General features: G+C 35.4%; 7 protein-coding genes and 1 long non-coding RNA gene across 18 annotated transcripts; 6 read left to right on the top strand and 2 right to left on the bottom strand.

The window, feature by feature from the left end:
• Window positions 1-1,874: 1,874 nt before the first annotated feature.
• LOC136040750 (ventral anterior homeobox 1b-like) lies at window positions 1,875-88,163 on the top strand. 7 transcript variants are annotated; one of them, XR_010620871.1, is made up of 4 exons: window positions 1,875-4,253; window positions 31,749-31,926; window positions 75,119-75,306; window positions 87,724-88,163. XR_010620871.1 is itself a non-coding variant. In XM_065725065.1 (3 exons), the coding sequence occupies exons 1-3, from the start codon at window positions 61,608-61,610 to the stop codon at window positions 88,042-88,044; spliced, it is 573 nt and encodes a 190-aa protein (XP_065581137.1). In that variant the 5' UTR covers window positions 61,573-61,607; the 3' UTR covers window positions 88,045-88,163. The 7 variants fall into 7 exon arrangements, 2 of the variants coding, with proteins under 2 accessions (XP_065581137.1, XP_065581138.1); XR_010620872.1 differs by lacking the exon at window positions 1,875-4,253 and adding an exon at window positions 16,869-17,045; XR_010620868.1 differs by lacking the exon at window positions 1,875-4,253 and adding an exon at window positions 25,683-25,808.
• A 4,991-nt stretch (window positions 88,164-93,154) lies between these two features.
• On the top strand, window positions 93,155-136,921 carry LOC136040930 (E3 ubiquitin-protein ligase RNF126-B-like). Of its 2 annotated transcripts, none has more exons than XM_065725358.1 (7): window positions 93,155-93,307; window positions 108,749-108,853; window positions 113,740-113,822; window positions 119,424-119,534; window positions 126,733-126,893; window positions 132,002-132,308; window positions 136,437-136,921. In XM_065725358.1, the coding sequence occupies exons 1-7, from the start codon at window positions 93,233-93,235 to the stop codon at window positions 136,606-136,608; spliced, it is 1,014 nt and encodes a 337-aa protein (XP_065581430.1). In that variant the 5' UTR covers window positions 93,155-93,232; the 3' UTR covers window positions 136,609-136,921. The 2 variants fall into 2 exon arrangements, with proteins under 2 accessions (XP_065581430.1, XP_065581428.1); XM_065725356.1 differs by having other exon boundaries at window positions 119,409-119,534.
• Window positions 136,922-149,108: 12,187 nt separating this feature from the next.
• Window positions 149,109-166,656, bottom strand: LOC136041006 (NADH dehydrogenase [ubiquinone] 1 alpha subcomplex subunit 7-like). Its single transcript, XM_065725501.1, has 3 exons — window positions 166,486-166,656; window positions 152,528-152,730; window positions 149,109-149,229 (listed from the first exon to the last, which is right to left on the bottom strand). The coding sequence occupies exons 1-3, from the start codon at window positions 166,552-166,554 to the stop codon at window positions 149,160-149,162; spliced, it is 342 nt and encodes a 113-aa protein (XP_065581573.1). The 5' UTR covers window positions 166,555-166,656; the 3' UTR covers window positions 149,109-149,159.
• A 5,014-nt stretch (window positions 166,657-171,670) lies between these two features.
• On the top strand, window positions 171,671-252,268 carry LOC136040832 (uncharacterized). The gene is made up of 8 exons (XM_065725168.1): window positions 171,671-171,803; window positions 186,242-186,488; window positions 197,695-197,833; window positions 201,959-202,097; window positions 231,136-231,311; window positions 237,760-237,984; window positions 245,594-245,968; window positions 249,141-252,268. The coding sequence occupies exons 1-8, from the start codon at window positions 171,686-171,688 to the stop codon at window positions 252,087-252,089; spliced, it is 4,368 nt and encodes a 1,455-aa protein (XP_065581240.1). The 5' UTR covers window positions 171,671-171,685; the 3' UTR covers window positions 252,090-252,268.
• A 14,739-nt stretch (window positions 252,269-267,007) lies between these two features.
• On the top strand, window positions 267,008-311,032 carry LOC136041039 (uncharacterized). Of its 2 annotated transcripts, none has more exons than XM_065725571.1 (4): window positions 267,008-267,168; window positions 292,753-294,395; window positions 299,266-299,364; window positions 309,893-311,032. In XM_065725571.1, the coding sequence occupies exons 2-4, from the start codon at window positions 292,776-292,778 to the stop codon at window positions 310,274-310,276; spliced, it is 2,103 nt and encodes a 700-aa protein (XP_065581643.1). In that variant the 5' UTR covers window positions 267,008-267,168; window positions 292,753-292,775; the 3' UTR covers window positions 310,277-311,032. The 2 variants fall into 2 exon arrangements, with proteins under 2 accessions (XP_065581643.1, XP_065581642.1); XM_065725570.1 differs by lacking the exon at window positions 267,008-267,168 and adding an exon at window positions 270,623-270,719.
• Window positions 311,033-327,299: 16,267 nt separating this feature from the next.
• LOC136041045 (serine proteinase stubble-like) lies at window positions 327,300-406,579 on the top strand. The gene is made up of 9 exons (XM_065725578.1): window positions 327,300-327,493; window positions 356,790-356,936; window positions 372,065-372,270; window positions 386,770-387,015; window positions 393,037-393,119; window positions 398,547-398,762; window positions 400,077-400,221; window positions 403,750-403,907; window positions 406,066-406,579. Exons 1-9 carry the CDS (start codon window positions 327,453-327,455, stop codon window positions 406,222-406,224), a joined length of 1,401 nt encoding a protein of 466 aa, XP_065581650.1. The 5' UTR covers window positions 327,300-327,452; the 3' UTR covers window positions 406,225-406,579.
• On the bottom strand, window positions 341,729-353,006 carry LOC136040561 (uncharacterized). Its single transcript, XR_010620806.1, has 2 exons — window positions 352,887-353,006; window positions 341,729-342,183 (listed from the first exon to the last, which is right to left on the bottom strand). It is a non-coding gene; the product is annotated as an uncharacterized LOC136040561 (long non-coding RNA).
• A 2,725-nt stretch (window positions 406,580-409,304) lies between the features above and the next one.
• On the top strand, window positions 409,305-468,678 carry LOC136040613 (retinoic acid receptor RXR-like). 3 transcript variants are annotated; one of them, XM_065724890.1, is made up of 8 exons: window positions 409,305-409,357; window positions 415,895-416,007; window positions 419,445-419,591; window positions 438,728-438,893; window positions 447,148-447,294; window positions 450,156-450,279; window positions 458,226-458,450; window positions 462,446-468,678. In XM_065724890.1, exons 2-8 carry the CDS (start codon window positions 415,904-415,906, stop codon window positions 462,697-462,699), a joined length of 1,167 nt encoding a protein of 388 aa, XP_065580962.1. In that variant the 5' UTR covers window positions 409,305-409,357; window positions 415,895-415,903; the 3' UTR covers window positions 462,700-468,678. The 3 variants fall into 3 exon arrangements, with proteins under 3 accessions (XP_065580962.1, XP_065580961.1, XP_065580963.1); XM_065724889.1 differs by having other exon boundaries at window positions 409,348-409,478; XM_065724891.1 differs by lacking the exons at window positions 409,305-409,357; window positions 415,895-416,007; window positions 419,445-419,591 and adding an exon at window positions 435,852-435,978.
• The last annotated feature ends 12,005 nt before the right edge of the window (window positions 468,679-480,683 follow it).

The raw sequence follows: 480,683 nt of genomic DNA, 5'->3' as shown, positions 1-480,683 counted from the left end.
CTCCCCTACTCTAACTGTTAAAGTTATAAGGCCTACTATATCATTTGTGCTTTAATGTTTTTTTTATAGTGTGTTTCATTTTTAAAATATCGACAACTAATACAAAAAACCACTACAAAATAAAAATGATTATAATGAAAATAATCAAGGAAACCACTCATAAAAACAAACCGAATATTTAATTTATAATGAATTAACCCCTGGAAAATCAGCAATTTAATTTTTTTTTTTTTCAAAATCATAAGAATAACAAATATATATATTATATTTTTTTTGCTCATAAGTTGTCGCAGTCGAAAGCTTTCACTGTTTATTGTACTCGCAAGCAATCATGGGCGCAAGCATTATCACAGTCGCAAAAAGTCGCGCTTGCAAGGAGTCATAGTTACAATTGGTCACACTCTTAATCGTAAATAAATAAAAAACAAGTTTTTTTTTAAATGAAAGTGAGGAGCGACACTAGAGGTTAAAAATAACAGAAATTATTCTGTATATGAAAGGGGCTGTCCCCTCCTCAACACCCCGGTCTTTACGCTAAAGCTTCTTATTGTTTTACATAGTATAGTTATGAGAAAGAGTCAAACTTTAGCGTAAAGGGCGGGGTGTTGAGGAGGGGACAGCCCCTTTCATATACGGAATAATTTCTGTTCGTTTTAAGTTTTAATGTCGCTCCTTACTTTCAGCTAAAAAAAACTTGTTTTTTTAATTAATCTCGGAATGTTTTTGAAATAAGGCAGATTTTAATTTTGGCTCACCATATAGGAATAATTAAAATAAAATTTCCACATTAATTTTCCTTTTTTGCCTAAATGGCTTTCTCAAAGTTCAGATCGGACGATTTTGAGAAAAAAGAGGCGGGGAGGAAGCCTAGTTACCCTCCAATTTTTTTGATTACTTAAAAAGCCATATTTTTGTTACGTATTTGGGAGGGTACATCCCTCGTCAATACCTCGCTCTGTACGATAAAGTTCAAATTTTGCTTCAAATCTTTAAGGATAACCTCTGAATTAAAAAGACCATTTAAATAGAATGAATAGCTCTTTTGAAATTACTAAGAATACTTTAGCGTAAAGAGCCAGTTATCGAGGAGGGGACGAACCCCCTCATAAACCTAATAATTTCTATTCATTTTAAGTTTAAATTTCCTCTTACTTTGAGTTGAAAAATTAAGAATATTTAATTTCTCATTTTCTTTTAAATAAAAATGGAAAATCCAGCGTCCCCTTCATGGAAATTATCTTTCCTCGCAATAAATGCCTCCATGGAAAGATTCTCTCACATAACCACCTCCCCCAGCCCCCCCCCCCCTCCACCACAAGAAAAAATTCCCCCTGAAAACGGTAGCATACTTCCCAATAACCAATACTATATGCAAACACTGGGCAAAGTTCGTGACTTGCAGCCCTTGCCCCTGGGACTTTGGGTGATTAAATTGTCCCCCAAGACATTTTTATTAGATTTTAAAGTATGCTGAACAAAATGGTCATCTGGAAATTTTGATCTTTTGACTTTGGGGGAAAATGAGGGTGGAGCTGCCCTCTAGCTGCCCTCCGATTGGTGACTTAAAAAGGGCACTAGAACTTTTATCCATGAAATGAGCCCTCTCGTGTCTTTTTAGGACGACTGGATCGACACGATCACTCCTGGGGAAAGAAACAAAAAAAAAACACACATAAACACGCATCCGTGATCTTTCTTCTGGCAAAAAATAAAAAATTCCACATTTTTGCAGATAGGAGCTTGAAAACTCTACAGTAAGATTCTTTGATAAGCTAATCTGATGGTGTGATTGTCATTAATATTTTATGACTTTTAGGGGGTGTTTACCTCTTTTTTCCTCAACATTTCCTGAAAGTTGTCAAAAGTAAATTTAGTCACAGTCACACGTAGTCGTAGTAACAGCCGTAATTTGTCACAGTAACAGTGGTAGTCGAAACCAGTTACAAGTGTAGCTGCAACAGTAGTAGTAGCAGTAGCAACACAGATCCATTGGGCCTTATCGCTCCGAAGTGCAAATTAAGGTGATTAAAGTAATTAAGTAGTTACCCTGAAAGTTTTAAGTTAACACCTGTAGCTTTTCCAAAGATATTATAGATTATCCCTATTGCCTGCCTGGATATACAGTGTCTTTTTATTTAGTTCGTCATCCCCCTCAATATACTCGGAAGTTTACCTCAACACCCTTTAGCTTTTTTGGACACATCCACGAGCAAACATTTCCCTTTTCGCAATGATAAGTCCTGCATGCCTTGCTCCAGAATAAGCATGGGCCCTATTTCCGTTTCTAATCTGCTTTAAAAAAATCTGTTTTTGTTCTGTTCATATAAAAAAAAGAAAGAGAGAAAAAAAGAAAACAGAAATAGATGATATATATTAAGTTTTAATTTTTATTTACCTGTTCTGTTTCTGTTTTTATAGGAGCTACTTTGTCCCGTTTTTGTTTTTGTTTTCCAGCCTGTTTTTCTTTTTTTCCCAGTTTTATCATAGTGATACGAAAATGAGATAATGGGGAGTTTCAAACTTACAAAATAGTGTTTTAAATCATAATTGTGTTGCGAAAGCAACACTTTGGTTTTGTCGCGTTGTTTTTTTTTTTGTTCCTAGCACCCCAATTTCAGCTTACTCCTAGGAAGTGGTAAGGGTCTAACCTCTGCGATTTTTACAGACCTTAGATTGATGAATGTGACTGCATTTTGGAAAGCTTCTTAGAGCTCTTGCCTGGGGCAAAAAAGATGGTTTTTGCTTGTCCTTGAGCCAGAGCCTATAGTGTGTGAAGTGGCTTGGAATTTTATAGCCTATGTTAGAGCGAACTACCTGAAGTTATGCATTGAAGCCTTCGTTTCAACAAACCATGCTTCTGCTTTCGAGTGGAAAGCTCTGTTCTAGCAGGCAAGCAGGCAGGCACCAGTTTCAAATCGAAGATGGACAAAACTCTACAAGTTTTAAATATATGCGGCAGTTACCAGGTCCCACAGCCAATATATCTTCTTTGAGTGATAAATAGAAAAAAATACAGAAATAAAAAAGCGGTGGCCGAAAGTGCTGCCATCTATTGTTTCTCCCCATTTCTGTTCATGATTTCAGCGGAGTTTATCATTCGGTTTTTCGCACTCGGGATTACGGCAGAGAAATGGTATCAGATGTACCTCTTAAACTTTAAAAGTTATCTCGCTGCTTAAAAAAATTAGAGTTTATCCTTTACTCCTTTCTAAGTGGTGACGTTAGAAACTTGGCCTACGGCAAAAAAGTCAACTTTAGAACTAAGACAGATAGATTTTTTTTTGGACGGCAGTCAATAGCTCTTGATGACCTGATCAAAGTATGTGTCATCCATTTTTGGTAGAAAAATTTCTTCATGAGATATACCAGTTTGAAAGTTTAAAGGGGTTGACAACTTCAATAGTAAGGTACACACTGAAACCACAAATAGGCTGATAAAGAAATCGTATCAAATATGCCTCTTAAACTTTAAAATATATCCCATTGCTAGAGAAATTAGAGTTTATCCTTTTCTTCTTTCTAAGTAATGACGTTAGAAACTTGGCTTACGGCAAAAAAGTCAACTTTTGAACTAAGACAGATAGATTTTTTTGTCGATGGCAGTCGATAGCTCTTGATGAGCTGATCAAAGTATATATCATACGTTTTTTGGTAGAAATATTCCTTCATGAGATTTACCAGTTTGAAAGTTTAAAGGGGTTGACAACCTCAGTAGTAAGGTACACACTGAAACCCAAAAATAGGCCGATACCAATTGTGAGACATATAGGGGAATCTTAAGTAACTGTCGGCTGTTAGCTCATAATCATCTTCTGCAATGAGGGGTTCGCAAATTTTGCTAGTTGGTGTACCTATTATTTGTTTCTGGTGTATTTGATGGTGAGACCAATTTGGTTCCAGCGCTAAGACATGTATTGGACTTTTGAGTAAAAATCGGCTGTTAGGCTACAATCATCTTTAGCGATGAGGGGTTTGCAACTTTTGCTAGTTAAAATGAGGAATTTGCAACCTTTGCGAGTTAGTGTACCTAGTATTTATTTTAAGATCCTTACAGATTAACAACTTCAGCGTTTAAGCAAAGCGAGGAAACAAAACCAAAGTATTGCTCTCGCAACATTTTACTCGGCGAAGCCGAACAAAGGTTGTCGCAACACCGCAGGTTGCCCATGGAACGTAAATCTAGTTTGAAATTCTGAAGAGGTGTGGTTACGCCCATACAATTTTTAGGATTGGAGTGTCAATATAAAGTAGAAGTAAGTAAAATGATGGCACTTAGTGTTTTTAACATATCAAATAGTGCTTTTATACTGTTTCAACTAGCAGAATCGGGCTTAGGAGTCAGATGAGAGTAGGCATGTGTGTAAATGGGAGAACAGTAAAGGTGTAGTTTAGTTCCACTAATATAACTTATTTTGAATAAATACTTATTTAGTCAATTGAGCAGCAAAGTTGCACAGATACTGTCCATCTGAACCAAGATATAAACGAATCGCCTGCATATCCTGGCACTATTGGTTGGCTTATTCATCCTACACCATGTGACCATGGGGAAAACTAATCTGCACCCTTAACTCGGCGAACTTAAATTTACTGTTTATATGACTTAGAAAACATTTATTATTAACAAAAACAGTAATAACAGCCACCCCCAGAATTAAAAACTCGTCCGAGGGGCTGGCAAAAATACATTAGAAAATAATATAGGACAAAGAAAAAATGGAATTCAACTGCTAGATAACAGTAACTTGCTATGATTATCCTATTAATTTAGAGGTCTACATTAATTACACTTTTCTAAATTATTTCCATAATTTTCTATAATATTTTCCAAAATAATTTCTACATTATTAATTACAGCTTTTTTTATCAAACAGTTCGTGGTAACGAACTGTAGTAAGGAGCGACCCGCCTCAATAGTAACCAAAAGTCTAAAAAAATGGAATTGTGATACCAATAGCTACATCAAAGGAATAGAATTTTAATGCTGATTTTAAATATACAAGTTTCATCAAGTTTAGTCTTACCCATCAAAAGTTACGAGCCTGAGAAAATTTGCCTTATTTTAGAAAATAGGGGGAAACACCCCCTAAAAGTCATAGAATCTTAACAAAAATCACACCATCAGATTCAGCGTATCAGAGAACCCTAGAGTAGAAGTTTCAAGCTCTTATCTACAAAAATGTGGAATTTTGTCTTTTTTGCAGACGGCAGATCACGGATGCGTGTTTATTTGTTTTTTTTTTTTTTTTTTTTTTTTTTCAGGGGTGATCGTATTGACCCAGTGGTCCTAGAATGTTGCCAGAGGGCTTATTCTAACGGTAATGAAAAGTTCTAGTGCCCTTTTTAAATGAAAAAAAACTGTCGGGCACCTAGGCCCCCTCCCACGCTAATTATTTTCCCAAAGTCAACGGATCAAAATTCTGAGACAACCGTTTTATTCAGCGTAGTCTAAAAACCTTATAATTATGTCTTCGGGGACGACTTACTCCCCCACAGTCCCCGTGGGAGGGGATACAAGTTACAAACTTTGTCCAGTGCTTACAAATAGTAATGGTTATTGGGAAGTGTACAAACGTTTTCTGACGGATTTTTTGGTAGGGGGACAGGATTTTCTAGCATTATTTGAAAAAAAATAATGAAAAAATAAATATGAAAAAGTTCTTTCAACTGGAAGTAAGGAGCAGCATTAAAAATTAAAACGAACAGAAATTATTACGCATATGAGGGGCTCACCTCCTCCTAATACCTCGCTCTTTACGCTAAAGTGTTTTTAGTAATTTCAACTATTTTGTGATTCAGGGGTCATTCTTAATGAGTTGGGACAAAATTTAAGCTTTAGTGTAAAGAGCGAAGTACTGACGAGCGGGTGAACCCCTCATATCTCTATATATATAAATAAGTTGTCTGTCTGTCTGTCTGTCGAGTGACGTCACTGTCCGCATATGACGTCTGAATTATTTCATCATATACCAATTCAAAAACGAATGTATCCAAGCCGAAGTAGCTCAATTGGTAAAGCGTTCTGTTCCAGGTTCTAGGTCCGAGAGGTTCCAGGTTCGAACCTGGGCTTAAGCAAAAAAAACTAAAAACTAATAAAAAGATAAAAAAACTAAAAAAACTAAAAAAGAAAAAAAAAACTAAAAAAGGTAGATGTATACAAGCCGAAGTAGCTGAGTTGGTAAAGCGTTATGTTCCAGGTTCTAGGTCCGAGAGGTTCAAGGTTCGAACCTTGGCATTAGCATTAATACAAAAGAAGAAGAAAAAACTAAAAAAGGTAAAAACTACAAAAAAAAACTGAAAAAGAAAAAAACTAAAAAAAAAACTAAAAAAAGTTAAAAAGAAAAAAAACTAAAAAGAAAAATAAAACTAAAAAAGCTAAAACAAAAGAAGAAAAAAACTAAAAAAGGTAAAAACTACAAAAAAACTAAAGAGAAAATACTAAAAAAACTAAAAAAGCTAAAAAACTAAAAAAAAAATAAAAAAAAGGTAAAAAACTAAAAACTAAAAAAGAAAAAAATCTGAAAAATAAAGGAGAAAAAGAAAACTAAAAAAAAATAAAAATAAAAATAAAAAACCTAAAAAAGGTAAAAACTACAAAAAAAAACTAAAAAGAAAAAAGAAAAAAAACTAAAAAGCTAAAAAAAGGCAAAAACCAAAAAAAAATAAAAAGAAAAAAGGAAAAAAATTAAAAATTTATTTCATAATATACCAATTCAAAAACGAATGTATATACAGACCGTGATACAAATGACGACCGGGACACTGGGACACAGGGAATATAAATGACGACCGGGACAATCAAAGAGATATTACAGACTGGGACACCGGGACACAAATGACGATTGGGCCACAGGGAATATAATTTTCATAATGACGACCGGGACACTGGAACACAGGGAATATAAATGACGACCGGGACATTCAAACAGAAATTATAGACCGGGACACCGGGACACAGGGAATATAAATGACGACCAGGACACAGGGACACAACTACAATGGCACGTACCTAATATGGCGCGTAACGACTTACGCGTGTGGGGGGGCTTGGGGGGCGCGAAGCACCCCCACCAACTAGGTGTTGGGGTGGCACGAAGCGTCACCCCAACAGCTAGTATGTAAGAAAAATATGAGAATACAAAAGTTCGTTACGTAAGCTAATTTATAAGTTACGTATATCTTTTGCCAATAAAAACATTCGTAAAAAAATAAAAGTTCTAGTTGAATTTTTAAGTAAATCGGAGGGCAACCAGGCTTCCTCCCCTGCTCCTTTTTTTCTCAAAATCATTCGATCAAAACTATGAGAAAGCCATTTAGCCAAAGAAATAAATATGCAAATTTCGTTTCAATTATTCCTCCGCGAAGAGCCAAAATCAAAACATGCATCGGTTCAAAAACGTTCAAAAATTAAATAAAAAAACAAGTTTTTTTTTTAACTGAAAGTAAGAAGCGACAGTAAAACTTAAAACGAACAGAAATTACTTCGTATATGAAAGGGGCTGCTTCCTCATCAACGCCCCGCTCTTTACGCTAAAGTTGTTTACTGTTTTAAAAAGAAGAGTTGAGAGATAGAGTCAAACTTTAGCGTACAAAGCGGGGCGTTGATGAGGAAGCAGTCCCTTTCGGGGGCTTTTGGAATGTATTTTAACCATAGGTTCTTATTTCTGAATCCAAAACCCAAGTTTTTTAAATGCTAAAATAATAAAATAAGGTGTATTTCAACCGTGTATGTTTATATTTCTGAAAACTGAGCTCCAAGGATCTTGGATAATCAAATATTTTAATATTATCAGATGTATTTGAACCGTGTGTATTTTTATTTCTGAAACCAAAACCCAACTTTCTTAAGTTTCTTAAATGCTCAAATATTTAAAAAAAAATGAGATACATTTTAAAAATATGTGTTCTGAATCCAAAGTCCAAGTTTTTTAAGTGATCAAACGTATTTAATAAAATAAGATGTATTTTAAGTATATGTGTTTATATTTCAAAATATTAAACACCAATGTTCTTAAAGGCTCACATATTTTTAATGAAATAAGATCTATTTTGACTGTATTGGTTGCTTTTTATTAAAACCGTGTTTCATTCGTGAGAACCGTTTGATTTTTTGGACCGTTTGGATTATTCGTGAGAACCGTTTGGATTATTAGTGGAAACTAATAATCCAAGTTTCATAAGTGATCATGTATGTTGCTTGAATGCTAAAATATTTTTAATAAAAAAGATGTATTTTAACTGTGTGCGTTCTTTTTATGACACCAATTTTCCCATATTTTTTACATAAGCAAATATTGTTAATAAAATCAAATATATTTTAACCATGTGTTAACTGCTTAAAAGTTAGGTTTGATTGGGTTCAGTTAGCGTAGCCTCACGCGAGCTGAACCAAATCAAACCTAACTTTTATGTAGTTAACACAATGTAACCTAACTCAGGATTAATTATTCCAAACAGAGAATCCCCTAATTCAGTTCTTAATGTTAACTGGCAGAAACTTGGGGTTTATTTATCAGGAATAAACAAAACATAGTTATAATACTTTTGGTTTTATTATTGATGTTTCATCACTTATAAGAAATGATTTTTAATTTTCATAAAAAGGAACACAAACGGTTAAAATACTTCTTATTTTATTAAAGATATTTCAGTATTTTAGAAACTTTGGGTTTAGTTTTCAGGAATACAAACTCACACGTTAAAAAATACTTCTGACTTTATTAATTATTTTTGATCACTTAAGAAACTTGGGTTTTAGTTTTCATAAAAATAATGCATATGGTTAAAATATATCTTATTTTATTAATTAAATTGGATTATTTAAAAAACTTGTGTTTTAGTTTTCAGGATCAAGAGAATACAAGGATAAAATAGATTTGGTTTTCAATAATAATATTTGAGCATTTAAAAATTTTGGGGTTTAATTTTCATGTAAAGAAACGCACGCGGTTAAAATTAATCTTATTTTTATTAATAATTTTGATCATTTAAGAAACGGGTTTTAAATTTCAAAAATAAAACAACACATAGTTAAAATACATCTGATTTTATGTAAAAATATTTGATCATTTAAGAAACTAAAGTTTTAGTTTTCACAAAAGGGAATGAAAATGGTTAGAATCACCTTTTTTATTAAAAATATTTGAGTATTTAAGAAACTTGCGTCTTAGCTTCAGAAATAAGAATAAACATTGACAAAAAGCATTAGATTTTGATAAATGATATTTAATCACTTGAAAAACTTGGGGTTTAGTTTTCACGAGAAGAAACTCACTAGGTTAACATACACCTTGTTTTATTAGAAATATTTGAGCAGTTAAAAAAACTTGGGGCTTAGTTTTCTGACATAAAAATACACACGGTTAACATACATCTGATCATATTAATAATATATGATCACTTAAGAAGCTTGGAATTTTAGTTTCCATGTAAAGTAGTCACACGGTTAATATATATCTTTTTTAATTACAAACATTTGAGCATTTAAGAAACTCTGGTTTTAGATTCAGAAATAAGAACACATACGATTAAAATGCAGCTGGTTTTGTATATAGGATCTGGTGAGAAACTTGGGGTTTTATTATTTTTTTTAAAGAGTGCACATAGCTAAAATGCATCTTATTTTATTAGAAATATTTGAGTATTTAAGAAACTTGGGCTTTAGTTTTTAGAAATAAGGGCAAACAAAATACATCTAATTGATTAATAATATTTAATATTTAAATTAACTCGGGTTTTAGTTTCCATAAAAAAAGAGCACAAAATGTTAAAATACAACTGATTTTTTTATAATATTTAATGATTTAAGATACTTTAGTCTTCATAAAAAGGAACTCAAACGATTAAAACGAATTTCACTTAATTAAAAATATTTGAGAAGGCAGGAAACTTGTGTTTTAGTTTTGAAAAAAAGGATACATATTGTTAAAATACATCTAATTTTATTAAGATTATCTGATCATTTAAGAAACTTGGGTTTTAGTTTTCAGAGATAAGAATTTACATGGTTAAAATGCATCAAATCTGTTAATAATATTTAATCTTTTAAGAAACCAGGGTTCTATTTTTGATCTAGAAGCATTGCAAACAGTTAAAGCATGTCTTATTTTATTAAAAATATTGGTGCACTTAAGAAACTTGGGCTTTCGTTTTCAGATATAAAAAACAAATGGTTAAAATACATCTGATCTATCAATAATATTTTTGTTATTTAAGATTCTCGAGTCTTAACAGCCATAAAAAAAGTGCAAGCGGTTAAAATACATCTTATTTTATAAGGAATACTTGATCATATAAGAAACATTGGTTTTACTCTTCAGAAATAAGAAGGCAAATAGTTAAAATATATTTTGTTTTATTAATAATGTTTGATAATTTACAAAACTAAGGATTATAGTTTTCATAAAAAGCAATTAATACGGTTAAAATAAATCTTATTTTATTAAAAATTTCAGCATTTAAGAAACCTTGGGTTTAGTTTTCAGGAACACATTTGGTTAGAATATAATTGACTTTATTAAAAATATCTAATCATTTGAGAAATTTGGGTTTTGGATTCAGAAATAAGAACACAAGCGGTTAAAAATGCTTCTGATTTATTAATAATATTTCATCATTTAACAAATTTGGGTTTTAGTTTCCATAAAAAGAGCACACACAGTTAAAGTTCATCTTATTTCAATAAAAACATTTCAGAATATTTCAGTTTGAAACTTTGGTTTTAATTTTGAGACATAAAAACACACACGTAAGAAAATGCTTTTATTTAGTAATAAAATTCGATCATTTAAGAATTTCAGGCTTTAATTTCTATAAAAAGATGCACATTGTTAAAACATATCTTATTTTGTTACAAATACTTGATCATTTAGGAAACTCGGAATTTAGCTTTCAGAAAAAAGAGTGCATATGGTTAAATTACAGTTGATTTGATTAATAATATTTGATTATCTTCGAAACTAAGGGGTCTAATTCCCGCAAAAACCAACCTATACGGTTCAATAATCTTATTTTATTAAAATATTTGAGTATTTAAGAAAACAGGGTTTTAGTTTTCAGAAACAAGAACTCAAATGGTTAAAATGCACCTTATTTTATTAAAGATATTTGATCATTTAATAAACTTGGGTTTTCGATTCGGAAATAAGAACACATACGGTTCAAATACATCCAATTTATTAATAATATTTGATCATTTCAGAAATTTGGGTTTTAGTTTTAATAAGAAAAAAGAGTAAATACGGTTAAAATATACCTTATTTCAATAAAAGTATTCGAGCATTGAAAAAACTTAGGCTATAGTTTCCAGGAATATAAACAAAATGTTAAAAAGAATATATTATTTATTGATAATATTTGATCATTTATGAAACTTGGGTTTTGGTTTTTATAAAAAAGAATTCATACGGTTAAAATATATCCTATTTGATTAGAAATATTTGGGCATTTAATAAACTTTAGTTTTAGTTTTCATAATAAGCAACGCATACGATTAATATAGATGTGATTTTTTTTAGAATTACTTGACCATTTAAGAAACTCGGGTTTTAGTTTTAAGAAACAAGGACCCATATGGTTAAAATACATGTGATCATGTTAAAAATATTTGATTATTTAAGAGAATGAGGACTCTAGTTTTCATAAAAAGTAAGCACACGGTTGAAATACATATTATTTATTTGAAAATGTTTGAGCATTTAAGAAGCTTGGTTTTTAAATTTTCAGAAAAAAAACACATATGGTTGAAACTTGGGTCTTGTATTCAGAAATAAGAGCCCATATGGTTAAAATAAATCTGATTTTATTAATAATATTTGGTCATTTGATGAACTTGGGGTTTATTTTTCGTAAAAAGAAGTACGTGCACGATTAAAACACATCTTATTTTATTAAAATTTTTGAGTAATGAAGAGTTTTAGGTATTAGTTTTGACAACTAATAACGCATATTGTTCAAGAACATTTGATTTTATTAAACAATCAATTATTTAAGAATAATATATTTTACTTTTTATTAAAAGCCACGCACATGGTTAAAATACATCTCATTTGTTAAAAATATCTGATTATTTAAGAAAAAAGGAGATGAAAAAATCACCTTTGAAAAAAAATCCCCATATGAACAAGTTTTCATAAGGAGGAACAGACATGGTTAAAATACATTTCAATTTAATAAAAACATGTGAGTAGTTAAGAAACTTGGGTTTTAGTTTTGACATATAATTACGCAAATTGTCCAAGTTCATTTGATTTTATTAAATGTTTGTATGTTTCTGAAACAAAGTTTTTATTTTTATAGGGAGAGAAAAACCCAGCTAATGTACATCTCATATATTAAAATATTTGGCTATTTAAGAAATTTGGGTTTTGGTTTTGAACAATAAGGAAACATACGATTAAAATACATCTGATTTTATTAAGAATACTGGATCATTTTGGCAACTTGAGTTTTATTTTCCAGAAATAAGCAAGCATAAAGTTCAAACATATTTGATTATATTAACAATATTGATCATTTAAGAAACCTGGGCTTTAGTTTTGTAATAAAGGAACAAACATTTCAAATTCATCTGATTTCAATAAAAATATTTGATAAGGTAATAAACTTGGGTTTTAGTTTTCATAAAAAGCAACACATGGCTAAAATACATTTTATTTTTATCAAAAATATTTTATCATTTAAGAAACTTGGGTTTTAGATATCAGAAATAAGAACCTATATGGTTAAAATGCATTTTTTTAAATTAATAATATTTGATCATTTAAGAAACTAATTCATTTTTAGTTTTTATAGAAAGGACCATATACTTTTGAAATACATACGATTTTTATAAAGACTATTTCATCATTTAGGAAACTTGGGTTTTAGTTTTCAGAAACTAAAAAGCACGTGGCTAAAATATACCTTATTTTATTGAAAATATTTGGTCATTGAAGAAACTAAGGGTTCTAGTTTTCATAAACAGAAACACATACGGTTAAAATACATCTTATTTCATTAAAAAAAACTTCAGCGTTAAAGAAACTTGGGGCTTAGTTTCCAAATGTACATAATTTTATAAAAAATACTTGAGCATTTACGAAACTTTTGTTTTAGTTTTCATAATAATCAAAAAATACGGTTGAAATAGGTCGGATTTTTGTTAGAATACTTGACCATTTAAGAGACTCGGTTTTTAGTTTTAAGACACAAGGATGCATATGATCAAATTATATTTGATTATATTAATAAAACTTGATCATTTAAGAAACTAAGGGTTCTAGTTTTCATAAAAACCAAGCGTACGGTTAAAATACATTCTATTTCATTAAAAAAATTTAAGTATTTAAGAAACTTGGGGTTTAGTTTTCAAATATATCTTATTTTATTTCAAATATTTGAATATTTGAGGAGCTTTTGTCTTAGTTTTTTAAGAAGCAACACATACGGCCAAATTATATCTGATTTAATAAAAAAAAATTGAGTATTTAAGAAACTTAGGCTTTAGTTTCCAGAAATATAAACGAAAGTAAAACAGTTCAAAATAGGGATGAAACCTTTTTATTGACAGTGAACAGATATAAAATTTACCTTAATAAATTTTTACTGTTTTACTTTCGTCATGGAAAGGCAGTGTGGTCTTCGAAGTCATCTGAGAAATATAAACAAACACGTTAAAAAGTATATCTTATTTATTTATAATATTTGATTATTTAAGAAACTTGGGTTTTAGTTTTTTCAAAAAATTGCACACGGTTAAAATATATCTTATTCTATTAAAAATATTTGGGCATTTATGAAACTTCCGTTTTAGTTTTCCCAATAAGCAACACATACGGTTAAAAAAGATCTAATATCTTTTAGAATACTTGATCATTTAAAAAAAAAAATCTGGTTTCAGTTTTAAGAAACAAGGATGCATATGGCTAAAAAAATTCAATTATATTAATAATATAAATCATTTAAGAAACCAAGGGTTCTAGTTTTCATAAAAATCAAGCATATGGTTAAAATACATATTACTCAATTGAAAATAATTGAGCTTTTAATAAACTTGGGTTTTAGTTTTCAGAAAAAAGAACATATATTGTAAAAATACACCTTATTCCATTATTAATATTTGATCATTTAAAATCCTGGGTTTTGGAATCAGAAGCAAGAACCCACATGGTTTAAAATAAAAATTAATAATATTTGATCATTTAAGAAAATTGGGTTTTAGTTTTGAAAAATAAGGACGTATGTGATTAAAAAACATCTGATTTTATTAAGAATACTTAATCATTAAAGAAACTTGAGTTTTAGTTTCCAGAAATAAAGACGAATATAGTTCAAATATATTTAATTTTGTTGGCAATATTTGATCATTTAAAGAGCCTTGCTTTAATTTTTGCAAAAATGAAACCCACATTTAAAATTCATCTTATTTTATTAAAAATACTAGAGTAGTGAAGAAACATGGGCTATATTTTATCATCTATGAAACCTGGGTTTAAGTCTTCAGAAATAAGAAATATATGGTTAAAATGCATTTGATTTTATTAATAGTATCTGATCATTTAAGACATTAAAGTTTTAGTTTTTATAAAAAGCACCACTTATGGTTGAAATACATAAGTTTTTATTAAGAATCTTTCATCATTTAAGAAACTTGGGGTTTTAGTTTTCTGAAACAAGAACGTAAATGGCTAAAATACACCTTATTTTATTAAGAATATTTGATCATTTAAGAAACTAAGGATTTATTTTCCAAATATATCTTATTTTATTTAAAATGTTTGAATGTTTAAGAAACTAGTGTTTTATTTTTCATAAAAAGTAGGTCAAATTACATCTGATACTATTAAATATATTGGAGCATTTAAGAAACTTGGGTTTTAGTTTTCAGAAATAAGAACACAAATGGTTAGAATATTCCGTATTTTATTAAAAATATTTGATCATTTGATAAAAGTAGGTTTTGGATTAATAGATAAGAGTGCATATGGTTAAAATACATCTGATTTTATTAAAAGTATTTGCGCATTTAAGAAAATTGGGGTTTTGTTTTCAGAAATATGAATACACACGGTTAAAATACACCTTATGTCATTAGAAATATTGGATCGCTTAAGAAACTTGAGCTTTATAATCAAAAATAAGATAACATTTGGTTAGAATACATCTGGTTTTATTAATAATATTTGAAAATTTGGTTAGAATACATCTGGTTTTATTAATAATATTTGAACATTTGAGAAAATTAGGGTTGTAATAGAGCGCACACGGTTAAAACACATCTTATTTTATCAAAAATACTTGAGTATTTAAGAAACTTTGACTCTAGTTTTCATAAAAGGAAAACTCACAGTTAAAATACATCTTACTTTATTAAAAAATATTTGATTATTTAATGAACTTGGGCTTTAGTTTTCATAAAAAGGAACATACATGGTTGAAATGTATCTTAGTTCATTAAAAAATATTTGAATAGTTTAGCAGCTTTGGTTTTAGTTTGGACAAATAGTGATGCATATGATTAAAGCATATTTGATTTTACTAATAATATTTTATCTTTTAAGAAACTTGGGGTTTAGTTTTTAAAACAAGGAATGCTCACGGTTCAGATACATTTAATTCTATTAAAAATATTTGATCATTTAAGAAACTTTAGTTTTCATAAAAAGAGCGCATACGGTTAAAACACATTTGATTCTATTAACAATTTTTGATCATTTAAGAAACTAAGGTTTTAGTTTTCATGAAAAGAACGCACACGGTTAAAATACATTTGACTTACGTGAAATATTTAAGCATTTAAGAAACTTGGGCTTTAGTTGTTATAAAATGGAACACACACGTATCATCACTTAAAATATATATGACTTTTATTTATTTCGACTTTATCTATAACCCAATATTAATCAATACTTTTCAAAATTTGAACTTTTACGTAATTTTATTTTTTTATTTTTTGCTATTTTCTATTTTTAAAATTGTTTTTATTTTTGTAATTTTTCGTAAAGAAACAACAGGATTATCAACTTTCATTGGGCTGGTTTTTCCATGGTTATGCAAGTTACCTAAGCACCGGATACCTCTCTGTAAGTTGTTCAATGACCCAAACTGAATTGTCTAATTTTTAGAACGTCAGCCTGGAATTAATTATGTTCGCTCTTTAGTGCATATAGCACTAAAGGGTGCTTATCCGGGTGCATATAGCACCTGGATTTGAGCGGGTTACTCTGTATTGAAATAGCACTAAAGGGTGCATATCCGGGTGCATATAGCACCTGGATTTGAGCGGGTTTCTCTGTATTGAAATAGCACCAAAGGGTGCATATCCGGGTGCACATAGCACCTGGATTTGAGCGGGTTTCTCTGTATTGAAATAGCACTAAAGGGTGCATATCCGGGTGCATATAGCACCTGGATTTGAGCGGTTTTCTCTGTATTGAAATAAGGACACAGTATTTACAATTACACAGTTATTTTCCTATTCAAAATAAAGTTGTGAAACAAGTGTTTCCAACTGAAACTAAGGAGCAACATTAAAACTTAAAACAAACAGAAATTCTTCTGTATATGAGGGGACTGTCCCTTTTTCTACCCTCACTCTTTACAGTAAAGTCTTAAGACTATAAACAGTAAAGTCTTAAGTATTAATTTTTCCCATTCAAAATCAAAGGAGCAATAGCCCCAGGGGATAAAAAACAACCAAAAAATGAACACAGACGAATCTTTTATATTTTTTCTGTCATTATTACAAAATGTCAGGTTTTTGTATATTGGAAGTTCTTATAGTTGAAAATTTGGGAGTGTTTCCACATTTTTCGTGAATCAGGCAAACTTTCTCAGGTTCAGATTGAATTTAAGATGTAGTTCAATCCCGTTTTCTAGGGCTATAATGAAAGAAAGATTGAGATGGCTAGGTCACGTTCTGCTGATGAAGGATGATAGATTGCTGAAGATTGTTCTTTTTGGCCAACCGATGGCGTTCTGCAGATGAAGTATGCCAGATTGCCAAAGATTTTCCTTTTCGTCTAACCTTCTAGGGCTAAACGGAAACCAGATCATCATCGTCAGGGGTGAGAGGGTGTCATAAATAATGATTTAATGGAAGTGGAACTTCCTGGGAGGGTGTTAAAAGGGAGGTTTTGAATAGATTGGGTAGGAGGAGCAGCGTGTGTAGCTGTGTTGGCCTTACGCGGCTTGGTGCTGTAGTGAGTTATTAGTAGTAGTACTAGTAGACTGAATTTAATGAAGTTTATATATTTAGAATAAAAGGCACTTCTTTTCAGTTTTTATTTGCAAAACCTTACTCACATGACTAGATACAATAAAAGTTGTCTTAAAGGGGTGAAGACAGCACACAAAATTTGCAAAAGAAGGGAGGGTAAAGGCTTACTATTTGTATACAAATCTGTCAAGCCCAAAAAATTCTCTTTAAATTCCAAGTCCCTATAGTTACTCGGATAATGCTTTTAAAAAGAGCAAATGGCTGATCTTGCAATGTTTATGTATCAAAAACTCTCTCTCTCTCTCTCTCTCTTCAAAATTCTCAATGACTATTCCTTGATATACCCCCTCCCCTTCCTCCAGTTAGTAAAACGTCAACTTCACCAAACATAGTTTAATGTTCTCTCTCTCTTTACAGTAAAGACTTTAATTGACTGAATTGTTTTATAAGGTTCTACAATGTCCAGTGTTAGCATCGTAGTATAAATACATATTAGATTACTTAATGATTGCAGCACTAGCTGCAACGCAGTAAAGAGCGAACCGCAGCAATAGTACCCAAAAACTGAAAAACACGTTTAAAAAAAACGCCCAGTGAGAAAAATTGTCATCTGATACTGAATCAGGAATGGTAACTCTTGTTCGACTAATCTCACAGTAAAAGTCTATTGCGAAAACAGTTTTATGGGGATAGTAGTGGGGGATATTTAGATTTGACGGCTGCATCCTAGAAACGAATTCTGAGTTCCTAGCAACCACCAGGTTTATTGATTTTCTTCGAGCTGCGGGTGCTAGTTACATTATAAGAGATTGCTTACCTTTGTCAAGGATGACGTAATCTCGTGTGACTTGTTAAATTTTTCGAGGACGACATAATCTCGCTTGACTTGTTAGAGCTCAGGACCCACTAGTCAAGTGGAGAACCCACGATTGTTATTAAGGACGTTGAAAATGTGGGTATTACATAACACTTTAGGAGATGTTTTGTAAATGGGGGCGAATTCCTTCCGTTTTAAGTTTTTCCCAGAAAGTTCACCCCAGCACCCTAATCCCAATGAGAAAGTTTTCCAGTAGAAAATAAATCTGCAGAAAGTGCCCCTCTGAAAAATGTCGGTATACTTCCCAATAACAAATACTATATGTAACCAATGGGCAAATTGAATAACTTTCGGCCCATCCTTCAGGTATTTTGGGGGGTCATGGCATCCACAAAGACATAGTTATTGGACCTTTATACTATACAGAACATAATCACCATCGCAAAATTTTGGTCCGACGGCCTTGGAGAAAAAAGGATGTTGGAGGGGGGGCTAGTTGGACACTAATTATTTTAGTCACTTAAAAAGGGCATTAATGCCTTTAATTTCCATTAAAATGAGCCATATTCTAATCCTCATCGAATATTGGTTCGATAAGATCACTACATGGATGAACATGAGAAAAAAAGAAAATAATAAAGTGAAAAATAATCAAAAGAAGAAAAAAACATGCATCTGTGTTTCTTAAAAGAATCCTTACTTTTAAGATGGGAGCTTGAAAACTCTACAGTAGGATTCTCTGAAATTGAAAAATCTGACGGTGTAATTTTCAATAAGACTCCTTGACTTTTGAGGGATTTTCCCCTCCTTTTCGGAAAATTTGACAAATTATCTCTAGCTTTTAACTTTTGATGGGTAACATTAAACTTAATTAATTTTATATATCTCAAACCACCATAAAAACTCAATTCTCTTTATGTATATATTGTTATAAATATTCTGTTTTTTAGAGTTACGGTGACTATTGGGCAGAGTCGCTTCTTACCACAAACTGTTTGATATACAAATTATGGCTAGGTATAGTCATTAGGAACTGAGAGGGCTCTAAACAGATATGCATAAGAATATGTAAGCAGAAGATGGAATGGTTAGAAGGATATGTTGTATTCAAAAATCTGAATTGCTTCAGAGGTACTATTTTTTCACTGTTGATAAGTTAATTCATAATTTACATAACTGTATATTAGGGGCAAACAATAGTACAGGCCATCAATTTCCGAGAAAAAAATTTTGGAAGTTTTTCGTGCATGCATAAGAATATCTAAGCAGAAGATGGAATAGTTAGAAGGAAGTGTTAGGCTCAATAATCTGAATTGCTCCAGAGGTACTATTTTGTCACGTTGGGTAAGTTAATTAACAATTTGCGTAACTAAATAGTAGAGGCAGATAACAACGCAGGCCACCAATTTCCGAGAAAGTTTCATTACTAGTTGAAAACAAGAGCTAATAGCTCATATGGCACTTGTGACGAGGCGAGAAGAGCTAAGAGCCAAGAGATCATATGGTATGAGCTCTAACAAAATTCTATGAATCAATAGATTGATTTAAAAAGGAAAATAAGAGGCTTAATGCCGGTCAGGATTTAAAATAAGAGCTCTGAGTCACGATGTCCTTCTAAATATCAAAATTCATTAAGATCCGATCACCCACTCGTAAGTTATAAATACCCAATTTTTTCTAATTTTTCCTCTCCCTTTAGCCCCCCAGATGGTCGAATCTGGGAAAATGACTTTATCAAGTCAAGTTGTGCAGCTCCCTGACACGCCTACCAATTTTCATCGTCCTAGCACGTCCAGAAGCACCAAACTCGCCAAATCACTGAACCCCTCCCCCCAATTCCCCCAAAGAGAGCAAATCCAGTACGATTCGGTCAATCACGTATCAAGGACATTTGTTTATTCTATCCACCAAGCTTCATCCCAATTCCTACACTCCAAGTGTTTTTCCAAGATTTCCCCCTCCAACTCCCCCCAATGTCAAACGATCTGGTCGGGATTTGAAATAAGAGCTCTGAGACATGAATTCTTTCTAAAAATCAAATTTCATTAAGATCCGATCATCTATTCGTAAGATAAAAATACCCCAATTTTCACGTTTTCTGAGAATTCCGGTTTCTCCCTCCAACTCCCCCCAACGTCACAGGATCTGGTTGGAATTTAAAATAAGAACTTTAAAGCACAAGATCCTTCTAAATATCAAATTTCATTAAGATTTGGTCATCCTTTCGTAAGTTACAAATACCTCAATTTTCAAAATTACCCCCCCCCCTCCAATTCCACCAAAGAGAGCAGATCGGGTCCGGTTATGTCAGTCACGTATCTTAGACAGGTTTTTATTCTTCCCATCCAGTTTCATCCTGATCTCACCGCTTTGAGTATTTCCTAAGATTTCTGGTCCTCCTCCAACTGCCCCCCCCCCCAATTACGCTTGATTCGGTTGAGATTTAAAATAAGAGATCTGAGTTACGAGGTCCTTCTAAATATGAAGTTTCATGAAGATCCGATCACTCCTTCGTAAGTTAAAAATACGTCATTTTTTCTTATTTTTCATAATTAACCCCCCCCCCCAATAGATCGGATCCGTTCCAATTATGTAAATCACGTATGTAAGACTTCTGCTTATTTTTCCCACCAAGTTTCATCCCTCCAATCTAAGCGTTTTCCATGATTTTAGGTTCCCCCACCCCAAGCTTCCCCCAACGTCACCAGACCCAGTCAGGATTTAAAATAAAAGCTTTGAGACACGATATTCTTCTAAATATCAAATTTCATTGAGATCCGATAACCCGTTCGTAAGTTCAAAATACCTCGTTTTTTCTAATTTTTCAGAATTAACCCCTTCCCCAACTACCCCAAAGAGAGCGGATCCGTTCCGGTTATGTCAATCATGTATCTAGGACTCGTGATTATTTTTTCCACCAAGTTTCATCCCGATCCCTCCACTTTAAGTGTTTTTCAAGTTATAGGTCTCCCCCTACCAACTCCCCCCCCCAATATCACCAGATCTGGTCGGGTTTAAAATAAGAGCTCTGAGTCACGATATCCTTCTAAATATCAAATTTCATTGAGATCCGATCACCTGTTGGTAAGTTAAAAATACCTCATTTTTTCTAATTTTTCAGAAATAACCCCCCCCCCAACTATCCCAAAGAGAGTGGATCCGTTCCGTTTATGTCATTCATGTATCTAGCACTTGCGTTTATCTTTCCCACCAAGTTTCATCCCGATCCTTCCACTCTAAGTGTTTTCCATGTTTTAGGTTTCCCCCTCCCAACTCCCCCTTCCAACTTCACCAGATCTGGTCGGGATTTCAAATAAGAGCTCTAAGACACGATATCCTTCTAAAAATCAAATTTCATTGACATCCGATCACTCGTTCGTAAGTTAAAAATACCTCATTTTTTCTAGTTTTTCAGAGTTACCCCCCCCCCAACTACCCCAAAGAGAGCGGATCCGTTCCGACTATGTCAATCATGTATCTGGGACTTGTGCTTATTTTCCCATCAAGTTTCATCCCGATCCCTCGACTCTAAGTGTTTTCCAAGATTTTAGGTTCCCTCCTCCAACTCCCCCGAATGTCATCAGATCTGGTCGGGATTTAAAATAAGAGCTCTGAGACACAATATCATTATAAACGTCAAATTTCATTAAGATCTCATCACCCATTCATAAGTTAAAAATACTTCATTTTTTCTATTTTTCCGAATTAACCGGCCCTCCACTCCCCCCCATATGGTCAAACTGGGAAAATGACTATTTCTAATTTAAGGTGGTCCCGTCCCTAATACGCCTGCCAAATTTCGTCGTCCTAGCTTACCTGGAAGTGCCTAAAGTAGCAAAACCGGGACTGACAGACAGACCGACAGAATTGGCGATTGCTATATGTCACATGGTTAATACCAAGTGCCATAAAAAGTACTTGATCGAGGTACATACAACTTTCAGGCACAGATAGTTGAATTTCCTTCTAATACTTTCCTTAACTTTGCTTCACTACATTCTTTTAAATACCGGAGTTTATAATTTAGCTTCTATTTTCGTGAATGAATATTTAACTCACTATCATAGCGCGAGTGAAGAAGTGGAAAGACTCAGGTGCTCAATTCGTATTGACCTCTTGCGTTCCATCCAATTAAAGCATCCTCATGTAAATTAAAACGATTTTTCAGCAGCCAGGCTCCACTATGCCAATAGGCAGTGGTCCACTTCCACACCCCCACCCTAGATTTTTGAAAAAAAATTACCTTTTTTGGAGTTTTCATTAAAGACATATATTCTTTGTATTTTCCCTGACAAAATTGAAAAGGATAATGAACCAGCTACTACCGTTAGATCTTGAAGACCGCATTTTGACCCCTCCCCCGGCCAATATTTTTGTAAATAAGCATCCCTGTCTTAGCTAATACTACCTTTCAAAGATTTTCAGGAGTTTGAGCTGATTCCTAAAATTTTTATTGACAGAGGTCAACTGTTTTCTTTGAAATCAAACAGTTTGTGGTAACAAACAGTTGTAAGGAGCGACCCAGCTCAATAGTAACCGAAACTCTAAAAAACAGAATTTTGATACCAATATATACATCAAAATAGTCAGATTCTTATGCTGATTTTAAATATATAAGTTTGTTTTTCGTTTGTTTTTTTTCCATGGGTAATTATATCAATCCAGTGGTCCTATAATGTCGTGAGAGGGCTCATTCTAACGGAAATTAAAATTTATAATGCCCTTTTTAAGTGACCAAAAAATTGGAGGGTAACTAAGCCCCCACTTACGCTCATTTTTTTCGAAAGTCATCGATCAAAATTTCAAGATAACCATTTTATTTAGCATAGTCTAAAAATCAAATAACTATGTCTTTGAGAATGATTTTATCCCCCACAGTAGCCAGGGAAGGGCTGCAATTTATGAACTTTGTCCATTGTTTACATTTAGTATTTGTTATTAGGAAGTACAGATGTATACATTAGGAAGTATACAGGGGGGGGGGGCAGGGTGAGGAGAAACGTGAGAGGATCTTCCCATGGAGGATTTTGTCATGGGGGAAGAGAATTTCCTTGAAGTGGGCCCCTGGACTCTCCAGAATTATTTAAAAAAAAAACAATGAGGAATTAAATGAAAAAAATATTTTTTTGAAAGTAAGCAGTAACATTAAAACTTAGAATAAACAGAAATTATTATGTATATGAGGGGGTTCGCCCCCTCCTCAATACCTCGCTCTTTACTCTAAAGTATTTTTAGTAATTTCAAAAGAGATATATATTCTAATTAATTACCCTTTGTGATTCAGGGGTCATTCTTAAGGAATTGGAACAAAATTTGAATTTCTGTCTAAAGAGCGAGGTATTGATGAGGGGGCAAACCCCCTCATGTGCGCAATAAAAATAAAGAAATATAGAATTTTGTTGCGTAGGTTAATTTGTAAATTACGAATATTTTCTTAATAAAAAGCGTTAATAAAACAAAATTAAAAGTGCTAGTGGACTTTTTAAGTAACCAAAAACAATGGAGGGTGACTAGGCCCCCTCCCTCACCCTTTATTTTCAAAATCATCCGATCAAATCTTTGAGAAAGGCATTTAGCCAAAAAAAAGTAAAATTAATATGCAAATTTTGTTTTAATTTTTCATGTACGGTGAGCCAAAGCCAAAACCTGCATTAATTCGAGAATATTCAGAAATTAGATAAAACAAAAACAAGTCTTTTCAACTGAAAGTAAGTAACAATAATAAAATTTAGAACGAACAGAAATTATTACGTATATGAGGGTTTTCGTCCCCTCTTCAATACCTCGTTCTTTACGCTAAAGTATTTTGGTAATTTCAAAGGAGCTATATATTCTATTGTAACTTCCCTCATTGATCGTGCCCTGAACATTTGCTCCAATTCGTATATTAATTGTACATATACTAAATTCACATTTGATATGCTGTTTTTTTTCCTGACAGCAGTAATTTTTACTCGACTTATAAGCTTGTGAGTCGATATTAAAATATTTTGGCATATTAAGTTCTTTATGGATACCGTTTTTTTTTTTTTAAATAATAAATTTAATTTAAATAATAATAATAAATTTAGAATTGGATTTTGAGGTTTTCGTCAGTCATTTTTTGCAGCCCATGCAGCATTTAATTAAAATATAGTTACAGTCGTGTTTAGGACATTTTTTTTTTATGACATAGGACTTTCTCCATCCAAAACCCAATTCTTCCCACCTACAAATATTGTTTTTTTTTGTAAATTTCGCCTTCTTAGTTAAAAGTAATGGTACGGCAAGTTTTATTTTTTCAATATCATATTTCATAATAACATAAATTGAAATGTCCAAAACTGAATGTCTTTAAGCAGTGTTATTTATTATACTAAACCTAACAAATCCTCAGAGCCTCTGTTGACATCTTTCGACCTTGGAATTATATACCTTAAAGGTCTGTATTTTGTAAGCTTTTTCTCCTGCTCAAGAAATTCCTGCACCACAAACAAATTTAAAGCTTAGACCAACGATATTTTTATCACGAACTTTAGCCCTTATAAACCCGAACACAAACATCTTGGAGCTGAAACGGAAGCTCTTAGTCCGAGCCCATTTTCTTGCACAAATTTTCTTATTTTCTTTATTGGAGCTAAGGGTGTCTCCTAAAATAGAAAAAAATATTAAGCAATACTCCTTTGGATTTCTCAACAAGTGACTGAGACCTTAGTTTTAATCATAATTAATACATTTTTTAAGGACAGTTTGAGTTCTTTTTGTAAATTTCTCAGTATAATACTGTTGAAGGAATTTTGCAGCATTGAAAACTTTTTATTTATTTTTAGAATCGTATTTGTGGAACTCGTTTACTTCAAACTTTATGCTAGAGTAAGATTTGCGGTTGCAGATATTTTTGCATACATCGGTATGGTAATATATTGTTCACATAGTTACTCATCCAATCACTTAGATTGGACAAGATCTTATGAGTATATTTAAGAATTAAACAAGATACTGTACAGAATGGGAAGTGAAAATCACAAGGCTACCCTTAGCTTCGCCTCAATGAATTATTCTCAACCAAGGCTGATATCAGTTTTTGAACCCATTCTACTTTAAATTATTCTTTTATGTAGTTGGTTAGGTGTCTTGGCCTCACAAAAGTTTTTAAGGTATAAAATACAATGTTTTTTTTTGGCAGTTCATATAATTGACTTACCAATAAAGTGAACACACCACTCGATGCCTTTTTTTTATGTTTTTCACGAATATAATAATCGATTCTACCGCAAATTCAAATTTAAGCACTTTTTGTCCTAAGCTATTTAACGTAAATACCTTATAACAAATACATTTGGCACCAAGAAAATGCAGTATTATTTTGTCGAAAACGACCCATGATTCGTCATTTTTAAGAGCTCAAAAAGGGCTTAAAATTGAATTTGCGGTAGAAGGGATTATTATATTCAAAAAGAACATAATAACAGACATCGAGTGGTATGTTCATTTTATTGGTAAATTCAATTATGTAAACTGCAAAAAAATTACACCTTTTTTTCCCGAAGCCTTTTCTGGTTCAGTCAAATATTTACAGAAAACAGAACAAAAATTATATATGAAACTATGTGGTCGTTATGGGTATAATAAGATTTAGATAGGGAGTGCGCTAAGTCAGTAGATTTTTAATAGGTGACATTTTACAAGCGACGGATTTAACTGTAAAACATGAGCTTCAACAATGCTCATAGTATAGGCTAGGCTACAGGAGGCTTATAGAATGCTTGGTCTTAAGCTAGTTGTTGCACTTTTGCTAGGAGCACCCATGATGAGGTCAGTAACCTAAGGTATCTGATTTTCTCAAACTCCTAAGGAGTAAAAAGATTAGGTTTAATACATTTTCTTTACATAGCTATCCATCAATTCCATGGCTCTTAAATTTTGTAGAATAATTGGTAATAATAACACAAAATTGAAGTAGAAATGGTTTTCCATTCGAAAATAACTGAATAAATAATTGCTTCTGCCACAATAACTTAAAAAGGCCCATGACCCTGATGTAGGTTAGATTAGCCTACATAGGCTATGCCCACAAATAGGCAGCAACACATATTCACTAAAAAGCTACAAGATGGGGAGGAATATATTTTTCAATATTAAGGGGTCTCAGTTTGTGTTTATTAAATACCAAAAATGGTAGCCTAATTGTCAATAGAAAAAAATGTGATTTCTTCAAGTGCAAGAGTTACAAATACCCTTTGTTCCCAATAAAACTAAGTTACTGCTTGTAACACTTGACAAAAGAGAATAAGGTAAAATTCTAGTTAATTGACTTCTTGCTATCTCAGAAAGGGTTTAGATTAGGAAAATGAAACTTTCAGGGTTGGGTCTACAGGCTAAAATAGCCTATGTCCCTGGAAGGTATTTTAAAGTACCCACCTCTACTCCTTCTCCCTCTAGAGGGCCCTGAAATTAGCCTACATGTCATGTCTATACCTATTGAAATTTTGAAAAACAACATTTTACCTTAATTTTCACTTACTAGTTGCTTTTTCTCTGCCTTTAGTTCTGAAAATGCAATTCCTGTTATTTGAGTAGAATTTTTAGCCATATCAATGTTTATTTTTCAAAATTTAGGAAATGTATTTGAATATCTTTAAAACCTTATAAATTTGGATTGAGCAAAGTTATGAAGCTGAAAACAATTTTGTTGTACATCAATTAAGCAGAAGATCTATTTTGCAAGGTTTCATTTTTACAACACACATATTTTTAAAGGTCATCAAAGGTCAGGGCCCTCTAGAGGAAGAAGGAGTAGAGGTAGTTGCTTCAAAATACCTTCCCAGGATATACTTTAGTCTGTAGATTGATCCCTGAAAGTTTCATTTTCCTAACCTAAACCCTTTCTGAGTAGCAAGAAGTCATTTAACTAGAATTTTACCAAGAATAAAGTTCTAGAATAGAGTCTGTTGAGAAGGAGACATGCTAGAACAAAATAAAGGACCTTTTTTATATTGTTAGGCTAATTATATGTTCATTTTTATGATTTTTTTTTTGTATTTTCGCCTTTGACCACCAGCCTACCTCTTAATGGTCTTATATAACCATGAGCTTAGCAAAAAAAAAAAAAAAAAAACTAAGATAATAATTAAAGTAAACTTATTCCTATTCAAAAACAGCTAAAAATTGGAAAAAAAAGTAACATGACTCATTGATGCTTGCTGTATATTTTAAAGATAGCTATTTTTTATACAGCTTATGGCTATATTAGATCAAAAGAGTTAGACCATTTTCTTAGTCAATACATGCAATTTACCATTGGGAAATTAACATTTTGACATGGTGAACTGGCCTACTCAATTGCTTTTTAAGCTCTTTCCAAACATACTAATCAAATTACTTGCAAATTCATCCCCCCATTCTCCTGGTGGTTGTACTATATCTCCATTACATCAATGCAGTCATATATTATAACTTGTATATTAAACTAGTTATCTTTTCACTCTGCAATTTATCTCTTTGTGTTATAGTAGGCCTATACATAATTTACCAAATTATTGTTTAAAATTGATTTTAATTAGTGTATGCTAATCAGATGAATAAAAACATCCTTCATATTATAAAGTCCAGTAAGAATTTTGTTGTTTTGGTACTTTCACTTCATTTTTAGATAATCTTTGTGCTGTAAGGGTCCCACTAAGGGGGAGGATAGGGGTGACCCCCCCCCAAGGCCTACAGAACATACTTTTGATAGGCAAAGCCTGACAAAAGTCACTCTCTTTCAGTGCAAGGTGAAGCTTCTGGAAGGGTTTTCATTGGGTGAAGCCTGACAAAACTTATAACTTCATATGCACAGTGTCAACAGAAACTAATTGGTCCCCTAAAAAATGCAGGGCCCTACAAAGCTTGGTATTTCATCAGTCAAATGTAATATCATAAAATACTTCTGCTGTTAAAAAAAAAAAAATTCTGCTTCATCTGCACAAAATCAACAGAAACCAATTACCCCCCTAAAAAATGACTTGTTGCGCCAAGCCCTACAAAAGTTGGTAATCTAATGTCATTAAAGACTTTCATCAGGCAAAGGACTACAGAATGTACTGCTTCATCTGCATGGCGTTAACAAAAACTTAATACTTTGTCTGTCCATTACTATGTCATAAAAGACTTCCATCCATTGGGCAAAGACAACAAAATTGACTACTCCATCCCCATGAAGTTGACAGAAACCAATTACCCACCTAAAAAACAACTTTTCAGGTGGAGCCTGTAATGCAAAAAGTGGGGTAGTAAAGAAGCTATTCTGCTTGGTTGTTTTCTAATTTGTTGGCAGACTTTGTATGATAAATACCATTTTTACATAAAAAAAAGTTCTTAAAGAAAAGCTGTCAAAACACAAGATGTGCTCTGCCATGCAAAATCTGAGGTAGCATAGTAGCAGTGGTTATTGGCAATTCTCATTGCCTAGTAAAACTTGCTGGTAGATTTTGTCTGAAAATACCAGTGCTTCCACTATTCTGAAATTTTTTGGGTTCTCCTCAAAATAAAATTGGAGAACCAATAGAATTGGTTCTCCAGCAAACCCCCTTTTGTTCAGGGTTGCCACCCCTCGTGAATTATCACTAGTGACAATCCAACCCTAGTAACTATCACTTTCACTTAATTTGACATATTTTTTTCATTACTTTCCAAAGTTTTTATCTCAATTATTTACTACATGTAACCATATGTAGATCATTGAATTACTGATCTTTCTTCCTTTTCTAGTAAAAGCATAATGTTTATAAGATATACCATTTCATCAAATATTCTCTTTTAACTTAGGGTGAAGAATTTCATTTGACCATGTTTACAATTAGTGTAATTCTGATCATCAATGCTTAGAGGGTTATTTTAGACAGCTGGGCTGTGAGTTTAAATTTTGTTTTCTTTTGCTACTCTGTTTAATTTTCAAAGGTCTGAAAATATAAGTCAGATTGAAAAATTATTTAAAATGAAAAAGAGAAAGCATGGTACCTATGGAGAGAGGGAGGAGGTGATTTTGTGATAAATTTGGATATATTTTAATCATTAAGCTATAAATTAGATGAAGATACCACTTGAGACCTTTTTTAATGCTCTTTCAAAATATAAATGTCATTTTACTCAGAAATTAAATGAACCCTTTAAAATAAAAAATAAAAAAAAGTTTTTTTGAAAGTAAGGAGTGACCTTAAAAATTAAAATGAACAAAAATTATTTTGTATATGAAAAGGGTTACCCCCTCCTCAACACCCCACTCTTTTAGCTGAAGTTTGACTCTTTCTCACAACTCTAGTTTTTAAAACAATAAAAAACTTTAGTGTAAAGAGCAAGGAATCAAGGAGGGGACAACTCCTTTCATATACAGAATAACTTCTGTTCTTTTTTAGTTTTAATGTTGCTCCAAACTTTCAGTTGAAAAAACTTGTTTTTTTTTTATTAAATTTCTGAACCTTTTTGGATTAATGCATATTTTGATTTTTGCTCACTGTACATGAATAATTAAAACAAAATTTGTATTATAACTATTTTTTTTGGCTAAATGGCTTTCTCATAGTTTTGATTAGGTGATTTTGAAAAAAAGGGATGTGGGAGGAGGCTAGTTGCCCTCCAATTTTAGGCTACTTAAAAAGGCAGCTAGAACTTTTTTTATTATGAACGTTTTTATTAGTAATAAATATATGCAAATTACAGATTAACCTACATAGTGAACTTCTATATTTGTATATTCTTATTATGTATATGAAGGGGTTCAACCCCTGTTCAATATTTTTCCTCTTTACACTAAAGCTTGAATTTGTCCCAATTCTTTAAGAATGACCCCTTAATCACAAAGGCCATAGAACAAATAATTGAAATTACTAAAAATACTTTAATGTAAAGAGCAAGGTATTGAGGAGGGGACAAACCCCCTTATATGTGTAATAATTTCTGTTTGTTTTAAGTTTTAATGCTGCTCCATGCTTCCAGTTGAAAAAAAACTTATTTTACTTGTTTTCCCATTTTTTTTGTTTAAATAATGCTTGAAAATCCTGCATGGAAATTCTCTTCCCTCATGATAAATTCCTCCATGGAAAGATCCTCCCACAATGCCCTCCAATTATTTTGGTCACTTAAAAAGGGTACTAGAAATTTGTATTTCCATTAGAATGAGCCCTCTCGTGACATTCTAGGACCACTGAGTCAATACAGTCACCCTTGGGGAAAAAAAAATAAACACACATCAGTGATCTTGCTTCTGGCTAAAAATACAAAATTCCACATTTTTGTGGATAGGAGCTTGAAACTTTTACAGCGTGGTTCTCTGATATGCTGAATCTGATGGTGTGATTTTGTTAAAATTCTATGACTTTTAGGGGGGTGTTTCCCTCTATTTTCTACAATAAGGCAAATTTTCTCAGGCTTGTAACTTTTGATGGATAAGACTAAACTTAATGAAACTTATGTATTTAAAATCAGCATTAAAATGTGATTCTTTTGTTGTAACTATTGGTATTAAAATTCCGTTTTTTAGAGTTTTGGTTACTGTTGAGCTGGGTCACTCCTTACTACATTTTGTTACCACAAACTGTTTGATACCTTTTCTTTTATTTTTTTGCAATTTAGTTTGGGTCTTATTTTCTTTACTCAAGGTTTTGGGCATAATATATTAACATTAAATACACAATAATTGAAAACATGACAGATTAAAGGGTACATAATGTATTAGTCTGCCTACATTCAAGTTTATGCTGCATAAAACTTGAGAACAAACTGGTTTTATGTGTCTGTATTAAGAAACAATTAGCTGACGCTCAGTGAAAAACAAGTGGTGGGTGACAGAATACATTTAGTTATATAATGTGGGCAATACATTTGCATATTAGGGGTGCGGGGGTTAGATTAGTTTAGGTGAGGTTACCCCCACCTCCCCGCTAATGTGCAAATATATAGCCCAAATTTGTTTTTAAAGTAATATATTTTCATCATGTTTTGGTATTTATGATTAACCTAAGTTCACTTCATGACTGTTGGCTGTATAATACATAAGTATCGATTAAAGGAATTGATCTTTTTGCCAGGAATCTTCACCATTTAAAAAGTTGTTGAACTTTGAGGGGAAATTTGATCAACAAGTTTCAGTTTGTTAAAGGGTAGTAACTTTAAAAAATTTGATGGAAACATTCAATAATTTGTAATTGATAAACAAAGAAATGATAATAAGACAAGGGACATTTTAAAAAATCTATCCTTAATTTTTAATTATATTTGATAAAAGATGAGTTATCCCAAAGGGTGGTGAACATGTCCTTGTAATATGCAAACTTTTTGTATTTCTACCAAATTTAATTTTGTTTTCGTGACATAGAAGACAGTCCTGGTCAGTGGTCTTTCCGACGGGATTGGAGTATTGGAGCTGCATGAGTTTTAGAGATATTGGATTATATGTAAATATATATATACAGAATAGCAGTATTACTATGCAGTGGATCTCTATACATTTGAGCTTGCTCTCTACTTTTGGGGTTCTAACTCTCTCTTCTTTCGAGGTATGCTTTAAAAGGGAACTGAACTGATCTAAACTAAAGCATACCAAAGTGCATGCTAGAAGCAAAGGAGAATATTGTTTTTGAAAATACACTTCAAGTTTAATATGTTATGGCCAGGTTGCCTTACAAAAGTTTTTGAATTTGTTTTGAGCTTTTTAATTTTTTTGGATGCCTGAAATAAATACAGATAAATAACTGTGGTAAAATCGAAGTAATATTTCAGATATCTCTTGGGGAAGTTTTCTTGGTCCACCCTTGACCAATAATGGAGTCTGAATAGAAGAAGATGCAGCTCAAAAACCAAAGTTACGTATCCTCTCAGGTCTGACACTGTGGAACCTGATGAAAGAAAAAAAGTATTGGAAGAAGTTCACTGCTCAGAAATTGATCACAAAGAAACGGTAGGAATCAGCAATATATTTGCTCTTCTTTCTTGGATTATTGACTGTACTGAGGCAGCAGAAAAACTGACAATTGAAGTTAGGTGGATTCTGTCACTAGTGAATTAGACGCTTCAATACAAGCGCTAGACATAAGACGATTAATCAGCGAATATAGAACTAGGCTTATTAGTCAGTCAGATAAATTTATTTCTCAGAAAGTGGAAAGAATGGACAGAATATAATCTGAAAACAAAAGTTCGCAGCAGACTGGAATCATAAGATTCGAGCATAATCCAGGGCTCAAGAAAGAAAAACTTTCAGACTCAGAAAAGCTGAAGCTTATCAAACTAGGACCATTTCAGCCAAAAAAAATTTTTTTAATAAACAAGGAAATTCAATAGAGAGTCAGAAAAAGAAAGGGAAAGAGGGCGTTGTATTATATACATGCTGCTAGATGTTACCACCACTCTAGGTTAACAAGGGCTGGCATTTTATGGGAAGAATTATGATAGGAAAATCACGTGGAGCTAGGCAATCTTCTTTCGAGACAACATCGAAATGGGTCTTTGGATAAAAAACCAGACCAAGCTGAATGTCACCAGTTATCAGTCGAATAGTAGGCTAGCCAAAATAAAGTAATTTGCAATTATTGGAATAATTGTAAATTATTCCAGTTCAAAAAATCGTAGCATAGGCTATTGAAGCTGACTTCTTTGGCATCTTTGTAGACAAAACACCTGCTGTCAGCCATGAAAAGTGTTTAGCAGTAGGTATACAGTACATTGATAGAAAGGGATCCACTAAAGAACCTTTACTTGTTATTGTAGATTCTGAGTCAAAGAGAAGAACCAATATTTTAGCAGAAATTTTATGATTTTGGTGGATGGCGTGTATCAACGAAGAAAAACTTGTATTTTAATGCTACAATTTTGCAAGTAACATGAGTGAACACTTTGAGGAACACAAGCTCACATTCTCAAGAAATAAGGAAGAGATATTCAATACCTCAGAGGCCTAGCCCACAAAGGGAACGTTATCGGTCTTTTTGCAGAGATTTGCTAAAGCGCTGGAAGCATCATTGAGTTTGCCAAGTTGTTCTCTCTTGTGAAAATGAACAGACGAAGGTTTCCTTCAGTTTACAGAGCATTTTTGCAAAATCTATTCCAGTGACATTAGCCAAAGGTGAACGAATATTTAGCAAGATGAAAATTGTGAAGAACAGATTGAGGTCAACTATGGGAAATGATTGACTTGACCATCTCGTACTCATGATGTCAGAAAAAGACCTACTGAAAAAAAGTTGACTTCAACCTACTTATAGAAAAGTACAAACTTGAAAAGCCATGCAACCTTAAAGTTGAGCTTATTTTCTTTTTCTCAATTTTACTTTTATACCCGAGTTTTTCTCTACAATGTATGACAATTTTCTGCAATTAGTAAGAATTATTTTAACACATAAAAACAAAGTAAAAATTGTCAGATGCTGTCGGCACCTACCCGAACTCGTTGGCACATTTTGGACGTCCTCCCAAAAGTAAAAGGCTAGTGACACCCTGTTGGGCTATATATAAGGGCATAAGAGAAAAATTTGGCAGTGTGTTCAACTTGCCACCTTGTCAGTTATGGAATTTATATATATTGACCACTTGATTATCTGATCAACCCTCACCAAATATGATGGTTAAGACTACTGAGAATGTCCCTCCCCCATAGTGAGGCCAGAAATAGCTGTAAATTAAGTATTTTTGCATTACTGCTGGAATCGTTTCGTCTTAACAAAATGCACACTTTAATAATTGCCAGATTTATACCATGACACTATTACAAAACAAAGAGAATAATTAGGCTAGGCAAGGTAAATATAAGAAATTTTTTTTAATAACATTGATTAAAATATAAAGAAACAAAATATGATTGATTGAAAGTTTCTGTATGTTATAAAGTGAGAATTTTATTTTTGTTATGTTTTTGGTAGCCTAGGTATTTTTTTTATGTAGCTTAGCTAAAGTCAAATCTGGGCCTATAAGAGCGAGGTAGTTTGTAACTGCAATGGTAGCAATTATTGTATTTAGAAAGAGTATTGATCAGGAAATCGAATGGTATTATTTTGCTGATATAGCATTTACTTCCCAGGAGAAATATTGCTGCATTTAATGCTTTTACAAAATATAAGAATTGCTGGTGCCATAATAGTTCCCCAAACCTCCTTAAGGAGACACAATATACCCATAGTCCTTCGCTTATTTTGTTGATGTAATATTATCTTTTGGTGAATTTCTTATTAATAGTTGATTGAAAAGACCTATTCAAGCCAGTTTTTAAAAAACAGATAAAATATGGAAACTCTTGTAGCCAGGGGCATAGCTACAGTATTTTTATTGGGGAGAGGGCAGCAAGAGGGGGTCCATATCTGGGGATTTACAGGGCATGGAACATCCTTCAGTGGAAAAGGATGATAGAAAATTTGTGTAAAAGACAAGCCTAAATGTGCTTTCAAGATATGCGAAAACTTGTTTTGGGATATTATTTATGATGAATAATGATCACCCAATGAAAAAAAATAAATGTGGTATGTGCCTGCCCTAAGTCATCATAGATTGTCTAATATTATTGTGGAAAGTTTTCCACATTTGAAAGTATTCAAAATTAAAGTTAGAATTATTAACTTACACATTGGACATTGTTTGACAAAGAATATCCAGAAAATCTTGACAATTCTTGGCATAATTGTGGCAGAAACCTTAAATTAATTAAAAATTGCCAGGGATGCTAATTGGAAGGGAAAAATTCACTCCAAGGCTTTGGAAATTTTCTTCCCCTTTGTATATTTGTTTTTTAAAAAATCTATAAAAACTTCACGAAGACTTTTCTTGTGTAAATGGGAGAATGGTGGATATACATTTCCAGAGGGGGTTACACTTAATATCGTTTTTAGGTCTAAAATCCCCTTCACTAGTGAAGCTTGGTCTCCTAGTGTTGCCTCATATAACTGATAACAACAGAAAAAGAGAATAGATTGGTATTGTGTATATTTGCACACACAATTTCAATTTTTCTTTTAAATACACATATTTTGTTTAAATTTACTTTATTTTAGTCTCAGCAGACATTTCTTACCGCATAGATAAATCCAGAGATGCAGAGATCCAATGCAGAGATAAATGTCGCACAAGTAGCGCTGGCGCTGCATGAAATGCGACTAATAACAGTAATAATCCTCAGTACATTTATCTCAATTATTTTTTGGAGCTGGTTAAAAGAAATATTGAGAAAAGCAAAAAAAGCTAGAAGTTAGCATGGTATTATACATAGAGGCAGCTCTGCATTTATGGTTTAGTATGTGAATTCGAAATATAATAATAGGACGTTATCAGCACGTATTGAAACTACAACTGATTTGACCTATCTTGCTATAGTATGAACATTATTATAAAAACCACCAAGTTTTTTTTTTTTAGTGATTGTTTTTTCATTCAGGAAAATATATACACTGTACCTTTACCTTCTTTTCCTTCAATGATTCCATTTCTAATTTCAGAATGGTTCCTGTTTGCAGATAGAGGGTGTATTCATTTCCACTTTTGAATGTTCAAAACAAGAAAATCTAATCTTGAACTGATAGGTTTTAGGAAGTGGAAGTAGTTTAAATGTCAAAGAAACAAATTTGTCCTGTACAAATGTGGCGAAACCGGAAGCATAGAACATTTTGCCATTAACTAGGCTCACCTATTTACTTGATGATAAGGTTCCAAAGGCAATATATTTGGGAAAATATTAATGTGGAACATATTATGAAGTGTAATAGACCCCTGTTTTTCAAGTTTTCCTTAGATTAATTACAAGCATGGATTTATTGAATAAAATTATTTGCTTGAAGTATAGAGTAAAGTTGAAATTTAAAACGAGCAACAGTTTTAAAGCTACCGAATAAATTTAGTTTTTTCCAAACGACTGAGGAGGGGGAACTACTTTCCTTGCCCCTCCCACCCTAAACGATGCCACTGTTTGTAGTCTATATATCCCAGGGCCTGATCTAGGGGCAGGGCAAGCACCTGAGCAGCATGCCAATAGTGGCATAACAAGCTAAATAGCAAATTACAAGGAAAAACTTCCTTTTAAAAAGAACTAATTCAACTTTTGAAATTATCTAAGTTACGATACCTAAGTGTTTTGTCAAACATTATGAGATAATTACAGTAGCCTCTGGCCTTTCTCTCCTGTTTTTGCTTTAAGGGTTTATTACGGCATTGAGATGATAGTATCGATGTAATGGGCGTGGGTGAGGCTTTAATCGTTGCCTGTTGCCCAGCTAGGTATGTATACTAGGTAAGCCAACCTATGAATAATTTCAAGAGTTTTCAGGGGCACCAATTGACAAAAATAAAGGAAGAAAATTATTTTAGTGTTTTTTTTTATGATTTACTGCTCTTTATCAAAAAACAGTAAAATTAGAGGTCACAGAACTGTGGCATTTCTTCTGACAAAAAGTATATAAAATTCTACATTTTTGAAGATAGAGCATGAAACCTCAATAGCAAAGTTATGCAATATGATGAATCTGATGGTGTGATTTTCAGTAATATTCCTTGACTTTTTGGACGTGTTTCCCCTTTTTTAAAATTGGGAAACTTTTCTCAGACTTGCAGTTTTTGATGAGCAAAATCAAACTTCGCCAACTTATATATTCGAAATCAGCATAAAAAGCCAATTCTTTTAATGTATCTATTGTTCTCAAAATCCTATTTTTGATTTGCAGTTGCTTTTGGACCAAGTTGCTCAATTGCTCCCCTCTTACAGTTTGTTACCACAAACTGTTTGATGATTGTACTGAGTAAAAATATATTTCATGAACGTCATACTTTGCATTCAGTTAAAATAACCTACTACTATTTTAATAGGATTAGGCTTTAGGCTATATTTCGTAGAAGCTTGAACTTCTACTTAAAAAAACTTCTTTGCATGCTGACCAACGGTTGGCATTGCGTAAATAATGATCTCCTGACTCACTTCCTTTGGCTGGGAGTGAAATGTGTGGTTGGGGGGCAAATCTTCTTATACTTCCTATTTTTTTGCTCTAGGTACCAATTTAGAGTTGGGTCGACTCTGGCTGAGCTTACAGAGTCACACAATTGACCCTCATTCCAAACCAAATAACCAGCAACACCAGGACTCGAACCCTAGTGTTTTCAAAGGCAATAAAAGCAAATCGCGAATTGATAAAACAAGCACTTGTCTGGAATACAATTACAGATCTAGCAATTGGTATATATGGAAAGAACACTTAGAGGTGGAATTAATCGGTTAAGTGTTTTTTTTTTATATATTTATGTCAGAATTTTACCAAATGATCCTTTGAATAAGCTAGGCCTTTGGTAGTTCTTGAATAAAGCTTTGGTGCCTATTTGCAAAAGTATAGTTTGGAGGGAGGAGACAGTCAAGAATTCTCTCTCCATTTCTTAACGAATATACAATATACAGTTTTTTTTTAAATATAGAGCAGTTGCTTTTTAATGTAATTAAAAACAAAGATATTTCTCAAATCTAGTTGGAATTGCCCCTTTCTTCCTTGGTATTACTTGATAAAACAATTTATAGCTAGAATATTGGAACAATATGTCAGTCGCTAGTTGAATTTCCTGGCAATGCTCTAGATCTCAACCTCTTATGGATTGCTAGTTGTCTTTTACCTTGGGTAGCCTTTTGGTCCGTCAATTAAATCTATGTAGGAGTTGGTGCTATCGTTTGTATTTTGAAAACTTAGGAAAACTTATGATCTGCTAGTTAGGATGAAAGGTTGGTTTGATGAACAAACACTTGCTATAATTTATCATTCAGTTTTTGCACCTCATGTATTTTTTCTTGTTCCATTTTTGAAGTCTTTAAGGCCGTGATTAAGTGATTGATGGAAATCGAAAATCCAATGTTAAAATTGAAAATGTATATTAAAAAGTACTCAAGTATTTATTGGGGGAAGATACCGCTTTTAATAGCTGGCCGTAGCTTCTTGAAGATGCTACAAAATGTTTACTAGGATTTTGATATATTTGCTCTAATTGCTTATAAATCTTAGAAAATGTGTCGCTCTTTTTCACAAGTGTACTCTATGAAGGATATTGCTTTTAGAACAAAACTGGTACTATCATGAGCAGAAGACAATAATCTGTAAGATGATTGCAACCATTTTTCGATGTATTTTCCTGTTTTCGAACAGTCCCATAGAATATTTTCAGCTACCTGAAATTTTTACAAGTTTTTTTGCCAGAAAGAATCGTTTCAGATCGCCGATAACACCCCTAGAGACCAAATTGACAAGTTGGTATAATTAACCTGCTATTTCTGCCAATGAATAAGTGCTATTTGAAGGGTTTTTGACAATCGACGGTCTCTAGAGAATTGAGAGACAGAAGGCTACCCTAACTTATATTTTGAACCTCGATGTTTTCAAGTTAACTTAATCACGGCCTTAAGTAAAAGTGATAAAAAGCGTATCCGTGTGTACTCTTTTCGGTTTTAGAGATATTACTATGGTTTAAAAATAAATATATTATCAAAAAAAAAGAAAAATAAATGTTTATAATAGAACTCCCTTAATGCTAGCAACATATGGAAAACATGTCGCCGTAACTGAATATTTTGTTGAAAATAATGCAGTTGTATTCAAAGTGTTTGTTGTTCCTCTTTTGGGTTTACATTCCCTTCATAATAGTGATAAAGATACGTATCTTTCAACGCTAACTTGGTTAGTAAAAAAGCGGACTTTAGACGTGGCACTAACTAGGAATTGGCTTTAGAAACTATGTAGCCTTGTATTTGAGAACTCGCTGAAATCAATCTGCCGCAATTTGATAAGAAAAGATGCAAGCCGTGTCCAAGGATGTTATAATTTTGAAGGTTTTAATATTCCTGAAGTTTTGAAAAATTACTTAAAGTTCATTGAGGAACTTCAAATTTTGTTTGGTTAAAAAAAATTCTCTTTGCGGAAAAGAAGAAAGGGATAGTATCGTATCTCCTATTAAAATAAAATTGAAAAACACCGTAAAACTGATAAAAAGTCAAATCAGGCGTCGGTCTCTCTTTTTGTTTTACATTCTGACCGCCATGATTTGTGTTTTAATGTTGTTTTTAAATCTGGACAAATATTAAAAGAAAGGCTAAAGCAGTAGCAGTATTCATAATTTTGGCTTATCTTAAAAGGGAAAGTTTATAACGAAATTTACACAGGGGCTTGACATTTTTAATATATTTGAAACAAAATCTTGTTGGTTTTTGATGGCTGAATCCATTGAAGAATAGTCTCAGGAGATGCTACAATTATTCACTGTCTGTTCTCATCATGAACAGATTGAACAGATAAATACGTTGACCATTCTGTAAATATACCACTAAGTGACCAACAGCTGCACTTCCTTCATGTATCGGAAGTGAAAGAATTCACCAGACAGCTTCATTACTGCCTATGTATCTCCCAGCCTGATATTGTACGACTTCATCCATATCACTGATTTCGTACTGCGCCAAAAACTGCCATGTCACTGCCTTTGTTGACGTATTTACATATGTATTTGATTGCCTTTATGGAGTTAGTATATGCAGATAAAACAATTTACTGCGAAATCATTTAAACCTCCAGTTTCAGCTGATGTTTCGCAGTATTTTCACTGGCTGAGGAGTCAAAAAAATTATTGAGAATTAACATTCAAACTGAGTTGTCTTGAAAGTTTAAAATAAAACGAAAACAAGAACTTACTTCTAAATCCCACAGAGCCGAAACCATTTAGGACCCAGTAGCAGCACCGAAGCAGCAGGGAATCGGCCATTTCTATAGTATAGTTACAACTGCTTTATTTATTTTCTTTAATGTATTTTTAACATATTCATAACGAAATACAACCTATTTATAAAGTAGCTAAAAAATTCTGATTAGCTAAAAAAAAAAGAGCCTCAAGATTTTAGATTTCCAGCTTCCACCAGAGCAATGTTCCCATCTAACTTCTAACTATTACAAATTAGCTGTCATCATTGATAAACCATCTACTAACTTCCATTAAGTTAAGCTACTTTGATAGAATTACAATTGTTTAATTTATTTTCCTTAAACGTGTTTCTAACCTATTTATAATGAAATACAACCTATTTATAACCTAATCTATTCCAAGATAACCTATTTCTCATCAAATAATCAACCAAGACTAACTGGAAAGTTTTGCTTATTTTGCAGTTGATTGTTTTAGCTGCTTGAATAGAATTATGAGCTGTTTGTTTTTCTTTAACTCACATTTCTCTGCAGAATTATTTCTTCTTTTATATAGATAAACAAGTATTTGCGATAAAATATTATTATCAACTACAGACGTATTAAGTGTAAAATTTCTGCATTTTTTTTTTTTACTAACTCATACAGAAATTTAGCTTTTGTTAGCATGTTTTTGTGACTGTATGTTATTAGTAAATCAAAAGTAATGGGATGTTGAAAGAACATTTTTAGATGTATCTGATCTTGCAAAAAATATGCATTTCAAAATGAAAATAAAGCTGGAACTTTTAGAAATTTAAATGAGTAGATTTTTGGACACACTTAGGTAGAAAATTGAAGGTTTTCATACATAGAAAAGTTTACATTCCTTTGCTTAAAGAGCAAAAAACTAGTAATCGTAAAAATATTTGTATATATTTGACAAGGGATTACAACAATTCAAAAACCTTAAAAAAGAAAACCAAAAGTTTAATGTTTAGCAGAAATCATTATTAGAAATTGGTCTTGGTTCAATAACCTAATATCTTTAAAAAGATCCAGTATGAAAAGACGTTAAATTGCGTAAAGGATATCTGTATAATTACAGATATCTGACGTTTTACGTTTCTGTAGCAAAAAGAAAACTTGGCTCTAAATTTTATCTTAGTTTAGTTCTCAGCTCAGAATCTCTAAGGTTATCATGTAAATTGCAAAAATATTTATTGTGTCCAAGCAGTAATTTGAATTTTTTAATTCGACAAGAGAAATAGCTGAAAATTTTTAAATAATTTTTTTTTGTTAGGTATTATGAACTTGATATAGTAAAAAACAAATTCTAGTCGGCTGTTACTGAGAAATTAAAATAAAGTGCTAATAAATTGGAATTTTCCTTCAAGAAGCTCATCGTTACACTGTGCTGCTTATGATGGAAAATTAGATGTTTGTAAGCAGCTTATTTCAAATGGTGCCAACGTAAATACCTTAGACTGTTCGAATCGAACACCGTTACACTATGTTGCTGAACAAGGAAAATTAGCTGTTTGTAACCTGCTTATTTTAAATGGTGCCAACGTAAATACCTTAAACACGTTTAATCGAACACCGTTACACTATTCTGCTGAACAAGGAAAATTAGATGTTTGTAAGCAGCTTATTTCAAATGGTGCCAACGTAAATACCTTAGACTGTTCGAATCGAACACCGTTACACTATGTTGCTGAACAAGGAAAATTAGCTGTTTGTAACCTGCTTATTTTAAATGGTGCCAACGTAAATACCTTAGACACGTTTAATCGAACACCGTTACACTATTCTGCTGAACAAGGAAAATTAGATGTTTGTAAGCAGCTTATTTCAAATGGTGCCAACGTAAATACCTTAGACCATTTATATCGAACACCGTTACACAATGCTGCTGAACGAGGAAAATTAGCTGTTTGTAAGGAGCTTATTTCAAATGGTGCCAACGTAAATACCTTAGACGGTAGAAATCGAACACCGGGACACTATGCTGCTGAACAAGGAAAATTAGATGTTTGTAAGCAGCTTATTTCAAATGGTGCCAACGTAAATACCTTAGACCATTTATATCGATCACCGTTACACTATGCTGCTGAACAAGGAAAATTAGCTGTTTGTAAGCAGCTTATTTTAAATGGTGCCAACGTAAATACCTTAGACACGTTTAATCGAACACCGTTACACTATTCTGCTGAACAAGGAAAATTAGATGTTTGTAAGCAGCTTATTTCAAATGGTGCCAACGTAAATACCTTAGACCATTTATATCGAACACCGTTACACTATGCTGCTGAACAAGGAAAATTAGCTGTTTGTAACCTGCTTATTTTAAATGGTGCCAACGTAAATACCTTAGACACGTTTAATCGAACACCGTTACACTATTCTGCTGAACAAGGAAAATTAGATGTTTGTAAGCAGCTTATTTCAAATGGTGCCAACGTAAATACCTTAGACCATTTATATCGAACACCGTTACACTATGCTGCTGAACAAGGAAAATTAGCTGTTTGTAACCTGCTTATTTTAAATGGTGCCAACGTAAATACCTTAGACCATTTATATCGAACACCGTTACACTATGCTGCTGAACAAGGAAAATTAGATGTTTGTAAGCAGCTTATTTCAAATGGTGCCAACGTAAATACCTTAGACCATTTATATCGAACACCGTTACACTATGCTGCTGAACAAGGAAAATTAGCTGTTTGTAACCTGCTTATTTTAAATGGTGCCAACGTAAATACCTTAGACTGTTGGAATACTACACCGCTACACTATGCTGCTTACCGAGGAAAATTAGCTGTTTGTAACCAGCTTATTTCAAATGGTGCCAACGTAAATAACTTAGATACTATAAATGAAACACCGTTACACTTTGCTGCTGCAGTAGGAAAATTATCTGTTTGTAAGCTACTGATTTCAAAGGGTGCCAATATAAATGCCTCTGATTATTATGATAAAACACCCTTAATGCTAGCAACATATGGAAAACATGTCACCGTAACCGAATATTTTGTTGAAAATAGCGCAGTTGTATTCAAAGGTGTTCCTCTCTTAGGCTTATATCCCCTTCACAATAGTGAAAAAGATACGTATCTTTCAACGCTAACTTGGTTAGTAAAAAAGTGGACTTTAGACGTGGCACTAACTAGGAATTGGTTTTGGAAACTATGTAGCCTTGTATTTGAGACTAACACGCCGAAATCTATCTGCCGCAATTTGATAAGAAAAGATGCAAGCCATGTCCAAGGATGTTATAATTTTGAAGGCTTTAATATTCCTGAAGTTTTGAAAAATTACTTAAAGTTTAAGGAGGAACTTCGAATTTTGTTTGGTTAAAAAAAATTCTCTTTGCGGAAAAGAAGAAAAGGATAGTATCGTATCTCCTATTAAAATAAAATTGAAAAACACCAAAAAACTGAAAAAAAGTCAGATCAGTAGTCGTTCTCCCTTTTGTTTTAGATTGTGACCGCCATGATTTGTATTTTAATATATGTTTTTTGACATCCGGACAAATATTTAAAGGAGAGGCTAAAGCATTAGCAGCATTTATAATTTTGGCTTATCTTAAAATCGAAAGTTTATGACGAAATTTGCACAGTGGCTTGACGTTTTTTTTTTATATTTGAATCAAAATCTTGTTTGATTTTTGATGACTTAGGTGAATCCATTGAAGAATGGTCTCAGGAGATGCTACAATTATTCACTGTCCGTTCTCAACATGAATAGATTTTTCTAGCCTTGGTTCTGTATAATCTCTTTCATCACAGCAAATGTTGAGGATACTTGCTTTGAATTGTACTTACTATATCATCTACAGGGCTGTTCGTGATTCAAGTTTCCTCATAACTTTAAACAGACAAATATACCCTGGTGAACCGAAATTTCTACTCTCGGCGTGTAATCAGGCTACAAATAAACCCTATGGCTATATTCTACTGGATATCAATCAGAATAGAACATACCCGAGGATTTACGTGCAGTCACTGTTATATTGACAACGAAATTACCGTAAATCTTACCGAAATTACAATAAAAAAATGTCGTTAGTTGCCATCATGACAATGAAGAAACTACATGAAAACAGGCATTTACTCTCCGTCGTAGGCAATTCAAAACCATTTCATTTCTAAACCATTGCCATTTTTGAAATTATTTAGTTGGGGGGGGGAGGGTTATGAGGTTTTTTTTTGAACCTTGCTAAGTGAAACTGCTAAGAAGCTGAAATGGACAAGTTAAATCAAATGAGAAAAATTAGTTTATATCCACACTTTTTATACAGCTTAGTGTTTGAAATACGATCTGTCAGTTGGGTACCCAGATCAATTTCTCTGGAAAATCTTCATCTGCTTGTCAGGGTGTCCATTTTTCAAAGCCATATTTGACAAAACATATTAAAGACATGGGACAACTTTGACCATCAAGGCTGACAGCCAAAGCAAAGGGCATGGAAAGTGTCTGTCAACTCGTTATACATCCATGCTTCTGATAAACCATAAATGACGATAGCCTATGCTAAAACTATATGCAGGGAGATACTATAACCCCCTGTTTTATTTATTGGATTTCTTAGGGTAGGTAGTTGAATTTAGTAAGATTTTATCACGACTTTAGGTGTCTGTGGGTGGTGAAATCAGTTAACAGATACCAGAGCTTGAGATTTCAAAGAATACTGGCCACGTATACATACGTAATACATACGTGGTCCATCTTTCTGATTTTAATTATAACCTGGAACTGAAGAATAGTTCCTAGTTTAGGAAATACCTACGGATGCTATGAAGCTTTGTTTAATTTCTGCTCCTGTTGTGTGATATATTAATCTGTGGTAAATTTGGTTCCAAAGGTTTCTTAGAATGATCAATACAAATTATCCAAAGAACTTAGGAAAGTATGGATGTTCCCAAGAGCTTATCTATGATTTCCAAACCATAAGCTTTGCGTTTTAGTTTAATATTAAATAAAAAGAAAACTAATTTTTTAGCTGAAAGTAAGGAGCGGCATTAAAACTTAAAACGAGCAGAAATTACTCCGTATATAAAATGGGTTGTCCCCTCCGCAATCCCTCGCCCCTTACGCTAAAGCTTTTAATTGTTTTAAAAGTAGAATTGTGGCAAAGAGTCAAACTTTAGCGTAAAGAGCGAGGGATTGCGGAGGGGACAACCCATTTTATATACGGAGTAATTTCTGTTCGTTTTAAGTTTTAATGCCGCTCCTTACTTTCAGCTAAAAAAAATAGTTTTTTTTTATTTAATTTCTGAACGTTTTTGAATTAATGCATGTTTGGTTTTGGCTCTCCGCACATAAATCATTAAAATGAAATTTGTATATTAATTCTTTTTTGGCTAAATGGCTTTCTCTTAGTTTTGATCAGACGATTTTGAGAAATAAGGGGTGGAGAAGGAGGCCTAGTTGCCTTCCAATTTTTCGGTTGCTTAAAAAGGCAACTAGAACTTTTAATTTTTAACGAACGTTTTTATTAGTAAAAAATATACGTAACTTATAAATTAGCAACTTAGGTAACAAACTTTCATAATCTTATATTTTTATTATGTATACAAGGGGGTTTGTATCCTCGTTAATACCTCGCTTTTTACACTAAATCTTAAGTTTTGTCCCAATTCTTTAAGAATGACCCCTGAATCAGAAAGGCCGTAGAATAAATAGTTGAAATTACTAAAAATACTTTAGATAAAGAGCGAGGTATTTATCTCCTCCTAAATACCTCGCTCTTTATGCTAAAGTATTTTTGGAACCCCTCATATGCGTAATAATCTCTGTTCGTTTTAAGTTTCAATGCTACTCCTTCCTTTCATTTGAAAAAACGTTTTCATGTTTATTTTTCATTGTTTTCTTATAATAATGCTAGAAAATCATGCGCCCTTTTCCTTGAATTTTTCTTCCCCCATGACAGATTCCTCCAAGGAAAGATCCTCCAACATAGCACCCTCCCCTCAGCCCCACCCCCCAAACAAAATAAAATCCCCCTGAAAACGTCTGTACACTTCCCAATAACCATTACTATATGTAAACACTGGTCAAAGTTTGTAACTTGCAGCCACTCCCCCAGGGATTGTGGGGGAGTAAATCATCCCCAAATACATAGTTATTATGGTTTTCGACTATGTTGAACAAAATGGCTATCTCAAAATTTTGATCCGTTGACTTTGGGAAAAAAATGAGCGTGGGAGGGGGCCTAGATGCCCTCCAATTTTTTTGGTCACTTAAAAAGGGCACTAGAACTTTTCATTTCCGTTAGAATGAGACCTCTTGCGACATTCTAGGACCACTTGGTTGATACGATGACCCCTGGGAAAAAGAAAAAAAAAACAAAAAAAAAACCAAACAAATAAACACGCACCCGTGATTTGTCTTCTGGCAAAAAATACAAAATTCCACATTTTTGTAGATAAGAGCTTCAAACTTCTAAAGTAGGGTTCTCTGATACGCTGAATCTGATGGTGTGATTTTCGTTAAGATTCTATGACTTTTAGGGGGTGTTCCCCCCTATTTTCTTAAATAAGGCAGATTTTGTCAGGCTCGTAACTTTTGATGGGTAAGACTAAACTTGATGAAACTTATATATTTAAAATCAGCATTAAAATGCGATTCTTTTGGTGTAGCTATTGATATCAAAATTCAATTTTTTAGAGTTTTGGTTACTATTGATCCGGGTCGCTCCTTACTACAGTTCGTTGCCACGAACTGTTTGAAAACTCCAGAAAAAAGAAGCTTCTTTTCATTTGTTAAGAGTGAAATTATGCTTGAATTACTGGAGAATAGAACCAGAGTTTCAAAATGAGCATTTTGCATTAGCATACTTGAAAGGCAATGCCATCGTGTCCCAAAGAAAAGGATAATGTAAATAATTCCGTAGATCACACTGTTTTTCCTTAATATAACATAGTTTTTTTTACCAATGGGATTTTTATTAACGGCAGTAAAAAAAAAAATACCACTGGAAAACTCAAAGCACAAAAAAATCTTTAAACCTTTGCTAAAAAAAATTTCTACACCTTAAACACTTGGGTCACGGCACAAAACAGGATGCTCTAAATTCCAAGACGAGCAAAATCATAAAGTCCTTGATTATTAAGACACTCATCCAAAATTTGTCAAGCTTTACCGATGGAAATGGACATAATACGAGTAACTAATAAAAAAGAAGAAGAAGAAAAGTAAAATTTCATGGGCTATGAAAGGCCCCATTTTGATTTGAACCAGATGATGTTTACAACATTAAAGAATTAGTTAATGATTGAAATTGTTAAGAAGCTGAAATGGAAAAATTAAGTAAGACCATGTATAACAGTGTTTCTCAACTGGCGACACACCGTACTTCCGGGATATGGCAAGGGTCATTTTACTCATTTAGATAGAACGTGACATCGTGAATAAGATTTTGTTAGTCAGTTTAAGAACATTTAAAATTTTCTACCCAATGTAGAAGACATTTTTAAGATTCTAACTCCAAAATGCTACACAAATATAAGGGTGTGTAAAATATTAAAATTTTAAATGGGATGAGTCAGGATATGTATCAAACAAAGCTCAATTTGTAATGTTTGTTTGTTATATGGATCGACTGGAGGGGATATCCTGCTAGATTTTATATCTCCCAATATTTTGAAAACGTAATTTTTTTAGTATTTACATTGAAAACACGAATCCCCCCTTAAATTTTGAGAAATGCCTTATCGGTCTTGATTATAAAAATGAAAAATATCATTCCTTCCCTTCTACAATTCACGGAATTTCCTGAAAAATTCAGGTAAAACCACTTTAATATCTTTGATAGGCAAAACAACAGCATAGTAAATTTTCTTAGTTCTTTTAGTGTCCCGTCGCTCCAAGACTTGAACATATTATGAGAGTTTTTTTTGTGCCCGGGTAGTCCATCCGATGTGACAAGGTGCCGAGAACTGCATTAAAAATCGAATAATAATCAGTGTACGCCATTAAGCATGGCTATCAATCTTGTACCGAAAGAATGTGTTGGAATCTTGTGATGCTGGGGTAAAGGACCACGAGTGACACTAAAGTTAGTCAAAAACAAATAGATAATGATAAAACTAATGACTAGTTTCCTGGCTATTATGCAGCTCAACAAAACTCTTGCGGCATCTTTCATGTTTAGTGGGAATGGGAATCACTTTGGGGACTTTTTGGGATTTTATACGGTACGGTCTATTGTGGGCGGGACTGTAGTTTTTGGGGATGATGGAGCGTAATTGGGGAACGGATGGGGTGTTGGTATCGAAATAAAGGCACGAGAGGTTCCTTCTCTCGACCAACGTGGTGTGCTTGAACTTACCTAGTAGATAACGATATGGAACCTTCCCTTCACCATTTATGATTCTAAGTGCTCGTTTTTGGACCTTTTCAATCTTATGAATATGCTCTGAAGAAAGACCAAAAGGCCACACTGGACAAGCAAACTTGAGTATTGGCCGAATAAAAGAACAATAAAATTGGAGTAGATCCTTAGGGGAGCAAGAAAATCTTATCAAAAGTTTTAGAAGGGAAACTGAAGGGGAAGCTTGTTTCAGGGTGTTTTGAACTTGGGAGTCCCACTTCAAGTTAGTAGTAATTGTCACTCTAAGTAGTTTAATGCATGTAACAGAGATTTGGGAGGCATTGGATTTGTGAAAGTGGGGGATGATTTTTAAAACAATAACTATCATAACTGACAATTTATTAGGGTTTACTTCATCTTCGACAATGAAGCCTCCTAAGTGACGACGCCAATTAATGTCATAATTGAGCTTTTAATACTTCATTTACTTCGTATATGAAAGGGGCTGCTTCCTCATCAACGCCCTGCTCTTTACGCTAAAGTTTGACTCTGTCTCTCAATTCTTCTTTTTAAAACAGTAAAAAACTTTAGCGTAAAGAGCGGGGCGTTGATGAGGAAGCAGCCTCTTTCATATACGAAGTAATTTCTGTTCGTTTTAAGTTTTAATGTCGCTCCTTACTTTCAGTTAAAAAAACTTGTTTTTTTTTATTTAATTTCTGAACGTTTTTGAATCAATGCATGTTTTGATTTTGGCTCTCCGCAGAGGAATAATTAAAACGAAATTTGCATTTTTTTTTTGGCTAAATGGCTTTCTCATAATTTTGATCGAATGATTTTGAGAAAAAAAGAGCGGGGGAGGAAGCCTAGTTGCCCTCCGATTTTTTGGTTAATTAAAAAGGCAACTAGAACTTTTAATTTTTTACGAATATTTTTATTAGTAAAAGATTTACGTAACTTATAAATTAGCTTACGTAAAGAACTTTTGTATTCTCATATTTTTATTACATATATAAGGGGGTTCGCCCCTTTGTCAGATCCTCGCTCTTTACACTAAAGCTTAAATTTTGTCCCAATTCATTAAGAATGACCCCAGAATCACAAAAGCCGTAGAATAAATAGTTGAAATTACTAAAAATACTTTAACGTAAAGAGCGAGGTATTAGGAGGAGGTGGGCCCCTCAAATGGGTAATAATTTCTGTTTGTTTTAAGTTTTAATGCTGTTCCTTACTTCCAGCTGAAAGAACTTTTTCATATTTATTTTTTCATTGTGTTTTTAAATAATGCTAGTAAATCCTGCGCTCCCTTCATGGAGATTTTCTTCCCCCATGACAAATTATCGATGGAAAGTTCCCCCAGCATATCCCCCTCTTCTCAACCCCTCCCCCAACCAAAAAAATCCTCCTGAAAACGCCTGTACACTTCCCAATAACCATTACTATATGTAAGCATTGGTCAAAGTTTGCAACTTGTTGCCCCTCCCATGGGGACTGTGGGGGAGTAAGTCGTCCCCAAAGACATAGTTATAAGGTTTTTCGACTACGCTGAATAAAATGGCTATCTCAGAATTTTGATCCGTTGACTTTGGTAAAATAATTAGCGTGGGAGGGGGCCTAGGTGCCCTCCAATTTTTTTGGTCACTTAAAAAGGGCACTAGAACTTTTCATTTCCTTTAGAATGAGCCCTCTTGCAACATTCTAGGACAACTGGGTCGATACGATCACCCCTGGGGAAAAAAACAAAAAAACAAATAAACACGCATCCGTGATCTGCCTTCTGGCAAAAAATACAAAATTCCACATTTTTGTAGATAGGAGCTTGAAACTTCTACAGTAGGGTTCTCTGATACGCTGAATCTGATGGTGTGATTTTCGTTAAGATTCTATGACTTCTAGGGGGCGTTTCCCCCTATTTTCTAAAATAATGCAAATTTTCTCAGGCTCGTAACTTTTGATGGGTAAGACTAAACTTGATGAAACTTATATATTTAAAATCAGCATTAAAATGCGATTCATTTGATGTAGGTATTGGTATCAAAATTCCATTTTTTAGAGTTTTGGTTACTATTGAGCCGGGTCGCTCCTTTAGCAGTTTATTCACAAGGATATTGTGGTCAATGTGGTCGAACGCTTCCTGGAGATAAATTAATAAAAGGTTCAACCAAGTATCAGGGTTTTCAAGGTTTTTAAGAATGGTGTTAAGAAGATTAACAAGGTAGTGTGAAGTAGATGTCTCCTTCTGGTTCCCAAATTTTCGCAAGTCAATAACTTCAAGAATCTCAGCATTTAGCCCATTAGCTAAGAAACCCTTGTACATTTAAAAAAAATATCCTGAGCACTGGGGCTAAAATTTCCATAAGAGAAATAGTATCACACGTTGAGGCCGAAAATTATCTGCATCTATACGGGTCCCATTATCATAGTGGGATCCACCATTACGGTGGTATGGTTTGTTGCCACTGGAAAGCTGATTTGAAAGTAAAAACTCTTGAGTGAAAAAGAGGGCAGAAGCATCGTTGGTTTAAGGAACATCATAGACTAATTCTGAAGCTGAATTCTGTGCTGCAATTGAGAAAACACCTGAAAAAGGTATCGACAGAATTATCTATTCAAGCTAAATTAGTGAAAATACGTGGATTACTTAGAAATGTAGAATATATGATATATGTAGACTACGTGATACTTATCTCAACGGTATAAGCAATGAAACGCTTCTGTTTAGTGATCTGCGGAAAAAACAAAACGAGAATACATTCGATCTAAGCATGATCATTGACCATTAAGAGAATTGTGAAATTACCAATTACTTGGTGTAAATATAAATTGAATGTCTCTTTTCCAAGTACACTTTTGAAGGTTTTAATAATAAAGTTGAAAAAACAACGATTACCAACTTAAAAAAAAAGATCCTAGAACTGAGACACTTAATATTATTATTTAAAAGCCACTTTTTTCTTTCTCCTCTTCCATCTAGCCATCTCCTCTTCCATCAGAACGTTTCGGACAATTTTGAGAAAAAAAAAGGAGCGGGGGAGGAGGCCTAGTTACCCTCCAATTTTTTGGTTACTTAAAAAGAATACTAGAACTTTTCATTTTTTACGAACGTTTTTATTAGTAAAAATATATATAACTTACGAATAAACTTACGTAAGGAACTTCTATATTAGTATATTTTTACTACGTATATGAGGGGGTTCTCCCCCTCGTCAATACCTCGCTCTTTACACTAAAGCTTAAATTTTGCCCCAATTCCTTAAGTATGACCCCCGAATCACAAAGGCCGCAGAATAAATAGTTGAAATTACCAAAAATACTTTAGCGTAAATAGTGAGGTATTAGGAGGAGGTGAACCCCTCACATGCGTAATAATTTCTGTAAACGTTCAGAAATTAAACAAAAAAAAAGTTTTTTTAACTGAAAGTAAGGAGCGACATTAAAACTTAAAACGAACAGAAATTACTCCGTATATGAAAGGGGCTGTTCCCTCCTCAACACCCCGCTCTTTACGCTAAAGTTTGACTCTTTCTTTCAATTCTACTTTAATAAACAGTAAACAACTTTGGCGTAAAGAGCGGGGTGCTGAGGAGGGAACAGCCCTTTTCATATCCGGAGTAATTTCTGTTCTTTTGTTTCCTGGGGTAATCGTATCGGTTCAGTGGTCCTAGAATGTTGCGAGAGGGCTCATTCTAACGGAAATTAGAAGTTCTAGTGTCCTCTTTAAGTAACAAAAAATTGGAGGGCACCTAGGCCCCTTCCAACGCATATTTTTCCCCAAAGTCACCGGGACAAAATTGTGATAGCCCTTCTGTTTAGCTTAGTCGATAACCTAATAACTGTGTCTTTGAGGACGACTTAATCCCCCATAGTCCCCGGGGCGAGGGGCTGCAAGTTACAAACTTTGACCATTGTTTACATATAGTAATGGTCATTATGAAGTGTACAGACGTTTTCAGGAAGAATTTAAGTGTTGGGTGGGAGGGGTTGCGTAGGAGGATCTTTCCATGGAGGAATTAATCACGAGGGAAGATAATTTCCATGAAGGGGGCGCAGGATTTTCTAGTATTATTTAAAAAGATGAGAAATTAAATTATAATTTTTTTCTCCTGGAAGTAATGAGTAGCATTACTACTTTAAACGAACATAAAATATTATGTTAACAAGGGGGTTCGTCTTCTCCACAATACCTTGCTCTTTACGCTAAAGTATTTTTAGTAATTTCAACTATTTATTCTACGGCCTTTTTGATTCAGGGGTCATTCTTTAAGATTTGGGATAAAATTCAAACTTTATTGTAAAAAGCGAGGTATTGACCAGAGGGCAAACCCCCACACATACATAATAAAAATACGCAAATATAGAAGTTCGTTACGTAAGTTAATTCGTAAGGTACGTATGTTTATTACTAACCAAAATGTTAGTACAAAAAATAAAAAAATCTAGTTGTATTTTTAAGTAGCCAAAAACTGGAGGGCAACTAGGCTTCCTCCAGACCTCTTTTTTTTATTAAAATCATCTGATCAAAACTATGATAACTATTTTTTGTTTCTAGAAAATTATTTTTTCTTTCTCCTCTTCCATTTAGCCATTTCTTCTTCCATCTGGACATTCAATTATGTCTCCCTTCCCATCACTAAGCCTACCTTAGAACCGAAAAACTTAGTACTATTATTCAAAAGCCGTTTTTTTTTCTCCTTTTCCATATAGCCATCTCCTCTTCCATTAGAACATTCAATTCTATCTCCTTTCCCATCACTAAGCCGACCCTTGAACCGAGTATTATTATTTAAAGGCCGCTTTTTTCATCCTCCTCTTCCATCTGCACATTCAATTCTATTTCCTTCCCCATCACTAAGCCGACCATAGAACCGAAAAACTGTTTCCCCCCAACGTTCTAAAATAAGGCAAATTTCCTCAGGTTCGTAGCTTTTGATGGGCAGAACTAATCTTGATGAAACTTATATATTTAAAATCAGCATTAAAGTGTAATTCTTTTGATATAACTATTGGTATTAAAATTCTGTTTTTTAGAGTTTCGGTTACTATCGTGCCGGGTCTCTCCTAACTACAGTTCGTTACCACGAATTGTTTGATGCTTAGCTTTTCGGCTCTAGGGTCGGCTTAGTGATGGGAAAAGGAGATAAAATTGAATGTCCAGATGGAAGAGGAGATGGCTAGATGGAAGAGGAGAACGAAAAAAACGGATTTTCAATAATAATACTAAGTTTTTCGGTTCTAGGGTCGGCTTAGAGATGGGAAAGGATATAGAATTGAATGTGCAGATGGAAGAGATGACTAGATAGAAGAGGAGAATGAAAAAAGTGGCCTTTGAATAACAATACTAAGCTTCTCGGTTCTAGGGTCGACTTAGTGATGGAAAAGGAGATAGAATTGAATGTGCAGATGGAAGAGGAGAATGAAAAAAGCGGCTTTTAAATAATAATACTAAGTTTTTCAGTTCTAGGGTCGGCTTAGAGATGGGAAAGGATATAGAATTAAATGTGCTGATGGAAGAGGAGATGACTAGATAGAAGAGGAGAATGAAAAAAGCGGCCTTTGAATAATAATACTAAGCTTCTTGGTTCTAGGGTCGACTTAGTGATGGAAAAGGAGATAGAATTGAATGTGTAGATGGAAGAGGAGAATGAAAAAAGTGGCTTTTAAATAATAATACTAAGTTCCTTGGTTCTAGGGACGGCTTAATGATGGGAAAGGAGATAGAATTAAATGTGCTGATGGAAGAGGAGAAAGAAAAAAGCGGCTTTTAAATAATAATATTAAGTTTCTCAGTTCTTGGGCCGGCATAGTGATAGGAAAGGATATAGAATTGAATGTCCAGATAGAAGAGGAGATGGCTAGATGGAATTAAAGATCTGTACGACCACATATGAATTCTTCACTTTGAGGTCAGGATCTTTTTGTTAAGTTGGTAATCGTTGTTTCTTCAACTTTATTATTAAAACCTTCAAAATTGTACTTGGAAAAGAAACATTCAATTTATATTTACACCAAGTAATGGGTAATTTCACAATTCTTTTAATGGTCAATGATCATGCTTAGATCGAATGTATTCTCGTTTGTTTTTTCCGCAGATCACTAAACAGAGTATCAACGTAAGTATCACGTAGTCTACATATATCATATATTCTATATTTCTAAGTAATCCACGTATTTTCACTAATTTAGCTTGAATAGAAAATTCCATACAGGAACAAATGGTTTCGATTCCCCTCTGTCGATACCTTTTTCAGGTATTTTCTCAATTGCAGCACAGAATTCAGCTTCAGAATTAGTTGCTGATGGTCCGTAAACAAACGATGCTTCTGTCCTCTTTTTCACTCTAGAGTTTTTACTTTCAAATTCAGCTTTCTAGTGGCAACAAACCATACCACAGTAATGGTAGATCCAACTATGATAATGGGACCCGTATAGAGGCAGATAATTTTCGGCCTCAAAGTGTGATACTCTTTCTCTTATAGAATTTTTAGCCCCATTGCTCAAATTTTAGAATTTTTCAAAATATACGAGGGTTTCTTAGCTAATTAGCTAATTGGTTTAAATATCGTTCTTTGCTTTCCTCAGATGGTCCAAGTTCAACATAATCTTTGGCTTTAATTCAAAATTCATTCCTTACTATCCCTGAGAAATTGCATTTCTTATTATCCTTTTACGAAAAACTTTTTTTTCATGTGCAAGAATGATGATTAGCGTTATAATGTTAGGTTGTAACCATGTATGGTGCAAAATTAATTCCATCTATCTATATATATAAAAATAAGTTGTCTGTCTGTGTGTCGGTCTGTCAAGAAACGTCATGTTTCTGTGTCGACTGACGTCATGAAGTTAGTTGTCGTCATTTTTGCTATGACGGGGACGTCATTAAAGATATTTAGGACATATATGTTCACGTAGAAATCTATTAATGTTTAGCTTTAAAATGACTGATGAACTTACAATGGCAAAAGCCGATGAAGATGCTCAAAGAGTCTATGCCAAAAAACTTGCTGCTGATAGAGAAAGTCAGAAAAGAAAGCGTGCCGAGGAATCAAAAGAACAGCAAGGAAACAGGCTTGAGGCTGATAGAGAAAGAAAGAACAGAAAGCGTGCCGAGGAATCAAAAGAAGAGCAAGGAAACAGGCTTGAGGCTGATAGAGAAAGAAAGAACAGAAAGCGTGCCGAGGAACTACCAGAGCAACGCGAAAGCAGACTTGCTGCTAAAAGAGAAAGTGAAAAAAGAAGGTGTGCCGAGGAATCACAAGAACAGCAAGAAATCAGGCTTGCTGCTGATAGAGAAAGTAAGAAAAGAAAGCGTGCCGAGGAATCAGAGCAACGTGAAAGTTATCGCCTGGCATTCAGGTACAGCCCAGTCGATGATTATAGCTTGAGTAGATGTGTTCAAATCGGGAGAATGTCTAAAATTTGTCCCTATTGCAAGGCCTTGAAATTCAATGGTGAAACAATGGGAATGTGTTGCGCCTCAGGAAAAGTTAAAATTCCTCTATTGGCTGCACCACCAGAGCCATTGAAGACTTTCCTTACTGGAACTACGTCAGAATCTAAGCGTTTTTTGTCACAAATCAGAAAATACAACTCATGTTTCCAAATGACGTCGTTTGGAGCCCAAATCGAAAATCCAGATCAATTTATGTCTACTTTCAAAGTAAAAGGGCAAATTTATCATAGAGCAGGGTCCCTTCTACCATTCTCAGGCGAGAATCATAAATTTTTACAATTGTACTTCATCAGTGATAGAAATTCTGAATTGAATGCACGTTGCGAAATTTCTCCCAACGTTGAAAGGACAATCGTTTCCCAATTGCAACATCTTTTCCACGAATATAATAATTTAGTGCGTCTGTTCAAAACAGCCATCGATTTGATGCCTACTGATACGCATAAAATTGTTATTTCCGCTGACAAAACGCCTCCTGGCCAACATGTGCGTAGATACAATGCTCCAACTATCGACGAAGTGGCAATCGTTATGGTCGGTGATCAGTTTTTACCTCGAGATATTATTCTTCATAAGCGAAACGCTCAGTTGTTAAGAATTGCTGAAACTCATCGATGCTACGGTGCCCTACAATATCCTATCAATTTTTGGGATGGAGCCGACGGCTATCACTTTAATATTAAATTGATGAATCCAGCCACTAACAAAGAAATGAATAAGAAATGCAGTGCAATGCATTATTATTCCTATAGACTAATGATTCGGCAGGATGAAGAAAATTATATTTTAAAATGCCGTGAATTGTTTCACCAATTTGTCGTTGATATGTATGCTAAAATTGAATCAGAACGTTTGCTATATATCCGCCTGAATCAGACCAAGCTCCGCTCTGAACAATACATTCATTTGCGAGATGCAGTTATAAATGACGGTAATACCACAAACGTTGGAAGATTAACAATTTTACCTTCGTCATATGCTGGCAGTCCCCGTCATATGCATGAATATGCTCAAGATGCTATTGCGTATGTTCGTCACTATGGTCGTCCAGATTTATTTATTACATTTACATGTAATCAATCTTGGGACGAGATACTGCAGCTTTTACTTCAAGGACAATCGGCGGTTCATAGGCATGACATTACGGCCCGTGTCTTCCGGCAAAAGTTGAAATCACTGATAAACTACATAGTAAAACTTGAAGTGTTTGGGTCAGTGCGATGCTGGATGTACTCAGTGGAATGGCAAAAACGAGGTTTGCCACACGCACATATACTAATCTGGCTACATAAAAAAATTACTTCGAACGAAATTGATGATGTGATTTCCGCTGAAATAACTGATAAAAATGTCGATAAGGAGTTACATGATATTATTGTAAAAAATATGATACATGGACCTTGCGGTGCACTGAACGAAAATTCACCATGCATGGCCAAAGGAAGGTTCACAAAGCAATATCCTCGACTTTTAGTATCAAACACAATTACTGGCAATGATGGTTACCCACAATATAGAAGAAGATCTACTGAAGATGGCGGTAAAACAGCAATAATAAAGAAGCGTAACGGTACCACCATCGAAGTAGATAACCAGTGGGTTGGTCCATATTCCCCATTATTATCAAAAACATTTAATGCACACACAAGCGTTGAATACTGTAACTCCGTAAAGGCAATCAAATACATATGTAAATACGTCAACAAAGGCAGTGACATGGCAGTTTTTGGCTTGCAGCCCGAAATCAAAGATTTCGACGAAATCGTACAATATCAGGCTGGAAGATACATAAGCAGTAATGAAGCTGTTTGGCGAATTCTTTCATTTCCGATACATGAACGTAGTCCAGCTGTTGTTCACCTAGCGGTACATTTACAGAATGGTCAACGTGTTTATTTCACGGAAACCAACGTGTAACAAAGAGCCCTGAATCCACCGGATACAACATTAACAGCTTTTTTTTTCGCTTTGCAATAATGATTCTTTTGCAAAAAAACTGCTGTATACTGAAGTGCCTTCGTATTACACGTGGAATACTAAAAATAAAGTATTTGAACGTCGAAAACAGGGTAAGTCAGTCGACGGCCAACCTACCATCTTCAAAGATACCATGATAGGAAGACTCTACACCGTACACCCCAATCAACATGAATGCTTCTTTCTACGCCAGCTTTTGGTGAATGTACCCGGTCCGACATCCTTTGAGTATTTGAGAACTGTAAACGGTACTATACATGACACTTACCGTAGTGCATGCCAAGCTCTGAATTTATTGGAGAGTGACCAACACTAGGATAACTGCATCAATGACGCGTGCGAAACGTCAACCCCAAGTCAAATTCGTGCATTGTTTGGCATCATTTTAACAACTTGCTCTCCATCAGCTCCTACAGAGTTATGGGAAAGATATAAGTCAAAAATGTCCGAAGATATACTCCATCGAAAACAGTTAGAGACGTCAGATATGAGTTTTGATTTTACATCAGAAATTTATAACTACACTTTAGTTATTATAGAAGATTTGTGCGTACGTATGGCAAACAAACCTCTTCAGGATTTGGGAATGCCTTCACCTAACCGTATCGCTGCTGTTTCGACATGTGTAGAATTGGATCGTGAACAAAGTTACAGTACGAGTGATCTATTGTCGTGTGTACAAAATAACATTTCCAACTTAACGTCGGAACAAAAAGACATTTATGATACGATAATGCATTGTGTCGATAACACCGTTGGAGAAATTTTCTTTTTGGATGCGCCAGGAGGTACTGGTAAAACGTTTGTGATAAAACTGATTCTGGCATCAATTCGATCAATAAATGATAAAGCGTTGGCAATTGCGTCGTCCGGAATAGCCGCAACATTGCTGCCTGGTGGAAGAACTGCTCATTCCGCTTTGAAATTGCCTCTGAATTTGCATTCTACAGAAACTCCCACGTGCAATATTTCCAAATCATCTGGGATGGGTAAAGTATTGCAGCAATGCAAACTTATTATTTGGGATGAGTGCACAATGGCACACAAAAAATCGCTCGAGGCTCTGGATCAATGCTTGAAAGATTTAAGAGGGAATTCGAAACCCTTTGGCAGCACATTAATATTGCTTGCGGGAGATTTCAGGCAAACATCACCTATAATACCTAGATCAACTCCTGCAGACGAAATGAATGCTTGCCTGAAAAATTCTAATTTATGGGCACACGTAAAAATATTAAAATTAACTACAAATATGCGTGTCCGATTGCAAAACGATGACTCTGGTCAAACATTTTCAGATCAATTGCTGGCAATTGGAAACGGAAAGCTCCCAGTAGACTCAATTTCAGGACGTATACAACTATCTGCTGATTTCTGTAATTTAGTGACGTCCAAAAATGAATTGATTGAAAAAGTATTTCCGAATATTCGAAAAAATTATAAAAATAATAAATGGCTAAGTGAAAGAGCGATTCTCGCACCCAAAAATATAGACGTCCACGAAATCAACAATATTGTTTTAACCAAGATTCGAGACCAGGCAGTCCTTTACAAGTCAGTCGACACAGTTTTGGAACCAAATGAAGCGGTTAATTATCCATCTGAATTTTTAAATTCCATAGATCCTTCAGGGTTTCCACCACACGTGCTACAACTAAAAATAGGCGTACCAATAATACTTTTAAGAAATATCAACCCACCAAAGCTTTGCAATGGCACGCGACTTGCCGTAAAAAAACAATGGAAAACCTAATAGAGGCCACAATCTTGACAGGGCCTTTTGAGGGTGAGGCTGTTCTTATTCCTCGTATTCCCATGATTCCAACGGATCTGCCTTTTCAATTTAAAAGATTGCAATTCCCAATTCGATTAGCATTTGCAATCACCATTAACAAAGCTCAAGGTCAATCATTAGAAAAATGTGGTATAGATCTTAATACTGATTGTTTTTCCCATGGACAATTGTACGTTGCATGTTCGAGGGTCGGTAAACCTGACAATCTATTTATATGCAGCGACAATTGGACAGCGAAGAATGTTGTATATTCGCAAGTTTTACGCAGTTAATTTGTATTGTATCTATCTATCTATCTATCTATATAAAAACGAGTTGTGTGTATGCATGTTTGTTCGTTTGTAAAAAGAGCGTTTGCATATGACGTCATTATTAGTACATACGTCTTTGTATATGCACAGACAATGGGAAAGCCAAGAATGTTGTATATTCGCAATTTTTACGTAGTTTGAAACACATATATAAATCTATCTATATTCACAGGTGGGACACAGGGACACAACTACAATGGCGCGTAACTAATATGGCGCGTAACGACTTACGCGCTCGGGGGGGCTTGGGGGGGGGGCGCAAAGCGCCCCACCAACTAGTCGTGGGGGTGGCACGAAGCGCCACCCCAACAGCTAGTTAGCTATAATAACCTCAGAATATTCTTGCATATTTTCAGTTAAGAATCGCTAAATTTATTATGCAAACTACAGAAATATTGAAGATGCCTGGGCAATAATGATAAGCTTTTAATTCAAATTAAATTTAAAAAAAAAGTTTTTTCATCTGAAAGTAAGAAGCGACATTAAAACTTAAAACGAACAGAAGCTATTCCGTATATGGATAGTGCTGTCCCCTTTTCAACACCGCGCTCTTTACGCTAATTTTTTTTTTATTCTTTTAAAGAGTAGAGTTGTGAGAAAGAGTCGAACTTCAGCATAAAGAGCGGGGCGTTGAGGATATTCATGTATGGAATAATTTCTGTTTGTTTTAATTTTATGTCGCTCCTTTCTTTCAGTTAAAAAACTTGTTTTTTTTATTTAATTTCTGACCATTATTGAATTAATACATGTTTTGATTTTGGCTCGCCGTGCATGAATAATTAAAACGAAATTTGCATATATTTTTTTATGCCAAATTTCTTTCTCATTGTTTTGATCGGACGATTTAGAGAAAAAAGGGGCGGAGGAGGAGGTCTAGTTACCCTTTAATTTTTTTGGCTACTTAAAAAGGCAACTAGAACTTTTAATTTTTTTTACGAATGTTTTTATTAGTAATAAATATACGTACCTTACGAATTAAGTTACGTAACAAACTTCTATATTCGTATATTTTTATTACGTATATGAAGGGGTTTGCCCCCTCGTCAATACCTCGGACTTTACACTAAAGCTTGAATTTTGTCCCTATTCTTTATGAATGACCCCTGAACCACAAAGGCCGTAGAATAAATAGTTGAAATTACTAAAAATATTTTAGCGTAAAGAGTGAGGTATTGAGGAGGAGATGAGTCCCCTTATATACGTAATAATTTCTGTTCGTTTTAAGTTTTAATGCTGCTCCCTACTTTCAGTTGAAAAAAAACTTTTGTTTATTTTCTCATTGTTTTTTTTTAATAATGTGAGAAAATCCTGCACCTCATTCATGGAGATTCTCTTCCCCCATGATGAATTCCTCTATGTTAAGATCCTCCCGCGTAGCCCACCCCCAGCCAGAAAAAATCCCTCTGAAAACGTCTCTACACTTCCCAATAACCATTACTATATGTAAATAATGGTCAAATTTTGTAACTTGCAGCCCCTCCCCCAGGGACTCTGGGGGACTAAGTCGTCCTGAAAGACATACTTATTAGGAGTTCCGATTATGTTGAACAAAATGGCTAACTCAAAAGTTTGATCTATATATTTAAAATCAGCATAAAAATATTATTCTTTTTATGCATCTATTGGTATCAAAATTCCGTTTTTTAAGGTTTTGGTTACTATTGAGCCGGGTCACTCCTTACTACAGTTCGTTACCACAAACTGCTTGACTAGAAAAATGCCTGAAAATTGTAAACTTATTTATTTTTATTTTTTTACATAAAGGATGGATATAGTTCATTATACACTCATAGTAAATATCGATCCATAGAGGATCGATACAGTTCATTACAAATGGGGACAATGCAAGTTCCACCGGATATACCTAAAACCTAGTAAAGAAAAAACCACGGCACATTAAATTTTAGAGTTTGGTTTGAATTAAGTATACAATTTTTAATTTTCTAGTTTGTCAGATTAATTCAAATATCAGGCAGTTTAAGATGTTGCAGTTCATCATTTGGATTAAAAGATTGTTTGAGAGAAGTTAAGCTTTTTGTATGAGGTACGTTGTATGAGGTTTGTATATGTATGATTTGTATGAGGTTTGTATGCTGTATTTTGTATGAGGTACGATCATGGTAATGAAGTCAGAAAGGAATTGTATATTCCAGGAACTCGCTCAGAGAAACTTGCTTAGAGGTAAGAAGGAATGCTGATAAGAACTGATATCAAATTAGTGTTTTAAAGTTTCGAAAAAACAAGAGAATAAAATGCTAAAAATAGTACAAGCGCCGATTAATCAAGGGCGTAACAGTGTGTCAAAACATTTTCGGCGCGGTGGCATCATAATTGTGTCCACCACCGCAAAACATTTTCGGCGCGGTGGCATCATAATTGTGTCCACCACCGCAAAACATTTTCGGCGCGGTGGCATCATAATTGTGTCCACCACCGCAAAACATTTTCGGCGCGGTGGCATCATAATTGTGTCCACCACCGCAGAATTTTCAGGGATTAGCTTCTAGTTTCTTGCGAATAACATTAAATATTATGAATTTTATATATTTGCAATCAGCATAAAAGGTCAATTTTCTAATGCATTAATTAAATTGCTATCAAAACTTTCTGTTTCAATAATATTGGTTGCTATTGGGCCGAGTCACTCCTTATTTACAATTTGTTACCACGAACTGTTTCATATTGATTTTCTTTATTTTGTTGTTGTTGATAATGACATTTTGACCAATAAAGATCTTATCGTTCATAATATGTATTGTTTTCAACGAAATGTCAATGGCACTTAAACCCTACGCACTTACTTAGAGGTAGACAGGGAAAGCAGTAGCACAACACTTACTTAATTGTATCAGTCGTTTGATCGTGTCCCTGTATTAAGTTAAAGGCAAGTGACATTCTGGCCCTTAGAAAGCTTAGGAACATTAAACCTGATCGTGCTTGCGGTACTATTTTTTTTTTTTTTTTTTTTTTTTTTTTGGGGGGGGGCTAATTTATTCCTCTTTAATGTCTGTGCATTTTTTTGGCTTAATGTACAGCTTCATAGTAGTTCATTTTAAATTTGAAGTACCATACGACTTTATTTTTGCTGATCTTTGGCTTAAGATTGGCTCTTTACTTTTCTTTGAAAATTTATTTCTTTGAATTGTTTAAATTAAATTTGTTCGTTTTTATTCATTATAAAATGTACTTCTTTTTTTGGAAAACTTTGTAAATTAATGTAGTGAAAGTGAACCAAAGCGTCAATAAAATCCACCCTTTTGAACATTTTGGCTAGTGACTTCTCTGACTATAGGTGCAACTTTTATTGATTTACTCTCTTTTTTGTTTGTGTCTTTGCCATGTTTTGCTTCATGATTGCCACAGTAATGAAGTTACCTCAGTGTGTTAGTTTTGGTTTTGGCTTCTTTTTATGTCTTCTTTGGCTTCTTGTTTTAAGTTTTGTTCACCATATTGTTCACCTAATTGACTGATTCCTAATTAATGATCATATGTATCTACTTTCTAATTAATGTGTGCTGAATTGTGAGCAGTTCCACTGTCAATTTTAGAGATCTACATTTTCTATTCAGCTATTGTATTGCGGGTAGTATGTAGGAACACAATGGATTACAATCCCTAATTACTCTAGAATAGTGTATGGCACGTGCCTTGATACCCATTGTTACTAAATACATGATGCCATTGGTGGGTTTTGTAATATCTTGAACAGGATTGGTTGATTGTCTTATACTGTTTAAGACCATTCGTGGCTGTTGTTTATTCTATTCCAACCATGGAAACCGATAAAGAGCATCGTTTGCCGGAATATGCGAGGAAAATTGTCGTAAAAGGTACTTTTTATGTTTGCCCACATTTGCAAAACTTTTTTTCTCTCTCTCTCTCTCTTTTTAAATGAGTAGGAGCCGTCCTAACCGAGTCGATTGGTGCGCTGGACTTAGGATCCTTTGTCCGAGAGGGCGACGGCTCGAATGCTAGCGTACCCAATTATTTGGTTTGGGCGGGTCAGTGGCGTGACTATAAGCTCGGTCAGAGTCGACCCAGCTTTAAATGGGTACCAGGGAAATCTAGGGAAGGTAAAGAGAAAAGGTGTGCAAAAGCATAGGATGGTTTGCCCTCATCCCCCCATTGCACTTCCTGGATGAAGGGCAATGAGACTGAGATCAGCACCGCTGGTTCAGACCTTAAGGTTCTAGTGTCGCATCCTTTTCCTTTTTTTACATGAGTAGATAGTCGTCTAGATGGCTTGAAAGATTGTTAAGCAATCCACGCAAAAATCTAGCCAATGATGAGTCACAAATTAACAAGCCTTTAAATTGATCATGTTAAAATTGTATGCAGAAGTCAAAGCCTTTTCATTTGCAATATTTACTCTAAAATGTCTTACTGTTTCAAAAATGAAGTTTATTTTCTCTGGATACATTCTTGGCTCTCCAGAAGCGGGGAGGCAGGGTGAATTTGCCAGAATTCATATATGGTATTTCTTTATATGTCTTGCTTTCTCATTACCGATTCAATTTTACGCGTGGAGATGTTAAGGGTAATTGTCCGGGATAAATTTTCGCCAGGATTTAGTTGTCCAGAGTAAATATCTATTGGGAGGAGGATTTTTTCCGTGGATATAGAGTCATGTATCCTGGCGTTATTTAAAAAACGATCAGAAATAAAAAAAAACATGTCTTTTCAACTGAAAGTAAGGAGCAACATTAAAACTTAAAACGAACAGAAATTATTACGTATATGAGGGGCCTTTTTGTCTTTTTGCATATGCAGATATGTCATGTCAGTATTATAAACGGATATGTCTTTAGACTCGGACATGTTTTTAAAATCTGACAGATTCTTAAGACTTTTCCTATAATTTCACAAAAGAGTAAAAAGGCAAGTCAGAGGTAGATCTGAATGTTTCAAGATCCTTTTTCAACTCTTGAAAATTGACATTAACCCCTCTCAAAAGATTGGGGGCCACTAAATAAACTCTTGGAAGCATGGGTGCCCACGTGAAAACGTAGCTAATTCTGTACGGGAAAACGCAAAAACAAAAGAATTGAAGGTGTAACTTAAACAATTAAATTCAGGTAAGTTGAAATCTAAATTTAATTGTACATAATCTTGCTTGTATACTATCTGAGCAACTATTTATTTATTTTCTGTTTATTTTCTTATTTATTTTCTGTTATTTTTTTGCTTATATACTATCTGAGCAACTATTTATTTAGTTTCTGTTAGTGATTCCTGTACTAGCCATAGTATGGACATGAATTCGGTATTTTGCTTGTATTTTGGCATAATGCTCTACAGGATCAAATGAAATGAAATCGTGGCTGGATCAAATTCTGCAGCCTTGTCGAATCTTAAATTGAGCAGCATGTTTTTTAAAAGCCTTTTCTCTATCTTAACACTTATAATCCGTGTTGGAAGGTACGAAAATGAAAAAAATCCCAAAGACTTGAAAGCTCTCTAGAAGCTTTTGTGGAGGGCAAACTTCAATACTAGCCCCCTAAAAAGTCTTCACATTCCTAAGATTTTTCTCATGTTTTCTTTGTTTTCGTGCAATTCAATTGATTTTCCTGGAACTGCTTTTCCCGAAACAAAATCCCTGCATAGGTTCCTGGCTCCCTTGTTTCATACAGAGATCATTTTGCACCCATATTGCATTCTGTCATTTTATAGACTCTGTCAATAAAACACGATAAAACCTTTTAAAATTAATTAATTTTAAAACCACCCCAAATCACTATCAATAAATAAATTAAACTCAAAACAAACAGAAATTACAATAAATAGCGAAGTCAAACTCAAAACGAGTAAAAATTAGTATAAGTGGGGCTGATAACCCCTAGGCCTTCTCAAGACCAGAACATAATTTGGGCTTTACTAAAAAAAAAAAAAAAAAAAAAAAAAAAAAATGACAGTGGATTGTCAGTTCAGTTGGGATATACTGATATTTATTCATTAAAGTTATGATCATTTGTTATTTATAGAATTAAAAAAGCGAACATTTGAAAAGTATTTTGTTTTCAGTAATGCGGGAATTATGTTCTGGTCTTGAGGAAACATGGGGGTTAGCAGCTTCACTCGTGTTAATTTCTGCTCGTTTCAGTCATTTTATGAAACTTTAAAGAGTTTGACTCGGCAATTTATTGTAATATCTGTTCGTTTTGAGTTTTATTTATTTATTGATAGTGATTTGGGGTAGTTTTATGCTTGGAAGATTATTTGACTTTATTTCTGCTTGTTTTTGGCTTAGATGAGTTCTTTACTTTTCTTTAGAAAACGTGTTATCTGGGAAAAGATTTTAAATTAATTTTTGTTCGTTGTTTATTAACATGGTGTTTTTCATGGAGATTTTTTATTTTTATAGCTTTTCAGTTTTTTTTTCTATTAGAATCCATAGTATGGGTTGCTATTTTTATGTTGGATAAACTTTTTCAACAATTTTTAATCCTGATACAAACAGTAGTTTTTAATTTAATTTTATAGCTTTTGAAGTTTTACCTGAAAAATAAAACTTGATATCCTTTCCAACAGACTCTATCTATGCTCGTTGACAACCTTGATACACTTGTACTCTTTCGTTTATTTAGATTATTAGAGCAGAAGTAGTAATAGTAGTAGCCCCAAAAGTTTCAACTTAGTAATCCTCAGTCTTTCTCGATATATTGCTAAGCTGTCTTATTGGCAACCATAAACACAATGCCTTCTGATTTAATTTAAAGAAAAATTTTGTTTTATAGTATAATGGGCAAATTGTATAGTTGTGGGGTGTTGACATGCCCAATATCCCTAAAGATATAGTTGCTGGACCGTTTTACTATGCTGAACAAATGGCTTTCTCAGAATTTTGACTGGATGCGCTTGGAAAATGAATGGGCTTGAAAGAAGGGGTGCTTACCCTCCAATCTATTTTACTCTTAAAATGGGTAAAAAAAATTATAGTTTTGAATTTAATTAGCTCTTTAAAAGTTCCAATGATATTTCCAGCTATTTTAGAGTGGTGCTAGCAATGATATTGCTTATAAGCCCTTTGGAAACCTACGCTGCCTATGATCCTTTATCATTTTATGAATGTTCCAAATTTATATCCTTAGTTATTTCTTTGTTGCACCCTTTTGACAATCCTTATACATATAACGTTTTTTGATTTAGTTCAGCACCCCCCTCCACATTCTCTGAAAGGCGCACCTGAATGCCCTTCGTCTTCTTGGAAAGTAAAGCTCAAACATGCGTACCTTTCTCAATAACAAATACTTTGTGTAAACAATGATCGAATGGCCTAGCTTACAGCCCTTGTCTTAAGGACTGTGGGGTATGTGCGGCTATAAGCTGAATTTTAAGGGGGGCTTACCTGGTCCTATCAGCACTCCCAATGCTGTATAACAGAAATCTCAGAACAAAAACACAAAAATACAAGGTAGTGCCATTCATATAAGGCGAGGAGGCGCTGGCATCCCCCTGCCACCCCTCTTATGGGTGTCCATGCTGTTGGGAGGCCGACATCCCCAACGACATAATTACTGGATCTTTCAACAAAGCTGAACAAATATATATTTAAATTTTTATCGAATATGTTTTGGGGAATGATAGGCTTTAGAGGGGGGGGGGGGTATTGCCCACCATTCATTTTTGACTCTTAAAAAGGGCATTAAAACTTCCAACTTTCAATCAAATGAGCTCCATCCGATCCAAAGCTTTTACGACCGTCCTTTCTATAAAATCTTTATGTGCCCGGGGCATAATTTACAACCCTTGCCCATGGGCTCTGGGGCATTGTGTCCACCTTAAAGATATTGTTTTTTTTGATGATTTCTGGACTATTGGTAACAAAATGGCTATCTCACAATTTCAACTGGATGCGATTCGGGAAAAGAGGATGTCAGGGAGGGGGGCTAGGTGCTCTCCATCATGTTTGACTCTTAAAGGGAACTAGAACCATACATTTCCAATCAAACGAGCTTCTTCTATAGTTTATTTCTATAGTATATAAACGAGCTTCTTCTATAATTTATATTAAGCAATGTAAAATAATATTCATAAACTATCCGCGATTGCTAGAAAAGGTGAGATGAACCAGGAGTTTTCTAGGCGTTCCACCCCTTGGAACCTAATTCGAGAGCTTGCTAAGGGTGAAAAATGTTTTTACTGACATAGTTCCCAAGGAGTATATATGAGGGAGATACTATCATGCGTTGGTTTTAATGATAGTTTTAATTGAATATTTATGATAAATTTTGTTCATAATATAGCAGCATCTGTTGCCGTATCTTTATGTTACAGTATCAAATTCACTAGGTCTGAGAGCCAGAAAGTAGAGGTTTCAAGTGCTTATCTACGTACTATATTTAGTTTTTATGTTATTTTTTCGTTTTTTTTGGGGGGTGGGTGATTGTATACAATCGTGATCGTAGAATGTTTATAGAGGGCTCATACGAATGAAAAAATTATGTTTAAAGTCTAAAAAAGAATACCAGAATTGACAAATCGAATTTACCCTACATTTACGAATTTACGCTGCTAACAATAACTTGACAAATAAAAGTACAGGATCAAAACGTTACCTCAATAATAATAAAACATCCAAGAACAACGTTGGTAATAAAAACAAATAAAAATAAGTTTTTAGCCAGCCAAAGTTCCAAGCAATCTCGTGGTAATCCGATTAGGAACTAATACGAAACAAATAAGTTTTAAATCATTGAGTAGTTTATTTAGGGACTCGGGATTCAAAACAAAATACAGGCAATATTTCAGGCATTCGTTAAATATAAGAAATTACTTGAGCAATCACGTAAAGATAGAGTCTCTTTTGAGGAGGTATGGGTAATAATTATGTATCCTCCGAGACCAAAAGAAAAATTGGCTTCGAGTTGAAAAATAGTTACTTGGTTGAGAAGGGTACTTCTGCAACAACTTTAAAAGGAAATCTATTTTCCAAAAATAGTTTTTTTTGGTATAATATAATTTTTATTCATGTTTTGTTTCTTCTATAATGAAACACCTGTAACTAGGTCATCAGCGTTGAAGATGATGGCCAACTTTGTCCTCTTCACCGACTGACCGTCCTTTGATAGGGCCGGGAATACTGCTATTGTTATTTTTTATCAGCCACATCTCCATTTCAAGGGATCGAGATTGTTTAAATAAGCTTCTATTCTGGTTTTTCCAGTTAATCAATAATGTACCTTTATCAATATGAGTCCTCGACTGCTCCCTGACCAGAAGGGGATGAACCCAGCCAGGAGAGTTCTTGAAAAACTCTGAATCAGTAGCCAGGATCCTTCCAATGGACTCCTTGGATATCTTTAATTCATGAGCAGTTCTTGCCAACATTAAATTGTTATCTTCTACCACAAGCAATTTATTGTTCTATTGTATTCTCCGGGGTTGACGATTTTGTCCTTCACAAGGTATATCATCAAGATCTGAAGAGCCCATTCTGAATCAATTCATCGCGCGTTCTGTCCTGTTAACCCATAACCTAGAATTAAATGTTAAAGCCTGTCTTTTAAAGACCGGCTATGTGTTTGTTTCTTTTTTATACCTTATTTCTTTTTACATTTTCTTTTTTTTACATTTACATTTTTACATTTTTTATATTTTACATTTTTTTAAATTTCTTTTTTTTACATTTTCGTTTATATGATGGCTCTATTTTAGACAGATAAGATATAACTCGCTCTCAAAACTCGATATAAGGATAATTTTTTAGTCCTGCTCAAATTTAAGTAATTATGGTAGTTCAATTACCGAAAATATTAACCAATTTGGATAAGTTTTACAAGATTTTTTTTAAATAGTCTACTCAGTTTTTTAACCCAGTCAGGTTAATATTTATAAAGCTCATTTGATAGCGATCAAAGATTGAGCCTCGTTTGTAGTAAGAAAAATAATCTACAATGTTCATAACCGCCTAATTATATGCTGTGTCATTCGAAGCAGCGGTTTTCGACACTCCACCCTTTTTGAAAAGATAACCTTGTCAATTATCTTATAGTAGGCCGAGAGGTAAATTTTTATTGGCTTAATCTCTGTTTTGCCCAAAGCCCCATAAAAATTTGAGGTTTTTCTAACATCGAGTTTTAGCTATCGCTAATTTGATCCATTCAGAATGTTACACATAATTTTCAGCCAATTAGAAAAGCACAAGAAAATTCATGTTGAAATCAGCGCTAGCCAAACCTCGGTGTTAGCAAAGTCTTATTATGAATCGGCCTTAAGCCATAGAAAAATAACTATGCATATGATTAGTGATAAAGCTTATCTCAGCTATGCCCCCACACTGCCCATTTTGCTACTCAATGAAGTGTGTCCATTTGCCCAAGTAGCAATAAACTTTGTTATGCACCACTTTTTAGTGATTTCACAGATATTTTAAAGACCTCCTCCTTCTCCTCAGCAGCTAAAGTGTCTGTGTCCCATCCATGTCTCTTCATGTTATCGAAAAATATTCAATAGATATTCAATTTTCACGGATAAATGGAAATGAGCTTTAGGTGCTGTTTAAACAAGTTTCCCACGTTGTCTTGGTCATTCCATGATGCTTTCAATTCCAGGCGAATAATCTCTTATACCACAAGTACCTTATTTTCTCACAAATAGAGAACCCTTCGCCCCAAAACTTTATATACAGAAGATTGAACAAAAATAACTACTCTTTTCAAATAAGTCCCCTGTAATTGCTGCGTAATTTAAGACTGATGTTTTAATAGACTAATTTTGAACGACTTGTATGATGTTTGGGGTGTATAATTTGGTTTGACATATCCTTTTGTTAAAGTTTAGCCTTTTATGGTATGTTGCCGATTGTTAAGGTGGGGAATATTTTGCTTACAAGTGATCAACTTTCAGTTTTGAGTTTCGATCACGTTTTGAAATGGCATGAGAAATTTCGCTTGGAATGTAAACGCAATATAATGCATGATTGAGTAAGATCGAATATAATAAACTAAGAATAGCTTACAAAAAATGAGCCAGTCTATTGAACTATTCTGAGGCCAATTTGGCCAAGTCAATACAAAATCAGTGAAGAGAAACTGTTTGTTGCAGTAATAGCTACAATCTAATAAAGAGCGAGCCATACCCCATCTAAACTGAAATTTTAAGAATAAGTTTTGGAAAAAACCTTTTTGTGCGAAAATTTTTCATTGAGAATTTCAGGAATTGTAACAATCTTTTCGACTAACATTAATAATAAAAGCTTATTGCGAAAACAAGCTGATGGGAATTAAAAAAAGAGCCTCAAACCCCTGGAAAATTATGCAAGTGGGGTCTTTAGTCCAAATTTTTCCCAAAGAGGGTAAAACGAAAGAGAATGGATATTCTGATATAGCCAATCCCTTTCTTGGTCTATCACTCAAAATAGAAGATTTTGAGCTCCATCTTGAAAAACGAGGAAACAGTTTTTTGTTTTTTAACAACTGTTTAAAAAAACAGTTGTTTTTTTAGTGAAGCCTGATACCATTAGTTTGAAATTAGAAAACCTGGAGGTTGAAGCCTTGAGTATGAATTAGTGGGGTTTCAAAGCATATGACTATGGGTGTCAAATCAAAGAGACTGACAAACAGGTCCAGGTAATAAACATTAACCGTAAGTAAAAACCAGTTGCTATAATTGTCAGCACTATATAGTTAGTTAGATGTGATTTTTTTTTCTGCTAAGACTAGCAGGATACCACAAGGTCGCAGATATATGTTTACTGATCTTAAGTAAAAGCTATGGCCTCTTATAAATTTGTTTCGACAGCTTCATTGTACATGCTGCTATATGGCACTTTCCTGAGCCTTGTCTGGATTAGAAAGGTAGTCAAGTATTACAAGGGTAATGTTGTAATCTGACAAACGTCCTTAACTGGATGTTTACTATTCGCCTCTTGTATACCCCCCCCCCCCTCGCCTAAGTAAGTGAAAACTAAGAAAATGAGTTTTGTAAAAAAAAAAATAATAAAATGTCATTTGTTTATTTTCATAAGTCATATTTTCATAATTCATAATTATTTTTCATGAAATGATTGTATTTTATCTGCAAAATCAAAAAGATAGCGATAACAACAAACTCCTCAGACTCTTAATCTACACAACAAATTTTTGCATATCTTATGGGAAATTTTAAGTAACACAAGAAGTAAATCTATATTTGATGCCCTTAAAGAACCCATGTTGACTTAGAGGCGGCTTTAGGAGAGGACAGAACGAGCACTTGCCCCGGGCGAAGAAATTTTAGGGAAGTAAAATTTCAAACAAATAATCTAATGGATATAATCATTTTATTATTTTGGAATTGTAGTAAAGGGCGCAGTTAATTAATGGAAATATGATTTTTGTTTATACCTACCGGGTTCAGTTTTTGTTCTTAATTTGAAACTTAAAACAAAAATTATATTGGCAATCATGTGCTTAAATTGAAGAGTTGTAATTGTAAAATTTCAAAAAAGCTAATTACTGTGCTTCTGATTACCCGGTTTAATTAAGCAATGCACCGTTATAATCACAAATTGTTTAAAACTCCTTCGTTTCACTCAAAGACCCCCAAACGCAAATACCTGGTGTCACTTTTCAGTCACCCAACGTCGTGCTATGTTTTGCCACGCTAAGCAGGACGACGCTACTCTTTATTCCACCTTGGCCAACGTCAAATAGCTTAGTCTGTTTTAACGGAAAAGAAAAAAAAATCGTATCTACTCTAGTCATCAAGACATTTCGATGAACAATAGCTACTAACTCAATACAGGCATATCTGAAACGTAAATCAAAATATTTTACCAAATCATTTAAAACGTTATCATTCAATATCATTCACGTTATCATTCAATATCAATATCGTTATCATTCACGGCGAAAAAATGCCAGTCGCCAAGAACCAACGGAAAGCAAAGCTAGATTATAAGCCATGCTAGTGGGGATCATACTGGCTAGCAGCCAATAACACGTGAAAAAGCAAGTTATTTGGAATTTTACCGAGTATTTCTTGTCATGATCAATTTTTGTATATAAACCAGCGTTAACAATTAGTTTCGGTTATTATCTTGCAAGGTTATCAAAAATGTAAGCTACTCATTTCGTGAAGTAAAGTTAAAAAAAAACTTTTTTTCAAATTGGGAAGAGAGAGCAACTTTAAAACTTTAAATGAGTGGAGATTATCCCATTTACATAGGGCTACCTCCTCCTCAATACCTGCCTCTTCACGCTAGAGTTTTTAGTACTTAAGAAAACTTATCATTCTAATTAAAGGTTTTCAGTGTTCCAGGAGTTGATCTTAAAGAATTGGGACAAAAAGTGAAACTCTAGCGTAAAGAACGGGGTATTGAGGAGGGGGAAATTTCCCTCATAAACGGAATAGTTTCTGTTTCCTTTGAGTTTTAATCATGATTCTTAATTTCAGTTGAAAAACCTATTTTTAAAATTTTTTAATTAATTTCATATCGTTTTGTTCATATCGATTATTCATATCGAATAATGGTAGGAAAGCAACCTCCCCCGTCAATTTAAAACTTCCTCCGCGGAAGTTCTTCCACAAAAAGTTCATCTCGTGTAAAATAAACCCGTCCTCCCGAAAACTCCATCCTCACAGAAAATTCTCCTCGGAAAATTCTCCTAGGCGGATCATTCCGCCTGGAAAATTCTCCTCAGCCTACTTTCATTTGAAAAAAGACTTATTTTTATTTTATTTTGTTTTTGGATAATACCGTAAATCTCCCCTCCGTTAAACTTTTTTTTGTGAAATTCACCCGTATGGAAAGTTTCTCCATCGGAAACTTCCCCCATGGAAAATTTCTCCCGGGGAAAATAGCTTCCCACGTAAAAATCCCCTACACAATCAAACCCCGATGAAAATTTCCCGCTAACAATTCTCTGGAACATTTACGCATTGAAATTTAGTCACCAAAGAGAAAGCACGACAAGAAAAGAATTTCATATAGGAATTCTGGCAAATTCCCTCCGTTTAATACTTTTCATAGAAAATTCACATTCGGAAACTTCCCTCCCCACTGTAAAGTCTTCTCTTAAAAAGTACTCCCACAGAAAATACCCCCCCCTCCCGAGAAAAATTTCAGTATACACATCAGTAGCAAATACTATATATAAAACAATGGGAAAATTTCGTTCGCCCAATGCTTCCCAAAAATCCCCCCTTAAAAATATATCTCTATTAGCCTCAACGATTAATACCGTGTGTAAACAACGGGTGAAGTTCATAACTTACAGTCCTTTTCCCAAAGGCTGTTAGGGGTCATGTTATCCCCAGAGACACAGTTTTTGGACTTTTGAACTATGCTGAACAAATTGGCTGTCTCAAAATTTTGATCGGATGACAGGGGAAAGAGCTTGCGAGAGGTTAGTTTCCCTTTAATCGTTTCGATCTCTTAAAAAAGGCACCAGAACTTTGACTTTCCATTTTAACAAGTCCTCTCTCAATCTTCTAGGACCATTAACTCGACGCGATCACCCCTGGGGGAAAAAAATAAACACGCATCCGCGATCTTTCTTTTGGCAAAACTACAAGATTCCACATTTTGCATATGAGAGCTTGAGACTAATACAGTGAAGTTCTCTGATACGCTGAAGCTAATAGTGCGATTTTCACTAAGACTTTTTGGCTTTTTTTTGGGGGGGGGGCTGTTTCTTCCGTATTTTGGGAAGTATGTTGTTCAACCTTTTCTTCCAGACGAAGATCTTGAGAGTCGTCAGCTTTGTATCTATTATACGTAATACTTATTTCAGACAAAGATCTTGAGAGTTGTCACCTTTGTATTCATTGTGCAGTATACAAACCAAACGGAAATCGAATCAGCTAATGTAATTTCCTTGTGGAGTGTCGAAATGATAGTTATCTGGCCTTATGTTTGGACAATTATCTTTCTGTTGTATCTGGAAATGCCGAGCGAAAACAGGGAACATTTTCCAAAAAAACATCCGTGATGTTTCTTTTGGCAAAAATACAAGATTCCACATTTTGCAGATGGGAGCTTGAGACTAATACAGTGAAGTTCTCTGATAAGCTGAAGCTGATGGAGCGATTTTCGCTAAGACCGTTTGGCTTTTGGGGAGTGTTTCTTCCGTTTTTTTCGGAAATGTGTTGTTCAACCCTTCCTTCCAGACGAAGATCTTGAGAGTTGCCAGCTTTGTATCCACCATACGGCATACAAACCAAACAGAAATAGAAAACTACTAGCTACAGTGTCAGGCAAGAACTTCAAGCCAAAATGTTGTCGAGTATTTCAGTCAAAATCGTCTTGAATTCTTCAGGTTCAAAATGTAAGCCCAGCATTCTGTTGCTGTCACGGTTTCAAATTCAAAACATATGGGAGATCAGCCATGGTTTGGTATTTCTTGTTTCCATTTGTTTTCAATCGATCCCATCCAGTCCTCCTGAATTTGTTTAGATATGTAAATAGGGCTGTAATTTCCCTACGACTCTAGCTGGTTATCAAAGTTTGAGTTTTTAGGTCAACCATTAGACAGAAAACATAGAAAAAGACGAATAAGATGCATCGAATGGGTGGACGAGTCAAGGTGATAATAAACGAGTTTGGGGAAAGAAATGAATGTTAAGCTGAGATGAACTCAGTTCGAACTTAAGGTCTTACCATTAGTTACAAATTCCGTACTTTTAACTTCTAATAACTCATTTTCAGATGCAAGAGGCTGTTCAAAGACATTGATATTGCCTAAAAGTCTTGATTTAGACAGACCAAAAAGAGTACGAACATCTTTTACGCATTCACAGCTAAAGGCACTGGAAGATGCATTTCAGTCTGGCCAGTATTTAATAGGGAAGCAAAGAACAGAACTTGCGAGGCGATTGGGATTGTCTGAAACTCAGGTAAACTGAATAATAGTTTATTATTTGTCAGGGGCGTAGCTACAGGATCTTTATTGGGAAGGGGAGAAGGCAAGAGGGGGTGTCATTGAAGTAGGTGCTATTCAAGCGGTAGTGAAGAAAAGTAATTATTTAACGAACATGCAACTCGGTGAATTTAAAACTATTTCTAAATACATTATAAACAATAAATACACATAAAACAATGATACACATAAGCGCTGGTGCTTGGCTTTTACTAAAATTGTCAGCGGTGAGCTGCTGCAGACGACAGTAGTATAACGAAAACAAGCTTTCGGGTGAGCAAAGGTAAATTTCGTATACACTCGGCTTTTTTCAGCCAAATTCACTGCTAATGCTCCAGTATATATTCCCCCTCCACTTCCTCCAACCCCAATGCCCAGCACAGAATGTTCTATCAAAAAGTTTGTCACGAACTGTTAGTAAAGAGTGATGTGGCTAAAAAATAACCAAAACTCTAAGAAACAGAGTTTTGATAACAATAAATACATCAAAAGAGTCGAATTTGGATGCTTATTAAACGATCTTAACTAAAACCACTCCATAAGATTCAGCATACCATAGAACCCTATTGTAGAGATTTCAAGCTCCTATTTACAAAAATTTGGTATTTTGCATTTTTTGATAGAAGAAATTAAGACCAAGGATGACCAAGGATGTGGGTTTACTAGTTTTTTGTTTTTTTACTGTTTTTATTTCCAGGGGTGATCATATTGAACCAGCGATCGTAGAAAATCGGGAAAGGCCTCATTGGATTGAAAATCCGAAATTCTAGCGCCCTCATTAAGTGACCAAAAATATTGGAGGGCAGCTAGCCCCCCTCCTACGCTCATTTTTCCCCAAGCCCATCTGCTCAAAATTTTGAGATGGTCATTTTGTTCTGTATAGTTGACAAATCTAATAACTACCTATTTTAGGCTGCAAGTTATAAGCTTTGCCCGCTGTTTACACATACTATTGGTTGCTGTAAAGTATATAGACGTTTTGAGTGGGGGGGGGTTACGTTGCAGGATCTTTCCATGGAGGAATTTCTCATGGGCGAAGAGAGGAGCAGCATTAAAACTTAAAATGAACAGAAATTATCACAGAAATGAGGGGGTCGCCCCCTCGTCAATACCTCGCTCTTTACGCTAAATTTCTTTGTACTTTTAAAAGAGCTATTTATTCTAATTAAACGGACTTTGTGATTCAGGAGTCATTCTTAAAGAATTCAAATTCAAGCTTTAGCGTAAAGAGTGACGTATTGACGAGGGGCCGACCTCTCTCATATACGTAATAATTTCTGTTATTTTTAAGTATAATGTTGCTCCTTACTTTTAGTTTTTGTTGTTGTTTTTTTAATCTCATCAAACAGTTCGTGGTAACGAACTGTAGTAAGGAGCGACCCGGCTCAATAGTAACCGAAACTCTAAAAAATGGAATTTTGATACCAATAGTTACATCAAAAGAATCGCATTATAATGCTGATTTACATATATAAGTTTCATCAAGATCAGTTATACCCATCAAAATTTACGAGCATATGAAATTTTGCCTCATTTTAGAAAATAGGGGCAAACATCCCTTAAAAGTCATACAATCTTAACGAAAATCACACCATCAGATTCAGCGTATCAGAGAACCTTATTGTAGACGTTTCAAGCTCCTATCTACAAAAATGTGGAATTTCGCATTTTTTGCCAGAAGACAGATCACGGATGCGTGTTTATTTGTTGTTTTTTTTGTTTTTTTGTTTGTTTTTTTTCCAGGGGTGATCGTATCGACTGATTGGTCCTAGAATGTCGCGAGAGGGCTCATTTGAACGGAAATTAAAAGTTCTAGTGCCCTTTTTAAGTGACCAAAAAAATCGGAGGGCACCTAGGCCCCCTCCCACGCTCAGTTTTTCCCAAAAGTCACCGGATCAAAATTCTGAGATAGCCATTTTATTCACCATAGTCGAAAAATCTAATATGAAAGGGGCTTTTCCTCCTCAACGGCCCGCTCTTTACGCTAAAGTTTCTTACTGATTTAAAAATAGATTTAAGAGAAAAAGTCAAACTTTAGCCTAAAGAGCGGGCCGTTGAAGAGGAAAAGCCCCTTTCATATACGGAGTAATTTCTGTTCGTTTTAAGTTTTAATGTTGCTCCTTACTTTCATTTAAAAAACTTTGTTTGTTTTTTTTATTTAATTATTGAACCAAGCTCTATTTTAATAGTCCCGGTCATCGTAAAATTCATTTTTTCCATAATTTCCCATGGAATGTCGACTCTCTAATATTTAATTTGTTGTACTAAACTTTTAATATACGTGATTTATTGAAATATTATTTATGATTTCTTATTAAATTGGATTTTTTTTGTGGGTTCGCCGATTTATATTTATAAAGAGCATTGATATCAGCGGGTCATATAAAGCCGAAACAAAAACATAGTGAGTGCAATAGCGCTGTCTAAGTAAAGATACGGGATAAGTCAAAGTATTACTACGGATTAAATATATAACAAACTAGTTTTTTTTAACTGAAAGTAAGGAGCGACATTAAAACTTAAAACGAACAGAAATTACTCCGTATATGAAATAGGTTGTCCCCTCCGCAATCCCTCGCTCTTTACGCTAAAGTTTTTAATTGTTTTAAAAAGTAGAACTGTGGCAAAGAGTCAAACTTTAGCGTAAAGAGCGAGGGATTGTGGAGGGGACAACCCATTTCATATACGGAGTAATTTATGTTCGTTTTAAGTTTTGATGTCGCTCCTTACTTTCAGTTAAAAAAACTAGTTTTTTTTATTTAATTTCTGAACGTTTTTGAATTAATGCATGTTTGATTTTGGCTCTCCGCACATAAATTATTAAAATGAAATTTGCATATTAATTCTTTTTTTTGGCTAAATGGCTTTCTCTTAGTTTTCATCAGACGTTTTTGAGAAATAAGGGGTGGGGAAGGAGGACTAGTTGCCCTCCAATTTTTCTGTTACTTAAAAAGGCAACTAGAACTTTTAATTTTCAACGAACGTTTTTATTAGTAAAAATATACGTAACTTAAAAATTAACTGACGTGACAAACTTTTATATTCTTATATTTTTATTATGTATATGTGGGGGTTTTTCGCCTCGTTAATACCTCGCTCTTTACCCTAAATCTTAAGTTTTGTCCCAATTCTTTAAGAATGACCCCTGAATCAGAAAGGCCGTAGAATAAATAGTTGAAATTACTAAAAATACTTTAGCATAAAGAGCGAGGTATTTATCTCCTCCTAAATACCTTGCTCTTTATGCTAAAGTATTTTTAGAACCCCTCATATGTGTAATAATCTCTGTTCGTTTTAAGTTTTAATGGTACTCCTTACTTTCAATTAAAAAAAAACTTTTTCATGTTTATTTTTTCATTGTTTTTTATAGCAATGCTAGAAAATCCCGCGCCCTTTTCATTGAATTGCTCTTCCCCCATGACATATTCCTCCAAGGAAAGATCCTCCCACATAGCCCCCTCCCCTCAACCCAACCCCCAAACCAAAAAAATCCCCCTGAAAATGTCTGTACACTTCCCAATAATCATTACTGTATGTAAACACTGGTCAAAGTATGTAACTTGCAGCCCCTCCCCCAGGAACCTCGGGGGAGTAAGTCATCCCCAAAGACATAGTCATTATGGTTTTCGACTATGCGGAACAAAAGGGCTATCTCAAAATTTTGATCCGTTGACTTTGGGAAAAAAATGAGCGTGGGAAGGGGCCTAGGTGCCCTCCAATTTTTTGGTCACTTAAAAAGGGCACTAGAACTTTTCATTTCCGTTAGAATTAGCCCTCTTGCAACATTATAGGACCACTTGGTCGATACGATGACACCTGGAAAAAAAAAAAAACACGAACTGTTTGATTGTGCAATATTATATTGTGATATATTTCCCACATTTAAAAAGCGACCGTATTTCAAATTTGAAAATATGCGAGAAATAAAGTTATAATTATTAACTTATCCGTTGGGCATTGTTTGACAAAGAATAACCAGACAACCTGAACAACTCTTGGCATCATTGCGGCAGAAACCTTTGATTAATTAAAAATTAACAGGGATGCCAATTTTAAAGGAAAATTGGCTCCTAAAGTTTGGAAATTGTCTTCTCCTTTGTATCTTTAGTAAAAAAAAATGAATTCTATAAAAATTACACCAAAGTTATACTTTTGGTAAAACTAGGGTATTGGAGGTCTACATTTCCATTGAATATTGTTTTTATGCCTACAGTTCCCATCACAAGTAGGCCTAAAGATCGGTCTTCTAGTGCTGCAAGATAAAACTGATAACAATAGAAAAAGAGAATGGGTTGTTACCGCCTATACGTGCACATAAAATTTCTAAATTGTCAGAATACATGTCTTGCGTAAATTCATTTTATTCTATTCTCAGCAAACAGTTCGTACAGCATGTTGATACAGAGGTAAATTTCACACAAGTAGCGCAGCGCTACTAGCTCTGGCTTTGTGAGAAATGTGACTAATTTTAGTCATAATTCTTAACACATTCTGTTTTTGGAGCTGGTTAAAAGAAATACTAAGAAGTCAGCATGGTATTATACATAGAAGCAGTTCTGCATTTATGGGTTAGTTTGTGAATCTGGTTTTGTTGCATACGTGGTGAATAGTTTTGTTGAATACGTGCCAGTTTCCTGTCTCCAGCCGCTAGCATCGCTACCGCGCGCTGTGTCCCAAAAATAAATTGAGTTTTCATAACTGTATTGGTGTCTAAGCAGTGATCTGGAACTTAAGGAATCGGACGTTATCAGCGCTTATTAGGCATTTCAATGACAAATAAGAGAATCAAAGTTAGAATTAAATGCTGAAAATAAAGATTAAAACAATTAAATGACTCCTAGAGTGGATCCCCCTCTACCGAATTCCATGATCAAACGACAACCGATTTGACCTGTCTAGTTATAGTACAAATATCGCTATAAAAAGCACCAAGTCTTAATTTCTTTTTCATTCAGGAATTATAGTACCCCTTCTTATTCTTATATCTTATATCTATTCTTATATATCTATATCTTATATCTCCCTTCTTATTCTTTAATGGTTCCATTTCTGTCCTATTTGCAGATGTAAAGGGTGTACTCATTTTCCCTTTTGAAAGTTTCAAAACAAGAGAATCTAATCTTGGACTGATAGAATTTATGAAGTAAAAGCACCTTATATATCAGGGATAAAAATTGACCTGAGCAAATGTGGCGAAACAGGAAGTATAGAATATATTTCAATTTTGCCATTAACTAGGCTCACATTTTACTTGATGATTAGGTTTCAAAGGCATTATATTTGGAAAAATATTAGTATAGAACATACTATGAAGTATAATCGATCCCTATTTTTCCCGTATGTTAAAAAGTAGCATGGATTAATTAAAAAAATCTATTTGCTATATAGTTAAAAAATTCTGCTCAAAGTAAAGAACAAATTTGACACTTGATACAAGCAACAGTTTTAAAGCTACTTAATAAATCCAACCTTTTTTTCTAAGCTACTGGGGGGAAACCGCCCCCTTGTAACTCCCCCCCCAACGATACCACTGTTAATTGTGGATGTCTCCAGAGTTTTTGGTTCAGTTTCGACTGACGTGAGCTTGACAATTTAGGTTTAAGTATAAACTATTAAAATATAGTTTTATTACATGTTCCGTAATAGGGTAAGAGAAAACATAGACGATCTGACTGGGAGGAGAATTTAGTGTATGAACTAAAAATCCTTGGTGGGCTTTTAGAGATAGGAAAATTTAGGGCTATTAGGTACGGTCAGACAGAGGAAATTATTCACGAGTGCCCGGTCTCAAGAGGATTAAGGCTGCAAAAGATTTGAAGTCGAAGAAGTACTGGAAGCCTATTCTATTTTAACGTCTTTTTAGCATAAGCTGCGTGGTGGTTCAATTATAGGGGGGTTCAGTTGCACGGTGGTTCAGTGGCATAGTGGTTTGGTTACAGGGGTTCATTTGCTTGGGGTTCAGTTACACACATCCTTGATTAACTATCATGAATATCTCCTTTGTGTCTTATTATTACATGTTGCTTCATTTATTCAATCTAAGCCTTTTGATTTAAGTATTCTTTTGCTAAAAAATTAAGTTGATTGCTATAGAATATAGTTTTCTGAAACGAAGTTAATAAAAACTTCTTTTCAACTAATAAAACATTTTTAAAAGACTGTGAAGTTTCACCAAAAGGCAATGCGATTTAAAAATGGAAAAAAAAATAAACAAACGAGGAAACTGTTTGCTTTTTAGACACCCTACCTAAGATAAACATAACCATTATCACAATGGGTAGTGCTAGGAGCAAAGTTAACCTCCCAGCCCCTCCAAAAACAAGTTTGGATTGAACTAGAAATTACCAGAGTAATCAACTTTTGGGAATCTTGTCCAAGCCTCCCAACTACGGCACCAGGGATCCATGTTGCCTCAGCCCCTGTAAATGGGCGTAAATATTTACTTAATCATGGACGGTTTTTTACTTTATCTTCGATTCAATCTTCCATAGGGCATCATAGGCCAGATAGTCTGCAAAAGTTTCAATATGCATTGCAAAATAAAATAGAAATATTGTTTCAAATTTTTCGTCGAACAGTTTTACTTGAGGTGTAAGGTATGTAAAAATACCTTATTTATTAAAATACATTTATCTATAGCAAAAGAAATAGAAATACTGTTACTTATTTGTTGTCCAATAGTTTTATTTGAAGCATGAGGTACATAAGAATACCTTAAGTTTTGTCAAATAGTTTTGGTTGAGGTATAAGGAGACCCTATGCATTTTTCTATTATATTTTTAAGCAATATTTCCTTCCTTATCTTATTTTTTATGTTTTTCTTACTCTGTAAAAGCTTGGTTTCTGCAGTTAAAATATATTTTCATGGTCTTTTTATATAGTACATATTTATATAGTCTATTATGTATGTGTTTGAGCTCGTGTTTTACGACCAGTACAAGAATAATTGAAAAAAAAAAGAATTTCCATAATTTCTTGGTAATCTTTGTTAAATTCAAATATGCCGGAATTTTTCATTGGTTTTAATGCCTATTAAACCCTAATTAAAGCTCAAAAGTTTTTTTATTCAATCATTTTTATATGCTCTTGGGACTCCACTGCAGAATGGGAGGGTCCTTGTAATGAAGCTATTGAGTTTTTGTATGCTTAGCTTCAGTAGCCCATAGTATAGGCTCACTCACAATAAATTTATTTAGCGTCATTTAGGGCCCATCAGATTTTTTCATAAAATTTTCAGATTGGCAAAAGAATTCCATGGAAAACTTTAGTTGATTCAATTAGAGGTGGCTATATCGCAGTATTAGTGAAATCTCTTTTCAAGTGAAGCAATCCCACTGGTGTCCTATTATTATCAACAAGGGTTTTCGCATCTGTTAAGTGGGCCTTAAATTAACAGCAACAAAATTACAAAAATAGACCATAAATGGGATGGGGAAATACTGTTTTGATTTTTTCTTAATGCGGTCGTACTCACAAAGTAATGGATGACGATGGCACGAAAACTTCAAATTGGTAACAAAATACTATTGTAAAATTTCCCTTGTTCTCAAAATATCTTTAAATAGGCTATTTAAGGCTCTCTTCCGTTAAATCAAATGAATTGGGGGCTATTTAATTCTTCGGGGGGGGGGGGCTCATAAATATAATTTTCAACAGAAATGACTCTTGAGCATGAGTTCTCCCATGGTAAGTTATCCAGGGGCAGGGGCAGGTGAAATTGTGGAAATGATAAAGAACAATATATAGCTCTCCCAGGTTTCTTAATCAAAAACGAGAAGGACTTAGAAAAGTTACAATAAAATGGCTCCAGTCCATAACTTAGGGATCCCAACTGAATTCTCGTATTTTGCTATTCTAGTCCTAGTCCTATTCTAGTCCTGTGGGTCTTGTCCTCTAAGGTACAGGATTTGATTTAAAGATGGTTTATATCATCTCAGTTGAAAGGTGTCCAAATTTTGAAATGATGCTTTCATTGTCAATATATACTGAAAATTAAATAAGTAAAAAACAAGTTTTTTTTTTAACTCAAAGTAGGGAGTGACATTAAAACTTAAAACGAACAGAAATTATTCCGTATGTGAAAGGGGCTGTCCCCTCGTCAACGTCCCGCTCTTCACGCTAAAGTTTTTTTTATTGTTTTAAAAAGTAGAACTGAGATGAAGAGTCAAACTTAGCGTTAAGAGCAGGACGTTGAGGAGGGGGCAGCCCCTTTCATATACGGAATAATTTCTGTTCATTTTAAGTATTAATGTCGCTCCTTACTTTCAGTTAAAAAACTTGTTATTTTTTTCATTTAATTTCTGAACTGTCTTGAATTAGTGTGCAGGTTTTGATTTTGGCTCATTGTGCATGAATAATCAAAGTGAAATTTGCATATTAATTTTTACTTTTTTTGGCGAAATGACATTCTCGAAGTTTTGATCGGATGACTTTTAGAAAAAAGAGGCTGGGTAGGGGGCGTAGCTGCCCTCCAATTTTTTTTGTTACTTAAAAAGTCCACTAGAACTTTCAATTTTATTTACGAGCGTTTTTATTAGTAATAAATATACATAACTTACGAATTAACTTATGTAACGAGCTTCTATGTTCGTATTTTTTATTAAGTACATGAGAGGGGTTTGCTCCTTCGTTATTACCTCGCTCTTTACACTAAACTTCAAATTTTGTTCAGATAACTCTTTTGAAATTACTAAAAATACTTTAGCGTAAAGAGTGAGTTATTGATTAGGGAACAAACCCCCTAATATACGTAATAATTTCTCTTCGTTTCAAGTTTTAATGTTTCTTCTTACTTTCAGTTGAAAAAACTTATTTTTTAATTTAATTTTTCATTGCTTTTTTTAATGATGCTGGAAAATCCAGTACCCCCTTCATGGAAATTCTTGTCCCCCATGATAAATTACTCATGGAAAGAATCCTCCCACGTGACCCCTGACCCCTCTCCCTCCACCAGCAAAATCACCCCTAAAAATGCCTGTATACTTCCCAATAACCAATACTATATGTTAACAATTGGCAAAGTTAGTAACTTGTAGCCCTTCCCCCGGGAACTGTGGGGAATAAAGTCATTCTAAAAGATGTAGTTAATAGATTTCTCCACTGTGCGGAACAAAATAACCATCTCATAATTTTGATCCGGTGACATTAGGTAAAAAATTATCATGGGAGGGAGCCTAGTTCCCCTCCAATGTGTTTAGTCACTTAAAAAGGGCACTAAAACTTTTAATTTCTGTTAGAATTAGCTTTATCATGACATTCTAAGGATTACTGGACTGATACGATTACCCCTGGGAAAAAAAACAACAACAAAAACAAATAAACACGCATCCGTGATCTTTCTTATGGCAAAAATACAAAGTTCCACGTTTTTGAAGATAGGAGCTTGAAACCACTGCAGTGGGGTTCTCTGATACATTAAATCTGATGGTGTGATTTTTATTAATATTCTTTTACTCTTAGCGGGTGTTTCCCCTTTTTCGAAAATAAGGCAAATTTTCTCATTCTTGTAACTTTTGATGGGTAAGACTAAATTTTATGAAAGTTATCAAACAGTTCGTGGTAACAAACTGTAGTAAGGAGCGACCCGGCTCAATAGTAACCAAAAGTCTAAAAAATAGAATTTTGGTACCAATAGCTACATCAAAAGAATCGCATTTTGATGCTGATTGTAAATATATAAGTTTCATCAAGTTTAGTCTTACCCATCAAAAGTTACGAGCCTGAGAAAATTTGCGTTATTTTAGAAAATAGGGAGAAACACGCCCTAAAAGTCATAGAATCTTAACGAAAATCACACCATCAGATTCAGCGTATCAGAGAACCCTAGTGTAGAAGTTTCAAGCTCCTATCTACAAAAATGTGGAATTTTATATTTTTTGCCAGAAGGCAGATCACGGATGCGTGTTTATTTGTTTGTTTTTTGTTTTTTTTCAGGTGTGATCGTATCGACCCAGTTGTCCTAGAATGTTGTGAGAGGGCTCATTCTAACAGAGATGAAAAATTCTAGTGCCCTTTTTAAGTGACCGAAAAATTGGAGGGCACCTAGGCCCCCTCCCACGCTAATTATTTTCCCAAAGTCAGCGGATCAAAATTCTGAGATAGCCATTTTATTCAGCGTAGTCGAAAAACCTTATAACTATGTCTTTGGGGACGACTTACTCCCCCACAGTCCCCGTGGGAGGGGTTACAAGTTCAAAACTTTGACCAGTGCTTACATATAGTAATGGTTATTGGGAAGTGTACAGGCGTTTTCAGGAGGATTTTTCGGTTGGAGGCAGGGGTTGAGAAGAGGGGGATATGCTGGGGGAACTTTCCATCGAGGAATTTGTCATGGGGGAAGAAAATGTCCATGAAGGGAGCGCAGGATTTACTAGCATTACTTAAAAAAAACAATGAAAAAGTTTTTTTTTCAGCTGGAAGTAAGCAGCAGCATTAAAACTTAAGACGAACAGAGATTATTACCCATATGAGGGGCTCACCTCCTCCTAATACCTCGCTCTTTACGCTAAAGTATTTTTAGTAATTTCAACTATTTATTCTGCGGCTTTTGTGATTCAGGGGTCATTCTTAATGAATTGGGACAAAATTTAAGCTTTAGTGTAAAGAGCGAGGTACTGACGAGGGGGCGAACCCCCTCATATATGTAACAAAAACATAAGAATACAAAAGTTCTTTACGTAAGCTAATTTATAAGTTATGTATATCTTTTACTTACAAAAAGATTCGTAAAAAATTAAAAGTTCTAGTTGCCTTTTTAATTAACCGAAAATCGGAGGGCAATTAGTCTTCCTCCCCCCGCTCTTTTTTTCTCAAAATCATTCGATCAAAATTATGAGAAAGCCATTTAGCCAAAACAAAATAAATATACAAATTTCGTTTTAATTATTCCTCTGCGGAGAGCCAAAATCAAAACATGCATTGATTCAAAAACGTTCAGAAATTAAATTAAAAAAAACAAGTTTTTTAAATGAAAGTAAGGAGCGACATTAAAACTTAAAACGAACAGAAATTACTCCGTATATGAAAGGGGCTTTTCCTTCTCAACGCCCCGCTCTTTACGCTAAAGTTTTTTTACTGTTTTGAAATGTAGAGTTAAGAGAAAGAGTCAAACTTTAGCGTAAAGAGGGGGGCGTTGAGAAGGAAAAGTCCCTTTCATATACGGAGTAATTTCTGTTCGTTTTAAGTTTTAATGTCGCTCCTTACTTTCATTTAAAAAACTTGTTTTTTTTATTTAATATATTTAAGATCAGCATTAAAATTTAAATCTTTTGATATATCTATTGGTATCAAAATTCCTTTTTTTTGAGTTTTGGATACTATTGAGTCGAGTCGCTCCTTACCAACAGCTCGTTACCACTAACTGATTGATCATAAATTTTTCGCATGACTTTTGGTTTAAACCTTCCTCCATACCATTCCTCCAGAGCCACAAGTGTTTGAAGTTCTTATGAAATAGTGTCTTTCAAACAGTTCGTGGTAACGAACAGTAAGGAGCGACCCGGCTCAAAAGTAAACGAAACTCTAAAAAACGAAATTTTGATTCAAAAGATACATCAAAAGAATCGGATTTTCATGCTGGCTTTAAGTATATAAGTTTCATCAAATTTAGTCTTTGTCATCAAAAGTTACGAGCCTGAGAAAATTTGCCTTATTTTGGAAAATAGGGGGAAACGCCCCCTAAAAGTCATAGAATCTTAACGAAAATCACATCATCACATTCAGCGTATCAGAGAACACTGTAGCAAAAATTTCAAGCCCCTATCTACAAAAATGTGGAATTTCGTATTTTTTGCCAGAAGACAGATCACGGGTGCGTGTTTATTTGTTATTACATAAAAAACACTAGTTTTTTTAACTGAAAGTAAGGAGCGACATTAAAACTTAAAACGAACAGAAATTACTCCGTATATGAAATGTGTTGTCCCCTCCGCAATCCCTCGCTCTTCACGCTAAAGCTTTTAATTGTTTTAAAAAGCAGAATTGTGGCTAAGTGTCAAACTTTAGCGTAAAGAGTGATTTGTCAAATTTTGACAAGTTTTCTGTTATATACAAACAGTCCTTTCCAGTTGCAACACGTTTTATTTTTCTTTCTTTGTAGTTTTCGGCTAATTTCAGATTGTAAGATTTATCGGCAATTTCGCTCTGTGTGACTTTTGGTTGATAATTCTTAGCACTTATAGCTTCGAAGGAGAATTTAGCAGTCAAGGACATCTAGAGAGCATAAAAATTAAAGCCCGTTTAGTGAAAATCTTTGAAATTATACATTGAAGCAACAGATGCTGAGTATATTCTAACTGAGAAGCAATTACTAGGTATAAAGATGAAAGTTAAACAGGCAATAACCGTTAAGATGTGAATTGAAATTTGTCCGAATTTTAATATAAGCTTATTTTAGGTCAAAGTATGGTACCAGAACCGAAGAACAAAGTCAAGGAAAGATTCTCTAAACCCCAAGCATGAAAATAAGGAAAGAAAACCCGAAACGCCAAAAGACATCTTACCTACACAATCTCAACCGTATAACATTGGGTGGTGCGACCTCAGACCTCATTTTCAGTCACCTATTTATTTAAACAGTCAGCCACCAATAGGACAGTTACCTCCACATTGTTTTGGATTTGTGCATGCATTTCCTGCGATCACTCCGACTGTTCCTTTAAATTCCGGGACCGTACCAAGTCCAAGGTTTCAGCAGCAATTAAATTTGTTTAAATAAAGAAATATCGTTTACTTGTTTTATTTTGTGAAGTGCCGCTATTTCAGAATAAGCCCGTTTGTTATTTATCAAAGTTTTAAGATCTTACATCAAGGATTTTATTAAATTCTGCTCAGACTTTTGGAGAATATGGAGAATCAGACATTTTTGCTTGATACAGCTCATTGCTAAATAAAACATTGAAAAGAGAACTTTGATAACAATCTCAACAAGTCTAAGACAACTGATCAGAGTTGTGTTTGATTTAACAAAACTTAGTTAACTAATATGTCTACTTTTTTAGAATTTCATTTGCCGGAAAATAACCTAAGTGATTCTACGTTCAGAGTTGAAAATTTTTCAACTCAAGAATCCTCTCGCCCTCTAAGGAAAACATTAAAGGAATCCTCTCACCCTTTAAGGATTTCATCAAAATCCTGTGTGCCTGAACTAAGTATGAATTGAGGAATTTCACCAGGCTTTTCAAATAAAACGGAAAGTGTTACAGAAATTTCGAAGCTTCTATAACTTGATCCGTACAAGAAATTGGGAACAGACCTTTAGGCTCAGGAATGTTAGGCCTGAAATAGTCAAAACAACGAAGTAGGCCGGAAGCATGTAGGCTACCAAGAAATCAACTATTTTGCGAAACTTTTACATCTCTATTTTTAGACAAAGATAAATAAGCTCCAGTATACGAAATACAGCCTCTGAGCGAGCAAATCAAGTAAATTACTGCATCATTCAATCTGGGAAACCCTAAATGTATAATCATATTTTGCAAAAGATTAATTTTACCATGCAAGTCTTTTACCTTCGAGGCAAGCATGAGTTGTCGATTTCGAATTTTTTGCCAGAAATTCTTTCAAGATATTCAAGAATGAAGAATACTTAACAATTGTTTCGTAGTCAACTTTTTAATTAGCTAAGAACACGTTCAAAATTAACTAAGAATTGCAAAAAAAAATACTTATTAGTTAAATAATATAACAAATTGAACGAGGTGCAGACTACAATGAGAAGAAATGTTTGCAAAAAGAACACCAAAAGTGTAAGGTCAGACTGCTTGTATTTTCGTTAAAATATGTTCTGTCAAAAGGTGGGAGATTATAACAGATTAATTCTCTAAAAAAGAAACGGGGCTAGTATCTTAGCGTAATGCATGTTAACATAACTGATTATTAAATGCTAAAAAAAATTTTTTGCTGTAACCTTCCCATAATATTTGGAGGGGTAATCTTAAAAAAATTTGGAGGGAATGGGATGAGGTCGTAAAATAACCATGTTAGTCCGAAAAGTGTCTTTCTAAAAGCACTAAATTATTCTCAACAATTTCCTAATAATTAATTAATGGAATATAAATAGTTAAATATTGTAAATATTGTCTACAGAGATGTCGAATATGAACACTGAGAGAAGGTGTGTGTAATATTCTTCTCCTCTCCCTGAAAAATAAGAAGACGTTAAAATATATTGAAATAAGACAATGAGAAGCATTCTTATTTAAGCCTTAATAAAGATAAATGTCCTGGTAGCACATGCTTCTCTTGGGAGTTTTTTTTTTTTTTTTGACACCCTCGGTATCAACACCTTCGCTCTCTACCTCTCCCCTTTTTGTGACCGTTAGCATGTGTATCTGATCTTTTATTCCTAAAGTACGTAAGCAATAAATAATGATTAAGACTTCAATGCTTTTCAAAAATAAAAGAAATTAAAGAGGAATTTTCTGAAGATGTGAATAAAATTTAGTACATAAAACTTAAGCGGTTATTTCGGCTAATAGTTTATTTTGGCTAATAAATTCAGCTAATACAATGACTAATGGCCGTTGAGTAAAGATTACTCTAAAAAAAAAAAAAAAAAAAAAAAAAAAAAAGCTGACTCAAAAACTCACTGATGAGCCATTGCTCAGTTAAACCACAAAAAAATATTCATACTATTCAATTTCATTAAAGTTAGAACAATTCTTTATTGGAATATTCTCTATTTGTAGCAAGCCTTGTGTGTATTAAATAATTTAGAAACACAAAAAACTATTCTAATGGAGGTAAAGAGTGAGGTTAAGACTTAAAACGAACAAGAATTATTACTTCGCTGTTTATGAAACGTATATCTGAAAAACTATTTTATGCAAAATGACTCGTAATATTTTCCTATATTTTAAAATTCAGAAAAACATCTGTTTTGCTGGAAATACAAAAAAGACTGAAAAACAGGATTAGGAGTAGGGTAGTCCTTAAGTAGCTTGCAGAAAAAAAAGTCTAAAATAAAAGAGTTAAGGAAAAATGGGCATAACGTTTTGAGAATGTGCTAAACCGTAATAGATTTACAGGAAAAGATATAGAAAAAAAGGAATAAGATTTTAACACTTTGGATGTGAAGAAAGATTTATTTTGCTATTTTTTGAGAAAGAATTAGTGACAGTACCAAGAGGATTAAAAAATAATAAGGTCCAACGTACTGATAGCGTGATGAATCAGTTTTCTTTTTAAATATGGTGGTTGTGAAGTTAAAGACAAGTTACTGAACATTATGAATACGATTTTTGAAAAGGGAGGACCTAGCAATTTAAGAAAACTCTAACTAAACCCCTCCATAAGAAAGATAATTGGAGTGAATGTGGTAATTTTAGAGCCATTAACCTGGTTTCTATAGGAAGAAAATTACTTAGTCTGATGATACTTTTTATGCTTAGATATGCTGCAGATAAAGTTTTAAGAGAAGAACACTGCGGTTTTATGAAAGAAAGAGGATATGTTGATCAAATATTTATTCTTAGATTATATATTGAGAAGTGTCAGAGTTATTAAACACCTTTAGTCTTCAGTTTTACAGATAATGAGCAAGCGTTTTGATTCAGCTGATAAATCAGCTTTAGCAAGGGCCCTTTCCTTGTATGAGATTCCAGACAAACATATTAAGGTGATTAGTGGCATGTACGAGTATAAAATTGCTGTGGTTAAGGTAGGAAATAAGGTTTCGTATTGAATCAGGAGATAAACAGGGCTACGTTCCAACCCCATGTTTTTGGATCATTTTGACAGACTTCGTCCTAAGGAGCACAGAAAAGAATAGGAGAACACGAAATTGAATTACGAAGGATAACTGTCTTAGACTTAGGTTATGCTGATGATTCAAGCCTTCTACATGAAAACGCTAGCATATTGAATTAGCCTTTAGAGCTTTAATAAGTACAGGGTGCAAGAATAGGTTTTAAATTTAATTTTAAGAAGAATAAGTCGTTATGACTAGTTGGATAGTATGATTAGTATGAGTATGATTAGTAGTATGACTTGTAGGTAGTATGATAAGTAAAGATAGTGGGTGCAGTGAAAATGGTAAGGGTAGAATAGCCAAGGTGTAAGGTGTTTTTTCACAGTTCGAAAAAGTTTGATATATATTAATTTGATCGATAAATATGGCATAAATTTGAGTTTCCCTCCCGTGATTCCATAATTGCGACAATACGGCAACCGTATGATAACACTCATCATGCTTAGCTGCATCGACATTTTGGATTTTTCTAGGCTACATTTTGTTGAAGGTGGTAAATGAAATAGTAACAAAGCCGCATTTGAATTAATATCTCTGTCAACATGACACGGAATTTTGATCCTTTATTTAATTCTTGTTGGCTTAAAGGGCGTTGAAACGATGCAAGTTATAAGTAAGGAGAATCATCGTGTATATTGTCTTAAGAAGTAGTTTTAATACTTCCATTACGTTTTTCTACTTCACCACAATGGAGTAAAAATTATCTCCTGTGTTTTAAACTCTAGATCATTTCTGTCACATAAAAGCAGTTTGTAATTTGGCTTACTGTAAAATATTGACATTATGTCAGCATTTTTTATTTTTTTTTTACAACAAAAAGAGAATGTAATTTTTTCTTCTTGTTGACGTATATAGCTAATTGCTGTCAATTTGAATAAGCTGTACTAAAGGTGAAGATTACAAATGTAAGGTCATATTGCAAATCTACAATTTAAAGGATATTTATGTCATTTGTTTAGAAAATGATTGTATATTTGTTTTTGAAAGAATAAGGAATATTAGGTCTATTAATCAACTGTGAAACAGTCGGTTTAGTTTTGCATTAAATTGTTACAATTGAAAATACCACCGAAAATATTTTTATAATACTATTCCAAGATTACATAAAAAGACACAACTCAAAGGTTAAACAGTAAAATACTGATTTTACAAAGTCTAATCTTCATCATGACATATACTGATGAAGTCAGCAGAATGAAGATATATATTCGTTCCTGAAATTCTGCCTTCCTGAAAAGAACCTCAAATACACCTGATTGGTCTTTAAAGTTTTAAAAAGTGTGAAATTGAATTAGAGTTACAAAAAAAGTATAAAAAGTGGCAATTTGTCTAGAAAATGCCAAAACACAAACATAGCTTAAGCTGCGTCAATATTCGATGTTTTCTGAAGAATTCAGAAGGAAAACAACGACTATTCCAGACTGCTTCAAATTTCCTAATTTTTAATTTCTGAGTATGGCACGAAAGGTGGCAATAAATGAGTGGACAAGTCAGATTACCAATAGCAAAGATGGATTTTCTCGTTTTTTTGGAGTTTTATCAGTCATAGAATCGAAAGGAAAGGCCTGGTGCCTACTGATAAATTTCATATATTGCTCTAAAATTACCAACTGACTTACGAAGAGGCTTCAAGTACTTATCAGAAACATTCAAATGAAAAGACTTTCTAATTAATTTATATGTAGAAGAAAAAACCTAAGGACCCACAGAAAAAAGTCATCTAATATTCAATTTATACTTCCGTGGCGAAAGTGCTATAAAAACAACTTTCTTTGTTTCTAGAAAGGAGCCCTATGGATATCAAACTCAGGCCACAATACTTGAGAAGTTACTATAATATAATGATAGCAACAACAAGGACTCGGGAACCAAAGGTCAAGACATATGTTTTGAACGTTTTACAGGGAATTAATCAGAATGATGATCAAGTTTCTTCTGATGGACAAAGGAGTCTGATTTGGTTTCCAATTAATAATAGGGAAATCAAATGGCAGAAATCACTTAGTCTTCCGTCCGTGTTTTCTAGAAAATCCAAAGTGTAGACACGGCTTTAGCGCTCACAGGTATTATCCAAATTTACTGCATCCTTTTCATGGTCAATGGAAGAAAAGATAAAGCAACAAATTAAGTCAAGTATTTGATAAACCATTAGAAAATGGATGAACCATCAACTGAACACAGGCGATATTACTGTCATCAGTGCGAAAGACAAATAGAAGGGAATCTTCAGGTTGAATATATAGTGTCTTATATCGAATAGGCTACGGAAGAATTCTTTTTCCTTTTATATTTGTTACCGATTTTTAGGAGTGGACAGTGCCATGTTTATTGGAAGGGAGGAGGGGTCTATTTTCAGAAGAAACATTATGTCAATTTATTGTGCTGGTAGCTAGACCTTACCTTTATTTGTGCTTTGGAACCAATTAAGGTCCATCAGGATCTATACAGCTTAATTTCTGACACTCAAGGTTCCATGGATTAAATTTTTGTATGTTGTAGATTGTCAGTTTCCTGGTAGATTAGGCCTATGTTTAGTAGGCTTATTGGTAAAGGTCTATATGGAGTCCTACTATACTTTACCCCCCCCCCCCCCCTCCAACCTCTAATAGCCTATGTAAGTAGGCTATAGAGCTCAAATTATGAATTTCTGGTGGATATTGCCACCAATCACTTGTGTTTCTGGTTCTTGTTTGGTCACAGGTGATTCAGCTTATGGGTGCACAGTTTGAAGCAAGAGAGATGCATTGAAAAAATGCAAGGGAAATGGAATATTCACTCTTTGACTATTACCTTAAATTGCATTGTCCAGTTAAATAAGGATTAAATCCTGTAGAATTGCTGGTTAGTGATGATGATGATTGGACATCTCAACGGCATCCCACTCAGTTTGCCATAGCTTTGATGACCATTCTCCATCAACAGCTCTTTTAAAGGCAGCAGTGCTGGGGGTAGTGACTGCTTTTTTGGTGAGAGAATTCCACAAACTCACTATTCTATAAGTTAAGAAGATATTGCGTAGAGTAGTGGCAGCTCTCTTCTGATACAGTTTCTGACTATGCCCCCTAGTTCTGGCAGACTGGTCAAGTTGAAATAGCTTATTTAATGGAGAGTTGTAATTCAGGAGCTTATGCATCATGATAATATCACCCCTTTTATGTCTGTAGACAAGAGTGGGGAGTTTCAGCCTCTTCAAATGAGATGAGTAGTTTAAATATTTGCATCCCTCAATTGCTTTTGTAGCCTGTCTCTGAACTGTTTCTAACTTCTGCTGGTCACCTTTGTTGAGGGGGCTAGCAACACACATGCCAAACTCCAAATTAGGCCTGACCAATGCCTTATATAATTTAGTCATCACCATAGGTGACCTACTAGTGATTGTTCTTTTTATAATGCCCCGGGTTTGGAGTGCTTTGGCTACAGCTGTGTGTGTGTATAGTGAATTTTAATTCTTTATTGACTATGACCCCCAAGTCTCTCTCCACTTCAGATGACATAATAGTCTGTCTTGATCCATCCATCCCTAATGTATGATAAGGCATTTCTCATTTTTCTTTCCAAAGTGGATTGTTTGACATTTATTTACATTGAATTCTAGCCTCGACAAAGTTGCCCAATGGGAAAGTACCCACAGGTCATTCTGCATAGAGGCTCTCTTATCAGGTGTATCGACAGTTCCAATGAGTTTGGAGTCATCAGCATAAAGACCTATTTTATTTTTGACTATGGTTGGTGCATCATTAATATAAATGTTGAATAAAGTTGGTCCCAAGATGGTTCCCTGGGGCACTCCACTTTATACTTCCACCTCTTCTGAAAAGAATACCTGTCCATCTTTTCCAAACATTGAATTCAAGCCTCCACAAAGTTGCCCAATGGGAAAGTACCCACAGGTCATTCTGCATAGAGGCTCTCTTATTCGGTGTATTGACAGTTCCAATGAGTTTGGAGTCATCAGCATAAAGACCTATTTTATTTTTGACTATGGTTGGTGCATCATTAATATAAATGTTGAATAAAGTTGGTCCCAAGATGGTTCCCTGGGGCACTCCACTTAATACTTCCACCTCTTCTGAAAAGAATACCTGTCTATCTTTTCCAAATATTTTCACCCTTTGCTTTCTCCTGGAAAGAAACTAGAACACCCACTTTATGATTTCATTATGTATTCCAATTGCAAATAACTTGGTCCTTAGTCAATGGTGACATACTTTATCAAAGGCTTTTGCAAAATCCAATAGAACTAAGTCAACAGGGATTGCTTGATCTAGATGCTCAGTAACATAATCATATGCATCAATCAAATTAGTTTCAACCGAGCATCCATGTCTAAAGCCATGCTGACTATCATTGAGCAGCTCATTGGTGGTCAGGTGTTTGACAATGTGAGTATTCATGATTCCTTCTAAGATTTTACCAGCTACAGATGTGACTAATGGGTTGATAATTGGAAATGTTGTTGCAGCTACCTCCTTTGTGTACAGGTGTAATGTTAGCATCCCGCCAGTCTTGAGGATTCTGTATAGTATCAAGAGACTTCTGAAGCATGTTTGTAAGGGGAAGGGCTATTTCTGCATGAGCTTCTTTCAATACTTGTGGGTGAACTTCATCAGGGCCAATTGATTTGTTAGGATTAAGCAGCTCCAGCTGCCTCTCCACATCAGAGGCAACCACAGTTATCTTTTGCATAGGTTCCCCAATAGAATATTCTGGTGCTTCTGGTAAGGGGGCATTGTCAGGAGGCGTGAACACTGACTTAAATTATCTACTCAATTCAGCTGCTATATTGTTTGGGGTACTAACTATATTGCCATTCACAAGTAGTTCTGTAACTAAGTGTCTCCCCAGATTCCGAGCTGAAGCATACTTCCAAAATCTCTTAGGATTAGATTTTGAATCCAATGCCAATCACTCTTCATATTCTGTTGTAAGCTTTCTTGTGAGATGCCTAACTTTATTCCGTTTTTTTTTTAAATTTCTCATAGTTTTCATGGGAGGGGCTACTTTTATATTTGCACCAATACTTCTTCTTTTTCTGTACAGCTTGCTTGACATCATGAGTGATAAATGGTAGGGTTTTGGGTCTTTTTTTCCAGGGAATTACTGTATGTTTTTCTGTTGCTTTAATTAAAACCCTTTTCATTTCAAGCTAAGCCTCCTCCATATTCTTATCATCAATGAATGACCAATCCTGGTTTGCTAACTCATGTCTGACCTGGTTGTAATTTGTATAAATATGCTTAATCCAATTATCCTTCTGTGGGTACAACCTAAGCCTAAAAATAATTGCAACATGGTCACTTGCTCCAAATGGTGGTTCTGAGTCAACGCTAATGAGCATCTCATTGTCATTAATAAACAAAAGGTCTATTAGGGTTGGGTTCTGCCCACTTCTATACCTGGTCAGAAAATCAATTGCTTGGTATAGCGAATGTTCATGAAGGCAGTCCAGAAGTTGGCAATTTGAGTGTTCAACCCCTTCTGCAACAGCAAACCCCTCAATCCAGTGTAATTCCAGTAAATTAAAATCTCCCACAATAAGAACATTCTTATAACAATGCTTCATAACATTATTAATAGAATATGCAATTGCTAGAAGGGAACTTGTCTGACAAGGGGAGCTGGGACTTCTATAAAAACAGCCTATGACTACAGAGAGACTTTGCTGCAGAATAGTTATCCATATTTGTTCAACCCAAGGTTTGTAATCTGAATTTACTGTAAGAGCTCTTACCTGGAGCAGAGATCTGACATACACTGCTATCCCTCTACCATTTGGCTTTGACAGATTGGTGAGTAGCTCAAATCCAGGCACTTGAATTTGTGTATCAGTAAGAGCAAATGCAGTACATTTAGGTTTCACCTCAGTGAAGGCAAAAACACTTACTTCATGCCTCATTGACATCACCAACTTAATTTCATTCATCTTTGTGGTAATACAGTCTACATTGCTATATAGTACCATTAGTCCTTCAATAATAGTATTGTCATTATTAGCTTCTCTTGATCCAGAGTCACATGATTTAAAAGAAATGGTATCTGATATGAGTTCATAGTTTCTGGCATCCAATCTAGCACTAACATATGATTCAGTTTCTGAATATTTGGGAGAGCCAACTTCACTAGTACTATCACAAATGGAAACACTTCAAGTCTTAAAGGGGTACCAGATATATCTATAATTCCATGACATTCTCCTGCAATGGTGACTGACACGTCGCAAGAGTCAGTTTTTTGACACAATCTTATTTCCTCTGATTACTATGTCCACTTCCCCATTCAATCTTCTCTTATGCAATTCCTCATACAATCTTTGTCTTTTTTCGCGATCGTGCTTTGATGCATCATTTCTAAATTGAATGGCACCCTTTCTTTCAAAAGATTTCTGAAGGATTAATTTCTTTAGTTTGAAATTTGCCACTGAGAAGATAATCAGGACAGGACATTGAGTACTGGAACCTGGTGCGGTTGTTACATTTCCTAGTCTGTGAACATTCAGGACAGTAACATCAGGGATTCCATAATAGTTAGCCGAATAATCACTTAAAAATCGGGCATCATCAATTTGTGGAGGAACTCCAAAGACTGCTATATTAAGTTTTCTTTTTTGTCTTTCACAATCCTTGGCAATCATTGCCTTTACATGGTTTTCAAACTGTTCATCTAAAGTTTTTTTTCAGTGTAGCTACTTCAGTGGTCACTAGATCTTTTAAGGTGTTATTATCCTTTGCCATTCCTGAGGATTGCTTAAGAGTGTGAATCCTATCTTCTATTGCCTTAAACTGAGTGTCAATTTCCACTTTAATTTCATCTTTAAAGCTAGCAAAAGAGTCCTTAACTGCCTCCTTAATCTTAACATCTAGGGTCTTTACTGCATTCTCAAAACCACTAAGAGAGTTCTTAATAGATGCATCAACTACTCATGTAATTTTGGAGGCATTAACATTGCTCACTTGGGTGTTTCCCTTGCACATTGGACATTTCCATTGACAACCCATGCAACAAGTCATTTTTGTAAGTAAGATGTATTCAGGTTCTGAGAGCTCAAGACATTCAATACATAACCATTAATTGCACTCATCACAATTCATAGCACTTGATTCCTTGCTTAAATTAATTGCACAAGACAAACACTTGTCCCATCCTTTTACTGGGCTAGAACATGCCCGTTTGTTACCAGCCATAACTCTTGGGAAAATAGCCAAATATTCAGTGGTAAGTCCCGGACAAATAACAAAGCACAAAATGTAAAAGGCTTCACGGTTCACTTAATATCTATAAACTACTTATATAAGTCTCTAATGTTTTCAACTGTATAAACTTGCCAATTACTTTTAATCACTAATAGTAGTATGCATCAGCATTAATCGCCATCTATAAATAATTACTGGATTGGACCTGTGGGAAGTGCAGATACCCGAATTGCTTATCCCCAGTAGTTTAAGGACAATTATCCAGCCGGTACTGATACAGCTCTTTGTGTTCGTTATCACTCTCTTCTGCACAGGTTTATCCAAATGAAGAAAATGAGTGGCTCAATTTTCATAATCTGTGGATATTTTGAAAGAAACAAATACTTTGCAACTCGAGAGCAGCAACACTGTATAATTTAAATGGTGAAGAAGAAGAAGATGCACAACTCCCAGGAGATTTAAAAACAGTTACAAATCTGAGCAGTTACAAATCATATAAGACAAACCAGCTCCATAGCTCTGTCGATCCCACAGAGTGAGCCAAAAGGAAAAGGGCTAAATAGTATTGACTGAAAAGCCCATCTGCTGAATAAGAAGAAATAGATCAATTGACCTAGAAGTCCAAATATATAAAGTCCAACACTGTGGTAGGTCCCTTAAATTAACACCTAGGGTACAACAAGAATGGGAATGATGTAAATTATAAGAAAAAACAGTTTTATCTCACAGTTCGATAGGCAGCCACATGGGTTTGTTTATTATCATCACTGATTGGGAAAAATTAGGGTAAAATTCCTTGTTAATTGACTTTTGGGTATCTTAGAAAGGGGTTAGGTTAGAAAAATGAAACTTTTAGGGATGGGTCTAAAGGCTAAAGTATGTCCTGGGAAGGTTTTTTGGTAAAATTCTTGTTAATTGACTTCTTGCTATCTCAGAAAGGGTTTGGGTTAGGAAAATGAAATTTTCAGGGATGAATCCACAGACTAAAGTATGTCCCAGGATGGTTTGAAGTAACTACCTCCACTCCTTCTTCCTCAAGAGGGCCCTAACCTTTGATGACCTTTAAAAATATGTGTGTTATAAAAGTGAAACCTTGCAAAATAATCTTCTGCCTAATTGAAGTACAACAAAATTGTTTTCAGCTTCTTAACTTTGCTCAATTCCATTTTATAAGGCTTTAAAGATATGCAAATACATTTCCTAAATTTTGAAAAAAAAACGACATTGATATGGCTCAAAATTCTACTCGAATAACAGGAATTGCATTTTCAGAACTAAAGGCAGAGAAAAAGCAACTAGTACCTGAAATTTAAGCTAGAACGTTGTTTTGTCAAAATTTCAACAGGTGTAGACCTGTCATTTAGGCAAATTTCAGGGTCCTCTAGAGGGCTCTGAAATTCTAGTGCTATAGTAGACAGTTTGTGATGAAATTAAACAATTACCATACTTTTATTTTCCAACTAGCTAGAAACATTCATTGCCCAGAAAACTATCCATTTTTTAACTAGTTGACTAATAACTTCTCCCTAGCAACACTTAATTTTGCCAACTAGCCTAGCTAGAAACAAACACTGCCTCAGAAAACAATTCATTTTCCAACTATTTGACTAGTAACTTCTCCCCAGCAAAACTTTATTTTTCCTACTAATTGACTAATAAGTTCTCCTCAGCAAAACTTAAATTTTCCAACTAACTAGAAATGAACATTTCTACAGAAAAAAAAAAATCATTTTCAAACAAGTTGACAAGTAACTTCTCCCCAGCAAAACTTTTTCTTTTCCAACTAGCTCTCATAATAGTTCTTCTTTGCTTCTATAATAGTTAAGCTTAGTTTTGGGGGACATAAATTTCCATTCTGTTGATTTTTGCTTGTATGGTTGCTTGTACAGAATTGCATTCCATCTGCATATGCTTCTCTAAGTATTTCTGCTCAACACCACTCTTTTTCACAGAAGCCTGTTTTAGGACAATTTCCTGGCAATAAATAAAATTACCCTTTGTTTTGTCCAAAAATTTACTAGAAAAATTCAAAAAGAAAAAAAAATTGTGGGACAATCCATTTGCATAGTCTTTGTTGACAGAAGTTGGAGATCTTAGCCATGCAGCCAAGGTCAATATATTAAGAGAACAATAGTAAAGACAAGCAAAGAAATTTCTGATTTGAGTTAATCTTTTCCCCAGAAATTTTTTATTAACGAACTAGCTGATGAAAAACTTTGCCCCAGAAAACATTTCCTTTTCCAACTAGCTAGAAAAAGAGGTTGCTCAAGAAACAATTCTGTTAACCATCTAGTTGGCAAACAACATTGCCCCAAAAATGGGAATTTTTTCAAATGCTTTGGAAAAGTCAATATGAATACAATCAAACAAGATACCATTATCCACCATTAATTGAAAATCATTAATCACCTCCAGAAGTTGCATGTTACAAGAATACTGTTTACAGATCCCATGCTGAGCTGAATGCCATAAGTTATTCCCTCAAAATGTACCTGGATTCTGCTCACCAGAAATTTTCTCATTATGTGTGAAAAGATAGAAGCTATTCTAGGTGCTTTTAATTGTCTCTTCCAAAAGAAGTCATCTAAGAAAATAGTAGCTCTGTTTATGATAAATTTATGTACATTTAAATAGTTTAGCTAGATTGAAAGTGAATGTATCACTTGGTGTCTTTTTTATACTCTTTCTAAAGTCAATAATTGCTTCTGGGGAAAATTCCAATTATTTATTGGGCTCAAAACACCCTATAGTGACCAGTAGTTTGAAAATATATTTCTGGAAGAACTGTCTAATGAGATTGCTTCCCATAGCTGATTCAGGAATAGTAATTATTGTTTCCATTAGTATGAATAGTAAAATGGTCAGTGTATTCACAAACCAATTTGCAGGAATTTTCAAAAGAGCCTGAAACCTCTCAGAAAAAGGTATCAGAGCAGAGCAAAAACTACACCATTAGAAATACTGTTCTTAAAACCCTAATCAGGAAGCTTACAGTCCCCTGCTTGAAAAATAAGGGAAATTGCATTTTTGCTGAGATAGAACTGATGTGTCTTTTTTTTTGCTACCAAGCCAATGACTTGGTTGTCAGAACTGAAACCCCTGTCCTAAAGGATTGCATGTCCAGTATTTCATTCACTGGGCTAGGGTGGCTATATTAGAATATTAGCCACAGCCACAAGTTGAGAAATACCAATTTATGATGAGTATCAAACACAGCATATCCTGTATAGTCATATTGATGTTCCTGGACTGCAGGAGCTTAGACAAAGTCTTTGATTACCACCCCCCCCCCCAAAAAAAAAGGATCAAAGTACAGTCCCAAACTCAGGATTTTATTGGGTAGACTTCTGGCTTTTGGTAGCACCATAAAATTTCCATTTGTCTATCTCTTTTATGGTTTTAAAGACTGGAATAATTAACTGCCTTTATTTCTGTATTGTGTCTTTTGACTCATTGAGTTTTACACAATCCTTTCAGATTGTTCAAACCTTTGTATAAGCTTTTAAGACAGCATTCTTTGGCACTAATGTGAAACAAAGACTTCTGTTTCACAAATAACATTCATACAGTGGTGATATTGAATATCTTGCTCAAATCTGTCAAAACTATGTTCAAGGAATGGGCAATACAGTGAACATACTTGGTGAGTGAATATTTTTTGGTATAAAAGCCTGGGCTTTTGACAAATACCTACTGTTTGCAGCCATGTCATACTGTTGTCCCCTGCACATTTTTGTGTCAGGTTCAGGTTTCTCAATTAAATTAATGAATCAATTTATAAATTAATGGAGACTTCCGCCTTGGAATTCACCACCAGCAGAAAACTAAAGAAACTCTTCCCTGAACTGAGAATTTTTTTTTGTCAATTTTAGAAGTAATTTTCAATGTTATGGGATTGTGGATTTTCAAAAAAGTAGAGAGGTAATTAAATTGGGACCTCCATTTTGCACTGAAGGAAGTACACAATGTAAGTTTTGTATTGTTTCAAGCTTGTTTCTGCTCTTATTTGAAGAGTTAGTATGCAAGATAATGGCCTGATGTTCTACAAGATGGATGTGCTGTTTAAGTTCTCAATTAAATTTTGTCTTTCTAACTCCAGCTGGTTCATCCCAGGCTCATCATAACATTTGTTTTCTATAGTATTTCTTTGTCATGTTTTGTATATGTTATACAATTTGTTATTCCAGTCCCAGCCTTTAAGTGTTGTATATTTTTGGAGGAAGTTTCATACTTTTTAGGCTGAAAAACAAGCCACAGTTGGAAGTTTTATCAGACATAGGGACACTGTGAGCCTCTTTCTCAGTGATACTTAGCTGCAACTCAGGATTTTAGGCAATGATCTTGCAAGATATTGCTTTCATGGAGGAAAGATTTTGAGTTGCCTTATAATCTTCTGGCATCATGGGGGAATTTTGTAAACACTAGTGTTAAGTTTCCTCTTAGAATGGTCAGCCAAGAACTTTGTCTTTGCCACATTCAGCTTTTTCTTTCTGCCCTCTAAACATGAATATTGAAGTTTGTTGTATACTTTTTATTCTTAATTAAGTGCTACCAGTCCATTATTTTTGAAAAATTGATTCAAAGTGGTTTGAGCTCTAAATCTTGTTAGTGAAGTTTTAGCCTCATATTTGTAGTCAGTCAGCCCAAAATCCCTTACATACATCACCTGGTGGTAATCAAAGCCTGTTTTAAAACACTGTTTGAGAAAGGTATACATAACATGCTGTAGTTTGGACTTCTGTATTGCAGTATTCTTTTTCTTGCTTGTTTCAGTAGGGCCAGGTGTTTTTCAGCCTTATCTGGATATCTAAATTCCATATGCCATGTGCAAAAATGTTTTCATAAGCTCTATAGACTCATGGCAGCTGAGTTTGTAGAGTCTCACTGCTGACCCCCACCATACCCTACCTTAAATCGCATTGTCCAGCAAAATAAGGCAATACTAAAAGATTGGCAACACCAGGACCCAAACACATTCCCTTAAGTTTTAGAAGCTAAGCATGGCACTCACTTGGCTAGGGTGCCTATATTGGAGCATAGCCTTTGGTTGATTAGTAAACAAGCCCAGAAACCCCTAAATGTCAATTTTGATGGATATCAAATATCATTCCTTTAATGTCTTTTAGATTGTTTTTACCAGGATATATGTACTGCATATATCCTGCATATACCCTTGCATATATCCTGCATATACCCTTCTTGAGTCAACAAGATCAGGATTCCCTGTAAGTCAGCTTTGGTGGAATGCAAGTTATATTTGGGAAATATATACCTAGTATTCTTTGACTTCGTCTTGATAACCCAGGCTCTGCACTGCCATCTTTGGAAACAGACTGGGAGCCACTTTGTCCTCTATACTTCCAAGTTCAGTACTCACAGCAGACTCCAAGCTTGCTAGATATGAGGTATGTATCTTGATAAGTTTTTTTACATTACCAAAAGGCTCTTACAACAAAAGAAGGTGGGACTCTGCTGAGGCTTTTCATGAAAAGACATTTGAGTTATTGTACAAGCTGGTCCACAAATGGAATAGAAAAGTAAATTCTATGTGCTTTTCTGGCAGAATATCATGCAAGATGTTGTCAAAACTTTGCTTTTATGGCATGGTAATACTCATTTCCAGTTTTTAGCATATGCAGGTGACTTCCAAAAACAGTTGACTAAACTTCTACTCAGATATGCTCCATGTATCTCAACCATAATGAGAGTCACTATATGGTCCAAGCTATGGTCCATAGCAGACTAATGGCTTTTGACATTGCCATGGAGTCCTGATTTGTCTGTATATCTTCAGGGCCTTATAGATCAAAACAACTAACTGCTATGATATCTGTATACCATTGTGTCTTTTGACCTAGTGATTTTTATTCAATGCTTTTAAATTAACCTCATTGACTTCAGTTGATCAAGTTTGTTAAACGCAAATTGAAGGGGTGGGTAATATAGTAAACTTGGCAAGTGGATATTCTTTTGGGATAAAAGGCTGGGCTCCTGACAAATACCTACTCAGGTTTTCTGGCCCATCATACCCTTGTCCCATACATGGTTTCATATTAAGACCAAGTTTCTCCCTTGAACTTAGGATAAATTTACTTGCATGTGCTCAAGAGTAGCTAACTTTACAAACTCTTGATCTGAAAAGTTTTGCTGTCAGTAAATCAAACCCCTAGAGCCATCTGTTCCTACCTTGATTTATAGGTTTTGTTGTCCACCAGAAAGTTCAATGTTCAAGTTCAATTTATTAACATTATATGCTTAACAAATAAAATACACTGGGTCACCATGGAGAGACAAGAACTCGTGATTTTTCAGAGACAGAAACGTGAAAAAACAAGCCAATTATGATTAATCTTTGCAGTAATGAGCTGTCCATATATACCAGTTTCTTCTGGATTCAGAGGCAGCAGTACTGGGATTTTCTCAAACAGTTTTTTCATTACTATATTGTCTTTTATCCAATAGCATAGCAAGGTCTTAAAATATCCATCATTCATTACAGACTTTATAAAGGTCAACTCCTCCAAATTTCCAGTTCCATGCATTTCAAGTCCTTGCCATCTACATAACAGTGTTGTTTCTGTGATGAGATGAAGCTATTTTTGGTTTATTTGTATATCTTTTCTGAGCATTAAAGACTTCCCATATAGAAGATATGGTGGGTTATTTGGTTTAGGACAGGTGTAATTGGCTTGAGTCTGTAAACTCAGCCAGAGTCAACCCAGCTCTCAATGGAAACCTGGAGGAATCCCAGGAAGGTAAGCAGGAAGGGTGTGCAAGGGCATGGTATAAAAGGTAAAGGATACGGTATTAGACTTTACAGTCCTTACTGGTGGTGCTGATCTCTGTTTCTTGGCCCTTCAGCCAGGAAGTGCAATGGGAGGTTGGGGGCCAGCCATCCTGTGCTTTCACACACCCTTCCTGTTTACCTTCCCCAGATTCCTCCAGGTACCCATTTAGAGCTGGGTCGACTCTGGCTAAGCTTACAGAGTCTCGCCACTAACCATCGTCCCAAACCGAAGAATTGGGTACACTGGGATTCGAACCCGTGTCCTCTCAGACACAGGATCCCGAATCCAGCACACCAACCCACTTGGCCAGGGCATGGTATGGCTGGGCCCCAACCCTTCCTGCACTTTCTGACTGAAGGGCCACAAAACAGAGATCAGCACTGTCAGTTTGGACCTTGAGGGTCTAGTACTATCATACCTACTTTTTGTACGTTGCCTGATCTCTGTTGCCTCCCCCCCCCAAATAACTGTGTTTTTATGGTAGGAGTTTAACTGATGTTTGGAAGTCTTCCAGGGTTTTTTCTGATTCATTTGAGGCTCTAAGATAAGCTGCCCTAATTTTAGTGAGATTCTTTGCCAGCTTCACAGTATTTGCAGGAACACCCTTTATTCACTTCAGAAAATTCAACCCAGGTGTAATTATTCATCCAGCTAACTTGAAACTTCCTTGCTTTTGATCCTGTGACATGAACTGGGAAAGGATAGTACCTTTTTTATTCAAAGTGTCTTTCAGAAAATTATATTTTGCTTCATTACAAACAGAACCTGTTCTTTCAAAAAAGGTTCCAATGTCAATCTTAATTTTTGTCACATTTGTCTGTTACTGTCTCAGCCTTTTTTTATAGGCTCTCAAGCTGAAGTTGGAGGTTCAGTCACAAAAGCAATGTTTAGATAATCACTACTGTCACCTTTTTTTTTTATTCAACTTCACTAATCTGTGGGTTTTTTTTTACCCCAAAGCTGGAGAACATTCTGGTGTTTTTTTTTCTCAATATTTTCACACTTGCCCTATACTTCGCAACACTTGGTTTTGGACTGTCAGCTGACTTGGTTTGATTGCAGGATTGACTGCTTTATTCCCTTAAAGCTACAGAAGGGACTATGGTCAGATGATCCTTCAAACTAACTATTACCTCAGAGATTGTCTGACATAGGGTGTGAAGCTGGATCAGGAGTATGTTAATACTATACTGACATCTCATTTGGGTAATTATAGGTAGAAAAGTTTTTTTGAAAAGTTAGCAAATTATGTTGAGGTCAGTAACTAACCAGTATACTGTACTCTGTAAGAAGTTGTCTGAAAATTATGAGAAAATAAAAATAGTATGATTTCAGGAGGGGATTGGGCCAAGAGGAGGGTCACCTGTGCCAGTTTAGCCAGCTTAGATTAATCAGTTCTTTTTATTAATCATTGTGCATTGAAATATAGAATGATGTGATAATACTTTATTCAGTATTAGCCTCTGATGTATAATCAGCAATTAAAGTGAATTCTAAGATGCAACATGTTTATGTGCAAGTGGTGAGGAGATGCTGGGCTTAGAACCCAACTAGGAACTCATCAATCATAAAGATTGATATTCTTTACATGACTGGTTTATCATATGCACATTTGCAATTGAAAAATACAGACAGACTTAAATACCGTTTTTATTACCAAAAGGGAGGGACTAGGGGGAGGGTGTACTTAGACCCAAAAGCCTCCTGCTAGGTCTATTTGGTGGAAGATTGTCCTTATGGTATAGTCCCCCTGGAAAACGCCCCCACATAATTTTCCGCCAGAAAATTCACTATCCCTTGGAAATTCCCTTATCCCTCCCCCTACCACATGTAAAATTGAGCAGGCACAAAAAAGTTTGACAAATAAAAATGATGAAGGAAAAAGGAATTTTGTAATAATATGCCTATTCTAGGTGGAACATATGCTGCAGAATATCCCATAATATTTACTTTTATATTCTTCTTTTTTTCTGTGTTTCTGTAAAACTTCTTTTTTCTGATCAATTTGAAACTTAAAGCTGTAAGCCCTTGAGCAAAAGAGACTAATGCGCAAAAAGTAAGTTAAAGCATCAGTCTTTTTGAAATTGTTCCCTTCTGTAAACAGGGAGCCCCCAAAAAGGTTTTTTTTATTGGCTTGAAACTTATATGAAAACTTAAGCTAAGAGGACCCCAATGAAGAAGGAAAACAAACAAAAACATTGTTTCCCCTAAAATGCAAGGGCCAAGAAAATTTTTTCTCATCCATTTTAAATAGAAAGGGGTGTCTTACAAACCTGAGAGCAGTGGTAGATTTTCCTCAAAATTCTGGGGGGGGGGGGTGTTGGGCTAAGTTGGAGCCAATTTCCCAAAGTATGTGAAAATAAGTGAAGAATAAACTGGATAAACTAAAGAAGACTGACCTGTTTTTGTGAGTGCTTTACTTGTTCAGGCTTATTTTCGGGTTGGCAAACTGGGGTCTAGGGGGGACAGTTGCTTCTCCCCTTGCCCCATAGCAAATTACGCCTATGCTTCGGAGGGGGCTAATTCAATTGAAAGTTAACGTTCCCTTTTTGAAGTTGGGATGGTACTGGAGGATGGCAAGCCTCCCCTCACTTCCTTTTCATAAAAAAAACCTTTAGCTCAGGCAGTGAAAAAATAACCTGCAAATATGACCTCTCCCCTTTAGAACTTCAAAGGTATATTTTTGTTCCCTCCTCCCTATACTTTTGTGATTTGGCACCACTTCCAGGGATGGGGGGGGGGGTAGTTAATAGAAAGTGACTTTGAAACCGATAAATAGCAGTTTGTTGGGTATAAGTATAGAAATGGGGCTATTGAGAAGCAAACATGCTAGGAAAACAATTGCAGAAAATGCAATTGTGTTTCTGTAATATGTAGAAAAATTATGGTTTAAACATTTGAAAGCACTTCTGCTATATTTTAACCCCAATCCCATGCATGACAGCTATCAACTGTGAATAGCTGGCCAAATAGTTGGGCCATTTTTCAACCAGTGAACAGAAAATACAGAGCAAAGCAAATATTTGGTTCCCCAAAAGGAGTTGTATTAAGAAAAATGAATCCACAAAGAATTTGCTTTAAACCCAGATGCTGGAGATATTTTTATTAACCCTGTTTATGATAACATAATTAAAAAAAGATTCCATAAACATTCTGTCTTGTAATCACAAAGGATGACTTATTCTGGTTCATCCAGAACAGAGAAAGATAGAGATTACATCAATCAAACTTTGAATGTTTGTTCTATTTATTTCAGTTATATTTTAGATGTATAATGACCTTGTTATCTCCTTAAAAAGTGGGTTCTTTGTATTTTTTCTGGTAATAGTGGCTTATGACATAAATACTGTTTATCTTTAACATCTTTTTCTTATGCAGTAAAGACAGCTTGACAGTTGTCCCTGCTAATACATCTCCTTTATTCTGGGTTTCTCACTCACTCACTGAAAGTTATCCTCATTGATAATTTTCTTTTATTTCTTTATTTTTCTTCATTATTCTCTTTCACCAATAAGTTATTACAACATTTTTCACATAGTGTTCCTGGTAACAAAAGTAAAGAATTATAGTGACTCTTGATTTCACTAATAAGAAGTATGGGGCTACCCATTTTGTAAAATCCCGGCTATGAAAAGTTCAAGAAATACCATGGACTAATTTGTATATTTTACTGACTGTTTGACCTTTTTTTAGGATTTCAAATGCCCAACTTGTCTTAGCGGTTTTGTGGAACAATTAGAAGAAAATATTCCTCATGTAGATTTTGATGAACCTGTGTATCTTGGAATTTTTGATAATGTAAGTATTTACTTTGTAGCATTCTATTTTGAAACATAAAGGTAAATTGTCTTCTTGTTAAACAGTTCCAGGTAGATTTAAATTGCAGGATAAGCTGTTATTTCTTTTTACTAAACCTGTCTCTTAGTTTCCTTCTTTGGATGGTTCTTCCTGGATGATGTTTAGCCAAATAATGCTGTTGTTACTTGTTTTTAACCTACATCCCATGACAATTTGGAGACTCCCCTCTTTCATGAGCTAGATCAGAAAGTAGCTGTAACTTTAATGGGATAATTGTCAAAAGAAGACTTTTCCAAATGGTTGTTTAATATAGAACAGAGCTGTTCCTTAAGTATTCGGCCAAACGTGCAATCAGAGCTGGCTGTCCGCCTTTCTGTCTGTCTTGTTATGTTCACACACAATAGCACACGGAGAAAAAGTATCTCAGACGAAAGTTTTTTTTTTACCTTTTCTGGATTGGAAAAGTTACAACTACATGAGTAATTTGTACACCCTAATTTTACAGGAATTTAGTTCTAAATTGTACCTTCAGCAAAGGTAAATAGGCTATGGATCTGTTTGTTTGAGTTTATTGACTCCAAGCCTCTTCCTTGAAGTATTCAGTTGTTTTAGTGGTTATCCCTAAAAGCCCTATTATACATGTCTCATGTCAATCACTGATGTCAGCTGATGACAATCACTATTGTTAAAGGTATTAAGGGTTTAAAATCAAAATCTTTGGATATTGATGGGATTAGTGTTTTGAATCTTGTTCCGAATTCTTTTGAACTGGTATCTCATCTCCAACTGTTTTTTCAAATGTGTTTGAGTAGTTCGTGTGTGCCCGACTCGTTCTTATGTGGTAGCGTTACGTCACTTCTAAAAAAAAGGAAAAGATCCGGTTTCTTGTAGTTCTTATAGGCCCATAACGGTAGCTTGTGCTCTTAGCAAGCTTTTTGAACACCTCCTACTACCTTATATCACTAAGCTTGCTCTAAATGATGATAATCAATTTGGTTTTATATCTGGGCTAGGCTGTCAGCATGCTCACCGTGCTTTGACTTCTTTATTCAAAGATGCCCATCGCACTCGTCGCGTACTTGATTTCGCAACCCTAGACTTGTCTAAAGCATTTGACAGTATTTTTCATACTCAAGCATGAACAGCATTATGCAAGAGAGGAGTAAATCCGTCGGTAATTCACGTGCTTCGTTTTTGGTACTCGCATTCTTACCTTCGCTTTAAGTCATTAGATAATTCTTATTTTGGTCATATCCCTGTTCGTTGCGGTTAAGACAAGGGGAAGTTCTTTCGTCGTATATTTTTAATGCTTGTATTGAAAATGTATTATCAAAAATATCGACTACGTGCCTTCTAGGACCATCTGATATCTCATATTTGGCTTATGCGGATGACCTTCTTCTAATTAGTCAAACTGAGTCTGGTCTTGCCCGTTCAGTGAAGTCAGTTACTTCTGCTTTCCGTGATATCGGCCTGTACCTAAATATTGACAAGTGCGAGTTTCTTGTTTTCAACGGTAATAATTGTTCAGAATCACTATACTGCGATGGTTTTAGTATTCCTCGTGTTAAATCGTTTCGTTGGCTTGGTATAACAGTTTGCGATTCTATGAATGCTCTCTGGTCTCGCGCTGTCAAAGATATTAGTGATAAGCTGAGGCTCGGTTACTCTAAGATTGTAGCAAATCGTGGACACTATAGGAGAAAAGCGCTAACTCGGCTTTACTCAAATTTTTGTGATCATTCTGTGCTCTTCTGTTCTGGTATTAGGCCACTTCTGTTGACTGGTGATCTAAAACGTATTCGCATAAATTATTACCGGTACTGCAAATTTCTTTTATACCTACCTCGTTCTTACCGGAATACAAAACTGGTTAAAAAGTATTGTGCGACAGATATTACTGGTGCTTTCGAAAAATTATCTGGGAAGCTAGCTATTGAAGCGCTTTATAGGCTAGGATGTTTTCATTACCTTATCCGTCTTTTTTCTGTATGTGATTAAATTTGTTTCTTTTGTATTACTTTTGCTGTTTTTCTTTTGTATTTTACTACACTTAACCTCTGTTTTGTGAAGTGGGTGATAAATAAATTATTATTATTTATTATTACTATGCATGTTATCGAAATATCCATTAATTATTTAAATGTTATTTTTCTTTATCTAATAGAAGGATTTGTCCCTATCAAAACTGTTATTTATCACAGAAGTTCCGTATGACATAAAAAAAAAACTTGTTATGTTTAATTTAGGTGCATTATTTGATGCAGTGTTATCCTAAAATTAGGGGGACAGGCCTAAATAATATAGGACTTGTGGACACTAAAGTTTGTATTATACTCATTATACTCTAGTATAATGATGATTCAGTAATGAGGGTTCTTTGAGATATATTTGGATTGCACAATAAAGCAAGATTTTCCTAGATCTTAGTCAATATTAGCGAAGAAGCTGATAATTGGCACTTTTCTGTGAAGCTATATCTTCTCTGGTTTGGTTTTATACAACAAGATAATAATACAACATAATAATGCAGGAGTCTTGCATTGTGTCTGAAAAAAAAGTATAAAATACTAGTATATTATACAAATTGGCAGAACACCTATTTTAAATGGTCTGGGAAATTACAGCGAAATATACCCAATTTTTTTTTCATTTGTAATGCCCCTCCTTTTTCCCCTTTTTTCAATAAGGCGGTAAAAGTTCTAATCAAGGTGTGAACTCTAAATTACAAATGTAAGCTGATCAGCTGAAGTGGAATTCAAAAGAGGCAAACTCATCTGACTGTCTTGATTCCTTTGTGCAAGAAGATTAAGCTAGATCCATGACAACACTGGAAAATAAAGTAAAATTAATATTGTACTATAATTTTTTCATGGGGGCATTTCTTGTTCTATTGACGCAAGTTAGCTATGCTGGCATGTCGGCATAATGATTGTCTAGTAATGTTTTTGACTGAATTGCATTACTTAAAGCTCTTGCTTGGCAGTGGCGCCAGCGTAGAGCCAACAAGATGTCAGCACAGTTTTATCCAGAGTGGCCTGTTGCAGGCAAATGTAAGAACTTCATTGGAGCTCATGTTTTGGAAAGTGAGTTGGCCACGGACGAGTCCACAAATCTGGTGTGTGATCTTCCTCTGGAGTGCTCCCAACGTAGAAAGATCTAAATTGTAAAAATAGTAAATAAAAGGAAATGGCAAGAAAGGCAACTCCTTGAAAACTGTGAGTTTGTTGAGCTTGAAAAACAGTTGTGATTGGTGAATAAAACTTCAAGTGATTAATCCAACTCCCAAATCAAGTCTAAAAAAGGCATCTCTAACCCGCCAGTTTGTTGACTACTTTGCAATGTCTCTGGAAACATTCCAGAAATTAGGTTCTAATTTAAAAGAAAAAAGGAATTTATCTTAAAATTTAAATCAAATCCGTGGATTTGAGGAAAAACATTTCTGAGAAAGAAGTCATTCTAGTCTTATAAGAAACTTAAATATATCTTTCAATGCACTTAAATACCGCAATCCATTCTATAAAATTTTCATTTAGCCAGCATAATATTTTATGCAGTTAGAAAAAATACTCTTTATACTTATATCAAGATCAGATTTGGCTAGTTTGGTTTGATGCTGTAAATGATCCAGCCAATAGACTACTTTAAGGCATAATCGTGAATTTAACAGTGCATTAAATTCAACATTTACGATTTTTTCATATGAAAGCGACTTGATTAGAAATGTGACCCGCACTGAATCACCTCAAAAATCAGAAGCTCTAGTGTCCTTTTCAAATTACCAGAAAGATTGGAGGGCAACTAACCCCCTCCCACGTCTTTTTTCCTCCAAGGACATCTCATCAAAATTTTGAGATAGCAATGTAATTGAGCATATTTGAAAGGTCCAATTACCGTGGTTTTAGGGATGACATGACTCCCCATAGTCCCTGGGAAAATGGCTCTAAGTTAAGCAGTTTGCCCATTTTTACACTCAGTATTTTCTATTGGGAAATGTACTGAATTTTGGAGGAAATTCGGATTCTGTTGGTAAAAAAGTTTTTGGACAGGATTTTCCTGGTAAAACTTTAAACTGTGGGGGAAGAGGGAAGGTAAAACCGCAGAAATTAAATAAAAAAACAAATCTTTTTCAGCTGAATATAAGGAGCAACATTATAATTTAGAACGAACAGAATCTATTCCTTTTATGAATAGGTTAGCTACCCCTTCCTCAAACCTCGCTATTTTTTTTTTTCATGATTCTTTAGAAATGACCCCTGAAACACAAGGGCAGTTGAACCTGAATGAGAAGTATTGTTCAAGAACTTTAAAGATTTTAGTGTACAGGGCTAGGGTTGAGGCCCTATATGCATATATGGCCATAAAAGCATATATATATATATATATGCATATATGGCATATAGGCCATATATGACCCTCCTCATGTATGGAATAATTTATGTTCGTCGTTCTAAATTCTAATGCCCCTTAAACTTGTTTTTATTATTGGTTGGTTTTATTATAATTGATTGGGTTTTATTCTTTTTTTAGTTACCTAGTTCCAATAACTTAAAATATATGGTACTTCCCTTTTTTACCAGTATTATTAACAAAACATGTTTGTAGTTTAGGTTTGTTTGATCCCAAAGTTGCCATTATCTATACCCAGTGAAATCAATTTGCTAAAACATGGAGAGGGAACAAGGATTTTATTCTTTTTGATTTACTAAAAATATAAAAAAAAAATTATTTTTTAAAGTCTTGGAGAGGGGCTGAATATTTGCTTTTTCGGTTTTAAAAATACGATTGAAAAAGGTGCCTCCAATTTGCGCCTCTTTTATTCCATAAGTTTCATTGTCGTTAACTTATTCTTTATACACATTTGTTACAACCTTTATATTTTATAGGGAAGCTCAGGCTCCGACAGACAGGAAGGTAGCCGAAGAAGACGTCACATGGCTACCCATCAGATTCGCTCTATACGAAGAAGGTATGCCCATTGTTTAAGCATCAGATAAAAGTTGGTAAAACGTCATTTTAACATAAAGCATAAGAAAAAACAGGGAATATACAACGTTGGAATATGCATAGGATTGCAATTTTGTATATTTCCACTTTAATATAAACAATGATGCAATTTAATTTTTAATTACCGAAACTTGCCAAAACTGTGACTTTTTTTAATTGCTATATTCACGGCACTAGGTACTTAAAGGTATCTGATATCCCGCTATTCAATTACCTCGTTTTGAAACCTCGAGGTTTTAAGTGTCTGTTGAACCTTCTTTTGAAGCAGTCACAAGAGGGATATGCAGGAATAGCATCCCCATGAAGATTTTTCCAGATAAAAGTGCAGCTTATGGGTGAAGCTGTTCCTCAAGTACTCGGTTCTGGGCGTGTCCTCCATTAGATAATCGGACCGAGCTATGCGCTTTCAAGTCTGCCTTGACGGCTTGACAGAATGCGAGTCTGAGGGAAGCGAACTCATGTACTTCCAGAAACAGCCATCGATGCTACATCAAACCTTTCTTTTGGAACGGGACTTCTTAAACTTTTTTCATTCATGACCCCATTTATGATTCCGAGATTTTTGGTGACCCCATATGAATGCAAAACATAAAGATTCATAAATATTTTTTTTTTTGATAATTTTTTTATTAGGGAATAGCATACAAATTATAATAGCATATGAAAATATTGAGTTTTAGAATTCTTTTAGAAACATACAAAAGTTTAAAATTGCACAGAGTTGAAAAATTGTGTTTATTGTAGATACGAAAGTTACAAAAGGCATTTTTTTTGCAATAACATGCGTAAAGGGGAGTTCTTACCTGACCTGATTCCCTATTCAATGTTCATCAAAACCATTTCTGTCATATTTTTCTGATCGTTTTAACTTTTAATATTGCCCTTACTTTCAGTAACTTGTTTTTTTTGTATTTAATCTATGAAAGGCTAATGTTTGGTTGGTATAGGCCTCTGAAATAAATTCGAAACGAATGTCGATTTGTTGCGCTCAGTAAATTCGCCGCTTACAAAGCTTCATTGGCAATCATGCGCAGTCTATTGCCGGAGTTGCCACTCAGTTGAAAAAAACAAATCGGGAGCAGGCCTCCGAGATATTTGTAATCAGCGTCAATTATTTGCGCTCAAGATTTTGCCTATTATGAATAAGCTTTTTATCCTCCCCTTTTAATATTACACTTCCTTCTCCTTCTTCAACATCAACGAACATCAAAGTGAAAGGGAATTCCGACCTTCTTTTTTTCTTCTTCAACATTTTTAGTGATGACAATATTGGGATTTAATATGCGTAAAAGCAGAGATTTAACTTCACATAAATTCGGGGTGTTGAACAGCAGGAGAGCATTTAACGCCATTTCAGCGATTGTGGGCAATTCAGTTCTATTTCTGATCCAGAATTCAGTTAAGGTCTTTTTTGGAAATTGTAGTTTTAAGTTGAGTAATATTAAATATGTGATAATATTCAATATAAAATATGTACAGGGCTGAACTTTGGTTCTAGCGCTTTTAAGTGATGAACGATAGTTTTTGCAACTAATGTTTTACAATGATTTCTCTTGATTATAAAGTTGTCGACAGTGAACAAAATTTCGACCGATTTTTTTCTACCCAAATGTCGATCTTTTTTATAAAACTTTCAATCATCATTTGAAGCTCTTTTCTTTTTTTTTTTTTTTTCTTTGAAGGGGCAAGTTGAAATTTTTTACAAAGGTATAGTTAGAAGTCAATTTTTTTTTTTTAAACAGCAAGTTGACATTTTCGTTTGGTTAAAAATATTTTAATTTCGTCCTTTAATAATAATAATCCTCTTAAGCTTTGACCTCTTCACCACCATTTTGCTTTTTCCTGTAATAATTAGGTTATGTATTTGGAATTCGTATTCTTAGAGATATGAAAAAATACGACTGTAAGGGGATGGCTCTTCATAAAATTTATCATCTTAACAGTATCCTGAAGCACATCGTTTAATTCTGATGCTATTTTTTTCGCTGCAAGGGCCTCTCGGTGAATAAGGCTGTGAATAATGGACCATTCACGCTAGTGAATAAGGCCTATAATTCATATAAAATAATGCGCCCTGTGCACGAAAATCTGTGATAAAATTTGTACACGCTTCTCTCAGTGTGTTAGAAATTAACAGAAGCGACTCCTATTTTCTGTGCTAAAAATTGTACGTGGACCATTTGAGGCCAATAGGCTGCCGACTTTCATGTCACGTGTGTATTTAAGAGTGGAAAGTTTAATATTTTATTTTGCCAAAAATGAGTCAAAAAACTGGAAAATCAAAGGATTTTTTTATGGATATTATGAGTAACAGAGAGTACGTTCTCTACTAATGTAACAAAATGGCAGTTGTTTAAGTCACAACAACTTTAAACTTGCTGTAATAATTGAAAACATTTGGTGTACAAATGTTAATAATTATGAAGGGGCATGAAGAATAAGGATTATACAAGTACAGTTTTTTTGTTGTTTTTTTTTACGTAAACCTGAACAGTCCTAAAAGTTATATGATATTATGAGTAGCTTGAAAAATGATTTCAAACATATGTAAACACATTATTTAAAACATATGTATTTAAAAATATTCATTTCTGCCCTTTGTCGCTCTTGCACCATCAGTGCCTATTCCAGGACAGTTTTTCCATTCTAAACCTTCAGTGTTAAAAATTCGTCAACTTTACATTATGTCTTTTCCTGTTGTATGGTCTTTCATAGGACGACCAAAAAAAACAAAACAATTCTTCCTTCATTTTCATTTTTAGCTCGCTCTAATTCTCGTTTTTGTGTATTTTCTTACTGCCCATGGCTTTGCTCTTCATTTTCATTTTTGACTCGCTCTAATTTTCGTTTTTGTATATCTTCTAAATGCCCGTGTCTTTGCTCTTCATTTTCATTTTTGATACGTTTTGACACACGTTGCGCATCTTCTAACCACATTTATCTTTCTTCTTTATTTTGAATCTTGATGACTTTAGGCAATTTAGCAATGCCCTTTTCTTTAGCTGTCCGTATTGGTCTTGTCTCATTTGATGGTCCAGGTTGTTCATTTTCACCCATTGTAAATTTAATTTGTTCGAGCCGTTCTTTCGGTTCTATCAAGTTTGATAGTTCAGGTAGTTTGAAAAAAATCTTCATTTGTAATAATTGGGAATTCTGGTTGCATTCACTGGTTGCATTCCAAGTAGTGAGTTGATCTTATCCAACAAAAAACAAACTAATGTTAAAATTTCCAGGTATTATTCATGTTTGATTTAAAACATAAAAATTATTGGTCAGGCACCATAAATATTTTTGCAGTCTACATAATAATTTTAGCCATGTCTTAAAAAGACATTATTGAATCAAGTACGAGTTCTAATAATGATTTCTACTAAGCTTCAAGCTCTTAGTTTTCTTTTTTAAGGGTTTTTGAATTGTTGTAATCCCTTGTCAAAATTTGTACAAATATTTTTGCAATTACTAGTTTTTGCTCTTTAAGCAATTTAATGTAAACTTTTCCATGCATGAAATCTTCAATTCTGATGTATTTAAAATCACCTCACTCACGAAATTTTTTTTTTCAAAATTAAGGCTTAAATGAATTTCTCGAAATTCTGACCTATCTAGATCGTTTTTTTAGGCACGAATATCACAGGGTACAAATTTTCCCCGAAAAATATGGAGCCGTTTCCTAGGAAAAGTAAATACATACATAAATACCAATCTTACCCCTCATTAATCATTAATCATTATAATTAACCGAATCTTCTCCCGCTCCTAACCCCTAGGGAAACTACTCCTGTCATAAAAAAGAAGGAAAAATAAGAATAAAATAAAATTGACTGTTCTTTGGTAGTGCTAATATATGATTATTTACTCCTTTTTTGGATGACGCAAGGGAGCTCCTACCTCTCAGCTCTGCTGGTGTTAGATTTCATATCATTGCACAGGTTATATTTAAAGCTAAATCTAATCGCACGGTCAGGCTGATGGGTATTTGCATGTTTGAAGATGATCGGGCATATTGATTATGCTGGTTAGAGATAGGTCGAAACAATGTCGTGAATGAAGATAGCCGTTCACCAGCTAAAAATGTAAATACAAAAGTCAAGCAGGATAGCTGATGTATTGACTCCAGTGACAAGTGCTCATTTTTTCCAGGTTATATCAGACATCGTATATGGATCTAATTCAGGTTTCACGAGGGTAACTCAAAAGTCGATTGCCAAATTATTTCATAATGATCCTAATGGGAATTTATAAGAGCATTTTGGAGGATGACCAATTTTTTCTTCGGAACGTGTTCTTGAGTTTCTTTTTGTTACTCCCAGATTCTGGAATAGCTTCAGCTTTACTGCTTGGATTGTTGCAGGGATGACAATTTTTGATCAAGGGGTATTTCCAGGAATTTTGCCAAGCGCTTGTCTGGTCGACTGATCAGACCTCTGGATTTTTGGATACCACATATCTCCGATGAACACCCCCGATTCAGGAAAACTATAAAACGCAAGATTTATCAACATTAAATACTAGTTGGTTAGCATTTATTCTGAGATGCGTCTCCTCAAGAACATCCCTCAGTTTGAACATTGGCGTTTTCTTATCCATTTCACAGCAGCCAAACTACGAGCTTTTAATTTTCATCTATGGGTTGGAAAGAATCTTTATCATAATATAGATTACAGCAGCGAAGGTTTTTGCGAACTGGGTTCAGTACTCGATGTAGGTCAGTAACATGGATCAGGAACAGTAGTGGTCCCAATATTGAGCCCTGGTGAACACCGCAATTGACGAATCCATCGTTTCTGGGATCTTCTCAAGTATAAATCCTGCGGTCCCTCAGATAAGATCTAAACCAATCCAAAGCAATGCCTCTTTTCATATACGTTGTACTTTCTCGAGAGGAATTGAATGGTTGTTACTATCAAGTGCTGTTCTGATATCAACAAGAACCGCTGCAGGTATTAGACCAGAATCTAGAGATTTCCGTAAGCTAAACGCAGTTAACACATCTTGGGTGGAATGCCCTGGTCTGATCCACAAAGTGGAGATTATTAAGACACGCTTTTTCCTCTAGAAATTGGAGTAGTTGCTGCGCAATGGTTAAAAAAATATTAAAAAATTAAAATTGAATTAATTAATAAAATTAATTAATTAAAATTAAATAAAAATATTAAAAACTGAAATAATGGAAATAGGTATGTAATCAGCCAGATCAACCTGAGAACCTCCTTTATTCCAGCTCGTTTTAATAGTCTTGGGAAAGTACCCTTTTGGAAGGACAAATTTATTAACTAAGTAAGTAAGACTCTATAATTGACGGTGCAAATACTTTTGGCACTTTATTGTGTACTCGTTGGAACTCAGAAGCCGAATAGCTTCTTAGATTTGATGTGATTTTGAGGAGGAGAGACAGGCGCGAGTGCCATCGACTTAGTGCAAGAAGATATCTGTAGAATATTTGTTCCTTCCAAAAGTGCTGGTGGAAAAAGAAATCTCACTAGTGTCTAAAAGAGACTGATTAACGTCAAAAATTGTATTGTCCTGTTTTTAGTTACTTATTTTCTAGGACAAATTCTGACAGAGGACCAGGCCAGCAAGCTTCGCCAATGGAACAAATAATCCAAGAATTTGTAAATAATCTTACTGGTGGTATGAATTTAGAGAATCTTGACGAAGAAGGAGCTGGCCCAATGTAAGTAGGTTTTTTTTGTGGTTTTACTGTAAAAGAAACCTGAACTTCAATAAACAATAAACAAAAATCGTCATATATATAGTTAAATAAACAATAAAGAACGTTTTAACCTTCGGAGAGCCACTATGCTAAACAAAAGATATCAAGTCCTTTTTATTTACTGGGCACTTGTTTGTGGGTCAAACTATATAGGTATCTAATGACGCTACTAAAATTCATAGCAGGACGAAGGCACATCTGCTGACCAAATCTGTTGCGCAGGTTCCTCTTTAACAGCAATCTAATCAAGGTTTCACTCTTTATCCCTTCCTCTGAAGTTCCAATTTTTTTCTGGTCGTTTTTCATGACCTCTTCCCAGCCCACTTTGGGACGACCTGCTTTTCGTTTGGCCCTAGATGGATTGTTAAAAAGCCCAATCTGATAATCTACTGTCCTTAAAACTTGGTCCAGCCATCTTCATTTTTTTCTCATAAAATGCCCGGAATGTGGGATCGAACTACATTTTTAGCCCAGCTTATTGTTTGATACACAGTCTGTGAGACGAGTTCCTAAACCATTCATAGAGAGTTTCTGAGGTAAACTTTTACTATATCTTTGTCACTCTTTTGAAGCACCCATACATTGCTCGGTGAGCCATATTTGACCACTGGCACTTCCGTGGCTTCCAATATTGGAATTCTTGGATTGATCCCCATTCTTTTTCTATTTCTTTTCAGTCCCTTTTTTCTCTGCTCCGCTTTTTTAGTTTTTCGGTTCTGTTTGACTTAAGTCCATTTTCTTCATTTTTCGTGTTTTCATTGCAGATAGGGTCATAACGTAATTTATCATCTTTTCTTTGATTTCCGATATTTACCATCTAACGAATGGCGCTTTCTTTTACGTGTTCTGAACAAAAGATTCAATAATAATAATTTGAAAACAGTAACGACAACAATAACATAACAATCACAACAATAACAATAATGAAAAATAATCCAACATTTATAGCGATTGAAGCAGTCTGATTTGAAATTTTTGGTGAGTCTTTATAATTACAGAATTACCTGGTTGTTAGCAGTTTTAGGTATAAGTCAGTTTTTTTTTTTTTTTTTTTTTTTTTTGCTAGGTACACTAATCGATGCGTCTTTGTGTTCTTTAAAAATATACTAATTGCTACCATTACAAGCTTTCTTTTGATCCCTCAAAGGGACTTTTAAAGTGACACCTTGCTCTTTATTTTTTGCTAGTTGAAATAGGTTTACAACTTGCAATTGCATTCTAAATCCAGGGCTAAACCCTGGATATTTCAAAGGTATGTATTGCATATGGATGAATTTATTGTGATCAAATCTAATAAAATTGGCAATTTATAAATCTTGTTGTCCCGCCATTTTATTAAAACTTTTCCTAATTTTTTGGAGTGTTAAACTTTGCAGTAAAATTGCGACAGCGACGGACCAAACTGTGGACATTAGTCAGTCATAAGGGGATGGCTAATGGCCATAGGCTGTCGGAACCCTTAAACCAGGCAGGTTTAGTGAGTGTTCCTCAGCTTTAAAATTTTAGGTTATTTTTTTTCTAGAACTGGAACATAAGGACCCCCCCCCCCCATTCGCCATAAATATGTTAACTATGGTGTTTGGTGTTTTGAGAACTTCCTCCAGTCCTCCGAAACATACACCCCCCCCCCTATTTTTTGATGTTTTGAGAAATTCCTCAAGTCCTCCGAAACACCCCCATCCCATTCTCCAAAAATATATGGCTGACGTGCTTGATCTAAGTCATTTATGAGCTAGTTCCAATATCATATACGTATTGGATAAATCCTAGATAAAAATAAATATTAGACAAAACCCAGTTGCAAAGAAAATTTAGAAAAATCTTTTTTTTCTAAAAAAAAAGAAATTTAAAAAGAAAATTTAGTACAAGGATCTTTGACAATAAGGAATGAATCATACATTTTAAAGGTTCTAGTTTAAAATTATTTAAGTTAATGGGTGTCCATTCCAGTCCTGGGATTTGATCTTAATAGTTTGTCTTCACAGAGTTAGAGCTTATATTCAAGCTCTGAATTAACTGGACAACAGAAAGTATCCTGTAAAGGTTTTATGATTGACCAATTACCAGACATTTTGAATGCCACTTGCCAAATTGCTTGGCCGAGTCTCCCATTTCCTGTCCATCATCAATATCCACAAAATTATTCAAGAAATTTATATTATATGAGAAATAACGACAACAAAGTTCATTTTGATTTAAAAGAAAGACAAATTCTCGAAAAATGAGTACTTATAGGACTTAGTCTGCAAGGCAGTACTAAATGAGAATGTAGTGTATACTCCTCTATAGTCAGAACCCCAATAACCTTAAACACTTAATGATAGCGGGACTCGATAAAATGCCCCTGTTCCAAACCGATGTTGGTTACTAGTAAACCCTGAATTAATTAACAGGGAAGTCCCTGATGAAAGTGCCCCTCGTATGTACAACCGAGTATAGAACACTGTTAGGCGTTCGGTCGAACGTTCACACAAACTTTATTTTGGGCGAAATTAAGCGACTTCAGATTTATACATTTTAAAGGTCCTAGTTTAGTCGTTTAAGCTAATGCGTGTCCATGTGCTCTTTCGCAGTCTTGGAATTTGGTCTTAATAGTTTGTCTTCACTGAGTTTTAGATTATATTGAAACTCAGAGTCAAGTGGACAACAGAAAGTGTGCTAAAAAGGCTTTATGATTGACCAGTACATGGTTTTTGACAGTAACGAAAATATTGTGGATATAGCAACATAATGTGTTGAAACAATTCGTTATTCTAGGGTTGATGATCAATCAAAACTGAGACGAGGGATTTCCGCTCATATTTTATATTTCATATTCATATTTTATTATGTTTATTCATATTTTATTCATATTCATATTTTCATATTTTATATTGATGCTTTTTTTCTAACATTGACAGTATGTAATTGATTTCAGTAACTTTTGTGTTGTTGTTGAGTTTATTTCAGTTTATTGCAAGAAATTATTTAGGGTTTACCTTCTGCAGTTTTAAGGAAAATCTGGATCTAAGGTCGCATGGATGAGTGTTAGGTTACATTTTGGACACCTGCATGGAATTTTCGCTTGAAGCCGAAAACAATAGTATTAGGTTGTACTTGAGTCATAGCCAGTGTGCTGAGTTAAGTCTATGTCAGAGAGGACTCTGAAATTAATCCGACCAGCTTCTCTTTCTTTGAGCAGTGTTTCTATTTTAAGCTTAAACAACCAAGCTAAAAGCTGGCAGTTTTGCTTAAGATGTGCAGTGGTTCCCTGGCCTCATTGCTTTTTTTATATCATTGACAGTATATAATTGATTACAGTAACTTTTATGTTGTTGTTGAGTTTATTTCAGTTTATTGCAAGTAATTGTTTAGGGTGTAGCTTCTGCAGTTTTAATGGAACGATCTACGGTCGGATGGATGAATGTTAGGTTACATTTTGGACAGCTGTATGGAATTCTTGCTTAGAACCAAAAATGATAAAATTTGGTTGTTCTTGTGTCGTTGCTGTATGGAATTCTTGCTTAGAACCAAAAATGATAAAATTTGGTTGTTCTTGAGTCGTTGCTGTATGGAATTCTTGCTTAGAACCAAAAATGATAAAATTTGGTTGTTCTTGAGTCGTTGCTGTATGGAATTCTTGCTTAGAACCAAAAATGATAAAATTTGGTTGTTCTTGAGTCGTTGCTGTATGGAATTCTTGCTTAGAACCAAAAATGATAAGATTTGGTTGTTCTTGAGTCATAGTCAGTTTGTTAGCTGAGGTGGAGTTTAGTCTATGTCGGAGAGGACTCTAGGGAAATTATTCCGATTAGTTTCTCTTTCTTTGAATTGTGTTTCTATTTTTGAGCTTAAGAAAAGCAGGTTAGCAGCAGGCAGTTACGCTCAAAATGTGGAGTGGTTCCCTGGTCTCATTGCTGGTGTTTCGAAAATCCGAAAATTCGAAAAAAAAACACTGTATTCCCATGGATTTGATAGTGTTTCCATACACGGCTACTTCAGCTAGCCGTTTCTGTTTGTGATTCTGTTTAGTATGAAATGTTTTCTTTTCTTGGAATTAACGTAGAGAAATGGTATCACATGTGGCTTCAAGTTTTTTTTCTTATTTTCTTTTTTTTTTAAAGGAATTTGGGGGCTTCTCTTTTCCTCATTCTTAGAACTGATATTAGAAAGTTTGGTTATGACAATGAATTTCATTCTTGGAACTGCTATAGATACGATTTTCTTTTCAACGTTAATGAATACCCCCGAACAGGTGATGAATGCATATTTCATCAGCTCTTCTGTAAATTAAATAAAAAAAAACTAATTTTTTTAGCTGAAAGTAAGGAGCGACATTAAAACTTAAAACGAACAGAAATTACTCCGTATATGAAATGGGTTGTCCCCTCCGCAATCCCTCGCTCTTTACGCTAAAGCTTTTAATTGTTTTAAAAAGTAGAATTGTGGCAAAGAGTCAAACTTTAGCGTAAAGAGCGAGGGATTACGGAGGGGGCAACTCATTTCATATACGGAGTAATTTCTGTTCGTTTTAAGTTTTAATGTCGCTCCTTACTTTCAGCTAAAAAAATTAGTTTTTTTTATTTATTTAATTTCTGAACGTTTTTGAATTAATGTATGTTTGGTTTTGGCTCTCCGCACATAAATTATTAAAATGAAATTTGTATATTAATTCTTTTTTTGGCTAAATCTCTTTCTCTTAGTTTTGATCAGATGATTTTGAGAAATAAGGAGTGGAGAAGGAGGCCTAGTTGCCCTCCAATTTTTCGGTTACTTAAAAAGGCAACTAGAACTTTTAATTTTTAACGAACGTTTTTATTAGTAAAAAATATACGTAACTTAAGAATTAACTTACGTAACAAACTTTCATAACCTTATATTTTTATTATTTATACGAGGCGGTTTGTACCCTCGTTAATACCTCGCTCTTTACACTAAATCGTAAGTTTTATCCCAATTCTTTAAGAATGACCCCCTGGATCAGAAAGGCCGTAGAATAAATAGTTGAAATTACTAAAAATACTTTAGCATAAAGAGCAAGGTATTTATCTCCTCCTAAATACCTCGCTCTTTATGCTAAAGTATTTTTAGAACCCCTTATATGCGTAATAATCTCTGTTCGTTTTAAGTTTCAATGCTACTTCTTCCTTTCATTTGAAAAAACGTTTTCATGTTTATTTTTCATTGTTTTCTTATAGTAATGCTAGATAATCCTGCGCCCTTGTCATTGAATTTGTCTGCCCCCATGACAGATTCCTCCAAGGAAAGATCCTCCAACATAGCCCCCTCTCCTCAGCCCCACCCCCAAACAAAATAAGATCCCCCTGAAAACGTCTTTACACTTCCCAATAACCATTACTATATGTAAACACTGGTCAAAGTTTGTAACTTGCAGCCCCTCCCCCAGGGATTGTGGGGGAGTAAGTCATCCCCAAAGACATAGTTATTATGGTTTTTGACTATGGTGAACAAAATGGCTATATCAAAATTTTGATCCGTTGACTTTGGGAAAAAATGAGCGTGGGAGGGGGCCTAGATGCCCTCCAATTTTTTGGTCACTTAAAAAGGGCACTAGAACTTTTCATTTCCGTTAGAATGAGCCCTCTTGCAACATTCTAGGACCACTTGGTCGATACGATGACCCCTGGGGAAAAAACAAATAAACACACACTCATGATTTGTCTTCTGGCAAAAAATACAAAATTCCACATTTTTGTAGATAGGAGCTTGAAACTTCTACATTAGGGTTCTTTGATACGCTGAATCTGATAGTGACATTTTCGTTAAGATCCTACGACTTTTAGGGGTTGTTTCCCCATATTTTCCTAAATAAGGCAAATTTTCTCAGGCTCGTAACTTTTGATGGGTAAGACTAAACTTGATGAAACTTATATATTTAAAATCAGCATTAAAATGTAAGTCTTTTGATGTAGCTAATGATATCAAAATTCAATTTTTTAGAGTTTTGGTTACTATTGAGCCGGGTCGCTCCTTACTACAGTTCGTTACCACGAACTGTTTGAAAAAAAAGAAATTGTTCATAAGCTACGCGGTTTCGAAATCTTTTGGGGTCTATTATTTTTGTTGTTGTGGCGTACACCGAAAAAATGATAGTGTTTGCTCAATATCGAGCTAAGACTCAATACAGAGCTGAGACCGGATCCAATGAGAAAACAAGTTGGAATCCCTTCCTAGTAGTAAATTCTTAGCAGAAAGATTGCCATTTTGCATCTTTTTTGGAAAAAAAATTATTATGAAACAGCTTTGAATATATATGATCAGAGGGCCAAGTGGACCTTTGGGCTCTTGTTCGAATATAAATCATGCTAGAACAATTAGAAAATAAAAATGGGCCTATTTTTAGGCCCATTTTCACCCCCCCCCCCCAAAAAAAAGCTCTTTTATTTTTTGGCCAGCTTTATGTATGAGATTGATATGTTGCACCTTTCTCGGACTAGAATCATACAAGAATTTTAAAGTCATTGTGATTGAAGGAAAAATGTTGGGAATACTTATAATAAGCCTTTCTTTCTTCTACCAAGCTAAATTCTTTTTTGCTAATACCCCAGCCGTTTTTCCAATTTTCCTCCCTGAAACATTGGCTATTTTGCAATCTATTTATGTAAGCGTATTCAAGTCATTTCCTAATCTATCAGACTCTAAACTCTTCTGTTTCATATCCCACTGTTTTTGGAACATACCTGTCAAACGCTCATTCAGAAGTTACGATGTGGTAATGTAAATTTTGCTCTCCTAATTTTTAGATCTACCTTACGTTGACACTTCAAAGACACAAAATAGAGACACTTCGGTGTTTCCCATGCAAAAATTTGATTTTCCCTGTTGTTTAAACTCCTTCAAAGGGTTTTTGACAGTAGCGATTTTGATGGTATATATTTATCTAAATTGGACCATTGAAAGGTTTCAGGCTCTTTTTAATGACTCTCAAAAACATTTTCTCATAAAAAAAAATACTATTCAGTTGAATAGGAATGAAAATATCAATTTTTAAAATCCGAAGTTACATTTAGATATCGCTGCTACCATGATGTTATGCTTTTTTCGATGGGCAGGCCAATCTAGGTAACTTTCCTCAAATTGTTTCTATTTGCTTTAGTCTACTTTTCAGCAAGTGAGTAGCTAGATATATTAGTTCTTAATCACTTTGCAATTCTTTCAGGTTTTTAGTGGGAAACCCTGGAGACTATGCATGGGGTCTTGGAGGTTTGGATACAATAATTACACAGTTGTTGAATCAAGTTGAGGGTATGGGCCCTCCTCCAATGTCAAAAGAAAAGATTAAAGATCTTGAAACCGTTGAAATTACTGAAAGACAAGTCAGTAAGTATTATTTTCAATTTTTTCTATTAGTTGTAGTAATGTTTTTAATCTTACTTTTTATCTCTATTTAATATTGGGGCGAATGATAAAAGGCTTACTTTACAAGAGTATGCAAGAAATAGTTTGAAATATAAGAATTTACATAATTTATGAAAGGTTTAGATTATATTCAAATAAATCTTTCATTGAAGCTGAAATACAATAAAAAACAAGAGCTAAGAGCCCATATGGCACTTGTGACGAGGCGAGAAGAGCTAAGAGCCAAGAGATCATATGGTATGAGCTCTAACAAAATTCTATGAATCAATAGATAGATTTAAAAAGGAAAATAAGAGGCTTAATGCCGGTCAAGATTTAAAATAAGAGCTCTGATTCACAAAGTCCTTCTAAATATCAAAATTCATTAAGATCCGATCACCCACTCGTAAGTTATAAATACCTAATTTTTTCTAATTTTTCCTCTCCCTTTTGCCCCCCAGATGGTCGAATCTGGGAAAACGACTTTATCAAGTCAAATTGTGCAGCTCCCTGACACGCCTACCAATTTTCATCGCCCTAGCACGTCCAGAAGCACCGAACTCGCCAAATCACTGTACCCCTCCCCCCAACTCCCCCAAAGAGAGCGAATCCAGTACAATTCTGTCAATCACGTATCAAGGACATTTTTTTTATTCTATCCACCAAGCTTCATCCCGATTCCTACACTCCAAGTGTTTTTCCAAGATTTCCCCCTCCAAATCCCCACAATGTCAAAAGATCTGGTCGGGATCGGGAGTTACGAGGTCCTTCTAAATATGGAGTTTCGTGAAGATCCGATCACTCCTTCGTAAGTTAAAAATACGTCATTTTTCTTATTTTTCAGAATTACCCCCCCCCCCCTCCCCCGCAATTGAGCGGGTCCGTTCCAATTATGTAAATCACGTATGCAAGACTTCTGCTTATTTTTCCAGCCAAGTTTCATCCCAATCCCTCCAATCTAAGCGTTTCCCATCATTTTAGGTTTCCCCACCCCAAACTTCCCCCAATGTCACCAGATCCGGTCAGGATTTAAAATAAGAGCTTTGAGACACGATATCCTTCTAAAAATCAAATTTCATGGAGATCCAATCACCCGTTCGTAAGTTAAAAATACTTCATTTTTTCTAATTTTTCAGAATTAGTCCCCCGTTTCATCCCGATCCCTCCACTCTAAGTATTTTCCAATTTTTAGGTTTCTCCCTCCCAACTCCCCCCCCCCCCCCAATGTCACCAGATCCGGTCGGGTTTAAAATAAGAGCGCTGAGCCACGATATCCTTCTAAATATCAAATTTCATTGAGATCCGATCACCCGTTCGTAAGTTAAAAATACCTAAATTTTTTCAGAAATACCACCCCCCCCCCCAACTACCCAAAAGAGAACGGATCCGTTCCGTTTATGTCAATCATCTATCTAGGACTTGTGTTTACTTTTCCCACCATGTTTCATCCCGATCCCTCCACTCTAAGTATTTTCCAAGTTTTAGGTTTCCCCCTCCCAACTCCCCGCCCCCATCACCAGATCCGGTCGGAATTTAAAATAAGAGCTCTAAGACACGATATCCTTCTAAACATCAAATTTCATTGAGATCCGATCACCCGTTCGTAAGTTGAAAATACCTCATTTTTCTAACTTTTAAGAATTACTCCCCCCCCCCCCAACTACCCCAAAAAAGAGTGGATCCGTTCTGGTTATGTCAATCATTTATCTAGGACTCGTGTTTTTTTTTCACCAAGTTTCGTCCCGATCCCTCCACTCTTAAGTGTTTTCCAATTTTTAGTTTTCTCCCTCCCAACTCCCCCCCCCCAATGTCACCAGATCCGGTCGGGTTTAAAATAAGAGCTCTGAGCCACGATATCCTTCTAAATATCAAATTTCATTGAGATCCGATCACTCGTTCGTAAGTTGAAAATACCTCATTTTTCTAATTTTAAGGAATTACTCCTCCCTCCCAACTACCCCAAAGAGAGCAAATCAGTTCCGATTATGTCAATCATGTATCTGAGACTTGCGCTTATTTTTCCCATCAAGTTTCATCCCGATCCCTCCACTCTAAGTGTTTTCCAAGATTTTAGGTTTCCCCCCTCCAACTCCCCCCAATGTCATCAGACCCAGTCGGAAATTAAAATAAGAGCTCTGAGACACACTAGCTTACCTGGAAGTGCCTAAAGTAGCAAAACCGACTGCTATATGTCACTTGGTTAATACCAAGTGCCATAAAAATTGAACTACTTTCTCTTCTCAATTTTATTTATTTTTTATCTGTAATTGTTTTATGTTTAGCAAATATTTATTTTTATAGTAATTTTATATATATATATATATATGTATATATATATATATATATATATATATATATATATATATATATATATATATATATATATATATATATATATATATATATATATATATATATCGTAGTTTTTTGTATGCCAAAGCAATAGATCAAAATATAATAAATAAAAAAATTAAACTACTTTCTCTTCTCAATTTTCTTTATTTTTATGTGTAATTTTTCTTATATTTAACAAAAATTTATCTTTATAGTTATTTTCTATATATATATATATATATATATATATATATATATATATATATATATATATATATATATATATATATATATTTATATATATATATACTTATTTTTATATATATATTTATATATATATATATATATATATATATATATATATATATATATATATATATATATATATTTATATATATATATACTTATTTTTATATATATATTTATATATATATATATATATACTTATTTTTATATATATCGTAGTTTTTTGTATGCCAAAGCAATTGGTCAATTATATTAATCATTGGCATTGGCAAATAATTTTTCATCTATAACTCAACTCTAACAAACAGTGAACTTAGTGCTTTATTGTTGCTACAATGGGTAGCTACAATTAGGTAACCACAATTTCAGATTATTTCATAAATTCACAGGACAAGTTACGTTTAGTTGGTAACATTGGCTCTTTGCCAATTTAAAAACATGGACTTGCCCTCTTATTGTCTCATTTGCCTAAAAGATCTAGCTTATATGAAATACCTACTGGGAAGTTGGATTAGGTAGCTTATAACACCCAAGCCTACTCAATGCTAAATCATTGTCATTAAGTTATCTTGAAACACATTGCGACTTTGTGGTGTCAGGTAATTTTTGTTTTCCGTGGTTTATTTTGGTAAGATGTAGCCGTTAAAATTATAGAAAATGTGGTGTGCATAATTTTTCCTTTTCTTTGTAACAGATAATGCGCTTAATTATACCTTAAGGCATTTGTGTTTTTGTTGATTAATAGTTTTAATGTTTTGTTGTAACTCTAGAGAACGACAATCACAAGGCTCACAATACTTGTTCCAGGTTCATCTTTGTGTGGCAAAATTTTCCTTACAGGCTTTTGCCGCAGAAGCTCATAAAGTTCTAGATGAAGGCTAATGAATACCAACCTCTGTAAGAGGGGAGGGTCTCAAATCCAACGGAATCTTTAGTTTTGCTAATTTCTTTTAAAAGAAATGTCAAATTTTAGTTCCAATTGTTTATTTAGCCGTACGGATTCGTACGGCTAAACGTACTGTTTTTTTACTTTCCACTATAACAAGATCATTAATCCCTCTAATTTCATCCACTAGCCTTGGATTTGGATCGATTTTCATTGGATTTCAATCGAATTCGGAAACTGTTCGATGAACGAGAAGGTGTAGGTGCTTGAAACAGCCTAGCTTGATGTAAAAGATCCTTAACAAAATGTTGGCACTTTTATTTTTATTTATTCTTATATTTGCCTAAATTCTCAAGGCCATGACAATTTTCTATGCTGTAATATTTCGATATCAGTTTTTCAATTCCAATACCTAATTTAGGCTTTTTTAAAGGACTTCCATTACTAAGATGGATCGTATTTGAAGTTGTTTTTTTTTTTCATGGGGAGGGGGGTGTCAAAACACAGAAATATTTGTTTCTTATGCCTCTATTATTTTATTTCCCTATGGTTAGAAAGGTTTATGAACTTCAAACAACGTAGCTGTAGCCAACAGCTACGCACACTCATCAATCCCAATTTATTCAAAGCATCCTTCTTTATACCCTCACAAGAAGTTACTATTCCCCCTAAGTCTTTCCTTACAGCATACTCCCAATCCATTCAGGGACGACCTGCTTTTCGTTTGGCCCTAGACGGTTGGCCGGCAAAGACATTATTTGGCAATCTGTCATCCTTCATCACGTGTCCTAGCCGTCTCATCCCTTCTATCAATATAGCCCTAGAATCGGAACCATGCTTGACCTCTGTCGTTACTGTAGCTTCCAATATTCTAATCTTGATTCGTAGACTTATCTTCCTGTTCTTCTAAACTTTTTTCAACTGTGCAAAAACACCCTGGGCCTTGGCTATTCTACTTTTAACATCTTCACTGTACCTACCGTCTTTGCTAATAATGCTACCAAAGCAAGGGAATCTGTCCACTTGATCGATCTTCTCGTTACCCAGCATCCCCTTTTCACCTTCACTTATTCCTAGCCTTAACTACTTAGTCTTCCTAACATCAATTTTAAAACCTATTCATGGACCCGGAAGTCGAAAGACCTCTAAAACCTCATTCATTTTGCTAGCATTTTCATCTTAAACCATTAGCATAACCTAAGTCTAGGGGAGACTTAGTTACTTCATCAAAAAAAGGGGGGCAATCTTTTTGCCCCCCCTTTTAATATTTATCTCAGGAGCATGCTATGAGTTTAAGGCTGGCTGAATATGAACGACATTACTTAAAATATTTCGAAATCTCTAAGGAGTTGCCAAACCAAGAGCTCGCAGGTCTGTCGGCCTCGGGCATCTAAACTGTGCTATGATTATGTAGTAGAAGTATTATAGTTTTGTATATTATTTAACTTTTAAGTATTATATGTCTGTGTATATTTTTGAATCGTTAAAATTCAGATTTCATTTTATATTTTAATCTGGTTATTCATTCTTACGCAACCTCTTGACTGTCTGGGTAGTATAGACGGCACTAGGATAATTTATATGCTTGTATGGAGAGGTTTTTTATTGAACTTATCTTCCCTAGGCGAAAGTTTGCAGTGTTCTGTTTGCTGGGAAGACTATAAACTGGGAGAAAGTGTCCGAAAGCTTCCTTGTGAACATTTATTCCATAATGATTGTATTGTTCCTTGGCTAGAGCTCCATGGTACGTGTCCAGTGTGCCGTAAGTCGTTTGTTGAAGAAGGAGAATCGAGAGGAAGTGATGGCCCTAGTACATCATCTAGTTCAAGTAGTAGTACTGAGGCCGGAAGTAGTCGAGGATCAAATAATGGAGAGTCACTTTGGAGTAGAAGGTCGTCAAACGCCGGTGGTTTTTTACAGAGTTTGTTTGGGTAATCCATTTTTGTTTATGTTCTTTATGTTCTAAGTATTGATTATGTGTAACTTGAGGTGTTGTCAGAAAATACTCTGATGGTCTATTTCCCTATATTTTATGTAGGAAAGTAATATAATTTGGTCAACTCTACATTAATTCCTTCCAAGGTATTATCTATATATAGATGGCACAACATTCGGATATTTTTGGGAACTTTTTTTTCAATGGTTGTTCGTTTTTATAACCGTTTGTTTTGTGGATCATGGAAAATATAACAGAGAAGACTACATCAATCCCAAATGCCTGCTAATGAGAAAAATGAGCACTAGCTATCTACGTATGCTTAATATGTGTGTGTGATATGTTCTATGATGTGTCAATCATAAATTTAATTGTATATATGGTATAATAAACTTGATTTATTTAACATATACTCGAAGGTATATACTCTACGCTTATATATCGCAAAAAGCGCAAATTAATCAAACTCTCCAACTTATTTCATTTTTCAATTTCCTCTGATGCTTGTTTTTGTGGAGTCAATCGATTTGTCATCTATACTGAGTTTTCTTGATTCCTGCAAGCTCCTCTGTTCACATATTTAGGGAGGAAGTGACGCAGAAGAATCAGTTCAGAGTGAGGAGGAAATAAATCCCCAATAAAAAAAAATTAAAATTCTAGGTTTGCTCTACTTCTTTTGTCATTAAAGTGCCGTTCATATGCGTGTCTAGCTATGATCTCATGTCTAGACGTGTCTGACTAGAAATCAATGTCTAGGCAACTGCTGTTCCCAAGAAGAATTCAGTGTTCAGCTAAAACTACAAATTTAGTAAACTGATTAAAATACCTAATCAGTTATCAACTTTAGTTGATTAAGAATAGTTAAAAAAAAACTACAAACCATCTAAGTAACTAAGGTGAGAGACCATCTAATTTACTCAGGTCAGAGGCCATCTAAGTAACTCAGGTGAGAAACCATCTAAGTAACTAAGGTTAGAGGCCATCTAAGTAACTCAAGTCAGAGGCAATCTAAGTAACTCAGGTCAGAGGCCATCTAAGTAACTCAGGCCATGAAAATAACAGCCCATCTTAGTGTTATATTCTGAAAATTTAGTTTCAAATAAATTACAGTTGTCATTTTCTCGCCAATCAAGAGAGCTTATGCGGGCCTAACTTTCGAAATTGAGATCCCTGTTTTTACTGTTACAAGATAATGGATGTGACATGCCAAAAAATTGCCTTAGTGTGCTTCTCTATTATTTATGGTGTTGCATATTTGCCTTAAAATATAAAACAATTAATGAGAAAACATAAATAAATGACGTAAACATAAATGATGAAAATAGTGGAACTTACACATTCTGATTGGCTGTATTGTATCGATGATCCTAGACTTTGAGTTCTAGAGTCTAGAACTAGATGCTTAGCTGTAACTTATCTAGCCAAGCACTAATTTTACTTGTAAACGGTAGTTGTCTAGACATTCATTTCTGGTCAGATACATGTCTAGACATGGTATTCTAGCTAGACACGAATGTGAACGTAACAAAGGAATTTTCTAAAAATAAGGATTAAGTGTCCCGTTCCCAGTGAAATTTTACTGACACTGAAATCTGGCTACCGCTAATTTAAGCCAATCAGAAAACTCCATAAAATAAAATCTGATTGGCTCAAGTTAACGCTTGCCAAATCTTGATATTAGCTAAATCTCATTGAGAATGGGCCTTTAAACCAATTTAATAGATATTTATTCTGTTTTATACTCCTGTCAAGAGGTAGAAGCATTGATACATAGAGGTAGATCAACATGTGGAAATTGTTCACTAAGCCTTGGATAACCAAAACTGCATTTATTCAGTAGGGTGGGTGTATGCATTTCCAATCTATATGAGAAGGAGAAAATTTTACTTTAGTTTTCTGGAACCTGCTTGACTTTTTCTCAAGGCCCAAATATTCTCATTTTAACTCCTGGATACTTATAATGTTTGTAGAAGCAGTACAAATCTAACCTTCGGGCACAGTCAACTTAATTTTCTGTGTTCCTTCCAGATAAGTAATATTTTACGTGTAGTACTATTTGAATTTTAAAAACAAAATACCGTTGGATGGATATCAACGCACATTATATAAGTACTCTGTGATTTTAAGTTAAATGTCTAATGCTTGGTTATTGGGAATAATGTATCAGTTAATGACATCTGACAAATTGCTAGATCCTTCCTTTCTGATGGCTCCAGCACCAACCCGACCGAGGTCAACAGAGGTGCACACGCTCTTCTTCCATCCCATCTATTTAAAGGTTCCCCTGGAAGTTCCAACTTCCCTTCAATCCTTTCTTGCGAGCTCCTCCCACCCAATTTGGGACGGCCTGCTTTTCCATTGATACTTGATGGTTGGCCGAAAAGGACCATCTTTGGCAGTCTGCCATCTTTTATCTGTAGAACTTGTCCTAGCCATCTCAACCTTTCTGTCATTGTAGCCCCAAAATATGGAATACAACCTCATTTTTCGTACAGCTAAATGTTTGAAATACGGTCAGTTGGATGGGCAAAAAATCTCGTCGACAATTTTTCTGGAAAATATCTAACAAACCCTACGTCTTTTGGAGCGCACATGTGTCAGAATCATGTGAATAGATGTCATTACTGCAGCTTGAACTATTCTAGCTTTGGCTCCCAAACTTATCTTATTCTTCCAAATTTTTTTCAACTGTGAAAAAAAAAAAAACAATCACTAAATTTAAAGAAAACACTTGCCTTTGTATTTTTTAATCCTTTAGTTACTCTCTAATTCTTCCTTGCAAAATAGATCTTCTTTCACTTCTGTATTCGTCCCGGGATTCACTGAGTAGAATAATATTGGCTAGTGTTTATTTTGTTTATTTATATTAATAAACCCGTCAATCTTTTTCTCTCTGAATTGTCACGAACTTTTTTATTCTTTTCCATATCGTTCCCTGTAACTTCATCGTTGTTTAGCACATTCTCAAAACATTCTGTCCGTATCGCTTTAACTCTTACGTTATCTCTAATTATGGCCCTGTTCCTATCTTTAACTGGGTTAATTCCAGATATACTGCTCCCTCTCAATTTCTGAACATGCCAATACAATTTTGACTATTACGACGCATGGCTGCATCTTCTAGATTTCTAGCAATATCGATCATGGTCTCCACTTCGCACCTCCTTAGTTCATATTTTCATGCTTTCTATTTTCCTTACATTTCTTTTATTTTCATATGATCAAATCTTATTTTCAAAATACGATATATATCAACATTTTCCTTGTAGTTTCTTAACTTCATACTATAGATCCAAAACTCTTAGGTTTGGCACCTTTGTACCATAAATTTCTATTTTTCAGTACTCAATTCTTCAAATCTGGATTTATTAAAGGAAAATTATCAAGTGAATATCGCATTGTAAAAGTTCAGAATCTTCTAGAGCTGCATGGCATTCCAAGTTTGATATCGTTCAGGCACAAATGGAGACGGAGAGGGTCTTGGAGCTAGCTTCTACTCCAAAGTATTTTAACGCTCTACGGGCTTCCCCTTAGTTATTCTATGGCTCACTTTCTTCCCGCCCCCCTCCTCCCCCTCCCAAAGCGAATTCATTCGTATATGCCTGATATTTACTTATCTTCTATTTGGAAAATTCAACCCAGTAATATTGTTCTAAGCACACACGATGTATCTCTTAGAACTTCAGTGGAAGAGTGTTGTAATGAAATCATCCAATATACCTGCTTAGAATAGGTTCAGTTTACTTTTAATAATTTTAGATATTACATTGTATAATTGGTCCAAAAACTAAGGACGTATTTTGCCCTTTGTCGAAAATGAACTAATTAGTGAGAAAAATTCCTTTAGTTCAACCTATCCACTGGTTGTATTTGCCTCTGGGAGATCTCAGAGTTAACACTACTAACATACATGGTTTCCTCCACAAACAAATTAAAAGTTTCTGCAAATAAACTTAAACCTTGGCAACCTATTTTCTTGAAAACTCTTAAAAGGTTGCTTTCGCATTATTTAGGCGTGAAAATATGCCCGACTTTCGTACTTGACAGTGCTGTTTTGCTTGGATACTTGCCAGTAGCCCCCCTCTATATGTGTAGCAGGTTTGACTATTGATTCTATTTTTAGTTCGTTGTCCAACTTAACGAGTGGTCGTGGAAGTCAATCTAGTAACAATCAATCAAACCCCAACCAGCCGTCAAGTGAATCGGCGTCTCAGTCCCGTGAATCGCCTGAGAACCGTAGGGTGACGCGGTCACAAACTCGTTCTCGTCAAGATGATCAGTTGGATTTAGATTGAGGTTGCAAAAAAATTTATTTGCTCAGTATCGGCTTAAGTTTGTGTCATATTCAAGCTATTATATGAATGGTTATTATAAGATTGCTTAGTTTTGTAAATTTTTGCGGCTATCAAAGACATGAAAGCGTGGTAAATTTCGTTCAACTGTGAGAAATCGAAGAAACATTTTATCAGTAAAAACAAAGCTTTATGGAGTCACTCAACGTGGTTTAATTGGTTGCGTGAAGTTGTGGCCCGATCAGGTGTAGAGGAAAATTTTGCGACTGTGATTTTTTACGTCTTCTGATAAACAATAAACCGTTTGCTATTCTGATTTTACTTTTATCTTTTTTAGATTGATGCTATAGTGATGTTGTTACCCCATCTGTTTTGCATTCATTATAAGCAGAAAGCTATCATCAAACAATATATACATTTTCGTACGATATGCATGTGAATTATATGCAACTGTTAGTTTTTGCAGACTATAATTCTGACGGTTAAGGAAATTTAAAGTGTAGTATAAGGAACGAGGATCGAGGAGGGCGGCAGTCCCACTCATACGGAAGATACATTCTCTTTTGATCTAAATTTTTATGTTGCTCTCTCAGGTTCATTTGAAAAAAACGTACTTTTAATTTCATTTCTGTTCATTAGTAACATTATGCCCACGCCTATAAGAGATATTCAATATATATATATATATATATATATATATATATATATATATATATATATATATATATATATATATATATATATATATATATATATATATATATATATATATATATATATATATATATATATATATATATATATATATATATATATATATATATATATATATATATATATATATATATATATATATATATATATATATATATATATATATATATATATATATATATATATATATATATATATATATATATATATATATATATATATATATATATATATATATATATATATATATATATATATATATATATATATATATATATATATATATATATATATATATATATATATATATATATATATATATATATATATATATAGCAACGAGGGCCACACTGACTTTCCATCACAAACACTAAAAATAAGAAGAACAACAAGGAATTATTTTCGTAAGACAGTGGAAATCTAATTTGAATGAATATTTCGGCCCATGTCCAAGGGCCGTCCTCAGCAAAACATTGGTGTGATAGTTCGCTGTAAAGCTAGCTACAGCAGGCGTATTCTTGTCCGTGTGTACAACACTTTTGCCATGTCTCATGTCCTCACATTGACTCCATTATGGAATGTGTTTGCGGCTACTGATAAAAAAACTATTAGATCCGTGTATTTGCGTTTGGCGAAATTTCTCTTGTGTATACCCCTATTGGCTAGAAACAAAAGATTAGTGTCAGCCTATGGGTTAACTGAGCCACTTACGGTGACTGAGCCACTTACGGTGGCTGAGCAGCGTCGCGTTCGCTACTTTTCTAAGTTTGACAGGACAACAGCCTCCTTCCTGCCGACTATTCTTTGTAGTATAGATTTCTTTGTGAGTGTAGTATAGATTTCATCTACTCCATATTGAACCCTTGTGTTTTTTTGGGCAATAAAGATGTTGATATATATATTACAGTAGTCGACTCCCCTCTTTTACACTGAGTTAGAATCGGGTCAGGGCCGCAGAAGCCATAATTAGTCCTCTATTTTTTCTTTCTCGTGAAATTTACTTGCTTCTGGCAATCCATTCCTACGACATGATAAAACGAATGAAGGAATCTCTTCCCCACAAAGGTTGGATCAGGCAAGGCCAAAAAGACAAGAATGGCAAAAGCCTACTTTACTGGTTTTTTTTTAAGCCCTTTCTGGTTGATGTTGAAACTTGATTATGATGGTGATACTGACAGCTGATGATGGAGAGAATTTAGGGAATCCAATTCATCCCCCTACAGAGGTTAGGAATGCGTATTAGAAGGAAAAAAAACTAGAGAAGTCTCTCATTTAGTCTAACATTGGTTGTATTCCGACAACCGTTTCTGCTACATATCTAGGCAATAGGAATTTAAGGACATTGGATCTTACTACCGACATGGTTTTGTGGATTTGACAACCCCTTCCTGTAAACGCGTTGATGCCAAGAATCTAGAGGCTTCTCACCATATAGATAAGATCAGGTACGAACTCTAGAAAGTAAAATTACCATACCTATTGGGAACGCCGTCAATTCAGGAAAATGTGGGATGTAGCAAGTTGTAATTTTCAGAATCTATGGGAGGAGGAGGAGGTATACTCCTGAATCTAGGATGGTGATTATTCTCCCTCCCATTTAGCACCCTTGGTACATGGCGGTCAAAACAGGCAGCAAGACACTAGATTTTACTAGTAACTTTTAACTGTAACTTTCTAATATTTTGGAAGATTTGTTTTTTTATATTGTTCATGATACCGCCATCTACTTTGCATTTATAACGACATGATACCTGGTCAAAAAGCAAACCTAGCAGAATAGGTTGCGCCATGAATGGTCTCATTTAGCTGTAGGAAAACAAAGTATTCAAGTGACTTGAAGAAGTCCTTTATTTTGATTAATTTGCGCGCTAAAGGCTTCTCCAGAAACCCATATTCGATCCAAACCCAGGTCGCAGCAGTCCATTACAGCCAAGGTCCAACGAGAAAACCCGTGAGAAGTTAAAATGAATGTTAGTATTGACCATATCGCTAGAAAGAAACAATTGGTCAAGGCCTGACCCAGGCCAACCTGAGATGGCTTATATGTGACGCGCACACCACATGCATGTGGCCTCCGTCTGAATTGACGTCGACATAGTTCTTGCTGTGCGGAAGCCTTCAGGAATATTCTTCCTGTTTGCCTTTGAAAGTTCTTATATCAACGAAATAAGTCGATATCAAGCTACCCCAGTGTCGTTAAATATGTTAAATTGCAGTAGCCTTGTCACCATTAGATCCATTCAACTGAACTAGTGCCCCCAATCTCTTCTTACAGACCTATGGACATCTGCATCTGAATTGCGTTTTGCCAGACTTCACGTAAGTGGTCGCTGTAGATGGGCCGAAGACTGCACATTTCTCCATGCTTGCGTGGATTTTTTAAAGGCAGATACCATGGACGAGTGCTGTGCTCTGTCACACATGTCTTAATTTAATGTCTTAATTTAAATATTTTCTCATGGCTCGTCTTTCACGGATCGTTTTCACAATGTGCCCCTCGCCTTCTGATGAAGCAAAAAACTCCGTTTTAAGATAGTATTAGAAGGTAAACGGGAGCAAAAATCAGCATACGTTTTCAATCAAGGGTATCTCCAGTCACGATTGTGAACCTGAATCTCAGAGCAGCTGATGTCTCTCCTCTTGAAACCTGGATGAACTTGCAAGAACCAGTGTCCCTCGATCTGTCCAATCTGAATAACAAACAGGTTCAGAATTCTGATCATTCAAACCATATTTTCTGATCTTATCAACATGCAACCGATTCTGTGTACTGGGAAGCGAATTCAAGATCACAGTATAAAGCATTATATTTGTCCTAATATACTAATGGCAAATATCATCTCACTTATGTACCCAACGGAAGAGATCGAATTATGCTTGAAAAACGCACTTGTTGATATTGCCTATATCTATGAATCGTGGCCTATGACTGAGGAGTCAGTTGTATTTGAAGAATTTCAGACAACTATTTTAGACCAAGACTATTTATGCCTGATTACGTCATACAAAACATGGTGGGTGTATTGGTATAATTCATTGACTATAAATAGAAGCTCTTGCTAGTTCCTTTTAAATAGATCTGAGTGTCTCCAACTACCTGATCATGACCCATCTGAAGTTTTAGGTATTTGACACGAGGGACTAGATTAGGCCCACTTTTATTCCTTATTGTTTTTAACCGTATTCTAACAATAATTGATGAACGTTGTAAATTTGCTGTTGACTTGGCACCGAGACTAAACCCTCCGACTACAGAACAGACTGACTAGATGATATGTTTCTAATGATTTAAAAAGGTAAATTAAGATAGGTAAGAACAGGCGGTTTACAGAGATATAGCTACTATATGGATCCATATGGTATTTGCCTTTGAGCGTCATAGTTAAATTGAACATGTCACGTACCTGTGATAGCGTTTGCTATTTTGGTTGATGAAGCATCTTTTGTCTTTACCAGTACTTCGAACCAATTTTGGATAATTACGAATAACCTGGTTAGGTATAACGAATAACGTGAATGCAAGAATTTAGAGACCCACTCTTCTACGAAGTTCAGAATTGATACATACCCCCGAAAATGACAGTTAGGTCACTTATTAACACCTCGGTTCAAGTTTGATAGCTACTTCTGCTAGATGTCCTGATAATGAGTATTTAGCAACTCTTTCTCTACCCCAAAATTTTTATACTTGATACTGATTCTAAACTCCAACTATGTTTGTTTGATACAAGAATTTGGAGATTCTTCACATAGCTAGGAACTAGCTCTTACTTCCAACAAGTCCAATTGAGATCTTTTATCCCCTACGGTAGATGATATAACGACCCAACTTTAGAAATTTCCTTTCCCAAAGACTTGGCATCAGTCAAGGACCTCCAAGAAGCACAATCAGGACATTCACTCTTTTTTCACCAAGTTTAATTGAGACCAAAAACTCCTTGTGTTAGTTACACCGGTAACAAGAATTTAGTACTCATTCCATCAAGTACAAGATTTGAACCGAGTCCTAATCTCCAAAAGTGTTACTTCCCACTTAGTTTGGTATATAACAATCTTTTTTTTGTAAATTTTCTGATGGCAATTATTTAGGTACCCCCATCCCTACACGTGGCTAGCAGGGTAAAATCGTATCTGGATAGCCCAAAGTCACGGCTAGGAAAATAGCTTTATTTTCCTACAGGTCTAGTTAAATTATATTAACCCCTTGCGTTAAGTTTGAGGGATTTCCGGCTACACCCCTTTCCCCACCTGGCCTCTACTCCCTTGCATGCATTTTTTGTTAATAGATGAAATCTTTTCTTCAAAACGCTCAATTACTCTGGTTTCTTATCATATATGATAAACTAAATCGCTCTTCGAATCAACGAATCAACTAAATTGCTCTTTACCCTTTAGCTTCTGGAATTTTAAGCTGTTGACCCTTATTGTGAGAAGTGTCAAGGGCAGCCGATCCATTCATGACGCTCTAAACATGCATGCTGGAGAATGTACTACAAGCGCGTACATTTCCCCTGCCCTGAAACCTAATGACTGTATATTTCTCGTACTGATTAATTTGCAATCAAAAGTAATAATTTTACCAAGGTTACCTTGGCACTTTCTGGTCACTACCAGTGCCCACAGCGATCCAATTGGAATTTGAAACTATGGTGTTTTTTAAATATGAAACTATGGTGCTGTTTTTGTAACCTCGCCTGCGTATGCAACCTGTCCCAAGCCAGGATAAATAGGGAGGGTTGGGCTATGGGCTTGCGACCCACTCCTGTAAAAAACCCTAAGCAACAGAAACGTCTTTTGAGAATAGCATCGGATCTGATTGTTTTTTTATTACAACCGCACGCCGCCGGACACAATTTTGACAGCAAAAATTCATTCAAATTTGGATTATGGAACGTTCGAACAATGTCTCAGTTGTCCAAGACCGAACAAATTTTGAAAGAAATGAGCCAGCACGATCTAGACATCCTCGCTCTGTCCGAGGTACTATGGCCTGGTTAAGGCCTCGAAAAGTTGCCAAGTGGATACAGTATCATATTCAGTGGACCAGAGTCAAGGAGAGAAAACGGAATTGCGATTGCGATGACGAGAAAAACCAGTCTATCCTTTTAAAATGGCAGCCAGTTTCATCCAGAATTCTTACCGCTAGGTTTGCTAGTCAGCATGCAAAACTGTCTGTGGTGGTCTGTTACGCACCCACAAACGAACCAAGCGATGATATAAAGAAAGAATTTTACAGAATTCTCCGTAACTCCGCGACCGATGGTATCAAACTTTCCACCGAAGTGACAGTTGGTGACATAGACTTTGCAGATGATGTTACAATTCTACAGTCGTGCAAACTTCTGCAAAAACTTCTAAACAGGGTCAGCGAAAAAGTGGGCCACCTTGGCCTAAGAGTAAATTCGAGCAAAACCAAAACAATGGCGACTACGGATTCCTCACTTCATATCAGATGTGGAAATTAAACAGGTCGTGGAATTCAAGTACCTTAGAAGCATGGTGGATAATACGGGATCAGAATTCAAAAAAATAATGACCAGAATACGTCAGGAGAACGCCGCCTTCAATAGACTCGAGCGCACATAGAAGTCGAAAAATTACTCGACTCAGCTCAAGTTATGCCTGTTCAACAGCAGCGTCATCCTGGTCCTTCTTTACGCAGCTGAAACCTGGAGTTTTAGCCAGAACCAGGAAAAGAGAATCCTTGCATTCGAGAATAATTGTCGTCGAAGAATTTTAAATTTTCGTTCGTCAGACTGAAGATTTCAGTCCTTCAGTCTTCATCTAGATCTTGACCTGTCAAGACGTCTCGTTTTTAAATTAATGTGATTTTTAAGTGAAGACGCGAGATCAGCCTTGTGAACTTTTCTCTAGCAAGTACCAGTGCTAATCCTGGCTTAGGCAACCAGGTTTTAGTTGAAGATATAGTTTCCAATTCAAGGTCTGTGTCTCGTTTTTGTCCCTTAGCCTAAAATGTCCAATCCTTGTAATGAATGCTACAGAAAATGTGGAACTGGGTCATTCCAGTGTTCTGAGTGCAATGCATGGTTGCACCCAGCTTGTGCTGGCATCACAAAAAGTAGTCTCCTAAAAAACCCTAAATGGCTATGCCTACAGTGCCGATCAACAATGGTCGTAGATGACGAGATTAATACCATCGATAACCAACCTGAAGTGATCCAACCACCCGAGGTTAAAAAATCCCACCTTATTTCTATTGAAGAAAATTCAATTATTTGCAATGATAATCGACTGGAAGTGATCGTTCCGATTGGTATTGTTAATTCCCCATCCGTACCTTGTGTTTCGAATAATGATAAAATAGTTCCCCTGGATCGATTGATTCTGCAAAAATTACCACCTACCATCAATCCCAAATTAACCCACAAATTTCTTGCTCTAGTAAAGATGAATTGACGTGCAATGCAAAAACAGCTAGTGTGTTTGAGCCCCATACCTGTGAAGATTGCCTTAAAAAAGATGCAGAAATCGTCAATCTCAAGAAACGGATTATTAATCTAAAATTTCTTTATGATAGCTTGTCTGATCTTTACGAGCGCCAGAATAGTGATCTCTTCAAGGACAAAGAAATCAAAATGTTAAAAGTCAGTTTTCAGCTCGCAATTGTTGAAGCTATATATACTTTAAATTCCCTACACCGCCCAGAGTTCCTCTTTTAGCTGATACTTCCGCTCCAAATATTCATTACCAAAATTCTTCAGTTCATCAAGCAAGTGCTAGTATACTTCCTTCGTCAGAATTTTCTCAAGGGATTAAAAAGGTTACGCAAACTAATCATACTGACCTCGTTTCAACCGAAGATAATTCATTGTTGAAATCCAGAGTTAATGACACATCTTTAAAAAGTGATAATGCAGTTGAACTGACAAGCGATTCTCACACAATGCAATCAAATATTCAAAAAAATGAGCTTAGTGATTTTACGTGTAATAAACCTAATGTGTGTTTTAACTTATTAGATAGTAGATGTATTTCTAGTAATTGTAAATATCTACACATTCGTAAATTTTATGTTTTTAGCCGTTGTACAAACAATCTGTGTAAATACCCTCATGTTGATATTTGAAAAAAAAAATCAAGTGGAAGGTGCTTTGGCTGTACAAAAGCTCATATTGAATCGCCTATTAAAGGTCGTAGCAGGTTCCACAAAACTGCGCTGCCCAGAAGATACCTTAATCCTGCTAAATTTACGAAGCATTTTAAGTCGTGTAATTTTTTTTCGTTTTTTAGTTTTTTTTTTACTAGATGCTCATGCATCATCAGACGCGGGGGGTAGGTTTAAATTCCAACCTTTTTTAGGGCAGCGTCGAAAGCACTCACGACCCCCTCCTCCCCTTGGTCAGGTTTCTGTCGACTTCCATCCTTATCCCCCTGCATTTTCAGCTCAACAATTAATAAACCCTTCCCGATTACATACTCCTCCCCCCCTTACCCCTTGTTATCTCCCCCCCCCCCTATCCGCATACAGAAGTCTTATTTCCTTCCCCCTTACAGTATGCTGCCCCATACCCTCCCTACTCTGCCGCAAACCAACAATTTCTTGACGGACATGAATCACTATTCCCACCCAGCCCCCCTTTCCCAGCACCTTACGAAACCCCACCCCCAGCCCATTCGTTTTATCCCTCGTGCCTACCCTGTAAACGTGACTCAGGTCTGAGACTTTTTGCATTCAATACTTGCCACGTAATAAGTCCAAATTTTTCTCCTCGAGCTTCGTCCATATCCTAGCCCGTTCCCCACCTCCGAATCCCCAAAGCAAATCTTTCTCTTACCCTTCTTCTCCAAAGCATAATAAAATTAAATTAAAACCCTACCCAGGAAATTCTCAAACCCATCAAGTCTCCCTGTCGCGATTCCCCAATCAGTTTGTTTTTCCTAAACTTTTAGTTACTAATGCTGAAAGTCTTAATTTTGAAAAGCTTACTTAACTCGAGGTGCTTTCAGAATCAAATTTGATAGATATTGTAGCTGTTACTGAAGTTCAATCCCATGACCCAGGGTCCCTACGCCTGAAAAAATTATTCAGAGTTTATTAAACTCCTTCCTTCAGACCACCCACTCGGGAAAAAAGGTGGCGGAGTTTTGATTTTTACTAAGAGTCACCTTTACCCAAAGGTTATTCAAGTTCCTAGCTTATCCGAGTATGATGAAATCCTCTGGCTAAGTGTTAGACCAAAAGTACTCCCTCGTACCTTTAGTATTATGGCAATAGCTGTTTTCTATTACTCCCCAAATCAAATGATCGAGTCAAAACGTAATTTTATCCATCAATTACAGACAAGTGCTGGTTTCATTATTTCTAAGTACCCCAATGCTGGCCTTTTTTAGTTGGCGATGCCAACGACCTTAAAATGGATTCTTTTTGCGCTTCACTTAAAGTAAAGCAAATTGTTAAAACACCGACGACTAGAGGAAATACCTCTCTTGACGTTATTTTAATTAATATGTACAATTTTTACAGCCCTCCCTCAACTTTGCCCCCATTAGGTGGGAGTTATCATCTTTCCATTCTTTTGTCCCCCTCCTCAATTTGTAAGCGTAATTTCTCAATAGCTTATAGTACTTGCCACCCTCTTCAAAATTCTGGTCTTCTTTCTTTGGGTATATGGCTGAGTACTGAAGACTGATCTGACATTTATAGTTTACAAAACCTTGATGATAAAACGGTCACGTTTCATAAAAAGCTAATTGATAAATATCAAATTTGTTTCCAGAAAAAAGGTTTAAAAGGTGCTCAAGTGAAATATACAAAGAAAATCAATTAAAAGAGAAATTCTTAAATTGGCACGATCGTGCTACAAAAATAAGATCGAAGAATTGTTCACTAATAAGCCAAAAACTGGTATTCCGAGGTTAAAAAGCTATGCGGCAGGAGTCTTGATCAGCTTAATTTCAACTTACCAGAGCCCCCTGATATTACCGCAAATAATCTAAATAAATTTCTTGCTTCCATTGTTCAGAGCCTTCCAACATTGCCCATCCAATTATCAACAGGATCCCCATCCCCCTTTTTTCCGACTGTTTTCCCGTATGAGATAGAAAGAAGAATTGACAAACTAAGGAAGACAAGTGTTTGTCCTTTGGATATCCCGTTTCCTCTTATTAGAGCCTTCGGTGACTTCCTGTCTAAGCCCTTGTCTCTCCTGTTTAACGAAATTACTAAGTCTGGGCAAATTCCAACAATTTGGAAACAGGGTTTCATTACCCCTTTGAAAAAGAAAAACGGAAAGCCTGGCTTTGAAGGCGTCCGACCTATTCCTCTTACTCCTATTTTTTCAAAATTGTATGAAGGATTCCTTGCAGATTTGCTAAAGGAAAAAATGCTACCTCTTACTGACCTGAAGCAATTCGGAAACAACTTCTACTTCCCACTACCTCGTTTCTCTTAGTGACCATATCGGGAAAATCCTCGAAAAGCCTAATTCCTGGCTAAATTCAATTTCCATTGACCTTCAGAAAGCCTTTGACCTTGTTAACCACAAGATTTTAATTGAGAAACTAGTAAGCGAGTTCAATTTCGATCCCTTACTGGTAAAATTGGTTGCCTCCTTATTAACAAATAGATCGCAGGTGGTAAAATACCAGAACCATTACTCAAATCCTCTCCCTATCTACAATAGTATACCCCAAGGAACTCTCCTAGGCTCCCTCCTTTCTTCAGTCATGATCAACAGCCTCGCGAAGGAAGTTCCAGACCGTTGGAAACTTTTTGATGACCTAACGATTGTTGAAAGTTGCTTCAGAAAATTTAATAAGCGACCCTATGAATATCCTCATTGAAATTGGAAGTGAGGCTTTGGACTTAGATATGACAGTAAACCCCTCTAAGTCCATGATAATGCCGATTTGTTTCCTCAAATCCTCGCCCTGTTTTCTTAATCCTATCCCTCCTGAAATTTATGTGTCGTCGGTTAAATTACTTGGAGTCACAATTTCTTCAAATTTAAAGTGGGATAACAACGTTAAAGACGTCATCCATAAAGCTAAAGCGTCAATCGCCCTGCTTAAGCTCCTAAATAAATATAGCGTCCCCCTTTCTCACTCCTTAAGGTCGTACACGTCTTTTGTCCGCCTGCATCTTGAATATGCTTGTCCAGTTTGGCACCCTAGCATCTCTCGTGAAGAACCAGACAAAATTGAGTCAATCCAAAAAAGAGCCTTGCGAATAATTTTCAAAGAAGGCAATGTGCCTTACTCTCTGCTCCTAAAAAAAGCAATAATGAACCCTCGGACGGCAAGTGTTTTCCCCAAACGTCACTCCCCATCCAGATTACGACAGCCTCGAGCTGTTTCTGAGCCCATCCCAGTTTTGTCCCCCATTCCCTGCGTTACTTCCAGATATGAAAAAACCTTTGTCCGCTTCATCACAGAAAAAATGAATAAAATACTCAACCAGTTTCTTTTTTTTTTGCGAGGTGCTGCCCAGATCGTTGCACTTATTTGCTCCCCTCCCCCTCCCTGTTTGGGTTTAATTTCCCTTTTAATTTTTATGTATTTTTCGTGTGTTTTATGCTTCGTTCTTTTTTTGTGCGTTTTTGGACTCTTTTAGTGTCCCTTCTTGCTCTTTTCTGTATTATTTGCTTATTTTGCCCCCTTCCCTTTTTTCTGACTTGTATTTGTTCAAGTTTAGTTCGACTGTTTTTTTTTTACCTTTTTAATTAACTTATTATAGTTTTTTTATTGACTCATAATTTGATTATTCATTATGATTTTTATTTTTCGTTTTTTTTTTGCTTTGTTAGTGCAACCATGTATTTGGTCGACTCCGAAGTCCGAATTCGACCCTTTGAGGGCTTGTGATAGAATTCTTTTTTAAATAAATATCTTATCCTATCTTATCTAGACAGAATAACAATTGAAAAAGTCCGCAAACTTGCCGATCAGCCTCTAGTGACAGATATCATTAGGGCTCGGAGGTGGGATACTAGGACCGTGTTTTCCGTATGCAGGACACTCAGATCCCAAAAGCCACTTTATATTGGCACCCAAACGGACGTCGAAAACAGGGAAGACCTTGGCACACCTTGCATCGAACATACCAGTCTGATATGCGCAGTATCCATGCTTCTACAACCCGATTGGGAACAGATATGCACAGCAGCCCAATTCAGAAAAGATTGGCGAAGTCTCGAGGATGCCCTGGGTGCCTTTGGCGGCACAGGCGGTTCTAAGGTAAGGTTCATAAAAGAAAGTAAGTAAGTAAGACGGCACTAGACCCTTAAGGTCCAAACCGGTGGTGCTGATCTCCGTTTTATGGCTCTTCAGCCAGGAAGTGCAATGGGAGGGCTGGGGGCCAACCACCCTGTGCTTTCAGACATCCTTCCTGCTTACCTTCCCCAGATTTCTCCAGGTACCCATTTAGAGTTGGGTCGACTCTGGCTGAGCTGACAGAGTCACGCCACTGACCCCCGTCCCAAACCAAATAACTGGTCACAACTGGGATTGAACCCGTGCCCCTAGGACAAAGGATTCTCACACAACCGCGCCAACCACTTAGCCAGGACGGCAACCATTTTAGCCAGGAACTGTTCATGAATCCTCATTGCAAATATGACCATTTATATTAACGGACATATTAAGAAACAGTTATGGGAGTAACATTCTTTAAATCTAGGATCATAAAGACTTTTTTTCAATTGAAGCAACTAATGCACAAAAAAGCCAAAATTTGCTGTGATTTGTCATTTTCCAGAGAGTAAAATTGGGATAAAAAATAAAATAAAATCTGCAATAAATTTTACGAACTAATTATAGTTTAGATAAAATAAATCCAAATAATATATTTAAACTAATTATTTACATAGCATTAACAAGTTCTACATATCCCACAAGTTTACCTTTCCTGGAGTCTTTGGCTTCTTAGTGCTCACCAAGGCTTTTTCTGAACTGCAAAAAAACGAAACAAAAGAGCTATATCAACTAAAAATATAAGAAAATAAGAAAAACAAAACATTACTACTGCTTTCCACTCAGTGGACAGACTAGAATTAATTTTTTTTTTTTGTTATAAAATAGGTTAACATATTCAACTTAGCTGATTGAGAGAAGCCCACAAGTGAAACAAGTATTCTCCATTAATGAAGAGATGATTCGTGCTGATGGCAAATCAATTTCACGCCATAAAACACACCGGATGAAATTAAAACATGATTAAGTTGGTAATTTTTATTGTAATGTAGAATCTACTAATGATCTCATAGAAGAAGTTAATAACACTTATACTGCTTATTTTTAGCATTTAAGAACCTTTTAATATTCATTTATGTTGAGTCAGATTTCTTTTTAACATTCAGTGGCACAATTTCCTTATTTTTCCTTAAATTCCTAGCAAAAGAAGAAACTGAAAAGTTACTCCAAGTATTTTTAACCTAAAATCTCAAAATTCAGAAGCCTGAGTTCGATTTAGCCAGTAAATATTTCCATTGAGAGTTTGCTATCCTCATAAACTAAAAGACGATGACTGTAATTTTCGGCCACATTTTTACAATTTTGTTTAGAATTTCGGCGTTAAAATGCGTTTTCACCATTTCAATTGTTTCTGAGTTGTGTCTGGTTAACATTTCGGACATACCTTCGATGTCCGACTTACGTCCCTCAAACAACTTACAAGAGGATAAAATCAATAAAACTAAAATGAACAGTTTTTCAAAACAGTCCCAGCATCCTTACCTCAGCGAAGTTCAACCAGGACTCAACCAGTTCAACGAAGTTCAACCAGGTCCTGGTTGAACTTCGCTGAGGTAAGGATGCTGGGACAGTTTTGAAATAACTGTTCATTTTAGTTTTATTGATTTTATCCTCTTGTAAGTTATTTTTTCTTATATATTTTTGTATTGCTGAGGACGGCCCTTGGACATAGGGCCGAAATATTCATTATAATTTGTTTCCCACTGTATTGAGAAATTCCCTATTGTTCTTCTTGTTTTTGGTGTTTGTCTTGAAATTTTCATTGAAAAAGTGACAAATTTACCCCCCTCACCCCGAATACAATTTAAGATGTATTTTGAAAAATATATTTACCCCCACCCCTCCGAATTTATGTGAATTGATGCCACGATCATCAGATTAACGGTAAAAGATATTTCCTGGATTTAAGACATGATTAGCACAATAAATGCAGTATTCAAAGAATGATTTTGCATAAACCTATCTACTTAACAGAAAAAAAAATTGTCCTTTGTTCTTTTATATTATAAATTTGAAATTTTTTTTCTAATGACATAATTATACACTCCTTAAATATAGTTAATGTTCAAATTTATCTTAGATACAATTAAAGCTAAAAAATTTTACGGTACCGTTATTTCTATGGGCACACAAGAAATTTAATAGACATAAAGGTTAATGGTGAGGTTCGATAATTAGATGGACAGTGATTTTACAGACAAAGTAACGAAATCTACCGAAAAAGCAAAATTCACACTTTCAGTTCAATAATTTGAAGCTGCAAAAAAAGCAGCAATAATCAAATATTTAATTATTATGTTAAAAATTAATGAAACAACAAACGTATTCAAACGAGTGGTTTGAAAATTTGTTCAGTAACAATATAAAATAATTATGAAAAACCTACAAATTTAGAGTGCGAAAACTAAAGATTTGTTGAATATCGGCTTTAGTGCTATCCATTTGCAATAAAACACGTAAGCTGAAAACTTAATTATAAGAGAATCACTTGAGACAGCATTATTTCATCCCATGGCATTTATTATGCTTAAGCTAAATCTCAAGTAAAAGTCCCTCAGATGTCCATTTTTTACTGTTTTGCCAAAGTTCATTCCAAAGAAAATAAAACCCGACATTTAATATCCTACTTAAAAAGAGTGGCATAAAAGGAAAGTATTAATACCAGGCAAAATAACAAGACGATGAACTTAAAATAACTAGGACTAGCAATGAAAGAAACTAGGACTACAATTAGGATTTTTTTCTTCAGGGTAGAAACCAACCTGCCTCACGCCAGTCTGAACTAAGATCACACAGAGGTTTAATAGTGTGAAAGACTACCTGATTCAGCTGCTGCACTCAACAGGTTCTCTGAGCAAATTTTATATTCCAGCTACCTAAGACTGTTTTAACACTCCGCGAAAGGAAAAAAGATTTACTTTGAATAAACTTTCTGCAGTTAATAGGGTAGTTAGAAGGCAATTAATCTTAATCTTCATAAAAAAATGCACAATTTTTCACCGATCCGAAGCTAATTGTCAACTTCTCGAGTGTATACTAATTAACAAAGAGTTACCTGAAAAACCACCCAAAAAGTTGTTTTTCAAACTCTAGGGAGGGCGGCGAAAAATATAGAGGGGATGCAGCCCCCTCCTATCTATGCACTTAATCTTCATAAAAATGATAAATAGAAAAATGCACTGTTCTCATTCATGAATAAAAGGAAAATCTCTAAAGAACCAAGCATTAGTTTAGCAGATGGCCTCATTAATATACTCAACATCATAAAATTTTTCAGAGGTACCGTTGAAGTTACAGTGACTTCTTCAGAAAAAACTTGAACTCTCAGGTACACTAGGGGATTTTCAATTAAGTGTTAATCCCTTAACTTATCTTTGTGCTTGAACATTTACTACTAGTCTTGCTTGACTATTAACAACTGGAATCAAATTTGATCCAAAATTTTAAAAACGAAAAAATAAACTTTATATTGGCTACAAACACCTATGCAGGGATGTGGGGGCGTTGGCTTAACCCCCCTAAAATATCCAATGTTTTCTCAAGTTCCTAATGTGTCATATAATTCACAACTGAATAAACTAAAAAAAAGGGAAAATTGGAAAGGTTCTTTAGACATGAGAAAAAGATGAGAAGGTTTATGAGCACAAAGCACCTCTACAACCTAGCTTAGTCTAGATGAATGTGCAGGCCTATTGTTATTCCAGCTTTTCATGGCCATATTTCGTGTAATTGTTACAAAATGAGCTTTGAAATGTATTGATAAAGATCAAATATTGACAATAATATATATAGTCGGTTGCAAAGCCTAATATTACTGACAGTAAATTGCAATACAACATAAGACGAAGAATATTTAAAATAAGACGAAGTTTTATCCTCAAAATGGCTCTCACTAGTTAAACTTGCATATAACATCAAATACATAGAGTACACTTTGTAAATATAGTTTTAAAAATTGATAAGCGTAGGGGCTGCTCCTCGCATATATTGAACTAACCTTTCAGAGACTTCACTTGTAAGGAGGCCAGAATTCTGCCCACCAGATATCAACTGAGGCTGAGCCATTTCTCCTCGGCAATCTCTGGCATAGTAATAGTTATGGCTAATTTTATGGTTGGGACCTCCTGGGATACTTGGTGGTGGTTGTGTTCGAGCAGCAATGTTTTTACCTTCAAATCGAAGAGTACTTACAAGTTCTCTCTATAAATAATTCAGAAATAAAGTTTCAAATCTTCTATGGAGCAAAGAAAAGCTTATAACAGAGAAAGTATCTATTTTGCAGATGTAGTTAACAAACTTAGAACACTTTACACTGAAGATTTGGCCCGTAGCCAAAAAGAATTTGTCATACCTAACCCAACCATTCTTTGAAGGTAACAGAAATATGAGATATATAAAAAGCAATTAGGACATGAATTCGAAGTATTGGCATGTGTTAGTTGGGGGAGAGGAAAATGCCCCACCTCTCGATTTTGGAAATACCCTTTTGGTATTTATATTTTAAAAACCAAAAAAAAAGATTAAAAGAAATATTCCTCCTAACCTACATTTTTGCGAACTGGCACACCTGCACGAATTGACTGAAGTCACAAAAACAAAGAAATTAACAATTCTTAGAGCTCATGCTATTGCTTGTGCAGTCCAGGTAAGTAAATATTTAGAATGCAATGGGCATAGTTCCAAAAATTTGACAGAAGTAACCAATATATCCTAAAAACGGGCGAATTCATCTTAATACACTTAGTGATCCATAAATGAAAAATAAAAAATTATTCAAAAACCCAGACTAAATTTGTGTAACCCCTAATCATTATAGCTGGCTGATGTTCCAGCCCATCGCAGCAATTAACCATATACCTCATTACTTAAAATCTAGAGCCAATTGCAGACATTTCAGAAGATTGTAAATGATCTAGATAATACTGTTTTTCATGCAAACAGGGTACCTGATACACATACTGAGAATTGATTTTCAAATATGTTACAGGAAGCAAATGAGCTGATCTCTGTCTTCCAGTTTAGCCGATTCAAAGAATCATGAAATTTCAACTTATGCTGGCATTTGGACTGCCAACATGTCTGACTGTCTAAAAGAAAGGCAATAGCAAGTAAACACGTACTTTTGTTGCAACATAATGTGAATCAACTCCAATCTGATGCCAGAATTTCTTATTGAAAAATGTATGTTGTAGAGATTGTATCTTGTGAAAATTAAGAGGCTAATTAGTAGTAAGTGCAACACAAAACTAAGCAATAACAAAATAAAATATGAAATGATCTTCACTGGCATGACACATGATATAGATATTACCATAGCCAATTATTTTACCTTGTTCTATAGTTAAAATTTAACATATGATTGAATCCGTATTTTACCTTGTTTCTATAGTTATAATTTAACGTTTAATTGAATCTGTATACTAACCAGCCCCCTTGATCAGGCTCATACTCTCCTCTGTGGATGAAGAATCTCCTACTGTTATAACATGACAGGTGAAATTTCAAGCTTCCTGAGACTGCATAGTCCTCTGTGCAATTCTGAACCTCAAATAGGACAATCCAACATCATAATAGACCCGTAATGATAACTCCTATCATAGAAGGGTGACATAAAAAGACAATTTACAATTCACTTCAATGGATATTCGATCTTCATAGGCGCCATTCCTCAATAGACATGTTTCATTTCTCACCAAATCCCATCAAAGAAGGATTTTATACTGCTAAAATTGTTGATGTTGCAGCCTTTCTAGACTATGAGGGGACAAATGATAATATGTTCCATAAAAAAGGGGTACTTCTTGTGGAACTAGCAGAACAGCATGTCCCATCAAGAAAGGAAAATTTAATAAAAAGTTCACTACATAATCAGTGTTTAGTTCAACGAGTTGAGTCAGCAGCTTGTTCAAAAACACAATCTCAGAGGGTCTACCAAAGGACACTGTCATCAGCAGCTTTTTATTAACCCTATTCCTGAAAGACATAGATATCTTTCTCGCAAATATTCAAAATGCAGATGGCAATGCCGTTTTTTCTACTGACAATACATCTGAGCCTTTTGATAGAAATTTCACTTATAATGTTTTAGAAGCTCCCGGCTAGAGTTATATATTCCTAAAGCTTCTGCCAAACCTACTATAGGCCTACTTTAACTAAAAAAAAAAAATAAATAATGGTCTGTAACTTAAAATAATCCAATAACGCAAAGTTTTCCAATTCCCAGTAATATAAGATGATTTGTATTTCAAAAAATGTCTATCACAAGCCCCGAAGGGCCGAATTCGCATTTTGGAGTCATAAAAAAAAATCATAAATAAAGCAAACAACAAAAAGAACTGGCAAAACTATGCCAAAAACAACAATATTAAAATGGCATTTGTCAGTCAAAAATATTAAGCGGCAAAGTGTCAGAAAGCTACAAAGGTAAAAACTAAAAAAACTAAAAAGTAGTGAAATAATATACATTTTACAAAGGTTTAGAAGAAAACATATAAAAATGGGAGGGGGGAGGATAAAAAAATCAAACGAACATAAAACTTGGATATCACCTGAATCAAAAAGAAAGAGGAAAACCAGCGGTTTATTTTATCAGTAATGAAGGGAAGAAAGGTTTTTTCATACCTGGAGGTAAAGCAACGGATGGGGGACAAGATAGGAACGGGTTCAGAAACAGTACTTGGCAGGCGGTGTCTGGGTGGGGAGTGTCTTTTGGGAAAAATGTTTTCCGTGTGAAGGTTTACTATTGCATTTGTTTGCAAAACAGAGGCACAATTTTCCTCTCCTGTGCTCAAGAGTTTCCAGCTTGGCCTTTTTCAGAAGGAGCAAATATGGAACCTTAACTTCTTTTAAAGTTATTCTCAGGGCTCTTTTTTGAATGGATTCGATTTTTTCTGATTCCTCGCAGAAGATCCCAGGATGCCAAACTGGACAAGCACATTCAAGATGCAGACGGACAAAGGGAGTATAGATCCGTAAAGAATGGGGGGGGGACGTAAAATTTATTCAAGAGCTAAGGAGAGACATTGACGTATGGAATCCTTCATATAGTTTAAAGAACATAGGAGTAAGTGAAATAGGACAAACACCTTTAAAACCGGGTTTTCTGTCTTTCTTTTTCAAGGGGGTTATGAAACCCTGTTTCCAAATTTGCGGATATTGGCCAGACTTAGTAATCTCATCGAGAAGAATAGACAAGGGCTTTGAAAGGAAGTCACTGAAAGCACTAATAAGAGGAAAAGGGATATCTAAAGAGCAGACACTTGTTTTTCGTAGTTTCCCAATTCTTCTTTTGATCTCAGATGGAGTTATGGAGGGGAATGCAGGTGGAAGATCATCTGTAAGTAATTGGTAAGACATTGCCGGAAGGCTTTGGATGATGGATGCAAGGAACTTGTTAAGACTATTAACTGTAACTTCTGGGGATTCAGGTAGGTTAAAATCAAGCTGGTCTAGACTCCTGCCACACAAATTTTTTACCTTGAAATATCAATTTTTTGGTCTATCGGTAAACAATTCTTTAACCTTATTCTTGTAGTAGGATCGGACCGATTTACGTATTTCCTTTTTAATTGTTTTTCTTAATTTATTAGCTTCATCCAATTTACCTTTTCTGAACCTAATTAGCGCTTTTATGGGTTGATTGATGAATGGTTTATCACTGGAACACTTCTTAAATTTTTTTTTTTTTGGGAAAGAAATTAAATGTTTATCGTTTAGCTTTTGTGAAAGGTAGTGACTTTTTCATCAATATTATGCAAATTATAAATATTAGACCAATGCTCAGTACTCAGCCACGTTTCAAAAGAAAGAAGACCAGCATCTTGAAGGGGGCAGTAAGAGCCATAAGTCACTGAGAATGAATACTTTAAAATTAAAAGAGGGAGAAAGGAGGAGGGAAATATGATGACTCCTACCCAATTGAGGCAAAGCTGAAGGAGGACTGTAAAAACTATTCAGATTAGTCAGAATGACATCTATAGATGTTTTCCACAGTTGTTAGTATTTTAACTATTTGCTTAACTTTTAGAGGGGAGTAAATTGAATTCACCCTGAGTTCATTGGTGTCCCAACCGAAAAAATTCTGGCATTAGGCTACTTTAGAAATAATAAAAGCAGCATTTGTCTGCAATTGCTGGAGAAAATTGCGTTTTGCATCAATGTTTTTGTTTGGCAAGTAATAGAAGACAGCTATTGCAATGATATTATAGGAAGAAGGAAGTACTTTAGGTCTAATGCTTAGCCAAAGGATTTCTCTATACTCAGATAAATTAGGAACAGGAATAATTTTAGGAGAAAAGTTGCATTTAGCAAAAAACATGAAACCACCTCCTTTTTTCCAAGTTGGTGATCCAAAGGATGGAGTTAAATAAATTCTGAATAATTTGACAAACGAAAAGACCTTTGGTCATGAGACTGTACTTCTGTAACAGCTATAATATCAATTTGGTTACATTCTTATAGCACCTTGAGTTCCGTAAGTCTGTCAAAATTGAGGCTTTCAGCGTTAGTGATTAAAAATTTTGGAAATTTAAAGTGACTGGGGAAACGTACTGTTGATTAGTTTCAGTAATACTTAGGGTGGGTTTTAATTTTGAGTTGTGGGATGGAGCATATAATTTCAGGGGCGGACATTTTATTACAGGATAATTTTAACACGGAACTCTCAAACCAGAGCCACATTGGTAGATTACCCACAAGGAATAATGTACAAGGGATGGGAAAGGTTTTGTGGTGATACAGGAAGAAGTCAGATTGGGAATGTTCTTTATAGGGGGGGGGGAGTAAGGCAATTAGATGCTTGGAAAGGGAAGTAGAGTGGAGGGTGTCTGAGAGGGGGGGTCAGGTTTATTTCTGAAAATGGCAGATGGAAGCTAGAAACAGAAACCAAATTCTTGGACATACAGAGAGGATCTACATCTATAAGATGTGGATTTTGCGAAGGGATGTGAGTAAGGGGAGGTTTGAGGATATTCCAAATTGGGTAACGAGATCTGAGGGGTTGGGTTGACTGTACACGCATAAGTACCTGGGACAGGGGATACTTCCAAGGGATGAATTCTTGGGGGTGTGCTCCTCTGCATTGGGCATGCAGGGTCGTAAGAATGGATGTCGAGTGGAACGAAACCCAGGGGAGGAGGTGGTCGCGAATACTTTTGGCATCCCCCTAAAAAAGGTTGGATTTTAAGCCTATCCTTTGGCACTGGTGATTCAAGAGCAAAACAAAAACTAATTGTCAATACAAGCTAAAACTGGAAAAAGGTCAACATGATCAAAACTGCACTTATCAGACATACAAATACATAAAATAAAATTATGACAAATATGTGCACTGCTTACAAAACTTACAGAGACCACAATTAAAGTGGTTACATATAACATTTTTTGTCCACTTATTTTTCCATTTCTTTTCATTTTTCACAAGTTTCTCAAAAACAATTACTATATCCTCATCTGCATACAATTTAGCATTGACCTTGTTAGACCTTCAAATAGCAGGGTCATTATTACCTTTTAATGTTGACATACAACCAGAAGTCATTAAACTACTAGTGGGGGAACAATCAATTGCACCCTCCAGAGTTCGAAAAGACTCAACATTTGGGACAAACAAGTCTTTGTCTAACCATCTTTTTTTTCATAGGTTAATGGTCCAAAAGAAAAACTTAGGTTCATCAGGCAACAACTAAAATGCTTCCATATTGGATGCTAGATGAAAACTGATGTACCAATAGAAAATTACCAATATATAGAAGTATTACCGATATGTATATATAGAAATATTATAAATATATAGAAAATTACCAATAGGGAAATCTGGCTGAAAACAAACCAGCCCATAGGGACTGAAGTTATGAAGAAACAAAGATGGACATATTTGGGTCATGTTCTACACATGCCCAAAGACAGACTGCCCTCAAGAGCATATCAGTGGCAGCCTGAAGGAAGACAAAGAGGCCGACTAAAACACACACTGCAGAGGCAGTGTGATTAGGACCTGAAAGAGGCCAACATTTCCCTCACTCCACAATGTGAAGATATCACTGCAGCTGCACAGCTTCATGATGAATGGAGAGGCTTTGTCAACACCCTATGCGCCACTGATGGCTCAGGAGCATCTAAGGTCAAAGGTAAGGATCTAGGATGATTCTTGACCAAAAAACTTGCATTTCACCATTCACATCCAAACTATGATCCATGAATATAAAAACAAAAATATAATAGAGACCACCACCTATTCAAAATATTATAAAAACTATTCAAAATATATCGGCCCTGGCCAAGTGGGTTGGTGTGCTGGATTCGGGATCCCTAGTCTGAGAGGACGCGGGTTCGAATCCCAGTGTACCCAATTCTTCAGTTGGGACGGGGGTCAGTGGCATGACTGTAAGCTTAGCCAGAGTCAACCCAGCTCTAAATGGGTACCTGGAGAAATCTGGGAAAGGTAAACAGGAAGGGTGTGCGAAAGCACAGGATGGCTAGCCCCCAACCCCCCTTCGCACTTCCTGGCTGAAGGGCCAAGAAACGGAGATCAGCATCGCCGGTACGGACTGTAAAGTCTAATGCCGTATCCTTCACCTTTTTTTTTATTTTAAATATTATGACTATTTAAGTCCTACAAGAATTACATTATAATCAAAATTGGTAGAGATTTTGCACAAAAAAATTGGCTTGTCAGACACTATATCTATAAAAATATATATATATATATATATATATATATATATATATATATATATATATATATATATATATATATATATATATATATATATATATATATATATATATATATATATATATATATATATATATATATATATACTGGCTGTTGGGGTGGCGAAGCGCCACCCCAACACCTAGTTGGTGGGGCGCTTCGCGCCCCCTCAAGCCCCCCCGCGCGCGTAAGTCGTTACGCGCCATTGTAGTTGTGTCCCTGTGTCCCACCTGTGAATAAAGATAGATATATATATATATATATATATATATATATATATATGTTTTTAACTACGTAAAACATGCGAATATACAACATTCTTTGCTGTCCCATTGTCTATGCATATAAAAAGATTGTCAGGTTTACTGACTCTTGAACATGCAACATATAATTGTCCATGGGAAAAACAATCCGTATTAAGATCTATACCTCATTATTCTAATGATGTGTCCCTGTGTCCCAGTCGTCATTTATATTCCCTGTGTCCCAGTGTCCCAGTTTGTAATTTCTCTTTGAGTGTCCCAGTCGTCATTTATATTCCCTGTGTCCTGGCCGTCATTTGTGTCCTGGTCTGTAATTTCTATTCGAACAATCCCTGTGTCCCGGTCATCATTTATAAATCCCGCCTGTGCCCCCGGCGTCCCCGTTGTAGTTGTGTCCCTGTGTCCCGGTCGTCATTTATATTCCCTGTGTCCCGGTTGTGATTTGTGTCCGGGTGTCCCAGTCTGTAATTTCTCTTTGAGGTTCCCGGTCGTCATTTATATTCCCTGTGTCCCAGTCGTCAATTGTGTCCCGGTGTCCCGGTATGTAATTTCATCAGTTGACAAACATGACATCAGTCGACAAACAACTTCATGACGCATACAGCTCAATCCTTAAAATGACGTCAGTCGACAAACATGACGTCAGTCGACACACAAACATGACGTCACTCGACACACACGCACACAGACAACTTATATATATATATATATATATATATATATATATATATATATATATATATATATATATATATATATATATATATATATATATATATATATATATATATATATATATATATATATATATATATATATATATATATATATATATATATATATATATGTATATATATAATATATATATACTGTTAAATCATTGATAATTCAAATGTAAACAACTCGAAATCTTTGGTATCTCGAATTGTTTTTAATCCCCTCGGAAAAACCTGTTTGAAGCTGAAGAAAAAACCAAGCATAATGAGGCTAGGGGATGGATGTAAAGTTCATTTCCCATGAAATGGATGAAATGCATTGAACCACCTGCAGAGAATCTTTCAGAGGGGGGAGATGACTTCCGCAAGGTTTGGCAACATCCCAGGTCAGCTTCCAGTCTGTATTTGTCCAGTCACAATCAACACTTTTCTTGAATGATTTCATGATCTTATGTTGAATAGTGATATCAAATAGACTATTCCACAGTAGCATGGAGCAAACACCATAGAAGTTCAGATTCAGACAATGCTGACTTCTGGGGACCTACAGTTTTTACCTGTGTCCTCTTTATTTTCAAAATTCTGAAAATAATTGATTTTAATTTGATAAAATTTGAGTTTTAATTAAAGATTCTAGTTACTTCAAATCCAATACCTTTCTGTATTCCATTTGTTCTGTTTGTGTTAGACTTGTACCTATGGTTCCTAACATAGAGGGCAGGCTCCACCAGTGGGACATTGTAATATTTAAGTGGGTCACAGGCAAGACTTCCAATCTTTGGCTGCTTATACCTTAGAATAGTGACATAGTTTCATCAAATCCTGGATGGGGGAGGGGGGGGGGGAAAGTTAGAACCAATTTTCTCAAATCAAGTGAAAATGACAGTGAAAACTGAAAAATGAGCCACATAGTATTTTTTTAGGATTTTCTTCAAATGCTCCCCAGTCTTAACAATTATCTAAAGACTGATAATGCATGACAGTGGCTTAGAAAGTCATTGGAAAACTATTTACTACCACATTTACCATGCAGTGATTGTTACCACTTGAGGAATATAATTTCTTGTTGGACTGCAACATTATAGCAATATTTTCTTTTATAGTTGTTTTATCAATTTTGAAGAACCTACTTGGTTACTAACAATGTAGTCATGCAAATCTTCTGGACCTTATTTTGGTCCAAAGTACACACTGTGCAAGCGTGCCAGAAGGTTATACCTTGGTGGTATTTTGTGTTCTTGGAAGTTTATATAAATATTTGCATTAAGGCAGCCTAATGAGTACATGAGGATTTTTCTGAGAATAGGAGGTCAGTCAGTTAAATATGGAGGGGGAGGGGTAAACTTGCAGTTTTCTGTCAGAATTTTGCCTGATTTTTGTATATGGGAACTATTATACTAAATATGCCTGTGCACTTGTGATAGACTCTGCTGAATATATTTTTTATAGAATATAATTGTATATATAAAATAAATTTTAAATATAAAAATATAATAAAAAATATAATTTTATGCTGAATTTTTATAAAAATTATAAAATCTGCTGAATGAGTAAAAAATTATACAAAGTACAAAACAAAGAGAACAATTTATACCAATCAAAAATAACTCTAGCATAAAACAAGGATCATTGTATAGCTTCAGGATTGTCCCCGTCACTCTGTATCTATACCTAGTCTGACAGGCACATCCAAGATTAGGGACATGAAATATTTTGTAAAGTTCTGATCAATAAATGCATAGGGGAATGTTAGACCTACTCCTGTTTGTGAAAATACACATTAATATTGAGCTTACTTGGTTATTTATTGTAAATGTTTGCTTTGGGTTTCATTGATGTATTGGTGAGACCCCTTTATGATGATTTGGCACTTGAATTATTATCTGACTTTATTTCTCCTTGTTTTTGGTTTAATGTAGCTTTTCATTTTTGGAAGCTTCTTTTATGAAAAAAGTTTTTAATATTATTTTTTTTTTAATTGACTATGCCTTCTTCATTTCTTTTTTTTTTTTTTTTTATTAATACCAAATACGGTAAGCTTTCAAGATTGTCGCATTAAACATAATAAATAGAAATTATGACAATACTGACAACATAATACACACATACAAATCAATGGAAATAACAACTACAACAAACACTGACAAATAATACTATAAATTATTTAAAAATGATTTACTTTGAAAATTTGTTTCTACTAGTTTTGTTTTGAATCTGTTTATGTCATCAGTTAGAAATGTTTTAGGTGGAAGGTCATTCCATGGCTTCCACACCCTGCTGTAAAATGAATGTTGGCCTATTTTTCTTTTTGAAAGTGAGGGGTACAATTTATGTGGGTGATGACGGATCCTGTTAGTGTCATTAAATGTGAAGAACTGTGATGTGCTTATATTACCAATGCCTTTGATTATATGGAATGTGTTAATAATGTCTGCCATATCCCTTCGGAATTGGAGACTTGGCAATCCTGGCCTGAGCAGTCTATTTTCATACAGCAAATGTTTCAAATAAGGTACAAGCTTAGTTGCTCTTTGCTGTATTTTTTCAACCCTTGCTCTGTCTTTTTTATTCAATGGATACCATACCGACAAATTGTATTCAAGTATAGGTCAAACTGTTGAATTATAAATGGCAATGAATGAACAGAGATTAAACTTACAGAAATTCCATCTAAGACATAATAGCTGATAGTTTGCCTTACGAGTTACTTCAGAGACATGCCTGTCAAACCTAAGACTAGAATCAAAATGAACACCAAGGTCACGGACATTTTCAACAGGTAAGATTGAGTGTCCAGCAAGATGGTATTGGTAACTTTGTTCTACTTTGCCGAAGTAATGGACAACCCTACACTTATTTTCATTGACAAACATGGAGTTAGCATTACACCAATTGTGCACTGCATCCAAGTCTTTTTGAAGCAATGAAGCTTCATCTGAATTTGTCAAGGAGTGGTAGAGCTTTACATCATCTGCAAACATTTTAACTGTGGAATGGTGGACAACAAGAGGCAAGTCATTGATGAAAAGGCAGAAAAGTACCAGACCAAGGCAACTTCCTTGTGGAACACCACTTAAAACTACCTCTGCAGAGGACAAAGCATCACCTACAATCACTTTCTGCATCCTGCCTGTTAGATAATCACCAATTCAATGTTCTGGCACCAAGGTGATATACCTCACATTTTGGAAGTAAAAGTAGAATAGAAATTTTACTGAAAGCCTTAGAAAAATCTATATAAATGCAATCAAACATGAGACCTTCATCTGCCATCCTATGGAAATCAGTAATTACTTCCAAAAGCTGTGTATTACATGAACGTTTTTTACAGAAACCGTGTTGAGATGGATGCCAAAGAAGATTTGATTCAAAATAATTTTGTATTCTCTTGACAATTAGTTTTTCCATAATTCTGGAAAAAATTGAAGTGTTTGATAGTGGTCTATAGTTTTTAAATTGTGTTTTTGTGCCACTTTTATACAGGGGTTTAATTATTGATTTTTTCCATGCCAAAGGGCAAGTACCAGACACCAGACACAGATTATACAAATATGTCAGTGGTTCAGTGAGTACTATTGCAAGTTCTTGGATCATATGGTTTGAAAATTTATGAATGTCTGGTGATTTATTTGTGTCAAGATGCTTCAGGACCTCAAAAACTTGTTGATCATCAAAGTCAGAATCATCAAAATCTATTGTGAAATTGGTAAAAAAATTAGGATCAATAGGAGTTTCACTGTGAGGTTGTGTAAAAACAGATGAGAAAAGTTTATTAAAATGTTCAGCTTTTTTGTTATCATTGTCTATATTTGTCTGTATTTCAGGGTCAGTGAAGTCTGGTTTTTTCTTATATATTTCCAAAACCTTTTTGGGCAACTTTGAGCAGATGCAATGATAGAAGATTCAAGTGCCTCACAATTTGACCAAAGAAGCCTAGTTTCTCTATTTCTTGCTCTTTTATATCTTATCCATGACTCAGTGCTTCTTATTTTAATATACTCATGCCACAGATAATTTTTTTTTTTTGCTAATAGCTTGTAGAATTTCTTGAGGAAGAGTTTGCCTATTTTTATAGAGCTGACTATAAACTAAAGTCAGAACAAACTTGTTTTGACCCACTACCAAAGCTTCATGAATCAGCTCAAATACCTCATTAACTTTGTATTTATTTTCCCTCAACTGTTCTGTGATACATAGTGATAAAATGAAATTTTGGAAAGACTCATAATCACCTTTAGTGTAATTATATTTAAGGGTCTGTTTTTTGAGGAGTAAAATCATCACCTGAAGATTTTAATGACAGTTTAAGAACGGTGTGATTACTTTTTCCTAATGGAGGTAGAATTTCAATATTTCTAACATTGTCAGGATATTTTGTTATTACCAAGTCAAGGACAGAAGGATTTGAATCATCCCGAAATTGTGATTTGAATCATTGATTAATAAAAGAACATTTAAAAAATCTGTTTTATTTTTCTCCATAAGATTAAGATTGTGCCTTGCTATTTATATTTTGGACATAATTTTGCAACATATTTTAATAATAGTTGTAAAGTACTTTGGATGGATGAATACAGCAATAGTATTCAAATAAATAGAGTGAAAATATGTATCTTTGGGGTTCTATAGGGCTGCAGGAATTTTGACTCAACTACAATGTAGTAGTAGTTGTAGCAGTCACAAGTAGTCACAACCAGAGTCAAAGTTGTAATTGCAAGTAGTCAAGTCACAATTAGTTGCAGTTGCAAAGTAGTTGTTATAGTTATAAATAGTTGCAGCTAAAACCAATAACAAGCAGCTGCAGATGCAAGTAGTCACAGTAACAACTGAGAGCATTGGTAGTAGCAGTAGTAGCATAAGTAATGGTATAAGATGTAATTAGGAAAAAGCCTTAGATTCCTGACAGATCAGGAATACAGACACAGTTTTTTCTCTTTTGGGTATTTCTAATGATCTTACAATGCATTGTTTTATATTGAGGGATAGTGGGTGCAACACAAAATAGGTAAATAGCAGGTATTTTATGACATCTTGTTTGACAGCTTTTATTGCTAACTCATTTGAAATTAATAAAATGAAGTGTTTTTTGGTAGTATGGTGTTATAGGAGTATACAAAAATGTGAAAAAAAAAACAAGGTTGAGGAGCAATAAACAAACTTGTTTGAAATTGATAAAATGAAGCTTTTTGAAAAGTATGGTGTTATAGGAATGGACCTAAATAGGAAACAAAAGGTTTAGAATAAAATTAGCATAAAAAACCTGGGGGAAAAAGATTATTAAAATTTATTTAGCAGAAAAAAGAAATGGTGCTTAAAATTAATTAGCAAAAGAAAACCTGGTGAAGAAAAATTTGGCTAGGCTAAATATAATTTTGGGAAGGCTACATAGCCTATTTGCACACTAGAGACAGGTTAAATGGGCATAAAAGAGCATAAGATTAACAATCTAAAGATGGGGCCCTTAGTTTAAAAACATATTCTTAAAAGCTGCTAGGCTACTTTAGTTTGCAAAGTATGTGGTAAAATTCTAGTTTAGTGACTTCTTGCTATCTCAGAAAGGGGTTAGGTTAGGAACATTGAACTTTTGAGGATGGGTCTACATGCCAAAGTATATCCCAGGAAGGTATTTTAAAATACCCACCTATACTCCTCTCTCTAGAGGGCCCTGAAATTTGCCTACATGACAAGTCTATACCAATTGAAATTTTGACAAAACAACATTTTAACTTAATTTTCAGTTACCAGTTGCTTTTTCTCTGCCTTTAGTTCTGAAAATGCAATTCCTGTTATTTGAGTAGAATTCTGACCTGTATCAATTTTTTTTTTATTATTATTCCTGAAATTTTCATTTTCCTCACCTAACCACTTTCTGAGATAGTAAGAAGTCACTAAACTAGATTTTTACCTGGTATTTTCTTTTTCCCATTTTATCTAACCACAGAACTGCCAGAATAAGATCAGACCAGCTGCATCTATTTTCCATCTGCAGGAACAGCCTTTGAAACATATTTTTTGTCAAGGCTATTAAGTAGGCTAACAGTTGGATTCTTAATGTACTTACTCCTAGCTAGAAATTCCTAAATTTTTGAATGAGGGATGAAACATCGAAAGGAACAATATTTTCTTTTCACTATTTGATTTCTGTCTAACCACAAATGCCAGGGTGAGATCAGACCAGCTGCATCTATTTTCCATCTGCAGGACTGACCTGTGAAACAGATTTTTGTCTATTAATTAACAGTCAGATTCTTCATGTACTTACTCCTAGCAAGAAATTCCTAAATTTTTGAATAAGGGGTGAAACATCTCTTGGAGTTACTTTAGACATCATAAAATTAAATTCCCCAATTTTTTCTTCAACAGCGTTTAAAACTATGGATAATGGGTTTGCTCAGTTTTGCAATTGGACGGTGCGAAAAGACCGACGATACGTGCCAATGAAGTGAAAAAATACGTCGCCATTAGTTTCTGCCAAAAAAAATAGTTTGTTGAGAGCAATTAATGTCTCGTAACTTTTTCTGGTAAATGCTAACTAAATTCTGCTTATTTTTCGAGTGTATCCCCAAAATATTCGCAAAAAAGATAGAAAAGAGGAAGGAAGAGTGGAATTCCCCAAATCCTTGCCTCCCTATATGAAAGTGAAAATACAGTTAATGATGACAAATTCATTGTTTTTTTTGCCACTTTCCGGCCCTCTCATTCATTCTTTTATCACGATCTGTTCTCTAGAAGCAGAAGAATCTCCTTTTCTGCTTTAAATTAAATCGAGAGTTTGTTCTTTACTTTTTGTCTTATTTTTCAGCATTTTCTACGTAAGACCAGCGCAAATTTTTGTTTTTGTTCCATTTTCCGATTTTTTGGTCTTAAAAAATAAAGAATGAACAGAAGTACACCACCGCCCTCAGTTTACCATCACATTTTGTAATGAAATTGGACACCCTAGACGCCTTCCAAAAGATGTGATTGCTAGATTTTAATGTTGTTACTGGCTCAGCAAACATGTAAAACGCTATTTCCAATATTAATCCTGATTATTTTTTTCTTTTTCTTTAATTTTTGACACTTTTCAAAACAGAATCTTACATCCTTAAAATTTGTTTCAAAGAATTAAGGAATCATCGAATCTGTAGTGATATTTTAAAAAAATTGTGCACAGTCTCAAAAGAGTATACGATTCTCTTGCTTACAAAAAAAAATCATAAGCATGGTTCAGATATTTCTGTCAGTATATTCTCATCCCCACTCCAAACGAGGAAAAAATTAGTGACTCCCTTGTTTACAATTAAAATTGCCCAAGATACAAATTCTTCCCACTATGTTGTTTGATGTAGCAACATTAAAAAGTTTACCAATTCACTTCACCGAGAGAGAGAGAGAGAGAGAGAGAGAGAGAGAGAGAGAGAGAGAGAGAGAGAGAGAGAGAGAGAGAGAGAGAGAGAGAGAGAGAGAGATCGGTATATTTAAAAACTATCGTAGCATAGCTAAATTCAGTTTTTTCACAAAAATCATACATTTAAACAAAGATCACACACTACAGCTCAGCATTAAAAATTGATGTGAAGATAGGCAAAAATGATTTGGCGTAACGATTAGTTCGTACTTTCGGGGGTACAAGTTTATTTTGTAACATAGTTCGGCTATTGGGAGGGGCTGGCTCGGGTAGTATTGATCGGTGGCTCTTATTGGCTAGGACGGATTTCCCAAATTGCTGAATAAGGTGTTCAAGCCGGACTTTAAGTGGAGATAAATTTAGCGAGGGCTTGATCATAGGGTATGTCACGGTTTCGGAGTATAATCCTTTTTGCTCTTTTCCGGACGCACTCTATGTCGCGTAATAGGTACGCTTTGCGGATAGTAGATGGACCCCAAACCGGGCGCGCGTACTCGAGCAACGGAAAACATAACACATGTAGGGCATAACACATGTATGACATGAGTGGCCGCAACCATTTCGGTCACTCATGTCAAAGGTTAATTGATATGAGACAGCATGTCGAATCCTTCAGTACCTACATTGGCCGCAATATAAAAACTTTTTGATTTAAAGTAATGCACACATTTGAGGCTGTATTAACATTTACTTTAAAGATAAACTTAAAGAATTTTGGGGTTTAGCTTCGGACTGAACTATAGATCGGCCGGTCGATATTATCGGGCAAATATGGGGGGAGTGTCAGTATAATATATTGGGAAACATATCGGATATCGGCCATTTTTTTACGCAAAACTAATCCAGAAGAGGGTGCAAGATTTCCAAAGGTAATTTTGCTTGTCCAGTCTTTTGAGATGAAACTTTGACCATGGTGGAGAGAGTAGCAGAGGGAAAAAATGAAGTTAAGGTATATTTGCTGTCAGTACTAAGCTTAGCTGTAAAATAAGCAATGAAACACATGTGGTCCCCCTGTTCTTTTTTGCATGAGCTATTGGTGTGCCACGTGGCCACACAACTCCTTAATTATATTTTGAAAATATATAGAATAAAAAAAGCGAGTAGCCCACCAACAACATACCGCTAGTTGCTGAGTGAACGGCTTTGTAGATTCTTTTTAGTCATACAGTGCAGCAAGGTAACATAATTTTGAAGCAGCCTATAGTTTAAAAATGACCGTCTTGTTTTTGTGAAGTCTGGTGATAGCAGTAAAAAAAAAATCATGAATAACGGGTTTATTGCTATTTTCTAAGTCTATTGTGTATAGTATAAAAATCGTAGCTTCACGGTTTGTGAAGCTTGGGAAGAAAATAACTCAGGGAGAGCGCTACACCGGTGTTTTGAATAAATACTTTTGGCAAAATCTGTCGGGTCTATGCACAAAACTGCATTGATTTACCAATCCAGTTTAGTCAAATTGGCAAATTTGCAATTGTTTATTGCAGCATTCATCACAAATTTTCATATAAAAGCCCCTATCACAACAAATTAGGCGAATGCTTTGACCATTCCTACCTACTTTATGTGTCGCAGGCATTCGATATATCAGTTCTTTCCCGATGTATCGCTATTGGACCCCAAAAATCTATATAGGCCAGGCCTTAGCTCTAACTGCACCTTGTCATGACAACAACAAATGTTTTGCTGAAGTTTCAGTTTGTATCTGACGTTTAATGTCGATGTAAGAGTTATCAAACAAACTAATTTTCTTCAAATTATATTTCCTTTAAGACAGTGCAAAGACACGTAGCAATGGCATTTTATACTGACAATGAAACAAGTATTAAACATTTTATAAACCCTGGGAAACACTGCTTCCTCAGTAAAATGTACCACTATGTCAAAGTCGTTCAAATCAAAAGGATTCAAGTCTCCAGGAAAAATTACGCTTGATATGGACCAATAATCTTGCTCGGTCTTTGCATTATCCCAAATACTAAAGTCATGGCGTTCAAAGAATTGCTGAAGATTAGGAACTCTTAGCTCATAAATAGAACTTTGGGTCAGAAAATGAAGAAAACCATAGATCTATAAAAAAAAAGATAAGAAGGTCTAGAATTTGTTTGATAGCTTTTCCACTACAATCTTTTGAGGAACGACGAATTGGGAGACTGTGGCTAAAAAACGGTCATCAACGAATTCTCTTGTTTCAATCCCCATGAGGTATTTTGGTCCTTTATATCGATGTACACACTGTTACCGGAAAAAAGAATTGCTTCATCGTGCGGATTGATGGTAAAAGGATTAGTTGCTTGAATACATTGAGGCTTCATGAAATTCAAAACCTAAGTTGGAGGGAGCTTTTAGATCCGGCTGTTCAAGAGGTGAAATAGTGTTTGTGTGCCTGAAACATAGTAATGAATTTGTTCAATTCTCCCAGTACATACACAACAAAATGCATTTGAGCTTTTGATTATAGATTGCTCAGTATTATGCGTGCATGGTCATTTGCATGTGAGAGGTGCTAAAGAACCGAAAAGTCCCAAAGCAACGTAAGATATTCTATAGGTCTGGGATACAACCAGAAACATGGCTTTTAATACCCAGATATACCCAGATACACCCAGGATACATGGCTTTAAAATCAAACAAAACGAGTTAAAACCTAATCAGGATCTGTTTTGTCATTTTGAATTGTATCAAAATGATTGTAAGAAAAACCAGCACACTTGACCCAGACTGTTAGAAGTTTTTTTATGAGCTCGACTTGCGACTGAAGCACAAAAATGGCAGGTATGTTTTAGAATTATAATTTAGAGTATTTTTCTTCAACAAGGCTCTTGACTAATTATTTATTCCCATCATTTTAGTATTCCCTTCACTTAGTGTTCCCATTTATCCTCAACATCATATTTATTCTCAACTATGTGAGGAAAATCACTTCAAAATTACTGTTTTACCAATAGAAACCTAATCTTCTTTTTGTCGAATAAAAAACATTCTCTAGTGCGAAGTATTGCTTTGGTTTGAGATTTATTACAGAAGCCTGCCTTTTCGTTTATAGATTTGGCTTTCAGACATTCTAGTTACAAAGCAAACAGACTTGAAAAGTGAAATTATGCTGAGAAAGATTGTAAAGAGAAGAATTTGTTCTTATGGGACATGAAAAAAATTGAATTGTTTACAAGGAAATTCAAGCCAAACAGAACGAATAAGAAGTTTAGTTCTTTAATTTTTGAAGATTTTTTCTTTTAGGGGATGGGGAAGAGGGAAGGCAAGATCATATTATAGCACTATACATTGTCTAGGTTCATTCTTATCAAAGAAAAAACAATGAAAAACGTGATTTTTCCTTAAGAATCCATGATAAAATTTGTATATTTTATTATTACTTGTTTTACTGATAATTCAGTTGTATTTTCATGGTTACCACAATGTTGTAGGGATGATGGTAAAAAAATAAAAAAAAATATTAAAAAGAAATGTCACAACTGAAACAAAGACAATATGGAAAACAAAAAAAAATGTCTAAGAAATAGAGACAGCAAAAATAGGTAAAGGCACAGATCAAAGATCCCTTGCAATAAATTTTGCAGAGAGAATGCCAAAGGAAAGCATGATATAGCCTAAACTACAATTAGAAATAAGTGCCTGTCTCCTTTTGGCCACACCTCTGCATCTGCAGCTCTGACTGAATAATATATAATAAGAAAAAAGTTTAAAATCAAATTGCTGGTTACTCGGTTTAATGTAGTCATTATTTTGAGGTTGGGTTGCCCCACCCTAGTGTTTTATAACTTTTTCTAATGATACTTATGCTGTAAAAAATAGCTAAATCAGCGCAAGCATTACTAGATAATTTGAGTTATCAGTTAAAAATGAGATTATTCTTATAAAATCTCAATATTTTGTTAATTTTACATTTGATGCCAAATTAAACAGTGCTGCCATAATCTTGGTTAGTTCGGCCATCTCATAACATTTTTCGAAAGTTTCAGCCACAGACACAACTAATGGAATACTTCCTATATAGAATGCTAGCCAAGATTATGACAGCGTTGCTTTTTTAGGCGTATAATATAAAATTGATGAAATGAGCTCTTTTGGTGGCATTTTAGAAGAATATCCTCACTTTCTAATTGATAATTTCGAAAGTCAACACCTACGAAACAAATCATGGAAATATCTGTTTTTGAGTCATTTTCACACAGGTTAGAAATAAGGCTAGATCAACTTTTTGTAAAATTACACTATAAGTCTAAAATAATAAACTGAAGAAACCTACCCTGGAATCCCAATTCATCCTTTCCAAATAAGCCTCTAATAGCTACTGCTCCCGTTGTAGGATACCACCAGATGGCTTGGATAGCAGAAAGTAATCTAGATGATTATAAGAAATATTGTGTTATCACTAACTTCCCTAGATATAATTGTTGAAACTTAACTAGGCTGTACATAGGCTACTTATCCAGCAGCATGTCTATATATGAAAAAATTCTAGTTTTGTTACTTCTTGCTATATTGGAAAGGGGTTAGGTTAGGAAAATGAAACTTTTGGGGATGGTCTACAGGCTAAAGTATATCCCAGGAAGGTATTTTAAAGTACCCACCTCCACTCCTACTCCCTTTAGAGGGCCCTGAAATTTGCCTTCATGACAGGTCTATACCCATTGAAATTTTGACAAAACAACATTTTACCTTAATTTTCAGTTACCAGTTGCTTTTTCTCTGCCTTTAGTTCTGAAAATGCAATTCTTGTTATTTGAGTAGAATTCTGAGCCATATCAATGTCATTTTTTTTCAAAATTTAGGAAATGTATTTGCATATCTTTTAAACCTTATAAATTGGGATTGAGCAAAGTTGTGAAGCTGAAAACAATTTTGTTGTACTTCATTCAAGCAGAAGATCTATTTTGCAAGGTTTCACTTTTATAACACACATATTCTTAAAGTTCATCAAAGGGCAGACCCTCTGGAGAGAGAGGGAGTAGAGGTAGGTACTTCAAAATACCTTCCCAGGACATACTTTAGCCTTTATTAAAGTGATCACATTCACTTTATTAAAGTGAAACCTTGAGCAACAGAGCTACAGCTGAAATGAAACAAAACTGAAGTGTTTTGAGCCTCATAGATCTGGTTAAAGGCATATTAAAGTAGCCTACCTATCTCCATCCTTTCATCTCAATGGGTATTGACCTTTGATGACCTAATATAATCTTTTTTATAAATATAGGACATTCAGAAAATGTATCAACTGCTCAAATAAGGCACAATGAAAGTGGTCTTACAACTTGTGGCTTTGCTCTGTATTCAATTACATCATTTTAATTATTTACAAGTTTATTTTGGCTACAGATGATATCAAAGGCTCCATGGAAGGGAATATGCTACATTAATAAAAATGAGTACTATCACTAGATTCCTTATTTTATGCTCTTTCTAAATAACATTTATATTTGTGACAATGCACCCCCTCCTTGATTGCCCTTTATACAGCCCTGGAATATATACAAAACTTAAAGAAAACAGTAGAATTATCACTTACTATTATACATCATGTTCTTAATAAACAGATTATAATATTTTCTTCATTGTTGTCCACATTTTTAAAAAATTATTGATTAAAACTCAATTCTATTGTGTTATGCTTGCTATGTTTCTCTTAGGTCAAATATTGCAGCTGCTTGTTACCAAACACACAACAGCATGCCACAAGATGAAAAATAGCAAAGAAATGTATTATTTAGGGCTATATCTTGGATCACCAAGGGGGGAGGGCAAATTGGCATAAACATGAGTATAATATATATAAAGAGAATAAATTACAGAATCTAATAGTAAGCTAATGCTTTTATTTTATTGACATGTTTCTATATGTGAAGCTGTTAATTTCTACTGGTTACCCATTTCTTTGGTTTTTACTTTATTTCATGTTTCTTATTTTGTGATAGTTGAATTGAGTGTTCCCACTATTGCAATGAGTGTTCCTATTATATAAGACAAGTATTAAACTTACCACTATATATATTAATAAATAAATAATGGCAGATAAAACTAATTGAAAAATGTAAACAAGCTTTTACATATAGTCAAGGGTTATCTGGTGTTATTAAGAAGAGGGGGGGGGGGGTTAAGTTATCTCCTAGTCATAAATTTAACCTTATTTTATATTAGGCTTAATGATACAATGCAAGATGTTTAGTTTTTCTTTCTCTTGGGAAGCAGTTAGTTTAAGAGAATGACACTTTCAGGAATAAATTAAGAACCCAAATTATTCCCTGAGAAAGTATTTTAAACCTCTTATCTTTTTAATATTGAGTAGAATACTGATAATATTGCCACTAGTACTTACAACTCTTTGCAACACCAAACCACATAAGGCCAACACACTTAAATATGCTCCTCTTCAATCCCAATCTGTTCAAAGCCTCCCTCTTTACACCTTCCCAGGAAGTTCCCATTCCTCTCAAATCCTTCCTTACAACATCCTCCCACCCCAACTAGGGACCTTTCATTCATTATAGCCCTATAAATGGGGATTGATCCACATTTCCTACTAGTATTACTTTCATAAAATGAGAATACTAGTATTGCCTAGAATATTTTATTCCTGAATTGTAGTTTGACTGTACCTTTTTTTGGTTTGGTTTTAAAAATAAAATCTTAATGATTTGAGATGTAGTTCAAGCCATATTGGATTTTTTTGCAACCTAAAAATATTGCCAAAATTCTTTAAATTATTGTAATTTAAAATTTAGAAAAAGTTATAGGTTGAGTAGTTTTCTTGGGCCTCCCATCTGGTATAGACTGTTTTTTGAGAATTGAATACTTTTTATTCTTATCTTCAGTTTGTGTTTGAGTTCAAGAATTTAGGGAAGAACATAGGATGTTTTTTAGCCTAAAAAATAATTTCAAAATTCTCTAAATCATAACTATTTAGGATTTTAGGTTGAGTAGTTCTCTTGGTTCTTACATGTACTTTAGATTTATACAAGAATTGAATACTTTTGATTCAAACCTTCACTTTATGTTGGGGTTCAAGGAATTAGGAAAGCTTCCTTTCTTGTATGTCCAAAGAACTTTCTATCTTTAGGATTTATTCCCACAATTATTGTTATTTGCTTTTCTTGTCAAACTGACTACTTTCTGTGAAAAGAGGCATGGTAATCCATCTAGTTGGTCAAACTCTTGAAATACATTCAGACATTTATTTAGTCTCTGATCTGAATTATGTAAAAGACATTTCATTCTGTAAAAACTGCTCCAATGTGAAGAAAGTTTCAATGTTTATTAAGGATAAGTAGAAACCCAGGTCACCTAGAATAGAAAGAGATCAGTATATTACATCCTCCCTCTTTTCCAAGCCATTGGCCTGGAACAAAATTGTAAACCTTATCACATTTTAATACAACACAATGCTTTCCAGAGAAAGTGCTAAGCTTGCTCCTCTGGCTGAGCTATTATTTATGGACACTTTACTCTGCTTTTAATTTGGCTGACAAATAATTATAGACTCTTCATTCTACTTTTACTTTACACTTTCCTTTCAGGGGGGATACCACTCTTGCTCCTTCCAGTTACTTTGGAGATTTATTTACTTTATAGGTTGAGCCTTTGGACTGGCTTCACTGAGTGACCAGTACAGGTTATGTAGGGGGCAATTTTGTGTTCTGTTGGGATCAAGCAACTGGTGGTTGACATAGGTATCAGTGTGTGAAATACTGGGCTGTGATTGTTACTTATTGGCTGTGAATGGTTTTTATCTGGTATTTTTTAAGATAGGGTTATGGCTATTCCAGGTTGGCTTGGTGGTGTTGTTATTGCCTTGTTATGTGGGGTAATTTCAGAGCTGGTGACATAGTATCTTTATGTGGCGCCTATTTCTTCTGCAGATTGCCCCTTCATTGGTCTTGACTATGTTGGATCTCAAATTTGTGTTGGCTCTTTTGACAATGCCAGTTTTAAAAGTTTACCTTGGATTTATGTCTGGATTGGTTGTCCAACTTGCTGGGGCATCAGTTCTTCTGAGTGTTGGTCATGATACTTTGTCTAGTGTGACTGCTGTTTAATCCAATTTCTTTGAAGTAGATTGTGGTGGATGATCTATGGTATGAGAACTATTGCTCTCAGGCTTCTGCTCATTGGCAACTCGGATGGGGAGGCTAATCCATAAACAGCAGTATTACTATATTCTAGCAGTGCTAACTCAAAGTTGTTTTGAGCCATATCAGTTTTCCTAAGTATATCTTTGGCTGTCTGTACAGACTTTTCTGTCAATCCGTTTGACTGAAGGAAATTTGGTGATGATGTGGTTTGTGATATTTCCCATTCTGATATAAAATTTTGAAAGAGTGATGAGGTGAATTGTTGGCCATTGTTGGTAATGAGCACATGGGGAATCCTGTACCATGCTATGTGTCTCTTCAGGCAGTGTATGACTTGGTGTGTGTACACATTGTATCCCAATCTGTTGACTTCAAGGAAACAACTATAATAGTCAACAGTAATGAGGTAATGTTCTCTGTTTTTTTAGAAGATGTCACACCCGATTTTTTCCCATGGCAAGTGAGGGATGTAATGTGGCATCAGGGGTTCTTTCTGGTTTGAATTTTGGCATCTAGTGTATGCATATATGCATATGCATATGCAGTGTCTGATATGCTCTTCAGTGTCTTTGTCATTCCTGGCCAAAGAACAATTGAGCAAGCTTGCTGCTTAGTCTTTTTTATGCATGTATACAGTTAAGGATTTCCCTGTGAGAGTTCTTGGGTATGACTAGATGATCTCCTTTTAGTATGATATTGTATATGATTGTTAGGTCATGTCTGACATTCCAGAATGAGCTGATGGTTGGTGAGAGGTTTCTTCTGGCTTCCAGCCAACCCCTTTCAATAGTCTTAGCAAGTAGAATCATTTGAGCATCTGCTGTTGTCTCTTGTTTGAACTTTTTTGTCTGCTGTTGCTGATTGGTAGTAGCAACATCACTGAGTGTATGTATGATTCAATCTGCTTTTGCATTGCTGTATCCTTGTCAGGAAGATACAAGTGCGACAGGGCATTGGAAATCGGGATTTCTTTGCCTGGGCATAATGTTACTGTGAAGTCATATGGTTGGGTTTTCAGTAGTATTTGTTGAAGTCTTGGTGAAGACTTTGACATTGGTTGATTCAGGACTACTTCAAGAGACTTGTGATCGGATACCACCCTGAATTTCAGACCATAGAGATATTGATGATAGTGCATGCATCCAAAAAGGATGGCATGAAGTTCTTTTTCTATTTGTGAGTAGTTCTGTTTAGTTGCGTTCAGTGCATGTGATGTGAAAGGAACTAGCTTCTCATTTTGAATGAGAGTGGCTCCAAGGCCAAACTTCAAAGCATCAATTTGAAGCAAAATGTTCCTTGCTGTTGGATCAAACAATACAAGGGAACTGCTGATAAATTCTTTTATATTGGTAAAGGCTGTCTAATGTTGGTGCTCCCACTTAAGCTGCTGTTGTTTTGCTAGATCATGTAGTGGCTGGTTTAATGATGACAGGTTGGGAATATTCTGTGCAAGGTAGTTGATCATTCCTAGTACAGTTTGAAGTTTATCTTTGGTAGATGGGGGCCTCATTCCTTTTAGTGCAATGACCTTTTGTGGATCTGGGTGGATGCCATTTCCTGATATTATGTGTCCAAAGTATGGTATGCTTTTCTGTCCAAGCCCACATTTCTCTGGGTTGAACTTGACAGCTTTTTTGCGTGCCCAGATTAGCATGCTGCAGACATTGGCGTCATGCTCTTCTATGGTTTTTCCTGATATGATGGTGTCATCAACTACGACAGAGAACCCTTTGATGCCCTCAAATGTCTCTTCCATGCGTCTCTGGAATTTGTTCTGTGCTGAGATTAGGCCAAACAGCATGCATTTGAACTTGTATCAACCATTGGGTGTGTTGAATGTTGTTAATTAAGATGAATCCTCATCATGGTGAGAGACCAGTATCCATGGCAGGCATCCAATTTTGTGAAGAACTTAGCACCAAAATGTTTCAATATTGCTTTGTCAAATGTGGGTATTGGTGGGTGGGGTCTTTTGATAGCCTTGTTTAAGTCATGTGGGTCAATGCGTACCTGGAGGCTTTTTGACCACAAGTGCTGCATTAACCTTGTCTATGGGGTAAGAAACTTTTTTGGTGACATTTAAGTTTCTCCATTCCATCTAGTTCCTCCTTGAATCTGTCCTGGAGGACTATTGGGATGCACTTGGCTGGTATGGCCTTTGGTTCAGCTCCTTCTTTAATTGTAATGTGACATTCTCCTTCATGTTTCCCAATGCCTTGGAAAACGTCTTGGAATTCCTCTATGAAAGGGGTATCAGCTTGATTAATTTCAGTATCAGCACAGTATCAGCTTGATTAATTTCAGTTTTCTGCTACTTTCAAAGCCTAGGATTGGTATGAGGGCGTCTTTCACTACAAAGAAGGGTTGCACTTCATTGCATCCATTGGTGTATGCACAGGTGAGGCTGCAAACACAAGTTGTTTGGATTCTCTGTCCTCCAAAATTGGTGAGGATTTTTAGTCTCTTGCTGATTTTTGGCTTTGGTTTGATTGTGTTGAAAAGTTTTTCTGTTACAATATGTGCTTGGGCACCAATGTCAATTTTAAAATAATGCTGATTTGCCCATTGATCACAAGCTTTACATATGGTTGATTATCACCCAGCTCCATGCTTACAACGTCAATAAAAACTCATCATTGTTGATGTTTTGTGGGTCATAGGGATGCTGTTGCTGGTTTATTGTGTTCACTGTCCTTTTGCTACTTTTGCAAAGTGGTTCAGTTTATCACAGTTACTACAAATCTTTCTTTCTGCTGGACACATGTGGGAGGGTGAATATTTACCACCACAGAAGTAGCAGGCTTTTGGTTGGGTATGGTTTGATTTCTTTTTTTCCTTATAAAATCAACCTCTTGCTTTGTTTGTATTTCTTGAAAAGCTTGATTGCCGCTTATATCAGGTTGTAACATTGTTCTGAGCTGTGCCTGGGTTTCTACTTGTGCTCGCGCAATGATAAATGCTTGTGACAGAGTTAGATTTGAACCTGCTTGGAGAAGTTTTTCTCTGACCTTTGCTGAGGAGACACCACACACAAGTCTCGTCTCTTGTCATTTCTTCTCTCATGTCTGCTGTTGAATGGGCACACTTACGAGCCAACGGCTGTAGATCAGTTACGTATTGATCCACAGGTTCACCATCACGTTGATCATGTTTGTGAAAGAGGTACATTGAGAAGACTGTATTACATGGAGGATTGAAATTTTCACTAAATTTGTTCAAGTATACTCCAATCTTGTCTTTTTTATCAGCTGCAATTGTTAAGGTGCTAAATATGTTTTGCCCTTTATCTCCCATCCATATTAGTAGAAAGGCACATTGGATTTTTTTCCTTTGGATTTTTCCTTGGAACATTAGGCTTGCATGGTTCTTGAATCTTGTCCATGCCTCTTTGAGGTTGTCACTTGTCCAGTCCATTGCGGGGTAAGGGACGTTGGTTTCCATGTTGTTGTTTTTCTTTCTTTTTCAAAGCGTTTCTGACACCATGTAGAAAGTTTCAACGTTTATTATGGATAAGTAGAAACCCAGTTCACCTAAAATAAAAAGAGATTAGAATATTACAATGGACTTATTGAGGAAATAGTAGAAAATAGGAAAAAAGAAAATATTAAATCTATCCCCTTTTCCTTTATCAAACTCACAAAAACAATTAAAATGTTTTTATTTATGAAAACATTATGTTTAAAACAATATGTATGTTTTTCTGAAAACAAATATTCTTGTTTGATTTTAGTCATTCAATTTATTTTACTGTTTTTACCCAGTTTATTGCCAATTTATTGCAGTGTTTGCCCTTTGCTAAATTGATCAGGTAATTTACAGTTTCCAGAAGTCTATGATGACATTTTTTTTGGTTACTTTCGGGGGCGGTGTCCCTAGATTCTTTCTCCTGCCTAGATTTTGAAAACTCCTCTTTTTAATATTTTCATTAGAAAAGGATCCCTTTTTTGAAAACCTGAAAAATAACAAATCCCCTCCATCGAAATATTAAAAGTGCATTTTCGCTTTGCCTACTAAGTTTTCCTTTAATACACAAATAACCTAGCCTAAAATTATCTTAGCTGCTAGAAGTAGCCACGTTCTGTTAGTCAGCAGATGATTTATGGAAAGTATTAAGGGGGTTATGAGCAGGATTATACAAGAGGGTGGATCATAAAAGCCAGTTCCAATGTTTTTAACCATGAAAACTATGATGGTAACCTTTTCTTGCTTCCTAACCTCTCTACTCAAGTTATGCCTTCAAAAAGTATCAGTTTTGGTATCATATGGCATTTTATGACTGTGTTATCAAGACGAATTTGCAAAAAATAACACTTAGATATAAAAATTGGCCATTAAACAAAGCTTTAAACTTGTCTACATGATGTTCCAGTGTTCTAATAGCAGTGAGAAAGGAGGACACATTAGTGCTGCCCATGCAAAGAAAAGTAATTTTTCTTGTTGTTCAAGCTGTAAGTTCTCTGGGTGGAGTTTTTGACTATAAACATTTCAGTGGTGTACTTTCATTTTGATAGGTTCAAAAAAATTTCAGAATTCTTGTAAATTTGTTTTCAAAGCAACATTTTACTATAAGATTCATTGAAATGATAGTTGCCATTCCTGAATAAGCTACAAATGGCAATTTTTCTCACTATAAAGTTTTTTAAAACACATTTTCAATTTTGTGGCTGATTTGGGCTATGATTTACTCTTTACCAGACTCTAAATAAAAGTGCAAATAGGGATAAATCATTTTAATAGACAACAATAATGAAATTTACAGAATATAGTGGATATTTTGATCACATACACAACAGGGCTACCAACTATTGAAAGTGCAAATCACGCAAAAAGATTGATTATTTCTCAAAAGGAATGTAAGTCAAAAAAATTGTGTGTGTATGGCTGCTACTGCTTGCACATCCCCTCTAAGGTATAAAAGAGTGCATTTCATACAAAAAGTGTGCAAGTTGGTAACCCTGTTCCTTGAGTTAATTACACCTCTGATGATGTTGTCAACTTCTGATGTTCAAAGTGAATGAAAACTAACAACCAAAAAGAGTGATTTTCACTATTCCACATCCTCACTGAGGTTAAGAAGAGTGTATTTCATAGGAAAAGTGTGCAAGTTGGCAACCATGATACACAGTGACCATAATAAGCAGAAATACTCTGCTGATGACATATTTCTTTCTGTTATAGTATTTCTGATGACGATGGTCACTACCAAGGCTGTATCCAGAGGGGGTTTTAACCCCCCCCCCCCCCTCCAAAAGAAAATGTTTGTCCAACTCATAAAAAATATAACAAAAATGAATATAAATACATTCTTTATGTGTTTGCTAATTTTTTTTGTAATACCCACTTAAAAAAAATTCTTTTGCAAAACAAACAGAAATTCAAGTGAATGATCAAGTCAAATTCAAAATTAACAAAATTTACCATAAATAAATGTAGGGCTACTCCACTCAAACCTAAAAAAGGCCACAGCATCCATAAGGTCCCTAACCCTAATAATGGTCTTTAGAAGTTTCAAGCCAATTAGAAAAAAAGTATTTTGAAACTTCTTTGGGCTGAATTTTAGAGGGGGCCTACCCCAAAAACTAAAATTGTTCTTTTGCATTAGGGTCTACTTGGGTAAGGTACTTAATAATTTAAATTTTGGTCAGTTCAGTGATAAAATTAGAAGCCCACTTTTTGGACAAATTTTCTTGCCAACTGTTATTTTTTGCATTTACTTTGTGAATTTGGATTTCCTTTGCCCAAGGAATTCAATATTTAAATTTCAAGACAATAGCAAAATACGCTTTTGGCCTTCTTTTGGGGGGCTTGTTTTCCCCTCCTGTTTTTACAGCCTGGACATGCTAGGACAACGAAAATTGGTAGACGTGTCAGGGACCTGCACACATTGACTTGATAAAGTCGTTTTCACCGATTCGACCATCTGGGGGGCTGAAGGGAGAGGAAAAATATGAAAAAATGAGGTATTTTTAACTTATGAGTGAGTGATTGGATCTTAATGAATTCTGAAATTTAGAAGGACCTCATGTCTCAGAGCTCTTATTTTAAGTCCCGACCGGCATTAAGTCTCTGATTTTCCTTTTAAATCAATCAATTGATTCTTAGAATTTTGCTAGAGCTCACGCCATATGAGCTCTTGGCTCTTCTGTCCTTGTCACAGGTGCCATATGAGCTCTTAGCTCTTATTAAGGGTGTAAGTTTCAAACTGCTCTGAAGTTACTTTTTTTGGATTTTCAGCTAGAAGATTCAAACTAACTGGAGCCAAATGGCCTTTAGCTATTTGCATTGTCCCTATTAAAAAAATATATCTGAGATTCCATTAACTCAGGCAAAGCAACACTCCTTGGATGTTTCAAGCCACTCAGAATAAAATAATTGTTTATTGTAATTTTGGGAGAGTTTGTGTTACCAAATTAAAGTTTTCTAGTTGTAAATTATATGGTTTGAGAGAAAAAAAATAATCTAGTTTTGTGTTAGCACACTCTCCAAAATATTTGGAGACTGAATTTGTTCTTTCAGGGTTGTTAGGATAAAGAAGGAGAAGGCCATTAACCATAATAATTTGACCATCCTGGTGAGCTCCATGAGACTTTGGCGGGATTTGCTCTATATCCTATGTTAAGAATTATCCAAAGTAGGTCATTTGGTAAACTAAAGTAAATCTATGAATGTACCCATTTATTGGTCTTCTTTATATGTGAACTCGTCAATTAATTTAGGTAGAATTGCTAGGATTGCAGTTGGCCAAAAATTTATCAACTTAGGCTTAATAATTTTCTCAGAGGAATTAGTTATCATTGAACTGCTAGTGAGAATTGTGAAGGTACCTGTGGCTATGGTTTGAATGAATCATCACCCTTGACAAAGTCTAATATCAGTTGGTTAACAATTTGTAGATTTTCAGTGCCCTTGTCTAATTGACATTTTGACTTATCTAACTCGACTAATTGACTAATAACTTTGACATCTTGACTAATTGACATTTTGACTTATCTAATCAAACTTATCTAATCTCAAAGGTTTGAGTTATAACAAGAAGCAATCTTCAAGTAGAGTGGCATTGCCAAGACAAAAAAAAACTCTAGAGGACTGAAGACCATAGATAGTGCAACTTCATTAGCAGCAATAATTTATTAGGGTAAAGGTACCAATGATTTGACAGTTTTTGTAAAAAAAAAAAACATTTTTTCTACTCCAGAAGGCTTAATTTCAACACTTTTGGTTTGAAAAGGGTTTCAGAATGTAGAAAAAATATTTAAGAATCTAACTATTTGATAAGAAGTTTTATCAGAAAAGGGTACAAAACTCCGATTTTCTTAAATTGGAGCATTTTCACCTACAAATTTGACAAAACAAAAATGCTACCTGTTTTTTGACGTAAGTCAGAACCCAATTTGACACTTGCTGAAATACTTGTGGGTGGATCCTGGTGGATTCAACATGCATATTATTTTTACTTTATTTCTTCGTTTCTCTTCAAGTTTTTTAATTGTGTAAATGTTTAAAATACTATTCAGATAGTGGAAGAAAAAAACTGAAAAAATTGCCTTAAGTATAGGGACGAAATTGGATAATCATATGGAAAATAATCGTGTGATCTAGGCCTCTATAATATAATGTGGGATTTAATAATGTGGTATAGGTCTCTTTATAAACACTATCAGGGATGGCCCACTTTCTTTCCACTTCAATGGTCCAGCAAAGATTTCTTTGTTGTTCACAGTTAAAGTGCTGTCGATATTTGGCCATTTCAAAGTTGATATACCAGTTTCATCCACTTTAAAAAAAATTTAGTTTTGACTATCTTTTATCTGGAAAGTCTAGAATTCTTGAAATATGCATGTCCTACTGAAGATTATAAGAAGTTTGTGACACCAAGGGGTTTAACATGTTTCATTAGCATTTTGGGTGAAATAGTAATTCCATGCTAATTAGGGAGGGGCTCAGAGAGAATATTTTGTATTTTACAGATTGGAATCTATGTAAAAGAAAACATATATAAAATTTACCAAGAGAGGGTGTACTTCAAATTCATTCAGTTATAAATGAATTAGGGTGCTGTGGTCAACCAAGTCAAATGCTTAAAAATATGACCATAGAATAAGGCCAAGTGGCTGTTCCTCAGATGAAGGAAAAATCTAGCATCAAATCAGTAAAACTACGTTTAAAAAAAACTTTAATTAAACAAAATTAATAAAAAAATAAATAAAAAAAAAAGATTAAAAAAAAAAATAGTTTTGACCATCTTTTATCTGAAAGTCTAGAATTATTGAAATATGCATGTCCTACTGAAGATTATAAGAAGCTTGTGACACCAAGGGGTTTAACATATTTCATTTGCATTTTGGGTGGAATAGTAATTCCATGCTAATTAGGGAGGGGCTTAGAGAGAATATTTTGTATTGTACAGATTGGAATCTATGTAATTTTTGGAACTGGATGTAAAAGAAAACATGTATAAAATTTACCAAGAGAGGGTGTACTTCAAATTCATTCAGTTACAAATGAATTAGGGTACTGTCAAATGCTTAAAAATATGACATAGAATAAGGCCAAGTGGCAGTTCCTCAGGTGAAGGAAAAATCTAGCATCAAATCAGTAAAACTACGATTAAAAAAAAAACTTTTTTTAATGTTTCTTTTCATGTGAAATATTATTACAAAAAATAATCATCAAAATCTCTTGTTGTTGAGAAAGTACCCATAAATTTGACAACTATGTTTTCGTCAGAGGACCCTCGAATTTCGACACCAATTGTTTCTCATCTGTTTTATATGTTCAGTGAAGTTTTGACAGAGTCACCTATATTTCGACAGGGCCTGTTGCTGTCTGTCGAAAATTTCAACAAGGTTACTACAAGATATTCTCAAAAGAAATGAATTTCATAATAGTAGCCAATATCTACATTTGAATTCAGCTGAAGGAACATTTTTAGTCCGTCTGGTATTCCACTACATCAGACAAGAATTTTCGACACTTGGAACATAGTTTTGTCAATGTAATATTAGCTGCCATTTTAACTTAATTTTATCAAGAAAAAGCCAATATGGCTACATTTTAAAGAAGATCAGATGTATCTTAGTGCATTGGTGCTGATCCCAACTTTTTTTGGCAAAAAAAAAAAACAAGTAATGACAGCTTGAACATTTCATTGCTGAAAATTACATTACATAGCTGTTTTTCAATTTCCTTTCAAAACCCACACATATACTGGGTTATAGGATCTTTGGGTTTTTTTTACAGTTAATTACCAAACTCTTATCTTAGTAAAAAGTGGTAATTCAAAACCTCGCAATTTTATTTATGAATCTTGGTATTTTATCAGTTTCTGGCTTAATTATTGAGCTTATTACACTAGTTGGTGGTGATGGTAGATATCTTGTTGGTGAAGACAACTTAAATTGCAATTGCCCAAATTTAATTGAAGAGTTGCACAGCTTTCTATGCTAAGAATTGTCTGAGAAGAAAGATAAGCCTAATGATAGTAAAAACGAAAACTATAAAGAAAAAAAAATCTTAGTATGATGCTTACAATAAGATTGGAGAGTTAATGTATTATTGTGTTTCTAATTTCAATTTGATATTTGTCTTAATGTGTATTATCTGCACTATAACCTATTGTTTACTATCACCACTACCAATAACTTTCCTTTTAACTGTAGACATTCTTGCAAACATGAAGCAAGGAAGATACTTGTCTATATTTCTATGAAAATTAGAACTAGAATTCGCCAAACTCTTTTGCAAGGTATTATGTGGTATGTATCCATGGGCGCACATAAGCTGAATTTTAGGTGGGGGGTTACGTGGTCCAATCAGCACTTCCAATATTCTATAATAGAAATCTCATAACAAGAATATAAAAATACAAGGCAGCGTCTTTCAGCCAGGGGGTTTGGTGCCCCCTTCTCCCCTTAAGCCCATGCATGTATCCACAGAACCTTATGTGATCCCAACGTTTGGAAACCTTACATTATTAAAATCATAGTCGCCTATCCTTTTTTTGAAGTTACCTCACATCTTTTTCTTCTAAATGTTGTCCCTTATCCAAAAGTAAGATCATGTCTATGTCCCTCTCCAATATTTGAAGTTATTTTTGATTACTAAATGTTAAAGATTAATGTTTTGTGCCTGTCGTTTTTCTAGTAGGCCTACATTAGTTAAGAAGCATCTACAGTAGATCATAAACCATATTAATCACTGGAAAAACCCTCTACACGAGATGTGAAGGGTCTTATTCACAAAGATATTTTACTAATGTCAAGATTTGACTAGCACTAACTTGATTCAATTAAGATTATCTGTTCAGCACAAGGAAACCAGAAAATTCTATGAAAATCATGATCGGCTCAAATTAGCACTAGTTAAATCTTGAAATTAGTAATATATTGGCATGAATGGGCCTTGAATTGTGTGTAATTGTAACCACTGATTGTAACCACTTTTACCCTTTAATTGTTAACCTGTTTTATTGTAACCCTTTAATTGTATCCATTGAGCTCTTCATATTAACGACTGAGCAGTTGAATTGTTTCTGTCTCTTTTAGATCACATGAAAGGATTGGGATCTGATGAGCTTTACAACTATCTTTCCCAACAGGGTGATGCAAAACTAATTTGTAGCAGAATCACTAAATGGTTTCTTTTAAGCGACAGGCGATACAATAGATTGGAGCCATTTATTTTGGAATATTATGATTACATTCCATTTGGATTGGTGACATTTTCAAATGGACAAGATGTACGACTTATGGTAACTTTGATACCAAATGCACATATACCTGGTTCTGTTATGTAAGTGTATTTTTAGGAAGGTTAAATTACTATTCTGAACTTCAAATATATATATATATATATATATATATATATATATATATATATATATATATATATATATATATATATATATATATATATATATATATATATATATATATATATATATATATATATATATATATATATGTATGTATGTATGTATGTCAACATTCACCAGTGAATATACAAAATTTCTTTTTTCTCTGCTGTGATTCAATTAGCTTTGTGAGTCAGCTTTTTCAGTATTATGCAAGATATGATGGTAAAAATTAAAGTTAGGTTAGATTATGTTAGGTTAGGCCAAATTTAGCTATAAATATCAGAAGTTTGTTAAAAACCTAAACTAACCTAGTGTAACCTAACCTGTCATCATCAAACCTTGCATAAAAGTCAACAAGTTGACTGGTGACGATAACTAAATCCAAGGAGGAAAAAAGTATTTCGGACATTCTCTGGTGAATGTCGACATTTACGAATTTCGGATATTCACGGTGACTTATATGTGTTACTGTGAATGTCCGAAATGGTGGATGTCAACTTTCACCAGTGTATGTCAACAAACACCAAATATGTCAGTGAAAGATCAAATATTTATTATATTCTTGTGCACTCGAACCATCATCAGTGTGTGTTGACAATCACGGATATGCTCTGGTGAATGTCTTAAAGAGAGGAAAAAACCCCAGTTCTCAAAACCCAATCTTTGTATCTAATTAAGTAACCAAAATGTTTTAGCAATTGTTGTTGGAATAGATGAATCCGACTTCTATAAACTTGCAAATGAAAATGGTACTCTCAAGCAGCATTACACACTTAATCAGGTCGTAATTTGTAAAGAAAAGTTACTTTCTATGGATGAGATTGACTCTCACGAAATTTCACTGAAAGAAGCAGCTGCAGCAAGCAAATGCAATTGTAAAAACAAAGGCAATTTGTGCAATTCAAAGTGTAACAATAGTTAAGTTGTTACAATAAATAAGATTTGAATCACCAAATGTTTTGTAGATTTCACGTTACAACAAACATATATATATATATATATATATATATATATATATATATATATATATATATATATATATATATATATATATATATATATATATATATATATATATATATATATATATATATATATATATATATATATATATATATATATATATATATACCAAATGCATTCCCATGTTACCGGGAATGTCCAAAATCTAGTTAAATTTGACATTCAACAGTTAATACCCGAAAATTCCTTTTTCTCTGCTTGGGTTAAATTATCTTTTCAAGTCGGCTTTTACAGTCTTATGCAAGCTATGATGGTAAAAGTTAAAGTTAGGTTAGGTTAGATTATGTTAGTTTAGGATATATTACGTAAGATTACGTTAAATTTGGTTACAAATGTCAGAAATGAGTTAAAAACCTTAAGCTAACCTAATCCAACCTAACGAAATCTAACCTAACCTGTCGAGGGGCGGATCTAGAGCAAAATCATTAGGGGAGGGCAATATGACAAGGGCAACAATGAGCAAAATCTTGGGGAGCCCAATGTGACAAAGGTGCCAATAACTGATCAAATTGACAAATTTAGTTTCAAGTCCTAGGGTGACAAATCAGCAATTTCAGTTAAATTGAGAAATTATGTCACGAATTCAATTCTTCATTCCTGTTTATGCTTTACAGACGCTAAAATAACACGTTCTTTATTCAACTATAGTTTCTCAGATATTTAAATTACTCAATAGCATAATTATTGTGTTATGCTTTAGTTTTAAGTCACATTTTTGTTAGTAATTCAATTTGATTTTTCACTGTTTCTTGTTCCATGCATTTTTCTTTATTTGTTTAAAGTCATTTGTCATCTTGTGTAATTTTGCAAGTGTTGTAGATACTGAAAATTACCCCCCCCCCCCTCCTTCCCGTATATCGATCACAGACTAATATATGCTAAACTAACACGTTCCTTCATTCAATTGTAATTCTGCTTTGTCTTGTAATAGCCTTAGGAGTTAAACAAGGTTGTCTCTAATCCATGTATTGCCTGCTTTGGACAATTTTGATGGACTTTGTCCTAAAGAGTGCATCATAGGCTATAAATCATTATAGCAAATGGGAAGGCAAAATTGCTCTATACTTTGACTATGCTGATGATTCTAGTTTTCTGGATAAACATATTAGCAAGCAAATTACTCTTGGGAAGTTTGGAAGTTTCAGGGCGCAGGAATAAGGTTGAAATTTGTTGTTAAGGATACTGCACTGTTTGAAATTGAATTAAAAGCCACAATGATGACATTGATCAAGTCTGACCCTGAAACGTGGATGTGTTGAAAGGTTGAAAAAGATAGGCCAGATATTTTTCACTTACTTTGCTAAGGATCTTTTATGTAATCGTTTGATAGATCATATATCAAAGAATAAACCTTAGAAAAGATTGACTCAACCTCACTTTCTAAGGCTATAATGAAAAAAAAACCGTTTTATGTCAGGTTTTACGAATTTATGATAATAGATTACTAATTTATTTTTTTCTGGGGGGGGGGGGCAATCCATCCAGTGCCAAACAGATAACCGAATGTTCTAGAATGGCGTGGGAAGAAGTGATTAGAAAGGAAGTAAATAGGAACTAGATGAGGGGGAGAGTAAAGACTGAAGCTTTGAATTGATTGGAGTCATTAGTTGTAGTTGCTTTTTCTTTCTTATTAAGGGGATTCTCATTGTATTTGCATAGGGTTTTTATTTTAGGAAAACATGTGAGCTATGATCCTCCTTGTTCGCTAGCATTACTGGTCGAATATCAGTGCTTCTGCCAATATAAGATTCTGGAGGAAGGGGGACTTGGCCCTTCTCTTCTATCTAAGTAATTTTTACGAAGCCTTGAAAGTTGATAAATTTCAGACCATTTGTGAACCTTTTTTGTGATATATTATAGAGCTTAATTTAGTTCACTTAATTTGGTTATGTGTGTGAATGTTACTACTAATCATATATTTCCCCAAGGGCCCTTCCGAGTAAATAAACTGTGAGGTTTCACTGGTTAGATATATCAGTGAGCACAAAACAAAATGAGGACTAAGGTAGTCATGAAAACCTGTGCTATTGTGGGTACTGTATGAAGTGATTTATTTTCTCTATAAAAACAATAAAATATTTTAGGACTGACACAATTATAAATTATAAAGACTGATACGAGAATGCTGCTGCTGGATAATCTCGAAGCTGCCAAACATTAAACACTTTGGGTCTGTTAAACTCCTTTGGGTGTTTTGGGTTTGTGTCACTGACCTTTTCCAAGTATTCTCCAACCGTATCACTTTGTTCCGAAGAATTTGAACTCTTTTAAAATTCGAGCAAGAGCTGCTGGACCACAGCAAACATCCGTATGAAGTATAAGGGTGGACCAAAGCGTTATATAAAAGTAATAGAATTTGTGGGTGTTGAAAATTCTAAAAATATCGAATTGCTCCAAGTTGTGATCTTCGTTCCAACACTATCACTATGTTGTTTCAAAGAAAGATTGTAATCTAGGCAGAAACCAAAGTATTGCGTTTCGTGCATTGGATTAAGTGGCTCATTTGCAAACAAGAATTTGTCTTTAATGTCCCGGGACTTACCTACACTTTAATATAAAGTAAAATTAGTCTTCGTACTATTACCAGATAGCAAGCTCAAACTACTAAAAACATGAAACTTTTCTAAAACACGACTGGAGTTCAAAGTCAAACTATGTAAACGCTGACTAATGATGTTAAAGCAGTGTCAAAGCAAACGAGGTCAGACACGAATCTGGGAGGTAGAATCCTGTCGTATCAACGTGTACCGAATACAGGAATGGACCAAGCACTGAACCTTTTGAGACCCCACAAGTTACAAGAAACAGGGCAGAAGCGATATCATCATTCAAATAACTTTCAAACCATTTTAAACATGATCCTCTCATACCTATGCTTCCCCATCTTCGCAATAAAATACTAAGATCCACAGTATCAAAACCTCTATTAAAATCAAAAGAAACTCATTAGGGAATGAGGAGAACAAACTTTAAGAGGTTTTGCGAGTTCAATGTGCTAGAACAGCTTGAAAATTTATGTTAAGAAGATTAAGTTACTAAGGCTTGGAATAAGTGAAGATAAAAAGGCGAAGTTGAATAACGTAAAGATCGATCAAGTGGACGGCTTAACTTACCTCGGTAGTATTATTAGTAAAGACGATGGGAGCAGTGAAAACGTTAAAAGCAGAATAGCCAAGGCTCAGGGTCTTTTTTCACAGTTGAAGAATGCTTGGAAGAATCTGAAGATAAATCCGAGAACCAAGATTTGAATATTTGAAGCTACAGTAATGACAGTGGTAAAATATGGCTCTGAACCAAGGACGCTCCAAAAAACGGAGAAAGATTTGCTCGATTTTCCCAGAGAATTTGAATACGGATTGAATTGGGTATCCAACTGACTGATTATATTTCAAACAGTAGGCTGTACAAAAAGTGTGGGTCAATCCTGCTTTTTAGGGCTATAAGGAGAGAAAAGCACGTTCTGCGGAAGAAGATTGATAGATTGGCAATGATTGCCTTTTTCGGCCAACCATCTAGGGCTCCGTCAGCCAACAGAGAGCAGGTTGTTCTCGGTTTGGGTGGGAAGATGTCACAAGGAAAGATTTGAAGGAAATGGGAACTTTCTGGGAGGGTGTAAAGAGGGAAACTTTAAATAGATTGGGATGGAAGAGAAGTGTGCGCAGCTCTGTTGGCCTCGGGCGGCTGCAGGTTGCTGCAGCCTTAAAAGAAGGAAAATATAAGTAAAATTCCCTCTATAAGGAAAGTTCCCCCTCATGGAAAACTCCCTCTCTAAGAAAAATAATCCCAATGGATCAATAACAGCCGTATTTTTAAAATTTTGAAGTATTTGAAAATTGAAACACACAAAAAAAAAGCCGAACATCGACATTCGTTTTTCTTCAAATGTCATGCTTTCCACAATATTCAATCTCAGACTGAAAAAAGTTGTCCTTTGCCTTATATTTACATACATATACTAGCTTCCCCGTCGTGCGTTCCTGCGATCTTAAACGAAATAAAAATCACGAAAATCTCCGACCCTACTGAAAATTCCCCCTCCAAGAAAATTTAGCCTTGTAAAAGATTCCCCCTCAAAGAAAAATTTCCCCTGTGGAAGATTCCCCCGAGAATAGAACTGCGACAACGATTGCATTTCTAAATTTAAAAGTATTTGGAAGAAAGTTTGCCAAAAAATCCCCCTGCGTACAATTCTTCCCCCGAAAAATCCCCCCTCGCTTTGGCGAAAATTTTCTCCCGGAAAATTTCCCATACAAATCCCTTTCATTTGGGAAAATTAAAAAACACGACAATACACTGTATTGTTCAACACGAACATCCTTTTCTTTCCAAAATGTCACGCTTTCCACAACAGTTAATCCAGGCCCCCTTCTGGAAGGGGGCCAGCCCTGGTGGGATGTACATCCCTCTGATGATGATGAAGCCAGTCATGATGATAGTACAGCCACGATTTTAGCTGTTGAAGATGTTTCACCTTGTACTAGTTGTCAATCAGACTCCAATGATGATTTTCAGCTAGTTGAAAGCAGAAAGAGAAAGAAAATCTCCAATACCCCTCCTGAAATTACCCCTAAGCCAGAAGGACTGAGAATCAACCTGAAACAAGCTACAAGATCCCCTCTACCCAAACCTCTTGTGCATTTCACCCCAACTAACAAATCAGAGATGTTCACAACTAAAGAAATTTTAAAGATCAGGATGCACCATGGAGTCCTAGATGTTTTGTTACTGGATGGTAAAGACACCAAAAAAGCCCTAGAAATCAGCTGCATCAATAACATATATGTCACAGCTAGTTTAAAATCAACATTACAAACAGGACAACAACAAAAATTTTTTATTTACGATGTTCCCCTTGAAATCCTACTATTAGATCTTAAAGAAGGTCTAATGAACTCCAAAGGTGAAGAAATACCAGTGCTAGAGGCCTTCCGACTGGGTAGGCCAAATGAAGCTGGACTTGTACCGAGCAAAAGTGTCTTGTTTATTTTACCTCTCTCAACAATGGTAGAAAAAATTTTCCTCTTTGGCCAGCCAAAGCCATTTAGATTATACCAAGAAAAGCCTATACAGTGCACCAAATGCATGAAGTTAGGTCATGTCTCTAAAAACTGCAAGTCCACCAAGACCCAATGTAATATTTGTCTTGAAGAGCACTCACACCAATCCTGCAGTTCTAAGCCTAAGTGTGCCAATTGTAAAGGAGATCACAACTCATTTGACAAAAGAGCATGCCCCAAATATTTGGAAAGGCATCAAGTTTTGAAAATTGCCAGGAAAGAAAACCTACCAGTGGGAATAGTTGCAAAATCATACAGCAGTATTCTCAAGGAAAACATTCCTACTTTAAAGGAAAGTACTAAGACTCTTCCATGGAAGTGGGCCCCTAGTATGATTAGTACACCACAGCAAAGATCCTCAACAAGTAGTATTGCATCTCCATTGACTAGCTCTAAATCTCTTCTGGCTGATTTAAATTTCACCCCTTCAGGAAGAAGTAACAAATCTAAAAATAATGACTCCAAGCCTCAAAAGAGTAACAATGCCCCCATGCCTAGTGTACTGCCCAATTCTGCAATATCTGCCAAGGATCATATTGCTCTATCCAAGCTGATACAGTACCTGATCTCAGTCACCTTTATTTCCCAAATAGATATACCAAAACATCTGAAGGCCACTATTCTGAGAGAAATAGCTGTACACTATTTTTCTAAATCTGTTGTTGAAGAAACAGATAGTGAGGTTATCAGTATTCTCAACCAATGTCAGGCTCTCCATTATCTCACAGAAATACATGACTAATGATATTTCTGTCCCCTTAAAGATACTCTAGTGGAATTGTGCATCAATTAATACAAAGAAACTAGTGGACTTATCTGATTACATAACACAGAACATTTTTAATATTGTGTGTCTCCAAGAAACTAATCTACATAGATTAAAAAAGATTACCCTGCCTGGTTATAAGTGCTATCGTAAAGACAGGGGTACAAACAGGAAAGGCGGTGGTGTAGCAATTTTTATAGATAGTAATATTATCCATTTCCCTTTGCCTACAGTTTGCTACGATTTTGAAATAGATGTGATTGGAGTATCTATCAACTTAAATAATGGTAAACATATAAAAATCAAATCCTTTTATAACCCACGAGGTGAAACAGATATCCTTAATATTCTTGAGAAAGAAACAGTTGGAGGAAAAACTCTTATACTTGGTGATTTTAATGCTCACAGTCCATTATGGGAAGTAACTACCTATGAAAGTAAGGCTGGAAAAAGTATAGAACAACTTCTGATAAATGATACTAATCTCTCTTTGTTTACTCCTTATAACTTCCAGACCAGATTTGATTCTTGTATTAATAGTTTGTCCACAATTGATCTCCAGATTGGCCCCACATATCTTTATGCAATGATTAATATTACAAAGGTCCCTGAACTGCAAACAGATCATATAGCCATTCTTGCTTCATTAAGTAACACACAAGTTATGTCCACAAATCCCAAGCCCAAGTATAATACCAAAAAAGCAAACTGGCCACTTTTCCAAGATTTACTTGTATCTTTTGATTACTCAGAGGTATATAACCTACTAGATATAGATAAAAAAGTTGAGAAATTATCATCATGGTTAGTTGCTGCTGCTGATGCTGCCATTCCAAAATATTGTAAGAAGAAAAAGCTAAATCTTAAGAGGCTGCCTAAGACATGGTGGGATGATGACTGTGAATTAGCAAAACAAACTAGAAAAAAAGCCAGAAAGCATTTCCAGAAACATCCCTCACCTACCGCACATCTTGAGTATAAACATGCAATAGCAACACTCAAAAGAATATGCAAAAAGATAGCATGGGATAGGTTTTGCTCCCAGATTGACTCCCAAACAGCCTTAACAAAAGTCCACAATTATATCAGCCAACTGAATGGTTACAATAAACCTATTGATGATAGGAAATATGATATATGTGTTAATAACAGATATATTCTTAGTGACAAAGAGAAAACTGAACTGTTTGCAGAGTATTATAAAAAAGACATCGTAAGACAGTCCCTAAGACGACCTCCCTTTTGTGTTCTGCCAAAATCCTGCTCACATAAACTTTCTCTTGAAAAGCCCTTCCTGTTTGAAGAAATGAAGCAAGCCATCAGCCTTAGCAATCCAAAATCAACTCCTGGACACGATGATATCCATATAAATTGGATTACAAAAACGCCAGATTTATTTAAATATGCACTTTTGCACATTTACAATCATATATGGGCCCATCACAAAATTCCTAGATCTTGGAAAATAGCTATAGTCAATCCCATTCTTAAGCCTGGCCAGCCTTCAAACAATATTAAATCCTACAGGCCAATTTCAATGTTAACAACACTAGGAAAAATCCTGGAACGACTGATTTTAAATAGGGTTGAATGGTTTGTAGGAGTTAACAACCTCTACCCCCCTGAACAAACAGGATTCAGAAAAGGGCACTGCTCACTGGACAATGTTGCTTGCCTTGAAAATGATGTATCCAACTCATTTAACCAAAGGCATTCAACCATCGCCATACTTTTTGATTGGGCTGATGTCTATGGTAATGTCATTCACCAAAAATTGCTGGAGGTAATAATGAATCTTGACTTTCCTATTGGCATTGTTAACCTGATCTATGATTTTCTAAATAATAGAACATTTGTTGTCCAAATTGGTAATTGTAGGAGCCACAAGCACCCTGTTAAAGAAGGCTTACCCCAGGGAGCCATCCTTAGTCCTATACTGTTTAATCTGTATGTATCTGAGTTTCAATTAAAACATGCATCATTTGGGCTCTATGCAGATGACCTAGTAATCTGGAAATCAGGCAGAAACGTCTCTGATTTAGTCAAAGATCTTCAACAAGATATCCACATAATCTCTTGCTTCTCAGAAGCATTAGATTTGTCTATCTCCACTTCCAAAACCAAAGCAATCCTATGTACCAGACAGAGACATTCAACCATACCAAATATAGTCGTGAATAACTACTATAAACTATGAATCTTCAGTGAAGTTATTGGGAATTGTTTTTGATTCCAAATTAAGATGGCATGATCACATCAAATCACTCAAGAAGAATATAATCCAGAAACTGACCCTACTTAAACGACTCGCTAATTCGAAACAGGGTTCATCACCTAAAACAATGATAGATTTTTATAAAGTTCATATAAGGGTAAAAATGGAATATGGTATTCAGTTTTTTGCTAATAGCTCGCCACAGATTTTTAACATGTTGGAGTCATTGCAAAATTCTGCAATCCGTATTGCTATAGGATTTCATAAGCATACCAATAATTAAAATGAGAAACCTGTCGGGGATCACCTCTTGGGAAGAAAGAGCTTTACTTCAGAGAAGAAGATATTTCACCAGAATACAAGCATATGGTAATCAACATTATGTATACCAGAAAGTCTTTCATAACACACCGTCTATGATTTCGGTATCATCTACCTGGAATCTTTTTGTAAAGGAGTTTCCAGACTGGTCTTCTCAGAGGATGGATACTTTTCCCTTTGTGGATTCCCCACCATGGGAGATGGCCCATATTGAGTGTCACATGAGTATGCTAAAAAAGAATAAATCCTGCTATTCAGCGAAGGAAGTCGAGATAATTTTTAAGAATTATGTGAATACACATTTTCCCAATTATATGCATGTTTACACTGATGGTTCTGTTAAAGATTCTAAAGCTGGGGCAGCTGCCTGTATCCCTGATCTAAACCTGAATATTTTTGCCCCCCTTCCAATTAATTCATCAGTACTTTCGGCTGAATTATTTGCAGTTCGACTTGCATTAGATGCGTTAAGTGAGCTTGGGACCTCTTCAAGAAATGTCTTGCTCCTGTCAGATTCCCTTTCATCAATTCATCTTCTCAACAAGATAAATTATCAAGCTGATGATGATGACCTGAAAAATATACGCCAAAAGATTGGATATCTGTTTTCGATGGGATGTGGTATTTCATTTCTTCACATTCCTAGTCATAAAGAAATCAAATATAATGAAATGGCAGATAATTTGGCAAATAAGGCTGCTGAGATCCCTCCGGCAAGTAATTTGAGAACAAAGAATTACAGAGATGTTTTTAGAGCTAGAACAAATATTACTTACCAGCGATTTTGTACCCTCCTTTCAAGTCTAAGGATTTTAATATGATCTACTATAAGTTAAAAAGTGGAACAATTTTACTTAACGCTGACCTTTTTAAATGGGGAATCCACCACACCCCACTATGTAGAAAATGCTGTCAGACGGTGGAAAACGCTCAACATGTGCTATTTGATTGCATCCCAGGAGATAATGATTCCAGGAGACTGAGGAATTACTGCCATCAATTAAAGATCCCCTTAGCTATTGATGCTCTAATCAATTGCTCCCTATCACATGAATTAGAAGCTATTATTTATAGGTTGATGATATCGATCCTGAAAAGACGCCATTATTACTAGCAACACGTTGCTTGTTGTAAACCGGCAGATTTTTTTCTAGGAATATTGCCAGAAGCTTTCAATAATCAGTGAAGTTTTTCCTGTAATGTCTAAGAGGTGAATGGACATCATACTGATCCACAGACCTCATAAACATAAGAAGAAAAGAAAGTTCACTGAAAATATAAATTTTGTTATTCCGGATGTGTTTTAGATGACAGAATTCATAATTAACTAACCCGTTAACTGGATGTCAAAATGTGAATAATGTGACCGGAAATAACTATGATAACTGTCGATTATTTGTGTTGAAGGGTCTCTTATTTCAGTCAGTGCAAAAAGAATTAAGATGGCCTTGGGGAGATTTTATAACTAAATCCTTCGCGACTGTGATTAAAAATCTCTCACGATTTCTTGGCGATCGGATGAACTGTTTAGTAATGCATAAAGGACAAATAGACTGGAAGACATGCATGGCTGATTCAGGCTACATTCAGAGTAGAGGTTATGGGCTTGTATCCTCCCCCCCCCCTGTGAAATGCCTGTCTGACTTATAAAAAAGTAACAAAAGTTGATAAAACGCATTTGATGCGTTTTTTCAGTTTTTTTTAACGTGCAAGGTTTGGTTTGTTAAAGTTTTTTGGCCCATTACTAGTCTTTCTTTCAGGTTTCTCTTTGAGGGGCCAAATGGCAATGTACTCTATACTGGTGACTTCCGGATGCCCATTGGCGAAACTCGTTTATTTCAGTGCTTCCGAACAAAAGGAAATCTTCCATTTCAAGAAAGAGAATACAAAACTTTCAAGGTTTGGTTCAAATACTTTTAGTTTCTTCCCATACACGAAACAAAATGTCAAAGTAACTTCGCCATCTTCATTATGTGTTATACCTAGAAGTTTTGGGTGTATTCCTGAACTCAATTATCATTAACGAATTCTTTTTACGCAGGTACACAAAAATTACATTTTTGATGCAAAAAATGCTCTTAGCTTGACTAAACATTGGAAGGGTCACAGAAGAGTTGCATAAACTCCATTTGGTATTGATCAGAAAGGAAGCTAGCTAAAAAAACTATCATTTAATGATAATTTTGTATGTTACTAGCTGTTGGGGTGGCGCTGCTTCGCCCCCCCAAGCCCCCCCCCGCGCGCGCAAGTCGTTACGCGCCATATTAGTTACGCGCCATTGTAGTTGTGTCCCTGTTACCTCATTATTCTAATGATTGCCCTTGAGCTTTGTTGATGGTGATTGCTAATCGAACATTCCCTGTGTCCCTGTCGTCATTTATATATCCCCCTGTGCCCCCCGGCGTCCCCGTTGTTGTTGTTTCCCTGTGTCCCGGTCGTCATTTGTGTCCCGGTGTCCCAGTCTGTAATTTCTCTTTGAGTGTCGCGGTCGTCATTTATATTCCCTGTGTCGTGGTGTCCCGGTCGTCATTTTTGTCCCGGTCGTCATTTGTGTTCCGGTGTCCCGGTCTGTAATTTCTCTTTGAGTGTCCTGTTCGTCATTCTAATGATTACCCTTGAGCTTTGTTGATGGTGATTGCTTATCGAACATTCCCTGTGTCCCTGTCGTCATTTATATATCACCCTGTGCCCCCCGGCGTCCCCGTTGTTGTTGTTTCCCTGTGTCCCGGTCGTCATTTGTGTCCCGGTGTCCCAGTCTGTAATTTCTCTTTGAGTGTCGCGGTCGTCATTTATATTCCCTGTGTCGCGGTGTCCCGGTCGTCATTTTTGTCCCGGTCGTCATTTGTGTTCTGGTGTCCCGGTCTGTAATTTCTCTTTGAGTGTCCTGGTCGTCATTCTAATGATTACCCTTGAGCTTTGTTGATGGTGATTGCTTATCGAACATTCCTTGTGTCCCTGTCATCATTTATATATCACCCTGTGCCCCCCGGCGTCCCCGTTGTTGTTGTTTCCCTGTGTCCCGGTCGTCATTTGTGTCCCGGTGTCCCAGTCTGTAATTTCTCTTTGAGTGTCGCGGTCGTCATTTATATTCCCTGTGTCGCGGTGTCCCGGTCGTCATTTTTGTCCCGGTCGTCATTTGTGTTCCGGTGTCCCGGTCTGTAATTTCTCTTTGAGTGTCCTGGTCGTCTTTTATACTCCCTATTTCCCGGTCGTCATTTGTGTCCCGGTGCTTTGTTGATGGTGATTGCTAATCGAACATTCCTTGTGTCCCGGTCGCTTTCTCTTTGAGTGTCCCGGTCGTTATTTATATTCCCTATGTCCCGGTGTCCCGGTCGTCATTTGTGTCTCGATGTCCCGGTGTGTAATTTCGTCAATAAACAAACATGACGTCAGTCGACACACAAACATGACGTCACTCGACACACTGACACACAGACAACTTATTTTTATATATATAGATGTCCCGGTGTCCCGGTCGTCATTTGTGTCCCGATGTCCCGGTGTGTAATTTCGTCAATCAACAAACATGACGTCACTCGACACACACACACACACACAGACAACTTATTTTTATATATATAGATGGATAGATTTTTGAAGTTACCAGTTTTTTACTCTTTAAGAAATTCAATCTCTTTTCATACTGTTGTCTTTTCAAAGATATTTGATTATTCAAGCAAGCCGATTAACAGACAAAGTATAACAGACATAACCCACAGACAACTTATTTTTATATATTCTTTTCAAAATAAGATATAAAAATATCTTTTCAAAGATATTTGATTGTTCAAGCAAGCCGATTAACAGACAAAGTGTAACAGACATAACCCACAGACAACTTATTTTTATATATACAGATAGATAGATTTTTGAAGTTCCCAGTTTTTTACTCTTTAAGAAATTCAATCTCTTTTAATACTGTTGTCTTTTCAAAGATATTTGATTATTCAAGCAAGCCGATTAACAGACAAAGTGTAACAGACATAACAGACAGACAATTTATTTTTATATATATAGATACTGCTGTAGAAATAACACTATTTTGGCCTTATTTCATTACTTTTGTATGGTGTCTTATTTCTTTATTTGTCCCATTGTTTTGTTTATTCTCATCCAACTCTTAGATTTTGAGCCAAAATGTCCTTTCTTTTCTTTTTATTTTCTCTTTTTCACCTCTTTCCAATATTAAATCACCTATTTTGGTCTTTTAAGTATGGTCAATCTTGTTTTTATCGCTACTTAATTTTTTAATACCTGCTAAACACTTCATGAATTGCTTGCTCAGTAAAAACCACTTTGCGGATTTACAGTTGCAGTTTTAACCAAAAGTGATTTGCATGACTCTTTTTATACCAACCTTCAAAAATATCTTTACAATAGTGGAAATTTGACTTGGCTTGCTTGACTTTTATCTCCTGCTAGGTGATGCCCGGCGTAGAAAGTGATGTCTGCCTCCTCGATCCCCTTTGGTCCGTGGAGAGTGTTTTTTTTTTAGCTAAGTATGATGTTTGCGTGAGGACCTCGGACAGGCTATCGGACCATCAGCGAGCCCACGGCATTTGAAGCAGGTGCCTGAACCAGCTTAGGGTTCTTTTGGCTATTTGGAGCGGAAAGCAAGTCGGCTTAGTCAGCTGGAATAACCTCTCGCTGCTAACGAAATCGAATCATCACAGATCTCAACCCTCTTCATGCTCTTTGACTGAAATAAATCAATCGTCGTGAGGGTTGTTTCTGACATTTGCAACGTCTTAGTATGTATGTATGTATGTATACGTTTAATTCCCATCATATCGCAAAAAAAAATACAAAACTGACGGAGTAATACGAGAAAAAAACAAAACAAAAGAAAAAAAAATATACTTCTAGAAACAAAATCAAACTTAACATTTATAACATGAAAAAACTATTGGAAAACACGTAGCAAAGTGCTATTACTGCCCAGGCGTGTTATATAACGCTCATTTTGCTTTTCTATTGTACGCATTGGACTAGCTACTCTGCAACGTGTTGACAGAGTTGCATTACTGGCCCATAGATATTTTGCATATTCGTAAAAACACTTCTTTATATCGCTGACATCTGTCTGCGAGGAAAGAGACCAAAATGGGGCAAGCGCAAGTAAATGGGAACTACAAAACATTATATAAAGTAGCAAGGATGTGACGGTTAGCAAGTAGCAAGCGCTACCAACAGGCCATATGCCTCCCCAGTTTTATTCGCAAAAAATCTTTAAGCAAGACCCGTGTTGATCGGAGATTGTTTCCAATTGGGACTCCAAGGTACGTATTACGTTCTTGGTCTTGTATGACGTGCACACCAAGAGATACAGCAACGGGATCTTGACAACAAACTAGAATCTCACTCTTACTATGATTAAAATTGAGACCGATACGATTATAGTCATCTGACAATATACGAAAGTTTTCTTCAATCGCTGCTTGTGTTCTACTTACATTCATTACGTCATCTGCGTAATTTACTAATGAAACGTCCATTCTCTCAAAAATACATGTCGTGAGAGCTTTTTGCTGGGGTTCGATTACACTGTTATTGAACAGGGGTGGGGAGGCCAGAGCTCCTTGTCTAATACCTTTTTTAATGGGTATTGGCAGGGTAAGATCTACAACACCAGGTAAAACAGGGACCTTTACTTTAGCATTCAGCTTTCTATACATGTCGCGTATAGCCCTAACTATCGAAGGGTCTGTACCGTGTTTATGTGCAATCAGCAGTATCTGTGCATGTATGCACATTTGCACATGCACATTACGCACGATTAGAACCTTGAAAATATTCAGCTTCTAATCTCTCAAAGCTCGAAACTAATTTTTTCAGAAACTTTCTCTTTTTACTCTATTAGACAGAGGAAGCATATGCTATGATGGAACTTAATATTGCTTTTGATGTTCTGGGAAATTGTTTTTCTTTTCTGCCTATTCGTTTCTCCTGAAAAAAAATACTTTTAGATCTTATTGAGTTCTGGTTAAATGTGGTTGTGCTGGGATTTATCGTATCTAATTTCAGGCAATATACGTAGACGCAACATTCTGTAAAGCAAAAATAACTAACTTTCCATCACGAACTGAAAGTCGGACAGAGCTCTGTAAGGCCATAAAGCTTTTTTTAAGAGAAGAAAATACTATTGTAAAGCTCACATTGTCAGGTAAATCTTATTTTCATATGAATCAGTATTAGGCAAACAAAAGTGTATCCTTATTTATACCGAGTTTTTGCATCTTATCAATTTTTGAAGCATTTACAGATATTACAATTTTATTGTAATCGCCTATAAAATCTATATTTACACGCATGAACCAGCGTGTAACAAAGGGAGCTAGCTCAATTGAAGCTTGAAACAGGATCATGTGTCCTTTATGTTTAAATCTCCTCTTCCACCAAACATTGTTTATTTTCTTGTATATTCTGTGAATAGTTCTTTTTTAGAGTTAGCGGAAAATATTTGCTTTTAAATGAAAGGAAAGAGTGACATAAAGAATTGAAAAACAAGTTATTCTATGTAAAAGGGCCGAGGGGAAATATCTTTGACCAGTCTTTTCTTAAAGCAGTTTTGATTTCAATAAAATGTTGCAAGCTCCAGCTGTTACCAGCAAATATGATGAATAATAGTGCAAAAATAATGTTCGCCAGCTCCAAGTGTTCCCAACAAATCCTGGTGCACTACTGCACCAAGCCATCACAGCTACGGTGCTCCTCCTCCATCCCAATCTATACAAAGCCTCCCTCTTTAGACCCTCTCAGGATGTTCCCACTTTCCTTTAATTTCTCCTTAAGAAATTGCAACTTGGAATGTTTTGACGTTAAAAAATAACTATCTTATTGACATTCTGACTGAAGAATTTAGACGCTTCAAGCTGGACTTATTAAGAGTTTCAGAAAATCACATCCCAGGGGTAGGAAACATGAAATTAGGTGATATAGAATTTATTTACTCAAGCAAGAAGGATGGGGTACATAGACAGGGAGTAGGGCTCATGATGAATAAGGAAGCTGCTAAGTTTTGTCTAGGCTGGAAAGGTATTAATAATAGAGTAATAACCGCTCGTTTTATGACAAAAAAGTACAGGGTATCAGTCACAATAGAATATGCTCCTGTAGAACCGACTGACGGAGATAGTAGTGACTCAGACGGATTTTACTTACAGTTACAGGAACCAATAGACAGGGTGAAATATAATATTGCGAGATTTTAACGCTTAGGTCGGTGGAAAGAAGGATAGATGGTATTCTAGCCTAGGTAAATTTGATGAAGGAAAAGAAAAAGTAATGGCTACAGACTGCAGCGATTTTGTGAGCATAATAGTCTAGTTATAACCAATACAGTATTTGGTCATAAATGGCCCATGAGTTAGCCGGTATTCACCTAATATAAGACATCTAACCTAATTGATTATCCCAGGAACAGTTGAATACTAAATTGGAGAGTTTAAGATTTGACAATTTGGAAGATGGATGGAATAATTTTAGGAAACAAATTTGTGAAATTGCTGACGGGGTCTCAGCTCAGGGAAGAAAGTTAGAAACGCAGCTAGGAATATTAGTGAAAATGGTTTATGTTTAATAAAGAGGAGAAGTAGCTTATACAAAAATTATCTGAGTCATAGATTATATCAAAATAAGATGAATGATAATACTTTTTAGACTGAGAGATGCTGTAGACAAAGTTTTAAGAGAAGAACAGTGCGGTTTTAGGAAGTGTAGTGGATGTGTTGACCGAACTTTTCCCTCTTAGGTTAATAATTCAGAAGTGCCCTAGTTGTCGAACACCATTAGTCCTCAGTTTTATAGATTATGAGCAAGCGTTCGATTCTGTTGATAAAAGAGCTTTAGCGAAGGTCTTATCCTTGTATGGTATACCAGACAAATACATTAAAGTGATTAATTCTATTCACGAGAATAGCGCTGTTGTAGTTAGAACAACTAACAAGAAACAAGGTTAGTAGCTGGTCTCGTATTAAATCAGGAGTTAAGCAGGGTTGTGTTCTATCCCTATTTATATGGTCATTTGATGAACTTTGTCTTAAGGAGAATAGGAAAGGCAACGGGAGAACACAAATCCAATGGGGAACAGAATCTTTCCTGGATTTTGATTATGCTGATGATTTAAGCATTCTAGATGATAGTGAGAAAAAAATAAATGAATTTCTAGAGGTTTTGGTGCTAGAATCGGTTTTAAAATTAAATGTTAAGAAGTCTAAGTCGCTGAGATTAAGATTAAGTGAAGACGAAAAGGTGACGTTGGGCAGCGAAATGATTGATCAAGTGAACAGCTTCACTTACCCTGGTAGTTTTATTAGTAAAGACGGTGGGAGCAGCAAAGATGTTAAAAGTAGAATAACCAAGGCTCAGGGTGTTCTTTTCACAGTAGAAAAAAAGTTTGGAAGAATAAGAAGATAAGTCTGCGAACCAAGAATAGAATATTGAAAGCTACAGTGATAACAGTCATGAAATGTGGTTCTAAAGCATGGGTGCTCCAAAAAATGGAGGAAGATTTGCTATATGTTTTCCAGACTAATTGCCTATGGATGGTTTTGGGTACCCGCCTGACTGACCGTATTTCAAAAAGTAGGCTGTACGAAAAGTGTTGTTCAATCCCAATTTCTAGGGCTATAATGAGAGAAAGGTTGATATGGATAGGGCACATTCTGCGGATGAAGGATGACAGATTGCCAGATTGCTTTTTTCGGCCAACCGTCTACGTCTAATCAGAAAGCTGGTCTTCTGATTAGGTCGGTGGAAAGAAGGATAGATGCTATTCTAGCCTAGGTAAATTTGATGAAGGAAAAGAAAAAGTAATGGCTACAGACTGCAGCGATTTTGTGAGCATAATAGTCTAGTTATAACCAATACAGTATTTGGTCATAAATGGCCCATGAGTTAGCCGGTATTCACCTGATGTAAGACATCTAACCTAATTGATTATCTTATTGCAGACCGAAGACTGGCAGGATCAGTAAAAGATGCTAGGGTATATAGAAGTGCTGTTATTGATGCTAAAAGTAAAGATCACCATCTGGTAGTGTCTAGGGTTAATTTAAAGCTGAAATTTCGGAAGGGTAACTACCTCCCGGGAAGTTATGATGTTCGTAGACCCCAGGATTTGAATTCTAGAGAAACATCCCAGGAACAGTTGAATACTAAATTGGAGAGTTTAAGATTTGACAATTTGGAAGATGGATGGAATAATTTTAGGAAACAAATTTGTGAAATTGCTGATGGGGTCTCAGCTCAGGGAAGAAAGTTAGAAACGCAGCTAGGAATATTAGTGAAAATGGTTTATGTTTAATAAAGAGGAGAAGTAGCTTATACAAGAATTATCTGAGTCATAGATTATATCAAAATAAGATGAATGATAATACTTTTTAGACTGAGAGATGCTGTAGACAAAGTTTTAAGAGAAGAACAGTGCGGTTTTAGGAAGTTTAGTGGATGTGTTGACCGAACTTTTCCCTCTTAGGTTAATAATTCAGAAGTGCCCTAGTTGTCGAACACCATTAGTCCTCAGTTTTATAGATTATGAGCAAGCGTTCGATTCTGTTGATAAAAGAGCTTTAGCGAAGGTCTTATCCTTGTATGTTATACCATACAAATACATTAAAGTGATTAATTATATTCACGAGAATAGCGCTGTTGTAGTTAGAACAACTAACAAGAAATAAGGTTAGTAGCTGGTGTCGTATTAAATCAGGAGTTAAGCAGGGTTGTGTTCTATCCCTATTTATATGGTCATTTGATGAACTTTGTCTTAAGGAGAATAGGAAAGGCAACGGGAGAACACGAATCCAATGGGGAACAGAACCTTTCCTGGATTTTGTTTATGCTGATGATTTAAGCATCCTAGATGATAGTGTGAAAAAAATAAATGAATTTCTAGAGGTTTTGGTGCTAGAATCGGTTTGAAAATTAAATGTTAAGAAGTCTAAGTCGCTGAGACTAGGATTAAGTGAAGATGAAAAGTTGACGTTGGGCAGCGAAATGATCGATCAAGTGAACAGCTTCACTTACCCTGGTAGTATTATTAGTAAAGACGGTGGGAGCAGCAAAGATGTTAAAAGTAGAATAACCAAGGCTCAGGGTGTTCTTTTCACAGTAGAAAAAAAGTTTGGAAGAATAGGAAGATAAGTCTGCGAACCAAGAATAGAATATTGAAAGCTACAGTGATAACAGTCATGAAATATGGTTCTAAAGCATGGGTGCTCCGAAAAATGGAGGAAGATTTGCTATATGTTTTCCAGACAAATTGCCTACGGATGGTTTTGGGTACCCGCCTGACTGACCGTATTTCAAAAAGTAGGCTGTACGAAAAGTGTTGTTCAATCCCAATTTCTAGGGCTATAATGAGAGAAAAGTTGATATGGATAGGGCACATTCTTTGCGGATGAAGGATGACAGATTGCCAGATTGCTTTTTTCGGCCAACCGTCTACGTCTAATCAGAAAGCTGGTCTTCGGAGGTTGGGGTGGAAGGATGTCGTAAGGAAAGATTTAAGGGCAATGGGACCTTCTTGGGAGGATGCAAAGAGGGGGGCTTTGATAGAATAGGATAGAGGAGGAGTGTGCGTGGCTGTGCTGGTCTTGTGGCTCGGTGCTGCGATGAGCTGGTAGTAGTAGTAGTAGTTGGGTCGAAATTATGTTATCCAGTAGAGATTAGCAAATAGCTAGGGTGCGATCTCTTGTTACTTGAAATAGGTACACAATTTTTTTTATTACCATTCTAATGAGCCCATCTTTTGACACCATCTTTATTTCTGTAAAAAAAAAAATCCTGTTGTCATCTAAGCAATTGCGAGGAAAATTGGTGTAAATGAAATTTTTGTACTTATGCGTATTAGGTGAAAAATCAGCTTTAATCTACCAAGATTTTTTTTTTTTACAAAAATAAAGGTTTTTATGATAATCAAATGTTCATGACAAAACGTCGTAAATAAACAGAAGATACTTTCTGTTGAAGACTCTTTGTTGGTTCCCTCGCCTGCCCTTCCTTGAGGAACTCTTAACATTAAGCCCTAAAAATTGTAGACAAAGTCTTTACAGCACTTAGTGCAGATTTAAGTACGCACTCACCACCAGACTGATGCTAAAATCGAATTAGGCTACTCTAATTTATTAGAAGTTTATGGAAAAAGGAGTTTTTTTCCATTATTTTTGTTTAGCAAAGAAAAAAATTCATTGTTTGAAGGATATATCGATAATATTCGATAACAGGGGGATGGAATTCTTCGTTGTTTTTTCTTTATATGTCGTCATGAGACACTGTTTATTTGGAAATATATCAACCTTTTATAAAGAATATATACGCAGTTTGATGTTTCCACCTTTTTTTCTTATAAAGAATACATACAATTTGATAGAATGAGGAGCCCCTCAAACACAAACTGAAGTTGTCACTAAAGGCTACTTAATTTTAAAATGTGACAGTCTCTTGTAGTGTGGCGTCCATTCGTGAAAATGTAGGTGAGAGTTCAAATGTATTTTTCATGGTCTAGGGGGGAGGAGAAATTTGGCTGTTTTTTCCAGTTTCCTTCAATATAAAGACAAAAAATGCAATTTAAAAAAAAAATTAACAAAAAGGGGATTTTCTTCTTTTTTTTGGGGGGGGACTAATATGGGAATGGGCAAATGCCTTCCTATGTCAATATTCGTTTGATCAATAGCTTGGCTCAGAACAGTTGATGTTTGGTTTAAAAAAAAAAAAAAAATATTGAGTTTCAATGTAAGACTTAGGGAAAACCCACTAAAAATCATGGTTCTACTAATTTAAGATTTTGACTATTGGGAAGTTCGGGAAAAAGTGGCCTAGTTTCCTCTGTAGTTTTTATTTAGTAAAAAAAAATGGTTGGATTGAAAAGTCAGAGTTTAAAGGGTATACGGATGATTTTTAATTGTTGATTATGTGAGTTATTTGGTTTTTGGCATGATAGGTCGAACTTACAAAAAAATATCTCAGCGTGTTTGATGTTAGTTTTTGTCGCTAAAGCATCACCATTTTAACTAGCTTGTAGTGTATTACAGCCTGTTAGGTTGGTGAAGCGTTGCTTGTTCTTTTGATCATTCTGAAACTATTTTGTTCTTCTGACAAGATTCCTATTAGCAGAGAAGTAGGGAGATAAACTTTTTTTCTTTTCCAATCAAAGTATTGGAGAAAGTCTCAGCACGTTTGATATTAGTTTTTGCAACTAAAGCATCACCATCTTAACTAGCTTGTAGTGTATTGCAGCCTTTTAGGTCTTAACTAGCTTGTAGTGTCTTACAGCCTGTTAGGTTGGTGAAGCGTTGCTTGTTCTTTTGATCATTCTGAAACTCTTTCGTTCTTCTGACAAGATTCATATTAGCAGAGAAGTAGGGAGATAAACTTTTTATCTTTTCCAATCAAAGTATTGGAGAAAGTCTCAGCACGTTTGATATTAGTTTTTGCCGCTAAAGCATCACCATCTTAACTAGCTTGTAGTGTCTTGCAGCCTGTTAGGTTGGTGAAGCGTTGCTTGTTCTTTAGATCATTCTGAAACTCTTTCGTTCTTCTGACAAGATTCCTATTAGCAGAGAAGTAGGGAGATAAACTTTTTTTCTTTTCCAATCAAAGTATTGGAGAAAGTCTCAGCACGTTTGATGTTAGTTTTTGCAACTAAAGCATCACCATCTTAACTAGCTTGTAGTGTATTGCTGCCTGTTATTTGGGTGAAGCGTTGCTTGTTCTTTAGATCATTCTGAAACTCTTTCGTTCTTCTGTCAAGATTCATATTAGCAGAGAAGTAGGGAGATAAACTTTTCTTCTTTTCCAATCAAAGTATTGGAGAAAGTCTCACCACGTTTGATGTTAGTTTTTGCAACTAAAGCATCACCATCTTAACTAGCTTGTAGTGTATTGCAGCCTTTTAGGTTGGTGAAGCGTTGCTTGTTCTTTAGATCATTCTGAAACTCTTTCGTTCTTCTGACAAGATTCATATTAGCAGATAAATAGGGAGATAAACTTTTTTTCTTTTCCAATCAAAGTATTGGAGAAAGTCTCAGCACATTTGATATTAGTTTTTGCCACTAAAGCATCACCATCTTAACTAGCTTGTAGTATATTGCAGCCTGTTAGGTTGGTGAAGCGTTGCTTGTTCTTTAGATCATTCTGAAACTCTTTCGTTCTTCTGACAAGATTCATATTAGCAGAGAAGTAGGGAGATAAACTTTTTTTCTTTTCCAATCAAAGTATTGGAGAAAGTCTCAGCACGTTTGATATTAGTTTTTGCCGCTAAAGCATCACCATCTTAACTAGCTTGTAGTGTCTTGCAGCCTGTTAGGTTGGTGAAGCGTTGCTTGTTCTTTAGATCATTCTGAAACTCTTTCGTTCTTGTGACAAGATTCATTTTAGCAGAGAAATAGGGAGACAAACTTTTTTCTTTTCCAATCAAAGTATTGGAGAAAGTCTCAGCACGTTTGATATTAGTTTTTACCGCTAAAGCATCACCATCTTAACTAGCTTGTAGTTTATTGCAGCCTTTTAGGTCGGTGAAGCGTTGCTTGTTCTTTAGATCATTCTGAAACTCTTCGTTCTTCTGACAAGATTCATATTAGCAGAGAAATAGGGAGATAAACTTTTTTTCTTTTCCAATCAAAGTATTGGAGTAAGTCTCAGCACGTTTGATATTAGTTTTTGCCGCTAAAGCATCACCATCTTAACTAGCTTGTAGTGTCTTGCAGCCTGTTAGGTTGGTGAAGCGTTGCTTGTTCTTTAGATCATTCTGAAACTCTTTCGTTCTTCTGACAAGATTCATATTAGCAGAGAAGTAGGGAGATAAACTTTTTTTCTTTTCCAATCAAAGTATTGGAGAAAGTCTTAGCAAGTTTGATGTTAGTTTTTGCAACTAAAGCATCACCATCTTAACTAGCTTGTAGTGTATTGCAGCCTGTTAGTTGGGTGAAGCGTTGCTTGTTCTTTAGATCATTCTGAAACTCTTTCGTTCTTCTGACAAGATTCATATTAGCAGAGAAGTAGGGAGATAAACTTTTTTTCTTTTCCAATCAAAGTATTGGAGAAAGTCTCACCACGTTTGATATTAGTTTTTGCCACTAAAGCATCACCATCTTAACTAGCTTGTAGTGTATTGCAGCCTGTTAGGTTGGTGAAGCGTTGCTTGTTCTTTAGATCATTCTGAAACTCTTTTGTTCTTCTGACAAGATTCATATTAGCAGAGAAGTAGGGAGATACACTTTTTTATCTTTTCCAATCAAAGTATTGGAGAAAGTCTCAGCACGTTTGATGTTAGTTTTTGCCACTAAAGCATCACCATCTTAATTAGCTTGTAGTGTATTGCAGCCTGTTAGGTTGCTGAAGCGTTGCTTGTTCTTTAGATCATTCTGAAACTCTTTCGTTCTTCTGAAAAGATTCATATTAGCAGAGAAATAGGGAGATAAACTTTTTTTCTTTTCCAATCAAAGTATTAGAGAAAGTCTCAGGACGTTTGATATTAGTTTTTGCCGCTAAAGCATCACCATCTTTTAGCTTGTAGTGTCTTGCAGCCTGTTAGGTTGGTGAAGCGTTGCTTGTTCTTTAGATCATTCTGAAACTCTTTTGTTCTTCTGACAAGATTCATATTAGCAGAGAAATAGGGAGATAAACTTTTTTCTTTTTCTATCAAAGTATTGGAGAAAGTCTCAGCACGTTTGATATTAGTTTTTGCCGCTAAAGCATCACCATCTTAACTAGCTTGTAGTGTATTGCAGCCTGTTAGGTTGGTGAAGCGTTGCTTGTTCTTTAGATAATTCTGAAACTCTTTCGTTCTTCTGACAAGATTCATATTAGCAGAGAAATAGGGAGATAAACTTTTTTTCTTTTCCAATCAAAGTATTGGAGAAAGTCTCAGCACGTTTGATATTAGTTTTTGCCGCTAAAGCATCACCATCTTAACTAGCTTGTAGTGTATTGCAGCCTGTTAGGTTGGTGAAGCGTTGCTTGTTCTTTAGATCATTCTGAAACTCTTTCGTTCTTCTGACAAGATTCATGTTAGCAGAGAAATAGGGAGATAAACTTTTTTTCTTTTCCAATCAAAGCATTGGAGAAAGTCTCAGCACGTTTGATATTAGTTTTTGCCGCTAAAGCATAACCATCTTAACTAGCTTATAGTGTATTGCAGCCTGTTAGGTTGGTGAAGCATTGCTTGTTCTTTAGATCATTCTGAAACTCTTTCGTTCTTCTGACAAGATTCATATTAGCAGAGAAGTAGGGAGATAAACTTTTTTTCTTTTCCAATCAAAGTATTGGAGAAAGTCTTAGCAAGTTTGATGTTAGTTTTTGCAACTAAAGCATCACCATCTTAACTAGCTTGTAGTGTATTGCAGCCTGTTAGTTGGGTGAAGCGTTGCTTGTTCTTTAGATCATTCTGAAACTCTTTCGTTCTTCTGACAAGATTCATATTAGCAGAGAAGTAGGGAGATAAACTTTTTTTCTTTTCCAATCAAAGTATTGGAGAAAGTCTCAGCACGTTTGATATTAGTTTTTGCCGCTAATGCATCACCATCTTAACTAGCTTGTAGTGTATTGCAGCCTGTTAGGTTGGTGAAGCGTTGCTTGTTCTTTAGATCATTCTGAAACGCTTTCGTTCTTCTGACAAGATTCATATTAGCAGAGAATTAGGGAGATACACTTTTTTTCTTTTCCAATCAAAGTATTGGAAAAAGTCTCAGCACGTTTGATATTAGTTTTTGCCACTAAAGCATCATCGTCTTAACTAGCTTGTAGTGTATTGCAGCCTTTTAGGTTGGTGAAGCGTTGCTTGTTTTTTAGATCATTCTGAAACTATTTCGTTCTTCTGACAAGATTCATATTAGCAGAGAAATAGGGAGATAAACTTTTTTTCTTTTCCAATCAAAGTATTGGAGTAAGTCTCAGCACGTTTGATATTAGTTTTTGTCGCTAAAGCATCACCATCTTAACTAGCTTGTAGTGTCTTGCAGCCTGTTAGGTTGGTGAAGCGTTGCTTGTTCTTTAGATCATTCTGAAACTCTTTCGTTCTTCTGACAAGATTCATATTAGCAGAGAATTAGGGAGATAAACTTTTTTTCTTTTCCAATCAAAGTATTTGAGAAAGTCTCAGCACGTTTGATATTAGTTTTTGCCGCTAAAGCATCACCATCTTAACTAGCTTGTAGTGTCTTGCACCCTGTTAGGTTGGTGAAGCGTTGCTTGTTCTTTAGATCATTCTGAAACTCTTTCGTTCTTGTGACAAGATTCATATTAGCAGAGAAATAGGGAGACAAACTTTTTCATTTTCCAATCAAAGTATTGGAGAAAGTCTCAGCACGTTTGATATTAGTTTTTACCGCTAAAGCATCACCATCTTAACTAGCTTGTAGTGTAGTGCAGCCTTTTAGGTTGGTGAAGCGTTGCTTGTTCTTCAGATCATTCTGAAACTCTTTCGTTCTTCTGACAAGATTCATATTAGCAGAGAAGTAGGGAGATAAACTTTTTTTCTTTTCCAATCAAAGTATTTGAGAAAGTCTCAGCACGTTTGATATTAGTTTTTGCCGCTAAAGCATCACCATCTTAACTAGCTTGTAGTGTCTTGCAGCCTGTTAGGTGGGTGAAGCGTTGCTTGTTCTTTAGATGATTCTGAAACTCTTTCGTTCTTCTGACAAGATTCATATTAGCAGAGAAGTAGGGAGATAAACTTTTTTTCTTTTCCAATCAAAGTATTGGAGAAAGTCTCAGCACGTTTGATATTAGTTTTTGCCACTAAAGCATCACCATCTTAACTAGCTTGTAGTGTATTGCAGCCTGTTAGGTTGGTGAAGCGTTGCTTGTTCTTTAGATCATTCTGAAACTCTTTCGTTCTTCTGACAAGATTCATATTAGCAGAGAAGTAGGGAGATACACTTTTTTATCTTTTCCAATCAAAGTATTGGAGAAAGTCTCAGCACGTTTGATGTTAGTTTTTGCCATTAAAGCATCACCATCTTAACTAGCTTGTAGTGTATTGCAGCCTGTTAGGTTGGTGAAGCGTTGCTTGTTCTTTAGATCATTCTGAAACTCTTTCGTTCTTCTGACAAGATTCATATTAGCAGAGGAATAGGGAGATAAACTTTTTTATTTTCCAATCAAAGTATTAGAGAAAGTCTCAGCACGTTTGATATTAGTTTTTTCCGCTAAAGCATCACCATCTTTTAGCTTGTAGTGTATTGCAGCCTGTTAGGTTGGTGAAGCGTTGCTTGCTCTTTAGATCATTCTGAAACTCTTTCGTTCTTCTGACAAGATTCATATTAGCAGAGAAGTAGGGAGATAAACTTTTTTTTTCTGTTGTAGATAAACTCTTTCTTGTCCATCTGTCAGTGCATAAAACTACTGTTTAGTAGGGGTTGGTACAGTTTTTTTTTTTTTTTTTTTTTTTTAATAAACTGGAAAAAAATAGAAAACAGATAATCGCTTTTTGGTACCGTTTCTGTTTCGTTTTTACCGTTTTTGCTGTGTTAGTTTTTCTTAAATCGGTTTTTTATTTACTTTTGTTGGTACCAAAAAATATCATAGTATATCTAGCGCCCTTTATTGGATGTATGTTACGTTCCTTTACGTGTTCTGAAGAAAAGGTTTGCCACCGTGAATATTAATCCTGCATTAAAGCAGTATTATCATACATTTAAAAAAAAAAACAGAATTGAAGACTTATCTGTATGTGTCAAATAAATTTATTCCCTTTATTGAAATATTTGGTTTTACTGTATATTTTGCTGGAAATTTAATCATTCTTTGGAAAATATCTGAAACATTTTTCTTCTTTTCTTTGACATGATAGTCGTGTTGATGGGTTGTGTTATTGTTTTGTCATAATTGTAGAATATGTTGCTGGTGAAATTAGTAATAATTCGTGTTTATTTCGAATTAACGGTTTGAATTGAGAAGCTTCCTGTTTCAAATTTAAAAAGTCAGAAATAAAGACTCTAATTTCTAAATTTGTCGGAGGTATTACTGGTCCCTTAGCCCTCTATACATCTAGTTACAACAAAGCAAAGGAAGGACAAGTAGCTCAAAGCTAAACTCCAGAAAGTTAAAATTTGACACCATACTAATGATCTTCGAGAAAAGGGTTGGTTTTCTAGACAGTAAATATCGTTTCGTAACGATAAGTATTGATAGTAAGCTTACTTTGGAGCATATCAATTCTGTTTGCCAGAGACTAAAACTTGCTGATGCTAGTGCCAATATTCTTCGTGTGATCTCTAGTAGCCTCCAGAAGTTCAGGAGCCAAAATAGCAAAGGCTTTCAGAGTTGGTGACATTATGTGAAGCTCATTCTTTGAACATAACCTGCGTAATGGGGTGATGGGGTAATGGGGTTAAGCATTGGGAATGGAAAAACCAGGCAGACTTATGAGTGCTCTTCAGCTAAATAATTTGGGATACTGTTCAAAATTTAACGAGAACATGGATACTGCTGAGCAAGATGACTTTCCCGACCTGATTGTGGGAGATGATGACGTTAAAGAAATTAAATATACTGACTGCAGTAATGATGATGATAGCAGCTTGGAATAAAATGATCCAGACCTTGACAGCGATAGTGAGAGCTCCCGCCCGTTCAAAGAGGGAACTGGCTAGCTAGTGGGTATAATTATGTATCGGCTTGCAAAGTTATGCTGATGATTAGAAGACCTCACTCGTTTTCTCAGACTCCAAATACTAGTACTATGGCTGATTCAGTGAATGGTTTGAAAGAATTATTAGCTGTTCAGCTCTTGAGATATTTCTTTGCTAGTCCTAAGTTTGATCTGCTACTCTCTACAAGAGCTAGCTTTTTTAATCCTGCAATTTACAGAAAAAAATGGGCGATAAAAAAAGAGATTCAGCTCGTCAGTTGGGCGATATAAAAAGAGATTCAGCTCGTCAGTTAGTCTCCTCACTTCGACAGCAAAACTCGCTCAAATCCGGTTGAACTCCACATCTTTCCCAATGTACGTCGCTTTTATCAAGGCAGGGACTAACCAAAATCCATCACCTACTCCAGATCAAGAAGAAGCCTTGTTTGCTTGGTTTCTCGATACAACTGGGCTTCGGATGAGCCCTGAAAATCAAAACGCTAACAATATAAGCACTACCCGCGTAGCAGCCAATGTTATTTTGTCATACGAGGGAAGAGTTGTGGTCTTCTTGAGTGAGAGACGAAGATCAGTAAAAAATAATTTTATCCACTAGAATTTGAAACTGACCACTTCTACACTTACCCATAGCTAAGTGAAATTGGATGTATGCATCTCGTAGTGCCTGCAACCTCAATACCCAGTGAGAGTGGATTTAGTATTGATGGATACTTTACACGAAAGCAGTGCTCACAAACGACAGCAAGGTCACTTGAACTTCGAATCTTTCGAATTGACAAATTTGAATTTGAGTGGTCTTTTTTATATATTTGGTCTGTTTCTTTTTAATCTATGTCAATAAATCTTCACTTTATCCTCGCAAACATAGAAAACTAGAAGAACGGAAATATCTGTTAAAGCGGCTTTTTTTATTTTTTGCAAAAAGTTTGTTTCTGAGTTTCGGTAGAAAACGGAAAAACAGAAGCAGATTTTGTTTTTTTCTCAGTTTCTCTGTCTGTTCCTTTTCTTAATTGTAATTTTTTTACTTTTTCTGCTTTACCCAATAACAAAACGTTGCCTACTCCTTCTCTTTAGTTACCGAAATTTCTGGTAACCTAGAACACATATTATTCTGCCTATTTCAAAGTATAAACAACTAGTTGTCCTTGGAAGCCTTTGGAATAGTCATCCCTAGTGGTTTGAAATGTATATGGTGGCGCAGTTCTGGTAAGCTCAGAAATTTTCAGTAAAAACATATAACGAGAAGGACTCTCTGCTATCTTTATGCCCCGAGAAAAATTATTTTCTATATGATATTTAGAGTCATCCACATTTACGGACGAAAAAGCAACGATCTCTGTTACTATGCTTGACAGTGTATCTGAAGAATGCCACATGCGTAGTATAGCTTCTGTGCAAAGTACTAAATTGAGCATGTTTGTGCTATTCTTTTCAATTTTCTACAGACGACTCTTGATTCTGGTCTGATATTTGCAGCTGTATTTTCGGACGTCTGAAAAGTTCACAATTCTTTGAACCTCTGTATTCTATTCTTCAAGTTATCTAATTATGGTATAGTATTGAATGCTGGTGCTTGGATTGATTCGTATTTGTCTGGAAGGCTTACTTCCGTCGATTCTCTTCTCGACTCACCGTCTCAGGTTGATTTCCGGGGTCCCACAAGGCTCAGTTCCAGGGCCGGTTCTGTTTTTAATTTACATTATTCATCTTATTTTTACAGCTATGATCAGAAAACAAAAAGTTTACTCTCATCAATGTCATGCCAAATCTTTCCATGCCCACATAGGTAGATCTAATTTAACTGGTGATGACATTCTTGTTACTCTTTCTGACGATAGTACCTTTGGTACTGCTATACGTACCAAGTTGAGTATTTTGTTTGAGAGAGTATATTCACGGTTTAGTGATAATTACCTGACGTTAAATGTCGTTAAGTCGAGCTTTCGGATTTTCTTGTTTGTTTCCCGCGCTTGCCTCCAACTTTTGCAGAATCATGTTTGAAAAGGTTCTTCCATTAGATCTAGTGATCGTTATGTTCGTTTCCTAGATGCTCTTTTCGATGAAAATCTCTCCCTCAGATATCATATTAGTCAAATTAAAATGAGGATGACAGTAGTGTAGGCCCAATCTATTCCTCGAGGGCCTTATCCCTTCGAATCTCGATCTCGACAGTTTTTAAACTTGTTCAAGACGCAGATATTTGTTACGTTATAGGAGTTGCTTGTCACTTAATAGGGAATAAATTCTTCAAGAATTCTTTGGTTGTTCCGTAATAACTGAGTATTACGTAATCTTGCCTGACTTGTTATAGCTCAGGGCTCGCTAGTCAAGTGGGGAATCCCCGATCGTAACTAAGGATGACGTAATCTCGCTTGATTTATTATAGCTCAGGGCTCAATAGTCCTTTTGTAACTGAGGACGGGGCACACGTGGGTGTTACATAATACTCTAGGAGATGTTTTTTCCTTCAGTGTTCTTCTGTTTTTTTCTTTGAGATAGTTTTTCTTCAAGATTTCTTTTTTCTTCGAAGTGTTTTTTTCTTCTTCGAGACACTTCAAAATTTTTCTTTCAGGGAATCTTTATAATCCGTCATCGAAGATTTTCATCCGCTGTAGGAATCGAATGTAAGACCAGATATATCCCCAATAAAATGGTGCCTAAGACATCTGGACCAGCAAATCTTTCCAAATGCTATGTTCCGAGAAATAATTTTTATGAAATAACCTGTTTTTCGCATGGATAATTTTCGGCAGAAATTTCTAGATCGATAAAGCTATGAATTGCATGCTTTATATCCATTCTCCCGAGAGCGCACTAGAATCCGAAAATCTTATGGATTAATTTTCTGACATGAGGTAGAGAGTTTAACTTAGGTATTAAAGGCAGTGAGATGTTACGTAGCATTGGTTTTAGATATTTCATTTCGTAAATGATTACTTATTGAAGGTTTATCCTGGAACAAGAAATCTAAAATATGAAAACCTTTTGTTGTATATAGGAGTTTTGTTAAAAATCAAATTTAAAAACATTTTTAAAGCATTTTACTCTTAGGGAACTGGAATTTATATTATACATTTAGGAATGAGTATTTTCAACTATAAAGTTATTTAATTGAGGATTGTCAACATACATGCTGAGAAATTTGCCGTAAGTATACCCACAACAAACCATAGCTTTTGATCGATAAATCTAGATCTGCTGAGGGGAGGGGTGAGTTATTAGAGGTAATTTCAAGGGGGATCGAGACATGTGACAATTCCATACTTTGTTAATTTTTTGGGTATTATTTTCTGGCCTTTCACGCCACCGTAGAAGAGTGTTGGTGACAAATGCACTCTCTCGCACCCCTTGTCATTCTTAAAATATTCTCAGACATTTTCATGATAAAAATCATGCTTTAAATCAATGTGTTCGTGTTTTCGCAAGCCACCCCCCAACGTGATACAATCAATCAATCAATTTATTGATACTAAAAAAAAACTATTACAAAAGTAAAGTGGTTACTAGGCCCAAGAAGCTTTGCTTGTAATGGACCACAGAGAACAAGAATAAAACACTATTATAAAATATATACAAAAAAAAAAACACTGGAACAAGACAAGGACATTGAATAGATAGGATATTTAACAGATAGAAGATTTAGAAGGAGATTTAACATATAGCTGAAAATGATTTTAAAAGAAGAGAAGAGACATACAAATTAGGAAAGGATTAATAAAGAGAGAAAAATTATTGAATTGGAAAGACCCGACGAAATAATGCCTTTGCAGAAAGAAAAAGAGGGACATCCGAAGGGATGGAGTACTATAATAGAATTGATTGATATACTGGAGACCTCTGGGCTGCTGTAGAAGATCGTTTTGGTAAAATAAATCGTCGAGAAGAATTACGTAAAGAAGAAAAGTACCTTCCTGAGCCTGTCCATGAGAAAAACTGCTGTAGGGGCGGTGGGAGAGTACCTAGAAAACCAGAATGCGCAAAATAAAGAGTACTTTTACCTATAATATGATCCAGCGGAGCTATTCCAGCATAAAGATCAGAGGAAGGGTAAAGCCGAGGGAGAAGAAAAGTAGCCTTCATTGCACTATTTTGGGCTCTTTGAAGTGAACAGAGAAGAGATTTATTAGTATTAGTCCAGACAGACCAGTAATAAGAAAGGTAAGGATAAATAAAAGCATAATAAAGAGAAACCATAATATCAGGAGGAAGAAATGAGTTAATACGGTGCAACATTGAAGACTGGCGGAGGATTAAGGAACGGGTGTGAGTTATATGCGGTTTAAAAGAAAGAAAACAGTCAAGATACACACCAAGAAATTTCACCACAGTAGCTTGTGGTATAATATCATTCCCAAAAGTCAGGGTGCTTGGCTCCTGTACGTCTCGCATACGGTAAGGGGTCCTGAAGTTGACAATGGCACTCTTTCGGCTGTTAAGAGCCATACCATTTGACCAGCACCAATCCTTTACTTTATCAAGAAGACCTTGAGCTACAGAAGTGGCAGATGGCAGGTCCACTGCAGCAATGAAAAAGTTACTGTCATCAGCATAAAGAACAGGGTGAACATGGGGATGAAGACCATCAACAAGATCATTGATGTAAGTTAGAAATAGAAGTGGTCCAAGCACAGAGCCTTGTGGGACACCTTTCAATACAGGCAAAGTAGAGGAAGAAGTACGTTTAACCGAAACATACTGAGATCTCTCTGAGAGGTAGGACCTAAACCATTCTATTGGGACTCCATGCACTCCAAATAAAGGTAGTTTAGACAGAAGAACATTGTGGTCAACCATATCAAAAGCCTTTGAAAAGTCGAGAAATAGACCCAAAACACACAAGCCCTTGTCCAGATTAATACGCACAAACCCAGTTGCATCAGAAAGTGCATGCAAGGTAGAGAATGAGGGACGAAAACCATACTGATGGTTAGTGATGAGAGCATTTCCAGCAGTGGAATTAGTACTAAATACAAATGAAGAGAGTCGACGATGACGGGAAGAAGAGAAATAGGTCTGTAATTTGAAATTAGAGAAGAATCACCTTTTTTATGCAAGGGTACAACGGTCGCAACTTTAAATAAATGAGGGAAAATACCAGAAGAAAGAGAGAGGTTAGTTATGTGTGAGATGGGATGAGAAACAAACTGACTGATTTTTTTAAGGACATTATTACTCAGACCAACTCTATCAACTGAACAACTGCTTGGAAGTTGAGAAATAATACTAGAAATCTCAGTAGTACTACAGGGGGAAAGGAAAAAAGACTCCTCTGTCATAGGAAAACAGCTTACTCTACTCGGGGTGGAATGAGAACTGAGGGAAGTGTGGTGAAATACTAATTGAAGGCACTTGCTGAGGATTTTTTGTCCACAACAGATCTATCAGCTGTCCGATAAAGAGATGGGGAAGATTGTTTGAGTTTCTTGCGGGAGAGAGCTTCATTAATTACAGTCCAAACCTTGCGCATTCCCTTTACACTCATTAATTCGACGCGAAAAATACAGCTTTTTTGCTAAACGAACTGAAGAAGTGAGCACATTTTTGTAATGTTTATACCTCAGAAGATCTTCCTGTGTCTTACTTTTACATGCAGCCTTGAACAAAGACGCCTTCATATGGGTTGCATTGATCAGACCTCTAGACATCCATGGGCATTTAGGTGTAAAATTCCTTGGCCTCTTTCTAAGAGGAAAATGCTTATCCAACAGAGTGCCCATACGACACAAAAATAATCTAGTTGCACAATCAGCATCATTAGCTTCAAGAACACTAGACCAATCATTAATCTGAAGACTATGTATTAAATTAGAAATTTCTCTATCTGTAAAAGGTCTAAAAGAAGACTCGCCTTTCTCATCCACAGTAATCTCTGTTTTAGGCACAGATAGTGATAGATGAATAGGGAAGTGATCAGAAAGATCAGTGAGAACAAGACCAGACGAGAACTTCAAATTAGGAGAATGAGAAGTGAAAATATTATCTATTAAAGTGGCAGAATTTCTTGAAGGGTCAACACGTGAAGGAAAAAAAATTGAAGGAAGTAGCCCAGAAGAAGAAAATACATAAAAAAGATGGTCACATTCATCATTTGATCCAACATTTAACATATAACAATTAAAGTCTCCCAAAACACAAATCCGTTTTTTAGAGAAAGTCCCCACACCAGAAAGCGGATCAAGCAAATCACAGAACAGATGTGTTGGAAAAGGAGGGGGCTTATAAAACAAACAAACAGTATCACATGCAAACTGGCTTTTCAGATCAATAACAAGAGAATAAACTGTCCTACTATTAGACACCACCGATGTAAACAAGGATTCAAGATCAGATCTTCTACAAAATTCAATACTAGATTTTATGAACAAAGAAATACCCCCGGAACACTTTGTTACCATTCTAGGGACATGAATAGCAATATAACCATGCATGTCATAAGCTGTAAAATGATCACTGTCAGATAACCATGTTTCCGTCAAGCCTATGACATCAAAAGGGCAAGAATTATCAGACCACAGATACGATTTAAGAGTGTCCCACTTATCTCTTATCCCACGCACATTCAAACAAAAAACATTAAAGCAACTGTTTGAAGAGAGTGAGGGCATAATATTATCACAATAATCAATGGTGGTGTGATAATTACAGCTAGAACTAACCATAGATTAAAGGAGAGGGTCAAAAGTGTGTGCCTCTTGTTTACCAGCACTACTTGGTTGATCAAATATAACTGAATTAAGAATAGAAGAATTCAAAAGGAAAGAGAAATCACCCATATTTATCTCGGACATACAATACCTTCACAAATGACACACTATCCATAGTACACTTGAAGGTGATGGAATCATAAACAAAGAAAAAGAAATATCAGTGGGATGGCAAATATTAACCAAAAAAAAGGGTCAAATAATGTGGCACCAGTCAGGAATAGATGAGCTGCGAGTGTTAAGGCGTGACTAACAATGACAGAAATCAGGCTACGTAAAGGCAATAGGATCTCAAACAAACATAAAGAGACATTAGTAGGATGGCTCATAATATTTGAAGAATAGGCTAAATTTACAATATGGGACCAGTAAAATTTATGTGAGCTGTAGGTGTGCTGACATGTCAAAAGTGTGATAGAAAATAGCATACATTAAGGTGAAAGGAACACAAACAAATATCAATAAATATCAATGGTAAGGCACACAATGTTAAAAGTATAAGACCAAAATAGATATGAGCAATCAAAATTATGTGATCTGCATGTGAACACACAAAACAAAGATATGGTAGAATTAAGGCCAAATGAAGGTGGTATGATCACAAACATAAATAAGGAAATAATAGTGGGATGGCATATATTTGTCAAAATATTGGCCAAAAGTATAATGTGGAGCCAGTCTAGATTATAAGAGCTGCAATTATGCTGACATGACAAAAATATGATAGAAATTGGCCTACATGAAGGTGAGAGAGTCAAAAACAGAAATAAAAAAAATTTCAGTAGGATAGTCAAATTTCCATGAGCTGCAAGTGTGCAGACATAACAAGAATATTCTAGAAGCCATGCAACATGATGGTGATAGGATCACAAACAAACATAAAGAAAAATCACTGGAAAGGCACATATTAATTAAAGGAGTGGCACAAAATATAATGTGTAACCAGTTAAAATTATGTGAGCTATAAGTATGCTGACATGACAAGAGTAAAACAGAAAGCAAGCTACATGAAGGTGGTAGAATCACAAACAAACATAGAGCAATATTAGTGGGAAGGGACATATCATCCAAGGTATTGCCCCTAAGCATAATATAGCACAAGTCAAATTTATGTGAAGACAGTGAAGAGTGAAAGAGGAAAAATGTAAGAACATAAAGTAAATTCATACAAAAACAATTCAACACATTATAACAAAGTGAACTAAAATCCATCACTTTAATTCTCTGCATTTGAAGCACACAAATCAATTTCATCCTGATCACTGAACTTAACTACTCTTCCAGACTGAGTTTTATACAGGATATCACCTTTACTGGACCAAACATTACGTAAACCAAGCTTTAACTTGGCATATGAAAGAAGCTGTAAGCGTGGTTTTGTAAGCATCTCAGAAAATAGTGTCCCAGATCCTTTCAAATCCTTCTTTTGTCTGAGAAGCAGTTGGCGATTTTGTAAATTACAAAATTCTATAACTATGGGTCTGGGTTTGGCAGATGGTTTGCCAATTCTTTTAGCTGAGACAACATCAGACTGGGTAATTGGTATGCCAGGAAATTTCACAGCACATAGTGACATGAACTGACTTTCAGTGTTTTCAATGGGGGCATCTTCTTTCACCCCAAAGACAATAATGTGGTTGCTCAAAGCCTGCTGTTCAAAACGATCATTTAATCTTGCCAGGTTAGACTAGATAGGCCTGAAAGAGCTCTCAAGCTCTTTCATTGATGACCCTAGAGAAGTCAAAGAAGATTCAATTGAAAATATGCGTTAATTATAGCTTTCAAGGGTCTTATCAACTAGACTACTGAGATCTAGACTGAGGCCAGCATACACATCCTGCTTGATTGCATCCAGCTTATCTGAAGAAATAGTGACATCATGTTGAATGAATGCCTGTTTCTCTTTCATTTTGGTCACAGCCTCATCTACCTGGGTAGAGATCTTGGCCAATATTAGGTCATCAAGTAACCCTTTCACTGAAGATTTAAGGTTGTCAGGATGTAGTGAATCTGCTAACATTTTGTGTTTAATTTTCATATTATTCTTGTGGTTAGTCAGCATGAGTATTTGCTCTGAGAGGGATTCTGATCCAGAGAATTGGAGTGAGCTGTCTGACCTAAGTTCACGGGGTGGCTTGATTTGACTTTTCATTACTAACTTAATGTGAACAACAAGACAGGCACAGAGTAAGCAGTGGTATATAGCAGGCTGGGTATAAGGCCGGATATGGTTCACAATCTAGCAGCAAATTTCAAATAACAAAACAGGAGCAAGTTAAAATTAGCATAGGTCTCACCTGATGAGTCCCCTCTTACACCCCAGGGGTGGGGGCTGCTAAGAATACCTGCCTTTACCCACTGGTAGGCAGGCAGAACCAGTACTTCAGGCTGCTTAAAGCGTTGTTGGTAATGCCAGAAAGCTTCAAATTAATCCAGTAAATATTAACACGTCTTTTGAATTTTTAAATTTCCCATTAATAATTTACACCATGTCAATTCACTTGTGTGTTCATATCTCGGAAACTAAGCCCAAGTCTCCTAAATGCTCAAATATTATTAGTAAAATAAGATGTATTTTAACTGTTTGCGTTTTTCAAATGGAAACTAGAACTCTAGTTTCTTAAGTGATCAAATATTCTTAATAAAATCAGATGTTTTCTAACCGTATACGTTGCTTTTTATGAAAACTAAAACTTTAGTTTCTTGAATGATCAAATATTTTTTAATAAAAACAAATGTACTTTATCCATATGAGTCCTTATTTGTCAACACTAAGACTCAAGTTTCTTAAGTATTCAAATATCTTTAATGAATTAAAATGTATTTTAACCGTGTGTACTCTTTTTAATGAAAACTAAAACCCAAGTTTCTTAAATGGTTCAAATATTATTAACAAATCAGATGTATTTTAAACGTGTGTGTTCTTATTTTTGAAAACCTAAAGCCCAAATTTCTTAAATACTCAAAAAAGTTTAACATAATAAGATGTTTTTTAACCGTGTGCGTTCTTTTTTTTATGAAGCCTAAACCCCAAGTTTCTCAGAGGATCAAATATTTTTGATAAAATCAGATGTATCTTAACCATATTTGTTCTTATTTCTGAGTCTAAAACCGAAATATCATAAATACGCAAATATTTTTAATAAAATAAGATGTGTTTTAACATTGTACCTTCTTTTATGAAAACTAAGAACCATTCTTAAGTGATCAAATATTAGTAATAAAATAAAATCAAACGTATTTTAACCGTGTGTATTTTTGTTTCAGAACACTAAACCCTAAGCTTCTTAAGTGCTTAAATATTTCTAATAAAACGAGACTTATTTTAACCTTGTACGTTTCTTTTCATGAAAACTAAACCCCAAGTTTCTTAAATAATGAAATATTATTGATGAAAATCAAATTTATTTTAGCCATTTATATTCTTCGTTCTGATAACTAAAACGCATGTTTCTTAAATGATCAAATAATTTTAATAAAATAAGATGTTTTTAACCGTGTGTTTTCTTACTTCTGAAATCTAAAACCCAAGTTTCTTGAATTCTCAAATGTTTAAATGAAAAAACGATGCATTTTAACCATGTGCGTTCTTATTTCTGAAAACTAAAATCTAATTTTTTAAATGCTCAGACATTTTTCAATAAAATAAGATGTATTTTAACCGTGTGCGTTTTTTGAAAACTGGAACCCTAGTTTCTTGGACACTCAAATATTATCAATAAAGTCTGATGTGTTTTAACCATACAGTTTTTTCTATTATTTCGGAACACTAAATACCAAGTTGTCTAAATGTTCAAGTATATTCTTCGTTCTGTATTTATATTCTTCTTTCTGATAACTAAAACGCATGTTTCTTAAATGATCAAATAATTTTAGTAAAATAAGATGTTTTTAACCGTGTGTTTTCTTACTTCTGAAATTTAAAACCCAAGTTTCTTGAATTCTCAAATGTTTAAATGAAAAAACGATGAATTTTAACCATATGCGTTCTTATTTCTAAAAACTAAAATCTAATTTTTTAAATGCTCAGAAATTTATCATTAAAATAAGATGTATTTTAACCGTGTGCGTTTTTTGAAAACTGGAACCCTAGTTTCTTGGACACTCAAATATTATCAATAAAGTCTGATGTGTTTTAACCATACAGTTTTTTCTATTATTTCGGAACACTAAATACCAAGTTTTCTAAATGCTCAAGTATTTCTAATAAAACAAGATGTATCTTAAGCGTATACCTTTCTCTTCATGAAAACTAAAGCCCAAGTTTCTTAAATGATCAAATATCATTAATGATAATCAGATGTATTTTATCCTTGTGTATTCTTATTTCTGAAAACTAAAAGACAAGTTTCTTAAATGCTCGAATGTTTTCAGTAAGTTGTGATGTGATAAAGTCAGATGTATTTTAACCATGTGTTTTCTTATTTCTGAAATCTAAAACCCAAGTTTCTTAAATGCTCAAATATTTTAATGAAAAAATATGTATTTTAACCATGTTTGTTTTTATTGCTGAAAACTAAAACCCAAGTTTTTTAAATGCTCAAATTTTTTAATAAAATAAGACGCATTTTAACTGTATCCATTCTTTTTTATGAAAACTGAAACCCCAGTTTTTTGAACGGTTAAATATTATGAATAAACTCTGATGTATTTTAACCATTTATGTTCTTATTTCTGAAAACTAAAACCCAAATCTCCTAAATTATCAAATATTCTTAGTAAAATAAGATGTATTTTAGTCGCGTGCGTTCATTTTTTCTTATGAAATTAAGACCTTAGTTTCTTAAATGATCAAATATTTTTTAATGAAACCAAATGTACTTTAACCATATGCGTCATTAATTTGATCAGATATTTTTAATAAAATAAGAAAAATATCTTTAATAAATTAAGATGTCTTTAACCGTGTCTTTTATTATCTCTGAAAACTAAACCCCAAGTTTCTTAAATGCTCAAATATTTCTAATAAAACAAGTTGTATCTTAACCGTGTGTGTTTCTTTTCATGATAACCACAACCCAAGTTTCTTAAATAACTAAGTATTATTAATAAATCAAATGTATTTTAAAGGTTCGTGTTCTTATTTCTGAAGAGTCAATCCCAAGTTTCTTAAATGCTCAAATATTTTTAATAAAATAAGCTGTATTTTAACTCTGTGTGTTCTTTTTTAATGACAACTAAACCCCAAATTTCTGAAATTATCAAATGTTATTAATAAATTCAGATGTATTTTAGCCATGTATGTTCTTATTTCTGAATTTAAAACCCAAATTTCTTAAAAGCTCAAATATTTTTAATAAAGTAAGATGTATTTTAACCGTGTGTGGTCTTATTTCCAAAAACTAAACCCCAAGTCCTTAATATGTTTCTGATGAAACAAGATATATTTTAATGTGTTTCTTTTCATGGAAACTGAACCTCAAGTTTCTTAAATGATCAAATATTATTAATGAAAATCAAACGTGTTTTATCCGCGTGTATTCTTATTTCTGAAAACTAAAACGGAAGTCTCTTAAATGCTCAAATATTCTTAATAAAATAAGATGTTTTTTTAACCGTGTGCATTCCTTTTTATCAAAACCAAAATCTTAGTTTCTTAAATGATTCAATATTTTTAATAAAATCAGATGCATTTTAGCCGTGTGTTTTCCTTTTATGGAAACTAAAAATAAATAAAAAATGACTAAAAAATTAAAAATAAAAATAAAAATGAAATCTAAAAAAATATTTGAACAGTTATGAAACTTGGGTTTTAGTTTTGATAAACAAGGACGCATATGGTTGAGTTACATTTGATTTTACTGTAAATATTTGATCATTTAAGAAACTAAGATTTTTAGTTTCATAAAAAGTAACGTATACGGTTAGTATATATTATTTTATTAAGAATGTTTGATCATTTAAGAAACTAGTGCTCTTTTAGATTCAAAAAGTTATCATCTTTTAGACTTCTTGTTCCAGGATGAATCTTAAATACGTAATCATTTACGCAATGAAATGTCTAAAATCAATTGTACGTAACATCTCACTGCCTTCGGTATATAGCTTAATCGGTCTAGCTCACTTCTGCAAATTAATAACTCTGTAACAGCCAGGTATCCCTAATTTAGATAAGTTCGAAGACCACACTGCCTTTCCATGACGAAAATATAACAGTTCGAAATAGGGATAAACCTTTTAATTTTTTACTGCTGATGATGGACACTGATGTATATTTGTCCAAAATATTCAGTTAAAATTTTATATTTATTTCACTGTCGATTAAGAGGTTTCATCCCTATTTCGAACTTTTCGGTGTGCCTAATATATCAATAAAAGTTGGATTTTAGCGTGCTCTCGCGGAGAATGGATATAAAAATGTAATTCATAGCTTTATCAGTCTAGAAACCTCTGCAGAGAGTTCTTCGTGTCAAAAACAGGTTATTTCGTTGATTTTATTTCCCGGAATATAACATTAGGAAAGATTTGCTGGTCCAGATGTCTAAGACACCATTCCATTGAGAAAATATCTGGTCTCACTTTCGACTCCAACAGCGGACAAACGTCTTCGATGACGAATTATAAAGGTTACCTGCGGCAAAATCTTGAAGGTAACACCTCGAAGAAAAATATCCTGAAATGAAATTTCTCCAAGAGAAAAAGAACGCCTCAAAGAAAAATAAATCTTGTAGCAAAAATCTTTGTTTTTTAGGCTTTATTTTTTCAGAAATAAGAACGCACATGTTTAAGATATATCTAATTTATTAATAATATTTGATCATTTAAGAAACTTGGGATTTAGTTTAGTTTTCATAAAAAGGAAAGCACACGGGTAAAATACATGTTAATATATTTAAAATGTTTGAGTAGTTAAGAAACCTGTATTATAGTTTTGTCAAATAAGGACACATATAGTTAAAGCACATTTGATTTTATTGAAAAAAATGTTTGATCCTTTAAGAAATTGAGATTTTAGTTTTCATAAAAAGCAACGCATACGGTTAGAATACATCTGATTTTATTAAGAATATTTGATCATTTAAGAAACAGGGCTCTAGTTTTCATTTAAAAAACGCAAACCTTTAAAACAATCTTATTTTATAAAAAAAATATCTTCACATTTAAGCAACTTGGGTTGTAATTTAGGAAATATGAATACACAAGTGAATTGACATGGTGTATTACGTCGGGGATGGCTTCCGAAAACACGAACCAATGGATATAAAGAATGATTTTTATCATGAAAATATCTGGGAATACCTTAGGAATGATGAGTGGTGCCAGAGGAAGCGATGTGCCACATATAGCGTCCCACGGTGGCATGAACTGCTAGAAAATAATACTTACAAAAAATGAACAAAATATGGAATTAAGTCACATGTCTTGTGTCACCTTGAAATTACCTCTAATAACTCATCCCTTCCCCTGAACGGATCTAGATTTATCGATTGAAATATACCGTTTTCATGCAATATTATGTTTTTGAGGTTGTGGTTATACTTATGGCGAGTTTTTCAGCATTTATGTTGATTATCTTCAATTGGATGACTTTATAGTGGAAATACCCATTTCTACCTGTATAATATAAATTTCAGGGCCCTAATAGTAAAATGTCTTAAAATTTTTTATAAATTTCTTTATTAATAAAACTTTATCTACAACAAAAAGTCATCATCTTTTAGATATCTTGTTTTATGATGAATCTAAAATATTTAATCATTTACGCAATGAATTATTTAAAATCAATGCTACGTAACATCTCACTCCCTTCAGTACCTAACTTAATCTGTCTAGCTCATGACAAAAAATTAATAACACTCTCACAGCCAGGTGTACCTAATCTATAATCAATAAAGTTGTTGGATTCTAGTGCGCTTTCAGGGAGAATGGATATAAACATGTTATGCATAGCTTTATTGATCTAGAAACCTCTGCAGAGAATTCTCCGTGCAGGGAACAGGTTATTTCATAAAATCTATTTCCTGGAACATAAAATTAGGAAAAAAAGATTTGCGGGTCCAGATGTCTAAGAAACCGTTCCATTTGGAAAAAATCGGGTCGACTACTACAGCGGGCAAGAATCTTTGACGACAGTTTATGAAGGTTCCCTGAGGAAAAAATTTTTAGGAAAATTTCTCGGGGAAAAAATATTTCAAAAAGAAATTTCTCGAAGAAAAAAAAGCCTTGAAGAAAAAAGAAATCTTGAACAATCTTGAAGAAGAAAAACTTTGAAGAAAGAATATGATGAGGAAGAAACATCTCCTAGAGCACTACTTAACACTCACGTGGTATCCGGTCCTTTATTCCCGTTATTTATTCCCGTCCGTTACAAATGAGGGTCCCCCTCTTGACTAGTGGGCCCTGAGCTCTAATAATTCACGCAAGATTATTTCATCTTCAGTTATAACCAGGGATTCCCCTCTTTACTAGCGGGCTCTGAACTATAACAAGTCACGCAAGATTATATCATCCTCAGTTACAGCAGTTGCGTAAGCATTACGTAACAACCAAAGAATTCTTGAAGAATGCATTCCCTATTACGTAACAAGCAACTCCTATTACCTAACAAGTATCTGCATCTTAAACAAGTTTAAAAAAAGTGCCGGGATCGGGATTCGAAGAGACAGGGCCCATATGGAATAGATTGGGTCTACACTACTGGTGTCGAGAAATCTTTAGAAATCCTCTTTCAGAGAATAATTCAGTCTCACGTCTCTTTGCCCCACTCTATGGATTTCAACATTTACTTTCCTTCTGATTCCACTCTCTATGATATATGAGAAAGCAAGAAATCTTATTCCTGAAACAAATAGTTCTATAACTTGATTATAGCAATAGTAGTATTGCTTGATTTGTTTTCATTTTCTATTTTTTCGTGAGTGCTTTTTATTAGTTGCACGGTGATGTTCCATCGGCCCTTAAAACTAGACCGTCTCTTATCTTCGGCTATTCTACAAATTTTATTCCTAATAATATTACAAGGATAATATGTGATAGTATTTGGATTCCATTTGTTCATCTGTCAGAACAGACTTCAACCCCCTGACTGCTTATCATTTTGCCTGGGATAATTTAAATAAATTGACAAGAAATTTCCCTTCGTTTGGTGTCTAAGAACCGTAAAAGCATTTTTGATTCATTTTCTTTCTCCCTGCATTCCTGGTGATAGGGCTTTGTGGGGGAGAAGGGGGGTACTGAGGCTGGATGTTTTATTTTTATTTTTTTGTTGGAATAATAACTTCATTTTAGTCTTATTGGCTTCTTGAAAGCAATTTACCAGTTATTTTTTCGGTTTAAAATGCAAAAACATACTGAACTTTCTTCACTAGTCGACATTTTATCCATAGGTTCTCTTCTTCACTAGCTGACATTTTCTTCGCACGCTCTTTTTCTCAAACGTTCTTTTCTTAATAAATATCAAAAAGGCTTTATATTAATCAGGCTGCCCAGCGATAGATTTTTACAACCATAATTTGGCCGAGAATAATAACAGAAATCATAATTATTGTCTATTGTTGACGGGAAATACTCAAATTGGAACACACAGTAACGTCTTCTGTTAACTGTGAAATATCAAATAATGTTTTTATTATACTGTTTGTTGTTTGTTGCTCCAGTATATTTATTTTTGACCCTAGAAGAATCTGTTTACGTTCCAGCTTCTAGGCTTTTTGTAATCCAGCCATAGAACAAAATTGTTTTAATCACCCCCCGTCCAATTAAACTTTGCCTCATCATTTCAGTCTCAAATAGAATTTCAAAGATCCCTCCATACATTTTTGAACCGAGAGATTAAGAAAAGCTTTATCTTTTTTTAGTTGTTTAGTTACTTTTCTCTGGTGGTTTTGTTGAAGTGTTAAGTATTAATGTTTCTTTATTGTGGTTAGTGATTGCTTCTTGTATCTGTAATCTACCTTTTTTTTTTTTAGGAAATTTTGGATCGGAGTTCTTGTTCGTTGAGCTTTATGAAAAACTAGGCATTCAAGTGCATGTTACTCCAGAGAAAAAGGAATACTATAAATTTATACCGAGGATTCAACAGGCGGTTACCGAAAACCTAGACACTAGAGTGCATCTAGCAATGGGAGGAAGTCGGAGTCTGTGTGTAAGACCTTTAGTTTTGCTTCTTATTTATTCAATAGATTGGGTAGCAGATTCGCGTTTCCCTGAAATTTTGCTTCTGAAACCTAGAAAATTGCAAATTCAAAACTTCAAATGACTTTTTGGGCGGTAATTTTGTGGTACTATAGCCAACAAACCCAGTATGATGTATAAAAAATGGATTCATGGTTATAAAAATTGCAGGTAGTTTCTAACAAACCGTTTACCATTTATTTCTTTGAGTTAGTTTATATTTTATAATCTAACTTACTGTAAACTTTGTTTTTGTTTCTGTAGCATTGCTTTTATATGAGCTTGTGTGATCTGGTTACGGATTTTTAGATCATAGTTTTTTTTTCAGAATTATCCGATTAATTAATACCAAGGTTTAGATTTTGAGGCATCATTACATCAAACAAACAGCCGTATTCAGGTTGCTTTTATTTTACCTTGTTCTGTCTGCACCCTATTTATTTTTATTTTGCACATACCTTTTTCAAAGGCATCATATTAATCAGAACCTAAATTTGGAGCCGTCCTGTCCGAGTAGATTGGTGCGCTGGATTCAGGATCCTTTGTCTGAGAGGGTGTGGGTTCGAATCTTAGTATACCCAATTATTTAGTTTGGGATGAGGGTCAGTGGCGTGACTCTGTAAGCTCAGCCAGAGTTGACCCAGCTCTAAATGGATGAAGGTAAACAGGAAGGGTGTGCGAAAGTAGAGGACGGTTGGCCCCCAGCTCCGAATTGCACTTCCTCGCTGAAGGGCCAAGAAACGGAGATCAGCACTGCCGGTAGGGACTGTAAAGTCTAATAAAAGTTGGCTGGAGGGGGGATAGTATTTCTGAGATGTTCACTCTAATCTAAATATGAAATCTGACTGAGATTGTAACAGCAGGCTACTTGAAAAGCCTAGAAAAACCGTCTTAGAGAGAACTTACTATTATAATCGTTTCGAGCTGATGCTGTCTCGATCTGGTACGACTTGGAGAGGGAGTGAATGCTACGCGTGCAAGCGAACGGGTTGTTTGCACTTGCATGTAAAACCACCTTTATCGACAGCGGTGTACTTCGGGGGATCCCCATCGTCTAGGTGTATTCTACTCAACTTGGGATGTTAATAGTTTCCAAAAAAACTATATCAGCTAAAAATCTCATTACTCTGAAAAAAAAAATCACTATACTAGAAGAAAAAATCAGAATACAATTAGATGAAAAAATCACTATTCTCTTTCAATCACAAAATAATGCTCAACTCAAAAATAATATCTTCTTTTCAAACATACACAGGAATGTCCCTTTGATTCAATCTGACCAGTCGTAGACGGCTGAAGAATCTTCTTTCTTGAAGAGAATTTATTGTTTGACTATTTTATCCAAAAAGACGTAAAAATTTACCTGAACTAGCTGGTGAGTTATTGTCCAGATTTGATTTCTTTTAACCTTAGCCAATTAGCAAATCTTAAAAAGGAAAATAATTGTCAAAGGAAAAAGAATGGAAGGAATAAGCTTAAAGGGAATAAATAAGTAATGCAAAAAAGACATTTAACTGATAAATAACTGGGGCCCCAGGTCGAAACAGTGATTTTATTAATGTAAACAAATAAACTACTATATTGACATTATTGACAGAAGAATGTCATGGGTTAAGCAATCGAATGTCTTGCGAATATCCCGGAATATAGCAGCCGGAATTAATCCCGAATCCAATGCAGGTATGCTCAGTGGATTGCTTCATCCGGAAGCCAAATTGAAAATTATGAAGAAACTTTTTAGATTTGAGAAATTTAAGGAGACGAGAAAGTATAGCCTTTTCGAAGATTTTACTAAATACTGATAAAATTGAAAATGGTCGATAATTTGCTGGATCATTTCTTGGTCCACCTTTATACAGAACAATAATCCGAGCACGCTTGAGATCATCCGGAAAAACGCCATATTTGAATGAAAGATTAACAAGCTTTGTTAGAGGTACAACTATTGAAGGAAGAATAGATTGAACTACCTTAGTAGGAATAGAATCTGGCCCAGATGAGGACGAGTTTTTCAAGCCATTAACAATTTTAAAAATTTCACTTTGTGTTACTGGCTCTAGAAACATAGACTTAATGCAAGGCGGCCCGAGGTAAGATCTAAAGTCGAGCTTAGGCCGAGAAAAAGTAGCTGTGGAAGCAATTTTCTTACCAATACTAGCAAAGAATAAAGTCAATGCCTCTTGGACATTAAGCTCACCCTCTACAGCTTCATCACCAATGATCAGACTCATAGGTAAAGAGCTAGATTGAGAAGCAGGTTTAAGCACATAATTTAATACCTTAAGTTTTACTAATATCATTGTCAAGCGCAGCAAAATTATTTAGATAATAGAGAGATTTGGCTTTCCTACACAATATATTATATATATTCCGGTAAATCTTGAATTGACAAAGACGAATAGCACTCGCTGAAAGTGTAGCGCATTTATAAGAACTCCAGAGATTATTTTTCCTTCTCCAGCTTTTGAGAAGTCCGGATGTCATCCATGGGTTTAGAGGAACAATCGTTTTAGACCTGCGATTAGAAGGTGGTACTTTTCAAATACTAAGAATAGCCTCTAACGGGATATAACAGGGATAAGTTCCATAAAACGACTCAAATAAACAAGAAAAACCCTTATCATTATCAAATAAGCTCCACGAATTTTTCGCCAATTTAGAACCAAGAAGAGATAAAGCCGAAGAATTTGAATCCATCAAATTTATATTAAAGTCACCCATTATGATCAACTGACTCGGACGTTTCAATATTATGTCAAGTATTTCCTCAAGATTCTGAAGAAACAAAGAAACCGGACCACTAGAAGAACTATAAATATTGCCTATGATTAGATCAATACCATTAACTCTAATTTCTATAAATCATGATTCAAAAATACCTTCAAATTCCTGATGAGTCATCCTGCAAGCAGTAATGCAAATTATAAAACCTCCTTTAGCCATCTTGTAGTGGTTTATATGTTCCATTTTGTAGCCATGGATATCCAATAGCATTTCATTACCAGAATCCAAAACTGTCTCGCACAAACCAACAACATCAGGCTGTCCATCCGAAACAATTTGTCTTAAATTATTTATTGACGAGGAGAGACCCTGAATGTTAAGCTGGAGTGCAGTCAGAGAATAATTTCCTTTGGTAACCTCCTCTCCCCCCCCCCAAATCCGAAACATATTTACTATTACAAACAGGGTTTATATTAATAAGATTTTGATCAAGCTGACCCACAGAATTATTCACAATACTAATTAGATCAAAAGGATTATTTTCAAGCTCGCAAAGGCGTCTCTCACGACTTAAAATATTGACAAAAACAGGTTTTACTTGGAGTCCATTTAAATCACCAGTTGAACAAAAAAAAATCTTTACCTAAATCTTATTACAAAAGAAAAACCTGTCAAAGGATTACAAACACATAAATAATAAATAGTACAGCAGGTATTATCGGGATGAACCATGAGGATGGAAGGAAAAAACAAATAAGTAAAAAAAGGAAAAAAAGAAGTGAAATGAAGAGGAAATTGTAAAAAAAAGACCATACATTCATGTAAATAATTTATTTTACGTATACGAGTTTCACCCGGAAATTCTGCTAGAACTTGTCCATGATCAGACCAAACACTTCTTGGGCCAAAGATGCTACGAGCCACGTTTAATAGATCCTGACGCTTTTTACTTAGGTTTTGACTTTGCCAACTTACTTTTTGCTGCAAACACTTTACGAGCAATATTTAAGCTTGGAAATTTTACCTGAACGGGGGCGATTTTCACATTCTCAGTTTGAGTAGCAGGCATGCAGAATCGATTAGCCTTTTAGAGGTCCATTTTTTTTTTTAATCTTGCAAGCCCATTATTTGTGTTATCACTCCATTAAGATTTTCTATCAGTTTTCACACCATAGAAAATTAGAGTATCAAGTAAGGTATCCTGCTCTAGCTGGTCAAACCTTCTTCTAATTTAGAAATTTTATCTTCTAGCAGGTTCACCGCATTATAAAGTTTTTGAAGGTTTTTTTTATTTTCTCAAATATGGCATTATATTCGAGGGAAATCGAATTATAAACTTCGTTCACAATATCTTCACTGATAGTTTCCGAAACTCGGCGATCTTTCATTGTATCTCATACGACACGAGAAATATCATTCAGTAGGTTAGACTTAGTGTTCATTAGTTCCTCTTGAGTTTCATTTATTATTTCTTTTAAACTCGATACTGCTGCAGAAGTTGGGATGGTGCTAGGCTAGATTTTTCTTTAGTTTTAGTGGGTAATAATAAGTAGGTTTTACTTAGACTCTTGAAATTATCAGGGGTAAGCGCTGCTCTTCAAAAGCCTTATCTACATCTTTATCTCTCCTTGCACAAGCTTCTTTAAAGTTGTCATTCCAGTTGCGAATGTGTGATTCAGCTATATTATGCTCAGAGCGGGTGCCATAGCAAAAGACTAGATATCTAGCTTGATTTTTCTGGTCTTTGGTGGTTTTAATAACTACTGATGGCAATAAGGGGTATCCGTGAAATGAAGCTAGGACAAGATCAAACAGTTTGTATTTTGCCATTTTACGATCTTCAATCACAATGGGGCGGGGACACTACAGGTAACAAATTTCAACAACAAAATGTTCCAATTTGCCGCCCCAAAAGTACTCACGTTTGTAATATGTGCTTGGTTTTTCACGCAAGTTCATCAAATTTTCAGCAAGGACTGTATCCGATTCAATTGAAAACTGGTTTGATTATGTTGTTGCTAGAAATGACTATTTTCGTTAATGAGGTTAAAATTGAGAACAAGTGTATTGCAACACTAATATACAGCTTTCGAGTCTGTATATCTTGTTGCTCCATGTCCGTTGAAACAGTTCTGGGGGTGCAGTTGAAATATCTGGATTTGATTCTTCTATTTTATTGTAAAAGTAAATTTTTTTCACCCACTTTTAGAGTGAATCTTCTATACTAAATCTACAGAAAAAGACTAATAGTTCTAAAAAAAAAATTATGGGGGTTTGAAAACTAACCAACAAAATATTAAAAAGCATTAAATAGAAAACAATAATTTTCTTTTCATTGCATATTTTTGTGACGAGGCCTTTTAGACCAATCTTAGAGGTTGGATTCTGAATGTGCAGCCATTTATACGAATATTATTAAACATAATAACGGACACTGCTTAGCTTCCATATCGGAAGATTGCTCAAATTCAACTGATGTGATAAAACTGTTGTAGGTACAGCATACAAATCAATTACGAATCGACAATCCATAGTATTGCGCAAGTACCTTTTAACAAGCTATAATGATCAAACAAAATTTAGAAGAAATTTTTAATCTTTATATGACTGGCTGCTACCCTTCTTTCAGTATTTATAAATTGTTTGTAAGTATTTCCTTTGAGGCAAGTAATATTTCGTTGGTATGAGCTATTTAACTGAAATATACCAGAAAATTCAGGACTGTCAGGATCTCTGAAGTGAATCTGAATGCTTAGACCGATGTCTTGAGCCATAACTGAGTTCGGTGATTCAACATCCTTTTTGAATAGTAGATTTCTTTAGATTTGGATAGGTTGCATCGATCAAAATTCCTTTTGCAAAAGCTTTCATTTGCTGAAGCAGATTATTGAAAGATATTTCTGATAAAGTACGGCTAGTTTACTATTTTGGACCTTGATCAATAAACCTGACTTCTAGATATGAATTTCTTTTATTTTGAGCTGTTTTGAGAGCAAGCTAATTGCCTCACAATATCTTGTACTTTTACGGTCGACTGGCAGATGCGCCATCTAATTTTCATTGAAAGCTAGATGTCGGGATTAGCTTTACTATAGTCCATATGTGAACTTTGGTGTTAGTAGATATGTTGAAGAGTCCTGTGGTGGCGCAGTGGATTTGACCTTAGCTTGGTAATACGGGACCCAGAGATTGAATCACGCTGCAGGAATGCACTGCAGGGCCGACGCAGGGACCTTAGTAGTCAAGAAGCGTCGTTAATTCTTAAAAAAAAAAGATATGTTGAAGATACAAGGAATAAATAAGTTATGCAAAAAAGGACATTTATCTGATAAATAACTTGGGCCCCAGGGCCCAACAGTGATGTTATTACTGTAAACAAATAAACTACCATATTGACAAAACTTTCAAAGAACTCTTTCAAAGTCTATATGTGAACTATGGAGTTTATAATTGTAGAAAAAAATTAAATTTTTATGAGCACAGTTCTATCCAAAAGCATAATTACTATGGCTTAGTGATGTGGCTAGCGAGGAGAGACTTGATCTTACCAAGATTAGCATTTATAAGGGCTGGAAAATAGAAGCTAGTTTCATATGCATAATTATTGTTACGATGTGCTAAGAATTCTTCTTACCTGTTCATAGTCTAAGTTTTGTATTAATATAGCTCATTATTTACTTATTTATCCATTTCAGGGTAGTAAATGTTTTCAAGGGAAACAAGTTAGAGAAATTGCTCTCACTACTATGTGGCATGTACGGCAGAATAACGCCCTAACAACAAAATTAGATGGGTCAAAAACGCGCATTCTTTATTCAATGCATTGCTCAGAGGAGGAGCTGGTGGACTTCCTTCGAACTTTAAAGCCACAGAAAATATATCCCACTGCTTTTAACGACAAAGAGTATACTTTTGAAGAGGTAAGTGCATTTTCAGTGTTTTGATTGAAGTATTTGATTGATCAATCCATTATCTTCTACTGCTGCTGCAGACTGTCCGCGGCATTAAGGTCCTCGGGCAAACTTAATGCTGATGGCTCATCGTCATCCTCCCCTGGATTTATAGTCTTGATTTTAAATAATTTTTTAGACCACAGTGCTTTTCCATTTACGAAAAATTGAGTAAGGAAAAACGAGTTTAATTTCCATAAAGTAGTGAACAAAAATAGAATACATAAACTACACTTTAACTAAAAAAATAAAAATACTCCGAATATTTCGGCCGCACGTCCGGGAGCCTTTCTCAACGGGAAAAAAATTAAAAAAATTACAAACCGACAATTTAAGACTTTAAAGATATCATAGAAAAAAAATACCACGAAAAAAAAATATAAACAATAAAATAAATAAGAACAACTCACATTATAAAACAAAATTCCTGCACTGACGGTAATAACTTTAGAATAAAACTAAAGCAACTGTATATAATGAAACTTTCCTCTGTCACATTCGGTGTTGTTTATATTTTTTTTTTTCGTGGTGTTTTATTTGTCGTGTTTTTTTTTTATGATGTCTTAAAAAGTCTTAAATTGTCGGTTTGTAATTTTTTTTATTTTTTTTTCCCGTTGAGAAAGAAATCTTTTTAGTTAAAGTGTAGTTTATATATTTTATTTTTGTTCACTGCTTTATAGAAATTAAACCCGTTTTTTCTTTACTCAATTTTTCGTAGTCTTGGTTTTAATTAACTTCTAGGAAATTTTCAAAGACTAAGACTTTGTTTGCGTTTTTTATCTGAAAAACGTCAAAGATTTAAACAATTTCAAATCCTCCCCTGGATTTATAGTCTCGCTTTTAATTAACTTCCGGGAAATTTTCAAAGACTAAGACCTTGTTTGCGTTTTTTAGCTGAAAAACGGCAAAGATTTAAACAATTTGGGTCTCCTTGAGCAAATTGATGTGATCATTAAGAGTACTGGTAATAAAGAGTCCTTAATGAATTAGGCCGCTTTGTAAGATCACTTTTTCTTATCTTTAATTTTTTTCGTAATCATACGAGTAAATATTGATCCTTTTCGTGTAATAGAAATAAAGTGAAATATCGTGAAATAAAGAATGATTAAGATAAATAATATAATAAAGAATATAAGAATAAAGAATATAAGAATAAAGAAATAATGAAATAATTTCGTGAAATAAAGATTTATTCGAGCAGAGTTGAACTGAAATCAAACAAATAAATAAATCATGCTATAATCTCATTCCAAACTAATCAAGGGTGTTCGACATTTCAGTACATTTAATCTCTTAAATCTTAGCATTAGAATTTTGCTCAGAGTAATTTTTCTGGGAATTTCTTTTCTTCCTTTAGCTCCCATGCTTCTATGCCATCTATCTACGCTGATTTTAAGGAACATATAGACTCATGATTATATCTTGGTGACAAACATTTTTTTTTCTCTTTTGTCACTCATAATTTTGCTTCTTTGAAGCAAAATTTACATCTTTGAAGTTTTATTATCAAAGCTCTTAATGAATCCTCGAATCTCCAGCATGGTTGCAGTGGTAATTACAACCTAGTAAAGAATGAGCCACCGCCCGTAGTAACAGAAATTAAAAACTTTGGCTAGTGAGAAATAAAAAATCATATTTGGCTGATTCAAGAATTGTAACTATTATACAGTCATAAAGATATTCCGTTCAATAACAACTACAGTCCAAACACAAAACCTAAGCTATTTGTCATTGAAAGTTCAATTAAGCAATGTTAAATGTATTTCTTAAGTTGAATAAGGTTGATAAGCTAATTTACACGAACCTTTTAAAAGAACAGCAGAAAAAAGCCCAAAAAGAAGATTCATTGCTGATTTTGATTTAATATGATTTGTATCTATTAATTTAAATTTAAATCGCTTATTTGATTACCACTACTACTACTACTAACAACTTGCCATAGCACCATGCCGCCTGAGGCCAACAAATTTAGGTACGCTCCTCCTCCATCCCAGTCTATTCAAAACCTTCCTCTTTACACCCTCCCAGGAAGTTTCTATTTCCTTTAAATTTTTCTTTGTAACATCCTCTCATCCCAAACGAGGACGACCTGCTTTTCGTTTAGCCCTAGACAAGTTGGCGAACAGCACAATCTTCGGTAATCTGTCATCCTTCATCCGCAGAACGTGTCCTACCCATCTTAACCTTTCTTTCATATAGCCCTAGAAAGCGGGATTGAACCACATTTTTTGTACAGCCTACTATTTGAAACACGGTCAGTCAGCCGGGTACCCAGAACAATCCGTTGGCAATTTTTCCGGAAAATATCTTGTAAATCTTCATCCGTTTTTCAGAGCGCTCATGCTTCAGAGCCATCTTTGACTACAGTCATCACTGTACCTTCCATTATTCTAATCTTGGCTTATGGACTTATTTTCCTATTCTACCAAAACCCTTTTTTGACTGAAAAAACAGCCTGAGTTTTGGCTATTCTACTTTTAACATCTTGACTGCTCCCACCGTCTTTACTAATAATGCTACCAAGGTAAGTGAAGCTACCTACCTGATCAATCTTTTCGTTGCCCAGTGTCACATTTCATCTTCACTTATTCCTAGCCTTATTGACTTAGACTTCTTAACATTAGTTTTCAAACCCACTCTAGAAACCTGAACTCGCAAAATTTCTAAAAACTCATTCATTTTCATCACTCTTTCATCTAGGATGCTTAAATCGTCAGCATAATCTAAGTCCAGGGGGGTTTTTCCTCCCCATTTGAATCCGTGGTCTCCCAATGCCTTTCCTGCTCCTTAAGATAAATTCCAACAAAATGATCCATATAAAGGGATAGAGAATACAACCCTGCTTAACTCTTGATATAATACAAAACCAGCTGCTAACCTTATTCCCTACCTTAAACGCAGCAGTGGTATTCTCGTACATATCACTAATCACTTTAATGTATTTGTCTGGTATACCATACAAGGGTAAGACCATTGCTAAAGGTCTTCTATCAACATAATCAAACGCTAGCTCATAATCTATAAAGCTGAGGACCAAAGGTGTTTTACAACTAAGGCACTTCTCAATTATTAACCTACGAGTGGAAATTTGGTCGATACATCCTTTACCTAGAACCAAACTGTTCTTCTCCTAAAACTTTGTCTGCAGCATCTCTCAGTCTAAAAAGTATCATATTACTAAGTAATTTGTTACCTAAAGAGACCAGACTAATGCCTCTATAATTACCACGCTCACTCTAATCGCCTGTCTTTATACAGTGGTTGAATATAGATATTTTAAAATCGTTTGGTACTTCCCTTTTTTTCAAAAATCATACTCATAATCTTCAGTAACTTAATTCTAAACTCAGAGCCATATTGTTTAAGAACCACATTTACCACACTATCAGCACCTGGAGCCTTGTTATTCTTTCATCCTTTTAGTATTGTCTCGCTAATTCTTTCTCATAAAACAAATCTTCCGTCACATCCAAGGTATCACAAACTTTTTTATTTTCCTCTATATCTTCTCCTGCAACTGTATCTCAGTTAAGCACATTCTCAGAATGTCCCTCCCATCTCTCTTTAACTCTTTCCTTATCACTAATTGTGGCCCCATTCCTACCTTTAATTTATACAAGTCCGGATTGACTACTCCCTCTCAATTTATTAATATGCCAGTACAATTTTTTACTATTATGCCGTTGAGCTGCATCTTCCAGATCCTTGTAAATTTTATTCATGGCCTTCACTTCACACCTCCTTAGTTCATAATTTAATGCTTTACCTACTTTCTTCACATTTTTTTTTCGTTTTCATATCATCTATCACTCAGATAATTCTTGTACAAGCCCCTTCTCCTCTTTATTAAACATAAAGCTTTTTCTCTAATATTCCTAGTTGCAGTCTTAACTTTCTTCCCTAAGACACCCTCAGCAACTTCATAAATTGCTTTTCTAAACTTATTCCAACCATCTCCCACATTATCAAATTTTAAACTGTCAAGTTTAGTATTCAACTGTTCCAGGAAAGTTTCGCTCAAATTCTCCTCCTGGAGTCTAGCAACATCATAGTTTCATGGGAGGTAGTTGCCCTTCCGAAATTTCAGCTTTAAATTAACGCTAGACACTACTATATGGTGGTCTTTACTTTTACATCAATAATTGCACTCCTATATATATCCTAGTATCTTGTATTGATCCTGCCTGTCTTCTCTTTACTATAACTTAATCAGTAAGGTTTGTTGTCTTACCATCGCGTAAATGTCATTTCAACTTATGGGTCATTTATTGACCAAACACCGTTTTGCTTATAACTGGATTGTTATACCTACAAAATTGCAGAAGTCTGTAGCCATTACTGTTTTCTTTTCCTACACCAAATTTACCTAAAGTAGGATACCATCTATCCCCATATCTACCGACCTGGGTGTTAAAATCTCATAGTAAAAACACCATATTTGTACCTGGACCCTGTCTATTTGCTCCTGTAACTGTAAGTAAAATTCATCTGAGCCACTAGTATCTCCGTCAGTCGGTTTAACAGGGGTATATACAACTATAACTGATACCCTGAACTTTTTAGTCATAAAACGAGCAATTAGTATTCTATTATTAATATCTTCCCAGCCTAAACAAGACTTAGCTCTTCCTCATTGACCATGAGCACTGCTCCCTTTCTATGTACCCCATCCTTCCTGTCTGAGTAGGCAAATTCTGTATCACCTAATTTCACGCTTCCTACCCCTGGGATATGAGTTTCTGAAACTCCTCATAAGTCCAGTCTGAATCGCCTGAGTTCGTCAGTCAAAATTCGATACGATAGTAATTTTTTAACGTCGTAGAACTCCGAGTTTCAATTTTCATGTTTTTTAAATCATTGAAATTATTTTGGCCTCAAGAAAAGATACCAGTGCAAGGACAAAGATCAACATATCTTCTCAGGTCTACACTGAAGTTCTTAAGCCGGACTATTACCGGGCAGAAGAAGTCATTGGGACCTCCAGCACGAATGGAGGCTTTGTGCAATTCTGGGCCCATCTTGGTCACAACTTGGTTTTTAGCACTTGGCGATACTCTTCTATCAACAAGAGTCGAAATCCTGCACAGAAAGTCTCAAGCCTATTACCTCCGACTCATTATATATTCATGCCTATAAATATTAAGCTACTACGAAGAGGCAACCCTTAGTATATAAATTAGGTAGGAAGAGGGTTTTCAGCTCAAAACACCCGTCAAAACAAACCAAACCCAGAAGTATCATCCATTAATCAGAATCCCGTGTGAATGCTGTGTCATTTACTAGGCTATAATTTGCTCGAGCGGTGCCACTCCTCAAGTGGGAATAGAGTTGACCGCAAGGTTCCCAGTCTTGCAGATACTCCGAAACTGTCTAGGTAGCCCATTGCGGAGACCGTTGTCCTTAGTTCTGGATCTTACGCCCTGTCGTAGCTGTTCTCTAGAAGATCCTCCCACGATGATGTTCTGCGTCACCATGCAATTTAACCCATTACTGGGAGAAGGTTTGTAACTTATGGGACGTGTGGACACGCCGGTGGGCCCTGTTGAGTGTACATTTGAGGGGCCTTCTTCCTCCTCCACCTGTATTTATGGCCCCGGGCGAGGGTGCCCCAGTTTCTATTATGGAGCCCCAAGGACAAGGTCCTCCCCTTGGTCCGTGTTTCCTATGGAGGTACCCTTTATATCTGTAGGGCGCTCCCTTATTGCCACCAGGGGAAACTCTGAGTGGCATGGGGGAGGCCCCTAAAGAGTAGTAGACTCAAAACAGCATGTATAGGCAAAACTCACAACCCGAAAATACCTTTCTGGGCCCTACTTTGGAATGTTGAAGCACACATGCATAATTCAGGCTCTTCTTGTCTGAAATTTAGTAAATGGAAAAAAGTGTGGTCTAAGAAATTATTTAAAAGTTTGCTCAGAGTAATTTTTGTAGAAACTTCTTCGCATATGTGTCTCTTCTTCCTTTAATTCTCATACTTTTATGCCGCTTAGCTTCACTGATCTAATGGTCCATATAGAGCCACGACCTTGCCCTGGGGATATTTTTTTGTTATTACTCGCAGGTTTGAGTTCCCTCCTTTCCTATTTGTAAAATGAAGTAAACTTGTTACGTCCAACGTTTTTCCTTATATTTTTGAAATTTTTGCATCAAAGCACTTGATTAATTCCAAAAAATTTCTACAGTCATACGGATATTCCCTACATTAGCAACTACTGTCGAAAACAATACTAGTCATTGAACATTAAATCTTAATGTTCTCTTAGTTAATCTAATTAGTTAATCTAATTAGTTAATCTAAAGTTAGTCTAATGTTCATTAAATCTTAATGTTGAATTTCTTAGTGAAGTGATGTTAATAAGCTAATTTACCTGAATGTATTAATCGAGCCGCAGAAAAAGTCCCAAAAAAAATTCATTGCTGATTCTGATTCTAATGCGCTTTCTACCATTTAAATCAAATTTAAATTGCTTATTTAATTGGTTAAGTTTAAATTCAATGTATAACGTTTGATTAAATCAAATTTGAATTATTTTTCGTCTGATGGAAAAATGTTATTTGTTATCTGCTTGTGCTCTTGAGTGTAGACAATGTTCATAAATGCATTCTTTAATGAATTCCGACAATTAAGTAAAAAAATTAATTTGATTGTTTATGATGAATGCTTTGAATACGTTCCAGCTTCGACAATAAATTAATAACATTAAATTAATAACATTTAATATATTAATTAATTTTATAAATTTGCGAGGTGAGAGCAAATTAGCTGTTGGAATGGTTGAAAATTAATTATGTATTAAGTTTTTTAATAAATTTTTGTGAATACAGTTTATGAGCATCTTTAGCGTATTAACTCCTGCCAAATCATTGTCAAAGGAGAAAATAGAGGCAAATGACCCGATTTATGAAAATTAATTAGTATTAAGACTTTAACACTTATGTTTTTCATATTTTACTCGTTCCTTATTGAAAATACTTATGTTTAAATAATCATTACAATGCGCATTGAAGCATTAGCCAAAAAACCATTCCATGCTCGCAGATAATTCGCATTAAATTTTAAGGAAATAAATTAAATAATTAAATTATAAATAAATATATTAAATTATAAATTATATAATTAAAAATTATAATTATATAAATTATATAATTATATAATTAAATTATAAATAAATATATTATAAATTAAATAATTAAATAATAAAATAAATAACTAAATAATTAAATAAAATTTAATTAAATTTGAATCTTAACTAGGAACATACTCTTTGTATCTCTTTTTGGTTTTAAATGTTAATATTGAGAATATCCTAATGAAAGTATAAAGCTTAAGATTTAATGAAGTATTTTAATAACAAAAGTTTAAAATTGAAAAATAAAGTGAAAAGAAAAAAACAGGAATCTTTTTTTTTTTTATTTTCGTACCCAACTTAAATAGTAAGCATTTTGGTGTTTCAATTAAATTTTAATAATTCTACCATCCTATTGGTAATTTTCATTCAGTTTTAAAATATTAAAAACTAAATAATTCTATTTTAGACAGTGAGTCAACAATCAAAGATTTCTTTTCTTTTACTTTTAGGTCAAAGAATATTTGACATCCAAAGTTGCCGAAATTAGCAATAATTCTAGTTCACCAGATTTGGTGGAAGACTCGTTACCACCTTTAACACTATCAAGAGACATAGTTGGGCCCACATTACTAGCTAGCACAAGGCTTCATTTTAATCCGGATTTAGAATCACCACCTATCACTCAAGACCCACTAATTTCCAGACAAGAGTCCTTAACTCCCATTGAGGGATATACCGTCAATGATTTTGGGTACGCCACCAGTCAAGATGTTACATTTAGTGACGCCAAAGAAGTTGACAATGATGTTGAGTTTATAGATGAAGTTAAGAGCACTGGGCCTTCTGTCAAAATAGAAGCTGGAACTGCATATTGTGAACATAGGGTAAAATAGGTTTTCTTGTTTCTTTTTTTTTTACTGTGTTACATTTAGTGATGCCAAAGAAGTTGACAATGATGTTGAGTTTATAGATGAAGTTAAGAGCACTGGGCCTGTGGTCAAACTAGAAACTGGAACTGCATATTGTGAACATAGGGTAAAAGAGGTTTTTTTTTGTTTCTTTTTTTTATTGCGTTTTTGAACTGTGGCCTGGGTGAATAAAAAAGATGACAAAAACCCGCATTTGTTGACAAATTTAAAAAGTAAATAATTTCTCAGACCACACTGGCTAATCATGACAAAACAAAAAAAGACCGTAAGGAAGAGAGAAAAGAGGATAATGCAATCAAGTGAAAAACGTAGATTGCGACGGAAATATTTCGGTCAAGACCTCCGCTTGACCGTCCTCAGTGCATAGTGTTAAGAAAAAAATTACTGATAAACATCAAAAGATAACAGAAAAAACCAAACATTAAAACAAATGCAGAACTAAAATACGAATACCCTCCCAAAGTAACAGTGATAGGTCAAATGAATAAAAATACAATACTGAATGGTAGTTCTGTTTTTCAATTTATACAGAGCATTTTCAAAGCGATTGGCTTTTAAAAATGCTCTGCATAAATTGAAAAATTGCCATTCAATATTGTATTTTCATTCAGTTACCCTTTCAATGTTACTTGGAGAGGGTCTTCATATTTTAGTTTTTGTGTTTGTTTCAAGGTTTTATTTGTTTTTTTTTAAGGTTTGGATCTTTGATATTTATCAGTAATTTTTTTTCATAATATTGTACACTGAGGACGGTCAAGCGGAGGTCTTGACAAAAATATTTACATTGCAATCTGCGTTTTTCGCTTGCTTGTATTATCCACTTTTCTCTCTTCTTTACGGTTTTTTCGTTGTCAATTTAAAAAGTGGCATCTGCTTTCAGAAATTGAAATTAAATTTTAATAGGAGCCTCTGTTTCAGTAGAGTGGATATTCGGATATTTAGAATTCGGATTTACGGATATAACATTCGGATGTTTGAATGTAACATACGCATATTATATATGCATTTCATTATGGGCTTTAAATGCTATCTCGTTTTTGACTGAAATGCACACTTCGCAGTGCTTGCTCTATATTCTAAAAAATGATTTTTTAAAACAAGAATTCTAATATGATTTTCTTAACTTTCTATTATCCTAATTTACTTTAGGTTATCCTAAGTAGTCCTGGCCGAGTGGGTTGGTGCGCTGGATTCGGGATCCTTTGTCTGAGAGGACGTGGGTTCGAGTCCCAGTGTACCCAATTCTTCAGTTTGGGACGGGGGTCAGTGGCGTGACTCTGTATGCTTGGCCAGAGTCGACCCAGCTCTAAATGGGTACCTGGAGAAATCTGGGGAAGGTAAACAGGAAGGGTGTGCGAAAGCATAGGGTGGCTGGCCCCCAACCCCCCATTGCACTTCCTGTCTGAAGGGCCAAGAAACGGAGATCAGCAACGCCGGTAGGGACTGTAAAGTCTAATGCCGTATCCTTTACCTTTTTTTTTATCCTAAGTAGTAAGTAGTTTTACTTTAGGTTTACTTTACTTATCCGAACTATTATCTTAATTAATTTACTAAATTCTAATATTGCTCCATTGGTTCTTGCGAACTATAGTTAGTGTCAATGGTTAGTGTTCAAACACACGAGCGATGTTTTCTTAACAGTTTTTTCTTTTGGTTCTATTTAATTGAAAAATAGCTCTTAGATAAACTGTAACTTTTGAAGCAATTTGTTTATTTTACAAAAATAATTTTTAGTTTGGTGATTTTGTTTAGTTTGGTGTTTATTTTGTGAATAACTTGCTGATCAGTTTTCTATTCGTTTCAGTGGGGAAAAAAAACATAGATCAAAATGTGTAGCATGTTATCTAATGCAGCTAAGTTTATTGCTTTAAATATGACATACAAAAAATGAATTTCTGTTAGTTCGAGTAACTAATTGCAATTGTAATTAAATTAGAAAAATTTAATCAAGTTAAAATTGAAAATAATTTTTGAACTTTAAATTAAAATTAATTTACTAATAGTTAATAAAAATGCAATTAAAATTATCAAGACGCAATTAAACAATATATAATTATTATTAAAAAGGAAACTCGGTTTTATCTTTTTAATTTAAACTTATTGCGGATCGTTTTATGTTTGCCCTGTGATAATATTTCATTATTGCATGTCTTAGATTTTAACTCCGTTTTTTTACTTTTATTAGGAAGATAATTTTTTTATTTTTTAAACAGTTAGTAGCTTATTTAATTTGGATACTCAATTTTCCTAATTAGATTATTTGCTATATTAGATCAAAATTTTCGATCAGCCATAGTTTTGTGAAGCAAGTTTTTCATTAATTTTTTACTACAAATACTGTTATGTGTTTGGGGGCGGGGGGTGGATTTCCGGTTGTACGGATTTAAATATTATTATTATTATTTTTCTTCTGTGAGATTGGAGCCATTGTGACTCTCACTTCGTTGGCAACCTTGAATAAAAGCGCACCTTTTTTTTCTCTTTTTTTTTAGTATGAAAAGAATCTGCTTTGTTCGGTTTTATTGCAACTATCCGGGCCATTTGAAAAAGGAGCTTTGTTTTTTCCTGAAGCAAAATTAGGTTTATCGTCATAATAAAATTAATTTTAAAAAAATTCCCTAAAAAGAAATAATCCTAGAAAAAATAGTGGTATTAAAGCCCAAAACAAGCAGAAACAAGACCATATAATAATACAATGCCCTCTTTCGACTAAAAATTCGGTGTTAGGATAAGGGTTTGGGATTTTGGAAGGGTCACTTGCCCAATTTGGGCATCACAGAGGTAGAAGGGATGAAACGGCACTGTCAACCTAATCTTGAAGAATCCCGCTGGTTTTCTGAAGGTGTCTCGTTTAAGATTCGGTTTACACAACCAACGGGCTAGAGTGTAAAAACAGAACATAAAAATTGTCAGCTAGACTATTTTCCCTTTTCTTTCTATCGTTTTTTTTTTTTTTTTTTTTTTTTTTTTTTTTTTTTTTTTTTTTTTTTAAAGCAATCAGCAAAAATTTTACCGGTCGAGTAGCTGATTTTAAAGACTGTGTTACCTCCTCTCCAGTGTGTCTAAGCATACCATCAAGATCTGAAATGAACTGTATTTTTAGCTAATAACACCATCTATATTTCAGGTAAACTATGATAGTGTTACTGAGATGCAGTTTTGGGCCAAAAATCTTAGCGAAAGTGCTTGCCCTGTACGTGCACGACATGATTTGTGTAGTATTCAAGCACAGCAATTCAGGCAGGAAGAAAGTAATTACATTAGATTGGATGGAGATAAATCTTGTGAGAGTTCTGTTTCGTCTATACATGTTGACTGTAAAGCCTCTAACTATTCAATCAAAGATAGCCCTATTGCTAAGGGTAATGAATCAAATGTGCAACATTCTGAAAGAGAACATTTAGTTACAACAACAGCTGTAGCTCATCAAATATCAAAACAATCTGACGTACATGACCAGAATATGAATTCTGAAAGACTTGAAAGCCAAGTAAAAGTTTCATCAATGCAAGTTCCTTGTGCTGCTAATACGAGTCAAGCCGCTTCTAATCATACTACTGAGGCTAGTAAATTAGAAATTATAGAAAGCTATGAACTTGAACTCTCGAATATAACAGCATCCAATGAAGATCATACTACTGAGCCAAGTGGAGCATATGTTTCATCAGTGTATGCCCCTTATGATGTTTACGAAAGTCCAGTCAAAAGAAATCCTGGTGACATGTCTAGAAAACCAAGAATTATGCAAAGTTGTGAAAGAGGTGACTTGAATCCAGCGCTGTCTTCAGACCAGCAAATAGTAGATAGGGCAAACGTACCTGACCAGCTTCTAACCGCTCCTAAAATTTCTTCAGACCCAAAATTAAATCTGGAACAATTTAGTTTGGAAGCCTCAACAAAGAGCAGGAAACGAGCTGAAATTGAAACAATTACTAGCTTCCCGTCAAGAAGCTATTTAACGTTGCTGAACGGTGACGTTCTTCAAAGACCCAAGAGTTCCGCTGTAGTTGAATCAGAGTACAAAAATACTTTCCCTTGGAAAAAGGAAAGAAACAGGGACTTCATACTTTCTTCGTCAAACACCAATTTAAAAGGGATTGAAAAAGCAAGTCTAGGTATAGAAAGGAAAACATTCCTGACTTTTGTAGAATACTCCCCCGCTGAGGTAAACTCTATTGAACATTATGTTTCTAAAGCGTCGGGTGAACAAGAAATACCATCTACTCCTATGAATAAAGGATTAGAAGAAGCTGAGACTGGCAGTACATTAAGAGGCATAAGAAATTGTCTGAATGATGGCGTTCTTAAACGACCTGAATGCTTAGCAGCAATTTGTTCAGATCAGGCAAGTTTTAATCCAAAAGAGGATAAAGAACATTTATCTCCCCCCTATAAAAAGAAAAGGATAAGTGACTCAGGTGCTGCCATGTCAAACCCGAATTTTGAAGAGGTTGCTAAACCAATATTAGTAAAAACAAATATTTCTTGTTGCACCTCTGATGGTGATTCATCTACCGGAATAAAGTTAACAGACCATAAGACTCTTATAACCTGTAGAGAATCAGAATTACCATATGTCTCTGATGCTAAAGAAATCGCGAAGAAGAAAAAAGGGACGCAAGTTAATACTCCTGGCCTTAAACCTGTTTCAATGCCCCAAACATCTGAGACAAGCATAGGAATCAAGCCAGGCCAGCAGATTTCAAGTAGCCAATTGGCTAGTATTTCTAATAATAGCGATGTAGGGCTGTCAGAAAACGTCATGGGGCTTAAGAACTATAATCTATCTTCTATGGCTTTAAGGTGTGATTCTGAACCTCCTTGTCCCCCAAATTTTCTAGGTACTTCTTCCAATAACTATGATGCTATAGACGACGACAACCAAAAGACAATAACCAGATCAGTTAGAGACTTATTACTATCACCTTTTAAACTGTCCCAGAGTGATGATGAAAGTGACGATTCTGAGGGTTTTTGCTTATCACCTAGAAGGGACTCCGGTTTGAAGAATTTGATCTTTGATGAGTTTCGACTTTCTGACTGCTCTGATTCTTCAGACGAAACCAATGTCACCAACCTGAAAATAAATCCAGACGAAAGAAAGTCAAAATCTCAATCCCAGTTGATGGTATTAAACTACCAAAATTACTCTCTTTCGGATAAGGCTGACAGCGGAGCCTTTAAAGGTATGACTGGGACTCACCATAAAGAAGATTCAAATAAACGCGATACATCGTATCCCAACGACATTGGAGGTAGAACAGCAGTCTTTTCAACTCCTAATTTATCATTTGATTATGATGGTAAAAATGAGGCTTGCAAAAGCCCAAACGGTGCTGGGAATAATTCACTGATTAACCGCAGATTTTTAGATGGCACAAGAGTTTCAAATAAATTGCACCGTTCGCAGGTTGTTAACGATCATTGTTGCCAAGACGACAACCTGGAAGATATGAATAAAAACCTGTCTATATGGGAAAGCTCTGAACTGAGTGACGATCCTATTTCTAATAATGATGTCGCTCCTGGTTATCTAACCGGGGGTGACTCTAGTTTTACGAAATTGCGACATAGACAAAATATGCCTAGAACCCAAGACAATGCCAATGTGCAAACTATTTCAGAGAACGGCACTGTTTCCAATATTTTATTAGCAAACATTCAAATTATTGGTGACTCACGCCTGAAAAATTCGCGGATTAAACAAAACAAGTTTCAAAGCCTTGATGAAGTTGAAGAAATAGCAATAGTGTTGAAGTGTCCTAGTTTAGATCACACGCTACTCCATTCTGACGTTATTCCGCGTTTAGAAGAGGACATACCCCTGATTATTGAAGAAGCGCCTGTGATATCAAGAACTAATAGCGCGTCAATTTCACGTTCCCCAAGGATCAATGAGCAAACAGGACCGAGAAAAACGCGGAGAGAGACTATACCCTTTAAAGAGACTAAAAGTCTTCCAACATCTGATCAACGTGAAAGTCAAGATTTCATTGTTATTGATTTGATTGACAAAGAGGAGGTTGTTATTATTGATAAAAAGACATCCTGTCAAGAAATAATACAGATTGATTAGCGCTGTCTTACAACTCAGGGTTTTCCCCAATGCTCTATTAGACGTATTTTTGTGGATAATTACAATCAAAAGGAGAAGAGATTTCGCTTAAAGTTTGGACGGAGTCAATCTTTACTAATGGAGATTTTGGAAAGTGCATTAAAAGATATGTAGTTTAAGTAAAGTTGGACCTAAAAATAGTCTACCTTTTTTTTCTTTGGATACTTCTTGCTCAAAGATTAATTTTGAGTCCTTCCTTCTGGTCAAAACTGTTAAAACCTTGTCCTTCCGTAATCAAAAGACATTCCTATTATGTTTTTGATCGAAGTTGCCTGAAATTTGTATCCATAGATGCAAATATGTTCTGCCTTCAAAAAAAGTCAAAATTGTTTCCTGGTGAGGGTTAGATGCGTCAAAAAAGTGCGCTTTTAAGTTTAATTTTTCCTAATGGACCTTTCCCACCAATCTAGGGAGACTAGATCATTTATTTGTGAGTTGGCAATAGTTTATTTTATAACATTATTTTACTATTTTTCTGTGCTTTTACCAAAGTTATGTAATAATTTGGTATATTTTGTAAGTTTATTTGTTTTGATGAAACAAAATTTTCTTTAACGAGTTCCAAATAGGGACAGGCCCTTATATTAGACAGTGACACAAAATATATACAAAGGCTGTAGATATTTTGATGACACAGTCGGTCATCATCATAAGTAGTGTTACTTTCTTTGATTCCTTTCTTAGTAATTATTTCATTCCTTGGCTGTTAGTCCTGTGTTTTAAGCTAGTTATTTTTTAGCCAAAAGATGGTATGTAGAAAAACAGATTGATATCTTTTATTGTAGGAAATTATGGAATGAGAGTGAAAAATTTCTTAGTCGTTGTGTCACTGTTTTGTTATGGTATAAATTGTTTTATTTGAAAATGACCACTATTACCGATAAAAGTTTATTTTAAATCTCAGCTCCACGGTTAGAAACTATTAAATTCCTTTGTTGTTTCATAAAACTGTTTTAAGGAAATCGAAAGTCACTCCATAAAAGATAAAGGAACTGGAATTGGAACTGCAAAACTGGAAGTTTTTAGGGGTGTATGGCTGTTGAAGTTTATTGAAACTATGCAAAGGGTTTTTCCTTTTTTTTATAGTAGGATTTGTACCATTCTCGTATTTATCAAAAGGGTGATGAAGTACTACAAAGGAAAGAGGACAGAGGTTGTTTAGAGGGAGGGCATTTGCGCCAGGTGCAGAAATTTCTGGGGCGCAAAATTTCAAATAATCTAACGGTTCTAATGATTTTGTAATTTTTAAAAAATTTTCTTATTAAAATAAAGTAGAGGGCGCAGCTAATAAATGAAAATAATGAATGCAAAGGTAAAAATAATATAATGATAATAGTTAAAATAGCTAAATTATTTTAGTTGTATCAAATTTTGTTAAAATATGGCCCGATAATTCTGTGAAAGACAATAACGTTAAACTGTTATAAAAAAAAATGTATATATTTTGATTGTATATTCGGTGGAGGGCACATTTTTCAAATACGAATCTTCCACATTGGCTGGAAATGAATTTTACTCTCTTCAAATAAAATTTTATTTGGCAAAAATAAGGTCCACCAAAGGTCTGTCTAGCCCTGAAAACTGCTGTTGATTTTTGTAGGTTTTTGAAACACAGTTTGAAAAATATAAACTAAATCTGATATAGTTTTAAAAAAAGTTTCGGGTATAATCTTTTCCGAGTATATTAAAGAACTCATCATACAAAAGAATTCTGTATTCTATGAGCTTTTCTGAGATCAAGAATTTTTGACTTTTCTTAAAATAGCTTTCAGAGTGCATGAAAAGATGAGTTAGGATCTTGTTTTCGAGAGAGTTCGAGTTCGAGATGAGTTCGGAATGTCTTCGGTTAATGAGGATTTTTTCAGGCTTTTCCCTCAGTATTTATCTATCTCATTTTGAATGTGTCAATTGAAACATGTACTCAAATGGATATTACCTACTTTTACAATGGTGCACGATAATCAGTTGATATTGGATTCCCAAACGTGGTATATGTTTGTGTAAGTAGTTTTGAATCCCAGCTTAGATACAGTTATGAAAACTCCTATCTTGCCCATGAGAAACTTTTGGTACAGAGTTCTGAACTTGGCGCCTCCTCCAAGCCCGCGCTCCGACGCGTAGATCGTACTACAACACCATAGGCGGGAACTCAATTTTGTTTTGTTGCATACACAGCTTCGATACCAATATTGGTTATCTAAGCTGTGCTGCCAGTTTCCTGTCTCCAGCCGCTAGTATCGCTACCGCGCACTGTGTCCCAAAAATAAATCGAGTTTTCATAACTGTATTGGTATCTAAGCTGTGTTTTGAATGTTCTCGGAAGTAATCTATCTACAAATATCTTCTAATTTTCTTGGATTGCAGTCTTATCAGATCGCAGTTTGCTTGGCAGAGAGTGGCTCCAATAATAAATGTACTATCAGAAAAGATTTTTCAGTTGTTTTTATTCCAGGCAGATCTACATATTCCCCCATTTTTAGTGCGTTCTGTTTCTCATTCCAGAGCTTCATCAAATTTAGTGCACTTGACTGAATAGAAAGTTAGGAAAAGTTTGACTTCTAAATATTTTCTGTTGGGTGATTAAACTTAAATTTCTACCTAGATCATCAGAAGCGAGATGTCTTATATTCCAGCTTGTATTGTCAAATTTTTTGTTTGTTTATTCTATTCTTTTCACCACTGTTTTCCTTGTTACTTCTGTGAATCATATAGACTTTAATATTGTAGACTAATGCTTAATTATCTCTTTATTTCAATGTCATGAATTAATGAGTAGATATGTATTTTTGTACTTATATTGGCAGTTTTGGGTATAAAAATAACTCGCTGAAAGACTCATTTATTGATATTTTGCTTACAAATTATTGCAATGAAATGTTTTTGTTAGACTTTTTTGATCTTTTTATAAGCTTTAAATAAAATTATTTTATGAGATTTTTCTGCCTTATTCTTCTTTTGTATTTGTTCTATGACATTTCTAGTTATAGGTCTTTTGCTTTCTGTATTCTCTTCTCCTAGTTTAAGGTGTGTCAAGAACTCAATTATCATCAATAATAGTTAAAAAAAAAGGTTTTTTTTTATTATCGCAGTTTTTTTATCTCTTTGACAAAACAGCTTTTACTGGACATGGACGTGTTACAACTAAGCTCGAGACGGGAATAGGGGGAAGAGAAGTGATAAATGATCCCTTACATAAAAATTTTCAATATCATGAGCAGCGCAATAGCGCTGCCTAAGTAAAGAACAATATGAGCTCAATGTTTTATTTATTTATTACTTTTTTTTGTTTTTGTGTTTTTGGACGAGGGCACTTCGTATAGAAGGAGCTGTCGTAGAAACTTCGAAAAGGACTCATTCGATTGAAATTCGAAGGGCTAGTGCCCGTTTTAACAGTCCAAAGTGATTGGAGGGCAACCGACCCCTCTCACGCAATTACGTAATATTGCGTTTATACTTAAAACGAACAATTACGTATATGAGGGGGTTTGTCTCCCTTGTCAATGCCTCGCTCTTTACTTTAAAGTTTGAATTTTGTTCCGATTCTGTAAGAATGACCCTTGAATCACAAAGGCCGTTTTAATTTGAAAAAATAGCTCTTTTGAAAATGCTAAAAATGCTTTAGCGTAAAGAGCAAGGTATGGACGAGGGGGTGAATCCCATCATATGCGTGATAATTTCTGTTGTTTTTAAGTTTTAATGTTGCTCCGTACTTTCAGGTGAAAAAACTTATTTTTTTAAATTTAATTTCTGATCGTTTTTTACATAATGCTTGGAAAACCGGCGCCTCTTTCATAGAAAATTATCTTCCCCCATGAAAAACTCCATGGAAAGATCCTTTCATTTAAATCCCTCCCCCGAACCCCCCTCCCCACTAGAAAAAATCCCCCTGAAAACATCTGCAAACTTCTTGATAACAAATACTATATGTAAACAATGGGCAAAGTTCATAACTTGCAGCCCTTCCCCCGGGGACTGATGGGGATTTAGTCCCCAACAATAAAACAATTAAAAACCTGTTTTATTTAACACAGTCATAAGGATATTCCTTACAGTAACAGCTACTGCAACAAAACACAAAACAAAATATTTATCATTGAAGTCAAATTGTTTAATGCTAAATGCATTTCTTAAGTTAAATGATATTGATAAGCCAATTTACTCTAACATATTAAACGAAAAGAAAAAAAAAAAAAGAATATTCATTATTGATTTTGGCTGTTGAGTCATTTTCACCTATTAGATAAAACCTAAATTGCTTATTTAAGTATTAATAAAATATAATCCTTAAACTATATCTGAAATAATAATGTAATTTGTTACTGAAAGTATAAAGTCGGCTTTATACTTTCCTACAAAATAATGAATTATTAAGTAAAACTCAGTTTGGCTTCCGGAAAAGACATTCTACAATGAATGTCTAAGGGGCCACCCTTATGGGGGGGGGGGTAAGCGACTAGTAGTTCTTTGAATATGGTAGCGTGCCATCAGTACCCGCTGTGCGTATAGGTTCACTTCTCTATCTACTATGGCAACAGTCTATCTGTTTTCTAAGGCCTATTAAAACTCACGATCTCTCCAGACAAGGAATTTTATTTTAAGAAGAGTGTGTAAAAAAAAAAAACAGGTAAAAGAAATATGAAGTGAAAAGAGGTCAAACTGGAGAGTTCTTCCTGGTTGTTACAATGTCGTGACTTGGCGAAGAAGTATAAATCTGGAAATGAAAAACTTACGTTAAATCTTGTAGATACACACGACAGGCTGTACCTCGTGTTAATAGAAATGCTAGTATCTAAAGAAAGAATGGTGATCCCACAGGAAAGTAGATAAGCCAATAAAGAGTAGCAGGGCTGTTACCTATATCTGTCGTCTAGAAATTGTGAATCAGAGCTCCCCGAATATTGTTCTAACATTCACTTTTTTGGGCAGTCCTCTTCAATCCGGCTTTGCAATAAATTAGAGATTTAAGTTTGGCCGTTGGAGTAAAGGGTACCGGTCTCGGTCGAGGAAAATAAAATTGGTAAGTGAGAGCATATAAATAAGATGGGTAAATAGAGATATGAAGACATCAGCCGGTTGTAAACTGATAAGACAATAAATAAATAAAAGAAAGGGACTTCTCACATACTCCCCAGCTTCGAAAAAGCACGGTTCGGTGCCATGCCGACAAGCCGTCTTTTTGTTTTTTAACCCTGTTTGGGTGCGGTTTGTGTCATCTAGGTATCTACTATACGAGAAGAATCTGAAAGATAGAGTGTTTAAAACATTAAAACACTTAAACTAAAGATCGGAGTGTCTAGAAAAAAAATCTCTATAGCACCCTAACCCATCAGGTTTTATTAAATGAAAAATTTTATGAAAAAAAGCAGAATGAAAAATTTTTCAATTTTCATGAATGAAAAATTTCATGAAAATGATAAAAACATGTCGAAAAAAGATTTTTTTTTTTTTTTTATTATTTGCATTTTGTCCCAAGGAATTAAATATAGTTTTGGAATAATTACAAAAGAGGTAAGATGTTTTAGTGAAGTGATTTAAGATGTCATTACGAAAATGTGTCTGATTTTCGAAAAAATAGGGAAACACTCCCTTGAATACATAGAATTTTAATGAAAATAACACTATCTGATTCAGCGTATCAGAGAATCCAACTTTAGAGGTTTCAAGCTTATATCTGCAAAAATGTGGAATTTGTAGTTTTTGCAAGAAGAAAGATCATAGATGCGTGTTTATTTTTTTTCTTTTGTTTTCTTCCCAGGGGTGACCGTATCGAAGCAGTTGGCCTAAAACGTAGAAAGAGAGCTCATTCTAACTGAAATGATGGAAGTTCTAGTGTCATTTTTAAGTGACCAAAAAACCGGAGGGCAACTAGGCACCCCACGCCACTTTTTTCCCAAAATTGTGCGATCAAAATTATGAAATAGTTTTTTTTTAGCATAGTTAAAAGGCCGAATAAATATGTCTTTGGAGATAAAATGACCCCTACAACCCCTGGAGAAAAATTTTTAAGTTATAAAATTTGCACATAGTTTTATTTGTTGTTGGAATGTATGCAAACAATATTTGGATGGGGAGGGGAGGACAAATTTTGTGATGGGAGGATTTTGCACGCAGAAAATTTTCTCTGGAGATATAGGTTTCCAGAGGTTGAACTTTTCTGGAGAAATTTTAGGCTGAGTGAATTTGCCAGAATTTTTGTTTTTATATTACTTGCTTTCTCTTTACAGATTCAATTTTGCGCATAGAGAAGGGTAATTGTCCTGGGTAAATTTTCACCAGGATTAAATTGTCCAAAGAATATTTCTGTAAGGAGGGAATTTTTTCGTGAAGGTGTATCCAGAAGCCCTGGTTCTATTTAAGATACGATCAGAAATTAAATGAAAAAAAAATCAGCTGAAAGTAAGGAGCAACATTAAAACTTAAAACAAACAGAAATTATTACGTATATGAGGGGGGTTGTCCCCTCCTCGACACCTCGCCCTTAATTCTAAAGTTTAAATTTTGTCCCAGTTCTTTAAAAATGACTACTGAAGCACAACTACACAAAATTCGTTTGATTAGAACAATTAGTGACTTTTTTGTAAGTGCCGAAAAACTGTAGCATTAAGATCGAGGTATTGAGGAGGGGGGCAACCCTTTTATATGTGTAATACTTTCGATTTATTTTCAGTTTCAATGTCGCTTCTTACTTTTAAGTAAAAACACTTGCTTTTTGTTTTTTTATTTAAGGAAGCTTACAGACAAATATTTTTCCAATGGCAAAAGTATACCGATTAAAGTATAAGTATATAAAAATGAAAAAGTAAGTAATTACAACAAATAAACAAAAAAATTGCCAAAGATATAAAATCCAAGCATTCAGTTCTGTTGAGCAATGCCAAAGCGTTGGACAGCTATTTTTTTTAACAATATCGTCAGTTTTGAACTTAGTTATCAAACACCAAAATATTTAATGCCTTTAGATTCAGTGTTTATAAAAAGTAACGCATTATCAAAGTAGTTTGTTCAAAGTAAAGTATTAAAACTGAGATTAAGAAAATCAAACAAAAAAATTTAGTTCAATATTTTTAATTTAATTTTGAATACCAAAAAGCAATATATTTGACACCTTTATACTTCATAACTGAAAAAAAGAAATCTTCTATAAAGTGACAGCTAGATAAATACAATCAATCCTAAAAAAAATGATGATAAAACACAGGAAACGTATCCGTTCAGGGGGAAAATATAGGGATTCCCAGCATTCCGTTCAGGGGAAACATTTCTGAATATAGTAGCTTCATATATAAGCTGACGCAAGCAAAAGTTGACGGCATATTTTTTCCAAAATTGCCCCTTGTTTCTATAATTACCGAAATTTCTTTAATTTTAAGAACTTTCTTGTGTACTAATAACTGCACTAACTACTAATAACCAAATAAATATTTAGGATCAAACAGTTCGTGGTAACGAACTGTAGTAAGGAGCGACCCGGCTCAATAGTAACCGAAACTCTAAAAAATGGAATTTTGATACCAGTAGTTACATCAAAAGAATCGAATTTTAATGCTGATTTTAATACATAAGTTTCGTCAAGATTAGTCTTACCCATTAAAAGTTACGAGCCTAAGAAAATTTGCCACATTTTAGAAAATAGAGGGAAACACCACCTAAAAGTCATACAATCTTAACGAAAATCACACCATCAGATTTAGCATATCAGAGAACCTTGCTGTAGAAGTTTCAAGCTCCTATCTGCAAAAACGTGGAATTTCGCATTTTTTGCCAGAAGACAAATCACGGATGCGTGTTTATTTGTTTTTCTTTGTTTTTTTGTTTGTTTGTTTTTTTCAAGGGTGATCGTATCGACTCAGTGGTCCTAGAATGTTGCAAGAGGCCTCGTTCTAATGGAAATTAAAATTTCTAGTGCCCTTTTTAAGTGACCAAAAAATGGAGGGCACCTAGGCTCCCTCCCTCGGTCATTTTTCCCCAAAGTCACCGGATCAAAATTCTGAGATAGCCATTTTATTCTCCATAGTCAAAAAGCCTAATAGCTATGTCTTTGGGGACGACTTACTCCCCCGCAGTCCCCGTGGGAGGGGCTGCAAGTTACAAACTTTGACCTGTGTTTATATACAGTAATGGTTACTGGGAAGTGTACAGACTTTTTCAGGGGCATTTTTTTGGTTTGGGGAAGGAGTTAAGGAGGGGGTTACTTCTCATGGGGGAAGAGAATTTCAATGAAGAAGGCGCAGGATTTTTCTAGCATTATTTAAAAAAACAATAAAAAATAAATATGAAAAGTTTTTTTCTACTGAAAGTGAGGAGCAGGATTAAAGCATAAAACGAACAGAAATTATTACGCAAATACCTCGCTCTTTACGCTAAAGTATTTTTAGTAATTTCAACTATTTATTCTACGGCCTTTGTGATTTAGGTTTAGTGTAAAGAGCGAGGTATCGACGAGGGGTCAACCCACTCATATACGCAATAAAAACATACGAATATAGAAGTTTGTTACGTAAGTTAACTCGTAAGTTACGTATATATTTTACTAATGAACACTTTTGTAAAAAATTAGAAGTTCTAGTTGCCTTTTTAAGTAATCGAAAAACTGGTGGGCAACCAGGCCTCCTCCCTCACTCCTTTTTCTCAAAATCTTCAGATTGAAACTATGAGAAAGCCATTTAGCCAACAAAAAATTAATATGCAAATTTCGTTTTAATTATTTATGTGCGGAGAGCCAAGATCATAACATGCATTAATTCAAAAACGTCCAGAAGTTAAATAAAAAAAAACAAGTTTTTTTAAATGAAAGTAAGGAGCGACATTAAAACTTAAAACGAACAGAAATTACTCCGTATATGAAAGGGTCTTTTCATACTCAACGTCCCACTCTTTACGCTAATTTTTTTTACTGTTTTAAAAAGTAGAGTTAAGAGAAACAGTCAAACTTTAGCGTAAAGAGCGAGGCGTTGAGAAGGAAAAGCCCCTTTCATACACAGAGTAATTTCTGTTCGTTTTAAGTTTTAATGTCGCTCCTTACTTTCATTTATTTTTTTTTATTTAATCACTATAAAAAGCTGGTTTTTTGATTAAATGTTATCAATAGTCAGGCTCTTATACTTTCATTTTTGCCAAGGATCGTTATTTACTTACAATTCATTATTATTAAGAATTTGATTTTTTATTTTTTTACTTTTTTTATTTTTTTTACAACGGAAAGTAGATCAAGAAGAAAAAAGTATTGCAAAGGGTTCTAGACCTTTACCCCTCCCCCCGTTGATTAATCCCCACGGAAAACATCCCCCTGCAAAAAATAATTTCCCAGACCCCCCCCCCCCGCAAGGAAAATACCCCCCCAAGAGGAAAATAACCCCCACGCAAAATACTCCCTCCTTAGAAAATACCCTCTCGGAAAACTCCCCCTCCCCTTGGAAAATAAGATTTCCAAATTTGAGATTTTTATTTGAGTTTTATTAGTTTTGTTGAAAAGTGCTAAGGAATGGGAAAAAGAGGAATTTACAACGCAAATCCATTTGTGTTGAAAAGACTTCCATGTGAACTTTTGCAATTTTGGTTGTAGCGGGTGCCAAATTAAAAAAAAAAGAAAAGAAAAGAAAAAATGTACACAAACAATCATCAAAATTAAGCTAAAAAAATATGGCACCAAAAAGTTAAAGAAATCTTAGCTATTCTCTGAAAAGATTGTTAACTTTGGGTGCCAACAAATTCTTATTTTCTAACTTTTTACAACGAAAGAGTTTTCAAATTCTGCGAGTTCGTTTTTCTTATCTTCCAAGTGTAAAACTACCGCAAATCAATGAATTAATAAATAATTAATATATTATAATAACAATAATAATAAATATAATAACAATTAATAAATAAATGAAACCCAAAACGAACAGAAATTACAATAGATAGCCTAGTCAAACTCAAAACGAACAAGAATCAAAAGGAGTATGGCTGACAACACCCATGTCTTCTTTAGACCAGAACATAATTTGCATTTTACTTAAAAAAAAGAATAACCGTGTATTGTCAGTCTGATATGTTCCTTATAGTCTTAATACTTCTTTATTTGTTAAAGTCAAAAAAGGGAAAAAATTTAAATGTATTTTGTTTCAGAAAAGTGCAAATTATAAGGAGGTGTGGTGAGTGTCAGCCCTACTCATGTTAATTGTTGCTTGTTTTGAGTTTGGATGGGTTATTTTTTTTTTGGGGGGGGGGTTAATTCATTTATTTGTGGCGATTTGTGGTAGTTTTATGGTTGGAAAATTATTTGAATTTACTTCTAATCATTTTTGGCTCAACGATGCTGTTTACTGTTCTTTGACAAACTTCTTTTGTGGAAAAAGTTTTTATATTAACTTCCGTTCATTTCTTATTGACATAGTCTTTTTCATACAAAAAAAAATTATATCATTTATTTTTTTCTATTATTCCCCAGAGTTTTTACTTTAAAGATTATTTGACTTTATTTTTCATCATTTTTGATTTAATGAGGTTCTTTATTCTTTAAAAGCTTATGTTTCCTATTAACAAATACTGTCTGTAAGTTATTAAATAAGAAAAAGGACTTTAAGTAAAGAAGTGACCTAAGTAAGGAGCAACATCAAACCTTAAAACTAACTGAGATTATTACATGCATGAAAGAGGTTACCTCCTCCTCAATACCTCGCTCTTTACGTTAAAGTTATTTTTGTAGAATTTTTCAAACAAAGCTTATTGTTCTAATTAAACGTCCATTGTGTTTCAGGAGTCGTTCTTAAAAAATTAGGACAAAAAGTCAAAACTTTAGTGTAAAGAGCAAGGTGTTGTCAATTCCTTTCATATATGTAATAATTTCTGTTCGTTTTGAGTTTTGATGCTGCTCCTTACTTTCAGTTGAAAAAGCTTGTCTTTTTAAATTTAATTTCTGATTATTTTTAAATAATACCGGGAAATCCAGCTCTCTCTCCATGAAAAATTCCGGTACTCGTGTGCTATACGCCACTCACTCAAGCTTACGATGCGTAAAACTCGAGAACAAACCGATTTGTTCGTTACCTTAGAAACAAATTTGGGCTATATATTTGCACATTAGGGGGGGGGGGTAAAGTATAGAAGGTCTGCATTCAAAATGTGATAGGTACAATCATTCTGCACATTATGAAGTAAGAATTGTTTTCTGAATTTAAACTGTCCAAATACTTAACCCCCCCCCCCTTATGTGCAAATATACAGCCCGAATTATATATTTCCCATCTATTCTGTCACTTGTATTTGTCTTGTCTCGGGCTAAGCTGCAAGAAACTAACGAAGAAACAAGTTTTACATAGCGTAAACTTGGGGGAGTGACGTATAATACACGAGTACGAAAATTCCTTCCCCCTAGGGAAAGAAATCGAATAAAACTCTCAAATATGGAAAGCCTTATTTTCCAAGGGGGGGATATTTTCCATGGGAGGTATTTACCCAAGGGGTGTTTTCTGCGGGGGGGGGTATTTTGTGGATTTTTCGAGGGGGTATTTTCCATGGAGGATGGGAGGGGATAATTGCCGGGGAGAGGGTAAACGCTGGTTACCATTGAAAACGTATTTGATTCCCATCTTCGTGTTTTTATACTAACACAATCAGAAGCAGCGCAATAGCGCTGCCTTAGTAAACAGCGATGTGGGCACAATGTATTATTCATTTTTTTCTTTTTTTCCGATTTTATTCAACATAGTTGAAATTTCGGGAAATTATACTTTTGAGGATTGCAACCCCCCCCCCACAACCCTCAGGGCAAGGCTTGTCAGTTATGCCCTGGAGGAATTTTAAGGTTTAAATAGAAAGGATGATCTATAAAGTTCGGAGGGCACTCATTAGATTGCTAATCAGAGGTTTTAGTGCCGTTTTTGAGATTCAGAATGATGGTAATGGTAAAGTTGATAAACCCCAACGCACTTCTTGTAGGCTATTTTCCCGAAATACATCTGATAGAAATTTTGGGATTACCATTTGTTGTCATAGAAACTTCAAAAAGAGCTCATTCGATTGAAACTTGAAAGGGCTAGTGCCCTTTTAATAGTCAAAAGTGATTGGAGGGCAACTAACCCTCCTCCCACGCCCACCATCTCCCCAAATACATCGAATCAAAATTTTGAGATAGCCATTTTGTTCAATGTAATGAAAAAGTCTGGAAATTATATCTTTGATAATGAACCCCCCCCCATGGCCCTCGGGATGAAGGTTATAAGTTACGCTCTGGGGGCACAAAAGGTATGTATAGAAAAGACGGTCGTAAAAACTCCAAAAGGGGCTCATTTGATTGGAAATCAGATGTTTTAGTCCAATTTTTAACGTTCGGAGTGATCCTCCCCGCACCTCGTACATTCGCAAAATGCATCTGGTAGAAATTTTGAGATGGCCGTTTGTTGTCATAGAAACTTCGTAAACAGCTAATTCCATTAAAAATTTAAAGGGCCAGTACCCTTTTCAGTAGTCGAAAGTGATTGGAGGATAAATAACCCCTCTCCCACGACCCCTTTTTCCCAAGCACATTCAATCAAAATTTTGAGATATCCATTTGGTTCAATGTAATTTAAAAGACCGGAAATTATGTCTTTGAGGATGACAACAACACTTCCTCCTCCACAGCCCGCAGGGCAAGTTAAGTTATGGGTATGTAAGGCATATATAGAATGGACGATAGCATAAACTTCGGAGGGGGCTCATTGGATTGGCAATCAGAAGTTTTTGTGCCCTTCTTAAGATTGCGGGGAATAGGTAGGGGATCCTTACGCTTTCCTTGTTCCTGGGTGATTTCAGTAACTTGCTTCAAGCATGGGGGAGACTATAATACTAAAACCTGTGTTGAACTACATATCGCGTACAATGACTAGCGGGATAAAGAAGGAAGTATTTTTGAAACGAGCTGTGGAGTTTTTTGATAGAGACTCAATTTTAAAGGCCAAAGAATTGTTGACTAAGAGGAGGCCAAAACTGGTGATCGATTTACGAAATGCGTCAAAGATGAGGACAATTTAATGGATATTGCTAAGCTATTTGCAAGATGCGCTAAAGAAATAATAGAATTTGCCAAGTTCGTTATATTTGATCCTCAAGAAGTACCGGCCAGTCGAGCAGAAGTAGGCGCATGTGTCATATCGACAGTGAATGAAATGCGACGGCAGTTCTCGGGTTTTCTCGAGCGCTACAACCAAGTCCCAATCCCGTGGCATCCCGGCAAATCTGTAAGTGACGGAAACCAATCCTGCACCAGATAGACTTTCTCCACTACCCTATTCCGTAGTTCTGAAGAACCCACCCCCCCACTACCACGCCAGAGGAACGAAAACAATTTTTGATGAGTATGTGTGGAGAAGACCTGTCATTCGATGATGTTGAATTGAAAAGATTAAAGATTGAGCTTTCTTTAATTCAGGGTCTTTCGGGAAATAAAAATATCAAGACGAAAACAAACAAAACCAAAAATATAAATGCCTTTCCAGCTTCATGGGAGGGTGTAAAGAGAGAGGCCTTGAATAGATTAGGTTTCAGAAGGAGCGTGCACAGCTGTGTTGGCCTCAGGCGGCTTGGTGCTGCAATGAGTTATTAGTAGTAGTCGTAGTAGTTTAGAGGTTTTGCGAGTCCAGGGTCTTGAGGTTTTGGGAGTCTCTGCACCAGCCCTCAGTCGGCTTGGTGTTGCAGTGAGTTATTAGTAATACTAGTAGTAGTAGTTTTCAGCTATTAACAGAAACCACGCCTGCACACTTCAAAACCGCAGCACACAGAAATATTTAAGTCAGGGCTTCATATCATATTTGTGTCGATAATCTATATTAACATTAATTTTAATCTTGAAATTGGCAAACAAAAAGTAAATAAATGATGTATTACCTTAAAAATGAAAGCTCTCAAGTGTTAATGCTTTACAATGCCATGCGCACGTACTGCTTTCACTGTTCAAAACTCAAAACGGCGCTTTCCACTTGTATTGACCAAAATTTTAGCCACCATTAGAAGGTTTGTGGATCAGGCAACCTCCTTCTGTCTTTAGTCTTAAGCTCCTTCTGTCGCCATCTGTCACAAGATGTTTTATCTTGCGGGAGTCTGATACAAATACAAAAACTGTTTCCTACGGTATGATTCATTAGATGGTTACGAATGGACTTTTCTAAGAAAGAAGAACCTCTCCCTGCCCCTACCCGTCTCCTCTTCAAACCGTATCACTCTTCAAACGAAACGACGGTTACTGTCCATTGATAACCGCTGGCGCGTTCTAAGCTGGAGAACTTGGAAAAAGCTTGGAGAGACTCTCCCCAGCCACTGTTTACGCTGAATTGATTCCAGAAAGTCTTGTTCTGCTTTCCAAGATAGCAAAAAGGCCCAGCATCAAGAATTTCGTTCGTACACAGGGGGAGGGGGGGCAGTTGAGAGCTGTTCCTCTACTATAAGCTTAGAATTGGGGTTAATGAGAAGGGAACTCGCTTAGAAAACAATTCTTGCTTTATAATATTCAGAAAAATTATATTTAACAAATTTTGAACGTAATTCTAAATACTCCTCCCCTCCCGTAATGTGCAAAGATATAGCACAAATTGTACATTTCCCATACGTATTTCTGCTTGCTTTGATGTCTCACTTTACTTTCATTTAAAACACATTCTAGTCAATCAACAATGAAATCGATTAAAAATTTGACATTTCTTACATAGAAAATCCTTGGGACATTTTTACGCATTGTACAGTAATATACAACATAATTTTTGGTCAATTTAGAACACTAGTTTTGTTTTGCCCCCTGTCCTCTCCCTCCTGTTAATGAAAGTACTATTATATTCATTATCTATGCCTTACCAACTTCATATGCTTTGTTTATAAACGGGTCTAATTTCCATTGGCGTATTTTTTTCAGATTTCCCCAGGCATCCAGCGGTAAGGTGTCGCAAATCACGCCCGATCATGTTTGACGCCCTCGCAATCTGTTATTTTCCACTGAAGAACTGTGTCTTGAAGGAAAACAGTAAAGTTAAGTGACTCAACCGTCTGAAAAATCTCCGGTAAATTGTAGCTACTCTGAGGCAAATATAAGGTAGGCTCTTCTTACTTTCGTGAGTTTGGTTTAAAAAAGTTCAAAGATGCTGATATTTCCATCCATACGCAAGACATTTGGAGATTCTTCTGATGGACGGGGGGGATTCAGAGGCTTAATTTTCAATGGGGTAGAGGGAGTAACTGCCCATCCTGATTCTTCCCCAAATCTCCTTTTGAGCCCCCTAGCTTAAATTTAGTTTCTTCAAAATTCTCATCAAAACTAAGATGAGCCTGCATAATTCAAGCATCTACAGAAACGCGTCAGTTTTTTTTGTATATCTTTGTCATTATTGTAGCATATGGCTATTTTTTTCAGTTTTCATAGTCATTTTCATTTGATTTGGGAAAATTGCCTTAACTTTGCTCCCCCCATCACCCCCAGGATTTTGACGAAATTACGTGCAGGAGGGATTCAGTAAAAATAATGGTATAGATCTGAAATTAAATACACAAATTTACCATTCGGCTCCCCTTAGTACCAACGCTCTATTCCTGCTTGTTAGGACATATATAGCCTTAGTCCCTAGACCCTATGGAAGCTTGCTGACTTTTTTAAAACAGGTTTTTATTTAGCTCTGTGAGCCAACTATTGATGAGAAATAAGCACAAAAATAATGCAAAACCACAACATCAGCAACCTTTAATATATAGCTAGCCTAGGGATTTACGGGGATCCATTAAAGGGGTGAGATTGGATTTCATTGAGACGGCAGTGATTTATTATATTTTGAAAGAGCATTAAATTTGAAATAGACTGTTCTATTGAAGTCATGAAATTTCAGGAGGGGAAGGGTAATTGTTAAAAATAAAAGCGATTAAACCAGTAAAGTATATTTTGCTAAATTGTATACCTAAAATATATTGCAGGCCTGCTACGTATCATTTCATTTTGGATGAGGGGAGGGAGCTGAAACCGTATTTAAGTCTCCGTGGATTCGGTTGTCAGCAGACAAGAGTGATGTTGGGTTATTTCCTTTCCGTAGGACCCACAAAAGTATGCAATTTAAGATGTAACCGTATTTTTTGTTTCTTTTAGCCTTTCCACATGTTTTTGACTAGCTTATTGACTATTTTTGACTAGGCATTGACCATTTAGGTAAATACCTCCACTGTTTTGCTCCAGTTTTTCTCAGGATTGCATTTTTTAAGTCAAAATATGATTCCAATACCCTCCGCATAACAAAACTTAATTTATCCCAACAATTCCTGTCCTTCGCCCGCATTAATTCATTCTACGCAGAAATTTTAGGTGTGTAAAATTACAAATAAATAGCAAATAAATAATACTAATTTAAATACTTATTTAAATAATAAATAAATAATAGATTATTAATTAAATGCTAATCAAAAATAAATCAAAATTGCTAATAGTTAAATAATATTAACTAGATAATAGTAATTAAAAGAATTCAATTAAAACAACAAATAATTGAAATAATAAGTTAAAAAAATATTAATCAATTGAAAACAATTTTGTTAATATGTAAAATTTTTATCAAAATTTAGCCTGACAACTTTATGGAAGCCAGGGGGTGCTAATCAAGATTTGCATAGGGCGCAAGCGAGACCAGAACCCCCACTATCCAAGATTTATTCTAGGTCTCCCAAGGAGGAGGAAGGGTGCCTAAAAATACAAATCTTGTTTTGGGTATCTGGACAAACAATTGTAATTTGACATTTTTGCGTATTCCCACGATTATATCCCTCCCTACAAAAAAAGCCTTCCTTCGTGCCCTGTAGATTATTATTTAAATACAGTTTTACTTTCCAGCATATATTTCGTAAATTTTGCTACGTTAGGGGGGGGGGGGTGTCTGGTACTTCCATATCATAACCCTCGCCCACCTCCAAATGTGCAGATTTACAGCCAAAACTCTTTATATCAAATCTATCTCCCAGGCGTTTTAGTTGTTTCAACCCCATAGCTGTGGATCCAAATTCTCGAGTGCGTACTAGCTTGCAGATAAGTATCAATGTTGGTTATTATATATTTAATATTATTATATATATTATTATATATTTAGTTATTATATATTTGCACATTAGGGGGGGGGGGTAAAGCATAGCATATATTAAATACAGCAATGGTAAGGCTACGTATTTAATATATGCTATGCTTTAACCCCACCCCCCTAATGTGCAAATATATAGCCCAAATTTGTTTCTAAACTATTACATATTCGCGATTTCAAATATCCGACCAACGAAAACGGAAATGATCGCAATTCTATATGTATAAATACAAGAATATTTGGGCCGGAATAACTCCATTAACGGTGAGTTTGCGGTAGTTTTGCAAGAGAGAAAAGATGTTCAAAAAGTCAAAATGCATCTATTAACAATAGTTTCATGACCCAAAACAATTGTTCAGGTAATACCAACATTGGCCCAGATAAGTACCGGAATCTTGTCTAAATGGTTTCCCCTTAAAGTTTTGAAAGACTAGGCTAGGGAGCGAGGGTGAATTGTACTCTTTCTAAGAAAACTCACTCTCTCCCCTCAACAAATTCTCCAAACTGAATTTGTAGCTGCCCTGACTGATGACGGTAAATTTTGCCGTGGTAGCTTAGGGCCCCTGTGTTTAAACTAATTATGAATACTTGCATTATCCCCACTTTATATGTTTTGATACTAAAGCATGTATATAAGTTGCGATCGTGGTCATCGTCATGCTTTCCAGACTCATTTTTTCTCCAAGTTTTCTTTGTGGGTAATAAAATTCTAATGTAACTATTTATGAACTTTGGTAAACATATCAGAGTTCATATTATTGACTTACCAATTAAGTGAACATACCACTCGATGCCGTTTTTTATGCTCTACGAATATAATAATCGCTTCTATCGCAAATTAAAATTTAAGCACTTTTTGACCTAAGGTAACCTAACTGAAAATAATTTTGGCACTGAGAAAATGTAGTATTATTTTGTCGAAAACAACCGAGAAAACAGTATTATTTTCTTGAAAACGACCGATAATTCATACTTCAATTGAAAATTCGTCATTTTTAAGAGCTCAAAAAGTCTCAAATTTGAATTTCCTATAGAAGCGATTATTATATTCGTAAAGAGCATAAAAAAGGCAACAAGTGGTATGTTCACTTTTTTGGTAATTCAATAATATGAACTGTGATATGTCTACCTGAACTTTTATCGATAAGAGGGACATGACCTTGTCTAATCTCCTCTAAATTGCTTCACCGACAAAGGGTTCCAAAGTGACGAAACATCTAAGATGATGAGAAAATCTTTAGCAGCGCTATTCAATAGCTTGCATCACCCCATTTTATATTACTTTTAATGATAAATTCGCAGCATTTTAAAGTTTGGATTCTCATACGGTCACTTTCTTGCTCAGTTTAAAATTTAATGTTCGTTTTAATGTCCGGTTCAAGTTTATCTAAAAATAAATCCCGCCTTTTTCGTTAAAAGAGTGAGTCATCTACTCTGTCTACAAGCTCCGTGTAATATTAACCAGAGTGAATTTTGATCTAAATGCCAAGTATCTTGTTGACAGACGTTATGTGTGACAGATTATAGTGAAAAACAGGTTCGATAGTTTTTTTTTAATATCAGGATTAGAGTATGATATGTTAATTTTGTGTTTAAGCTAGATTAAGTAATTATCGGATATCAGGTCAAGGTTATCCCAGAGGCACAGTGCCAAGGGCATTCAGCCCTGCAGAGGTCTATAAACTTGGAGTATTGAAGGGTATTACGCTTTTATTGTTATTGAAACTGGTTCCAAGGGGTATTTACCACCCTTGGTTTCCCCGATCCCTTGATTTTACAAATTCCTTTGGTACTTGTGAATTATACGGAACACATCCAAGAGGTGAAGTTAGGTTAATCCTAATGAAATATACCAAAATATGATGATAATATAATACTTTAGAAACAAAATTAGGGAAACCACGACAAAGAATTATGGAAAGCAGGCCGCACGAAACACATCACATTAACTACGTAACTCATAACCACCTCTTTATATTAAATATTAAATTAAATTATTTCTACGTCGTAGTAATAATCCTTTTGTTAAATTTCTAGCTGAGTGACTTCTTGCTATCTTGGAAAGGGGTTAGGTTACGAAAATGAAACTTTTGGGGATGGGTCTAAAGGCTAAAGTGCATCCCAGGAAGGTACTTTAAAGTACCCAACTCCACTCCTTCTATCTCTAGAGGGCCCTGAAATTCGCCTACATGACAGGTCTATACCTATTGAAACTTTGACAAAACAACATTTTACCTTAATTTTCAGTTACCAGTTGCTTTTTCTCTGCTTTTAGTTCTGAGAATGCAATTCCTGTTATTTAAGTAGAATTCTGAGCCATATCAATGTTGTTTTTTTTTTCAAAATTTAGGAAATGTATTTGCATATCTTTAAAACCGTATAAATTGAGATTGAGCAAAGTTGTGAAGCTGAAAACAATTTTGTTGTGCTTCATTCAAGCAGAAGATTTATTTTGTAAGGTTTCACTTTTATAAGACATATATTTTAAAGGTCATCAAATGTCAAGGCCCTCTAGAGGGAGAAGAAGACAGGTAGGTAATTCAAAATACCTTCCAGGGACATACTTTAGCTTGTAGATCCTCTAGAGGGAGGAGTGGAGGGTGGGTGCTTCAAAATACCTTCCAGGGACATACTTTAGCCTTTAGACCCATCCCTGAAAGTTTCATTTTCCTAACCTAACCCCTTTCCGAGATAGCCAAAAGTCAATCAACTAGAATTTTACCATGATGGTAATAATTATTTGAGTTAGTTTTTCTCACTCAAAATAAGCTAATCATAACCGATGGCAGAGAGGCAAAACGGTTTTTGTCAGATCTTAGAGGGCGAAATTCTTGAGTGTGTTCTGTTTAACTAACAAGTAGCCTACCATTCTTTTTTACTTGTTACATTCAATGAAGCAGAATGAAGAAATTAAGTTGCCCCCTCCCTAGATTTGGTATTAGTCTAGGATTGGGGCTGTTCAAAAGGAAACAGGTTACGAAACAACTGTCGCTTCATAATTCCCTCCCCTTCAGACTTCATAACATGCAGAATGATGTTAGGGTCAATGTTGGTATTACCGTAACAATTGTTTGGGGTCATGAAACTATTGTTAATAGATGCATTTTGACTTTTTGAATATCTATTCTCTCTTGCAAAACTACCACAAACTCACCTTTATGAAGTTATTATATATTTGCACATTAGGGGGGGGGGTAGAGCATAGCACGTATTAAATACAGCAATGGTTAGTTTATGTATTTAATATATGCTATGCTTTACCCCCACCCCCTAATGTGCAAATATATATCAAAAATTTGTTTCTAAACTATTACATATTCGCGATTTCAAATATCCGATCAACGAAAACGGAAATGATCGCGATTCTATATGTATAAATACAAGAATATTCGGGCCGGAATAACTCCATAACGGTGAGTTTGCGGTAGTTTTGCAAGAGAGAAAAGATGTTCAAAAAGTCAAAATGCATCTATTAATAATAGTTTCATGACCCCAAACAATTGTTCCGGTAATACCAACATTGACCAATTGTAGTTTACATATTTTGACTGCGACTCCACTTTACCCATGACCCCCTTGTTAATTTCCAAATATAAAGCACAAATAATATATTTCCCGCATGATATATATTGCTATATATTTGCACATTAGGGGGTTGAGATTAAAGTATTGTTAAGCTGTAGTGAAAATTAACTAAAATTATTCTGCATATCAAGCAGTTTGTGGTAACTAACTGTAAGTAAGGAGCGAGTTGGCTCGATGGTAACAAAAACCTTAAAAAACATAGTCTTGACAACAATAGATACATCAAAAGAATCAAATTTTGATGCTTATTGAAAAACATATAAAATTCGCCAAGTTTAATGTTACCCATCAAAAGTTAAAAGAGTCCTAGAAAATTTGCCCAATTTTTTAGTAATTTATTGTTTGGATAGTATAATTTAATCCTAAATAATTTAGTCAGAAGCTAATTTAATGTAAGTAGTCCCCATGACTAAAAGAAAAACAGACAGAAAAACTTGGGTAAACGCCAAAAGAAAGACCAAGAGAAAAGGTTCGTTTATTAAAGAGTTGGCACTTTTGCTTATTAGCTTCAACTCCGTACATACCAGGTGTTTTCACAAGCATGATTGGTCACATATGTGTATCAGGCATGTACGACGTAAAGGAGGAAGGAGGTGGTGAGTCCTCAAGCATTCACCATTTTGCGATTTCTGTTGTATGTCTCAATAAGATATGATTTGTTGTGTCCCCCAAAGTGACTGCCAGTCTCAACCTGAGAAATAAATTTTACCACATGCTTGATAGCAATAATACCATTTTGTGGGATAAGAATTCTAAGCCCCAGTTGTGCTTGAGGGCAACCGTTTGCATTGAAAAGATCTGAGTTTCGTATTTCCTTATGTGTGGTCAGAAATTCAAGTTTCATAAACTTTTTTTATGGCACTTGGTATTAATTCGGAAAAAAATAGAAAAATTGAAGTATTTTTAACTTGAGAACGGTTGGTCAGATCTTAATGAAATTTGATATTTGGAAGGATATCGTGTCTCAGAGCTGTTATTTTAAATCCCGACCGGATCTGGTGACATTGGGGGGGGCAGTTGGGAGGAGGAAACATAAAATCCTGGAAAACACTTAGAGTGGAGGGATCGGGATGAAATTTGGAGGGAAAAACAAGCACAAGTCCTAGATACATGATTGACATAACCGGAACGGATCTGCTCTCTTTGGGGTAGTTGAGGGGGATTAATTCTGAAGAATTATAAAAAATGAGGTATTTTAAACTTACGAACGGGTGATCGGATCTCAATGAAATTTGTTTTTTTTTAGAAGGATATCTTGTTTCAAAGCTCTTATTTTAAATCCCGACCGGATCTGGTGACTTGGGGGGAGGTGGGAGGGTGAAACCTAAAACTTGGAAAACACTTAGAGAGGAGGGATCGGGATGAAATTGGTGGTAAAAATAAGCACAAGTCCTAGATACATGATTGACATAACCGGAACAGATCTGATTTCATTGGGGTAGTTGGGGGGGGGGGGTTAATTCTGAAAAACTCGAAAAAATGAAGTATTTTTAACTTAAGAACAGGTGATGGGATCTCAATGAAATTTGATATTTGGAAGGTTATCGTGTCTCAAAGCTCTTATTTTAAATCCCGACCGGATCTGGTGACATTCGGGGGAGTTTGGGGTGGGGGAGCCTAAAATCATGGAAAGCGCTTAGATTGTAGGGATCGGGATGAAACTTGGTGGTAAAAATAAGCAGAAGTCTTAGATACGTGATTTACATAATTGGAACGAATCCGCTCTATTGGGGGGGGGAGTTAATTTTGAAAAATGAGAAAAATGACGTATTTTTAACTTACGAAGGAGTGATCGGATCTTTATGAAACTTCATATTTAGAAGGACCTCGTAACTCAGATCTCTTGTTTTAAATCTCAACTGGATCCAGCGTAATTTGGGGAGGGGGCAGTTTGGGGGAACCGGAAATCTTAGAAAATACTTAAAGCGGTGAGATCAGGATGAAACTGGATGGGAAGAATAAAAACCTGTCTAAGATACGTGACTGACATAACCAGACCGGATCTGCTCTCTTTCGTGGAGTTAGGGGGGAGGTAATTTTGAAAATTGAGGTATGTTTAACTTACGAAAGGGTGACCAGATCTTAATTAAAAAAATAAAATAAAAAATAAAATCGGATAGATCGGATATAATAAAAAAAATATCGTAGATACGTGATTGACGTAACCGTACTGGATTCGCTCTCTGTGGGGGAGTTGGGGGGAGGGGTTCAGTGCTTTGACGAGTTTGGTGCTTCTGGACGTGCTAAGACGATGAAAATTGGTACACGTGTCAGGGAGCTGCACAAATTGACTTGATAAAGTCGTTTTCCCAGATTCGACCATCTGGGGGACTAAAGGGAGAGTAAAATTAGAAAAAAGGTATTTATAACTTACGAGTGGGTGATCGTATTTTAATGAATTTTGATGCTTAGAAGAACATCGTGACTCAAAGCTCTTATTTTAAATCCTGAACGGCATTAAGTCTCTGATTTTCCTTTTAAATCAATCTATTAATTCTTAGAATTTTGTTAGAGCTCATACCATATGAGCTCTTGGCTCTTAGCTCTTCTGGCCTCGTCACAAGTGCCATATGAGCTCTTAGCTCTAGTTCCCTTTTTAGGCTTCGCCTTCATTTTGAGCCTCGTATCTGGGGGAACAAATAGGGGACTCCGTTCTACTTCTTGTTCCCCCTTCTCCCCTGCTGACGGCTCGCGATTTTTCCGCGTTTTTCACAGTCTCCAATAATTTTCTTCCTCTGGCACCTTGCTAAAATATGGATTGTACGTATGTGGACAAGTCAGTTTCTTCGCGAAGGTTAGAGGGTTTATTCAGGGGTAGGTTGTCAGTTACCCAAACCACTCATCCTTAGACTCACAAGCTCCGTATTTCAGGCTTCTCCACTTTACTATTTTTCAAACACCAGCAGTTCTAGGATGAATGACAAAATAGTGCTAACCAAAACTGAGGGTACCAGAAGACATTTGATTTTATTTTAAATTTTCAATAAAAAGCAACGTCCGCGAAACTTTCTTACACTTCATCTATTTTTAGTCCAAAACACCAAAATATCTTGAATATGTAATGTATAAAAATTAGCATTGAAAACAAGACACGATGATTTTTTACTCAAGACACCACTTTTGAAGGTCCCCTTTAAAGGAGTTAGATGCGAATTCCAGCACTGAGCTCAAGCTTGAAAAATAGCAAAAAGCAGGCAAATTACATGGAAAATACAAGATATTCTACAGACAATAATTAAAACGCGGGAATAAAGAGGGCGAAGGGCCCCTCCGCTCTGTCAGTACCTGCAAAAAGCCTAATTCTAATTAGCATTTCTTCCCAAGAAGAATATGTGGTTTGGTACATCCACTCCCCCTCCCCCACAGAAAATCTTAAAAACATTTCCTAGTGGTATTTGAGGAAAATTTAGCATTATTTCGCCAGTAGGTAAAAGCAAGAGCTAAAAACTCATATGATACTTGTGACGAGGCAAGAAGAGCTAAGAGCCATGAGATCATATGTATGAGCTCTAACAAAATTCTATGAATCAATAGATTGATTTAAAAGGAAAATCAGAGACTTAATGCCGGTCAGGATTTAAAATAAGAGCTTTGAGTCACGATGTTCTTCTATCCAGTACGGTTACGTCAATCACATATCTACGATATTTTTTTATTCTATCCACCAAGCTTCATCCCGATTCCTCCACTCTAAGCGTTTTCCAAGATTTCCGATTTCCCTCTCCAACTCCCCCCAGTGTCAACAGATCTGATCAGGATTTGAAATAAGAACTCTTGAGACATGGATTCCTACTAAATATCAAATTTCATTAACATCCGGTCACCCGTTCTTCTCAATTTTTCTATTTTTTCCAAATTAACACCCCCTCCCAGCTCCTCCAAAGAGAACGGATCCTATCCAATTATGTCAATCATGTATCTAGAGCTTATGCTTATTCTTCCCATCAAGTTTGATCCCGATCTCTCCACTCTAAGCGTTTTCCAAGATTACTTTCTCTCCTCCAACCCCCTGTCCTCGGATCCAATTCGAGTTGAAAATGGAGCATCTGAGACATAAGATCCTTCTATATATCAAGTTTCATTAAGATCCGATCACCTATTCGTAAGATAAAAATACCCTAATTTTCACGATTTCCAAGAATTCTGGTTTCCCCCTCCAAAACTCCCCCCAATGTCAGGGGATATGGCGGGAATTTAAAATAAGAGCTTTAAAGCATAAGATCCTTCTAAATATCAAATTTTAATTAAGATCTAATCACCCGTTCGTAAGTTACAAATACCTCACTTTTCAGAATTACCACCCCCTCTCCCCAACTCAGCCAAAGAGAGCGGATCCGGTCCGGTTATGTCAGTCACGTATCTTAGACTTGTTTTTATTCTTCCCATCCAGTTTCATCCTGATCTCTCCGCTTTAAGTATTTTCTAAGATTTCCGATCCCCCCCCCCCAATGACGCTGGATCCGGTTGAGATTTAAAATAAGGGGTCTGACTTACGAGGTTCTTCTAAATATGAAGTTTAATGAAGATCCAATCACTCCTTCGTAAGTTAAAAAAATACGTAATTTTTTCTAATTTTTCAGAATTAAGCCTCCCCCCAATTCTCCCAAATAGAGTGGATCGTTTCAATTGTGTCAATCACGTATCTAAGACTTCTGCTTATTTTTCCCACCACGTTTCATCCTGATCCCTCCAGTCTAAGTGTTTTCCAAGATTTTAGGTTCCCCTCCCAACTCCCCCCCCCAATGTTGCCAGATCCGGTCGGGATTTAAAATAAGAGCTCAAGACACGATATCCTTCCAAACATCAAATTTCATTAAGATCCAATCACCCGCTCATAAGTTAAAAAATACTTCATTTTGTCTATTTTTTGCGAATTAACCGGCCCCCACTCCCCCCCCCAGATGGTCAAATTGGGAAAACGACTATTTCTAATTTAATCTGGTCCGGTCCTTGATACGCCTGCCAAATTTCATCGTCCTAGCTTACCTGGAAGTGCCTCAAGTAGCAAAACCGGGACCGACAGAATTTGTGATTACTATATGTCACTTGGGTAATACCAAGCGCCATAAAAACGGACTCCCTAAATGAAACGTATTGGAAATTATTATGAAACTAGTAAAAACCTTGGGATTAAAGACACCCATCATCTCCCCGTGTATACGTGTGTATCAACTGATTAATATTTTTCTTTATGAGTCATTGCCTTTCGTATGAAAAAAGACGGTTGGATAAGAGGGTGAAAACAAGTTTTGACAGGTCCTCTGGGATCAGTTCCAATTTGTTTGTAAGTTGAATTTGCTCTCCGATTTGAAACTGAATTTTAATTAGGTGAAAGGTTTTACGCCATTCTTTCTACTATAAAATTTTTAGTTGAATTAAAAGTTGAATGACCCTGAAAAAAAGAAAATCTAGACTACAATAATTCAAAGTAAGACAACTTTTATGCTTTCATCGAAGATCGTTAAACCAACTTGAAAGGCTATTTTTATTTTGAAAGGAATGTATAGGTAATCGTGGAAGTAAGAAAGGGATAGAAGCTGGGTTACACACGAATCGCTCGGTCGGATAAATTAGGGATATACATAGAAATGCTTTTCGTAGGGGCAAATTATTCAGAGTAGCGGGGACAAGCTTAGGAATATGTCAGAATACCCAAGTTATACGGTGGGATTTGCAAGAACTATTTTACAAATCTTGATGAAGATTGAATACCTACCCATTCACTCCCACCCTGTGTGCGGGCCTGTGGGGCTAGCGGATTTGGTACTTAAGTATTATACGAGAAACACTCGAGAAGTGAAGTTTGGTTAATGCTAATGAAATATACCTAAGTAAGATAAAAAATAAAATATTTTAGAAGCAAATTTGGGCTATATATTTGCACATCAGGGGGGGGGGTGAAACATAGCATATTTAAATACGAAACCTAAACAAACCAAACCTAACCAAAATACCAACTAGATATTTAATTAAAATATAGCTATGCATGGTCAGGCACTATATTCTACATTGCAAACTACCCAGGATGAAAACCGGATAATGTCTTGAGTGTTTCTCGTATAATACGTAAAATCCGTGGATTTTTACGTACTTATGCATTATATAATACACAATCGAGAATTTCGACCGCGAAGATCAGACAGGACGATAACCGGTATCGTTTGCAATGTATAGTGATAGAATAGTGTCTTACCATGGATGTTCAAATTCAGATTTGGGATTTGCCCAAGGACTGACGAACAGGCAATTATATTTTGCCTGGATAAGGGGTTCAAACGGTACCGAGGTACGTCCTAACATCAAATGTGGCGGGCGGCAGGAAAGACAGAAGGCAGAGCTCATTTCTAAGTGATTCTATAGGACATTTATGCGTTCTGGGCGCTTATTTCTAAGTTGTAGTTTTTACAATTTAGTAATAAAGTATTATATTTTCATTATACTTTGCTTTATTTGATTAACATTAACCAATGTCTAGAAATTTTCTAGTGTTGTGCCCACTAATATTTTACTCATCAATGAAAACACTTCTCGATTTTTAAATAAGCTGTGGTGATTACCAACGTAAATTCTGTACGTTTGACTTGCTGTCAAGGCACATTGCGGGGTTCTGTGTTATAGTAAGGTTGTTTGGGTTGTGTGTTATAGTAAGGTTGTTTGGGTTGTGTGTTATAGTAAGTAACAACTTAAAGAAAGTGCGAATAATAGACAATTTAGTCGATGAATCAAGAATCGTATTAATCGTACACATCTCACTCCTGTGTGGGAGTGGTGCACTATAAAGTCAAGAATACCGTGTGTGGATTAAATGACAATATAATGAATTATATGAAACCAAAAGAATTTTGATATTCCAGGAGAAGGGCACAAGTTCTCATGTGCCTGCCTGTGTGAAGCATTTGATATATTTGGGTTTCTCTCTCCCTGGAGTAAAATACTTTGTGTTAAAGCTAATCCGGTTTTATATCTCAATAAGACATTCATCAATTATTCTTTTGCTGTGATAACTCAGCGGTGTTATTTCTTTCTTTCTGTTGTCCTTGTGATATTTCTAGAGCAATCGAATGGATCCAACACCACCGCCAGTCGGTCAAGGCACGTAAGTGGGATTTGGTTTCAGGTGTGAGAAGAGGCACAATTTTAACAGTCTCAATAAAAGAGGGTACCTGTCGGCACAGCTTAGATACCAATACAGTTATGAAAACTCGACTTAGTTTGGGACACAGTGCGCGGTAGGGTTGCTAGCGGCTGGAGACAGGAAACTAGTATTGTATCTAATTGGTAACAGGAAACTGATATTGGTATCTAAGCTGTGTATGCAACAAAACAAAATTGCGTTCCCGTCTATGGTGCTGTAGTACGATCTACGCGTCGGAGCGCGGGCTTGGAGGAGGCGCCAAGTTCAGAGCTCTGTACCAAAAGCTTCTCATGGGCAAGACAGGAGTTTTCGTAACTGTATTGGTATCTAAGCTGTGTTTGTCGGTTATTGGAAACACACCAAAAAAGTCAAGTTAGGTTAATCCTAATGTGATATAACAAAAATTGATGATAAAATAATATTTTTGAAACGAAATTATGAAAATCTAGCCTGACCTAACACAACATAACGTAACCTACCTCCCCTAAATTGCAAATATATGGTCCAATTTATACAAGATCAAATGCATTCTGTCTTAGTCCAATGGATTGTATCATCCGTCACTTTTTTGTAGCTATGAAACCGGTTTTCTGAGATGTAACCTAAGCGTAATTCTTCAATGTGTTTTTAGTAACCGACAAGTACCTAGAAGAGTTATATGAGAAATAAAAAAAAATCGTAATAGTCTCAAGATTCCTCAAAGGCATAATCCTTCCCCCTGGTTGTGTGCCTGGATTTGCCTGATATCTTTATCCTGTATATTTAACTGTCAAGATACTTGTAGCCTAAGTTTCTAGTTTTTACTTTACGGGTTGAATCAAAATCTGATTTTTTTTTTATTTTTTTTTTAAGCCTTCAAGCCTTTTGTTATCGGAAGAAATGGTTACTAACAACGGTAGGAAACCTTCCAACATGTTTTACAGTTTTCCGCTCTCCAATAAAATTTGATGTTGTGTAACGAAGGGCTTTTGAGTAATCGCAACCGACATGAATAATCATGCTCTTTTGGAATTGATCATTTATATGATTGTATGGTAATCATTAACCGGCATTCAAATAGCTGTAGATGCATATCGTCAGTCGGGTATCAAAAGGAGGTATATCCGTAATTGTAAATTAACAGAAGAGCAAATAAAAACCTCGCAACTTTTTTATTTTCCCTCCAATAACCGTAAAAAAATCGACATGTGAAATCGATATATATATATATACTAGCTGTGGTGGGGGCGCTTCGCGCCCCCCCCCCCAAGCCCCCCCGCGCGCGTAAGTCGTTACGCGCCATATTAGTTACGCGCCATTGTAGTTGTGTCCCTATGTCCCACCTGTGATATATATATATATATATATATATATATATATATATATATATATATATATATATATATATATATATATATATATATATATATATATATATATATATATATATATATATATATATATATATATATATATATATATATATATATATATATGTTTTTAACTACGTAAAACTTGCGAATATACAACACTCTTTGCTGTCCCATTGTCTGTGCATATAAATAGATTTTCAGGTTTACCGACTCTTGAACATGCAACATATAATGGTCCATGGGAAAACAATCCGTATTCAGATCTATACCTCATGATTCTAATGATTGCCCTTGAGCTTTGTTGATGGTGATTGCTAATCGACCATTCCCTGAGTCGCCATCGTCATTTATATATCCCCCTGTGCACCCCGGCGTCCCCTTTGTAGTTATGTCCCTGTGTCCCGGTCGTCATTTATATTCCCTGTGTCCCGGTGTTCCAGTCTGTGATTTCTCTTTGAGTGTCCCGGGCGTCATTTATATTCCTTGTGTCCCGGTGTCCCGGTCGTCATTTATATCCCCCTGTGCCCCCCGGCGTCCCCATTGTAGTTGTGTCCCTGTGTCCCGGTCGTCATTTGTATCCCGGTGTCCCGGTCTGTATATACATTCGTTTTTTAGTTTTGTTTTTCTCCTTTATTTTTTTCCTTTTTTCTTTTTTTTCTTTTTTAGTTTATTTAGATTTTTAGATTTTTTAGTTTTTTTATTAGTTTTTAGTTTTTTTGTAGTTTTTACCATTTTTTTAGTTTTTTTAGTTTTTTTTTTTTACTTATGTCCTGGTCGTCATTTATACTCCCTGTGTCCCGGTCGTCATTTGTGTCTCGGTGCTTTGTTGATTGCTAATTTATATTATATTTATATTTATATTTTTTATATTTATTAATATTTTTTTAGTTTTCTTTTTCTCTTATTTTTCAGTTTTTTCCTTTTTTTTAGTTTTTTCTTTTTTAGTTTTTAGTTTTTTTTGTTTTTTACCTTTTTTTAGTTTTTTTAGCTTTTTTAGTTTTTTTATTAGTTTTTAGTTTTTTTTTTAGTTTTTGCCTTTTTTTAGTTTTTTCAGTTTTTTTTAGTTTTTAGTTTTTTACCTTTTTTTAGTTTTTTTTAGTTTTTTAGCTTTTTTAGTTTTTTTTCTTTTTAGTTTTTTTTTGTAGTTTTTACCTTTTTTAGTTTTTTTTCTTCTTTTGTATTAGTGTGAAATAATTCAGACGTCATATGCGGACAAACACGACGTCACTCGACAGACAGACAGACAGACATAACCCACAAACAACTTATTTTTATATATATTTATTCATATTTTTTTAGTTTTCTTTTTCTCTTTTATTTTTCAGTTTTTTCCTTTTTTTTAGTTTTTTTCTTTTTTAGTTTTTAGTTTTTTTTAGTTTTTTACCTTTTTTTAGTTTTTTTTTAGTTTTTTTAGTTTTTTAGCTTTTTTAGTTTTTTTATTAGTTTTTATTTTTTTTGTAGTTTTTGCCTTTTTTTTTTTTCAGTTTTTTTTTAGTTATTAGATTTTTACCTTTTTATATATATATATATATATATATATATATATATATATATATATATATATATATATATATATATATCAATCCTTTTTTTTACGGTTATCAGAAGGGGAATAATGTTCTTTTCTGAGAATTTTTTTCTGATCTTTTGAAAATTTACAATTATGGAGATAAGTCCTTTTGGTTCCCGAATGACGATTAAAAGTGAGATTTATGTCTCCATCCCTTTGGTACTGAGCGTACAAGGCTCATCATAAAAAAGGTTATGTTCTGGGAAGCATGGGTCATTGTTAAAGGCTTAAAGCATCCTCTAGATGATTTGTTTTACTGTGTAAGCATGGATTTTTCGAGGAAGGACTGTAAATTCTCGGGGAGTTAAGGGCGGTCAAGTCGTCGAAAAACTTGAGTGCTTGTTCCATCAAGGTTCTAAGAAAAACGACAAGGGAGGTTAGGGGGTTCGACTTATAATCTCGAGGTAATAAATTGTTACAACAAAAACTAATGAAAAGGAGACATCTAACAACTTCACACAAGGTTGTCCATCTATAAAACGAGACCAGAAACACTATATGATGCAAAGGCATGGTCAACATATTCGCAGAATAGGCCTTCATTTAATTAATCCAAAAATCTCTTCTTCGAATTTCTTAACAGTAGAAGGGACTATGATCCTTGGAACATAAAGGTGACGCATTCCGAGACATGGCAAATAATTGCATGTTGTGGTGTCCCTGCTGTCGTAAGTGGGCATCTATGGGGGAGTTTTAATAATAACATCTTACCAAACCCGTGGAGCCCCTCCCACAATGGAGTCCCGAGGGGCTACCGACTATAAATTAAATGACACAAATAAAGGTGAGATTTATGTCACCGTCTCTTTGGTACTGAGCGCACAAGGCTCATCATCAAAAAAAGGTTATGTTCTGAGAAGCATGGGTCATGGTTGTAGCGGTAGCTGCAACCTAGTAAAGAGCGAACAACAGCCCATAGTAACCTGAAGTTAGAAAACGCGTTTAGAAAAAAACTGCCTTAGCCATCTGACACTGATTCAGGAATGCTAACTTTATTTTGGTTCGTCTTAAAAGTAATTAAATAAAAAAACAAGTTTTTCTTTTAACGGAAAGTAAGGAGCGGCATTAAAACTTAAAACGAACAGAAATTACTTCGTACATGAAAGGGGCTGCTTCCTTATCAACGCCCCGCTCTTTACGCTAAAGTTTGACTGGTGAAGAAGCAGCCCCTTTATATACGAAGTAATTTCTGCCCGTTTTAAGTTTTAATGCCGCTCCTTGCTTTCCGTTAAAAAAAACGTTTTTTTTTTTTGTTTAATTTCTGAACGGTTTTGAATCAATGCATGTTTTGATTTTGGCTCTCCGCAGATGAATAATTAAAACGAAATTTGCATATTTATTTTTTTGGTTAAATGGCTTTCTCATAGTTTTGATCGAATGATTTTGAGAAAAAAGGAGCCGGGGAGGAGGCCTAGTTGCCCTCCGATTTTAGGCTACTTAAAAAAGCAACTAGAACTTTTAATTTTTTACGAATGTTTTTATTAGTAAAAGATATACGTAACTTATAAATTAGCTTACGTAACGAACTTCTGTGTTCTCATGCTTTTATTACGTATATGAGGGGTTCACCCCTTCGTCAGTACCTCGCTCTTTACACTAAAGCTTAAATTTTGTCCTAATTTCTTGAGAATGACCCCTGAATCACACAAGCCGTAGAATAAATAGTTGAAATTACTAAAAGCTAGCGTAAAGAGCGGGGTATTAGGAGGAGGTAAGCCCACTCATATGCGTAATAATTTCTGTTCGTTTCAAGTTTTAATGCTTCTCCTTACTTTCAGTTGAAAAAACTTTTCAAACTTTTTCATGTGTCTGTCTGTGTTTCTGTGTGTCTGACTCTGTGTGTTATTTGTTTCTTTTTGTCTCTGCATGTATGATGTCTGAGTGTGCGTCTGCTTGTCCCTGTGTCTGTCTTCGCGTTTTTATGTGGTTGAGTGTCAGTTTTTAATTTTGAGATGTTTTTTTTTTCGTGAATTTTTTTTAACTTCGAGATGTTTTTCAAACTTTGACCCATTTTTTCTTCGTAGCGCTTTTATGGCGCTTGACTGTTAGCCAAGTGCCATTATAGCGATCGCAATTTCTGTCCATCCGTTGGTCGGTCAGTCTGTTGGTCCTGGGTTTGCTAGTTTGGGCACTTCCAGATAAGCTAGGACGATGGAATTCGGGAGATGTATCAGGGACCGTACCAGATGAAATTAGAAATAGTCAATTCCTCGATACAACCATCTGGGGGGGGGGTGGAGGGACGGTTAATTCTGAGAAATTAGAAAAAAATTGATATTTTTAACTTACGAACGGGTCTTCGGATCTTAATGAAATTTGATGTTTAGAAGGACCTCGTGTCTCGCAGTTCTTATGTTATATCTCGACCCGATTCGGTGACATTGGGGGGGGGGAGTTGGGGAAAAACGGAAATACTAGAGAACGCTTAGAGTAGAGAGATTAAATCTAAGGGACCAGACTAGATTAAATTGGAAATGGTCGCTTACCTCGTTCGACCATCTGGAGAGGATTGCAGGGACGGTTGATTGGGAAAATTAGAAAAAACGAAGTATTTTAACTTACGAACGGGTGATCAGGTCATAATAAAATTTGATATCTAGAAGGACCTTGTGCCTCAGAGCTTTTATTTTAGATCCCGACCGGATCCAGTAACATTGGGGGGAGTTGGAAATCTTAGATCGGGAGGAAACTTTGTGGGAAGCATAAACACAAGTCTTAGATACGTGATTGACATAACCGGACCGGATCCGCTCTCTCTGGGGGAGTTGGGGTGAGGGATTTCCAGTGCCTTGGCGAGTTCAGTGCTTCTGGACGTGCTATGACGATGAAAATTGTAGGCGTGTCAGAGACCTACACAAATTGACTTGATAACAGTCTTTTCCCCGATTCGACCATCTGGGGGGCTGGAGCGAGGGGAAATCGTGAACGTTAAGGGATGTCTATATTACCAATGGGATATTGGATCTTAATGAAACTTGATATATAGAAAGATCTCTTGTCTCAGATGCTCCATTTTTAATTTGGATCGGATCCGTGGACATCGGGGGGTGGAGGGGGAAACAGAAATGTTGGTAACCGGGAATCTTGGAAAACGCTTAGAGTGGAGAGATCGGGATGAAACTTGATGGGAAAAATTAGTACAAGTTCTAGATACGTGATGGACATAATCTGACCGGATCCGATCTCTTTGGGGGAATTGGGGGGATTTCTAGTGTTTTGGCGAGTTACTAGAGTGCTAGGACGATGAAAATTGCCAGGTGTGTCAGGGACCTGCACAAATTGACTTGAGAACTGTCGTTTCCCAGATTGGAACATCTGGAGGACTGGAGGGAGAGGAAATGGTGAAAATTGAGAAACATTTATCTTATGAATGGGTCATTGGATCTTAATGAAACTTGATATACAGAAAGATTTCTCATGTCTCATGTCTTCCGGATCGGACGACTATCACACTAGCTCTTTGAAAATGTTTTATTTGTCCCTTAATTTAAACCCCCTCCCCCACCTAGAGTTATAGTGCTTTCAGACGGACAACTTTTGCGGTGTCATAGGTATCCCTCCACTTATGTTTTGCGATTCAAACACATACGTACCAGCATAGACACCATCGATAGCTCTAGTACCGAGTTTAATTTTTGGTTCCAACCCTCGTCACAAGTGCCATGTGCTCTTGGCTCTTGTTTTAATTTCGAAACGTTTTGTTTAAACTTCGAGGCGTTGTTTACTCTTTGTGACGTTTTTTTCTTCGTGATTTTTTTTTTCTTTTGGGCGTTTTTTTTCTTCGAGACATTCTCTGTGACGTTTTTTAACTTCGAAATGTAGTTATTCTTTGGCTTTTGTTTTCTTTGTGAGGGTTTTTTTTTACTTCGAAACTCTGTTTTTTCTTTGTGACGTTTTTTACTTCGATAATGCAACATCCACGTGTGTGCCGTCCGCAGTTGCAACTGGGGATTCTCGACTTGACTAGCGGCCCCCCATTAGAGTTGGTTTCTAGAGGCTCAGTAAAATTGGATGCAAGGGCCCCGGCAGAATTGGATTCTAGGGCCCCTGTGGAAATGACTCCTAGGGCCCCGTCTTAGAATTGGTTGCTAGGGCCCCTTTTAAAAATTGGTTGGTAGGGTCCCGGCGGAATTGCTCGCCAGGGCCCCGTTGGAATTGTCTTATTCAAATGTTTATTCCGAGTTATCGACAATTCGCTCACTTCCCAAAAGAATATCATGGGTTGCCATATTCGCAAAGCTGCTCTTGGTATAGACTGTGTGTAAGGCAGGGGGGTGGCCGACTTAACGCCCGCTCTAAATGTCACTCCTTATTACACTATCGTATACAATTTCTTTTTATTTCTTAACTATACTATTCACAGCTACTCTGAGCATTGCGAGTTACTACAATAGTACTATTTTTGCATTACTTCCAGTGCAAGCGCTTCCTATCTAAATTGAAAAACTTAGACGGTAAATTGTACTTTTTTGCTTTTACAACCATTCCCTTTCCCTCCATCTGGAAAAAATCGTCTGATGGCCACCGCCCCTCGCAAATTTTTAGCTATCTGTGCCTTTTATATAGTATCTGAGTATGGGTGCAATTTTGATCCGTGTAATCCACCATCCAATTGAGAGTTTTTCAGTTAACCTATTTTTGTTCATGTCCCTTTAATTGGTAACCTGATCGTTTCTGCCTATTCTTAGCCAGCAGTAAATATATTATATATTTTAATAATTTACTCAATCCTATCACTTATCACTTTGAGCTTAAAATAGCACCTGACTGTAGTTATGTAATTTATTGCCATTACGTTTGCCATTTATTATCCTTATAAAAGTGTAACTGTCTAACCAAATAAAGCCAAAGTATCAGTCCCATAAAAGCTCGAAACCTGGATTACTAGGCCCTGACAACGTTTTTTTTTCCAAGCGTCAGAATACCCACCTTCATCGTACAACTTGGAAAATCGCCAGAACTGAGCATAAAATAGCAGTTGAGTGAAGTTTACAGATTTGTTCATGATAGCAATGATTTTTGTGACCACAGTATGAGTAGAAAGTGTGACTCATAATCTTTGTTTTTTGCTCACGGATTCGATAATGTGATCGTGTTTCCCTGTTTATCGATCATTTTTGTTACTTTGGTTGTGCAATTTATGGATAACAATCACCAGGGCCGCATGACAAAACACATAACAATTTGTTTACTTCCTTTGTTGTTACTTTTTTACTTGTCGGACAAAAATTTCGGGTGGTGGGCTCAAATCCTCAAAGTCCCCCCTGCTCGGATACTGCCTCGGCAACCACTGCAGTTTACTGGGTCTCCTTCCCCTAGAATCTCAGTTAAACAAAAAAAAATTTCGATGGATAACTTGGTATCCAACTCTTGTGTTAATCACAGCTTAGATACCAATACAGTTATGAAAACTCCTATCTTGGCTATGAGAAGCCTTTGGCACAGAGCTCTGAACTTGGTGCCTCCTCCAAGCCCGTGCTCCGACGCGTAGATCGTACTACAACACCATAGGCGGGAACACAATTTTGTTTTGTTGCATACGCAGCTTAGATACCAATACCAGTTTCCTGTTACCAATTAGATACCAGTACCAGTTTCCTGTCTCCAGCCGCTAGTATCACTACCGCGCACAGTGTCCCAAAAATAAATCGAGTTTTCATAACTGTATATTGATATCTGAGCTGTGGTGTTAACACGATTGAGACATGCTAATTACGCACTGTCTGTGACGCACTGTCCCAGCCTTACGAGCTCTGCTCTCTGTTGGGACATAATATTGTTTTTGTATTTTTTAAGATGAATAAAGAAAAAGTTAAAGTTGATTAAAATATGGAAAACGTTGATTTCTATCACACCGTTTTTACCTGTGTAATTTTAACCATTTGTATATGCAACATTGTAACAAGGCAAACTCGCAGACAAGTTACAGTACAGCATATATTGCCGAATAGAGTACGTACATTGCATAATCTTGTTTAAGGTAAAATTTATATATAAAATAGCATTTACATATATATAATATATATATATAGGAATAAGAACAGCCTCACCCTCAAAAGGCCCTGTCAAGATTGTGGCCTCTATTAGGTTTTCTTTTGTTTTTTTTCACGGCAAGTCGCGTGCCATTGCAAAGCTTTGGTGGGTTGATATTTCTTAAAAGTATTATTGGTACGCCTATTTTTAGTTGTAGCACGTGTGGTGGAAACCCTGAAAGATCCACGGAATTTAAAAATTCAGATGGATAATTAACCGCTTCATTTGGTTCCAAAACTGTGTCGACTGACTTGTAAAGGACTGTCTGGTCTCGAATCTTGGTCAAAACAATATTGTTGATTTCGCGGACGTCTATATTTTTGGGTGTGAGAATCGCTCTTTCACTTAGCCATTTATTATTTTTATAATTTTTTAGAATATTCGGAAATACTTTTTCAATCAATTCATTTTTGGACGTCACTAAATTACAGAAATCAGCAGGTAGTTGTATACGTCCTGAAATTGAGTCTACTGGGAGCTTTCCATTTCCAATTGCCAGCAATTGATCTGAAAATGTTTGACCAGAATCATCTTTTTGCAATCGGACACGCATATTTGTAGTTAATTTTAATGTTTTTACGTGTGCCCATAAATTAGAATTTTTCAGGCAAGCATTCATTTCGTCTGCAGGAGTTGATCTAGGTATTATAGGTAATGTTTACCTGAAATCTCCCGCAAGCAATATTAATGTGCTGCCAAAGGGTTTCGACTTCCCTCGCAAATCTTTCAAGCATTGATCCAGAGCCTCGAGCGATTTTTTGTGTGCCATTGTGCACTCATCCCAAATAATAAGTTTGCATTGCTGCAATACTTTACCCATCGCAGATGATTTGGAAATATTGCACGTGGGAGTTTCTGTAGAATGCAAATTCAGAGGCAATTTCAAAGCGGAATGAGCAGTTCTTCCACCAGGCAGCAATGTTGCGGCTATTCTATGATTCTCGCCTGAGAATGGCACGCTTTCTGTTCTTTCTTTCTCTATCAGCCTCAAGCCTGTTTCCTTGCTGTTCTTTTGATTCCTCGGCACGCTTTCTTTTCTGACTTTCTCTATCAGCAGCAAGTTTTTTGGCATAGACTCTTTGAGCATCTTCCTCGGCTGTTGCCATTGTAAGTTCATCAGCCATTTTAAAGTTAAACATTGATAGATTTCTACGTGAACGGATGTCTTAAATGTCTTTAATGACGTCACCGTCATAACAAAAATGACGACAACTAACTTCATGACGTCAGTCAACACACAAACATGACGTCACCTGACAGACACATCCACAGACAACTTATTTTTATATATATAGATATATAATGAAGTTCCGTAATTTAAAATGAATATATAAAATGATGATTTATAATTAATATAAAATGAATATATAATGATATAAAATGAATGTATTCGTAATGATGATCATATATAAAATGAAGCTCTGTAATCCAAAATTAGTTTGATTTGAAGTTGTTGACTATAAACTTGTGTTTGTGCTGAGCATTCGGCATGTTGCGCTGAAGCATCCGACAATAGTCAACCGACATTGCTGCACTCTATCGACCCTGAGAGCATGGCTCCTCCGAGATGCCCTGATGAAAACGTTCGCGATATTCATCACTGACACGTAGGTTCTCGGGAAAGAGGTCAGGGAGAGAAATCTTGAGGGACATGTTGCAACCCATCAAGCCCAAAGTACTAACGCATTTCCGCACAGTTTTTACATAGGCAGGAAATTTATTATTACCATGGAAATTGGCTGCAATGGAGATGAATGCCAACCATGCAGCTTTTCTAGTGCTGCTAAGAAAGTCTTTAAACTGACTTTCTCTAATGATCTTCCCTATTTCTGGACATATGAACACACCTTCTTTCATTTTTCCTCAGCTCAACTTTGTAAACTTGTTGGATGGGTGCAAAATTGCATCTGAGCTATTCGTTTAGTGCGTTCATGAATTTTTCATGATTCACAGTTTTATGCAGAGTGGAGATATAATAACTTTTACTACTTGACTGAATTTCATCTCTGAATGGCCAATCCTTCTTTATATAATGGTGTTTTCCATCTCTGTTGTAGCACTCGCCGACAAAGCAGCAATACTTGGTGTACCCTGGTTGCATTCCAACAGAATAGTGATTACTTTTAGATCACCAAAAATATTCCAGTGGGAATGGCGATAGTAATCTCTTCAACAAGTAGTGAGATACTTTCGTACGTCTCTTAGATGAACTGAATTCTCAACCGGTACTGATGTATACATGTTCCCATATTGCAATAACAAAGCCTCTGAACTTGCCTTGGAGGAATCTTCCAAGAATTGCCATGCTTCACCGTTATATTCTACACCAAGGTCTGACATAAAGCCTTGACTTGCCATGCAGTAGTTCACAATGTCGCTCATTGCAAATAACTAAACGACTTCTTTGTGTCTTTGTCGAAATTGTAAGATTCTTTTACCTGGTGATAGCTAATGAAATTCTTTCAGACATTTTTGAAATATCTTCACCAGGAGGTTAGTCAGAGTCTGAGTTGTTGCCAGAAGATGGATATCTTCTTGCGTTCCTTCAGCGCTTCAGTACTGTGTTAGTGACTTTGGTGTTGGACAGTTGATGGGATCATATCGAATTGGCTGTGGAAGTCAGGGAATAACAAGATACTTCACAGATGCACGAGTTTTGTATGAAAATTCAGTGGCATTTATAAAACAGAAACAACGATCCGCGCTGTGGTTGTTTTACTGACGCTATACCATATGCCCTCAGGATGCCAGATGGTTCTTCTTGTTCGCTTTTTTTATCCAACCCCGTAAGTTGCGTACATATGTGTGCACAAATGAACTGTGATGCCCACGACTTACCACTGCCAGCCTTTGAATTAAAGTATAGACCTTGTGATCTCCTCACAAATGGTATAAATGTTTTCCTATTGGCTTTTTTTTTTAGATAACCGCAAACATAGCAAAATAAATCTGACGAATGAATGTAACCTTTAGACACCATTGTTTTCTCTGAAAAAAAAATGCTGCAATTATCATATTAACACATTTTCACCCGCTAGTAAACACTTAGCGGGGCAATACATAGAATCCGGATGTGTCGAGTGGCGCAACTTGTGTCGTGCCACATGATGTGTCGTGTGGCACTTCATTTTATTGACATCAGATCAGCATTGCCAGCTGCGGAGCTCTCGGTCATATGACGTTTCTCTCCTAATTCCTAGTAGTAAGCAATGGAAAGTGGAGGGAGACTTAACATTGGGGTGAGGGAAAAGTTTCAGAAACAAAGAGTTCTTATAAAATATTTAACTAAACACTTTTAAGTAACAATTTAGTTAAAAAGTGTTAAAATTTCGGGAAATCCTGACCCATGCTTAAAATTGATAGACAAATTTGGCGTTGCATCAAAAAAAGACAGCGAAAAAAAAAGAAAGGGAATTAAAAAGGGTTTATCAATGTATTGAAAACTTGCCACGTCATGCCAGATATCTGTTTTTTTTTTTTTTTTTTTTTTTATAGAGAGAGAGAGAGAAATTTTTTTTTGATTAAAACAACGAAAAAAATAAAACGAAACAACAACAGAGAAAAAAAACAAAAAACATAAAAAATACCATAGATTTCAATTCCCCACTCTGTCCCTAGAGACTTTGAGAGTTTTATTCCTTTTAAGATCTTTATTTTGATTTATTTGTGTTAAGGAAAGAGTTCAGTGCTAAGTTAGTGGTAGCAGGGTGCATGATGTTGTATTTAAGTTTTTTTTTTAAACCTCTTCTGACGTTAATATTAATGGTTATTATATTTTTGTAGATTTGTTTGATTATCCCCCGTCTATAGCATACTGTGACATTTGGAGGAATGTGTATGTTAATTTTTTTAATTAATATTAAATAAATAAATAAATTAATGTTCTTAATTATAGGAAGCTCCAAATCAAAGTTAAAGATGGAGACCATAGGACAAGATGCTGCAAATGATGATGTAGGTGTGATACATATACAAGCTGAAGACAATACGTTCGATAGTACAGACGAAGTCATTAATGTCACTAGTTCCTCAGATATTGAAAGGAATAGAGCGAATTGCACTCCAGTTGACGATAATACTTTGGAATATTTTCCTCTTTCGAGGTATAATTCTAGCTCAAATATTCATGAAAATGTTTCTGAGCCTCAGACAGGATTTGGGAACGTTGACAATTTAGTTCTGAATAATTCCAACGGTGTCTGCAATTCAAATTGCTCACTCTGCTTAGTTGAAAAAAACTCAGCTGCAAATGGTGATTTGAACGTTGATCAGAGAGAGCTCATACTTGAAGAGCAGCCTCAGCAGATTCAAGACGTTCCAGGCTCAAACCTCGATTTTAATTCCAAAAATTGGAGTGATTTCCATACACTAATGAATGCTGCAGTCTCGGACTATACCAAAGAAGAACCTATCTTAGGTAGAAGCTCTGAAGGTGCCAGTAGACCAGATTCGCAACCCAGCTTTCTTCCTTTTCCGCTTACTTTCTATGATCCATATTCATATTGGAAAAACTATTTTCGTGATTTAAATCCGACCAAAGATGAGGGTGATCATCCTGGTACATCAATTCTGAATAATAATCATACTTGGTCCGAAAAAGTTGGAAATATTTTGGCTCATACTCATCATATACGGACTCGGAAATCGGAAGACGCTGCTACAAACCTTCAAGTTCCGTCTTATCATGATTTTCCTTGTCAAAATAGATTAGGATTGAGCAGGATAAATGATTCATTCAGTAATGTTGAATCTTATCAGGGATATACTTTGACTGCTATGCCAAAGCAGCCCTATTATAGAAGGCCATTTTATAACTATCAGTCGAGCAGTCGTTTTGAGCATGGAAAACCTGCTGCTGCCGCCAGTGACTTTCCATTTTTCTGTGGCTATAATCAGAGCTCATCGTTTAATAACACCGTAAATGAGAGACTATTATCAAACCAAGCTCAAAGCAACCCTTCTAGTCAAATATATCTTGAAATGCCTTATAAAGGTGAATCTAGTCTTGCGGAAAAACCCTGTACGGACACCGCAAGTGAGGCAGGACCGAGCGGAAATTACTTCACTGAATATGCAAACCCAGAAACTAGTTCTAGAACGTCTTCCCCTACGCCTGCGTCAACTTTTTTGCAAAAAGAATTAGCTCCACATCCACCATACGCTACATTGATAGGGCGGAACCTGGCTTCTGTCAGGTCGCCAGCAAATTCCCCTTTCAGTAGTAGCCAACCACACATTTCAAAATATCAGCAAAATCAATCTTCTTCCAGCAAATTCATTGACAGATTACGTCATCCTGGAGCTAGTTCAGCGTTCAGTGGCCATTTTGATCTAGAGCAACACAGCCATTCTTTTACTCATTCGTTTCAACATGCTTCAACCACAACTGAAGATAATCAGGCAGGCTCAAATAACCAAGATATGTATGCTGAATACCTTCTCAAAAGGAGTTGTACAGCAAATTCGTCCTTATATCGTCATAAATTGGCGTCAGTCACTCCGTTTCCAAACAAAGTAATGGGTCCAGAAGCTAAGAAGGTATTTTATTTGTTTTTTTTTTGTTTCTGTTTTGATCATGAACCTAGGAAATATTCTGATCAGTGAGCGTCTATTATATGATGATGAAATGATGACGTTGTCACCAAAAATGACGAAAATGCAAATTGTGCACTTTGTTAAACTAACAGGGTGTTATTCAGGGTGTTTTTATCATTATTTATTTATTATTAGGTTTTTATTTATTTATTTAGTTTATATATTTATTTAGTTTATGTATATTATTTGGTTTTATTTATATATTAGTTTTTATTTATTAGGGTGTTATTCAAACTTGTGGGCACCTATAGTCAGATCCCATAGGAGGACTTGATTTTCTTTGAAAGTGAATTTCGGATAAACCGCTAACTTGGGTCAGAAATACCGTTGCTTGAATTCCCTAGACCAAAAAACATGCTTACTTCAGATAGAAATACAATTGCTATGGGGGTAGCCTTTTGGCCTCTCCCCCTGTCCTGAAACATTCGATAACTTTTTTCTAGTATACAATTAAGTTCATATCCATCGCTGTTTTGATTGTTTTTCCCTAAATTCCAACTAAAAAAAATCCCCACAGTTATTGGTGTACCATATGGGGAGTAACTCCCCCAAGCTGAAATCCTGTTCAGCGTTTTTCATTTTTTTATGCTTTTAAAGTGTTAACATAGCTTAAAGTAAGGCCATAGATGATTAAAGTTGTGTTTTTTCTTTAGAGTAAAGGAATTAGATTGGTACTTGTTTTTCAGAGTTGAGAGTCTAAGAACTCGCTTAGATCGGACCTTCGACTCTTCTGTGACCTGATTCCTAACCGAACCTCTCTTTTAGCTTTTTGTTCAGTGATATATTTTTGAGATTTGAATACCCCAGCTCTGTTTTTAAGGTGTTCAAATTATTTTTGTACAAATTTGAGTGCATACCTAAAATTTGCCTCGCTCGGTCAGATCGCTTTCAGCAATAATAGTAAAAACAGTGATAATGTACTTCTTACCCATTTACAAAAGAGAAGCGGATTACACCAAAAAGCAAATAAACCTGAAAATAACGTGCAAAAAGTGTCGACAAAAGTAAAAATTTTAGGGATGTGAAATTTCAAATAAATAGTATAACATTTATAATATTTTTTTTTCTTTTTTTAATCAAAATAAAGTAGATTCCTCAGTAGGCAGTAGTTATAAGCAAATTGAATCCGATAGCAAATTGGGATTTTTGCCATATATGGTAAGAAAAGTTAGGTTTAAATAAATACAATGAAAATTTTGTTATAAATGAAAGTTTGTTATAATCTGATCCGTAGAATTTTGGGACACTGGGGCCAGTGCTAATCAAGATTTTGTACCGGATGCAAAAGAGGCCGGAATCATCACTGGGTGAGAGACCAATCCAGTCTATTAAACTCCACTTTTAGCTGATATATGTCTGAAAAATCCACCCCTTCCTGACTTCTGGCAATACGTTTTAATACCAAAGCTTTAGAGCAAGGCTTAGAGACACATTCACGCCAAGTTGACCAAGAACATACCAAGCTTCAGGATGAGGAACTCTGAAAAATACTTTATATATCTTATGGTAGAATGGTACTATGTAAGGGGGCAAAATAGAGTAGTGGTGCTAACCTGAAGACCAATTGTTCCAATAAACTGCCATGATACGCCGTACCAAACCATACTAAGCGTGTTGAAAACTTGAACTGGACCTAAATCCAAAATGCCTTGCTTTATAATTAGCATTATCCTCTATACGGGGAAGCAACAAATACTCAAATAATTTATTTGGAGTACCGACGACATTAAGGCGCTAGACCCCCCCCTCTGAATATATCCCCCCTTTCGCGGAAAACTATCCCACCATATTTTGCTCTGGGCAATTTTGGATGTTAATTAGAAGGGAAATCGAAGTTCTAATCACCTTTTTAAGTCAGAGGCAATGCTATTGTGTAGTCTATAGAAAACAGACGATAAAGTTTCAATGTATTATTATTTGTTCATTTATTTTTCTCATGGGCACGTTATAAGGAATCGGTGGTTGTGGAAACTTCGGACAGGGCTCGTGTGATTGTAAATTAAAAGTTCAAGTACCCTTTTAAGAGTCAGGGGGGTTTGTCCGGGGAAACGCCGGCTTCCGGTAATAGGGCTTCATGAACAACATGAATTCGAATTTTTAACACAGAAATAATAATTCTGTATAAAAATGAATCACGGGTCGAGAAAGAAATCTTAAATTGTAGTCGAAAAAGCGACAGGAGTTCAGCTGAAATTGGATTTAACGCGTGCCATATAAATATCAACGTCGCAAGGCTTCGGCTTTAACGACAAAGCGACATCACAATATTAAGTTTATCAACAGGAATAATACGTCTTAGGCTCACATTCTTAAAACGAACCTTCGTATTTAAAGAATGTGTATAGAACAATTAGTACCAGAAAAATGTCTTCATGGTGTTTAGTCCACGACAATATTGGAATGATATCACTTGGAAAAAATCTTAAAATTTTGACGCGTTAAGAATACTTTCACTATTTGCCATCTAACGGATTTCAAGCGCTCAAATACTATTTTTGTAAAGATGGCGTCTAGGTCGATTTATTCCTACGTAACACTGAAAATCTGCCCACTAAGAAGTCTTCAACAAACAATCTACATTTTTAATCAAAACTTTGCTTGGTCATTCTCGGTCATAAGCTCATGATCACACTTCTTAAAGGTCTTTGTGCTGTTCAATCGCACACAAATCGGCACTACTGAGTGCGCGCAATAAATTGAACCAATTTGGGCTACTCTATTGACGATGAAAATCCATTTCCTGGGCTTGGAAGAAGCGCTTTTCTACACCTAATAGGCAGATTTGAAACAAGAGGGAGATGATCATAGTCTCTCTCTTCATGATCAGCACAGCTTAGATACCAATACAGTTATGAAAACTCGATTTATTTTTGGGACACAGTGCGCGGTAGCGATGCTAGTGGCTACAGACACGAATCTGAAAGTCGGAGCAATTCACAGCTTAGATACCAATAATTGTGTTCGCGCCTTTGGTGTTGTAGTACGATCTATGCGTCAGAGTGCGGGCTTGTAGGAGGCGCCAAGTTTAGAGCTCTGTCCCAAAAGTTTCTCATGGGCAACATAGGAGTTTTCATAACTGTATTCGTATCTAAGCTGTGATAATCAGTATGAAAACTAGAGGAATGAAGAGAGGCAAACATATACAATGGTCCAAATCAGAATTAGCACCAGTATTATGGATATGGAAAGAGTGACAGTTCTTATTGGTAAAGTTATGTGTAGCTAGTAGAAGATTTAGTGGGATATCAGACCGACTAGACCCTATGTCAATGTTGCAGTTTAGATCAACGGCAAGTAGTCAAGAAAATTCTGGTAATTAGGTCATTATTTGGCAAAGGTCAAGAACAGCTGTGCCCTGTTTTTGTCATTTGGTAAGTAAGTATTAATAGGACTGTCTCATCAAGTAAGCTAAAAAAGATTATGACGGGTGGTAGCACACATCAGAAATAAATCTGCAAGAGCCCATTTAAGATAACATCAGAGGCCAACAGAGGGACTACACCGATTCCTTCACACATAGTTCATATTGCAGGGGAAAAATATTGTTCTTGCAAGAGAAAGGCGTTAAAATGGCCCAACATTTCCATTGTTCCAGGATAGTATAGCAAAAAGTATCAAGTATCTAGATAGAATAGACAAGAAGCAAATGCGGAAGAAAATGTAAGAAAATAAGCTTTAAAATAAAAAAAGACGAAGTAAGATTAGAAATTAGTCAGGATGTGTTCTCTGTTGCACACTAATAAAAAAACAAAACAAAAACAAATCGTTTTCGGGTGATAAAATAACCAGCGGAAATAAAATACGAGACGTAATTTCAGGCACGTACGCAGGAATTTTTTTCGAGGGGGGTCTAAAACCTTCGAAACAGCAGATATAAAGTAGCACTTTTTTTATTTAGTAATGCAAAAAGCACATATATCGGAAAATACAGATTAACTTTAATCTGTAGTATCGTAGCGGATGGGGGGAAGAAGACTGAAGCCTCAAAAGTATGTTTTAGGCTCTGGTTATGTTCATAGCGATTTAGAACCAGTGATTAATTTATTATATCCCACTGAAAGGGAAATTTTAGGGATAACAGTGCAATATGGGTGCTGTGAGGGGTAGTTCTTCTATTGCAAAAACGTAGATTTTAATGAAAAATGATTGTTTCCAAAATGGATCATTTAAAAGCTGTAATTTATCCTGAAAAGGGGGGATAAACGCCCTAATATCAAGGATAATTATGTTTTGCTGTGGAAAGCAAACTCTCTTTACAAAAAAAATAACAGTACAATTGCTAATTATTTCAAAGAGGGTAAAAAGTTAGACAGGAAATGGGTTAATAATTGGGCAGTGACTTGATCGGATAATTGCATGCTGCAAAATCCCCCCAAAAAGGCTTCACACATGTATCTAGATTCTTAGTAAATGTCCTACTTTTGCCAGAAATCCCATGAAACCATGGGGAAATTAAACATTTCACAAAATTTCGGGGGGGGGGGTGCGCCCGGGCCCGAAGGTCCCCCCCCTGCATACGTGCCAGCGTAATTTTAAGTTATGTGCTCTAGTTACTCTATCAAGCGACACACTCTAATTAATGTTTTTAATTATAATAAATGAAATATATAAGATTAAGTATAATGAATATCATTATTAAATATAATAAAAAACTTATTAAATATAATATACATAATTTGATACTATTACTATAATATAATATTGTAAGTATAATAAAATATCAAATGTATATTAATTTTATATTCTGCACTTTTTATTATTTTATATTTTGCACCTTTTTTCAACTATTAATGATATTTTGTTTATTTTTCAGATTTTAGAAAACTGGTTTTATGAAAATATACATGATCCCTATCCATCAAGAAATGAAAAAGAAGCACTGTCTTTGAAAACGGGATTATCCATACCTAAAGTAAGAAAATTTGCCTGTATGCCTTTAGCACTTAGCTCCTTCTTTTCTACGGGGGAGGAGGGAGAAAACTTTGTAAAAGGCTTGTAATTATGTTTTAAGAGGCTGAGGGCACCGGGATCTGAGCTGTGAAGTCATGTCCATGTCTATGCCATTGTTATATAGACAGACAAACTGTGGAAGACTAAATTCGCAGTATTCTATTGCAAACATTGAAACTTCGTGTGGGAATCGTCAATATGGCTTTGACATTTCGTGTGGGAATCGTCAATATGGCTTTGACATTTCGTGTGGGAATCGTCAATATGGCTTTGACATTTTGTGTCCTCATCATTTTGACTGTAGACAGTGAGCTTGAAAGGAATTTAGCAATTTGAAAACTTCACAGAATTAAAGTTTCTTACAAAAGACCCAATCAGGTTTTGCGGTTGTTTTAACAGTTCAGAGTGTGACAACGCTTAAACACAACAGCGGGTAAAAACGAAAGCGGGTTTTATGGTTTCATGCTATGAAAAGACCTCCCTTTCTATGGCTTCCCTTTCTTTGGAGAGTGGCCTCTAGAAATAAGGTGATTGCCTCCCGTAATTGCATCACAAAAATAAAATAGTGGAATAAAGGCGCGCTTCTGAACACGGAAACATAGAACACTAGTCTAGCTTCTTTTTTGTTTAATTAAACCTAATTGGGAGCTTAATTTTTTCAATATTTTTACGCGTGATGAAGTTTATTGTTAGTGTTACGATAGCAAAAAAATTACAAGTCGATTAAAAATTGCACGTAATAATAAAGGTCTCATTAGTAGTAATAACTATTTGTATCAATACAAAACTATTTGTAATGCACAGAATATACAAATTCATGGGTATACAAGAGGTTGTTACAGCATATTATGGTAGACACTTTTTTTTGCGATGGCCTTCGAAACTATGCCCCTTTCCCAGAAGTAAATCCACACCATTGAAAAATTTCCATAGTTTCTTATATTTTGAGTACAGTTGATTTAGTTTTGGCAATCTTTTTTTAAGTTGTTAGTAATTGTCAATAATCATAATAATAGCAATAATTTCTTCCGCGCCCATTTCTGTGTTTCTTGGTTGTGATTGGGAAAACCACTTGGTTAGATCCATTTGTCTGCGTGGAAGCTACAGACTCTGAAGAATGACTATTTGAAAAATCTCCGACTGATACAAACAATTCCAAAATGCCTATAGGACTTGAAAAAAGATGAATGATGGCTATTTTTAATGTTGTATTTTTAAAACTATTTTCTTTATAGGTATAGACCAACCCAATCTCACCCAACATATTTTCGATGGCTTGTCAAAACGAAATAAAAGAAATTTTGTGAAAAATTTTTGTGAAAAATTTTGACCAACCCAATCTTACCCAGAATATTTTCGATGGCTTGTTAAAACGAAATAAAAGAAATTTTGTGAAAAATTTTGACCAACCCAATCTCACCGAGCATATTTTCGATGGCTTGTTAAAACGAATTAAAAGAAATTTTGTGAAAAAGTTTTGTGAAAAATTTTGAGCAACCCAATCTCACCCAACATATTTCCGATGGCTTGTTAAAAGGAATTAAAAGAAATTTTGTGAAAAATTTTGACCAACCCAATCTCACCCAACATAACTTCGATGGCTTGTTAAAACGAATTAAAAGAGAATTTGTGAAAAAAAATTTTGAAAAATTTTGACCAACCCAATCTCACCCAACATATTTTTGATGGCTTGTTAAAACGGAATAAAAGACATTTCGTGAAAAATGTTTATGAAAAATTTTGACCAACCCAATCTCACCCAACATATTTTCGATGGCTTGTTGAAACGAATTAAAAGAAATTTTGTGAAAAATTTTGACCAACCCAATCTCACCCAACATATTTTCGATGGCTTGTTAAAACGAATTAAAATAAATTTTGTGAATTTTTTTTTTTTTTTGTGAAAATATTTTTGAAAGGACACGCGCTTAAATCGCTAGAAGGAAAACTCTGTCTGTTCAAACCTTGAAATTTGTCTTCATTAACCTTTTTTAACGAAGTTGGTCGAGTGACGACCAAATGGATAACTACTTAATACAAACCATGAATGGTTTGTGACTAAATGTTACTCAGTGACTAAACCCGTAAAAATATTTCATTATCTAATCTACAAAATAAAGCACATGGAGTATATCACAAATACAGCTACAAAATACTACTAAATAGCACAAAAGAAAAAAAAGTCTTTGTTTGATTCAAGTATGCTAGAACGGCATATTGAGCCTCTTAATAAATCAAATAACATTAATATTAAAAATATTAGATTAAGAAAACTCTTGTAATCTAAATTGCATTTTGGCTCTTTCATTTTCAAAAAGTTTACACTCAAAAACATAATGATATAAAGTCTCTTCAGCACCATAATTACAAGTGGAGCAATTACTTTTATTAACTCTACATAAAAATGAATTTAATTTACAGGGACCATTAACTATTTGAGTTAGTTTATAATTAGGTGAAGTTTTTGTAACTTGAAGAACTTTCAACTCGACAGAATATTTCATACCATTCAATGTTGTAATGGTTTATGCGTAAAGTTTTTCGATTTTCCTTTATAGTATTAGAGGTAGAAAGGGAATTACTGTATACATAATTTGCTTACGAGTTAGTATAATATGTATATTCATTCATTTTATGGCTATTTAAATTATTCAGGGGGGGGGGCAATAATCAGGACTTCCTCTCTTTAGATATGTGTTGAGAGCCATGTCTTTGGCTCTAAAATAAATAGGAAGGCATCCTGCTAAAGCTGTTATTGTTTCAGTTTTAGCGGATAAAAAAGCTTTGGAAATCAAAACCATAGAAATTCTTTGGACAGATACTAACTTTTTTACAATTTTCTTTTTATTCAGTGCTGACAACCATGCAGCGCTGACAAGCATATAAAATGGTGGATTCAATAGCAGCTTTATGTAATTTTCTTAGGTCAAATGGCTTAAGAACCCAAGTGGTTTTACTTTACTTTCAACATGATCATTCGACAAATTAATTTTCTGTCCAAAATTTAAGCCCAAGTACCTTACTTTATCACTTATTGCTATTCAATGACTAAAAATTAATCTATAGAGTTTCTCTTTCTTAGTAAAGATGCTAGCTTCGCATGTATGAACATCGAATTTAATTTATTTTTATCTGTCCATTTTTTTAATAGGTTAAATACCTTTTTTAGCTGTATGATCTAAGAAATGTGCATCTTTAGTTACACAGATATCATAAGCATGCGCTTGTGTTGTACAGCCTATCGGTAACTGAACGAAGCCAATCGTCTACAGTAATAGACCCTGAAAACGGAGAGAGTATGCTTCCTTGTGGGCACGATTTTTGAAGGATACGAGTTACATTGTCAGCTTTATCATTGTAAGAAATTGATCGATCTGATTGATAACTTTTTATTTGGCATAACTAGAGGAGTGGCAAAACCTAATTTTAATAACTTTTTCAAAATCCCAGGGTGCCGTGCATTGTCGAAGACACCTTTGATATTTTCCTGTTATTTTCTTCCTGTGCTGTGACAAGTTTGTCCAGGGAATCCATATTTGATTCGCTGTTAACAAATCCAAACTGGTCTTTAGAAATCGCAGTCCTTATTAATGCTTGGATAATTCAAAATATATGATAAGATTCTTTCAAAAATCTTGCCGAAAACTGGCAATAAGCTAATGGGTCGATAAGAAGTCTTAAGATAGTCGATAAGAAAGATTAAGAAGTCGATAAGAAATAAGTGTCCAGGGCATCCACAGTTGATCAACTGTTAACAAATCCAAACTGGTCTTTAGAAATCCAGTCCTTATTAATGCTTGGATCATTCAAAATACAGGATAAGATTCTTTCAAAAATCTTGCCGAAAACTGGCAATAAGCTAAGGTCCCGGTTTCATTATTTTAGGCACTTCCAGGTAAGCTAGGACGATGAAATTTGGCAGGCGTATCAGGGACCGGACCAGATTAAATTAGAAATAGTCGTTTTCCCGATTTAATCATCTGGGGGGGGGGAGGGGGTTGGCCCGTTAATTTGGAAAAATTTTAATTTGTTGGTTCGAAACGCCAAAAATGGACCCAGATATTTTCATCTTTAATCGGTTTCAAACTTACAGCACATGTCGACTGACCCAAAGAAACCTAACAAAGACGAAAATTGAATCATACTTTGTTTCAAATAAGATCATGACAAAACCCTAAAATACTGCTTTAACAATCGTAAAAATATACATTACATTTCTTATTGCCTATAGCTCTTTTAAAAAAGCCAAAGAATATGTTATACTGAAGTAACAAAAGGAAAATGATGGGTCGATAAGAAGATGGTAAACAATCATTAGTTCTCCCCCGCTTGGGATACTAAGATTTTAGCATATTTCCAGTCCCTAGGAAAACACTTAATGTTCAAACATGAATTATATATTTTAAGTAAAGTGGGAGCTAAGACATGGACATTTTATTTAAAACTACATTAACAATACCATTAAAGCCGGGAGCTTTCAGTGGTTTAACAGAATTAATAGTATCTTGTAATGAATCAGCTGGTATTGGTGACAATGTATTTCGGTTATTGTTAAATGCATATTCAACTTAACCTCGAATCTGGAGATGATAAGAAGTTTCCGTTGAGCATTAATACAAGCCTTGATTCCATATTTAATCGCACATTTTAACGTCACTTGGTCTTTTTTTTTCATGAGAAAGGCAAATAAAGACAGAAGTAAGTGCAAAAATATGGTTCGGAAAGTATTTCCAGCAGTATCTAGGAATTTAAGTAATAGATGGCATAGGCGGTTTTGGAGCTGACATTCAGTAAATTCATGTGGCTCAAGAACTCCTGCGGCAATTAGGAGGGGGGGGCTGGATTAACTGGAGTGCTTATTTATCTAGAACTCTTTTTCTAGGGGATGTGGAAAAATAGACGGATGGTACAGAAGATTTGGTATAATCCAAGATTAGGGACTGTTGACAAGGATACAAGTTAACAGAAAGAAAATGTGTTTTTCCGTTTCAGGATTTTGTCACAGTTGACTCAATTTACGGGTACACTGATCGAAAAAAAAATCGTTCTCTGAGGCTATATATTTGTGCATGGGGGAGGGGGGTAAAGACGAGTGTATCTACAATTAAATTGTCTTAACATGATTTCTTCTCTATAGCCCCTAACATAGGCTTATACTGAAGATTTTTCTATTAAAAGATCGTAAGAAAAATTTTGGGATGTCGGGAAAGGATAAGAAGTATTCCCCTTTGTAGATATACCTAGCTAAGGGCTATCTATGAACTTTTGATTTATGCTCATCCTTACTGAATAGGGGATAAATGATTCGGAGGGGGCATCCTTATTATTTATCTAAAGAATACTTCCGGTAAATTGGGAAAAAACACTATCTATCTCCATCCTTGTTGACCTTGTCAAAAAAGCGTAATTATATCTCGACTTGTCAATTTGAAACTGGCGTTTGAAACACCAACTGAAACGCACATTTTTTTACCGTATTAAAATGATCACTTTTCAAGCCTAAGTACGATTTCTATTCAATTGTAAGTACTGGAAATAATCAGGGCCATCGAAAATGTATTAACATGCTTTTGAAAAATGTCAGGATGCCAAAGGCGGTCTACAAGCTTCACCCGTTTTGCTTATTGATTAATCTATTATGGACCCCAAGTCTCAGAAAGAATTCTTCGGAACCTTAAGTTTCAGAAAGAAGGCCGACTAGTCTCAAATTCGAATCGTGAGTGTCATAGAACTTTTTTTTTGGGGGGGGGGGCTAAATAATTATATCCTTTCTTACTCTTTACTGCCAGTTCTGCATGTAAGCAGAAGATCAAATAGCTAAAATAATTTGCTTTCCTTGTAACTTTAAAGCTTTTGTTATTTTTATTGGCCCTTAAATTTTTACACAGGACAAATAGTCAGTTAGAATTGGATTTTCTGTTGCTTTTACTGCATGTCTATGATATCAAAATTTCAAATCTCATTATTACTCCTCTGAATTTCTGCGGAACCAGTCAATTCTAACTGAATTATAGTAGCCCACATTTATTATTTTTCATTTATAACCTGCTACAATCGTAATCCGACCTGTGTATGCTGTAAACAAAGCTTTAAACAACTCTGTCAGAGCAAAAAGATCGCACGAACAGCGGAGACATCCATTCTCTGGTATTTTGCCGACTGATACCCGATAAGGAGCCGGAAGTTTCTTCCATTGACATTGTGAAAGGAATTTCGTCAAAGAATACAGCTTACTCCCTGTAGCTTCTGAATCTTCCCGAAATTGCTCCCCCTTCAATCGAAGGCAGTGTTCCTATAAAACAAAAATCGTCTTTGATATCATTGTGATACCCTAATTTGATATCATTGCAGATACCCTAAAGATACAGTAATCGTTTTCGGTCCTTTTTCGACAACTGCAATCTCAATATTTACTTTTTGAAATTTAGACTTAGTTATTCATTTACCTTTTGTACATCTATATCTAGATGAAAACTTGTAATATAATGCTCTTTGCAAATAAAATATACCGTTTCGTTCATATAGACTTATCCTGTTTCCTGTAGACTTTTTCTATATCTATTTCTAGTTGTTAAACATCTAAAATCTATAAGATTTAAAAAGGTGAATTGTTCCAGAAGTTCTATCCATTTCAGTGTAAGACAGTTAATTCAATTAAAGCAAATGTTTTTAAAATGTTTCTAGGGAATTACATAGTAGGGTTAGATTGTTATTGTTGATGTCATTATGGGCAGACTAAGAAAACGTGGTTCAGGTCGCAAAAGCCCATTGCCAGTAATGTAGTAATGTAATATCAGTTATGTCATTATGTCAGTTAATACCAGTCGTTATGTCATTATGCCACTAATGTCAGTTAAAAATGAACAGGAATTAATTTTAACAGAAATTACCACAAACAGAAGACTAATAACCTTCTAAAGACCTGGGGGAAGACTATGTCTTCCCCTATAAACCTTCTAAAGACCAAAGCATTATCTGCGATTTCCTGAAAATTAAATAAATTAGTAAGTTTATTTCTTCTATAACGTTAATAAGGCGGAAATTGCTGAGGAATGAGCAGCTATATAACATTAATCTACCTTCAGTTCTTATTAAAAAGTCCATTTACTTTCATTTGTCCTTTTCAGTAATCTTAGTTAGTATGATGATTTTATTATTCTTTTTTTTTTTTACTGTCATGACAAATAAAAACACTGTTGGAAAGAAGAACTATCAAACAGTTCGTGGTAACGAACTATAGTAAGGAGCGACCCGGCTCAATAGTAAACGAAACTCTAAAAAACGAAATTTTGATGCTAAAAGATACATCAAAAGAATTGAATTTTCATGCTTATTATAAATATATAAATTTAAAAAAACTAGTTTTTCAACTGAAAGTAAGGAGCGACATTAAAACTTAAAACGAACAGAAATTACTCCGTATATGAAACGGGGTTGTCCCCTTCGCAATCCCTCGCTCTTTACGCTAAAGTTTGACTCTTTGCCACAATTCTACTTTTTAAAACAATTAAAAGCTTTAGTGTAAAGAACGAGGGATTGCGGAGCGGACAACCCATTTCATATACGGAGTAATTTCTGTTCGTTTTAAGTTTTAATGTCGCTCCTTACTTTCAGTTAAAAAAATACTAGTTTTTTTATTATTTAGTTTTCAGTAAAGCCCGAATGATGGCCCTGCCTTTAGAAGGCTTATGGTGCGTTAGCCCTGGTAATGTGTGTGGTAATATCTATTCATCGGGAAATTGGCTTGATTATTCTTCGGGATTTTTGTCTGTTTTGGGTTTCATTGATTCATTAGTAGTGATAGTCGTTTTAGGTTTGAATAATGAATTAACTTTATTGCTCGTCATCTTTGTATTAATGTACCTTTTTATTTTTTTTAATCTCTTTTTATTTTATTTTTTAATTAATGACAATTAAGTGGTGTAAAAGGTCTTCTGTAACAAAGCTAAGAGCCTTATTAAGGCTGTAAAAACTGTTTTCTTGTGTTTTGAAATTATTTTCGTGCTAATTTTAACTTCCTTTTAAATAGTAGTGTTAGTATAGGCGGGGTTAGGTACTCAGTGCCTGGGGCAATATCTATTCTAACACACAACCCCAACAGAAATTTCCAAAGAAATTTTAAAGATGTATCTTTTTCTAATTGGTGCCCTAACAGATTTTCTGTACACAAACACCCCTTCTCTTACCTCTGTACAACCTTGTGTACCTAGCCAAAAGGTGGCAGCTTGGTTCTGCTCAACTGGGAAAGGGGTAATAGAGAAATGACCAACTGTCGTTTTTATGACCCTTGGTATCTACCAAGTGACATATACCGATCGCAAATTCTGTCGGCCTGTCTGTCGGTCCCGGTTTTGCTACTTTAGGCACTTCTAGGTAAGCTAGGACGATGAAATTTGGCAGGCGTATCAGGAACCAGATCAGATTAAATAAGAAATTGTCTTTTTCCTGATTTGACCGTCTGGGGGGGGGGAGTGGGGGAAGGTTGAATCGGAAAGAATAGAAAAAATGAGGTATTTTTGACTTAGGAACAGGTGATCGGATCTTAGTGAAATTTGATATTTCGAAAGATATCGTGTCTCAGAGCTGTTATTTTAAATCTCGAAGGAATCTGCTCTATCTGGGGGATCTTTAATTCTGAAAAATTAGAAAAAATGAGGTATTTTTAACTTACGAAGGAGTAATTGGATCTTAATGGAATTTCATATTTAGAAGGACCTCGCAACTCAGATCTCTTACTTTAAATCCCGACCTGATCCAGCGTCATTAAGGGTGGAGTGGGGGGGGACCTAAAATCTTGGAAAACGCTTAGAGTGGAGGGATCGAGATGAAACTTGGTGGGGAAAATAAGCAGAAGTCCTAGATACGTGATTGACATAACCGAAAAGGATCCGCTCTATTTGGGGGAGTTAGGGAGAAGGGGTTAATTCCGAATAATTAGAAAAAATGAGGTATTTTTAACTTACGAAGGAGTAATCGGATCTTAATGAAATTTCATATTTAGAAGGACCTCGTAACTCAGATCCCTTACTCTAAATCTCGACCGGATCCAGTGTCATTGGGGAGGGATATTGGAAAACACTTAAAGCGGAGAGATTAGGATGAAACTTGGTGGGAAGAATAAAAACATGTCCAAGATACTTGACTGACATAACCGGACTGGATCTGTTCTCTTTGGTGGAGTTGGGGGGGGGGAGTAATTTGGAAAAAACAGAAAAAATGAGGTATTTGTAACTTACAAACGGGTGATCAGATCTTAATGAAATTTGATATTTAGAAGGATCTTGTGCTTTAGAGCTCCCATTTTAAATCCCGAACAGATCCGGTGAAATTGGGGGCAGTCGGAGGGGGAAATGGGAATTCTTCGAAAACGTGAAAATTTGAGGGGGGAAACAGAAATCTCGGAAAACGCTTAGAGTGGAGAGATCGCGATTAAACTTGATAGTAAGAATAGGAACAAGTTATAGATACGTGATTGACATAACTGGAACGGATCTGTTCACTTTGGAGGAGCTGGGGGATGTTGATTTGGAGAAATTAGAAAAACTGAGGTATTTTTAACTTAAGAACGGGTGATCGGATCCTAATGAAAGTTGAGATTTAGAAGGAACTCATGTCTCAGAACTCTTATTTCAAATCCCGACCAGATCTGTCGACATTTGGGGGAGTTGTAGGGGGAAACCGGAAATCTTGGCAAACGCTTAGAGTAGAGAGAAATCAGGATGAACCTTGGCGGGTAGAATAAGCAAATGTCGTAGATACGTAATTGACGTAACCGTAATGGATTCACTCTTTGGGGGATTTAAGGGGTGGTTCTTTGGCGAGTTTGGTGGTTCTGGACGTGCTAGGACGATGAAAATTGGTAGGCGTGTCCGGGAGCTTCACAAATTGACTTGGTAAAGTCATTTTCCCCGATTAGACCATCTGGGGGGCTGAAGGGAGAGGAAAAATAAGAAAAAATGACGTATTTATAATTTACGAGTGGGTGATTGGATTTAAATGAATTTTGATATTTAGAAGGACCTCATGACTCAGAGCTCTTATTTAAATCCCGTCCGGCATTAAGCCTCTGATTTTCTTTTTAAATCAATCTATTGATTCTTAGAATTTCGCTAGAGCTCAAACCATCGGAGCTCTTGGCTCGTCCGGCCTCGTCACAAGTACCATATGAGCTCTTTGCTCTTATTTTCTGTAAGGTCATTCGGAATGTTGTATAGAATTGAAGAATTTGAAAAATTCAGATGACAAGGAAAAATTTACTATGGGAAGACCATTGATAAATTTTTCAAGGTCATCCATTCAAAATGACACGATACAGAAAATGTTTGTTTTAAGACCAATTTCCATGCTTAAATACGACCGTGGTACTAACAGAAAAAGAGAGGAAAACATTTTATCGTTAAAGAGGCTTTCGTTTCCTTCGGCTGATGAAAAAGTGGCCAGTAAACAACATGTGCTGATTTTTTTTTATGCTGATTTTAACTTCTTTTTAGATTTCGTCTTGGTTTTGCTCTACTAGAAAGAAAGTAATTGACCGAGATCCCACTGCGTTTGTGATGAAGCACAAAGGAAGAAGACACATAACTCATGGTTATCTTCCAAGACAAAACTATGCTGAAAATATGCACAATTGTGCAGAAAATATGCACAATTATGCAGAAAATATGCACAATCATGCAGAAAATATGCACAATCATGCAAGCTATCCTCCACCACCGATTCTTCATTCACATGTTGTGGATCTGCCTTCCCGTTTAGCCATGGCTTTTGCTGCGAGTAGTCAAAGCTCTGCAAGTCTTTACCCTAACATGGTCATTCAAGACCACTCTGATGAAGATCATCCATTGACGATATCAGATACACCTGAACCCCAGTAATTGACTAAAAACATGTGTATCAACTCTTTTACTTTGTTCTTACTGACTGGCCTGGTTATAAAAATAACCAACTTCTTCCTTTAACAATGAAACTCTCCTTACTGTAAATGTATATGTACATTTTTGCTAATTATTTGATTCCAAATCAATACCTCTAATTTAGTCCCTCCCCTCCTAATTCATACACGTCAATTTATCTGATGTATCTAAATGGCAATTTAATTATTACCAATAATTACAGGCGTTGAGAGCAAAATGATTTTTTTTTTTTTTGCATTTATTGATATTTCAGGGGGGTGGTAAGTTCTCAAGTTCTCAAAATCATAAGATCTCAAGCATGAAACTAGTGCCCACATCTTTTATCTTAAACTGTGATTTTATTGATCGTCAAATTATTAGTTAGAGTAATAGCATTAAGGTCTTCAAAATAATTAAAAATAACTTATCTCATTCTCAAAGGTTCAATTTTTCCTTCATCTGCATATAGTATGTTATTCAGTCCAGATTAATGCTAAATTATTTACACATATGCCAAAATTCGGCCTATTACTCCGAGGCCCAAGAGAATCATCGTATGTTGCACAAAATCTGATCTTAAACATTTCATCACATTAATTACATGACCAAGAAGAAGTCCTGATCTCTTTTTAAATTATACGTTTGGGTCAAAGATATAAGGAATATTTTCGGCCACTGGGAACTAAAGCCCGTTGTTTGGCTGGCTAGAAACGGTGAAAATTCCTTTCCAATCACATACTTCCGTTTGGCTGGCTAGAAACGGTGAAAATTCCTTTCCAATCACATACCTCCACAGTCCCCAGTGAGCGAAAATACTCATGGAGTACCTATTATAAAATTGTTGGGTTTTGATGGTTGTGTTTAAGGGATGTGCTTTTTCTTTCTTTAATTTTGTGTATGTTTTAATTAGTACCTAAGTCTTGGCGAATGTTCAAAACAGTGTTTGCATTGTTTCAACTAAAAACCTGAACGAATATAAAAAAAAAAAGTTCCATACCCCACCTTGATAAAAATGGGGGAAGGGTTGCCACGGAAATATGTGCAGCTGTAAATAAAGAAAAGTGGAGTAATGACCCACTCACAGGGAGATTTTTACCTATACTGAGATCCAGCTAGTGCTAGTTTGATCCAGGCAAATTATTTAAGATGAAATTTATCAAAATTGAACTTTCTGGTGGTGGGCAACAGTAAACCTGAAAGATCTGATTCACCCAAATTACATTTAGCCAGGTCTAGGTATTTGTAAAATCTCAATGCGAATAGGCTTTAACGAGCCTATTTGCGAATTACCTATGACTTAACGAGCCTACGACTCAAGGCGAATTAGGCTTTTAGTCAGCAAAGAGTCGGTATTGCTAATTGTGCAACAAAAAGTTCCTCCTGTACTAGCTTGTAGCTATTTAGACAAGTAGAAAAACTTTATATTTTATATGGAAAAAATTTCCTTGTCCTCTTCTATGTTAATGTTCCTTTGATTTTTTTTTATTCAACCTTTAGTCGAAAATACCCTTCAGAAAAATCTTGTTTTTCTAAAAAAAAAAATCCAAGTAATTCCGTGATATTAATGCATGTAAAATGTTTTTTGTTTGTCAAGACATGTCAAAACGTGTCTTTTCCCAACAATAAGTAGGAATTTCGATGATTTATTTCTCTTGGAAATAATTACTCTCTTTTACAGTAGTGTTAGAATACTCTTTGTATTTCAATACTCCTTTATTGCTTTCTTCTTCAAGAGGTTTGGGAATTCTTGACATCAACCACTTTTTCTGGAACCTACTGAAAACAAGAAGTCGCACACTCAAGTCATTTAATTTTTGGTTTCTAGATTTAGATTTTTTCAAGCTAATTTAGTCGAAGTAACGTCTTTTAAGTATCTCACATCCGCGGAGGTTTTCAGGTTTTTATTCCCGTTTTTGGGCATCAAACTGAAATATTCTTACGGAACCAAATCAAATGTTCGTAAAATATGATTGGGTTTCGTCGCAGTATTTTATCTTGTCGTAAGTAACGCAAAATAAAACCACAAAAGAATCGTGAGGTGTAGAATAGGCCTTATGGTTTGAGAAATGCTGTCCTTAGAAAAATTAATTGCTACATCCCCCTCCGGACTCAAATATAAGCAAAAAAACGAAAGAAAAATGAAAAATGTAATCAAAGTGGGCAACCACCAGCTATGGTGCCCGGGGCAGTTGTCTCTGTTGCCCCCCTCCTTTGAACGGCTCTGCTACTTACTGATTGGAAATGAAGAATTTTCTATATGCCAAAGGCGCCAATTTAAATCTTCATGTGCAATGATATTTGGTATTTGATTTGGTTGTAAATGTGTTTCTATTCGTGTTCATTGATCTATGGTAAAATAGTAAGTATAGAATATTCAGCTAGTTTAAACCCGCTTGACCACATTTGCATGATATTAGCATGCCTCTTGCCTGTATTAGCGGGGAGGGGTCTACCAGTTCTAAAGTACACCCTCTCCCCCCATACTTCTGAATTTTGTTTTTTAAGAAATAATTCAAAATGGGATCGTATTTGTACGAATTGCTGTTTCCGTGGAGGGGAAAAATCTGACTGTCCCCATGGAGTTTTGTACCCCAGGAGTTCAAAGTAAACACTAGTCGGTTTTTATTAATAGTATTTATAGAACATATAATGTTCTATAAATTTGGAAATTTGTTCCTAAAAAACTGAAATGTTCTAAAATTTTGTTCTAATCTTACTATTTTACGGATGATTTCCCCAGATACTCTTTACAGAGTAGTGCCTTTAAGTTAATTTTATGTTTACAAATGCTCATATATTTAATTGATATGTTTTTTGTTGTTGTCTTGCTATGACCATATTTGAGTGTTACTTAATTAATGGAGATTCTTTTTTGTTGCCTCTTTGTATTTACATTTTGTATTACTGATTAATAAAAGTTCATTAAAAACGAAACATCTTAATAGCAAATTTTTTTTCTAGGTCCTATGAATTGTAGTAGAAATTCTTTCACAGAAACATATATGCTGTAATTGTAAATCAAAATTACTTATATCTGAATTCTGTTGATTGGTCATAAGACATTTTTTTTGGGAGGGGGGGGGGATTAAGGGGTTCGACCCCCCCCTCCCGAAATTTTTGTCCGAATCGTAAAACAACATAGCAGAAATGCATATAAACAAATTTTTAATGCGTTTTGTTGCACCCCCCCCCCTGAAGAAAGATCTTGGACACATCCTTAGCTGGTATTTTGTTACTGATTGATCGTAGTTAGATGTGTATCTCCGATTATCCCAAATTATCTTTCTTCTTTATTAAATAAGCAATTTCGTGAAAATTCCTTTATTCCAATTTGAAAGAACTGTCTCGTTATCCCATACTTCCCTAATAAGTTTAAGTATTGGATAAAACCAGTAAAAGCTCTTTCCCCATATTTCAGTTTCTCAGTAAGAACCCATAGCCTCCAGCTCAAAGGTTATGGGTAACTCATAAAAGGGGAAGCTAGTGCCTCGACCGAGTCCGTTGATTTTTGAATTAAAATGGAATAAAATAGAACTTGACACCCACAACTATTTCATTCCAATTCAAAAATCAACAAGTGTCAAGTATCATCAAAAACATCTATCTTGTGACGTTTCTCGGCATTATTACAAGGTTGGTAATTGCTTTTTTCGAAACTGACATTCATATGCTAATTGCTAAACTAATTCAACATCAACGACATCTATTTTTTGACGTTTTTCGGCAGCATTGCAAGGTTCGTAATTGCTCTTTTTGAAGCTGAGATTCATATGCTTATTGCTAATACTAATTTGGCTCATTATTATACCAAAAAAAAAAGAAACGTGAAAAGCTAAATGTTGTTGTTTTCTTTGCGGCGGTGACAATTTCCCCTACTTATCAGTTAACCATATTTTTTGCTCAAGCTATTTTCTTATTTTTAGTACGTCAGAGTAGTGTCACTTTCCTTATAGAGGTTTCTGATGCCAAAACACTATACCCTATGTTCTGAATTTTACATTAGTTTTGGAAACTGCGTAGAATTTAAATTTAAGAAAAATGGGAATCTCTGCTAAAGACATTGTTTTTATTGTTACCAAATTTGTCTGTGCCATAATAGAACATATTATTTGAAAATACAACTGAGTAAAAATGTTTGCTAAATTAGAACATCTGAATCACTGAGCACTTGTGGAAACTCCAACTGTTTTTAAATGGCAGAAGGTTGCTGCTAACGATTTTCAATATATCAGATGTATTTTCATACATCAATTTTACATTATTTTTGGAAACAGTTCAGTTGGAAACAGTCGGAAACATCATTGTTTTGGAAACAATTCAGTTGGAAACATCAAACATCAGTTGGAGCAAACATCAGTTGGAAACATCATTGAATACATTATTTTTGGAAACATCAAACAGTTGGAAACTCCAACTGTTTTTAAATGGCACAAGGTTGCTGCTAACGATAAATAACGAAGTTCAGAAACCTTTTCTACAGGGCGTGAGATGATGTTCAAGCTGAATAGAAATGACAAGCAGGTCTTGGGGTGTCACCTACTTTGGAATATCCTTAAAATATTCTCCCCAACAGTTCTAAATATCCCTCGGGCTCATGAGCGTTCGCACATTTTTTCTGTTCATCTTTTAAACTGCGAAAATGTTACCAATCACAAGGCAGACCAGACATGCATATTCACTGGAACTTTTAGTCCTGTCCGGTCCTGGATCAGTTTCTAAGATTAGCATTTACTCTTCCTCCTTCTTTCTTTCTCAAAACTTCATCTTCAGCTTCCTTCAATCATTCAAATGGCGATTTTCAGTAACTGTCAACACTCACACCATCAGGGTTGTCAGATAGCCTGTCATCTAGGACCATATAATATTCCTGGCTTGTATTTTTGTCGCGGAACTTTGGCATGTTGTATTTCTTCACCGCAGCTGATACTTTCTTCGCAGCCTTCGAGTTCATTTTATATTGTGCTCTGACTAATTGGGTGTCAGAGAAACGACTGCTCCACGGTTTGCCCATAAGGTTCAAGGGATTTTCTTCCGCGTTTACTTATGAATATATGGCCGATCTGGTTACAGATCCATCCCCCCAGTAAAACTCCGCGTATATTTTTGGACAGTTTTATGCAAGCATCATAAAGTTCCTAAAATCATGTCGTGCATTGGACATCTATCAGGTGCACTGGTTGCCGCAAGACCGTTTGAGCCCATTGCTGTCATAGTCGTGGTTGCTGCCAACTTTTGAATTGAAATAACCGTAGACAACTATTATGTCTCATACCGTTTTCAGCAGCAAAACCTTGGAACATGATACCAATTGGCTCCCAATCCAGAAGACTTTTCTCTGCTGCGCCACTTAGTGCTAGAGCTACTCCAGACACTTTCACTCTCTTTCTATAATATGGTATGGAATACTATTCTCAATCAAAGACCCCAATTTGTAGAGCTCTTATGCAGCACATCTATAATGGTGTGTAGTGTAGTCAAAACGTCTAGTCAAACATATCGAAACGTGTAGTCAAATATAATATATCAGCACATCTTACCAACCGTTCCCACCTCAATTATTTAAATGTGTTAACTGGTTATCAGAATCAAATATCATTCCTGTTAAAATCCAACAAAAAAATAATCTTTCGTGCAATTCAATATTTCAAGATCAGTCCGACATCCAAGTCCGTTCTTCACAGATTCCATAAAATTTTGGTTTTAACACTGACGTTATTAAACAGTCGACTAGTCCTCGCCATTTTGTTCAGACCTGGCACCGGCAGGTGTAACCCTGAAGAGTCACCAGACATTCCAGACAACCCTGTGGTCTACTAACCCGTCCCTTGGTTGGCATTAAAATTATCTTTTTGCTTTAGTTGTAGAAATTTGAAACGTGTAGTCATTTTGTTTTGAGGAGTCGTAAAGAGAAAAACTGTATTCTTTGGTAATGAACTTTCTAACTGCTCTAGTAAAGAGGGTCTTTTGGAGCCCTCCTCTTCTTTTGTCTCCCTGTTCATGTTTGCGGCACAAGCGTTTTGTTTTGACAGTTTTCAATGGGACGATATAGAGAAAACTGGCTTTTGGAGGAATCAAGTTAAACCAAAAGTAGTGGCAATGCACCCAAAAATTTCCTTATAAGAAAGATGTCGGCTTAAAAATCAGAGGTTCTTTGCTAGAGGTACTTATGTGGAGAGACAGGGAAAGAAAGGAGGGAAGACAGACTTTAAAGGAAAGAAAGAACCTGCAGTTAAGAAGAGGAGGTTGAGAAACAGAAGAATATACAGGCTAGACACTTTACAGGAAGCAGAATATAATTTCCAAAAACTTTTTTAGAACCCGGGTGGAGGCAAAGACAAAGCTCTTGAGCTTAAATATCTTCTGAATCAGTATGACAGGTGTATTTGAAATCTATGTTTTATAATTGGTTGTTTTCTTTTTTTCATTATTACTGCAGAAAATTACGTCCCGAGACGGGTCCGTTGCCTTTAGCTTACTTACAATAACAATTAGAGTGTAAGGACTTTGTGACTTGGTTCATTTCTACAGCAGGCCAAGTTGCAGATGTGATTTTATGCTTCCTACCCCCTTTAATTTTCTTCTTCAAAAGATGCCATTTCCAGAAATTACTCATTTGGTGGTGGCTAAAGCCATGCCTAGAACCTCTAGGAACTGTGGTTAAAACCTGCCTGTCGCAAGACCTTCTCCATGAAGTAGTTGCAATCCATGTGGTTGCGGCGTGCTGCCCTCAGAAAGTGCTTTGCTCCGAAGCGTTGTCAGTAGTAGGTTAATTTGTACATACTTAATCAACTAATCATGGCGTTAACTAGATATTCACAAAGCTAAAGACCATTGTAAATAGAAGGTTTTCAATCTCAGACTAAAATCCAAATTATTACCACTTTTTACCAGAGAAATTAGGGAGGTACGCTTATTGAATCCTCTACTTGTCCATCCTTTTGCGAAAAGAAACTGAAAAGTTATTTTCAAAGAGCTTTTCAAAAAGAAAAGAAACTGGGAGCCAGAGGCGCCATTTGGGGGGTGGGGGTGGGCAAATGCCCACCCCAGATTTTCCAGGGGGCCCAAGCTTCCACCAAAAAGGGTCCTTTGCCGGCCATAATAATAACATTATTTGCTATTAACCATTGTAAACTTTGAAAGCAGGTTAGATACATAATCTAATTCTCAAGTTCTGTCAAATGCCCGTATCCTAGATGATTATATTAATATTTTAAATTCTGAATATTTGCAGTAATTCCTCTAAGTTGATAGACTAAAATAGGTCAGTTCCTGGCCTATCATTTCTTGATGGAATTGTTCCTTGTTATCTTCCAGTTGCACTACATAGAAGCAATTACGCGAGCAACGAAATCGCTGTCTCAGCAACTCCATGCCGTCGTCGTCGACTTGGTTATTTCTCGATCGCACACCCTGATTCAGGCTACAAGAAGCAAACTCACCGACCTGCGTTCAGATGCTTCATTTGTATCGGTTTTCAAGAAGGCTAAAGAGTTTGCAACAGAACTCGAAATTGAAGTACCTGCTGTGAATGGACCCGCGACTAGACCCTCCTCTGTTGGTCAGAAAGGACAACCTTGAAGAATTCAAAAGATCACCAAGCATCGGAAACAATTTGTGACAACTTTGACGCTAGGAAAGATTTTCATCGAATCTGGAAATTGGTCTACTACTTTGGCGGATGAAATGAAGCAAGAATACTTCAAAACTTTTGACCGTCTACTAGCCAAATTTGACAGAAGGTTCACAGATAACTTGCCAGTGCTGAGTACGCTCGAAGCCTTGGATCCAAGCTCAACCAAGTTTATGGACAGAGAGCTGCTCAAGCTGTTCTCTTCTCTTTACGGCGAGCTGGATATCGACAGCATTCTTCTCGAATCTCAAGCTGGTATTGCCAAGCGTTTCTTACTCAATGAGGAGAAAAAGCCGGAAAACTTCCTAGACATTGTCGACCATCTTCAGGCATTACCAGTTGCTTACTCAGAAGTGATTAAAGTACTTCGTATTGGTGCCACACTTCCTAAGACAACAGCGAGCAATGAGCGTTTGTTTTCTAGCCTAGAAATAGTGAAAAACTACCTGCAGTCTACAACAGATGATGATCGTCTCAGTCACCTCCTTTTGATATTTGCAGAGAAGGATTTAGTAAAACATTTGGACTACAACCAGCTTGTTGACGATTTTGCAAAGATGAAAGCTCGGCGGTTCCCCTTGTTACCTTGAATGTTGTTATATTTTTTTTCTTGTCATGTTTTCCTTTTTGTAAATATATTTGATCTGGAAGATTTCTGCTGAAGGGACACTGAGATTTTGGTTACAACCCTCAGAATAACAATGAAGGTTACTTTCACGGACGTATTGTTTACTTAAATAAGAAAGTTTCTCGCTGAGGAATGCCAGCCTGTAGTCTGGTTGAATTTTCCACTTTCAGTTTAATCACTTAACCTCGTTGATTGTATTCTTCGTTGTTGTAATTAATTTTAGAGGTCAGTGTGGCTGAGTTCCACATTTGGTTACAGTACATTTCCAAGCAACACACGAGTGCTGAAAATGCATTTTTACTTAGAATATTCGATCAAAGTGCTGCCAAAACCCGGATTTTTCTTACGCGACACAAAGTGAATCGGGGGGGGGGGGGGCAGATGGAGTTCATGCCCACCCCAAGATTTGGCCCAAATAGCGCCTCTGCTGGGAGCATCTTTTGAGGAATTTGAAAGGGTCAGGAGTTCTCTGTTGTGCTATGTGCCTTGATTGTATATTATTTATGATGTTTATACATTGATGTATGTACATGTATATTATTTATGATGTATGTGCATTGATATATTCACATGTATATTACTTATGATGTATGTACATGTATATTATTTACGATGTATGTACATGTATATTATTTAAGATGTATGTACATTGAATACATGGCACTTTGTTCAACAATTAGCAAGATATTTTACGTTTATTTAATTGGATTGTTATTTACGTAATTTCATTACGCGTAATTTACGCAATTTGATTTATTAATTTAATTTTTATTACAATATTTTACGTAATCTAATTACGTTTCTCTTTAGTTTTTTAACTGTTAACACATTTGAGATCTCTTATCAATTTTTACCAAAATTGCTTCCGGAGTTTCCTGTAGTAGCAAAAAAAAAATCACTAATGGACCCTGTCGAATCCCCTCAAGAAACGAAATGATTTTATCATATTACCTTGATTTATACAATTAGTAAGTATCCATGACTCCCAGCCCATCATCTACCTGAAAACAATCACGTGACGCTATTAATTAAAGCGTGTAATTTTGTGGAGTAGTTTTAAGATCAAAGTGAGAGTCAGTTGGTCTCTGACTCTGATCCTTATGAGCGAGACTATACATTTTTTTTTATTTTCTCTTTTATACTAGAAGCCTGAGGGCAAGTGAGTATTACCAAAGAGATTGTATACAGTCAGTCCAATTAAAGGTGACATATTCCGTCTGTATTTCAAAAACTATACACTTTGTTTTATTAGCTGGGGATGGAGTTAAAACTTTCAATAAAAGATCGTTTTTAGCCAAGGGGAGCTAAGGGCACTTATAATTATGGGCTTTATGATATGGGGCAAAATGATTTTCTCATGTTTTCATAAAATGGAATACGCTATTTTTTTTTTTTTTTTATCTCTTTTGCTCGTGAGTTTTTTAGGCTAGTTATCACGGGTTATTTATTAATCCAAAAAATAATAGAAGACAGGGAAGCGCCGCCCCTGAGAAGAAGATAAAATCAAAGGTGAAACTTCTACATAATAAGACGTCCACCAGATTCATTAAATAAGATAAATCGCTATGCTTCTTCAGGCGTGTCTTTTTGTCTGAAAAGAAATCAAGGTCTTGAAAAATATTCTCCATTTTGTCGCTACATCACTGTTCCATACACGAGCTAATAAATTAGGCTTTTTATAAATGCGTTAATGGGCATATAAATGTTGAATGGTTTTCGTGGAGAAATCTGTGAAGATCTGTTAGTAAGGGTATCAATCCGATTATGACTCCTTGGATCTTAAATTATGGATCAAGAAAAGGATTAGATCACAGATAAAAAGATTAGTTTGTAATCACACATAAGCTTTTGTCAATAAAAAAAGGCTTAGCTCAGTATAACTAGATAGAATAATAAGGAATACCCAATAGATACCAAGTATTAAATTTTATCCAAATGCATTGAAATACGCATTTATTGAATTGTACGATTGTAGTAGCCGTTAATCACTTTTGAACGGGCATTATTAATAATGCTGGGATTCAGCAATGTGTCCATACTATGGCAAATATAACTAAGAAAAATTTTGCTCTTAATATTGCAATCAATGGTGCTTCTAGGTCTGAGCAGGGGGGGGGGCAACTGTCCTCCCCAGTTTTTCGGACATCTAACATCGAATTTATATTTTCACGCTCCTATTGAAGTGGGTAATTGACTAAATAATTGTTGCAATTGTAATTTTCGTAGACCTTGCCTCCCCCCTAGTTTGTAAGGCCTAAAACTGTTACTGATTAAATGTATCCAGTTTTCCATGAAAATGCTTTTTTAAGAAATTACAAAGACATTGAGGCGTTGAGGAACACCTCTATAAAAAATTGGAAGGCTTGCGAAATGAATCTTCGATGAGAAACCGTATTTATTCTGCAAGATTCACTCCTGGACCTGCTATTGTTAACCTCTCTTCTAAAACGTTGGAACCCCAGGAAATCGAAACACAAGAAAAAGCTACCGAAACAGGTTCCTGTGGCAGATATAGTTTCCTCTCTAGAGTCCGCTTTGCATAAACACTATCCTTCTGTTTTTAACCCTGATGAAGTTAGATCTGGTCTTATAAATACCCTTTATAACAGCCAAAAAATTTTAAAAATGATCTAACAAAATATTTTAATAAACTGATTATAATAGTACTGAACCAGCTACGAAAAGGCCTTTGAGACAGGCTGCTAAAAAAGCAAGGTTGGCTCTGAGAAATTGCATTTAATCACTTTGTTCTCTTTAGTTTAAATGAGTTTATATTCTCACATCATTATTTTTGTCAGTCCTGGTTGAACTTCGTTCAAGTAAGGATGCTAGGGCTGTTTTTTAAAAAAAAGTTTTTAAATAACATTATTTAGTTTTAATTCTCACAATTTAATGTAAGTTTATTTATATATACATATTTTCTCTCTTGTTCTCGTATTGTGCTGAAGACGGCCCTTGGACATAGGGCCGAAATATTCACAGAACTGATTTCCACTGTCTTGAAAATATTTTCCCTATTGTTTCTACTTTGTATTTGTTTGACTAAGTTCACACTCCATAATTTATTTACCCTTTGATATGCAATGTTACAAAATTGAACTTGTAATCGTGAAATACAAATCTGTTAGTATTAAAAGATATTTATTAACATCAAAAGGTCTGTTAGCTATAATTAGTATATAATACAAACTAGACCTAAGTTGCCTGAGCAACGTGAAGTGTTGCGGCAACCTTTGTCCGGCTTCGCCGAATAAAGTGTTGCGAGAGCAACACTTTGGTTTTGTTTCTTTGCTATCGGTTAAACGCTGAAGTTGTCAGCCTATCGAAGCTTTTAAAACGTTATGTTCAAAGAAGAACGCGATCAGTAATCGCATGATCAAAGGCTATTCCTCAGCGTTGAAAAAACAACAATAACAAAAGAAGGACTAAAGAACGAAAGAAGGGACTAAATTGACTTTGCAGCCAGTTGAACTTTATCCTTTTCAATCGTAGACATCGTGACGAATCAAGACTTGGAACAATATCTTATATAACCTAGTTGGTATTATAAAGCTATTCGTAGAATTTCAGGATCAAAATACCATAGATGACACTCTCTTAACTATTACGAAACTGCCTCGTTGTTTTACGTTATCGTTTGTACCCGTTGCGTAAACACTTAATTCTAGGTTACAGTGAGTATGGGTAGGCTACACCAATTAGCCAAAGTTACAAACCCCTCTTCACTAAAGAAGACTGTAGCCTAACAGACGATTATTACTTACAAGTCCCCCACATGTCTTACCACTGGAACCAACTCGGTCTTACCATCAAATACACTGGAAACAAATAATAGGTACACCAACTACAAAAAATTGCAAACCCCTCATTACCAAAGATGATAATGAGCTAATAACCGACCTTTCCTTACATGTCCCCTACATGTCTCACAATTGGTATCGGCTTATTTTTGGTTTAAGTTTGTACCCTACTACTGAAGTTGTCAACCCCTTGAAACTTTCAAACTAGCATAATCTCCTGTAGGAATTGTACCAAAAAATGGATGATATATACTTTGATCAGCTCATCAAGAGCTATCGATTGCCGTCAAAAAAAGAATTCTATCTGTCTTAGTTCAAAAGTTGTTTTTTTTTTTGCCGTAGGCCAACTTTCTAACGTCACCACTTAGAAAGGAGCAAAGGATAAGCTCCAATTTCTTTAGCAATGATAGAACTTTTAAAGCTTAAGAGGTACATTTGATAACATTTCTCTACCTCAATCCCAAGTCCGAAAGAACAAATGATAAACCCAGCCAAAATCACGGCAGCACTTTTGGAGTTGTCAACCCCTTTAAACTTTCAAACTGGTATATCTCATGAAGGAATTTTTGTACAAAAAAATGGATGACATATACTTTAAACAGCTCATCAAAAGCTATCGACTGCCGTCGAAAAAAAAATCTATCTGTCTTAGTTCAAAAGTTGACTTTTTTGCCGTAGGCCAACTTTCTAACGTCATCACTTAGAAAGGAGCAAAGGATAAACTCTAATTTCTTTAGCAATGAGAGAACTTTTAAAGTTTAAGAGGCACATCTGATACCATTTCTCTACCGCAATCCCAAGTGCGAAAAACCGAATGATAAACTAAGCCGAAATCACGGCAGCACTTTCGGACCCGTGGGAAAATGCCGCTTTTTTGCTTCTCTAAATTTTTCTATTTATCACTCAAAGAAGATATATTGACTGTGGGGCAGGGTAACTGTCGCATATATTTAACACTTATAGATTTTAGTCCATCTTCAATTTGAAACTGGTGCCTGCCTGCTTGCCTGCTAGAACGGAGCTTTCCACTCGAAAGCAGGAACATGGTTTGATGAAACGAAAGCTTGGCTGCATAACTTCAGATAGTCCTCTCTCACATAGGCTATACAACTCCTCTTCACTTCACACACTATAGGCTCTGGCTCAAGGACAAGCAAAAACCATCCTTTTTGGCCCCAGGCAAGAGTTCTACGAAGCTTTCCAAAATGTAAAGTCAAATTCATCAATCCGGCCTAAGGTCCACACTTTCCGTAAAAACCGCAGAAGTTAGACCCTTACCACTTTCTAGGAATAAGCTGAAATCGGGGTGCTAGGAAAAAAAAAAAAAAAAAGAAAAAACACGACAAAACCAAAGTGTTGCTCTCGCAACACAATTAACAACAATGTAAAGTTTAGAAACACCCAACACCATTGGCTCCAAACCGAATGAATAAAGTTAAGAAAATGGTTTCTGTGTGCTATGCCAATAACAGCCAACCTTTCCTACTTATTCATACCCTTAATACTTCTATCGCTTTTTGTAACACCAACCTGTTTCTCCCTTTCAAAGACACACCGGAAATACTTCATCCCTCAATTCTCTTATTTCCTCACGAAAACCCAGAAGAAAGACCCGATCCACCTATGTTAAGATCATTCTATTCCACATGATAAATATAAAAAAAACAAGTTTTTTTTTTAACTGCAAGTAAGGAGCGACATTGAAACTTAAAACGAACAGAAATTATTTCGTATATGAAAGGGGTTCTCCCCTCCGCAACGCCCCGCTCTTTACGCTAAAGTTTGACTCTTTGTCACAACTCTACTTTTTAAAACAATAAAAAAACTTTAGCGTAAAGAGCGAGGCGTTGCGGAGGGGAGAACCCCTTTCATATACAAAATAATTTCTGTTCGTAAGTTTTAATCAAAAGTATCGAAATTCCGTTTTTTAGAGTTTTGGTTACTATTGAGCCGGGTCGCTCCTTACTACAGTTCGTTACAATGAACTGTTTGATAAGTTGTATAATCCAAATATATTGTTTTTCAAAAAAAAATACATAAAATATAAAAATATGCTTGGAAAAATATAAATATTTTTGTCATTTTTCCAAGCAGTAATTGCTTGGAAACCCGTATTAAGTCTACTTATTTTCAATTTCAATTTTCTAACGTGGTATTAACGTTTTCATAAATATGAAGCATGTATTTATATACAGATGGACCAATATTCGGATACTAGTTTCTATTTGTGTTTACGATTGTGAATATTCTAAAATATTCGGTAAAATCTATATAGAATAATGAGTTGGGATTTTGGGTTTCAAAAATTTCTTCCATCGTCAAATCTGTTTTGATTGTTTAGTCCTTATGTAGACAATATTTTTCATTCTCTCTGCGCCTAGAGAGCCTTCGACAGATATATCTCAAGAAGCCCCTGCACCTTATTTCCCGGTATGTCTTTAACAGGGGCGTAGCTCCAGCATTTCTATTGGGGAGGGGGAGGCATGGGTCCCTTTTCTCTGTTCCTTTGTTTTGCTCTCCACTTCGGCAGGTCCTCTCTCTATCCCCTCTTCCTCTCACTATCTATCTCCCAGTTTTCAATCAACAGCCTTTTAGCCCTAGCCAGGTAAAGATTTTGTTTTAGGGCAAAAAAGGCCCAAGCCCAAACGACAGTTTTTTCTGAGGAATGATCTACAAGTGAAAAGCTATTTGTATTATCTTTCGATAGTCTGAAACATTAAATCTGTCTGTCTGAAAAACGACCTGATTCGATGAGAACAAGCCGGAGGCACGTTTTAATAAGAACTGGCCTATGAAAAATAATTTGCATTGGTAGCTGAGTCAGAAATAATAATAATCACTTAGATTAGTCTTAACAGTAAAATGCTATATAAAAAATTACTTAAAAGATGCAATAGATCAATAGATTCCCGTTCGAACGCATCTTCTAATACTAAATTGACTGATTCAGTCCGAGCAAAAAAAATCAAGCAATTAAATAAGCAAACATCAATATGGTTGTGTAATTTTCACGAAGATATCCCCCCTTATTTTTGGGATGTTTCCCCTATCTCTAAATTATGTAAAAAACGAAATTATAAAATGCCGAATACTAAAGATCATGCCTGCAAAGAAGGACGGACTATAAAAGGGAAACGTTTCACGGGGACTGTGCAAATTTTTCAAAACAACAAACAATAGACTAATTATATAGAAAATATTGTCAAAATTTGGCATATTTAGGGGGCCAGATCAAGACACCTCTTTAATGCAATATTTATCGCCCTAGAAGTAGAAAACCAAATTCTTATTTGGATTGTTTTTTACAACAAAATCCAGATATGTCTCCAATATCAGACAATTTTTAGGAATTGTATCTTGTAGAACGTGAAAATTTGGCTGAATCCCAATTACGTTTAGAACTGTGCATCTGCCACAAATTGAAATTGTGTTATTTAACTTAAGCTCTTTCGCTTTTTGTTTTTAAGAATGTTTACAAACCATTAACCTGAGCGTTACTTCATGCAAATAATGCAATATATCTTGCACTAGCTATGCTCCTCTGGACTGCAAGCAACACAAGCAAGTGCAGGTGTACCTTTAAACACGGAGTGATCAATTCAGACGGGGTCAAATTGAATATGAACTCAACCTGGAATTTAATGTTTGTTAGAAAAATAAAATACATTGTGGTTTATAGCCAGAAAGAGTATCCCATTCATAGTCCAAAATAAATCGCCACGCCAAGTGTGCCCCCCCCCGTTACTTGCGTAGGTAGAGTCAGTGTTGCAGATTAAAGCGTAAACCTTCATCTTAAAAGGTCCGGTCTGATTATTTCAGCTCAATGTCGGCTTCTGCTTGTCCATGACACCCGTCTGAGGACGGGCTTATGCTATTGTCAATTTAAAAAGGGTCATCGATCCTAGGTACGGAGATGAGGGTAGACTGGAAGTATCTTAGAATGTCTACAAATTTCACTACCCCTGAGCCAGAAACTAGAGTTTTTCTTTTTCTATATAATCTGTCCCCCAGCTTTGAAATCTCCAGGCCAAGGGAAGTATTGACTTCGACCTAGTGCCATGAAATATGAAACAATGCAAGTTATACACTTCATAGTTATTTTATACTGGCCCAAACAACTTTTCGATAATTGAGTCCCCCTTCTTCCGGCTGGGGTTGTGACAAGCCCATGTCCTGGCCGCTGAAGTTGTGTCGGTAAAATTATAGCAGTTCATATAACTGGCTTACCAATAAAGTGAACATATCACTTGATGTGTTTTTTTTATTCTCTTTACAAATATAATAATCGCTTCTACCTTAAATTCAAATTTAAGCACTTCTTAACCTAATCCAACCTGACCTAACGTTATTATAAATAATTTTAGCACTGAAAAATTGTAGCATTATTTTTTCATAAATGGATGGAAAATATGGTGCTGAGAAAACGTAGTATTATTTTGAGAAAAACGAGCGATAAGTCAGACTTAAATTAAAATTCGTCATTTTTAAGCACTTAGTAAAGTACTTAAATTTGAATTTGTGGTAGAAGCGATTATTGTATTCGTAAAGAACATAAAAAAAATGCATCAAGTGGTATGTTCGCTTTATTGGTAAGTCAGTTATATGAACTGTCATAGTTTTTTTTTTTAAAATTCGTCATTTTTAAGAGCTCGAAAAGTGCTTGAATCTCAATTTAAGGTAGAAGCGATTATTATATTCATAATGCGCATAAAAAAAGGCATCGAGTGGTTCACTTTATACGAAAGCCATTTATATGAACTGCTATAATTTTACCATTGCGTCTGTTTGCACTGGTTCTTAATGATTTCTGTATAAATTTGGATACTAGAAGAAAAAACGTTATTGTAAATTTATCTTTATGTAGCGGAAAACAAATTATATCTTAATTTACGGATGGCTTAGAGCAAGGCCGAATTTTGATGCAACCCGATGCACTGGTTTTTCTCTGGCTGTACTAGCCGACTACGTCACCACTAAAAATGCTTTCACTTTCCTTAACAAATTTATCAGTTGTCTGTTTTTGATTAGTTCTTCACTATGGATTACCGTGGCTTTTGACTTGTGCTTAGGAAGATCCATGCTCGGCTTCTTTGGATTAGAATGGTTGAAAAAAATCGAGATGAGATATCACTGGCCACCAGGTTAGTGCAGCCATTTTCTTTGAGTCAACCTCCTATGAATGTTGATATACCTCAGTGAATTTGTTCTATAGACCCTGTTAAAAGTATGACTAAAAACACCAAGGCTGAAAACATAGTTAAGTTGGGTCTTCTCTCGGCATAATTGGGGCTATTAAGAAGAAAACACTATAACATTCTGAAAATAATTTTTGAAAATCCTAAAATACTTATGTCACTCCTAAAAGTGCTTCACTTTACCCCCAGTGATGTAATTTTGTCAAAATCGGTAAAATTCTAGTTAATTGACTTCTTGCTATCTTGTAAAGGGTTTAGGTTAGGAAAATGAAACTTTCAGCTTCACAACTTTGCTCAATTCCATTTTATAAGGTTTTAAAGATATGCAAATACATTTCCAAAATTTTGAAAAAAAACATTGATATGGCTCAAAATTCTACTCAAATAACAGGAATTGCATTTTCAGAACTAAAGGCAGAGAAAAGCGACTAATAACTGAAAATTAAGGTAAAATGTGGTTTTGTCAAAATTTCCATAGGTATAGACCTGTCATGTAGCAAATTTCAGGGCCCTCTAGAGGGAGAAGGAGCGAAGGTGGGTACTTTAAAATACCTTCCCAGGACATACTTTAGCCCGTAGACCCATCCCTGAAAGTTTCATTTTCCTAACCTAAACCCTTTCTGAGATAGCAAGAAGTCAATTAACTAGAATTTTACCTCAAAATCCTGTTGGGGGGCAAATTTGGAGGCGATTTTTACAATCGCCAAGATATATAATATAACCTAGTTGGTATTATAAAGCTATTCGTAGAATTTCAGGATCAAAATACCATAGATGACACTCTCTTAATTATTACGAAACTGCCTCGTTGTTTTACGTTATCGTTTGTACCCGTTGCGTAAACACTTAATTCTAGGTTACAGTGAGTATGGGTAGGCTACACCAATTAGCCAAAGTTACAAACCCCTCTTCACTAAAGAAGACTGTAGCCTAACAGACGATTATTACTTACAAGTCCCCCACATGTCTTACCACTGGAACCAACTCGGTCTTACCATCAAATACACTGGAAACAAATAATAGGTACACCAAATAGCAAAATTTGCAAACCCCTCACTGCCAAAGATGATTATGAGCTAACAACCGACCTTTCCTTACATGTCCCCTACATGTCTCACAATTGGTATCGGCTTATTTTTGGTTTAAGTGTGTACCCTACTACTGAAGTTGTCACCCCTTGAAACTTTCAAACTAGCATAATCTCCTGTAGGAATTGTACCAAAAAATGGATGATATATACTTTGATCAGCTCATCAAGAGCTATCGATTGCCGTCAAAAAAAGAATTCTATCTGTCTTAGTTCAAAAGTTGTTTTTTTTTTTTGCCGTAGGCCAACTTTCTAACGTCACCACTTAGAAAGGAGCAAAGGATAAGCTCCAATTTCTTTAGCAATGATAGAACTTTTAAAGCTTAAGAGGTACATTTGAACACATTTCTCTACCTCAATCCCAAGTCCGAAAGAACAAATGATAAACCCAGCCAAAATCACGGCAGCACTTTTGGAGTTGTCAACCCCTTTAAACTTTCAAACTGGTATATCTCATGAAGGAATTTTTGTACAAAAAAATGGATGACATATACTTTAAACAGCTCATCAAAAGCTATCGACTGCCGTCGAAAAAAAAAATCTATCTGTCTTAGTTCAAAAGTTGACTTTTTTGCCGTAGGCCAACTTTCTAACGTCATCACTTAGAAAGGAGCAAAGGATAAACTCTAATTTCTTTAGCAATGAGAGAACTTTTAAAGTTTAAGAGGCACATCTGATACCATTTCTCTACCGCAATCCCAAGTGCGAAAAACCGAATGATAAACTAAGCCGAAATCACGGCAGCACTTTCGGACCCGTGGGAAAATGCCGCTTTTTTGCTTCTCTAAATTTTTCTATTTATCACTCAAAGAAGATATATTGACTGTGGGGCAGAGTAACTTGACAAGATTTTTGAAGATGAAAAATTTCAGTCGGGGGGGGGGGGGGGGGGTAAACGGGGGTCCGGGGGCGGCTGCCCATCTGCCCCATAACAAATTACGCCCCTGTTTACCCCCACCCCCAACCCCTGTGCAAATATACAGCCTATATTATATATTTCCCATGTTCTTGATTTTTTACAGATTTGCTTCTTTGTCATTGAACGTAACACAACGTGACGTATTAAAAAAAAATGCAAGGGGAACATATATTTTAGGCTATATAATTGTATATTAGGTAGTTTGGGGGTGAAGTAAAGTGATGTGCTTTTAGGAATGATATAAGTGAGTACTTTAGAATTTTTTTTAAGTTTATTTTCAGAACTTTATAGTGTTTCCTTCTCAGTAGTCCCAATTGTGCATTGTTTAGTGAAGTTAGGTTAGTCCTAATGAGATGTACCAAGATGTGATGAAAATGTAATACTTTAGTTACAAAATTATGGAAAATAAAACAGATTTTTATGGACAGCAGGCCGCCCATAACGCATTGTATTAAATACCTAACCACCTTTATATATTAAATATTTAATTAAAATATACATGCATAGTTACCGTTTACCTCGCTCAGGCTAAGCTGATTATAACCGAGTGGACACAAAAAACCGGTTTCATCATGGTTGCAGCGGTTAATCTAGAATAGAGCAAACTACAGCCCATAGTAACCAAAAGTTAAAAAACATTTTTTAGAAAAAACTACCCAGAAAAGAAAAAAATGTCATCTGACACTGATTCAGGAATGGTAACTATTATTTCGGTTCGTCTCAAAAGTAAAAGTTTATTGCGAAAAGAAATTTAGGCAATAGTGACTTCCAAAAAAATCTGAAACCCCACGAAAATGACATCAGATCAAAATGAAAAGTCTACCGTTGGAATCAGCACGGTCGAAAGCCTAAATGTGGTAAATTACAGCCCTCCTCCTTTAACAACAAAGAAAATCAAGTCTCCCGTTTTTTTTTCTAGCAGGGCTAGGGGGTGACCAGAACATCATAAAGAGATGTGTAATAGCTCATTCGAACGGAAATTAAATTTTCTAGTACACTTTTTATGTGACCAATAAGATTGGAGGGCAACTAGCCCCCCTCTCACTCCTTAAAGGACCCTCCCTACAAAGTCATCCAATCACGATTTTGAGATAACCAATTTGTTCAACAAAGTTCAAAGGTCAAATTTCTCTGGTTTTGGGATGATATGACCCTCCATAGTCCCTGGAGAAAGGGTTGCACACTGTATCAGTATCGGACGTATTGATTTCACGCGTATCGGTATTGGCATTCTGTTATTGGACGCATTGGTATCGCAGGTATCTAGACAGATTTTTAATGACTCATATAAAAGGTATTGCTCATATCTACGTTCTTCCCATAAATTCAATTATCAGCAAGTCCCAGATGGTACTGTCTCAAGTGTAAAAGCTGGGGCTAGTGGGCTACCATTACTTTTTAGAGAAACGTTTAATGGCACATTTGAAAGCTATCGCTCATATCTGCGCGGTGTTTATCAATTCTACCATCCGCAAGTGTGATATAGCACTAAAAACAACACTTTTGGTGTCACTTCTGAAGTGGAAAAGCTTGGAAGTATAAAACGGTAGGCCTATCAATCATAACTGTAATAATTATGATCCAAAACCCTTAACCGGAGGTTTGCAAGAAAACACTGTTTCTCATTTCACTGTTTTTGTAAATGTGACGCTCTCATTTTTTCAAAGCATGTCCCAAAAAGTATTTTAAAAAAAATAGTGACGAAGACCACACTGCCTTTCCATAACAAACAAATACAAAGTAGAAACAATAGGGAAAATCTTTTCAAGACAGTGGAAATTAGTTCTGTGAATATTTCGGCCCTATGTCGAAGGGCCGTCTTCAGCACTATACGAGAAAAAGAGAGAAAATATGTATATATAAATAAACTTACATTAAATTGTGAGAATTAAAACTAAATAATGTTATTTAAAAACTTTTTTTAAAAACAGTCCTAGCATCCTTACTTCAACGAAGTTCAATCAGGACTGACAAAAAGAATGAAGTGAGCGAATGAAGTATTCTTATTTTTTATATTTTTTAAAACACGTCTATTGGGGTCGTTATATGAATGACGTAATTTTACTTTGGAATTATGGGGAAGCTGAACTTCGGGGCTTCTTAGATGATCTCAACACTTATGACCGAAATTTGCGGTTCACCCTAGAAGTTGAAATTGAAAATAAACTACCGTTTTTAGATGTGTTAATTATTCGTAATGCTGATAAACTGGATTTTACTATCTATCGAAAGCCAACACAAAACAATTGATATCTTCACTTTAATTCAAATCACCCCCACAAGTTAAAGGAGCAGTTGTAACTTCCCTCATTGATCGTGCCCTGAATATTTGCTCCGATTCGTATATAAATGCAGAAATAAACTTTATCAGAGATATTCTTTTTGGTAATGGATACCCCATTCCTTTTGTCAAGACATTCTTGTAAAATCGAAGAAGATATTTCACAATGTGAGGCTACTGATAAGCCCTCAAATATTGTCTATCTTCCGTATATCCCAAAGATCACAACAAAATTAAAAAATGTTTGCACAAAAAAAATACGTAGTTTTTACTAATAATTTTAAAATCATTAATTTCTTAAATTCTGGTAAAGATAAGACCCCAGTTACTTGCCAAAGAGGGGTCTATCAAATACCCTGTGATTGTGGAAATTACTATGTCGGCAGGACACATCAGAATCTAGAAAAACGGTTGCAACAGCATAAAAAAGACATAGACAAGGCACTAATTTCAAATAGTTCCAACAACTCCTTTGATTCTGCTGTAGGTTGGCATGTATTTAATAATCCGTCCCACACGATACTTTTTGAAAAATCTTCACTCATTAGTAATGATTTGGGGATAAAACAGGTGGTTCGAGAACCAATCGAAATTAATCTCAAAATAAATAATAATATTTCTTTGAACAGGGACTTAGGGGAATACTCACTAAATTCTTTATACTCAAATTTAATTAAAAACGATCTAACAAAACATTTTACTAAACAGTTTTATAATAATACTGAACCAGCTACGAAAAAGCCTTTGAGACAGGCTGCTAAAAAAGCAAGGGTGGCTCTGAGAAATTGCATTTAATCACTTTTTTCTCTTTAGTTTGAATGAGTTTATATTCTCACTCCATTCTTTTTGTCACTCCTGGTTGAACTTCGTTGAAGTAAGGATGCTAGGGCTGTTTTTAAAAAAGTTTTTAAATAACATTATTTAGTTTTAATTCTCACAGTTTAATGTAAGTTTATTTATATATACATATTTTCTCTCTTTTTCTCGTATTGTGCAGAAGACGGCCCTGGGACATAGGACCGAAATATTCACAGAAATGATTTCCACTGTCTTGAAAAGATTTTCCCTATTGTTTCTACTTTGTATTTGTTTGCAAAAAGTATTTGGTCAAGCATTTTGATTCAAAAGGAAATAGAGGCCATTCAGTTTGTGGTTTGCAACAACATTTGGAGTAGATCACTAAATCCATACCCCAACGAATGGCGTAATTTTGTCAAAACCTGGGGGGGGGTTCAAAGTTGGAGCCAATTTTTCCAAATCAAGTGAAAATGATAAAGAAAACTGAAAAACGAGCCGATAGTACTGAAAAAGGTAAAGATGAACTAAAGAAAATTGACCTTTCTAAGTGGATGCTTGAACTATGCAGGCTTATCTTAGTTTTGGCAAGATTTTTGGAGAAACTAAATTTCAGCTGAAAGGGGGGGGGGGCAAATTGGGGTCTGGAGGAAAACTCAGGTCTGGGAGGGGAAGTTACCTCCTATGCCCCATAACAAATTACGCCCTTGTACCCAACCTTTTGCCACGTAGTGGTTGTAGAAGTGTAGGCATGTGGTTCTGAAACCACTCTAAGTTGTATATTAAAAGATGGAATAATTATTGTCATGCTTACTTACTCAAACTATTTACTTGACAATTCCAGCGTAATAATCTCTCCATACGTAAGATTATGCATCCAAAGAGGAAGAAAGACAAATGAAAACAGTTCTGTAGGAGAATTCAGGTAATTCTTCCCAAAATTTTGGAAATGAAAACAAACTTAGGTTACAATACCATTTATCGTACCTAAACAAGAGAAGATCTTTTTTTGAAATTTCTGTTCATTTCTGAATTGAGCTAGCAAAATTTTCCGCAAGTATGTCGATATACAAACCTCTCCACTCAATCAACCTTTTGTGTCGAAGCTACTCACCTGGAGCTATTTTCATAAGTGCTGCTAGATCTATTTTTTTTTTGTTATGAATTAAAGATCCGATTATTCAATTTTTATTTTTATTTTTTTACAAAAAGGAATGGCACTATATTTTGATTTTTTTTCCGGTCTAAACTTATTTTTTCCTTCAATTCTTGTACGGCTTCTTAGTTCAGCTCCTTAATAAGGATTGAGGTGTCTTATCTCCCCTATATTGGAGGTGACTAGAAATTATATAAAAAAAATAACTTTTCAACTGAAACTAAGGACCAACATTAAAACTTAAAACGGACAGAAATGATTTCGTGCAAATAAAAATGGTCATAGCAATGTTGTCTCTCAATTAAATTTTAATAAAAAAACGAGTATAGATTAATTAAAAAAAAAGTTTTTCCGATGGAAGTACGGAGCGAAGTTGAAACCAGAAACGAACAAAAATCATTACTTCACAACCTCTCTAAAATATAAAAATAAAACTAATGCATACAAATCAACTGGTGATATTTCCCTATGTTTGTAGGATTACAGAAAACTAGCGCTTTACTGAAAACACAAAAGCCAAATATAAAAATCAAGAATATTGATTTAGGAGTCAAAAATAAATACGTAGCCTCACAACAACAAACTAATCTTTAACGCTTTTCATAGTCCGACGCGAGCTGTGACATCAGTAACTTTCAGTATAAAATTAAAGTTATCTTAAAAACTTAGGTATAAAAGTAATAAGTTTAAAGTTATGACACAGCATACAAAACAGTGAATTGATTTATCTGTTAGCATCTTGATTTCACCTAGTATTACTCGAAATGAAGAACATATCAACCGTAATATGAACTCTGGAAATCCAGTTATTTCTCTCTATAAAACGGAGAATTTTAAGTTGTGATAAAAATTCTAAGCGAGTCTGTAATCCTAACAAAATAATAATTGAACTGAGCTCATTGCGCGGAAGTGATGCCAAATTAAACGTAAAACATAAATAAACAACAATCTAAAAATGCTTTACTTTTACACCGTTAAAAGTGTACTTAAAAGGTTGGTAAAATTCTAGTTAATTGACTTCTTGCTATCTCGGAAAGGGCTTAGGTTAGGGAATGAAGGAAAATGAAACTTTCAGGGATGGGTCTACAGGCTATAGTATGTCTGGGAAGGTATATTAAAGTACCTACCTCCACTCCTTCTCCCTCTAGAGGGCCCTGCAATTTGCAGACATGGCAGGTCTATACCTATTGAAATTTTGACAAAATAACATTTTACCTTAATTTTCAGTTATCAGTTGCTTTTTCTCTGCCTTTAGTTCTGAAAATGCAATTCTTGTTATTTTAGTAGAATTTTGAGCCATATCAATGTTGTTGTTTTTTTTTTCAAAATTTAGGAAATTTATTTGCATATCTTTAAAACCTTATAAAATGGAATTGAGCAAAGTTATGAAGCTGAAAACAATTTTATTGTACTTCAATTAAGCAGAAGATCTATTTTGCAAGGTTTCACTTTTATAATACAGATATTTTTAAAGGTCATCAAAGGTCAGGGCCCTCTAGATGGAGAAGGAGTGAAGGTGTGTACTTCAAAATACCTTCCCAGGACATACTTTAGTCTGTAGATTCATCCCTGAAAGTTTCATTTTCCTAACCTAAACCCTTTCTGAGATAGCAAGTAGTCAATTAACTAGAATTTTACCAAAAGGTTTACTTTTACCGTACCAAAACTCCTATATTGTTTTGTGTTTTCAGTAAAACGCTAGTTTTCTGTAATCCTACTAACTTAGGGAAATATCACCAGTTGATTTATTTGCATTAGTTATATTGATACACGTTAAATAGGATGTGAAGTACTTATTTTTGCTCGTTTTAACTTTCAATTGTGCTCTTTACTTTCCTCTGAATCTTTTTTAATTAACTACAGATCAAGAACAAAGTATGGTCGCCATAACACGTAAGTACCTTTTTAAGGCTTAGAAAAGTGCATAAAAGACAGGTCACCTAGGTAAAATTATCCATGACAGGATTTTTATTATCTTTGAAAGCAGTCTAGTTAGGTAAATGAAATTCCACACATGGATCCAAAGCCTAAATTACGCCTCGAGAAGGTCTATAGAAGCATCCATCCCTACACTTCTTCCTTCCATGGGGCAATGACCTTTTTTGTCCTTGGACATATCTTGTGTTGTAAAAATAAAAGTTGCATTGATAAATGACCTAACGACGCAAATGCAACCCTTGAAAAGTGCTTTGAGCTTCATTTGTATATCTCGATTTTAAGTATTTTTGAAGATTGTGCAGTAATGTGAGTCAAATCTGATACAAAACCCTACTATGGCTTGATTATAAGTATTTTTGAAGATTGTGCAGCAATGCGAGTCAAATCTGATAAAAAAAACCCACTATGGCTTGATTTTAAGTATTTTTGAAGTTTGTGCAGCAATGCGAGTCAAATCTGATACAAAACCCCACTATAAAATCCTATCAGAGTGATATGAACTTTCTTTCCAAAAAAATCTAAAGTAAAAAAATAAGAAGACTCGAGCCAAACAAGTAAAATTAAAGCTGTTTTACCCTAGGTAGCCTGTATGGTAGCGGGTATGGAACAGGTAGCCTGTGTCTTCTAAATAATCTTCTAAACCTTAGAAATAGGAAAGGGTTAGATATAGTAGCTTAAAACTCTTTCTCCGAGTATAATTTAAATTTTGATCTCCTTCCTGAAAATTTTGTTCATTTAACTAAACTAATTTGAAGATAGCAAAAAGTATTTGAGCCTTCAAAATTCAATGGAATTGTGCTTTTAAACCAAGCTAGCTACTAATTTTGGTTCAGGCTTTTCACTGCTTTTTGTTTTATAGAATTGGCCAGACTTGCTTTTAAACGGCCCGTGTGACAACTTGATAGAGGAAGCTTTTTGGGGGGAAAGAGAGGGGCTTTAGACAGAAAAAGCTCGCAGAAATATTTTGAGGAAATTATAAGATTTTTTTAAGTTTGAAAGGAATTCTGCAAAATCTTACTAGGACTGAAATTATTATGATGAACGACTAGAAAGAAAATTGCCCTTTACTCTTTTTATAGCGACAGAAGGGCAGTGTGATTTTTACCTTCTAATCTCATCGCAGAAATTAATCAGAGATCAAGAAATCTCTACACAAATTTCTTTTTTCTCTCTCACTAAAAGTCAAGGTGACATGACAAAATAATTTAATTAACATAAACTGTTACTGTACTGCGCAAGTCCACAGGGGAGGGAAGGAGTTTGTACCGGCGCAAAATCTAGAAGACTATTATGAATTTCTAAGTTTTTTTTTCCCCTTTTCATCCAGTTTTGGTGCCTTTTCTGATCCTGCGTCTTTCACCGAAATAGATTCTTAGTTGCATACAAGGTAATATACCCGCGTTAATTCCGTTAATACGCGTTAATGCGCTGTTAATTCTGCGTCTATTGACACCCCCTTTCCTTAGTTGAGAAACTTGAAATGTACTTATTATTTTTGTATTTACTTTTGCTAATAGAATTTTACTAACAAAAGTTGAAAAAGTGTCTACGTGTGCTTTTATTTGTCAAAATGTGTCTGAAAGAATACAATTTGTATCATTGTGCATCAATGGCAGGAATAACGTTTACCAGTTTTCACTATGTGTCCCAGAAACTTAAAAAAAAAAATTTCTTTTTTTTTATCTGAAATGTATCCGAAACAAACTACCACTTGCGCTAGATGTCCTTCAAAAGTGCTGCTCTTTCATTACTTTAGCTATACTATAAAGCTCAAGTTCTCACTCAAGGTTTGCGGTAAAAAAAAAAAAAAATAGTATAATATGCAATATACATGAACTGCACCAATGAACAGCGTTGCCGCTTATTTTCACATATTATTGTCTTTTTTACAGCTGTATGATAAATCAACCCAAAACATAGGCGCGCTCATCAAAATAAGCTAAGGTTCGGGCCTTGATCATCATCTCCTGAATCAGGTCTTCATTTCTTTTGTTTTTGTTTTTTTGTATCCCTCCTTTCTAGGCCAATTTTGTTTTGTCATCTTATAGCTCGTTCGCATTATTGCTGCTTTTCAATAGCTTTGAGAATCACACTTGAGGGATATCAAACGTTTTTATCATACTTTTCTACCACACCTGTCTACATGCTCTGAATATTATCAAGAGCCGTAAACCAAGCTTGGTCATTAGTTGAGATAAATATATCCCCGCCTGTACTTTCTATTCGCATCAGTCTCTAAGGCGTTCGTAATATTCCAAACATTTCAACCTGGAAGATTGTAGCCACTTCCCCTTGCTGTCTTGTCACTGAGTCCAGAGGTAATGTGGTATATTACTATTTCAGTCCCTAATTTCCTGATAGTTCGTAGACCATCTATATTGCAGATAATTTCATGATTTTGGTGGTGCAGTGCTATCTCCTGCTCCACTTCATTGCTCTCCTGCTACAGTGTAACTGTAGCAGGCTCCTGATGATCTCATTTCGTATCTGCTGTTTAAGTTGGCAGCTAAATTACCCTGAAAATCAAATGTTGCAACATGTGTGAGCCTAAATTAAATCTCCAGGCAAATCCGTAAAATCATGAAATAGCAGAATTATCGTGAAAAGGTAGATCTGAATATGTTACTGAATAGCCAGTGGCAATGCTGTAGGACTACCTAAGTAACGAGCCATGTACCTTCAATGCGTAGATTCTTTCTGTCCACTTTGTTTGGAAGGGATGGTCATAAAACCTGGGATGCAGCTCACTCGGTTGGAATCGGAAGTTCCAGCATCCTTTGTAAGAGTCAAAAGTGACTGGAGGGCGTCCAGCTTTTTCAATCATCAATCAATCAATCATTTTATTAATTTTAAAACGCTGTTACAAACCTGAAACTGGTACTCGACCCAAGAAGCTTGGCTTGTTGTGGGCCACACAAGGCATATAAAATAAAGATAAAGGTGAATAAACACTAGAATAAAGTAAAACACAAACTAAGTTACTGTTCGTTTAAAAATGTTTTATAATGGAAATTGGGGTATCGTTGGTGTAGGGTGTACGGGGGGCTCGAGACCTTTAGGGATTATCGCCTGAGCTAAAAAAAAAAATATTGCACATTTTGATGTTTTTTTTTTCTGATTGGCTCTAAATCTATATCTTCATGTCCTTGTGCTAAGGGGAATCCAATGTAGAAGAAACAAAAATTCCCATTAGTAATTTAATGAAAATCCCACTATCAGATTCAGCGTACCAGAGAACTATATTGTAGAAGTTTCAAGCTACTATATAACAAAATGTAGAATTTTGCTTTTTTTGCCTAAAGAAAGATAACGGATGTGTGTTTATTTTTATTTATTTTTTTTCAGAGTTGATCGTATCGAAATAATAGTCGTAGAAAATCGGTAGAGAGTGAATTTGAAAAGGAATTAAAGCTTTTAGCGCCCTTTTTAAGTGACCCGAAATTTTGGAGGGCAACTAACCCTCTTGGGAGGCTATTTGCTAGAAAAATGGCCTTGGGCCATTTTTGAAGTCTAGCTCACCCATTTTTTCCCCAAAGTCGTCCAATCAAAATTTTTAGATGGTCATTTTGTCCAGCATAGTTGAAATATACCTTTAGGATTAACATGGCTCCCCTCCCCCACAGCCCATGGGGAGGGGCCTATAAGTTATAAAATTTGCCCATTATTTACATATAGTATTTGTTACAGGGAAGTATACAGTTTTTTTGCGAGCGAGAATTTTGTGCTTGGTGTGGGTTTACATGGAGAGAATTTCCGTGGGGAGGTACATTACTGAGGGCTAGTTTTCAAGGGCAAAATTTACAGCGGAGAGATCTGACATAAAAAAAACAAACTGGTGGTGGTTAGTAAAGCAAGATCAGGAGCCTCTTGGCGATTTCTGCAAACTCGCCCACAGGTGGGTCAAGCACTGGCTTTTCGCTGAAGAATTGGTGTTAGACCAGTCATCATGGGAGACTATCACTCAAAAGCTTTGTTCAGATGTCGGGTGAGGCGGAAACGCTTGGTCCTGTTCCAAAAAAAAGAACTTAGGAATATAATTTGGGAGTCGATGGGAAAAAAGTTCTTCGCCCTTTTCTCAAGCCTCATTTTTTTAATGGTGGTGGGGGGCGCCAATGCCTCGAGTTAATTTTTGTGCATCTGGTTTTTCTTGGACCTAAGACTCACGACTTTAATTTTCAAACATACTAGGAACGACAAAGCTTTTTGAACTGTTTCCAGGCCCTCTGAATCCCACCCCCCTTGTCACAACAAACTTTGACGGTTCTTTTGACCCTCTAAGTGATCCCTGAAAATTTTACTGGACAACTGAGATCAAACATGTTCCTTAACCCTTTTTCCACTACGAAACATAGCTACTGACAATTAGCAATTTCCAGAATTTGCATCCCTTTCCCCAACAACTGTGGAGTTCATGTAATCCCCGGAGGCATATTTGCTGAGCTTTTTGACTATTCTAAAAAAAATGGTCAACCTAGAATGTTCATCAGATGTCTTGGGGCTAGAGGGTAGGGGTAAAGATGGCTGGCAGAATAGGGAACGGAAGGGGGATGACTTCGCTTCGATCCCTTTCGGGTCCTAAAAAAGACACTATAATTTTTGAATTTCAAGTCAAATCATTCCCGATCCGTGTTTCTGCGACTATTCCTTCTGAACAAAGTAACTAGAGAAAAAAGTGTCTTGGCCCTTTGTTGTGTCCTTTTTTTTGGTGGAATCAAATAAATCGATACTATTTTATATTTTTGCTACTACAATACGGTCCTCTTACTCCAAAAAATGAAGATTTAAGTTTTGAGGGAATTCGAAAAAAATTGTTGGTTCTTCTTTGAGCCCCATATTTTAGGGTAGAGGGGGGATCATACTATTGTGCCCTGAAACAATCTTTGTAAATTAAAATCCTTTTGGCCCTAGGAATTCGACTGTAAGTTTCAAACTAATCGAGAAGAAAAAGTTTTTCACCCTTTACCAGGCCCACTAAACACCTTGCTTTCGTAACAAAATATGCAATCGGTTTGATATAGAGAACGATCTATGAACATTTCTAGCCACTGGACACCCAAGACCAAAGATCCCCTCCTATTTCCACTAAAAATCTGTGTGCAAGCAATTGACACTCTTTGCAGAGTGGCCATGCTGGGGGGCCATGTGGTCTGTCGTCCCTGGAGGCATACTTCTTGGACCTTTTGACTATTCTGAACAAAATGACAATCTAAATTTTGACGATATGTCTATGGGGCGCTTTAGGATATCGGGTAAGAAAAAGGGCACGGGAGGAGGCTGGTTTCCTTCCAAACGCTTTAAATTCTTAAAAAGGAACTAGAACTTTTAATTTATAATCAAATAAGCCTCCTTCTAAAGTTCTAAGACCACTCTTCCACCCTAAATAGCCGGGGTGGGAATGGACCATACGTAGAAGGCAACCGGCTTTTTATTTAGGCAAAACTTTGTCCCTTAGCCTTTTATGGAAAGACAGTATGGTCTTATATATTATACAGGCTGTAGAGCCACCACCCCCTGAATCCCGGGAGTTGGTACGCATGGCTCTATTGCTGAACAAATCAGATATCTTATTCAACAAATTCCTTTATTAACAATTTCAAAAAATGAAAGTGCAAAAACTTGTGCATATGGATGTAATTTGCAAACCAGAAGTAAAGAATGCAATTGCGCCCACATTTTGATAAATAGGATGCTAAAATTGACCTTCACTGTGGTTATAGCCATAATTTTGCCCTTATGAGTCACGAACTCATGGTGAAATCTGCTGAAACTGTAGTTTTTGATTCGCACTTAATGACAACTACGATTATTAGTGAAAATAGTAGAAAATAAGAAGTTAACTGATCCAAAACAACACAGGGTGTTGATTTCTACTGAGGGAGTGGAGCTTATGGCGCTCGCCGAAAATAACGCTTTTTTCAGAAATTTCAGACTAGAGCCTCCTGTTGGGGGATTTTTGTCTTGATCTCCTATTTTTTGTCTGATTGATCTCCTTTTGTCTTCTGAACTTCACGTGGGAGGTAATTCTATCTCCGCACCCTGCGTTTATGATGACAACCACTAAGTATATACCCAGAATATCCAGTTCTTGAAAAGTCTGGTTTTATCCACTCTTTGAAAGCCTCATTTCAGGAATATTTTTGGTTGTTGTGTATGACGGGAAGGCTATATAATTTTTTTAATAGATGCTAATGACTAATTCACAACAAAATTGACATTGTAGAGTTCGCTGTCAAGGACCAAGGTTATCAGAAAAAGCTGCTACTGAAATTTTACGTTTACAAGCAGGTTTTCTTTTGATCTGTTTCTCCAACTTTCTTGCCGGGTTTGGACGACAAGGTCGGCTATCAGCGAAAATGAAAATTAAATAGTCACGCAGATAAGGATGTGTCATCTTCTTTATTGTCCCTTGGTGATGCTTCAGTATCTTTCCAATGTTTTATTTTGATAATGTTAATCGGTCCTGAAATCAAGAAGATACAGGTGTAATTCCCCTTAAAGACCGCCTGAGGCCCCCTTCTAGTAGACTTAGACTTGACTTTATTAAACAAGAAACGTTATACATAAATCTTATACAAAGGAGACAGGGAGACAACTCGTTTGGTCTCCTTTAACAATAGAGAGAGAAAAAAGAAGAAGGAAGCACACCTCAATAACTCACACGGAGTACATAGAGAAAGAAAGAGAGAGATAGAGAGAGAGAGAGAGAGAGAGAGAGAGAGAGAGAGAGAGAGAGAGAGAGAGAGAGAGAGAGAGAGAGAGAGAGAGAAGAAGCGGAAAAAAATTGTCCCTTGGTAATGCTTCTGTATCTTTCCAGTGTTTTATTTTGATAATGTTAATCGGTCCTGAAATCAAGAAGATACAGGTGTAATTCCCCTTAAAGACCGCCTGAGGCCCCCTTCTAGTAGACTTAGACTTGACTTTATTAAACAAGAAACGGTATACATAAATCTTATACAAAGGAGACAGGGAGACAACTCGTTTGGTCTCCTTTAACAATAGAGAGAGAAAAAAGAATAAGGAAGCACACCTCAATAACTCACACGGAGTACATAGAGAAAGAGAGAAGAAGTGGAAAAAAAATTGTCCCTTGGTAATGCTTCTGTATCTTTCCAGTGTTTTATTTTGATAATGTTAATCGATCCTGAAAACAAGAAGAAACGGGTGTAATTCCCCTTAATGTGGCTTAATGTGGCCTTAATGTGGCCCTCTTCCAGTGCAATTGTAATACAATTAAGCAAAAAAATACTTCGACCATAACAATAATAATAATAACAACTTATTTTTGCCCTCTGTACACAACAAAATGCACTAAAGAGGAGTATAAGAGAATAAGAAGAAAAGAAAGGCACAGACAAAAAAAAACAAAAAAAAACATGCGCATTTCTTGAAAACTTTAACTTTTTTCAATCACTTTTCGGCATCCAGTTCCAGTTCCAAAATTTTGTGTAAGGGTATATCACTACCTAATTAGTACGTTCACCTCATTGACTCCACAAAAATATCTTCAGATGAAAATAATCTATCCTCCAATCATCTAACAATGGGTTCTCCTTATGAAATTACTTAATTCAAATGATGTGCTGTGGGAAGTGCGGGGTACTTGAGTTGCCTGTCCTCAGCAGTTTAAGGCCTATAGCTATAGGCCGGCCAGTACTTATATGGCTCTTCCCACTGACTCCCGCTATTTTCTGCACATTTCATAATCAAGTGCCTCCTTCAAGTTTCTTCTTCATGCTCTAGTACATGGGTCAAACATCATAAGATTCCACCACTAGCACTGCTAGGCACTTAATAGAAGGCAAGTCAGTGGAAAATCGATAATTCTGTTGCAGCGGTCAGCAAATCTACGCGACAATTTGTCCATTTGTTTTGACAAATCTCAAAAACACCGTACTGTCATGAAATGTAACTATTACGGGTCCAAATAGGGATACTAAGAAAATACTTGCAGAACCTAAAGAACAGCGATCGGATTTGCTTTTTATCAGATGCTGAGAAAAATTTCCAAATAGGTGTCAAAAACAACACATGCAGTGCAAAAACGCATTATACAGCCGACAAAGGGTTCTCTTATCAAACTGGCCCTTTACCCTGGCGAGAAGACCATAAAAATTTTCTTAGTTTCTCTTTCAAAGAAACAATTATATGTTACCTTGTGGATCTAGTCGAAATTCCAAATGTAGGGCCTAAATGCCTAAATGAACTGGAAGAAGAGATTGTAGCGGGACCAACTTGGATTGTATCATTGGAGGCTTCTTATATTTGACATAACATCTGTTGGGCGTCTGTTAGAATGAAAGCTTAATCGGAAGTGATCCCCGAGTTGTATACAAAAAAAACGGCTTCGATTTTGGTAGCAGAAAAACGCCACTAGGAAGGGAAGAAAGTGATATTTGAATAAGCGGCACATTCTCATTTTTAGATCCGTGTTAAAATCACCGCAAATGAATATTGACTTGTTTGCCGACCGAACCCTACGAATATATTTTGAAAGCAAAGCACAAGCTGTGGTAAATTTACGATAAGAGGACTCACTTCGGTAGTTTGTTGGCATATGCAATCAGATCAAAACAAAAGAACCAAAATTAACTGAAATATATACATCGGAAGATTCAAAAAGAGAGCAAGAAAACTTCTCATTCACTGCAATTGCAGGGCCGCCGGAAGGACGACCAGATGTCAGTTCAGCTGGTCGAAAAAAGAACATGTGGTCATGCGAGAGCTCTAGCTGTGAGACATGATAAGCACTTCGAAGGTGCTCAGTGATGTACACAATTTTGTAACTACTAAAAAGCCTTTCGAAAGTTAGAAGCTTCTTACGACCACCATTAACATTTTGATAAAATAATGTCACGGCTGAGTTAAAAATCATCATCACTTAAAGATAAAACACGGGCAGGTGAATTAAATCTTCCTGAGGCCCATTGAACGGGGAGGTGCTTCTTAAGCTACGGACACACCAAGCTATTGCTACGATGATTCCCCCACAATTTGCGCTCTTAATAATCTGAGATCAACATGCTTGGTCCTTTTTATTGTGATCGCCTCCACATTTATTACATTTAACAGGGTTCTTACAGTCCTTTACGAAATGGCTAAATCCTTGGCAATTTAGGCACTGCTTAGGCTTTTCAAATGGCAGAGTCACTAGGAATAGGCAATATTCAAGTTTGATGCCAAACTTGATTGCGGTATCAAGCTCTTCTTTAGTTTTAAAGTTCAGTTGCACTATTCTAGAATTTTCATACCTTTTCGCACTTACAACGCTTCTATCAAGCCCTGGAATCTGGGAGACATCATAAGCGGGATCCATCTTGATAATACCGGCATGTTCAGTTTTAATAACTCTGTCACGAATTTTTAATGGAGGAGGATGGCTGCAACTGTTGCAGTGGCCGACTCTTCATCGATTAAATGAACGACCAGTCCATTTTTTCGACTAACCATGTGCTTCACTTTATCTGAATAGCCAATTTTCTGCACAAATTCACGCTGGTTCTTTGGGTAATGCACGTTGATATCTGCAGGAACGTTAGCACGACAGGAACAGTGGGTGGCTGACGTGGTGACGCTGATGGCTAGACAGTTGAAACTTGAACCTGTGAGCAAGTTTCTTGCTTTTCCACTAAGAAATTTATCATACGGACACACCCGTTTAAGCGTGAAGCCACAATCGTAGGTGCGTCATTTGGAAACGATGGCACACCCGTGGAGTCTGCGATGATGAAAAGCGGTGGAGGTTCATTGCATTGCACTAAGCCACTAATTAACTCATAAATGTCTGATAGGAAAGACATAGCAGGGTGCGAACCTCTTCGCTTTTCAAAAATGTCCACTTGAAAAGCATTTTTGTCTTGATCGCATGCTTAATTGCATCTTTTCCAAAAAACATTGCAGCAATTTGAATGATTGAGTCTTTATCTTTCGCTATATGCCGCTGCAAAAAGTTCAACACAGGACACACAAAAATAGAGCCTGTCATTGCTTAATTACCATGCAGCCAGCTCTTACTTCACAATCAAAAAGCATATTCGAAGTAACTATAATTCTTATTGCAACATGATATAAATCTTACTGCCACCTGTTGCCAACAAGCCCCTCGGGGCTTTCTTAGCAGGTGCAGCAAAATGTTTTGTATACATGTTTTTGAAATAAATTAATCTAATCTTAACATAAAAAACCCGGTGATCAATGTTGCCTATGAAGGAAAACTGTTGTGAATTTGTGGCTTTTAGATTTTATTCTATTTTTAATATTTAGTTTAGCTTTTGTTAATTTGCATGGCATTGTTGTATACTTCCATGAATCTTTATTGTGAGTTAAAAAAAAAAAAAAAAAAAAAAAAAAAAAAAAAAAAAAAAAAAAAAAAAAAAAAAAAATCACTGAATGTTCGGAGCAGCATTAAAACTGAAAAAGAGCAGAAATTACACCGTACATAAAGAGGGTTGACCTTCCTCAACCATCACTCTTCACACTAGTCTTGAATTCTTTAAAAATACTCCTCATTCAAATTCAACGACCTTTCTGTATAAGCAGTTTTTTCAGAATAGTGGCAGGAAGTCAAACTTTCGTGTAAAGTGCGAGGGTTGAGCAAGGTGCAGCCCCCCTTACATATAACATAGATACAGAAGAGGCAGAGCTGGGGTGAAGAAGGGCCAGTCCCACTCCTATACAAAATAAATTCTCCTCATTTTTGGGTTAAATGTTACTCTTTCTTTTCATAATCAAACAGTTCGTGATAGCGAATTGTAAGTAAGGGGCGGTCCAGCTCAATATTAACCGAAACTCTAAAAATTTTGATACCAATAGATGCATCACAAGAATCAGATTTTTCATAAGTTTCCCATTTTAGTCTTACCCATCAGAAGCTAAAAGCCAGAGAAAATTTGCTGTACTTTCGAAAAAAGGGGAAACACCCCTTAAGAGTCATAGAATCTTAACGAAAATCACACCATCAGATTCAGCTTATCAGCGAACCCTTGCAAAATGTGAAATTTTGTGTTTTTTGTCAGAATAAAGATCACGGATGCGTGTTTATTTGTTGTTGTTTTTTCCAGGGGTGATCGTATAGACCCAGTGGTCCGAAAATATCCCTAGAGGGCTCATTCAGATGGGAGTTAAAAGTTCTAGTAGTTCTTTTTAAGTGACCAAAAATTGGAGGGCAACTAGGCCCCCTCTCAGGCTCATTTTTTCCCAAAGTCACCGGGTAGAATTTTTGATATAACCATTTTGTTCAGCATAGTCGAAAATTCTAGTAGCTATGTCTTTTAGGACGAATTAATCCCCCACAGTCCCCGGGGGAAGGCCTGGTAGTTATAAATTTTGCCAATTGTGTACATATAGTATTGGTTATTGGGAAGTATATAGACATTTTCAGGGGGGTCAAGGAGAGGGGGTTACGTGGGAGGATCTTTCCATGGAGGAATTTTTTCATGGTAGAAGAGAATTTCTATAAAGGAGGTGCAGAATTTCTCAGCATTATTTAAAAAACGATCGGAAATTAAATTAAAAAAAACAAGTTTTCAACTGAAAGTAAGGAGCAACATTAGAACTTAAAACGAACAGAAATTATTACATATATTAGGGGTTCGTCTCCTCCTCAATACCTCGATCTTTACGCTAAAGTATTTTTAGTAATTTTAAAAGACGGCCTAAACAGCCTTTGTGGTTCAGGGGTCATTATTAAGGAATTGGAACAAAATTCAAACTTTAGCGTAAAGAGCGAGGTATTGACGAGGGGGCGAATCCCTCGTATATGTGATAAAATTGTACAAAAATATAGAAGTTCGCTATGTAATTTAATTCGTAAGTTACGTGTATTTATTACTAATAAAAATGTTCGTAAATAAAATTAAAAGTTCTAGTGCCCTTTTTTAAGTAACAAAAAAATTGGAAAAATAGAAAGTAATACTTATTATTATTATTGTTAAATAGCGACGAAGGCCATACTGCCTTTCCATATCAAACAAACACAACTTAGAAACAATAGAGATTTTTTTTTCCAAGACTCTGGAATTCAATTCAGCGAATATTTCGGTCCTATGTCCAAGGGCCGTCTTCAGCACAACTCCAGAATACATATATATATATATATATATATATATATATATATATATATATATATATATATATATATATATATATATATATATATATATATATATATATATATATATATTATATATATATATATATATATATATATATATATATATATATATATATATATATATATATATATATATATATATATATATATATATATATATATATATATATATATATATATATATATATATATATATATAAACTTACATTAAAATTTGAAAATTAAAACTAAAAGTGTTTTAAAAAAAAACTTTTTAAAACAGCCTTAGCGTCCTTACTTCAACGAAGTTCGACCAAGACTAATAAATAAAATGATGTGAGATGATAAATTCATTAAAAAATTTTGTCTTTTAATATTTTACATTCAGTTCTCGTTTTAGCTGTCTTGGCATAATTATCTTCGCTTTCTAAGAAAATTGTCCTCGCTTAGGCTTTGGGCGGTAGCTAACATCATTTTATCATGCCCCTTTCTGATTTTTAATATCTTAATCTTACTCACCTGTAGAACTAGCACTGCTATTTGACATTTCAAGGAATTACAACAATTCTCAGTTCTAATAATTGGAATATCCTTGATCTCTCACAAGGTGCGTGAAAAGAATAGTTTCGTTGCTAACGCTATGAAGATCCTTATGAGTCATGACCACGTGATCATCTCTCTTTTGTCAGCAAAGAGGCAAATTTTTCAAATATTAGTATTTGATTATATACTTAATGAGCTGGATTTCCATAGAAGGCATTATTTGAAAAACAATAAGAAATTAAATAAAAAATAAGTTTTTCCAACTGAAAATAAGGAGGAGCATTAAAGTTTAAATCAAAAGATATTATTCCTTATATGAGGGGGGTTGTCCCCTCCTTAATGCCTCGCTCTTTACCCTAACGTTTGACTTTTTGTCCCAATTTTTTAAGAACAGCTCCTGAAACACAAGGGCCGTTTAATTAAAATAAAAGGCTTTTTTTAAGTTCTAAAATACTTTAACGTGAAGAGTGAGGTGTTGAGGAGGGGGCCAGCTGCCGCATATACGGAATAATTTCTGTTAGTTTTAAGTTTTAGTGTTGCTCCTTACTTCCAGTTGGAAAACCTTAATTTTTTTTTTATTTATTATATGTCTGAGAGCAAAGGCTATACCGCACGCCCGTGTAAACTCTGAGACTGTGGGGCTATATAAGACACCTTTTAACAGTTCTCTATATTCTGATTGATAAAACGTTAACTCTGTTCCCGCAAAAATCGTCCTCTTGCGGGCCACACTCAAGCACAACTCCAGAATATATATATATATATATATATATATATATATATATATATATATATATATATGTATAAAAACTTGCAATAAAATTTGAAAATTTTAATGTAATTTCCCGCAAAAATTGTCCTCTGTGGGACAAAATTTAAAAAATCAGCTCTTTCCTTTGGCGTTATCCTTCTCTGGAAAAGTAAAAACATTCCTTTTGTTTAGATAGATTTTGGACTTATAGATTTTATAAATTATAAAATTAATAAATATATTCTGATGAGTATGTTTAAAATTGTACACGTCAGTTATTTGTGTAGTAAAAGAAGTCATGTCAACTCATAGCATCCAGATTGAAAGCCTAGTCCAAAACTTGACCTAAAAAGAGAGGCTAAGGGTTAATCCTTCCCGTTCCCTCCTTCTATATTTATCTGAACATCTCTCACTAAGAAATGCAAAACTTGGACTCGACACAACATTTTTGAGGCTTCAGGGACCTCTCCCTTTACCCGTAAAAAGATCCACTAACCCTCCTCTCTCATAGATTTTGCACAACTATACACCAATAGGTCTATGCTTATTTTAATGAATCCTCAAATGAATCAACATGTATGGACTGCGCTGAACTTCAGAATCGAATGCAATGCCGTGGGACAAGATTATTTCTGACATTCGGAAATAAATAAATTCTAACGCGAGTAGATGTCCCAGACTTTTTATTCCAAGTAAATAGTCCATATGTTTCAAGAATCGACCTCAGATGTTTTTGGAGAAAAGGGGCGCAGGAGGGGGTTAGTTACCCTAACCTTTCTGGTCACTTAAAGATGGCGCTAGAACTTATAATATTCATTTTACAGAGCCATTTCCTGGTCTTCCAGGGCCATTGGTTCGATGTGATCAGCCCTGAGAAAAAAAAAGAAAAAAAAGAAACGTACATTCATAATTTTATTTCTGAAAAAAAATCCACATTTTTGTAGATATGAGATTAAAACGGCCACTGTACGGCTCTTTGATATGATGAATCTGATGATGATATATACATTAAGATTTCTTGACTTTTTGTGGGTATTTCATCCATTCTTCAAAATCAAGCAAACCTTCTCATGCTCGCAGCTTTTGATGGATAAAATTAAACTTAATGATTCTTACATTATTAGAAGCAAGAAAAGCCAATTCTTTTGATGTATTAATTGTCGTCGAATTTTTTTTTAGTTTTAGGTGCTATTGAGTCAAATCAGTCCTTACGGTTCGTTACCATGAACTGTTTAAACGATCCAAAATTGAAGCCTCTGCAACCGGGTTTTTCTATCACGCTAAATTTGGTAGCTTAACTTTTGTTGAGATTCCTAAAACTAGGCAAATATTCTCAGGGTCCTAACTTTCGATGAGTAACCCTTAACTTAATGAATTATACATGTCTAGAATCACCATAAAGAGCAGATTCTCTTGATGGATCCATTGTTATTCTTTTGTTCAAAGTTTCCGTTACTATTAGCTCCGTTACTATTCCGTTTACTTACTTACAATCCTGTGTCTGCAAAGACAGGGGTTCAGTCTTAGTGTTGTTGACTTTTTAGTTTGAAACGGGTCACGATGATGTGACTGGAAGCTCATCAAAAGTCAGTCCAGCTCCGAATTCGTGCCTGGAGAAATCTGATGGGAAAACACGGGAAGTATCAGGTGATTTGCCCCAACCCTGCATTGCACTCCCGGTCGAAGACAGAGAATCAGGAAATCAGTACTTGCGCTGCGTAGACCATTGGACAGGTGGAAAACTTTGTTTTAAGTTTAAATTACTATTAGGACGAGTCTCTCTTTACGCATGGTCCGTTTTCACGGACTGTTTGACATTCATGCTTGTTTCAAGTTTCAATTTTTATCCTTAATTTGTTTGGAAAAACAACGTTTTTATGTAATTAGTAGATAAACATCTATTACTCCTCAGAAGCGATTTTAGGAGGGGGGAGAGGGGACTCTTATCCTGAGCGCAGGGATTTTAGGGGCGTAAAATTTCCAATAAATAATCTAATGATTATAACAAATAAATCGTTTACTAATTTTAGAAATTCTATTTTTATTAAAATAAAGTAGAGGGTACAGTTAATAAATTATGGTAAATAAAAAATTATTAATTAATTAAAGATAATAAAAAATTAAAAACAAATTATTAATTAATTAATAAAAGTGAAAATAGGTTTGTTAATAAATAAAATTTTGTTGAAATTTGGCCTGAAATTTTTTGGAGATACGGAGGGGGCTAATCAAGATTTTGCCCCTCGCGCCAAAGAGGCCAGAACTACCACTGTTTATCCTGTATTAGTCTATTTTCTATTATTTTCTCAGAATTTATTGCGGTTTCAATTCTATTGAATTATTGTTTGATTAGTTTGAAAAACTTTTTACACAGCACTAGTTTTTCAAGAAAAAAGTAGAACTCCATTAAGCCAATAATGAGCAAAAATAAAGTCAAATAATCTTCCAAGCATGAAACTACCACAGACCCTACCAACAAATAAATGAAATTCAAAACGAACAGAAATTGTAATAAATAGCCGAGTTGAAATCAAAACGAGCAAAAATTAACACGAATAGTGTTGATAACCCCTATGCCTTCTCAAGACCAGAACACAATTTGCGCTTTACTGGCAAAAACAAAAAAAAAAAAAAACAACAAAAACAAACAAATGACAGTGGATTGTTAGATAATTGACATATGCTGACATTTCTTACTAATGATAATTTTCTTATTATGATAAGTTTTCATTTATGAAAGGAAGAAAGGTGAAAACAGTTCAAACATATTTTGTTTTCAGTAAATCCTGACACAAGCAGTATTTTTCTAATTTAATTCATTCCCAAAAGAATCTATCTATACTCTTTGACAACCTAGATACACTTACACTCTTTTGATTTATTTAAATTGTAAGAGCAGAAGTAGTAATACAAGCATTAGTAATACAGTAATACAAGCAACAGTCAATTGCATAATTGTGGGGGGGGGGTATATTTCAAAAAAATAAGAGGTGTGGGGGAGGGATATCCACCATCTGATTACTTTGAATCTTAAAAAGAGCACTAGAACTTCTAATTACCAATCCAATGAGCCCCCTCCAAAGATTAAATGATCACCCTTTCTACAAATACCTTATATGCCATCAGGGCATAACTTACAACCCTTGTCCTGAGGGCTCTGGGGGGTTGTCATCCTTGAAGACATAATTTCCAGACCTTTCAATTGCGTTGAACAAAATGATTATCTAAACATTTCGACTTGATGGGTTTGGAGAAATGGTGGGCGTTAGAGGGGGACCTGTTACCCTCCAATCACTTTCGACTATTAAAAAGAGCCTTCACCCTTTCAAATTCCAATTGAACGAGCCCTTTTGAAGTTTCTACGACAACTCCTTTGGTACGAAGTGCATTTTCTAAACAAAAAATAATAATAAATAAATAATGTATTGTGACCACATCGCTCTTTACTTAGGCAGCGCTATTGCGCTGCCTATGACAATCTATGTTTTGTCTGGGAGGTTTGTGTTTTTATTTCTATGCCGAATTCATATTAATATGCCGAACTATGCCGAATTTTTGAAAACTTGGCCCGAGGATTTTTTTTTTCTCTAAACCCAATAAGCATTGACGACGTTTTTGTACAAAATATTGCAAATTAGTACATGCATCGTCATTTCAAATTAGTTAAATGTGATTGTAACTACCCATAATTATTAATTAGTTCAATAAACGCTAAAATTGTAATTTAAGCGTAGATTCAGCTAATTCATTGTCCTTATTAGCCAGAACGTCGGTTATTTACCTTCGCCAAGTTTACCAATATGACTTATTCATTTAGAATGTAAACGCACACTTCCGGCCCAAAGTGAAATCCTTAAGTGGTTTTAATTGTAAATTTTTCTCGTTCACTAGCAAGGCCAAGTGCAATCCTGACGACTGGTTTGGTCAGTCTGATCATGTCTTTATTAATGTTAATGCTACGCAATGTCGCCAAGCGGAAAAATTAGATGAACGATTTATATTAGTTTTGGGACGAACAACTTCAACCTTGATCGTGTGCGTATGCTTTAACAAAATGATGCGGTTCGTCATATTCATAATTGTGTTGCGGAGCAACACTACTGCTTTTTGTGTTGCGGAGCAACACTACTGCTTTCGTAGTTTTTTTTTTTCACCGTGATCAGCGACCTGTAGCTCCGAAGTGGTAAGAGTTAAAAATTTGAGATTTTTCAGAGGGAAGGGAAACGTGAAACAGAGTAAAAAAGTTCCAGAGAAGTTCCTAAAATTTCTAACAGTTTTCCATAAAAAAAAATAAAACGGTTTTTTTCTTAGAAACTGTGCGTTCGATGTTTGGCGTCAAGTTAAGACGACCCTAGCTTCGGAAATAAACTTGTTAGAAATACAGTTATGCTGAACTCATGTAGAACTTTCATTTGTCTCTTCGAGAACCGGAGCACAAAATTCCGTAGCTCTTACAGATTTCCCGGAAATAATTCCGGAAAAGTCCATCTCGTTCCGATTTTTTTTGGAATTTTCTCAAATTTTCGATTTTGATGTTTCTTATATTTTTATCGAGTAGTGCTATGAAAAGTATGCAAGAAGAAGTGAAGTGTTCTATATACCAAGTTGCTTCGTTCTCTGGACCAGCTAGAATTTTTTTTCCAACGCGGTTCGACAGGTCTCGATCTCCTAACAACTGGAGCTTGCAATAGTTTCTCCGAAATAAAATTCCTTCTTTGGGTTTTTCTATTTGGAAGTTTTGTCATGCCCTCGGGGCAATTTAAATTTTTTGGTGAATTTGGTTTGTTTTATATTTTCTTAGTTTAGACCATCAAAAGTTAAGCAGAAAACTATAAGACGTTATTTCCGTATCTCTTTCAGATTTCCCGGAAATAGCAACTGTGTCCCGTAGGGCACAGTTGCACGTGTTGCTCCGCAACTGTGCCCTAGTTGCTGCAACACTGGAACAGGGCACAGTTGCTGCAACACTTCCCGTTGCACAGGCAACGGAGGTCTAGTTCATTGATCGTAGACACAATAGGGAACACTGTAAAATTGTCCAATCACAAATTTAGTGTAATAAACCGGTATTTATATATTACACCGCTAATACTCTGGAAGTGAGGTCAGGTTAATTTAATGAAAAAACAAAACAATCATGAAAATGTAACACGATATAAATGAAAATGTAACATGATGGAGATAACCTAAACCTCATCCCCGATGTGCAAATATATAGCAAAAGTCATATAATTCCAATTTATTCTGTTAACCACCACTTGTTTTCCACTGAGCGCAAGCTAATTGTTTCTTAATGCAGACAGATAAAACCGGTTTGTTTTCAAGTCTAGACAGCGTAAGCTTGAATTTTGGGGGTGTAGTACAGAAGTACCAATAAACCTTTTTACATGATAAATAAAAACAAACTGCTATCCCATGAAAGCTAGCATAAATGACTCCAGTGTGTTTATCACAGTAAAAACAAGAGCTAAGAGCTCATATGGCACTTGTGACGAGGCAAGAAGAGCCAAGAGCTCATATGGTATGAGCTCTAACAAAATTCTAAGAATCAATAGATTGATTTAAAAGGAAAATCATAGGCTTAATGCTGGTCAGGATTTAAAATAAGAGCTCTGAGTCACGATGTCCTTCTAAATATCAAAATTCATTAAGATCCGATCACCCATTCGTAAGGTATAAATACCTAATTTTTTCTAATTTTTCCTCTCCCTTTAGCCTCCCAGGTGGTCGAATCTGGGAAAACGACTTTATCAAGTCAATCTGTGCAGCTCCCTGACACGCCTACCAATTTCATCGTCCTAGCATGTCCAGAAGCACCAAACTCGCCAAATCACTGAACCCCTCCCCCCAACTCCCCCAAAGAGAGCGAATCCAGTACGGTTACGTCAATCACGTATCAAGAACATATGCTTATTCTATCCACCAAGCTTCATCCCGATTCCCCCACTCCAAGTGTTTTCCAAGATTTCCTCCTCCAACTCCCCCCGATGTCAAAAGATCTGGTCGGGATTTGAAATAAGAGCTCTGAGACATGAATTCCTTCTAAATATCAAATTTCATAAGATCCGATCACCTATTCGTAAGATAAAAATATTCAAATTTTCACGTTTTTCAAGAATTCCGGTTTCCCCCTCCAACTCCCCCCAATGTCACAGGATCTGGTCGGAATTTAAAATTAGAGCTTTAAAGCACAAGATCCTTCTAAAATATCAAAATTCATTAGGATCTGGTCACCCTTTCGTAAGTTACAAATACCTCAATTTTCAAAATTACCCCCCCCCCCTCCCAACTCCACCAAAGAGAGCAGATCTGGTCCGACTATGTCAGTCACGTGTCTTAGACAGGTTTTTATTCTTCCCATCCAGTTTCATCCTGATATCTCTGCTTTAAGTATTTTCTAAGATTTCTGCCCCCCCCCAATGACGCTGGATCCGGTTGAGATTTAAAATAAGAGATCTGAGTCACGAGGTACTTCTAAATATGAAGTTTCATGAAGATCCGATCACTCCTTCGTAAGTTAAAAATACGGCATTTTTTCTAATTTTCAGAATTACCCCCCCCCCCCCCCCAATAGAACAGATCCGTTCCAATTATGTAAATCACGTATCTAAGACTTCTGCTTATTTTTCTCACCAAGTTTTATCCCGATCCCTCCAATCTAAGCGTTTTCCATGATTTTAGGTTCCCCCACCCAAACTCCCCCCAATGTCATCAGATCTGGTCGGGATTTAAAATAAGAGCTTAGAGACACGATATCCTTCTAAATATTAAATTTCATTGAGATCCGATCTCCCGTTCATAAGTTAAAAATACCTCATTTTTTCTAATTTATTAGAATTAACCCCCCCCCCCCAAACTACCCCAAAGAGAGCGGATCCGTTCCGGTTATGTCAATATAACTGACTTACCAATAAAGTGAACATACCACTCGATGTTTTTTTATGTTCTTTACGAATATAATAATCGCTTCAACTGCAAGTTCCTATTTAAGAACTTTTTGAGCTCTTGAAAATGACGAATTTTCAATTAAAGTATGAGTTATCGCTCGTTTTCCACAAAATAATACTACGTTTTCTCAGCGCCATCTTTTCTATCCATTGTTTTCGACAAAATAATGCTACATTTTCTCAGTGCTAAAATTATTTGTAATAAGGTTGGGTTAGGTTAGATTAAAAAGTGTTTAAATTTGAATTTGCGGTAGAAGCGATTATTATATTCGTAAAGAACATAAAAAAAGGCATCGAGTGGTATATTCAATTTATTGGTAAGTCAGTTTTATGAACTGCTATAATTTTACCCTTCCTTGTTAGCTTGTTAGAAATGGTCTGGAATCCAGACCATTTCATGATTACCGCGATAGCTGGAGCTTAGTGAAGAGCAAGCCATGGTTTATAGTAACAAAAAGTTTAAAAATGTGTTTTTAAAAAATATCTTGTGAAAAAATATTGTGATTTTTATGTATTTCAGGAATGGTAATTTCATTAAAAGGTGATGAATTTGTTACATAGTTTTGTGTTTTTTCCCTATTTTTTTTTCTTCACGAATGGGAGATAGAGTTGAAACTGCCAGGAAACTTTTTTTGAGAAACAGGGTTAAGGGGAAATGGAATTTCATCTTTCGAGGAAGGGTATTATTTTTATCTAATCCTTGCAAAAGAGTATGCGTTACCGTTTTACTTTTTCAGTTCCAGGAAATCTTTACTCAGATTGTTGTTAATCATCACTTTCGTCACAAGTTCAAAAGCAATAACATCGAACAGTAGGAGATACGGGTTAGTTCTAGCAGAAGAAAATGGACTCAAAAAGATTATGGAGAGAAACGAGGCTTACAGGTATTTAAAAGCGAATTTTACATTTTTTATTGTTAGAAGTATTTTAAGGCAACGTCTTCCAATTTCTTATTCGTCTGTCAATGGTTTTGTTACAATGTTTCACTAGCTAGCCTTTATATCAACAAATAAATTCGTAAATCTCTAACAAAAACTCTTTAGCTATGTGACTGAAGAAAGAATAATTATTATACTATATTAATAATTATTACTCTGATAATCATTATAGTACCTGATCGATAAAAATAGAGTGTAAGTGTTTCAAACGTATCTCTTGATCATCCATAAGGGTACTAACAGGAGAGGGCCAGGCTAAAAATTCTCCCACTCCCCTTCCTCCTGGGTACAAAAACGTGCAAGTTGTATTGTCTAGAATAGTCAGACAAGTTATGGCTCTGGAATAAACTGTTTTCCAAACCTTGATTCCGATGGAAATTTTTTATAGGCTTGTCCCTCTTTGGAAAAGTTTCTATTGGTAGTGTTCCTTTTCCTCTTGAGCCATTGCTGGTGAATAGGGCATCGATTCGACGTTGTAATTGTCGCCCAACCTTGCTGCAGCGAGTAGCAAGCTTTTCGACCAACCTTGCTGCAGCGAGTAGCAAGCTTGTCGCCCAGCCTTGCTGCAGCGAGTAGCAAGCAGGGAATAGCAATCTTGTCGCCCAACCTTGCTGCAGCGAGTAGCAAGCTTGTCGCCCAACCTTGCTGCAGTGAGTAGCAAGCAGCGAGTAGCAAGCTTGTCGCCCAACCTTGCTGCAGCGAGTAGCAAGCTTGTCGCCCAACCTTGCTGCAGCGAGTAGCAAGCTTGTCGCCCAACCTTGCTGCAGCGAGTAGCAAGCTTGTCGCCCAACCATGCTGCAGCGAGTAGCAAGCTTGTCGCCCAACCTTGCTGCAGCGAGTAGCAAGCAGGGAGTAGCAAGCTTGTCGCCCAACCTTGCTACATTGAGGATCGAACCCTGGTGCTCCTTATTGCCAAGCAGAGCATCAATTCACTGTGCTATCACAGGCTGTATATTGGTAGTGCTGCACATTTATTTGCTTGTCATTAGCCTTATGTGTGCCAAATAAGAAAAACGGTCATACACTCACACACAAAAAACGTTAGTTGTGTTTTCCGGCTATTTTTAAGTCAACTTCTAATCACAAAGTTTAAATTCTGCCCATAAATACTTCTAGAGGACAATTTGCACTTTTCGTCTTTTGTTTGTTTGCTTGATGATGATAAAAGTTGTCAAAAGCTTACTTTTAAGTGATTAATACCCATGCAGTAATCATCTTTGTGTTTATTGGTTATAGCTTTATTTTGGAGGCTCTTCATTATGCTTATATGCAAGGCGGTTCATGGGGAGGGCAAAGCCCTGTCCTTCGTCCTAGAAGTATAGCACAGTTCAAAGCCTAACAATAGACTGCATATAGCAGAACTCTTGGCATAGCTTTTCGTCTTCACTTTCATTGCAAGCGCCTGTGTTCTTCTTTATTTTTGTGTTTATTGAACTGTCCTTCGTCCTAGAAGTATAGCGCAGTTCAAAGCTCATCAATAGACTGCATATAGCAGAACTCTTGGCATAGCTTTTTGTCTTCACTTACATTGCAAGCGCCTGTGTTCTTCTTTATTTTTGTGTTTCTTGAATTGTCCCTCCTCCTAGAAGTATAGCGCAGTTCAAAGCTCATCAATAGACTACATATAGAAGAACTCTTGGCATAGCTTTTTGTCTTCACTTACATTACAAGCGCCTGTGTTCTTCTTTATTTTTGTGTTTATTGAATTGTCCTTCGTCCTAGAAGTATAGCGCAGTTCAAAGCTCATCAATAGACTACATATAGCAGAACTCTTGGCATAGCTTTTCGTCTTCACTTACATGGCAAGCGCCTGTGTTCTTCTTTATTTTTGTGTTTATTGATTTGTCCTCGTCCTAGAAGTATAGCGCAGTTCAAAGCTCATCAATAGACTACATATAGCAGAACTCTTGGCATAGCTTTTTGTCTTCACTTACATTGCAAGTGCCTGTGTTCTTCTTTATTTTTGTTTTTATTCAATTGTCCTTCGTCCTAGAAGTATAGCGCAGTTCAAAGCTCATCAATAGACTACATATAGCAGAACTCTTGGCATAGCTTTTTGTCTTCACTTACATTGCAAGCGCCTGTGTTCTTCTTTATTTTTGTGTTTATTGAATTGTCCTTCGTCCTAGAAGTATAGCGCAGTTCAAAGCTCATCAATAGACTACATATAGCAGAACTCTTGGCATAGCTTTTTGTCTTCACTTACATTGCAAGCGCCTGTGTTCTTCTTTATTTCTGTGTTTATTGAATTGTCCTTCGTCCTAGAAGTGTAGCGCAGTTCAAAGCTCATCAATAGACTACATATAGCAGAACTCTTGGCATAGCTTTTCGTCTTCACTTACATTGCAAGCGCCTGTGTTCTTCTTTATTTTTGTGTTTATTGATTTGTCCCTCGTCCTAGAAGTATAGCGCAGTTCAAAGCTCATCAATAGACTACATATAGCAGAACTCTTGGCATAGCTTTTTGTCTTCACTTACATTGCAAGCGCCTGTGTTCTGCTTTATTTTTGTGTTTATCGAATTGTCCTTCGTCCTAGAAGTATAGAGCAGTTCAAAGCTCATCAATAGACTACATATAGCAGAAATCTTGGCATAGCTTTTCGTCTTCACTTACATTGCAAGTGCCTGTGTTCTTCTTTATTTTTGTGTTTATTGATTTGTCCCTCGTCCTAGAAGTATAGCGCAGTTCAAAGCTCATCAATAGACTACATATAGCAGAACTCTTGGCATAGCTTTTTGTCTTCACTTACATTGCAAGCGCCAGTGTTCTTCTTTATTTTTGTGTTTATTGAATTGTCCCTCGTCCTAGAAGTATAGCACAGTTCAAAGCTCATCAATAGACTGCATATAGCAGAACTCTTGGCATAGCTTTTTGTCTTCACTTACATTGCAAGCGCCTGTGTTCTTCTTTATTTTTGTGTTTAATGAATTGTCCTTCGTCCTAGAAGTGTAGCGCAGTTCAAAGTTCATCAATAGACTACATATAGCAGAACTCTTGGCATAGCTTTTTGTCTTCACTTACATTGCAAGCGTCTGTGTTCTTATTTATTTTTGTGTTTATTGAATTGTCCTTCGTCCTAGAAGTACAGTTCAGTTCAAAGCTCATCAATAGACTGCATATAGCAGAACTCTTGGCATAGCTTTTTGTCTTCACTCACATTGCATGCGCCTGTGTTCTTCTTTATTTTTGTGTTTATTGAATTGTCCTTCGTCCTAGAAGTATAGCGCAGTTCAAAGCTCATCAATAGACTACATATAGCAGAACTCTTGGCATAGCTTTTCGTCTTCACTTACATTGCAAGCGCCTGTGTTCTTTATTTTTGTGTTTGTTGATTTGTCCCTCGTCCTAGAAGTATAGCGCAGTTCAAAGCTCATCAATAGACTACATATAGCAGAACTCTTGGCATAGCTTTTTGTCTTCACTTACATTGCAAGCGCCTATGTTCTTCTTTATTTTTGTGTTTATTGAATTGTCCTTCGCCCTAGAAGTATAGCGTAGTTCAAAGCTCATCAATAGACTACATATAGCAGAACTCTTGGCATAGCTTTTTGTCTTCACTTACATTGCAAGCGCCTGTGTTCTTCTTTATTTTTGTGTTTATTGAATTGTCCCTTGTCCTAGAAGTATAGCGCAGTTCAAAGCTCATCAATAGACTACATATAGCAGAACTCTTGGTATTGCTTTTTGTCTTCACTTACATTGCAAGTGCCTGTGTTCTTCTTTATTTTTGTGTTTATTGAATTGTCCTTCGTCCTAGAAGTATAGCGCAGTTCAAAGCTCATCAATAGACTACATATAGCAGAACTCTTGGCATAGCTTTTCGTCTTCACTTACATTGCAAGCGTCTGTGTTCTTATTTATTTTTGTGTTTATTGAATTGTCCTTCGTCCTAGAAGTATAGTTCAGTTCAAAGCTCATCAATAGACTACATATAGCAGAACTCTTGGCATAGCTTTTTGTCTTCACTCACATTGCAAGCAGCTGTGTTCTTCTTTATTTTTGTGTTTATTGAATTGTCCTTCGTCCTAGAAGTACAGCGCTTTTTTGTTTATTTTTTTCTTTCTTGCGTAGTGTCCCAACATTTTTGTTGAATGAAGACTGGTTTCCAATAAATAACAATAATAATAACACTTAAAGTTTTTAATCCTAAATTTATTTTTGATTAATGCAAATAAAAAGGATAGCTATTCCAGTTTTTGTTGATGGTCATGTGTTGCTCGTTTTATTCATATATATATATGTATATATATATATATATATATATATATATATATATATATATATATATATATATATATATATATATATATATATATAATATATAGGAATATATTTCATATATATATATGGCTAAATTTTATCTTTTGTTTATTTTCAGGGGGGAATTGTTCCCCAAGTTTTTTTTCGTTTGAAATGTTTTATTTTTTTTATTCTGAATTTTTTATTATTTTTTACTGACTTCCGTAATTGAAGCTTTAAAATAAGAACAGTCTTGCCTTTTATTTTGATTGTATATTTTCCTGTTAATATTAGCTATTAGCCATGGATTTCCCAATTATAACGAGGAAAAATTTATGTTTGGTATACAACATTACTTAAACCGGAAAATATTTACACCACAACAAATTTGGGCTTTTTCCTCTTGGATTCAGTGTTTAGTTGACTATTACTATTACACCACTGACTTTGGGTTTCCTTCAAAAATCGAATTTGGATCTTATTTTCGTCGCATATCTAATGGCTCGTTTAGATTGTCAACACTGTCCCTTCTAAGCATGATCTGCTGTGAATTTCGGATCTTTAAGTTAATCGAATTATGTTAGAATTTTAATTTTGATTCTGAATGTAGAGGCTTCGTTATACGTTTTAGCGGAGAAATGGACAAGTTAAACATTGTTGAAATCAGAAGTTATGCAAGGATTTTAGTTCTTTATCAACGATTCGCCCTTTCAGCCGTGAGGACCAAAAGTGGACCCTTGGCCGTGTATTTCCGCCAGCCCTTCCCCTACTAAAACCTTTTAAATTAGATACCTCACCGCACTTCCATATTATGAGCGTCTGGGGATTTTTTTTTAGATTGGTCCTCAATGATTAATGTTAAAAATTGAACTTTAGTAATTGCATTTTAATTTTGAAAATTGAATTTTAAAATAAACACTAATAATTAGAAATGAATAAGATGCCATCATTACTTTAAACAGTGAGAAAATTATTATTGTTGTTGTAAAAAATGCACTTTGAGCTAAGAAAAATTTAAATCAAATTCGAAAATATGCAAAATAGGTAGATTATATGAAAATATAATTACAATACATAACTGTAACTACAATACAATACATTTATAATAAAACAATTACACATTTAGATATTTGGGAGAAGCACCCGGACGTACACGTACACGTACACGTACACGTCTGGCTTGTATTGTTTTATTATAAAATTTCGGATTTGTTTTGTATGGATGTATTCCGATATGAGTCTGCGACAGTCACAATATGCTTCTTAAATGGATAATATTCGTCCATTCAGGACTCTTTCCTAAACAATCCGCGAGTGATCGTGAGTTGTAAAAATGTGCGAAATATATAGATACTCTATATCTATAGAGTATCTATAGATATAGGTATATATCTATAATAATATATATCTATAATAATATATCTTATATATCTATATATCTTGGAACCTTTGTTTCCAAGTTGGAAGGAGAACGGACCTAAACACTCCTCTTTTAGCTCTTCAATCATAAAGATTGAAGTTTATTCACGACTAATAATAATAATAATAATTTAATATAATTAATAATATAATAATAATAATAATAATAATTTATAATATAATTTAATAATAATAATAATAATAATTTTTCGATCATATCAAGGCGCAGGACGTCTATCATTTGTGAAAAATCGTATGTTTTCACAAATGATAGACGTCCTGCAGGTTTTGGGCGTCCATGTTGAAATATTAGCCTCAGATTTGTAGTCAGTTATCTCAGAAGTCCTTTCATACCAATAAATTTAAGGATTATATGCGGAGTGCGTTCTGGTTTTGGACAGAAATATTGCTAATACGCACATTTCCTTTGAATTTAGTTCAAAATCCTTTTCAGTATTAACTGGAAGTTTTATCATATTACCGCTGGCCGTGTTTTAGATATTGCAGGTACGCTCTTTCGACAATCCCTATACACAGAGTATCTCTGATTTAGTTCAATATCTACCTCAGCTTTCCATGAAAGTTTCAATTTAATACCCTTAGCCGTTCCCGAGATAGTGGCATCATTAAAACCATGAAGCAATCTGTTTCTATTTATTTAGTTCAATATACCCCCAAACTCCCTGTAAGTTTAAACTTAATGCCTTAAGCTGCTCCTCAGATTTCGCCGATAAGCCCTTTTGACAAACTAGATATCCTTAGAGCCTTTTAGTTTAACACACCCTAATAGTTTCAACTTAACACCATAAGCTGTTCCTGAGATAACCCAAACATGCCCTTTGACAGCTCCGGTGCACATAATGTGTCTTGAATTAGTTCGACATCCCCAAAAACATGCCCTGAAAGTTTCAGCCAAATAGCCTTTGCCATTCCTATGATGTTTCAGATGCGTTTTGTTGACAATATAGATGCAGGTAATGGACTTTCGTTTAGTTCAGCATCCCTATCAGCATGCTGTGAAAGCTTCAACTTAATACTCTTGGCTGTTCCCGAAGAATTGCGGATGTGCCTTTGCAGTACGTGAATGACATAGGATCTTTTGATTTATCTCAACATACCCCCCCCCCCACAGAAGTACGTTTCGGTGTACATTCCTGAAATATTACAGAAACGTAATTTTGGCAACCTTGGTGCAGATAGCGTCTTTTGGTTTAGTTCAGCTTCCCCCTCAAAACTCCCTGAAAGTTTCAACGTAATACTCTTGGTAATATTTATGATATTACAACGTAATAATGCAGATACGCTTTTTCCAAAACCTGGACGTACACGGTATCTTACGATTTTGTGTAACGTCCTCCTAAGTCTTCCTCTGAGACTTTTGATCTGGTATCCTTAGCCTTTGTTAGATTCTGCAGATATGCCATTTTGACTACCTGGATGTATATAGTGTCTTTTGCTGTAGTTTAACAACCCTCTTCAGCACTCTCTGAAAGTTTCAAGTTCACACCCTTTGCCGTTCCTGAGATATTGTAGACACACCTTTTGACAAACCATGTGCACACATTTTCTTTTGATTAAGTTCAACAACCCCAACAATATACCCTAAAAGCTTCAACATAGTGCCCTTAGCTGTTAGTTCTGCATGTTGCACACATCTTTTTTTGACGATCTGGATGCACATAGTATCAATTGATTTAATCTACATACCCGTCAAATTTCCTAGAAAATTTCAACTTAATACCCTAAGCGATTCCTGAGATATTGCATGTATGCCATTTTGACAACCTGGATACACTTAAAGGCTTTTAATTTAGTTCAATATCTCCCTTAACAATCTCCGCTAATTCCAACATAATGCCATTAGCCATTCCAGAGATGATGCTCTTTTTGATTCCATAAGTGTCTTTTGATTTATTTTGACACCCGCTCAACATTCCCTGAAAGTTTCAACTCAATAACTTTATTTGCTCCTAAACTATTGCAGATACGCCCTTTGGTGAACCTGAATGAAAATAACATTATTTGCCGTTTTGAAAACATGGATACATATGGTAGCTTTTGATATCTATCTCAGCATGCCGTGCAAGTTGCAACTTAACACCCTTAGTCATTTCTTATATATTGTAGGTACTCCCTTTTGACAACCTGTATGCAGAGAGTGTCTTTTGATCTGGCTCAACATCCCTTTCAGTACTCCCTGAGAGTCTCAATTTATTACCGTTAGATGTTTTTAAGATATTACAGATACGACGTTTTGAAAACATGTATGCAGATTTTGTTTTGATTTATTTGAACATCCCCCTCAACTGACAAAAAAACTGTATGTCCTGAACAGTCCTTAGAAAGAACTAACAAAATTAAACCGAATATCTGATATATAATAGCATTAATTGCTGAAAACTCAGAAATTTAAGTTTTTAAGTACAAAACAAAATATTTTTGTAATATAATTCGTTTTTAGTAAAGGTTTATTTATTCATTTACAATAGTAAATGTTGTATGTTTGTTGGCTATGGTTGTTTATTTAATTTCTGTTCGTTTTTGGTTTCATTTATTCTTTAATAGTAATTTCTGGTTGCTTTGAACTTGGGTTTTTATAGAGATTTATTTCTGCTGGTTTTAAGTTTAATATGGTTTTTTTGCTTTTCTTTGAAAAACCTCTTTTTTGGAAAATTTTTTAATTGATTTTGTTATGTTTTTTATTTCCAAAGCATCAAGTTTTTCAATATTCCCCATCGTAGTTCTTTTTTTAACATGAAAGTTTCTTCAAAATCATCAAAACATCAAAATGATGTTCTTACAAAATTAAAGTTTCATAGTTCAACATCCCCCTCAACATTCCCTGAAAGTAGTCTCAAATTGAGGTAGTATCAGTTACAAGCAGTAACAGTTGGAAGTAGTCGGAGTTGGAAGTTGTCACAGTTGTAATCACAACCAATCTCATTTGCAACCACAATACTAGCAGTAGAAGCAGTGTCTCTGAAAGTTTCAAGTTAATACTCTTACCCGTTCCTAAGATATTTTAGACACAACTTTTTGATAGTTACTTTTGATTTACCTCAACCTACCCCTCAACATTTCCAATACGTTTTGCCTGAATACTCTTAGTCTTTTTGGACACACCCAGGATAAAAAATTCTCCCTTTTCCTTATAAAAAATCCTTCGTGTGAAATGTGGACGAAATGCATGATTTACATTCCTTGTCCGGGGAATGTGGGGGCATGGCATCCCCAGAGGCATACCTATTAGAAGGTGTGACTATTTTGAATAAAATAGGTTTTTAATATCTCTATCAGTGTTAAGGGGAACATTTAAAAGAGGAAGAGGGGGCCTGCCTATTGTTCCTTTTTTCAACATCCTTCTCAACATGCCTTTAAAGTTTCCTCTTAATACCCTTAGCCATTCCTCAGATTTTGCTGTTGTGTCCTTTTAAAAACCCTCCTGAAAATAGTGTGCTTTGATTTTTGTTAGATATCCCTCTCAACTTTTTCTAAAAGCTTTACCCTATCATTCTCAGTCGTTTGGAGACTCAGGATAAAACATAACCCCTTTTCCCAATAGCCAGCCTCGTATATAAATAATGGAAAATTTATATAGCTTACACATGCTCCAGAGGGTGTGGAGGTTAAGTCATCCTCGGAGGAATAGTTATTTGATTTTTGACTATTTCTAACAAGATCCTCCTCAAGATGTCCTTAGAGTGTAAACTTAGTACCCTCACCTGTTCTTGTGATATTGCATATACACATTTTTGATTAAACAGGATGCGCATAGTAATTTTAGATGTAGTTTAACATGCCCTCTACATTCCCCAAAGGTTCGTCTTAATACTATTAGCCTTTTCGAAAACACCTAGAATCAAATATCTCCCTTTTCCTAATGACAAATCCTGAATTAAAAAAAAGAGCAAATTGCATAATTTACAATCCTTACCCTGGGAGCTGTGGGGGGTATTGCATCTCCGGAGGCATAGTTACTAGACCTTCCGACTGTTTTGGACAAAATTGAATTTCCAAAGTTTTGGTCAGTGATGAGGGAAGGGAGCATCTAAAAAGGGCAAGGGGACAGGTTGCCCTCTGATAGCTCTTCAACATCAGATGAAACTTTCAACTCAACACTTTCAACTGTTCCTTAGACATTAATGATGCACCCTACAGAGAATCAGCACGCACACAGTGTGTTTTATTGCGTTTGTTGCAATAAATATCCAATATCCAATGTTGTAGTGGGGGGGTATGTCACCCCCCATAGGAAAAATGATTTGAGATTTTGGTTGTTTTGAACAAGATGTCTATTGTACAATTTTAATCACATATTTTTTTAGAGAGGGCAACTAAAAAGGACATAAGAGAAGGCTAGCAGCCTTCGAACAACTTTTCAAAATCTCCCTCAGCATGTCTCGAAAGTTTCACCTCAATACCCTCAGCCGTTCTTGAAATATCGCAGATCCTCCATTTTGATAACTGGATGCACATAGTGCTTGTTCATTTAATAGCATACACCTCAACATTTTCCAATGTCTCATGTTTTCCGATATATTTTCATTATAAAACAATTCGCGTTTTCCTAATGATAAATCCTGCATGTAAACGATGGTTAAATTGTAAAATTTCCAGGCGCCCCGTATTGAGGCAGGAAGTAAATCTATTTGAGCTTTTTACTGGTCTGAACAAAATAACAATTCCCAAATTTTAGTCAGTGTTGACCAGAGGGGACAACTAAAAAGACCAGGAGGGAGCCAGGGGCTGGTTGCCCTCAAATCTCTGTCAAACATCTCCTCAACTTGCCTTGAAATTTTTAGCTAATTGTCGTTCTTTTGATATTGCTCATATTCCCGTTTCGCAATCAGCAAGTACACAGTGTGTTTTGATTGTGCTCGCCACCCCATTCAACATTTCCTTAAATTTTCTCCTTAAGACCCTAAGACTTTTAGGAGATCAAGGATTAAACAAGCCTCTTTTCCAATAAAAATCCTTACATCTCAATTATGGGTGAAATTCTGAACCTATAGCCCTTGCCCCAGAGGCTGGGGGAGGTGTGTCAATCCAGAAGCATAGTCATTTGACCGTTGAAATGTTTTCAAAAAAATAGCTATGTCAGATTTTGATCTAATCATTTGGGGGAAAAGGAGCGGGGAGGGCTTGTTGGCCTTTGAACAGTCTTGACTCTTAACAAGGGCACTAAAATTTTGGACTGTCAATCGAATGAGCCTCGTCCAATGTTAATACGACCACCTCTTTCATGAAAATTGGATATATTAACAATAAGCAACTTGCATAGCTTTCAGCCCTTGCCCTGGGATCCGTGTGTGTGTGAGGGGGGAGGGGGGTCAACCCTGGTAGCATATGTATTTTACCATCTTACAAAATGGCAATGATTTTGAACCAAATGTCTTTCTCCTAATTTTGATCGGATATATTTGTGGAGAAAAGAGCGCAAAAGGAGAGGGCTGGTTGCCCTCCGATCACTTTTGACTCCTAAACAGGGAACTAGAGCTTTCAATTTCCAATTGAATGAACCTCCTCCAAAGCTCGTACTGCCAGCCCTTCCATAAAATATTTATGTTAACAATAAACAGCTTTCATAACTTATAGCCCTTGCCCCGCGGGCTTGGGGGGATTTTTCAATCCGAGAGCACAATTATTCGACTTTTTTTTTACTATTTTGAACAAAATGGCTATAAAAAAAAATTCGATCGAATGTATTTGGAGGAAGATTGGAGGGGGGACTGGCTGCCCTTCAATCATTATGAACTCTTAGAAAAGAACTAGAACTTTTGATTTCTATTCGAATGACTTGCCCCTCCTCCCTACCCCAATATATTACGACCACCATTTCCACAAAAATCTTATAAGTTAACAATGGGCAATTTGCATAATTTACAGCCCTTGCCGGGGCTGTGTGTAGTTTTGTCAACCACGGAGGCATATTTTTTTTTCCTTTTGGATTATTTTGATCAAAATGGCTATCTCAAATTGATCGTATGCATTTGGGGGAAAAGGACGTGAAGGGATGCTGGTTGCTCTCTGATCACTTTTGACTCACAAAGGGGCATTACAACTTGTGATTTCCATTAGAATGAAACCTCTCCGAAGCTTATACGACTGTCCCTTTCATAAAAACCTTATATGTTAACAATCAGCAACTCGCATAACTTACAGCCCTTGCCCTGGGGGCTTAAAGGATGGGGATGTCAAACCTGGAAGCGTATTTATTTGTCCTTCGGATTATTTTGAACAAAATGGTTATATCAAAATTTTGATCGAATGCATTTGGGGAGAAAAGGGCGTGGGGAGGGGGACTAGTTGTCCTTTGATCACTTTTGACTCTTAAAAAGGGATCTTCCGATTTCCGATCGAATGAATCCTATCTGAAGTGTATACGACTCCATTTCTATATGGAGTGCCTCTGGGCAGTGGCGTAACTAGCCGTTTTTAAGGGAGAGGGGGCAAACTTCTATAATCTGCCGACAAGTCTATAATAACCCAACAAAATGCAAACACCCTTAAAAATCTGACAAATTAATATTGTGCTACAAAAGGTCTTAAGTTATCTAATTAACCAGAGTTACGAAATGTCATTTTGTTGTAGTTTATTTCCCACAACGGCGCACCGCAACGGCACGCCCACCTTTCTCATTGAGTACTGATCATTCGGCAGACATAGCACTTTCAGCTGAGAAGCCCCCAAAATTTTAGAAAATTATGACTCAAAAGTGTATTATCCCTTATATTTGCCTTTTAAAACCCATTTTAGAGAAGCAAACATCCTTAAAAATCTGACAGATTAATATTGTACTGCAAAGGGTCTAAGTAATCGAATTTATCAGAGTTATGAAATGTCATTTTGTTACTGTTTATTTGCCGCAACGGCCCACCGCGACGACACACCCACCTTTCTCATTGAGTACCGATCATTCGGCAGACATAGCACTTTCAGCTGCGAAGCCCCAAAAATTTTGGAAAATTATGGCTCAAAAGTGTATTATTCCTTATATTTCCCTTTTAAAACCCATTTTAGAGAAGCAAACACCCTTAAAAATCTGACAAATTAATATTGTGCTGCAAAGGGTCTAAGCTATCTAATTAATCTCAGCAATGAAATGTTTTGTTATTGTTTGTTTCCCACAACGGCGCACCGCAACAGCACATTCTCATCGAGTAATGATCATTTGGCAGATATAGCACTTTCAGCTGCAAAGCCCCAAAAATCTTAGAAAATTATGACTCAAATGTGTATTATTCCTTATATTTGCCTTTTAAAACCCATTTTTTAGAAGCAAACACCCTTTAAAATCTGACAAATTAATATTGTGCTGCAAAGGGTCTAAGCTATCTAATTAATCTGAGTAATGAAATGTCATTTTGTTTTTGTTTGGTTCCCACAACGGCGCACCGCAACGGGACATTCTCATCGAGTAACGATCATTTGGCAGACATAGCACTTTCAGCTGCGAAGCCCCAAAAATCTTAGAAAATTATGACTCAAAAGTGTATTATTCCTTATATTTGCCTTTTAAAACCCATTTTAGAGAAGCAAGCACCCTTAAAAATCTGGCGAATTAATATTGTGCTGCAAAGGGTCTAAGCTATCTAATTAATCTGAGTAATGAAATGTCATTTTGTTTTTGTTTGGTTCCCACAACGGCGCACCGCAACGGGACATTCTCATCGAGTAACGATCATTTGGCAGACATAGCACTTTCAGCTGCGAAGCCCCAAAAATTTAAAAAAATTATGGCTCAAAAGTGTATTATTCCTTTTGTTTCCCTTTTAAAACCCATTTTAATGAAGCAAACATTCTTAAAATTCTGATAAATTAATATTGTGCAGCAAAAGGTCCTAAGTTATCTAATTAATCAGAGTTATGAAATATCATTTTGTTATTGTTCATTTGCATGCACAAGAACAAAGAAAAAGTCTGAGTGAGTATTTTTTTTCGCAAAGCGCCGGATTATTATGGGACCTACCACTGAAATGTAGCAATAATGAAATAATGTTCTCTTTTCAATTAGTCCTTAAAATATCATTGCAAGGAATCAAAAAATCTTAAGAAGAAATATTATGCCGTGAGGCAGCAAACATTTTTGGATTTAGGATTTAGAAATGTCTATCACTTGCAATTTTTTTTTGGCGGCGAAGAACCAAAAATTTTTGGAATCTACCACTGGAATATGCATTTCTCTTCAAATTAGCCTCTCTGACATTCTTGCAAGGAAGCAAAAAGTCTTCAAAAGCGATACCTTTGTATTTAGATACCAAAGATTTAGAACTGAGAAGTTTATTTTTCCCTAGTATTTTTTTCTTTCTCACCCTCCTATTGGTGATTAAGACGTCAAATTGAATGCTTAGATATGACTTCACAATTTCACGGTCCTATATTATTACAAATTCCCCAATTTCACGGTCCCATATTATAGACTTGTCGGAACATTATAGAAGTTCGTCCCCTCCCCTTAAAAACGGCTAGTTGCGCCACTGCCGAGAGGCACTTCATAGGGAAATGGAGTCGTATAAACTTCAGATGGGGCTCATTTGATTGGAATCGGAAGATCCCTTTTTGAGAGTCAAAAGTGATTAGAGGACAACTAGCCCCCCCCACGCCCTCTTTTCCCCAAATGCATCCGATCAATTTTTTTTTCTCATCCTCCTTTTGGTGATTAAGACGTCAAATTGAATCCCTGGTGCCGATAATATTACAAAAGGTGGCAGCAGCTTTAATGTGTTTTCGAATTTCGTATGATAATTCAAATTTAAAAAAAAAATGCCTTAATATTATTGTACATGTAAAACAAAAATGCTTTTCAAGCACCAAAAACAAGTAGAACAATAGGGAATTTCTCAAGACAGTGGGAAACAAATTAGAATGAATATTTCGGCCCTATGTCCAAGGGCCGTCCTCAGCAATATAAAAATATGTTAGAAGAAAAAAACTTACAACAGGATAAAATCAATATAACTAAATTGTTTTTCTTGTTTTTGGTGATGCAAAGGCAATGTGGTCTTCGTCGCTTTTTATATAAAAATGCTTCTTTATAAAGTTTCAGTATTCCCTATCAATTCTTATTTCAAGTTTCCAGAGAAAAAGTTTAAATTCAGTGCCGACGAGTTTACCTAAGTATGTACCAAGATGCCAATAATAAAACTATATTCGACAGGACCTAATATTTGGTGCCGATTATACCATTTTGACGACCATTGTATGGCGAAGGTTGCTAATGTCAGTGCCTCAAAAGTTAATTTTTCTGTTGAAAATGGATTTTCAAGTCTCTCCATTACAAAAAGAATTCCTCGGGAGCAATGTGCCGACGAAATATCGATTATGATATCGAATATCGAAATATCGATTATGTCGATACGTTCTTACGATTATACTCTTGTTTTTGTCTAACTTGCTTCTTTCTTTCTTTAACAGAATACGAGAAAGAATATTGCAGAATATCACGTCAGAACTTAACTTGCCATTTAGATTTGAAGAGCAAGAAGATTCTGAACTAATTTTAAGAAAAATGCTGAAAATGGACATCCGTGACCCCGCAACTAAGGCTCACATGGAGCTTATCAGGAGCCGTATATTAGAGTCTCAACATGATGGTGGACTGCGGTCTCGGAGTGCCGATCGTAAGTTACATCTAAATAATAACATTCAAATTGCGTATGATATTTGTCGCAAAGTTGAAAAGCAGATATAATACCTTTTACACATCGCGTATAATTTTTACAATATTAGGCACTACCGCAGATGAAAACACGATATCCATATCGCATTATCGATATGATATCGTAGTTGTGTGTGTGTGCACAATGTTGGCAGTAACTCAAAATTTATTTCAAAGAAAATATTCTCTAGTTGACTTAGCTAGTGATCGAATATATTTTTTTTTTACGATATTAAAGAGTGACAGGTACCAAAGGGCTACGGGTTCTATTCTATTGTCGCAATGCTAGGTGACGGGTTAGCTATCTGTCTGTGTCACAGCTTAGATACCAATATCAAGGAGGCACACTCGTGCCTCTATAAAGAGGCGACACACGACAATGTTAAGCGATCTTCGGTTCCAGTGGTCGCAGAGGGATGGGGAGGGATGCATTTCGTAGCCCGAGCTCCAACTAAGAAACCTGCAAAATTTCATCTCCCTCCAACTTTTCCTTCATGGGGAAAATCTGGCCGAAAGTTTCGACTCGTCAACCCCAGCCCCCCTTTAACGTTGTCCGATAGGGCTGAAATTCACAAGTTAAGGTCCCCTAGGGCCCAGGAGCTTATCCGCGAAATTTCAGCTCGATCCGATAACTCCTTCCCTGTTTTCCAGAAACCACGCATAGCCACTTAAAATTCATTTACTTTTTTTTCCTAGACGCCTACAGGTCACATCCGACATCGGATCTGGGTGTACGAAGACTCATTCGATGCGGAATTCTCCGAGTAATTTTCCTGGAAAGTTTCGTAGGAAAATCTTAACCCCCCGAAAATTTCAACCCTCCAACCCCCCCCCCCCTTTTAACGTTGTCCGATCGGGCTGAAATTCACAAGTTAAGGTCCCCTACGGCCCAGGAGCTTATCCGCGAAATTTCAGCTCGATCCGATAACTCCTTCCCTGTTTTCCAGAAACCACGCATTAGATACTTAATTAGCGGATTTCTCTCCATAAGAGCCCATGTTAATTTGAAATTTTTAAAAGTTATTGAGAAGTTATATTTACACACATGCAAGTGTTTAGCTCAGTCGGTAGAGCGTGGGACTCTTAATCCTCGGGTCAAGGATTCAAGTCTCTTACGGGCGGTTTTTTTTTCACAACATCAAAAAAATTTTGATAACACCTGGACAGCTTATCATTTGAGAGATAACAGAATATTAGCTTCTTATGAGCAAAAGAAACATTTCGGTCATTCTATCTATTTTTTTTCTATTTTATACAATGATTTAAAAGCGGGGGGGGGGCGGCAGCCACCCAAGTTCCTCTCCTAATTCCTGTACGAGGAGTACAGGAATTATTAAATTACATCCACCATGGATTGTAGAAAAACGTACAGAAACAATATGAAAAAAACTTCGTTTTCTTAATGAGTTAAAGAGGCTGCGTCCCAAAGTCGAACCTTAAAACGTACAGGAATTAGAAGAGGCAGTTGGGGGGCTGCCGCCCCCCAAACCCCCAGCTTTTAAAGACTCTTTTGTACAGGTTTTTTTTTGTGGGGGGACTTCATTGTTACTAATTACTAGTTTCGGCGCAATGCTTCTCCTGTCCTCTTGTGTTTAACATTTTTCGAAGTTATTCCATTATTCATTCATTTCAATTTTTTGTTAATTAAAAGAGGGCCTTTCCGAAGCCAAGAGCGGGGGGTTAGCAAAAAAACAAAAAACCTGTACAAAAGAGTCTTTAAAAGCTGGGGGTTGGGGGGGCGGCAGCCCCCCAACTGCCTCTTCTAATTCCTGTACGTTTTAAGGTTCGACTTTGGGACGCAGCCTCTTTAACTCTTTAAGAAAACGAAGTTTTTTTCATATTATAGTTATGAAAACTCCTATCTTGCCCATGAGAAGCTTTTGGTACATAGCTTTGAACTTGGCACCTCCTCCAAGCCCGCGCTTCGACGCGTAGATCGTAATACAACACCATAGGCGGGAGCGCGATTTTGTTTTGTTGCATACGATTCTATTCACAACGTCAGTCCAATTGCTCCAACTTTTAGATTCAGACTGTCAGTTTCCTGTCTCCAGCCGCTAGTATCGCAACCGCGCAGTGTGTCCCAAAAATAAATCGAGTTATCTGTATATTGGTATCAAAGCTGTGCTCTGGAGGATTTTTATCCTCTTATGAGAGGGGCGACTCCTCCTTAATCCCCCGCTCTTTACACTAAAGTTTTATAGTAATTGATTGAAAGCATTTTTGAGTGTAACTATTGTAATAAATAGGTAATTTCAAGTGTTTCTCTTACCAATTGCCATTTAAAGCATTTCAGCTGAAAATTCCATTGTTTAAAATAAAAGCGCATTCATAAACTCTTCGGAGGAGGTGTTTTTCTCGTTTTGGCACACAGTGTTTCTTTCGTTCTGTCACTGTGAAAAATCCCATTTCGGTTACCCTTGTGTTTGAACAGTCGGTCTTAAGACATTGAGGGGAAAAGTCAAACTTTATCGTCAACAGCTGGGAGTCTAAGGAGGAAGCAAACCTCTCCCTCTGTCATATACATTATAATTACTATCGTTCTTGGCTTTCATTTGAAAAGACTTGTTTTTTATTACCTTAAATATGGGTTACCTTAAATATGAAGAGGAATACCATCCCCTCAAACAGCAGTTTTTAAAATATTGTTAGCCTTTTCAGAGCAATGCTTCGCAAAAAAATTCATTTAGTGTTTATGATTTTGGAATATATTTTACATCTATAACTTCATTTTTTCTTCGTCAAATTTCATTTTTAGATTTTTGGTTTCAAACAATTTGAGGTAACGAAGCGAAAGCACGAGGCGACTCAGTGCAATAGTAATAATAATAGTAATATATTACTATTAAAATACTAGCAATTCTACTAGCAATATAAATTACTAGCAATAGTAAAATAAACTTTAAGAAAAGAATGTCACTGCTAATTAATTCATCAAAAAAATTGACTCTATATGCTAATTCTAAATATATGAAACTCATTAAATTAAAGTTAACCTTTCAAAAGCTATTAACCTAAAATTCCCAGCCCCCCCCCCCCCCGGAAAAAAGCGTGATTAAGGATACTACGTGATAATACCTCCCCTCTTGTTGCAGAAAAATCATGATGAGATCACACTGTTGAAACTAGGCGGATTTATATGTCCTTCGTTTTCTTTGTTTCTTTTTTCAAGTTGATGAGTTTCACTAGACATGAAAAGCGTATTCACGTCATTACGTAGCAAGATTTACCAAATTAACTCTATGTAGATTACATTTGGTTTATGGTTGTAATTCCAAGAATAGATTTAATAATGAATCTTGTGTTCAAATAAACAAGATACGAATGCTTAAGGAGTTCAGGAAGTCATCTAAGTGTAAAAGAGGTTCTAAAATTCACAAGAACGCGTAAAGCATCCTAACTTTCACCTATTTAAACCGTAAAAGTTAGGTTGAAACCCTCTTAAATAAGTTTAGATTATATTGGCCGATGAAAAAGTGCTCCAGAGAAAATTTACACCTAATCACTTAGGCGAATGCAAAAAAAAATAAATAAAAATAAAAAATGGACTCTGAAGATCTCCTATTTGCATTCGTTCAAATTGTTCCAGAGAATGATTCTTTTTAATCGATTAATTCCAACCAATGTTTTTCAAAAGAAAAACGAAGCTTTTCTTACGGAATTAAATAGTGATGCTGATATTTATAACGAAGAAAAACAATTGCTAAGTTACGCAAGACGTATCTACAAAACTTGTAGTATTACAAAACTCTATATTATTAAGAAAATACAAAATCCTTTTCTAATATATATTTTTAAATTCTACTTCTTTTTCTTTTCTTTTGTGGTATTTGATCCATACTGAAGTATCCTGGATGCAACGCCTTTTCTCGTTTCCTTTTCCTTTTCTAGAAAATAAATCTGTTACCTTCATATATATCTCACATAGTTTTTCTGCATTTGCTTTCATTGGCCCATCTATTCTAATATAAAACTACTCGTTTCTCAAAAGAAAAAACGAAGCTTTTCTTTTGGGAGTAAATAGTGATGTTGAAATTTATAACGAACAAAAACAATTGCTTCATTGCACAGGACGTATCTGCGAAACTTGCTCAAATAATGTGACTCGTGACATTATTTGACATCAATTGAATACTAAAAACTAGCGCTTTGCTGAAAATTGAGCTTGCTTAAGTTTTTTTTTAGAAATTTATAATTGTATACTAAAACGTTGATACTATTGCTGGTAAAAGACTATTGAGAGACTTTAAGATCTGTTTTATTATCTGGAAGTTTACTCATTGAATTTTCTGCTCCAGAGAAAACCCTATTTTTTGGTTTTTCTTAAAGTAAACCGCTAGTTTTAGTATTCTAGAAACATTTGAAAATATCACATGTCAGTTTATTTGAGTAAATTTTGCAAATATGGTCTTGCGTAATCTGTGAAGCAATAATTTTTTTTATTTTTAGTATTTTTGTATAATAAATAATAATATTCATTATTTATTTTTAATAGTTTTTTAAATATTTTTTTATTAATATAATAATATTTTTAGTATTTTTTTCAAAAACATTTCAATAATATTTAATAATATTGTTAGTAATGTTTGTCATTTTAAGTTTTATAGGCACAAAAAAGCAGAAAACAGCCATTTTGCTTTGGCACGTTTTCTTTTGTCAAACAGTTCTTAGTAACGAACTGTAAGTGAAAAGTGACTCTGCCCAATAGTAACCGAAACTTTCAGAAAAGACATAATTTAGATAACAAAGCATGCATCAAAAGAATTGACTTTTTATGCTGATTCCAAACATGTAAAATTCATGCATTTTAATGTTTTCCCTCAAAAGCTAAAAGCCTGAGAAAATTATCTGGATGGAATTATCTGGGGATAATATCCTAGGGGTTGAGGATTTTATGCGGAAGGAACTTCTTATGGAGGAATTTTTTTGTGGGAAGGGGGAAATTTTCTATGTAGAGGAAGGCGGATTTCCCGGCACTAACTGAAAAGTAATCAGAAATCAAATAAAAAGATAGTATTTCAACTTAAAGTAAGGAGTGACGTTAAAATTTGAAACGAACAGAAAGTATTCCGTATATGAAAGGGGCTGCCCCCTCCTCGATGTCCCGCTATTTACGCTAAAGTTTTACCTTTTGTCCCAAAAACTTTAGCAAAAATTGCGGGGTATTGAGGAGGGGGCAGCCTCTTTCATATAAGGAGGAATTTCTGTTCGTTTATGTTTTAACGCTGCTCCTTACGTTAAGTTGAAAACACTTGTTTCTTATTCAATTACTTGAAAAGGACGATATACGACGATTTTCTTTTAAATGAGCCCTTTCCCAAGATTTTGCAATCACTGGTTTGGTAGGGTCGCCCCTCGAAGAAAAAGAAGAAAAGGAGACGCATGAGGGGTTCCCATACGAAAAAAGCGATTCTCCGTGTTGTTCAAATTATGGGACTGTGATTCCTCTGTAAAAGGTATTTGATCGTGGTGTTTCCAATGGTGCACTTTTGATGGTGATCTGTCACCATTTTCGAGGATTTTTAGGCTATAAAACCTTGTTTTTTCACCTATTTGATTTTTCTCTCTTCATTTATTATTTCCTTTCTTGTTTTCATACGTTAGGCTCTTCTTCAAAATTCATATGAGTTTATTTCGCGATAAACTTTTATAACTAAGATTAATCGAAATAATAGTTACCATTTGTGGATGAGCTTCATAAAAAAAAAAAAATAAGTAAGAGGTTTTTGTTCTTCACTAGTAATATGTCTTCTTTTTTATTATTGTTTAATATTCTTCTTTTTTTTATCTTGTTGCTTCTCTCTCCCGTTTTCATGATTGCTTTTATAAAAGAGCCAGAATGAGGTTTCTAGCCTTTTTGTTCCAAAAATATACTATATTATTAAAAAAAAAATACAAAATCCTTTTCTAATGTATATTTTTAATGCTTCTTTTTTCTTTTCTTCTGTGGTATTTGATCCATACTGAACTATCGTGGATGTAATACCTTTCCTCGTTTCCTCTTCCTCTTCTAGAAAATAAATTTATTACCTTCGTATATTTCTCACATAGTTAACCTACATTTCATTTCACTATTCCATCTCTTCTAACATGAAACTTCTGTTTCAAAGCTACGTTCCGGGCGTGGGTAAATAACGTGACGGCATGTTGGAAAATAGTAGGAGGGAGTTGAAAGCTCAGTCTTTTGATGTAACTATTGGTATCAACATTCCGTTTTTTAGAGTTATGGTTACAATTGAGCCGAGTCGCTCTTTACTACAGTTCGTTACCACGAACTATTTGACTACTCATTTCAAAGCTACATTCCGGGCGTGGGTAAATAACGCGACGGCATGTTGGAAATAGTAGAAGGGAGTTGAAAGCTCAGTCTTTTGATGTAACTATTGGTATCAAAATTCCCTTTTTTAGAGTTTTGGTTACTATTGAGCCGAGTCGCTCTTTACTACAGTTCGTTACCACGGACTATTGGACTACTTATTTCAAAGCTACATTCCGGGCGTGGGTAAATAACGTGACGGCATGTTGGAAAATAGTAGAAGGGAGTTGAAAGCTCAGTCTTTTGATGTAACTATGGGTATCAAAATTCCGTTTTTTAGAGTTTTGGTTACTATTGAGCCGAGTCACTCTTTACTACAGTTCGTTGCCATGAACTATTTGACTACTCATTTCAAAGCTACATTCTGGGCGTGGGTAAATAACGTGACGGCATGTTGGAAAATAGTAGAAGGGAGTTGAAAGCTCAGTCTTTTGATGTAACTATGGGTATCAAAATTCCGTTTTTTAGAGTTTTGGTTACTATTGAGCCGAGTTGCTCTTTACTACAGTTCGTTAGCACGAACTATTTGACTACTCATTTCAAAGCTACATTCCGGGCGTGGATAAATAACGTGACGGCATGTTGGAAAATAGTAGAAGGGAGTTGAAAGCTCAGTCTTTTTACGTAATTATTGGTATCAAATTTCCGTTTTTTAGAGTTTTGATTACTATTGAGCCGAGTCGCTCTTTACTACAGTTCGTTACCACGAACTGTTTGACTACTCATTTCAAAGCTACATTCCGGGCGGGTAAATATGGGTAAATAACGTGACGGCATGTTGGGAAATAGTAGGAAGGAGTTGAAAGCTCCTTCGGAAAGGGGTTGTGAACGAAAAATCAAAACTTTGCTATCATTTCATAACTGAGATTATACACTCTTTTGATAAAAAATTAGGTGCAAGCTAGCTGAAAATCATTGAACAACGGACAATACTCCTCTTTTTAAGCTTGCTTAGGAACTTCTTGAAAACTCTAAGCAATATCATATTTCTGGCTCGGTAAAAGGATAAGTCTGAAATCAAGGAATGAAGTAATATGAATATCTTGTCCTTTTTGGTGGAAGTTATAGCTACCAGGCTTGTCGCAAATCACTTGCTTCAGAGGAAACATATTCCTCAATTGGTAAGTAATTGGCCATGGAAAGCGAGCTTTGTTTTGGCATGAGCCAACAGTGAAACTCCTTTTTGTAACTATTGCCCCTTACTTCTCTTTGTTATTTTTATGAAAAAAAAGTAATGACAAAAAAAAGAGAAAAAAGAATACACACTATTGAAAACGAAACATAAACACTAACTAAAAGTCAAGTCTCTTCGTGCGGTATAAAAATCTGTTTACAATAGTCCGAACTCTATTATTTCTAATTATCAGCGATAAAGGAAACGGCACACTTATTTCATATTCACTTAGTTCGAACTCTATTGCTATTCCTGCTCTACAATGAACAGGGCAATCAAAAGGCGGGACGTACTCTCAAGGAATCTTCTTATACCTCCCATGTTAAACATTTGGAGTTTGCCTGATGTTCCTGAATTAGTGATTTCGGTGGTTTTCATGTCAATAGAAAGAAAAAAAATCCGGTGAATATTTTGATCTAATCAAATCTTAAAGCCGACAATTATTTTTTTATAATTCCAAAGTAATTATAAAACCTGTTTCGGGTTTGCATTCTAGATTGCTATACTTGACACTGTTGTTGTGGGGTATCAAAAAATAGAGCAAAAAATTTTCTATTCAACAATCAGAAACTTATTTCTATAATATATACTTCCTGGCTGCAGTTCCTTCAAATACTTTACATATTTGTGTTCCGATGTCAAAAACTCCCCTCAAAAGACTAGATTCAGCTGTAATCGGAGCGTGTGAGAATGCATAAATTACACCAATGGACTTACCACTCGGATTGTTCAGGAGCGATTCAGTCAAGTATTAGTTAGTTGTAACCTGTTTAAACAGATTTTAGAGAATAAATAGCGTGCAGACATCAAACTGCCGGTTAATAAATACATATAAAAAATTATATTGTATACAATAATTACAAGAAGAATTGCTAAGGATAATCCGCACCTTAGCGTAATTTTGAGTGAGAAACCCCTTAAGTTCGACCCTCTTATGTTTGTTTAGTTGAAGCGACGAAGAAAACTAATACCTTTGTATTTGACCTACTTGCAGCCCAAGAAAAAGAATTGACAAGGGAGTTAAATTTTTGGACTTTGGCTAGGCCTTAATACATGTTTCCATTAGACCGCACAAGCACAATGGAGAGTCAGCTTTCCCAATCCTATTTAAAAAATGAAGCAATCTTCTATGCTCTGTAATAAGCTGTGTTAACCTGCTATTTGGAAGGATTTTTGATGCAGAGATAAGGTCATCTTTACTTTCAAAAAGTTAGCCGGCCATGCGCTAGCAGAATTTTTCAGTAAATCTTTCAGCAAGTTTTTCAGCATGTCTTTTTCAGCCAATGCTTTCGCTTTCGACGGCTGTAACTTAAACGAGTATAAAAGCGAGTGATCTCACTGAGGCCTGTTTGGTCGAATAGTCGTTCCAATTGGATTTTCTTCAATAATCTAGTGATTTAGTGATTTTTAGTGATATAGAATCTCCTTTTTAGTAAACAAATCGGCTCGGCGTAATAAAAATCGGCATAGTAAACTAATTGGTGTTTCAAATTTGCCTTTGTAATTGAAATCAGTGGATAAGAATGTGAAAGATATTCTTTCTCTCTTTCTAAACCCATGTTCCCTCAGTGTCATAGCTGGAGATAGAAATAGTTTCCGCATGAAGGAGCAGTGGGAGAACAGGAGTGGGGGAGTGGGAGAGTGGGAGAAGGAGCTGTCATTACAACCTTACAAATAGTCCCTATCGACCAAATCAGTATAAAGAGTATGGAGCTCAAAATAATTTTATTCATTGTGAAAAGAAATATTCTGACAAAAAAATAGAATAAAATATCGTTCAAAATTATTGCAATATAAAAAAAGTGTTTTTTTTAATGTTTATTTTTAGACAGCACAGATATTCTAAAAATAAGTATTAAAAGACACTGGAGCTAATATATCAAAAATTTAATGTCACAAACGCTAAATATCCCGCGGGATATCCCTGTCCGTTTTTCTCTAATTAATTTAAATTCAATTCGAAATCTGGTATGCCTGAATATTAAGGCAATGATTTGGCTTTACAAAATGCAAAACCTATCTTAAGTTATTCGTACGACTTCAAAAATCTTACCTCCCAATTTTTTCTTCAACTAGTAAAAGTATCACTATCTCCCAAACGAGGCATCTCCTTGGGCGCCAAGGAGCGTCTATTTTGTGTGTCTATTTTTAAATAAAAAGCTTATTTTTTATAGGTAAAGATTTCGTCCTATCAAATACCAGAAAATGTCTAGGATTGATTGTAAATCAATATTCTTTATTACCATATTAGCATACATCTATCAGCAGACGTCACGCGACAAGACAAAATGGAAACACTAAAATGAAATAAATGTAAAATTGAATTTTCAAAACTTTAAAAAGCATTTTCAAGAAGTCCATCATTGTGGTAATTCACAAAGGACGATAGATATCATTTTGATGCCGTTTGGAGTGTAGGACAAATAATGAAAAAGTGAGGACTCATCTGCGTGTTTTTGGCCGACCGGTTTGTGGTTTTTGAAAATCCGGTAAAGGTTCGCGATCGGCATCAGAATTCAGGATTTTATCCCAAAACACGTAAGAAAATGGTGGCACCTTTCAGATAGCCTCTGTACCCTCAGTGTCTGCAGACTTTCCTCGTAGGATGTGTAATTTGCCCCAAACATTTTTTGGTCCACCCGCTTCTGAATATTTTCAAGCTTTTTGGTTTGGACAGCAGTTAGACTTGGGTGCCAAACGGAACAAGCATATTCGGTTATTATCGAATTACATACAGTAGACCTACTTCCCGTCAATCACTTACATGGGTATTTATTTCAAAGCAGGATACGAAAGCTTAATAGGTATACCGAAAAATAGATTGATCGTGTGGAAAAATAAGAAATAATTCGGAAATTCTCAAGATTTCGAGGATGGAGTATAGGGTTCAAAGGTCCTCACTCTTGGCACACTTGTCTTTATTGACATTGGTATGTTTGATTTGTTCAATATGTCAGTATGGAATTATCCATGTGGGTTTCTAAAATAATTACTCATTAACTTACATGATCAAAAGATTTTTCTCATTTTTGGTATCGATTCCTATCCTAGAGGAATATCTTAATAAACGTACAAAGTTAAGATTAAATTGAGCGCGTTGGGGCTGAAATTTAAAATGAGAATATTGGGTGCATACACCTCAGGTGCATACACGGGAATATATTTTGGAGGGACACAAAATGGGGGGAGGTACAGATTAGAACAAAAATAGGTGAATCATGTTAAAAACATAAGAAACTACGAAATTATTGGAAATAACGTAAAATGCTCGGAATTTATGATGAAGGACCTGAGGTCCACCCACGCTATATGTGTATAGTGTATTCAATCAGCTTGGCTTTTGAACGGCTCAATTGTCAGGTGAATGAATCAAGCCAAAAATACTTCAAGTTATTGTGGGGTGAGTTCCTTCTAGGTGAAGCTCAAATAGTCTTTCTAATCGGAGCCGGGACAGTTTTCCTAATTTTATGCGTTGAAAAACAGAAAGTTGGAATTTATAACTGTATTTGTGTCCATATCTTGGATTTTCAGTAATTTTTGCAAGATAGTAAGAACTTTCCATCTTAATGGCTTTTTTTTTGCTTGAAAAAATTTCATCAAGGATATTTGAAATTTATTTGAATTTTAATTAGCAAGCGTGGGAAATTTTGAAAGTTATAGATTAATTATTATCTGTTTCAGGAAGAACACGATTTCAAGGAGCAAAAGCGTGTTGGGGAAGATTACACGTTGAATAAACTGGTAGGACGGAATACCATCTTCGAATAAGGACAACTCATTAGTGCTTGTATGGGTTCACCTGTAGGGAGGGATTTGGGGTTATTAGCAGAATTTTAGCAAAGTAATAGCAATTATATAAGAAAACGAAAGAAGCAAGGGTCACATGGTCTATTTATAGATATTAGGGTTGTCCTCAGCATAATATGAGAAAACTAAGAGTGCCTTATTTATAAATTTGGAAATTTTGGACCTAAAAACTGTAATATTGGGAAGTTTGTTGACATTCTTTAAGTTGCAATCGTCACTATGGTATTTCACAAATACAGGCTGTTACATTTCTATTATATGGACTAAAGAACCCTCTACACATACATTGTAAAAAAAAGACTTTAATTCCGGTAGAAATTTTTATTTCTAGCAATTTTTTTATCATGCGATCTATTCTTAGGATTTATTGTACTTACCAGCCCTATGTGTAATTCTATAGCTGAATGGTTGTCATATTACCATATGCCTCGAAAATCAAGCATTTATTAGTTTGTTCATTTTTTGTTAAATACTTGGTTTACTTTACAAAGGAAGAAGAGCCTGATTTTTAAGGAGCCAACACCTCTCTACGGGTATAGGGGGGATCTTGAAGTTTGAAACTGTATCCTCAATGAGATTAAGATTTAGGTGAACTTAAAACATATGTTAGAAAAAGTTTATCAGGATTGAGTGAAATAAAAAGTTACAAGCATCTTGAAATTAATGTAACATATATAAAATAGTGTATAATATATTTTGTATACCGATATGGTACACACCAATAAGGAAAAGAGCGATTATTGACCTCTGTGTTTGAAAATGTGCTTTAATTTCATTGTTTTATTTTTGTATCGTGTTTTCTAAGTTATTCACATTTTTTGAGTGCAAGACAGAAAGGGAGTACCACAGATTTTTCTCCTTGCTGTATTTATCTGTTGTTGTTGTCTCAAATTTTAGGTGATGTAAAAAACGCAATACCTGACTCGTTCTATCGTATAACATACTGCGTATGCTACGTTTCTCTATGCATATACATATTATGGGCTGACAAATTTACGGAAAATAGAATATACAAAGCTTTTATTGAGGTTTTCGGTAAAAATATATGATAATAATTATTTATAATTTAGATCTTTAAAGAGCAATGTTACGTTTTAGTTTACTGGTCCTAAGAGCTTTAAAATTAATCCTGTCTCAACTTGATTTTACATACCCTAAGTGGTCGTTTACTGGTGTTTCTATATTTTCATACGCCATACCTCCCAAATATGCTAGTGTGTCCTAAAATTTGTCAAATAATCTAAAAAAAAAATTTTTAATTTTTATACCCCAATTGAAACAAAAATAGGGTGTACCGCTTCACAATATTAAACTTAGAGAAATAAAATTCACAGAAACGGATGTAGCCTGACATTTTGAAATAGTTAAAGGAGAGTGAAGCCAGTGTTAAAGTTAAAGGAGTCAAAGGAGTTAGCTTGTTAGTTAAAGGAGAATGAGAAATCGGAGAACACGCCCTTTGTCGGATCGGACAAAAGACATTTGTCGATTTCTCCGATCGGAGAAATCGGAGAAACCTTCCCATTGTTTACGTCTATCAATGAGTGGGATTACGTCTATCTAATATACACCCTCCAATCAAACAGAAAGGGTTACTTAAAGCTAAGTTTTTTTTCTTCGCATTTTTTTTTCTTCGATTTTTCTTTGAAGAATGATTTTTTCTTCGATGCCTTATTCCTAAAGCGGGTAGCTGCATCTTAATCTGCCTTTCCTGAAAAAGCTAGTCAACCCGTAGCATCGGGTTGAACCTTAAAAACAATCCTTAAAGAATTGCCTTGCCCTATGTGCTATCGAACCTCATAACCCACGGTTGGTTGGAGTGAGTACTGCATACGTCCACTACACCCTTACCCAGGGGTGGATCCAGGTTTTTTTTTAGCGGGGGGCGCAAAATATTTTACTCCGATAAATTTGCGAACAAAGAAATACCAGCAACTTAAAGGGAACCTCAACGATTATACGCTGTAGTTAGGTTGGAAATGGTCGTAGATTTAATCTAAAACCTGCTGAGGGTTAAAGTTCTAATAAATCCATTGAAATTAAAATGGTGTAAAAATATTGATACAAAAAACAGTAAGTTATAGAAACCACCCCACCATAAATAAAAATGAAAAGCTGTTCACCCTCTACAAAAAATATGTTTAATATGGCAACATAATATTCTCTCAAATCCATCACTACGTTAGGGGGCACCCCCACCTGGATCTGCCACTACCAGGGTAATTGTTGGGTTGAACTGCTAACAAACAAGAAGCTATTTACATACCTGATGTGTCATCTTGGAAATACCCAAAACAAAAAAAGAATACATGACGCTTTTGTTTTCTTTCATTCTATTGTTTTTACTTCCGCTGTGAAATGCTCTCTTGCCAGAGAACTTTGAACCTGCCGCTATGAACGTTTTGTTTTCATTTATTGCAAAAAATTATTTTCATGGACAAAGTGTCCCTAACAGGCTACAATTTGTTTCCAATTAATTGCTTACAATGGAGACCTTACTCGTGTCTACATTGCTTACTGATTTATGCTGAAAACTAGAGACTCTGTTGCGGCACCTATGAGCACTAGAACAATTTTCAAAAGATTCTTTTCAGCCAGACTTTGACCTATGAGTGTCCATATCCTGCTGGAACCTGTCTTCAGCACAAGTTCCTTTTAGAACGCTATTGCAGTTTTCTGTTCATATACCAAAATAGCATATTTCAAACGTATATTAGCTAGTGCAATATTTAGTTACCCCATAATTTTCTAAACACGTATTGTTTTTATGTCACTTTGTTAATTTTCATGGAAAGATATAATCAAGACTTTCCTTCAGTGGCGTAGTTTCGTCAAAATCCTGGGGGGGGGGAAGCCGGAGCCAATGTTGCCAAATCAAGTGAAAACTGAAAAATGAGCCATATATTACCATAAAGGCAACGATATAATAAAGAAAACTGACCTCTTTCTGGGGATACTTGAATCATTCTGGCTTGTGTCTGGAGGTCTGGAGGGGGTGGTCCCTCCCTGCCCCATAGCAAATTACGTCCCTGCTTTCCTTATATACCAGGTGAAGTAAAGTTGATAGCGCTCCCTATTTCTTCAGTATTAGGCCCATCTATGGTGATCAGTCAACATTTTTTAATATTGATTGATAGTTAATAATTAAGATTTGAATTTATTTTTAGTCAATGCAGACAAACGAAGGTGGCTCTTCGGTGACAATAACAAATGTTACGCAGGGAAATGTGAATTTTTCGTCCTCTGCTGGCTGACTGGGGGTCTCGTTGAGAGTGGCTGTGGGGGATTTTTCTATGCATGTTGTGTAAGACCAAGAACTAATGGGAATGGGCTGAGTGCTCCGTCACCAACCTCTTATCCTGAGCTGGATTACTCGTCCCAAAAGAATTACGGACCAGTCATTAACGATCCAGGTATGACGCTTTTAAAGCTTAGCATGTTTTTTTTTATGCAATAGCCATATTAGTTTATTGATTCTCCTCAAGAGGAAAGACAATGCAGGGAAAATCATCGAAATCTTGATGTTCTAGTGGAAGGATGTCCCTCCCGCTTCAGGGCAAAGCAAGTCCCTTCAGGCAGGTGTCTAGGCTTATCGTTAAGTTATTTTTGACACTAAGACTCCCAAAATGGATAAGGCCACTCCCTAAAGAGTGTTAGAGACCCTACTATGGTGAGGTTATATCTTAAAAATAAATTTTACTAGTTTTTACGTATGAAAACAAAAAAAAGGAAATAATAAAGGATAAGAGAAGAAACAAATAGGTGAGAAATGAGGATTTTATCAGCCAGTAACAAAATATGAAAAACAAGCAAATATTTCGACAAGGACCTCCGCCAAGTCGTCCTCAGTGCTCAAAAAAAAGAAAGAGGAAAAAAAGAAACAAAGAAGAAACAACAGCAAAATCTAACCTTTTTAAATGAACTGCACGAGAGGAAAAAGGACACTGAATCAAACAACAAAAACCAACTTGAAATGAATGAAAGAGAAGTTACCAATTAGATTGAATAAGTATCCTTTCCCTTGCAACAGATTTCGCCTGTCTACAATTTCAGTTTTCATTAGATATGCGGACAGGTTGTCTTAACTTAGACTGGGAGAAAATATTCATAGAGTCTTTTAATATTAAATTATTATAAGGAGATATTTCATTAAGCCCAATTTATAATAATTTCTTTACAAAAATTTCAAATTATCCCATAAAGAGGAAGTTAAGCCCTTGTAACCCAGGGCACTGACAGGGGGATGGGCTGAAATAGACACCCATTGGAAATAATAGGATATTTAAGTTTTTGTAAAGACATAGCTCCTGGTAATACTTAATCCCCTCCTTCTCTGAGATAAATTCTTGGCTGTAATCATGCTGTTAAATCACACATTTATCTTTCTGCCTAAGTTAGATCAACGTCAAAAATCAGTATTTCTGGTTTTTTATGTTTAGTTTTAATATATTGGCTTGTTTTTTTTGAAACTCTAAAAAATGGAATTGGAATTTTATGTTGATTTTAAATATATATGTTTCATCAAGTTTAGTCTTACCCATCAAAAATTACGAGCCTGAGAAACTTTGCCTTATTTCGAAAAAAGGGATTATCTTCAACGTATCAGAGAACCCTAACGCAGAGGTTTCAAGCTCCTATCTGCAGAAATTTGGAGTTTTGCATTTTTGCCAGAAGTTTTTTCCCTCAGGGGTGATAGAATTGACCTAGTGGCCCTATAATGTCGTGAGAGGGCTCACTTAACGGAAAGGAAAATTTCTAGTACCCCTTTTGAGTGACGAAAAAAAAGTCACCGGATCAAAATTTTGAGATAGCTGTGCTGTTCAGCATAGTCAAAAAAAATCTAATAACTGTCTCTTTGAGGACGACTTAAGCCCCCACAGTCCCCGGGGGAGCCTGCAAGTTAAGAACTTTGCCCATTGTTTATACATAGTATTGGTTATTGAGAAGTATTATGACGTTTTCAGGGGGGATTTTTGTCTGGTTGTGGAGGGCCGGGGGAAGGAGATTATGTGAGAGGATGTTTCCATTGAGGTATTTATCGTGGGGGAAGAGAATTTCCATGAAGGGGGTGCTGGATTGTCCAGCTTTATTTAAAAATAACAATGAGAAATTATATATTAAAAAACAAGTATTTTCAATTGAAAGTAAGGACCAACATTAAAACTTAGAACAAACAGAAATCATTACGAATATGAGGGTGTTCGTACCCTCCTCAATAACCCGCTTTTTACGCTAAAGTATTTTTAGTAATTTCAAAAGAGCTATTTATTCTGATTAAACGGCCTTTGTGATTCACGGGTCATTCTTTAAGAATTGGAACAAAATTTGAACTTTAATATAAAGAGCGAGGTATTGAGGAAAGGGCGTGCCCCCTCATATACGTAATAAAAATATACGAATGTAGAAGTTCGTTACGTAAGTTAATTTGTAAGTTACGTATATTTATTAATAATAAAAACGTTCGTAAATAAATTAAAAGTTCTAGTGGCCTTTTTAAGTAACCGAAAAAAAAACTGGAGGTTAAGTAAGCCCCCTCCCACACCATTTTTTTCTCAAAATCGTCAGATCAAAACTTTGAGAAAACTATTCAGCCAAAAAAAGTAAAATTAATATGCAAATTTTGTTTTAACTATTCATGTGCGGTGAGCCGAAATCAACACCTGCATTAATTCAAAAAGTTGCAGAAATTAAATAAATAAAAGTTTTTTCAAATGAAAGTAAAGAGCAACATTAAAACTTAAAGCGAACAGAAATTATTACGTATATGAGGGGGTTCATCCCTTCCTCAATACCTCGCTCTTTACGCTAATTTTTATTTAGTAATTTCAAAAGAACTATTTGTTCTATTTAAACGGCCTTTGTGATTCAGGGTTATTCTTAAAGAATTGGAATAAAACTCAAACTTTAGTGTAAAGAGCGAGGTATTGATGAGGGAGCGAACCCTTTCATATACGTAATAAAAATATACGAATATAGAAGTTCGTTACGCAAGTTAATTTGTAAGTTGTGTATATTTATTAATAATAGAAACGTCCGTAAATAAAATTAAAAGTTCTAGTGGCCTTTTTAAGTAACCAAAAAATTGGAGGGCAACTAGGCCCCCTCTCCCGCCCCTGTTTCTTAAATTCTTCCGATCAAAACTTTGAGATAACCATGTAGACAAAAAGAGTAAAATTAACAGGCAAATTTTGCTTTATTTATTCATGTACGGTGAGCCAAAATTAAAACTTACATTGATTCAAAACCTTCAAAAATTAAATTAAAAAAACAAGTATTTTAACTGAAAGTAAGGAGCGACATTGAAACTTTAAACGAACAGAAATTATTCCGTATATGAAAGGGGCTGTCTCCTCCTCAACGCCCCGTTCTTTACGCTAAAGTTTGACTCTTTGTCACAACTCTACTTTTTAAAACAATAAAAAACTTTAGCGTAAAGAGCGGGGTGTTGAGCAGGAGACAGCACCTTTCATATACGGAATTATTTCTGTTCGTTATAAGTTTTAATGTCACTTCTTACTTTCAGTTAAAAAAACTTTTTTTTTTTTTTTTTTTTTAATCTGGTTAAAAAGACTGTTAATGTCTATAGGCATCTGTGAAAGATTTCTGCTAGCCGGTATGAACATATTTTGTAAGGAAAGAAAAAAAAAATGTTACACGTTTAACTCGTCAAGTTATAGGCTGCGCTCATTTTTAACAAAAATGACTCGTATTTTAGTTTTGAACGGCCAGCCGAGAATAGAGCCACCTATTGTAATCTGCCTTTTTAGGAGTTAAATCGATTAAATTTGCAAAATAAATAACGAAAAAAAAATATATAATGCGGTTTTAGAAGTTGTTTATAAATAATTGTTCGAGAAATATCTTAGATTGTTTGGTGTTCATTTGCATGTATTAGTATAGGTTTTTCTAGTCAAACTTAAATATTCCCAATAATTATTAGATATCTTTCGTCCGAAAGTTTATCTTCTATAGAGCGTTGGTTTTTGTAACATAGGAATGCAATATTTTTACAGTTAATATATTTAATATTATTATAAAATTTATTTTTATAAATATTTTTAATATTTTAATTATTCTATTATTTAATATTTTTATATTTAATATTTTTTATATTTGATATTTTATATTTTTATAGTTTTTCGACAAGTATGCTTGATTTTTCGCGCCGAAACCTAAATACTCAACATTTTTAGTGGCTAATTTTAGGAGAGGCTTACGACGCATCTATGAAAGAAATCCACTATCATTTAAATAAGAATAGGGAACTTTCTGAAAACTTTGGCAGCATATAGATCGTTTGAACAATTTATAAATTTATAAACAATTATAATTTATAAACAATTTATAAACAAACAAACAATCAGTTCACATAAAAGTTGACAAGTTAGAAAATTAAGGTTAGAGGAGCTACACTGATACGAAGCACTGATGGTTAATTTTAAAGTGGATCAGGACAACTTTTAAGTTGAAACTATTTAAGATTGACAATAGTCCAATTCGTTTTTCCTATTAGAATCAAGAAAAATATAAAATATTAGTATCGTTGTGTACACAGCTAATTTGTTCAAAAACATCTCAAGTAGCCTTAAAGACGCACCCCCCTTCTAAACTAACTACAGTCATGATAAGATTGATCCTTTGAGGATGAAAATTCCTTACAGTCCTTGGGGCAAGGGTTGTAAATTATACCCTGGGGACATATATGGTTTTTATAGAAAGGGTGGTCTCATAAGCCTCAGAAGGGACTCATTGAATTCATTGGATGCATCTATGAAAGAATGTTGATGCCCCTTGTTAATGGTGTTTAGTCCTCCCTCAATTCGCAGTGATCAACCAATACAAAAAAGAAGAAAATTCAACAGTAAATGAGTTGTTCATCTTTGATAATTAGTATTGTTTTTACTCTCTTTTTTTTACTTTCTTTAATGTGCTTTGCTGCAATCCTTCCGATTCTTGATATGTGAAAGATTTTTTTTACCAACTTTTATACTATTTCCGTTTCAACCTACCCACCATAGCACCATAGCTGCTGAACATAGTAAGTGGTACTGGTGCATACACAAAATTTGAATAAGAACTACACTTTAACATTTGGCTCCATCTTTTTTATTATTTTCATTTCAACCCACCCCACAAAGTCCACTGTAGCTTACTATAGCTGCTGACCATAGTAAGTGTTAGTAACTACTGGATTAGACACAAATTTTGAAGATGAACTACACCTTAGCTTTCAATTCCTAAGTATTGAAGGATTTTAGCTTGTTTGCATCTAGTCTGGTGAGTTGAATTACAATCTGTAGAGTGGAAATTAATAGCTTTAGCCGTCCATCTGTGTCGGAATTTACGATGTAATTTTACTTGATAGCACATAATTCCTAATGTGGAAAGTTAAAATGGAAGGGAAATTATCTACTTTCAGGTATTACATTAGGTTATCAGTGAGCTGCGATGTGCTTTTTTCGTTATTCGTTTTTTCATTAGGCTAGATGGCAAACTAGTCACGACGTATATCTATTATTGCTTGAAATTATGCTGTAAGTTAAACTGTATGGAAAGCTGATCAGATAGAGAGCTTTAACTTGGATATTAATTAAACCACTAGCACTGTTGCCAACACCACACTATAGAGTGGAACTGATAATTTTCAAAATAATTTAAATAATTATTTGATAAGCTTTGAAATTCAACTAAATGCTGAAATTCACAATAGGTCTAACCAGAGACTTCCCTGTTTTACAGGAGGCAATTCTTTTGTTTGAACCTATTTTTTATTATTTATGAAATAGATTCGGGTAGTTAGGAAATAGGTAGTTAGGAAATATTTAGGACACAGATTTGGGTAGTTAGGTAGCCTATTTTATCGATAAACTAAAGACTTTGGTAAAAAAAAATTAAATAGAACCCAAAGATTAAAACAAAAAAGTTAGAGTTCAACCTTCATCATAACGACAAAAACGCCAGTTTAAGGAGCCACAATAATCATTATGGCAATACACGAGCAAATGAAAAACAGACAAAGAAAAAAGATTTGGTGTACAGAACACAAGCTAGTTAAGGGAAAGGAAAAACGCTTCTATAGACATTTAGTTTATTGTGCTCTTTTTGTAAAAGTGGTTATTTTATTTTCAGACAATGTAAAACAAAACAAAAAAAGTCCTCAGCTTTGAGTTTTGCTTGGTAGTCATAGATGGCATTGATTCTTTTTCTCTGGCATGTTGAAATTTCTCTCTCAGCTGTTTCCGGCACTCTTTGGGCTGCTTTCTAAGCAGTTTCACGAGATCCAAACTTCTCAAAACCAAACATTTTTCATGATATTCCTGTATTCCGCAGAAAGAAGTTCCGTTTTCTGGAAAGGAAAATTTATAATCCGTAAGGAAATGACGTTATAAGTCGAATATATTACTTGGGATTTTTAAATAATATTATTTTTTCAGCTTGTGGTCAACCGAATGCTCAGACGGCCACCCGTCGGATTGTAGGTGGCGAAGAGGCAGGCTTTGGAAGCTTTCCATGGCAAGTAAGAGTATAATGATTTATTTAGAAGGAAATACTCCAGTTTCAATTTTCTCTTCTTATCATTTCATTCCAGTGGGTCCTTTTCGTTTGTCAAGAAGCACATTTTTCGGTGGTCTATCATTTTTTATCCAGTTATTAATAATTTCTCACTCGATCAATATACATTCAAAATATCAAGGTTGACCCTTCAAATTCCCAAATTTACCAATTAGGATTAAATTTACTTTAATTTAACGTTTAAAATGCATTTTTATGGCCAGGAACATGGTAGCAAACATGGTTACTCGTGGGTAAATGATGTAGGGATATACCGGGAAAAATCATTAGACCAACTTAAAAAAGTTTTTATGAATATTTATCTTTTAATAACCATGCTAGAATAATAAGTTCTAAACTAGTGTAGAATATTGTTATGATGTGTAAATCGAAGGATATGATTCCACCAGTCAAACAGTTCGTGGTAACGAACTGTAGTAAGGAGCGACCCGGCTCAATAGTAACCAAAACTCTAAAGAATTGAATTTTGATATCAATAGCTACATCAAAAGAATCGCATTTTAATGCTGATTTTAAATATATAAGTTTCATCAAGTTTAGTCCTACCCATCAAAAGTTACGAGCCTGAGAAAATTTGCCTTATTTATGAAAATAGGGGGAAACACCCCCTAAAGGTCGTAGGATCTTAACGAAAATGACACCATCAGATTCAGCGTATCAGAGAACCCTACTGTAGAAGTTTCAAGCTCCTATCTACAAAAATGTGGAATTTTGTATTTTTTGCCAGAAGACAAATCACGGGTGCGTGTTTATTTGTTTGTTTTTTTTGTTTTTTTTTTTCCCCAGGGGTCATCGTATCGACCAAGTGGTCCTAGAAGGTCGCAAGAGGGCTCATTCTAACGGAAATGAAAAGTTCTAGTGCCTTTTTTAAGTGACCAAAAAATTTGGAGGGCATCTAGGCCCCCTCCCACGCTCATTTTTTCCCAAAGTCAACGGATCAAAATTTTGAGATAGCCATTTTGTTCAGCATAGTCGAAAACCATAATAACTATGTCTTTGGGGATGACTTACTCCCCCACAATCCCTGGGGGAGGGGCTGCAAGTTACAAACTTTGACCAGTGTTTACATATAGTAATGGTTATTGGGAAGTGTACAGACGTTTTCAGGGGGATTTTATTTTATTTGGGGGTGGGGCTGAGGAGAGGGGGCTATGTTGGAGGATCTTTCCTTGGAGGAATCTGTCATGGGAGAAGAAAAATTCAATGAAAAGGGCGCAGGATTCTCTAGCATTACTATAAGAAAACAATGAAAAATAAACATGAAAACGTTTTTTCAAATGAAAGGAAGAAGTAGCATTGAAACTTAAAACGAACAGAGATTATTACGCATATGAGGGGTTCTAAAAATACTTTAGCATAAAGAGCGAGGTATTTAGGAGGATATAAATACCTTGCTCTTTATGCTAAAGTATTTTTAGTAATTTCAACTATTTATTCTACGGCCTTTCTGATTCAGGGGTCATTCTTAAAGAATTGGGACAAAACTTACGATTTAGTGTAAAGAGCGAGGTATTAACGAGGGTACAAACCCCCTCGTATACATAATAAAAATATAAGGTTATGAAAGTTTGTTACGTAAGTTAATTCTTAAGTTACGCATATTTTTTACTAATAAAAACGTTTGTTAAAATTAAAAGTTCTAGTTGCCTTTTTAAGTAGCCGAAAAATTACAGGGCAACTAGGCCTCCTTCCTCACCCCTTGTTTCTCAAAATCATCTGATCAAAACTAAGAGAAAGCCATTTAGCCAAAAAAGGAATTAATATGCAAATTTCATTTTAATAATTTATGTGCGGAGAGCCAAAACCAAACATGCATTAATTCAAAAACGTTCAGAAATTAAATAAAAAAAAACTAATTTTTTTAGCTGAAAGTAAGGAGCGACATTAAAACTTAAAACGAACAGAAATTACTCCGTATATGAAATGGGTTGTCCCCTCCACAATCCCTCGCTCTTTACGCTAAAGTTTGACTTTTTGCCACAATTCTACTCTTTAAAACAATTAAAAGCTTTAGCGTAAAGAGCGAGGGATTGCGGAGGGGACAACCCATTTCATATACGGAGTAATTTCTGTTCGTTTTAAGTTTTAATGTCGCTCCTTACTTTCAGCTAAAAAAATTAGTTTTTTTTTATTTAATTACTTTAAGGATGTCACTTCTTTCACTAATGCAACATTATATCATTTGTTGCGTGAATGTGCGGTCATAAACTATTTGCTCGCATCTAAATAATTTATGTATTTACCAGAATAAAGCTATTCGAGTATTTGCTAATAAATATATGAAAAAATCTAAGAGATGATTATAAAAACGTATATTCTTTACCTTTCATATAGAATTGGTTTAACTGAATTAAAATGGAATAATTGTGGGCAGTAAGTCATGGTTAATTGTAGAAAAAGTCAAGACGGATAGTCGAATTGATTAAGCGGCAATTCTCGGTCGAGACATATACACCCGCATAGGTCGCCAAAAAAGATCAAAATTACTGCCTAGGCTTGACAAACACATAGACAAAGCAGGAGTTCATTCTAGGAAGTTTATTCAAATTCAAATACTATTATTTATATTTCAGTTTAATAAGGGTGCTTTTTCGGATTGTAATTCTACTTGTTTGAATACCAGTTTATATGAGTATGACACAAAGAATTCTACAAACTAAAGAAATCAAAGAGTCTTGTGATGAGATATTCAATTTCTATTGGTCGTAGTGGACATTTAGTATGGGATGACTTTTCAGATGAATTGAAGTCAGTGGAGTAAGCGAGGGAGTTTGGTGCCTCGTTGATGTTAATGTTTATGTAATTACTGAGGGAGAGTGAAGAAGAGCACGGGTATTTATAGTGAATGTTCAAGTGTGCCAGAGTCAAGTTGTAGGGTTTTCTTGACTGGAGGAAGTTTTAAAGGCTATTATGTTATAGGAGTGGGTTATGGGTGTTTTGAGAGTTTCTATCACCTGGTAGGCTGGGGTTCATCTTTAGGAATTGGTACGAAGGAAACGAAAAAGAAGAGAAAAAATGTAATTCGTTTCTTTTTCTTTTGTTTTTGTTGTCTTTTTTGTTTTCTTTTTCTTTGCTTCATGAATGATGTAATTTGTGTGTTGTTTATTTCGTATGCCAATTTTTGAATAATAATGAAAAAACAAAACAAACCTAACGCGCAATTGACACCGGGAATCAATCCACGATTTGCGTTCCTCAGTCGGAGGACATCTTCTAGAGCGCATCTCAAATTGTAATGTGACTCTCAAAATACAATAATATCCTTTAAATTTTTTTTTCTGTAAGTCTGAAAACGGGGGAAAGAATTACACTAGGTTTTTGATTACTCAGATTAAACCTTTTTAGCACTTTTTAGCACGTTTCTTAAAACGTCGTCGTATTTTTTTAGAAGTTTTGAGAACTAAGTTGAATATACCGTGGTCTAAACATTAAATAATATGAAAATATAAATAGAGGTGCAAGGAAAGTTTCGTGGCCTATTTTTAAATCCATTGGGAGACAAACTTGGCCTTATCCAGGGGTGGGGGTTGACCCCCCAATTTTTTTTCCAACTTGTAAAAAAGTACCACAAGTATAAAAGCTATTTTTAATGCGTTAAAAAATTGTCTACCCCCCCCTCGAAAAAATATTCCCCCTCTCCTAACAAAAAATTCTAGGTGTGCTTTTGGAGGCAAACCATTGTAATTTACTGATTCATTACTGTATTTCTATGACAGATCAGGCAACAGAATTTGCATAGAGAAACGTAATACTTAATGACAATAATATTAACACAAATTTTGGACGTTAAAATGTATTACCATTGACGGAATCGACAGCAATTAAATTGCCAGGATCACGTCGAATTAAACAACGGGTATGCTGCTATGCTTCATCGGATTCTACCCAGAATGTTGTTTTTCCTATAGTTATTATAAATTGTTAAACTTATTTTCATAATAACCTTTCATAAGTAAATAAATAGCTAGTTAGTGCTATTTTTATATCTTATCCAAATTTTAAATATTTTCTAGAGCTGTGCACTCAACTTCTGATCAGTAGGTTCTGTTTCTCTTTTTTTCCCTAATACCACATAATATTACCACAAAATACACAAATACAATACCACATGGCACCATAATACCACATGGTATATAATATCACAAAATACACCTAGTGTATTTTGTATTATATGGATTTATATATTTTTTCTAATGTTGTGCACGCAACTTCTGATCAGTAGGTCCTGTTTCTCTTTTTTTTTTTCCTAATACCACAGAATATTACCACAAAATACACAAATACAATACCACATGGCACCATAATACTACATGGTATATAATACCACAAAATACACCTAGTGTATTTTGTATTATATGGATTTATATATTTTTTCCAATGTTGTGCACGCAACTTCTGATCAGTAGGTTCTGTTTCTCTTTTTTTATACCTAATACCACAGAATATTACCACAAAATACACAAAATACAATACCACATGACACCATAATACCACATTGTATATAATACCACAAAATACACATAGTGTATTTTGTATTATATGGATTTATATTTTTTTAAAATAATAATATGCATTAGTGATGAGCTTCGTGTCAAGGCACTTTAACGCTCGCTGTGCTCCACGGCTAACTTACTTATTCGTAAATGTGGGAGTTGCGACCCTTCTGTAAAATGCTTTCTTTTCAGAGCTTACTGCACTCCGTTGTAGGGTCTAGCTTTTGTACTATATCTGTCTGTTAGGTGTGAGAATTCTCTTTGGGTTCTTTAGAACAATTCTTTACGGTGGCTTCTTAATATTTCTTTGAATTGTAGTGCATCTAGAATGTTTGTTGGTGGTGGCCTTCCATCTTTTCCTGAGCTACGTAGAAAATCTTCTCTTTTTATCCAGACAAGGATACTTGCTTCGGATAATCCCCTCATTTTGGTGCTTTCTCGGCCGCTTTTTCGCATCTCTCTGCCACTTTGGCTGACTTGGTCATGTTTGATTTACACACAACAATTTTGACATGTTGAAATGTACCATTGTTATTTGAATGAACTCTTTTTTTTCTTTTTTTTTTGCTGATTGTTTTGTGTGTGTTATTGTTTTATCTGTTTTTATTCTATGTAAGTGGCCCTTGTTAAGTTTGATAAATATTATTATTGTTGTTATATTATCATTTTCTTTACTAAAGCTGTTCTCAAAATTCTCTTTTTTACAATCATGCAACTGACCAGGCAAGGTTGCTAGGATAGACAAATTACATGTAGACATTAGGGCTACTATCCTCACAAAGGGTAGAACAAAACAAAATAATTTCAAAGCTAAGGTTACATGTCTCCAGATGTATGATAGTTCTTCTTATAAGACTAATCCGTGCATTAAATTCCAGGCTTATATACGTATTGGTACGAGCCGTTGTGGTGGATCTCTCGTAAACCACTACCATGTGATAACAGCAGGTCATTGTGTGGCCAGAGCAACGCCAGACAAAGTACGTATTTACTTGGGAGAATACACGCTGAATAGTGAAGTAGAACCCTTCCCCCCTGTCATTGTTGGTGCTTCGCAGATAAACGTCCATCCACTTTTTAAATTTACACCACAGGTAAGTAGATAGTTTTAACTAAACCTTTTTTTGATACTGAAAATTGACTCAGATATGACCCCAGCAAAATATCAATTTTGAGCAATCTAAGTTTGAAGTTATAAGGCTAGATATTATATGGTCACAGGAAAGGCTAAACAAAACTATTAAATATCATTTGCTATATGTTTTATTAGTGTGACTATAGTACGCCGTTTTGAAACATGATAACTCTTGATTGAGAGGAAACACTTAACCAAAATATATTGAAAGATCCCACTTATAGGTCAAGAACCTTTATTCATGGTAGGGCACTATAGAGTTGAGTTGTTTGTATTGTCCACGTGAGACCTGGTTTCCAAATAATAGATTGCGCCCAAAATCAATTTATATTTGTAATCTCAAGGGTATCAAAACTGCTCAACTTCAGCCCTGTTATTTAAGTTATAAAATTTAAGAAGAACAAACGTTTACCATAAAAATGATTTAATCAAGGCCTAAGGAAACATGTGATTCGGCATTGAATTATGGAAGAAACTTTTCAATGTATACAAAGGTCAGAGCATGACTATCAAAATACTTTATGAATAAATAGTATATACAGCCCTAGTATACAAATCGATTCCCAATTGTTTCTTAAAAAATAAAACTAATAATTATTTTCCATGTTTCAAATCTTTGGAGTCTATGGCTCAAAATCCGTCGAAAATTCCCCTATAACCTGAAATCCACCAAATAATTTGTCAAACAACTGTTTTTTGGAAAGTTACACCGACAAATATTGGTAGCGATTACAGGTTGATTGATAAAAACTGTTTGTTGGCAATAAATTGTTTTTAAACGGCAGAAACACGCTATTAGGCATGACCTATTTTAAATCGTACCATTTTAGACTATTCCCATTCGAAATAAATGTTGGAATTAACATTCTCCACAAAAGAGAAAATTGGAGCACTTGTGTCGTCAAAATGAATTTAAGTCAAAGGCAAAAGTTCTCAGTCGTGTCAGCAGAGTTCAAATGGAATGGTGCTTAGGTTGAGTCGAATCATGCCTAAGGGATAATACCGTGCTCAAAACGTCCTTGGAAATGCATTTTTTGGTCGCTGTAAGCAATAAAAAGATGTGGGTAAATTTCTGAGGGAGCCTGCTGAGGCTTTATAATATCCGTTCTGGAATTTTTTCCCATTCGGGGCATCAGGATTCTGTTTTCCTTTTAATTTTATTTGGTCATTTATTGCGCCAATAATTTTGGTTTGTTTTTTGTCAGGTTCTCATCTTTTTTTTGTGATCCTTAAAGTGACAAGAATAATTTATAAAATACATTCTTTTTTTAAGGCTGATAGATACGACGTTGCTGTTCTAACTTTATCCAGACCCGTGTCTTATCAACCTCACATTTCACCAATATGCCTACCGGACAAAGGAGATGATTTTGAAGGGGATTATGCATGGGCTGCCGGTTGGGGTGCCATGCAAGCAGGTATGCCTTCTGCAATTATAAATTAACCTATGCCCTTTACTCTATGGCTCCTAAAAATACTGATGTAAAAAGCAAAACGGTATATTGTAATGCTTGATGTCTTTTGCCTTTAGGGGGGCGGGGCTCAAACAGTCATAGAAGCTAGCTTATGGAAATAAATGAATAATATAGAAACAAATAATTGCACACATCCCCTCCGGGATTGCACACATCCATTGGCTCCTTAGCCAGTTGTGAAAGGAAATAACTTAGCGATACCAGAGCAATGAAAACTAAATATTCAAAACCTAAAATATATATACATAAATAAGAACGAAAAAATATCCTCATTTGGCTCCTTAACCAGTTAAAGGGGGTAAAACAGCAAAATAGAATTAAAAAAGAGTTTTCGCATGCAGACAATGATCCGCGCCGTGAAGTTACCGATTTTCTGATTCTGCTCTGTGGGGGTTCTATACTTGGTGAGGATCAAATCATACGACGCTTCTCGTGTTTCCTCCCCTGATTTCTCCAGGCACCCATTTGGAGCTGGGTCGACTCAGTCTCAGCTTACACACTCACACCGTTGACCCTCTTCCAAACCAAATAGTCAGCAACATCAAGACTCGAACCCCTTTTCTTACGGGCACCGGATTGCAAGCTCAGCATGCCAACCACTCGGCTAAAATAGTAAAATAAAGGCAAGAAAAACTAAATGTCCAACTAGTCGACATAAATAAAAAACGAAAAGTCGAGCAACAATCGGGTACCCCAATAAAATCAGAATAAATAGATATGCGATTCCGGCAAGAAATAAAATGAGACCTAAAAAAAATGTGAACATTTCTTGAAATTCTCTTATTGAAAAAACACCATTCCATTCCAATTGACACTCTCAAAAGAATGCAAAATCTCATTAGTTTCGTAAGCCACTCCAAACAGAATTATTGCTATAATACGATTAAAATCACACTCCTTAGTTTGTTTGAAATTTGGCAATTGTTAGTAGCAAAGAAAAAGTTTTGATGTCACTCCTTACTTTCAGTTGAAAAAACTTGTTTTTTTTTATTTAATACGATTAAAATCACACTCCTTAGTTTGTTTGAAATTTGGCAATTGTTAGTAGCAAAGAAAAGAATCAAATATTAATAATATTGAAAAGACATATCTGCCTCATTAATTCAGACAAATAATTCAGGCGAATGACACATCTGCCTGATAATTCATCAAAAAGAACACCGAGGAATTGATGAAAATAATCGAGGAAAAATTCTAAATGTACAAACAGATGAAATATGAAAAAATTAAAGAAATTTTGAAATTTAAAGAAGCTAAGAAGTGCTCCATGTGATAAATACTGATAAATCGGTGTTCCATTTTGTCAAATTTTGAATAATAGTATAATTTATTTTACAATTTGAGTTGCCTAATTACTGAGTCTAATCCTAGAGAGATTCAACTTTACCTCACTCAATTGTAAAGTTGTACTTTTATTATTGACTTCTAAAGTTGAGGATCATCTTCACCCATTGCATTAGTTTGTATTACAAAATATTACAGATTAAATAAAAAAAAAATTCAGTTCTGCTCATCTAGTTGTATAAGTCTAACCTTTTGTTCCTTTTTTTGGCAATTTTTTAATAAAAGTGACGATTTTTCACGATCCAAATTGCAATTACAATACTTTGATCGATAGTTTAACTGCCAATAAAATAATATTTGAAAATTATTTTGATAACAAGCTATATATTTTTTATTTGTGTTATACTATGCCTTGAGTTGCCTTATTACTGAGTCTAATCGTAGGAAATTTCAACCTTACCTCAATCAATGGTAAAGTTGTACTTTTAGCATTGACTTTTGAAGTTGGGAAACATGCCTCTCAGACCTCTCGCTATACTTGGCTTCAAATTAAAACAAATGATAGAACCTTATATGATGTAGATTATTAGTAGGGCTCCATAAAACTATAACAAAAAAGGGGATCAATTTTCATAGAAATACAAGAAAGTAGCCTAGATTCTGTTTTAAAAAACATGACCGTGGGTCATTTTTATTTATTTTAAAAGTTATATTCAAACTTCCAAGTCCAAAAAATACAAATTTAAAATTTTCACAGTAATTTGCATCATCTTCGTGATCTAACGTTATTTAATGATCAACGTCAGCTATGTCTCTACACACTCTACCAAAGATACCTCTCTGGAAGCTTATGAAGACAAAAACGTAATTAATGAATTGATTGTGTTGAATTCTGTCGGGTAAATGAACCTTATTTTTTATTTATGTGGGTTTTTCAGACTTAAGGTTTAATTTTCTACACACTCACAGACACAAAAACCGAATATATGCACAGGAGTCAACAGAGGAAAACCTACCTAAATCGAAAGATTGAAAGAAGAAAGTTAAAAATGTTTTTATCTGCTAATACATACATTGTGGAACGACCAAAACCCTTTGCGATACGTATTATGATGAAATAAGGAATGCAATTCTAATTAATGCTCAGAGACTAAACTTCGGACTAAACAAGTATGTAGCGTTTTTTAGTATTCTATATTTTAAAATTGAAACAAATTAAATAAAGGTAAACGCTAGAGAGTAAGAGAATGCGTGCCACAAACAGCCCCCTCCTATATAAAGCTAAGGATGTGGCTACATCACAGGAATTCTTGTCCCAATTTTGTATGATCCCTGGCCCCTCCCCCTTAATTCATGTTTTCTGTGTGTTATTGTTGGCCTGTAACAAAATACGGTTAACAGAATTGTCACGAGTTTATCTTGACTTTACAATACATTTGTCATGATTATTGAATATCTGAAGACCTGTGACGACAGAAGAGTCGTTCTACCCGAGTGGTTAGCACGCTAGACTTTGAAAGTCCTGGTTTATCTGTTTTTTTTTTTTGCTTGGAATGGTGGGTCATTGGAGTGACTCTGTAAGCTCAGCAAGTGTCACCCCAGCTACCGTGACATCCCCTTCGAAAAGGGTCTTGAAGTGCTAGGACTGGCATCACTCCAAGACCAGAACGGAACTCTGATAATGAGTTTTGGAAAGTTCTTGCTTGCTAAATCTCAGCACTGTGACATTCTGCCTGATCAACCTCTACCATCAAGAACGAAAAAACAAGATAAATTAGTTCCCGTTTAAGCAAGAACAAACCGACATGGTAATTCTTTCGTCCCGGTTTTTGTCGATATGTACAATAAGAGTTAATGTTTATAGTTTGATTTATGTTTACCACTGTAGTTGGATTTTGAATATGTTGAAAAGAAATGAAAGTCAGCGATAGCTGCTAAGTTTTTCCTATTAAACTTGTCTACTACTACTACTACTACTACTAAATGGGAACCTAGAGAAATCTGGGGAAGGTAAGCATGAAGGTTATGCGGAAGCACATGATGGCTGGCTCCCAACCCCCATTGCACCTCCTGACTGAAGGACCACGAAACAGATAATAGTAACACCGGTAGTGACTTTAAATTTCAGTGTTGTATTTTTTCCCCTCTTTAAGTTGACAGAAAACTCAAGTTTTGTTCACTTTTCAGGGTCAAAAATTCGTCCAAAGACGCTACAGGCTGTTGACGTACCGATAATAAACAACGCTCAGTGTGAAAGTTGGCACAAAAGTAGAGGAATCAATGTCAAAATACACACTGAAATGGTTTGTGCTGGATATAGATATGGGAGCAAAGATTCATGTCAAGTAAGTACCAAAGTTACCTATTGTTCATCAAATAATTTAAAAATATCCATCAAATAGGCCATCTGCAGATTTTGAACCTAAGATCTCTTACATACTAAGTTTGCCTCCGAACCAAGAATATGATGATGGTGCTTAGAGTTTGTCATGCGAAATCATAGCTTTTGTGGGAAAAAATCGGCTTTGAAGATAAGATATTCATTTCAAAAAATTACTATCATAAACCGTGCCGGAACAAGTCGTATTTTGGAGTCAAACAAAAACAGCAAATTAGCAATAAACAAGGTTTAAAAACATTGACTATCCAGGTTGTTGGATATAACTAGACAGGCTGTTTATCATAACTGAAAAAGAAGGGGACCCAGAAGAGGGAATTGGAATAATAATTCTGGTGTTTGACTACTTGTAACTATTTGATAAGAAAGAGGTAACCAATTTTTCCAGGAAAAAGTCATTGTTGGATTCTTTGACAAGTGTCTGAACTAATACATTGTGATTAACATGGTCAAATGCCTTTTGGATATTGATAGAAATTAAGTTTAGCAAGGTAATAGTTTATTCAAGAATTTTTCCAATGAATTCGATAAGATAAACGAGGTAATGGGAAGTATTACCAATACTATTCATTCAGGGGGGCAATCCAGGGGGGTTCCCTGAATTGCCTCAGGTCAGTAAGGCGAAGGATTTTTTTTCTTCAGTCAATCTGCAGGGAATTCTTCATATAGTTCTGATAATATAGGAGTGAGAGATGGGTCGAACAGCTTTAAAACCAGGCTTACCGTCTTTTTTTTTCAAGGGGACTATGAAACCCTCTTTCCATATTTGCTGAAATTGACCAGACTCTGTAATCTATTTGAAACATAGTGATACGGGCTTTGAAAGGATATCACTAAATGTACTAATAAGAGTAAGCGGATATACAAAGAGGAAACACTTGTTTTTCTTAGTTTCTAAGTTCTTCTTTTGATTTCAAAGGGGGAAATAAAAGTGAAAGAAGCAGGGGTGTGCGTCAGCCGGTAAGTGATAAGATAATACCGGAAGGCTTTGGACGATGGCAGCGAGGTACCTGTTAACGTTATGAATGGTAACTTCAGGTGGTTCGGGTAAGTAAAAATTAAGCTTGGTAAGTCTCCTGTACCATAACTTCTTAACCACAAAATGATAATTCTTTGGTTTGCTAATAAACAATTTTTTGACCTTATTTTTGTAATAAGATCATTCAGATTACCGAATTTATATTTTTGAACTGTTTTTCTTAGTTTATTAGCTTCATTCAGATTACCATTTTTGAAAAGAAATGGTTGAATTAGTCTTTGACCCTGCCCAATCTTTGAAGCTTTGGTTTGGGTTTGAGCCCAAGATTTCCTATTCACTAAGGAGACCCCTGCGTCATTTCCGTGTGGGATGCCTATAAGGGAGGAGGGGGAGGAAATTATTTTTCTTTATCTCTTAATAATACCGCCAATCTAAAAAGTGCCATATTTATATTGTTTGGAAAAAATGTAACACTTTTATGACAGTATGTTTTCGTTTCTAACTTTTTCCCTTCTTTTGTCCGCAAAAAAGCATTTTGGACACTTCTCTCTTACCCACCCTTTGCGAAAGTTCTGTTGGAACCAATGCATGTCAGAAGAGCAAGAAATCAGTGCCTTCTAAATATCAAAACACATTACCTGTAAAATATTTGCTTTGATGCACTGTTTATGGTATTTATTCCTGATGTTTTGATTTGTAACGTCTAGGAAATTGCAATTTTTTGCAGTTCATCAAAATATACTATTTGCTATAGTTTCTCACGAAGCCTTGTAATTTTGAACCGCATTTTCTAAAACAATATTAATTGGTCCAATCCCACTTTCTAGAGCTAAAATGACTGAAGGGTTGAGGATTAAAATATGAGTGGGTTTGGCCGGTTTGCTCGATTGGTCAAAGCTGACGCTCCGCCGATAGATCCTATCCTCATTCTTTTCCAATTGTAAAACGCTATCTTCTATTTGGCTCATCCTTCTCTTTGTTGTATATATTTTTTTTTCTTAATTCAAACTTTTTTAAACTTTCTTTGCTAATTATTATTATCCTTATTAGCCTTTAGGACGGGCTTAATTGACGCCAAAAGTCCTTATACCTTACCAGACAAGTTGTATAATTTGTGTATTTTCAGGGAGACTCTGGGGGTCCACTGATGTTAGAAGATGGAGGACGATGGACACTAGTCGGCATAGTCTCAGCAGGGTTCTCCTGTGCTCAGCCTGGTCAACCGGGCATCTACCATCGTGTTTCTGCAACAACTGACTGGATATCGTCAGTTGCGTGGTCATAAAACTGTGAAGTTATCAGTCGCAAATTTGTGTTATTGGGCTCAATGAGTCTTAAAATCAACAGAACCTTCTGAATTGGCAAAAACAAACTCTGCCCGCAAAGAAGAAGACGGCTATTTAAAAAGTAAAAACCCTCTTAAGTCCTGCTCAAAATTATAAAGTACTTAGTTTCGTACGGGATGTTACTGTCTTCTTTAGTGAATTTCCAGTGAGAATGAAAATTTATTTAAAGGTCTATTGCGGCCAGTGCCTTCAGCTTTATCTTTTTTTATCGCCCTGTGACGTAAATTATTGCATAGCCTATATTTATAAAGATATTTTTTGTAAATCGTTATATTAAAAAGATTAGTTATGTTATGGCTGCCTCGAGTGTTGTTACTTGTATTATTTATTTTTTTATTTTTATTGTTATTATTTTTATTATTATTATTATTTTATTATTATTTTTTATTTATTATTTTTATTATTATTATTCGTATAATATTATACATTATTATTTTTATTATTATTGTTTATTTTCCTATGCCATGATTCATGACGGTGGTCATGTAAGAGTTATCTAATATCCTTTTAGTCTCTTACGTTGCTCCTTCTCGAGGTTTTATGTTTCAGCCCAACCCTTCTTTGAAGGTAATAATAAATATACCTAGGCTCTTCTTTTATTTAGGAACCATATCAAGGAGACCTTTCTAAATTGACGTTCAACATCTAATAGAGCTATATTTTCTTGGAAAATGGGTGTTTTGCTTCAACCGTCGGCTTAGAAGTTGTATTAGATGACAGTAAGGCATTTCTCACAAACAAAAGAAGCTTCATTTCTATAAGACAAAAAGGAAAGTATTTTTGACACATCACCCATCTAAATCTAAGAGATTTTCCTTTTTAACAAATAACTTGTGAATTATGCTAACGCCTCCGCTCACTTCTTGAATCTGGGATTGAATCAAACAAGTTCAACGTTGATGAAATTCAAAAGAAGTGATTTTGATAGTATATGATGGTTTTGACTGAAATTTAGTTTGTTTTTTAAGAAATCCAATAATTGATACTAAATGTGACATCAACAAAGTGATAGATATTAGCCTCAAGTGGTCAATCTAATCAAGGACCAATCCTATAAGTCTTCAAATCGAGATTAGAATATTGGAAGCTACAGTAATGACAGAGGTCAAGTATGGTTCTGAACTGAAGTGTGGGTACTCCAAAAAAGGAAGAGGATTTGCTAGATGTTTTCCAGAGAAATTACCTATGGATTGTTTTGAGCACCCAGCTGACTGTATCTCAAACAGTAAACTGTAAGGAAAATATGGTTAAATCCAGCTTTCTAGAGCTATATTTATAGAAAGGTTGAGATGGCTACGACACATTCTATGGATGAAGGATGACAGATTGGTAAAGATTGTCCATGTCGGCCAAACTTAAAGCAGGTCGTTCCCGAACGGGGTGGGAGGATGTAAGGAAATATTAAAGGGAAATAGGAACCACTTGGGAGGGTGTTTGAATAGATTGGGATGGAAGAGGAGTGTGCACAGCTGTGCTGGTATCAGCCTTCTTGGTGCTGTAATGATTTGTTAGTAGTAGTGTTGACAGACTTTTTACAAAAGTTTTATGCTTTCTCAAAACTGCATTAAACTTTTACAAAACTTTTGAAAAAACCTCCAATGAACAGAAAACTCCTGTTTTGCGCATCGTCCGTTCCTCTTTATTATTAAAGATTCCCTATTTTTTTATAAAAAATAATCTCATTCCAGTTGATTAGTTTCACGAAGAGTCCTTCAGTTTCTGGTTGCATACTGTAGTTTCTCAATACGAAAGCATGATCTTTTCCCTTTTAAATTCGTACCTTGACCAGAAAATTCACAAAAATTGAGTTTTGTTTTTAACAACTCTGTTGCTGTATAATAGATTGCGAAGTTTTTATTTAGGCCACTACTCGGTTATGTAAGGAATTTGGAACCCCAAGATTGGTTGATATGCTCTACTTCATCATTAGAACTTAGTTTGACAAGTAAGCAATTTAAGCTCTGTATTTGACAAATCCAAAGATAATCATAGATTCAACGAGCTACTACACAATATATAAACTGTAGCGACCAGTTTCGGTGTAATACTCCAATTTCAGACAGGTAAGCATAATAAGATAAATAATATTACTGGTAAGCCCATAAACGTTAATAAAAGAAGAAACTGTGTTTTGGATTTTGAGTAAAAAGGGATGATTTCAACCAGGTGCTTAGCCCCCATTTGGCTATTGTTAATAAGAACTCTATAGACTCCTTTTCAGACAAATGTTCAAGCTAATAAATAAAATCAAAGAACACGTTTTTTGTATGGTTAGTTTGTATATTTAGTATTTCTCAATCCCCCACTTTTCAAGTTCTTTCATTAGGGCTTTAATTTAAAAGAAAAGTCACGCATAAAAATGCTCAAAATCATTCCTCTTGGGTTGGTACATCTCCAGGCTCCGGGTATTACAGACTCTAAGCACATTGTGACCTCCTCCTTTTTCCAGTCTTAAAGTCGAAACATAGGTTCACAAAAAAATAGTAAGTTCACATCAAAACGACAAATTCAACACAAAAATTCAGCTACTAACACATCTTAGAAATATTTAAAAAATAAATAAATAGATAATATAGATTACCGTAATACAAATCATTATATAGATATTACTTTACCTTCACTTTCAAACAGCCGAGAGACCAATACCCCAATGACACGCAATTCTAGGAGAAAATATGAATCTAACAGTTGATGCTGAGTGTAAACAAATGTCTGATGAAGATCAATTGTTAAAACTCTGAACTTCATGCGTTTGTTGAAATAATAGCTTAAATGGTGATGGTAGCAGGTCTGCAAGATGAATTCTTTTCAGGTAATTTTGGGTAGGAAAATTTCCGTGGAAGAGTTTAAAATACTTTGTCTAAGATATCCATGGCGACCCTTATAGATTTTTATTTGGCTCATTATCTGCAATGTCTTTTGTCTTGTAAAAGTTACTTTATTGACTGTAACAGCGCTGAACTCGACCATCAAACTAGTAACGTCATCTTATCAAATTTAAATCTGCCTTTAATGCCATCTAATCGTCACTGTGACTGCCATATATTGTCAAAAGATCAAAATTTTAAAAAAGTAGGTCAAGCTTGGCTAAGGAGGCTCTTTATATTTTTATTCCCTTTGCTGGCTGTAGATTAGACTACTCCCCAGGAAACGCCCTCGCTGTAATACCTTCGGTTTCAAAGTCAAAACTGAGGTTGGTACTGTTGAACCTTAGAGTTTCAAGTAGCCTAGAACTAGCTTATGCTAATCTGCCCAGATTTGGGTGCTATGAAGAGTGGTAAGTTTTGATAATGGGATTATCCGTACAAGATTAGATAATTGAACTATTAGCAGAAAAGTTCTTCAAAAGGGAATGTAGATTAGGCCTAGGTGTTGATAGAGATAGGCCCAAGTCAGTAAATTTACATTAGGCTAGGCTGTATGACACAAATCAAATACATTTACTATTCAATATTCTTTCTGGCAACTAGCAGCATTCTTATTCATGTTAATCTTCTAAAAAATAGCTTACTATAATAACAAGACAGTTGCCTAGTAGGCCACAAATGCAGTTTCCTGTTCAACAGCAGACCCAATATAATGGTTAGGCTGCTGCTGTTATTGTTGCAATATTTTACCCAGATATAGTGGATAAGTTGGCTTAAAGGATATAACCAATCCTTTATGCTAGGCTACATGGTGTCTAATCATCACATATATTATGGTCAAAATAGGCTAGGGTAAAAAACCAGTACTCAACTGAGCAAAATTATGTAAAACTAAGATCCTCACATCTTGTTACCAAAAAGGAATTGAGAAGGATTGTATAGGTTATATCAATAAAAAGCTAAAAATCTGCTAGGCCTATACACCAATAGGCTATGGCTATTAATAAAATTATTTAAGATCAAACACTTCAATTATTAGTTTATTGACTTACATGCAAGAACCTCTATTTGGAAATACTAATGAGCATATTTTGATGTAGTGTATTTATCCTTTTAGTGTTTCAGTTCAGTAAAATTCTAGTTAATTGACTTCTTGCTATCTTGGAAATGGTTTAGGTTAAGAAAATGAAATTTTCAGGGATGGGTCTACAGGCTAAAGTATGTCCCAGGAAGGTATTTTAAAGTACCCACCTCCACTCCTTCTCCCTCTAGAGGGCCCTGAAATTTGCCTACATGACAGGTACTATTTAGTTACTAGTTGCTTTTTCTCTGCCTTTAGTTCTGAAAATGCAATTCCTGTTATTTGAGTAGGATTTTAAGCCATATGAAGGTTTTTTTTTTTCAAAATTTAGGAAGTGTTTTTGCATATCTTTAAAACCTTATAAAATGGAATTTAGCAAAGTTATGAAGCTAAAAACAATTTTGTTGTACTTCAATTAAGCAGAAGATCTATTTTGCAAGGTTTCAATTTCATAACACACATATTTTAAAGGTCATCAAAGGTCAGGGCCCTCTAGAGGGAGAAGGAGTGGAGGTATTTGCTTCAAAACACCTTCCCAGGACAAACTTTAGTCTGTAGATTCATCCCTGAAAGTTTCATTTTCCTAACCTAAACCATTTCTGAGATAGCAAGAAGTCAATTAACTAGAATTTCACCTTTCAGTTCTATGCACATATTAACACAAAAGCTGATTTTCTTCAATTTCTAGAAATGTAACTTTTATTGCTTGATATTTATTCAATGAACCACTAGTATTAATCTTCAATTGTTTGTCTAAACAGAGACTACTTTTTTATTTTATGCTGACAAATTATTGATGAAAATATGACCAAAAAGCAGAGTTCTTGTTACTACCCTCACATTGCATTATGCTGTAGTCAAATAGGGGTTGGTCCAATAACCCATCTCTATTTTTCTGGAATACTGAAGAAAAGTGGTCTTTCCTAAAAAGAGGTTGTTTACCCTATATCTTTCATAAACATAGACATCAGGCTCTTAATCTAGGATAGAAAGTTGGCTGTTTTAGGTAGTTGGGTTTGGCTGGTAGCCTTTCTGTTAAATGCTCTTCAAATACAGCAATCACTGCTGTTGCAATTCATCCCAGGTTGGCATCAAAGAGGCGAGGTGCAGCTGGCCCAGGTCCTTTGGCTAGAGAGGGGGGAGGGGCTGCAGCTGGGAGTTTGCCCATTTTGATCAAAATTCTCATAATGGTTCAACTTTTTGGGTGAAGGAGGTGGAGATTCTCTTGTAAACCCCTTAGCATGTTGCTTAGGAGCAACAAATCATCTGCATATGAAATAAAACTGATATCCATGTCCTCTATAAAAATGTCCCTTGAATGAGTAGTTACAGAATAAATTGTAGAATTGAATATGATCAAGCTTGGAGCAGACCCTTGTTGAACCCCCCTGGAAAGCTCAATGGGCTCAGAAAGCTTTTTCCTATGGTATCTAGCAATTTTTTTCCATCCCAAAACAAGATGGGTGTGAGTGGGGGAGTATCAGTCATGGAGAGCTAGAACAATGTTGGGATCTGCACCTGGATCAAGAGGCAGTACAGTGCTTGCCAGTGGACGATTGAGTTGAAGGCAGAAGTAATGTCATCAACACTGCAGACAAACTGTGGCTTTCTGACCAGAGATGTAGTTGTTTTTAGTGTCTTTAATAGCCAATGGGCATGCCCATAGCCCAATCTATTCCTGAATCCCAGCTGTTTGTCTCCCATTTGAGCAAGTGATATGAAGCTGCAGTACTTTCTCAAATACCCTGCTGATATTTAACAAAACTGTGATTGGCCTGTAGCTTTTACAAAGCAGTGGATGTTTATTCATTTTCAGAAAATCATATGTGCAGCCACTGTAAAAGTTGGAAGGATTTGAGTCCCTGGTCAATGCATATTTGGAATAGTTGGGGTAAATACTCATATAAAAGTTCTGTGCCATGTTGTAAGTGTCTCAGAGTGATCCCATTGAGCCTTGGAGAGTTGGTCTTTTTCACTGTTTTTACAATTGTTTCAGCATGCCATTTCAAAATAATGACCACAGTGCAGCAGCTTTTTGAGCTACCTGTCTGCCTTTCCAGCATAGATCTGAAAGTGGAGTTCAGCTCATTGGGTGGTGGCACGAACACATGCTTGTAATGGTTTACCCAACTTTGCTTCCACAAGATGTTTTGGACATTTTGCAATCTTTTTACTTGTTGTGCTAATTTGTTCTTGACATTATGGTTGAATTATTTTTTGGCATACCAGAAGCACTGAAAAATAATCCATAGCAGGGCTTGTTGCAATCCTATCAGAATTTGGATCTCTTTTTTATGAACTTGACAAGTGAGTTATCCCATCTCTTTATACTAGTGTTTGGGTACACTGACACAAAGTTTGATTCTGCTAACTTGATTGAATGTAAAATTCCAGAGCAAAATGTATTCATAGCTATTCTGTCTTCTCTTTGACCATGAGCAAGCAGGTGGAATAGTACTGTAATTTTAGCAAGAGCCAAGTCAAGGATGCTCTTGTTCAAATATTGATCTACTTTCTGTCAATCACTCTTTATGCACCATGATCAAATGGGGCACCACTTGCAAATTGAGAATGGTACTAATAAGCTAATTTCAAGATGATTGCTATAGTTGTGATCAGAGTGCACAACTGCTTTTATCTGTATCAGGAGTTTGAAATTCACAAAAATGTAATCAGTGTCTGATGTGACCTGGGATGCACTATAGATAAAAGTAAAGGATTGGGATTTTGGGACTGGAGTCATAGTGTCTTGCAGACAACCCTACTGTACTAAGTACAGTAAAGAAATGATCATCATCTAAGATCTGGCAATTAAAGTCCCCACAGATATTAATCTTTTCTGATTTGTGTTATTCAACCAGCCTTGCAAGTCTCAAACAAACCTTCATATTATTACCTTTCTGAAAGAACATCTTGATAATATGTGGGGAGCAGTACCGATGGGGAGATACACTGATACAATAATCAAACCACTGGGACCAGGGATTCAGATTGCTGTATAAGAATTACATGATTCATTGTGCAAAGCATAGTTAGCAATGATAAAAATTCCCTCACTTGGCCTTCTGACAGATAGCAGACTGGAAAATAGTCCTTTCTTGGAATTGATCAAAAACTGCTAAATGATTGGATGTTATCAAATGTTCTCAAATACTTTTTGATGCTGCCTTGTCAAATACCGCTAGATACTTTAGTCACAACTGTGCTAATGCAGCACTACTTTCACCCTCTTGAGTTCTACCTTCCAGGAAATTTGTGATTCAGCCAAGAGCTTTGCCTGCAATCCCAAGGTTTCTTAACTTATGAAGGAGCTTGAAATGTGAAATCTTATTGAGCACTTTACTAGGATCAAGGTATATTGTGTTGATTTGTGTGTTTTGTCAAGGTTTAGTCTCCAGGTATCTGTAACTTTGAAGTAGCTGGGATTCAGCTGACCTATGTCTTAGGAATCCAAACTGTCTTGCTGATTAACTTTTTGGTTAGAAGTTATTCAAGTAATCTGTCTGCTATGATGAACTCAAGAATTTTACAAGTTATGCATGTAAAACTTGTGGGCAGTTAGTTGACTGGATCTTGTTTTCCACCTTTCTTGAAGATTAGGGTGATGATTGCCCTTTTCCAGATACTAGGTAGTTTTCTCGATACCTATAAATGCCATAAAGATGAGAGATAAGGGTCTTGGGACTTGTGCTGCAAGTTCTTTAAGAATGCGAGGATGTATGCCATCTGGGCCTTTACATTTGGTTGTATTTAGCTTTTTAAGTTTTTGGTGAATGGACTCTTCATTGAAATCTATCACTGAGAAGTCAACATTTTCTTCCTCTATTCGTGCTGCTTCACTTAACTAAAGCCTTGGGATTTTCTTTTATATTTTTGGTGACTTGTTGTTCTCTTTCAGCTGCAAAATAGCTTGTTAGTTTTCTTAAAGTGGCAGAATAGTTTATAGTCTTCGTCTGCTCGAGTTGTGGTGATCTTTCTCTAATCCTGCTGCTTTCTTTTGTTTAGCACCACAGTTTCTCAGTTCAGTGTGGGTTTTATGGGGTTTATTTTAGCTGGCACAAAGTTTTTTACCAATTTCAGATTTTATCACAAAGTAACCCACACATCTCCTCTGCCATCTCAAGATTTTTAAACTCTTTAGGCCAATGCACTTTGCTCAGAGCCTCACGGGTTGATCTGTAGTCTGCTTTGTATTAATTAAGTTTATTTTCATTGTTGTACTTCTGTTTTGTTTCAGCTTTCAATTCAGCAGTAATAGTAGCATGATCCAACTTGCCAAGAGGCGCCTCAGCTCTAACTATTCCAATTTCTGAGCCATTGATGCACAGAACTAGATCAAGTGTTGTTGGTTTATCTTTTCCTCGAGGTGGCTGCTTTACAAGCTGGTCTAAATAGTTGTCATTTGGTCTGCAATGCTCATAAATTTGTGAGGGAAGAAGGTTATCTTTTTCAAGGGTGCTTGAAGGACTTCTGTACAGAATTTCAATGTTTATTGTTTTTAGATTTCTCTGGGTTAGCTGCAGCCATAGGCTATACTTTTTAATCCATTTGTTTTTATATTAACATTAGCTTTGTTATATTTTTCATGAGTGTAGCATAATATTCCTCTGCCATTTTAATCTTGAAGATTTATAGAGTGATTTGTGTAAGCTGGAACTGAAAATCTGGGAAGTGTGGTTGGGTGACGGCTATTTTTGGGTTTAACTTCTACAATTCCAAAAATATGTGGGGATTCAAGAGAAATTAGATCTTTCAGTTCCTCAAGTTTATTTGGAAGGGAGTCTGCATCCAGATAGAGTATTTTGATGCCCCCTTTCTCTGGATTTTATGCTTTTTGGTTTAAAGTCAGTTCAGCTCTAATTGTTGTTTTGCAGTCCTTTAGTGTTTAGTTTGAGAGAAAGTCAGGTTGGTTCTGATCATTTCTTTTCGACAGACGAAATTCTATTAGAGCTCCTCTCTGCAAGGGAGTTAGGTCTGGATTTATGTAAACCTTGGCTCGAATGTACTCATTGCTTGATACTCAGAGGCGTGGTGCTCATTCAAGGATTATTTGACACTTCCTTTCAGTTTCAGAGGTGTCTTTCCTTAATTGCACAAGTAGTGTGCAAGGTGATGACTCATCTTTAGGTCTACCAACTCGACTGGCTTCAATAATATCATCTGTCGTTAGGGTGGATCCAAGGTTATATTCTTCTGTTAGGTTTATTGCTTGTGCAGAATAAAAAATTGTTGAGAACTCTAGCATACCAATAATTACAAAGTTCATTTTCTTTTTCTCTCTTAATTTTTTTTTCTGAATCAGCATGAATAATTACATTGACGGTAGGAGGAATCTATGAGACTGATGTGTTAGGTTGACAGAGCTAGGGCTTAAGGTGCTCATTGGCATTTATTGTTGGTGTAAGATTTGCAGTTGGGTCGAGAAGGTTGCTTATTTCTCGCACTTTGAGCTGTAGTTGGGCAACTTGTCTTTTATTACACGCCTGACATTCGTATTTAAAAAGTGTTTGATTAGGGTCGTGAGCCTTTGCAGCCAGTACTAAATCGGCACTCATACCTATATCTTGCTGCTATATGGACGTAACTGAACATAAATTTAGCTTAGTAAGATTAGAAAAGCTTATTGTTCTTCACTGTGATAATTACTTATGCCTTTTTCAGCTTTGAAGTATGTCAAGTATAGGGCCACAATCACCATTGGAAATAAAGCCAGATACTGCAACTCTTCTTTCATATGCAAATGGATTGAAAAATGGTGGCCCTGATAGTCCTAGGTAAGCATTTATTAAACTATAGGTGTACATTGGTTTGACCTGTGCTGGGAGGATTAGAAGGTTTTTCCTAGTTAGGGTGGAGCAAAAACAAAGTAAGATGTATTATATGAACCCTCTTCTTCAGTTTTGTTGCAGGACCTTTGGGACTACACCCACGAAGCATTATCTTTACTTGTATTCAGTTATATTAAATGTTTAAAAGGGGACACACGCATTCCTTTGTGGCAGGTTCAACACCTTTATTCGTCATGGTGTTCAGCACTATGCCTCTGAACTCTTTCTGGACTGCGATCTTTTTCTGGAATAGAATGTAGTGGCCTTATTGTCTAGAGTAAAAGCAGTACTGGATATGGTAATAAACAGTTTAAAAATAGTGGCTTCAGTAAATACTAATCAACATTCTAAAGATAATAAATTGTGTAGTGAAACCAACTTATTTTAATTTTCATTTGAAATATGTAAGATTTAGTGAAGAGATCGTGCCAGAACTTTCCCCAACTCTAAGTCTAATCCCGATTCCACCTCGAGATCTCGACTCTAATATGATCCTTGATGACAAGAATAATACTGGTACTAACAACTCAGTGCAGCATACCTTCTCAGGAAGTTCCCATTTCCCTTAAGTCTTTCCCAACCGGGGACGGCCTTCTCGTTTAGCCTGAGACAGTTGGCGGAAAAGGACAATCCTAGGCAATATGTCATTCTTCATCTGCAGAAAGAGCCATAGCCATCTTAAACTTTCTCTATTATAGTCCTAGAAAGCATGATTTAATCACCCTTTTTTTACAGGTTACTGTTTGAAATATGGTCAGTCGTTCAGGTACCCAAAACAATCCTAGGCAATTTCTCTGGAAAACTTCTTGCAAATCTTTATTACCTTTTTTGGAGCGCCCATGCTTCAGAACCATTCTTGACGTTTTTGTCAGCAGTATAGTTAAAAGGACCACAATCAAATGTATGTGACATCTCTAAAAGCCTGTATTTTTTTTTAATCAAAGGTGAAGAGAATAAATATAAATATTTATTCGTTAAATAAATAAATTAGTATTTTCAGCTGAAAGCACATAAATAATATTTAAACTTAAATGATCAAAAGATATCCTATATACCAGAGGGATTGACACCTCTATTGACCCCCAGGACTTTATGCTTAAATCTGGATTCTAAATGCAGTGAACAAATGGTAAAAGAAAAAAGTTGGACTTCTTATAACAAAATTCCGAGAATTTAGTCGTTTTTAATTTAAGCATAAAATTTTGAGTTTATATGGTATGAAATGCAATCAGTAAATAAGTACATGTATACCTACTGGCTCAATTTGCCATATAATTTAGCTTATCAAGGTTCTACTCTACATAATTTGGGTTATAATATTGTAATGGTACTTAATACTAAATACTTAATGATAGCAAATTTTATTCACGTGATTCAAATTGATGATAAAATCGAGAAGTTGTCAAACTTTTTGTTTAACAATGAATTAAGATTATTCTTAATTCATTGGGTAATAATTCATTGAGATTGTTCTTAATTTTTTTTATTTGTAAAATAAGATTATTTTAACAATGAATGGATTATTCTTTACGGGTGATTATGTATGGCTATGCTGTTTGACCTATGTAATTGGATGAATGAAAAGGGTTAAGGCCTCATTCAAGTACTGATCTATATGAATTACTTAAGTAGGAAAAAAAAAGTCTTCCTTTCTCCTTCTGTCTTTCTTCCTTTTTTTATGGTGTATGTTTATTTCTGTGTGTGCGCTGTTGCATTGGTAATTTCGTTTTTCATTATATTTCAAAACTATTAATGTATTACAATAAGAAAATCTGTATGTTTGTAACTAAAGCAAATTAGGAATGCATTCCTTAGCAATTAGTTTTACTGAACAATGGCATTCCAAAAACAGTCTTAAATGCACGTGTTCCAATTTTACTCCATAATTATCACACTATTTCTCACTTTGAAAAGAGTGCCAGTACCTTTGAAAGCTACATATGCGTTTTTAAATCTTATCTGTTATTTATAGCTATCATTTATTTTTTTGAGCTAGAGGTTAATTAGGCAAGTTAAAACAATAATTCAAGTATATAGGCGAAGGAGTCAGAACAGAATTTACTTGGATACCCAATATTCACCAATGATTGAAGACACCAAATCCCTTAAACGGAAATTTTCTTCAGGGGGTAGGGGAAAATTTTTATAAAAAACGATAAGATGGCGAATTATTAAAAAAAAATATATATAAGATTTGTAAATATTGAGATTATGATGTATTTTTTTATGTAAATACAAATATCAAGATTTAAGTGATAAGGGGGGGAGTGGTCTGGGTCACAAAGAGCATGCTTGAAGACCACTATTGGATAGTTGAAAATTTTTTTCGTGCAAGGGGCTTATCCACCATCGTTATTAGTATCAGTAATATCCTGGATTTACAGAGAGTGAATATTGTTGTCAATATTTCAGTATATTATTGGTTCTATTGGCTTCAAAATATTCAAGATATTATGCATTATTCGATTTTGAAAACTAAATTATTATTTAGTTAAAACTCGTGCTTGTAATAAGTCTAATTTTCAGCAATAATTTCAAACCAATGCATCAAAATCGATAACATTAGCCACTTAGCTCAACAGATTTTATGCAAAATTTCAGGGTGGCATTCTAAATTTCTAGTTCGATTGTAATTGTGATGGTTAGCTTTTGAAGCATTTTTTTAAATAGTTTCGTCTGTTTCGGTCAAGATTATCAAACTTTGAAGAACAAGGAACCCTTTACAGACAATCTGTTGTTTTGAGGAAGAGGTAGGCATGGTCTCTGGAGGAAACTTTAAAAGTGAAAGTCGTTTATGGGAAGTATGAATCGCTAGTGTGGAATATTAAGGAAAACATTTTATTGCAAGGTTTGTTATAAATTAAACTACAGTATAGCGAAAGTATTTAATAAGTGCCGTTATCTCCAAATGCACTCAACAGTAAAATAAAATCCTTTTTTTGTGTTTTTAAAGCTTGGGACGTTCAAAATTTATTTTTAAATTTTTGAGGATAATTTTTTTGTTGCTATCGCCCATGATTTCATTTTTGGTTGTAAAAAAATTTAGGTTTTCTGGTTAGTAGGAAAAAAATTATTTCTTTTTACTTTTTAGTGCGTTTGGAGATAATTATTTCTTCAAAACTTAAAAAATTATCCCATTTGATAGCTACGATTGTAAAAAAAAAAAACAAAAAAAAACCCTCAAAAACTGGGTGGGATATTGGATGGCCGAACTGAAAAAATTCATTCTCTAACATATACATACAATGACTAACGAAATATCAATATTGACTAACGAAATATCAATAATGCAGTCATACTAAAACTTCTCTCCATTCCTCTAAATTTCAGTGCATTGTCACGGCTAATTATATGTATTGTAATAAATTTCTTTCTTTTTGTAGCTTAGCATCATCGCCTTTTGGGCTTCCTCATAATACTTTTGGTCAGACAAATCCAGCTTTCCCTCCAAATCATCCTCTTTCTGGATCGAAACATTTGTGCTCTATATGTGGAGATCGAGCTAGCGGTAAACATTACGGAGTCTATAGGTAATCTTTTACGATTTTTCTATATTTCATTGAAAGTTTCATAAGTGAGTGAATTCAATTTACCACTATGCCTGTCCGAATGTAATGCTAACCTCACATTTTTTCGAATTCACCTGTGAAGTAGCTCCGCCCTCGAAGTTCACCCACCCTTGAAGTAGCCGCTTATGTTTGAAATGTCTGTTAATTTTTTAAGACAAATATACATTCAAATTGGAGCTACAGCTTTTTATGCTGTTTGTTTTTTTTTCTTTTTTTTTGTTATTTGTCACCTGCCATTACAAAAAACTGCATAAACACACACACACATATATATATATATATATATATATATATATATATATATATATATATATATATATATATATATATATAAAAAGCATCGATTCTGTATTTCATTGACAGTGTTATAATTGAGTGAATTCAATTTACCGCTGTGCCTGTCTGAATGTGATACCAACCTCACATTTTTTCGAATTCATCTGTGAAGTACCTCTGCCCCTGAATTAGCTGCTTATGTTTGAAAAATATAAAATTTTAGTTTAAAGAAAATAAAATTATTTATAAAAGAAAAATAAAATTTCAGTCTCTAGATACATTTTGTAACTAGATTTTCGAATATAAATCATGATAATAAATTTTTGAATTGTTCAAAGTAAATTTTTATTTATTCAAAATTAAATTACATCAAAATTTTATTATATCAAAATTAAATCAAAATATAAATCATGATAATAAGTTTTCGAATTGTTCAAAATAAATTTTTATTTATTCAAAATAAAGTTTCGAAATGAATATAATCATTTCGAATGAAATCATGCCAGATAATTTATAAACTAGAGATATTGAAACAGTTGAGAACAGGGGAAGGGGCGTTAACTTGCTGGGAATAAATATAAACATTATGTCAGATAGTCTTAGAACTAGGTGTGTTAAAACAGTTGATAAGAAGGGGAAGGATGTGAACTTGCCGGAAAAAAAAAATAACCATTCAAAATTTTATTGCCAAAGTGTCAGAACCAATCCTAAAGTCAAAAGAGGTGAATATTACGAGAAAGGATTGATAACTATAAAAGTATAGAAGGAAACATTTGGAAAAATTAGAAAAGAACATGAGACTGAATTGGACTAGCCTGGCATTTATTGTGATCAAGGCTATGACTGTAAAATAAAAAAATAAACTTCTTTGCAGGATAAATATATAAGAGGAATGATTCGACTTTTTTCCCGAATAGCTATTTAATAAATTCGGCTTTGTTCACGAATAGCTGTGACAAAATATATTTGTTGGGGAATTACTAGTAGTAGTAGTAGTAGTAGAACATTTTTATTAGAAATAAACAATTCTTAATCAATATCACAACATAAGCGAGGCTGTGCTAAGTTCAAGGAAAAAGGAGAATGTGGAGAATGAGACCTTATACCGAAACCAACAACCATAAAAAACATAAACAATACATTACCTTATGTGACCCCAAGACAACAAAAAATAACAAACAAAATATTACATATTACATAAACATTACAAATGAATAACCTGTGGAAAATTTATTTTATTTAATCTGTTTCAAAAGTATACCTACCGAGTAACTCCACACGTAAATCAGACTTAAACTGGCCAAAGCTACCTATTTCCTTGATAGCAACATTCAGTTTATTCCGAAGCTCTGTAACTAAGTGAAGAAAAAGACCTACTTGAAACTAATCGAGGAACCTCAGTATTACCTCGTATCCGAGTAATGTGGTGGTGAACAACAGACCTCTCACAAAATATTCCTTTAAAACAATCAGGAAGGCTCTCACTGTAATACTTATATATAAAAATCAACATATAAAAATCATGTAATTCAGTCACGGAACAATATTTGCTTGATTTTATAATTTTGTTTAACATCTGTATTATATTCACAACAAAATATGGCAGATATGAACTTGAACCCAGAGTGAAGATAAACCACTGCTACTAATAGCTCGCCACAGTTGACAGTTGTCTGACAGCTCTTCTTTTGTCCACACGTTATTGTCATCCAATTCTTTTAAGCGTCTCTAATCTTTGGGGCCTCTCAAAAAAGCCAGACGCAAAGTAACTCTTGACTTGGCCTTACTTTCCTCTGTTGATGTAAAGCAATCTTAAAATAAAAGTGCTATTGAATTAGTCCAACCAAACATTAAGTTTTGGTGTGCTTAGTTTTAATCATCAAGAGGGGGAATGAAAATAAATAAAAATGCAATCATAAACCCCTATGTCTCAAATATCTTTTTTCCTTTTCTGTTTTTTTCTGTCAGCTTTAATTTATATGGTTACTATATCAAATCTATTTGAAATATTATCATGCAAAATTCCATATTGTCATGTTTGTAACAAGATCTTATGACTGTTTTGTATAAAAGTTTTGCCAAGAAAACAAAGCTTTATTGCCAAAAATAATGATTTACTAATGCTAGTTTTTGGAGCTTTATTTCCAGCCATAATATTTTATACCTTAGTTCTTGTTTGGGATTTTGGGTCGAGGTCCATGGTTCTTTATTACAATAACAAAAAATGCGCAATTTTACACATTTTTTCATGGAGAGCAGAGTTCGTATACAAACGAGAAAAAAACAAAAATAAAAAACAATACATCATATTACTGAGGTTAGACAACTATTCTTTCCTTTTTTCTTATTAAAGAAATAACATTGACATGCCACTCCAACCTACTGCCAAACACACGTTCATTCGAGGCAATACTAACTTAATAATACCAATTATGAGGCTTACTGTGGGCATGGAGTGCAAAAAGATAGTAGTGCAGGGAGTAAGTAAGTAAGAGGACACTAGACCCCTACGGTCCAAATCGGCGGTGCTGATCTCCGTTTTGTGGTCCTTCAGCCGGGAAGTGCAATGGTAGGTGGGGGGCCAACCATCCTGTGCTTTCGCACACCCTTCCTGCTTACCTTCCCCAGGTTTTTCCAGGTACCCATTTAGAGGTGGGTTAACTCAGGGAGCGCAGTCATAAAATCTAAGACGGGAACTTGTCTAGAAAAACGATAAATATTTAATGACGGCATTAGCATTTACGTAGGAGAGGTTCTTAATATCCCTCTGATATTACAGGGTTTTGACGATTTTCCTCATGAATACGTTTCACTTCAATATAGCTTGCTTGATTTGTTTTCTTGAGAAACCTGCCCCCCCCCCTTCTCCAGATTGTGACTTCCCAAAACATGTTCATTTGTACGTACCTGCTGTGGCGTCATCGCTGTGTAGAAAAGGGACCTTTAGGGAAGGAGAATAAGCAGATTCACCTGAAAAGACCTTAAGGAATCATCAGCCCTTGGATAACGAATTCCTTTGTATAATAAAAAATAGCATGATATACACTCTTAACGTGTTTGACATAGTTTTCCTACTTCCCTGTGACTAATTTACTTTCAAAAGAACGTTCTTTTTCGTTTTTTTTTTAAACCAAAAATGTGCACTTTTGAGTGTACAGTCCTCCTCAGCAATCTTGGAAGAATTTCCCTTATCCGCTCACTGCTTACTATTAGCTAGGAATTCAATTCAATGATTTTACTCCAGCGAAGTAACTATGAAAAATAAAAAAAATTCAGAATAGTCAGAACAAGTTGTACATATCTGCTGTGGCGTCATCGCTGTGTAAAAAGGGCCCTTTAGGGAAGGGGAATAAGTAGATTCGCCTGAAAAGTCCTTGGATAACGAATTCCTTTGTATAATAAAAAATAGCATGAAATGCACTCTTAACGTGTTTGACACAGTTTTCATAATTCCCTGTGGCTAATTTCCTTTCAAAGGAATGTTTTTTTTATCGTTTCTTTCTTTTAAACCAAAAAAGTGCACTTTCCAGTGTACAGTCCTCCTCAGCAGTCTCGGAAGAATTTCCCTAATCCGCTCACTTCTTACTATCAGTCGGAAATTCAATTCAATAATTTTACTCCACAAAAAAAATCAGAATAATTAAAGTGCAGAAAAATATGCCTAGTCGGAATCATCAGGGTCACACAGCTTTTATCATATTGACAATGAAAGGCGTAAAAAGGGGCATTCAAATGGATCAGTAAGCACATTATCTAATGCTAATAGACGCTCTCGCAACAAAAAGCGAGTGAATACGTGTATCTGGTTAAATGTTGGCAAATGAAAATCAGCACATAACTCAGTAGCACCAACATAACGAGACAAGTCTCGCAAGATATCACTGTTCGCCACTTTAAGTTCACATTAACCATGAATAGTGTTACAACAAACAAGAGTTAAAATATAACAGCTCGAAATAGAGATAAAACCTTTTAATCGACAGTGAAACAAAAATAAATCTTGACCGAATATTTCGGACACATAAAGTGTCCATCATCAGCAGTAAAACTAGTTTACTGCTGATGATGGACACTGTATATGTGTCTTAGTAAACTAGTTTTACTGCTGATGATGGACACTGTATATGTGTCCGGAATATTCAGTTGAAATTTTATTTTTGTTTCACTGTCGATTAAAAGGTTTCAGCCCTATTTTGAACTGTTATATTTTTGTCATGGAAAGGCAGTGTGGTCTTCGAAGTTATCTACAAGAGTCAACTAGAAAATAATTGGTGCAGCAAGCACGAAAAAGAAAATTCTCAACCTCAACTGTGCAATTACAGATCTGGGCTACCCCTAAAGCACCCGTTACCGATCAAAGCCTTCCCACTTGGTAACCAATTGGTGCTAAAATGCTAAATGGGAATTTCTAATGCTCAACACATCTTGGAACAATTTTGTAAATCCCTCTTTATTTAGGGCTCTCACTCTGTGAGTCTAATGTACGGAATGTGATCTACTTAAAAAAAAAATGAATCGATATGTTAATCTGCAAGCAAATAATCGACTAAGAAAAATTGCGACAAGGCAAATTTTGAATACTTTAGGAGTAATTTTAAATGACTTAATATTGAATGGTTCAAATAGTTCTTCATTTTGGCGAGGCTGGCACAGGCGCAAAACATCTAAAATAGAATAAAGAACATTAGATAAATTTTTTGGGGATCTAAAATTATTAGATTAGTTAGACTCCTCCTGTATGTAAGTATGAAGGCTGGTACCCTGAGTACCAGAAATAATGTCTGAATGACATAACCTTAGGTGGGCATTGAGAATACAATAATTGTTCTCTTTTAGTTTAAGCAGAGAGGTTTCTAATATAGCCTATGCTCTAAGAAGGCGTCAGTAATGTTGTCTTAGAAAATGGGTGGGCATTGACAATACAATAATAGTTCTCTTTTAGTTCAAAGAGAGAGGTTTCTAATATAGCTTATATTCTAAGAAGGCGTCAATAATGTCGTCTTAGAAAATAGTATAACTATATAACGTTGGGTGGGCTTTAACAATATAATAATAGTTCTCTTTTAATTTAAGCAGAAAGGTTTCTAATATAGCTTATGCTTTAAGCACACGTCAATAAAGTGGTCTTAGAAAATAGAGTATTGGAAACAAAGCTTGTGAAACTGTCGAAAGCGCAATTGAGTTTTGCGTTGAATAGAATTCGAAATAGAAAGACATTACGCAGAAGATTCCATTTCAGGGTATATAACCTGTGCTTATATTGTAGATACGTTTATATTCTATTCAAAATAAAACATAAACTTTAGAGCCTAAAAGTTCTGGTAAATTATTTTTTCATCAACATCCCTACAGGCTACTTAAAAATCAAAATATCAAATAAGGAAATGCTATTGTGCAAACCTCTTTTGAGTTTCATTGCCCCAAGTAGAAAATAAAAGCATGTGTAGTCCAGCTTCTGGTTCTCATTTTAATGTTTTAATATGCAAATAAATTAATTTTCACTGAATTTTACAGCCAGTTGAAACTCTTGTAATTTTGATTCTTTTTCTTTATATTGTAGAAAGTATAACGTAATTTGTCTTCCCCATACTGTAGGGTCAAAAAAGGAAGTTTTTTTTTTTTACAACAAGTAACTAGTATTTTTTGTTTCATTTGTTGATGAGTTTTGGTGAAAGTTTACCATTACGAAGCCTAGAAGCCTAGAAAAAGTTTGTTAATCATAGTTTTAGAATTTTTTTTGTGGATGATATATTTTCGCTTTAAGCTCTATTTCTTCTATAAAAGAAAAAGGAGGTTTTCTTCGTCCGAACAGGCTTTCTCTTCTGCTTTCACTGGGTGCGGTGACTCATTTGCTGATATTAATGCTTCGATTATATCTAATAAAAGACTTTGACCTCTTCTAGTCTCAGACCCATTTTTTTTTTTGTAATAAGATTTGCAGTGCCAGAAAACCCGATAAATAGCTATTTTTAACTTACCGTATAGAACGGTTGAAATCGTTGATGAAGAAGTTTTAAGATGGCCTTCCGCGGATTACGTCTGCTCGGAGTTTGTTCCCCCTGGCAACTAACTTAACATCAGATAAAGCTTTCTGGGATATCTGTGTACATGTTTTCTAGTACAGTAATCAGTGCGAGTGAAAATACGATGACTTATTCTCTTCATCTCGATTCTGGTAGAGATTATGTTGGAAACAACCTCAGACGGAGAGTAAAACTTATGATTAGAGGATAGCGACCCAGCTGCCATGTTAAGACGCTTTTGAAGCTAGGAAGGGGCCTAAAAAGACTATCGCCTGAAACTGATGTATTTATCGATTTTATGGATATTCGGGTGGAGCTGGTGCCCGAGGGAAAAGAGAAAGGGTGAACTAAATTGTGAATCTGGTTCAAGGGGTGTAACGTGATTGAACAAAACTATTTAGAAAGAAGTCTGTGCAACGCATAATAACGGCCACTTTTCTGAACATAATGATTTCACTTTATTCAAGCGATCAGATCCAGACAAATCTAAGAACCTATCGAACCCTGTAAGACCTTAGGATTTATCCCTAACAATAGGTTCGCCTTCAGAAACAAAATCTGTGTTATCCCTCACTTGTCTTCTTCTAGTTATAAAGAACTCGTTGTCTTTGTTGCATTAATTTGCTCTGCATTCGTTCAAGCCTCCATCCTCAATGTGAAATGATATTAAAAGTAAACTTAAAAAAGGGTATGCAAAAATTGTCCCGAACCGAGGCAGATTTTCACGAAAGGCTTTATCCAGACTTTATTCTACATATTGCGATCATTCTATATTGTTTCTTTCCGGTTTGCGCCCGTTGTTTAATAATAAAGATTTGCAGGGTATAAGAGTTCTGTATTTTCGTTATTATAAATATTTATTGTATGTGCCGCGTTCTTATAGAAATCAGAAGATTATCAGAAAGTTTTGTGCCACTTATATTATTATTGTTTATGAAAAACTTTATGCTAGATTAGGTGCTGAGGCCTGTCAACGCTTGGGCCCTTACCACCCTTTGATTAGACTGTATTAATTGTATTTTTTGTGTTATTTTGTTTTTCTTTCCTTAATGTTTTTACTCTGCTTAATTTGTCAAAACAAGCGAGTAACAAATAAATTATTGTTAATTAATTATTAATTATTATAGCCAGAAGCTCCAAACAGAATTTGCTGGGCTTACATATTTTCGTGTTTTGATATGGGTTGTTATGTCGACCGAGAAAGCGTACCCATTCAATGTGACACTGTCAAAGACACTTTTTGAACAAGCGATTAAGCGAGCTGTGTTCTTGTCTTCCATAATGGACGTGCGGATCTGTGACTTGTGTCCATATGTTAAAAAAGTTCTTTATTTTTCCTCGAGTAGCTCTTAGTGGAGTTCCTAGTTTGAATTCAGAAGTGTAATTTTGATTTGACCATCGCTCATGGTTACAACGCTATGCAGGTTTGAAAGTTTGCTAACCCTAGAATCCTATTTATTTAAGTTCCAATGCCATCTATGGTCATTCTTATTCAACTGCATCAAACTACCTTAGCGTTACTATTCTGTATTATATTTAAACATTGAATTTGGTTAAGCCTTTTTTTTTATTTTATGCATCCAGTTCGTCTCGCAACGGAATAAAAAAACACACACAAATTCTCAAAACTTCAAGTACCTAGACACATCACTGATCAAGTGTTTATGAAGTCAGATTTCAATTATAAACCAGAAAAGGTGTAAAATGGCAGATAGGAAAAGTGGCCACAAAGGCTACTCAGAAAGCTTAAATAGCCTTAAGTCAGCATTTAAAATATTCTGCTCTAGAAATTACATCGGAATTCATGTAACACTTGATAAGTCAAAATTCATGGCCTCACTGTAGGACCGAGAGTTGATTGAATAGAAACTTAAACAATAAGGCCTTTTTTTATGTAACTATAATCTATTTTTATGTTTCAAGACGTTTTTAGGCCTCTCTTGACCCCTATTACGTCTTATTCATTAGGCTTTCAAATCATTATTCTTAATTCACATCATCAGAAGTCATAGCACAACTAAATTCAGGGGGTATGCACTGTGGTCTATTGCTTTTTGTATGCGGATATTTGGTTGTAGAATTCTATAAGATAGGGCTCTCCCCAGGTTCGATTGTCAAGGATATCTAGTGTCAGTAATCCGAACTATTTTCTCGTTAAGCGACTGTGTTTTAACTGTAATAAAGAACAGAATTCTGAATTGACAGAAGGAATATTTTTTTTGGTCGAATTAACCCATTTTGGTGATAACCACAATATTAGGGGTATCCCCGAGAGCACAAGAAAGAGTTGATGCTTTCTAATGAAAAATAATAAGTAAGTAGAAAATATAAGCTACTCTCCAAGTGTCCTAAGAGAGCAATAATGTGTTCCTTGGCTGTGTCTCCAACCTTCCGTCCAGTTCAAATTTCGTGCCTCAAACCCTGCTTGGGTGTATTCTTTGTAAATGAACCGAATACAAAATTCAAAGACCCGCATCACGTGAAAGACTAGTTCACTTTTTTCTGCGTCTTAAATATTGTAATTTTGTATCATTCTTTTGCAAATTTCTCCCTCTTCCTCAGTGCTAGTAATTTTTCTCGAGGAATGATTAATATTTAATCATCCCGTGTATTACGGGTATTTTTGTCTACTGTATGTTTCTTTTGGTTTGTACAACTTTAGTCGCTTTTGTACCACATGCATAATGTCTTGTACAAGGACTTACAGACATCTTCCCGGCAGGGGGGGGGGGGTGAGGGGCTGTAGAAATGTCTTATTGAGTTTAGTCCCAAAAAGAAGCTTGTTGCTTGAAAAGTCTCTTCTTTTTGCGATTTGTGTAAATATTTATACTCTATGTATATTTTTGGTATTTCTTGGGAAAATGGAAGCTGTTCCTGTGTGTTTACCCTTAGTTAGGGCGTAACCCTCTAGAGTATCTGGATTTGTAATTAATGCAGCTAACGAGGGGTGCCCGAATCACGTGTCTTTTTAGCCCTTTTATTGATCCTTCTAATGCGTTTTATTTTTTCATTTTCGTTCTATAATTGGCGTTTATCACCTGAAACCGGAAATAATTTCTAGCGTTGTGGGTTCATTGACCTCTCCAATTTCTTAAATTTACGGAGACAGTTTTATTTTGGAAAAAGGATATACAGACAGTATAAACAGTTGAATTGGTGTCTGGGAGAGAAAGGAAGCCCCTCTTATTGGAATGCGTGCCAGCTTAAAGGAATAATGAAAAATGAAAAGGAATGAATAATGAAAAGGAATGAATAATGAAAAGGAATGAATAATGAAAAGGAATAAAGGAAAATCAACCGAACTAGGACCTAGTTTATTGTCTATGTTGTAAATATACATAATCAATAAGTGGACCAGATAAGTTTCGAACCGACGTAATTTAGAAGCTAACAGGTTAGGGGAAAAATGATGGTATATATTGTGTTTGAGATGAAACAAAAAAATGTTTTGATGGTTGTCTGGCATCATCAATCGATAAAGCTGGGTATAGGCCTATGTATAAGTACTTGTCTATCATATAAAACACACTCGAAAAGTGAAGTTTGGTTCATGAAAAAAAACAAACAGAATATGACGAAAATAGAATACTTTATTAGCAAAATTATGAAAAAACTTGGAAATATGCTCCCAGAACGAAGAAATGTCCTCAGAATTGCTATAAAATGAACTCGGCCTTCTACCTTTACTGCCGCCCGCCACATGTACTCTCCTAAGTATGAATGTAAATGATGGCGGGATGTACCTCAGTTCCGTTTGTTCCTCCACTTTGCGGAACCCCAAATTCTCTCTACTTTTTGGGTAGAGGCGCCGGTTTCTGGGTCGACAGAATTATTTTTGTGGTTCACTTTCAAATGAGTGAAACCTGCTTGTTCCAGCTCAGTTGTGTTGTAGCCCCTCCAACAATCTGAAATGATTCTTGATCCCAGCTCTATGTTAAGCTTAATTTGTTGGAGTAAAGTTTCTTCTCCTCGGTTGGGGACCTCCACTAAAAATCTTTCACCAGTTCAGTTTCAATTCAATTCAATCTATTTTCAAAACGAGCAGCGGGCAAGCCGGATATTTGTTTAGTTGTCAAAGCATAAATATATGCAATCTATAGTCAATACTTATGAAATAATTTAAAATAATTTTAATCATATACTTAAAATGAGTACACAATAACTGACTAGTAAAAATATAATAAAATATAACTAACGAACTAAAGCAGCGGACAAGCCAAATATTCGTTTTAGTTGTCAAAACACAAATACATTTACAATCCATAGTCACAACTTATGAGATAAATTAAAATAAATCCAGTCGTCCAATTAAAATCAGTACACAATAACTGGTCAAAATATAATTTAACTAACAAACTAAAGCTGTAGCTAATCTTGCTTACTAGCAGTAACATTAAAAAACTTTACAAATGAGGGTACAAAGCTTATCAAATATCTGTTTCGAGACACATTAATTGGCTGTATACGAGGTACAGCTTCTGCCACTGCTCTTGCGGGTCTTTCTCGATGTGGTTTGAAATCAGGGGCCAATATGGATCGATGGAATATGCTGTTCAACAGCGGTGTACCAAAATTAAGCGACAGTTTTTGTCAACGGCTTGCAAGGGAATCTAGGCCAAACTGTTCAAGGAGGGGGCAGTAGGGGACTTCGGGTGCTCTTGAAATTACCAACAACGCCCGAAATTAAACTCTCAATCGCATCTGACTGCTACTGCGTTAGGCCGTAATGCCAAACGGGGGAACAGTATTCAAGGCAAAACCGTATAAAAGAGGTATAAACTCGCAAAAGGTGATCTGAAGGAATTCCACGTCGAGACAACAGCTTCAGGGAGCTAATACCTGCATTAGCTCTCCGGAACATCATTTTCGTCTGTTTCTCCCACTTTAAATCAGCAGTAAGATACACCCCGAGTTGTTTAAGTCCAGTTACACGGCTGGAAGGAGGAAGGGGAGGGCAAAGCCTAATCCAGGAAGTTACATTCTGTTTTGAAACAGGGCAAATTGACAAAGACAGTCTTGTGATGCCTCAGATAATACAAAACGGTACAGCAGACTCGAAGTCACATATGATGTGATCTAGTGGTTTATCAGATATCACCAACCAATGCAATAATACTGATGGTCCTAAATATTGAATCTGATGGTAAAAAAGAGGGTAATTAATAAGACAGCTATTGTAGCCTGCACAAGAGACCTTAAAGTAGAAAAGAAGTGGCTGAAGGGCATATTGGAGGCACCAAGTCGTGTAAATGTATTGTTGGCTATCAAACATCCCTTGAAGAAAATAGGAGAAAACACGGCTGTACATTTTTTCACTTTTGGACGACTGGTAGGCTATATATTCATATGCTGCAGGGCTTTTGGGGCTGTCTGTTGTTTATTAACGAAATTTTGATTTTTGGGAGGGTTTAAGCTTCTGTCACGTGGGTGACATCGTCGTGTCACGCGGGCGACATCGTACCAAATGACGGAATGCTTTTCTCCTTAAAGTTCTGTTCATTGCGAAGCACAGTACAATTTTTCAACCTTTGCGGTTCCTAAGGTTTTCTGTTTTTGAAATCTTAATGGATCGTATCCACAGTTGTTATTGCAACAAACTCTGCTTCTTTTCTGATCCATATGGTAAGCGAAGCCCATTTTTGAAATTTTTGGTGGTATAAAAAAACAGTTCGTGGTAACGAACTGTAGTAAGGAGCGACCCGGCTCAGTAGTAACCGAAACTCTAAAAAATAGAATTTTGATACCAATAGTTGCATTAAAAAAATCACATTTTAATGTTGATTTTAAATATATAAGTTTCATCAAGTTGAGTCTTATCCATCAAAAGTTACGAGCCTGAAAAAATGTGCCCAATTTTAAAAAAATAGGGGAAAACACCCCTAAAAGTCATACAATCTTAGCGAAAATCACACCATCAGATTCAGCGCATCAGAGAACCTTAATATAGAAGTTTCAAACTTCTTTTCCCAAGGTTTGATCGTATTTACTCGGTGGTCTTAGAATGTCGCGAGAGGGCTCATTCTAACAGAAATTAAAAGTTCTAGTGCCCTAAAAGTTCTAAAGTTCTACTGCCCTCCAAAAAATTGAAGAGCAGCTAGGCCCCTTCCCATGCTCATCCCCCTCCCAAAGTCACCGGATCAAATTTCTGAGATAGCCATTTTATTCACCATAGTCGAAAAACCTATTAACTATGTCTTTGGGTACGACCTACTCCCCCACATTCCCCGTGGGAGGTGCTGCAAGTTACAAACTTCGACAAGTGTAGTAATGGTTATTGGGAAGTGTACAGACGTTTTCACAGGGATTTTTTGGGTTGGGGGAAGTTGAAGATGGGGTTACGTGGGAGGATCTTTCCATGGGGAAATTTGTCATGGGGGAAGAGAATTTCAATGAAGAATTTTCTAGTATTACTAAAAAAATAATGAAAATATAAATATGAAAAGTATTTTTTTTTTAACTGAAAGTAAGGAGCAGCATCAAAAATTAAGACGAACAGAAATTATAACGCATGTAAGTTAGTAACACCGCTTACTACTAACACCGCTCAAAGACGAGTAAACTGCTCAAATTCTCTTTAAACAACATCACTTGAGATACGACCGGAAGGGTTAAGGTTCAGTATACAATGCAAACATTTATAGTAAAGAATATTCAGGTTGTTAGTTAAGCTGACAGGGGAGGCCACACTAAAGGAAAGTGGTTGGTTTTATTCCCTTGCCCCTCCTTAAATTAGAAAAGTATAAAAGAAGTGCACAGCTGTAAGCAAGCCCACTTTAAGCATTTTTAGTTTGCCCCATGGAGGAGGAGGGCCAACAAATAAATAACATGCGATCATCAGAATCTTGTAATACGCACTTAGTAGTAAGTAGTAAGTAAGACGGCACGAGACTCTTAAGCTGCAAACTGGCGGGGCTGATCTCCGTTTCATGGCCCTTCAGACAGGAATGCAATGGGGGGTTAGGGGCCAACCATCCTGTGCTTTTACACATCCTTCCTGCTTACCTTCCCCAGATTTCTCCAGGTACCCATTTAGGGCTGGGTCGCCTCTGGGTGAGCTTACAGAGTCACTCCACTGACCCCCGTCCCAAACTAACTAACTGGTCACAACTGGGATTGAACCCGTGCCCCTTGGACACAGAATTCGCACGCCAGCGTGCCACCCACTCAGCCAGGACGGCATTAATACACACTTTAGCACTTGGAACGAAAATAAACATTTACGTAATATTTGTTTTTGATGCCAGACATCTCCCCATATCTCCGGCATGCGCTTGTCTCAACCCTCCTTTCTCTTCGTCCTGAACTGCTACAAGTGTTAAAATCAGGGTCTTAATCTATGTCTAAACTTGGTTTTGTATATAGCTGGTCAATTCTCTACTACCTTTTTCTCTTAAAAAGGTTTTTGAAACTGAACCAATTCTAGCCATAAAATGCTATCTAAGTTATTTCTTAGCAGACCTGCTCAGAATAGCATATTGTCCAGACAGAATATTTTCAATAGGTCAATGCACTCTTGGAATCCAAATACAAAACTTCAATCAATGGGAAAAAAGGAATGTCTTGATTCTCCGACGTCTAATGCTTCCCTCTTTCACGGAACGTATACTCCCTCTCTATTATCTTGCACATGGTACAAACACCTAAATTGTACATTGTAATATTTAAACTGAACTTAGTTTGAAACCACTTACCTTATCCTGCTAAAAGAGTTAAAAGGAGAAGAAAAAGTGTGGTCACTTGTTTTTATATTGGAAATTAATTGTATTCTTATCTAAGTTATACGCTATATTTTTCACAGCCAGGATTTTTTTTCTTTTCAAGTAGCATTTTTTTCTTGAGTTCAAATAAGAACTGCGCAGAAAGAGAAATAGATAAAGATACTTGTTTATTATTCAGAACACACTCAATAAGTGAATTTAGGTTCTTTCGGGAAACAAACTACGATGCAGGTAGCCTACATTTTAATTAAATATTTGGTATTTGTTCATTATTAAATTGATTCAATTCAATTCAGGACACACTCAAGAATTTTTCTGAGAAAATCCGGTTTCATAGCCACAAAGACAAAACTCAATTTAGTTTGCTATGTATAGTGATAGATGATAGTGTCTGAAGTATATGATGTATATGATATGTATATGATGAAGTATGTATATGTATATGATGTATATATGAGTATATGATGATAGTTTCATAATATTTTGTTTATTTCATTAGCTTTATCAAAAGCTTGCGCTATATATTTGCACACTAGGGGGGGGGGGTGCATTATATCAAATACTTAACCTAACCTATCCACTTCTATATATAAAATATTTAATTAAAATATACCTGTATCGTAGCTTTGTCACGAAAGAACCTAACTTCATTTATTGGGTGTGTTCTGAATAATACACAAGTACCGAAATAAATTTTATCATTCATATCAGATATAAATTTATAAATATTATATAATTCTTTGTAGATATGCAAAGTGAGGCACCCCTTTACTTACGCAGTGTTCTGGCTTAGCCACCTTTTCCCTTTCCCCTGCGATTATTCAGTATGGAGGTTAAAGTGATAAATTCGTTTCTTACAAACCAAAAAAAGAGCTGAGACAGTTCGTCTCTGGCCAGCTAACCTGAGTATTCTTAATCTAAATTGCTCAAAGTCGTTTCAAACCGTATTTAGTTCGTTGACTGTATTTCTTCTGATGGCCTATCACACCAGAACGACAAGCTCACGAAATTTGAAGGTGATCGTAGAAAGAAAAACAAATTGGCCTTACACAGTCGAGGTTGAGGCCAGCCAAAAAAAAAAAAAAAAAAATCAAAGCTGTTTAATATGCAAGATCTAAAACGAGTATTTTTTTTAAACAGTTGTTTAGACCTTTAAACTATCGCAATAATTTTTTTGATAAAAAAATGGCTATAAAATCTCATCTCGCAATCCATTTTTATTTTAATATCTTTTATGTGAAACGTTCCTCTAAAGCTATGATTTTCTCCATCAATAGGTCAATGTACTCTTGGCATCGAATTAAAAACGTCAATCGAAGAGAAAAGAGAATGCATCTTTTTTAGGTCAGACATGTGGCGTCATACGCTCCCCATTTCCTATGATTATGTTCCTCACCACCTCCCCCTCTCCCTACCGTATCCCTCTTATTACAAGTTACTTAAACAAAGTGTGATCTATGATGGGTATTGCTTAGAAACCAATGTTTTAGATAATTTTTTTTTGTTCGACCGAGAGGGGACTCACTGGGCACTTTTGTGTACACCATATGGAGCAAAGGTAACAGGGATGGAGGCGCGTATCCTTTTATATCTAAAGGCGCTAGTGGGTCCCCCTCAATTTTATGGTGGCTTTGTCAGAAAAAAAAAGAAAGAGCAGAATTCATGAAGTAACAGCTGACCAATCACTTCGTACTTTAATTTCTATTTATTGAAATCTTTCTCCAGAGCTAAGATTTTCTCTTATCACAAGGCAATGCATTCTTGGCACCTAATCATGATTTTTCAAAAATAAAAACGAAAATTAAAGTGTCAAAAATTCTTCTTCGCCTATACGGCGTCAGATATATTCCTGCAAAATGAGCCCTGTCCCTCTTGTGTACACAAATTTAGTTCTTTAAACTCTCTAGACGTGATCTACAGTTAGAATTCATGCAAAGAAAGTATTCTTGTCTATAACTATCTTGCTGTATTTCTTATCTTGTTAACTCTATAATAAAAAAAGAAAGAAACAGCTAGTAAATCGAACTTTCAAATCGCTTTTACTCTAATCTCTTCCTCTAAAGCTAGGACTTTCTCTCTCAATAGGTCAATGTACCCCTGGAATCCAATTAAAAAAACTTCAATCAAAAAGAGAGAAGAAAAGAATTGTGAGAAAAGAGTATCTATCTGCCCCGACGTCAGACAGGCGATAAAATTTTATCTTGGCTATTAGAATCGGGAGTACTGACCTCAGGTTTCAGCTCAGCCCCAGGCCTTTTTCCTTTCAGTTTTCTATTAGAACTAGGTGACATCGGATGGTTTAGCTATGATCATACCTACAGGCTATGTTCTGTGAGTAGCTCTCTTATTAAATGGTCATTGACTCGATACCAAAACACAATATGTAAAAACCATTTTTTAGTGAACGTACCAAGTTACATAGAAAATTAACTGATTAATGAAATCTAAACAAGTAATGGGTCTTGTTATGATTTAACTTGCGATAAACTGAAACGAGACTTGTTGTGGATTTCCAGACTCCATTAATCGGTACAGCAAGGTCGATACTGGTATATTGTGTATCCTAATCAAACTATGAAAAATGAAAGGAATGTATATTATTGTATAAGCATTTTAATTGTCGAAAATCCAAGGATTTGGTTATTTTATGTTTAGATTTTTATTTTACATTAAACCTAAATAGCATTAGCTATATTTGTATTGAAAAGGATGGCACATAGTGTTTTGAATCGGAATATATTAAAACGGAAACTTTTACACACTTCTAATTCTTTACCAACTGACAGTAATATATTGTAGATTTAACCTTAAACAAAACGAATTTGATGTGTTTTTATTTGGCTAACAACTGTTTTATGTGTCGTCTATTTAAATGACTGCTGGAAGTACATTATTTAGCCCTTGCATTTATTGTTGTGTCTTTCGCAAAAATCCAAGTAATCGTGAAAATAGATGACATAATTGTTATCGACGGTTTGAACTAGAGGGGGGGGGGCTCTAATGTTTTTTAAAAAGCTTTTTCCTGTCCAATTTAGATAACAAATTTCACCTTTGACACATATTTGGTCAGTTTTTTAGCTTTAGGCTTACGCCTACTACCCTTTCCACTTTCAGATGCGGTCGATCGAGTGTAATGTATCCGAGTGTAATAACTCACCGGGGGGAGGGGGTTTCTAGAGCAGTGCTATAACCTGACATAGCTATGTCTGGACAAATGATATTTATTAAGTTTTTCTGTCTTCCGTGGAAGAGTAAGGGACCCCCCCCCATTATGTCTCTTTCAAAATGTTCTAAGATGTACGTGGGCTCATGTCCAATTCTGTACTTCACTGCTTTAGAATGAGGGTTATTTACTTGCATTTTAAAAAGAAAATGAACGTTAAAAAAAAATAATAATAATATTTTTCATGGACTTGATGTCCAATGCTTCCCAATGCAATGCCAATATTTTCTGCGCGGGTGAATTTTCCGGGGGAGAATAGTTAGTGGGGAATTTTCAAATACTTTTAGATTTAAAACACGATCGTTATTCGTATATGGGGGGATCCGCTTGGGTGAATTTTCCAAGGAGGGGGAATTTTCTTTGAATTTCCTTTCTCATGAAATCGGAGCAACGCGCGATGGGCAAACTAATAGAGGATAAATAAATTTTTGCTGTAAAGATCGAATCGGCAGGTGCCTCCTCTTTATTTAAGATAACTCGGGATCGTTAAAGTTCCGACGGCGATTTTTACCTTCTTTGAAAAAAAATGTTTTTATTAAAATTAAATTGGACAAACACTGTAGCTTAGGCTCTATAGGGAACGCAGTGAAACGTTTACCGGCACACATTAACTTATGATGCAACTTACTGGGGTTGTATCTTCATTTCAGGTTGATGCGGAGAGGAAAATTTCCCCCTAGGACCACCTACTGGCCTGTAAATTTGTTTTTTCAATTTTGACCCCACTATAGAAAAAATGCTTCCATCGTTCGAAAATGTTCCGTGCCGAAGCTCTGAATTGAGTCACCCCGGAGTATAAAACGCACGTTTCTTTAATATGTATGTGTGTTGTATTTGTTTTGTTTATATTTTTACTAGAGAGGAGTTGTGAAGCCAAACACACTACAACGGCATTCTTATATAACATTTTTCAATTCATCTGGAGCGCTGATTTTTATGCAAAAGAAAAATTACGGGTTCGAATTTGAACTTTAAAAAGTAATAAACGAATACAAATTAAAAAGACACATGATAGAAAAAGAAGGAAAAAGCTGTTTAGACTGTCCCTTCCCTGGACATATCGACATATGTACGGTTTGCCTACTGTCGATTTTTAACCATCCAGTTTGCTCCACAGCCGACTTTTCGTGGTCCAGTGACGAAATGTCAAACCTTGTGACAGTGCAATGTATAGTGCTGTGCCTTGCAACTCTTGGGTCTGCTTTTAATATATGCTTGTTACAGGACCTTCTCTCTCTCTCTCTCTCTCTCTCTCTCTCTCTCTCTCTCTCTCTCTCTCTCTCTCTCTCCCTCTCTCCCTCCCCCCCCCCTCTCTCTCTCTCTCTCTCTCGAGTGGCGACTCTTCAGGTAAATATACCCCACAAACTGACAGAATTCTTCCATATATTGTCCTCAGGTAGCTTTGTAAGAAGATGAGCCGTTGGTAACTCTGTCGAAGTATTGGATAAAACGAAATATTAAGCTTTTGGATATAGGACAGGCGAACATATCCTATACATTCACAAGAATGTTGATGAAACAGGATATGAGAGATTAGAACTTTGGTGGAAGAGGATCTTTGAATCTGGAGTCTGGTAATTTTATTAGATTCAATTCCAGAGGGACTCCCTTCCCTGAAAATGGTTTAAAGGATCATCTCCCGCCATTTTTTATCTTATCTAAATGGTCGGCATCTAATCTACCCCTCAAGGGTCTGAACTTTATGCACCTATATTACTTATATGGTTTATATTATTTTTTACATAAATATCACCTTGGTTGGTGATAGTCACGTTCATGGCATCAAGCAGCTTGACATTACCTGAACGAAGAGCTATTAACTGCTATGAATTAATTTAATTTTGTCTCTTTTTTTAGTTGTGAAGGATGTAAAGGGTTTTTCAAACGAACAGTTCGGAAAGACTTGACCTATGCCTGCCGTGAAGATCGTCAATGCATAATTGATAAAAGACAGAGGAATAGATGCCAGTATTGCCGATATCAGAAATGTCTAGAAATGGGAATGAAAAGAGAAGCTGTACAGGTAATGGTATAATGCATGAGTACTTCTTATCATCTAGAGTCGACACTCTTGACGGGGCTCTAGATCTTTAAAAGCTTTTTAGTCCTACTTTTATTTCAATAGAGATGCTAAGTGACGCCCAGAAAGAAATTTGTCAATCTATTCTTGCTTTGACAGGTGATAACTTTCAATAAACTTTCCAAGTTCAAAAATTTACACTGTTTATGAGACTCATTGCTTCTGCTTTTGGTACTTATCGGTTATATAATAAACATTATACAATTTCGATCGCAAATGATGCGAGCATGACACAAGAAACTGGTCAAGCAACTTTTTTATACTACACAATTAACTTTGGTTTGGTTGCAAAATAAATTGTAGCTATATTTTATTTAAGTATTTAGTTTTTATATTGGTTTGTTTTGATTTATGCAAACAAATTTGGGCTATATATTTGCACATTAGGTGGGGTGGGGGTAAAGCATAGCATATATTAAATACAGCAATGGTTTGTTTGCGTATTTAATATATGCTATGCCTTACCCCCCCCCCCCCTAATGTGCAAATATATAGCTCAAATTTGTTTCTAAACTATTATATATTCATCATATTTTGTTTCATAAGCATTAATCGAACATCACTTCCCGAGTGTTTATTATATAACCGATAAGTACCCTGCTTTTTCGCAGATAAAACTATACAAGCTGCCATACAGCATTGTAGTAATTTAAAAATTAGCTCCTGTAGAGTTAATTTTTTAAAATCTTTAGAAATTACTGTAAATGATGACTAAAATTTGTATACTGTTGATACCTTTCAAAAGGCTGTTTTCGGTGACCATTTAATTTAATTAACGGTTCGACTATTTTGTGGATAGAATTCTAGGGTAAATGGAGATTAATAGGCGGAGTTGCCCGAGAATAAGGAACCTGCACCTTTAGAAGATACCCCAGGGCGTCCTGTATGTAAGCACGTTACTGGTTCTTTCTTCACTGGAAATGCTGTCTAAAAATTTGATTTCCTTAGTTAAATCATTAAAGGTAAATTGAAGAAAAGTTTTTTTTCTAAAAGTTATAAAAAAAAACTATGATAAAATTGAGCCTAAACAGCATAGAAAATGTCGACCGTCTTCTGGCTGTTTTTCTATCTCCTTAGGTTTGAATGGCTATGGATTCTGAGTTAAAGTAGAGGGGACTGTCTTTAAAATCCGATTTATCAGCAACTGAAGGAAGTGAACGTTTCGTAGAAGCAACCTTAACGTAATTAAAAATTATTCCTTTGTTTATTCATTCTATTACTTCTGTGTTAAAGGAAAAAGGATTACGGAACAAACACAACAAGAGATGATTTTTGACATATTTTGTGGGCTTACAGCCTACACTTGATGTTCAAATTATTTTCCATCTGTTTTTTATGAGGTCATAAGGATTTCTGAAAAAAGTTTAGGGGTAGAAAGGTGAGAAAATTTTTGAAATATTGAAATCTAAAAATAAGATGGAATATCTTGGGAAAGAGTTTTTCTGTAATTTACAAATAGCCTCGTTTACATTTTGAGATCAAAGAGCTATTAAACAAACGTTTAGGAATAATATACATGTTTCCTCATTGACCCGGGCTCTCGGACTCGGCTTAAATTTTTTGCTTTAAAGGATTTTTGGACAGCGATAAAATTAATCATCTTAAAATTATAGTATTATCTCCCACCTTTGATGTCAGAAAAGACGAAATCAGGTCCCACAATTACTTGTCTATCTGTCCCTCTGTAAATATTTAGCACTTACTTTCTTTATACTTGAATCAGACGAAATCTGGGCGGCAGCTCTCCCAGACTCGAAGAAGTTGAAGACGGTTGAATTCCCATTCCTTCATTGTGGGTCTGTGGGCTGACTATTTCTTGTCATTCAGGGTCCTGCCGGCGGCCCTGGTGATGGAAACCATGGATTGATTTGACGTGCGTTTTGACACTGAGCTCCATTTCACAACGATGACGAATCGAGTTGCTCGACTATCGCTCACCCTATAGGAAGCCATGTATTTGCATTAGGCATTCATGGTCTAAGGCGTTCAATGGTCGAAGGCGTTCAGTGCATATACTTCTGTTGCTTTTGAAAGCCATGTCTCGCAACCGTACAGGAAGGCAGGTCGCACATGGCTTCATAATATGGGATATATATATACAGGTTTAATATAAATATCCCGCTTCCTCCATGGGGTCTTTTGGGTCGAGTGAACTATGTTTGATAGTTTGATACGCAAAGGAAAGGTGATGTTTTTTTTTGTAAAGAAATTAGGCAATACAGAGGTCTAATAAAAGTTGAAAAGAGGAAATAAGTGAAATTAAGAAAGGAAAAAACGATGATTAAATAAGCATATGCGGAAAGAGAAAAAGTGAGACCTCCAAAAGCCACTGAATTAACGGTACATTAGCTAAAGACTTTGAGTTGCAAGTTAGGGGCTTTTGGAAAGCTTCTTTCCAAAATGGCCTTAAGCTAAAGTTTACGCTTTAAAACAGCCTCAGTTGGATCAACAAGTTTTCTTCTATCCCTTCTGCAGCTTTTCAGATAAAACAGTAGACAGCTTAATTCTGACTTAAGCTGAATTCTGCTTGGGAGCTAAATTTGATATCGCTTAGCAAAATGTGCATCCTCATCTTTTTTAGTCTTGACCTGAAGAGTATCGTGTCTACTATTCTTGGTTACAATCTACAGTCCAAAAATCGTAGATTTTAGGATCAACTTGTTGAATTTGTGACAGTGCGTTTTATTAAGGTTCACGTAAAACTCCCTGAAGTCGCCCTCCATGTTTTGCTTCATGAAAAATCCCCCTTCTTGCCCCAATAAGAGTTTCCACTAAAATATATAGAAGAAAGTTCATCCCTAATATAGTTGAAATTTTAAATCAATAGCCCTCCTTCTCACTCTACTTTTATCTTAGAGTTTTAGTGTTTATTTTTCAAGTGCGTACTTCGTAATGCTTGCTAGATAGAACTTTGTTTAATTTTGTTTTTCTATGTTTTAACTTTATGAGTTTTTATCGATTGAATTTTTATTGATTGTAATTCTATAATTTTGTACTGACACTAAAGTGCGAATTCGGTTCTTTTGGGATTGTGATAGCCGCTTTTTTATGACACTTGGTATTAACCAAGTGACATATAGCGATCGCAAATTCTGTCGGTCGGTCTCTCTGTCTGTCCCGGTTTTGCTAGTTTAGGCACTTCCAGATAAGCTAGGACGATGAAATTTGGCTGGCGTATCAGGAACCAGACTAGATCTTTTACCCGATTAGACCATCTGGGGGCGGGCAGAAGAGTGGGAGGACGGTTAATTCGGAAAAATTAGAAAAAATGAAGTATTTTGAACTTATGAACGGGTGATTGGATCTTAATGAAATTTGATATTTAGAAGGATGTCATGTCGCAGAGCTCTTGTTTCAAATCCGGCTGGACCTGGTGGCATTGGGGGGAGTGGGGGGGGGGAACCTAAAATCTTGGAAAACGCCTAGAGTGGAGGGATCGGGATGAAAGTTGGTGGGAAAAATAAGCACAAGTCCTAGATACGTGATTGACATAACCGGAACAGATCCGCTCTCTTTGGGGGATTTGGGGGGGAGGGTTAAATATGAAATATTGAAAAAAATTGATATTTTTAATTTATGAAGGAGTGATCGGACCTTAATGAAATTACATATTTATAAGGACCTCGTAACTCAGATCTCCTATTTTAAATCCCGACCGGATCCAGTGTCATTGGGGGGAGTTGGGGGGGGGAAATCTGGGAAATGGCTTAGAGTGGAGGAATCGGGATAAAACTTGGTGGGATAAATAAACACAAATCCTAAATACGTGATTACGGAACGGATCTCTTTGTTGGAGTTGGGGGAGTGGGTAGTTGAGAAAAATTAGAAAATATGAGGCATTTGTAACTTACGAATGGGTGATCAGATCTAAATGAAATTTAATATTTAGAAGGATCTTGTGCTTCAGAGCTCTTATTTTAAATCACGGTCAGATCCGGTGACATTGGGGGGCGTTCGAGGGGGAAACTGGAAATCTTGGAAAATGTGAAAATTGAGGTTTTCTTTATCGGTCCAAAAGCGATCGCTCAGGATCATTTACAAAGAAGGCAAAATTCCATACTCCTTCCTCCTTAAAGCTGCACGCATTACCACCTTAAAAGAAAGGAGGGAACAAATTTGCCTGCTTTTCGCTAAATCAGTCATTTCCAATCCCCGTACTGAGGACTTACTCCCTGATTTTCACAATCCCATTAGACTCCGACTCCCCCGGTCAGCCTCCTTAGCAATCCCAACTTACTCTCCGATCCATGCTGTTATAGAGAGGTTTCGTAAAAGTTTCATACCCTTTATTCTTGAACACCTTAATAATAATTCGTGATTATGTAATTGCCAAATTCCCCTTTTCCTCTATTGCCGTTTTTATTTTTTTGATTTACTGCAATGTTTTTGCAATTTAATTGTTAAGTTTACTGATTTGCCCTTTATCTTTGATGATTTTGTTTTTTTAATTTCTTTTTAATTTTAAGTGTTTGACTTAATGTACTGTTTTGAATTTTTTTTTTCTTAGCTTTTACTGACATATAAAGCGAATTCGGCTCTATAGAGCTTGTGATAGTCTTTTGAAAATAAATATTATCTTATCTTACGAATGGGTGATCTGATCTTAATGAAACTTGATAAATAGAAAGGTCTTATGTCTGAGATGCTCTATTTTCATTTCGAACCGGAATCGGGGACATAGGAGGTTGGAGGGGGGGGGGACAGAAATCTTGGAAACCGGAAATCTTGGAAAACACTGAGAGTGGAGAGATCGGGATGAAACTTGATGGGAAGAAAAAGCACAAGTTCTGGATACGGGATTGACATAATTGCGACAGGTCCGCTCTCTTTGGGGTGTTGGGGGGGGTGTTAATTCGGAAAAATTAGAAACATTGAGGTATTTTTAACTGAAGAACGGGTGACCAGATCTTTATGAAACTTGATATTTAGAAGGAACTCATGTCTCAAAGCTCTTATTTTAAATGTCGACCAGATCTGGTGACATTGGGGGAGTTGGATGGCGAAACCAGAAATCTGGGAAAACGCTTTGAGTGGAGAGGTCGGGATTAAACTTGGTGGGTAGAATAAGCAAATGTGATTGACGTGATTGACGTAACCGGACTGGATCCGCTCTTTTGGGGGTGTTTGGGGGGGGGGTCCAGTGCTTTGGCGAGTTTGGTGCTCCAGGATGTGCTAGGACGATGAAAATTGGAAGGCGTGTCAGGGACCTGCATAAATTGACTTGAGAAAGTTGTTTTCCCGATTCGACCATCTACGGGGGGGGGGGAGGGGGTTGAAAGGAGAGGAAAAATTAGAAAAAATGAGGTATTTTTAACTTACGAGTGGGTTATCGTATCTTAATGAATTTTGATATTTAGAAGGACCTTGTGTCTCAGAGCTTTTATTTTAAATCCCGACCAGCTTCGAGCCTCTGATTTTCCTTTTAAATCAATCTATTGGTTCTTAGAATTTTGTTAGAGCTCATGCTATATGAGCTCTTGGCTCTTGGCTCTTCCGACATTGTTTAGATTGACCTTGACATATTAGTGATGTTATTTCCACTATAACATCACTAATATAAAAGAAACTTCATTGTTTTTTTAGGTACAAACAATAAGCAGGAAACTTAACAAGTTTTCTGCTTCATTTTCAGAGTTGTTGCAGCTCCAACATTCCGTTCAATTGCTGATTTAAAACAAAGTATTTTAATATAAGCTTAACATAGAATAAGTAGCTAACCTTTTGCAACTCATAATGTTTTACCACTACTCGGTGGGATAGCGAATATGCCTCGATGTCTTTGTGCTGCGATATTATTTGGTGATTTTCCACGCATGAAAATTTTTTCAGAGCTAAACAAGTCGTCAGTCAATGGAAGGAAATTTGTAAGTTGAGTAGTCACCTCTTGTGCTTGCCGTATTGAAACCTTTTCGCAATTTTCTGCAAACCTATTGAATCATTCGTAATATTCTGTTTATTGAAACTTTTGGTTGGTATCCCATTGTTATCGTTTTAATTAATTATAGTTCATTTCAATTGTAGTTAATTTTCGTTTCATTTCATTTAGTTTGGACTAGTTGATTTTTGGCATTCAATCTGGTCTATTTGTTTTGCTCTTTCAGTGATTTTTCTTCTTCTATGAACAAAAATTTCTGCGAATTCTCTGTTCGTTATTTTTTGCATGTGGTGAAATATAACTAATTTGAAAATCTTCTTTTATTATGTTCTCAAATTTTTTTCTCCAGAATAAAAGCTCTTTTTAAAAAGATTAGCATGTGGCGCAACAATTCAATGAGACAATGAATAACATAACTACTACTACTACTACTAAAAACTCACTGCAGCACCAAGCCGCCTGAGGCCAACACAGCTACGCACGCTCCTCCTCCAACCTAATCTATTTAAAGCCTCCCTCTTTACACCCTCCAGGAAGTTCCCATTTCCTTTAAATCCTTATTTATGACATCCTCCCAACCCAGACAAGGACGACCTGCTTTCCGTGTAGCCCCAGACGGTTGGCCAAAAAGGACAATCTTCGGTAATCTGTCATCTTTCATCCGTAGAACGTGGCCTAGCCATCTCAACCTTTCTTTCATTATAGCCCCAGAAAGCGGGATTGAACCACACTTTTCGTACAACCTACTGTTTGAAATACGGTCAGTCAGCCGGGTACCCAGAACAATCCGTAGGCAATTTCTCTGGAAAACATCTAGTAAATTTTCATCTTTTCATTTCTAAATAACATAACGCCCTGACTAATATAATTACTTGTTTTTAGATGTTAAAGGAACTTCGGAAAAAGTACTTAAAAGGGAAGAAAACAATCTTTATAACGTTTCATTTTTAAAAATAATAGTTTTAGACACGCTCATCAAAGGGTACTTTATCTTCTCCCTCAAAACTATAAGGTTTATTGATTTTTCCAATGTCTTCTAATATAATTCTCTATAATTTGGCTATTTACTGCTTTTTTGAAATTGTCCCCAACCCCTAATCCTTACAGAAAAAAACTCATTTGTACATGTCTAGATGCTCTTTAGTTCGTTTTTTTTTGAAAAAGTTCAATTATTTTTGGACGAGACAACGCGATGGCATCACTGTGGCACTTGGTATTCACCAATATTGGTATAAATTGCTGTCGGTCTGTCTGTCTGTCGGTCCTGCTTTTGCTAGTTTGGGCACTTCCAGATAAGCTAGGACGATGAAAGTTGGCAGGCGTATCAGGGACCAGACGAGATTAAATTAGAAATAGTCTCTTCTCCGATTCGACCATCTGGGGGAGGGGGGGGGGGAGCGAGCGAACAAGATAGTTAAGAAGAATTTTGTTTGCCCATAAAGCAAACGTTTGTCCTTGTTAAGTATGGCTTTTAAGGTTATGATTCTCGTCCAAGGCATATCAGGGACCCAACCACATTAAATTAGAAATAGTCGCATCCCCGGTTCGACCATCTGGGGGGGGGGGAGTGGAAGGACGGTTAATTCGAAAAATTAGAAAAAATGAGGTATTTTTAACTTACGAACGGGTCATCGGTTATTCTATATTTAGAAAGACCTCGTGTCTCAGAGTTCTAGTTTTAAATCCTGACTGGATCCATTAACATTGGGGGGAGTTGGAGAGAGAAACCGGAAATCCTGGAAAACGCTTAGAGTGGAGAAATCGTAATGAAACTTGGTGGGAAGAAGCTCTTGGCTCCTCCGATCTCTTCACAAGTGCCATATGGGCTCTTGGCTCTTGTTATACCAATTGGATAAATCGGAGTTTGGAAACTTGTTTTTCGGAATTCAAAACCTAAGTTTGATAAAAATATAATACCTTAAAAATAAATTTGGGCTATATATTTGTACATTAGGGGAGGTGGGGTAAAGTATAGCAGGAGTGCATGCAAAATGTGTTAGGTACAATTATTCTGCATATTGAAGTAAGAATTGTTTTCTAACTTCACACTGTCAAAATACTTTACCCCCCCACCTTAATGTGCAAATATATAGCCCAAATTATATATTTCCCATCTATTTTGTCACTTTTCCTTGTTTTTTCTCACACTAAGTAAAGAAATCAGTTCTGCGGTACGTCAGTGGATGAACAGTGGTCGGCGCTATAGCAGACAAGTACCTTAGATTCTTAATATGATGAAGTAAATATTTCAAAAGTATTTAGTCTGTTTGTGTGAAAAAAAAATGTGATTTCCAGCTTGAATTGAGTAATTTTACTATTTAGGAGGAAAGGCAAAGAAATCGGGCCGATAGAATTGGTGATAATGAAGTAGAGTCAACAAGTGGCAACCAATACGATGTCCCTGTTGATCGGATTATTGAGGCTGAGCAGCGAGGCGAAGGGAGAGAAGATCAATTAGTTGCTTTTGAGGTTTGATTTTTGTATGACACACTTAATCTTTTGTTTTGTGGAGGGGGAATTGGTACGTTACAAGACGATTTGCTAAGCTACCCTGGGCTGTTTCAAATCAAAAGACAACTCCATAATATGGTTTTTGGGTAGTCGTAGGTAAAATAGTTAAAGCCCCAAGATACTTTCTGTTTAAGTGTAAGTAAAGTAAAAATGCTGAAATTGAGTTAAAGATTGATAAAAAAAAATATATAAATCGATAAAATGTTTCTGTTTTAACTTTTGGTCTAAGACACAATGATTGAAGTCAAATGAATCCTGGGTAAATAGACTTGGATTAGAACCGTCTGGAGACTTCGATTAGAAACTGATTAAAACTGTTTGGAGACTTCGATTAGAACTGTCTGGAGACTTCGATTAGAACTGTCTGGAGACCTCGATTAGAACCGTCTGGACACTTCGATTAGAACTGTCTAGAGACTTCGATTAGAACTGTCTGGAGATTTCAATTACAACTGTTTGGATGCTTCGATTAGAACTGTCTGGAGACTTCGATTAGACCTGTCTGGAGACTAGATTAGAACTGTCTGGAAAACTATTTAATTATTGCAATCATCAATTACTATTACTGGTTAAATTTCGTTGAGCAAAAAAAAAAAAAAAAAAAAAAGACTAAAAACACTTGTATAATCTTATTGAAGCTAGTCTAATCCAATCCAACCGAATATAACATGAGTTAAGGTAGTTTCTCTGACATTAAAATGTTTTGATTTATAGCAGCTTGTTCTATTTAATGTATGGAAAACTTTTATTCAGAATATACGCAAGAAATGTGTCTGTTTTGCTATTATGGAAATCAAAATCTGCCCCATTTGTTAGTCACTGGCAATTCAAAGATATTTTTTATTTGAATATAATAAAAATACAAACTTATTTCCAAGAACTTGCTCCCAAAATTATTCTCTGATGTAAATCTTCTGTAGATGGCACCTTAGGTATACTAGACAAGCAAAAAAAGAAAAAGAAAAAAGGATTTTTGAGTTGTCGGAGCTAGTTAATTTTTAAAAGGTTGGATTAGATTTAATTTTTGGCATAAAGCATGGCTATGTGGAGACAAAGACGTTTCGTAGTGAAGGAATTGAGTTGACCTAGGCCTGTACACAGGATTTCATTTTTGAGGAGGCGGTGCTAATTCGTTAAAAAAGGAAATACCGAAGAAAATGTGAATTGAATGGCAAATATAACAGATTATGGTAAAATTGTAAAAAGTCACAAGATTCTGGTGCAAGGGAACCCTGACTCACAAGCTCTTAACCCCAGTGTCCGTGCTAGGCTAGATTCCACAGGCGGTGTCTACCATACCCCCCCCATTTGCTTGAGATTTATGTGCCTCATGATTTATCAGGTTTTCCCAAGGATTCACTTATTTTAGATGTTTTTTGAAGCTGTTCCCCTCCATCCCCCCATGTGCTGATAACAAATTTTAAAGACCCTGTTCATTATTAATCTGACTACCCAAAAAGGTGGATTTCTGTAGATCAGGTACCTGAATAAGTATTTTTGTAGTCTCCGGAATGGTTTTTCAAAAATTGTCTTCTTAAATTTAGTCATTCCAGCTTACATATGAACCGAGCCGTTCTAGCCGAGGGGTTAGCGTGCTAGACTTGAAATCCTTTGTCCGTGTGGAAAGGGGCTCGAGTCCTGGTGGAGCTGTTTATTTGGTTTGAAACGGGGGTTAGCGCGGTTTGACTCTGGAAGCTTAGCCAGAGTAGAACCAGCTCCAAATGGACACCTGGAGAAATCTGGGAGAAAAACACTGCAATCGTCGGGGGATTTGCCCCTAACTATGGATTGTACTCCCTCCTGAAGACAGTTAATCACGAGAACGGTATCCATCCTACGCAGACCTAGTGGACAACATGCAAAAAAGTTTTTTAAAGGTTCAAGTATATGAACCTCTATTCCTGGAGGTATGAATAGAACAGTAGTACCATATGGTCAAAGATAACTGAGCTGTGACAAATAGATTTTAAATTGAACAATTAATTTTTACGTACAATTGAAGAACGATGGAAGTTCCCCTTTTTTGCAATAAGTATTTTAGCAGTTTCCTTCTCATCAAGTCATTCCAATCCCATTTTTGAGAACAAAGCAATATAAGATGAGAGGAATATTGATCAAGAGGAGCTTACATCAGTGGGTGAAACAAATTTAAAAAACGCACAAAATTCAGGTCAATTATCAGGTCTACGAAAATAAGGGGGAAGTCTTAAAAATCGTATAATTTGGGAAAGTTTCTCCTTTGCATTTGCCTGATTTTAACTCAAAGCATATTTGTTTGAGGAGTTGTCCCCCTCCACACCTACTGATTTAGGGTTTGACACCAAATTTCTGTAATTCTTATGTCTGCCTCCTACTTTAACCTTTACGTGTTTAAATATAATGCAAAAATTACTTAAAATCAAATTCATTAAGTTAGGAAAAAATTGTGGTAGTATCATAGAAATAGCACAGGGAAGAAACAAAAATCAGAGGGGTGAAGTGGGTGAGAAATAGGTTAGGTCTTAACTAAAAACACCTGTAAAATCGAATTTCTCAAATAATTTTGTTGGTTCTAGCAGATACATTAAAAAGGGGGCAGGGAAAAATGTTTATCCCCCTCCCCCTTCCCGAAAAGAAAACCCATTCTTAGCAGCCAACGCTTAACTTGTTAGGTGAGGATTAAATCTCAAGTCTTGTCCAATTTGAAAGACCAAGTCCCGCCATTAATCTTTGAGTTTTGTTTATAAAACCATTTTGAAGTTTATATGTAATTTCTTTACATCTCTTCAAGCTTGTATCTTGCTCCTTCCATGTATCGGTACTATTTTTTCCCCTTCTAGAATGGCAATACTGATTTGGTTCAAACATCTGATAAACAATTATATCTCTTGGTTGACTGGGCCAAACATATTCCTCATTTTTCTGATTTGTCTATTGAAGATCAAGTTCTTCTCCTTAAAAGTGGTAAGTTTTTTTTTTTATGCCATAAAACCCTAAGAATGAAAATCCAATGGGATTTTGTATGACATTACAATATGTACAAAAAAGAAACCCAAATTAGAAATATCTGCCACTAGTATGTCAAGGTGTTGAGTATAAAGTGTTTACGTAAAGTTTTTGTGCAAAAGTCTAATTTCCCAAAATTTTGTTGATAGAACTCTTGCTAGGCGATGAAACCTATACATTAATCTAGTTAAACTAGCATGCTATAAAACTTATATATTAAACTAGGATTTTGTATGTCATTGCAGAATATACAAGAAAAGAAATAGTTCCAAATTAGAAATATCTGCCACTAGTATGTCAAGGTGTTAGGTATAAAGTGTTTACGTAAAGGTTTTGTGCAAAAGTCTAGTTTCCTCCAATTATGTTGATAGAACTCTTGCTAGGCAAATAAACCTTTACATTAATCTAGTTAACCTAACATGCCCTAAAACCTATATATTAACGTAGGATTTGTATGTCATTGTAGAATATACAAAAGAAGAAATAGTTCCAAATAAGAAATATCTGCCACCAGTATGTCAAGGTGTTAGGTATAAAGTGTTTACGTAAAGTTTTTGTGCAAAAGTCTAGTTTCGCCCAATTATGTTGATAGAACTCTTGCTAGGCAAATAAACCTTTACATTAATCTAGTTAACCTAACATGCCCTAAAACCTATATATTAACGTAGGATTTGTATGTCATTGTAGAATATACAAAAGAAGAAATAGTTCCAAATATGAAATATCTGCCACCAGTATGTCAAGGTGTTAGGTATAAAGTGTTTACGTAAAGTTTTTGTGCAAAAGTCTAATTTCCCAAAATTTTGTTGATAGAACTCTTGCTAGGCGATGAAACCTATACATTAATCTAGTTAAACTAGCATGCTATAAAACTTATATATTAAACTAGGATTTTGTATGTCATTGCAGAATATACAAGAAAAGAAATAGTTCCAAATTAGAAATATCTGCCACTAGTATGTCAAGGTGTTAGGTATAAAATGTTTACGTTAAGGTTTTGTGCAAAAGTCTAGTTTCCTCCAATTATGTTGATACAACTCTTGCTAGGCAAATAAACCTTTACATTAATCTAGTTAACCTAACATGCCATAAAACCTATATATTAACGTAGGATTTGTATGTCATTGTAGAATATACAAAAGAAGAAATAGTTCCAAATAAGAAATATCTGCCACCAGTATGTCAAGGTGTTAGGTATAAAGTGTTTACGTAAAGTTTTTGTGCAAAAGTCTAGTTTCGCCCAATTATGTTGATAGAACTCCTGCTAGGCAAATAAACCTTTACATTAATCTAGTTAACCTAACATGCCATAAAACCTATATTTTAACGTAGGATTTGTACGTCATTGCAGAATATACAAAAGAAGAAATAGTTCCAAATAAGAAATATCAGCGACTAGTATGTCAAGGTGTTAGGTATAAAGTGTTTACGTAAAGTTTTTGTGCAAAAGTCTAATATCTCCAAATTATGTTGATAGAACTCTTGCTAGGCGATGAAACCTATATATTAACCTAGGTAACCTAGCAAAAATATTGCTTCACATTTGTTTGTTTTGTTATTTATAATTTGAAAATTCTATCACCCAAATTAGTTGTTTATTGATACAAATTTAAGAAATTAGTACAATTTGGCACCAGTAGCATGGTGTACAAAAAATTCATTGTGATGAAATTTTCATCCCTAGAGGAACCGGTGCCAAGTCCTTATGTTTCGGGGGTTTTGGAGTCACATTGCGGCTCACATCCCAATTCAGATATTGTTCGGTTTATTCCCAGTGTTTCCAATTGTCTATCCCACAAGCTTTGTCACCACCATCTTTTTCAAGAAGAAAGTACTATCGTTAGAACCCAAATTTCAAGATTACAAACTAACTGGCCTATTTCTTGTTTGGAAAATTACTACCTTTTGTAGAGTGAACACAAAACCTTTTCTTTCAGTAAAATTTGTCATCTTTTTAAATTCCTTCTAGAGTTTGGAGTTCTGGTCTTTTGATTGACAATACTTAGCAATTTAGTAGAAAATAGTTAACAATGTTTCTTTTTTCTAGTGTCAATCAGTGATTGATTGGTATTTGATGTTTTTTTCATTAACTATTCTGAGTTCAGTTTATTCGTATGGACTTCTGTTTGTTCACTGATGTTTTAATGAAGCTTGCCAAAAGCCAAGTCTATTATGTTTCTTTTGCAAAATTACCCTCTTCGGAAGATTTTTCAAACATGAACATTTCTCTCTTTAGAATGATTTCAACTTTTTCATGTTGAATTCTAAACCCAACATTTTATTCTTCTTCTTGAAGCATCGGCGTCAATTACAAATTAGAGTTTTTGGAATGTCTACGATCACTGTGTTGGCTTCAACTGTAACCGGTTTTTAATTGGGACTAATGTAATTAAATATTCCCCTTGACTGAAAACAAAATTAATTATAAAATCTTGTTATCTTTACTAAATATACGTGTTTTTCATTATTGTTCTTGGAAAACTCTTTGGAATTGTACAAGACGTTGGAAACTTTTCGTCTAAATATTCAAGCCAAAGAGCCTGTCATAAAAATAGATAATGATATTTTTATCTACATATATATAAAAATAAGTTGTCTGTGTGTGTGTGTGTGTGTGTCGAGTGACGTCATGTTTGTGTGTCGACTGACGTCATTTTTGTCGACTGACGAAATTACAGACCGGGACATCGGGACACAAATGACGACCGGGACACCGGGACATAGGGAATATAAATGACGACCGGGACACTCAAAGAGAAAGCGACCGGAAGACAAGGAATGTTCGATTAGCAATCACCATCAACAAAGCACCGGTACACAAATGACGAACGGGACACAGGGAATATAAATGACGACCAGGACACTCAAAGAGAAATTACAGACCGGGACACCGGAACATAAATGACGACCGGGACACAGGGAATATAAATGACGACCGCGACACTCAAAGAGAAATTACAGACTGGGACACCGGGACACAGGGAAACAACAACAACGGGGGGCACAGGGGGATATATAAATGACGACGGGGACACAAGGAATGTTCGATTAGCAATCACCATCAACAAAGCTCAAGGGCAATCATTAGAATAATGAGGTATAGATCTGAATACAGATTGTTTTTCCCATGGACAATTATATGTTGTATGTTCAAGAGTCGGTAAACCTGACAATCTATTTATATGCGCAGACAATGGGACAGCCAAGAATGTTATATATTCGCAAGTTTTACGTAGTTAAAAATATATGTATATATATCTATCTATATTCACAGGTGGGGCACAGGGACACAACTACAATGGCACGTAACTAATATGGCGCGTAACGACTTACGCGCGCGGGGGGGCTTGGGGGCACGAAGCGCCCCCACCAACTATGTGTTATATAATAATAATATAATGATACTGTAATAATTAAGTTGTAATTTTTAAGTAATAAAATAAGCCTGTCGGAAAGATTGGAAAATGTAACCGTTTTGTATACCCTTTTGTGAGGACAGGAAAAAAAAAATATATTGCGTCATTTCCACAGTCATTTCTTTCCCTCTCTCCTGAAAGAAAAAAACAGCTAATTCTTTCTGAAAGTAAAACCAAAAAAGAAAAGAAGAGAAAGGAAGCAAGAAAGAAAAAAAATGAATGAATGAATGAACTTATTACCCGTAAAAGTATAAAAAAACACAAAGTACGGAGTATTATAAATAAACAAAAACGATAAATATGAAAAAATTCAAACTAACAAAGACAACGTGAACTAATTAGCCAGTATCAATATCGAAAAAAGGCTACAGAGGGTCATAAACGTGAATAAAATTAATAGTCTTTTTACATAAATCATCATTGAAAGACTGAATCCGAGAAGGCACATCGATTAAACCAAATCGAGCAATGACTTCTGGTTTCGGCGCCATCTAGGAAGCCAGAGGAGGAATATCTGAAATAAGCCGCACGTAGAGTATGGGAATTTTCTTACGAAACAAATGAGCCATACCTGATAAAAACAAAAGCGCAGGGGCAAAATAAGCATTATAAATCATGCACAAACCGTTGCGGCTGTAACGGCTTTTGTTTGGGGATATTTTCCCGTAAGCGACACGTAGGTTTTTCACGGCTTGATTCACTAGGGATGAACAGGTAGTGTAAAGTGTTGGGCCGGAACACAGGCCAAGCAAACTAACTAAAGAAGAACATGGTAGAACTGCAGTCCCAGCAACGAGTGGAACGACTGCATAAGGGCTTTTCAAGGAGGCACACTCGTGCCTCTATAAAGAGGCGACACACGACAATGTTAAGCGATCTTCGGTTCCAGTGGTCGCAGACGGATGGGGAGGGATGCATTTCGTAGCCCGAGCTCCAACTAAGAAACCTGCAAAATTTCATCCCCCTCCAACTTTTTCTTCATGGGGAAAATCTGGCCGAAAGTTTCGACCTGTCAACCCAAGCCCCCCTTTAACGTTGTCCGATCGGGCTGAAATTCACAGGTTAAGGTCCCCTAGGGCCCAGGAGCTTATCCGCGAAATTTCAGCTTGATCCGATAACTCCTTCCCTGTTTTCCAGAAACCACGCATAGCCACTTAAAATTCATTTACTTTTTTTTCCTAGACGCCTACAGGTCACATCCGACATCGGATCTGGGTGTACGAAGACTCATTCGATGCGGAATTCTCCGAGTAAGTGCCCATGAAAGTTTCGTAGGAAAATCTTAACCCCCCGAAAGTTTCGACCCTCCAACCCCCCCCCCCCCCCCCCACCCCTTTTAACGTTGTCCGATCGGGCTGAAATTCACAAGTTAAGGTCCCCTACGGCCCAGGAGCTTATCCGCGAAATTTCAGCTTGATCCGATAACTCCTTCCCTGTTTTCCAGAAACCACCCATTAGCTATTTAATTAACGTATTTCTCTCCATAAGAGCCCATGTTAATTTGAAATTTTTAAAAGCTATTGAGAAGTTATATTCATACAAATGCAAGTTATTAGCTCAGTTGCTAGAGCGTGAGACTTTTAATCCTCGGGTTAAGGGCTCAAGTCCCTTACGGGCGGCTTTTTTTCACAACATCAAAAAAATTTTGATAACACCTGGACAGCTTATCATTTGAGAGATAACAGAATATTAGCTTCTTATGAGCAAAAGAAACATTTCGGTCATTCTATCTATTTTTTTTTCTATTTTATACAATGATTTAAAAGCGGGGGGGGTTCCTCTCCTAATTCCTGTACGAGGAGTACTCCTGTACGAGGAGTACAGGAATTATTAAATTACATCTACCATGGATTGTAGAAAAACGTACAGAAATAATATGAAAAAAACTTCGTTTTCTTAAAGAGTTAAAGAGGCTGCGTCCCAAAGTCGAACCTTAAAACATACAGGAATTAGAAGAGGCAGTTGGGGGGCTGCCGCCCCCCAAACCCCCAGCTTTTGAAGACTCTTTTGTACAGGTTTTTTGTTTTTTTGCTAACCCCCCGCTCTTGGCTTCGGAAAGGCCATCTTTTAATTAACAAAAAATTGAAATGAATGAATAATGGAATAACTTCGAAAAATGTTAAACACAAGAGGACAGGAGAACCATTGCGCCGAAACTAGTAATTAGTAACAATGAAGTCCCCCCACAAAAAAAACCTGTCCAAAAGAGTCTTTAAAAGCTGGTGGTTTGGGGGGCGGCAGCCCCCCAACTGCCTCTTCTAATTCCTGTACGTTTTAAGGTTCGACTTTGGGACGCAGCCTCTTTAACTCTTTAAGAAAACGAAGTTTTTTTCATATTATTTAAAACAAATAAACTCGCATTTAGACGCATTAACTGACGGTCCAATCTTAGCAATCCACGGTGAGTCCGGATAACAAGTAGAATGTTGTCTGCATATGCAACAGAAGACAAACCAATATTACTATAAAAAACAGAACTTTTAAGGGGGCGCAGGCACGATGCAAGCACACATTTAAATATAGTAGGAGACAACACGGCACCTTGCCGAACTTCCTTATTAATTTTTACTGGGTCAGATATTCGGCCATTCCAGGAAACTTGAATTTCAGACTTTAAATGCCAAGAAGACAACAAACAGAAGGATTAACACCAGAAGAGGCAAGGGTAAATAGAGCCTGAGAGTGCCCAATATTGTCGAAAGCCCCAGAAATGTCAACAGTAAGGCAGTATAGACATTTTAGTTTTTACAGCATCTTTCCTGAGGCGGCTTAAAACATGATGTGCATGGGAGCAACCGAAACTTTTCCGAAAACCAAACTGAAAAGGCGTAAAATCACAATTCGACTCAATTTCTGGTAGTAAATGTTCAAACAACTTACTTAAAAAACACGATACTGTAATGGGACGATAATTTACAAATGACGTGTGGTCCTTGCCTCGCTTTTGAATAGACGGCTACAAAGGAAACTATCAGGAACAAGCGACTGTGCTAAGTAAGACTGGAAAACCGCTAATTCTTTCTGGAAGATTCAACTTGATCCTCTAGCAGTGAGACAGCGCAGAATAGACTTACAAAAACAACGTTAAAAATTTTCACATTCAATGAAACCAAAATCATGTAAAAATCTTCAGTGGTATATATAGCAGTTTAGACAATTGTATGGACAAACATATTCAACCCCTATGACTGGCTGGTATTGAGAAAGTGAGAAATTCTGAAGTAATATTGCAGTTGCATTCTGTTTCCGTGGCTACCTCAAGTTATGTGAATTTCCCCTTTTATCATTTATTTTTATTTTAAATGTTTGAAAAAAATCAATGCCATTCTACTGAATTCAGACCGATCTATACCAGCTAGTTAAAAATAAATAAACCCATTATTATTTGCCTTCTTTTATAAACAATTTTTCGAAAAATCTATTCTTCTTAAATGATTACTGCAACCTTTGAAGGATTATTTTGTCTAAATATTCAAGCCAAAGAGCCAGTAATAAAAATAAATAACTGTATTTTTATATTATGTAATAATAATATAAAATATAAATGATACTGTAATAATTAAGTTATAATTTTAAGTAATAAAATAAGCCTCTCGGAAAGAAAAGAAAATATAACCGTTTTGTGTACCCATTTATGAGGACATGAAAAAAATATTTTGCGTCCTTTCCACAGACTCAAAATTTGATTTTCTTTCCTTCTCTCCTGAAAGAAAAAACAATGAATTCTTTCTAAAAGATTCAACTTGATCCTCTAGCAGTGGGGCACCACAGAATAGACTTACAAAAACTACGTTAAAAATTTTCACATTCAATGAAACCAACTGACAGTAGAATAATGAAAATGCTCACTTAGCCTGTAGAATCTATTTTAAAACTACACACGATAGTTTTCAGAGCTGAAGATTAGTGATTGGCTGAGAGTTACGGGCATTAAGCAATTATATCTTGTATTGCTTAGCAATCATTTTTGTGAAATTCACGGACCATATGTCTTTGAAATTTCATGCTGCCAAAATTTGATTCCAGGCGATGAAGTATTAACGGGCATCTTTTAAACACTTTCTGGACAACTGCCTTTAAGAATTCCCTTTCAAAAATTTGCCATGCGCATGGCAAGAAAAAAGGGAAAGGAAATATTAATTTGAAATAACGAAAAAATGCAGTGTTGACCCTCTAGATAATTTCTACATTTGTGTATTTTTCATTCAAGCAATTGATAATTTTAGCCTGACAATGTTGTTTTTATGTAAAAAAGATGTGAAATTACGATTTTTGTAATTAAAAGTGGCATGCGTGGAGCATTTAGCTCTTCTATCATTTAGCCCCTTACTCCTGAAGTATTTCCGCTTTTTAGTTTGTTTTTCTTTGCGCAACAAAAAAGGTCCTCTTTTTATTTTTGTTTTTCTTTGCAAACATCTAAGCTGAATATTCACATTTGATGTGCTTTAGTATTGAAAACATACGATATAATAAATGTGTTATTTTTAGGCTGGAATGAGCTATTAATAGCAGGAATATCTTACCGATCTGTTGTTTTAAATGATGGAATCGTTCTGGCCACAGGTCTTGTTATTGACAGGAGATCTGCACACTCAGTTGGCTTCGAAAATATTTATGAAAGAATACTTGGTGAACTTGTAGCCAAGTTCAGAGAAATGAGGCTTGATCTTGTCGAGCTGGGATGCCTCAGAGCCATTGTTTTGATGAATCCAGGTAGGTATGCCGGCATTAGACATTTTTCTGGGCTGTTCTTCGGGTATAATATCAGAGACAGGTTGTCCCCGAAGGGTATGGGAGGGTGTCATAAGGAAAGATTTAAGGGAAACGGAACTTCTTGGGAGGGCGTAAAGAGGGAGGCTTTGAATGAAGATGGAGGAGTGTTTGGAGCTGTGTTGGCCTCAGACTTTTTTCTGCTGTGGTGAGTTGTTAGTAGCAGTAGTAATATGTAGCTTTCTAATTTTTGTACTCGATGTGCAATTTGCAGTTCGCCTACATGAAAAAAATCATGCTATTGGTCCTTGGTGCTTTGGTCTTGGAAAGCGAATCTGCATCCTTAGTATAAGGCGAACTTGGCTCGGGCCGTCTGGATTTGAAAGATAGATTCGCTTTCCATTAGCCTTCGCACTCCTTCCAGGAAAGAGTATATAGAATCACATGAACTGAATTTACTGCTTAAATTAAAGGAATACCGTTCTTATTGAATAATGAAAATTTCTAGATATGTATGGGGCAATATCACCTTTGGTCATCCCCTATTAGCTCAAGAGTTTCATCCTGGAACAGCATTTATTGCTGGGATCCAGAAGTGCCTCACACAAAACCAATAACATAAGGTAGTAGATCACAGGCTATTTGCTTTAAAGGGTCATATGAGGAACTCAATTGCAAGGAGATTGAAGCCCCCCCCCCCATTACAGTACAATACTGGGTTTATTGAGTGCTTAGCTAAAGTATCAAGAAAACATCACAAGGCTTGGGAATCCCCAGAAACATGAAATATACTTACTATTAACTGAAGTAGATACAAATAGTTATTTTGTAATAAATTGGTCTATAAAATTTCTGACTATCAAACAGTTCGTGGTAACCAACTGCAGTAAGGAGCGACCCGGCTCAACAGTAACTGGAACTTTAAAAAACGGAATTTTGATACCAATAGCTATATAAAAAAATCATACTTTTAGGTTGAATTTAAATATATAAGTTTCATCAAGCTTAGTCTTACGTATCAAAAGTTAAGAACCAGAGAAAATTTGCCTTATTTTAGAAAATACGAGGAAACCCCCTTAGAGTCATAGAATCTTAACGAAAATCACACCATCAGATTCACCGTATCAAAGAACCTTACTTTAGAAGTTTCAAACTCCTATCTAGTAAAAAGGTGAAATTTTGTATTTTTTGCCAGAAGAAAAATTATGGGTGCGTGTTTATTTGTTGTTTTTTTTCATGGGTGATCGTATCGACCCAGTGGTCCTAGAATGTCGCGAGAGGGCTCACTCGAGAGGAAATTAAAATTTATATTTCTCTTTTGAGTGACCCAAAAAATTGAAGGGTAACTAAGCCTCCCCCCCCCACCCTTTTTTTTATAGAAAATTTGCTTTTTACGAAAATGTAGAATTATTTTTTTTTTGCCAGAAGACAGATCCCGGGATGCGTGTTTATCTATTTTCTTGTTTTTTTTTCCAGGGGTGATCGTATTGACCCAGTAGTCCTAGAATGTCGCGAGAGGGCTAATTCTAATGGAAATCAAAAGGTCTAGTGCCCTTTTTAAGTGACCAAAAGATTGGAGGGCACCTAGGCCCCCTTCTACGTTCATTTTTTCCCAAGGTCACTGGATCAGAATTTATCACCAGATAGCCATTTTATTCAGCGTAGTCGAAAAACCTAATAACTATGTCTTTGGGGACGACTTAATCCCCCACAGTCTCCAGGGAGACAGTGGGTTGCTGCAAGTTTCAACTTTGACCATTGTTTACATATAGTAATGGTTATTGGGAAGTGTGAAGACGTTTTCAGGGGAACTTATTTGCAGTGGGGGGGGATGGGGCTACGTGGGATGATCTTTCCATGGTGGAATTTATCACGAGGAAAAGAATTTTCATGAAGGGGGCGCAGGATTTTCTAGCATTATTTGAACAAAAAAATGGAAAAAAAATCTTTCAAATGGAAGTATGGAGCAGCATTAAAACTAAAACGAACAGAAATTATTACATATAATAGGGGTTTTGTCTCCTCCTCAATACCTCGCTCTTTACGCTAAAGTATTTTTAGTAATTTCAACTGTTTATTCTACGGCCTTTGTGATTCAGGGGTCATTCTTAAAGAACTGGGACAAAATTCAAGCTTTAGCGTAAAGAGCGAGATATTGACGAGGGGGCGAACCCCCTCATATACGTAATAAAAATATACAAATATAAAAGTTCGTTACGTAAGTTACGTATATTTATTACTAATAAAAAAGTTCGTAAAAAAAAAGTTCTAGTTGTCTTTTTAAGTAACCAAAAAATGGAGGGCAACTAGGCCTCCTCCCCAACCCCTTTTTTTCAAAATTGTCCGATTAATACTATGAGAAAGCCATTTGGCCCAAAAAAAAAATTAACGTGCAAATTTTGTTTTATTTCTTCACATGCCGTGAGCCAAAATCAAAAATGCATTAATTCAAAAACGTCAGAAAAAAAACCACAAATTTTTTTAACTGAAGGACGGAGCAACATTTAACCTTAAAACGAACTGAAGTTATTCCGTATCTGAAAGGGGCTGTTCCCTCCTCAACGCCCCAGTCTTTGCGCTAAAGTTTGATTCTTTCTCACAACTCTACTATTTAAAACAATAAAAAAGCTTTAACGTAAAGAGCGGGGCGTTGAGGAGGGAACAACCCTTTCATATACGGAATCAAACAGTTCGTGGTAATGAACTGAAATAAGGAGTGAGCCGGCTCAATAGAAACCGAAACTAAAAAATGGAATTTTTGATATCAATATATGCATCAAATGAATCAGATTTTTACGTTTTTTATGTTCATCAAATTTAGTCTTACCCATCAAAAGTTATGAGCCTGAGAAAATTAGCCTTATTTCGAAAAAAGCGAGAAATATCCTCTAAAATTCATAGAATCTTAACGAAAATCACACCATCAGATTCAGCGTATCAGAGACATTGAAAGTTAAAACGAACAGAAATTATTCCGTATATGAAAGAGACCATCTTCTCCTCAACGCCCCGCTCTTTATGCTAAAGTTTGACTCTTTCTCACAACTCTACTTTTTAAAACCATAAAAAACTTTAGCTAAGAGCGGGGCATTGAGAAGGGGACAGCCCCTATCATATAAGGAATAATTTCTGTTCCTTTTAAGTTTTAATGTTGCTCCTTACTTTCAGTTAAAAAAAAACTTGTTTTTTTTTATTTAATCAGGTTAATGACGTATATGAGATTGTGGCCTTATCAAGGGCGTTTCCAGGATTTTTTTTTTCGGGGAGGGTTTTTTTCAGGGTTCTGGAGTTTACAAAAGAAAAACTTAAACACATCAAAAACTTGTTTAAATGCTTTTTTGTCATACTTTGGCGAATCGGACAAACATTTCAGGGGAGGGGGGGGTAATGTCTGAACCCAAACCCCCTGGATACGGCTTTAGATCCCGTAGACTTCTTTTGTGGTTTATACAGACGCCTATGTAGGGAAGAAACATCCCCGAAAGATGAATAAAACATATCGCGATGCATTTTAGTCTCCGTTGTTTTTAGTCTTCATCCAAACATAGGTTAATCGTTGGAAAATGCACTAGAATACTGGTAGTTGGGTCTAGTCACTAGGATTGACAAAGATGTCGCAACTCACAATAACTGAAGGTTAATAACTTTGGCTATATCCTATAAAAACACTTCAATCGTAAAAAAAAATCAAACAATGAATTTTCCCTTAATCCAAGCATATTCTTATCCCTTTTAAAGTATTTATATTATTCATTTTGTTTTTTTTCCTGCACCCTTCTACAAATTAATTTTGGAACTGGAATTTGGTGAATTTTAATCAGAAATCTACTACCACTGTCTGTACTGAAACTAGAAAATTGTTGTTTGTCCATTTCTCATAGCAATGAAAAAGATGTTGCAAATATTCGTTTTTTTAAAGTGACAGTGGGTAATTTTTGAAGCCATTTAAAAAATAATTTTGGTTTTAATTTTTTTAAGAGTAATTTATCATCTTGTAGATACCAAAGGACTAAAAGCTGTTGAAAAGGTGGAAAGAGTTCGAGAGCAGATTTACATAGCTCTGGAGGAGTACTGTCGAAACTCGCACCCAGAAGAACCTGGCCGATTTGCAAAACTTCTTATTCGATTACCCTCACTCAGATCTGTTGGTCTGAAGTGTTTAGATTACCTTTTTTTCTTCCATATGTCTTCCCAAACTAATATTGATCAGTTTTTAATGGAGGTCTTGGAGGCTCCTGTTATGGATTCGTGATGTTTTAAGTTTATTTCGCTTTTTTTAATATTTTTTTTAAGGATTTTAATTTGTTTTAAATTGCAATTGGGTAGATGCGTTCGGTAGCAAATTTTAAGTGTTTTTTTTTACGTATATGTATAGCTGTTATTGTTGTCTCTATATAATCATTGTCATATGGAAGGATTGAAACATATTTGTGGTGAAAAGAAAAACTTTTTGTATCTGAAACCCATTATTGTTTGTTTTTAAACTGTTGTTATACTTTGTTTTTAAGTGTTGAAGTTCAGAAGTTTAAGTATTAAAGTTGAATTAAAGCTGTTCTAAGTTAACTTCGAAATATATCGTGGTTGTCGCTTACAAAACTTGCCTATGTGACAATTTGTGCAAAATATGACTGAAAGGTTCAAAATATTCAATATCTCAAGGCCCTTCGAATGGTAGAACCTAAATAAAGAAAAAACTAAATAAAATCGTTTTTATAGATGTAAAATGTTTGTATTTTTGCCTTCTCTGTCTTAATCATTACCGATTTATTGTGATTTTTTCCTTTATTGTGAGGCGTATTGTGATTGATTTTCGAATGCTTCCGGGAATTGTTGAAATCTATTTGGGTAAGCTAAGGAATATGCGACAGGTGACAAGTCCCGACACTCAATTAATCATGTTTCCATTAAATTTAAAATAATGTTAGTAATTTAAGCTCAATTTCAGAGAAACCTCCTTCAATCGGTTGGAGATCAGCATGACGTGAAACTCAACCTTTATTTCTGAATTTTGATATAATTTAACATTATGTCGAGTTTTTGTAGAGATCTAGAAGTTAAATCCACTTAAGAGAGCATATTCGTGTTCTAAAAGTGACATTTTCTAAAACTTAACCCATTTGTGTGATTTCGCGCGAAACAACCGTTTTTGTGTGATTTGCGAAATTTCCTCCGTTTTTTGGTGCAAGTTTATGCGTCATAAAGTTCAACGACTGTGTTGAAATATTTCTAATGAGTCGTTGAAAATTGCATCCGTTATCCTGAATTGAAAGTTTTGTAAAACCGTAAATTGCAAGTAACTGAGAAACTAATCATGTTTATCATAAGTTTTCCATTGATTTTTGACAAACAACATGAGGGTCGTATTTCTTTAAAAAAAGATTTAATACTTGAGGCCTTGGGGGGTATTTCCAGGGAAATCAGCACAGAAGATAAGAACTATATTATTCATGAGGCATGCCAAGGCTAATTCAGGTTTGTCCGTTGAATATTTTTTTTGGCTTTTGGAACTTGATTTAGCCAATTCCTATGCTTTTAAATATCTCAAAATTCGCTTCAATGGGTGCAATAAGCCGTTTCTTAGTGAATTTTTTTTTGCGATTTTCTTGTATCCGCTATCCCTGAGCCGTTTTGCGTTAAAAAAATCCCATAAACGTGAACCAAAGGTAAGGTTAAAAAACTGCTAAATTGCAGGGTATAAAATGGGTATTTCCAGGGAAATCAGCTCAGAAGATAAGAACTATATTATTCATGAGGCATGCCAAGGCTAATTCAGGTTTGTCCGTTGAATATTTTTTTTGGCTTTTGGAACTTGATTTAGCCAATTCCTATGCTTTTAAATATCTCAAAATTCGCTTCAATGGGTGCAATAAGCCGTTTCTTAGTGAATTTTTTTTTTTTGCGATTTTCTTGTATCCGCTATTCCTGAGTCGTTTTGCGTTAAAAAAAATCCCATAAACGTGAACCAAAGGTAAGGTTAAAAAACTGCTAAATTGCAGATAACTTCAGCTTTCCTAACAAATATTAAAATCTAATATTAATATTAATATTAATATTAATATTAAAATTAATATTAATATTAATAATTAATATTATATTAATTAATATATTAATTAATTAATAATATATATTATTAATTAATATATATATATTAATTAATAATTAATATTAATATTAAAATCTAGAGAATATCTGAAAATAACAGTTTCTGTAACACTTAAGTCGATAAAGTAAATATTGGTGTCTGGGTACAATACCCATACTTGTGGCCAATAGAAAAAGTTACGACCGCGATATGGAGACAAATAATTTTTAATGCAAACATACATTCAGGGTACACGTTGTTCATATGCTGGTTTGTCACTCATGATGGAAGTATGCAAAGCGCTTGTTTGAGAAGTAATATCACGGGCTCCTAACTAAAGTGCTTATCTGGCGTCTTCATAGTTTTGCAGGAAAGCTAAAAACAGAATCAAAATAGGCAAAACATTTAAAAAATAATGCAAAAGATCAGAGAAACTATTCAAAATCCTGTGATTTTAGTGGGGAGAGGAGGGGGGGGTAATATCTGAAGACCCCCTCCCCTTGTGTACGTGCCTCCTTGTACATGCCTCTAAAGGTTATAATCCTACTGGAAAAGAGCTTACATTTGTTTTTTATTCATTCACCATTTGTATATATCCCTTTTTTACCTGGTCCATGGAAGAATTGTCTGTACTACAGTAGTTTTCGCAAATGTATTTGTTGTGGCTGTAGAATTTCTGTTTTCATAATCATATTAAATATAATACATATATTTGTTCACTCGACTCGTACACAGGGTGAGGGGTGCTCGTACACATTAAATTTCCTATATTTATATCTTCGGAGCCCATCAAACCAAATTCCTGTGTATATTTCTGGCGTCAGGATGTTAAACGCTGAATTACACTCTGAGGCATAATCCTTACGGATTTTTTGTTTAGATATTTTGTGTGCGTGCTTAAGTTATCATGATTTTACATTTTTTGCATTTAATCGGTACGCTGGGAGTGAGAGCAAAAGAAACTCCCTCTGCTAAGATTGACCCCCCCCCCGTAATGTTTTAAGGTATTGCCACGTAATGTATTTATTTTGTGCCTCTATCCTCGTTTTAAAACCTTTTTTTATTCATGCTATTCAATTTATTTGTTCAGCGTTAGTTCTTACCATGTTGTTTTATTTACTCTTTTTTCGTTGAATGATCCATATATTTTTTGTGGCATTTCTAAGACTTAAAACAACTTAAGACTTAAAAGACTTAAGACTTAAAACTTTTTGTCTTTATACTTTCATGGTTGTTAAATGTTATCAGTTACTTGCCAATCGTTGTCGATTCCAGATTATGATTATAAATTTGAATGCTAACGTACTAACATACTCTGAATTAAAGAACTAACAATTAGAAATACAAAAAGATGTGAGGTTGTTACTTCTCAATCCTCTAACCTTAAGAAGCTTTCAAATAGATTTTCTTTAGTTTTATATGGATCAGTTGCAAATATTACATGGGATTTATTTATTGTCCATAAAGAAAGCAATTGCAACGTATATATTGCCGATATGTACACCATATGCTGCTAAATTAAATAAAAAAAAATCCTTTCTTAACAGATACTTAACTAAAACCTCTTCACTCAAATAATACTTTCCTTTTCTTAATTGATCATAGCTAAAAACAAATTTTATTGGTTGCTTTTGGAATTATGTGTTTTGAATACCCAGGAGTTTGAGGGTGGGGGTAGAGAGAGCTTGGCTTGCTACACTGGTTCTTGACTATCTCCTATCCCATGCCATATAATGCTATGGCCCTGTTTTCTGTTTGAGTTTTCATATGTTTTTTGAATGTGACTTCAGACAAAAAACTTCTTTGGGGTAGAAAAACAACAGTGAGAGAATTTCATAATTATTTAGTTTCTAAATCAGTTTTGAAATTTGAGCTTCCCCCTCTTTCCACGCTTGCAGTGTCAAAAATTACCTGGTGCATTGCCAAAAAAAAAAAAATTGTGATTGAACTGAAGGAACAAAAACTACTGTTTTAAAGTTCGGTAATGCAGTTGTTTCTTCATTTCGCTGATTCCAGAATTCAACATATTTGTCACATTGAATTTCTGAGTTTGATTTAATAGCTACCAATAAAGTTTTAAACGGTGAACTTTGAAGCAATTTTAATGTAAACGAATGAGTGCTTGTTTCGTAGTGTTCTTACTTTTTGGTTTGAGATTTCGCTTATTTTGTTGGAAAATTATGCTGTCTTTATTTTCAACTGCATAATTTCAATTTCAAGTTGATTTAGCTCGTTATTAGTACAAATCGCTTAGCGTTTAGTTGTTTTTTTTCCTGAAGTTACTTTTTTTTCTTTTTTTTAAGTAGCACCAAAAGTTAACTTATAAGAGTGGAACCTGGGCGCTAGTGCCAGTAAAAAAAAAAAAAAATCAGGGCCATCTAGCGTTTGGCGACATTTGACATTTTTTCAAGATTAGCAATCGTTCTTCTGTCAGAAACTGAGATCAGACACTTGTTTATCACCAAACCTTGGTTACCTTGGTTATATCAAATACATAACTTAGTTATTCTTATCGAAACACTGAAAAAAACGTCAAATGTTGCCAAACGCTAGATGGCATTGATGTTTTTTTGCCGATACTAGCACCAGTTCCCACTCTTGTAAGTAACTCACACTCTTTAGGTAGCACCATTAACATGCATACCACTTATCGCGTCGAGCTAAGTTTTTATTGCTTCAAAGAGTAGCTCATGAACCTAGTGCGTATCGGCCGAAGGAATAGAAAAAGTATTCTTGGACAAAAATTGCCACAAGCGTGTACGAAGAAGAAAAAATATTAGAGGCACCTACCATAGTAATGATTCAGACATTTATGTTTACAAAACCAATTTGTACCCAATTAAAAATGAAAAGTAACATTGAACGTTTGTAAAATCTGGGCTATATGCCTTTTTTGTAGCTATGGGTATCGACCTAGTATGCACATACAATTTTCGTCCAAGAGACGGCAGCATGCACAATGTATGCGTAATTTTAATTGATCAAAATAACGTAAAACTGTCAATTTCTATGAAAATTGGGAAAATTCGTTCGTTATATATCGGGCAGGGAGCGGCTTGCCTCATTCCTGAGCAAATCTCTGATGGGTATGATACAATATTTTCTCCAAGAAAAATCTAGGTTTTCATAGCAATAATTACCAAGAAAATTTGTTTTTAAATGCTATTGTGAAAGACTTAACTTTTAATGTTGGCTAATGATTCACTACCCAATATACACCTTTTTTCTATGATATGGAAATAATATTGAAACCAGCTAAGCAGTATTTTATTTAAAAGTGTTCTGTCCATTTTTGCAAATTTTACAGTAATCTATAGTGGAAACAAAGTGCTTCGCGGAAATTATTTCTCTAGAATTTAAATAAGAAGCCAAAAATACAAGTGTAGCTGAAAATTATGGTTTCAATTTGGTATATATAATGCCAGGTCATGTAGATTACTAGCGCATATTGCACGACCAGGTGTCTTTTTTCCCTCACATGACATTAAGCTCTTATGAGGGAGTTTATTTAGCTGTGAGAGCCACAGATACACGACATCCCCAGACTCAAGTAGACTAAAGGCTTTTTTGTAGATCCGAGATTTTTGTTTGGGGTAGGGGTTAAAGACGAAAAACACATTAAAAAGTGGTCCTTGTGCATTTTTGTTACGTTGAACCCTGAAAACCCCCACCTGGACAGAGGCTTGGGCAGAGATAAAACCTATAAGGTACCTCCAATTATATTTGTCCCAGTAAAGGCTGGTCTCTTCCCCTCCTATAATTGCAGCACCGTGGATATTGCCAACTATAAAAATATGTGTCGTTTTCAAACTTTTTTCCTCAAAAAGTGAAATAAACACCATTTGGCAAAATAGTACAGTGTTGCTAAACGCTTTTTCTACTGTTATGATTTTTCTGCACAAGCTTTTTCTTAGCTATTTTTGATAGTTCAGGAACTATACGACACGTCCTTTATTGTGTTCATGTATATCCAATGCATATATTTTTATCGTTTCTTTTAAAGGAGTCGGTTTATAGATCCGTTGATTTATTCTAAATTTTATTCACTTAATTCTGTACTGGTGTCGGAATCTATTTTTACCTAATATTGTTGGTGTAAAAGTGAGATATTATTGTTATTTAATATGTTGCATTAAATATTTTTTCGAACTTGTGTTTTTTAGGATAGGACTGAGAAGGAAACGTAGATCCTTAATCATAATGTTAAATTCATTTAAGAAAAGAACAAATTGACAACCTGCTTGTACAGTGTATATTTTTGTTTAGTTCAATATGGCCTTAAACATTCTCTGAAATATTAAACTTCCTACTCATAACCTCAGTAGTAGTAGTCCTAAAATAATAGTAATAGTAGCAGAGGTAGAAGCAGTAGTAGTTCTAGAAATCAACACAGATTACCTTTTGGTCAGTTCGATGTCCCTCAACACGCCCTGAAAGTTTCAACTTGATATTCTAATCTGTTCCTGAGAAATTACTATTACATCCTTTTGGTAACCTGAATGCACTCAGTGGGTTTTGATTTACTTTAAAACTCTAAATGGTTCCTGACAGTTTTACCTTAATGTGCCTTAACCTCAGTAGAAATAGTAGTCATATCAGTTGTAATAGCAGCAATAGTAGGAACATGCACATAGTTTCTTTTGGTTATTTCAAAATTCCCCTCAACATGCCCTTGGTCAATTGATCATCTCCCTCATCATTCCCTTAAAGTTTCAACTTAATACTCGGTAATTCCCGAGTTTCTCCCTTTTGACAGCCTGTATGCACGTAACTCGTTTTGATTTAATACAATACTCCCCTCAATATTTTATGAAAGCTTAACTTGAATGCACGTAGTCTTTTTGAACACCAAAGGTCAAACATGCTCTTTATCCCAATAATAAATACTGTAAACAAACAATGGGCAAATTGAATAGCTTACATTCCTTGCTATGAGGGATCCCCCAGTGATTTGAGGTTGGCTACTTGCCCTCAAATCACTTTTGATTCTTAGAAAGGATGCTAGAACTTTTAATTTCCAAATGAACGAGATCCTTTAAAAGTTTCTATGATAGTGCTGCGCTGCCTATAATATTGTTTATATGCCATTTTTAAAAGCTGCAAGCATAAAATTTTTACATTTAATTGGAGCTCCCCCTAACTGTCAAGCACGGATACAAGGGGGGACGGGGACGATCCCTCTCCAAGCGAATTTTTTAAGAATCCTTTCAATTATACTATTGAAAACTATATACGAGAAATAAGAAATGTTAGAAATAAAGACAATCGATCGTTTTCTGAAATAAAAACAATGAAACACATAAACACTACAAAATTTTTCAATGACGGTGTGTGTTATAAATGCAAGACTGAAACGTTTTTGTGCTGCTAGGAGAGCCCAAGAGATTGCAGACACTGGACAAGAAGAATTGACGGTGGCAGTGCTGTGGCCTATATAAGCATGCAAAGGATGGTGGTATCCCTTATAACTTCTCCCCGGAGATAGAGACACAGATAAAGTGTACGTAATACATACGTCCAAGTGAAATAACTTTATTTCCATCATTGAACTTGAATCATCATTGAATCTTGGAAAAAATCCAAGATTCGTTCACCAATGCTGTAAATGTTTCTCTCCTTGCTAGCAGCCACACGACGCTGTATGAAGTACCCTGACAATGATGCCAATTCATCTGCCAACAATCTGATGTCTGCCTCATTTGGTGGCACTGAAATAGCTAACAGTTGTGATGAAGATACCGGCTCGTCATCTACTATAAGGGTTTAGGTTGCATTTTTCTTTATGCCGAATGTTTTTTAATCCTACTGTAAAGAGGTTTAAGAAGCATCATACCAATCTGGCGTCGGATCTTTTGCTTCTCAATTTCTTCAGCCAAGTGTTATGTCAATAGTTAAGTGAGTATATATCACACCTCTCTTGACATGAGACCTGGTTATACTTATTTTTTCTCACACTTAAAACCCTTTATTGGGCACCACAAGGCAAACTTCTTTCTGGCGTACCTCAGCGAGATCCTTTGCACCGTAATATTCTTTGGGAGATTTCCTGATGCTAGGGCCAGGTATACTAGCACTTTACACATTTGTCGACCCCTTTACACATTTGTCCTTTTTTCTTGACATCATATTCCGGCCCTGAATCAGTTCTCGTAGAGCAAATTTTTGTCAAAAAATCAAATTGGCTCAAAAGTTTGTTGTCCGGTGCATAAAAATGCACTGTTTATCTTCTACTGCCTCTGCACCTTGATTAGGACAAGTTTTGCAGCTTCAGCAACACCTGTTTTTTTCCATCCAACTGACTAGTCTTTTCTTATTCCTTGCCCTTTTCTTTGCTTTTGAGTACTTTTGCCAACAGTACCAGTGCAAAAACATTAGAAATAATCCTCTCATCCTCAAAAATTCTAATTTAACAATGGGTGCGTTCTCGGACATTGAATTTTGACAGACAATTTTTCTGTATTTTTTTTTGTCCCATTTCTATAGAAGCCTTTCGCGTTGGTGTCCAGACGCTTAGATTATCCATTCATCTTATATTGCAAACTATCCTCACCGAGATGGTATCAAAGAGCAATCGAAAATATTACAACTCACTAAATGCAACAGGCAACGAGCGCGTAATCTTTCCTTTGACTGAGGTCACCTCTGATTGGCCAACGAATATTTAAATTGAGTGGTAATCTTATCCCGACAAAGTTTCCCAATGCCTTGCGTCGGCGGCAAAGTGAACCAGATGATCTCCCGTTGCGTTATATTACGTCAATAGTAAATCCGGCCTTATATCAATTATGTTAAACGAAATTGTACGGGGGGGGGGGGCTGTTCCACTTTTTTACTTTTAGCACTGCCGTCCTTCCCAAATTAAGGTTCTGGATCCGTGATTACTAACTGTTACATTCCTTTGACAATCTAAATGTTCGTGTTTCGTTTTCTTTTGTTCAGAATCAACCTGAATATTTCTTGAAAGCTTCACCTTAATGCCCTTAGCTTTAGTAGTGCCAATAGTTGTATTAGTAATAGCAGTATGCATATAGTGCCTTTTGGTTTTTTCCAGCTTACTCCTCAAGAGACGCTTAAACTTTCAATTTTAACACTATAAACCGTTCCTAGGCATTGATGACATGTCCTCTATACATTTTTTTTTTCATTTAGTTCAAAACTGTAGCAACATACCCCAAAATTTTCTCCTTAATATCCTTAGCCTTAGTAGCAGTCGAATTAGTAGTAGTAGCCTTAGCTTTTCTAGCGGTAATAGTAGAAGCATGCAAATATTGCCTTTCGTTTAATTCAACACCCCCCACAACAAACCCTGCAAGTTTCAACTTCACACACTCAGTTATTCCTAAGATATTGATGATACGCCTTTTGGCAACCTGCTTGCAGACGGCGTGTTATGATTCAGTTTAACTTTTGACCTCACTATTATCTGGAAATTTCAACCTTCATACTTTTAATAGTAGTGCCTTATCGGTCATCTAATCATCCTCCTTATCATTTCCTGAAAGTTCCAAATTAATACACTCAGTCATTCCTGAGTTACACTCTTTTGACAAGCCGTGTAAACATCATGTGTTTTGATTTAGTTCAACACTACCCTCAATATTCTATGAAAAGGTTCACCTGAATGCCCTTCGGATTTTGGGATTCTAAAATTCAAACATACCCACCTTCCTCAGTAACAAGTACTATACATAAAGGCAAATTGCATGACTTACAACCCCTGCCCCGAGGGCTGTGGGGGAGGGGAGTAGGCATTCTTAGACATAGTTACTAGAACTTTCAACTATGCTGAACAAAATGGCTATCTCAAAATTTTGGTTGGACGTGTGGGGAAATGATGGGCGAAGGAGTGGGGCTGGATGCCCTCCTTTCAATTTTGACTCTCAAAAGGGGCACTAGAACTTTCAATTTTCAATCGAACGAGTTCTTTCCGAACTTTCTACGACAGCTCCAAATATACACAGTGCCATGGTAAGAACAGTATAAATAAATAATACAATGTGCCCACAAAGCTCTTTACTTAGGGTTCGCTATTGTGCTGCCTATGATCAATGTCAGATTGAGCTAGTCCACAAATTTAAACACCTAGGCTCAATCATAGATATTAATGTTTGATGCAGTGATTAGTACCAGCAATATCAGTAGCCTCCTCTGTATTTTCAAAACTTTGTGGGCTGCTCTAGAAAAGGAGTTATTAGTATTAAGACTAAAAACCGAGTGTATGAATCCCTTGTTTGCACTGTCCTCCCATACAGATGTAAAACATGGCAAATAAAAAGATCCAAGACTCAGACTCTGAATTCTTTTGACCATAGGTGCATAAAGCTAATACTAGGGCATAATCTATAACCTGGAAACTATTATTTGCCACCAACGTCTCTCCTCGTTTCGCATTGCCTGTAGTAGGCCCGATAACTCATTTTTTTCAAGGACACTGGTGTGAGCCATTCCCAAGCTGGAGAAAAGGCATGGAGGTCGGTCAAAATCCTGGAAGAACACCATCAAATAAGACCTTAAACCCATTGGTGGGGCCAGACGACACAGCTGCGGATGGAACCCCTCATGGGTTGGAATTGTTGTCCCTTTGACTACCCCCAAATGGAATGTGATTACCTGCCACCTCCTAGAACCATGAAGAGCATCAGAGACTGTGTCCCAGTGCATGTACAAGTAAGTACCTTACCCTGTAAAACTTCGATTAAAACTAGCAATATCGTAGTTTTCGCCGCATCAAAACTAATTTAACAAAAAAAAAATTTCCTCTTAACCTAGTCCAATTTTATGTTTTGACAATAGAAATGAAACTGGCAACACATAAACAAGTTTCTCACCAGTTATCATTTTAGGTTTACTTAATAAATTCTTTTTCAAATTATTTAGGGCCCCTCTATGCCCCTTTCAAATGTCGCCTATAACCCCCAAAACCTCTGGGACAAGAGTTTTAAAGGGTGACCTAAAATGATGCGTACCCACATTTTATTTGATCAAAAATAAATTTTTTAATGAATGTCTTGTCTGTTGCAGGACGTGAAAAGTGAACCTATGGATGAGTGTTTGCAGCTATATTTGCCCCAGAAATGTCCTGGACAAATCAACAGAAGAAATTCTCCCTAGAGACTTATTTTGCGGCAAAATCACACCAGAGTTACAGATTCAGTTTCGAAAACGTTTCCATTGTCGCAACTTTCCACCAAAATTAACAACTGTTAGTTGGGTTACAAGGTTTAAAGAACATGGGACTGTAGTGGACTTATGTTCTAAAGCCACAGGGCGAACTTATTCAGACAGGAAATAAAAGGAAAACATTACTGCAGTGAGGGACTCAATAGGACGCAGCCCTAGGAAATCAGTGCGAGGGAGTCACAGTGGTGTGGTCTTACGTTAAATTGAACAGTGAGGAACAAATTTAGAAAGTTGAAGGCTGTGAAGAAAGTGCTAGTTACGGTGAACAAGGTTAATGTCCACAAGATATGCCATCGCTAGAAAATAAGTTCGTCACTCCCGGCTTTTAGGATCCCGGTGGTGAGTGCACATGTCTCTTTGCAAATCGCTCCAAGAACGTATTAAGGATGCAGCAATTGCATTCACCTGAGAAACCAACGAAGGAAAATACGGAAGATTGGCTATAAGAATTGAAAGAAGAATCGGTTGGTAATGCAACTTAGCAGCTGATCGAGGAAGGAACAGATCTGAAAATTCTAGTTGAAAAAAACTCACCTTGCTATTCACTATATTTGCCTGTTGAGAGGGAGTACTGTCATAGTTTAAAATCACAATATAAAAGCGATAACAAGCAAGTGAAAACGTCTGCAAGGAATGATGAGGGCATATCTTGAGAATACTGCAGATAAGGCAGAAGGGTAGCTTGTCTGGGCAACAGTAAAACCACATAAATACTTGTTGAAAGGCTGTTGGTGCTCAAACCAGCCCTTATCCTTTCATAGAGGACAATAGAGGGCGGCTGTTTAATACCCGAAGAGATATTCAAAAGCATCGTAGGCAATATTTCTCAAATGTTCTGAAACAGTTGATACCCCAAGAGCCACTGTGCAAGCCCTATGTTTAAAGTCCAGGGTAGATGTTTGCAGACCAGATAGACACCGGTCTTCCACTGTTTTCTGGGCCCCTGGACCTAATTATCAGATAAATTTCCTTTTCTCATTATTTCTTATATTCTTTTCAAACTTGTCGTTGGACCCCAATTATTAGCTAAAGGTCCTATTGTCCTTTTTTATTTCCCTGAAAACTCCTTTTTCGTTTTTTTTTTGCTGAGAATATTTTTCCTCACTCAAGACTTCCTAATTAGTTAATATCTGAAAACTTACATCTGCGGATAAATCAATTGGACAGCTATACAACGGATCTATACCGTTTGATACTATGGGATCAAAAAGGGGATTTGATTGGCGGGGTGGTTTTTTGCACGGCAACTAATGTTACCAATTGGTAACAATATATATATAGAGTAGACACCTCTTGCAATATGAGAAGCAGTTTCTCGCTATATGTTTTTAGTTGTTTTATAGCGACAATAATACACATAGTAAATATCTTACAGTTTACCATGCTAATATTTGTCAACAAGTCTAGATTTTAAGGTTTTGGAAGGATTTGATTAGAAATTCTCTGGGGACTTCAAATGAAGGAAATCTATATATATAAAAATAAGTTGTCTGTCTGTGTGTCTGTCTGTCTGTCAGGTGACGTCATGTTTCTGTGTTGACTGACGTCATGAATTTAGTTGTCGTCATTTTTGCTTTGACGGTGACGTCATTCAAGATATTTAAGACATATGTTCACGTAGAAATCTATTAATGTTTAAATTTAAAATGACTGATGAACTTACAATGACAAAAGCCGATGAAGATGCTCAAAGAGTCTATGCCAAAAAACTTGCTGCTGATAGAGAAAGTCAGAAAAGAAAGCGTGCCGAGGAATCAAAAGAACAGCAAGGAAACAGGCTTGAGGCTGATAGAGAAAGAAAGAACAGAAAGCGTGCCGAGGAATCAAAAGAACAGCAAGGAAACAGGCTTGAGGCTGATAGAGAAAGAAAGAACAGAAAGCGTGCCGAGGAACTACCAGAGCAACGCGGAAGCAGACTTGCTGCTAAAAGAGAAAGTGAAAAAAGAAGGCGTGCCGAGGAATTACAAGAACAGCAAGAAATCAGGCTTGCTGCTGATAGAGAAAGTAAGAAAAGAAAGCGTGCCGAGGAATCACAAGAACAGCAAGAAATCAGGCTTGCTGCTGTTAGAGAAAGTAATAAAAGAAAGCGTGCCGAGGAATCAGAGCAACCTGAAAGTTATCGCCTGGCATTCAGGTACAACCCAGTCGATGATTATAGCTTGAGCAGATGTGTTCAAATCGGGACAATGTCTAAAATTTGTCCCTATTGCAAGGCCTTGAAATTCAATGGTGAAACAATGGGAATGTGTTGCGCCTCAGGAAAAGATAAACTTCCTCTATTGGCTGCACCACCAGAGCCATTGAAGACTTTCCTTACTGGAACTACGTCAGAATCTAAGCGTTTTTTGTCACAAATCAGAAAATACAACTCATGTTTCCAAATGACGTCGTTTGGAGCCCAAATCGAAAATCCAGATCAATTTATGTCTACTTTCAAAGTAAAAGGGCAAATTTATCATAGAGCAGGGTCCCTTCTACCATTCTCAGGCGAGAATCATAAATTTTTACAATTGTACTTCATCAGTGATAGAAATTCTGAATTGAATGCACGTTGCGAAATTTCTCCCAACGTTGAAAGGACAATCGTTTCCCAATTGCAACATCTTTTCCACGAAAATAATAATTTAATGCGTCTGTTCAAAACAGCCATCGATTTGATGCCGACTGATACGCATAAAATTGTTATTTCCGCTGACAAAACGCCTCCTGGCCAACATGTGCGTAGATACAATGCTCCAACTATCGACGAAGTGGCAATCGTTATGGTCGGTGATCAGTTTTTACCTCGAGATATTATTCTTCATAGATTTTACATCAGAAATTTATAACTACACTTTAGTTATTATAGAAGATTTGTGCGTACGTATGGCAAACAAACCTCTTCAGGATTTGGGAATGCATTCACCTAACCGTATCGCTGCTGTTTCGACATGTGTAGAATTGGATCGTGAACAAAGTTACAGTACGAGTGATCTATTGTCGTATGTACAGAATAACATTTCCAAGTTAACGTCAGAAGAAAAAGACATTTATGATACGATAATGCATTGTGTCGATAACAACGTTGGAGAAATTTTCTTTTTGGATGCGTCAGGAGGTACTGGTAAAACGTTTGTGATAAAACTGATTCTGGCATCAATTCGATCAAAAATGATATAGCGTTGGCAATTGCGTCGTCCGGAATAGCCGCAACATTGCTGCCTGGTGGAAGAACTGCTCATTCCGCTTTGAAATTGCCTCTGAATTTGCATTCTACAGAAACTCCCACGTGCAATATTTCCAAATCATCTGGGATAGGTAAAGTATTGCAGCAATGCAAACTTATTATTTGGGATGAGTGCACAATGGCACACAAAAAATCGCTCGAGGCTCTGGATCAATGCTTGAAAGATTTGAGAGGGAAGTCGAAACCCTTTGGCAGCACATTAATATTGCTTGCGGGAGATTTCAGGCAAACATTACCTATAATACCTAGATCAACTCCTGCAGACGAAATGAATGCTTGCCTGAAAAATTCTAATTTATGGGCACACGTAAAAACATTAAAATTAACTACAAATATGCGTGTCCGATTGCAAAACTATGACTCTGGTCAAACATTTTCAGATCAATTGCTGGCAATTGGAAACGGAAAGCTCCCAGTAGACTCAATTTCAGGACGTATACAACTACCTGCTGGTTTCTGTAATTTAGTGACGTCCAAAAATAAATTGATTGAAAAAGTATTTCCGAATATTCTAAAAAATTATAAAAATAATAAATGGCTAAGTGAAAGAGCGATTCTCGCACCCAAAAATATAGACGTCCACGAAATCAACAATATTGTTTTGACCAAGATTCGAGACCAGGCAGTCCTTTACAAGTCAGTCGACACAGTTTTGGAACCAAATGAAGCGGTTAATTATCCATCTGAATTTTTAAATTCCATAGATCCTTCAGGGTTTCCACCACACGTGCTACAACTAAAATTAGGCGTACCAATAATACTTTTAAGAAATATTAACCCACCAAAGCTTTGCAATGGCACGACTTGCCGTAAAAAAAACAATGGAAAACCTAATAGAGGCCACAATCTTGACAGGGCCTTATGAGGGTGAGGCTGTTCTTATTCCTCGCATTCCCATGATTCCAACGGATCTGCTTTTTCAATTTAAAAGATTGCAATTCCCAATTCGATTAGCATTTGCAATCACCATTAACAAAGCTCAAGGTCAATCATTAGAAAAATGTGGTATAGATCTTAATACTGATTGTTTTTCCCATGGACAATTGTACGTTGCATGTTCGAGGGTCGGTAAACCTGACAATGTATTTATACGCAGCGACAATTGGACAGCGAAGAATGTTGTATATTCGCAAGTTTTACGCAGTTAATTTGTATTGTATCTATCTATCTATCTATCTATATAAAAACGAGTTGTGTGGATGCATGTTTGTTTGTTTGTAAAAAGAGCGTTTGCATATGACGTCATTACGTACGGCTTTGTATATGCACAGACAATGGGAAAGCCAAGAATGTTGTTTATTCGCAATTTTTACGTAGTTTGAAACACATATATAAATCTATCTATATTCACAGGTGGGACACAGGGACACAACTACAATGGCGCATAACTAATATGGCGCGTAACGACTTACGCGCGCGGGGGGGGCTTTGGGGGGGCTTGCGAAGCGCCCCACCAACTAGGTGTTGGGGTGGCGCGAAGCGCCACCCCAACAGCTAGTATGTTATAAGATCGTGAATGTTTATATGTAATATATGACAACAATAAAATGAAGTATTTTTCCATCAGTATCGTCACATAGGGTTACTTATAAAAAACAACAACAACCGCAAAAAAAACATAACTTTTAAAAATTTCCCCTTCCTTCAATTCAAATCTTCTTTGTTACTAGTTGAAGCCGGGAAAGTCACGTAAAATAGCCGGTTTAGATTTAATTTGATCAACGAACACGACCTAGAAAATTTTTTTTCAAATTCTAGGGCAAAAACTCATTGCCTTACTATGGTACTAATTTGTTTTTAATTTGTAAATCTCCACTATTTCAAATGTTAATGCAATAGTTTCTAACCATTAGTTTACCATGGATCCCTTAAAATATCTAACACCTCCCTAACATTTTACAAAATGATAAAAACAGAAAAATGTTTAGTACGAAATTCTTTAAGACAAACTTCTTGATAAAGATAACGACTAACAATTTCATATTATTGTCAAACAGTTTGTAGTAACGAACTGTAGTAAGGAGCTCAATAGTAGCCAAAACTCTAAAAAATGGAATGTTGATACCAATAGATACATCAAAATTGGATTATCATGCTGATTTTAAATATATAAGTTTTATTAAGTTTAGTCCAACCCATCAAAAAATACGAGCTGACAAAACTTTTTTTTTTCGACAAAAGAGGAAACACCCCTTAAAAGTAATAGAATCTAAATGATAATCACACCATCAGATTCAGCGTATCAGAGAGCCCTACTGTCCAAGTTTCAATCTCATATATGCAAAAATGTGGAATATTGTATTTTTTGCCAGAAAAAAGATCACGGATGCGTGTTTATCTTTCCAGAGGTGATCGTACCGACCCAGTGGTCCTAAAATGTCGTGACAAGGCTCATTCGAACGGAAATTAAAATTTCGAGTGTTCTTTTTAAGTGACTAGACAAATTGGAAAGCAACTTGGCCCCCTTCCATGTTTATTTTTTCCCAAAGTCACCGGACCAAATTTTGAAATAGCCATTTTGTTCAGCATAGCCGAAAAATCTAATAACTATGTCTTTGTGGACGACTTAATCCCCCACAGTCGCCGGAGGAAGGGCTGCAATTTATGTACTTTGCCCATTGTTTGCACATAGTACTGGTTATTGGGAAGCATACTGACGTTTTCAGGGAGATTTTTTCTGGTTGAGAGGGGGAGGATGGATGAAGGGCTTGCGGGGTAGGATCTTTCCATGGAGGAAGATAATTTATATGAAATTTCCAAGCATTGTTTAAAAAATAACCCCAAATTAAATAAAAAAAGTTTTTTCAACTGAAAGCAAGGAGCTACATTAAAACTTAAAATGAACAGAAATTATTACATATATGAGGGTTTTTTCCCCCTCGTCAATACCTCGCTGTATTTTTTTTTGTAATTTCATAAGAACTATTTATTCTAATTAAACGGCTTTTGTGATTCAGAGGTCATTCTTAAATAATTGGAACAAAATTCGAACTTTAGCGCAAAGAGCAATATATTAGCGAGGGGACGAAACCCCTGACATTCGTAATAATTTATGTTCAACTAATTTCTAATAGTTTAATGTTCTAATAGTTTAATCATTTCTAATAATTTTAAGTTTTAATGTAGCTCCTTGCCTTCTTTTGAAAAAACTTGTTCCGTTGGAAAAAAATGGATTCTGTGTCAACGCTTATTTTGTAAATTCAAGAACATCGGTATAAAGCCCTGTATTCACTTTAGCTTTTTCAGGCAATGACGGTCGAGCAAAAACAGTTTTATTCATTGAAAAAAGAGTTTTCTGAAAAAAACCACTTCAAATAAGCCTGCATCGATTTTTTCAAAACACTTGATTTTCTGAGAAATTTCAGCTAAATTCAGGACCATCCCTTGAAACACTAAATTTTCCCTAATCCTTGGGCATTTCTTAATCAAACTATCCACTGAATTTTTTTTTATCATTTCCACTCTCCTGCCGAATAAAATCCCTTGCATGTGCCAAAGCCTCACAGCTGATCACCTATTTAGACGTAAAAATGATTAAAGGATAAATATAGTAGGCAGATTAATATATTCACAAATTTGATGGCAGGCCGTTAAGCCTCTACAAAATTGAGACAGTCCTAAACATTACAAGTGATATTGGTCAGTTATATACTGCCAAAATAAACTTCTAGAACTTCAGAAAAAAGTTTGATAGTAAAATTATTATCCCTTAGCATATATTCGTCCTCACTGTGATTTTTTTCGAGAA

This window comes from Artemia franciscana, chromosome 21 (genome assembly GCF_032884065.1).
Source record: "Artemia franciscana chromosome 21, ASM3288406v1, whole genome shotgun sequence".
In the NCBI taxonomy this organism is placed as follows: domain Eukaryota; kingdom Metazoa; phylum Arthropoda; class Branchiopoda; order Anostraca; family Artemiidae; genus Artemia; species Artemia franciscana.
The sequence above is the reverse complement of the archived record's forward strand: the minus strand, read 5'-3'. Positions and strand labels throughout refer to the sequence as shown.

Bases quoted from the DNA above. Each gene is read 5' to 3' on its own strand.
- LOC136040750 (XM_065725065.1), top strand. From the start codon at position 61,608: ATGGTAATGAAGTCAGAAAGGAATTGTATATTCCAGGAACTCGCTCAG. The intron at 61,672-75,118 runs GTAAGAAGGAAT...ACTCATTTTCAG, and splicing joins TCAGAGAAACTTGCTTAGAG to ATGCAAGAGGCTGTTCAAAG. The intron at 75,307-87,723 runs GTAAACTGAATA...AGCTTATTTTAG, and splicing joins TGGGATTGTCTGAAACTCAG to GTCAAAGTATGGTACCAGAA.
- LOC136040930 (XM_065725356.1), top strand. From the start codon at position 93,233: ATGGATGAACCATCAACTGAACACAGGCGATATTACTGTCATCAGTGC. The intron at 108,854-113,739 runs GTAAGTATTTAC...TATATTTTATAG, and splicing joins ATCTTGGAATTTTTGATAAT to GGAAGCTCAGGCTCCGACAG. The intron at 119,535-126,732 runs GTAAGTAGGTTT...CAATTCTTTCAG, and splicing joins GAAGAAGGAGCTGGCCCAAT to GTTTTTAGTGGGAAACCCTG.
- LOC136041006 (XM_065725501.1), bottom strand. From the start codon at position 166,554: ATGATGTCTAAAGTAACTCCAAGAGATGTTTCACCCCTTATTCAAAAA. The intron at 152,731-166,485 runs GTAAGTACATGA...AATTATTTATAG, and splicing joins TTAGGAATTTCTTGCTAGGA to AGAGAACTTGTAAGTACTCT. The intron at 149,230-152,527 runs GTTAGTTCAATA...GTTTTTTTGCAG, and splicing joins ACAAGTGAAGTCTCTGAAAG to TTCAGAAAAAGCCTTGGTGA.
- LOC136040832 (XM_065725168.1), top strand. From the start codon at position 171,686: ATGAGCTCTTTTGGTGGCATTTTAGAAGAATATCCTCACTTTCTAATT. The intron at 237,985-245,593 runs GTAAGTGCATTT...TTTTACTTTTAG, and splicing joins AAGAGTATACTTTTGAAGAG to GTCAAAGAATATTTGACATC. The intron at 245,969-249,140 runs GTAAAATAGGTT...TCTATATTTCAG, and splicing joins CTGCATATTGTGAACATAGG to GTAAACTATGATAGTGTTAC.
- LOC136041039 (XM_065725571.1), top strand. From the start codon at position 292,776: ATGGAGACCATAGGACAAGATGCTGCAAATGATGATGTAGGTGTGATA. The intron at 294,396-299,265 runs GTATTTTATTTG...TTTATTTTTCAG, and splicing joins TGGGTCCAGAAGCTAAGAAG to ATTTTAGAAAACTGGTTTTA. The intron at 299,365-309,892 runs GTAAGAAAATTT...ACTTCTTTTTAG, and splicing joins CGGGATTATCCATACCTAAA to ATTTCGTCTTGGTTTTGCTC.
- LOC136041045 (XM_065725578.1), top strand. From the start codon at position 327,453: ATGGTTGAAAAAAATCGAGATGAGATATCACTGGCCACCAG. The intron at 387,016-393,036 runs GTATGACGCTTT...TTATTTTTTCAG, and splicing joins ACCAGTCATTAACGATCCAG to CTTGTGGTCAACCGAATGCT. The intron at 393,120-398,546 runs GTAAGAGTATAA...ATTAAATTCCAG, and splicing joins TTGGAAGCTTTCCATGGCAA to GCTTATATACGTATTGGTAC.
- LOC136040613 (XM_065724890.1), top strand. From the start codon at position 415,904: ATGTCAAGTATAGGGCCACAATCACCATTGGAAATAAAGCCAGATACT. The intron at 447,295-450,155 runs GTTTGATTTTTG...TTCCCCTTCTAG, and splicing joins ATCAATTAGTTGCTTTTGAG to AATGGCAATACTGATTTGGT. The intron at 450,280-458,225 runs GTAAGTTTTTTT...TGTTATTTTTAG, and splicing joins AGTTCTTCTCCTTAAAAGTG to GCTGGAATGAGCTATTAATA.